This window comes from Rhinoraja longicauda, chromosome 4, assembly GCF_053455715.1.
Source record: "Rhinoraja longicauda isolate Sanriku21f chromosome 4, sRhiLon1.1, whole genome shotgun sequence".
Taxonomy (NCBI): domain Eukaryota; kingdom Metazoa; phylum Chordata; class Chondrichthyes; order Rajiformes; family Arhynchobatidae; genus Rhinoraja; species Rhinoraja longicauda.
Genome location: NC_135956.1, coordinates 68,273,329 through 68,721,058, shown reverse-complemented (window position 1 = coordinate 68,721,058; position 447,730 = coordinate 68,273,329). Strand labels below are relative to the sequence as shown.

At 45.9% G+C, this 447,730-nt stretch overlaps 6 protein-coding genes and 1 long non-coding RNA gene across 18 annotated transcripts; 3 read left to right on the top strand and 4 right to left on the bottom strand.

The window, feature by feature from the left end:
• Positions 1-11,575: 11,575 nt before the first annotated feature.
• LOC144592843 (uncharacterized) lies at positions 11,576-29,599 on the bottom strand. Its single transcript, XR_013547182.1, has 5 exons — positions 29,462-29,599; positions 25,915-25,993; positions 19,555-19,730; positions 16,383-16,436; positions 11,576-13,091 (listed from the first exon to the last, which is right to left on the bottom strand). It is a non-coding gene; the product is annotated as an uncharacterized LOC144592843 (long non-coding RNA).
• A 4,440-nt stretch (positions 29,600-34,039) lies between these two features.
• On the bottom strand, positions 34,040-94,470 carry ttc39c (tetratricopeptide repeat domain 39C). 3 transcript variants are annotated; one of them, XM_078397983.1, is made up of 14 exons: positions 94,102-94,470; positions 72,574-72,622; positions 67,818-67,946; positions 64,538-64,652; positions 63,672-64,023; positions 60,538-60,706; positions 50,327-50,420; positions 48,518-48,625; positions 45,840-45,949; positions 44,136-44,259; positions 40,987-41,084; positions 39,039-39,143; positions 37,463-37,504; positions 34,040-36,119 (listed from the first exon to the last, which is right to left on the bottom strand). In XM_078397983.1, the coding sequence occupies exons 1-14, from the start codon at positions 94,278-94,280 to the stop codon at positions 36,033-36,035; spliced, it is 1,761 nt and encodes a 586-aa protein (XP_078254109.1). In that variant the 5' UTR covers positions 94,281-94,470; the 3' UTR covers positions 34,040-36,032. The 3 variants fall into 3 exon arrangements, with proteins under 3 accessions (XP_078254109.1, XP_078254110.1, XP_078254111.1); XM_078397984.1 differs by having other exon boundaries at positions 37,463-37,501; XM_078397985.1 differs by lacking the exon at positions 94,102-94,470 and adding an exon at positions 72,716-72,813.
• LOC144592841 (uncharacterized) lies at positions 93,943-99,634 on the top strand. Its single transcript, XM_078397986.1, has 2 exons — positions 93,943-94,103; positions 97,478-99,634. The coding sequence occupies exon 2, from the start codon at positions 97,503-97,505 to the stop codon at positions 97,929-97,931; it is 429 nt and encodes a 142-aa protein (XP_078254112.1). The 5' UTR covers positions 93,943-94,103; positions 97,478-97,502; the 3' UTR covers positions 97,932-99,634.
• Positions 99,635-99,765: 131 nt separating this feature from the next.
• lama3 (laminin, alpha 3) lies at positions 99,766-294,890 on the bottom strand. Its single transcript, XM_078397982.1, is given in 79 exon segments — positions 99,766-100,260; positions 103,336-103,455; positions 104,379-104,469; positions 106,749-106,879; positions 107,778-107,937; positions 109,682-109,834; positions 111,022-111,211; positions 112,873-113,048; positions 113,435-113,588; positions 114,564-114,707; positions 115,626-115,753; positions 116,491-116,628; positions 118,255-118,381; positions 119,258-119,409; positions 121,687-121,806; positions 124,075-124,231; positions 124,812-124,945; positions 125,939-126,104; positions 127,444-127,580; positions 128,604-128,795; positions 129,883-130,022; positions 131,384-131,566; positions 133,431-133,547; positions 135,794-135,896; positions 136,776-136,917; positions 138,384-138,538; positions 140,210-140,326; positions 141,579-141,772; positions 143,729-143,875; positions 144,596-144,707; positions 145,969-146,079; positions 147,676-147,827; positions 148,863-148,913; positions 150,409-150,530; positions 151,401-151,481; positions 151,636-151,754; positions 155,018-155,131; positions 171,299-171,529; positions 172,366-172,449; positions 173,188-173,289; positions 173,454-173,615; positions 175,981-176,121; positions 178,565-178,709; positions 180,851-181,055; positions 182,749-182,960; positions 183,981-184,096; positions 185,895-186,034; positions 187,366-187,492; positions 190,161-190,335; positions 200,281-200,378; positions 201,969-202,077; positions 204,081-204,244; positions 210,314-210,461; positions 211,977-212,083; positions 213,158-213,300; positions 214,920-215,052; positions 218,140-218,232; positions 218,234-218,297; positions 222,876-222,975; positions 223,402-223,507; positions 223,600-223,652; positions 224,504-224,603; positions 226,087-226,130; positions 228,660-228,797; positions 231,635-231,769; positions 232,627-232,761; positions 235,752-235,889; positions 237,709-237,849; positions 239,865-239,927; positions 241,074-241,205; positions 243,959-244,049; positions 244,863-244,981; positions 252,933-253,048; positions 254,764-254,861; positions 255,454-255,624; positions 258,741-258,859; positions 260,824-260,941; positions 284,739-284,891; positions 294,645-294,890. Coding segments are annotated over 79 exon segments (10,491 nt in total). The 3' UTR covers positions 99,766-100,114.
• Positions 294,891-323,213: 28,323 nt separating this feature from the next.
• Positions 323,214-346,968, top strand: ankrd29 (ankyrin repeat domain 29). Of its 7 annotated transcripts, none has more exons than XR_013547181.1 (10): positions 323,214-323,411; positions 327,525-327,635; positions 328,503-328,601; positions 331,129-331,227; positions 333,523-333,621; positions 337,976-338,074; positions 339,462-339,560; positions 340,860-340,955; positions 342,119-343,224; positions 343,521-343,802. XR_013547181.1 is itself a non-coding variant. In XM_078397975.1 (10 exons), exons 1-10 carry the CDS (start codon positions 323,400-323,402, stop codon positions 344,526-344,528), a joined length of 897 nt encoding a protein of 298 aa, XP_078254101.1. In that variant the 5' UTR covers positions 323,214-323,399; the 3' UTR covers positions 344,529-346,965. The 7 variants fall into 7 exon arrangements, 6 of the variants coding, with proteins under 6 accessions (XP_078254101.1, XP_078254102.1, XP_078254105.1 ...); XM_078397975.1 differs by lacking the exons at positions 342,119-343,224; positions 343,521-343,802 and adding exons at positions 343,838-343,939; positions 344,448-346,965; XM_078397976.1 differs by lacking the exons at positions 342,119-343,224; positions 343,521-343,802 and adding exons at positions 343,841-343,939; positions 344,448-346,963.
• A 12,214-nt stretch (positions 346,969-359,182) lies between these two features.
• Positions 359,183-402,024, top strand: npc1 (Niemann-Pick disease, type C1). Its single transcript, XM_078397969.1, has 25 exons — positions 359,183-359,329; positions 364,887-365,018; positions 366,073-366,179; positions 367,695-367,855; positions 368,810-368,977; positions 372,818-373,067; positions 374,050-374,129; positions 375,530-375,900; positions 376,684-376,910; positions 378,537-378,637; positions 381,199-381,301; positions 381,423-381,612; positions 383,204-383,386; positions 384,498-384,612; positions 385,949-386,076; positions 386,615-386,749; positions 387,828-387,917; positions 388,004-388,194; positions 390,934-391,049; positions 392,553-392,682; positions 394,066-394,266; positions 397,584-397,815; positions 398,281-398,394; positions 399,115-399,277; positions 401,600-402,024. Exons 1-25 carry the CDS (start codon positions 359,255-359,257, stop codon positions 401,677-401,679), a joined length of 3,843 nt encoding a protein of 1,280 aa, XP_078254095.1. The 5' UTR covers positions 359,183-359,254; the 3' UTR covers positions 401,680-402,024.
• On the bottom strand, positions 401,960-445,565 carry rmc1 (regulator of MON1-CCZ1). 4 transcript variants are annotated; one of them, XM_078397974.1, is made up of 21 exons: positions 445,428-445,565; positions 439,648-439,760; positions 438,387-438,463; positions 430,854-430,938; positions 430,704-430,760; positions 429,514-429,600; positions 427,611-427,751; positions 426,770-426,873; positions 425,088-425,177; positions 424,624-424,729; positions 422,706-422,817; positions 421,342-421,386; positions 419,635-419,688; positions 414,557-414,685; positions 413,282-413,388; positions 412,114-412,233; positions 410,564-410,644; positions 410,375-410,479; positions 408,074-408,142; positions 404,340-404,565; positions 401,961-402,122 (listed from the first exon to the last, which is right to left on the bottom strand). In XM_078397974.1, the coding sequence occupies exons 4-21, from the start codon at positions 430,935-430,937 to the stop codon at positions 402,043-402,045; spliced, it is 1,797 nt and encodes a 598-aa protein (XP_078254100.1). In that variant the 5' UTR covers position 430,938; positions 438,387-438,463; positions 439,648-439,760; positions 445,428-445,565; the 3' UTR covers positions 401,961-402,042. The 4 variants fall into 4 exon arrangements, with proteins under 4 accessions (XP_078254096.1, XP_078254100.1, XP_078254099.1 ...); XM_078397973.1 differs by lacking the exon at positions 439,648-439,760 and adding an exon at positions 443,407-443,679 and having other exon boundaries at positions 445,428-445,550; XM_078397970.1 differs by lacking the exon at positions 439,648-439,760 and having other exon boundaries at positions 401,960-402,122; positions 445,428-445,554.
• Positions 445,566-447,730: the final 2,165 nt, after the last annotated feature.

Here is a 447,730-nt window from a genome sequence, read left to right as displayed (position 1 = left end):
TCTGAACGAAGTGCTGGAGCTATAATCATTGGCTCAAATGGAGTAGGAATAGGTTCTTGAGCAAAATATGGGGCCCTAATATAAGGATCATATGGAGCAGGTATGATTTCTTGATAATATGGAGCCCTAATCAAAGGCTCACACGGAATAGGTACAGGTTCATGACGAATGTATGGTGACCTCATCAAAGCTTCGTAGGGGAGAGTTGGGATATCTTGACGTACATATGGTCCCCGAACCATATTGTCCTGCGGAGCTGGTACATTTTCTTGCTGAGGCACAGTTTCGGGTGGAAGAGGTGTTGGAGCTTGCTGCTGTGCAGAAGCATTCCTTATCAAAGACATGGATGTTGAGGCTTCATGTCGAGAAGGGGCCTTGTCACCAAGGATTTTTGACATAATTTCCTGATTAATAAGTGAAGAATCCTTAGACACTGACTTAACAGGTTGATCATCGCAGACAATTCGATGTGCCTTTCCATCAATATTTCCAGCTATTGTGGTTTGTAAAGAAAGAAGTAAAATTATTTAGTTACAGCAAACTAAACACCCAAAGGTAATAATATCTATCATTACAATGCACCTTTATTCACATTCTTCTAAACTTATATATTATAAACAGATTTGGATTCACAGAATTACAAATAAGTTACAGCAGAAACAGGCCAATTGATCTTTGCTGGTGTTTATGCTTCATTTATGCCTTCTCCCTACCTGTCATATATCCTCTATTCCTTTCTCCTTCATGTGCTTGCCTAAGTTGCCTGTAAGTTCACACACTTTATTTATTTGAGCCATTCCATATGAGTTGTAAGTTCCTCATTCTAATTACTTTCTTTGCAAAGACTTTTTCTTGATGATTCCTTCGCTTCAGCATTATTTTTCAGTGAGAAAGGTTGTGGATACTAGTAGAAATGCTTCTACTTGTTTAATAGGACTTCTGTTGAGTCTTGTAATTCTGGAGAAGTCCAGTGAGCATCTTGCTGGTCGCCAATGATATTGTGTGCACAAACCCAGCTGAGAGTGGAGTGTCTCAGTGCATTCAGAACAGTCACACCCATTTCAAGGAGGCAAGGTACCAGCATCGAATGTTAACGACGATTGATGTTCTGTAAATTAGATGAAGCTGAAAATCTCTGATTGAAGATACTTGAAAGTAGGAATAGATTTTTTGAAATACTTTTTTCATTTGTAATTCTAATTATAAGATGCCTGTACTTGTTTTTGGCTGTTTCAGGATTGTCAGGGCATCTGCAGGCATTCAGACGCCTATTCCTTTAGCCAGAGGGTGGTGAATATGTGGGATTTATTGCCGCAGACAGCAGTGGAAGCCAAGTCAATGGGTATTTTTGAAGTGGAAGTTGATAGGCTCTTGATTAGTAAGGGTGGCAAAGGTTATGGGGAGAAGGCAGCAGAATAGGGTTGAGAGAGAAAGATAGATCAGCCATGAATGAATGGCAGAATAGACTTGGTGGCCTAATTCTGATCCTATAACATATGAACATGAGATTGGTAATGGTTTGAGAGATGAGGACTACTTCATTGGGGACCCTCAGTCTATCTTTTATCAGACTTTACTGACTTTATCTTGCACTAAACGTTATTTCTTTTATCATGTATCTGTACACTGGATGGCTTGATTGTAATTAAGTATAGTCTTTTCGCTGACTGGATAGCATGCAACAAAAAAGCTTTTCACTGTACTTCAATACACGTGACATTTATCGTGCCTCTAAGGTCTCTGTCCAGAGACAGCTAACCGTTGACTCGGAGCCACTGTTGACTACGCTAATGGAGGGACGGCAACTTGATCCAGAGGCCCACCTCTGGGACAATCCGATCACCTCTCACTGTTTCTACTGCCCGCATACAAACCCCTCATCCGCAAGACCAAACCTACAATTAAGAGAGTCAAAATATGGCCCGAGGATGCCACCCTACAACTCCAGGACTGCTTTGATCGCACCAACTGGGACCTGTTTGCACAACAGGCGTCCTGCGGTTCAGAGGTAGACTTGGAGGAGTACATATCCACTGTGCTCTCCTATATCAACTGATGTGTGGAGAATGTCACAGTGGACAAGGAAACAAAGATGTTCCCAAACCGGAAACCATGGATGAATAAGGAGGTACAGAATCTGTTGAGGGCACGCAACAATGCCTTTAAATCTGGTGACACTTCAGCATACAGTGTTGCCAGGTCAAACCAGAATAAAGGTATAAAAAGGGCCAAAGACACCCACAATACCACGGACACCAGAACCATGTGGCAGGGTGTCAGGGACATCACTGACTACAAGAGCAGCCCTGCCTGCCCCCACAGCGATATCACACTAACCAACGAGCTAAACATCTTCTTTGCCTGCTTTGAAACTGGCAACACCACCTTGAGTGGAAGAACCCCAGCCAAGGCGGAGGGACAGGTCTTGCAATTGAGCACACAGGAAATACAACGCTCTCTGCGAAGGGTCAACCCACGCAAGGCAGCAGGCCCGGATGGAGTTCAAGGAAGGGTACTTAGGGACTGTGCTGAACAGTTGGCTGAGGTATTCACCAGGATCTTTAACCTGTCGTTATCTCTGGCTATGGTCCCCAAGTGCCTGAAGTCAGTTACCATAGTGCCAGTGCCGAAAAAAAGCAAAAATCACCAACTTGAACGACTACCGTCCGGTTGCCCTAACTCCTATAGTCATGAAGTGCTTTGAAAGGCTGGTCCTCTCACACATCAAATCCAGCGTCCCTGCCTCACTGGACCCACATCAATTTGCATTCAGGGCAAACAGATCCACAGCTCTCTGGCTCTTCACACTGTCCTGGAGAGACAGGGCACGTACGTGAGGATGCTATTCATTGACTATAGCTCTGCCTTCAACACGGTCATCCCCACCAAGCTCAACACCAAACTCCACCAGCTAGGCCTCAGCTCATCGTTATGCGACTGGATCCTGGACTTCCTGCTGGAGCGACCGCAGGCAGTGAGAATGGGCCCGCACCTGTCCTCCACTATCACCCTGAGTACTGGCACACCACAGGGCTGTATTCTGAGCCCCATGCTGTACTCCCTATTCACACACGACTGTGTTCCTGCATTCGACACCAACACCATTGTCAAGTTTGCAGACAACACAACGGTGATCGGGCTGATCACCAACGGTGATGAAACAAACTACAGAGCGGAGGTGCAGAACCTGGCGGACTGGTGCTCTGATAACAACCTGTCCCTAAATACCTCCAAGACCAAGGAGCTGATCATCAACTTCCGTAGGTCACACAACAGGGAATACGCCCTGATCCTGATCAATGGGGTCAGTGTGGAGAGAGTGTCCAGCTTCAAGTTTCCGGGCACTCACATTTCGGAGGACCTAACATGGTCCACTAACACTGCTGCGCTGGTCAAGAAGGCACAGCAACGATTGTTCTACCTAAGAACACTGAAAAAGTCTGGTCTACCCCAACAGCTGCTGACGACCTTCTACTGCTGCACCATAGGGAGCATCCTAACACATGGCATCCCTGTGTGGTATCTCAGCTGCACCGAGGCAGAGAGGAAAGCTCTTCAGCGGGTAGTCCATAGAGCTCAGAAGACTACCAGCCTTGGAGGGCATCTACAACACACGATGCTTCAGAAAAGCCACCAGCATTCACAAAGACTCCTCACATCCCTGCAATAGTCTGTTCGAACGTCTACCATCGGGCAGAAGGTACAAGGCCTTCTACGCCCGCACCTCCAGACTCAGGAACAGCTTAATTCCCAGGGCCATAGCTGGCATGAACTGGTCCTGCTGAGCCGGATGGTTACATCACACGGTGAACAGGCACAGATCTACTTGCACATTATTCTGTTTTAAAACTGTTTCTAATTTGTTTCATTGGGTTGTTTAAATTAATACTGATTAGCTAATTCATTTATTGCATCGTATGGGAGGCGCATTCCCAATCTCGTTGTACCCCTGTACAATGACAATAAAGATATATTGTATTGTATTGTATTGTATTAATTCAACAAAAAAAAACAAGGTAGCAGTTAAAGGCATAATTTTGAGAAAGATCAATACAAAGATGATTTACAATGAATAAATGATCTTCAGATTGAAAAGCTAATTTTAATGAGATAGACACAAAGTGCTGGAGTAACTCAGCGGGACAGGCAGCATCTCTGGAGAGAAGGAATGGGTGACGTTTCGGGTTGAGACCCTTAATGAAGTCTTTGGGAAACATTTGGGGACAACAACTTGCTCTTTTCATACTATCAGTCTGGGTATCTGAGAAAGTTGAGAGAAAATGACTAATAATCTTGATTTTTCACAAGAATGGCATAAGAACTGTCGTTCCAACGTGAAAAAAAACTGCAGTGATATCAAGGAGAAGAGCACTATCCATGAAGGTGAAGGAGTATTAATCTCACGGCATCCTGAAGAATTGGCCATTTATAGTTTAATGTTACTGCGCGAATTAAGATTGCATGTTAATTTCTGTCTCGAAGATGTTTAAACAAAGTATACAATTAGAAAAATTTTAAGATTTAAATTATCTTGGTATGCTAATACTAGAGTGCAAAACGCTGAACAAAAATCCTACAGTTTAACAGAGGAATTGCTCTAACTGACATGCCTTTGTGGAGACTGGATCATCGATGACCTTCATCACCCCCTCTAAAAACGCAATCAAGTTAGTAAGACTTGATCAGCTGCAGAAAAAGCTAAGTTGACTGTCCCTAATTATCCCATTCTCTTTCAAATGGGAGTAATTCCTAGCCCAGAGAAACCTTTCCAATAGTTTCCTTACCTTTGACAAGAGGCTCATCAATTTATAATTCCATAGATTATCCCTACTTCCCTTCTTAAACAAAGGAACATTGCTAATCTCCAGACCTCTGGGACCTTGCCTGTGACTAAAGAATGTAGAAAGATCATCAAAAAGGCTCTTTGCCAAGATTTTCAACAACCACCTCCTGCTTCCGTTTTAGGTGTCACTATCTCACTGAAACTCCTATCTGTGTTGCTCTCAGCATCAAGGATACTTCTGAGTGAACCTAACAGCTTGATTCAGTCGAAGGTATTTATTCACAAAATGCTGGAGTACCTCAGCAGGTCAGGCAGCATCTCGGGAGAGAAGGAATGGGTGACGTTTCGGGTCGAGACCCTTCTTCAGACTGATGTCAGGGGACGGGACAAAGGAAGGATATAGGTGGAGACAGGAAGATAGAGGGAGATCTGGGAAGGGGAGGGGAAGAGAGGGACAGAGGAACTATCTAAAGTTGGAAAAGTCAATGTTCATACCACTGGGCTGCAAGCTGCCCAAGCGAAATATGAGGTGCTGTTCCTCTAATTTCCGGTGGGCCTCACTATGGCACTGGAGGAGGCCCATGACAGAAAGGTCAGACTGGGAGTGGGAGGGGGAGTTGAAGTGCTCAGCCACCGGGAGATCAGGTTGGTTAAGGCAGACTGAGCGAAGGTGTTGAGCGAAACGATCGCCGAGCCTGCGTTTGGTTTCGCCGATGTAAAGAAGTTGACATCTAGAGCAGCGGATGCAATAGATGAGGTTGGAGGAGGTTCAGGTGAACCTCTGTCTCACCTGGAAAGACTGTTTGGGTCCTTGGATGGAGTTGAGGGGGGAGGTAAAGGGACAGGTGTTGCATCTCCTGCGGTTGCAGGGGAAAGTGCCCGGGGATGGGGTGGTTTGGGTAGAAAGGGACAAGTGGACCAGGGAATTACGGAGGAACAGTCTCTGCGGAACGCAGAAAGGGGAGGGGATGGGAAGATGTGGCCCGTTGTAGGTGACGGAAATGTTGGCGGGTGATTTGTTGGATACACTGGCTGGTGGGGTGGAAGGTGAGAACGAGGGGGATTCTGTCCTTGTTACGAATGGGGGGAGGGGGAGCCAGAGCGGAGCTGCGGGATGTAGAAGAGACCCTAGTGAGAGCCTCATCTATAATGGAAGAGGGGAAGCCTCGTTTCCTGAAGAATGAGGACATCTCTGATGCCCTAGTGTGAAACACCTCATCCCGGGCGCAGATGCGGCGTAGACGGAGGAATTGGGAGTAGGGGATAGACTTTTTGCAGGAGACAGGATGGGAAGAAGTGTAGTCCAGATAGCTGTGCGAATCAGTGGGTTTATAGTAGATGTCAGTCACTAGTCTGTCTCCTGTGATGGAGATGGTGAGTTCCAGAAACGGGGGGGAGATGTCGGAGATAGTCCAAGTGTATTTAAGGGCAGGATGGAAATTGGAAGTGAAGTTTATGAAGTCAGTGAGTTCTGCATGGGTACAAGAGGTAGCACCAATGCAGTCGTCGATGTAGCGGAGGTAGAGTTCGGGGATGGGGCCAGTGTACGTCCGGAACAGGGATTGTTCGACTTACCCGACAAAGAGGCAGGCATAGCTAGGGCACATGCGAGTGCCCATAGCTACGCCTCTGGTTTGGAGGAAGTGGGAGGAGTCAAAGGAGAAGTTGTTAAGGGTAAGAACCAGCTCTGCTAGGCGGAGGAGAGTGTTGGAAGATGGTGATTGGCTGGTTCTACGGTCGAGGAAGAAACGGAGGGCTTCGAGACCATCCTTGTGGGGGATGGAAGTGTAGAGTGACTGGACATCCATGGTAAAGATGAGGGAGTGGGGGCCTGGAAACCGAAAGTTATCGAGGAGACGGAGAGCATGTGAGGTGTCTTGGACGTAGGTGGGGAGGGATTTGACCAGGGGGGATAGGATGGAGTCGAGGTAGGTGGAAATAAGTTTGGTGGGACATGGGCAGGCAGAGACAATGGGTCTGCCGGGACAGTTCTGTTTATGAATTTTAGGTAGGAGGTAAATTCAGGCCGTGCGGGGCTGGGGAACTATAAGTTTGGAGGCATTAGAGGGTAGATCGCCGGAAATGGTGAGGTCCGTGATGGTGCTGATGATAAAGGTCTGGTGTTTGTCGGTGGGGTCATGGTCCAGGGATAAGTAGGAAGAGGTGTCTGAGAGTTGTCGTCTGGCCTCGGTCCGGTAGAGTCTGAGAGTTGTCTGAGAGCTTGATTCAGTCAGTCAGGAGACGTAGCTGGATGCCAAAGGCATAGTCACTACATACGCTGAAAGCTTCCCTGATCTCTCACATCCTGTAAAACGAACATACCACTTCCCTTACTGCCATTCTGACTATAATGTCTAAAGACTAAAGTGGACTACTTGTCAAAGGCCTATCTGAAAAGCACCTCTCCATGTGCCTGTCCACTTCTCATTCAGTTTATTCATTCCTTTATCTTCCCTCGTCATTCTCTATCGTTTTATACAATTGGCAGCACAACTGTATGCATTACATCTGGAGTAATGGAGTAAGACCACATCTGGAGTATTGTGTACAGTTTTCGTCTCTTAATTTGAGGAAGGACATCCTTGTAATTGAGGCTGTGCAGCGTAGGTTCACGAGATTGATCTCTGGGATGGCGGGACTGTCATATGAGGAAAGATTGAACAGACTAGGCTTGTATTCACTGGAGTTTAGAAGGATGAGAGGGCATCTTATAGACATATAAAATTATAAAAGGACTGGACATGCTAGATGCAGGAAAAATGTCCCCAATGTTGGGGGAGTCCAGAACCAGGGACCACAGTCATAGAATAAAGGGGAGGCCATTTAAAACTGAGGTGAGAAGGAACTTTTTCACCCAGAGAGTTGTGAATTTGTGGAATTCTCTTCCACAGAGGGCAGTGGAGGCCAAATCACTGGATGAATTTAAGAGAATTAGATAGAGCTCTGGGGGCTAGAGGAATCAAGGGATATGGGGAGAAGGCAGGCACGGGTTACTGATTGTGGATGATCAACCATGATCACAATGAATGGCGGTGCTGGCTCGAAGGGCCAAAAGGCCTCCTCCTGCACCTATATTCTATGTTTCTATGTTACTAAGCATGGTGTAAACGAGCTATGATTTTAACATATCCCCTACTTTTCGACTCTTTCCCACTGGAAAAAAATCTTAGTATTTGATTTTTTTTAAGGCGCTATTCACCTTTGCTGCAACTTCAAATAATAACAAAATCTGCTAGAAAATCTCAACAGGTCATGCAATTTTGGGAGAGAGATGTAGTGTGACCTGCTGATTTTTTCCTGCATTTTCTATTTTCACTCTAGATTTTCAGTATTTACATTTTTTTTTTAAATTTCTGCAACTTTTAATTATTGGGGTTTTTGTACTCCAAGATCCTTTCGTTCTTCTATCCTGTTACTCAATGTTGACGACTGTCCTTAATATAGTGTCTCCCACAAATTTAGAAATATCAGATTCAAGAGACTAAATTGTTCATGTAAATTGTGATTAACTGTGGTCCCAGTGCTGATCTGTGATATCTTCGCCACTGCAAATAACCAACCTTTCTCCTACTCTGCTCTCTCTCCTGAAGCCAACCAGCATTCTATTCTGCTACTTGTCTCTTATCTAAATGTTTTCTAACCATTTGTACAAGTCTATTTTGGGGTATCTTACTTCAGGCCTTTTGTTAATTTAAATAAATTACATGAACAATATTACCATAGTCTATTCTCAACACTATCTCCTCCAAAAAGTCAATAAGGATGGTCAAACAAGATTTTTCTCCTTTGAAATCCATGCTGCCTATTCCTGCTATAAACCATAGAAAGTATAGCACAGGAACAGACCTTTTGTCCCACATTGTGCTGTATCTATCTAAAAGCCACTATCATATCTGCCTCCATTACCAGCCCCGACAGCTCATTCTGGGCATCCAGCACTGTCTGTGTAAAAACCCTTGCCCTGCATATCTCTTTTAAATGTTGCTACTTTCATCTTAAAGCTATAATAATAATAATAATAATAATAATGCATTTTATTTATATAGCGCTTTTCATATACTCAAAGACGCTTTACAGAGATTTTGAGAACATAGGGAAATGAATAAATAGATAAATAAGTAAATAAATAAATGAACAGAGAAAGGAGACAGAAGGTGAGGTGACCTTCAGTGGTTGAAGGCAGTATTGAACAGGTGAGACTTCAGCGATGTTTTGAATGTGGTGAGTGTGGAGGAGTCTCTAACGGTTTGGGGTAGTGAGTTCCATAGGGTGGGAGCAGCGATGGAGAAAGCCCTGTCCCCCCAGGATCTGAGTTTGGTCCGGATGTGGGGGGATAGGAGATTGGCAGCGGCAGAGCGGAGGGTGCAGGTGGGAGTGTGCCTGTGGAGGAGGTCGGTCAGGTAGGATGGGGCCAGGTTATGGAGGGTTTTGTAGGTTATGAGGAGGATTTTGTACTGGATTCTCTGGGGGATGGGGAGCCAGTGGAGTTTATAAAGGACGGGTGTGATATGGTCACGGATCGAGGTGTGTGTGAGTAGACGGGCAGCGGAGTTTTGAATGTATTGAAGTTTATTGATGATTTTTGAGGGTGCGCCATAGAGGAGGCTGTTGCAGTAGTCCAGACGGGAGGTGATGAAGGCGTGGATGAGGGTTTCTGCAGCTGTAGAGGAGAGGGATGGACGGAGACGGGCAATGTTTTTGAGGTGGAAGAAGGCTGTCTTTGTGATGTGTTTGATGTGTTTGTCGAAGGAGAGGGTTCGATCAAGGATGATTCCAAGATTCCGGATGTGAGGTGAGGTGGATACTGGGAGACCATCAATGTTGAGGATGAAGTTTTGGGTGGATTTGGTGAGCGTTTTTGGACCAATGATGATGATTTCAGATTTGTTGCAATTGAGTTTGAGGAAGTTTGATTGAAGCCAAGATTTTACCCTCTAGTATTTGACTGCTAGACCTGGGAAAACAATTCTGACTGCCTACCCCCTATCTATGCCTCTCTTGTATATACTTTTATCAGGTCTAAATTATATTTTCCATCTCTAGGCATTCTAATATGCTTTTCCTTAGCAGCATTTCCATTACTTTTGGTCTATATGTATTACTCGATAATTCCCAGATTGTATTCCAACCCTCTTCTTTAAATGTGTATTGCATTACCTATCCACTATTCCTCTGGCACTACACCTTTGTATATTATTTTAAAATGCATAGATGTACCCTGTCTGGTTCAGGGATTTTAAACTCTGCATTTCTACAGCAAGTACAGTGCGGCGCAGTGGTGCAGCGGTAGACTTGCTACCTTACAGTGCCGGGGTCCTGGGTTTGATCCTGACAACGGATGCTGTCTGTGTGGAGTTTGTACTGATGACCACATGGGATTTCTCCAGATGCTCCGGTTTCCTCCCACATTCCAAAGATGTAAAGGTTTGTATGTTAATTGGCTTCAGTAAAAAAAAAAAAATTGTCCCTAGTGCATAGGATGGTGCTAGTGTGCGGGGATCGTTGGTCAGCGTTGATCAAGCAACTTTTGTGATGCGCGGGTCCAAAGAATAGAAACGTGGGTGGAAACAGGCAGAAAAAAATATTTGTCGCCAAAGGGCCTGTTTCTGTACTGTATCTCTAAACTAAACTTGAAACTAAACAAGTATAATATAGAAACCAGGAACTATTGGTTTACCAAGGAAAGACACAAAATGCTGGAATAACTCAGCGGGTCAAGCAGCACATTGATCGGTGAAGTTTTGGGTCGGAACCCTTCAATCTGATTACAGAGATGAGGGGAGAGAAAGTTAGAAGAGTGGAGGGGCAGGACAAAGCCCGGCAAGTCCAGGGTATCTCCTTTTTCCTGCTATTTTATTATTTATTTCATTGTGCCTTGCTGGTAAATTCTAAAGAAATGCCAGAAATATGTCATCGTTAGGTTCAGGTTTATTTTTGTTACATGTACATGTACAGTGAAAAGCTTTGTTTTACATGCTTTTCAAACAGATTAGATATAGCATATACCACACGTAATTACAATCATGTATGGTATATCTGATCTATTTGGATAATAAACTAATGATTGCATATTTCTGACATTTCCCGATCATTGTCAATGGCATTTTCCAGTCTATCCTTAATTACCCTATTCCCATTTCAACCTTTTTGTACTGATGTATCTGTACAATATTTTCATAATTTGCTTTATGTCCCTTGATAATTTCATTTCAGGATTCCATTACTATCATTATAATATTTAAATCTAATCCCTACATATTCTCTTATTATGCACATGTCAGCTGACTGTCTCTTAAATATAGGTGTCTTTCCATTCTGTCAATTGTTCACTTATGTCTTTATTAATTCATGAAATCCCAAGAGGATTTAGTGTATTCTTTCCTTTGAACAGAATATAGTTTTCCTGCACAGTGCCTCGTAATCGTTTGGAGCCCCAGTATTCTGAGTGGGGCCAAGCAGTCTAGTTAGTGGGCTGAGGAGAAGTTTTCTCTTTCAAATATTCTTCACTAACACTTATATCAGTGGATACACAAACAAACATATATAGGAATCAGGAATTCTCTGTATAAACCCTTCAAGTGGCAAGTGAGAAATATAAAACTCTTTCCTGTTTTAGAGACAGCAGTGAGGGAATTGTGTGCTAATGTACTTCAGAGAGTATAAAAGTATGTATACAGAATTATCTGTGAGATAAAATACAAATTCCTCATCACTAGAAAGGATAATGCTATACAGGAAAAAAATATGGTGCATTATGCAAACAATTTCCATCTTGTTTTCATACGGTGTAAATACAAAAGAACTATTGTGGTATAACTCAATCAATTCAATTACTGGAAATGTATATGCTGAAGCATATTCCTTCCCTCTTCTGTTATTTTATTAAGTAGAAGTTACAATACAGTAACAGGCCATTTGGCCAAATGTGAGTTCCTGCAATAAGCTTCATAAGCTCCTCATTTCACCTTATTCTACTTGGTCAAATCTAATTTTTGAACAGTCATGCATAGTGAATCCTCAATATCTCTTCATCCATAATATCCCTATGTTGCTGATCTTAACTACCTATAGTAGCTATTTCCATATTCATGCCGTGCATCATGGAAACAGGCCCTTTTGCCCAACTCATCCATGCCAACCGAGTTACTCTATCCATCTAAGCCTTTCTTATTCATGTACCTGTCCAAATGTTGTTATTGTACCCGCCTACATCTTCTGGTGGCTTGTTCCATACACTCACCAACCGCTGTGTGAAAAAAGTTGCCTCTCAGGTTCCTATTAAATCTTTTCCCCTCTCACCTTAAACCTATCCTGGGAAAAACTACTTTCTGCAGGAAAAATACCTTATCTGTACCACTCATGATTTTACACACCTCTCCAGGATTATCCCTCAGTCTCCTTCAATCAAAGGTATACACTTCCAGCATGTCTAACCTCTCCCTATAACCACTCTCGGTTAAAGTTGATCTGAGGCTTGACGAGCAATTGTAACATTTATGATTTAATTTGTAGTCTTTCTCACACAGAAACCTTCTCTACTCATACTGTCAAAAGTCAATAGTTTAATAGTTATATGTCTTGATAATGGAACAATGAAATTCTCACTAACAGCAGAATAACAGGCCTGCAAAAATAATACCCATATATAATAATCAAAAATTCAATAAATTAATAACCCAATACAAGTGCAAAAAAAGGCAAATCCTTATTGCAACCAAAGACAGTCCATAGTTCATAGTTGAGATTAATGTTGTGTAGTGTTCAAGAGCCTGATGATTGTTGTTCAAAGCTATTCTTTGAAACTGGTGGTCATGATTTTCAGACTCCAATACCTTCTTCCCGATGGCATGAATGAAATGAGAGAACAGCCAGGGTGGTGTGGGTCTTTGATGCTGCTAGCTGCATTGTTGAGGCTGCGCGTTCTATAGATCTATTCGATGGTGGGGAGGTCAGTATTCTTGATGGACCGGGGAGTGTCTACCATTTTTTATAATCATCTTCATTCCTGAATGATCGTGTTGCCAAGCCAGGCCATAATGCAACCAGTCATGAGATTCCTTACCATATCCCTGAGAAGTTCAAGAGAGTATTCGTCGACATACTGAGTCTCCTCAATCTTCGAAGGAAGTGGAGGGTTGATAGGCTTTCTATATGATTGCACCAATATGCTAGGTCCAGAACAGATCCTCAGAGATAGTCACACCCTGGAACTTCCCTCCCACTGTGGCTCTCCCTTCCACAGACCCATCGATGTTCATGGATCCTCAGCATCCTGCTTCGAAAGTCAACAATCAGCTGGTTGGTCTTCCTGATGTTGAGAGCAAGTTAGTTGAGGAAGTGTAGGTGGAAAAAAAACAGCAGATGCTAGTTAAAATCAACGGTAGACAAAATGCTGGAGTAACTCAGCGGGTCAGGCAGCATCTCTGGAGAGAAGGAATGGGTGACGTTTCGGGTCGAGACCCTTCTTCAGACAGATGTTAGGGTAGAGGGCGGGACAAAGATAGAATGTAGTTGGAGATGTCAGGGGAGGGGGCGGGCCAATTTGTCAGGGGAGAGGGTGGGTTTTTGATTTGGCACCATTCAATCGGATGATCAATCTCTCCCTCCTACATTCTGACATCATGACCCGTAATTCATCCAACAACTTGGTGTTGTTGCCGAATTTGGAGATGATGTTGGAACTTTCTGCTATACAGTCATGGGCATATAGGGACTAGGGCACACAGCCCTGAGCTGCTTCTGTGTTGACAGCTATCGAGGAGCAAACGTGCCTATTTGCATTGATCTGTCTGCCGATGAGAAAGTCACTGTTTTGAACTCCTTCACTATTTCACAGATATTTATCAGGTCATGTTCCTCACGCTCCCCCTCAACCTCTTCAAACTTTTCTGATATTGTAACTGTTCAATATTGTGATCATCCTTGTAGATTATGTTCAGCGGAACTCTATATCCTTTTTTTGTCTGTAAATTTGGCACAACTTCCAGTGGTGGATTGGACTTATGAAAAGCTACACCGAATTAGCCCAAAAATTCAAATTTTAAGGCAAAAAGCATGTTTTCTGCAGTTTCAGGTAAGTATCACCATGGGTAAAGGCAGGGTTTAGTTCGAGGGAAAGGGATTAGATTTCTGTCTGTGCCCTGAGAGATGAAGGGAATCAAGGAATGTGCAATGAGCGCAGGAAGGTGGTGCTGAAGTAAAGGATCTGCCATGACCTGAGCGAGTAGAAACTAATGTTCTACACCATCTTCTACTTCATACATTGTTATGACCACTCTGTTACCTTTTAATGTGTACCTGTTGACAGGTACCCTCAACTCCTTTCAATTTATCTTAATACAATGAGAGCATAGCAATTTATATGTGGATTTTTAAATCAATGTTACTTGATCCAAAGTGAAAAACGCACACCTGCAAGCCTTCTTTCTCTGATATAATGTGAGAAATTACACTAATTAACATCTTTCATTCATTTTACTTTAAGAATGTAACCCTGGCTTTCAAGGTGCTCATATTGACTAATGCCATGCCAGTACCTTTTGGGATGCGTGGGTCCAAAGAATAGAAACGTGGGTGGAAACAGGCAGAAAAAAAATATTTGTTAAAACTTAAAAGAAAATGAAGGTACTGTTAAAGAAATAATTAAGACAACCCCCTGAACTGGGCTGTAATTGTTATTATTACCTGGTTTCACTTTATGGAGGGAGCAAAACGTTTTGTTTAATGAACACATATTCCCAATTTTGCCAAAAACTTGAACCAAAAATAAAGGCTGAAAATTTGATCCTTGTGACAGGTAGGACAATGTGGCTTAGGTTCCCCTGTAATATTCCAGAGTGAGGCCAAATTACCCAGAAATTGTTCTTATTCCTCTCCAGAAAGAAAGGACACTAACTGCATAATTCTCCAATAAAATTGCAGTCTGAAAGTGAATTCTAGGCATGTCAATAATATGAAAATACTACTAAATGGAAAATATATATCAAAAGAGGAACTTAATATTGTAGACACAATGAATCGCAAATGCTGGTTGACAAAAAAAGGCACATAGTGCTGGAGTAATCCTGTAGGTCAGGCAGCATCCCTGGATAGGTGATATTTTGGATCAGGACCCTTCTTCAGTCTGAAGAAGGGCCCCGATATGAAATGTCATTATCTCAATACTGTAAATTTCTTCATCCCTACAATTTGTCTGAAAATGCCAAAGTAACTTGAAAAATTATGTTTGCCAGATACCTAGTTTGTATGAGACCAAACTCATTGGAGTTTAAACGAGATTTGTACGGCAGTTTTTTTTACCGAGAGTGATGCGTGCCTAGAACACGCTGCCATGGGTGGTGGAGGGAGATAAACGCGCTGCCATGGGTGGTGGAGGGTGGTGGATGGAGCAGGGAGATAAAACTGTGGTGTTTAAGAGGCTTTCAGATAGGCACATGTAAGTACAGGGAATGGAGGGATTTGGATAATTTGCAGACAAAGATGTTTATCTTGGTTTCATTGTAGGCTTGCAGGTGTGCGTTTTTCACTTTTGATCAAGTAACATTGATTTTAAAATCCACATATAAATTGCTATGCTCTCAGTGTATTAAGATAAATTGAAAGGAGTTGAGGGTACCTGTCAACAGGTACACATTAAAAGGTAACAGAGTGGTCATAACAATGTATGAAGGCATCAAAAAAAACTGATGACAATTTTCAAAATCTGATTTTCCATCTCTCATCTTTTCCTATTCATAGGAATAGAAAAATATTCCTTGAAAGCAGATATGTTCTACTGTTGGACATTTTACAGATTAGACTATAGCAAAGAGGATTGAGGAGAAGAGGAATGGTAAACGAATACAAGATCATATCTTTAAATAAGAAAAGTGTAGAAAACCTGTTCCCACGTGTAGAGGTTCAATGCTCAGACAAAAATAATCAAGTAACATGGCAAATGTCACAGGAGTAATGTGAGAAGCAACTCTGGAACTCACTCCTTATTGAAAATAATATATAAGAGCTTTCAAAACAAGGTAAGGGGTAGGTGATTGAGGGAAATAATTTGCAAATCCTCATAGAAAGACCAAAGAAATGGGACTGAATAGATCATTCTAAAAATTTGCTTTGAACCATGATAATCTTTTGATGCTTTTTTTTTTGATTTAGAGATACAGCACAGAAACAGGCCCTTTTACGGCCCACCGGGTCCGCGCCGCCCAGCGATCCCCGCACACTAACACTATCCTACACCCACTAGGACCAATTTTTACATTTGCCCAGCCAATTAACCTACAAACCTGTACGTCTTTGGAGTGTGGGAGGAAACCGAAGATCTCGGAGAAAACCCACGTAGGTCACAGGGAGAACGTACAAACTCCGTACAGACGGCGCCCGTAGTCAGGATCGAACCTGAGACTACGGCGCTGCATTTGCTGCAAGGCAGCAACTCTACCGCTGCGCCACCGTGCCGCCGATTCATTAAATTGTAAGTGCAGTTTTAATAATTATAAATTTATACTGTTTAATTGAGTGAAACACACCCACAGTACAATTATTCAGCAGTGTCACTAGAGGAACTGATTACTCTCCATTCAATGAATTAGTCAGTTGTTCTTACCTCTGCTCATATGAAACATTTTAACCAGGTCACATATATCAAGTGATGGGTTCCCTAATGAAAATAGAAACAATAAACAATAAATCCAATTGTACTTTACTCACCATTAAAAATATATGTTACATAGAAACATAGAAAACAGGTGCAGGAGGGGGCCATTCGGCCCTTCGAGCCAGCACCGCCATTCATTGTGGTCATGGCTGATCGTCCCCAATCAATAACCCGTGCCTACCTTCTCCCCATATCCCTTGATTCCACTAGCCCCTAGAGCTCTATCTAACTCTCTCTTAAATCCATCCAGTGATTTGACCTCCACTGACCTCTGTGGCAGAGAATTCCACAAATTCACAACTCTGGGTGAAAAAGTTTTTCCTCACCTCAGTTTTAAATGGCCTCCCCTTTATTCTAAGACTGTGGCCCCTGGTTCTGGACTCGCCCAACATTGGGGACATTTTTTCTGCATCTGGCTTTTCCAGTCCTTTTATATTTTTATACGTTTCTATAAGATCCCCTCTCATCCTTCTAAACTCCAGTGAATACAAACCTAGTCTTTTCAATCTTTCCTCAAAAGTCAGTCCTGCCATCCCAGGGATCAATCTCGTGAACCTACGCTGCACTGCCTCAATTACAAGGATGTCCTTCCTCAAATTAGGAGATCAAAACTGTACACAATACTCCAGATGTGGTCTTACCAGGGCCCTATACATCTGCAGAAGAACCTCTTTACTCCTATACTGAAATCCTATTGTTAAGAAGGCCAACATTCCATTAGCTTTCTTCACTGCCTGCTGTACCTGCACGCCAACTTTCAGTGACTGGTGTACAAGGACACCCAGGTCTCGCTGCACCTCCCACTTACCTAACCTAACTCCATTGAGATAATAATCTGCCTCCTTGTTTCTGCCGCCAAAGTGGATAACCTCACATTTATCTATATTATACTGCATCTGCCACTCATCTGCCCACTCACTCAACCTGTCCAAGTCACCCTGCAACCTCCTAACATCCTCTTCACAGTTTACACTGCCACCCAGCTTTGTGTCATCCGCAAACTTGCTGGTGTTGCTTCTAATTCCCTTTTCCAAATCATTAATATATATGGTAAACAGTTGCGGCCCCAACACCGAGCCTTGCGGCACTCCACTCGCCGCTGCCTGCCATTCTGAAAAGGACCCGTTTACTCCCACTCTGCTTCCTGTCTGCCAACCAATTCTCTATCCATGTCAACACCCTATCCCCAATACCATGTGCTCTAATTTTAGTCACCAATCTCCCGTGCGGGACCTTATCAAAGGCTTTCTGAAAGTCTAGATACACTACATCCACTGGCTCCCCTTCATCCATTTTACTTGTCATGTCCTCAAAAAATTCCAGAAGATTAGTCAAGCATGATTTCCCTCTTTCATAAAACCCAGGGATGACTTGGACTTATCCTTTTACTGCTATCCAAATGCACCGTTATTACCTCTTTAATAATTGACTCCAGCATCTTTCCCACCACCGGTCAGGCTAACTGGTCTGTAATTCCCCTTTTTCTCTCTTGCTCCTTTCTTGAAAAGTGGGATAACATTAGCTATCCTCCAATCCACAGGAACTGTTCCTGAATCTATTGAACATTGGAAAATAATCACCAATACGTCCACTATTTCTAGAGCCACCTCTCTGATGACCCTGGGATGCAGACCATCAGGCCCAAGGCATTTATCATCCTTCAGTCCCATTAGTCTACCCAATACTATTTCTCGCCTAATGAAAATTTATTTCAGTTCCTCTACCCCCCGAGATCCTCTGTCCTCTAGTACATCTGGGAGATTGTTTGTGTCTTCCTTAGTGAAGACAGATCCAAAGTACCTGTTCAACTCTTCTGCTTTTACTGTCCTTCTTTATATTCTTGGCCAGCTTCCCCTCGTACTTCATCTTTTCAGCCCGTATTGCCCGTTTTGTTACCTTCTGTTGTCCTATGAAAGTTTCCCAATCCTCTGGCTTCCGGCTACTCTTTGCTGTGTTATACATCTTTTCTTTTCATTTTATTCCATCCCTAACTTCCCTTGTCAGCCAGGGTTGCCTCCTACTCCCCTTAGAATCTTTCTTCCTTTTTGGAATGAAATGATCCTGCGTCTTCCGGATTATGCCCAAAAATTCCTGCCATAGCTGTTCCACCGTCAATCCTGCTAGGATCCCTTTCCAGTCTACCTTGGCCAGCTCCTCTCATGCCTTCATAGTCCCCTTTGTTCAACTGCAACACTGACACTTCCGATTTAACCTTCTCCTTCTCAAATTGCAGATTAAAACTAATCATATTCTGATCACTACCTCTTATCAAATCTGGTTCATTGGACAACACTAAATCCAGAATTGCCTTTTCTCTGGTAGGCTCCATTACAAGCTGCTCTAAGAATCCATCTCGGAGGCACTCCATAAACTCTCTTTCTTGGGATCCAGAACCAACCTGATTTTCCCAGTCTACCTGCATATTGAAATCGCCCATCACCACAGTGGCATTACCTTTCTTACATGTCAGTTTTAACTCCTGCTGCATATCTTACACCCTACATCCAGGCTACTATTTGGAGGTCTGTAGATAACACCAATTAGTGTCTTCTTGGCTTTACAATTCCTCAACTCAATCCACAGTGACTCTACCTCGTCAGTCCCTATGTCTTCCCTCGCAAGGGACTGAATTTCATCCCTCACCAGCAGAGCTACCCCACCGCCTCTGCCCACCTGCCTGTCCTTTCTATCGGATCTATAACCCTGTATATTAAGTTCCCAGGCCCAATCCTCCTGCAGCCACGTCTTTGTAATCCCCACAATGTCATATCTACCGATCTCTAACTGAGCCTCAAGCTCATCTACTTTACTTCTTATACATCGCGCATTCATATACAGTACTTTTAATTCCTTACTCATCTCACCCTTCACATCGATCCCTATTACACTTGGCCATTCTCTCCTATCCCTTTGTGTGCTTTCTTTCCCGTTAATTCTGGGGTCATTAACTATCCCTTTACTCTCTTTCCCTTTAACTCCATCCTTGACTATCCCATTTGACACCCCCCCCCCCCCCCTTATTTAGTTTAAAACCACCCTTGTAGCAGTGGTTGTAATTTCAACTACAATTGACGTTATTACATTTACTCAACAACAAAGTAAATGAAGGCAAGATACAAACCTTCTCGAAATTGTAACAACTCGATGAAATACGAAGAGGCAAACATTTGGATGTTGTCAGGCTGGTCTTGCACCACAGCCCTGCCTAATGCCTCCAGCAGAGTTTTCAAGCCATCAGGCACTACAAGTTTACCGTGAGACGGCATCTTGATAAATTAATCTGAAATTAATCTTGATCTGAAATCAGAATGAAAACAATATATATGAACACAATGAAAGTGAAAATGGCTTGAATTCTAGTCTAACTATTAAATCTATTGAATGTAATATTTGAGTAAAACATTTCCCCGACTATAGGGTAGCACAGTGGTGCAGCTGGTGAAGCTGCCGCCTCACAGCACCACAGACCCGGGTTGGATTTCTGTTCATGGAAGAGCCTTGAGACTTTCCTTGTGGGCGATGGAGGTGTATTTGTTGATTTCATAAGTTCTAGGATCAGAATGAAGCTATTCGGCATATCAAGTCTACTCTGCCATTTAATCATGGCAGATCTATCTTTCCCTCTCAACCTCATTTTCCTGCTTTCTCCCCGTAACCCCTGACACCCGTACTAATCAAGGTGCTAATCATTAAGTTGACTGATATCTACTGCTAACCCAGCGACTGCTGTGGTTATCTACACTACACTGGGCGGCACATTGACACAGCTGTCTGTGTGTGGTATGAACTTTCTCCCTGTGATCGCGTGGGTTTCCTCCGGGTGCTCCAGTTTCCTCCCACATCCCAAAGAAGTATAGATTTGAGGTTTATTTGACCCTCTAAATCAGACATGTCCAAAGTCCGGCCCGGGGGCCGATCGCGGCCCGAGGTCAGATTTTATATGGCCCGCAGCTTCCGTCTTAAAATGCATTATTTATGGCCCGCCAGCACTGTCTAACAGAATGAAGGTAGGGGGAGAGGGGAGAGGAGAGGGCGACTACACCTCCCGGCGGTCGGCGCTGCCCGACCTACCCCCCCGCCCCGAGCAGGAGAGGTGACGGCGACTACACTTCCCGGCGGCAGGGTTGAGGGCGTGCGGGGGGGAACGGGAGAGCAGCAGCTGAGCTCTCCTCACCCCGCACGCTCATTGGCAGGCGCTCCTGTCAGTCGGGTGGGTGCCGCATCCCCCCCCCAGCAGGAGAGGCGACAGTGACTACATTACCCGATGGTCAGCGCTGCCCGATCTGCGGATTGTCAGACGCGAGGTCCGGGGGGGGGAGCGCATTAGTTAGTTAAAGGTCCGGGGGGAAGGGGGGGCGCATTAGTTAAAGGTCCGGGGGGAGCGCATTAGTTAAAGAAAGGTCGGCGGGGGGGGAGCGCATTAGTTAAACAAAGGTCCGAGGAGGGGGAGGGGGGAACGCATTAGTTAAACAAAGGTCCGGGGAGGGGGGGGAGCGCATTAGTTAAAGAAAGGTCCGGGGGGGGGGGGGGGAGCGCATTAGTTAAACAAAGGTTCGGGGAGGGGGGGGGAGCGCATTAGTTAAAGGTTCGGGGGCGGGGGGCCATCGGCCCTTGGGTATTTTCACATTATCAAATCTGGCCCTCTTTGAAAAATGTTTGGACACCACTGCTCTAAATTGTCCGTACTGTGTAGGGAGTGAATAAGAAAGTGGGATAACATAGAACTAGAGTGAAAGAGTGCTCGATGGTAGGTGTGGACTTGGTGGGCCGAAGGGCCTGTTTCCATGCTGGCTTTAAACTAAACTCAGTAAACACAATTAAAACAGATATAATGTAACAAAAAGGAACTGCAGATGCTGCTTTATTTCAAGGATGGATGCAAGATACCGGAGTAACTCAGCAGGTCAGGCAGTGTTTCTGGAGAAAATGGATAGGTGACATTTCGGAAAGGATGTCCTGATCCAAAACGTCACCTATCCATTTTCTTCAGAGGTGCTGCCTAACCCGCTGAGTTACTCCAGCATTTTGTGTCCGTCACAAGTAAAACAGATTCAAGAGGTATTAAAGAAGTAAAATATAATGGTTAGATCTAATTTTTTAAATGAGAATATTTATACAACGTATGCTACAATTGTAAATAGGATGATGTTTTGCTTTTGTACAGGACATTTTACAAGAACCTGCATTAAATAACAAGGTGCTTCACATATTGTCATCAAAGAATATTGAAGGGGTCCAGCGATCTCAAAGGATTGTGGTGCTGGAATTCCACTACATGCAGATGGTTGGTCTCGAGGGGAGGAAGGAACAGTAAGACTGATGTGAAGATCAGATCAGCCTTCAGCTTACTGAATAGTGGTATGGGCTGGAGAAATCATATGTTAGGTCATCCCCCATCTTCTTGCACGGCTTCTATTTCTTACGTTCTTTAACATCGTTACAAAATTCAAAGAAAGGTGTTGAAGGAATCCTATTTCTCTTTAGTGGCTGCTTCAGGATTTGGGAATAAAAGGACAGTGAAACAGTTCCAGGTCTTGACAGTGAGTGACTTAGAGAAAAACTGAGGAGACTGTGGTGTTCTTATGCATCTGATTCATTTTACGCTGCCTTGGGAAAACAGCTGAAATAATCAAAGATATTCCACTCTGGTCATTCCTCTTCTCCCTGCTCCCATGGGGCAGAAGATACAGAGCTTGTATGCGCACCACCAGATTCATGAACAGCTTCTTCCCCCGTTATCAGGCTTATGAATGGTCCTACAGGCTAGGGTACTGTCCGATTCACCTCTACTTCATTGTGGAAGTTGGACTTTGTCTATGGAACTGATGTGCTACAAAATATATTCTGCACTCTGCATTCTCTACCAATTGTACAAGTTGCAACTGATTATATCTATGAATGGTATATTTCATCTGTTTGGATAGCATGCAAAACAAAGCTACCGAGGTACAGTGACAATAATAAACCTAAACCTTAAGCCTTTGTCTATTTGGCTATCAAGGGCCTCCGAGAATTGCTACAATTTATCATGCAGATGGTAGATGCTGTAGGCATGTTTAGGTGACGTTTCTGGTCAAGACCCTTCTTCAGACTCCAGCGTATTCTCCAGAGATGCTTCCTGACCTGCTGTTACTCCAGCATTATGTCCTTTTCTGTATTAACCAGCATCTGCAGTTCTTTGTTTCTACTATTGTTGGAGTTTGATGGGAAGGGGAACATAGAGTGTGAGAGTAAACTTGCAGTGAACATGAAAATCAGAAAAACCTTTGTAGATATGTGGTGACTAAAAGATTGGTTGAGACAAACGTAGATTACTATAGTATATGTCCTTTACCTGGAAACGGGAGGAAAAAAATCCTAAGGATGATACTGGAACTGGAGCCCTTAAGTTATAAGGAAAGGCCTGACAGTCTGGACTTTTCCCCCCTGGCACATAGGAGGCTAAGGGGTGACTTTATAGAGCTATATAAAATCACAAAGGTGATTGGTGAACAGTCACATACTTTTTCCCAGGATGGAGAAGTTGTCAAGCTGGAAAGGGCGTAGAGTGCAAGGATGTTGCTCGGATCCGAGGGCCTGAGTTATAGGGAGAGGTTGAGCAGGCTAGGACTCTATTCCTCGGAGCGCAGGAGGATGTGGGGTGATCTTATAGAGAGAGGTGTACAAAATCATAAGAGGAATAGATCGGGTAGATGTAAAGAGTCTTGCCCAGAGTAAGGAAATCAAGAACCATAGGTTTAAGGTGAGGGGGCAAAGATTTAATAGAACCTGAGGGGCAAATTTTTCACACAAAGGGTGGTGGGTGTATGGAACAAGCTGCCAGAGGAGATAGTTGAGGCAGGTAATATTGCAACGTTTAAGAAATGTTTAGGTAGGTACATGGATAGGACAGGTTTAGAGGGATTTGGACCAATCGCAGGAAGGTGGGACTAGTGTGGATGGGACATATTGTCACATGGACAAGTTTGCCCGAAGGGCCTATTTCCACACTCTATGACTCTCTAAACCTGTAGGGAATATATGGGGACAATGTGTGGAGGACCCTACTAGAGAGGGCAAAGCTTGACCTACTCTTGGAACACAGGACAGGGCAAATGTTTGAGATGTCACGGAGGGGAACTTTGGGGAGCAGTAACCATAGTTCTAACACTTTAAAAAAAACTTGTTAAAGTTTTAAATCTGTGAATTATGACAGTATTAGATAGAATTGTGCAAAAGATGATTGAAGTAGTTCGATTGCAGGTAATTTGTCCAGAAAATAAAGTTATATCTTGACATTATGTTCGAGCCATGATTGAATGGCGGAGTAGACTTGATGGGCCAAATGGCCTAATTCTGCTCCCATGACTTATGTACATTAAATCATTTCACTGGGCAGGAAGAAATGCACGTAACCTGCACTCCTCCAGAAAGACTGCTCGTGTTTCTGGATGGTGGGGTGACAGAAGGAGATGCTGAATATCCTCAGCAGGCCCTCTTTTTACAGGCATAGTGCATTACAATGTCACAGCTGGTAGAGCCACTGCCACACAAAGCTGGAGACCTGGGTTCGATCCTGATTTCCGATGCTGTCTGTGTGGAGTTTGCATGTTCTCCCAGTGACCCACATGGATTTCCTTTGGATGCTATGGTTTCCCTTAGTGTGCAGGGAGAGGATGAGAACATGGGATAACACAGAACTAGTGTGAGCAGGTGTTAGATGGTCAGCGTTGTCTTGGTGGGCCGAAAGGCTTGTTTCCATGCTGTATCTTCTATCAAAATCGCAAATTTACAGCTGCTGCTGCATTTTTTTTTTCTTTTTTCATTTTCCCATTTTCGACAGCTTGTCTTAAATTATTTTTAATAAATGAGATGAATTAATTGGTTTCTAAAGTGTAAGAGACAGGGCAGTGTGGGTTTTTATTTTTATTTTTTTAATTTAGTGCAAAGATAATATGAGGTCTGATGAAAATCATGCTATTGGAAAATCATTTTATAAAAACAAATGTGTCAATGGGGAAAAGAGGATTATCGGCATAAAGTATTGGTCTCATGGTAACAATTTTATTTTTTCCGCATGATTTTCAAAAAATAAAAGTCTTTTGGAAAGCAGTAAGTTTATTTTTGTTACTGCAAGCTAAAAATCCGAATGTTTGTATGTTACATTGTTTAATAAGAGTATCATCATGTCAATAAAATTGAGTGCTTATCAATTTCAACAGCTTCTCGCTGTGAAATGGGCAGACTGTGTTCTCAAGAAACAATGGGGTCTGTTTACTGCAAGGAGGTTACATGGAAACTGTTTTTCCCCTGTACTGTTTTCATTCGATTGTCAATTTCCAAAGTAACTTAAGAAGTTCTCTAATTCCCAATCAAAATCGCATTATAACCAATTTCACCCATGTAATATAAATAGTGCTCCCTAGTTCATTAATTGCGTTATATCTAATTAGTTTTATGGAAACACACACTATAGCAAACCTATGTATAGGAAAGAACTGCAGATGCAGGTTTAAATCAAAGGTAGACACAAAATGCTGGAGTAACTCAGCTGAACAGACAGCATCTCTGGAGAAAAGGAATGGGTGACGTTTCTGGTCAAGACCCTTCTTCAGATTCTAGCAGAACCACCTGCACTTATGATAGAGGGAAGGAATTGATTCCTGAGATGGATTTATCTCTATCTCTCATTATATTACTGTACCTTGGTACACGTGACAACGATAAACCTAAAAAGATGGTGGTGAGGAACATTGCTGATCCATTAGTCCTTTTGGTGAAGGTGCTCCCACTGTATCATTGAGGAGGGAGTACCAGGATTTAAACCCAGCACCAATGAAAGAACAGAGATGGTTTCTATGCACAAGAAACAATTGTGTATCATGACAGTGAAGGTTGCCGGGTTGGGAGTAGTCTGGGCAAGAAACCCATCTGTCGTTTTGCAGATGATCAGAGTGCAGTGGAGGACCAGTGAAGGGAATGGACATTGAATGGACAGATTGCTTCATCCTGAACGGTGCCAAGCTACTTGATTGTTGTTGGTGCTATATTCATTCGGGATCATCACACTCTAGATCGGTGCCACTATGAGTGATGGAAAAGCTGAGTTACTCCCTCTGCAGCATGCCCGGCCTGTGATCCTGCGTTGCAGCCACCGTATCCAGCTGGGTGTTTTTCCATGGTAAACTCAGGATATTGATGGGAGGCAACGTGGAGATGGCAATGCCATTGACAGTTACGGTTACTCCAGAACTCTGTGTTCTGTGTGCACAAGGAATTGCCAGAAAAACACCCTTGACAATGTTGGCTGCCAGCTGCTTGAAGGGGAGTTTTTGATACACATTGACTAAAGAAACTGCTTTTCTGGATTCTTCAGCAAAACACAGTGCTGGATACTCTATTTTGCAACTCACACACCTTTCGTTCCACCCAGATATGCTATTTGGCATTTAAGAAACCACACTGAATAGTTCACATGCTATCTAAGTAACTATTAGATTACCTTGTCAACAACTGAAAAATATTCTTTTTAGTTCTCTTCAGAATGAATCATATCACTGTGTTTCACACTTTCAAGAACTCTGAAAAATTGAGTACAGGGTTAGTTCTTGTCAGAGTTCACATGTCGCAATTTCTAGCTTATCTCTGTCTAAATTTTTCCATTATACCTCTGCATTAAAATCTTAATTTTACTCAAAGAAAAATGGAGCGATGTGGAGCAGGTGCAACAGACAATAGGTGGAGGAGTAGGCCATTCAATGTGATCATGGCTGATCATTCACAATCAGTACCCCGTTCCTGCCCTCTCCCCATACCCCATGACTCCACTAGCATTAAGAGGTCTATCTAACTCTCTTGAAAGCATCCAGAGAATTGGTCTCCACTGCCTTCTGAGGCAGAGAATTCCACAGATTTACAACTCTGTGTGAAAAAGTTTTTCCGCATCTCCGTTCTAATTGGCCTACCCCTTATTCTTAAACTGTGGCCCTGGTTCTGGACTCCCCAACATTGGGAATAAGAGTGGGTGTTGGCATCATGTTTGGCACAGATATCATATCATATCATATCATATATATACAGCCGGAAACAGGCCTTTTCGGCCCACCAAGTCCGTGCCGCCCAGCGATCCCCGTACATTAACACTATCCTACACCCACTAGGGACAATTTTTACATTTACCCAGCCAATTAACCTACATACCTGTACGTCTTTGGTATTGTGGGCCGAAGGCTATATTGTTCTATGTTCTAAAAATAGTCCAGGATGTCCCAAAGTGAAATTACACAGCTAAATTTATAATCATTTTTATTATGACATCAACTTTCCACAAAAACTGTTTGACCCATTATTCATGTCACAGAAACCTTATTGGATTGTGTAATGGTTTTATGCACCACCACTGACTTTCAGTAAAGGCTGCTAAACATTTTACGTAGGGGTAGAGCACTCCTGGACACTCTCTATGGTTTCTGCTGGAGTGGCACATGGCACACAGTGGGCATCGGTTGACAGGTGATGCTTAAACCACTTGGTGGAGTTACCACCGGTCCTACACGTCTCACAGATGAACACATGGGCAAGCCATGCTCCAGTGTGAACGAACAAAAACAAAGTGTTGGAGTAACTCAGCCAGTTGGGCAGCATCTGTGGAGGGAAAATGGACAAGCGACATTTCGGGTCGGGACCCTTCCTCTGGACTAAAAGAGTGGAGGGGACAGGCAATATGAAGAGGTGAGTGGGCTGGGGCAAAAGCTGGCACACGACTGATGGATCCACGTGAGGAGGGGTAGATTGCTGGGTGGAGTCCTAGATAGAGTGGATGCGGAGGATGTTTCCACGTGGGAGAGTCTAAGACCAGAGGCCATAGTCTCAAAATAAAAGGACGTACCTTTAGAAAGATGAGGAGGAATTTCTTTAGTCAGAGGGTGGTGAATCTGGAATTATTTGCCACAGAAGGCTGGAGGCCAGCAATGGATATTTTTAAGGAGGAGATTGACAAATTATTGATTAGTAAGGGTGTCAGGGGTTATGGGGAGAAGGCAGGAAATTGGAGTTGTGAAAGATAGATCAGCCATGATTGAATGGTATAGTAGACTTGATGGGCCGAATGGTCTAATTCGAATCCTGTAACCTATGAGTCAGGTGGGAGAGGGATGGAGATAACAGCAGATGATGGAACATGAATGGTGGAGGCAACGATGGCTTGCAGACTTTGGAATTTGATGGGAAAAGGTGGACAATGAGACTTATATAAGTGAGGTGGGGTGGCCAGATGGGTACCGAGGGGAGAGGAGATGGAGTGGGTGGGGACAAAGCTAGAAGAGGTGTGATGCTGGTGGAAAGAGTATGTGTGGAAGGATCTGTTGCTTAGATGGACCAAACTTCCTGAAATTGTAGAATTTAATGTTCATGCCATTGGTTTGCTGAGGAATATGAGATGCTCTTCCTGAGGAATATGAGATGCTCTTCCTCTAGCTTGCATTTGACCTCACCCCCCTTGCAGTGGAGGCGAGGACAAACAGGTGATGTGGGAATGGGGTGGGGAATTGAAATGGCTATCAACCAGGTGCTCCAGTGACTATGGCAGACGGGCTTGACAAAGCAGTAGCTTCATCTGCCATGGTCTCACCGATCCAGAGCACCGAATGCAATGGTCAAAGAGAAGCACCCAGCTTCATTCACCACACTCCCCCGTCACCTTTAGTTTGGTTTATTGTCAACTAACTAGTTAGCAGAGAGATGATATATGATTACAATAGAGCCGTCCACAGTGGATGGATATAGAATAAAAGGAATAATATTTAGTGCAAGATAAAGTCCAGTTAATGATAATCCGAGGGTCTCCAGTGAGGGAGATAGGAGGTGAGGACCGCTCTCCTAGTTGTTGACAGGGCGGGTCAGTTGCCTCATAGCAGCTGGGAAGAAACTTCCTGAATCTGGAGGTGACAACTCACACACCTTTCGTTCCACCCAGCAGAGATACTGGCTGACCCGCCTAGTCAGTGTGTGAGCACACTGGGCGGCTGGCACGGCACGGCACTGCACTACACGGCACTGCACGGCACTACACGGCACTGCACTACACGGCACTGCACTGCACTACACGACACGGCACTGCACTGTACTACACGACACGGCACTGCACTGCACTACACGACACGGCACTGCACTGCACTACACGGCACTGCACTGCACTGCACTACACGACACGACACGGCACTACACGGCACGGCACTACACGGCACTACACGACACTCACTGCTGGCGAGTCACAGTCTCGCTTGGGAAGCTGAACACTGACTGAGCTTATGGACACGGGAGCGCGCACCGCGGGCTGTTCATACTGGCGCGTGCACACACGGGGAGGGGTCCCACTGCACGCCGGGGGCGCGCACAGCGTATGATGCGTGTGCACACACGGGGAGGGGTCCCACTGCACGCAGGGGGCGTGCACAGCGTATAATGCGCGTGCACACACGGGGAGGGGGGGGTCCCACTGCACGCAGGGGGCGTGCACAGCGTATAATGCGCGTGCACACACGGGGAGGGGCGGTCCCACTGCACGCAGGGGGCGCACAGCGTATGATGCGCGTGCACACACGGGGAGGGGGGGCCCACTGTACGCCGGGGGCGCGCACAGCGTATGATACGCGTGCCCACACGGGGGGGGGGCACTGCACGACGGGGGCGCACACGGGGGGGTCCCACTGCACGCAGGGGGCGCGCACAGCGCAATATGCGCGTGCACACGGGGAGGGGTCCCACTGCAAACCGGGGGCGCGCAAAGCGTATGATGCGCGTGCACACACGGGGGGGTCCCACTGCAAGCCGGGGGCGCGCACAGCGTATGATGCGCGTGCAAATACGGAAAGCCGGGGGCGCGCACAGCCTTTGATGCGCGTGCACACACGAGGGAATTCCCACTTGTGCGCGTCCACGCGCATAAACCTTGTCGCGGGCGCGCGCTTTGGAGTTTCAGACCAGGTCGCGTGCGCGCGCATACGTGATGTCGCCCTCGGGAGCGCGCGCAGGCGGGGGGAGGTTCTCACCGGGACCTGGCGCGGGTGAGTGTCCTCGCCGCCGCACCGCACTTGAGTCGCCGCCGCTTGCCGTAGCCCGGGGCCAACGCGTTTTGAGGCCTAGCGGGGCGGCGGCGGCGCGCGGACACAGGTCCCATTGTCACGTGGGGCCCGGTCAGCGCTCACGTGGGGATGTCTGTCCGTCAGCGGCAGGGCACGCCCCCTACCCACCCTGTGATTGGGTGCGTGAGCTGTCCGTCAGCGTCAAAGCCCGCCCCCTTTGTGAGTGAGGGTGCTGGTCATGTGGGCGGGATAGCTCCACCCCCTCCCCAAGTACCTTCCCCTGCAACCGCAGAGATGCAACATCTGTCCCTGTACCTCCCCCTTCGTCTCCATCCAAGGACAGGTGAGGCCAAAGGTACTAGAGGAACAAGATAGACCACTAGACCCTAAAAACCGTAGTACGTCATGGCGCCATTTTAGTAGGCAGAAACTTGCAGAAACATTTAAAAATAAAAATCTGTGAATTGATAGATGATATATATTCTGCATTTTAATGGTGTCATTATACATACTGTTCCCCAAAACACTGATTGCACTGCGAGAGGCATAGCGAACGGTGGGGTTCGCCTACTAAAATGGCTCCTTTGCGTACTATACTTCAGTATAGGCGATTTGAACGGTGGTCCACCGTGTTCCTCTAGCATCTTTGGGTGAGGCAGAGGTTCATTTGCACCTCCTCCAACCTCATCTACTGTATCCGCTGTTCCAGGTGTGGACTCCTGTATATCGACGAGACCAAGTGCAGGCTCAGCGATCGTTTCGCTGCACACCTCCGCTCAGTCGCCTTAACCTACCTGATCTCCTGGTTGCTCAGCACATTAACTCCCTCCCATTTTCACACACACCTTGAGGCCCAGCACAAATTGGAGAAACAGCCCCTCATATTTCACTTGGGCAGCTTACACCCCAGCAGTGTGAATCTGGATTTCTCTAACTTCAAGTAACCGTTGCATTCCCTATCTCTCTGTCACTCCCCATTCTCCAACTAGTTTCACTGTCCCCCTGATTAAATTTTACCGATTGTATGCTTTGTCATCTTCCCCTCAGTTAACAGTGAACCATTCTGCATTTTTCCAAAATCATCATCCCCTTTGATCTGTGTTTTTACACCTTATCCATCCATATCTCTATATCTCCCTCTCCCCTGACTCAGTCTGAAGAAGGGATCCAACCTGAAACATCACCCATTCCTTCTTTCCAGAGATGCTGCCTGACCTGCTGAGTTACTCCAGCATTTTGTGTCTATCTTCGGTGTAAACCAGCATCTGCAGTTCCTTCCTACACACGTTAAAAAAAATCTAATCATGTATTGTCTTTCTGCTGACTGGTTATAATGCAACAATATTTTCCACTGTACCTCGGTACACATGACAATAAACTAATCTAAACTAAACTCACTAACAAAAGTGCGGTCCTGACCTACCATCTTCCTCATTGAAGACCTTCGAACTATCTTTAATTGGACTCTACGTTGCACTAAACATTATGCCCTTTATCCTGTATCTGTAGACGGCTCGATTGTAATCATGTAGTCTTCCCACTGATTGGTTAACACGCAACAAAAGCTTTTCACTGTAACTCAATACAGGTGACAATAAACTAAACTAAACTAGCATCGGCGAAGAGAGGGACAGAGAGAAATAGAGCTGAAAGAGCACAAACCTGAAAATCAACTGAAAACACACGGCAAAGCAGATGCTGATTCCCCATAAAGATTTGAAGTAACTCTCAAAGTCAGGTAGCACCTCTGGAAAAAATGAACAGGTAATGTTTCGGATTGAAGCGCTGTGAATCCTCCAATCCATTTCTCCGCGACATTCATTCCTCTAGCTTCACAACCTGCAACTCTTACATCCATTTGTCTCACACCTTGTCTTTTCATGTCTGGTCTATATCCAACCATCTGCCTATCAAAGTCCTCCCTCACCTGTAGCAACCTACCAGGCTTTGTTCTTCCCCATCTTTTTTCCAGCATTCTCACCCCCACCTCCACAATCAGTGGGAAGGGTTCCAACTCAAAATATCACTTGTCCACGTTCTCCAGAGATCCTGCCTGAGTTACTCCAGCATGTTGTCTCCTGTTTTGCCAAAAAACAGCTGCAGTTTCTTATTTCAGCACCTCTGGAGAACATGGGTATGCAACATTTTGGGTCAGGATCCTTCTTCAGACTTACTTTAGTAAGGGGGGGGGGAGGAAGAGAGCTGGAAGAGGGGTGGAGTGGGGGCAGGGCAGTCAATAAATAGACTGATGTTTCAGGTTAATGACACGAAGTAGCATTGGAGGCAGGTATATCTGGAGACTTCAAAAACCGAGATTTCCAAACTTGGACCTGGTCTGGTGAACTTCAGTACTGCCCCCATATCAATAATACAAACAAGCAACTAAGTCACATGCACAAGTCCACTTCATGCTTCAAGCCACTCTACCTTGATCCCTTCATCCCTGCCACATATTGTTATTTTGACCTTACATATCCAATACAAGGAATGCAGTCATTCACACATATAACCACCACCTTCATAGGCCAAAACCTCAGATGGCAGTATTGCCAGCACCCTTGAGAAATGAACACAAAAAAAATACAATTTCTGTAAGGTGTTAGTCTAGAAACTAGCTTTTATCAAACATTTTTCTTAAAGTCTAGCCTAGGTAATAAACATTGTGTGTGCATTTGTTTACTTTTTTCCAAAATATATGATCCTGCCTTAAAGCAGTTATACTAACAAGAGTTTTAGATGTTTATATGTATGCTCCCCATAACATTTCAGTCAAATATATTGAAACTATTTTCAGGCAACCACAAAACTGCTATAACTGACGTCCAATTCTTCAGAAATACAGATAGTTTGCCATCTGTCTTTGCTGTTTCCTGCAACTCAGGGAAATATTATTTCTTGTATCATTTAAAAAAATTAATTCAAAGTGTTTCAGATTGAAGAAAGATCCAATGCAGACACCGTACATTTTGACCCGCTTTTAAAATAACACGCTTGTCCAATTACTTTGTTAAATTCAACTTTGATAAAGTTTCATTTACGCACTCTTATTTTCTGAATAATGCCCCGGCAGCATAGTCACGTGTTGTGCCTGGCATGTTTGTTTTACTCTGTTTTATTTACACGCTGCTTTTCAAGCACGTAATCAATGTATTGAAATCAAACAATGAAATTCTTACTTGCAGCAGCATAACAGGTCAGTACTCAATAGATAACATAATATTCGGCAAGATATGCACAACGTGGAGCCAGCGCTGCCCTTGCAGCTGCGGCTTGCCTACGTCCGTTTGTCTTTTGTGTTTTTTGTTGTTTTTGTCTTAATTGTAGTTTAAATATGATGTAGTGTTTGTGGTTGTGTGTTATGGGGGGGGGGGGGGGGGAACTGTAAAAGTGTCTCTCCCGACCCTTGTTTCTGTGTCGTGTCCCCGTTCCCGCTGCGGCCTACCATCGGCCATGCACCTGGAGCTGGCGGCCTCCACCTGGGACCACCTGGGACCACCTGGGCTCTGGTTCGCAGAGCCCGCGGCCCGGACTCACCACCTGCGGCGCTGGCTGCCTTCGGATGCTGCGGGAGCGGCTGCGACTCGTCTCCGGAGGCTCCGGCGCGGGCCGCGTGGACGTCGGAAGCCCGCAGGCCCCTGGATGGGGGCCGACATCGGGAGCTCCGGCAGCGGCAGCGTCTTCGCCCGCCCCGAATCGCGGGGCTTGGGTCGGCCCGCCGCGGACCTTTCACCGTCCAGCGCGGCGCTTCAATGTCGGGAGCTCCGACGTGGCAACTCCAACAGCCTGACCGCGGGAGAAGACGGCAGGGGAAGAGAAAAAGACATTCTGGCCTTCCATCACAGTGAGGAGGTGACTGGAGGTGACTGTGATGGATGTTTCTTTTGTTTAGTTTATGATTGTATGTGCATTGCATATTTGTATTGCTTATTTTTATTGGTCTTATTGTTGAACTGCGGGTAATTTTTCATTTCACTGCACATTTATGTGTATGTGACAAATAAATTGACTTAATAAACAAAGACCGTTCAACAAATAAAAATAACCAATAACTATAGATATTAACATGTCTGGTCACATTGTTTAATGTAGGTGAGTAACAGCAGTCGACATACAGTCAAAACTCTTGGGACAGATTTTGTCATCCACATTTCCACTCATGTACACAATGAACAGATCCAATTCTCAGTGCTCAGCCTCAAAGAACATCACAGTAACGGTGAGATCAGCAGGCACAAACCTCTTTGTTTTATGTCCCCTGACAAGCTCATTTACGAATGAAGTCCTAGTTCATTCTGTAATGAAGTCAATTCTCAATGCAAGGTGAACATATTTTCCTCCATTTACGCAAAGGTTAGCACAATCATTAATTATTGGGTTATTTACAAGACTAGGTTCATTAATATGTTAGAAGGAACTGCAGATGCTGGTTTAAACTGAAGATAGGCACAAAACGCTGGAGTAACTCAGCGGGGCAGGCAGCATCTCTGGAGAGAAGGAATGGGTGACGTTTCGGGTCGAGACCCTAAAAGGGTCTCGACCTGAAACGTCACCCATTCCTTCTCTCCAGAGATGCTGACTGTCCCGCTGAGTTACTCCAGTTTTTTGTGTCTATCTTAGGTTCATTAATAATTGGTTTCCCTTCCCCTGAGCAGTATGTGTGCAGCAGCCAAATGTTGGTAACACTCCAGTGTATGAACTTGCAAAGATTCATATTACATTACTTTACCCAAGTCAACGATTTAAAAACGTCAGTTATGTCATTCCCATCCTTATAAACAAAACAAATCCAGCCACAATGTAGAATTACACAACATTGTGTACATAAGGGGACTGAACTTCTCGGATCATCAGCTTCGTAAAACAGTACAACGGATTTGAAGTTACAAGAAAGACATGTTTCTGAGCAACAGGCAAAAAATTCGGAAAGAAAATTAATCAATGCAACCAGCAACAATTGGAGAGACACAAGGAACTGCAGATTCTAGAATCTTGAGCTAAACACAAAGTGCATGGAGGAACTCAGTGGGTCAGGCATCATCTGTGGAGGGAACGGACAGGCGACAATTCAGGTCGGGAACAATCTTCAATCTGAAGCAACACCGCCTGTTCATTTTCCTCCACAAATGCTGCCTGACCCGCTGAGTTCCTCTAGTACTTGGATTTGGCTCAGCAACAATTAGTTCTGTTTGTCCTTGGAGTTTTGGTTTGACAGAAATATTCCAGGGTCTGCACCAGGCCAATTGGCAATGTGGGCAAGGTACCAGTGCCTGTAGAATGATGCTGCCATGAGGAATTATGAGAGGAGCTTGGCGCTCGAAACAGGCATGGCAGCTGGACAATCTAAACTCTACACATGTTGCAATATATACAGAAATGCAAATGTGCACCTTTGAAGGACGGAGTATGCAGGTCTCACTGCCAGTAAACCGTGCCTCTTATATCAATAATTTATAAAAAAATATATTTGAAAGCAATCATGGTGGTGTTTCGAAGTGGTGTCTACATCCAAGTGATATGTTACATGTTCCTATCCAATGGTTCACATCTTGCAGATAATGGACTTTAAATAACTTGGCAATAGCATTAGCTAACACAGAATAAAATTGTGTTTATCCCTGCAAGATGTTTGTAACAATAGATACAAACCCAACATCATAATATGACAAAACTAATGAAAATTAGGTAATTTGACACTGAGATGCTACAAGGCAGTTTCATTTGTTCAGTACCCTGTTTTCCAGAGTTACACTTTTAAAAATGTATGAATTTCACAATTTGCATCCGATCCTCAACTGAGGTATCTGGATACTTTTAAAAGAATGCCAACACAGAAAGATCAAATAATATCTTGGTGTAGTTATTTCTGAGGTTCAGAGACATTTCAAAAAAGACTGCTTCCTACACTCATAATTAACAAATGACCCTGAGCAGAAATGAACTCGAGTCCCTTGCTGCTGGTGTTCTCTGGGTCTGATACAAAAGGGATTTAAAAAGTGCTACCAATATTTTACACATTTTAAAATAATGATGGCATAAAATCTCGGCAAAATATAAATAAATTAGAGCAACAAAAAGTATGGCTATTATTCTATTTTAACTATATGGCTGTTTATTCTGCCTGAAATAGGCAAAAGCCATGAATCCTCCTTCAGTCCTGACCTACTAACATTAACCAAGCCCATTAGAATCAGTGCCAATGACAGGAATGGGCTCTGTGCATCGTTCAACTATACAGCTAAGATCTAAACTGGGCTACAGAGTTTATCAAAGTGGGGTTAAAATGAGCAAGGCCACTTGATACTCCTTGGAACCGTCTAAGCCGCCTCCTGTTTAACTATCGATAGTAAAGCATCAGATCTCCTGCATCTCACACTCGCCGGCGAAACCATCCTTGCACATTCAAAAATATTCTACATGCTTAGGTCTAATGGAGCCTTTCTTGAGTTCAGGCTGACCATTTTGCTGTGCATTTACAGCGTAAAGTGCAGAAATTGATTCAACCGTATGTGCACTGAAGAGGACTCCGGTTTGGCAAACGTCACTGTGGAACTTCTTTCAGAGACGCTAAAGCGGTATGGATACGCACGTGAAGCCGGTTTTCAAAGTCATACCCAGCAAACTCCTCCTGCGAGAGAGAATAGGCATTAAGTGCAAGATGACAAAATTGTGTACAAAATCATGAGAGGATTAGATCGCATTGGCTCACAGAGTCTCTTGCCCAAGTAGGGAAATTGAGAACCAGAGGACATAGGTTTAAGGTGACGGGGGAAATATTTAACAGGAACCTGAGGGGTAGATTTTTCGGAAAAGGTGGTGCGTGTATTGAACGAGCTGCCAGAGGAGGTAGTTGAGGGAGGTACTATCGCAACATTTAAGAAAGGTTTAGACAGGTGCATGTATAGGTCAGAAGGATATGACCAAATGCAGGTAGGTGGGACTAGTGTAGACGGACCATGACTAACGTGGGCGGTTGGACCGAAGGGCATGTTCCACGCTATAAGACTCCATATCATTTTTCTACATGAAATGGAAACGTTCAATTAGAGTAGATACCAAAATGTCGACATTACGTACAATATTCTGCATACCACCAAACCTGAAGCCATAGCCTCAGAATAAAAGGACGTACCTTTAGAAAGGAGATGAGAAGGAATTTCTTTTATCAGAGGGTGGTGAATCTGGAATTTATTGCCACAGACGGTTGTGGAGACTAAGTCAATGGATATTTTTAAGGCAGGGATTGACAGATTTTTGAATAGTATGGATGCCAGGGGTTATGGGGAGAAGGCAGGAGAATGGAGTTGAGAAGGGAAGATAGATCAGCCATGATTGAATGTCGCAGTAGACTTGATGGGCCGAATGACATTATTCTGTCCTATAACATGATCGTGTTCAGTGTTGGTAGCTGTACTGCAGGTAAGATGCCATTTGGCTGGAAACGGTGCAGAGAAGATTTACGAGGATGTTACCAGTTTTGGGAGAGGTTGTGCAGGCTAGGACTTTATTCCTTGAAGCACAGGAGGCTGAGTGACCTGATCTTACAAAGGTATATAAAATCATGAGGGGAATAGTTAAGAGTGAATGCACAGAACATTTTACCCAGTCTTTTTTGCAGGGATGGGGAAATCAAGAACCAATGTACATAGGTTTAAGGTGAGAGGAGAAAGATTTAATAGGAACCCGAAGGACAACATTTTCACACAGAGCGTGGTGGGTATATGGAACGAGCTGCCAGAGGAAGTAGTTGAGGCAAGTACTATAACAACATTTAAAAGACACTTGGACACGTTCATGGATAGGAAAGGTTTAGAGGGATATGGGCCAAATGGACGAATGGGACTAGCTTAGACGGGGAATCTTGGTTGGCATGGACGAGTTGGGCTGAAGGGACACTTTTCATGCTATGACTCTAACACATCCATGAAAAGAAAAAATCCAGTAACGTTGTGTATCCATCTTCTAACCTACCTTGGCTTGGTAGAGCAAAGCTTTGCCTTTATCCAGCATCTGCTATTGAAGAAAACATACATTAACAATATTCTTCACCCCAATAAGCTCAGTACTGTTGGGATGCACCCAAATTCCAATTACAAAACACAAGACATATATGAACAATACAAATCCTATTAAAAAATTGATTGTTTCGATGAACACTTCTGCTTACGTAATCTTCTGGCGGCCAAACACTTTTAACTCCCCTTCCCATACTGACCTTTCTGTCCTGGGCCTCCTCCACTGTCAGAGTGAGGACCAACTCAAATTGGAGCAACAGCACCTGATATTTCACTTGGGCAGCTTGCAACCCACGTTATGAATATTGATTTCTCAAATTTCAAATAACCGTTACATTCCCTCTCTCTCCATCCTTCCCTACCCTAGTCACCCCGCTCGTTTCACTGTTGCCCTGCTTAGTTCCACTGTTCCCCCTCGTTATCACCTTTTCCACAGTACACAATGGACAATTGTGGGCCCCACCTTTCCTTGATCATCCTTGCTGGCCTTGATTTATTTTCATACCTTTCATTCATTTGTTCTTTGTACCTTTTCATATCTCTCCCTCTCCCCTGATTCTCAGTCTGAAGAAGGGTCTCGACCCAAACTTTCACCTATTCCTTTTCTCCAGATATGCTGCCTGGCCTGCTGAGTTATTCCAGCATTTCATGCCAACTTCAGTGTAAATTAGTATCTGCACTTCCTTCCAACATATGGATAGATGACGTTTTGGGTTGAGAACCTTCTTGACTTGCAAAATCTAACTTTTGTAGAAAGAACCGAGGGGGACATAGGAACAGAGTTAAACCAGTCCGCAAATTCAAAACTGAGCGGCTCCACCTCCCCATTCAAACTTTAAAAATGCTGTTCTTTTAGTTCAGAAAATTTGTTTTTTGGAAATGTTGAGATGAAATGGGTGGGATAACTGAAAGAAAATACATAGGAATGATCAAATAATGTACATAAAAAACAAAAACTCTCCCAGAGAAGCCCAGAAAATAATGTGGTTCTGAAAATGTGCAGGAAGGAACTGCAAATGCTGGCTCTGAAAATCTTGTGTGAACAGGATGAGTTCACGAGTCAACGGTGTTTAATTGTCATAAGCACCAACAATGGAAAACACAGTACTCATAGATGACATAAATGATAAAACCGACAAATAATGCCAGAAAAAGACACAAAGCGCTGGAATAACTCAACGAGTCTAGCAACATCTCCGCAAGACATGGATAGGTGATGGTTTGGGTCAGGACCCATCTTCAGGACCTGTCCGTGTTCTCCAGCGAAGCTGCTTGACCCGCTGAGTTACTCCAGCATTTGTGTTTTTTTTTAATCCAACATCTGCACTTCCTTGTGTCAACACATAATGCCAACCTGGTCAGAATGGACAAGGTGGGCCGAAGGGCCAGCTTACGAGCTCTATGAGTATAACCAAACGTTGAGCTCCAATTCTTTAAAGCGAAAAATCAGAAAAAATAAGATGCAGTTACATTGAGCTGGAGTAGTTTGCCATTCTGACCCTGGGATCAGACATACAGAAACCCCTCCTTACCTCTGGATTCTCCAATAATAAGCATCCCAGTTCATAACAGGCATAGGGCTGTATGTAAGAATTGGCGTGACGACTCAGCTCGTCCTTTACAGCTAACTGGAAGAACTGAAGGTAGAAAAGATAACACAGAACGTGTTACAGTACATTCATAACAGCACGATGCCTGTAAGGAGAGGGAACGGCAGCATCTTTAAACGCCGGACACCCAGTACTTCCATAAGGTATTCATTAACCCAGGATTGTAAAATGCGCCTGGTTTGCATCACAGTTTGGTTTGGCAACACCTCTGCCCAAGACTGCAAGAAATTGCAGAGAACTGTGGATGTAGCCCAGTTCATCTCACATACCAGATTCCCCACCGTCGACTCCATCTACACCACGCTCCTCAGAAAAGCAGCCAACATAATCAAAGACTTATCCCACCCCGCTCATTTCTTCTTCTCTCCGCTCCCTTCCGGTAGAATATACAGAAACTTGAATGCGAGCATCACCAGACTCAGGAACAGCTTCTTCCCCTGTTATCACGCTTCTGAATTTTCCTTCCATGAGCTAGGGTACTGCCCAATTCACCTCTACCCAACAGCAGACATTGGACTTTGTCTATGGAAATGTTGCGCTAAAATGTTGGAGAACTATATTACTACATAGTATACTGAGTGGAATTCTCTGCCTCAGTGGAATTCTCTGCCTCAGAAGGCCGTGGAGGCCAATTCTCTGAATGCATTCAAGGGAGAGCTAGATAGAGCTTTTAAGGATAGCGGAGTCAGGGGTATGGGGAGAAGGCAGGAACGGGGTACGGATTGAGAATGAACAGCCATGATCACATTGAATGGCGGTGCTGGCTCGAAGGGCCAAATGGCCTCCTCCTGCACCTATTGTCTATTGTCTATATATAGTCTTATCTTCCCCTGTGCTCTACTTATTATACTTGAGTTTGTCCTGATTGTACTTATGTAGAGTATTGCTGGATCTGTATGGATAGCATGCAAAACAAAGCATCTCACTGTAACTTGATGGATGTGACAATAATAAACCTAAACCTAAAGCGCTTTAATGTCAACATATTTTCCCCATAGCAAAACAACAGTGGAAGAATGCACACAAACATGCATTAATTCAAACTCTATAGCAGCAATTGAGCTAATTGTTATATCCATTGCATAATTGACTAAAATACTTCTGCATTGAATTGAAATATAATTGAAATACTTCTGCATTGAATTGAAATATATAAATACTTCTGCATTGAATTGAAATATAACATGGAAACAGGCCCTTTGGCCCACCAAGTCTACATCGACCATCGATCTCCTGTTCACACTAATTCTATGTTATCCCACTTTCTCATCTATTCCCAACATACATGGGGCAATTCAATGAAGACAATTAACCTACAAACCCACACATCTTTGGGATGTGGGAGGAAACTGGAATACCTGGAGAAAACCCATCCCAAGCAATCACCCGGAGAATGTGCAAACTCCACACAGACAGCACCAGAGGTCAGGATCGAACACCCGGGTCTCTGGTGCTGTGAGGCAGCATCTCTACCAGCTTTAGCTTAGTTTACTGTCACATGTACTGATGCACAGTGAAAAGCTTTTTGTTGCTTGCTACTAGTCAGTGAAAAGCTATGCATGATTACAATCAAGCCGTCCACAGTGTACAGACACAGGATAAAGGGAATAATGTTTAGTGCAAGATAAAGCCAGTAAAGTCCGATTAAAGAGAGTCTCCAATGAGGTAGATGAGAGGTCAGGATAATCTGCAATAATCACAGACTGGGCCTTTGTGCTGCCATTTTAGTTATATTTTAGCACAAAGTAATACAGAATTGTTGTATAGCCCCCGCCCCCGCCCCCGCCCCCCCCAACCCCTCCCCCGCATTTCATATTGTACTTTTAAAACACAAAGGTGGAGTTGTTCAGGGAAATCAGACAATACACACCTCAACAGCACCGTCGGTGTTTCCGAGACACTTGTGTATTGCACCAAGGAGGAGGTGTTTTAACCCAATAGTTGATGGCTCATACATTTCCTGGCAGGCTAAATAAATTTAAAAAAGGACATGTTAGATGTTGCACTGCACAACCAGTCTCACTGTCAACATCAGATTAAAACTGCCGATCTTTACAGGCCAAATAAATAGGAGGGTGTAAGAAAGAACTACAGACACTGGTTTAAACTGAAGGTAGACACAAAAAGCTGGAGTGGGACAGGCAGCATCCCTGGAGAGAAGGAATGGGTGACGTTTCGGGTCGAGACCCTTCTTCCTAATTGGAAATAGGAGGGTGTAGTTGGTGAAAGAATACACAAAAATCAAAGTGCTTCAGACAATGAACTACATAATAAGAACAGAAAATGCTGGAAACACTCATCAGGTCAGGTGGCACCTACAGAGAGAGAACCAGAGTTAATGTCTCAGGTTTGAGAGCTGGCAGTGGATCTAATGAAGCGCCTCAAACCTGAAATATTACCGTTTTTCTTTCTACACATGCTGCCGAAAGTTTCAGATTCATAGCGATGCCACACGGAAACAGCTCTTCGGCCCAACTCGTCTATGCTGACCAAGATACCTGCCTGAGCTTGTCCCGTCTGCCTGTGTTTAGCCCATATGCCTTAGTTGGCCAAGGAAGGCAACGGCTAGACAATAGACAATAGGTGCAGGAGTAGGCCATTCAGCCCTTCGAGCCAGCACCGCCATTCAATGCGATCATGGCTGATCACTCTCAATCAGTACCCCGTTCCTGCCTTCTCCCCATACCCCCTCACTCCGCTATCCTTAAGAGCTCTATCCAGCTCTCTCTTGAAAGCATCCAACGAACTGGCCTCCACTGCCTTCTGAGGCAGAGAATTCCACACCTTCACCACTCTCTGACTGAAAAAGTTCTTCCTCATCTCCGTTCTAAATGGCCTACCCCTTATTCTTAAACTGTGGCCCCTTGTTCTGGACTCCCCCATCATTGGGAACATGTTTCCTGCCTCTAATGTGTCCAATCCCCTAATTATCTTATATGTTTCAATAAGATCCCCCCTCATCCTTCTAAATTCCAGTGTATACAGTGTAGAGGCCTGCAGCAACCTGGGACTAGCCTAGATCGGGCACCGCTCATAACAACTGGAGCAGAGACAGGACTTGGAAAATTGAGCCAAAACAATGGCACCTCTTGCATGTGGGCTCAGTGGACTATTTTGGTACAATTGCTAATTGGGGATGGTATGTCAATACTCTACTGGACTGCTTGTAAGAAAATAATTTCACTGCGTTTGCACTTTGCACACGTGACACTAAAGCACCATTGAACTCTAAAACTTTTATATCTAAATATTTTTTAAACATTGTTATTATACCTGACTACTAACGCTTTTGGTAGCTTGCTTCATATACCCTCTATGTGTAAAGTAGCCTCTCAGGTCCCCTTTTCCCTCTTACCCAGGAGCAGCATGTGTGGAAAGAATAAGTTACATTTCAGGTCTGAGGCGCGTCATTAGAACCACTGCCGGCTCTCAAACCCGATACATTAACTCTGGTTCTCTCTCTGTAGATGCCACCTAACCTGCTGAGTGTTTCCAGCATTTTATGTTCTTAAGAACAGAAAAGTTGCTGCCTTACAGCGATTCCAGTGCCGGAGACCCGGGTTCAATCCTGACTACGGGTGCTGGCTGTACGGAATTTGCACATTCTCCCCGTGACCACGTGGGTTTTCTCCAAGATCTTCGGTTTCCTCCCACACTCCAAAGACTTGCAGGTTTTCAGGTTAATTGGCTTGGTGTACGTGAAAACTGTCCCTCGTGTGTGTAGGATAGTGTTAATGTGCAGAGATCACTGGTCGGTGCGGACTCGGTGGGCCAAAGGGCCTGTTTCCGTGCTGTATCTCCAAACTAAGGTAAACTATGGCCTCTGGTTTTAGACTTTTCTAGCCTGGGAAAAAGACTGTGGCCATCCTCCTTATCCATGTACCTCATCATTTTAAGGCCACGTCTTGGCCTCTTGTGCTCCAGGAGAAAGAGGCCAAGCCTATCCTCTCTCTTCCTATAACTCAATTCTTCAGGTCCGGTAATATCTTGGTGAATCTTTTCTGTACCTATCCCAGCTTAATGACATAATTCCTGTAGCTGGGCAACTAGAAGTGCACACAGTACTCTAAGCATGGTCCCACCAACGTTTTGCACAGGTCTTGCAAGATGACCTAACCAACCCATTAGTCTCAGTCATGAGCTAGTAGTCTCCCTCCACCAACCCTGCCAGACACTGGCATTTGTGCTCCGTTTGGCTGAGGAGGGGGGAAGTGATAGTAAGTGAGAGATATGTTCATCAAGGACTAGAATCCTGGCGAGGAAGCCACTATCTCCTCAGTGTACTAATTACAAGTCACAACACTTAATTACATTTGTGACTGCAGAGGATGCAAACATTTGGGTCTTTATTTGAGAAATTGAACAGGGAAGAGGACCAGATGGATCACAGTACCAGTGTCATACCACATCCATGCCCACACTTTTGCCCATCTACACTAATCTCATTTGCCCGCATTGAGACAGTATCCACCTACGCCTTTGCCTATTTAAGTGTGTGCCTAAATGTGACAATTGTATCCAATTTTACCATCTCCTCTGGCAGCACGCCCCAGGTATTAACTATTCTATGTAAAGAACATACGAGTAGAGACATAGTAGGAATGTAGAATTGAGGATTTTTACAGAAAGCGAGGCAAGAACGGGCAAGGTAAAGATGGGGCACAGCCAAGCCATTTGTAGATCTGAGGGACGGTGTGGTCTATTTCCGAGGGTATGTTTAGTTTAGTTTAGAGAAACATTGCGGAAACAGGCCTTTCAGCCCACTGAGTCGACACTGACCAGCGATTAACACTATGCTACACACACTAGAGACAATTTACACTTATACCCAGCCAATTAATCCACTAACCTTTGGAGTGTGGGAGGAAACCGAAGACCTCGGAGGTCATGGGGAGAACTCTCTACAGACAGCACCCGTAGTCGGGATCGAACCCCGTAAGGGAACAACTCTACCGCTGCGTCACCATGCCTTATGTTTTATTCAAATCCCGATAAAGCTATGCTGTTGTAGTGGACTACCTTGATTCATTCGCTGAAGGTTTGAAGGGGAACAGTTGGCGAGAGCTTTCCACAAATACAGCACCTCGATGACAGCAAGCACACACAAATCTTTTGTGGGCTTCTCCTTCTGAAATCTTTCAGCCTGTACAAATAGAAGTAAACATATTCAGAGAAATAAACAATTTACTATGTTTACAAAGATAACAGTTTATAACAGTAAAAACAAAATAATACATTCAAAGTGCTGAGCAGGTCGGGTAATATCTAATGTGGTCAAGGTGAAGATGAAAACTGAATCTCGCTCCATGGATGCTGCCTGACCTGATGTTTATTTACAAATCACCAATATTAATTCTATGAAGTATCATTTTTATAAGCACAAAATATTTTCAAAGTATGTAAAATTATGAGAGCCATAGATACAGTAAACCCATCAGAAAGTCAGAACCTTATTCTCAGGATGGAAAAATCAAATACTAGAGAATGGAGGAATACGGTTTATGTGCAGGGATAATAAGAGTTGGTACAACATTGGCATGATGGCACAGCGATAGAGTTGCTGCCTCAGACCCAGGTTCGATCCTGATATGGGTGCTTGTCTGTACCGAGTTTGATTGTTCTCCCCGTGACCTGCGTGGGTTTTCTCCTGGATATCCGGTTTTCTCCCACACTCCAAAATGTTCAGTTTTGTAGGTTAGTTGGCCTAGGTATAATTGTAAATTATCCCTAGTGTGTGTAGGATAGTGTTATTGTGTGAGGATCGCTGGTCGGCGTGCACTCCGTGGGCCAAAGGGCCTGTTTCCGCTCTGTATCTCTAAACTAAACTTCATTATCATTGTGGGTCGAATGTAAAGGTCACTTGGATTTGTTTGGGCATGTTAATGACCATTTATTCAGCTTTGTCATTGTTAAAATTAGTGGCTACAATAATCTGATAGTTAACTTACTGTACTAATGATTGAGAGAGTTGAGCTCCATCGCATTTATATTCAGTTGATTAAACAAATCTTCTGTTGAAAAGCTAAGATTAATAATGGTGATCCTAAACTGTCATATAAACTCAAGATAGATACAAAAAGCTGGAGTAACTCAGTGGGACAGGCAACATCTCTGGAGAGAAGGAATGGGTGACGTTTCGGGTCGAGACCCTTCCTCAGAAACCCATCTGTTTCACCAGCCTATCTGGACTTGATGTGGTGTTAAACTCACCATACACTGATTATTGATTGCCCCATGAAGTTACTTAACAAACCAATCCACAGCAAATGATCTGAGTTGGTTTTCTGTATATCCATGACTGTTGGGACACATCCCCTGCAACATGCAACGTTGGGCGGCACAGCGGTAGAGTTGATGCTTCACAGCTCCAGAGACCCGGGTTCGATCCTGACTGCAGGTGCTGTCTGTACGGTGTTTGCACATTATCCCTGTGACTGCGTGAATTTTCTCTGGTTGCCTCCCACATTCCAAAGAAGTAACAGGTTTGTGGGTTAATTGGCTTCTGTAAATTGCCCCTGGAGTGTAGGATCGGACTAGTGTGTGAATGGGTTGTCACTGGTTGGCGTGGACTTGGGCCGAAGGGCCTGTTTCTACACTGTATCTCTAAAACAATCACTGACATCGCACTGCAGAGTGGTGAGCATTTGCACAACATTCACTATTAGTTTCTAATACCCAGTATATTGTTCTATTAAAACTAAAAGTTGCTCCTCAGTTACTCACCCTTCGGAAGGAAAACTGTTCTATTTGATTATTCTTCCTCTTGAAAAGCTGCTGGACTTCTATAAACGCTTCTTGTGACTTGTCAATCTCACCTGTTGCTCCCTGGCAGACTGCAAAAATAGTGTTTAGGTTTTTAAAAAACATTTGTATTAAACTTTTGTATACAGAACAAAGGGTGCAGTGGAAGTGTAAAAACAATCAAATGTTATAAAATTATTCTTTACAATAATAGATTTAGACCAAAGATATACTCAAAATGCTGGAGTAACTCAGGGGATCAAGCAGCATCTCTGGAGAAAATGGATAGATGATGTTTCGGGTCAGGACTCTTTTTCATAGAAACATAGAAAATAGGTGCCATTCGGCCCTTCGAGACAGCACCGCCATTCATTGTGATGGGTGAAAAAGTTCCCTCTCACCTCAGTTTTAAATGACCTCCCCTTTATTTTAAGACTGTGGCCCCTGGTTCTGGACTCCTCCAACATTGGGAACATTTTTCCTGTATCTAGCTTGTCCAGTCCTTTTATAATTTTATATGTCTCTATAAGATATTTCATATCCGAATGAATTCAAATAATTTATTACTTTATTACTAACAATAGATTTATGTTTATTATTGACAAGTGTACTGAGGTACAGTGAAAAGTTTTGTTTTGCACCAGATTAGATAATACGATACATAAAAACAATCAAGTCAAACTCAAGTACAATAGGTAAAGCAAATGGGAAGATACAGAGTGCAGAATACAGTTCTCAGCATTGTAGCGCATCAGTTCCAGAGACAAAGTCCAATGTCCGCAATGGGGTAGATATGAATCGGACAGTACCCTAGCTTGTGGAAGGACCATTCAGAAGTCTAAATATTAATGTTCCCTGCACCATAAACCAAGATTTATGAAGCTGACAATGCTTCTTCCCACTCAGTGATTAAATACACCATCAGATCAAGTGAGATGACTTGGAGTGATTCTATCATAGACTATCTTTCAATTGAAAATGTCTTGAGTTGGATGTTATACTGTTCTTGTGCCCTGGTTCCAGAGTTCAGATTCAGGTTAACCAGTTTGGTATATATAAAAAAGAAATGCTAAAGGGGCAGCACAGTGGTAGTTACTGACTCACAGTGCCAGATACTGACTCACAGTGCCAGAGACCCAGGGACGATCCTGACTATAGGTGCTGTCTGTACGGAGTTTGTACGTTCTTCCTGTGACCGTGTGTCAGGCAATCTGGTTTCCTAATTGCCAGCATGGCAACTTTCAGTGGCATGTATACAAGGATATCCAGGGCCCTTTGAATATACACACTTCTCCATCTATTACTTTAGAGTTTAGAGTTACAGTGTGGAAACAGGCCCTTCGGCCCACTGAGTCCGCGCTGACCAATGTTGACCCCAGACACTGGCACTATCCTACACATTCGGGACAATTTTCAATTTACCTACAAATCAGTTAACCTACAAACCATGTAGTATGCCTTTGGAGTGTGGAAAAAACCGGAGCACCCAGAAGAAACCCACATGGTCACGGGGAGAACATACAAACTCCGTACAGACAGCACCAATAGTCAGAATTGAACCCGGGTCTCTGGCGCTGTGAGTCAGGAACTCTACCCACTGCGCCACCATGCTGCCCTATCAGCATCTCTTTTTTATATGTATCAAACTGGTTAACCTCACCTTTGTCCACATTGTGCTCCATCTGCTAAGTTATTGTGCACTCTTTTTGCTTATCCACATTCCCCTGAAACCCCTCTGCATTCTCATCACTCCTCGTCATTTCCCCAGACGTGTCATTAGCAAACTTGACACACAATGTTTGATCCACTCGGCTAAACCATTGACAGTTTGTGAAAAGATGGGGGCCCAAGCATCAATCCCTGGGACACACCATGAAACACAGCCTGGTGACCTGAAATCATGGAACAGTATACTAAACAGTGCAGCACAGGAACAGGCCCTTTGGCCCACTGTGTCCGTGCCGAACATGATACCCAATTAAACTAATCTCCTGTGCCTGCACATGAACCATATCCCTTCATATCCATGTGGTTCAATAGTACTTTAATGTCACATGTACCCAGGTACAGTCAAATTCTTTTTTTACATACAATTCAGTAAAAATCTTACCATACATGAGCACAATCATACCCAAGTGCAAGAATGGTAGATTGCACTGAGGCAGTACATAAGAGTTACCGTGTTTCCAGCCCCAGCTTGTAATTTCTTGTGCTCTTACCTTTCTCAGTACAGATTAATTAGTAACCAAGCTCTTAGTCATCTAATACTTAACCAACGTGTCTTTCTAAAAGCCTCAAATGCCACTATCGTATCTGCCTCCACCTCCACCCCAGGCAGGCCTCCATCAGCCTATGGAGAAAAAAGCTTGCCCCACGCATCTCCTTTAAACTTTGCCGCTCTCACTTAAAGCCATGATCTCTAGTCTTTGACATTCCACCCTGAGAAAAAGGGTCTGACCATCTACCTTGGCATCATGTGTAGCACAGACATTGTGGGCCAAATGGCCTGTCCCTGTGCTGTATGGTTCTATGAATATTCTGGATAACTTGACCTGAATTATGCAGGAAACTGATGTCTGTATTAATCAGCACACATCATAAGTTACAACTGCAGCATGCATTAGTTTTTTTTAAAAACAAATATGCAAAATTGCACAAACCTGCAGTCAAATAAGCGTAATAGCACTGGGACCACCTGGACTCATTCTTAAGTCGTGCAAAAGACTTGTAGGCATCCTTGAAATTCATTTCAATCATGGTACACCAACCTGAAAATAGGCGAGTAATATCAATAGTTGAATCAGTTGATCCAACACAGGTACAATCTGACACTTCACTCGAACAAATTATTAAATAAATGGCAAAGGACAGCTGCTCCATCTACTTTTATGCCACACTGTTCATGTTATGAACCACATCCCAAATTAAAATCCCCTTCCTCATTAACGATGTTGATTTAATTTCAAATCTAGTCATAGATCTAGTCCATTCTGGTTCACCCTGTACACTGCGGACTTCAGGCACAGCTCTGCAAACTCCTATCTACAGAAGTTCTCTGACGACTCTGCCATCGTCGGCCTCATCACAGGCGACGATGACAGGGCGCACAGAGAACTGATCAAGGAGTTTGTGGACTGGTGCCAGCAGAACAGCCTCCGGATCAACGCTGGGAAAACCAGGGAGATGGTGGTAGATTTCCGCAGGTGCAGCCAGGTCCCCCCAACACCGGTGAACATCCAGGGAATGGACATCAAGAGGGTGGATTCTCATAAGTACCCGGGTGTCTACCTCAATAATAAATTGGACCGGACCGAAAACTATACAGAATGCACTACCAATGCACTATACAGAAAGGGCCAGAGCAGACTTTACCTGCTAAGGAGACTCAGGTACTTTGGAGTGCAGGCAACACTCCTAAGGACCTTCTACAACACGGTGGTTGCATCAGCCATTTTCTATGGAGTGGTCTGCTGGAGCAGCAGCATCTCAGCGGCGGAAGGGAAGAGACTCGACAAGCAGGTCAGGAAGGCCAGCTCTGTCCTGGGTTGCCCCCTCGACTCAGTGCAGATGGTGGGAGAGAGGAGGATGATGGCAAAGTTAACATCGCTGCTGGACAACGACTCCCACCCCATGCAGGACACTGTCACTGCACTGAGTAGCTCCTTCAGTGACAGACTCCTTCACCCCAAGTGCGTGAAGGAGAGATATCGGAGGTCCTTCCTTCCCGCTGCTGTGAGACTGCACAACCAGCACTGCTCCCAGCAGACGAGTCAACAATAACAGCTAAGAACACACAGAAAACTGATGACAATTTATATATCTTTTATTTATAATTAATGATCTCTTGCTCTCTTGCTATCCACTTTGCTGCTCTAATACTGTAAATTTCCCCGGTGTGGGACGAATAAAGGAATATATTATTATTAGAGTTGCATAGCATGGAACCTGGCCCTTCAGGCCCTTCGGCCCACCTGGTCCATGCTGGCATATTGGGCTACTCCCATTTGCCTGCATTTAGCCAATCCAAACCCTTCCTACGCATATATCTGGCCAAATGTCTCTTTTAAGTTGTAATTGCGTCCACTTCTATAGCTTCCTCTGGCTGCTCATTCCTGAAATGGACTACCCTCCAAGTGAAAAAGTTGTCCCTAAGGTCCCTCTTCAATCTCTCTAGTTTTAGAATCCTCTACTCTGGGTCACCGACATGCCACCTCAAATCCTCTCCTTGTATTATTCCCTTCCCTCCTTCTCTCCCACAGCTACCCGCGAGGAGTTAGTCTAGGATCTCAAAATGCAAGTTCTACAAACGTACAAGCCGCTTCCAAGAACTTACACTATATAAATGTTAGAGACGACATAGCCTCAGCTCACCACAGAGGTACAGCATGGAGCAGGTCATAAATCACGCAGAGTAAATGGCTCCTGTCAGACTTGCAAAACAAACCCGAATCCTGAGAACAAACACTTACCTATCTCATACAGACACACGTGCTGGATCTCCCGTTGATCCACAGCAAGCTCTAATGCAGTTTGAAATGACGTCAAGGCACTGTTAATTTTACACTGAGGAAGAAAACAAAAAAATGCCATCAACTGTCTGCTAAAAAAAACTAAAAAAAACAATATACAAGGACTTTACTTTTCTTCCGTTGTTAGTCTTTTGTTGTTAAGACTGTTCTTTGGCCACTTACATCTCAAACATATCCTCATACAACCAGTGGCATCATGAGCATTGCATTGACAATGTGGTAAAAGATCTGTCTGAAGCATTAGCAAACAAATTTTGGCACCTAGCCACATAATGAGACTATAGATGGTCAAGAGATTTCATCACAGGTAGATGTTAAAGGCTTTAGAGATTGCTAGCAACTTCTTGGAGTCTGTGAACACACAGTTGCAAGTTAAGACAAAGTCATAGAATCAGAGCCATGTAACAGAGAAACAGGGCCTTCGGCCTAACGTGCCATGCTGACCAATATGCCACATCCAAGCCAGTCCCACCTGCCCACGTTTGGACTACATATCTTTAAACCTTTCCAAGTGTTTTTTAAATGTTGTTATTGTACCCACCTCAACGACCTCTTCTGGCAGCTCGTTCCATATACCCACCACTGTATGAAAAAAGTTGCCGCTAAGGTTCATTTCCTCCCACCTAAATCCATGTCCTCTGGTCCTTAATTCCCCTACCCTATCTATTTCCCTCGTGAGTTTATACTTAAGACTCTGCTTCTCAATTCCCTACCCTATCTATTCCCCTCATGATTTTATACACCTCTCTAAGATCACCCCTGAGCCTCTGGCACTCCAAGGAATGAAGTCCTAGCCTACCTAACTCTCCCTATAGCTCAGGCCTTTGAGCCCTGACAACATCCTTGTAAATCTCCTCTGCACTCTTTCCAACATCTTTCCTGTAACAGGGTGATCAAAACTGAACACAATACTCCAGATGTGGCCTCACTGACTTCTGGTTAAGAGACTAACCACACCATTGACTGATAAATACGCTAGGACAATTTGTCCAAAGAGCTCTGCTGCTGCACTGGTCAAAGAACACGGAAAATATGGAAAATGAACAAAAGACACAAATTGCTTGAGTAACTCAGACGGTCTGGCAGCATCTCTGGGAAATATGGATAGATAACGTTTCAGGTCAGGCCCTTCTTCAGAACAGGCCGATTGGTTAATATGACAGGCTGCACTTGATCAAACAGCCCATTTCTTTTCTTTAATTTTGCCCCTTTTCCACTATCACAGAGCTTGCCATTTTGTTCTTTTTATCCCAACACCTCTTCTCAATTACTGTGCTTATGTAATAGCTGTTACAGGCAACCCCTCTACTTTACAGCTGTTCGTGTTTTTAAATTGTGCTTATAGAATATACAAATCACTACCCAGATTTGATGCATAATTGTGTGAGAGCACATTTTATGTGAAAAAAGTAAATTAATAAATAGAAAACATATTGTTATGAACTAGCATGTCTTGACCATGCCTGTTATTCAAGATGCACTGTTTTCTAGGAACATAATCCCACTGTAACATGAGGAACTTTCCCAGTTCTTTAGACATATCAACCTAAAATGGTTGGGAAGGAACCGCAGCTGCTTGATTATACCGAAGACACAAAATGCTGGAATAACTCAGCAGGTCAATCAGCATCTCTGGAGAAAAGGAATAGGTGACGCTTCGAGTCAGATCCCTTCTTCAGACTGAAAAATAAGAGTTGGGCTGGGGTGGGGGGCATGAAACTGGAGGCGAGAAAAGGCCAGAACAAATCAGGGCCGGCAACAGATGACCTCAGGAAGGGTGGCCCATTGTTGGCAGGGGAAGGTGTGCTAACGAGAGGGATACAATGATGAGAACAGTGGTACTAGTAGGATGACCAGGGTGGGGGAGGGGGGAGGAATGCAGGAGTTATTTGAAATTAAAGGTCAACATTCATACCGCTGGGTTGTAAGCTGCCCAAGCGAAATATGTGGAGCTGTTCCTGCCATTTCCATGTGGCCTCACAAGGAGGTGGCCCAGGAAAGAAAGGTTGATCAACGTAAAACGCTATTTCTTTCTCCACACACACGCCCAGTCTGCTGAGCATTTCCAGCACATCCTGTTCTTACACTAGATATAGAAGCAAAATGTTCTAATACTACAGATGTAATTAACTTTCACACAACAAAGAACAGTACAGCACAAGAATCGGCCCATCGGCCCACAACATCTGTGTCGAACATGATGTCAAGTTAAACTAATCCCATCTGCCTGCAAATGATCTGTATCCCTCCATTCCCTGCGTATCAATGTATCTATCTAAAAGTCTTTTAAATGCCACTATCATATCTGCCTCCCCCACCATTCTCAGCAGTGTGTTCCTGGTGCTCACCACCCTCTGCGTAAAACAATTGCCCTGCACATTTACTTTAACTTTCTCCCTCTCACCTAAAGCTATGTCCTTTAGTCCCTGACATTTCCATCCTGGGAAAATGCTCCTTATATCAATCAGTCTGACCAACTACTTAAGTTGCACATTTCACATATTTCTACAAGAAGTAATAACAAACAACCAGTGTGATCAATATTCGGTGTGGTCTCAGTCAGCCAAAGGGCCTGGTCTGTGATGAATCTCTAAAACAGAAATTAAAGCCAAATGCCCTGAATGTGAAAATAAGCAGTTTATTGATAGTTGATCAGAATTAAATTCTTACAAGGGGTTAGTATTCTATTTTAAATTGAGATGATTTCTATGCACAATAACCAAACCACAAAGCCTTTTAGATTAGTTTAAGGGTGGCACCCATGGGCAGCGGTAGAGTTGCTGCCTTACAGCGCCAGAGACCCTGATTCAATCCTGACTACGGGTGCTGTCTGTACATAGTTTGTATGTTCTCCCTGTGATCATGTGGCTTTGTTCCGGGTCCTCCCCATTTCCATAGACGTACAGGTTTGTAGGTTGATTGGCTTCGGTAAGTTGTAAAATTGGCCCTGATATGTAGGATAGTGTTAGTGCGTGAGCCGATCGGTGTTCGGCGTGAACTTGGTGGGCCGAAGGGCCAGTTTCCGCAACATATCTCTGAAGTCTAAATAAAGTAGCTAAAAAAAAAAGAAAATGATTACTAAAGGGACAAAGAGCACAGTGACGCGGGTTTAATTTTGACCTCTGGTACAGCGTTTGCACGTTCTCCCAGTGTCCCCGAAGATTTCCTCTGGGGGCTCCGGTTTCCTACCACATACAAGGACACGAGAGTCTGTAGATTAACTGGGCGCAGTAAATTGTTCCTACTATATTGCTGGGTGGTAGAATCTAATGGGGTAGGGGAGTTGATGGGAATATGGGAAGCATTAAACTGGGATTAAGGTAAATAGGTGCTCGATGGCCAGGATAACCTCAGAAGGTTGAAGAATCTGTTTCCATGATTCCATTATTGGTGATCGTTTTCTAATGTTGAATAGATTCAGGATCAGTTCCTGTGGATTGGAGGGTTGCTAATGTTATCCCACTTTTCAAGAAAGGAGCGAGAGAGAAAACGGGGAATTATAGACCAGTTAGCCTGACATCGGTGGTGGGGAAGATGCTGGAGTCAATTATTAAAGAGGTAATAACTGCGCATTTGGATAGCAGTGAAAGGTTGGTCCAAGTCAGCATGGATTTAAGAACGGGAAATCCGCTTCTCACCACTTCTCTGTTTGTATTAATTTTGCCGTTTTTGGAAAGATTTTCTCTGTTTGCAAAAATCCCTCTGCTTGAACTAATCCTTCTGCTTGACCCTGGTATCATCTGCCCAGCTCTTCCACCGCTGCCTCCGCACCCTTGGACTTCGCACCCTTGGACCTCTCACTCCTGTCTGTGCTCCTGTCTCTGCTGGCTTGGACTGCTCCCCTGTGGGTTACCTGACAGCTAGCGCTGCAGTCATCGACTCGCTAGTTGCTAACGCTAACGCTAACAGCTGCCCGGCTACCTCCTCTGCCTGCACGTCCTCAGCTCCCTATTAACCCTCAGGCTGCTCAGCTTCCTCGGTCCTCATAGGCCTTGCTCTGGATCAGCCTGTTGTGCCTGCTGTGACGTTTTGATCTCTCCGGGCTCTATGCTCCTTCGCTCCTGCCTGGCATGGCACTGAAGTACTTCGCTGCGAGGCTGCTCCAGCTCAACAACCACTCCACTCCGTCATGCATCTCTGCCATCATCAACCACGGACTTCTACGACGACCCAGATACATCCACAGAGGCTCCGGTCACAAGTTTGTCTACTCCCAGACCGGTCACTCCATCCCTGCACTCTGGTCAGCTGATCGGACTTCCACTCGTCCATTACGTCATCACAACAACGCACACGAGCGTGCCCCCTGTCTACAAGCCCTGGCTAAATCACCCGTGTCCATCCACACCACACAAAGCAACATGAAGCTCACTCTGCTCAATATCCGGTCCCTCAACAATAAAAGCCACATTCTGAATGACTTCATTCTGGAAAATAAACTGGACTTCCTCTGTCTGACAGAAACCTGGCAACAACCTCTGGATTACCTCCCACTCAACCTCACTACACCTAACGGATACTCCTACATCAATAAACCACGCTCGGAAGGCCGAGGTGGTGGGATTGCCGTAATTCACCGACAGGACTTCAAGATCAACCTCATCTCCATCTCATATCATATCATATCATATCATATATATACAGCCAGAAACAGGCCTTTTCGGCCCACCAAGTCCGTGCCGCCCAGCGATCCCCGTACATTAACACTATCCTACACCCACTAGGGACAATTTTTACATTTACCCAGCCAATTAACCTACATACCTGTACGTCTTTGGAGTGTGGGAGGAAACCGAAGATCTCGGAGAAAACCCACGCGGGTCACGGGGAGAACGTACAAACTCCTTACAGTGCAGCGCCCGTAGTCAGGATCGAACCTGAGTCTCCGGCGCTTCATTCGCTGTAAAGCAGCAACTCTACCGCTGCGCTACCGTGCCGCCCTTCATTTGAACACCTGGCTTTCAAACTCTCTGGCCACACACAATTAGTCATGGCAGTTGTCTACCGCCCTCCCAAACCACACCCATCAATCCTTTCTGACTTCTCTGACTTTCTGACCCAGTTCTGTTCTCTCTCCCCCTCAATCCTCCTCCTTGGTGATTTCAACATCCATATGGACTCCACTGACTCCACAATAACCGCTGACTTCACTGAAATACTCAACTGCTTTAACCTCACTCAACACGTCAATTTTCCCACCCATAACCGTGGGCACATTCTGGACCTTGTCTGCTCCACTGGACTAAATCTACATCACCTCTCTGGCTCCGACCCCACCCTCTCTGATCACTTAGCCATCACCATGTCTGTCAACATTCCCACCCCAGCTCCAAGGCAAAAACGCAAAATCAACTTCCCTAAGCTGAACTCTGTTTCATCTACCTCGCTCTCATCCTCCCTCTCTGAAATAATGTCTGCCTCCCCCTTCGTTGACCTCCACAGCCCCTCTGACCTCACTGACTACTACAACCGCACTCTCTCCTCCTGCCTCGACCAGCTTGCACCTATAAAAACCAAAACAGTTTCCTTCACCCACTCTGCTCCCTGGTTTACCCCTGAACTCCGCATGATGAAAACTCATGCCCGCCAACTTGAAAGATTCCGCAACAAAACAGGTCTCACAATTCACTCCCAAACCTACAAAGACCACATGCAGCACTACAAAGATGCCCTCTCCCGCGCCCACTCCACCTACTACTCTCAAATAATTCACTCTGGCTCCGGAAACGCAAAAACACTCTTCTCTACAATAAACAAACTCCTCAGCCCCCTGGACACCATCTCCCAATCATTCACAGTTGACAAATGCACCACATTCCTTTCATTCTTCCAAAGCAAAATAGACAACATCTACAGCACCTTAACCACCAACGCACCTGCTCCCCCTCAAACCACCTGCCCCCCCTTATCCTGTCAACCCCTGCCTCAGTTCTCCCCAATCTCCACCACCGACCTCTCTGACCTCTTCACAGGAATAAAAACTGCCACCTGCTCTCTGGAACCCATCCCCTCCAGCTTTGTCAAGGCCTGCCTTCCTGCTCTATCTCCACTTATCACTGCAACAATAAACTCCTCCCTGTCCACTGGCATTGTCCCGCCATCCCTCAAAATCGCTGCTGTCACCCCCATTCTGAAAAAACCTGGTCTAAACCCTGACACCCCAAACAACTTCAGACCAATCTCCAACCTACCCTTTCTGTCCAAAGTTTTGGAATGTGCTGTAGCTTCCCAACTCAAATACCACCTCTCTACCAATAACCTGTATGAAACTTTCCAATCCGGATTCCGCTCAAACCACTGTACTGAAACTGCGCTCCTCAAAATCACAAACGACATTCTCCTCTTCCCCGACGCTGGCAACCTCAACATCCTCATCCTACTTGACCTCAGCGCCGCCTTTGACACCATAAATCACTCCATTCTCCTCACCCGACTTGAAACCTCCCTTAACATCACCGGCACAGCCCTATCCTGGTTCAAATCTTACCTCTCTGACAGACACCAGTTCATCTCCATTAACAACTGTAAATCCCCCACCGCTCCCCTCCCCCAAGGTGTCCCCCAAGGTTCAGTCCTTGGCCCCCTCCTCTTCATCCTCTACCTGTTCCCCCTTGGTCAATTAATCCGCCGTCATGGTCTCAACTTCCACTGCTTCGCCGATGATATCCAGCTCCTCATCTCCACCAAGTCAATCTCCCCCACCACACACTCTACACTGACAAACTGCATCACTGAAATAAAATCTTGGCTTCAATCAAATTTCCTCAAACTCAATTGCAACAAATCTGAAATCATCATCATTGGTCCAAAAACGCTCACCAAATCCACCCAAAACTTCATCCTCAACATTGATGGTCTCCCAGTATCCACCTCCTCTAACATCCGGAATCTTGGAATCATCTTTGATCAAACCCTCTCCTTCGACAAACACATCAAACACATCACAAAGACAGCCTTCTTCCACCTCAAAAACATTGCCCGTCTCCGTCCATCCCTCTCCTCCACAGCTGCAGAAACCCTCATCCACGCCTTCATCACCTCCCGTCTGGACTACTGCAACAGCCTCCTCTACGGCGCACCCTCAAAAATCATCAGTAAACTTCAATACATTCAAAACTCCGCTGCCCGTCTACTCACCCACACCCCGATCCGTGACCATATCACCCCCGTCCTTTACAAACTCCACTGGCTCCCCATCCCCCAGAGAATCCAGTACAAAATCCTCCTCATAACCTACAAAGCCCTCCATAACCTGGCCCCATCCTACCTGACCGACCTCCTCCACAGGCACACTCCCACCTGCACCCTCCGCTCTGCTGCTGCCAATCTCCTATCCCCCCACATCCGGACCAAACTCAGATCCTGGGGGGACAGGGCTTTCTCCATCGCTGCTCCCACCCTATGGAACTCACTACCCTAAACTGTTAGAGACTCCTCCACACTCACCACATTCAAAACATCGCTGAAGTCCCACCTGTTCAGTACTGCCTTCAACCACTGAAGGTCACCTCACCTTCTGTCTCCTTTCTCTGTTCGTTTCCTTATTTACTTATTTATCTATTTATTCATTTCCCTATGTTCTCTAAATCTCTGTAAAGTGTCTTTGAGTATATGAAAAGCGCTATATAAATAAAATGCATTATTATTATTATTTTCTGAGGATGTGATAATTAAATGGATGAAGGAGAGCCAGTGGGTGTAGTGTATCTAGGCTTCAGAAAGCCTTTGATAAGGTCCCACACGGGAGGTTGGTGAGCAAAATTAGAGCAAATGGTATGGGGGGTAGGGTATTAGACAATAGACAATAGACGCAGGAGTAGGCCATTCAGCCCTTCGAGCCAGTACCACCATTCAATGTGATCATGGCTGATCATTCTCAATCAGTACCCCATTCATGCCTTCTCCCCGTACCCCCTGACTCCGCTATCATTAAGAGCTCTATCTAGCTCTCTCTTGAAAGCATCCAGAGAATTTTCCTCCACTGCCTTCTGAGGCAGAAAATTCCACAGATTTATAAGTCTCTGACCGAAAAAGTTTTTCCTCATCTCCGTTCTAAATGGCCTACCCCTTATTCTTAAACTGTGGCCCCTGGTTCTGGACTCCCCCAACATTGGGAACATGTTTCCTGCCTCTAATGTGTCCAATCCCTTAATAATCTTATATGTTTCAATAAGATCTCCTCTCATCCTTCTAAATTCCAGTGTATACAAGCCTAGTCGCTCCAGTCTTTCAACATACGACAGTCCCGCCATTCCAGGAATTAACTTAGTGAACCTACGCTGCACACCCTCAATAGCTAGAATATCCTTCCTCAAATTTGGAGACCAAAACTGCACACAGTACTCCAGGTGCGGTCTCACTAGGGCCCTGTACAACTGCAGAACTTGACATGGATAAAGAATTGGTTGGCAGACAGGAAGCAAAGAGTAGGAATAAATGGGTCCTTTTCTGAATGGCAGGCAGTGGAGAGTGGAGTGCCGCAAGGCTCGATGGTGGGGCCGCAACTATTTACAATATATATTAATGATTTGGATGATGGAATTAGAAGTAACACTAGCAATTTGCAGATGACACAAAGCTGGGTAGCAGTGTGAACTGCAAAGAGGATGTTTGCAGGGTGACTTGGACAGGTTGAGTGAGTGGGCCAATGCATGTCATATGCAATATAATGTAGATAAATGTGAGGTTATCCACTTTGGCGGCAAAAATAAGGGGGCAGATTATTATCTCAATGGTGTCAGATTAGGTAATGGGGAAGTGTAAAGAGACCTTGTTGTCCTTGTACACCAGTCACTGAAAGTAAGCGTGTAGGTACAGCGGACAGCGAAGAAAGCTAATGGCATGTTGGCCTTCATAACGAGAGGATTTGAGTACAGGAGCAAATAAGTCCTTCTGCAGTTGTATAGGGCCCTGGTGAGACCGCATCTGGAGTATTGTGTGCAGTTTTGGTCTCCTAATTTGAGGAAGGACGTCCTTGCTATTGAGGGAGTGCAGCTTAGGTTCATGAGGTTAATCCCTGGGATGGAGGGACCGTCATATGAGGAAAGATTGGAAACACTGGGCTTGTATTCACTGGAGTTTAGAAGGATGCGAGGGGATCTTATAGAGACATATAAAATTATAAAAGGACTAGACAAGCTAGATGCAGGAAAAATGTTCCCAATGTTGGGGACTTTTACACCCAGAGAGTTGTGAATTTGTTGAATTCTCTGTCACAGAAGGCATTGGGGGGCAATTCACTGGATGAATTTAAAAGAGAGTTAGATAGAGCACTAGGGGCTAGAGGAATCAAGGGATATGGGGAGAAGGCAAGCACAGGTTATTGATTGTAGATGACTAGCCGTGATCACAATGAATGGCGGTGCTGGGTCGAAGGGTCAAATGGCCTCCTCCTGCACATATTTTCTATGTTTCTATGTCCAACTCTAGGTTCTAAAATATCCGTCAAGAGAAGTCAACCCACCAAAAACAGGCAGGCTTAGGAATCTTCCTCTTCCTAAACAGCGTTTTATGACAAAGAGAGATGCAGCATGGAAACATGCTCTTCAGCCCACTCCAATCATCGACTACCCGTTCACATTGGTTCTGTTATCTCACTTTCTCATCCACTCCTTGCATATTAGTGAAAATTTACAGAGGCCAATTAACGTACAAACCCACATATCTTTGGAATGTGGTAGGAAACCGGAGGATCTGGAGGAAACCCACATGGTCAGAGGGAGAACGTACAAACTCCACACACAGACAGCACACAAGGTCAGGGACAGATGGGCGGCACTGTGCTGGAGTTGCTGCCTTACAGCACCAGAGACCCAGGTTTGTTCCTGACTATGGGTGATTGTACAATTTCCCTGTGACCATGCGGGTTTTTTCCGGGTGCTCTGGTTTCCTCCCACACTCCAAAGACATACAGGTTTGTAGGTTAATTGGCTTTTGTAAATTGTAAATTGTACCTAGAGCGCAGAATAGTGCCAGTGCATGGATTGATTGTTGGTCTTTGGTCTGCGGAGACTCTGGGCCAAAGAGCCTGTTTCTGCGCTGTATCTATAAAGTCTAAAGTTCTATCATCTGCACCACTGTTCTGCCCGTTCAATGTTATTTAGGATTCTTTTCCAGCATTACATTTTAAGCACGTAATATAAAATAAATACCTCTAATCGTTGAATTCGTCCCTTGAAAAACAGAAACAATGAAGAGTCTGGATAAATAGCTTCCTTTGTCCGCAGGATTTCCTTTGCTTCTCTCAAACCAGCTTGGGCATCCATGCCGTCCAAAGCGAAGAAAGGACGCACTACTGTATGGTACCACAGCAAGGCTAACCTAGTGGGGAAAGGAGCAGAACAGGAACAAAGCTTTAGGATGTATACCTTAAATACTCTGCAGTCCCAGACAGCGATCCCAACCTGAAATGCCACCCATCCATGTTCTCTCGAGTTGCTGTCTAACCTGTTGAGCCGAGCCAGCGGTTTGTGTCCTTTTTAATGAACCAGATCCGCAATTTCTTGTTTCTACTTTTATACTTTCTGCAGGATACCTTGTATTCATCGCGTGGTTTTTCACAATTATTAATGATAAAAAATGGGAGATGGCATAATGAAAACTGAAAATACTCAACGGGTCTGCGGGCAAATCGCAACCAGCGATTCTTGCATCGACGGTAGGAAAACTCCAAGAAAACAGTCAAAGGTACTTGACTTACCTACACTTGGAAAGGCAGGTTCTGATTAGAGAACAACCTGGCTCTGTTCTTCAGAAAACCTCTAAACCTCTCAATAACTTGACTGAAATTCTTTGAAGTATGGGGTGCAGTAGATGTGGTCCGCACGGACTTCAGTCAGGCCTTTTGACAAGGTCCTGCCTGTACAGTTGACTGGTCCAAAAGAAATTAGCTGGTAAGGTACATGGTTCCCTGAAAGGGGCAACACAGATGGACAGGGCGGCAATGAAAGCATTGGGAAATGTGCCTTTATCAGTCGGGACATTGGGTAGAAGAGTTTGGATTTGATGTTGGAGCTGTACAAATTGTAGGCGAGTTCACTGTTGGAGGATTGTGTGCAGTTCCGGTCGTCCAGCTATAGCAAAAATGTCATGCAGCTGGAAAGCGTGAAGAAAACATTCACTAGGATATTACTGGGACTGAAGGGTCTAATATCCTTACGCCGGAAAGGCCACCAACTTAAAGCTAAGGTCTGCGGAAATAATGCAGAATTGAAGATAGACACAAAATGGTGGAGTAACTCAGCGGGTCAGGCAGCATCCCTGGAGGAAAAGATTAGGTGACTTTTCGGGTCGGAACCCCTCTGAGAGAGGAAAGAAACTGGGCATTACCCAGCTGTGGGAGAGGGAGGTGGGGAGTAGGGAAGAAGCAGGTGTGAGGGAGGACCAGGGTGGATCAGAAGGGAAGGAAAGGGGACAAAGGGGGTGGGTTCCCTGATAATGGAGATGTCAATGTTCATGCCATGGGGTTGCAGACTACCCAGTGATGTGGATTAGCCTCCAACAGCCACAATACGTTTCCTCTATGCCATCTAAAATATCACATGATCAACTAAGTTGCAATGATAAAGTTGCCCAGGTAACTATTCTCCTTCATAACACCCGCTCTTTGACAAAATATCGAACAAAGCCAGTGGTTTTCCGAGTCTTAAGATAGAAAAACTGGATTGCACTAAATTATTTCTTGAAACATTCCTTCTATGTAGGGCAATTGACTTATCATCAGTGGCAGGAAGAATACTGAAACCTGTTAGTGATACAGTAACTTGGGATTTATGTCTTCACCCATATAACACGGTAAAGTTGAAATAGATTTATAAAAACCAAAATGCAAAGTGTTGGAGGAACACAGCGGCATTTGACATTTACAGCCGGGGGTAAAAGCTTGAGACAAACCTGCTGGATTTTTGAGGGGAGGAAAAAGAAGCCAATTGGTGTACACTGCATGTAGACATCCAACAAAAATATTGCTAACATGTTATTCAAGAGGCTTGACACAAAAAAAACCAATATGAGTTTGGGTGATATGCATTAGAGTGGAAAAGGACTGATTAATAATCAGAAAACCAACAGGATAAAATGGTGATTTTCAGTGTGATCAGCTATAACACAGAAAACCCAAAGATCACCATTTGTACACCAAGCATTTAATATTTGGATCAATGATTTAGATGAGGTAACTAGGTGCAATGTATCAAAGCTTGCTCACAATACAAAACCAACTGGCAAAGCAAGCAGGGAGGAGTAGTTAAAGAGACTGTAAAGGAATACGATCAGACTAAGTAAATGGGGAAGTAGCAACAGACAGTAATTTTTTACCATGGTGAAATACTAGGAAATGGAACTCGAACACGTGAGTGCACTTGTGTGGAGATTTTGAAGCGAACATGCAGATAGTCAACAATTAGGAAAGCAAATAAGTTGATTGTTTTAATAGTAGAAGGATAGGAATGCAAGAGTCCTGCTTCAATTATATGGAGCATTTCAATATTACCGATTGTTGTTTACATATTTGGTGTCCTTCACCAAGGTAGGATGTTTTGACATTATGATTTGAACATGTATCGTTTCATTATTGTTTTGGAGAGAGTGCAGAGGAGGTTCACCACATTACTGTCTAGATTAGAGGGTAAGTGGGGATATACTGAAGATGTGGCAGACTGCGAGAGCGGACGGGGCCTCCAGACTATGGAACATCTCCAGAGCTGTGACATGTGCATGACACATGCACTGTAATGGATCTTGCAGGACAACGACGTGGCACTAAAATTTGCTCGCTCTTGACAAACAGTTGTGTGATGACACGAATAAATAAAAAAGAAAGTATTAACGATGAGGAAGGTTGGGTTGTTTTCTCTGGAGTGTCAGAGGTTAAGGGAAGACCTGATAGAAGTTTGTAAATTATGAGCCATGGATTGGGTAGTCAGCACCTATCTCACAGGCTGGAAATGTCAAAGACTAGAGGGGTATAGCTTAAGGTCAGAGATGCAAATTTTACAGGAAACATGTACAAGTATTTTTTTGTTTTGCATAGAATGGTGGGTGCCAGGAACACACTGCCAGAGGGTGGTGGTGGAGCCAGGTACAATAATGATGTTTACGAGGTTTTTAGAAAGGGATATGGATGTGCAGAGAGTGAAGGGATATAAATCACTTGCAGGCAGCGGTGATCAGTTCAGAGAGCACTGATATTGTGGGCCAAAGGGCCTGTTCCTCTGTATGTTCTAAATGCAAAGTATCACTTTCTATTGTGAAGCTCAAAAGTAAAAATAGTTATACACCTACTCACGTAGCTAAAGGGGCCTTCATGTCCTTACTTTCACTGGCATACATTAGCGAAGACAATCCCTGTAGACGGTCTCCAGGAAACCCCAGCAAGTTGATGATTTTCAGCAGGTTAGGAGGCACCATTGAAATGCAGAGATGAAAGAGCCCATAGCCAAAGCTGACAGCACCTTTCAGTCTGCCCAGGGACTCTTGGTGCAAAGACAGAGCAGGAATATGATTATCATTTGCCCGATCTGATGTCAGCGATTCTTGAGACCTTTTCTTATGCATTAGCTGTAGAGCATCAATTTCACTGTAACATTTATTATAAATTTTCCATGCTTTTCGGAGGATCCATCCACCTTTAATATATGCTATGATTTGAAAGAGAAAGAATATGTCAAGTGCAATGCTTAATTTTAAATGGCAGCATTTATTATCCAGTTCAACAGCTGACAGTGAGCTGACCTTTTCAACCAATTTAGTGCTTCATCCACTGCCTGTTATGCTGATTCAAATGCTCAATTTGATGCTGAGCGTCACAGAGCATAGGAACAGGCCCTTCGGCCTACCTTATTCATGCCGACCAAGTTGTCAAACCGAGCCCATGTCCCATCTGCCTACATTTGGCCCATATCCCTCTAAACCTTTCCTATCCATGTACCTGTCTTTATGTCTTTTAAATGTTGTTGTACCTGCCTCAACTCCCCATCACCCTCTGAGTGAAAAACTTTCGCCTCTGTTTCCTACTAAATCTTTCCCGTCTCACCTTAAACCTGTGTCCACTAGTTCTTGATTCCCCTAGTCTGGTTAAAAGACTGTGCATTCACCTTATCCATTCCCCTCTTTGTTTTGTAAACCTGCATCAGCAGTTGCTTGTGTCTCTACCTGAGAGTTCCTGCTTCACAAAAGACAATACCGCAAGGTAGACCTGGCAGTCAGCAATAATGATTTGTCTTTGGAGTCTATCAACGTCTAAAGCTGTTGGCCTCTGCATATCAACCTAATGAAGAGAAGGAAAACAAAGGTTAATCAGGTAATTCTAATCAGACGCAAACTTCAACAAAGCCCGAGAAATTAAGGAACACACACGTTAAATGCCACCCCCACTGGGGCTAAAGGCTGACAACAATATATATCTTTTGTTCTTGTGTACCTTGGAAATTACACTGGCTCAGTTTTCTAATCCAAAATGGCTCTAAAGAAAAGATTAATCAGGGGAATATAAAATAAATCTATCCTACAATTGATTCACACGAAAGATTCAGTTGTGAACGAGCAATTTAAATTGATGGTTTAAATAACAATCTTCGGTATATAGGATATTTGGCAAATTCAAAACATAATAGAAAACAATTCATCTTGCTCACTTATGCATTGCAAGGCTTCTTCCACTAATTAAACATTACAGGTAATCAATTATTCAACACTACGTGGGATTTGGAAACATTGATCAGGTTTTTGTTCCAAGTATAAGGTGCTTGAATTTCTCAGCGCTGATAAGAACTGGACACATCAGTGAAGGCCCAGTATGGGTGGGGTGGGGGGAGGGTAGGGGACATTTTTTTTAAAATCCATTAATATTACCGGTGATATTGTCAACCATGTAAAATTGACATTTCTATTTTCATTTCTGGAAAGTAGCATGTCATTATCAAACTCCACATATAGGATACTAACCAAACCCACATGCAGTGGCATAATGGTAACTAGTAGCAAGCTATAATAATATGCAGACATCCTAAATAATGCTCTAGTCTTTACTTTAGAGATACAGTGCGGAAACAGGCTATTTGGCCTACAAGTCCGCGCCAACCAGCAATCACCCCGTACACTAGCACTAATCTACACACAAGGGACAATTTACAATTTTTCCAAAGCCAATTAACCTGCAAACCTGCATATCTTTGAAGTGTGGGAGGAAACCGGAACACCCGGAGAAAACCCATGTGGTCGCAGGGAGAATGTATAAACTCCGTACAAACATCACATGTAGTCAGGATTGAACCTGGGTCTCTGGTGCTATAAGGCAGCAACTCTACCGCTGTGCCACCCTATTCTGACATTACTATTTTTGGAGTTCATTGTAACATTAGAGCCTTACAGCACAGAAACAGACCTGTCAACCCACCATGTCTGTGCCGAGCAAGTTGGCATACTGGGCTAGTCTCAATTGCCTGTATTTGGCCCATCTATATATTACTAAACCTCTTGGTCTGTTTGTGTGTATATGTTTATATGTTTATGTGTTTATGTGTGTACCATGTCCTCTACACAGCCAAAACAGTACATGACAGCGCGACAAATTTAGGCCCACCCTAATCATCCCCCCATGGTCTGAATAAACCCACTTTTATTACTTTTTATAAACAATTTACCCAATAAACTTTAATAAATGTGCTCCCCCTCCCCCCCCCAGGAGGACCAGCGCCCGTCCCGGCATGACCCCCGCCTGACCTTCCTCCCATGGTGCAGCGTACGGCAGAGGCTGTGGGAGAGGATTCACAAGATGGCCGTCCCCGCCGATCGCAGCTGAGCAGCAGGAGAGGCTTCGGCTCCACGCCCGGCCCGCAGGAGAAATCGGGCTCAGGTCAGTGCATTCTTCCTGTCCATTCTCGCCCACCCAAGGCACCAGGAAACACTCCCCATCCAGAAACGAGTCCATGCCGTAACTGCCACACGCCGCAGATTGCAGCAGAGCTGCAGGAGACGCTTCGGCTCCACGCCCGGCCCGCAGGAGAAATGGGGCCCAGGTCAGTGCCTTTTCCCTGTCCCCCCTTGCCCGCCTATGGCCACGGGAGCATTCCCCACCCAGCAACGGGTCCACAGTTAGGCCGAGAGGGGAGGGTTGGAGGGGAGGGAGGGGGGTGAGGGCTGAAGGGGATGAGGAGGGGGTCGGGGGAGAGGGGGTCGGGGAGGGGAGGGAGGGGTAGGGGTAAAGGGGAGGGGGTGCTGCACCAATGTAGAAGAGGTTTGGACCCAACGGATCCACTTGATCTAGTAGTCCTCTAAAACCTTCCTTCCCCAAGCAAACACGTGGACAGATGTCCCACAGCTCAACAAGTAACAGCCTGGCTATATTACTCACAGAATCATACCTTCTCACCTTTAAACTCACAGTAGGTGCAGTGTGTAACATCTACACAGGCAGTGCAGTTACTCACCCAAGGTATTCCAGCAGCAACCCTCACTATAAAGAAGGACAAGAGCAGGGGGTGCACCGTCACCTGCAGGTTGCCCTCCAAGCTAAACATCGTTCTGACTTGAAAATATATCGTTGACCCTTCATCGAGCATGCATCACACAGACCAGACTCCCCACTATCGACTCCATGTACACTTCACGCTGCCTTGGGAAAGCAGCCAACATAATCAAAAGACTTGTCCCACCCTGCTCATTGCTTCGTCTCCTCGCTTTCGTCCGGCAGAAGGTACAGAAGCTTGAAAGTGCGTGCCTCTAGACTCAGGAACAGCTTCTTCCCATCTGTTATCAGGTTTCTGAATGGTCCTTCGATAAGCTCGGGTAGTGTTCGATTCATCTTCAACTGATTACCAGGAAGCCCATTCAAATTAGTCAGGACACGTCTTTACGAAGCACCGTTAACTGCACGTGCGTATCTCAGAAGCACTTGTAACAGAAGCCATTAATCATAGAGCTTAAGGGAACCGGACCCTTCGGCTTACCTTGTCTATACCGAACAAGTTGGCATTCTGTGCTTTTTCCAGTTGCCTGCTTTGGACCCATATCCCTCTAAACGCTTCCTGTCCATAATCCTATCCAAATGTCTTTCAAAAGTCATGATTGTATCTGCTTCTATCGTTACCTCTGGCAGTTCTTTCCAAATACGGGCTAACTTCCGAGTGAAAAAAGTTGCCCCGCCAGGGTTCCTCTTAAATCTCTCCCCTGTCACCTTACGCATGTGGCCTCTCGATTTAGAATCCTTTACCCTGGAAAAAAGACTGTGAGCATTCACTTTATCTTCATGATCTTGTACACCTCAATAAGGTCACCATTCAGCCTCCATGTTCCAAAGATAAAAGTCCCGGCCTATCCAACCTCTCCCTATAACTCAAGCCTAAAAACCCAGGGAACATTCTGGTGAATCTCCTCTGTATCCTTTCAATATTCTCCCTACTATTTGGTTTAAGCTGCAATACAATGTACTCACATTTTTTTTAATTTTATTCCTGATTGTTTCAATGACGCCTGCTTCATTACTTTCACACAGTTTTTCTGTGCTTTTTAAATCATCACAAGCCAGCTGCATTTTTTCATCTTCAAAGGTCATCATGGCGTTCTGAAATATAAAGTCTACATTACTCTTTCCTCTTCTGACATGATTAGCGACAAGCTTAGCTTCAATCACAATAAGCACAAGCCCAAAAGGTCAGTCTTGTTAACAGTCATTTCAAAAGTGCACCCTAATCAACATTAGTATACTCAGTGATTTGATATTGTACAATTGCTCTATAATTGCTCTATAATTCTACATTAATACGGCACGGTGGCGCAGAGGTAGAGTTGCTGCCTTACAGCGAATGCAGCGCCGGAAACTCAGGTTCAATCCTGACTATGGGCGCCGTCTGTACGGAGTTTGTACGTTCTCCCCGTGACCTGCATGGGTTTTCTCCGAGATCTTCGGTTTCCTCCCACACTCCAAAGACATACAGGTATGTAGGTTAATTGGCTGGGCAAATGTAAAAATTGTCCCTAGTGGGTGTAGGATAGTGTTAGTGTGCGGGGATCGCTGGGCGGTGTGGACCCGGTGGGCCGAAGGGCCTGTTTCTGCGCTGTATCTCTAAATTAAAAAAAAAAAAAAAAAAATCCTTAGTAAAACACAAGGAATAAAACTACCTTCAGAAAATGTATCTTCCTCATTTATTTCTGCGAGACAAATTTGTTTGCAAAATTTAAATCTCTTGAAGCAATAGTTATGGAAAAGGACGGCACAGGGAGACCAACTGCAAACTGAAAGCAAAAATAAAAAACGCAGAGACTAGAAATACTTGGGTCAGACATCTATAGAGAGAGAAAAACTGTTAATGATACAGATCGATGACCTTTTAAAGATGGTGAAAATAGAAGCAGGTTTTAAGACCAGAGGGGGGAGGATGGAGAGAACAATGGAAATGTCCGTGGGAGATGAAGTAGTACTATTTGAAAGAAAGTGGTGAAGGCTTGTTTGTCATAACAGATTGATCTTGCGGTGCAGACAGATAAATGAGAATAGAGGAGAGGGAGAATGTACAAAGGTAGAGCAGGAGAAAAAGGTAGTGCTAACTTCATATTTCAGAACACCGTACCTTTCTCTGGGACTCATCCCCACACTGAACATCAGGCCAATGTCCCAGCATCTGACCTCACCTTCTCAAGAGATCTTCCCTCCCCACAATTCCTAGTTCAGCTCTCTACTTCTATCTTACCACTGCTGCAAACTTATCCATCTTTAAACCCACAAGTGCTAAGTGCTGGAGAAAACTCAGCAGGTCAGGCAACATGCCTAGAGAAGCAAGGTCTAAAAAAGGTCCCGACACAAAACGTCATCTATCCTTGTTCTCCAGAGATGCTGTCTGACCTGCTGAGTTACTGCAGCATTTTGTGCCTGTCTTCAGTACAAAGCAGCAAACTGATTGAATCAGTCTGAAGAAGGGTCCCGACCCTAAACATCATCTATCCATGTTCTCCAGAGATGCTGCCTGACATGCTGAGTTAATACAGCACTTTATATCCTTTTGTGTATTAACCAACATCTACAGTCCTTGTTTATCGTTAAGTTCACTCCCTTTAATTTTCAACATCTCCACAAATCCTCCAGCTACAATGAAATTTTATTTATAACCTCACCTGTGCCTACTGGTTTGATACACAGATTGCTTCTTTGATCCCCAAAGGGTCCAACTCTTTCCCTGGGGACTCTGTTGTCCCTAACATGCTGACAAAACCTTCATCCTTTTGCCTTCCCACATATTTTTAAATACCTCACTATAACCTTTACACTCCTGTCAGGCTCCTAGGTTAGTTTAGTTTAGTTTATTGTCACGTGTACCGAGGTACAGTGAAAAGCTTTTGTTGCGTGCTAAGACTATTCATGATTGCAATCAAGCCATTCACAGCGTACAGATACATGATAAAGGGAATAATGTGAATAATGTTTAGTGCAAGATAAAGTCCAGTAAAATCCAATCAAAGATAGTTCAAGGGTCTCGAAAGAGGTAGATAGAGCTCAGGACCGCTCTCTGGTTGTTGGTAAGATGGTTCAGTTGCCTGATAACAGCTGGGGAAAAACTGGCCCGTCTCATTTCACCGGTTCCTTTTTTCCTGTCTCAATATCCCCTGACATCCCAGGATTCGTGGTCATATTGTCCTTACCCTTCACAGGAACACGCTGGTCTAAAATCTCACCATTTCACTTTTGAAAGATTGCCACTTGTCTGATTATAAACTTGCATATGGGTAGCAACTCATGTCTGTCTTATCATCTTAAAATCCAACTTCCCCCCAATCCAGGACAAACATTTAAACCACAGCTTATCCAGGGGTTAAGGGAAGAGCCCAGAAAACTGGCATTGAAGCCAAGACTGCATCAGTCACAATCTTATTCAATGACTAAGCAGGTTCTCGGGACTAATGGCCTGATCCTGCTTCTCATGAGACAAATGACCCTCTACTGCGATTCCATGAAGATTCAACAAGCCAAGTACACAACACAAAACAAAACACTGCAGATCCTGGAAAACTAAAATATATCTGCATGATTATCGACCTGAACCTTTTTTCTGATCCTCTTTCCAGAGATGCTGCCTAACCTGCTGAGTGTTTCCAACATTTTCTACTGTTCTTTTGCCTAAATGCATAGCAGTATCAGAAACACAGGACCTCAGTCCTTATCAATACCAAATCTGAAATCATGTCACTCTAAATGGTCCCATCTAGCATTTGCTGAAAATCTTCACCCAAGCAGTCAGCCATTTGAGCGCAGTTCTCCTTGTGTAACCCAAGGACAAATTTTGTTTGACAACCCTTCTGTGTCATATTTTTGGACATTACAGGCACTGTATAATGCAGGGTGCTTTCATTAATTTAGCATGCTGGTAACATGAAATTTGAAGTTAAACTAATAACTGTGGATGGCTCATTTGTAACCATGTATTGTCCTTCCGCTGACCGGTAAGCATGCAACAAAAGCTTTTCACTGTACCTCAGTACGGACGACAATAAACTAAACTCAACTAATTATTGAGCCTTGCAAAACATTTTAAGATAAACAACAATACCACACTGTTCTTCCAATTCTGTTTTTTAAATTTTAACCAAATGTCAGGAATTCAAATATGGATCCCTTTAATAAATTCTCGTCAATGCAGCTCAACAGTATGTTTGAAATCAACGTGGGCACATGTAATATTTTCATTAAGGAACCCTGTGAGCGAAGTACGACATGTTGAGGTTGCATTGCCATCAATTTCCATTACTGCAAAAGCATGCCCTTTGGCCAAACAATGAGCTACAATATTAAAATATAACCATGTTAGGAAAAGACAAGTTGAGACAAATGTAATAAAGTAAAGATGGGAGATAATATTTAATCGTCAGGAGGGAATATATTGTCAATCTTTTCAAACGGACTATCTTTAATCGGACCTTATCTTGCACTAAACGTTATTCCCTTTATCATGTATCCCTACTCTGTGGAGGATTTGATTGTAATCAGGTATAGTCTTTCCGCTGACTGGATAGCATGCCACAAAAAAGCTTTTCACCATATCTCGGTACACACGACAATAAACAAAATCTAACCTATAACTAAACTAAAACTAAACTGGGATGGCAAAGCATGGTGTACAAAAATGGCCACCAGTTTCTCAAAGTCTAAAGAATGGAGGAATAAATTAAAATAACTCAAGCCATTGCCCATTTCAGGGAGTTTACTCTGGTACAAAGCTGAGGGACCAGATGTGAGAGACAACCAGCCCCACACTTTAACACATCACACCTCTGCCACGGAGCTCAATGGCAAGTCCAATGGCAAAGCAGATGACTTGATGCGCTGGCATCTGAACTACATTGTGTCTTCCACGTCTGCCTTTCAATGGACATGCACAGAAATTCAAAACACTTAAGATGCAGTGATTCTCTGTGTAACCGACAGCTTTCTGTCAGCTCCATATACTGTATATGCTTGTATATTTAAGAGTAAACCTTAATTGGCACAACAGATCAAAATAGGGCATTTAATCAAATTTGGGCATTTAAACATGCAATATCAAAACATCTCCAAGTCAATTTTAAATGACTAAAAATGAAATATAGAGATTGACTTAGACAGTGCCCAATAAACACACAGATTAAAATGCAGTATTCAGATCGAAATACACAGTCCAAAGAAGGATCTCGACCCAAAATGTCACCTATCTATGTTCTCCAGAGATGCTGCCTGACCTGCTGAGTTACTCCAGCACTTTGTCATTTTTTTCTAAACCAGCATCTGCAGTTCCTTGTGTCTACATAGATTGATTATCTAGTTAGACTGAAGTACTATACAGTTACCGGTGGTAAATGTAAAACAAAACAAAGAAACTTTCAAACTTATTTTCCCAAACTCCCAAAAATGAAGAATTCGCCAAGGGGTAAGGGTGACAACGCTGGCCCACTCAAGCTGTGTTGAGTGAAGTTTAGCCAAATGGTACAATCTTGCACCAGATGCATCAACAGGGAACCAGCAGCAAGGAAACAGCCCCATTAAACTGAAACATGATGCCCTGGTGTGGTTAGGACATATCAAAATATCCAATTTTTATTAACAGCGACACTTGCCACAATATAACGAATCAAGGCCAGTACTGCAGCAGAATGCCATTTCTCTTTCCTTGAGCGGAGGGGGCGGGGGGTGATTAAACAAACACTACTTTTGTATGATTACTCACCAAAAAACTGACAAAACTCGCTCCAAAGCTCATTAGAGGGCTGTTGTTCCTGGAAAATATAAACATGAAAGTTGCTTAGAATTAGGAACAATACTGCTCATTGTAACATCAACTCATATTTGTAACAAACAAATTATCTTACATATAATTTTTTTTTTAAAAAGGATCATATCGGAACAAGGTTAAATCTCCAAAGAAAATACACAGGAGGCAGTCATACAGCCCCCTCAAGCAAACAAATAAACTGCTGGAAGAAGTTGGACACCAAGCCAATTGGACACTGTCTTTAGAATGAGGGAGGAAACAGAAGATCTCGCGTAAAGGAGAATGAGAGTCAACTTCATCTTTGAAGTCCACTTTAAACCCCACATCACGACAACAGAACATGTAGCAGCATTCCTCTGTTTATTAGCGTAATGTCGTTGTCATCTCCATTTTGGGAGTGCCAAAAAGACAGCTGTTCAAGGCTCAGCACAAACAATGGACAATAAACACAGCCTATTTAGTGCTGGCGCAAGCCCAGAATATTACAGAAATCCAGTCACCAAAGGTTTTTGGTGAGATTCAGGTACAGTAACAACTGTAACACATCAAAAACTAAATCCTGGCATGGGAGACAACAGGATTATTTCAATGATCCTGTTGAATCATGACAGGCCTCCCTTTTCTGCTGATGTTAGCCATAGGAACATTAGCAAGCAGTTGCATAGATGTCACTGCCAGTTGGCACAATTCAGCAAAATTATGCTTGGTTTAATAGCACAGTCAATATTGAATTTTTGACCATTTCAGAGCTTAACCATTGAAATGCCAAAGTGCATCACATTAGATACAGGCATTTTAATCCAACAGCTTTCACCAGGATGTTACCAGAGTTCGAGGGCTTGACTTATAAGGAGTGGCTGGATGGATTGGGGCATTTTTTCCCTGGAGCATAGGAAGTTGAAGGTTTAGGTTTATTGTTGTCATGCGTACCGAGGTACAGTGAAAGGTTTTGTCTTGCATGATATCCAATTAGATAATACTGAACATAAATACAATCAAACTCAAGTACGATAGACACAGCAAAGGGGCAGATGCAGAGTGTGGAATATAGTTCTCAGCATTGAAGCGCATCAGTTCAAATTCCAATGTCCGCATTGGGGTAGAGGTGAATTGAAAAGTACCCTATCTTATGGAAGAACCATTCAGAAGTCTGATACCTTAGAGGTATACAAAAACCATAGGAGGCATAGATTAGGTGAATGGTAACATATGCCCTGAGGGCAAACTTCCTAATGAAACAGTGATGCATTTGTACTTCTTCCAAGTCAATATCTGGCTCACATGGAATCTATATATTAAAACTCTTGTTTGTTTGTTCCTGAACTACAGCCAAAACTGTACCCGATAGCGCAACAATTTTAGGCCCACCTTACTCACCATCGTCCCTTTTGTGCTAATGGAAGAGGGTTAATTGAAATCGGTGATATATTTTTAAAGTTATTCACATTTTTAAGTTTAAATCTATCTCATAGGGAGGGAGAGAGGAGGGAAGGAGGATAAGGGGGATTGAGGAGGATGGAGTAGGGGGGAGTGGAAGGAGGGGAGGGGAAGTGGAGGGGGTGGACTGGGGAGGGGGAGGGAGGGGAGAAGGGAGGGAGGGGGAGGAAGGGGGGTGGGGGGCAGAGGGGAGGGGGAGGGGGCAGAGGGGAGGGGGGAGGAGAGGGTGCTGCACCAATGCAGGAGAGGTTTGGGCCCAACGGGTCCACTTGGTCTAGTTCTAAATTAACAAAATTCTGGAGGTACTCAGAGGATCAGGCAGTATCTCTGGAGGAAAGGAATGGGTCAGAATTCTTCTCGACCCAAAACGTCACTTATCCATGTCTTCCAGATATGCTGCCTGACCTGTTGATTTACTCCAGTTCTTTGTGTTCTATGCCAGATGCCAGAATTCCTACAGTTCCTTGTGTCTTCTCTAAATTAAGGAGACTAAGTACTGACTGACACTTTGCAGAACACTTCCATTTAGTCCAATGCGTTTCATTTTAATTCTGAGTTCGAAGTCCACTCTGAAATCGGCCACCAACACTGCCCTGATTTCATGCAAGTGTCTTGTAACCTCACCTTTATTATCCTATTACCAATTAGAAATAAATCTGTTTCCAAAGGTAAACCTCAACAAACATCAGAGAACATGGACAAACCTAAATATTGTTTTGGCCAATATTGGCCAAGTACACCAACATACATAGAAATTACAACAGGACAATAGCACAATTCTCATTCTTGAGCAATCACACCACAAATATAAGGCACAGAATTCTGGAGAGACTTAGGTCAGGCAGCATCCCCGGAGAACATGGGCAGGTGAGATTTTGGGTTGCAACCCTTCTTGGATCACCTATCCATGTTCACAAGTCCATAAATTCTAGGAGCATAATTAGGCCATTCAGCCTATCAAGTCCATTCCCACCATTCAATCACAGCTGATCTATCTTTCCCTCTCAATGCTATTCTCCTCATAGCCAGTGACACCCGTACTAATCGAAAAATCTATCAATCTCCACATTATAAATATCCATTGGCTTGGTCTCCAGAACCATCTGTGGCAATGAATTCCACTGATTTGCCACCTTCTGGCTGAAGAAATTCCTCCTCATCCTGGAAGGCAGATAGTCGTGTTTAAGAGGTTTTTAGATAGGCAGATGGACATGCAGGGTATGTGCAGGTAGGTGTGGTTAGTTTATCTTGGCATTTAAGTTTGGCATAGAGATGGTGAGCCGAAGGGACTGTTCCTGTTCTGTGTGTTTCTATGTTCTTTTAACTTTCTCAATTTAACTTTGGAATTATTTTTAATACAACTTGGGAAAATACCAGTCTTTGCTATATGTTATTTGGAAGATAGACAATAAGTGCAGGAGGAGGCCATTCGGCCCTTCGAGTCAGCACCGCCATTCAATGTGATTGTGGCTGATCATTCACAATCAGTGAAGCAAAGTGTAGCAAATAGTTTTGAGCACTTTTACTAATTGTTCCTTTCCAACATTTCCAAAAAGAATAGGCACAGGGTGACTTTAACTAAAACTAACATGGTGAGATCTGATTGAAGTAAAAGTTATGAAAGAACTAGATTGTGTAGCTGTGGAAAGATCATTTAAATTAAATACATGTCAGGAGGTTTACATTTTCATAGATCTTTGAAGTAAATTGCCCACATGTGCTACCAATTGAAATGAAATGCAAACGCCAAAAACAAATGAGTTTGGAGAGGCTGGGAAGCATTTCAGGAAAATAAAACAGGACTGGGAGGCACATCACGGCTTTCATCATGGAGAATGCTTCCAGAATCTCAGGGTAGCAAATACAAATACTGTTGCAGCAAAATCATACGTAGAGATATCTGACCAAATATATGGATATTTACAGCACCCCACAGCCTTGTGGTGAGTTCTACTTTCCACACACCACTGCAGCTACAAAATTGAGGGTAGTTTGCATTTTGCCCAGAACAGCCCATATATTCTTCAGAGGTAATATACACTTCATAGTGATGTCTATGTCACATTTCCATTGGGTCATCAAGTCACACAGCATGGCACAGACCATTCGGCTCAACTAGCCCATTCTGACCAACATGCCCCATCTATACTAGTAGATGGGATAGTGTCTGCCTCAACTACCTGTTCTGGCTGCTTGTTCCATACACCTACCAACCTTCATGTAAAAAATGTTACCCCTCAGGTTCCTCAAGTTAAATCTTTTCCACCTCACCAAAAACCTATGCCCTCTGGTTTTTAATTCCCCTACTCCGGGCAAAAGACTGCATTTACCCGGTCTATTCCTCTCATGATTTTGTACACCTCGAAAAGATCACTCATCCTGCGCACCAAGGAATAAAGTCCTAGCCCGTTCAACCTCTCCCTGTAGGTCAGGCCCCCGAGTCCTGGCAACATCCTCAAACAACATAGAACCCCTTTCAGCTTGACAACAAACTTATATATTTTATAGAATTAAATATATTTCTCTCCTGCTCTTTTCTGCTTGATACATACTGTTTCTCCCGAAGGCTCAGTGGGTTAAACTATTACTGACAAGGCAGATGACTGTTGGTTCAGTTCCATCCTTGAGGTTTGTACACATTTTTAAAATGTCACAGCCATGCCAAGAAGGGACTGCAGTGATCATATCTATTTAACATGTAAATGTTAAATCAAGGCCCTATTACATTCTTAAATCATGTTAAAGGCCTCTATTTTTAAGAACAGAAACGTGCCAAACGTTTATTCTAAATCAATAGGTTATCTGGTCATTATCAGCTCAGAATGTGAGAGATCATGTTTTGCACGCATTTATTGCTGCATTTGCTGGATTACAGAAATTACTGCATTTCAAAAGTACTTCACTGCTGCAAATATTCTGTGGCATTGTCAGTACGTAAAAGACTCTCTTTCTAACCATTCTCGCTGTAATGAAATTGCTGGATATCCACTGATGATTTGGCCATTCATATTGTAAGGTTTGAAGGTCATCAGATGCGAGAATATTTTTTGCTTCAAGCAGTCCTTCGGCATGGGCTCCAAATACATCAGACTGCCTGTCTCCAGATGGAAGCATTCCTTTCAAATCCCCTCCAATTCCTCCACCTCACTGCCCCCTACTTATTTATCACTCCAGCAAGGGAAATAGATCCCTGCTTTTCACCATGAATAAGCACAATATTTTATATACAGACATCAAATTAAATCTTCCAGCATATTCTGTTTTAAAACAGTCTCAACCCAACCAGTTATTCCTGAAGAAGGGTCTCGACCCAAAACGTCACTCATTCCTTCTCTCCAGAGATGCTGCCTGACCCACTGAGTTACTCCAGCTTTTTGTGTCCATCTTCAGTTATTCCTCATAATTAACTGCATGGACATTTCGATTTTTAACAACCACAAAACTGAAAACTGCCTGTATGACTGAGCACGAGGCAGAAGTGGCGTACTGGAACGTTTCACAGGCGACATTTCATCATTTTTTTAAAGATCAGCCTTTTGCACTGCATGTTTGCACTTGTACCACAAAATTCTGACCTAAAATGTTTTAAATAGCACGACGTCACCATATCGATAACCCACAAAATAAACTGCAACACCGAGTAATTCACTTCAGTAGTTTCTGCTCAACCAATGAATGTACGTTACTTGTACAGAGCCACTCAGTCAAATAATTAATCTGCAATCAGGTAGCAAATGAGAATCAGAAACCTTGCAAATATATTGGAATTCATTATATCACCTCCAAAGCCATACGATTATAAGAGAATAAGATTATAAGAGAACTCGCAGTGCATCAAACTAAACAATTGCAAGTGGGCACTTTACACAATTAGTCACCAAATTAAAAACATTCAACAAGAACCAGTGTTTAATTACCTCTTAACCCACACATCGAACATCAATTTGATATAAACTCTAAATCCTCCCTAAACCCCTTCAATAGACAATAGGTGCAGGAGTAGGCCATTCGGCCCTTCGAGCCAGCACCGCCATTCAATGTGATCATGGCTAATCATTCTCAATCAGTACCCCGTTCCTTCTTTCTCCCCATACCCCCTGACTCCGCTATCCTTAAGAGCTCTATCTAGCTCTCTCTTGAATGTATTCAGAGAATTGGCCCCAACTGCCCTCTGAGGCAGAGAATTCCACAGATTCACAACTCTCTGACTAAAAAAGTTTTTCCTCATCTCTGTTCTAAATGGCCTACCCCTTATTCTTAAACTGTGGCCCCTGGTTCTGGACACCCCCAACATTGGGAACATGTTTCCTGCCTCTAACATGTCCAACCCCTTAATGATCTTATATGTTTCGATAAGATCCCCTCTCATCCTTCTAAATTCCAGTGTATACAAACCTAGTCGCTCTAGTCTTTCAACATATGACAGTCCCGCCATTCCGGGAATTAACCTAGTAAACCTACGCTGCACGCCCTCAATAGCAAGAATATCCTTCCTCAAATTTGGAGATCAAAACTGCACACAGTACTCCAGGTGCGGTCTCACTAGGGCCCTGTACAACTGCAGAAGGACCTCTTTGCTCCTATACTCAACTCCTCTTGTTATGAATGCCAACATTCCATTGGCTTTCTTCACTGCCTGCTGTACCTGCATGCTTCCTTTCAGTGACTGATGCACTAAGACACCCAGATCACGTTGTACGTCCCCTTTTCCTAACTTGACACCATTCAAATAATAATCTGCCATCCTATTCTTACCACCAAAGTGGATAACCTCACACTTATCCACATTAAACTGCATCTGCCATGCATCCGCCCACTCACACAACCTGTCCAAGTCACCCTGCAACCTCATAGCATCTTCCTCACAGTTCACACTGCCACCTAGCTTTGTATCATCGGCAAATTTGCTAATGGTACTTTTAATCAACCCTCTGATAATATGCCTTTTAAAAAAAAAAAGATAATTGTGTATTCAATCCTTGCAACTTAAAGCTAACTTGTGTTCTTTTCCAGTTCTGATAAAAAATCTTCAACCTGAAACATTAACTGTTTCTCTTTTCACAGATGCTGCCTGACTTACGAGTGTCCAGAGTTTGTTTCCATTTCAAACCTTCAGTTATTCTGATTTTTCAACTCTTCCTTCATTATGTAGACAGTCTGTAAATTTTCATCTGTTTGTAAGTGATATTTTGAACCGCCACTCAGAGAAGGACGCGCCATGCTAGAATGGTTTGAATTTGACTCAGTCAATGAAAGACTCCATAATTATGGGCAGGACCAACTGAAAGGCATTGCTGTCATCTGAATATTACAGAAAATTCTTATACTAGCTTCATCTTAAACCTTTGATCCAACTGTTTAAAATAATTCACGCACACACAAAGTTCTGTGCATAATACCAGCAAAGATACTATTTTTATTGGACAAATAAACGGTAATGACTGTACAAGCGGGAGATTGAAAATTTGATTTGACGATGCTCGAAGAACAATCTTGCTCTCAATGTCAGCAAGACAAAGGAGCTAATTGTTGACTTTAACGGAGGATTCACAAAACAGTCTATATCGAGGGGTTGGCGGTGGAGAGAGTCAACGGCGTCAAGCTCCTAAGCGCGCATATCTCTGACCTGGACCCAGCACATTGGTGTGATCATAAAGGAAGCTCATCAATGCCTCTATTTCCTCAGAAATTTGAGGAGATTTGGCATGTCGACGAATACTCTCTTGAATGTCCACAGGTACGGTAGAGAAGGGGGTAGGATATTGACATGGATAGAAAACTGGTTGGCAGACAAGAAGCAAAGAGTATGAATTAATGGGTCCTTTTCAGAATGGCAGGCAGTGACTAGAGGGGGACCCCAGTTTTTTACAATATATATTAACAATTTAGACAAAGGAATTAAATGTAACATCTCCAAGTTTGCACATGACACAAAGCTGGGTGGCAGTGTGAGCTGCGAGGAGGATGCTATGAGGCTGCAGGTTGATTTGGATAGGTTGGGTGAGTGGGCAGATGCAGTATAATGTGGATAAATGTGAGGTTATCCACTTTGGTGGCAAGAAAAAGGCAGATTATTATCTGAATGGTGCCAGATTGCGAAAAGGAGAAGTACAACAAGATCTGGGTGTCCTTGTACATCAGTCACTGAAAGTAAGCAAGCAGGCACAGCAGGCAGTGAAGAAAGTAAATGGCATGTTGGCCTTCATAGCAAGAGGATTTGAGTATAGGAGCAAGGAGGTCCTCCTGCAGTTGTACAGGGCCCTGGTGAGACCGCACCTGGAGAATTGTTTGCAGTTTTGGTCTTTTAATTTGAGGAAGGGCATTCTTGTTATTGAGGGAGTGCAGTGTACGTTCACCAGGTTAATTCCCGGGATAACGGGACTGACATATGATGAAAGAATGGATCGATTGGGCTTATATTCGCTGGAATTTAGAAGGATGAGAGGGGATCTTATAGAAACATGTAAAATTCTTAAGGGATCGGACAGGCTAGATGCAAGAAAAATGTTTCCGATGTTGGGGGAGTCCAGAATCAGGGGTCACAGTTTAAGAATAAGGTGTGAGGCCAGTTAGGACTGAGATGAGGAAAACCTTTTTCACCCAGTGAGTTGTGAATCTGTGGAATTCTCTGCCACAGAAGACAGTGGAAGCCAATTCACTGGATGTATTCAAGAGAGAGTTAAGGGCCTGTCCCACTTAGGCGACTGTCAAAGTCGTAGCAGATCGCCAACATTTTCTTTTACCCTACGACAATGACCACGACAATGCCAAGTCAGGTCGATACAAGTTACTTTTTTTGTGAAACTAGCACCTAGCTAAGAGATTACAGCGTCTTCGGAAACATCATGAAATTCCCACGCTTATCAATGCTTCTCCGGCGTCCTAATTTTCGCTGAAATCACTGACAAGTCTGTAATTACTTGAGAGTTTTGAAATATGACATCTTGCCTGGGTTACTTGAAAACCAAGCTTCACGGTAACAAGGCATAAACTGGATTGACTTTCATTTACCAATAGCAGTATTAAGAAATTTAATTTTAAACGTGGTTAAATGGATTTTTGTGCGGAGTGTGGGCATTCTTTGAAAATATACGGGAGTTGAATATCTGGTTTCTGGGTTGCCTACCTGGGTTGGGAGCCTACTTTAAAAGTAATTGCTGATGGCTATAAACATCGCAAAATTCCCACTCTTACCTGACCGTCAAACTGTCGCCTCCAATCTACCTGTCAAATGTCCTGACGGTAATTAAATTGGTTAAACACAAGTATTTTAAGGTATCTTCAAATGACTTTACTTAATTTAATATTACGTGCTTCTAAATGCATCTGCGACAACATAGCAAACCTGGGGACAGCATGTGACAGCGCCCACAATAAGCAACGATACCTGGCGACATGCCAGCTGTCGCCGAGAAATTTCTATTCGGAATTTTTTTCAGCGACGCGCCGAGATCCACTACGATTCTTTGAAGACTCCTCACGATCATGCCCGCGACACCCCGGTGAATTGTCGGCGACAGCCTAGTTGCCAGCAGTCGCCTTAAAATCACCTAAGTGGGACAGGCCCTTTAGATATAGCTCTTATGAACGGAATCAAGGGATATGGGGAAAAAGCAGGAATATCGTACTGATTCTGGATGATCAGCCATGATCATATTGAATGGCAGTGCTGGCTCAAAGGGCCGAATGGCCTACTCCTGCACCTACTTTCTATGTTACTATACTTGCTGACTGCACCATGGCCTGTTTCGGCAACTTAGATACCCAGGAAAGGTGATTACAGAGAGTGGTGAACACTGCATAGTCCATCACAGGTACTGACCTCCTCACTCACCATCAAAGAGATCTATAGGAAATGTTGCCTCATAAAGCAGCCAATAGCAAAGAACCATCAACCTAGTCACGCTCTCATTTCACTCCTACCATCAGGAAAAAGGTAGGATACTGTCTGGTCCACTTGAATCCCATTGTGGACATTGGACTTTGTCGATGGAACTGGTGCACTACAATGCTGAGAACTATATTCTGCTCTCTGTACCTTTCCCTTTGCACTACCCATTGTACTACTACCTATAAAGTCTACCTTATTGGCTACAACAACATTAAAAATACATTTGGACAGATACATGGATAGGAAAGCTTGAGAGGGATGTGGACCAAATGTGGGCAGGTGGGACTAGTGCAGATAGGGTATCTTGGTCGGCATGGGCACGTTAGGCCGAAGAGCTGGTCCAATTTTATATGACTCAATTGTATTGTACAGAGGCCCAGGAGCGGTTGGAGCGGCTGATGCAGCGTTGGTTTAAAAACGTTCCATCACACTTCAAAAGAAGTGGTCTGGAGGAAGCCGCTGATTGGTGGCAGCGGACTAGAGGAAGCAGACTAGAGGAAGCAGCTGATTGGGCGTCACCCCAGGTTTGTATTTCTGCTTTCTGTTCGTACTTTGTAGTAAAGGGTTCAGTGAGTTAAGGGTTCAGTGAGTTAAGGGTACAGTGCTTTTTAATAAAGGTACAGTTTAAAGGATTAAGAGGGAGTTGATTTAATTTGGGGGTAAGACATGTCAGTTGAGATCGGCCCCGTGGAGTGCTCATCCTGCAACATGTGGGAGATCAGGGATATTGTCGGTGTCCTTGATGACTACGTGTGCAGGAAGTGTGTCCAGTTGCAGCTCCTGGCAGACCGCATTGAACGGTTGGAGCTGCGGTTGGATTCATACTGGAGCATCCACGATGCTGAGAAGGTTGTGAATAGCACGTACAGTGAGTTGGCCAAACCGCAGGTAAAGGGAACGGGTGGCCACTAGCCAGCGTAGCAGTAGGCAGGTAGTGCAGGAGTCCCCTGCGGTCATCTCCCTCCTAAACAGATATGCCATTTTGGATACTGTTGGGGGAGATGGCTCATCAGGGGAAGGCAGCAGCAGCCAAGTTCATGGCACCATGGGTGGCTCTGCGGCAAAGGAGGGGAGGAAAAAGAGTGGAAGGGCTATAGTAATAGGGGATTCAATTGTAAGGGGAATAGATAGGTGTTTCTGCGGCCGCAAACGAGACTCCAGGATGGTTTGTTGCCTCCCTGATGCAGGGGTCATGGATGTCTCTGAGCCAGTGCAGAACATTCTGGAGGGGGAGGGTGAACAGCCAGTTGTCGTGGTGCACATTGGCACCAACGATATAGGTAAAAAACTGGATGAGGTCCTACAAGGTGAATTTAGGGAGCTAGGAGATAAACTTAAAAGTAGGACCTCAAAGGTAATAATCTCTGGATTACTACCAGTGCCACGTGCTAGTCAGAGTAGAAATAGGAGGATATTTCAGATGAATACGTGGCTTGCAAAATGGTGCAAGGGGGAGGGATTCAAATTTCTAGGACATTGGAACCAGTTCTGGGAGAGGTGGGACCAGTACAAACAGGACGGTCTGCACCTGAGCTGGAATGGAACCAATGTCCTTGGGGGAGTGTTTGCTAGTGGATTTCTTGGAATGAATACGGGATAGTTTTCTAAACCAACATGTAGAGGAACCAACGAGAGAGCAGGCTATTCTCGACTGGGTATTGAGTAATGAGGAAGGGTTAGTTAGCAGTCTTGATGTGCGTGGCCCCTTGGGCAAGAGTGACCATAATACGGTTGAGTTCTTCATTAGGATGGAGAGTGACTTAGTTCATTCAGAAACAACGGTTCTGAACTTAAAGTAAGGTAACTTTGAGGGCATGAGACGCGAATTGGCCAAGATAGACTGGCAATTGATTCTTAAAGGGTTGACGGTGGATATGCAATGGAAGGCATTTAAAGACCGCATGAATGAACTACAACAATTGTTCATCCCAGTTTGGCAAAAGAATAAATCAGGGAAGGTAGTGCATCCGTGGCTAAAAAAGGGAGATTAGGGATAGTATCAAAACAAAAAATGAAGTATACAAATTAGCAAGAAAAAGCAGCCTACCAGAGGACTGGGAGAAATTCAGAGTCCAGCAGAGGAGGGCAAAGGGCTTAATTAGGAAAGGGAAAATAGATTATGAAAGAAAACTGGCAGGGAACATAAAAACTGACTGCAAAAGCTTTTATAGATATGTGAAGAGAAAAAGATTAGTTAAAACAAATGTAGGTCCCTTGCAGTCAGAAACAGGTGAATTGATCATGGGTAACAAGGACATGGCAGATCAATTGAATAACTACTTTGGTTCTGTCTTCACTAAGGAAGACATAAATAATCTGCCGGAAATAGCAGGAGACCGGGGGTCAAATGAGATGGAGGAACTGAGTGAAATCCAGGTTAGTCGGGAAGTGGTGTTAGGTAAATTGAATGGATTAAAGGCCGATAAATCTCCAGGGCCAGATAGGCTGCATCCCAGAGTGCTTAAGGAGGTAGCCCCAGAAATAGTGGATGCATTAGTGATAATTTTTCAAAACTCTTTGGATTCTGGAGTAGTTCCTGAGGATTGGAGGGTAGCTAATGTAACCCCACTTTTCAAAAAGGGAGGGAGAGAGAAAACGGGGAATTACAGACCAGTTAGTCTAACATCGGTAGTGGGGAAAATGCTAGAGTCAGTTATTAAAGATGGGATAGCAGCACATTTGGAAAGTGGTGAAATCATTGGACAAAGTCAGCATGGATTTATGAAAGGTAAATCATGTCTGACGAATCTTATAGAATTTTTCGAGGATGTAACTAGTAGAGTGGATAAGGGGGAACCAGTGGATGTGTTATATCTGGACTTCCAGAAGGCTTTCGACAAGGTCCCACGTAAGAGATTAGTATGCAAACTTAAAGCACACGGTATTGTGGGTTCAGTATTGATGTGGATAGAGAACTGGCTGGCAGACAGGAAGCAAAGAGTAGGAATAAACGGGTCCTTTTCAGAATGGCAGGCAGTGACTAGTGGGGTACCGCAAGGCTGAGTGCTGGGACCCCAGCTATTTACAATATATATTAATGATTTGGACGAGGGTATTGAATGCAACATCTCCAAGTTTGCGGATGACACGAAGCTGGGGGGCAGTGTTATCTGTATCGAGGATGCTGGGAGGCTGCAAGGTGACTTGGATAAGTTAGGTGAGTGGGCAAAGGCATGGCAGATGCAGTATAATGTGGATAAATGTGAGGTTTTCCACTTTGGTGGTAAGAACAGGAAAGCAGACTATTATCTGAATGGTGGCCAATTAGGAGAAGGGGAGATGCAACGAGACCTGGGTGTCGTGGTACACCAGTCATTGAAAGTAGGCATGCAGGTGCAGCAGGCAGCGAAGAAAGCGAATGGTATGTTGGCATTCATAGCGAGGGGATTTGAGTATAGGAGCAGGGAGGTTCTGCTGCAGTTGTACAGGTCATTGGTGAGAACACACCAGGAGTATTGCGTACAGTTTTGGTCTCCTAATCTGAGGAAAGACATTCTTGCTATAGAGGGAGTACAGAGAAGGTTCACCAGATTGATTCTTGGGATGGCAGGACTTTCATATGAAGAAATACTGGATAGACTCGGCTTGTACTCGCTGGAATTTAGAAGATTGAGGGGGGATGTTATAGAAACTTACAAAATTCTTAAGGGGTTGGACAGGCTAGATGCAGGAAGATTGTTCCCGATGTTGGGGATGTCCAGAACAAGGGGGTCACAGTTTAAGGATAAGGTGGAAGTCTTTTAGGACCGAGATGAGAACGGTTTTTTTCACACAGAGAGTGGTGAATCTGTGGAATTCTCCGCCACAGAAGGTAGTTGAGGCCAGTTCATTGGCTATATTTAAGAGGGAGTCAGATGTGGCCCTTGTGGCTAAAGGGATCAGGGGGTATGGAGAGAAGGCAGGTACGGGATACTGAGTTGAATGATCAGCCATGATCATATTGAATGGCGGTGTAGGCTCAAAGGGCCGAATGGCCTACTCCTGCACCTATTTTCTATGTTTCTATGTATTGATGTATAGTATTACCTGATCTGATTGGATTGAATAGCATGCAAAACAAAGTTTTTCACTGCACCTTGGTACATGTGACAATAATAAACCTAAACCTAAAGTGATGGAGTCCAAAAACCCTAACTAGGTTCAAGAACAGCTTCTTCCCAACAACCGTCAGGCTTTGAACACTGCACAATCAACCTCAAGTATGAACTTTTATTGATGTTCTTTAGTTGTATTGTGGTTATTAATTCATTAAATTTAAAATTAAATATAATCTATGTGTATTGTGTTTGCAGGCAAGTAAGAATCTCATTGTTCCGTTGTTGGTCCAATTAAACATAGACATAGAAACATAGAAAATAGGTGCAGGATTAGGCCATTCGGCCCTTCGAGCATGCACCGCCATTCAATATGATCATGGCTGATCATCCAACTCAGTATCCTGTACCTGCCTTCTCTCCATACCCCCTGATCCATTTAGCCACAAGGGCCACATCTAACTCCCTCTTAAATATAGCCAATGAACTGGTCTCAACTACCCTCTGTGGCAGAGAATTCCACAGATTGTCATGAAATGCTTTGAGAGGCTAGTCAAGAAGCACATCTGCGCCCTCCTTCCTCGCAACATGGACCCGCTACAGTTCGCATACTGTCCGAACAGGTCCACGGATGATGCGGTCTCCCAGGTTCTACACACCGCTCTCTCTCATCTGGACAGCCAGGGGGGCTATGTGAGGATGCTGTTCATTGACTTTAGTTCAGCATTCAACACAATAGTCCCCAGCAGACTGGTTGAGAAGCTGCTGGAACTGGGGCTTAGCACCCCTCTGTGTGCCTGGGTCCTGGACTTTCTCACCGCCAGGCCCCAAGTGGTCAGGATGCGGGAACACACATCTAGCTCCCTCACCCTGAACATAGGATCCCCCCAGGGTTGCGTCCTTAGCCCCCTACTGTACTCCCTGTACACACATGACTGTGGGGCCAGGTTCAGCTCAAACTCCATCATCAAGTTTGCTGATGACACTGTGGTGGTGGGCCGGATCTCCAACAACGATGAGAAGGCCTACCGGGAGGAGGTGGCTGATCTGGCACTCTGGTGTCAGGACAATAGCCTCCTCTTGAATGTCACTAAAACGAAGGAGCTGATTGTGGACTTCAGAAGGGCTAAACATCCAAGGACGTACACGCCACTGGAGATAAATGGGTCTACAGTGGATAGGGTGAGCAGTTTTAAATACTTGGGAGTCCGCATCACAGAGGGTCTGACGTGGGCAACGCACATTGCCGCACTGGTGGGTAAGGCAAAGCAGCGCCTTTACCACCTCAGACAACTGAGGAAATTCAGAGTGTCTCTGAGGATCCTTCATTGCTTCTACTCTGGGGCTGTAGAGAGCATCCTGTCCGGCAACATTACAGTCTGGTTTGGGAACAGCACTGCCCAGGACAGGATGGCCCTGCAGAGAGTAGTGCGTTCGGCAGAACGCACCATGGGAACTACACTCGTCCCCCTGCAGGACCTATACATCAGGAGGTGCAGATCCAGAGCAAGCAAGATCATGAGGGACCCCTGCCACCCCAGTAACGGACTGTTCCAGATGCTACGATCAGGCAAACGCTTCCGCTGTCACGCTGTGAAAACGGAGAGGATGAGACGGAGTTTCTTCCCACAGGCCATCAGGACTGTCAACTTGTATAACTCCAGAGACTAAATTTTTGTCTACACTATTTATTTTTAGTAACTTATTAACTTATTATATGCTGTAATTGTAATTCTTTTGTGCACAATCCGCAGGCATTGCCACTTTCATTTCACTGCACATCGTGTATGTGTATGTGACAAATAAATTTGACTTGACTTGACTTGAGATTCACCATTGTCTGTGTGAAAAAAAACGTTCTCATCTCGGTCCTAAAAGACTTCCCCCTTATCCTTAAACTGTGACCCTTTGTTCTGGACTTCCCCCAACATCGGGAACAATCTTCCTGCATCTCGCCTGTCCAACCCCTTAAGAATTTTGGAGTGAAGGAGAAAGAAGATGGCCGCTGGAAGGATGGTGTCAGTGGCTCCCTCTCCCCGTTCCCCACCCCATTCCCCCCTCCTCACCGACAAAACCCCTCTCCACCCCACCCACCCCCACATCCTCTCCACTACCACCCCCTCCTCTCCGCCCCCCCCTCCTCCTCTCCCCCTCCCCACTGAGATTGATTTTTTTATTTTTTTTTAACAGACAATTTATTTTAAAGAAAAAACGCGATTTCCCCAGGTTACAATGGAAACCTTAAACACTCTTGACTCTTGCATGGAAAGGGGAACTAAAATAAGTTGTGCCATCCGTAACTTGCAAATAACACATCACTCCCGCAGTTATAAGATTGCTCAACACTCAGCTGCAAACATTTCATAATAATACTTTTCAACTACTTTTGGTGAAACCTTTAACCCATTTCTAACTTCAAGTTCCTTTGTGGAAATATTATGAACGATCTATCATGGACTAACCACGTTGAAGCGACAGCCAAGAAGACACACCAACACCCAATATCCTCAAGAGACTGAGAAAATTTGGCATGTCTCCAATGAGTCTTACAAACTTCTGCAGATGCACCATAGAATGTAGACTGTAGGGTTGCATCACGCCTTAGTTTGGAAACGCCGAAGACCGCAAGACACTGCAGAGTTGCGGAAGTAGCCCAGTCACACATATCAGACTTCCCACCATTAATTCCATGGTGCCTCGGAAAAACAGCTATGAGGTTCTTGAGGAATATAAAGAATGTAAAAGGAATCTTAAGAAGGAAATTAGAAAAGCGAAAAAAAGATATGAGGCTGCTTTGGCAAGTAATGTAAAAGTAAACCCCAAGGGGTTCTACAGATATGTCAATAGCAAAAGGATAGTGAGGGATAAAATTGGTCCATTAGAGAGTCAGAGTGGACAGCTATGTGCTGAGCCGGAAGAAATGGGGGAGATATTAAACAATTTCTTTTCTTCGGTATTTACCGAGGAGAAGGATATTGAATTATGTGAGGTAAGCGAAACAAGTAGAGTAGTGATGGAAATTAGGAGGATTAAAGAAGAGGAGGTACGGACACTTTTGAAGAATATAAAAGTGGATAAGTCTCCAGGTCCTGATAGGATATTCCCTAGGACATTGAGGGAAGTTAGTGCAGAAATAGCAGGGGCTATGACGGAAATATTTCAAACGTCATTAGAAACAGGGATGGTGCCGGAAGATTGGCGCATTGCGCATGTTGTGCCGTTGTTTAAAAAAGGTTCTAAAAGTAAACCTAGCAATTATAGACCTATTAGTTTGACGTCTGTGGTGGGAAAATTAATGGAAAAGATACTTAGGGACAATATATATAATTATTTGGATAATCAAGGCCTGATTAGAAACAGTCAACATGGATTTGTGCCTGGAAGGTCATGTTTGACTAATCTTCTTGAATTTTTTGAAGAGGTTACCAGGGAAATTGATAAGGGCAAGGCTGTGGATGTTGTCTATATGGACTTCAGTAAGGCATTTGACAAGGTTCCACATGGAAGGTTGATTAAGAAGGTTAAATCGTTGGGTATTAATAGTGAGGTTGCAAGATGGATTCAACAATGGCTGAATGGGAGATACCAGAGTGTAACGGTTGACAATTGTATGTCAGGTTGGAGGCCAGTGTCTAGTGGAGTGCCCCAAGGATCTGTGTTGGGTCCACTGTTGTTTGTCATTTACATTAATGATCTGGATGATGGTGTGGCAAATTGGATTAGTAAATATGCAGATGATACTAAGATAGGTGGAGTAGTTGATAGTGAGGTAGATTTTCAAAGTCTACAGAGAGACTTGGGCCTTTTGGAAGGGTGGGCTGAAAGATGGCAGATGGAGTTTAATGCTGATAAGTGTGAGGTGCTGCATTTTGGTAGGACAAATCAAAATAGGACGTACAGGGTAAATGGTAGGGAATTGAGGAATGCAGTGGAACAGAGGGATCTGGGAATAACTGTGCATTGTTCCCTGAAGGTGGAATCTCATGTGGATAGGGTGGTGAAGAAGGCGTTTGGTATGCTTGCCTTTATAAATCAGAGCATCGAGTATAGAAGTTGGGATGTAATGTTGAAATTGTACAGGGCATTGGTGAGGCCGAATCTGGAGTATGGTGTGCAGTTCTGGTCGCCAAATTATAGGAAGGATGTCGACAAAATGGAGAGGGTACAGAGGAGATTTACTAGAATGTTGCCTGGGTTTCAGCACTTAGGCTACAGAGAGAGGTTGAACAGGTTGGGTCTTTATTCTTTGGAGCGTAGAAGGTTGAGGGGGGACTTGATAGAGGTTTTTAAAATTTTGAGAGGGACGGACAGAGTTGACGTGGGTAGGCTTTTCCCTTTGAGAGTGGGGAAGATTCCAACAAGGGGACATAGCTTCAGAATTGAGGGACAAAGGTTTAGGGGTAACATGAGGGGGAATTTCTTTACTCAGAGGGTTGTGGCTGTATGGAATGGACTTCCGGTGGAAGTGGTGGAGGCTGGCTCGATTTTATTATTTAAGAGTAAATTGGATAGGTATATGGATAGGAGGGGATTGGAGGGTTATGGTCTGAGTGCAGGTAGATGAGACTAGGTCAGGGAGAATGGTCGGCGTGAACTGGTAGGGCCGGACAGGCCTGTTTCCATGCTGTAGTTGTTATATGTTATATATGTTATAACCAAAGACTCGTCCAATCACAGTTGTTCCTTCACCCTGCACTCGTTGGGCGGAAGGTGCTGAAGCTTGGAAGTGTGCTGAGTCTCTAACAGCTTCTTCCAGTTATCAGGCTTCTGAATACTCCATCCATTAGCCAGGGTACTATCGGATTCAACTCTACCCCATTGCAGACATCGGACTTTGTCTATGCAACAGTTACATTACAATGTTGAGAATTATACTGTGCATTCTTTCTCTTTCCCTTTGCTCTTTCTATTGGATTTGAGTTTGACTTGATTGTATTTACATAGAGTATCCATGTTGCTTAGATAGCATGCAAAAACAAAGGTTTTCACTGTACCTCCATCACATGACAATAATAAACAAACTTAAAATTCTCAAAACAAATAAAGACACAAGAAATTGCAGCTGCTGGGATCTTGAATAAAAAACAAACTGCCGGAGGACCTTGGTGGGTCAGACAGCATCCATAGAGCATCAAAACCAACAATAATGTACATCTACCAGCACTCTAATAAATTAGAACGTTCTGCATTTAATTAACTGCCTTGATTTTTTTTTAAATTGCAGATAAATTAAAATATAATCGGAAGATGTTGGAAGCATCAGCTCAGGCAGTGGCCTGATTAACATTCCAAATGAGGGAGCCTTCATCGCAATTGTCATGTGAAAGAGAGAAAACAAGTTAGCTTGCAGTTGCAGAGAAGGCAGGGAATGATGGATAAGAGAAAGGGTCAGACCAACTGGTTAATAGGCTGGTAACTCATAGAACTGCAAATGCTGGAATCCTGAGCTAAGGACAAAATGCTGGAGGAACTCAGCAGCTCAGACAGCATCTGTGAAAGGAAATAACATTTAATGTTTTGGGTCGGGATGTATGGAGAATGGTCCCACCTTGAAACAATATTTGTGCTGTCTCGTATTCTCCCTTTCCTAGTTCCAGGTCTTAGACTTGAAGTTGCAAGTACAGCCTTGAACCTGAAAGGTTAGCAATTTCTCCTTCCATGGATGCCGTCTGACCCGATGAGTGTTTCCAGTATTTTAGAATAATGATAGGTCCTTTAACCCATTGATACTTATTTACACATACAAAGGAATTGCAGATACTGGTTTACACTGAGGACAGACACAAAATGCTGGAGTAACTCAGGCAGCATCTCCGGAGAGAAGAAATGGGTGATGTTTCGGGTTGAGAAAGAAGTGAGAAGAAATGGGTGGTGTTTCAGGTCGATAAAGAACGGTCTCAACCCGAAACATTACCCATTTCTTCACTCCAGAGATAGTTCAATAAAAAAGTGTAAAGCTACAACAGAAAGATCAGGAATATCTCTTGACCAAATAGGAGAGCCATTCAAGAGTCTGATGACAGCAGGAAAGAAGCTATGACACACAGATAGGTGATGTTTCACGTCAGGACCCTTCTACAGACTGACCCTGCTAAATGGATGCTGCCAAACCCGCTGAGGTACTCCAGAACGTTGTGTTTTCTTTTATAAACCAGTGTCTGCAGTTCCTTGTTTCTAGCCAAGAAGCTATTCTTCACTCTGCTGGTATGTGCTTTCAAACATTTGTATTTTCTGCCTGACAGGAGAGGGTAGAAGAATGAATGACCAGGGTGTGACATGATGAACTTCCTTAGTCTTCTGAGGAAGTAGGTGTTGATCTCTGGGTCCCATTTTTGATGTGGTTGCACAAATTGTTGGCAATACTTGCACCAAAATAGCCATAGTTTCCATCAAATGCCACCCCCCCCTCCCCGCCCCGCCCCAACCTCAGACAACACCATTCTCCTACACACTAAAAGCAAGTTTTAATGGACCATTAACCCAAAAACCTACACATCCTTGGGATGATGTGGGGCCCCAATCACAGGGAATATGTGCAAACAACCACACAGTGTTCGAGGTCAACTTCGAACCCGCGCCTCTGGTGCTCGAAAGGAGGCACCTGGACAACCTGTCTTGTTTCCTCACCATATGGATAAGTGTGAGGTTATCCACTTTGGTGGTAAGAATAAGAAGGCAGATTATTATCTGAATGGTGTCAAGTTAGGAAAAGGGGACGTACATCAAGATCTTGGTGTCCTAGTGCATCAGTCACTGAAAGGAAGCATGCAGGTACAGCAGGCAGTGAAGAATGTCAATGGAATGTTGGCCTTCATAACAAGAGGAGTTGAGTATAGGGGCAAAGAGGTCCTTCTGCAGTTGTACAGGACCCTAGTGAGACCGCACCTGGAGTACTGTGTGCAGTTTTGGTCTCCAAATTTGAGGAAGGATATTCTTGCTATTGAGGGCATGCAGCGTAGGTTTACTAGGTTAATTCCCGGAATGGCGGGACTGTCATATGTTGAAAGACTGGAGCAGCTAGGCTTATATACACTGGAATTTAGAAGGATGAGAGGGGATCTTATCGAAACATATAAGATTATTAAAGGGTTGGACACGTTAGAGGCAGGGAACATGTTCCCAATGTTGGGGGAGTCCAGAACCAGGGGTCACAGTTTAAGAATAAGGGGTAGGCCATTTACAACGGAGATGAGGAAAACCCTTTTCAGTCAGAGAGTTGTGAATCTGTGGAATTCTCTGCCTCGAAAGGCAGTGGAGGTCAAGTCTCAGAATGCATTCAAGAGAGAGCTAGATAGAGCTCTTAAGGATAGCGGAGTCAGGGGGTATGGGGAGAAGGCAGGAACGGGGTGCTGATTGAGAATGATCAGCCATGATCGCATTGAATGGCGGTGCTCGCTCGAAGGGCCGAATGGCCTCTTCCTGCACCTATTGTCTATTGTCTATTTCCTCTTATTTCAGGCTTCTCCCATCCGCAACATCGAGTCCGGCCCGAGGGCGGCCGAGAGGACCCGAGCCGAGCGCGGCTGAAGGGATCCGAACCTGACCCGAGTGTGGCCGAACCCGACCCGAGTCCGAGCGCAGCTGAGGAGGGGCCGAACCCGACTAGAGTCCGATCGCAGCTGAGGAGGGGCGCCGAACCTGACCCGAGCGCAGCTGAGGGGAGCCGAACCCGACCCGGGTCCGAGGACAGCTGAGGGGAGCCGAACCCCGAGTCCGAGTGCAGCTGAGGAGAGCCGAACCCGACCCGAGTCCGAGCGCAGCTGAGGAGAGCCGAACCCGACCCGAGTCCGAGCGCAGCTGAGGAGGGGCCGAACCCGACCCGAGTCCGAGCGCAGCTGAGGAGGGGCCGAACCCGACCCGAGTCCGAGCGCAGCTGAGGAGGGGCCGAACCCGACCCGAGTCCGAGCGCAGCTGAGGAGGGGCCGAACCCGACCCGAGTCCGAGCGCAGCTGAGGAGGGGCCGAACCCGACCGAGTCCGAGCGCAGCTGAGGAGGGGCCGAACCCGACCCGAGTCAGAGCCGAGCCTGAACCAAGGAAACCCGAACCCGAACAGCGCGCGATCCGCGTGGACCCGAGCCCGACCCGAAGGCGCTCGGAGCGCTGTCAATGTGCTGACTGACCGGTATTTTTTGAAGAGCTGGTCCGACTCCCTGAAGCCGTTGTTGAGCAGCATGTTGATGCCGGCCAGCGCCATCTCGGAGTCTTCCCGCGGAGGGAGGCCCGCGACCGCCGAACCCGACACCGAACTGGAGCTGGAGCCTGAGCTCGAACCCGCCGTCTCCAGCCGCCTGCGCTCCATCGCTCCTCAGCCGGCGGGGAGGCGGCGTCGGCCGGGCTCTGGGCCCCTCACTCGATCCCCGGCCTCGCCTGTCCGGGCTCCTCACTCGATCCCCGGCCTCGCGTACCCGGGCCGCGCCGCTAGCCCGCTAGCCCGCTCCCCCTTGCCCCTTCCGCGTCCGCGCCGCCCGGCCGGCCTCTGACACGCACCTCGCAACGCGCAGCTGGTGACCTGGCAACGGCGCTCCCCCGGGCTGCGCCAATCAGACCAGGCCCAGACCTCGCCCCTCGCTGTGATTGGGAGGTGCGCTGTCAGTCAACGACAGAACCAGCCCCTCCCCTGTTATCGGCACAAGCTGTCATTCAATGTCAGGTGGGCGGGACCTGTGGAAGAGGACACACCATCTCCCTCCACAGATGTCCCCTGATCTCCTGGGTCTCCAGTTTAACATTCTTCTTGCGTATGGCGTGCACAGCCTAAAGTTGTAGGTCAAGGGTAGACATCCAGGCCCGGGCAGCAGCAGTTGCTGGGTGGATGGCCTTAATGCCACCAGGGAAAAGCCTCAGTGAGCAGTCATTCACGATGTGTGGGATGGTCTGGTCTGGATATCTGCAGTCGCAAGCAGGGCTGTCTGTCATCCCTCACGTGCAGGTGATGGGCTGTTCTTGCTTGGAGGGTGCGGATCCTGTTCAGGGTTAGCCATTGCTTGCGATGGAGGTCAAATCCCGGTGGTTTCACTGGGTTCTGTGATGACATCTCCATTATTGGTGTTGACATCTTTCCAGGCTCTGCGCCACTCGGTCTTGGGGTCAAAGTCTTCCAGGGATTTGGCTGAAGACCAGAAGTGTTTGGAGGACTTCAGGCACATGTTGGGCAGATTGTTCAAGTCAGCATGGATGGGAAGGTCAGGGTTAGCCCCAATGGTGCACCAATCTTTCAACATCCTCTCCCTTCGGCGTATGCTGGGAGGGGCGATGTGAGAGAGGACAGGGAGCCACTGCAAAGATGTTAACTTAAGCGTCCCTGTGATGACCCGCATTGCAGAATTAAGGACAGTGTCAACTCATTTGGTGTGGCAGCTATTAGCCCAAGCTGTTGAGCAAAACTCGGCTGTTGAGTAGACGAGGGCTAAGCTTGCGGCACGGAGGTGTGTGCATTGGATCCCCAACTGTTGCCTGCAAGTTTCCTGATGATGTTGACCCTTGCATTCTGTTTATCAGCAACCCTCCAGTTTAACATAGACAGATATAAAAAAGATTTAAAAAAGCTGGAGTAACTTAGTGGATCAGGCAGCATCTCAGCAGAAAATGAATGTGACGTTTCGGTTCGAGACCCTACTTCAGACTGAGAGTTAGGGGAAAGGGAAATGAGAGATACAGTAATAAAGACAGATAGAGAACAAATGAATGAAAGCAATAAGTAATGATAATAAAGGAAACGGTCTATTGTTGGCTGTGGGTTAGGTGAAAACGAGTTATACCGACAATAAAACTCAGCAAGGTCTGAAGAAGGGCTCGACCTGAAATGTCACCTTTTCTCCGGAGATGCTGCCTGACCCGCTGAGTTACTCCAGCACTTTGGGTCATTCCAGCACTTTGTTTTAGTTATAAAGTCATAAAGCCCGGTGGGGGCTTCAAAAAGTTGGGAGCCTCGATCACCTCGTGGCACCACGGGAGAAGAATGAGGAGGAGATAAGACTTTGCCTTCCATCACAGTGAGGGTGTGCCTAGAGCAATCACTGTGATGGCTGTTTTGTGTAAAAAATTATATCTGTGTGTCTTGTGCTTTTTAATGTCTACTGCCGGACCCTGACGTGAGAGGACGCTGGCGTTGTGTATTCGCCGCTTTTCCGTCAGGATAGTTTGTCTGTTTGTTTCTATGTTAATTGTTTTTGTAAAGCGCTTTGAGCATGCGATAAGGCGCTATATAAAATAAATGGATTATTATTATTATTATTATATAGTGCACAAACAGGTACCTCAGCCCAAATCGTCCATGCCGACCAATATGCTCCTTCTACTTGCCTGTGTTTGGCCCACATCTCTTTAAACATTTCCTATCTATGTTCAAATATCTTTTAAATGTTCAAGTATCTGCCACAACTACCTCCTGAAGACGGGTCGTGACCCGAAACATCACCCATCCTTTTTCTCCAAGGATGCCTGCCCTGCAGAGTTACTCTACCACGTTGTGTCTACCTCATCTGGCAGCTTGTTCCATATACCCACACCCTCTTTGTGAAAAAGTTGCCCCTCAGATTCCTATTAAATATTTTCCCTCAACTAAAACCTATGCCCAGTCTGAAGAAGAGTCCGGACCCAAAATGTTGCCTATACATGTTCTGCAGAGATATTGTCTGGCCTGCTGAGCTACTCCAGCACTGTCTTTTTTCCCCTCTAGTTCTTGATTCCATTATCCTGGAAAAAGACTATCTATTCCCCTCATGATATTTTATACACCCTTCAGCATCCTACATTGCAAGGAATAAAGTTCTAGCCTGCCCAACCTCCACCTGGCAACATCCTTGTAAATCTCTTTGGCTCCTTTTACAGCTTAATGGCATCTTTCCTGCAGCAGTGACCTAAACTGAAGGTAGACTCAAAATGCTGAAGTAACTCAGCGGGACAGGCCGCGTCTCTGGAGAGAAGGAATGGATGACCCTTCAGACTGAACACGATTGTCACCAAACATGTATGATATTTCTTTCAATTGATGAGATGTTTGATCTCCGGCCTTGAGTTTGTACAATTTGCCATATTGTTTTGTCTTTGCCTCATGCGAGCACTTACGGAGACTATATTTCAAAACCAAGAACAGCCAAAGCAAGGGAGACCATTTCTGAGACATAACAAAGGCAAACTGTAAACCCACAATGGAGTCCCTTTGGACCACAATAAATATAAAGTCATTAAATATGCATGTCATGATTTTCAGATTGCAAGTTTTTTCTCCTTTTCCATAGCTTAATGAACTGTGATGATGACTACATTTGACATAAGCTAGTTATGCAAAAAGGAGGAGGAGCCAGCGCTGCCCTCGCAGCTGCGGCTTGCCTGCAGTCCGTTGTCTTTTGTGTTTTTTGTTGTTTTTGTCTTAATTGTAGTTTAAATATGATGTAGTGTCTGCGGTTGTGTGTTATGTGGGGGGGGGGGGGGGGGAACTGTACATTGTCTCTCCCGAACGGAGACCCGACCTTTGTTTTCTGTGTCGTGTCTCAGTTCCCGCTGTGGCCTACCACCGGCCATGCACCTGGAGCTGGCGGGCTCCGGCTGGGACCACCTGGGCTCTGGTTCGCAGAGCCCGCGGCCCGGACTCACCACCTGCGGCGCTGGCTGCCTTCGGAGGCTGCGGGAGCGGCTGCGACTCGTCTCCGGAGGCTTCGGCGCGGGCCGCCTGGACGTCCGAAGCCCGCAGGCCCCTGGGTGGGGGCCGACATCGGGAGCTCCGGCAGCGTCTTCGCCCACCCCGAATCGCGGGGCTTGGGTCGGCCCGCCGTGGACCTTTCACTGTCCGGCGCAGCCTGAAATAAGCCGCGGGATTTTCTCCGCCCGGCGGGGGCTTCAATGTCGGGAGCCCCGACTGCCCCGACGGGGCAACTCCAACAGCCTGACCGCGGGAGAAGACGGCAGGGAAGAGAAAAAGACATTCTGGCCTTCCATCACAGTGAGGTGACTGGAGGAGACTCACTGTGATGGATGTTTCTTTTGTTTGGTGTTGGTTATGATTGTATGTGTTATTGCATTTTTATTGATTATTCTTATTGGTCTTATTGTTGAACTGCGGGTAATTTTTCATTTCACTGCACATTTATGTGTATGTGACAAATAAATTGACTATTGATTACCTATGCTGCCATCACTAAGAGCATGGCGATGGACTGAAAAATCATGAGAGTTTACTTCAGAGTTTACCATGAGAATGGACAGGTACATGAATAGGAAAGATTTAGGATAAAGGGAAAATGCAAACAAGTGGGACTAGTGTAAATGGGACATCTTAGTCAGCATGGACAAGTTGAGCCAAAGGGCCTGTTTCCATGCCGTAAGAATCTATGAATCTATCTCTCATTTCAATACATTGACACCCTTTCACATTGAGGTCGTACTCTGAAAGACACAACTTAGATTCTTTTTACACTCTTTACCTGTGAGTTATTCTCACTGCACATGGCTGTTGGGTAATGTCAGACGCATCCTTGTCATACAGCTTGAAATATGCCCTTTGCCCAACTTGCCCATGGCGATCCATTTCCGTCACCCACCACTGGCCATATCTTCCCATCCCCTCCCCTCTCTGCGTTCCGCAGAGACCGTTCCCTCCGTAACTCCCTGGTCCACTCGTCCCTTCCTACCCAAACCACCCCAACCCCGGGCACTTTCCCTTGCAACCGCACGAGATGTAACACCTGTCCCTTTACCTCCCCCCTCAACTCCATCAAAGGACCCAAACAGTCTTTCCAGGTGAGACAGAGGTTCACCTGCACCTCCTCCAACCTCATCTATTGCATCCGCTGCTCTAGATGTCAACTTATGCATATCGGCGAAACCAAGCGCAGGCTCGGCGATCGCTTCGCTGAACACCTGCGCTCGGTCCGCATTAACGCAACTGATCTCCCGGTGGCCCAGCACTTTAACTCCCCCTCCCATTCCCATTCTGACCTCTCTGTCATGGGCCTCCTCCAGTGCCATAGTGAGGCCCGCCGGAAATTGGAGGAGCAGCACCTCATATCTCGCCTGGGCAGTTTGCAGCCCGGTGGTATGAACGTCGACTTCTCCAACTTCAGATAGCTCCTCTGTCCCTCCCTTCCCCTCCTCCTTCCCAGATCTCCCTCTATCTTTCTGTCTCCTCCTATATCCTTCCTTTGTCCCACCCCCGACATCAGTCTGAAGGGTCTCGACCCGAAACGTCACCCATTCCTTCTCTCCCGAGATGCTGCCTGACCTGCTGAGTTACTCCAGCATTTTGTGAATAAATAAATGTGTTTGACCCATATTCCTCTAAATCTTTCCTATCCATGTACCTGTCCAAATGCCTATTAAATGTTGTATATAGTACCTGCTTCAATTACCTTTTTCGTATCTCGTTCCATATACCCACCACCCTTTGAGTTATAAGGTTGCCCCTCAAGATCTTTCCAGGATGGAAAAATCAAATATAGAGGGCAAAATTTTAAGATGAGACGGGAGCAGTTTAAAGTAGATGTTCTGGGCAAGTGTTTTGCTCAGAGGGTGGTGAGTGCCTGGAACGCCCTGCCAACAGTGGTGGTTGAAGCAGAAACGTAATGGAATTTAAAAGACTTTTAGATATGCACTTGGACCTGGAGAGATATGGGTTATGTGCAAGTGGATAAGTGGTGGTCATGCTATCACGTTCAGCAGAGATGTTTTGGGCTGAAGGGCCTGTTCTTGTGCTGTATTGTTCCATGTCCCTGAATCAAGGACTGATTCAAGTTTAATGACTGAATAAGTACAATAAATGAGCAGCTTAATGTTTGAATCAAGTTTATTTTAGAAATATCTTTTTGCATATTAATCATTCAAGTATAAAAATATAAAATTAGCAGCAAATTTTAATAATATATTTGGCCCCCAGAGAACAGCACCAGTTAGAATGTAAAATACGTGAATCGCCTTTCACAACGTTAGTACGTCATTTCTCGTTTAATAGTTAAGGACTGCAGATACTTTAAGCCAAACATAAATGCATCAAATTCACTGGACTACAACTAGGGAAAAAATGCAAACCTGTAGTTACAATAAATTAATAGTTCTGCGTGGTGGCAGAGGTCAGTCATCTATTGGGCACCAAGTGCAAGAAGGCAGAGTTATCTTTGGAGATGCGTGGGTGGTGGTGCTTCACACAGCGGGGCACTGTCTCACGCTGACCGCACCATGGACCTCCGTGGCTTTCCTGAGGGGCATTGGCTTCACGTTGACCATTACGTTCACCATGCAGCCGACAAAAGACGCGCGGGTCGGGAAGTGAGATACCTGCACGCCCCCTGTGAGGTGAGAAAGAGAAAAAGGTTTTAGAACACAAGAGCATGGAACATACTCGAGTCTGACGAAGGAACTCGACTTGAAACGTCACCCATTCCTTCTCTCCAGAGATGTTGCCTGCCCCACGGAGTTACTCCAGCATTTTGTGTATCTTCAGAGTGTGGAACGTGGCAGGCAACTCTGACGATCCCCATGCCAAAGGCGTAGTTTAGTTTGTTATTGTCACGTGTACCGAGGTACAGTGAAAAGCTTTTATTTGTGTGATAACCAGTCATGATTGTAATCAATGGTTTCTTTATCGCGTGCACCCAGGTACAGTGAAGGACATTTTTTACTGCACCGGGGTACACGTGATAATAAAGGAATAAAGTAATCAATGGTTCCTTTATTATCACGTGTACCCAGGTGCAGTAAAAAATGTCCTTCACTGTACCTGGGTGCACGCGATAAAGAAACCATTGATTACAATCAAGTCATCCACAGTGTACAGATTAAGGATAAAGGGTATAACATTCAGTGCAAGATAAACTATTGTGCCTGGCTGGGTTACTTGTGAATATATCACAGAACATTGAACAATACAGCACAGGAACAGGCCCTTCAGCCCACAATGACTGTGACGAACATGGTACCAAGTTAAACAAATCACCTTTGCTTGCATGTGATCCATATACCTCCATATCCATGTGCATATGTAAAAGCCTATTACACGTCACTATCATATCTGCTTCCACCACCAGCCCTGGTAGCGTGTTCCAGGCACCCATCATTCTCCGTGTAACAAACTTGCCTCGCACATCTCCTTTAAATGTCACCCTCTCACCTAAAAGCTATGCCCTCTTGTGTTCCATTCTGGGAAAAGGTTCTGACCTATCTAAGGTTCTGACTGTCTACCCTATCTATGCCTCATAATTTTATGTACATCAATCAGATCTCTCCTAGGCCTCCAATGTTTCAGAGAGAATATTCCAAATTCGTCCAACCTCTCCTTGTAGCTAAGACCCTTTAAATTTCAGGCCCTTAATATGAGGATTATTGTCAGACTATACCGAGAACAGTACAGGCACTTCAGCCCACAGTGTTGGTGCTGAACGATGCCAAGCTAAACTAATCTCCTCTGCCTACACATGATCCATTTCCCTTCATTCCCTGCATATCAATGTGTCTATCTAAAAGCCTCTTAAATGCCATTTTCGTATCTGCCTGGCACCTGGCTCCCCGTCTGACCTTTGATATTTCCACCCTGGGGAAAAAGTTCTGACTCAACCTTATCTATGCTTATCATAATTTTATGAACTCCTTCAGGTCTCCCCCCAACCTCCGGCATTTCAGAGAAAATAATCCAAGTTTGTCTGAAGAAGAGACTCGGCCAGAAACATTTTCTTTTTCAATTTTCTCTAGAGGCGTTGCCTGACCTGGTCAGTTACTCCAGCATTTTGTGTCTAATCAAATTTGTACAACCTCTCCTTAGACCTAATACCTTCTAATCCAGGCAGCAGTCTGGTAAACCACTTCTGCACTCTCTCCAACCCCCTGCAAATGAGGTGACCAGAACTGCACACAATAAATCTGAAGCGCATGCAATATCTTGTCGAGAATTATACCTTGGAATGTGTTTGGCATTGGAATGTCTGCAAGTGCTAACGAGTAATAAGGGAAATTTTCAACATTTTTAAAATTTAGAGAGACGAAGGAGTGAGTTAGTGACCAGTAAGCAGGATGGTGTACACACCCCTGTCAACTTCACTAGCGCCAAAGTGGAAATGGTCGAGAGCTTCAAGTTTCTCAGAGTATCACCAACAATGTGTCCTGAACTAATCCCATTGATGCTACAACCAAGATAGCACACCAACGCCTCGAAGACCAAGGAAGTTTGGCATGTCTCCTATGAGTCTTACAAACTCCTACAGATTCACCAGAAAAGGCATTCTATCGGGATGCAACACAGCTTGGATTGGCAACAACTCTGCCCAAGACCATAAGAAATTGCAGAACATTGTGGATATAGCCCTGTCCACCACACAGACCAGACTCCGTACCATCGACTCTATCTACACTTCACGCTGCCTCGGGAAAGCAGTTAACATAATCAAGGACCACTCACACCCCATTCTTTCTTCACCCCTCTTTCGTCGGGCAGATTCAGGAACAGTTTCTTCCCCACTGTTATCAGACCAATGAACGGCTATAAGCCCATAAGCTAGTGTATGGTTCTGATATTTCAAACAATCTCATCGCTGATCTTGGTTCTTTTCTGTGTTGAAAAAGACATAAAGTGCTTGAGTAACTCAGTGAGTCAGTCAACACCAACAGATGCTGTCTGATCCACTGAGTTATTCCAGCATTTTATGTCTATTTTTGTAAACGAGCATCTGCAGCTCCTTATATCTACATATTTTCCCTGTAGCTGTAATACTATAACAATATATTCTGCACTCTGGTATTTTTCTCTATGTACATTTGTGTGGCCTGATGGTGCTCATAAGTCAATGTCACAGGAGCAGAATTGGGCCATTCGGCCCATCGAGTCTACTTCACCATTCAGTCATGGCAGACCTTTCCCTCTCAACCCTTCTCCGGTCTTCTCTCCATTACCTTTGAACGGTACGGTACAATTTGATTGGATAGCACACATTCATGTCATAGAGTCACACAGCATGGAAACAAGCCCTTCAGCCCAACCTGCCATGCCAACCAACTTACCCCATCTACACTAGTCCCATCTGCCTGCATTTGGCTCATATCCCTCTAAACCTATCCTATCCATGTGCCTGTCTAAATGTTTCTTAAATGTTGTGATAGTACTTGCCTCAACTACCTCTGGCAGCTCGTTCCATACACCCACCACCTTCTGTGTAAAAAAGTTACCCTTCAGGTTCCTACTAAATTTTCCCCCTACCCCCCCTCACTTTAAACCTATGTCCTCTTGATTCCCCTACTCTAGGCAAGAGACTGTGCATCTACCAGATCAATTCTTCTCATGACAGAGGAGGTTTTTCACTGTATACATGACAATAATACGCCAATACTGATACACCTCCAAGCATTGGTTCTGATGTTGGTAATGTTGGTCGTACCTGGCAAGCCTCCGACGTAGAGAGGGTCTGACGTGTCGGTGGAGAATGAAGCCAAGGGGCCAACAACGTGGTCACGTTCAGCATCCACGTCCAGCTGCACCACGTTGTTTCTCTTAATCACTGTGGAGAATAAAATAACACTGAGTGACGACAGCTGTCAAATTCGTTACCTTCACGCATCCGGCAGGCAGATGTATCTTTCCTCTCCTCGTGGGTTTCCGCCAAGCGCTCATTGTTTCCTCCCACATCCCAGAGTTGTACAGGCTGGATTAATGCCTAACCTTTCCACATTTCATGCTTTAAACTTAGACTTAGCGATGCAGCACGAAATCAGGCTCTTCAGCCCACTGAGTCCACGTCGACCACGATCACCCTGTACACTAGCGCTGTCCTGCACACGAGAGACTACAACCCTGTAAGTCTTTGGCGTGTAGGAGGAAACTGGAGCACCCAGAGACAACCCATGTGGTCACAGGAAAAACGAACAAACTCGGTACAGCACCCGTAGTCAGGATCCAACCTGGTCTCTGGCTCTGTAAGGCAGCAACTCTCCTGCTACGCCACTATACAGCCGAAGGAAGATACATTCCTTGACCGCTGTCATCTGAAGTTTAACAGCTTGAGAAGGATTCTCATTGACACACGAAACTACAGATGCTGGTTTACATAAAAGACACAAAGTCCTGTGGGAATCTCCCCAAAATGATTACGTTTGTAGATTAATTGGCCTCCGTAAATTGCCACTAGTGTGTAGGGAGTGGATGGGAAAGTGGGATAACATAGAACTAATGTGAATGGGTGGTCGTGGTTGGCATGGACTCAGTGGGCCAAAGGGCCTGTTTCCATGCTGTATCTTTCAATTCAATTCAAAAGCTCAGCAGGTCAGGCAGCATCTCTGGAGGACATGAAGAGGGTCAAGAATCACTCAGACTGAAGAAGGGTCCCGGCCTGAAATGTCGCCTACCCGTGTACGCTAGAGATGCTGCCTGACCTGCTGAGTTACTCCAGCACTTTGTGTCTTTTTTTTAAAGAAGGATTCTCACCTGCGATTCTGTGCCATTGTCCATCGCACAATGAGGGAGGTGTGACGGACGTGTTGAAGTCCCCAGCCCCGTTGTTTACATGGACTGTAACCTGTGGACAACAATTAGGACGTGTTTTATATTTAAAAAAATTAAAAATAATAAACACCTTTAAATCAGAACAATGCAACGATAAATGAACTGTTCAGGTCCATTGTGTTAGTGTTGTTCCTAAGCAGAAAATACTGCTGTGGTTTCCATAATATTAATATTATCACAGTGAGAGATTTGATTCACATATTTCATGAATTGTTAGTCATAGAGCTAAAACTGCATGGAAATAGGCCCTTTGGCCCACCTTGTTCATGCTAACCAAGTTGGCATATTGTGCTAGTCCCACCTGTCTGCGTTTGGCACATATCACTCTCAACCTATCCAATCCACGTACGTCTAAATATCTTTTAAATGGTTATAGTACCTGCCACAACTACTTCCTATGGCAGCTCGTTCCACATACCCACCACCCTCTGTGTGAAAGCATTGCCCCTCAGGTTCCTATTAAATCTTTCCCCTCTCACCTTAAACCTAGGTCCTCTAAATATTGAGTTCCCTAACCCATATATTTGTAAATATTGTAATTGTTACAATTGTAATTGTATCCGGTTCTATAGATTCCTCTGGCAACTCATTCCAGACTATCCTCTGAGTAATAATGATCCCCCTGAGGTCCCTTTTAAATCTCTCCCCTTTCACCTTCAGCCTGTGCCTACTTTTAGAATCCTCTATCTATCCTCTATCTATCTCAATAAGGTCACCCCTTAGCCTCCTATGTTCCATGGGCTTGTGGGTTTGAGATGTAGGGAGAGGTTGAATAGGCTGCGACCTTTTCCTTTGGAGTGTGAGGCTGAGCGGTGACCTTATTGAGGTGCATAAGATCATATACCTGTACACGTATCTGTACACTGTGGATGGCTCGATTGTAATCATGTATTGTCTTTCTACTAACTGGTCAGCACGCAACAAAAGCTTTTCACTGTACCTCGGTACACGTGACAATAAACTAAACTCATAACTCATAAGCTCATGAGGGGCATGGATATAGTGAACGCACACAATCGTTTTCCCAGGGTACAGGGCACAGGCTTAAGGTGAGAGGGGAGAGATTTAAGAGGGACCTCAGGGTTTTTCAACTTTTTCACTTAGGGTAGTCCGTATCTGGAATGAGCTGCCCGAGGAAGTTATGGAAGCAAGTACAAATAGGACTTTTAAAAGACATTTGGACAGATATATGGATAGGACAGTTTAGAGGGATATGGGGCAAATGCAGGCAAATGAGACTAGCCCAGGATGCCAACTTGTTTGACATGGACAAAGTGGGCCAAAGGGCCTGTTTCCGTGCTCTGTGACACCATGGCCAAACTTTCGGAGTCGACCACGCTTTTAACATGTTGCTGGGGAAATCATTTATCAGCTCAACTGAGTAGGTGACAAGGCGGAGGTGTTTCAGCAATAAATCAATCAGTTGCTAGGTTACCAAGGACTTGGGAGCATAGTAATCTTTCACCTTAAAGTGATGATGGCATAATACCCGGGGAACTTCGTGAAATTGCTGATGGGCATTGATTTTACGGGGGGGGGGGGGGGGGGGGGGGAGGGGTGGTGATGGTGGATGGGTACGGTAGGATAATTAACTTCTGGTAGCATGTATTGACACCGATAATTCTGTCTGGACTGCAGTTAATTGAGTCAGTCCCCTCAAAGCCACATGCTCAAAAACTGCTCATCTCTCACATCTGGAATTGATTTTACTTGATCTGAAAAGAAGTTGCATTCTGCAGCACACTTTGTTTAGTTTGGTTTAGAGATACAGCATGTCAACATGCCCATCGGCCCATCGGCCCACCGACCAGTGATCAATGTTCAACATTATCCCATTTTCTCATCCACAATTTACCAGAGGGCCAATTAACCTACAAACCCGCACGTCTTTGGGATGTGGGAGGAAACCGCAGCACTTAGAGTCTGAAAAATAACCTTCCACTATCACCTGTTGCTTCCTTCCATGAAGGCAATTCTCTAACCTGTCAGATAGCTCTCCCTGGATCCCATGCAATCTAACCTTCCAGAGCAGCCTACCATGTGGAAGCTTATCAAATGCCTTGGTAAAGTCCAGATTGACAATGTCTACAGCCTTGCCCTTGTCAACCATTCTGGTAAACGTCCTCTGCACGCTCTCCAATGCCTCCACATCCTTCCTGTAATGGGGCGACCAGAACTACGGCCTAACTTATGGTGTCCTAAATCTAATGTTGCAGCAGATACTTAAGATAGAATAAGGAAGCGATTACATTTCCATAATATGCAGCCGATAGTATCACAGGTCAGACCTACCTTTCCTTTGTACATGTATAGACTGAGGTAGTTTCCTTCAGGGCTGTTTACATGGAAGAGGACACCAGTGTGGGTTCGAGGCCGCACCTCAAACAGGAGTTCAAAGTCCTTGCCCACCACGAATGAGTCTTCTGCAAACAAAGATAGAGGTGTCAGACATATACCGTGCAAGAGACTATTCATGCTGCCTCGGCAGGGCCACCAGCATGAACAAGGACCAGTCTCACCCCGGGCACCCTCTTCTCCCCTCTCCCATCAGGCAAAAGGTACAGAAGTGTGAAAACATACACCTCTAGATTCAGGGACAGTTTTATCCCAGCTGTTAATCAGGCAACTAAACCATCCTATCACCAACTAGAGAGCGGTCCTGATCAACAATCCACCTCATTGAAAACCTTGGGACTATCTTTAATTGGACTTTAAATTGCACTAAACATTATTCCCTTTATCCTGCACCTGTACACTGTGGACGGCTTGATTATAATCACGTATAGTCTTTTTGCTGACTGAATAGCATGTAACAGTGTATGGATACAGGGTAAAGCGGATAATGTTTAGTGCAAGATAAAGTCCATTAAAGATAGTCCGAGGGTCTCCAATGAGGTAGATTGCAGGTCAGGACTGCTCTCTCGTTTGCAATAGGATTGTTCTGTTGCCTGAGATCAAACCGTTTGTATTGCTTCATCATCACCTCGTCCCCAGCCAACAATGGACCGTTGTGGGCTCCACCTTTCCTGAGTCATCGATGCAGGCTCTGCCTTGTTCTGTACCTTCCCATACCTCTAGTGTCTCTCTCCCTGACTCAGTCCGGTGAAGGGTATTGACGTGAAACGTCACCCATTCCTTTTCTCCAGTGATGCTACCTGACCCGCTGAGTTACTCCAGCATTTTGTGTCTGATAGCTGATAAGACCAAATATATCACAAGACACGAAGGTAAATTTAATTATCTTGATTACTTTGGAGCAAAATACACATTAAAAAAATTCAAAGGTGATTTTCCAGTTGGACTGATAAAGATCTAACAAACCTAAAACGAGATAAGCTCCTTCTGCTGCAAAGTATGCTCCTTGTTCAGCGTCACCGACGAAGCATGGCGTGACTCCAAATGTTCGCGAGGGAGAAGGCAACACATTACCGTCCAGTTTGAAGTTCCTTACGCACCCGTGGAAGCTCTCTCTTGGTAAACGCTGGACACAGAAAGATTATTGTCAAAATTTAAACAAGCCACGACCAAGGAAGCACACCCTCTCCTCTGCTTCTTCAGAAGACCAAGGAAGTTAGGCATGTCGCCAACAACTCCCACCAACTTCTATTGATGCATCGTAGAAAGCATCTTATTGGCTATGGGAACAGCCAGACCACAAAAATTGCCAGGAGTTGTGGATGTAGCCCTGTAGATAACACAGACTAGACTCCCCACCATTGACTCCATCTACACTTCACGCTGCCAACACATTTCTCCTTCTCCCCATCCATTCCCTTTTCTCCCCTATCTGGTCAGGTAACAATGCAAACGCTTGAAAGCACGTAACACCAGTTTCTTCCCCACTGTTGTCACTACTGAATGGTCCTCCCATAAGCCAGGGTGGAGTCCCAATCTTCCAACCTACCTCAAAGCAGACACTGTAACGCTGTTATACTATATTCTGCACTGGTATTTTTCTCTTTATACTACCTGTTGTACCTGTGTATGGCTTGATTGTACTCATCTATCTATCTACCTATTACTAAAAGTCTCATCTTGTATATAGGTACCTATGTATGTTCCTGAAATACAGCTAATAAGATAACGCAACAATTTAGGGGCACCTTACTCACCATTCACCAGCGGTGTGCAGTATCAAGTTTTGTTCAAATTATTGCGCTCTCGTGTACCATTTTGACTGTATTTCAGACACATCCCCCATAAAATAAACATCGCCATTTTCATCTAATACTTCCGTGTTCATCTTGCGTCACAACGGGAACCCCAATGGGTATCCGCCCGTGCGCAGTTGGGGGAGGGTTGCTGGGCTCGGCGGCGGCGGACCTGCGCACCAGCGCCGGGAGGACTGGCGTCCGTCCCAGCGTGCCCCGCGCCTGACCTTCCTCCCATGGTGCAGCGCGGCGGCAGGGAGAAGGTCAAAGAAGATGGCCGCAGGCAGGATAAACATGGGTTGGGACAAATATCAACGTGACAGTCGTGCCTGCGCAGTGCGCTCCCACTTGCCGGGCCCAGCAGCCACGCCTGCGCATTTGGGGGAGGGTTGCCGGGCCCAATATCCGCGTGTGCGCAGTTGGGGGAGGGTTGCCGGGCCCGGCTGCGGCGCGCCCAGAAAGAATGAAGAGAGGGAATTTGAAATAACTGAACGTCTCTTGAATCACAACGGGAACCCAACGGGTCCACGGGTCGTCTAGTATATACTATGAAGATCAGAGGAGGCATGGTGTCAGTCATAGTTATAGGCATACAGTCATACACAGCACAGAAACAGGTCCTTCGGCTCAACTATTGCATGCTGACCAAGGTGCCCCCTCTAAACTGGTCCAATCAGGCCTTTTTGGATGGTGCTGAGGCCAGGCAACTCTCTGCATGTTGGGCCCACAAGTGGATCTGCTATCATTACAATCGCTCCACTCTTTTAAACTTCAACAGCGGCCCTTTATCCAGCATCTGTACACTGTACAACATGTACAGCTTAATTGTGATCATGTATGTAAAGTATTTTCACTGAATGGATAGCACGAAACAAAAAAGCTTTTCACTGTACTTTGGTACACGTGACAATAACAAACTAACCTAAAATGTACCTGTCCACATATCCTTGAAATGTTGTTCCTGTACCTGCCTCGACTACCTCCCCATTCCATATTCCCTTCACTTTCTGTGTGAAATAGTTGTCTCTCACTAAGTTCGGGGAACGAGGATGAAGGTTGCAAAGTTTACGCTACCTTGTGACTGCGTTGTCCATTACCAGACGGTAATCCGCCCAGATAGAACGGTGATTCCACTTTCAACAGAGGACTGCTGCTCACACTGCCCTGTCGTGTCCGAAGTCCATCAATAACCAGCTTTCCTTGGCTTCTCTCTCTGCTGAACACCACCTATGAAATGAGAAAGGGCAGGTTATGCACGAATCAATATAGGCAATCCACAGGAAATAAAATTAACACCAAGTTATTGTGTTGATATGGTGTTCCCACATCTCCAAATATAGGAGGTCAATTAGAAGATTTTGTTATTAGACTTTTAGACTTTAGAGATCCCGTGCAGACCAGCGATCACCCTGTACACTAGCACTATCTTACATACTACACCATTTTTACCAAAGCCAATTAATCTGTACATCTTTGGAGTGTGGGAGGAAACCGGAGCACCCGGAGAAAACACACACGGTCACAGGGAGAATGGACGAAATCCGTACAGACAGCATCCATTGTCAGGATCGAACCTGGGTCTCTGGCGCTGTATGGCAGCAACTCTACTGCTACGCCACTGTGCCATATTCAAAGCATAAACACATAGCTTTGTTTGGCAACTGCTCTCTCTAAGATTGTTCTACTATGCCAACCAAGATGCCCCATCTAAGTTAGTCCCATTTGCTCACAATAACCCATTTTGCTCTATTTCTTTCTTGCCCATGAACCTAAGTGTGTTCGAGTCAATACAAGTTTATGGTCTTATGGACAACTATCGTGAACAAAGAAATAGAAGAATGTGGCATGTTGTTCGGCCCTGTCACATGCCAGACTTTGACCCACCCCAACATCTCTTTGCCAGCATTCTCCCCCCTGAAGAAAGGACGCGACCCAAAACATCTTCCATCCTTTTCCTTCCACAGATGCTGCCTGACCTGCTGAGTTGCACATTTTGTTAAAATGTGCATAGAACACAAAATATGGAGGAACCCAGTGGGTCAGTCAGCATCTGTGGAGGAAATGGACAGAAGACCCTGCTTCAGGCAAATGTGGAATCAAGGAACTGCAGATGCAGGTTTACAAAAAAAGACAAACTACAGGTTAGGGAGCGTTTCTGGAGTGATCAGTGTGAAGAAAGATCCCGACCAGAAATGTTGCCTATCCATGTTCACTGGAGGTTCTGCCTGACCCGCTGAGTTACGTCAATGCTTTGTGTCTCTTCTTCAAAGGTCCGTGAGGAACAGATACAGTGATGATCCTGCTGTCGTGGATTTTTACGGAGCCAGAGGTTGGGGAGGGTGGAGGTTCTTCTGCACCCTTGCTCGCCCGTCCTCCCCCCCCCTTCTCTCCATCCCACCCCACCCCCCACTCACCGTGTGCCAATGACCGTCGTTGTGTCTCGCTCTGCTCCTGATCTTCAGTCGTTTCCCGTTGACAGCGAAAACGAAGAAGAAACGTCCCTTGGAAACATAGAGGGTCATGAAGGACCTCTGAGACTTGTCCGCCACATAGAAGATGATTCCTTCCGCTGAGTCCGTACGCACATCAATGGAGAATTTTGATCTGGAATTCAAAACATATCGTAGAATCATACAGCACAGAAACAGCACAGAAACAGGTCCTTTGGACCAACTCGTCCACGCCAACCAAGGTGGGTGGCAGGTAGCGCAGCCGTAGAGTTGCTACCTTACAGCGCCAGAGTCGATCCTGACTATGGGTGCTGTCTGTGTGGAATTTGCACGTTCTCTTTGTGACTGTGTGCGTTTCCTCTGGGTTCTCCGGTTTATTCCCACACTCCAAAGTCGTACAGGTTTGTAGGTTGTGTGGGAAGAAACTGCAGATGTTGGCTTAATTCAAAGATGGACACAAAATGCTGGAGTAACTCAGCAGGACAGGCAACATTTTTGGAGAGAAGGAATGGGTGACGTTTCGGGTCGAGACCCTTCTTCAGACTGGTCAGGGGAGTGGGAGGTACATAGATAAGGAAGTGTATATATAAAGAAGTGTAAGGTGTGAAAATAGGACAAAGGGAATGGAGATCAAGGAAAATGTAGAATAGATCATTGTTAGTTGGGAGAAGGTAACAACAAAGCAAACAGAAATTAAATGTAGTCGGAGACAGTAAGACTGGTCGGAGAACTGGGAAGAGGCAGGGAATGGAGAGATAAAGAAAGCAAGGGTTACTTGAAGTTAGAGATGTCAATGTTCATACCGCTGGGGTGTAAGCTGCCCAAGCGATATACGTGATGTTCCTGCAATTTGCGCTGAGCCTCACTCTGACAATGGAGGAGGCCCAGGATAGAAAGGTCAGTGTGGGAATGGGAGAGGGAGTTAAAGTGTTTAGCAACCGGGAGATCGGGTACGTTTAGTCGGACTGAGGAGAGGTGTTCAGCAAAACGATCGCCGAGCCTGCGCTTGGTCTCGCCAATATACAGGAGTCCACACCTGGAACAGCGGATGCAGTAGATGAGGTTGGAGGAGGTGCAAGTGAACCTCCGTCCAAGTACCCTGACAGTCTTTTCCAGTGAGACAAAGTCAAGGGGGGGAGGTATAGGGACAGGTGTTGCATCTCCTGCGGTTGCAGGGGAAAGTACCTGGGGAGGGGGTGGTTTGGGTAGGAAGGGACGAGTTGACCAGGGAGTTGCGGAGGGAATGGTCTCTGTGGAAAACGGAAAGGGGTGGCAATGGGAAGATATGGCTAGTGGTGGGATCCCATTGGAGGTGGTGAAAATGTCGAAGGATTATGTGCTGTACGCGACAGTTGATGGGGTGGAAGATGAGAACAATGAGGACTCTGACCCTGTTATGTATGGGGGGAGGGGGAGCAAGAGCAGAGCTGTAGGATATCAAGGAGACCCTAGTGAGCACCTCATCTAGAACTGAAGAGGGGAACCGTGGTTCCCTAAAGAAAGAGGACATTTCCGATGACCTGGTATGGAACACCTCATCTTGACTGCAGATGCAGCATAGACAGAGTAATTGGGAATAGGGGATAATAGAGTCTTTACAGGAAGCAGAGTGGGAAGAAGTGTAGGCTAGATAGCTATGGGAGTCAGTGGGTTTATAAGTTTGTAGGTTAATTGGCTTCTTTAAATTGCCCCTCGTGCGTAGAGTGGATGGAAAAGTGGGATAACATTGAACGATTGTGAACTGTTCGGTATGGATTCAGTGGGCAGAAGGGCCTGTTTCCATGTTACATCTCTGAACCAAACTACATACTTTACCTTTCTTTAAACGATTTGGGAAGGTAATCATACTCCAAACGACTGTCTGGTGAGTTTCCAAATTGGTAGGCCCCGCTGACTGCCTTCGGTTGCCATGACATCTGACATCGATTGAGTTCCTGGCCTGTATTTTCTTTCATTGAATGATCAGGAGGAACTTTCTGATTCTTTCCATTCTGTTTTGAAGAACACATCACATTAAATGTGCCCACTGTCAATAAAGGATGCTCATTACTTTAGAAGTATATAAAATCATGAGAGGCACGAAACATGGAACAATACAGCACAGGAACAGGCCCTTCGGCCAAGTCTTTTTTTTTAAAAGAGTGTGATGGGGGCCTGGGGTGGTGGTGGAGGCAGACACAAGAGTGGTGTGGAACACACTTTTGGATAGGCATATGGGTCTGCAGGGAATGGAGGGATATGGATGATGTGCAAGCAGGCGAGAGGTGGTCTTGGTATCATGTTCGGTACGAACATTGTGGGCCGAAGGGCCTGTTCCTGTGCTGTACTGTTCTGTGTTCCATGTTACGTTGGGTGTAGTGCTGACAGGTACACGCACCTTGTTGGCCTTCATAGTCCCCTGGCTGTTTGTTTTCCTGACTTCCTTCAACATGAGCATTTCTGGAGCTCTCGGCTGGCGACAGGTGTCCAGGTTTACGTTCGACTGCTCATTTGAAAATACAAAATTTTCCACTTTGGGAGCTTGATTTTCCCTAGATAAGTGAGAGAGAGAGAGATGATTAGCCAAGCCTTTCTTGGGTCAGGACTCTTAAGATTTAAGCTGGAAAAAGAGTAGACAAATGGAGGCACGAGGAACCTCAGAGGGCATTGGAAGATTTACAAGGATGTTGCCAGGACTTGAGGACCTGAGCTACAGGGAGAGGTTGGGCAGGCTAGGATTTTATTCCTTGGAGTGCAGGAGAATGAGGGGTGATCAAAGAGGTGTACAAAATCATGAGGGGAATAGATAGGGTGAATGCACAGAGTCTTTTACCCCCAGGGTAGAGGATCAAGACCTAGAGGGTTTAATGTCTTTTTCCTAAGGTAGGGGGATCTAGAACTGGAGGGCAAAGTTTTAAGATGAGAGGGGTAAGATTTATTAAGAACTTGATGGACAGCGTTGTCACACAGACGTAGTGGGTATATGGAATCAGCTGCCAAGGAGAAGTAGTTGAGGCAAGTACTAAAACAGCATTTAAATGACATTTGGACAGGTATGGGGATAGGAAAGGAATGGAGGGACAAATGGCAAATGGAAACAAATGTAGGTGGTCGTCGTGGACAAGTTGGGTTGAAGGGGCTCTTTCCCTGCTGTATGAGCTATATCGGCTGATATTTAATGTGGGTTTATGGAACGAGCTGCCCGAGGAAGTAGTTGAGGCAGGTACACAACAATACTTAAAAGACATTCGAACAAGTACACGGATGGAAAGGTTTAGAAGGATGAGGGCAAAGCACAGGAAAATGGACTCTGGAAGTGGAAAACTATGGAAATGCTCAGAAGGTCAGTCAGCGCCTGTGGAGGAAGGAACGTTTAATGCTTCTGGCGACAGTGTGGTGAAGAGACAAAAGTAATAATGATGAGAAAAAGAGTGAGATATATTCAGAGAGAGGGATGGAATGTGCTGGAGAAACATGAAAGGGAAAGGGATGTTAGAGACAGAGAGATGAAGGTCAACTTAATTTACCTCTTCAGGAAAGCATTGTTGATGCAGCCGTCAAAGTTCTGGATGGTTTTGTCGCCACCCAAGTATACAGTGTCTTTCGAGGAAGGCTGAGATAATCCCACCGATGTTTCACTCCGGTCTAGATCGTCCACGTTCAAATAGACCCTGGAAATGTAAATAAAAAGAAAATGGTGACTGACATGTATTACGTTGTTGTGGGACAGACACAACTATACTGACAGAGAACAAAAGTTGTGGAAAAACTTTATGAGACTCTGCACTTTGGGAGGATTGTGTGCCGTTTACGGTCGCCCCCATTACAGGAACGACGTGGAGGCTTTGGAGAGGGTGCAGAGGAGTTTTACCAGAACGCGGCCTGCATTAGAGGGTATTAACGACAAGGAGAGGTTGGACAGACTCGGATTGTTTTCTCTGGAACGTTGGAGGTTGAGGGGCGACATGACAGAAGTATATCAAATTGTGAGAAACATAGATAGGGTAAATAGTGAGAACCTTTGTCCCCAGGGTAAAAATGTCAAAGACTAGAGAACATAGCTTTAAGGTGAGAGGGGCAAATTTTAAAGGAGATGTGCAGGGTAGTGAGTGGCTGGAACGCGCTGCCAGGGGTGGTGGTGGAGGCAGATACGATAGTGGCGTTTAAGTGGCTTTTAGACAGGCACATGGATATTCAGGGAATGGAGGGGTATGGATCATGTGCAGGCAGATGAAATTGGTTGGTCTGGGCATCATGTTAGCTACAGACATTGTGGGCCAAAGGGCCTGTTCCCGTGCTGTACTTTTTGTAGGTTCTATGAAAACAATGTCAGGTAGAATTGGCAGGTTCCAGTGCAGGGAGGAATTGAGGCATGTACAATAACAATATTTTTAAAATATTTGGACAGGTACATGGATAGGAAAGGTTTAGAGGGATATGGGCCAAATTGCAGACAAAGGGGGCTTGTGTAAATGTGGCATCATGGATGAGTTGGGCTGAAGAGTCTGTTTTCTTACTGTAAGGCTATTGCAACCAGAAGAGGCAATTCAACAAACAAAAGATCCAGGAAAAAACATCAGGAAACACACCTGTCTTTCGTCCTCTGAACAGAGACATAGTGACCAGCTCCATCATTGAAAGAGCTTCTAGATGTGAGGGTCTTGCCCAGAATGTCGACTTTCACCTTGCCATTTTCCAGAGAGATTTCAAAGTTACCCTACAAAAGTACATAAAAAATATTTTCAGCATTTGACAATGGCAGTTTTTGTTGAGTGACCCCACATATCACAACCTTTGACATTAAATGGAAAGTAAAATGTTTTATTTAGAAACCAAGCTCTTGATAGGAGACTCACAAGTCTGCAGATGCTAGAATCCTGAGTTTAAAACAAAGTGCTGGAGGAACTCAGAGGGCCAGACTGATCCCCCAGCAGTGAAGTGCTTTGGAGATGTGAAAGGCGCTAGAGAAATGTAGCGGTGGTGGAAATGTGAGTACATTTAACGTCAGCCTTTGTGTTCTGAGATCTAGCTTTCGTTGAGTTTAATTTAGTTTAGTTTAGAAATACAGCATGGAAATAGGCCTTTTGGCTCTATGATCCACCAAGTCCGCGCCGACCAGCGATCCCCATACATTAACATTATCCTGCACACTAGGGACAATTTCCAGTTTTAACTAAGCCAATTAACCCGCAAACCTGTACGTCTTTGGAGTGTGGGAGAAAACTGGAGCACCCGGAGAAAACCCACACAGGCACCAGGAGAACGTACAAACTCCGATCAGACGGCACCCGTAGTCAGGATCGAATCCAAATCTCTGGCGCTGTGAGGCAACAATTCTACTCGCCATCACCCAGGACGAATGTATGTTCTTCGGGAAGTTCGGGGGGTGTTTGATTGCAGGACTGGGATTGCCGGCATTGTTAATGGCTCCTGGAGGAAGGAAGAAGCATTCACCTTTTCGTAGGAGAAGAGAAGGGCATCGAGCTGGCTTGTGGAGAAACCGAAGCCAACGTGGAAGTTATCTGGGAATGTGAAGTTGGTGGCGTTCAGGCCCAGAAGCCCCTTGCCGGCGAAGTGAGCAGTTCGGACCATCTGATGGGAAGAAACAAAAGGTCATCAGTGATAGGAGCAAAATTAGGCCATTTGGCCCATCGGGTTTACTGGCTAGCATTCAATCATGGCTGATCTATCTTTCCCTCTCAACCCCATTCTCCTGCCTTCTCCCCATAACCCTTGACACCCGTACTAATCAAGAATCTATCAATCTTCACCTTCAAAATATCCATTGACAAGGCCTCCACAGCCATCTGTGACAATGAATTCCACAGATTCACCACCCTCTGACTAAAGAAATTCCTCCTCATCTTCCTACAGGAACGTCCTTTTATTCTGAGGCTATGACCTCTGGTTCTAGACTCTCCCACTCGTGAAAACATCCTTTCCACATCCACTCTAGCCAGGCCTTTCATTATTCGGTTAGTTTCAATGAGGCTCCCCCCTCATCCTTCTAAACTCCAAAGAGTAGAGGCCCAGTGCTGTCAAACTCTCATCATAGTGAGACCGCACCTGGAGTACTGTGTGCAGTTTTGGTCTCCAAATTTGAGGAAGGATATTCTTGCTATTGAGGGCGTGCAGCGTAGGTTTACTAGGTTAATTCCCGGAATGGCGGGACTGTCATATGTTGAAAGACTGGAGCGACTAGGTTTGTTTCCATGGAATTTAGAAGGATGAGAGGGGATCTTATCGAAACATATAAAATTATTAAGGGTTTGGACACGTTAGAGGCAGGAAACATGTTCCCAATGTTGGGGGAGTCCAGAACCAGGGGCCACAGTTTAAGAATAAGGGGTAGGCCATTTAGAACAGAGATGAGGAAAAACTTTTTTAGTCAGAGAGTTGTGAATCTGTGGAATTCTCTGCCTCAGAAGGCAGTGGAGGCCAATTCTCTGAATACATTCAAGAGAGATCTAGATAGAGCTCTTAAGGATAGCGGAGTCAGGGGGTATGGGGAGAAGGCAGGAACGGGGTACTGATTGAGAATGATCAGCCATGATAACATTGAATGGCGGTGCTGGGTCGAAGGGCCGAATGGCCTTCTCCTGCACCTATTTTCTATTGTCTATTGTCTATTGTGAACCCACTCATTCCTGAGAATGAGAACGGGAGAAATGCTGATATTGGCAAGGAGCAGAGGCAAGGCACAACACCACCATTCATGGCCCAGGACACCTCGAACAACATCAACGTAATGTTTATCTGTGAGTGATTGCGTTTACAGGCCTGCAGAGCTGTAGTAACTAAGAATTTCATTATTCCGTTGCCAGTACCTGTCCAAATTTTCATTTAGTTTAGAGATACAAAGCGAAAACAGGCCCTTCAGCACGCTAAGCACACCCCGACCACCAATCACCCGTTCACACTAATTCTATGTTATCCTGCTTTCGCATCCTCTCTCTACACACTGCTGTAGTGTGTAGAGAGGGCCGAGGGCCATTTAATCTACAAACCCGCAAGTCTACGGGATATGGAAGGAAACCCACGTGGTCACAGAGGGAACGTGCAAACTACACACAGCCAGCACCCGTAGCCGGGAATGGACCCAGATCTCTGGCACGGTAAGGCAGCAGCTCTACTGCTGCGCCACCGTGCCGCCCTTTAAATTAAATGAGAAACTTATAATATGATTGAGAATGAACGCCAATGCGGTTGGAAACTTACCAAGAGATCCTGTGAGCACCCCTTACTGACGCCGACTGTGAACTCCCTGGATAGATCCTTGTTGTTGGAGTTTGCCTTCGGGTTTTTCACACAGGCGCGCAGTGATGATTTCACCGGCATGTTTAAGCTGCATTAAAAGATGTCAGGAGGAATTACAGGCCAACTCATTCCATCCATACCTAGACTTCAGCTGAACACTCTTCGAGCCAACCAGTCCTTCACACACTCCTATTTTAGTTGCAGTCATGGAGTCATACTGCAAGGAAACAGGCCCTTCGGCCCACACCAACCAACATGTCCCATCTATACTAATCCCACTTGCCCATGTTTGACCAATATCCCTCTAAACCTTTCCCATCTATCAATCTGTCCAAATGTCATTTAAATGTTGTATAAAGTATCTGCCTCAACTACCTCCTCCGGCAGCTTATTCCATATACCCACCACTCTCTGAATGAAAAGGTTGCTCCACTTAAATCTTTCCCCTCTCACCTACAGTAAGACTTACCTGTTAGTGTGATTGTACTCATGTACAGTGTGATTTGTCTGGGTAGCACACAGTTTCTTACTGTAGCTCAGTACATGTGACAATAATAAACCAGTACAATAAAGCTTCAGTGTCTGTACCTTTAGTTGTCAGGTCTCTGACCATTCGAAACCCTTCCCACTTCCTGCCTCTGTGAACTCCAGTCTACCTGATCTTATGGAGCCTTCTCTCCTGCTTCAGTGTGAGCAGGCATTCTTACGGAAGGCATGGTCTATTTTACTAATCTCTAAATGAGAGCCCAGGGACACAGCCACCAACTGAACCTCAGTGTCCATGCAGTGGTTAAACCAGTCTCTGAAGGTCCCAGCAATCTGTTGCAGGCGCCCAGGCCAAACGCAGCAGAAATTGAGGGGCCATTTTCTTTACTGCAATACAACTGCTGTAAGAAAAATTTGTTGGGAAGGATTCTTTTTTGTCTTGCATCCAACTTTCAAAGCAAAAAAAATCATGACGTACCTTTCTTTAATGTGTAACGGGAATCCTCCCAGGTAATAATTGGAGAAATTGATTTCTTTCAAACTGATTTGGCTGTCGATTAAAGTTTCACTCCCGACTCTCACAACAATCCTCTTTTGGTGGTCTTTCAATTTCACCATCTGCAGCTTGATCTGACGTTAAACGGGATTGAAAAATAATCGTCAGGTTCAATTGTTTTAAAGATTTAATGAATGTACTTCACTTTCTGGAAATCCATAAGCTAAAAATATTAAATACATATTACATGTTTTTGTACTTCCAACGAGCAAATATTCATGTTTATTTATTCTATCTTTAATAACATTGTTGCTGCTAATTTAAGATAAATAATATAATTTAATTGCATATTTTTATTTGGAAGAAAATCAACAAAATATAAGTACTTCTATTTGATGGCATCTAATTTTTTGACACAATGTGTTATAAACTATGTATATAAAATATTATATGTAGTACTATATTTAGTACTGTATACAATGTTATATGCAATATACAAAACTATATTCACTACATGTAGTTCTGGTATAATGAATATTCCCATAATGTGAATTGGATATAATGCAATTTATTAATTAAGGAACATTATTTGTATTATGCAGGCCGAATCGGTGAAAACACGATTTTGATGGAAATTAGAGAATTGCTGAATTAGTGCAGAATTCTTGATTAGTACAGGTGTCAGAGGTTATTGGAAGAAGGCAAGAGAATGGGGTTACGAGGGATAGATCAGCCATGATTGAATGGCGGAGTAGACTTGATGGGCCAAATGGCATAATTCTACGCCTATTCCTTTTACCTTATGACTGAAGAGTTGGAAATTGACAAGCAGGGAAAAAGCTGTCATGTTAAAAAATATAGTCTTGGGAATAAACTGTTTCCATGTAACCCTGCAGTAATAAGACACCATCTTATCTTAAAAACTGGCGGCACGGTAGCGCAGCGGTAGAGTTGCTGCTTTACAGCGAATGCAGCGCCGGAGACACAGGTTCGATCCTGACTACGGGTGCTGCACTGTAAGGAGTTTGTACGTTCTCCCCGTGACCTGCGTGGGTTTTCTCCGAGATCTTCGGTTTCCTCCCACACTCCAAAGACGTACAGGTATGTAGGTTAATTGGCTGGGTAAATGTAAAAATTGTCCCTAGTGGGTGTAGGATAGTGTTAATGTACGGGGATCACTGGGCGGCACGGACTTGGAGGGCCGAAAAGGCCTGTTTCCGGCTGTAGATATATGATATGATATGATGATATGATGATAGTCTGCCAGTTTCACCATGGGAGACCTTTGAAATTGACAAACGATCGCTTCGATTAACACTTGTGCAAATGATACTCTGTTAAACAATGTACCATGCAGCCTTGGGTATTTTTAGCTTGCAGTAACAAAGGTAAACCTATAGTTACTAAAAAATCTGTATTTTTGAAAATCATACGGGAAAAATAACTTTGATATTGCAAGGTTGAAACTCTAACTCCTAACCCCCTTTTTCCCCATTGACACCAATTATTTTTTGAACAGGATTTTCTATAACTCAAGATTTCTTAATGCAACTATTGTGTTACAGAACTACATGTACATATATTATATTTGCTATTAAATATACTATATATTGTATACAATAGTGAATACGCTACTACACTATATATAGTATTCCATACTATAAACAATGCCATGTTCCTTGGGACAGTACATGCTATAATATACAGTCCAGTAGTTAAATGTGTATGTACAGTGCATGTACAGAAGAGTATATGTACAGTATGCGTAGGAAAATAACTGCAGATGCTGGTATAAATCGACAAAATGCTGGAGTAACTCAGCAGGTCAGACAGCATCTCAGTTGAGAAGGAATGGGTGACGTTTTGGGTCGAGACCCTTCTTCAGACTGATGTCAGGGGGGCGAGTCAAAGGAAGGATATAGGTGGAGACAGGAAGACAGTGGGAGAACTGGGAAGGGGAGGGGGAGAGAGGGACAGAGGAACTATCTAAAGTTGGAGAAGTCAATGTTCATACCTGATATTTCGCTTGGGCAGCTTGCAGCCCAGCGGTATGAACATTGACTTCTCCAACTTTAGATAGTTCCTCTGTCCCTCTCTTCCCCTCCCCCTTCCCGGTTCTCCGTCTATCTTCCTGTCTCCACCTATATCCTTCCTTTGTCCCGCCCCCCTGACATCAGTCTGAGGAAGGGTCTCGACCCGAAACGTTACCCATTCCTTCTCTCCTGAGATGCTGCCTGACCTGCTGAGTTACACCAGCATTTTGTGAATAAATATGTACAGTATGCACTAGGTATACCATATTTTTGGTACATTGGTATGGAAATAAGATAACAAGTATAAAGTAAACTACTGTAGTGTTTACATCTTTTCCACATACAGTATTCAGAAGAAAAACAATGAAATGTAATTACAATTTTCTCTTCGATGATGTCCAGTTCTTTGTCCGAGATGATGGGCTGGTTTACATTTGACTTGATGTTGTACCTGAACACCAACCTCCCCCCCTCGAGGGTCAGAGCACAGGTTGAATCCTGCAATCAATGGAAGAGCGGGTTATAAACCACATCCTTAAACAATAAGACGGATTCATGCGGGAGGGCAGGCAGCATCTATGTCAGGATCCGGCCACCTAGTTTAGTTTACTTTAGTTTAGAGATGCAGCGTGGACACAGGCCCTTCAGCCCACCAAAGATAGATACAAAGTGCTGGAGTAACTCAGCGGGTCAGGCAACATCTATGGACAAAAAGGATGGGTGACGCTTCAGGTCGGGACCCTCCTTCAGGCTCAATTACTCCAGCACTTTGTGGTTGACATTCCAACGACTCCAACTCCAACAAGTTACTTCAGCACTTTGTATATATCTTTGGTATAAACCAGAATCTGCAGTTCCTTGTCTCTATGTTCAGCCCACGCCGACCAATGATCACACGTTCACACTACTTCTATTCTACACACTAGGGACAATTTACAGAAGCCAATTAACCTACAAACCTGCACATCTTTGGAATGTGGGAGGAACCTGGAACTCCCGGAGGAAACCCACGCAGTCACAGGGAGAACGTGCAAACTCTGTACAGATAGCACCTGTAGTTAGGATCGAACCCGGGTCTCTGGTGATGTAAGGCACCAACTCTACTGCTGAGCTACTGTACTGCCCTGTCCAACATGCTGGTGGGACCACCCGGGGAACTCATTGAACAATAACTTGCTATAAACCAAGGGAACAAGGAATCTGAGGGGAAACCTGAACAAAACACAAAGTGCCTGAGGAACTCAGTGGGTCAGGCAGCATCTAGGGAGGGAAATGGACAGGCAATGTTTCGGGTCGGGACCCTTCAGACTCCATAGGTGGAAATGATATTAAGGAAGATAAGCAGTACATGAAAACACAACGTTTTCAAACTTAGGCAAGTCAGGAAAGAAGTCTTGTTTGAGAAGAATAACTCTGAAGTTATTTGATCTTCCTCAAATTTTAGGAACTAATAGTATCTGACATCTTATCTTTAATGTGCAGCTTTGATACAGAAACTACGCTGTATGTTCTTCAGTCCTGATTTGAAACATCATCTATCCATGTCCTCCAGAGATGCCGAAGGGAATGTGGGGAGTATAAAAGTGGATCAATGTAGGATTACCTACACAGTGTGACATTACAACAGGCAGGAGGCACAGAAACCTTGGGTTGGTTTCTCTAGAATGTCAGAGGCTGAGGGGAGATCTGATAGAAGTAAATGAAATTATGAGAGGCATAGATAGGGTAGACAGTCAGAACCCTTTTCCCAGCCTGGAAACATCAAAGGCTGGAGGGCATCGCTTCAAGCTGAATTTAAAGGAAATGTGTGGGGCAAGTTTTTTTTCAACAGGGAGTGGTGGGGGCCTGGAACATGTTGCCAGGGGTAGTGGTGGAGTCAGATATGATAGTAGCATTTACAAGGTGTTTAGACAGTCACGTGGATTCGCAGCGAATGGAGGAATATGGATTACGTGCAGGAAGAGGAGATTAATTTAATTTGGCATCATGTTTGACGGGAAGATTGTGGGCCAAAGGGCCTGCTCCTTCAGTGTTCCGTGATCTATATTCATAGAAACATAGAAACATAGAAAATAGGTGCAGGAGTAGGCCATTCGGCCCTTCGAGCCTGAAGTCCCACACCATCAGTTCAGGAACAGCTACTTTCCTTCAACCATCAGCTTCTTAAACTGACCAGCACAAGCCGAATCCTAACTTGGCAACAGAACACTACGGGCCACCTTTTGAACTACCATGCGCTTGTTTTCCAATTGTGGTTTACATAATATCTTATTTTTGCAAAGTCATGTGCAGAGTCTTGCAGAATTTCTGTGTAATTTATGTATGATTTATTTCTGTCGGTGTGGCCTGAGTCTATGTGCCTGTGATGCTACTGCAAGCAAGATTGTCATTGTACCTGCACCTCACCGTAGCTGTGCATCTGATAATACATTCAAAGTGACTCAGTGTAAACGGTTAGCTACAGCTCAGAGCCTTAACAAACTGCAGAGGCTGGGATCTGGAGGAAATAACAAAGTGCTGGAGGAACTCAGCGGGTCAGGCAGCATCTCTGGAGAAAAGGAATAGGTGACCTTTTGAGTTGGAACCCTCCTGCAGAACTCTGGGGGGTCAGGCAGCATCTGCATGTCTTGCTGAGTTCCTCCGGCACTTTGCTTTCTGGTTAAAGGGCAGCACGGACTTGATGGGTCGAAGGGCCTGTTTCGGCACTGTGTGAATCTATCATGTTAACCCTCTGAAGCAAGAGAAAGATAAACCAAATTATTTTACCGATTTCTCAAAGTATAGCAGCACCGCATCTTTATTGGAGGTTTGAATGGTTTGTTCGATTATTAATCTTTGCCCAACAATGGTCAGATTTATTAAGGCATATCCAGTGCCATCAAAATAGAAAGCGTCACTTCCTGGTTCCTTGTTTGGCTTATACCTGTAAAGGAAACAAACTGTTAGTTAACAGATTAAACTCTGATTATAACAGAACATGGATAACAGCGAATGTAGTCAACTAACAACGGCCCAATTTTAATTCTCACTCTGAAGGACTTAAGACCTTTTCCACACCGGTCACTTCCTCTTTCCCCACTCCCTCCGGCAGAAGGTACAGAAGCTTGAAAGCGCGCACCACCAGACTCAGGAACAGCTTCTTCCCCTCTGTTATCAGGCTTGTGAACGGTCCTTCCATAAGGTAGGGTACTGTCCGATTCACCTCCACCCCATTGCGGACATTGGACTTTGTCTGGAACTGATGCACTACAATGCTGAGAACCATATTCTGCACTCTGTATCTTCCCCTTTGCTCTATCTATTGGAATTGACTTTTGACGATTGTATTTATGTATAATATTATCTGCTCTGATGGGATGACATGAAAAACAAGACTTTTCACGGTATCTCGATAATAATTGGGATACTGCAATAATAAACCTAAATCTAAACCTAGAACATCTCTCCTGAAATAATGCTATTTACTTTAAGCCTGTTCCAAGCAGCGTTAACAAAGAACATACCTTTCACAGGGTCTGTCATTTGAAGTGTTGATGTTGAAGGCTTCCTCAAAGTTGTACAGGCTGATTAGTTTCTCATTCAGAATGCCAAGTTCAATACAACCTTCATATTTGGAATGATCTAATTCTGCAGGAGGCTAGACGACAAGAAAAGATGTTTACAATTAAAACAAACGTTTAAGCTGGAAAGGTGCAGAGAAGATTTACGGGGATGTTGGCGGGACAAGAGGCACAGGGAGAGGTTTGATAGGGTGAGATAGAGGTGCATAAAATCATGAACCTTTTTGCCAGGATGGATATGTCCAACACCAGAGGGCATAGCTACAAGGTGAGATGGGGAATATTTAAAGGAGATGTGCGTGCCAAGTTTTTTTACGCAGAAAGTGGTGGGGGCCAGGAGTGATGATGGAGGCAGATGCGATAGACACATGGAAGTGCAGGGAATGGAGGGATGTGGATCATGTACAGGCTGAGGAGGTCAGTTTAACGTGGCATCGTGTTTGGCACCAACATTGTGGGCCAAAGGGCCCGTTCCTGTGCTGTACTGTTCCATGTTCTATGATCTATGAAGCAGGAGGGGCTGAGAAAGCTGCAGAAAGAAGGTCTATCACATGATTTAATCTTCAGGTAAAAGGAAATGAGACACATGGACACAAAGTGTTGGAGTAACTCAGGCAGCATCCCTGGAGGACATGGATTCGGCCCCACAATATCTATTCCGTAGTTATGGCACAAATCTCTGCCCGTAGCTGATCCATATCCCTCCATCCCTGCATATCAATGTACATATCTAAAAGACTCGTAATTGCCACTCTTATATCTGCTTCGACCACCCAAATGACAAGACGCAAAGAGCTGGAGTATCTCTGGAGAACATGGATAAATGATGTTCCGGTCAGGACCTTTTCTTGAGTGTGAAAAAGGATTGCAACTCAAAAGATTCAGTCTGAAGAAGGGACCCGACCGAAAACGTCAACTATCCACACTCTCCGGTGACGCTGCCTGACCCGCTGAGTTACTCCAACACTTTGGGTCTTCTTTTGTAAGTCTGCACCTGCAGTTCCTTGTGACTACACAAATGATAAGGGCAGAATCCTTAGTTAAGAGGCCATGACGAGTAAAGGTTTTACCGTAAAGGATTGGGGGAATCCTCCCACGTAGAAGACAGCATCTTTTGGGTCCAGGTTGAGCAGCAGGTCGTTTCCGCCCGTGTTGGCGACGTAGGTACGGCTATCTTCGAGCTTGCCGCGGGCGAGGCTGACCAGACTGTAGTTCAACGCACCGTACTGCATGATCCTGCAAGAGAAGAGGTCAGTGTGAATTGCAAAGCCCGCGTGTGTGAATCAGCCACCCTCCTGCGGAGTTCACTGCTTGGTCTTTCTGCTGGGAAAAAGCAGGAATGGGGGGCTGATTTTGGATGATCAGCCATGATCATATTGAATGGTGGTGCTGGCTCGAATGGCCTATTCCTGCACCTATTTTCTATGTTTCTCTGGAACCTGCCTCTCCAGCACCAGTCTTCGCGGAAGTTTGATCGAGCTTACGTGAGCCCCCAAGGATAGAGAGAATCACGGTGGCTTTACAGCACACGTTTGGCCCACTGTGTTTGGCAGAGCCACTGTCCCAGCATCAGGGCTCAATCCTGACCTCGGGTGCTGGAGTTTGTACGTTCTCCCTGTGACCACGTGGCTTTCCTCCGGGTGACTTTAAAATCTGGAGATACAGCGTGGAAACTGGCTGTTCAACCTACCGATTCTGCACCGACCAGTGATCATTCGGTTCACTAGCACTATCCTACACACACTAGGGACAATGAACAATTTATAGAAGCCAATTAATTGACAAATAAGCACGTCTTTGGAACATAGGAAGAAACCGGAGCACCCGGAGGAAACCCACACGGTGTTGTGTCCGATAAAGGGAAAACATGAAAACTCCGCACAGACAGCAGCCGTAGTCAGGATTGAACTGCTGCCGCTGTGCCACTGTGCTGCCCTGTGCCATGGTGCTCTGGTTTCCTCCTGCACCCCAAAGAAGTTTACGTTTGTAGCTAAATTGCCCCTCATGTGTTGGGAGTGGATGGGAAAGTGGGGATGGCAGACCACCCACCAAGATGGATCCCACCCTCCTGCACTGTGGTAGCCCTGCATGGTCATGGCCCTTCTGGCACGGTGTAAATGTGGGCTGGATGTCTGTCTCCCTCTCTCTCAAGCAGCGAGTAGACCGCTGAGAAAGGAGGGGGGAGCTGGTGGGGGCTGTCTGTGGACCAGCGGCCACCCGACAGACTCTGGTCACCGCTGCAAGATAAAACCGTGCAGTGAACTTTTGTAACTTTGTTGGCGCCAGAATCGTGGTGAGGTCTGCTGTGTGATTTTACAGGGTTGCATGCAAAACAAAGCATTCACTGTTCCTCGGTACATGTGACAATAAGGTAGCATTGAACCATTGACAGTGTGTGAAAAATAAAGAGTTCATAAGATCAGGATTAGGCCATTCTGTCCATCAAATTTACTCCGCCATTCAGTCATGGTTGTTCTATCTCTCCCTCAACCCCTTTCTCCGGCCTTCTCCCCATAACGAATACAACAAATAGCAACTGCACAAAGATTTCGAAGTAGTCAAGAGCATGTGTTACCTCTCGAACTTGATGTGGTCGAAGCTTTTGATGCTGACCACTCTGTCTGAGAGGATCCGTTCAACCTTGGCCCCCAGTTTGTAGATGGTCACCAACTTCTCATTCACCAGCAACATCCCCAGGTAATCCTTGGAGGTCTGGGGTTTAAAGGGAAATTATTTATCAGATGTTAAAAACCTAAACCTTTACCAGATCTACTCAGCCAACGTAAGGTAGACACAGAACCTTTGTCTCGGAGTGGAAATATCAAAAACTAGAGGGCATAGCTTTAAGGTGAGGGGGCAAAGTTTAAAGGAGATGTGTGGGGCAAGAATTTTTTACACAGAGGGTGGTGAGTGTATGGAACGCACTGCCACGGGTGATGGTGAAGGCAGATACAATAGTGATATTTAGATAGAACAGAACAATACAGCACAGGAGTAGGTCCTTTGGCGCACAATGTCTGTGCCGATCATGATGCCAAGAACAATCCTCACCTGTATGTATACACTATATACACACACACACACGTAGGGGTCAGTGCAGGGAATGGAGGGGTATAGCTCATGTTCAGGCAGAAGAGATCAGATTAACTTGGCATTATGTTCAGCATGAACAGTGTGGGCCGAAGGGCCTGTTCCTGTTTATCTTCATGTCATAGGAGCAGAATTAGGCCATTTGGCCCATTGAGTCTACTCTGCCATTCAATCATGGCTGATCTATCTTTTTCTCTCAAACCCATTCTCTTGCCCTCTCCCCATAACCTTTGACATTCTCACTAATCAAGTACCTGTCAATTTCCGCTTTAAAAATACCCGATGACTTGGCCTCCTCAGCTGTCTGTGGCAACGAATTCCACAGATTCACCACCCTCTGGCTCAAGAAATTCCGCCTCATCTCCATTCTAAAGGTACGTCCTTTAATTCTGCGGCTGTGCCCTATGGTCCTAGACTCTCCCACTATTGGAAGCATCATCTCCACATCCACTCTATCCAGGCCTTTCACCTCTTTGAAACTTCCAAGTTTCAATGAGGTTCCCCCTCATCCTTCTAAACTCCAGTGAGTACAGGCCCAGATCCGTCAAACGCTCATCATACGTTAACCCAATCATCCCCGGGGATCATTCTCGTAAACCTCCTCTGGACACTCTCCTGTGTTGAGAGTGTTCTGAGATTACTTACATTCCTGTGCCCCAGGTACAAGACGAACATGTCTTTGGATTGCTGTCGTTTCCGTCTCCTGTTGTCCCCTCGTGAAACATCTGGCCGTTTCAGGTACAGGAGGAGGGAATTATAAGCCTTCATGGAGTCCAGGTTATCGGGGAGTCGTACCTCTACCCCAGAGTCACCATTGAATTTCATCGCCACGTTTATCTACAACATAAGAGAGAGAAAATATTTCAGCAATAGGCTCGGTTACGGAAAGACCATTGTGTTTCCACAGCGACCTCTTGGCCCAGGACACCCAAAGCATAGGCCACTTCTCTTTGATCATCGTTACCTTTTGCATAACTTTCATTCATTTGTTCTATATCTCTCTTAATCACCGTCTATACCTCCCGTTTCCCTTTCCCTTACTCTCAGTCTGAAGAAGGGTCTCAACCCGAAACATCACCCATTCCTTCTATCCAGAGACGCTGCCTGCCCCGCTGAGTTACTCCGGCATTTTGTGTCTATCTTTTGTCGAAGTTGGGATGTTATCTTACAGTTGTGCAAGATGTTGATGGGGACACATTTAGTGTATTGTGTTCGGTTTTGGTCACCCTATTACAGAAAGGATGTTGTTAGGCTAGGGGCGATGGGACTGCATGAAGGTGATAGGCCCAAAGGCCTATTTCTGTGCTGTACACGTATCTGACTAGTTGTACAAGGCATTAGTGAGTCTGCACATGGAGTATTGTGTTCAGGTTTGGTCACCTAATTATACCTGGCACAGAACAGATGCTATTAAACTGTGTGCAGGAAGATTCACGAGTATGTTGCCAGGCCCTGAGGGCCTGAGCTATAGAGAGAGGTTGAGCTAACTAAGACTTTAATACTTGGAGTCAGGGGGTTGAGGGGTGAACTTAAAGAAGTGCATAAAATCATGAGGGGGATAGGGTGAATGCATGTCTTTTATCCAGAGAAGGAGAATCAGGAACCAGAGGCCATATGTTTAATGATAGAGGGGAAAGATTTAATAGGAACCCGAGGGGTAAGATTTTCACACAGAGGGTGGTGGGTGCATGGAACGGGCTGACAGAGTAAGTAGTTAAGGGAGGTACAATAACAATTAAAAGACATGGACAGGTACATGGAAAGGACAGGTTTAGAGTTTGAGTCTATCTTCTATGTTACCAGAGATTTATTAAACATACAATTGTATTTATCAGTAATTAGAGAGATATTTCCAATAGATGTCTGAGTCCAGGTATAGACAGAAGTGTCTTTGACGTTACTGAGTTAGTCTTCTAATGCTCACTTTGTTTGCAGCTTCTCGAGCCTGGTCAATAAGTTCCCGGATACGGTCGATATTTTTGGAGATATTGTTGACAGGTTGTATAAGGCTCAAATCCTTTAGTTTCTGGACCAACCCCGGCAGACTGTCGGTCAAATTTTTCACTGCAAAGGAGAAAAGATATTTAACGGTCAATATGTATCTAGGGAGGCCATTCTGCCCATTGAACCCAGGTCGGCTCACGGAGCAACCCCATGGCCCCACACATTGATAACGTGGATGGAACAGTACAGCACAGGAACAGGCTCTTCTGCCCACAATACTGTATTGACCATGACGCCCAGCTAGACTAATCTCATCTGCCTGCACGTGATTCATGCACTATCCCATGCACTTTCATGCGGCTATCTAAAAGACTCCTAAAAGCCACCATCACATCTGCTTCCACTACCACTTCCAGCAGTGCGTTCCATGCCCCCACCACTCTCTGTGTAAAAAAACTTGCCACATGCATCTCCTTTAAAGTTTGTCCCTCTCACTTTATAGCTATGTCCTCTAGATATGGACATTTCCACGCTGGGAAAAAGGTTATGGCTGTCTACCCCAGCTATGCCTCTCATAGTTTTATATATGAGGGCAACATTCTCTGCAAATTTCCATCAACTCTTCCGGGAACTCCTCCAACTAAGGGATTAGTACTGGAAAGCCTTAGTTCAAGAAAACTATGCATCAGTGTCCAAAACCGGAAGCTGGAAAGGGTGCAGAGAAGATTTTCAAGAATGTTGCCAGGACTCGAAGGCCTCCTATAGGGAGAGGTTGTGCAGGCTAGGACTGCATTATCATAACGTTTAAGAAATATTTAGACAGGTGTACAGGGATAGGACCAGTTTAGAGGGAAATGGGCCAACGCCATGTGACTAGTGGGAAATGGGACTAGTGAAGATGGGGCGTATTGGTCGGCATGGGGAAGTTGGGCCGAAAAGCCTCTTTCCACACTGTATGACTCTCTGTCTCTCAACAAGGATGCAATACAAGGCCATTCAGTCCATTATGTCTGGGCTGGTTCTTTCAGAAAGGTCTACTCCCCCTTTCTTTCACACAGTCATGCACGTCTTTCATCTTCAACATATTGTCATATCACACGGGAGAATAGGAGGCTATTTGGCCCATCAAGTCCATGCTGGGTCGCAGTGTCATTTCATTAGCAATGAATAGAGTGGTCCTGACCTCCCATCTACCACATTGGAGATCTATGAACTATCTTTAATCAGACTTTACTGGACTTTTCCTTGCAATAAACGTTATTTCCTTTATCCTGTATCTACACACTGTGGATGGCTCGATTGTAATCATGTGTAGTCTTTCCAGTGACTTGATAGCACGCCACAAAAAGCTTTTCACTGTACCTCGGTACACGTGACAGTAACAAACGAAACTAAACAAAATACTTCTTTACCATCCTCTCTTTTCCTTCCCCGTCAGATAGAGACTAACATTGGCCTCCAAAAGGAACCGTTCGACTTACCTGACTCTTCCGCTTTGTTTAGCACGGTGTTAAACTCAGAGATGTTTGGGAAATTTTGCGTGGTTCTGTTCATGTTTCCGACATCATCGATTATGGGCTGCAACTTGTCCATCACGCGAGTGGCAACGTCATTTGCCCCACTGGCCGTGGCCTTCGCTTGGTCTAAAGTCTGGCCCACGCCATCTGTTCAAAGAAGCACGTTGGAAATATATAGCTGAATAATGTCAGGCTGGAATAAATAGTGGGCAACCCGCACCCCATGTGTACATGGAAGGATCTACGCAAAATGCATGAAGGATTAGAGGGTACTAGACAAAGTGGACCCGTTGGGCCCAAACCTCTCCTGTCCTCCCCCCTCTCCCCTCAACCCCCCCCTCCCCTCTCCCTTCTCCCCCACTCCCCCCTCCCTCCTCCCCTCCCCTCCTTTTAAACTTTAAAATGTGAATAGCTTTAAAAATATAACACCGATTTCAATAAAACTACTTGCATTATCACTAAAGTGACAATGGTGAGTAAGGTGGGCCTAAAATTGTCGTGCTATCGTGCACCGTTTTGGCTGAAGTTCAGTCACAAACAAGATAACAAACGAGAGTTTTAGTATATAGATTAGACTTTAGACTTTAGAGATACAATGGGGAAAAAGTCCCTTCGTCCCATCGAGTCAGCGCTGACCAGCGACATGAGCACCATCCTACACACGAGGGACAATTTACAATTTATTACCAAAACCAATTAACCTACAAACCTGCACGTCTTTGGAATGTAGGAGGAAACCAGAGCCCCCATAGAAAACCCACATGGTCACAGGGAGAACGTACAAACGCTGTACAGGCAGCACATAGAGTCAGGATCACACACTGGTCTCTGGCACTGGGGCAGCAACTCTACCGCTGTGTGACTGGGCCACCCTGCACTAGTATTAGCTAGAAGTTGAGGTTTAACTTGGCACCCACCACTCTCTGTGTCAAAAAACTTGCCCCACGCAATTCCTTATCCCTCTCAGCTCAAATCTATGACTTCTATTCTTTGACATTTCCATCCTGCGGAAAAAGGTTCTGTCTACCTTATCGACATGACTCATTATGTTGTAAACTTCTATCTGGTCTCCCGTCAACCTCCGACACTCCAGACAACACAATCTACGATTGTCCAACCTCTCCTTAAAGCTAATGCTCTCTAAACCCAACAGCATTCTGGAAAAAAGGAATATGTGGCATTTCAGGTTGAGACCCATCTGAAGAAGGATATCGTCACGAAACATCACCAGTTCACTTTCTCCAGGGATGCTGCCTGACCTGCTGTGCTGCTCCAGCACTTTGTGTTTATCTTCAGTGTAAGTCCCAGCATCTGCAGTTCCTTCTTAAGCATTCTGGAAAATCTTTTCTGCACCCTCTCCAAAGCCTCCCTTTAATTGTGAAGACCAGAACTGCACACAATATTCCAAACACAGCCTCACTGGAGTCTTACAAAGGTGCAACATGGCTCTCTTTGAAGTAGCCAGAGGAGATAACCTGTGGGTGGCACAGTGACGCAGCGGTAGAGTGGCTGCCTTACAGCGCCAAAGACAAGCGTTCCTTCCTGACTACAGGTGCTGTCTGTGCGGAGTTTGCACCTTCTCCCCGTGACCGCATGGGTTTTCTCACGGTCACACTCCAAAGACGTGCAGGTTTGTAGGTTAATTGGCTTCTGTAAATAGTCCCAAGTGTGCAAGATGGTACAAGTGTATGGGGTAGTCACGGACCTGGTGGGCTGAAGGGCCTATTTCTGCACTGTATCTCTAAAGTTAAAAAAAAGTTTTAAAAAAGAAGGGTCCCGACCCGAAACTTGGTCTGTCCATTTTTTCCAGACTCTGAGTTTATCCAACACTTTGTGTTTTGTTCAAGTTTACAACATTTGCAGTTCCTTGTATCACCATTTCCTGACTCTTATACTCAATGCTCTGACTGATGAAGGCAAGCATACCACGCCCCTCCTTTATCACTCCATCTACAATGTGTTGCCAGCATCAGGCAGGGGTTTTCCATGGTCCCAGTGCTGAGTGCCTTACCTCTGTTTATTTGGTTCAGCTTTTGCCTGAGACTGATAAGATTTTTCAACATTTGATCTTTCTTCGCAGTCCCATCCAGGAGTCGTTTTTTCGCCTCTTCGAGTGTCGGGATGACATCTGAAAAAAGGCAAAAGAGGCATTCTCGTTACTGCGTGCAAGTATTTGGAATTTACAAAAATAAGTTTACAATGCAAAGAAAGACACAAAATGCTTTGAAGGCAGCATCTCGGGAGGTTATGGTTAGGCAACGTTTCAGGTGGGTGGGGGGAGAGCTGGACGAGGGGCGGGAATGGGACAAGATGACAGAAGCAGTGCACAAACTTCATGCACTGGCTGGACCCCAGCTGGGTCATGGGCTCCAGGTCTGGTCACCACTCTGTAGGGAGTGATGGTACACCGTGGGGACAGCAGTAGAGTTGCTACCACACAGCTCCAGACAACCAGGTTCGATCCTGATTACGGATGTGTGTGTGTCGCGGAGTTTGCAGGTTTGCGTGGGTTTTCTTCGGGTGTTCCGGTTTCCTCCCACACTCCAAAGACGTGCCGGGTTCGTAGGTTAATCGGCTTCTGTAAATTATCTTACAGTGTAAGATAGAATGAGTGTAAGCGGGTGATTGCTGGTCGGCACAGACTCAGTGGGCTGAAGGGCCTGTTTCCATGTTGTGTCTCTAAATTAAGCTAGACAAGAAGGTCCCAGAGAGGGCGTGGTGAGGACTTACTGAAAGGGTACCAGACATGAGGGATTCAAAGTCCAAGGTCAGAGTGGAGAAGATCATATGGCCATAAGGAGTACGATCACAATCATACTTTATTAGCCTAGTATGTTTTGCAACATATGAGGAATGTCATTTGCCATACAGTCATAACAATGAAAAGCAACAGGACACACAAAATACATTTTAACATGAACATCCACCACATTGACTCCTCCACATTCCTCACTGTGATGGAAGGCGAAAAAAGTTCAATCTCTCCCTTCTTTGGCCTCCAGCGGTCGGGGGCCTCTTCTAACCTTCCGTTGACGGGACGTTCTCGACTCCCTTAGCCGGCAGCGGGTCTTCAGCCATTCAGCCCATTAAATCTACCCCGCCATTCAATCATGGCTGATCTAGCTCTCCCTCCCAACCCCATTGTCCTGCCTTCTCCCCATAACCTCTGACACCTGAAATAATCAAAAATCTATCTATCTCTGCCTTAAAAATAACGGCCTCTACAGCCTTCTGTGGCAAATAATTCAGTTGAAGATGGCGGAGAAGAGAATTGAAGATGGTGGAGAAGATAGTTGGAAATAAAGGAATAAAGGCCAATGGAATGTTGGCCTTCATAACAAGAGGAGTTGAGTATAGGAGCAAAGAGGTCCTTCTGCAGTTGTACAGGGCCCTAGTGAGACCGCACCTGGAGTACTGGGTGCATTTTTGGTCTCCAAATTTGAGGAAGGATATTCTTGCTATTGAGGGCGTGCAGCGTAGGTTTACTAGGTTAATTCCCGGAATGGCGGGACTATCATATGTTGAAAGACTGGAGCGACTAGGCTTGTATACACTGGAATTTAGGATGAGAGGAGATCTTATCGAAACGTATAAGATTATTAAGGGGTTGGACATGTTAGAGGCAGGAAACATGTTCCCAATGTTGGGGGAGTCCAGAACAAGGGGCCACAGTTTAAGAATAAGGGGTAGGCCATTTAGAACTGAGATGAGGAAAATATTTTTCAGTCAGAGAGTTGTGAATCTGTGGAATTCTCTGCCTCAGAAGGCAGTGGAGGCCAATTCTCTAAATGCATTCAAGAGAGAGCTGGATAGAGCTCTTAAGGATAGCGGAGTCAGGGGGTATGGGGAGAAGGCAGGAACGGGGTACTGATTGAGAATGATCAGCCATGATCACATTGAATGGCGGTGCTGGCTCGAAGGGCCGAATGGCCTCCTCCTGCACCTATTGTCTATTGTAAAGGAGGGGGTGAGGAAGATAGTAGACGGGGGGAAATGTTTTTCATCGGTAGAGATCTCAAGGATCGGGGGCTATGGATTATGATTTTAGGCAAAGGGAAAGTGAGGATAAACCTTTTTGTCAGGTGAGTCAGTCATGGAATTAGTACTGGAGAAGGAATTATTTGCAAAGGGCACAAAGGAATGGGACTGGTTTACTGGTGATCTACTGGGATCTCAATGGACCGAATGGCATCTTTCAGTTCCTGCACTATACGGTTCTTTGTTCTGGTTCCATTTGCCTGCAATTGGCCCATATCCCACGAAACCCTTCCAGCTATTTATGTCAGATCTTCTTTTAGTTCCAGGATTGAAATATTTCCCTGTAATGTCATCATTGTGAACTCCATAAACCTCTATGTTTGCTAAATATCCTACCTGTGTTCAATGTCCTCTCAGCGTCTCTTGTCAAGGAAAGGACACTGTCACTGTCACTGTTCACAACAGCTGCTTGTCCAGGCAAATCCTGCTTCACCACCGTCTGGAAATACAATGGGAAAGGTCAGTAATAAAGTCATACTGCACAAAAACAGGCCCTTCAGGCTAACCCGTTCATGCCCCATCTACACTGCTCTCATTTGCCAGCATTTGACCCATATCCCTCTATACCTTTCCTGTCCATGTATTTGTCTGTGTCTTTTAAATGCTGTTATAGTATCTGCCTAAACTACTTCCCTGGCAGCTCGATTCACCACTCCCTGCTTCTCCACTCTATATACTAATTTTATCTGCACTTTCTCTGAAACTATACCACTACCACGCTGTAACACTATATTCTGCACTCTGGTATTCTTCTCTTTGAACTACCTGTTGTACATATGTGTGGTTTGATGTAACCATCCTATCGCCAACTCGAGAGCAGTCCTGACCTACCCTCTACCTCATTGGAGACCCTCAGACTATCTTTAATCGGACTTTACTGGACTTTGTCTTGCACCAAACATTATTCCCTTTGAAGATCTGAAGAAAGGTTCCGACCTGAAACGTCACCCATCCTTTTTCTCCAGAGATGCTGCCTGACCTGCTGAGTTACTCCAGCACTTTGTGTCTATCTCCAGTGTAAACCAGCATCTGCAGTTCCTTTCTACACATTATTCTCTTTATCCTGTATCTACATCATGGGCTTGACTGTAATCATGCGCAGTCTGTCGCTGACTGGATGGCATGCAATAAAAAAGATTTTCACTGTATTTTGGTACACGTAACAATAATAAACTAAACTACTCATGTGTGGAATGAGTTGATTTGATAGCACACAAACAAAGTTTTTCACTGTATCTTGTGACAATAATAGACCTATACCAAAACCAAACCATCTATCAGGGCCCCAGCTGATCTTGCGCTATAGTTCGATGGTTACCTGCAAAGCATCATCTGCTGCTTCCTCTGCTCTCTTTGCTGCTGCTTCTGCAGCATTGACTGCGTTGATTATGTTCTCATAGGCATCGGAGGCATTGATGACGCGCTGGAGGAGGGAGTCCTGGTTCACTTCTTCTATGGCTCTGTGACAATGCAAACAATCAATAACCAAACTTCAAACATCTACGATCTTCACCACACCTTTCCCCTCAGTGTAACCCAATCAACCCTATCTCAATGATTCAACAATTCAATGATATTTTATTGTCACATGTACCTAGCTAGGTACAGTGAAATGCTTTTATGCATACAACCTTGCACACGATACTTGTTTTGCATTAACGGACAGCATGGTGGCGCAGCAGTAGAGCTACTGCCTAACAGAGCCAGAGACCAGGGTTCGATCCTGACTAGTCTGTATGGAGTTTGTATGTTCTCCCTGTGAACCTTCGTGGGTTTTCTCCATGAGCCCACGAGGTTTCCTCCCACACTCCAAAGATGTACAGGTTAGTAGGTCAATTGACTAAAGTTGTAAATTGTCCCTAGTGTGTGCGGGATAGTGTTGGTGCGCAGGGATCGCTGGTGGGTGCGAATTCAGTGGGCTGAAGGGCCTGTTTCCGCGCTGTATCTCTAAACTAAACTAAACTAAACCCGATAAAATCATACAGCAGACCCCACCTAGGCAGTACACAAGAGTTACCATGTGTCTGGCACTGGTAACGTTACAAAAGTTCACCAATCCAAATTTAAAATCCAGTGCACAGTGAATGGCACAGGTAAGTCCTGGGGAGTGTTGTAGAACAGATGGATCTAGGAGTACAGGTACATAGGTCCCTGAAAGTGGCGTCAGAGGTAGATGAGGTGTTGAAGAAGGCTTTTGGTACATTGGCCTTCATCAGTCAGGGAACTGAGTATAGAAGTTGGGACATAGTGTTACAGTTGTGCAAGATGTTTGTGAGGCCGCACTTTGAGTACTTTGTTTGGTTTTGCTCACCGTGTTATAGGAAAAATGCCATTAAACTGGAAAGAGCACAGAGAAGATTTATGAGCATGTTGCCAGGACTTGATGGCCTGATCTAAAGGGAGAGGTTGGGCAGGCTGGGACTTTATTCCTTGGAGTGCAGGAGGCTGAGGGGTGATCATACAGAGGTGTATAATAATCACGAGGGGGTTTACAAAGTGAATGCACCGTCCTTTTTACGGGAGAGGGGATTCAAGAACCAGAGGATATAGGTTTAGGGTGAGAAGGGAAAGATTTAAGCGGAACCCGAGGGGCAACTTTTTCATACAGAAAGTGTTGCATATATGGAATGAGCTGAACAGAGGAAGTAGTTGAGGCAGATAATTTAACAACATATGGGCAACTACATGGATAGGAAAGATTTAGAATAATATGGGCCAAATGTGGGCAGATGGGACAAGATTTACATTGTACCTGCCATCACCGTATTTGTACATAGGACTACTAAACTCAACCTTAAGCCGTAACCCCTCTCTACTGCCCTGTTCCCACAGTCAGGAGGGGTTAGCATTGACAGGCATGATGGCCAGCATCGATGGGGTGGGCCGAAGGGCCGAAGGGCCTCTGTTTGCCTTTGATCACTCTCACCTCTGGAGCTGCTTGGAGAGCTGATGCAGACTGTCGGCGTGGTCCTCTGCACGCAATACAATAGACTCCTTGCTGGCCGCCTCTGCCAGATGCCTCATCTTCTCATTGAGCAAAGTCAAGGCTCCGTCCAACTCCGCACCCTGCTTCTCGTAATCCTGGGTAAGGGAAACACGGTAAGAGGCAGAAACTCCTGACGGTAACAACGACTCAGACAAAAGAGATCGACTGTCTAATTGTATCACCCACAGCGTCAATGGTGTGGAAGCAGAAATGGTTGAGAGCTTCAATGGTTCAATGGTTCTTTATTTGTCACACATGCAACTGCACAGAGAAATTCTTTTTGCATATTTACACATGCAGGCGCTGCCTTAGGTACAGAAGTGTGAAAAAGCACACCTCCAGATTCAGGGACAGTTTCTTCCCAGCTGTTATCAGGCAACTGAGCCATCCTACCCACTTCTAAAGAGCAGTCCTGAACTACTATCTATGCCATTGGAGACCCTCGGACTATCTTTGATCAGACTTTACTGGCTTTATTTTGCACTAAACATTATTCACGTTATTCCCTTTATCGTGTATCTGTACACTGTGAATGGCTCGACTGTAATCATGTATTGTCTTTCTGCTGGCTGGTTAGCACGCAACAAAAGCTTTTCACTGTACCTCGGTACCCGTGACAATAAACTAAACGGAACCATTTTTTAACTCCATTTCCACGTCCAAAGTCAGTCCGGTCAGCCCGCACGTTCAGTCCGGTCAGCCCAGTCAGTCCAGTCAGTCCGCACGTTCAGTCCGGTCAGTCCAGTCAGTCCGCACGTTCAGTCCGGTCAGCCCGCACGTTCAGTCCGGTCAGTCCGGTCAGCCCGCACGTTCAGTCCGGTCAGTCCGGTCAGCCCGCACGTTCAGTCCGGTCAGTCCGGTCAGCCCGCACGTTCAGTCCAGTCAGCCCGCACGTTCAGTCCGGTCAGTCCGGTCAGCCCGCACGTTCAGTCCGGTCAGTCCGGTCAGCTCGCACGTTCAGTCCATTGGAGCAGTTCACCAAGTTATTTGGCGTCAATATTACCAATGATCTGTCATTGACCAACCAGACCGAATTGACAGCTGAGAAGGCACACCAACACCTCTACCTCTTTGGGAAATTTGACATGTCTCCAATGACTCTACAGGTGCACCATAGAAAGCACACAGTTGCATCACAGCTTGGTTTGGGAACAGCTCTGCCCACGACAAGAAATTGCAGAGTTGTGGATGAAGCCCATTCCATCCCACAGACCAGACTCCCCACCATCAACTCCATCTATGCTACCTCGAGAAAGCAGCCAACATAATAAAAAAATGCAGCTAATGTCATCAAAGAGCCACACCACCCTGGCCACGCTCTCATCTCGTTGTTACCATTAGGAAGGTACAGGAGCCTGAAAACCATGGCTTCCAGGTTCAAGAATAGCTTCTTCCTTGCAACCATCATGTACACTGCACAACTCTAACTTCAGCCCTATCTCAGCAATGATCTGCTGCCGACTTCGTTTTGGTTGCACTATGTACTACGGTTTTGCTCTATGATGCTCTGGTTAACATAGAGAAACATAGCAAATAGGTGCAGGAGGAGGCCATTCTGCCCCTCGAGCCAGCACCGTGTTACTGATTATTAATTTATAACTATTGTTTATTGTACATTTATCTGTGTATTATTGTGCTAATGGGCCTGTAAAGCTGCAGCAAGTGAGAATTTCATTGTTCTGTTGCCAGTAATATGACAATTAAACATTCTTGACTCTGGGAGCTCTGTTCGTTGGTCACAAGGTTACGTGCTGATGCCGACTCACCTGCTGGCTGTCATCCAGCATATGGAGCATGTCTCTGAGCTTGCCGAGAGTGTCATTCGCCATTTCAATCAAGTTTGAGGTTTCCAGTTTTTTATCTTCCAATTCATTGTGTTTTTCCTGTGGAGAAACATGATGTTTGACTTGCAGTATCGCGCTAGAGATACAGAAGAGAAATTGGCCCTTCCGCCCACCGAGTCCGCGCCAACCTGCGATCCCTGTTCACTAGCACTATCCTACACACACTAGGACCAATTTACAATTATACCAATTGTGTACCAATTGGCCTAGAAACCTGTACATGAAACTGGAGATCCCGGAGAAAACCCATGAAGGTCACGGGGAAAAAGTACAAACTTTGTACAAACAGCACTCGTGGTCAGGATCGAACCCGGGTCTCTGGTGCTGTAAGGCAGCAACTCTACCGCTGCACCACCATGCCGCCCATGCGTCTCAAAAATCCAGTTACAATGGTCCATGGAGCGGGAAGGTTTAGAGAGGTACACAAGAAACTGCAGATGCTGGAACCTTGAGCAAAACAAAGAGTGCTGGAGGAACTCAGCGGATCAGGTAGCATCTGTGACAGGTGACGTTTCAGGTCGGGACCCTTCTTCAGACTGATTTCATTCTTCATCAGTCTGAAGGTCCCAACCCGAAATGTGATCTGCCCATTTCCCTCCACAGATGCCGCATGACCCGCTGAGTTCCCTTTATCCTGTATCTGCACACTGTGGACAGCTCGATTGTAATCATGTATAGTCTTTCCAGTCACTTGATAGCACGCAACAAAAAGCTTTTCACTGTTCAGTACTAAAATAAACCATCCATAGATGCTGCCTGACCCGCTGAGTTCCTCCAGAACTTTGAAAATTCCAAACATAACACAAACTAAAGGCTGATAGTACCAGTTCTCTGCCAACAGATGTCGCTGGTGTGTGTTAAATAGATTAGCTTCACCTTGGCTGAAACCAGATCTCTTCACAAAGTGCAGATGTTCCATGGAATGCCAATCAGACATCGATAGGGTAGACGGCCAGAATCCTTATTCACAGGCAGGAAATGTCAAAGACTAGAGGGCATAGCCTTAAGATGAGAGTGGGAATGTTTAAAGGAGATGTGCGGGACATGTTATTTACACAGAGGGTGGTGAGTGACTGGAACGTGCTGGAACGTTCAGCACGGACATTGTGGGCTGAAGGGCCTGTTCTTGTGCTGTACTGTTGTATGTTCAAAGTGGGTTGGTGTTACAAGGCAGACAGACTGAAGCAGTCCCTGAGGGCTACCACATGGCCTGACCTTCGTGTAAAACTGATCAGAATACAATCTTACAGAAAAGAAACAGATAATATAATTTTCATACAAAATTAGTCACCTTAATGGCTTCCAGTGCGATGGAGTTAATTTTGTTGATGTCTTCAGCCTTCTTGGTTAAGTTTGCTGCCTCAGTCATTGCTTCTTGAAGATCCATCAGTTTCAACAGATATGAGCTTAATGCATCCTTTATATCTGTGGCAAGCATCTTGTTCTCATTGATATTTTTTAGAATATTCTTAATCCGATCAAGCACTGTAAGATTATAAACATAGAGTCATAGAGTGAAACTGTGTAGAAACAGGCCCTTCGGCTCAACTTGCCCACACCGACCAAAATGTCCCATCTACACTAGTCTGTGTTTGGTCTATATCCCTCTAAACCTGTCCTGCCCATATCTAAATGTTTCTTAAACATTGTGCCTCAATGTGCCTAAACCTGTCTCAACTACCTCCTCCAGCAGCTCGGTCCATACACCCACCACCCTTTGTGTAAATAGGTTATGTCTCAGGTTCCTATTAAATCTATCTTCCCCCCTCACCTTAAACCTATGTCCTCTGGTTCTCGATTCCCCTACTCTGGGTAAAAAAGCCTGCGTGTTTACCTGATAAATAACAACGATCAAGTTTGCTTCAAATAAAAATTATTCACAATGATTTAAATAATCATATTCAAACGCCAGTAAAATAACATGTTAAATTCAAATCAAGTCAAATCTCTCACCAACCTCTCAGAGATCTCCATCTCAAATGTTCATAACCCAATTAATTTTCTGTTCAATTTCCCTTTAGGTTCATCTTCTCTTTAACAAATCGCCATTGTTGTGTCTAATCAAATGTCTATTTAAAGTTTTGTCCTCTGTTTCTCAATTTCCCTATTCTGTGCATTTACTCTATTTATTCCTCTCATGATCTTGCACACAAGGAACTTAGGTTATAAGGTGGCAGATAATATGTTGGTAAAACAAGCCTGCAGAATAGATGGAATCCAGCTTGTCTAGTAGCGGGTATTATACACAATGCTCAAAATCCAGGAAGAAACTGCAGGAAGGATTTTATTGGGATGCATCAGAGCTTGGTTTGGGAACAGCTCTGTCCAAAACCACAAGGCATTGTAGAGATGTGTAGGAAAAAAAAACTGCAGATGCTGGTTTAAATCAAAGGTAGACACAAAATGCTGGAGTAACTCAGCGGGTCAGGCAGCATCTCAGGAGAGAAGGAATGGGTGACGTTTCGGGTCGAGACCCTTCTCCAGCAGCAGAGAGTTGTGGATGTAACCTAGTCCATCACACAGACCAGACTCCCCACCATCGGCTCCATCTGTACTTCACTCTGCCTCGGGAAAGCTGCCAACATAATCAAGGATCAACCACTCACGCCCCAGTCATTCCTTCTTCTCGCCACTCCCGTTGCTAAACACTTAAATTCTCCTTCCCATTCCCACAGACCTTTCTGGCCGAGGTCCCCTCCATTGTCAGAGTGATGCTAAATGCAATTTGTAGGAACGACATCTCATATTTTGCTTGGGCGGTTTACAACCCAGTGGTATGAATATTGATTTCTCTAATTTCAGGTAGCCTCGGCATTCCCTCTCTCTCTATCTCTCCCCCATCCAAGTCGCACTAGCTTCTCGTTTTCACCTAACAAACAGTTAACAATGGCCTGTTTCCTTTATCATCGTTATTTTGCATATCTTTCACTCATTGTTCCATAATCTCTCGCATCCCTTATCCCTACCCAGTCTGAAGAAGGGTCTCGACCTGAAATGTCACCCATTCCTTCTCTCCAGAGATGCTGCCTGTCTCACTGAGTTACTCCAGCTTTTTGTGTCTATCTCCATCCATTTCAACCTATCCTACAACTCGAGCCCACAAGCCCAGTTAACATTCTGGTGAATCTCTCCTGCACCCTTTCCATCTTTGTCTCACATCACTTTGAATCATCCTAACAACAACTTGAGAGTGATCATGAGCTGTCATCAACCTCATTGGAGACCATCGGACTATCTTTAATCAGACATTACTGGACTTTAAGTTGCACTAAACGTTATTCCCTTTATGATTTATCTGTTCACTGTGGACTTGATTGTAATCGTGTATAATTTTTCTGTTGACTGCTAGCATGCAGCAAAATGCTTTTTATTGCACATGACAATAAACTAAACTAAACCACTTCCATTCTTTTGCGGGAAAGCAGACGTTACAGGGCTTACATAGCTCAGATTCTGTCTTTTCCCGATCAGCCACCTTCCTCTCTTCGTCGAAGTTGAGGCCCCTCATCTCGTTGAGCATTCGTTCTACCTCGGTCATGTTCTGTACAGTGCCTCCGGACCCAATGGCCTTCAGCTTCTTGATGAGATCTGAAAGGAGAAACAAAACCACACTGTAGGAGCAAAGCCTTTCCATTCTGCCTTTGCAACGAAATTTGCTTACAACACTTAGAAGGGTTATGGCCAAGCGCAGGCAGGTGGGACTAGTGTAGATGGGGCTCGGCGTGGTCAAGCTGGGCCGAAGGGTCTTTTCTATTCTCCATGACTATGATTTGGTGAAACTATATTTGGTTGGGGTGGTGAAGAAGGCAAATACTGCTTGACTTCATAGGTCAGGGCATAGAAGATAAAAGTTTAGTTTAGAAATAAAGATTGGAAACAGGCCCTTTGGCCCACCGAGTCCACGCTGACTAATGATCATCCCTACACGAGCTCCGGGGCAATTTACAGAAGCCAATTAGCCTACAAACCTACACGTCGTTCGTGTTGTAATGTAGCAGTTCTACCGCTGTGCCACGGTGCTGCTCTTTAGATGGGATGTTATGTCGCAACTTCACAAAGCACTGGTTTGTATGTGGAGTATATTATAAATGAAGTGTTTGTGCGTATATATATATATATACATTATATGTATACATACATATACACACACACACTTCATATATATGTACACATGTACACTGAACTTAGTTTGTTGGTTATTATGGTGTTCACAGAGTACTATGCTTACATATCTGTTGTGCTGCTGCAAGTAAGAATTTCACTGTTCCGTTTCAGAACATACGACAGTAAAACATTCTTGACCCTTACCTGAGATGTTCGATGCCACATTTTCTACGTTTGTCAGCAGGTCACGTGCCCGTAGCGTGGTTACGTCCACCGACGTCAGCAGCTGCTGCGTGCTCCGCGAATTCTTTTCCGCCTTAACATGAAACATTATCTGGAGTTAGAACAAGGCCTGCAATAAAATTCCGGTCTGCAGAGACCAGTCCCACATCCATGCACAGCCCCTAACATCCAAGCACTGCGGCGCAGCGGTAGAGTTGCTGCCTTACGGCGCCAGAGACCTGGGTTCAAACCGTACTACGAGTGTTGTCTGAACGAAGTTTATATATTCCTCAGGATCTCCGGTTTCCTCCCACACTCCAAAGACGTACAGATTTGTAGGTTAATTGGCTTGGTAAAATTGTAAATTGTCCGTAGTGTGTGTAGAGTAGTCTTCATGTGCGGGGATCACTGGTCAGTGCGGACTCGGTGGGGCGAAGAGCCTGCTTCCATGTTGTTTGTCTAAACTCTTTAAACTAAACTAAACTAAACATTGGATTCCCAGCTTATTTATTCACAAAATGCTGGAGTAACTCAGCAGGTCAGGCAGCATCTCGCGGGAAAGGGTGCAGAAGAGATTCACCAGGATGTTACCTGGGCTTGCAGGTTCGAGTTATAGGGAGAAGTTGGATAGGCTGGGACTTCTTTGAGCATAGGAGGCCGAGGGGTGACCTTGTTGAGGGGAACAAGATCGTGAGGGGCATGGATAACGTGAACGCTCACAGTCTTTTTCCGAGAGGTCAGGGGTTATGGGGAGAAGGCAGGAGAATGGGGTTTAGAAGGAAAGATAGATCAACTATGATTGAATGGCGGAGTAAACCTGAGTCGAATGGCCTAATTCTGCTCCTAGAACTTATGAACTTGTGAGAGGATATTAAAACTAGAGGGCAGAGATTTAAGGTGAGAGGGGAAGGATTTAAGAGGTACCTCAGGGACACCGTTTTCACTCAGACAGTAAGTAGTCCGTATCTGGAACAGGCTGCCAGAGGAAGCTGTAAAAGTGATTGGCATGATGTTTGGTATGGACATTGTGGGCCGAAGGGACTGTTCCTGTGCTGTATTGTGCTGTGTCCCAATACAATTTCTCTCAGGTGGGACAATGTTTTTCCAAATGTTTCCCCCAGTGTTGCAGTGTTAATTTTTCAGGTGCCGGAGCTGTCACTTGTGCCGAAGCGGCCGCTGTTAAAATTCCCCGCTGTTTATTTTGGCTTTTATTTTTACAGCGGTGCTGGAGCTGCGTTCCGGTGAGTTCCGGCAGCACTGCACCCCTGGTTTCCCCACCTTACCCTTATCTCCATCACCATCTTACACCCTGGTAAAGACACGTTGTACATTTCAAAATGGGAGAGGGTGCTTGCCTTTTCTTCGAGTGCGTTGATATCTTGAATGAGATTCAGGTTGTCATTTTCCAAATTGTCAGTCTGTTTCACCTGAGTGTTGACGATGGATCGGTACACGACCAGCTCCGACTGAAACACACAAACAACTCACTTCAGCCACACGGAGACAACTCCAATTGTTACTTAAGGTACATTTTTGTTAAACTTTATATGCTGAAAAAGTATAAATCATTTTCAGTCCACTAGAAAATATCTTCTAAAATTATAAATTTTAGCTGGATGACTTTCAAATTTGCTCTCATTCTCACACACATTCTCTCTCACACACACTCTCACACACTCTCTCATTCACACACACACTTTCTCTCTCACACATACATTCACACACATACTCACAGACACATTCACATACACTCTCACACACATTCACACATACACTCTCACAAACTCTCTCAAATACTCTCACACGCTTTCATATAAATACACTCACACACAAACACACTCACATATACTCTCCCATATACACTGTTTCTCACATTCTCACATACACACTCTCTCTCACACACATTCTCACACTCTCTCACACACTTACACACACACACATACATTATCTCACAAATGCACCTCTCTCACAGAGACACACACACACACACTATCACATACTTTTTCTTCACCCACATACACACCACATCAACCTGACTAAGAAATCACAATTTGTTTTGTTATTAATTGGGTATTTTTGAGCACTAAACTAACATTTTTGTAAAAACGAAAAATACACAAGGTTTTACATTAACGGCAAAGTTGGAACTCTGAGGGAGGTTGCTGCGTGAAGTTCTGAGGCAGAGCGTACCCACGGTTTCAAAAGGCAAGCTGTGGGACGATCCAGATTTAGGCGGTGGGTGAAGACCCTACAGCAGCCTGGGGCATGCCTGGAGTGAGCGCGCAGACCGGACGAGACTTTGGAAATGTGGACTACTACTGTGCACCTGTTACAGGGATGTAATGCTGAGGCTTTATAAAGTACTGTTCAGACTGCATTTGGAATATTGTGAACAGTTTTGGGCCTCATATCTGAGGAAGGAAGTGCTGGAATTGGAGAGGGTCCAGAGGAGGTTTACGAGAATGATCCCAGGAATGACTGGGCTAACATATTTTGAGCATTTGACAGCATTGGTGCTGTATTCGCTGGAGTTTAGAAGGACTAGGGGGGGATTTCATTAAAACTTACCAAATAGTGAAAAGCCTGGATAGAGTGGATGTGGAGAGCATGTTTCCACTAGTGGGAGCGTCTAGGACCAGAGGCCATAGCCTCAAAATAAAAGGACATCCCCTTTAGAAAGGAGATGAGCAGGAATTTCTTGTCAGGGGGTAGTAAATCTGTGGAATTCATTGCCACAGGAGGCTGTAGAGGCCAAGTCAATGAATATGTTTACGGCAGAGATAGATAGATTCTTGATTAGTACGGGTGTCAGGGGTTATGGGGAGAAAGCACGAGAATGGGGTTGAGAGGGAAAGATCGATCAGCCATGAATGAATGGCGGAGTCGACGATGGGCTGAATCGCTTAAATCTGCTCCTATAACTCATGAACTTATGAACATTCCTGATCAGGGATTGTGCTTGGGTATGGCAATACTTTACTGATCTGTATGCAAGAAAAGGGGTTTCACTCTGCATTTGCATGAGCAATAAAGCGCTGTTGACCATTGACCATCATGTCTACCTCGGTCCGTTTGATGGCCTTGTCCAAGTTGTCCATTCGGAGCCGTGCACCAGCACTGATGTTTGCATTCTGAAGTTGCAGTTTGATTTTCTGGATGTCAGAATCCATCTTGCTCAGGTCAAGCAGCAATGTATCCACACAGCTGTCGCACGCTGGGGACGCAAGAGCAGATTAGCACGGCACCGCTCCACTGGCACATAATCCACAGGCACAGCAATACATCTCTCACGTGATCAGACTTGCCCCACCTCGGGCATCCCTCTTGTAACATCCAGGTTCAGAAGCAGCTTCTTCCCAATACCCATCAGCCTAGTGAACACCACAAACTCCAACTAAACTACGAACTACGCTTCAGACTTTAGAGATACAGCGTGGAAGTAGGCCCTTCAGCCCACCGAGTCCGCGCCGACCAGCGATCACCCTGTACACTAGCACTATCCTACACACGAGGGACAATTTACAATTTTACCAAAGACAATTAACCTACATATCTGTACATCTTTGGAGTGTGGGAGGAAACCGGAGCACCCAGGGAAATCCCATGCGGCCACAGGGATAACATACAGACCGTTCAGACGCCTTATAACAGAGGTGAAGAAGCTATTCCTGAGTCTGGTGGTGCGCGCTTTCAAGCTTGAAGATTGAGAGCAATTCACGGTTTGGACAAACCCGTGGCCAACATTGACAACTCCACACAGACAGGACCTGAGGTCAGGATCGAACCCGGGTCTAGACAATAGACAATAGGTGCAGGGGGAGGCCATTCGGCCCTTCGAGCCAGCACCGCCATTCAATGTGATCATGGCTGATTATTCCCAACCAGTACCCCGCTCCTGCCCTCTCCCCATATCCCCCTGACTCTGCTATCCTCAAGAGCTCCATCTAGCTCTCTCTTGAATGCATTCAGAGAATTGGCCTCCACTGCCTTCTGAGGCAGAGAATTCCACTCTAATGCAAGAAAATGTGCATGTGAGAGGCAGGCCATGAACTGCATTCTAAGCAACATTCATATTTTTGCTTGGATACAAAAGTATTTCAAACTCATGAATCCTTTCATACAGAACCTCAATACGAGGGTCTCTGGCGGTGTGAGGCAGTGGCTACTGTGCACGAACCCCAGGGACTCAACCTTCCCTCCACAACCCTCCCGGAGCCAGGGCAGAGGCGAGGGGCGCTGTTTTACTCACTGTCGCACTTTCCATCAGAGCTGGTGTCTTTGTGTTCCTCATTATCACAGTCTGTGAAGGAACAAAGCACATTAATGAGGGGTCATGTCGAGGACCTCAGGATAAATGCAATGAATGTGGGGATTCTAAAGAGAAAGACCTGAAATATGAATTTTAAATAATTACAGCGTTAACTTGTTCCAGTTTAAAACATTCTATAGAATCACAGAGAGAGAGATACAGTGCAGAAAGAGGTCCTTCAGCCCATTGAGTCCCTGCTAACCATCAACTCAGGAAAGCAGCCAACATAACAAGGACCATGCACAGCCTCTTCTCCCCTCTCAAACATTTCCTCTTCACCCCTCTCAAACAAAATCATTTTCAAAAAGAGCATCTACCCGGGGTAGAGAAGTCAAGAACCTGAGGGGCAGCTTTTTCACACAGAGGGTGGTGGGTGTATGGAACGAGCTGCCGGAGGAGGTACTTGAGGCAGGTACTATAACAACATTTAAAATACATTTGGACAGACACATGGGTAAGAAAGGTTTCGCGTGATAGAGACCAATCACAGGCAGGTGAGACTGTGGTATATGGGGCATGTTGGGCGGTGTGGGTAAGTTGGGCCGAATGACCTGTTTCCATGCTGTATTACTTTATGACTCTAATAGTCTCCCATTGGGCAGAAGATTCAAAAGCTTGAAAGTGTGTACGACTTGATTCAGGAACAGCTGTTACCAGAATACTGAATGGTCCTCTCATAAGCAAAGAATAAATTCCCAATCTTCCAACCAACCTTGTTGTGGCCCTTGCACTTTTCCCCAGCACTTTCTCTATAACTGCAACACTATAATTCTGTGTTGTGTTTATTTTCCCTTTTGCACTACCTGATGTTTCATGTGCAGCATGATCTCACTGGATAGCACGTAAAATAAAGTTTATCACTGTATCTCGGTAAACATGACCAATATCAATACCACGGATGCAATGCTGAGGCTTTATAAGGCACTGGTCAGACTGCATTTGGCGTATTGTGAGCAGTTTTAGACTGAAAAAGGATGTGCTGGTAGTGGAGAGTATCCAGAGGAGGTTTACAAGAATGGCCCCGTTAACATATGATGAGCATTTGATGGCACTGGACTTGTACTCGTTAGCAAAACCTACCGAATAGTGGATGGTCTCTGGATAGAGTGGATGTGGAGAGGATGTTTCCACTCGTGGGAGAGCCTAGGACAAGAGGGCACAGCCTCAGAATAAAAGGGCTTACCTTTAGAAAGGAGATGAGGAGGAATTTCTTTAGTCAGAGGGTGGTGAATCTGTGGAATTCATTGTCACAGACGGCTGTGGAGGATGTCAATGCTTATTTTAAGGTGGAGATTGACAGGTTTCTTGATTGGGAAAGGTGTCAGAGGTTATGGGGGAAGGCAGGAGAATGGGGTTGGGAGGGAAAGGTAGTTCAGCCATGATGGAATGGCGGAGTGGACCTGATGGGCCGAATAGCCAAATTCTGCACCTATAACTTATGAATACTAGCTCCTGCCCCAATTCTTTTTGTTCCGCGAGGTGATACCTGGGCAGCTGTTACATTGTCCTGTCAAGGGGTCACAGCTGGTCGTCTCAGAATTGCCGCACTGACATCGCTGGCATTGACTCCCGATCTCCATCGGGTTCCCAAAATATCCTGGAGCACACCTGTGGATTTCAATCAGAGTAACGTCAATGCAACTCTACTTTAATTTGAGAGACAGACACAAAGGGCTGGACAACGCAGCGGGTCAGGCAGCATCTCTGGGGAGTAAGGATAGGTGGCGTTTCAGGTCGGGTCCCCTCTCTAGAGATGCTGCCTGACCGGCTGAGTTACTCCAGCATTTTGTGTCTATCTTCGGTATAAACCAACATCTGCAATTCTTTGTTTTGACTTTAGTTTATTTTAAAGATACAGTGCGGAAACAGGCCCTTCGGCCCTACGAGTCCGTGCCGACCAGCGATCTGATACACTAAAACTATCCTACGCAACACCAGGGACAATTTACAATTTTTACCAAAGCCATTTCACCTACAAACCAGTACATCTTTGGAATGTGGAAGGAAACCGGTGCATGTACAAACTCCATACAGACAGCACCCGTAGTCAGGATCGAACCCGGGTCCCTGGTGCTGTGCGGCAGCAAGTTAGTTCACTGCTGCACCACTGTGTCGTCTGTGTGCAACACCCTCCTCTATCCCATAATATATAAAGATAGAGAACTTAGTGACATAGTTAACTTGACTTCATGTTCGGCATGGACATTGTGGGTCGAAGGGCCTGTTCCTGTGCAGTACTGTCCTATGGTCTATGTTCTATGATCCTGTGCCTGTTCTATTTTCTCACCCGATTCCAGGGAACTGGTACAGAAGAGGAGTTGTGTACGGTTTAATTGTGCTCATGAATCACATGATGTGACGGGATAGCACGCAAGCCAAGCTTTTCACTGTATCTCGGTCGGTACACACGACAGTAATTAACCAATAATACCATTGCTTTACAAAGCTTGGAATTGTGATTAATGATGAAAGACTAACCTCTGGCATCTTGTCCCGGTATAGCCTGGTTTACACGAACACGTCATGGCACCATTAACCTCACCACACTGCGTGGCAAAGCTGTGGAGGGAAGCAAGTTACAGATAATCAATGAATCAGGATGATATAGGGGAACAGCACCTCTCTGCAACCCAACAGTATGAAGACTGGATTCTCCAATTTTAAGTAATGGCCCGCCCCCCTCATGCCTTCTCTCTTTCCCTGCCCCGCTTACTTGTTGCTGAGCTGTTTGAGCGGACAAGCACAGGGTTTGCAGACATTCTGGGTGGCATTGCCAAAGAAACCGGGCTGACACCGTTCACAGCGATCCCCCTCTGTGTTATGTTGACAGCTCTGTTAAAGAAGACAACAACAGTTAAGATTCACAGAGTCATACAGCAGGCCCTTTGCCCCAACTTGCCCACGTCGACCAGGATGCCCCATCTACACTAGTCCCACCTGGCTGCATTTGGTCCATATCCCTCTAAACTATTCCTATCATGTACTTGTTCGTGTCTTTTAAATGTTGCTATTGTACCGCCTCAACTGCCTCCTCTGCCAGCTTGTTTCACTCTCTGCATGAAAAAATACCCCCTCAAGTTCCTATTAAATCATTCCCTTCTTTCTATAATAAACGTTTGATGCACTTAAAATAAATAAAAACTGAGAATAACGCAAGTGCTGGAGGAACTCATCGGGTCAGTTTGAAGAAGGGTCCATTCCATCCACAGATGCTCGCTGGCCCACTGAGTTACCCAGCATTTTGTGTCCTGCTTAGGTTTCATCAATGGGCAGAGAAGTGGTAGATGGAGGACTGACCATTCAGTAGTGCGACAACAGTGGGGAAGAAACTGTTCCTGAATCTGGTGCCACGTGTTTTGAAGCCTTTGTATCTCCTGCCTGACGGGAGAGGGGAGAAGAGGGGAGTGAGTGGTCCTTGATTATGTTGACTGCTTTCCTGAGGCAGAATGAAGTGTAGCGTGGTTTGTCAGGATCTGATATCGTGGGCAAGACTCACCCCATGTCCCTGAGTGGTAAAAGGATACAAAGTGCTGGAATAACTCAGAGGGTCGGGCAGCATCCTTGGAGAATATGGATTGATGACGTTTGGTGTCAGGACCCTTCTTCAGACTACTGAGAGGGTACGTGTCCCAGTCAGAGGACAGGTGGGAACATGGCAGATGTTCATGGTAATCTTAACAGTGAGACTCACACTGGGAAGAATAATAATGTGTCCTTTATCAATCTTTATTTTCTCTTATAACTTACTTTCTGTTAAGTAGTAACAAGGAACTGCGGTTTATACCAAAGATAGGCACAAAGTGCTGGAGTAACTCAGTGGGCACCTCTGGTGAAAGGGGGCACCTTTTTCCTTTTTCTCCAGAGATATTGCCTGACCCGCTGATTTACTCCAGCACTTTGTGTCTTTATTTCTGTTAATAACTTTCCTCTTAGATTCGACCTCCCAGAGATTGTGTTCACAAATTGTATCTTGGTAATAAATGGACACCGCAGGAGGTTCTTTGGCCCATTGTACCTGATTCTATTATTCAATGATCCAAGTTCACGCTGCCTCAGCAAGGCCAACAGCATAATCAAGAACCGGTCTCACCCCAGTCAATCTCTCTTCTCTCTTCTTCCCTCTCCCATCAGGCAAGATGTATAGAAGTTTGAAAATGCATATCCAGATTCAGTGAGAGTTTCTTCGCAGCTGTTATCAGGCAACTGAACCATCCTTTCTCCAACTGCCTCATTGGAGACCTTCGAACTATCTTTATCTTACTCTAATCGTTATTCCCTTTATCCTGTATCTATACACAGTGATGGCACAATTGTAATCATGTATAGTTTTGTGTGACAACAAATAACTTTTTACTGCACCTTGGTGCATGTGACAATAATAAACTAAATGACCCAAAAAAGTTTCCTTCTTACTCAACTCTCTTATCTTTTCAAATGGTACAGCAGAATCGAGGGGCCCAGTGGCCATATCTCACTTCTATCAGTCGTGATCTCTGGCTCCTACTCTACAACCTTCCACTCCGAGTCTCTTTCCCTGTGCTCAGCCGCACTTTACTTTAGAGATACAGTGCAGAAACAGGCCTTTCGGCCCACTGAGTCCGTGTCGACCAGTGATCACCACGTACTCTAGCATTATCCTATATACTGGGGACAATTTTTTCACCAAAGCCAATTAATCTACAAACCTGCACGTCCTGGGAGTGTGGGAGGAAACCGGAGAACCCGGATAAAACCCATGCGGTCACAGGGAGAATGTATAAACTCTGTATAGAAGCACCTGTAGTCAGGATCGGACCCAAGTCTTTGGCGCTGTATGGCAGCAACTCTACCGCTGTGCCACTGTGCCGCCTAGATCCACACGTGCCTGACCATGGATCACTTTGGGTGGCGCAGTGGGTAGAGTTGCTGCCTTACAGCGCTATAGACCCGTATTCGATCATGACCACGGATGCTGTCTGTATGTAGTTTGTACGTTCTTCCCGTGATCTGCGTCGGTTTCCTCCCACACTCCCAGAACGTACAGGTTTGTGGGTTCAATTGACTTGGTGCAATTGTAAATTGTCCCTAGAGTGTGGGATAATGTAGGGATGATTGCTGGTCGGCATGGGCTCGGTGTGCTGAAGGGCCTGTTTCCACGCTGTATCTCTAAAATAAACTAAACTAAACACTTACCAAGCTGTTGCCAACCTTATCTTCCCCCTTGCTCCACACACTGTTCTTGGGATTGATGTGATTGTATTTATGTACAGTATTCTCTGATTTGATTAGCTCATGTGCAAAACATAGCTTTTCACTCCACATTTCAATAAAAACATAAACCGAAACACCACTCAGGCAGCAGCCAAGGTCAGAATCAAACCCAGATCTCCAGTGTTGGCTCTACCAGCTGGCTCTACCAGCTGCACCACTGTGGTGTGAGAGGGGTTTCTGAGTAAGATGGTTATATAGATGGATTGAGGGAAGGTGAGAAACAGGGACAGGGAGATGGAGAGGGAGGAGACAAGGTGAGATGCAGCGGTGATCGAACCTGCTGTACACAAACAGTAACACTTTAAACAATGAAATCCAAATTACTCCGACACAGTGGCACAACTGGTAAAGCCACTGCCTCACAGCGCCAGAGACCTGGGTTCGATCCCCACCTCGCCTGCTGATGTGTCTGGGTGGAGTTTGCACGCTCTTCTTGTGATTGCTTGGGTTTCCTCCGGGTGCTCCAGTTTTCTCCCAAATCCCAAAGACGTGTAGGTTCGTAGGTTAATTGGCCCTCTGTAAATTGCCTCTGATGTGTAGGGAGTGGATGGGGAAAGTAGGATAACATAGAACCAGTGTGAACAGGGGGTCTGTGGTTAGCATGGACCCAATGGGCCGATGGGCCTCTTTCCACGCTCTATCTCTAAATTTAAAAGTAAAAGAACTTAAAACTATCTCCTGTCAGGACATCGGTTTGTGGGAACTGCTCCAGTACATCGAGCGCTTGGGTTTTGAATAATGGCACCGAAAATGGTGGCGTCTGCACGTGTAATATATGCAAAACGAATTTCACTGTGCAGTTGCACACATGACAAATAAAGCATTACTGAACTATTGTTACTTACGATGCATTTTCCGGTTCGTTCTTCACACTGGTTCGAATGCCCGTGACAGCGACAAGGAACACATCGCCCCAAGAAAAATCCCTGGTGTTCTTTGTAGTATCCAATGCCGCATTTCTGTCAACAGTGGAGAAGATGTGAGTTAACACTGGGAGCCAGGGGAGGAGAGAGGGAGACACACACACCACCAACAGCGGTGACATACATGAAGAAAGTCGCTCACAAAGAGCCAAGCAAAGCAACAGAGATTACTTCCAGCAATAGGCACAAAGTGCTGGAGTAACTCAGCGAGTCAGGTAGTATCTCTGGAGAAAAGGAATAGGTTACGTTTCGGCTCGGAACCCTTCTTCATGCCAATCCTTTTTCTCCAGAGATGCCAACTGACCCGCTGAGTTACTCCAGCATTTTGTGTCTATCTTTGGTAAAAAAAACAGCATCTACAGATCCTTCCTACACATTATATCCAGAAAGATAGAATTACAAAGTAGTTCAAGTTATGGAAATGTTTCAGGCAACGACATTTTTGCAGGTCTCTGCCCTGAAATGTTAACTCAGTTTCTCCCTTCATGGATGCAGCCTGACGTGCTGAGTGTTCCCAGCATCATTTTGTTTTTATTTCAGATTGTTGGCATCTGCAGGAGTTTACTTTGGCGTACGAGTTGCGTAAACATGCGGTGACTTGCTCGCACCTCTGTGCACAGTCTGGCTTCTGCTTCGCAACAGAGGACCAAGAAGCATGGAGCATAGCCGTAAGAGGATGATGCAGAACATAGAACAGTACAGCACAGGAACAGGCCCTTCAGCCCACAATGTCTGTGCTGAACATAGTGCCTGTTTAAACTAACCTCCTCCGCCTGTTCATGATCCATAGAAACATAGAAAATAGGTGCAGGAGTAGGCCATTCGGCCCTACGAGCCTGCACCGCCATTCAATATGATCATGGCTGATCATCCAACTCAGTATCCCGTACCTGCCGTCTCTCCATACCCCCTGATCCCTTAAGCCACAAGGGCCACATCTAACTCCCTCTTAAATATAGCCAATGAACTGGCCTCAACTACCTTCTGTGGCAGAGAATTCCACAGATTCACCACTCTCTGTGTGAAAAAAACTTTCTCATCTCGGTCCTAAAAGACTTCCCCCTTATCCTTAAACTGTGACCCCTTGTTCTGGACTTCCCCAACATCGGGAACAATCTTCCTGCATCTAGCCTGTCCAACCCCTTAAGAATTTTGTAAGCTTCTATAAGATCCCCCCTCAATCTTCTAAATTCCAGCGAGTACAAGCCGAGTCTATCCAGTCTTTCTTCATATGAAAGTCCTGCCATCCCAGGATACAGTTTAATGTGGATAAATGTGATGTTATCTACTTTGGTGGTAAGAACAGAAAGGCAGATTATTATCTGAATGGTGTCAAGTTAGGAAAAGGGGAAGTACAACGAGATCTGGGTGTCCTTGTACATCAGTCACTGAAAGTAAGCACACAGATACAGCAGGCAGTGAAGAAAGCTAATGGCATGTTGGCCTTCATAACAAGAGGAGTTGAGTACAGGAGCAAAGAGGTCCTTCTGCAGTTGTACAAGACCACGGTGAGACCGCACCTGGAGTATTGTGCGCAGTTTTGGACTCCAAATTTGAGAAAGAACACTCTTGCTATTGAAGGAGTGCAGCGTAGGTTCATGAGGTTAATTCCTGTGGTGGATGGACTGTCATATGTGGAAAGAATGGAGCTACTGGGCTTGTATACTCTGGAATTTAGAAGGATGAGAGGGGATCTAATTGAAACATATAAGATTATTAAGGGATTGGACACGCTTGAGGCAGGAAACATGTACCCGATGTTGGGGGAGTGCAGAACCAGGAGCCACAGTTTAAGAATAAGGGGGATCACAAAATGCTGGAGTAACTCAGCTGGTCAGGCAGCATCTAGGAGAGAAGGAATGGGCGACGTTTCGGGTCGAGACCCTTCTTCAGACTGATGACGTTTTGGGTCGAGACCCTTCTTCAGACTGATACCTTCGATTTGTACCAGCGTCTGCTGTTATTTGCCTACACAAGAATAAGGGGGAGGTCAATTGGAACGGAAATGAGGGAAAACATTTTTACCCAGAGAGTTGTGAATTTGTGGAATTCTCTGCCTCAGAAGGCAATGGAGGCCGAGTCTCTGGATGCTTTCAAGAGAGAGTTAGATAGAGCTCTTAAAGATAGCGGAGTCAAGGGATATGGGGAGAAAGCAGGAACAGGGTGCTGATTGTGGATGATCAGCCATGATCACAGTGAATGGCGGTGCTGGCTCGAAGGGCCAAATGGCCTGCTCCTGCACCTATTGTCCATTGCCTATTGTCTAACCAAAGTCCGATAAAGCTGCATCGTGACCTCCTGACTTGCGCTCAATAGCCCAAGCGATGAAGACAAACATACCATGTGCATTCTTTAACAATCTTGCCATATGATTGAGAGGTTACAACCAGTGGGATAGGCTGACTACCTGGGACTAATTTAACAGAGGAGCGAAGACTGAGGAGGAACATAATCAGCTAAGTGGAAAGTATTCACAACAAAACATTGGCCATGATCTCCAATTAATAATGAATCTAACCTGGATTCAGGGCAAACCTACTAGCCAACCCCATTGCAATCCTTGCACACTTTCTCTGTAACTAACGCTATAACACTATATTCTACACTCTGGTATTTTTCTATGCACTACCTATTGTACTTGTGTATGGTTTGATTGTACACATGTACAGTATGATTTGACTGCGTCTCAGTACATGTGACAATAATAAACCAACACCAATATTGAATTTTGGGAATAGCTCTGCCTGAGACCACAAGAAATAGCAGAGAGTTGTGGGTTTAGCCCAGTCTATCACACAGACCAGACTCCCCACCATCGATTCCAACTACACTTCACGTTGCCTTAGGAAAGCTGCCAACATAATCAAAGTCTTGTTCCTCCCATTTTTTCTTCTCCCCATTTCCACCGGCAGGAGGTACTGAAGCTGGAAAACGTGCACCACCCGAATCGGGAATGGCCTCGTCCCCTTCAGAACTGCTGAACGGTCCTCCCGTAAGCTAGGGTCCCATCGCATCCCATCGCCATTATTGCATCAAAGACACAGAGAACCCCTTCCAAACTTCATCAGGTCTGAAGAAGGGTCCCGACCTGAAACACCACCTATCCATGTTCTCCAGAGATGCTGCCTGACCCACAGAGTTACTCCAGCACTTTGTGTCTTTTTCTGTAAACCAGCATTTGCAGTGTCTTCATCAGCACAATTGTCCAATCATCTACCTCATGGCTGTTCGTGTCAGACCAGCGGCCAGGGTTTCCCGCGTGACATCACGCAGAGGACCTTGGCTGGCTGTGAATTGCTATTAGATGTCCCAACTTTGATGACACCTTCCCTTTCAGTGGCTCCAGGCTCAAACACAAGAGGTTCAGAGCAGAGAGATGGTGATATCTCCCTGCAAGAAATTAAGAAGCTGAGGAATTAATTCAGCGACTGAGACGGAAACAAGATCAGAATGGGGAGAGCAGAAGAAATAAATGGATGCAGCCTCAGGGCAAGCCAGTCCGATTGTAAGAAGGGAGGTTAAAAGATGTATGGTAGAGAGCACACAGACTGGTTGCCTCACAGCCTGCTTTGGTAACTCAAAAGCCCAAGAACATGGGAGGCTGCAGAGAGTGGTGGACATGGCAGGGTCCTTCACAGGTACTGACCTCCCCACCATCGGAGGGATCTACAGGAGGCGCTGCTTCCAAATGGCAGCCATCATCATCAGAAACCCACACCACCCTGGCCATGCTCTCATCTCGCTGCTACCATTGGAAAGAAGGTACTGGAGTCTGAACCATGACCTCCAGGTTCAAAAACAGCTGCTTCCCAACAAACATTAGACTCTTGAACACTGCACAACACTAACCACTACCTCAGATACCACGATCTTCTGTAGAGTTTGATTTGGTTGCACTACAAGAGTAGAAAACAAAATGCTAGAGGAACTTAGCAGGTCAGATAACATTAGTGAAGGGACTGGACAACTGGACAGCCAACATTTTGGGTCGGGACCCTCTTCAGTCTGACCCGAGACGTTGTCTGTCCATCGCACCCCCCCCGCACCCACAAATGCTGCCTGACCCGCTGAGTTCCTCGATCAATGTGTGTTTTGCTCGAGATTTCAACATCTGTAGTCTTTCGATTACCCAGAGAGCTGGAGTGTTTGTTTGTCATCTACACCAGACATGGAACTGGAACACACGCTCTAGCTGTACAGGCATATTAGACACCACAACAACAATCAGAAGGCAGTGGAGGCCAATTCTCGGAATGCATTCAAGAGAGAGCTAGATAGAGCTGTTAAGGATAGCGGAGTCAGGGGGTATGGGGAGAAGGCAGGAACGGGGTACTGATTGAGAATGATCAGCCATGATCACATTGAATGGCGGTGCTGGCTCGAAGGGCCGAATGGCCTACTCCTGCACCTATTGTCTAATGTCTAAAATAAATGTATGCAATAAGTTACTATAATGTAGCCCACAGTCGTGCAAGAACCAACAGTCTGATCAGCCTCAGTACAGCCAGCATGCCCTCTCCCCCAGTGCCCAACCCCTCAAACATGTCCATTGCCATTTCAGCACAGCGCTTCACATCACTGCAACTCCCCAGAGTCATGCAGCACGGAAACAGGCCCTTCGGCCCAACTTGCCCATGCACTCCAAGATGTCTGTAGATATATTCTGCACCGAGCACTATATTCTCCACTCTATATCTTCCCCTTTTGCTCAATCTATTGCACTTGAGTTTTTCTTGATTACATTTGATTCCTTGACCCATTCTGATAAAAGACCCAAAGTATCGTGTATTCTCTTTCTCCTGAGATGCTGCCTGACCCGCCGAGTTACTCCAGCACTTAGTGTCTATCTTCGGTATAAACCAGCATCTGCATTTCCACTCTTTACATTTAACTGAACTGACTTGATTGAATAGCACGCAAAACAAAGCTATCCATTGGACACCTGACAATAATAAACCTAATAACGTAGATCTACCTCAGTTGACAACAAACTGTTAACTTTCCTCACATTTTCCCCTCCCATTTTGTATGCCCTCCATTGTTCCTCTGAGCTCACAAAGCCGCAATACTTGAGAAAACACACCACGAGTTTTCAAGATCACAGTATTTAAAAATAAAACAGACAGCAATTAAATGATTTAAACCCTAGATCTGATGGTACTGAACAACTGTGGGGCATATTTCCCCTTGATCTCTTGAAGGAAAGTTTCTTTGAACTATAAAACCACTGGCCCTTCTCAATCAATGTAAAAGAAGGGTCTCGACCTGAAACGTCGCTTGTCAATCCACAGATGTTGCCTGACTTGCTGAGTTACTACAGCACTTTGTGCCCTGCTCACTTAATGTTTAACAATGTCAGATTAGAAGGTTACCGTTCTGCAGTTGATTCTGTTCCGGAGAATATGTTCCGTTGCCCGTGATAATTTCTTTGGCTTTTCGAATGGCCTCATTCCTCCGAAACATGGCCCAAGGATTGACAGGAGTACCGCCAGCACCTTCAGTCGCCTCGTCCACAGATTACACACAGGCATCCTACAGCCTCCTTGAGTCTCAGCGGTCGGTGCACACCTTAAAATGGGGAGTTCACTGCCAAAGGCTTCTTTTATAGCTGGTGTGTCAAATGGAGGCTGATTCAGTCTCCGGTGTCCTCCTCCCCACCTTTAAACACAGCCTCGCTGACTCAGGTTTATAAGTCAGCCCGAGCCGGCACTGACAAATAATCCGACGCATTCGCAGGTCTAGTTGCTACTGGTTCGAAGGTGTGGCAACCGCACACCTATCCTGCGTCTGGACTCAGACATGTCTAGACAATTGCTCACTCACTTCCCTTTATTTTGGAGTACATTCACTTTGCCCTTGGAACATGTACACTTCCCAGCATGGTTATCATCTTAGCAACACAAATAAAGGAGGAATGAAAAAACAGTGGCCAGCGTACACTTGCAAACTTCAGCAAGGTGGGGGAAAGGATTTAGAAAACTAACCACAGTAGTTTTGCTTATTGTCACATGTACCGAGCGAGGTACAGTGAAAAGATTTTTTTGTTGGAGTTTGAGTTCAGTTTATTATCATGTGTACTGGGGTTCAGTGAAAAGCTTTTTGTTGCGTGCTAACAGTCAGCAGAAAGACTATACATGATTACAATCGAGCCGTCCATAGTGTACAGATACAGGGTAAAGGGAATAACCTATATTGCAAGAAAAAAGTCCAGTAAAGTCCAAATAAAGATAGTCCAAGGGTCTCCAATGGGGTAGATGGTAGGTCAAGACCACTCTCTAGTTGTTGGTAGGCCGGTTCAGTTGCTCGATGACAGCTGGGAAGAAACTATCCCTGAATCTGAACAATCTGGAGTCAACCCAGACACAAGGAACTGTAAAGTTGGTTTACAAAAAAAGACATAAAGTGCTGGAGTACTTCAGCGGATCAGGCAGCATCTCTGGAGAACATGCATAGGTGATGTTTCAGGTCTGAAGAAGAGTCCCGACCCAAAACGTCACCTATCCAGGTTCTCCAGAGATGCTGCCTGACCTGCTGAGTTCCTCCAACACATTGTGGCTTTATTATAAAGTAAGCTCATGCTTGTTCATGCTATGCTTTTAGTTTTGTCTTTAGCACTGATTCACCTTGCATTTCATTTTCCAGGCTTTGCTTTCCTTTAATAGAACAGTACAACACAAGAACAGGCCCTTCAATGTCTGTGCCAAACACGATGGTGTTAAACTATTCTACTCTGCCTGCACGTGATTCCCATCCCTCTTTTCCCTGCCTATCCACGTGGCTATCCAAAATCCTCTTAAAAGCCACTGGCCTTATCTGCATCTACCACCACCCCTGGCAGTGTGTTCCAGGCACCCACCACCCTCTGTATAAGAAACATTTGCCCCGCACATCTCCTTTAAACGTTCCCCCACTCACCTTTAAGCGATGGCCTCTAGTCTTTGGCATTTCCACCCTAGGAAAAGGTACTGACTGTCTACCCTATCTATGCCTCTATGCGGTCACGGTGGCACAGCGGAAGAGCTACTGCCATACAGCGAATGCAGCGCCGGAGACCCGGATTCGATCCCGACTACGGGTGCTGTCTGTGCAGAGTTTGTACGTTCTCCCCATGACCCGCGTGTGTTTTCTCCAAGATCTTCGGTTTCCTCCCACACTCCAAAGACGTACAGGCTTGTAGGTTAATTGGTTTGGTAAATGTTAAAAAGAAATTGTCCCTAGTCATAGAAACATAGAAAATAGGTGCAGGAGTAGGCCATTCGGCCCTTCGAGCCTGCACCGCCATTCAATATGATCATGGCTGATATATTCGGCTACACAGTCGGTGTAGGATAGTGTTAATATGCAGGGATCGCTGGTCGGTGCGGCCTGTTTCCACGCTGTATCTCTAAACTAAACTAAAATTATTTTATATACTTCTATCAGGTCTCCCCTCAACCTCCAATGCTCCACAGAAAACAAACCTATTTTGTCCAAATGGAGAACGAAGGAACTGCAGATGCTGGAATCTTGAGATAAACACAAAGTGCTGGAGTAACTCAGCAGGTCAGGCAGCATCTCTGGAGAACATGGTCAGATGCTGGATGACCCAATGAGTTACTCCAGCACTAATACCCCCTAAAAGAGGCACCATTCTGGTAAAACATAGAAACAAGAACTGAAGATGCTGGTTTATACCAATGATAGATACAAAGTGCTGGAGTAACTCAGCGGGTCAGGCAATATCTCTGGAGAAAAAGGACGAGTGATGTTTCTGGTCAGGATCCTTCTTCAGATCATCTGAAGAAGTCTCCTGACCCGAAACACAACCAATCTATTTTCTCCATAGATGTAGCCTGGCCCGCTGAGTTACTCCAGCACTTTGTGTCTACCATTCTGGTAAACCTCTTCTTCACGCTCTCCAAAGCCTACATTCTTTCTCGGTCCTTCATAAGTTGCTATTGGATACAAATCTGTTAAAAGAGCATGTTACAAAATTGGTGTTTGGGATTAGATCTAACAAGAGTGTGGACTAAACAAGGGGTAATGTCACCTGTGCTAATACATCATGACATGTTCTTACAACTTCGCCAATTATACGCAAAAGCCCCAGGGTGGAGATAACGCACATCGTTCCCCACCCTGCCGACTAATACTTTTCCGCGAACAAACCTCTACCTGTAGACGCACACGTAAAAAACACACAGACCCCTCCCAAGTGTCACATGCAATGATACATACTTACATCACCACATCTACATGCTTTCGCCATGAAAGAACGATATTTCTACAGCACAACAAGTCGGGATGGGATTATTATGAGTTGAACTGCCTGCGAGATACAGTCAGGTGGAGTAATAGCAGTCAGACCAAATACATTCACTCTGTTTCTCTCTCCACAAATGCTGCCTGACCTGATGAATAATGGCAACATTTTCATTTTTTATTTCAGATGTCTGATCTATTCCTATTTTCAATTACTGGAGGAGCATTTAGTCAGGGGCTTAAGATGTCTTAAGGGCAGCACCGTGAGTGAATTCCTGCCTTACAGCGCCAGAGACCCTGGTTCAATATGTTAATATCTGGTATGTAGGTTAATTGGCTGGGTAAATGTAAAAATTGTCCCTAGTGGGTGTAGGATAGTGTTAATGTACGGGGATCGCTGGGCGGCACGGATTTGGTGGACCGAAAAGGCCTGTTTCCGGCTGTATATATATATGATATGATATGATATGATATGATATGATACAGACTACGGGTGCTATCTGTACAGAGTTTGTACTTTCTCCCTGTCTTAAGGGCGGTACAACACCTTACAAACAGCAACCCATTACAAAGACCAATGAGATAACATAGAACTAGTGTGAACGGATGATCAATGGTCGGCATGGACTCGGTGGGCCGAATGGCCTGTTTCCATGCCGTATCTTTCAATCAATTCAAGTTCGGAGAGAAAAATAGATACAACATGCTGGAGTAACTCAATGGGTCAGGCAGCATCTCTGAAGAGCATGGATAGTGACGTTTTGGGTCAGGACCCTTCTTCAGACCGGATGTACTTCATCTTGCACTAAGCATCATCCAAGTTATTCCCTTTATTATATATCTGTACACTGTGGATGTCTCGATTGTAATCATGTATTGACTGGTTAGCACGCAGTTAAAAGCTTTTAATTGTACCTCGGTACATGTGACAATAAACTAAACTCAAACTGTAGTAATGGGGAGAAAGCTGGAAGAGAGAGGTGGAGTCGGGACAAAGCCTGGTGGGTAGATACAAAGTGCTGGAGTAACTCAGCGGGTCAGGCAACATCTCTGGATAAAAACAAGGGGTGACGTTTCAGATCGGGACCCTTCTTCGGACTGAAAGTAGGCGGTGGTGCAGGGGTGAAGAGCTGGACTAATCAAGGTCAGCCACAAATGACCTGGTGGGCCCATTGTTGGCTCGGGAAAGGGTGATCTCAAGAGAAACTAGGTGGAGAACTGTGGAACTGGTAAAATGACTAAGGAGGAGGAAGACGGCAAGGGAGGAGGGGGGAGGAGGGGGGAGGGGAGGGGAGTGCAAGTAGGTTACTTAAACTTAGAGAGAATCAATGTTCATACTGTTGGGTTGTAAGCTACCCCAGCAAAATATGAGGTGCTGTTCCTCCAGTTTGCATGTGGACTCCCTCTGGCAATGGAGGAAACCCAGGACAGAAAGGTCAATGTGGAAATGGGAAGGGAAGTAAAAATGGTTAGCAGTCGGGAGATCCAGTAGTCCTCAGCGGACTGAGGTAGATACAGGTGAGGGGGGGAGGGTTAACTGGCAGACGGGTGAACAAAGGTCGCTAGGCTTGGCACAAAGGCATCTCTTGCAGGCTTCTAGTCTCAGGCAAGTTGGCAACGTGACCAACCCAGCGTAGCTAGTCCTGTGGATAATCAGCGCCTCGGTGCCTATTAATTGACTCGGCATAGGTGTGGTGCTACTACACTACAAACATGGGGATTGCAACGGTGCCAAGGAATGTTGGCACATGTAGCAGCAGTGATTAGGAGATTGTTGGCTCTCATCTGTAATAAACCCCAGTGGAAACATTTAAACATAACCATTATAAAATAAACTGCATCTATTATAACATTTAACAATGATTGGAAGACAATCAGAATTTATTTAAATTACACACTCTTCAGTTTTATTACTGTTGTTAATCATCTTCAGTCAAATTAGCGGAATTTCGAAGTTGTAGAAATAGTTGGCATTCAGTCCTGTTTAAAATTATGAGGCATAGATGGAGTAGACAGAACCTGTTTCTCATAGTGAAAATGTCAAAGGCAAGAGGGCATGGCTTTAAGGTGAGAGGGCCAATGTTGAAAGGATGTGCAGGGCAAATATTTTTTTGCACAGAGAGTGATGGGTACACGGGTCGTGGTGGTGGAGGCCTCCAAACAAGGGATACTGGGTAAATCTATGTAAATGTAAGTAAATGTCTAAGTAAATGCCTGTATTGAATGTGTAATCTCCGGAAGTGTCGGCTGGGTTTGTTTAAAAAAGATGCTTTGTAAATGTTATTTATTACTTGAATAAAGTATTTTTTGATTAAAAAAAAATTAATTTTTTTTTTAAAAAGGCAGATACGATAGTGGAGTTTCAGAGGCCTTTAAACAGCCTCATGGATGTGCAGGGAATGGAGAGATATAGACCATGTGCAGGCAGAGGAGATTAGTTTATAGTCATATAGACATAGTACTGTACAGCACAGAAACAGGCCCTCCGGCCCACCTTGTCCATGGTGACCAAGTTGCTGTAACAGTTTAACAGTATGTTTTCTAGCTCTGTACGAGGGGCAAAGTTTAATGCAGATGTGCAGGGCAGGTACTTTTACACAGAGGGTGATGGGTGCCTGGAGTGGGCTGTTGGGAGGCTGATGGGTGCAGGCGGTGGTGGTGGCAGCAGATACAATAGGGGCACTGTAGAGGCTTTCAGATAGGCACATTCTTGCTGGGTGGAAATATCAGAATCAGAATCAGAATAGCCTTTATTGTCATCCAAAAAAAACAAGTCTTTTGGACGAAATTCCATTACCCACAGTCCAACAATAAGAGCAATAAAAAATAAGCAATAACACACACAATCACAAACCAACACAAAACAAAAAAAAGACTAGAGGGCATAGATTTAAGGTGAGAAGGGCAAAGTTTAAAGGAGATGTGTGGGGCAATTTTGTTTTTAGACAGAGGGTGTTGGGTGCCTGTTCCTGTGCTCTACCCTTCTATGATCTAAGTTTGGCAAAAGAACAGCTCAGCAATTTTCCCTGATGATTTGCCTGTTATTTATTCCTTAGATGTTGGGCCATATTCGCCTTTACTGTTTGTGTGATCCACTTCCAACATCACAGCAATGAGCAATACAGAACCCTGAGCAAAAATCAAAGTGCTGGAGGAACTGAGCAGGTCAGGCAGCATCTGTGAAGGGAATGGACAGGCGATGTTTCATGCCAGGAGCCTTCTTCAGACTGATCCGACCCGCTGTTTCTCTAGCACTTTGTTTTATGATTACAGCATTTTATAAGGGTGCAAAAAGGATTGGCAGGAAGCAGTTTAGTTTTAGTGCAGTTTTAGTTTAGAAATACAGCACGGAAACAGGCCCTTCGGTCCACTGAGTCCGCGCCGACCAGCCAACCCTGTACACTCACGCTATCCTACACACTAGGGACAATTTACAATTCTTACCCAAATCAATTAACTGACAAACCTGTACATCTTTGGAGTATTGGAAGAAATTGGAGCTCCCAGAAAAAACCCATGTGGTCACGGGAGAATGTACAATCTCCGTACAGACAGCACCCGTAGTCAGGATCAAACCTGAGTCTCTGGCACTGTAAAGCAGCAATTCCACCACTGCATCACAGTGTCGCCCAAATGTAACATGAGTACAATCGAACCGTACAGAAGTACAACAGGTAGAAGGGCGGAGAAAAGCACCAGACTGCAGAATATAATGTTATGGCATTACAGTTACAGAAAAAGTGTAACGGCCACAATGAGGTAGGTATGAAGATCGGGACTACACCCGAGCTTATGGAAGGACGGTTCAGTAGTGTGATAACTGCAGGGAAGAAGCTGTTCCTGGATCTGGTGGTACGTGCTTTCAAGCTTTTGTATCTTCAGTCCGAAGGGGGGAGAGGAGAAGAGGGAATGACCGGGGTGTGAATGGTCCTTGATTATATTGGCTGCTTTCCTGAGGCAGCGTGAAGTGTAGATAGAGTCGATGGTGGTGGGGAAGTTGGTCTGTGTGATGGACTGAGCAATGTTCTATGTTCCAGAAGGACATGCTCCCAATGCTGGCAAAGGGGATTCGCGCGGATGGGCGAAACAAGGTCAGTGTGAACGTTATTGTGTTGTATGACGCTATGAGTATGACTTGAACAGACAACATTATGAACCGGGGCAGGACAGCATGACTCCACAACATCCCGTTGGGAATGCTGCCGTCAGGCCGAGCAACAGCATCTGATCCCAGATTCCATCCATTCCCATCTCATAGTTTCCACCAGTTTTTAAATCGGCAGTTGTCCAAGAAAAGCTGGAATACTAAAACTATCTGGAAACAAAAGTACTTAAAAAAAAATACAGTGGCTCCAAGCCAGGGAGTGCATTAATACCGACCGATTACTGTTTGTTTAATGGTTGTGTAATGGCGCAGATAGGGTGGACAGTCAGAACCTTCTTCCCATGGTGGCAATATCAAATACTTGAAGGCATAGCTTTAAGGTGAGAGGGACAACATTTAAAGATAAGGGCGGCACGGTAGCGCAGCGGTAGAGTTGCTGCTTTACAGCGAATGCAGCGCCGGAGACTCAGGTTCGATCCTGACTACGGGTGCTGCACTGTAAGGAGTTTGTACGTTCTCCCCGTGACCTGCGTGGGTTTTCTCCGAGATCTTCGGTTTCCTCCCACACTCCAAAGACGTACAGGTATGTAGGTTAATTGGCTGGGTAAATGTAAAAATTGTCCCTAGTGGGTGTAGGATAGTGTTAATGTGCGGGGATCACTGGGCGGCACGGACTTGGTGGGCCGAAAAGGCCTGTTTCCGGCTGTATATATATGATATGATATGAAGATGTGGGGGCATATCTTTTTATACAGAGGGTGGTAGGTATCTGGAATACACTGCTGGGGATGGTGGTGGAGGCTGATACAATAAAGGTGTTTAGGAGGCTTTTAGATAAGCACATGGACATGCAGGGAATGGAGGGATATAGATCACATGCAGACAGAGAAGATTAGTTTAACTTGGCATTGTTCGGCATGGACATCGTGGGCTGAAGGACCTGTTCCTGTGCCGTACTGTTCTATGTTCTGTGCTGAATGCAGATATTCCCCCAATGAGTAATTCTAGATTTAAAAACCTCTCCACACAGCCCACAGCGAAGAGTTTAGGGAGAGTCACTGAAACTTTCTGTTTGCACTTCCAGGTCAAAATTCCAACAGAAGAATTTGTAAAAGTATTTGTTATTGTAGGTTTTGGAACAGCCTCAAACCGATGAGTAAATGATTCTACTCCAAAGGTACTGGCCTATCGCACATTAATCAGTAAAGCCAGCAGTAAGGGAGTGTGCATTGAGCCCAAAGGTGGCAGAGTACAACATTCTTCCGTAAAGCACGCCTTCCGTAACACTCTTACACTCTTGGAACTAGCTGACAGTTTAGTTTATTTTCGAGATACAGTGCAGAAACAGGCCCTCAGGCCCACCGAGTCCGCACCTACCAGCAATCACCTGTACACTAGCACTATCCTACACACTAGGGACAATTTACAATTTTGAACAAAGCAAATTAACCTACAATCCTATACGTCTTTGGAGTGTGGGAGGAAACTGGAGCACCCGGAGAAAACCCACACAGTCACAGGGAAAAGGTACAAACTCCGTACAGACAGCATCCGTGGTCAGGATTGAACCCGGGTCTCTGGCGCTGTGAGGCAGCGGCTCTACTGCTTTGAGAAGAGCACTGGGAAGGACACATTGGGAAGGACACTGCTCCATAAGGTTACGTGTCAATTTATGGCATAGATGATAATGGTAAAGCACTCGATTAGCAAAGCTACTTGAAAATAAAAACAAGTTCAAAAGAACAAAACACAGAGAGCGCTGAAGGAACTCAGTGGGACAGGCAGTATTTCGAGAGGGAAATGGGCAGATAATGTTTTGGGTCAGGACCCTTCTTCAGCCTGATTGCTGTAGAGGGTTGAAAGTTGAAAATGGGAGGCGGGGCAAAGCCTGGCAAGCGATAGGTGGATTCTGCTGGGGTGAGGGGGGGGGGGAGTTAATGGGTAGATGGGAAGACAAAGCTGGAGATGAAAAGGAGATAAAAGGGTGTCAGATGAGAAGAGAGGAGTGAAGGAGGAGGGAAATGTACAGCTGGAGTGAGGGATGTCAGTGGAAGGGTACTGACACACTGGGTAGGGAATGACAGTGGGAGAAATGGGTGCGCACGGGTTGGAAAGGATGGGGAACAGGAAAGGGAGAGGTGGAAGGGAGTGTGTTACCTAGATTTGGAGAATTCAATGTCCATACCGTTGGGTTGTAATCTACCCAAAAGGAATATGAGGTGCTGTTCATCCACTTTGCATGTGGCCTCACTCTGACAATGGAGGAGGCCAAGCACAGAATGGTTGGTATGGGAATGGGAAGGTGAAATAAAATGGTTAGCAACCAGAAAATCCAGTAGGCCTTGGCGGACCGAGCACAATTGTTTGGCAACACAGTCGCCACGGGCGGCACGGTGGCGCAGCGGTAGAGTTGCTGTTTTACAGCGAATGCAGCGCCGGAGACTCAGGTTCGATCCTGACTACGGGTGCTGCACTGTAAGGAGTTTGTACGCTCTCCCCGTGACCTGCGTGGGTTTTCTCCGAGATCTTCGGTTTCCTCCCACACTCCAAAGACGTACAGGTATGTAGGTTAATTGGCTGGGTAAATGTAAAAATTGTCCCTAGTGGGTGTAGGATAGTGTTAATGTGCGGGGATCGCTGGGCGGCACGGACTTGGAGGGCCGAAAAGGCCTGTTTCCGGCTGTATATATATGATATGATATGATATGAAGTCTACGCTTGGTCTCGCCGATGAACAGGAGGCCACATCGTGTACACCGTTACAGTTTCTTCCCAGCTGCAATCAAGCCACTGAACCATCCTATCACCAACTAGAAAGCAGTCCTGAGCTACCATCTACCTTATTGGAGCCCCTCGGACTCACTTTAATCAGACGTTACTGAACTATCTTACACAAAAAAATATTTCCTTTATCCTGTATCTGTAAACTGTGGCCTGCTTGATTGCAATCATGTATAGTCTTTCTGCTAGCTGGTTAGCACGCAACAAAAGTTTTCCATTGTACCTCAGAACGGAGATGAGGAAGAACTTTTTCAGTCAGAGAGTGGTGAAGGTGTGGAATTCTCTGCCTCAGAAGGCAGTGGAGGCCAGTTCGTTGGATGCTTTCAAGAGAGAGCTGGATAGAGCTCTTAAGGATAGCGGAGTGAGGGGGTATGGGGAGAAGGCAGGAACGGGGTACTGATTGAGAGTGATCAGCCATGATCGCATTGAATGGTTTCGAAGGGCTAAATGGCCTACTCCTGCACCTATTGTCTATTGTCTATTGTCTATTGTCTATTAAACTAAACTAAACTATATCAGGTGCACGTGAACTTAGAAGGACTGCTGGAGTCCATGGATGGAATCAAGGGCAAAGGTGTAGAGTTGTAGGGTCATAGAGCATGGAAACAGGCTCTTCGGCCCAACTTATCCGCATTGACCAACATGTCTCATCTACACTAGTCCCACCTGCCTGCGTTTGGCCCATATCCCTCCAAACCTGTCCTATCCATGTACTTGTCCAATTATTTCTCAAACGTTGCGATAGCATCTGCCTCAACTACCTCCTCCAGCAGCTGATTCCATACACCCACCACCCATTGTGTTAAAAAGTTACCCCTCAGGTCCCTATTAAATCTTTCCCCCTCACCTTAAACCTGTGATCTCTGGTTGTTGATTACACTACTCTGGGCGAAAGACTCTGTCCGTCTACCCGATCTGTTCCTACGGTCAGGTGCTACGTCTCCTGTGCCTCCACTGTAAACTGACAACATTGCCCGTCACAGAACATGTACTTGAGTGCAGATGGACACAAAGTGCTGGAGTAACTCAGTGGGTCAGGCAGCGTCTCTGGAGAAAACGTGAATGCTGGGACCTACCTGGCAAGAGTCTCCCAGGTAGTTTGGGGGACAGGAGCACACTTCGACGCTGGTGGCAGGGGTTGCAGATCCGGGACCAGTGGCCTTGTCCAGCTGAACGGAGCCCAGTGATAGGCGCTGGGTCTGGGAGAAGTACAACGCTCTGATCTGCAGATCTTCCACGTTGCTCAACAACAGCATGAAATTCTCCCTGGACACCAGAGTATTGATGATCGCATGCCTGAAGTTATCCTGTTGGTACAGAAGACAATGCTAAATTCACTCACACTTCAACAGCAAGGACATGGAGTATTATGTTCAGTTTTGGTCAGCCTGCAGTCATTCAATTGGAAACAGTGCAGAGAAGATTTAGATTCATAGAGAAATAGAGTGTGGAAACAGGCCCTTCTGTCTAACTTGCCCACGTCAACCAATATGCCCCCATCTACACTAGTCCCATCTGCCCGTCCTTGGCCTATATCCCTCTAAACCTATCCAAATGGCTCTTAAACATTGTTATTATACCTGCCTCAACTACCCCCTCTGACATTTTGTTCCATATACCCACCACCTTTTGTAAGAAAACGTTACCCCTCAAGTTCCTATTCAATCTTTTCCCCTTCACAAACTTCCTCTTGTTCTCAATTCCCCTACTCTGGGCAAAAGACAGTGCATTTACGAGGATGTTAAGGGGCTGAGAGACTTGAGGGGCTGAGTAATATGGAGATTTGGGCAGGCTAGAGTGATCTTATAGAGTTAATAGGAACCTGAGGGTCAACGTTTTTACACAGAGGGTGGTGGGTGTGTGGAATGAGCTGCCAGAGGAGGTAGTTTAGAGGGATATGGGCCAAATGCGGGGAGGGGGGAACTTGCATAGATGGGGCACCTTAGTCGGAAAGGCCCTTTCTCCACGATGTATGGATCTATGACTCTATGACTCCAACTCCTTTGCAATAAACACAAACACGCTGTTGGCCTTCTTACTAATTACTGGAGATGCCTGCTATCTTTTGGTGGTTTGTGCACCAGAACACCTAGATCTCCACCAACTCATCTGCGTAAAGAGTAAACGATTTGTCCACACTTACCTCCAACAGTTGGACCTTTCCATGATAAACTCGATCGGGGGCAGGGCTCCTCGGATCAAAGTACACGATCGTCATTTGTTCTCCCTTGAAAAAAATATCTCCAGTTAGGGGTGTAGGGGTGTAGGGAGATAGAACAGTACAGCACCAGAACAGGCCCTTTGGCCCACTATGTCTGTGCCAAACATGATGCCAAGATTATCACTTAACAGCCTCGCATAATCTATATCCCTCCATTCCCTGCACATCCATGTACCTATCCAAAAGTATTTTAAAAGGCCACTAACATCTGCCTCCACCACCGCCTCTGCCAGCACATTCCAGGTGCTCACCACCCTCTGTTTATAAATTTTGCCCCACGCATATCCTTTAAACTTTGCCCGTCTCACCTTAAAGCTATGCCCTCCAGTATTTATATTTCCATTCTGGGAAAAGTGTTCTGACTGTCTACCGCATCTATGCCTCTCATAATTTTACGTACTTCTATCAGGTCTTCCTGCAACCTCTGGCATTGCAGAGAAAACAATTCAAGTCTGTTAAATCTCTCCCTGTAGTTATTAGTCCCCTAATCCGGACATCATTCTGGTAAACCTCCTCTGCACCCACTGCAAAGCCTCCACATCTTTCCTGTAATTGGGCCGACCAGAACAGGTTTTCCTCAAAATTCCAGCATCTGCAGTTTCTTGTGTCTCTGTAATGTGTTAAACCCAGAGCTAAACATTGCGGCAAGATACTTTGATATTCCTACTATGCATGGTTCAATGATCAGTGCTTTTTATTAATTCCGTCACCAACATTCTTTTTCATTTAAAGAGCGGCTCTTACCCTCAATTGAACATCTGATCCCTTTTCAAGCAAAGTCATCCCTTCACTTGGCAAGCCAAAGGATTTTATTTGGTAGGAGAGAAAGCCACCATATGATGAGAGCTGGAACGCAAAAGTCATAGAGCCTTTTTAGTTTAGCTGAGTTTAGAGATAAACAAGTGCAGGCCCTTTGGCCCACGATGTCATCCCAAATGGTGCCTGACCCGCCGAGTTACTCCAGCACTTTGAGACTTCTCTGTGGTTCCTTGCATCTAGACATTCCTCACCTTGTCTCCCAGGTAGGATTCCGGAGCAGCCCAGTGCAGGTCATGGATAATGTCAGGCAGCTCCTGGACATCAGCCACCACGGTGTCACTACGTCGGTTGAACACAACTGGAATCTTTTGTTTATTCGCCGTGTGTAAAACCCACTTCCTCATTTGCATGTGCTGCATGAAAGTATAAAAGTGAAATCATAACATTGTCTAACTGGTGAGAGAGTCGACAGCGGGCAGGCATAGTTAAGGCCAAACACTTGGTCCGCCAAGGCCTGCTCGATCTCCGGGATGCTAACCACTTCCACTCTACTTCCCATTCCAATATTGACCTTCCCTCCACCCCAACCCTCCGTGACCCCCCTCGCTCCACTAAAGGTCCATCAACCAGTTCCACAGTTCGCAACGATGTATCCCTCTTGGGCTCACCTGTCTCTAGTCAAGTCAAGTCAAGTCAATTTTATTTTTATAGCACATTTAAAAACAACCCACGTTGACCAAAGTGCTGTACATCAGTTCAGGTACTAAGAACGAACATACAATAGTCATACAACATACAATGGAACATACAACAGTCAGCCTATAAGGGAATCTCCTTGCCTGAAGTTATTTGTTTCCTGTCCCGATTTGTCCTGTTTTTCTTCCCCCATTCTCCCCTCTACAATCAGTCCGAAGAAGGGTCCCGACCCAAATCGTCACATATCTGTGTTCTCTAGAGGTACTGCCTGAGTTACTCCAGCACTTTGTCTCCATCCAAGATTGATCTTTCTGTTGTTGGCCTCCACTATAGCCAGAGTGAGGCCACACATATACTGGAGGAACTGCACCTTTATTCCTTCTTGGGTAGCTTACAACCCAATGGTATAAACATTGAAGAGAGAATTCTCCAATTTTACATTGAATTAACAGTGAATTCTCTAATTTTAGGTAAACCCCCGCTTCCTTATCATCAACTCAGCTTTCTCTCCACCGCCACACACATACCATTTGTTCCAATCCCCCTCCCCCTGTCACAACGTTTGGCTTGGCCCATCATGTTCGGTAAAGACATGGTGGACTGAGGGGCCTATTTCTGTACTATACTGTTCTACATTTAGTTTAGAGATACAACATGGAAACAAGCCCCTGGGCCCACCGAGTCCCGGTACAGCAGGCAGTGAAGAAAGCCAATGGAATGTTGGCCTTCATAACAAGAGGAGTTGAGTATAGGAGCAAAGAGGTCCTTCTGCAGTTGTACAGGGCCCTAGTGAGACCGCACCTGGAGTACTGTGTGCAGTTTTGGTTTCCAAATTTGAGGAAGGATATTCTTGCTATTGAGGGGGTGCAGCGTAGGTTTACTAGGTTAATTCCCGGAATGGCGGGACTGTCATATGTTGAAAGACTGGAGCGACTAGGCTTATATACACTGGAATTTAGAAAGATGAGAGGGGATCTTATTGAAACATATAAGATTATTAAGGGGTTGGACACGTTAGAGGCAGGAAACATGTTCCCAATGTTGGGGGAGTCCAGAACCAGGGGCCACAGTTTAAGAATAAGGGGTAGGCCATTTAGAACTGAGATGAGGAAAAACTTTTTCAGTCAGAGAGTTGTAAATCTATGGAATTCACTGGCTCAGAAGGCAGTGGGGGCCAATTCTCTGAATGCATTCAAGAGAGCGCTAGATAGAGCTCTTAAGGATAGCGGAGTCAGGGGGTATGGGGAGAAGGCAGGAATGGGGTACTGATTGAGTATGATCAGCCATGATCACATTGAATGGTGGTGCTGGCTCGAAGGGCTGAATGGCCTACTCCTGCACCTATTGTCTATTGAGTCTACGACGACCATCAATCATCCATTCACACATTCGCATCCACTCCTTACACTCGAGGAATAATTTCAGAGACCAATTAACCTACAAACCCGTACAACTTTGGGGTGTGGGGGAGGAAACCGGGGCACCCGGAGGAAACCCATGCAGTCACAGGGAAAATGTGCAAACTCCACAAACATAGCACTGAATGTCAGGCAGCAGCTCTACCTCCTGCGATGATGTGTGGTCCTGTTTTAGGTTACGTGAACACACCTCCAGGAATAGGTACAACTAAAGTTGGAAATCTATTGCACCTTCAGCCTCACCAGTGACAACCTTTAAATGGATAAATGTTGGCTGTTTACAGTGTTGCTTTCAGACCTACACTATGGTACCTGCAGGAAAGTACCTTCGAGAACCAGAGGACATAGGTTTACGGTGAAGGGAAAAAGATTTAGTAGGAATCAGAGGGGTAACCTTTTCACACAAAGTGTGGTAAGTGTATGGAACGAACTGCTGGAGGAGGTAGTTGGGGCAGGTACCATTGCAATGTTTAAGAAACAATTAGAGAGGTACATGGATAGGGCAGGTGTAGAGGGATATGGGCCAAACGCAGGTAGGTGGGATTAGTGTAGATGGGACATGTTGGTCAGTGTGGGCAAGTTGGGTTGAAGGGTCTGTTGCCACATTGTATGACTCTATGACTCTATAATGGTGACAAACCAAGGCTCGGGTCACGTCACTTACCTTGGTCCTGGATTTATGTGAGCTTCGACACTGACTGGTCACTCCAAAGCAGAAACAACTGGTGCAGCCCTTGGCGTTGGCTGGCTCCAGGTGAAATGAACCGGGTCGACAGGTATCGCACCGGGCACCCGCCACGTTCTCCTACAACGGTTAAAGACAACGACTCAAGTTGGTAACCCGCCTCCTCCCCTTTTCCATCCGGCAGAAGGTACAGAAGCTCCAAAGCGCACACATCAAATAATGACGGGGCGGAGTACAGCAAGGAGATTGAGAACCCCGTAACCTGGTGCCAAGGCAATAACCTCTTCTTTCCTTCTCTCCAGAGATGCTGCCTGACCCGCTGAGTTACTCCGGCATTTTGTGTCTACCTCTTCCTCAAAGTCAGCTAGACAAAGGAGATTGTGATCGACTTCGGAAGCGAAGCGGAACACATACCCCGACATGCATTGACGGCGCCAAAGTAGAGATGATGGAAATCTTCAAGTTCCTAGGAATAAATATCACCATCAACTTGTCCTAGACTAGCCAATGGAAGCAAAAGCCAAGAAAGCACACCAACGCCTCTACCTCCTTTGAAAGTGTATGAAGCTCGGCATTTTATCAGGATGCATCAAGGCGTGGTTTGGGAACAGCTCCATCCAAGACGGCAAGAAATTGCAGAGAATTGTGGACACAGCCCAGATCATCATGCAAACTGACGTCCCTTCCATTGAGTGTAGGAAAATAACTGCAGATGCTGGTACAAATCGAAGGTATCACAAAATGCTGGTCTAACTCAGCAGGTCAGGCAGCATCTAGGCGAGAGGGAATGGGTGACGTTTCGGGTCGAGACCCTTCTTCAGACCCTTCTGAAGAAGGGTCTCGACCCGAAACGTTACCCATTCCCTCTCTCCTGGATGCTGCCTGACCTGCTGAGTTACTCCAGCATTTTGTGATCCCTTCCATTGACTCCATCTACACTTCACACGGCCTCGGCAAGGCCACCAGCATAATCAAGGACGAGTCTCATCCCGGACACTCTTTCCTCTCCCTTCTCCCATCAGGTAAGAGGTAAAGAAATGCAAAAATATACACCTCCAGATTCAGGGACTGTTTCTTCCCAGCTATTATCACGTAATTGAACCATCCTCTCACCAGCTAGATAATGATCCTGACCTCCTCTCAACCCCATAGGAGACCCTCGGACTATCTTTAATTGGACTTCACTGGACTTTATCTTGCACTAAACGTTATTCCCTTTATCCTGTGTCTGTACACTGTGGCCTGATTGTAATCATGTATCGTCTTTCCACTTAGTGGATGGCATGCAACAAAAAAGCTTTGACATGTGACAATAATAATAAACTAAACTAAACAAAAGAGCACACCGTCACACTCAGGCATTGCTTCTTCCCCTCTGTTATTAGGTGAATAGAAACATAGAAACATAGGTGCAGGAGGAGGCCATTCGGCCCTTCGAGCCTGCACTGCCATTCAATATGATCATGGCTGATCATCCAACTCAGTATCCCATACCTGCCTTCCCTCCATACCCCCTGATCCCTTTAGCCTCAAGGGCCACATCTAACTCCCTCTTAAATATAGCCAATGAACTGGCCTCAACTACCTTCTGTGGCAGAGAATTCCACAGATTCACCACTCTGTGTGAAAAAAAACTTTCTCATCTCAGTCCTAAACTGTGACCCCTTGTTCTGGACTTCCCCAACATCGGGAACAATCTTCCCGCATCTAGCCTGTCCAACCCCTTAAGAATTTTGTAAGTTTCTATAAGATCCCCCCCTCAATCTTCTAACCTCCTATGCATTGTCTCCGGTCCAATCACATCCATCCTGCAGTATGGTGACCGGAACAGCAGACTTCTCAACGGTCCTTCCATCAGCTAGGGTACTGTCCGATTCACCTCTACCCTATCGCGGACAATGAACTTTGTCTAAGGAACTGGTGCGCTACAAGGCTGAGAACTATATTCTTCACTCGGTGGCTGCCCCTTTGCTCTATCTATTGTACTTTAGTCACTATCCAAACAGATCAGGTAGTACTATACATAAATATAATCAAGTCAAACTCAAATAAAAATAGGTAGGGCATCACTTCAAACACTTTGTGTTCTGCATTGAAACTGTAAAAGCAAGGTGATTCCTCGTACATAGAGAGGGTTTAACAGGAGGCTTTACAGAGGGTTGAAGGTCGTGAGGGTGTTGGAAGGACAAGGTTTAGTTTAGTTTAGTGATAAAGCGCGGAAACAGGTCCTTCAGCCCACCGAATCCGTGCCGACCAGAGATCCCAGTACACTAGGGACAACTTACAACTTTTACAGATGCCAATTAACCTACAAACCTACACATCTTTGGAGTATGGGAGGAAACTGGAGCACCCGAAGAAAACCATTGCGGTTGCAGGGAGAACGTACAAATTCCATACAGACAGCACCCGTGGTCAGGATCAAACCCGGGTCTCTGTCGTTGTGAGGCAGCAACTCTACCGCTGCGCCACCATGCCGTACTAAGGGCTAAGGATAGTTTGAATAACTTCCCTCCCCGTTTCAGTGTGACATCCCCAGCCGCACGGACATCCAACGACTGACCTTGCAGAGACAGCGCCCGGTCACGGGGTCACACACGCTGAGCTGTGTCGCACCGCGGTTACAATCGCATGGAATGCAGTCTGGGAAGCGGAAGAATCCCATCAAACATCTATCGCACTGCCGGCCGGTCACTTCAGGCTTGCATCTAAATTGGAAAATAATCCATGAAATTCAACAGGATTCACAGCACCATCAGAGTCATACAGCACGGAAACATACCCTTTGGCCTAACTCGTCCACACCGACCAAGATGCTCCATCTATACGCCAAAGATGTGCAGGTTTATAGGTTAACTGGCTTCTGTAAATTGTCCCTAGTGTGTAGGATAGAACCAGTGATCATTGGTCAACATGCAGTCTGTGGGCCAAAGTGCCCTTTTCCACGCTGTATCTCTTACACTAAAACTGAAAAACTAGTCCCACTTGCCTGTGTTTAGCCCATATATCTCTAATCTATATTAGATTTTCCTATCCATGTACCTGTCCAAATGACTTTTAAATGTTGTTATAGCACCTGCCTCAACTACCACCTCTGGCAGCTCGTTCCACATACCCACCTCTGTAAACGTTGCCCCTTGGATTCCTATTAAATGTTTCCCCTCTTACCTTAAACCTATGACCTCTGATTCTTGATTCTCCTACTCTGGGTAAGAGACTCACCCTGTCTATTCCCCTCATGACTTTATACACCTCTATAAGATCACTCCTCAGCCTCCTGTTCTTAGAATACCTGCCTCAACTACCTCCTCTGGCAGCTCGTTCCATACACCCACCACCCTCTGTGTGAGTCTCCAGTTGATGAAGGGGGAAATATGGGGCATTTAAAGGGGAGATAGAAATATTTCTGAAGGATAGGGACATTGAGGGGTGTGGGGAACTGGTACAGAGGAGACGAGAGATGGGGTAGATGGGCCAGAATCATATCGAAGGGCAGGGAGGGCTTGATGGGCCGAGTGGCCTAACCCTGCTCTTAGTTTCTTGTGTTCTTATCTTTTGTTGAATATCGTGGAAAAATTGCGCTCAGTAAAAGCTGAAGTTCAAGTTGCGAAATTTAACATCCGCTGGCCTTTGCCTCTGCATGAGTGAATAATTAAAGTGATTCCAATGTGCAAGGGCCTTCAACAGAGAATACTTTGTTTCAGTTGTAGAAGGAGCTCTGATAACCTGCCAGATTGTTGAAGTACTCTTGACGTGTTAAAACAAGAGATGTGGGACCTATTAATACAGAACATAATACTGCATAGGAACAGGCCATTCGGTCCACAAGGCATTAATAAACCGAACCAAATATAGAACATGGAGCAGTACAACAGAGGAACAGGCCCTTCAGCCCACAATGTCCGTGCCAAACATAATGCCAAGACCAACTCTTATCTGCCTGCACATTACCCGTATGCCCCCATAGATAGCGTAGACAGTCAGAACCTATCCCCAGGGTAAAAAATGTAAAATATGAGCATAGCTTTACGGTCAAAGGGGAAAAGTTTAAAGGAGATGTCACCCCCATTCCCTGCATATCCATGTGCCCTTGCACTTTTTTTAATTTCTGCACTTTCTCTGTAATTGTATCTCTATATTCTACATTGTGTTTCATTTCCCTTTTGTGTAACCTAATGTAAATGTGTATGGCATAATTTGATTGGTTTAGTTTAGTTTCGTGAGTTTAATTTAATCTCACATGTACTGAGGTACAGTGAAAAGCTTTTTGTTGCGTGCTGTCCAGTCAGTGGGAAAAGACTATACATGATTTCAATCAAGCTGCCCACAGTGTACAGATAGAGGATAAAGGAAATTGAATTAGAGGTTGACAAGATTGGAGCAATAGTAATGAATGATTTGAGATCTACTTCCAGGCCCAGCACACAGAGAATTGCCTGGCTTGGACATCATCACAAAACAATGCTTTTTCACTGTATCTCAGCACACGTGACAATAATAAACCTAAACTTAAACACGTGACCAAATGAGGTATGGAACAGCAACGGTAGAGTTGCTGCCTCACAGCGCCAGAGACCCAGGTTCGGTCGTGACTATGGGTGCTGTCTGTACAGAGTTTGTATGTTCTCCCCGTGACTGCGTGGATTTTCTCCGGGTGCTCCGGTTTCCTTTCACACTCCAAACACGTACAGGTTTGTAGGTTAATTGGCTTTGGTAAAAATTGTAAATTGTCCCTAGTACCTGTGTAGGACAGTGCTAGTGTACGGGGTGATCGCTGGTCGGTGCGGACTCGGTGGGCCCGAAGGGGCGGTTTCCACAATGTATCTCTAAACTAAACTAAAGTGCTTACCGGCACTGCCCAGTCTTCCGGTGGCAGTCAGGGTTGATGGGTTTGATGATGCCCTCTCGCACGCAGTTGCACTGCTCACAGCCGGCCAGAGGGTGATATCCGAAGGTCCGCTTCTCGCAAGCCTCGCACTTGGGCTTCGCCGTCTGTGGTGGGCAGATGCAGCGGCCCGTCCCCTCATCGCACAGCCGCTGGCCGCAGTTACAACCTGAGGAGGAGATACAAATGCAAGGCACTTGACCGTAAAACCATGTGAAGACCAGATCGGACTTTGCTGATCTTCACCTTGTGGAGGCTTGATTAGCTGAGCCAAAATGTCCACGGAGGTGATTGGTTGGCTCACCGCGAGCACACTGGGATTACCTTCCAAGAGTCTCTTGCCCAGAGTAGGGGAATCGAAAACCAGAGGACATAGGTTTAAGGTGCGGGGGGAAAGATTTAATAGGGACCTGAAGGGAAACTTTTTCATACAAAGGGTGGTGGGTATATGGAATGAGCTGCCAGAGGAGGTAGTTGAGACAGGGACTTTTGCAACGTTTAAGAAACAATTAGGTAGGCAGATAGATACAAAATACAGGAGCAACTCAGCGGGTCATGTGTTATCGCTGGAGAAAAGGAATAGGTGATGTTTTGGGTTGAAACCCGTAAACCTGCACCTGTAGTTCCTTTTTACAAAATTAGACAGGTACATGGAGAGGACAGGTTTAGAGGGATATGGGCCAAACACAGGCAGGTGGGACTATTGTAGATGGAACATGTTGGTCGGTGTGGGCAAGTTGAGCCTGTTTCAGCTGTATGACTCTGGGACTCTTTCTTCCCCTGAAGAATACCATGCACCCGTGCACATGGGAGACTCTGAAGAGGTCAGGAATGTGGATGACAGGCACGACCAGAAGACAGGAGCAGAGGGCTGCAACCGGAAGGAAAGGCCAGCGGGCCGGGGCCTGTTAAGAGAAGCTGCCAAGCCCAACCCTGCTTGTCATCTGAGGACCGAAGAACAGGAGAGGAGGACGGAGCGAGATGGCAACGCCAGAAGCGAGAATAAGGGCGGGTAAGAGAGTGAACCGGAGTCTAGCCTTCCACGACCCCTAGGCCGGATGCGAGAGATGCATCTGGGGCACGAAGGCCAAAGGTGGCCCGGCTACGATGATTCGCTGGAGCATCTGGACGAAGACGACGTTTGGAGGCCCTGCAGCAGCCTGAGGCTCGACTGGATCGAGCACCGCTCCAGGAGACCGAGCGAAGAACCAGCGGTAGAGTTGCTGCCTTATAGCGCCAGAGACCTGGGTTCAATGCTGACTACAGGTGCTGTCTGTACGGTGTTTGTATGTTCTCCCCGTGGGTTTTCTCCGGGTGCTCCGGTTTCCTCCCACACTTCAAAGACGTACAGGTTTGTAGGTTAATTGACTTTGTTAAAAAATTGTAAATTGTCCGCAATGTGCAGGAAAGTGTTAGTGTACGGGGTGATCGCTGGTCAGCGTGGACTTGGTGGCCAAAGGGCCTGTTTCTGCGCTGTATCTCTAAAGTCTAAATATGTAAAGGTAGATGGTAGTTCAGGATCGCTCGCAAGTTGTTGCTTGGACAGTTCAGCTGCCTGATAAGAAACTGTCCCCGAATCCGGAGGTGTGCATTTTCACACTTCTGATAATTGAATGTATTATTGGTTACTGTACGTTTATTTGTTGCTATTGCGTTAATGGCGTTAATATCCCTGAATCTTTTCCGTGCCTGTTTCCGAGCTGTGTGAGTCTGTGACCTGCCCACCATCTTCCATCCCTCCGTCCCCAGCGTCAGCGGGTTTGTTTGGCACTTTTACTCTGAATTTAACTGGTCACTTTACTGTGCCCGAGCGCGTCACGCAGTCTCCGCGGCCGGCGACACTGAAACACAGGAAGACTCACGGCGGCAGCTGGGGAACAGGTAGTGTCCAGTCGCACATCGATCGCACTGACGTCCGATGACATTGGGCCGGCAGGGACACTGCCCTCCGATCGGGCGGCAGTCAGGGCTGGTGGCACCGTCGCTGTTGCACCTGCAGGGCAGCGCGCCCTCGTTGTAGAAGGCCACCAGCGACTTGGCAGAGTCCAGGCAGAACTTGGGCGAGGTAGCAGGACTAAAGGGGCACAGTTCCATGGAGTCAACAGCACTTAGTCCCTCCATGACATCCCACCCCTCTGTGAGTGACCTTCACATTCCCACCCTCCCTGTGCAAGTTTAATTTAGTTTAGTTTAGAGACACAGCATGGAAACAGGCCCTTCGGCCCAACGAGTCACACCCGTTCTCCCGTTATCCCACTTTCTCATCCACTCCCTGCACACTGGGAGCAATTTACAGAAGCCAATTAAGCGACAAATCCTCACGTCTTTGGGATGTTGGAGGAAACCGGAGCACCCGGAGGAAACTCATGCGGTCACAGGGAGAACGTGCGATCGCTATACACGTACAGCAGCCAAGCAGTCAGGATCAAAGCTGGGGTCTCTGGCAATGTGAGGCAGCAGTTCTACCCAATGCGCCACTGTGCTGCCTTTCCCACCACTCTCATCTGTACAGATATCGAGTGTACGGAAATATCTGGACGTTGTCTGTACGGAGTTTGCAGGTTCTCCCTGTGACCATGTGGGTTTCCTCCGGGGGGTTCCGGTTTCCTCCCACATCCCAAAGACGTGTAGGTTTGTAGGTTAATTGGCTTCTGTAAATTGCCCCAGTGTGTAGGATAGAACTAGTGTACAGATGATCGTTGGTCGGCTTGGACTCAGTGGACCGAAGGGCCTGTTTCCACGCTGTATCTCTAAACTAAACTTTTTTTTTTTCACTTTACATGGACTACTGTTATCCCACATTCCCCTCCCTCCCCAAGAATGGCAAAAATCCTAGCTATAAATACTATGAATGCATCAGAGTTTTATATTGTACGTAGAACAGTACAGCACAGGAACAGGCCCCCCGGCCCACAATATTCCTGCTATGATAGTAGTGTCTAAGAATCTTTCAGATAGATACATGGACGTGCAGGGAATGGAGGGATATGGATCACATGCAAGCAGAGATTAGTTTAACACTGTGGGCAGCAGGGCCTGTTCCTCTGCTGTACAGTTCTGTGTTCTATGATCTAGGCATGTCAGTTATACTCACTCAATGTGAAAGCTGTTCCCTCCACAGGCAGTAATGAAGTCAAATGATTTATCCAGAGGTTTCTCATGTTGTAAGTCAGGACTGTAACTGTCTGAAGGAACAATTAAGATGTATTCCTATAAAAGCAAAGCAAGTTGAAACAGTTACTGCTTTGTATTTGAGTCAGTACCAGCCAGGGTAACAGCAGACAATTCAGCCTCTCACACAGCTGGAGCTTCACAGACAGACTACCCGTTCTTCCCTGATACCCTTTTGTTCTTGTTCTTCTTGTCTAAAGAAGGGTCTCGACCCGAAAAGTCACCCATTCCTTCTCTCCCGAGATGCTGCCTGACCCGCTGAGTTACTCCAGCATTTTGAGTCTACCTTCGATTTAACCCAGCATCTGCAGTTGTTTTTCCTACCCTCTTGATCTTTGGCTTGTAGAGTCATAGCGTCATACAGCGTGGAAGCAGACCCATCGGCCCAACTTGCCCACACCGACCAACATGCCCCATCTACACTAGTCCCACCTACCTCTAAACCTATCCTATCCATGAACCTGTCTAAATCTGCAAGAAGGAACTACTGATGCTGGTTTACGGGTCTCGACCCGAAACGTCACCTATTCTTAAACATTGCGATAGTACCTGCCTCAACTAACTCTTCCAGCAGCTCGTTCCATACATCCACCACCATTTGTGCAAAAAAGTTACCCCTCAGGTTCCTATTAAATCATCTCCCCCCCCTCGCCCCTCAGCTTAAACCCAAGTCCTCAAGTTCTTGATTCCCTACTCTGAGCAAGAGACTGCGTGTATACCCGATCTATTCCTCTCATGATTTTGTACATTTCGTTAAGCTTATCCCTTATCCCTTATCTTCCTGCGCTCCAAGGAATAGAATACTAGCCTGCTCAACTGCTCCCTATAGTTCAGGCCCTCGCGTCCTGGCAACATCCTCGTAAGTCTTCTCTGCACCTTTCCAGCTTGACAACATCTTTCCTTTCACATGGTGCCCAAAACTGAACACAATACTGCAAATGTGGCCTCACCCATGTCTTATACAACTGCAACATGAATCCCCAACTTCTGTACTCAGTGCTCTGACTGATAAAGGTCAATGTGCCGAAAGTCTTTTTGACCACCCTATCTACTAGTGACGTCACTTTCAAGGAACTATGTACCTGCATTCCTAGATCCCTCTGTTCTACAACACTCCCCAGAGCCCTACCATTCACTGTGTAGGTCCTGCCTATGTTGGATTTCCCAAAATGCCTTATATTTCTCTGTCTTAAATTCTATCAAAGTTTCTTTAAACTTATTGCCAATGTTTTTTTCCACACCCTCTCTTCATTTCCCTATTCTCCCAATACAGGCAAAGAGCTCACGTTAGGAGTTACGTGGATATAGGCTTTATATTTATCTTCTCTCTTTATCTGACACCTTTTTGTCTTCCTTTCACCTCTAGCCTTTGTCACATACTCCACCCAATAATCCCCACCCTGTCACCTGTATCCGCCTATCACTTGTGTAGATAGGAACCGCAGATGCTGATTTATACCGAAAATATACACAAATTGCTGGAGTAACTCAGAGGGTCAGGCAGCATCTCTGCAGAAAAAGGAGAGGTGACGTTTTGGGTCGGGACCCTTTTTCAAATATGAAGGGTCTGAAGAAGGGTCCTGACCTGAAAAGTCACCCTTCCTTTTCCTCCAGAGATGCTGCCTGACCTGCTGAGTTATTCCAGCACTTCATGTCTATCCACCTTTCACTTGCAAGGCTTTGTCCTGACCCCACTTCTCTTTTCCATCTTCCTCACTCCCCCCCCCCCCTCCGACTCATCAGTCTGAAGAAGGGTCCCAACCCGCAACGTCCATTCTCTCCACAGATGCTACCTGACCCGCCGAGTTCCTCCAGCACTGATTTCTGTTGAACTTACCACCCAAAGTACTTTGTCTTTTGGAACAGTGAGGGTCAGAGACACTTCCTGTCTCTTTAAGTCCAACTCTGTTCTCTGTCCTGAAGTAATCTGACTGCGGCATCCGAACCCGTGAGGGCAGAAGGCAGCGTTGAAGGATCCTAGGAGCCAAATAAACACGGTGTTAACACTGAATTCACCATCAATCCGAAGAAGGATCCCGACCCAAAATGTTGGCTGACCATATCCCTTCATAGATGCTGACTGACCCGCTGAGTTCCCCCAGCACTTTGTGTTTTGTTCCAGATTCCAGCATCTGCAGTTCCTTGTGCTACATAATACTTATCCAGCAATTTGTTGTTAACCAAAACTAAATCCAGACTTGGAGTCATTGTCATTTTGCATGGAAACGGGCCCATCAGCCCATCTACTCCATGCTGACCATGACACGCAATCTACGCTGTCTTTGACACTCAGAGACTACAATCATTGTCTCTGATGACACTTATTAACTACTACAGATGCACCCCAGAAAGCATCCTATTGGGTTGCATCACAGCTTTGTTTGGTAACAGCTCTGCCCAAGAAAGACCACAAGAAATTGCAGAGAGCATTCAATGAAAAAGACTATACATAAATGCAATCAAGCCGTCCACTGTACCCTCACCAGCAGATTTAGAGTCTTTTAGGGGTACAGCATGGAAACAGGTCCTTCGGCCCACCGAGTTCACGCCGATCAGCCATCACCCCGTACAATAGCACTATCCTGCACACTAGGGACAATTTACAATTTTACAGAAGCCAATTAACCTACAAAACCTGCACATTTTTGGAGTGTAAGATTGTACCCAACCCCGGCGGCTCTTTATGCTCACCACAGAAGTAGATCTGCAACCACGCATTACAATTGTTCCACTCTTTTAAATCTCTACTCTGACAGCAACATTTCTTACATTAACTGTGCTATTCACGTTATTCCCTTCATCCTGTACCTGTACACTGTTGATGGCTCGATTGTAATCCTGCATTGCTGACTGGTTGGCACGCAACAAAAGCTTTTCACGGTACCTCAGTACACGTGACAATCGGTGTTTCAGTGCTAATTCTTTAGGTGCCGGAGCGGCCGCTGTTAAATTTCCCCCGCTGGTTAAAATTCCCCGCTGTTTATTTTGGCCTTTTTTTACAGAGGTGCTGGAGCGGTGCTCCGGTGAACTCCGGCAGCACTGCACCCCTGGTGACAATAAACTAAACTCAAACTCTGAGCTCGAGCTCCGTGGGAGGGAACTGGAGCAGCCAGACAAAACCCACGCGATCACGGAATGTTCAAACTCCGCACAGACAGCACCCGTAGTCAGGATCGAACCCGGGTCTCTGGCGCTGTAAGGCAGCAACTGTACCGCTGCATCACCATGTCATCCTGGCTGATCTCTCCTTCCTGAGAAACACTGCCAAGAGGTTTGCACAGCAGCATAGCTGTGGGTGGCTAACTCACCTTTGTAGGAGCCAGCTCCATCCACCATCACCTCCACTGTGAATGTCGGGGTCAAAGGCTGGTAGAAATGCACAAGCACCACATATCTGCCTGTATCTGGCACACTGGTGTTAAAGGTGATCTGATTCTGCGAGAAAAAGAAAAAGTTTTATAAAATAATCTTTTGTGTTTTATTTCCCACATATATGAAAATCAAAAACGTTGGTGAGGCCGCAGTTGGAGTAGTCTGATGAAGGGTTTTGACCCAAAACGTCACTTATTCCTTTTCTCTAGAGATGCTGCCTGACCCGCTGAGATAGCATTTTGTGTCTATCTTGGAGTACTGCATTCAGTTTTGGTCACCCTGCTATAGGAAAACATACCATGGAGCTGGAGAAAGTGCAGAGATTTACGAAGATGTTGACAGGACTTGAGGACTTGAGCTATAGGGAGAGATTGAGCAGGGCTAGGACTTTATTCCTTGGAGCACAGGAGGCTGAGAGGTGAGCTTATAGAGGTGTATAAAATCATGAGAGGGATAGATTAGGTAAATGCACAGAGTCTTTTATCCAGAGTAGGGGAATCGAGAACCTGAGGGAATAGATTTAAGGTGAAGGGGGAAAGATTTTACAGGAATCTGAGGGGTAACTTTTTCATGCAAAGGGTGGTGGGTGTAGTGAATGAGCTGCAGAAGGAGGTCGTTGAGGCAGGGACTATCGGAACGTTTAAGAAGCAATTAGACAGGTACATGCGTAGGACAGGTTTAGAGCGTTATGGGGCAAGCGCAGGCAGGTGAGACAAGTGTAGATGGAACATGTTGGTCGATGTGGGCAAGTTGGGCCGAAGGGCCAGTTTCCACACAGGATGACCTTGAAAATTAAGAGGCTCGTGAGGCCGCACTTAGTATATTGTGTTCACCCTGCTGTAGGAAAACATGCCATTCATTAAGCTGGAAAGGATGCAGAGAAGATTTACGAGGATCTTGCCAGGACTAGAGGGCCTGAGCTATAAGGAGTGGTTAAGCAGGCTAGGACTTTATTCCTTGGAGTGCAGGAGGCTGAGGGGTGATCTTATGGAGGTGTACAAAATCATGAGCTAAGGTGAATGCACCCTAGTCTTTAACCCAGAGTAGGGGAATCGAGAACCAGAGATTGAAAGTCAGAGGGGAAAGATTTAATGGAAACCTGAGGGTAAAAAAGATCGATAGATTATTAAAGATTAAATATGTCAAGAGATATAATGTTCATGCAGGGAAATAGTGCTGAGGTAAAGGATTAACCATGATTTAATGAGATACAAGGAACTGCAGATTCCGATTACAAAAATGATTGAATGTTAAGGTAGAGCAGGCACGATGGGCTGAATGGCCTAGTCCCTGCTACAACATCTTATGTTCTTGTATTAAGTAATGGATTGTTTCCTCTGGAACGTTGGAGGTTGAGGAAAGACCTGCCAGAAATATCTACCATTGTGAGAGACATAGATGGGGTAGACAGTCAGAACCTTTTTCCCAGGGTGGAAATGTTAAAGACTAGAGGGCACAACTTTAAGGTGAAAGGAACAAAGTTTAAAAGAGATGTGCAGGGCAAGTTCTTTTACACAGAGGGTGGTGGGTGCCTGGAACATGCTGCCAGTGGTGGTGGTGGTGGCAGATGTGCCAGTGACGTTTAAGAGATTTTTGGATAGGTTGGGGAAGGTTGGGATATGGATTATGTGCAGGCAGATGAGAATTGGTCTTGGCATTATGTTCAGCACAGAAATTGTGGGCTGAAGGCCCAGTTCTTGTGCTGTACTATAGACAATGGACAATAGACAATAGGTGCAGGAGTAGGCCATTCAGCCCTTCGAGCCAGCACCGCCATTCAATGCGATCATGGCTGATCACTCTCAATCAGTACCCCGTTCCTGCCTTCTCCCCATACCCCCTCACTCCGCTATCCTTAAGAGCTCTATCCAGCTCTCTCTTGAAAGCATCCAACGAACTGGCCTCCACTGCCTTCTGAGGCAGAGAATTCCACACCTTCACCACTCTCTGACTGAAAAAGTTCTTCCTCATCTCCGTTCTAAATGCTGTTCTACGTTCTATGTTTTAATAAGCTCACCCCTGAGCCTCCTATGACCCAAGTCCCAGCCTATCCAACCTCTCCCAATAACTCAAGCCCGCAAGCCCAAGTAACTTCCTAGTGAGTCTCTTCCGAAACAATGACATCCTTCCTACAGCTGGGCGACCAGAACTGCACATAGTCCTGGTCCTACCAACCTTGGGTTGGAAGACAAAGGGCAGACACACCGTGTGAATACATAAAACATCCAGGAAATTGAAGAGAATTGTGGACGCAGCCCAGACCATCACTCAAATCAACCACCCTTCCATTGACTCCATCTACACCTCACGCTGCCACGACAGGACCACAGGCATAATCAAGGGCCAGTTTCATCCTGGTCACTCCCTCTTCTCCCCTCTCCCTGCAGGCAAGAGGAGCAGAAATGTGGAAAAGCACACCTCCAGATCCAGGGACAGTTTCTTCCCAGCTTTTATCAGACAATTGAACCATCTATCACCAACTAGAGAGCGGTCCCGAGCTACCATCTACCTCATTGGAGACCCTCAGACTATCTTTAATCAGACTTTACCTTTGCACTGAAGGTTATACCCTTCATCCTGTATCTGTGCACTGTGGACGGCTTGATTGTAATCATGTATAGTCTTTCCATTGACTGGTTAGCACGCAACAAAAAAGGATTTTATTCTCTGCACCTCGGTACACATGACAATATAATAAACGAAACTGCAAACAAGATCAAGAGTTGATTACCTGTGGCGCTTTCAGTAAAATGATGTCTCCAGGCTCCACCTTGGTTGGAGGGTGCTGGGAGATGTGCAGGTCAGCATCAGGGTTGTGGTGGAGGGGTTCGCTGGCTGTTGAAAGGACTCCTTCCTCCACCCTCACTGTGGAGATGGGCGTTTCATACTTGGATGCAACACATGAGCTGTGGAAAATTGCAAAAATAAAGACGGTGCATTTTATGAAAATAACATTTTCCAGTCGGGATTGCATTTAGATTAGTTTAGTTTAGTTTAGAGATACAGCACGGAAACAGGCCCCTCGGCCACCTAGTCTCTGCCGATTAGCGATCACCTGTTCACACTAGCTCTATCCTACACACTAGGGACAATTTTCAGATAGGCCAATTAACCTGCAAACCATTACGTTTTTGGAGTGTGGGAAGAAAACGGAGCACGCAGAGAAAACCCATGCAGGTCACGGGAAGAACGTGCAAACTCCATTCAGACAACACATGTAGTCAGGATTGAACTCGGGTCTCTGGCGCTGTGAGACAGCAACTCTACCGTTGTGCCACCGTGGTGCCCTAACTAACTTGGAAAGCTCACAGTCTCATTTCACTTGGACCGAGTGGTGAAGAAGGCATTGGCACACTTGGACATTGAACATAGAATGTTACAGAACATGTACTGAATATGCTGCCAACTTAAACTAATCTTAAAGTTAAAATAAGGGGTGGCACAGACAATCAAAGGGATGGCACAGTGGCGCAGTGGTAGAGTTGCTGCCTTACAAGTTAGTTAGGCGGCACGGTGGCGCAGCGGTGGAGTTGCTGCCTTACAACGAATGCAGCGCCGGAGACTCAGGTTCGATCCTGACTACGGGCGCCGTCTGTACGGAGTTTGTACGTTCTCCCCGTGACCTGCGTGGGTTTTCTCCGAGATCTTCCTCCCACACTCCAAAGACGTACAGGTATGTCGGTTAATTGGCTGGGCAAATGTAAAAATTGTCCCTAGTGGGTGTAGGATAGTGTTAGTGTGCGGGGATCGCTGGGCGGCGCGGACCCGGTGGGCCGAAGGGCCTGTTTCTGCGCTGTATCTCTAAATCTAAATCTAAACACCGGAGAGCTGGATTCAACCCTGACTACAAGTGCTGTCCGTACAGAGATAGTTTGTTTTTCCTGTGACCATGTGGGTTTTCTCCGGGTGTTCCTGTTTCCTCCCATATCCCAGAGACACGAGAGTAGGTTAATTGGCTTCATAAGTTGTAAAATTGCCCCGTGTGTGCGATAGTGCTAGCATACGGGGTGATCACTGTTCGGCACGGACTCAGTAGGCCGAAGGACCATGCTGTATCTCTAAAGCTAAGGTCTAAGATCTAAAGGGTCTCAACCCGAAACGTCACCCATTCCTTCTCTCCAGAGACGCTGCCTGTCCTGCTGAGTTACTCCAGCATTTTGTGCCTATCTAAGATCTAAATCTCTTCCTCCTGGATGTGACCCATATCCCTCTATTCCCTGCATAGCCATGTGCCAATCTGAAAGCCTCTTTAACACCTATTTGCCCACCACCACCCCTGGCAGCATGTGCCAGGCACACGCCATCTTTAGTTTAGTTTAGTTTACAGCGTGAAAACAGGCCCTTCAGCCCACCGAGTCCGTGCCAACCAGCGATCCCCGCACATTAACACTATCTTATGTACACCAGGGACAATTATACCAAGCCAATTAACCTACAAACCTGTACGTCTTTGGAGTGTGGGGGGAGAACAGAAGATCTCTGAGAAAACCCACATGGTCATGGGGAGAATGTATAAACTCCGTACAGACAGCACCCGTAGTCGGGATCGAACCCAGATCTCTAGTGCTGCAAGCGCTGTAAGGCAGCAACTCTTGCGCTGCGCCACCGTGCCGCCCATATTTTAAAAATCTTTCAAGCATGTAAATAAGCCCTTCAGCCCAATTCATCCAGGGCTTCTACTTGAATTACTCCTATTTGCCTATTTGGCCCATCTAAGGTCATAAGCTCATCATGAATAGCAGTAGAATTAGGCCATTCGGCCCATCAAGTCTACTCCGCCATTCAATCACGGCTGATCTATCTCTCCCTCCTAACCCCATTCTCCAGCCTTCTCCCCATGACCTCTGACACCTGTACTAATCAAGAATCTATCCCTGCCTTAAAAATATTCACTGACTTGGCCTCCACAGCCTTCTGTGGCAAAGAATTCCACAGATTCACTACCCTCCGACCAAATAAATTTCTCCTCATCTTCCTAAAAGAACGTCCTTTAATATCTCCCGAACATTTTCCGTCCTTGAATCTGTCCAAATGATTTTTAAACATTTATTTGAGTTTAGCGATATAGCACGGAAACAGGCCCTTCAGCCCATCAAGTCCACGCTGACCATCAATCACCCGATCACGGGTTATTCAACTTTCTGATCCTCTCCCTACGCAGGGAGATCGCACTTGGGGCATTGTGTTCAGTTGTGGTCACTTTGCTGCAGGAAAGATGCCATTAAGTTGGAAAGAGTACAAAGAAGAAGTAAGTGGATATTTGCAGAACTCGAGTCTTGAGCTATGGGAAAAGGTTGGGCAGGTGAGGAGTCTATTCCCGGGAGCACACAAGGCTGAGGGGTGATCATATAGAGGTGTAGGAAATCATGAGGGGAAATGTCAAGGTGAATGAATGCACAGTCTTTTCCCCAGCGTAGGGGAATCAAAAAATCGAGGACATAGGATTAAGTTGAGAAAAATATGATATAATAGGAACCCGAAGGGCAATCGTTTGCACCCAGAGGGTGGTGCGTACATGGAATGAGTGGCCAGAGGAAGTAGGTACAATAAGAACATTTAAAAGTCTTTCGGCCAGGTACTTGGATAGGAAAGGTTTAGAGGGCTATGGGTCAAATGCAGGAAGATAGATGGGTCTAGCTTAGATGGGGGGTTTTGCTCAGCAGAGATGGGTTGGGCCAAAGGGCCTGTTTCTATGCTGTATGACTCTGTGACAATTGAAAATGCAATGCCAGAGGGCTGTGCATTGAGCAATAGGTCTACAGGGAGTGTTCTCAAAGACTGGAGGTCTGCCAAGCTCCTGCGGCCTCGTAGTTCCTGATTTAATCAATCTTGCTGCCTTTATGACTTTTATTCACCCGCTGTACAATAGAAGCCGTTTATGACAGAGTGACTTGAATAAATAATGCTATTCACTCAACACTCTCTGGAGTCAAAGCACAAATGCTATTTACAATCACACTTCTGTGTCCATATCGCAGAAACGCAATCTCGGCATGAAGGGAAAAACATTTCAACCGCCGTTTACTCAAAGGATATTTTCAAACCGATGCCAAAAGCAAACTTGTATATTTTGTACATTAATTGAGAGGCTTTTGTGTAGTTAGCTGTTGGATCACAATAACCCATGTCCCACTGGAAATAGATTATCCTGATTAATTCCATGAAAACCCTTTCAGATTTATTTGTTCACAGGAAGCGGACATTCCTGGCAATTACAGCTCAAATCCAATGGCCCCATGAGCTGAGGAGCTAATTAAGAGTCCACTGCACAATGGCACGGCAGTACAGAGGGTAGAGTTGCTGCCTCTTAGCACCAGAGACCCAGGTTCAATCCTGATCTCCGGTGCTGCCTGCATTGAGTCCACACGTTCCAAAATTCTTTTGAGTTTATAGTTTGGAGATACAGCATGAAAACAGGCCTTTCGGCCCCCCCCCCCCCCCCGAGTCCCCCCCCCCCCCCCCCGAGTCCATGCCAACCATCAATCACCAGGACACTAGTTCTATGTTTTCTCACTTTTGCAAAATTTGGTAAGAAACCGGAGTACCCAGAGAAAACCCTTGTGGTCACAGGGAGACATACAAGCTCTGTACAGACAGCACCTGTAGTCAGGAGTGAACCCGGGTCTCTGGCAAAGAGGCAGCAACTTTACCACTGCGTCACTGTGCCACTCCAGAATTCTCTTGAACTTCCACAGGTGCTCGTTCCAAAGATATGCAGGTTTTGAGGTTAATTTTCATCAGTAAAATTGTGAATTGTCCGTAGTGTATAGGATAGTGCTAGTGTAGGGGGTGATCGCTGGTCAGCTTGGACTCACTGGGCCAAAGGGCCCTGTTTTCGCACTGTATCTTTAAACTAAACTAAACTAAGGAGGTAGTTGAGGCAGATGCTACAATGGCATGTAAAAGATTCAGATAGGTACGTGGATTGGAAAGGTTTAGAGGGATATGGGTCATAGGCAGGAAATTGGGACTAGGATAGATGAGGCATCTTGGTCAGAATGGATGAGTTGGGCTGAAGGGCCTGTTTCCATGCTGCACGACTCTATGTAAGACTTTACATCACTCTGCTCGTCCGTCCGGGAGACTTTATAACTCTCTAACGAGCAGAAGAAAGATCTGCGGCTCTGCTGGTTTAAATTACAATTTAAACACAAAGTACTTGTGTTATAACTCCAGGATAAGCACTCAACTAAGAAAACCAAGCCCAAAACCAAAGTATTATCTAACTAAATACACCAACTTACAATAAATTGCTCCATATGCAAAAAAAACCCCAGCTACCTACTTATTAATTCTCTTTAAAAAAAAAATCTAATCCTGTAGATGCAAGTATATCATTGGGGTTATCAAGTGGGCACCTCCCTTCATTGGTGTTTCATTGAGTTAGGCCCACGACACCTCAGGTGAGGAAGGCTCAACAGAATGAACCACCCACCATCTGCACAGAATCTGTTCTCTGCTATCTTTCCTCTTGCCAAAGAAATACTCCGTGAAGTACTAGGCTTAATCTTCAATATAGTCCATGTAAGATTATTATTTAACTTCTCTAACAACCTTGTACAAGCTGCTGTAGTGGTCACCAAAGTCATATCATCCATGTAGGCCCTGATTGGAGGGAGGCGCAGCGGGACTGTTGTATGTTGAAAGACTGGAGTGACTAGGCTTACTGGAGTGACTAGGTATACACTGGAATTTAGAAGGATGAGAGGGGATCTTATCGAAACATATAAGATTATTAAGGGGTTGGACACGTTAGAGGCAGGAAACATGTTCCCAATGTTGGGGGAGTCCAGAACCAGAGGCCACGGTTTAAGAATAAGGGGTAGGCCATTTAGAACAGAGATGAGGAAAAACTTTTTCACTCAGAGAGTTGTAAACCTGTGGAATTCTCTGCCTCCGAAGGCAGTGGAGGCCAATTCTCTGAATGCATTCAAGAGAGAGCTAGAAAGCTCTTAAGGATAGAGGAGTCAGGGGGTATGGGGAGAAGGCAGGAACGGGGTACTGATTGAGAATGATCAGCCATGATCACATTGAATGGTGGTGCTGGCTCAAAGGGCCGAATGGCCTACTCCTGCACCTATTGTCTATTGTCTATCTCTCCCTGCCGACGACCCACCGTGATGCTCTAATCACTAGCTCCATCACCATTGTAAACACTAACGGGGAAATAGTACACCCTGCCACAATGCCCATCTCTAGGCTCTGCCATGCTGTCATAAAGTCTGCTGTACTAAAACACATTCGGACATCATGGAAATATGCTTTTACTAAATTTACTATTGATCCTGGAACTCTAAAGAAATGAAAAGCATTCCAAATAAGACTATGCGGCACAGATCCAAACGCATTTGCCAGGTCCAAAAACACTACATGCAAATCCCTTCTGTCGAGCTTGGCTGTCTGAATCTGGTGCCATGTTACACTCATGTGTTCAAAGCAACCTGCGAAACCTAGGATTCCTGCTTTCTGCACGGTGCTATCTATTAACCTGTTCCTTCCTAAATAACTTGCCAGCCACTGTGCCACTATGCGAAAGAAAATCTTGCCTTCGACATTTAGGAGACATATAGGCATAAACTGACTAAACTCTGAAGACTCTTTCTCCTTGGGAATGAAAACTCCCCCTGCTCTACGTCAAACCCTCGGTATAACCTGCTTCTCCCAAACTATACACAAGAGCCTCCACAAGAATCTAAGCACATCAGGTGCACCTGCATAGACCCGGTAAGGAACTCCATTCGGCTCTGGGGCAGAAGAAGCCTTATTACGGCTTCCACTTCCTTCCACTTTGGTGGCAAAACATCTAACTTATTATTTCTCCTAAGGGTGGTGAATTTGAAGGGAAACCCATTCCCCTTTTCTTTTCTGGATCCGAATATGTCCTTTTTAAATATTCCTCTAACTCTTCCTTTGAAGCATTGAGCTTTCCACTTTTTGCCTGAATAAACATTCTTTTAACAAATTTAAATAGATCCTTATAAAATGCTGTCCTGACTCGCTCCTTCTTTTTTCTCTTCCTCCTAAGGTGTTCTGCCCTCCTTAATATTGCTAACCGATTTCTTAACTCTTCTTGCAAAGACATTAATTCCCTCTCTCTCGTCAACTGTGGACTTTCTCCACTGCTTTCTCAACTGTCTCCTCTCCTTCGCTAATCTCTTGATTTCTCTCTCTCTCGTCTAGATCTAACCACCTGTAGAGCCCGCACCTTTTTCTTAATAACACCAAACCGGTCCGCACCATATTGATAAACTCTCCCATCGTATCTAACTTGTTTCCCACTGTCCCGTTCAGACTCTATAGCACCTTCACCAAATCTATACTAACAGTTTCCCATTCCGTCCTTTCACTTGCCCTGGGCCATTAAACTCTAGGATTCAGCCCACCATTCTCCCCCCTGACTGGCAGATTACCCTCACCACCACCTACGTCCCCCTCTACAGCACTTGTTCCCTCCTCATCATAAGCAGGGGTAATGATATCCTGCGGTCTGCGGTTCTCCACCCGTCGCTGGGCTTCACTCGACTGACTTGCCTGACTTCTCAAGAAGTACTGTAAGAAAATAACTGCAGATGCTGGTACAAATCAACGGTATTTATTCACAAAGTGCTGGAGTAACTCAACAGGTCAGGCAGCATCTCAGGAGAGAAGGAATGGGTGACGTTTCGGGTCGATACCCTTCTTCAGACTGTTCTTCATCTCAAGAAGTACTGCTCAATGCGATTTTCCCTGCACTCCCTCTAACAAGCACTTCTTCTTTCCCTGATGTATTCTGTTGTTACTTTTTGCCAACCACAAGAATAGACCTGGAGCTTCTTTCACCTCTACCACTGAGCCGCTGTCCTTCATTGATGCGCTAATCCTACTCATACTCCATCCGTGAGTCATCTTCTGCCCCACCCTCGCAGACTCTAGGGGTATCTTTCTTTTATTTGTCATAGCTCGTTAGGGGTGCAGCAAGGCTGGTTACAATCTATGTCACTGCTGCAATGAGGTGCTAACCCATAACAGCTCCAGTGAGGTCTATTTCCTCCTGTCAGCTGTCCTTCCAAGCTGTCGCATGGACTTTCCCTAGTTGTCAGCTGCTCTGTTCACAGCAGTCACTAGCTGGGCTGGATGTTAAATTACAATTAAAACACAAAGTACTTGTGATATAACTCCAGAATAAGCGCTCAACTAAGAAAACCAAGCTTTTCCCTTGCTGCACCCTGCCGACAATGTCTCAGAGCTTCTGTGCGTAGCTGGAAGGAAAGGATATTTGACTTGAATTACAAATCAGCCGATCATCAAACTGAAATGTTGCCAAGTCTGCCTCAGGTCTAAGCCGCACCCACGCTAGGAATTTGCTGCAAGTCCTGTGGAACTTACCAAGTTTGGGCAAGACTACGGATTGCTTTGGGGACTAGATTGATGGAGATAATGCACATTTACATCGGTGCAATAACAAACTAAAATCACAAATTTACGGCTAAACAGCGGATGGCTTATACTCTGACAGGAGCTGAGAGACGTGGAGGAGCAGCCCTGACACCCACTGACCAATGGAAGTAAAAAGGAGGACCAGACATGAGGGAGCCGCCATGAAGGGGGGGAGGACAAAGGAGGACCCGGCATGGGTGTGGGGGTGGGGACGGATTGGGGGTGGGGGGGGCAGGGGGAAGGGAAGAGTGCGGGGAAGTGGGAGGGGGAGGGTGGGAGGGAGTACAAAGGAGGACCCGGCATGGGTGTGGGGGTGGGGACGGATTGGGGGGAGTGCGGGGGGAAGCGGGGGAGGGCGGGGGAGTGGGAGGGGGGGGAGTACAAAGGAGGACCCGGCATGGGTGTGGGGGTGGAGACGGATGGGGGGGGGTGGGGGGGGGGCAGGGGCAAGGCAGGGGGGAGGGAAGAGGGCGGGGGAATGGGAGGGGGAGGGGGGGGGAGTACAAAGGAGGACCCGGCATGGGGGTGGGGGTGAGGGTGGGTTGGGGGGGCGGCAGGGGGAGGGGGAGTGTGGAGGGGGAGGGGGAAGCGGGCGGAACAAAGGAGGACTTGGCGTGGGATACTTTGTAACTTTGTCGGCGCCATTTATGTGGCGACTCGTTGCCTACCTTGTGTACGCAAAACAAAGAATTTTACTGTGACTCATCACATGTGACAATAAAGTATTCATTCGTGGTCACTTTGGCCAAAAGTAACAGTGGATGGCAGGGCCCTGGACAGATATAGGTTTATGTTTATTAATGTCACGTGCACCCGGGTACAGGAAAAGCTTTGTTTTGCACACCAGCCAAACTGTACATAAATACAACAATCTTATTCCCTGAATGTGGTGACGCAGGTAGACAGGGCAGTGAAGAAGCTATTTAGCACACCTAACTTAATCCGATAGGGCATTGAATACAGAATGTAGAAACTGCCGATGCTGGTTTACACAAAAGGGCACAAAATGCTGGAGTAACTCAACTCACCTGTTGGTCGGTGCTTCCTTGGTGGACCGAAGGGCCTGTTTTCATGCTTTATGACTCTCTGCAGATGCTGGTTTACACCAAAGATAGTCACAAAGTGCTGGAATAAGGATAGGTGACATTTTGGGTCAGGTCCCTTCTTCAGACCCATCCTTTTTCTCCTGAGATGCTGCCTTACCCACTGAGGTACCCTAGCACTTTGTGTCTATCTTTAGTATAAAGCAACATCTACAGTTCTTTGTTTCTACGTAGTTTTTAATTGTCATATGTACCGGCAAAAGACAATGAAATTCCTACTTGCTGCAGCTTCAAAGGCACAATAAACCAATAACACAGAGAATATAATCATTTTAAAAATCACTAAATTCATATGCAAAGTACTATAGGATCCATCGTGAGTAGAAGGAACAAGCTGCCAGAGGATGTAGTTGAGGCAGGTACCATAACAACATTTACGAGATATTTGTACAGGTACATGGGTGGGACAGATTTAGAGTGATATGGGACAAACTCAGGCAGGTGGGACCAGTGTAGATGGGACTTCTGGGTTGGCATGGGCAAGTTGAGCTGAAGGGCCTGTTTCCATGCTGTATGACTCAATAGCTCTACGAGTGTAAAAACGGAAGTCTGCAATGCATCCAAACTCACAGTCCACAGAGGATGATAATTGCGGAGGTTAGTGTTGTGCAATGTTCAAGAGTCTGATGATTTCTGGGAAGAAGCTGTTCTTGAACCTGTACCTGGGGAGGTCGGTACCTGTGATGGGCCCAGCAGCGTCTACAGTCCCTGTCAATTCTGGGTGTTCGAGGTGCCGAATCAGACCATTCTGAGCCTGATGATAGGGTCAGGGAAAGGTCACTAATCCTTAATCATTAAAGAGTGAGTCCAGGTTACGGGGCTGCACGATGGGTTACTCGACAGGTTGAGGCATGGAGAGTGGGCGATGCAATATCACCTTGTGCTCATTAATCAGATGTTTTTCTACCTTTATCATCTGGTGTTGATCTTTTTGACCAAGGAGTGAACACAAATTTAATCATAGATAGGCACTCTTGATTCCTGATGAAAGTGCAGCAGTGGGCAGCACGGTGGCGCAGCAGTAGAGTTACTGCCTTACAGCGCCAGAGACCTGGGTTCGATCCTGACTACAGGTGCTGTCTGTATGGCGCTTGTACGTTCTCCCTGCGATCGCCTGGGTTTTCCCAGGGTGCCCCGGTTTCCTTCCACACTCTAAAAACTTACAAGTTTGTAGGTTAACTGGCTTTGGTAAAAATTGTAAATTGTTCCCAGTATGTAGGACGGTGCTAGTGTACGGGGTGATTGCTGATCGGCATGGACAAGGTGGGCCGAAGAGCCTGTTTCTGCGTTGTATCACTAATGTCATTAGGTAGGCCATTGTACAGCATTTACCTCCGGTTGGTGATGGGTCCATGAACAGCCACACAATGCACCTTTGGTTCCACGTGCTCGTTGCAGTATTCATTGGCAGGTATTAAATAAACTCGGTGCTGTCCGTGAAAAGGAATAAAGGAAAACAAGTATCAGTATCCTGCTGGTTTTTAAAAAAAAGCCGCCCAGTGCATCACCGCACTCAGCGAGAAATCTTGACCCACCTCAGTTTTAGATAAATGGTCCCATAACTCACAGCCATGTCCCCAAGTTCGTGACTCTCCCACAAGTGGAAACATCTCCATATCTACCCAGTCACTGCTGAGTTTAAAGATACAGCGTGGAAACAGGCACTTCAGCCCACTGAGTCCATACCGACCAACAATTATCCATACACTAGATCTATCCTGCCCACTAGGGACAATTTACAGAAGAGAAAATTAACCTACAAACCCACAGATCTTTGTGATGTGGGAGGAAACCGACACAGTTACAGGGAGAATATACAAACTCCGTACAGACAATGTACAGATATTTCCGTACACTGGACATCTGTACAGATGTTTCCAAACACTGTTTCTGATACGCTTCTATATATATATATGATGGGGCGTTGTTCTTTCACACTTCTAAGCTCCAAACAGTAGATCCAAACTATCTAGCCTTTCTCGAAAGAACAACGCCCCATCATTTATTTTCCCTGTTCAAATGAGCAATCCTCAAGGAATTTAATCAGAACCACTTCCTGAGTGGATAGCCATCAACTCAAAATATTAACTCTACACAGAAGCTGCCTGACCTGCTGAGTGTTTCCAGCTTTCTCTATTTTTAATTCAGATTTCCAGCATCTAAAAGGTTTTGCTGTTGATTTTCAACATCAGGGACACAGGCGCGGACACACAAACAGACGCACAGAAACAGAGACATAAACACAGACATTGACACACACACACACTCACCTACCGAATAGTGAAAGGCTTGGATAGAGTGGATGTGCAGAGGATGTTTCCACGAGTGGGGGAGTTTAGGACCAGAGGGCACAGGTTCAGAATTAAAGGACATTCCTTTAGGAAGATGAGGAGGAATTTCTTTGGTCAGAGGGTGGGTGAATCTGTGGAATTCATTGTCACAGTAGGCTGTGGAGGCCGTCAACGGATATTTTTAAGGCAGAAATAGATAAGATTCTTGATGAAACGGGTGTCAGGGTTTATGGGGAGAAGGCAGGAGAATGGGGTTCAGAGCGAAAGATAGATCAGCCATGAGTGAATGGCAGAGTAGACTTGATGGGCTAATTCTGCTCCTATCACATATGAACTTAAGAATTTATACACAGACGTACACATACAGACACAGCCACACACACACAAACAGATACACACACACACACACACACACACACACACACACACACACAGGCACACATGCACAAATACACACAGGCAAATGCACAGACACATAGACATAAACATAGACACAGACACACAGATACACACACACACATACACAGCCAAACATACACACAAAAAGACCCCCACACACACACACACAGACATAAGTACATAATCAGAACTGCAAACACACGCATATACACACATACACAAACACACACACAAACACGCGCACAAACATGCACACAGGCCGCACGCACACACACGCACACACGCACGCACACACACACACACACACACACACACACAGGATGGCCGTACCAATGAGAAGCTGACTGACGTTCCCTGCAGATGGAGTTCCACGTCCGAGGACAGATCAAAGGTTGCGATGCGGCCGTGCTGATCAATCGCCACGCTCCGACACGGGAAACTGTGGGAACACAAAGGCCAATGATACCTCACACACGCACAGGGGGCACGGGCACCTCTCACATGTACAGTCGGCCAGCGTACCGGCATCACCAGCAGACTGGTGGCTCCCACTGACAGCGCTGGTACAGTGCACTGTGGCATGGCCATCAGTGATGGGATCAGGCCAGCTGGGCTGAATGGAACAACGGTGCCCCCTCAGCAGATGATTCAAGGTGCCGGAGAATCGATCGGATATGGAGAGGGGGACAGAGGGAGACCTGTCACACAGAGGATCAACAGAAACTCCCTGCTTGTGGGGGGTAGGGGAGAGGTGCGGGAGTGTCTTTTCAAGGTTGTTATAGTACCTGCCTCAATTACCTGTGTGAAAAGGTTCAATGGTTCAGTGGCACTTTATTGTCACGTGCACCTGGAACAGTGAAATTCCTTTTTTTTGCAAACGGTTCAGTAACAATACTATACGTAGGCACAATCTATATATCTATATACTAAAACTCTCATTGGTTTGTTCCTGAACTACAGCCAAAACGGTACACAATAGCAAGACAATTTTAGGCCCACCTTACTCACCGTCGTCCCTTTGATGCTAATCGAAGACGTTTCACTGAAATCGGTTTTTAAAAAAAAGTTATTCATATTTTAAAGTTTAAATCTATCTCCTAGGGAGGGAGGGGGGAGGGAGGGGTGGAGGGAATGGGAGGAGGGAGGGAGGGGTGGGACGATAAGGGGGTTGAGGGGGATGGAGTGGGGGGAGGGGAATGGGGGAGGGGAAGGGGAGGTGGAGGAAGGATGAGGGGGGAGGGGAAGTGAGGAGGAGGAGGGGAGGGGTGGGGGAAGGGGTAGAGGGAGGGGATGGGGGGTGGAGGGAGGGGGAGGGGAAGGGGAGAGGAGGAGGGAGAGAGGGGGAGGGGGAGAGGGGGAGGGGGAAGGAGGGTGGAGGAGGGGTAGGAGGGGGAGGGAGGGTGCTGCACCAATGCAGGAGAGGTTTGGGCCCAACAGGTCCACTTGGTCCAGTATATTACTAAACCTCTCATCTTGTATGTATGTTCCCGAAATACAGCTAAAATGGTACATGATAGCGCAACAATTTTAGGGGCACCTTACTCACGATTCTCCTGCGGTGTGCAGTATCAAATTTCATTATATTTTTAAAGTAATTCACTTTATAAACTTTAATAAACTTTATACTGCGAATGGGACAAGTCATTTTGATCTAATACTTCCTTGTTGTTCGCCGTCACAATGGGAACCCAACGGGTCATATATGAGATCGCTCTATTAAGATCGCCATTTTGATCTAATGCGGCGTCGCAACGGGGGAGGGTTGCTGGGTCCGGTGGCCTGCACGACTGCGCAGCAGCGCCAGGAGGACCGGCGTTCCCCGCGCCTGACCTTCCTCCTGTGGTGCAGCGTGGCGGCAGAGGGAAGGTCAAAGAAGATGGCCGCCGGCAGGACGAACATGGGGCAGTGCTTTGCGGCCGCTCTCCTGCTGCTGGCCGCCGTGATGGCCACCCGGGGTCGGGGTGAGTGGCTCCCTCTCCCCTTTCCTCTCCCCTCTCGCCCGCCCCCGGCCCCAGGGGAGACTCCCCGGCCGCCACAGCCTCGGATATACCGTGGGATCTTGCTGTGCGCTTTTAGAGTGGGGGAGGGGAGGGTGATAGACCAATGCAGGAGAGGTTTGGACCCAACCTTTAAGTTATACTTAAAAGTAGATTAGACAAGACAAGTGTCGCCAAGTTTCTGCCACCATTTTATACCCTTCAAGTTCGGCATTGTTAAAAATGTCCGTCTCAACTTGGCCATAAAGGCCCGTTGTCTTTGCGACGGCACTGGGTCAGAGTTGCAGGGGTCGGCCTGGCCAAGGAATGTTGTCGATGGCCTCCAACGCTGCTCCATCGTTCTGTGCCGCTGCAAGTCGCATCCTGGGTTCAGCCACAGGAGCTAGGGAAGGTTTTGCACATTTGTTAAACCAGTGGATGTGTGAATCATTGTGCTATGCCGTACCTGTATTTGCAGCTGTACAGATTAAACTTCCCACGATCGGCTGTTCCCTGTGCACTCTGCAAAACCATCTCGAGGGAGTGCACCTGCTCACCCTCGTTGGCGTACTCGATGACAGGAACATACTGGTCCAGCTGGGGGAGGCGGATGGCAAAACGCACGTGAACCTGGGGACACGAGAAGCGGCGTGAAAATCAGAGCACCGCAGAGATAAAAGGAACTGCAGGCGCTGGAATCATGAGCAAAACACAAAGTGCCCGAGTAACCCAAGCGGGTCAGGCAGCATCAGCGGAGGACAGAGACAGATGATCTTTCAGGGTAGGACCCTTCTTCAGAGTGATTATAGAGGGTGGAGAAATCAGGAAAAGAGAGGTGGGAGAGGGACAAGGACTGGAAAGTGATAGGTGGATACTGCCCTGACCCGCTGAGGTGCTCCAGCACTTTGTGTCTATCTTCAGTATAAACCAGCATCTGCAGTTCCTTTCTACACAAGTGATAGGTGGATACAGGTGAGGGGGTTGATTGGCAGATGGGTGATAAAGGCTGGAGGTGAACAGGAGATAATAAGGTGTCAAATAAGGAGCGAAGGGAGGAGTGAAATGTAAAGCCAAAGGGGAGGATATGGGTGAAAGGGGACAGAGAAGAAGGGGGAATAAAAGGGAAATGGGAGACTTGAGGATGGAGGGAGTGCAAAAAGAACAAAACCAGAGTGCAGAATATGGTGTTGCTGCATTATAGCATTACAGTTACAGAGGAAAAACTCCAAGAGCTGCAAAGAGGTAGGTTGGAAGATCAGGACTACACCCTAGCTTACGGGAGTAACATTCAAGAGTCTGATAACAGCAGGGAAGAAACTTTTCCAGAATCTGGTGGTACGCACTTTCAAGCCTTTGTGTCTGCTGCCCGACAGAAGACCATAAGATATTTTTTTAGTTTAGTTCAATGATACAGCGCGGAAACAGTCCCTTCGGCCCACCGGGTCCGCGCTGACCAGCGATCCCCGCACATTAACACTATTGTGGCGGTGCCCGGGGGCTAGGCCACTCCCTTGGTCATTCCCCTCGGCACTGAGTGGACAGGGGGGATTAGGTCACTCCCTGGGTCATTCCCCTGGGGACAGAGTGGTCTGGTGCTACGGGGTTTGCTGGAAGGGGTTATTGTTTTTGACTCGTGCGGGTGACTGAGTGAGTGTATGTTCAGTTACTGCATTAAAGTTATTGTTACTTCTTACCTGGCGTCTGGCCTGATTCCTGTCGCGTCCAGACCCACTACACTATCCTACACACACTAGGGTCAATTATTACATTTACCAAGCCAATTAACCTATAAACCTGTTCGTCTTTGGAGTGTGGGAGGAAACCGAAGATCTCGGAGAAAACCCACGCAGATCACGGGGAGCACATACAAACTCCATACAGACAGCACCCGTAGACAGCATCGAACCCGGGTCTCCAGCGCTGCATTCGCTGTAAGGCAGCAACTCTACTGCTGCGCCACAGTGACATAGGAGCATAATTAGGCCATTCAGCCCATCGAGTCTGCTCCACCATTCAATCGTGGCTGATCTATTTTTCCCTCTCAACCCATTCTTCTGCTTTCTTCTCACAAGCTTTGATGCCCTTACTAATCAAGAACCTGTCAATCTCCACTTTAAAAATACCAAATGACGACCTCCATAGCCTTCTGTGACAATGAATTCAACGGATTCACCATCCTCTGGCTAAAGAAATTCCTCAACTCCTTTCCAAAGGTACGTCCTTTTATTCTGACACTGTGCCCTTTTGTTCCAGACTCCCCCATTAGTGGAAATATCCTTTCCACATCCACACTTTGATGGCCTTTCATTATCTGGGAGTTTTCTATGAGATCCTCCCTCATCCTTCCAAACTCCAGCGTGTACAGGCCCAGAGCCATCAAATGCTCCTCATAAACGCAATTATCCCCAGGGTCATTCTCGTAAACCTCCTCTGGACCCTCTCCAAAACCAGCACAGCCTTCCTCAGATATGAGGCCCAAAACTGCTTACAATATTACAAATATTACCATATTCCTTCTCTCCCGAGATGCTGCCTGACCCGCTGAGTTACTGCAGTATTTTGTGTGTACCTTCGATTTAAAGTAGAGTTGCTGCTTTACAGCGAATGCAGCGCCGGAGACTCAGGTTCGATCCTGACTACGGGTGCTGCACTGTAAGGAGTTTGTACGTTCTCCCCGTGACCTGCGTGGGTTTTCTCCGAGATCTTCGGTTTCCTCCCACACTCCAAAGACGTGCAGGTATGTAGGTTAATTGGCTGGGTAAATGTAAAAATTGTCCCTAGTGGGTGTAGGATAGTGTTAATGTACGGGGATCGCTGGGCGGCACGGACTTGGAGGGCCGAAAAGGCCTGTTTCCGGCTGTATATATATGATATGATATGATATGATAAACCAGCATCTGCAGTATTTTTTCCATTACAAATATGGCCTCACCAACACCTTATAAAGCCACAGCATTACATCCTTGCTTTTATATTCTAGTCCCCTCAAAATGAATGCTAACAATGTATTTGCGTTCATAACCACTGACTCAATCTGCAAATGAACTGTTTGAGAATGTTGAATCGGCACTCCCCAAGTCCCTTTTGCATTTCCGATTTCTGAATCCACTCATCCATCCAGTGAGTCGGCCTCCACTGCCTTCTGAGGCAGAGAATTCCACAAATACACAACTATCTTTTTCCGCACCCAAGTTCTAAATGGCCTACCCCTTATTCTTAAACTGTGCCCCTTCCACCAATGGAGAGGGGGAAGAAGAAGGAATGCTGGGGTGTGAGTGGTCCTTGATTATGTTGGTTGCCCTCCCGAGGCAGCGTGAAGCGTAGATGGTGTCGACGGTGGGGAATCTGGTCTGTGTGATGAACTGGGCTACATCTACAACTCTGTAATTTCTTACACACACTCTTCCCACGCTTGTATGGATGGGTTGCGCAGAAGGGACTGTGCCTGTGCTCTTTGGGCCAGCTCTACGAGGTAGCCATTATGTGCCTGGTCCTAATTTGAGGAAGGATATTCTTGCTATTGGGGGAGTGCAGTGTAGGTTCACCAAGTTAATTCCCGGAATGGCGGGACTGTCATATGATGAAAGAATGGAGTGACTGGGCTTGTATTCACTGGAATTTTGAAGGATGAGAGGGGATCTTATAGAAACATATAAAATTATTAAGGGATTGGCTATGCTAGATGCAGGAAACATGTTCCCAATGTTGGGAGAGTCCAGACCAGGGGGCAAAGTTGAAGAATAAGGGGTAGGCCATTTAGAACTTAGGTAGGGAAAAAGATAGTTGTGTATTTGTGGAATTCTCTGCCTCAGAAGGCAGTGGAGGCCGATTCACTGGATGGATTCAAAAGAGAGTTAAATAAAGCACTTAGGCCTAGTGAAATCAAGGGATATGGGGAGAAGGCAGAAACGGGGTACTGATTGTGGATGATCAGCCATGATCACATCGAATGGCGGTGCCGGCTCAAAGGGCTGAATGGCCTACTGCACCTATTGTCTATGTATCCATATATCTACCATTTAATAAGATCAATGTGGAACAGACACAATTTTAGACTTTAGTCTGATGAAAGGTCTTGACCCGAAACATCATTCGTCCATTCCCTCCAGAGACATTGCCTGTCCTACTGAGTTCCTCCAGCACTTTGTGTTTTGATCAAGATTCCAGCATCTGCAGTTCCTTGTGTCTAACCAGAGTGCAGAATATAGCGTTACAGTGGTCTTTGATTATGTTGGCTGCTTTCCCAAGGCAGCGTGAAGTATAGTGGAGTCGACTGTGGGGAGTCTGGTCTGTGCCTAATATTTCAGGGCTATTTTCCTGCACTAACCACATATCGCTTGATTCCCTTAATATCTCAAAATCTATTGATCTTAGTCTTTAATATCCACCATGACGGAGCCACAAATTCCATCTTGGCCGTAGAAAGAATCCTATAAGTTTGTATCACAGCTTGGTTTGGCAACAGCTCTGCCCAAGACAGCAATAAATTGCATAGTTGTGGATGTAGCCCAGTCCATCACACAGACCAGATTTCCCACCATCGACTCCATCTACACTTCGTGCTGCCTCAGGAAAGCAGCCAACATAATCAAGGACCACTCACACCCCGGTCATTCCCTCTTTTCTCCTCTCCCGTTGAGCAGAAAAAAAAAAAAAACTTGAAAGCATGCACCATTTGATTCAGGAACAGTTTCTTCCCCGCTGTTCTTAGCTAACTGAACGGTCCTCCCATAAGCTAGGTTGTAGTTCTGATCTTCCAACCTACCTCACTGTGAACCTTGCACTTTTTTTATTGCACTTTCTCTGGAACTGTAATATCATAACAGTGAAATGTTATATTCTGCACTCTAGCATTTTAGATTTAGGTTTATTATTGTCACTGTTGTCAATAGACTTCCCAGTCAACCAGGACTGAATGCTACTACCGTATTTGTGTCCACCACCACCCCTGGCAGCACATTCCAAGCACCAACCATCCTCTGTGTACAAAAACCTGCCTTTAAACACAGAGAGTGGTGGACTCAGCCCGGTCCATCACAGGCACTTCCCTCCCCACCATCAAAAGCACCTACATCAGGCACTATCTCAAGAAGGTGGCATCAGGGATCGCCACCATCCGGGCCGCGCCCTCTTCTCACTGCTACCAACGGCCAGGATGTACATCAGGCTGAAGTCCCACACCACCAGGTTCAGGAACAGCTACTTTCCTACTATCATCAGGTTCTTAAACTGACCCGCACATCTCTAATCCTACCTCAACAATGGAACACCATGAACCACCTCTTGCACTACCCTGGACTTGTTTCTTTTTCTATTCCAATTATGATTTTGCGCTTATGCTTTGATTTCTTTTGGATTAATTGAAAGATAAAGCATGGAAACAAGTCCTTCGGCCCACCAAGTTTACACCAACCATTAATCACCTCTGCACACTAGTTCTATGTTATCCCATTTTCTCATCCACACCCTACATGCTAGGGGCCATTTACAGAGGCCAATTAACCTACAAACCCATCCATCATTGGGATGTGGGAGGAACCTGGAGCACCTGGAGGAAACCCACGAGGTCACAGGGAGAACATGCAAACTCCACACAGACAGTGACCGAGGTCAGAATTGAACCCAGATTTCTAGCGCTGTGAGATAGCAAGTCTACCAGCAACGCCTTCTTTCATTTCGAATTTTATATGTAATTTATGTATCTTTAGTTTCGTTTATTGTCACGTCTGATTTGTTGCGTGTTAACCAGTCAGCGGAAAGACAATACATGATTACAATCGAGACGTTCAGAGTTTTTGTGTGTTGTCTGGATCTATGTACCTATGATGTTGCTGCAAGCAAGATTTTTCGTTGTACCTGTTCCTCACGGTAATTGTATGTACGTCAACAAACTTGAACTAGAAGTTCATAAGTCATAGGAACAGAATTAGCCATTCGACCCATTAAGTCTACTCCGCATGGCAGATCAACCTTTTCCTCTCAACAACATTCTCCAGCCTTTTCCCCATAACCTTTGACACCCTTTCTAATCACAATTCTGTAAATTTCCGCTTTAAAAATACCCAATGACTTGGCCTCCACTGCCGTTTGTGGCAATTAATTACACAAATTCACCAACCTCTGGCTAAAGAATTTCCATTCTAAAGCTCGGTCTAGAGGGCAATCACAGACCAGTCTCACCCCAGTCACTCCCTCTTCACCCCTCTCCCATCAGACAAGAGGTACAGAAGGGTGAAACGCATACCTGCAGGTTCAGGGACAGTTTCTTCCAAGCTGTTATCAAGCAACTGAACCATTCTATCACCATCTAGAGAGCGGTCCTGACCTCCCAATTATCTCATTGGAAAACCTCAGACTATCTTTAATTGGACTTTATTGGACATTTCTATAGCACCTTACATTATTCCCTTTATCCTGTATACTGTATACTGTGTAATCATGCATTGTCTTTTCGCTGACTGGATAGCATGCAACAAAAAAGCTTTTCAATGTACATATGACAATTAGCTAAATTCACTAAACTAAACTAGCTGTCTGAAGAAGGGTTCCGACCCGAAACGTCACCTATTCCTTTTCTCAAGAGATGCTGCCTGACCCGCTGAGTTAATCCAGCATTTTGTGCCTATGTTCAAAACTGAACTAAATGTCCTTTTATTCTGAGTTGACAGATAGGGAAGTTTGATCGGTATTCTTTCGCACCTGTCTGACTATGAGGACGGCCATGTTTGCCTGGGCAGATGTCAGCAGCTGGTCTACAGGCTGGAGTTTGCCGTCCACGGTGTAGTGACCATCGCTGGCTCCAGCACTCGGGAAGTTGCCCAGGGGCAGGTACTTGTACAACAAGCAGCTGCGGAACAGAAATGAGTCAAGAATTACAAGTAAGACAAGCGGCCTTAAGTCGGCTGCAAACTCTCATGACCCCCTTCTTAGCACACTCCTGCCCTTTAATTTACAAGACTAAACTATTTTTTTATAGGGTGCGGAATATGGTTTTGCAGCAACACTTGCAGGTACTATCGCAAATATCGTTTGAGAAACATTTGGACAGGTGCATGGATGGGGTAGGTTTGGAAGGATATGGGTCAAAGATTTTAAAAAGTGCAAGCATTGTGTGCAGTTGTGGCCACCCCATTAAAGGACGGATGTGGAGGATTCCACATCTGGTTTGGGAACAGCTCTGCCCAGGACAGGAAGGCTCTGCGGAGAGTAGTGCGTTCGGCTGAACGCACTATGGGAACTACACTCGCCCCCCTGCAGGATCTATACATCAGGAGGTGCTGATCCAGAGCCAGCAACATTATGGGGGACCCCTACCACCCCAGCAACGGACTGTTCCAGCTGCTAAGGTCAGGCAAACGCCTCCGCTGTCACGCTGTGAAAACAGAGAGGATGAGACGGAGTTTCTTCCCACAGGCCATCAGGACTGTTAACTCTCATATCACCAGGGACTAATTTAATTTACTGTATTGATTTATTTTTTTTGTTAAAATTTTTCTTTTTTTTCTATTCTGTTTTGTAGTTTAGCACAATCCGCCACTTTCATTTCACTGTACATCTTGTATATTGTATGCGACAAATAAACTTGACTTGACTTGACTTGATTTGGAGAGGGTGCAGAGGAGGTTTACCAGAATGCTGCCTGGAGCAGAGGGTTTCAGCTGCAGGGAGTGGTTGGACAGACTTAGATTGTTTTCTCTGAAAAGTCAGAGGTTGAGTGAGGCAAGAACTGTAGAAGTACTTAAGATTATGAGAGGCATAAATAAGGTAGACGGTCAGAATCTTTTCCCCAGGGTGGAAATGTCCAACATTAGAGGACATGGATTTAAGGTGAGGGGGTCAAAATTTAAAGGAGGTGTGCGGGGCAAGTTTATTTTACACAGAGTGTACTGGGTGCCTAGAACGTGGTGCCAGGGGTGGTGGTGGAGACAGACACGATCGTGGCATTTAAGAGGCTTTTAGATAGACACATGGTTTTGCAGGGAATGGAGGAATATGGATCATGTGCAAGGCAATGGGCGGCACATTGATGCAGCAGTAGAGTTGCTGCCTCACCAGCGCCAGAGACCCAGGTTCGATCCTGACTATGGGTGCTATCTGTGCGCAGTTTGTCTGCTCTACCTGTGACCACGTGGGTTTTCTCCGGGTGCCCCAGTTTCCTCCCACACTTCAAAGTCATGCAAGTTTGTAGGTTAATTGGCTCCGATAAATTTGCAAATTGTTCCTAGAGTGTAGGATGATGCTAGTGTATTGGGTGATCGCTGGTCAGTGTGCTGAAGGGCCTGATTTTGCACTGTTCTCTAAAGTCTAAAGTAAAGTATAAACAAGTAAACGCCCCTGACCCTTCTCTGTGCGGTTTGCTTACTTTTGGCCCTGTTGCTGTGGGTCAGCGTTGTACATGCAGGGCTCAGTGACTCGAAACTGAAGGATCGGAGCCTCGTAATATTCACTGGGCAGCAGCACCAGGTAATCCTGGAGGGTAGAATTAAAGAGACATTGATGGGTTAGGCAATGCGCTGGAAAACAGAGCAAAACACAAAAACTCCAATGAGTATTTCATTGTTCCATTTCGGGACAAATAACACAAACGCTCGTGACTCTTGTAATCTCAGACAGCATCTGTGACAGGATTGGACAGGCGATGTTTCGGGCCGGGACCCTTCTTCAGACTGATGGAGGAGAGTCAGAAAGATGGAAGATAGTGGGGGCTGGGAAAAAGCCTTGTAAATGAGAGGTGGCTACAGTGAGGGGGGGGGGGGGTGGGAAAAAGTGACACAGGATAGTGGTGAAAAGGACTCAAAAGGGTACTGAGCGAAGAGGAATGACATGTGAAGCCAGGGGGAGGGATATGGGTGGAAGGGGCAGGGCAGGGTGTGGGGAAGAGGGGTGAGATTGTGGGAGAAATGGGTGTGACCAGGCAAAAAGAGAGAGGGAGCAGTATTTGAATTGGAGAATTCACTGTTCATATTGTTGGGTTGTAAGCTAGCCAAGCGAAATATGAGGTGCTGTTCCTCCAGTTTGCGTATGGCCTTATTCTGACAATGAAGGAGGACCAGGACTGAAAGGCCAGTATGAGAATGGGAAGGGGAGTTAAAATGGTTAGCAACCGGGGAAATCCAATAGGCCTTGACCAAACGCGAGTATTTGACGGAGCGGCCATAGGGAGAACTTGCAAACTCCACATTGCCAGCACCCATAGTCAGGATTGAACCCGAGTCTCTGGCGCTGTAAGGCAGCAACTCTACTGCTGTGCCACCTTGCCGCCTTATATGAACAGCTGACAGAAACTGGACCCTTTCATGACCTGAGAACTATATTCTGCACCCTGTATCATCCCCTTTTCTCTATCTACTGATTATATTTACGTATCAATCAGTAAATACATACTATTATTTGACCTATTTGCGTAGCATGCAAAACATAGCTTTTCACTGCACCTCAGTACACGTGACAACAATAAACCTAAACCTAACCCAAGAACTGCCTGAATTATAATATCAGTGGAATGTAATAACGTAATGCATCGTTCCCAAGGCTGATCCTCACCAAGAGCACACCCTCCGCCTCAATGCTGACCGTCCAGGTTCCGGGAGAGAGCACAAAGGGGTCACCATAGTTGTTCCTTGAGACAGTAACGAAGGATGGTTCCCTACTGCGAGCAAAGGTGATCTCCTTCGTCTGTGGAAATACTGCGAAGGAAGAGACCAAAGCACGAGTAAACACTGCAGCATGTGAAAGGCTGAGATTTAATTTGATTGATTGAAAGCTGCCATCTACTTCATTGGAGGTCATAAGGTCAAAAGGAATAGGAGTAGAATTAGGCCATTCGGCCCATCAAGTCTACTCTGCCATTCAATCATGGCTGATCTATCTCTCCTAACCCCATTCTCCTGCCTTCTCCCAACACATCTAAAACCTGTACTAATCAAGAATCTATCTATCTATCTGCCTTAAAAATATCTACTGACTTGGCCTCCGGAGAAAACCCATGCGGTCACAGGAAGAACGTTCTAACTCCACACAGACAGTACCCATTGTCAGATTTAAACCCAGGTCTCTGACGCTGTAAGGCGGCAGCTCTATCAGCTCTACCAGCTGTGCCGCCCTAAGAGGGAAATGGGCCAAACGTGGGCAAATGGGATTAGCTTAGATGGGGCATCTTGGTTGGCATGGACGGGCTGGTCCAATGGGCCTGTTTCTGTGCTGAATTCTTTGTTAGCTCTGTTTTTCTTCCCACAGGTGCTGCCTCTGCCACTGAGTTCTTCCAGCACTTTATTTTTTTGCTCAAGATTCCAGCATTTGCCTCCTCTTGTGTTTGGAAGCACTTAACTAGCACATCTAACCCTGTTGAATGGGTGAAGTTAAGATCAGGAACTGAAAAGAAATCTCACAAATATCTCCAAAAATAAAAACAAATTCCTATTATTTTGAAATACTTACCCAAGAGGATTACATTCCATAAGTAAATTAGTTTTTTAGGATTACGGGGAAGTTTGGCACATCATTAAAAAACCCACACAAACCTCATGCAAAGAAGCGTTACATTTCCAGAGCCATAAACGGTAAGAATGACTTGTAAATAAGGCCGAGTAATATCATGGACTTGTATTCAGAAGCTCAGACCATTGATGTGGAATGGCTCCTTGACTCTATGCACCGTAGAAAAATATAGTCTCGGGATGCATCACAGCTTGGGTTGGGATCAGCTCTGCCCAAGATGACAATAAATTGCAGAGAGTTATGGATGTAGCCCAGTCCATCACACAGACCAGAATCCCCACCATTGACTCTTATCTAAACTTCATGCTGCCTCGGGAAAGCAGCCAACATACTCAAGGACCCCTCACACCCTGGTCATTCCCTCTCCTCCCCTTTCCCGTCAGGCAGAAGAAACTAAAAACTTGAAAGCATGTACCATCAGATCAGGAACAGCTTCTTCCCCGCTGTTATCAGTTCACTGAATGGTCCTCCCATAAACTAGGTTGTAACTGTAGCACTACGTTGCTATAAACTGTATATTTCACTCTGGTATTTTTCTCTTTGAACTACCTGTTGTACTTGTGTACAGCTTGATTGGTCAGATCTTATTTAATTGGATAGCCAATAAAGCTTTATCACTGCTTCTGAATACACATGGCAACAGTAAACCTGTGCCAATATCTACGCTCTGCCAGTTGCCCATGCACACACAGCACTCAGAGTTTTGGATGAAACTCAGGAGATGCAAGAAAAAAAATGTTCCTCGATTACTTACCGTGAGTGGCAATGGGACCAGGAGCAAGTGAGATTTGAACCCTCTGTGGCTTACCTGCACCTTGCTGGACTCGGTAAACTGTCAGCCGACCATAGACGGTGGTGAACCCGGGGTTAATATATCGCAGGGTGAGGTGGAACGCGTTGAGGTTTCGGCTCGGCACATGCACCATCACCCTCACGTTACTCTGCAAAAGTGAAGTTAATGGACACGTGACTGGTGGGAGAGGGGGACAGAGTTGGCGGCAGTGCCTGGGAGCTCATGCACCACACACAGTGTCCCCCTGTGGGGGGGGGGGGGGAGGGGGAGTGACCTTGTGTGGGTATGTCAGGGAAAGGGTCAGTGCATTAGGTGCAAAGTGTGAGTGGGGAAGTCATACGCAGAAGAGTAACCACTTACAGTTACAGCAAGACCCAACAGTTACTTCCTCAGTGACTGAGATCCTTCCTCTAATAGGCTTTGGGGCGCGGTGCTTGTAACGGAAGACTATGCGGAACAGATTGGGTGAGGTCACAGAGATAGACATGACCACCTCTGGCTGGGGAAAGAAAAGTAGTCAAAGCAGCATAAGGGAAAATCCTGACATCAGCCTCAGAGGCAGCACTCACCCCACAGCGCAAACAATGCTCCCCGCCCTGGCCCACAGTAGTAGCAGAGAGAGGTGGAAAATACTAAATACACATAAATGCACTTCAGACCCAAAGATGTAAATTTGCATGTACACGTGCTTCTACTTGTGTACGGTAGAGCACACACTGATTGGTTGCATCACAGCCTGGTTTGGCAGCTCGAACGTCCAGGATTAAAGGAGGCTGCAGAGAGTGGTGGACACTGCCCAGTCCATCGCGGGTACTGACCTCCCCACCATCGAAGGGATCTACAGAAGCTGCCTCAAAAAGACAGCCAGCATCATCAAAGGGGAGGCACACCAACCTGGCCATGCTCTCATCTCACTTCTACCATCACGAGGAAGGTACAGGAGCCTGAGAACCATGACCTCCAGGTTCAAGAACAGCTGCAAGACCATCGATCACCCGTTCACACTAGTTCTGTGTTATCCCACTTTCTCATCCACTCCCTAAACACGAGGGGCAATTTACAGAGGGTCAATTAACCTAGAAAACCCACACGTCTTTGGGACATGGGAGGAAACCGGAGGAGACCCATACCGTCACAGGGAGAACGTGCAAAACTCCACACAGACAGCACCAGAGATCAAGATCAAAACCGGTTCTCTGGCGCTGTGAGGCCGTGGTTCCACCAGCTGTGGCTTCTTTCATTTGGAATTTTACATGCAATTTCTGTATAAAATCAGATTTCCAGGTTTGGCAATGATACAAAGACCTTCTCGGCCTTTATAGCTGGAAACGATGGGCTACAGAGAAATATGACAAGATTAACAGAATGAACAACTGTGGCAGAAGGGCTTTCATGGGGAAGCAAATGTGAGATCATTAATTGCGATCATAAGAAATGGATCAAACAGGGCGCTTTCCAAATGGCGGAGCTCGAAGCACGGGAGGTGCAGAGATCAAGGGGGCTGTGGGAATAGCTAGAGAGGCCGGTGCAGTGCTGTGTTTAGAGGGGAGGAGGTGCTCCTGGTTTGTCCACGGCCAGTGAACACCTCTGGGCCTCATCCTGAGGGAGCACATGTTGTCCTAGAGCAGGTGCTCTGTTAATACAGTGAATTAATAACAGGATTCCAAGGGTAATGCCATGTGGGAAGATCACCTGAACCAGGAATTTACCAACTAGGCCCAATATTCCCTGGAATTTGAAAATTTACCAATGGGATCTGCTAAGGGAGGGAGAGAGGGAGAGGGAGAGGGAGAGAGGGAGAGAGAGGGAGAGGGGGAGAGAGAAAGGGGGGATGGAGAGGGGGAGAGTGGGTGAGGGGACGAGGGAGAGGAGGAGAGAGAGGGGGGAGAGTGAGAGGGAGAGGGAAAGGGAGGGGGAGAGGGGGAGAGGGAGAGGGAGGGGAGAGGGAGAGGAGAGGAGAGGGAGAGGGAGAGGGGGAGAGGGAGAGGGAGAGGGAGAGGGAGAGGGAGAGGGAGAGGGAGAGGAGAGGAGAGGGAGAGGGAGAGGGAGAGGGAGAGGGAGAGGGAGAGGAGAGGGAGAGGGAGAGGGAGAGGGAGAGGGAGAGGGAGAGGAGAGGGAGAGGGAGAGGGAGAGGAGAGGGAGAGGGAGAGGGAGAGGGAGAGGGAGAGGGAGAGGGAGAGGGAGAGGGAGAGGGGAGAGGGAGAGGGAGAGGGAGAGGGAGAGGGAGAGGGAGAGGGAATGAAACAAAGAACTGCAGATGATGGTGAATACACAAAAGGACAGTCTCGACCCGAAACGTCACCTATCCATGATCTCCAGAGATGCTTTCTAACCGGCTGAGTTACTCCAGTACTTTGTGTCCTTTTGAGAGAGACTAAGATACAAAGAGAGATGGACAGACGTGCAGAGATCAATCACATAGGTGGAGGATGGATTGGGTCTGGGACAGTCCACAGATGAAAACCCGAGTCCTGGGGTGAAGCCCAGAAGCACATTTACGAAGAAAGAGGGTAGAAATGTGCAGCTTTCATTCGTAAACAACCGTCGAATCTAGGGCAGATGGTCATAGAGCCATACAGCACTAAAACAGTCTCGTTGGCCCATGAGGACCAAGGTAGCCCATCTAAGCTAGTCCATCTCCCCATGCTTCCCTGTAATCCTCGAAACCTTTGGAGTGTCTGAGGTGAGGGGAGACCTGATAGAATTAAATAATATTAGAAGAGGCATAGAGAGGGTAAAAAGACAGAACTTATTCTCAGGGTGAAAATGTCAAAAACTAGTTTTAAAGTGAGAGGGGTAAAGTTTAAAGGACATATGCAGGGCAAGTTTTTTTAACACAGAGGGTGGTGGGTGCCTGGAACGTGCTGCCAGTGGTGGTGGAGGAGGCGGGATACGAGAGTGGGGTTTCAGAGGCATTTAAATAAACACGTGGATATGCAGGGAATGGAGGGATATGAACCACGTGCAGGCAGAAGCAAATAGTTTACCTTGGCAGACATGGCACAGACATAGTGGGCCGAATGGCCTGTTCCTGTGTTTAGTTTAATTTAGTTTGATACACAGCATGAAAACATGCCCTTCAGCCCACATTAACATTATCCTACACACTAGGGACAATTTACAATGTTTACCAAAGCCAATTAACCTACAAACCTGCACGTCTTTGGGAGTGTGGGAGGGAACCAGAGCACCCGGAGAAAACCCACGCAGCTCACGGGGTCCGCCGAGGACCTACCTGCACGGCCGATAATTGGGCGTAGCCTCGCCAGCTGAAGTTAACAAACTCCTGTGGGTCAAAGCCAAAGCGGATGGGTCTCCCGTTGGGCATGGGAGCCATCTTCCACCTCATACTTCAGATGGTGAAGGTCTGGAAAATAGTGCTGGCTCCGCGGCCTTCAAACATAAGTTTAGTTTTAGTTTGGTTTAGTCAGTGTTGGTGTTGGATCAAACACAGAATCTCCTTCAGACAGTGCGGCTGTCTGCTGACCCATTACCTATCCAGTGTTTCCACCATCCCCTTGCTTTTGCTCCAAGTTCCGTAAAGTCTAATGTACTTAGAATGACCGAATCAATGTCACACAGAGACCAAACTGCAGAGAGTCATGGACGTAGCCCAGACACAGCTCCCCACCATCGACTCTGTCTATTTCAGTTTAGTTTCGTTTATTATGGTCACTTGTGCAGTGAAAGGCTGTTTGTTGCGTGCCTTGCCTTCCAGTCAGCGGAAAAGCCATACATGTTTAGAATCAAGCCGTCCACAGTGTACAGGTAAAGGATAACTGGAATAACGTTCAGGGCAAAATAATGTCCAGCAAAGCCTGATTAAAGATAGTTGGGTTTCCAATTAGGTCTATGGTAGGTCTGGACCGCTCTCTAGTTATTGATAGGATGGTTCCGTTGCCTGATAACAGCTGGGAAGAAACTGGCCCTGAATCTAGAGGTATGCGTTTACACACTTCTGTACCTCTCGTCTGATGGGAGAGGCGAGAAAAGGGAGTCTGGGTGTGTGTGTGTGATTATCGGCTGATTCTACCATCACCCCTGGCAGAGCGTTCCTGGCACTCATCACACTGTAAGTAAATAACAAGTCTCACACATCTCCTTCAAAATTTCCCCCACTCACATCAAAGTGATTCCCTCTAGTCTTTCACATTTCCACCCTGGGATACGGTTCTGACTGTCTCCCCTATGCTAGGCCTTTCATAATTTTAAAAATCTTCTATCAGAGGTACTTCTATCTCAACCTCCGACACACCAGGGAAAACAATCCAAGTTTGTTCAACCTCTCCTTATAGTTTATACCCTCTAATCCAGGCAGCATTCTGTTAGACCTTTTTTGCACCCTCTCCAAAGCCTCCACATCCTCCAGTAATGGGGCGGCCAGACCCGTACAGAATACGACAAATGTGGTCCAAAATCTTATAAAGCTGCAAAATGACTTCCCGACTCCTATATGCAATCCCCCTACCGTACGCCTTCTTTACCATTCTACCTATTTATGTTGCACTTTCAGGAAGTTGTGGATGTGGACTCCATATCAATGGTTTCTTTATTATCGCGTATACCAAGGTACGGCGAAATACTTTTTTTTGTATACAGTTCAGTCAGACTATCACCAGACATAAGCACGATCCACTGGTTAGTACAGAATATACAGAACAGCCCACTGAGTCTATACTCAAGAAGAGCCATTTTGATGCCCTTTTAGTCTCATCTGCAGCTGGCCACAAAGGCCTTCGCCTCCATTACGGTCACCTGCGAACCGTCGTCCCTCTTTGCACAGCCCTCTTCGGCCTTTATTCCTGGTGGGGCGCCTCACGCATCTGACCATGAGGGCACAGAAGATAAGACCCCCTGGTTCTTCTTTGCCCTGCGTCCGCCGCCGCCTCCTCTCCGGGCGTGTTCCCGGTTCCACGGCGGGCGAGCCAGGCCTGCCATTGGGATGGGCCACGGCTCACCAGGATTCCTATCCATGCTCCAAAGGGTCCTGCCACTTACAATGTACTTTTCTCTGGTAAACGTCTTCTACACCCCCAACAAAGCAACCACATCCTTATTACTTGTGCTCTTTCGTTTTCTTGATACTTTATTCCTGGGTTTCAAGCCCCATCCACAGGCCTCTCGTGAATTAGGAAGGAGAGTGGGGTATTTTTTTAGAGATAAGAGTCAATTTGAATTGGAGTCGATTTAAATTAGAATCAATGGAGTCAATACATTGGCCAAGTCAATGGACATTTTTAAGGCGGAGATTGATAGATTCTTGATTTGTAAGGGTGTCGGGGGTTATGGGGAGAAGGCGGGAGAATGGGGTTGAAAGGGAATGATAGATCAGCCATGATTGAATTGCAAAGCAGACTTTATGGGCCTAATGGCCTAATATTAGAGATATAAACAGGCCCATCGGCCCATCAAGTCCGCACCAACCGGCGATCCAAATTACTCCGGCACATAGTACATACTAGGAGCAATTTACAATTTTTACCGAAGCCAATTAACCTACAAACCTGTGCGTCTTTGGAATGTGGGAGGAAACCGGAGCACTCGGGGAAAACCCATGCAGTCACAGGGAGAACATGCAAACTCCGGAAAGACAGCACCTGTACTCAGGTTCCAACCTGAGTCTCTGGCACTGTAAGGCAGCAGCTCTACCGCTGCGCCACTGTGCCGCCCATAGCATGAACGCAGTCCCCACTACCACAAATTTTGCAGTTGAGTAGATGTAGAGTCATTGTGGATAGAACTGAGAACTTGTGAGGGTAAAATAACCCTAATGGGAGTTACCTACAGGCTCCCAAACAGTAGCCTGGATTTAGGGTACAAGTTGCATCAGGAGTTAAAATTGGCATGTAAAAAAGGTAATGCTACGGTGGTTATGGGAGATTTCAACATGCAGGTAGACTGGGAAAATCAGGTTGGTGCTGGACCCCAAGAAAGGGAGTTTGTAGAGTGCCTCTGAGTTGGATTCTTCGAACAGCTTATACTGGAACCTTTCAGGGGGAAGGCAATTCTGGATTTAGTGTTGTGTAATGAACTGGATTTGATAAGGGAACTCAAGGTAAAGGAACCATTAGGAGGTAGTGACCACAATATGATAAGTTTTAATCTGCAATTTGAGAGGGAGAAGGTAAAATCAGAAGTGCCAGTATTGCAGTTGAGCAAAGGGGACTATGGAGGCATGAGGGAGGAGCTGGCCAAAGTTGACTGGAAAGGGACCCTTGAAGGGATGACGATAGAACAGCAATGGCAGGAATTTCTGGGAATAATCCAGGAGATGAAGGGTCATTTCATTCCAAAGAGGAAGAAAGATTCTAAGGGGAGTAAGAGGCGACCGTGGCTGACAAGGGAGGTCAAAGACAATAACTAAAAAGGCAATACGGGGAGAAAATATGAAGTACGAAGGATAGCGAGCCAAGAATAAAAAGGATAGTAAAAGCTTCTTTAGGTTTGTGAAGAGGAAAAGGTTAGTTTAGAAAAATGTGGGTCCCTTGAAGACGGAAACAGGTGAATTTATTATGGGGAACAAAGAAATGGCAGACGAGTTGAACAGGTGCTTTGGTTCTGTCTTCACTAAGGAAGACACAAACAATCTTCCAGAAGAACTTGGGGACAGAGCACCAGGGTGTTGGAGGAACTGAAGGAAATTCACATTAGTCAGGAAATGGTGTTGGGTAGACTGGTGGGATTGAAGGCTGATAAATCCCCAGGGCCTGATAGTCTGCATCCCAGGGTACTCAAGGAGGTGGCTCTAGAAATTGTGGCTCATTGGTGATCATTTTCCAATGTTCTATAGATTCAGGATCAGTTCCTGTGGATTGGAGGATAGCTAATGTTATCCCACTTTTTAAAAAAGGAGAGAGAGAGAAAACAGGGAATTATAGACCAGTTAGTCTGACATCCAAGGTGGGAAAGATGCTGGAGTCAATTATTAAAGATGTAATAGCGGCGCATTTGGATAGCAGTAACGGGATCGGTTATCTTGCCGGAATTTATTGAGGATGTAACAAGTAAAATGGATAAGGGAGAGCCAGTGGATGTAGTGTATCTGGACTTTCAGAAAGCCTTTGATAAGGTCCCACACAGAAGTTATCTATCCACTTTGGTGGCAAGAACAAGAAGGCTGATTATTATCTGAATGGTGTCAAATTAGGAAAAGGGAATGTACAACGAGACCTGGGTGTCCTTGTACATCAGTCAATGAAAGTAAGCAGGCAATGAAGAAAGCTAATGGCATGTTGGCCTTCATAACGGGAGGATTTGAATATAAGAGCAAAGAGGTCCTTCTGCAGTTGTACAGGGCCCTGGTGAGACCACACCTGGAGTATTGTGTGCAGTTTTTGTCTTCTAATTTGAGGATGAATATTTGTGCTATTGAGGGAGTGCAGTGTAGGTTCATCATGTTAATTCCCAGGATGGCGGGACTGTCATATGATGAAAGAATGGAACAACTGAGCTTGTATTCACTGGAATTTAGAAGGATGAAAGGGGATCTTATAGAAACATATAAAATTATTAAGGGATTGGACACGCTAGATGCAGGAAACATGGTCCCGATGTTGGGGGAGTGCAGGAAGCCCCAGTTTAAGAATAAGGTGTAGGCCATTTAGAACTGAGATAAGTAAAAACTTTTCACCCAGAGAATTGTGAATCTGTGTAATTCTCTGCCTCAGAAGGCAGTGGAGGCCGATTCACTGGATGCATTCAAAAGAGAGTTAGATAGAGCTCTTAGGGCTAGAGAAATCAAGGGATGTGGGGAGAAGGCAGGAACGGGGTACTGATTGTGGATGATCAGCCATGATCACATTGAATGGCGGTGCTGACTCGAAGGACTGAATGGCCTACTCCTGCACCTGTTTTCTATGTTTCTATGAGTATCCCGCATTGGGGACATTGTCAGCATATCTGAAGTGCAATGTGATAGCCTCTTCTCAGGAGATCGGACCCCTGCCAGGTAAGTTCGTTTTGGTCACTTACTTGCTGCAGGTACGTCCCTCGATATTCTCGCGACACTGGCAATCCCCTGTCATCGTGCTGCATGTTAGGTTAGCGGACCCTCCAACGTCGCAGCTGCAGCCTATCGGGAGATCGAGCAGAACGGCAGAGTCATATCGTAGAACAGACACACAAGGAACAGACCTTCGGGCTAGGACTCTATTCCGTGGAATGCAAGAGGATGAAGGGTGATCTTATAGATTGTACAAATCACGAGAGGAATAGATCGGGTAAACATACAGTCTCTTGCCCAGGGTAAGGGAAACAATGAAGCAGAGGGCACAGGTTTAAAGTGAGGAGGGAAAGATTTAATAGGACCCTGAGGGGCAACATTTTTACACAAAGAGTGGTGGGTGTATGGAACGAGCTGCTGGAGGAGGTAGTTGAGGCAAGTACAGCATTGCAGCTCCCCCCCCCCCCCCCTCCCCCTCCATTACACGAGGGCCAGCTGTACCATCGCAATGCTCATGAGAAGTAATTCCCACCCTAGCTTCACCCTTTCACTCACCTTGGCAACCAAAGTAGTTGCTCTCCCGGAGGTTGTAGTGCCCTTCCACGCACCGCCCACAGTCCTGCCCACACACGTTGGCTTTGCAGTAACACCTGCCCCGGGTCTGAAACAGGAAGGTGGCAGCTTCAGTGTGGAACACGGGCTCCAGTGCACCTGCCGTGGCCGATACCTCTTTACCCTCCCCTGGACACTCACCTGGTCGCACAGTCCGATCCCACTGACCGTACCTCTCACAACACAGCCGCACTCTGCAATGTGGAGACAAAAGGACAACTGGATCAGGCTTAATGTAGACCTGGACGGAAACATGGATGATGGTTTGTACGTTTGCAGATGACACGGGAATTTGATAAAGTCCCCCGTGGTGGGCTGATCCAGAAGATTAAGCATAGGATTAACAGTGACTTGGTCATATGGATTCAGAACTGGTTTCCCGTTGGAGACAGAGGGTTGTGGTGGAAGGACAATATTTAGGCTGCAGGTCTGTGACCAGCGGAGTTTCATATGGAAGATGGACACAAGATGCTGGAGTAACTCAGCGGGTCAGGTAGCATCTCTGGAAAAAAGGAATAGGTGACATTTGGTGTCGAGAACCTTCTTCAGACCCCAAAACGACCAGCATTTTGGGTCTATCTTCGATGTAAACCAGCATCTGCAGTTCCTTCCGACACGGGTTTCACCAGGATCTGTGCTGGGACCTCTGCGGTTTATGACATACATAAATGACTTGGGTGTAAACATAGATGGGTTGGTTAGTAGGTTTACAGATGACACCAAGATTGCTGGGGTGGCAGACTGTAAGGAAAGCTGTCAAAGTACACCGCAGGGTATAGGTCAGCTACAGAAATAGGCAGAGAAATGGAAGATGGTGTTTAATCGCAGCAAATGTGAGGTATAGCACTTTGGGAGGTCGAATGTAAGGGGAAAATATACAATGAATGGCATGACACATAAGAAAATTAAGGTAACATAGATTAGTAGAGCCATTGCCCAAAAACCGATCACTGCGCCTGACCCACAGAGTCCAGCACTCAGTGTTCAGTGTTTTAGTCTACAACACCATCCGGCCACCCAAGAAGGAAGGGCTGAGATAACTCACCAATACACCCATCGAGTCCCCCTTCAGTTGGCCTCCAGTAGAGGGGTCTACACTTCTCACATCCAGGGCCCCTGGAGTTTGCAAGGCAGCGGCAAGAAGCCTGTCCAAAAGCAAATCTGAGTATCACACGGAATGGATTTTGTCCTTTAAAAGCCAAGTTTTCCTTGGCTTAGTTTTAAATAACCTCTTTTATACTCAACGTCATTTTCTGTACTTTACATTTGGGTAAGTTGGCTCCTTGCCCACGTTGGCCTTTACTTTAACAAAATACACTATTCACTTTTCTTCTAACTTGAATTCACCAGATTGGAACATCAGTGGGAGCAATTAGGAGATTGTTTGGGGACAGTCCATACTACAATGGAGGAAATGTTGGATGTCTTAAAACATATGAAGATAGATAAATCTCCCGAGCCTGATCAGATATATCCGAGGAAGCACAAGATGAAATTGCAGCCTCCTTGGCTGAGATATATGAATCATCATTAGACATGGGTCAGATGCCGGAAGACTGGAGGGAGGCTAAAGTTGTGCCTCTATTTAAGAGGGGTTCCAAGGAAAAGCCTGGGAACTGTGGACCAGTGAGCCTAACATCAGTGGTGGGAAAGTTAACGGAGAGGGTTCTGAGGGATAAGATATATATGCATTTGGATAGACAGGGGCTGATTAGGTATAGTCAGCATGGTTTTGTATGTGGGATATCAAGTCTCACAAACTTGCTTGTGTTTTTTGAAGAAGTAACCAAGAAGGCAGATGAGGGCAGGGTAATAGATGTAGTCTATATGGACTTCACAAAGGTCTTTTGATAAGGTTTCGCATGGTGGGCTTCTCTGGAAGGTTAGATCGCATGGGATGCAGAGAGAGAGCTAGCCGACTGGATAGAGAATTGGCTTCATGGAAGGAAGCAGAGGGTGATGGTGGAAGATTATATTTGAAATGGTCAAAAGACCAAGAGGTCTGTGACTAGTGGTGTGCTTCAGGTGCTGGGCCTATTGTTGTTTGTGGTTTATATCACCAATTTGGATGAGAACGTACTAGGCATGATTAATAAGTTTGCAGATGACTCTAAAGTAGGTGGTATTGTATACAGCGAAGATGGTTATTAAGAATTAAAGCAGATCTTGATTAACTGAGCAAATGGGTTAAGGAGTGGCTAATGGAGTTTAATTCAGTGTGGGGTATTAGATGGGAAGTCAAACCAGGGCAGGGTCTGCACAGCGTATGGTATGGTTTTGTGAGTGTTGTAGAGCAGATGGATCTAGGAGTGCAGGTACATAAGTTCCCTGATAGTGGCATCACAGGTAGATAGGGAGTGTTGTAGAGTGATAAACTTCAGGCAAGTACACATTTAACATTCATGAACACCCTGGCCCTGAACCCTGACGTGTTTGTCCCGTCCAACTGGATCGGGGCCACGCCATAACTCAACGAGCTGAAAGACTCTCCAGAGAGCCGTAACCACTGGCAACAAGCCATCAGCTCCAAGGGCTTGGAAGATTTTCCTGAAGTAAAGCAGTTGACATGGTGCCAAGGGACAGTCCCAGATGCACGGACGTTAAATTAAAACCTCGAGGTCTACTTACAGAGTGAGCAAGACCCGCTGTCCCGGGGGAGTGGCAGTCGGTCACTGGAAGAAACATCCAATATTAGGAAAAGAAAGATTTAATAAACTATCTCAGACTTCTAGCCAACTGGATAATGACGCAACACTATAACCTCAGACCCCAAAGAACGTCATTACGTTGGACAGGCTGCAGAAGAGATTCACCAGGATGTTACCTGGGCTTGAGTTATATGGAAAGGTTGGATAGGCTGGGACTTTTTTCTTTGGAGCGTAGGAGGTTGAGGGGTGACCTTCGAGTCATAGAGTCACACAGCATCGACACAGGCCCATCAGTCTAACTTGCCCACGTCGACCAACAGGTCCTATCTACACTAGCCCCACTTGCCTGCATTTGCCCCTTGGCCCTCTAAACCTGTTCTATCCATGTACCCGGCTGAGCGTTTGTTAAACCTTATTGAGGTGTACAAGATCACGAGGAGCATGGATACTGTAAATGTTCAGTCTAAAACTAGATTGCACAGGCTTATGGTAAGGGGGAGAAATTCAAGAGGGAACGCAGGGGCAATTTTTTCACTTGGAGGGTCGACCGTATCGGGATTGAGCTGTCAGAGGAAACCATAGATACATTTATGACTTTCAAAAGATATCTGAGCAGATATATGGATAGGGTGGGTTTAAAAGGACATGAGCCAAATTCAGGCTAATGCGACTAGCCCAGTGTGCCAACGGTCAGTGTGGACAAGATGGGCTAAAGGGCCTGTTTCCGTGCTGTACAGGTCTTTGACTCTATGACTTTGGAGGAGGCCATTCAGCCTTTGATGCTGTTCTAAGATTAGTCTCCATGAAGACTGCATTTCCACCCATGTACCCACCCCATGAGTACATGAGTAGGGAGGCAACTTGGCCCCTCAGTCCCATCATATCATATCATATATATACAGCCGGAAACAGACCTTTTCGGCCCACCAAGTCCGTGACGCCCAGTGATCCCCGTACACTAACACTATCCTACACCCACTAGGGACAATTTTTTTTACATTTACCCAGCCAATTAACCTACATGGCTGATCTGCCCCAGGCCTCCTCTCCACCTCTGTCCCAGCTCTCCTTAGTTCTCATTGCCCTCAGCGTCAGATGCTCTCCGCCGATCCCCAAGCCCAACACACAACATCCACCTATCACCCACCCACCCATTTCCAAGCCAACACCAACCCACCCATGTCCAGCCCCACGCCGCCACCCACCCATGTCCAGCCCCACGCCGCCAACCACCCATCACCAGCCTGACCCTGAACCCCACCCACTTCTGCCCCCACCTCAGCACCAGTCACCCATCCCCCTGCCCCACCCTGTCTCCAGCCCCACACTGATAACCCACAGCCAGCCCCACGATACCCAACGAGCTGGCGCCGCGGGAGCTTCATGTTGCGGGAGCAGGGAAAGCGAGCAGCATGAAGGCGGTGTGAGTACTGGGCCTGTCGCTCACTTCCCCGGCTACCCGGCTCCCCAGCTCCCCGGCCTGGGAATTCCCAGTGGTGTAACCCACTCATCCCGACGCCCGGCATCTTCCCTCCCGGTCTTGAGTTGAACTTTACCCCCCTCACTTGGTTATAGCAGACAATCGGCAATAACAGACACCCCCCACACCCCCCCCCCCCCCCCCCATGGTCAAAGGGGGGACCCGGCGAGAGGTCACCAAGCATGAAAGGGGAGCCGGTGGGGAGGCGGCAGGCGGAGGAGGATAGGACTGCTCGGTGAACTTTTGTAACTTTATCGTCGCCAGAGACGTGGTGACACTTGTGTACTGCCTACCCAAGGTCTGCTATATGAATCTGTGATTCTGTGGTGGTAATCTGTAGAATTTATTGCCACAGACATCTGTGGAGGCCGTCAATAGATATTTTTAAGGCAGCGATTGATACATTTTTGATTTGTCAGGATGTCAGGAGTTATGGAGAGAAGGCAGGGGAATGGGGTTGAGACAGAAAGATAGATCAGCCATGATGAGATGGCGGAGTAGACTTGATGGGCTGAATGGCCGAATTCTTCTCCGGGAACTATTGCTGCATGATTATACCGGGTTGTGTGCAAAAACAAAGCATTGCACTGTACCTAGGCATATGTGACAATAAAGTGGCATCATTGGTCCACTGTCAAGACAGTTTAGATTTAGATTTAGATTTTTAGATTTAGAGATACAGCGCGGAAACAGGCCCTTCGGACCACCGAGTCCGCGCCGCCCAGCAATCCCCGCACATTAACACTATCCTACACACACTAGGGACAATTTTTACCCAGTCAATTAACCTATATACCTGTACTTCTTTGGAGTGTGGGAGGAAACCGAAGATCTCGGAGAAAACCCACGCAGGTCACGGGGAGAACGTACAAACTCCGTACAGACGGCGCCCGTAGTCAGGATCGAACCTGAGTCTCTGGCGCTGCATTCGCTGTAAGGCAGCAACTCTACCGCTGCGCCACCGTGCCGCCCTGTATATCCAACTAGCGTTGTGCAAACCCACGTTACAGCAGAACTACCTGCTGGTCAGAGATCTCCCCCTTGGGCAACAGCAACAAGAGGTCCATTGTTACCTTGACAGCGAGGGAAGATGTTCCCTCTGGAGACGCAAGAATCACAGCGTTGCCCGGCAAAGAGTGGTCGGCATTTACACTGGCCCGTGGCCCGGTCACACACAGAATCTTCGGAACCTTCCGTGGAACACCTGCAGGCTTTAATCAACAATAGAGAGATTGCCACGTCAGCTGAAAGAGACACCAATCGCTCCGACCAACAATTTCACAGCAAGCCGTGGCCTCTGATCCCATGAGGAAGTACAGGCCTCGCAAGCAAATAGCCTCATTGAGGGAGACAAAATGCAGGAGTAACTCAGTTTTAATTTTGTTTAGTTTATTATTGTCACGTGTACAGTGAAAAGCTTTTTGTGCGTGACATCTAGTCAGCGAAAGCTCTATACATGATTACAATCAAGCAGTCCACTGTGTACAGCATCTCTGGCGAACATGGATAGGTGACGTTTCGGGTCGGGATCCTTCTTCTGATAGCCCACACCTAGCCCCAAACTGATTGTAGAGGGGGAGGGGATCTTGAAGCAAGAGAAGGCGAGGACGAATCAGGGCCGGCAACAGATAGGCCGATTGTTCACTTTAATTTAGTTTATTGTCACGTGTGCTGATTTACAGTTGGCTAGGGTTTGTGTGATCCCAAGAGGGATATATCGTTGTGAATTATGGAACTGGTTAACCGACTTAGTGGAGGAAGGGAGGGGGGGGAGGGGATGTTTGTAGAAGTTACCTAAAATTATAGAATTCAATGTTCATACCACTGAGTTGTAAGTTACCCGAGCGGAAAATGTGGTGCTGTTTCTCCAGTTTGCGTGTGGCCGCACTCTGGCAATGGAGGAGGCCGGCCCAGTACAGAAGGTCAGTGTGTGAATGGGAAGGTGATTGAGGACGGAGGGGGGGGGGGGATCCCACTACATGGGTTTGCCTGTGAGGGACCGCAATCAATCAGGGGCCGAGAAATGGGAATCTTGCGGACTACAACAATGCCGTGTTTTACGGGGCTGCAAAACAAGAACTCCTAGTACATTGGTCATCAAAAGGACACCAAGTACTGGAGTATATCGTTTAGTTTTGGTTTATTTCGTTTATTAATGTTCCGATGTACAGTGAAAAGCTTTTTTGTTGCGTGCTATCCAGTCAGCGGAAAGACTGCACATGATTACAATCAAGCCATCCACAGTGTACAGATACATGACAAAGAGAATAATGTTTAGTGCAGGATAAAGTGCGATTGATGATGGTTCAAATGTCTCCATTGTGGTAGATGGGAGGTTTTAGTTTGGTCTAGGAAGAGCGGAGAAGAAACTGTTCCTGAATCTGATGGTAAGTGCTTTCAAACTTTTGTATCTTCTGCCCGACGGGAGAGGGGAGAACAGGGAATGACCGGGGGTGTGAGTGGTCCTTGATTATGTTGGCTGCTTTCCCGAGGCAGTGTAAAAGTGTACATGGTAGATGGTGGGGAGTCTGGCCTGTGTGACGGACTGGGCTTCATCTACAACCCTCTGCAATTTCATATGGTCTTGGGCAGAACTGTTGCCATACCAAGGTGTGCTGCATCCCAATAAGATGCTTTCTACGGTGCGCCTGTAGAAGTTGGTAAGTTGGTAAGTGGATGGGGGAGCTTCCTTGTAGAAACGAAGAACTGCAGATGCTGGTTCACATCCACCAGGACACAAAGTGCTGGTGTATCTCAGTGGGTCAAGCAGCATCTCTGGCGAACATGGATAGGTGACATTTCAGCTTGAAACCCATCTTCAGCCCTCCTTCTGGTGTAACCCGCCTAAAGGCCGGGCGGACCACGTGTGTCAGGAGGGAGCAGCTGGAAATGTCAGAGGCGAGGAGCAAAGGCCGGTTGGAGGGTGAACCGGGGTAATGCCTCCTGAGCCTTCAAGGTTGGCTGCAGGAGGTGCTCCCGAGACACAAAGATGGCCGGGCGAGGAGAGGGACGTCCATTCGCGGGCCATTCTGGTTGAAGGGGACAGAGGAAGCCCCTGCAGGAGCCCGGGGCTTACCTGGATCGGGAGCCACTCCAGTAGCATGCGGGTGCACCAGACTTTGGAAATGGAGCCAAAACATAGTGGCTCCCGCGTGTGTAAACATGCAAAAAGAATCTCACTGTGCAGTTGACCGTTCCCTCTGTAACTCCCTGGTCCACTCGTCCCTTCCTACCCAAACCACCCCATCCCCGGCAACTGCAGGAGATGCAACACCTGTCCCTTTACCTCTGCCCTCAACTCCATCCAAGGACCCAAACAGTCTTTCCAGGTGAGACAGAGGTTCACCTGCACCTCCTCCAACCTCATCTATTGTATCCGCTGCTCTAGATGTCAACTTCTTTACATCGGCGAAACCAAGCGCAGGCTTGGCGATCGTTTCGCTCAACACGTTTGCTCAGTCTGCCTTAACCAACCTGATCTCCCGGTGGCTGAGCACTTCAACTCCCATTCCCACTCCCAGTCTGACCTTTCTGTCATGGGCCTCCTCCAGTCCCATAATGAGGCCCACCGGAAATTGGAGGAACAGCACCTCATATTTCGTTTAGGCAGCCTGCAGCCCAGCGGTATGAACATTGACTTCTCCAACTTTAGACAGTTCCTCTGTCCTTCTCTTCCCCTCCCCCTTCGCAGTTCTCCCTCTATCTTCCTGTCTCCACCTATATCCTTCCTTTGTCCCGCTCCCCTGACATCAGTCTGAAGAAGGGTCTGGACTCGAAACGTCACCCATTCCTTCTCTCCTGAGATTCTGCCTGACCTGCTGAGTTACTCCAGCATTTTGTGAAATAAATACCTTCGATTTGTACCAGCATCTGCAGTTATTTTCTTACACTCACTGTGCAGTTGCATAAGTGACAAATAAAGCACCATTGAACCATGTTCTGCAGAGATGCTGCCTGACCTGCTGAACTTTCTTCGCCTTCTGAGGAAGTAGAGCATAGTGCCGCTCACTAGCCGCTCTGCCGAGTGGGATAAGTGCTGCGGACTTACGTGAACAGTTGGGATGATGGTGATACCCCTGCGCACACTGGCTGCAAGAATGTCCCATGAAGTTCAGCCGACACTGGCACCGCCCCGAGGCATCGCAATTGTTGTTCACTGATCCCACATTGTCACAGGAGCAGGCTGCAAATAAACAGTAATCATCATCCTCAGCAACAACCCCGACTCTGTGTTGGAGAAACACAGCCCCAACAGTTCTCTCAAAGCTCAACATTACTCAGGAGCTGGGACTTTTTCCTTTGGAAATACTCCAAATGCGGCCTAACCAGAGTCCCACAGAGTGGCATCATAACTTCCTGACTCTTATATTCAATGCCTTTTGCAATAAAGGCAAGCATACCATAGGCCTTCTTTACCACCCTCTCTACTTGTGCTGCCATCTTCAGTGAGCTGTGCACTTGGGCTCCAAGATCCCTCAGCACATCAATGCTGTTAAGGGTCTTGCCATGAATTGTATGCTCTCTCCTTCAACCTCCCAAAGTGCCACACCTCGCACTTGCTCGAATTATACTCCATCTGGCTTCTTCTCCACCCATTTCTGCAGCTGATCTATATCCCACTGTATCTGACAGCCTTCCTCACCGGCTGCAACTCCGATTTTGGTGTCGTCAGCAAACTTACTCATCAACCCATCCATTTATATACATTTATGTATATATAAATATATACAAATATGCGTGTGTGTATGTATGTGTGTATGTATATGAATACATATCTCCTATCTATGTCCTTCATCATTTTATATACATCTGTCAGGTCTGCCCTCAACCTCCAACGCTGGCCGCATGTTCCAGGCATCCACCGCTCTCTGTGTAAAACAACTTGCCCCATACATCTCCTTTACACCTTGCCCCTCTCACATTAAAGCCATGCCCTCTAGTCCTTGACATTTTTGCTTCCATTGACAAGACCTGGGTGTATCAGGATAGGATGATGTTAGGGGACAGAGCATGTTTTGGTTGCTGGGGGCTGGGTCCTACCTCGGCAGTGCGGGAACGAGTGATATCCCGCTCGACAGCGATCGCACCGGCTGCCTCCAACCTCCGGCCGACACAGGCACCTCCCGGCATTGTCACACCGCTCCAGCAGGGTCCCCGCGCTGCTACAGGGACAGGCTGCAGCACAACAGGTACATCACAGGCTGGACAGTGCCACGGGCACACACAGTAGGATGGTATAGTACACAGCACGGTGGAATAATACGGTACCGTTACAGTAGTACAGCACACTGGGGTGGTACAGGACATTACAGTACAGTAGTACAGCACACTGGGATGGTACAGGACATTACAGTACAGTAGTACAGCACAGTGGGATCGGTATCTACTGTGGAAGTCATAGGGTCATACAGCACCAAAACAGGCAACTCAACAATGCTGATCAAGATGGGTAGAAAAGTTCAGGAGAGACGTGCCTTCCTTACTTCCGATTCGACTAGCAACTTAACTTTTTGGGAATCCTGCACCAGCGCCCCCAAGTCCCTTTGCACCTCTGATTTATGAATCCTCTCAGTTGGAAAATAATCAATGCTTTTATTCCTACTACCAAAATGTATGACTCCACACTTTGCTATGCTGTATTCCACCTGCCACTCCTCTGCCCACACGTCCAACCTGTCCAAGTCCTTCCGCAGAGTCCCTCCTTTCTCTACTCTACCTGCTGCACCTACCACCTGTGTAAAAAAAAAACTTGCCCGTACATCTCCTTTAAACTTTGCCCTTCTCACCTTAAAACTATGCCCACTAATCCTTGACATTTCCACCCTGGGAAAAAGGTTCTGGATGTCCACATATGACAATTAAACACCCTTGACTCTTGTCCCTTGATTATATTTGTCATTCTATATGGATACATACCCTATCATACTTCTATCAAAAACTTTGCTGCAACTATGAGAGTCATAGAGTTATACAGCATGGAAACTGGCCCTTCAACCCAAATCGTCCATACTGACCAAGATGCCAAGTTTAAACTAATCCAATTTGCCCATGTCTGGCTCATCATCTATATACTAAAACTCTCGTTTGTTTGTTTTTTCCTGAACTACAGCCAAAACAGTACATAATAGCGTGACAATTTTAGGTCCACCATACTCCTTTGGTGCTAATGGAAGACGTTTCATTGAAATCGGTGTTATATTTTTTAAGTTATTCACATTTTAAAGTTTAAATCTATCTCCAAGGGAAGGAGGGAAGGTGGAGGGAAGGGGAGGAGGGGGGGACAAGGGGGGTTGAGGGGGATGGAGCGGGGGGGAGGGGAATGAGGGAGGGGAAGGGGTGAGGGGAAGGGGGGAGGCGAAGTGGGGAGGGGAGGGGGTGGAGGGAGAGGGTGGAGGGAGAGGGTGGAGGGAGAGGGTGGAGGGAGAGGGTGGAGGGAGAGGGTGGAGGGAGAGGGGGAGGGAGAGGGGGGATGGTGGGGGAGGGGAGGAGGGAGGGGGGGAGGAAGAAGGGCGGGAGGGGGTGGGGGGGGAGAGGGTGCTGCACCAATGCAGGAGAGGTTTGGGCCCAACGGGTCCACTTGGTCTAGTATCCCTCTAAACCTTTCCAATCCTTCTACCTATGCAAATATCTTTCAAATATTGTAATAGTACCTGCCTCAACTACTTCCTCTGGCAGCTTGTTCCATATACCTACAACCCTGTGTCAGACAAAGTGTCCCTTAAGTATCTATTTAAATCTTTCCCCTATCACCTTAGACCTATGTCCCCTGGTTCTTGATTCCCCTACTCTGGGTAAAAAACTGTGCATTTACCCTATCAATTTCTCTCATGATCCTATACACCTCTATAAAATCACCCCTCTGACACCTCTGCTCCAAGGAATCAATTCCTAGCCTGTTCAACCTTTCCCTGTAACTCCAGCCCTCGAGTCCTGGTAACATCTTCGTAAATCTTCTCTGAACTTTTTCCAGCTTAATGACATCCTTCCTGTAGAGGGTGACCAAAATTGAACACAGCACTCCAAATGTGAAGACACGGAAGTGCTGGAGTAACTCAGCAGGTTAAGCAGCATCCCTCTAGAACATGGATAAGTGACGTTTCAGATTGGGAACCTTCTTCAGACTGTTCTGTTCTTCAAACCCGAAACATCACCTCCACGTTCTCCAAAGATGCTGCCTGACCCGCTGAGTTACCTCAGCATTTTGTGTCTGTTCATTGTATTTGCAGTACTTTGTTTCTGCTCAAAGTGCAGTTTACCCAGAGCAGGGGAATCAAGAACCAGAGGATATAGGTTTAAGGTGAGGGGGGAAAGATTTAATAGGAACCTGAGGGGCAACTTTTTTACAAAGGGTGGTACATGTATGGAACAGGCTGCCGGAGGAGGTAGTTGAGGCAAGTACTATCGCAACATTTAAGAAACACTAGACCAGGTGGACCCGTTGGGCCCAAACCTCTCCTGAATTGGTGCAGCAACCTCTCCTCCCCCTCCCCCTCCCCTCTCCCCCTCCCCTCTCCCCCTCCCCTCTCCCCCTCCCCTCCCTCACCCCTCCCGTCCACCCCCCTTCCCCCCTCCCCCCTCCCTCCCTAAGAGAAAGATTTAAACTTTAAAATGTGAACAACTTAAAAATATATACCACCAATTTCAATAAAACTACCATTTTTACCATTAAAGTGACGACGCAGAGTAAAGTGGGCCTAAAATTGTCGCGCTATCGTGTACCGTTTTGGCTGAAGTTCAGTCACAAACAAGATAACAAATGAGAGTTTTAGTATATAGATTTAGGCAAATACATGGATAGGATAGGTTTGGAGGGATATGGGCTAAATGGGCCTAATGTAGATGGGACATGTTGGTCGGCATGGTAAGTTGGGCCAAAGGGCCTGTTTCCACATCGTATGACTCTATGATTCATCAACATCTTGTGCAACTACAACATGGCTGGCCAACCTCTCTGTAATCCTGTATCTGAACACTGTGGATGGCTCGATTGTAATCATGTACAGTCTTTACGCTGACTGGTTAGCACGCAACAAAAGCTTTTCACTGTACCTCGGTACATGCGACAATGAACTAATCTGAACTAATCCTGGCAACATCACTCCATCCTCCCTGTCAATGAAGACACGCGGCCCCGTTTTCTCCGCGGGCCAGCGGAGGTTACTTACACACACAGGCGGGGAAGCGAGAGAATCCCGGCGAGCACCTTTCACAGAAGTGGCCTTCCACCCCTCGTCGACACAAGCACCGGCCGCTGTCTGGGTCACACACTGGCGGGGACACTCCTGCGCTGTAACACTGGCACTCTGCCCAATAATAGAGAGGGTTAAAGTTCTGTGTAAGATGAAAGAACTAGCTCACTGCATCACTGCAAAACACAAAGTGCTGGAGAGACTCAGCAGGTCAGGATCGAAGAACCCGTTTCCACGCTGCTGTATCTTTCAAATCAATTCAATAGCTGCCTATGTGGGAACCATTTCCTTGACCTGCTCAAATGTCTCTTAAATCTAGCGCCTTATTCCACCACCTCCTCTGGCTGTAAGGTTTAGATATCAACCACTCTCTGTGCAATCATTTTGCTCTGTTTCGTATCAAGCAAAACAGCTACCAGACTAAAGTAGACACAAAATGCTGGAGTAACTCAGCGGGTCAGGCAGCATCTCAGGAGAGAAGGAAAGGGTGACATTTCAATAGACAATAGGTGTAGGCCATTCGGCCCTTCGAGCCAGCACCACCATTCAATGTGATCGTGGCTGATCATTCTCAATCAGTACCCTGTTCCTGCCTTCTCCCCATACCCCCTGACTCCGCTATCCTTAAGAGCTCTATCTAGCTCTCTCTTTAATGCATTTAGAGAATTGGCCTCCACTGCCTTCTGAGGCAGAGAATTCGACTTCTGAGGCAGGGAATTCCACGTCGGGGCGGGTCGGGTCAGAAACGTCACCCATTCCTTCTCTCCTGCACGAGATAACCACTTATGTGGTGTTTGCGCAGTGATCAACCAGAGCCAGAACCAGATGCTGCCTGACCCGCTGAGTTACTCCAGCATTTTGTGTCTACCTTCGATTTGAACCAGCATCTGCAGTTATTTTCCTACACAGCTACCAGACTAACTTCCTTATCAGATATATGTCACATATCATTTGCCAGGCTTTGCCCCATCCATAGAAAGTAAGAACTTAAGACATAGGAGCAGAATTAGGCCATTCGACTCTCTCATTCAATCACAGCTGATCTATTTTTCCCTCTGAACCCATTATCGTGCTTTCTCCCCGTAACCTTTGATGCCCTTAACTAATCAAGAACCTGTCAATCTCCACTTTTAAAAATAATACACTGAGGACAGCTTAATTGTAATCATTTACAGTCTTCCCGCTGACAGGATGGTACGCAACAAAAAGCCTTTTACTGTGCCTCAGTACACGTGACAATAAAACTAAACTAAACTAAACAACGATATAGACACAAAGTGCTGGAGTAACTCAGCGGGTCGGGCAGCATCTCTGGAGAAAAAGGATAGGTGACATTTCAGGTCGGAACTCTTCTTCAAACTCCTGAAGAAGGTTTCATTCATCTGAAGAACGGTTCCGACCCGAAACGTCACCCATCCTTTTTTCTCCAGAGACACTGCCTAACCCGCTGAGTTGCTCTGGCACTTTCTGCCTATTTTCGTTATATACCAGCATTTGCAGTTGCTTTCTAAACTAAACAATAACTTGGCCTCCACAGCCATCTGTGGCAATGAATTCCACAGATTCACCACCATCTGACTAAAGAAATTCCTCCTCATCTCCTTTCTCCCTTTATTCTGAGACTATGCCCTCTGGTTCTAGACTCTCCCATTACTGGAAACATCCATTCCACACCCACTCTAGCTAACAGTACAGCACAGTAACAGGCCCTTCGGTCCATGCTGTCATTGCCAGGATAAACTACTCTCCTCTGCCTGCACCCCATCCTCTGTCTCCCAGCTTGCTTCCCCCCCTAATCCATCAGCCTGGTCCCGACCAGAATGTCGTCTGTCCATCTCCCTCCACGTATGTTGCCTGACCTGTTAAGTTCCTCCAGCACTTTGTACATTGCCACACGAACGTGCGATCTATTCCCCACTGCGCATTTGCTTACTTTGGCAGTGTTTTCCGAAGTATCCAGTGGTGCAACGGAAGCAGTAGTGTCCGGTGTAGTGAGGCTTGCAGTCACAGCGTTGTGAGTAAGGATTCAGCAGGCAGGTGTTCCCAACCGTGCCCTGCACGTTGCATTTACAATCTGCAAAAGCCAACGATTTGGAAATGAATGCCTCAGGAACAATGCAAAGCTGCCTGTGAGTCTACTCTGCATGCTTCCACTTCAAAACGGCCTAGAATACAGCACAGTGGCACAGCGGGTAGAGCTGCTGCCTCACACCACCAGAGACCCAGGTCTGATCATGACCTCTGGTGCTATGAGGCAGCAGCTCTACCCGCTGTGCCACTGTGCAGACTCAAGAGTCTTTTATTGTCATATGTCCTGAAATGGAACAATGAAATTCTTACTTGCAGCAGCGTAACAGATATGTAAACATATTACCCTGTAAAACCCGTAATAAACATTTTTTTAAAGTTCAGTTGATATATATATATATATATATATATATATTTATATATGTATTTATACATATTTATATATGAGTGTGTGTGTGTGTGTGTGTGTGTGTGTGTGTGTGTGTGTGTGTGTGTGTGTGTGTGTGTGTGTGTGTGTGTGTGTGTGTGTGTGTGTGTGTGTGTGTGTGTGTGTGTGTGTGTGTGTGTGTGTGTGTGTGTGTGTGTGTGTGTGTGTGTGTGTGTGTGTGTGTGTGTGTGTGTGTGTGTGTGTGTAACGTCAAAAATAATGTCCCCAAGTCTAAATAGTTCAGAGCCTATTTGGAGCTATTGGACAAGAGGGCATAGGTTCAAGGTGTGAGGGGCAAAGTTTAAAGGAGATCTACAGGACCAGGTTTTATTACACAGAGGAGTGAGTGCCTGGTGTTTAAAGGGTTTTTAGATAGGCACTTGGATATGCAGAAAATGGAGGGATTTGGATCACGTGCAGGCAGAGGAGATTAGTTTAGCTTGGCATCATGTGCAGACTGAACATTGTGTGCAGTTCTTGAAATGACCCAAGAGCAAGAAATATTGTATTGGGCAGAATTAGTCATAATTTTTTTAACATTTAGTTAAGCTCAGCGGGATGTATTCATTTAAATCCCCAACCAAGTAAAATAATAACGGTTTGTGCTGTGGCAGAAATGTTCAAAATCTGTTTTGCAGCATATGGCATTATATAATCTTCTTTAGTTAATGAATGAAATCATCTGACCCACGCAATGGAAAGCTGCTCCCTGGATGAACTAGGTAGTGAGGAACCACACACTGGTGCTCACAGACCCCAAATTCTTCACCACAAGTTGGAAGATGTCAACAGAAATTAGCACAACATGTAGATTGTGGAACACAAAACAGTACAGCATGGGAACAGGCCCTTCAGCCCACTATGTCTGTGCCAGATTTTATGCCAAATTAAACTAAGCTCCTCTTCCTAATCATGATCCACATCCCTCCACATCCATGTGCCTATCTAAAACCCTCTTAAACACCACTATCATATCCGGCTCCATCACCAGCCCTGGCAGTGTGTTCCAGGCACCCACCACTCTCTGTGTAAATAAACCTCCTTTAAACATTGCCCTTCTCACCTTAAAGCAATGCCCTCTAGCCTTCGACATTTCCACCCTGGGAAAAAGGTTCTGACTCTGTACGTTATTCATGCCTCTCATAATTTCACACACTTCTATCAGCCTCTGACGCTTCAGAGAAAACAATCCAAGTTTGTCCAACTTCTCCTGATAACTAATACACTCAAATCCAGGAAGTATTATGGTAAACCTCTTGTACTCTCTCTCCAAAGCCTCCACATCCTTCCTGTGATGGGGGGGGGGGGGGGGGGGGGGACACCATAATTGCACATTATATTCCAAATGGGACCTAACCAAAGATTTATAAAGCTGCAACTTGACATCCTGACTCTTATGCTCAATGCTCCGACCAATAAAGGCATGCATACCGTACACCTTCTTTGCTATTCTATCGACTTGTGCTGCCACTGTTTTGTTCATATCCTGCCCATATCTTGTTCAACTCTTTCTCTGCCATGGGTGTCAAGATTGTCCATACAGCAGCCTCAAAGCACATGGAAAGATTCAACAGTAAGAACCTGCCCCGACACAATGCTTATGGGAACATTGGCCTCTCATCGTAACTACTCACTCTGGTAATGTCCATGCGATGGGACAACAGTCACTGGGTGGGGTGTGGTGTAAACTGGACCACCTGGAAGAACAAAGGTTAATTGTTGGTTAGGTCAACATTAATAACACCGGAAGCCTCTACAATTGTGTACAGTAAATCCTCATTATAACGAACCCTAGGAGGGGGGGGGGGGGGGGGGGCGGGAGGGGGGTAATGGTGTCCATTATTACAGATTGTCCGCCATAACCAAGTAGTTTGATTTAGTTTAGTTTATTGTCACGTGCAGTGAGGTACAGTTAAAAGCTTTTGCCAACCAGTCAGCAGAAAGACTAAACATGATTATAATCTAGCCTTTAACAGAACTGGATACTGATCGGTAGAGTATCATTGTACAAGTCGTAGGAAGCAAGAACTGCAGATGCTGGTTAAATTACAAAAGGACACAAAGTGCTGGGGTAACTCAATGGGTTAGGAAGAATCTCTGGAGAACATGGATAGGTGACATTTCGAGTCAGGACCCTTCATCAAACTCATGGTCCGGACCAGCATGGAAATATGACTCTAAGTGTTGGTAGATGAGGGTGGTGTAGATGGGTATTCAATGGTCGGCATGGACATGATGGGCTGAAGGGTCTGTTTCTGCGTTCTTTGACTCTAACTGCTGGTAGATGGGGTTGGTGTAGATGGGTACTCGATGGTTGGTATGGACATGATGGGCCAAAGGGCCTGTTTCCATGCCAGAGAGTCATAGAGCATGGAAGCAGACCCCCGGGCCATGTTGCCCACACCAATTAACATGTCCCTTTGGCCCACATCCCTCTAAACCTATCCTATCCATGTAACTGTCTAAATGTTTCTTAAAAGTTATGACAGTGCCTGCCTCAACTGCCTCCTCTGGCAGGTCGTCCCATACACCCACCACCCTTTGTATGAAAAAGTCACCCCTCAGATTCCTATTAAATCTTTTCCTATACACCTTAAAACCTACGTCCTCTGGTTCTCTGTTCCCCTACTCTGGGCACGAAACTCCGTGCTTCTACCCGATCTATTCCTCCCATGATTTTATACGCCTCTCTAAGATCACCCCTCATCCCAGTCTGCCCAACCTCTCCCTAGAGCTCAGATCCTCGAATCCTGGCAACACCCTCGTAAATCCTCTCTGTACACTTTCCATCTTGACTCAAAGATGAATCTGTAGCCCAGGAGGGAGGAAGCGGTTGTACATACGGGTGCACCGGGGGAAGTTGTAGTATCCCGGCGTGCATCGGGCACAGTCTGCCCCGCTGAAGCCGGGTCGGCATCGGCAAACTCCCGTCGCCTCCTCGCAGCCCTCGGAAAACTCCGGAGGGCACCTGCAGGCTGAACAGAGGATGACACCACGGTCAGGAGATCATCGAAGGCACCTACAATAGGTGCCGCTTTAGAAAGGCAGCCAGCATCATCAAAGACCCACACCACCCTGGCCACACTCTCATCTGGCTGCTACCATCGGGACAAGGTACAAGGTGTTAGTGAGACCACATTACAGTTCTGTATACAGTTCTGGTCACATTGTCGAAGGAAGGATGACATTAAATTGGAAAGGGTGCTAAAACATATTTAACGAGGATGTTACCGGGTCTGAAGATTTTTCACACACAGAGGGTGGTTGGTGTACGGAACGAGCTGCCAGAGGAAGTGGCAGATGCAGGTACAATTAAAGGACAGCCATAGACACAAGGACCAGCAGGTGCCCGTTTACAAAGACACTCAGTGCTGGAGTAACTCACTGAGTCAGGCAGCATCTACGGAGAACATGGATAGGTCATTTTGGTTGGGACCCTACTTCAGACTGACTGTAGTAGGGAGCAGAAAGCTGGAAGATAGGTGGGAGCGTGTCAAAGTCTAGTGAGCGATAGGTGGATACAGGTGAGGGGAGTTACAGTTAAAAGACACTTGGATTGGAAAAGTATGGAGAGATATCAAGAACCAGAGGACACAGGTTTAAGGTGAAGGGGGGACAATTTAACACGGACCTGAGTGGAAACATTTTTACACAAAGGTTGGTAGGTATATGGAATGAGCTTCCAGAGGAGGTTGTTGCGACAGGTACTGTCACAATGCTTAACAATGTTTGGACAGGTACATGGATAGGACAGGTTTAGAGGGACTAGCTTGGTTAAGCAACTTGGTTGGCATTGATGAGATCATAAGTTCCAGGAGCTGAATTAGGCCATTTGTCCTATCATGTCTACTCTGCCATTCAATCATGGCTTATCTATCTTTCCCTCTCAACTCCATTCTCCTGCCATCTCTCCATAACCCTGACACCCTTACTAATCAAGAATCTGTCAATCTCTGCCTTAAAAATATTAATTGACGGCCTCCACAGCCGTCTGTGGCAATATATACCACAGATTCACCATCCTCTGATGAAAGAAATTCCTCCTCATCTTTCTAAAGGAACGTCCTTACATTCTGAGTCTGGTCCTCGACACTCCCATTGGTGGAAACATCCTCTCAACCTCCACTCTTTCCAGGCCTTACACTATTCAGTAAGTTTCAATGAGGTCCCCCCTCATCCTTCTAAACTCCAGTGAGTACAGGCCTAGCGCCGTCACAGGCTCATCATATGTTAATCCAACCATTCCCGGGATCATTTTTGTAAACCTCTGGACCCTCTCCAACGCCAGCACATCCTTCCTCAGATATGGGGCCCAAAACTGCTCCCAATTGATCACAATGAGTTGATAATAGACAATAGGTGCAGGAGGAGGCCATTCGGCCCTTCGAGCCAGCACCGCCATTCAATGTGATCATGGCTGATCATTCTCAATCAGTACCCCGTTCCTGCCTTCTCCCCATACCCCCTGACTCCGCTATCCTTAAGAGCTCTATCCAGCTCTCTCTTGAATGCATTCAGAGAATTGGCCTCCACTGCCTTCTGAGGCAGAGAATTCCACAGATTCACAACTCTCTGACTGAAAAAGTATTTCCTCATCTCAGTTCTAAATGGCCTACCCCTTATTCTTAAACTGTGGCCCCTAGTTCTGGACTCCGCCAACATTGGGAACATGTTTCCTGCCTCTAACGTGTCCAACCCCTTAATAATCTTATACGTTTCAATAAGATCTCCTCTCATCCTTCTAAATTCCAGTGTATACAAGTCTAGTCGCTCCAGTCTTTCAACATATGACAGTCCCGCCAGTCCCGCCATTGAGTCGAAGGGCCTGTTTCTGTGCTGTATAATTCTATGTCTAAAGTATGTCTAACCAGACTTCCAGACGCAGCCCTTCGCACCACTGACTCTCCCGTTTCTCCTGAGTTTAACTGATAAGTGCTGCCTGTTTTTCACAACAGTGGCTGGAAGCAGTGGATGTTTGTAATTAAACTGAGCAGTTGTACTGACTGTAAATCACAAAAAGTGGAACTCATTCAACTAACGATCGGGAGCTGAAACCTCAAGACTGAGATTCATTGCCTCCAGCATGGTAGGGAGTGAGCTTGTTCTGATATTCAGCTGCAATGCATGGTGTCTTCTCCCCAGGGGAGAGGAGTCAAGAACCAGACGGCATAGGTTTAAGATGAGAGGGGAAAGATTTAATAGGAACCTGAGGAGCAACTTTTTCTCACACAGGGTGGTGTGTATGGAAAGAGATGCCGGAGGAGGTAGTTGAGGCAGGGATTATAACAACATTTAATAGACATTTGGACAGGTACATGTATAGGAAAGGTTTTAATGAATATGGGCCAGATGCAGGCAAATGGGACTAGCTTAGATGGGGGCATCTTGGTCAGCAATGACGAATTGGGCCAAAGTCATGCAATAAAATAACAGGCCCTTCAGCCCAACGAATCCATGCTGACCAAAATGTCCCATCCTTTGACCCAACTCAGCCAGGCCAACCAAAATAGAACAGCACAGTACAGGAACAGGCCCTTCGGCCCACATGCAATATAGAACAGTACAGAGCAGGAACAGGTCCTGAGCTCAGGAAGATGTCCCATCCTTTGGCCCGAGACGCCCACGCCGACCGGGATGCCCCACTGGAACAGCCTTTGACTGTGCCTGTGCCAAGGCTGCTGCAGTGATCCTGGGCAGCAGGGCGGTGAGACGGTGAGAAGCTGCTCACCTACACAGCCATCAGGTGCGTTCTTGGGAACCCCAGGTCGTCGGTGGTGGAACGGAGCGCACCGCTCACAGTTGGTGCCCGCCGTGTTGTGCTGCACAGAAAGTTGGAAACAAGACAAATAAACAGCTTAGTTTAGTTTAGGTACAGTACAGACACAGGCCCTTCGGCCCACCGAGTCCATGCGAACCATCAGTCACCAGCATCTGCAGTTATTTTCTTATACTACCCGTTCACACTAGTTCTATGTTATCCCACTTTCTCATCCATTCTCTACACACTAGGGGCAATTTGCAGATGCAAATTAACCTCATATTTTGTGTGTGTGTGTGTGTGTGTGTGTGTGTGTGTGTGTGTCTCTGTGTGTGTGTGTGTGTGTGTGTGTGTGTGTGTGTGTGTGTGTGTGTGTGTGTGTGTGTGTGTGTGTGTGTGACTTTGTGCATGTGTATCTGCGTGTACGTCTTTGTGTCTGAGTGTGTGTCGCTTTGTGTGTGTGTGTATGTGTTTGTATATGTGTGTGTGTCTGCATCTGTGTGTGTGTGTCTGAGTGTGTGTATCTGTGTGCGTGCGTGTGTGCGTGCATATGCATGTTTTACCTATTTTACCTCTATCCACTGTTGTCCTCCCCTTACCTCGTTATACTGCCTGACTAGATGAGTTCCTTCAGCAGACAAAAATAACTGCAGATGCTAGAACCCAAAGCTAAAATCAAACTGCTGGAGGACCTCAGCAGGACAGGCGGAGGGAGTGGACTGATGACATTTGGGGTCGGTACCCTTCTTCAGCCTGACAGGCAATATTACAGGTCGGGACCCTTCTTCATACTCTTTATGTATCTTCTACAGTCACAGTTCCCCCAGCAGTCTGTCTTCGGCTAATGGAGGCGTAAGTTCTGAGGTGAACGTACCTGGCAGTTCAGGCAAACACCACCTCCTTTATACTGCCCATGGATGTTCATACTCCCTCTCCTCTGGCTGATTGCAGCATCGTAGTAACAATCCATGGTGTGTCCGTGGCAGTTGCAAGCTGTGGAAGGATACACCACATTATTTCAGCAATGTACACTACGGACCACATCTTACACTACCAGTTGTGTTTTTGCACTAATATCTTGTTCCCGTCTTTTTCTTTTCATTGTCCTATACAATTTATGTTCAATGTGTGTCGGAGACCACGTGCCTTTGATTTTCATGTTGCGCTTTTTGATATCTACATTATCTCTAGAACTGTAACGTTATATTCTGCAGAAAAAGACACAGTTCTGGAGCATTTCCAGTGAACATGGATAGCTAGCTTAGTTTACAGCGTGGAAACAGGCCCTTCGGCCCACCGACCAGCGATCACCCCGTACACTCGCACTATCCTAGGGACAATATACAATTTTACCGAAGCCAATTAACCTGCAAACCTGCACGTCTTTGGAGTGTGGGAGGAAACCGGAGCTCCCAGAGAAAACCCACGTGGTCACAGGGAGAACGTACAAACTCCGTACACACAGCACCCGTGGTCAGGATCAAACTCGCTGTAAACCAGCAATTTTACTGCTGCACCACTGTGCCGCCCAGAACGTTTTGGGTCAGGTCTGACGAAAGGTCCCAACCGGAAATATCACCTATGCATGTTTTCGAGAGTTGTTGCCTGGGTTACTCCAGCACAGTGTCTTTTTTTGTAAACCAGCATCTGCAGTTCCATGTGTCCACACTATATGCAGCACTCTGGTATTTTCCATATTCTCTTTGCACTACTTATTGTACTTGTGCATGGCTCGATTGTACTCATGTATGGCATGATTTTTAGTTCAGTTTCGTTTATTATTGTCACGTGTACCGAGGTCCATTGAAAAGCCTTTTTGTTGCGTGCTATCCAGTCAATGAAAAGACTACATGATTACAAATCAAGCCGTCCACAGTGTACAGATACAGGATAAAGGGCATATCATTTTGTGCAAGATAAAGTCAGATTAAAGATAGTTCAAAGGTCTCTAAGATGGAGAAGTCAGAACCACTCTTGAGTTGTTGGTAAGATATTTCAGTTGCTTGATAAGAAACCGTCCCTGAATCTGGGGGTGTGCGTTTTCACACTTCTGTACCTCTTGGTTGATGGGAGAGGGGAGAGGAGGGAGTGACCGAAGTGAGACTGGATAGCATGCAAACTATAAACTCAACTTGACTTGGCTTGATTTCAACATCCACTTCTCCAATAATGTGGTAACAGAAAAATAAATTGGAGCTTAGCATGTCCGCAATTGGCAGGCTGATGTTTGTTTTCTTTCATCCCTGGACCTGCCCCTAAGTGCTGTTAATTCTTTTTAAATTTCCAGGTTTATTTAATTAACCCAGATGTCACTGTCATAGAGTCATAGTCTTACAGCGTGGAAACAGGCCACTCGGCCCAACTTTCCCACATCTGCCAACATGTCTCATCTACACTCGACCCACCTGCCTGAATTTGACTCGTAGCCCTCCAAACCTGTCCACCACACTGAGGACAATTTACAATTTTTACCAAAGCCAATCAACCTACAAACCTGTACGTCTTTGGTGTGTGGGAGGAAACCGGAGCACCCGGAGAAAACACATGCGATCACGGGGGGAGCATATTGAAACTCCATTCAGACCACACCCGTAGTCAGAATCGAACCCGGGTCTCTGGCATTGTGAGGCAGCAACTCTACTCAGGGTTACATTGCGCAACGTGCCCTTGCCGGATTATGTGGTGATCAGTTCAAAACTCAGCACAAACCAGACTTGAAGGTATCACAAAATGCTGGAGTAACTCAGCAGGTCAGGCAGCATCTAGGAGAGAGGGAATGGGTGACGTTTCGGGTCGAGACCCTTCTTCAGACTGAATTACTTTTTAGTTTAATTAAGTTTAGTTTAATTTAGTTTAGAGATACAGCATAGAAACAGGCCCTTCGGTCCACCAAGTCCGTGCCGACCAGCGATCATACCGTACATTAGCACAATCCTACACAATAGGAACAATTTACAATTTTCACCAAAGCCAATTAATCTACAAACCTGTACCTCTTTGGAGCGTGGAAGGAAACCGGAGCACCCAGAGAAAACCCATGGCCTCACAGGGAGAATGTATAAACCCCGAACAGACAGCTCCCGTAGTCAGGATAAACCAGGGACTTTGGCGCTATTAGACAGCAACTCTACCACTGCTCAACCGTGCCGCCCCTAATCATACATGGTTTTAATATGTGAGGGCCATTCAGAAGTTTGTTAACACAGGGGAAGAAGCTGTTCCTGAGTTTTGTGGTCTATACATTCAAGTTGTTGTATCTTTTGCCCGATAGGAGAGGGGAGAAGAGGGAACGACCTGAGTGGTTCTCGAGTTTGTTGGCTGATTTCCCAAGGCAGCTGGAAGAGTAATTGGAATCGGTGGGGAGGGAGAGTCTGGGATGTGGAATGGGCGATATCCATATATCTGCAACTACGTGGTCCTGAGCAGAGCCGTTGCCAAACCAAGCTGTGATGCAACTTGATTGGATGCTTTCTACGGTATATCTGTAGAAGTTGGTAAGGATCATTGGAGACAGGCCAAACTTCCTTAGTCTTCTAAGCAAGTAGAAGCGTTGGTGAGCTTTCTTGGTCACTAGCATCTTTGTGCTTGCACAAAGACCAAGTCGTTTACTAAAGTTGCCCCTACACACTTCCACCTTCTCCTCGGATCCTGTCAGACCACATGGCTCGGGATCAATTCATAGGTTCATAAGTCATAAGAGCAAAAGTAGGCCATTCGGCCCATCGAGTCTACTCTGCCATTGGATCATGGCTTATCTAGCTTTCCCTCTCAACCCCATTCTCCTGCCTTCTTCCCGTAAACTTTGACACCCTTCTCAATCATGTATCTTCCAATCTCTGCTTTAAAAATACCCAATGACTTGGCCTCAACAGCTGTTTGTGGCAATGAATTCCACAGATTCACCATCCTCCAACTAAAGAAAATTCACCTCATCTCCTTTTAAAAAGTACATCCTTTTATTCCAGAGGCTGGAAACATCTTCTCCGCATCCATCTTATCCAGGCCTTTCACTATTCGGTAAGTTTCAATGAGGTCCCCCCTCATCCTTCTAAATAATGTCATTAGGATTCTCAGGGAAAGCTGCGATTAATTCCAGCAAGATTCCCAAACACAGCCAAGGTTATTCCCAGCAGAAAGTTTCACTATTGACATTGCCAGATTGCAAGGGAAAAATAATTTGCATTTGTAGAAATCCTTTACAGATGTTTCAATGGAGACACAAGCAAATGCAGATGCTGGAATCTTGAGTAAAACACAAAGTGCTGGAGGAATTCAGTGGGTCAGGCAGCATCTGTGGAGGGATTGGTCAGGGGACATATTGGGTTGTATCCCTTCTTCAGACTGATGGATTAGGGAGGAGAAAGCTGAAAAAGAGCAGTGGGGGAGGGACGAAGCCTGGCGAGTGATTGGTGGATACAAATGAGATTGGATGGGTGGAATAAGTGACAAATGTTGGAAGTGAAAAGGACATCAGGAACATCAGGAGATAAAGTATAAGGAGAGGAGTGAAACAGAGATTTGGAGGTAGGGATATGGGTTGAAGGGGACTGGAGGGGGTGGAAAGAGAGAGAATGAAAGGGAAATGGGGGTTTGGGGATAGGCATTTGATTAGTACCGGTGTCAAAGATTATGGGGAAAAAGACAAGAGTATGGGGTTGAGAGAGAAAAATAGATCAGCCATGTCTGAAGGGCAGAGCAGATGCGATGGGCCAAATGGCCTAATTCTGATCCTATGACTTATGGTGGGGAAATGGAGCAGGGCGACTGGGCTTTGTAGGGGGGAACTGCAATTGCTGGTTTAAACTGAAGACAGACTCAAAATGCTGAAGTAACTCAGGGGGTCGGGCAGCATCTCTGGAAAAAAGGAATATGTGACGTTTTGGGTCGAGACCCTTCCTCAGACCTGGGCGAGCATTATGCTCCTAATATTAGTGCATTACCACAGTGACACAGCAGAAGGGGCCCCACACAGAGAGCACAACACTAAAAGCACAGCGTCTGTCTCTGTCGATTTAATGATTAATTGTGGCCAGGACGCAAACAGGATTGAGCTGCCGAGCTGCCAGATGTGACCTGCTCCCTGTTACAGCTGCAGGGGAGAACCCAGCTGTGTAACTGCAGTCAGAAACAAAGTGCTGGAGTAACTCAATGGGCCAGGCAGCATCTCTGGAGAAAATGTGTAGGTGGCGTTTCGGGTCGAGATCCTTCTTCAGACTGGGAGTCAGGGGAAAGGGAAATGGGAGATATAGAAGATAGACTCAAAAGGCTGGAGTAATTCAGCGGGACAGGCAGCATCTCCGGAGAGAAGGATTGGGTGACGTTTCGGGTCGAGACACTTCTTAAGACTGGTTAGGGATATAGATGGTGATATGGAGAGATATAGAACTAATGAATAAAAGATATGCAAAAAAAATATGATGATCAAGGAAAAGGTGCATTGTGGGATGTTGTCTCGGAGTTAACGTGTTATACAGACAATAAAACTCACCAGGACGACACTGAAACTAGTACAACAACTAGGGTGGGGGAGGGACAGAGAGAGAGAGAGGTGAATGCAAGAGTTACTTGAAGTCAGAGAAATCAAGATTCATACCGCTGGGATGTGATTGCAGGCCATGTATGTCCCATGTCTCACTACTAACCCTCTCCTCTCTGACCCAGTGCACCCCCTCCCTTCCAAATGTCACTGATGCCAATACCTTGGGGTGTTGGTCCCCAGTCACGGAGTCATAGAGCTCATGGGAGGGGAGATTTAATAGGGACTTTTTTTCCTTTTAAACTTTTAGAGATACAGCACAGAAAAAGGCCCTTTGGCCCATCTGACCCTGTACACTAGCACTATCCTCCAACCAAGGGAACATTTACAATTCACAATTTTTTTTACTGAAGCCAATCAACCGACAAACCTAATAACAGCGGGGAAGAAGCTGTTTCTGAATCTGGTGGTACGCGCTTTTGTATCTTCTGCATGATAGGAGAGAGGATAAGAAGGAAAGACCAGGAGTGTGAGTGGTCCTTGATTACGTTGGCTGCTTTCCAGAGGCAGCGTGAAGTGTAGATGGAGTCGATGGTGGGGAGTCAGGTCTGTGTGATGGACTGGGCTACATCCACGACTCTGCAATTTCTTGTGGTCTTGGGCAGAGCGATTCCCAAACCTGTGACACATCTTGAAAGGATGTTTTCTATAGTACATTTATAGATGGCCCTTCGGCCCACATTCTCCATGCCAACCAAGATGGCACATTAGGCTGGTAGAGCCACTGCCTCACAGCACCGGAGACCTGGATTCGATCCTGACTAATGGGACTGAGTGAGGTGACGGGACAGAGTGAGGTGGTTTAGTTTAGTTTAGAGATACAGCGTGGAAACAGGCCCTTCGGCCCACTGAGTCCACGCCGACTGGCGATCCCCGTTACACAAGCACACACTACACACTAGGGACAATTTACAATTTTTACCGAAGCCGATGCTTTTGTTGTTGGACTGTGGGTGACTGAATTTCGTCCAATTTGGATGACAATAAAGCTATCTTGAATCTTGAATCTTGAATCTTGAATCTTGAAATCTGTATGTCTTTGGAGCATGTGAGGAAACCGAAGCACCCAGAGAAAACCATGCGGCCATGGAGAGAAACTGCATGCACAAACTGGAGCAGAGTGAGGTGACGGGACAGAGGAATGGGCTGGTGTGTTGGGGCAAGGTGCATGATGGGGGTTTGTGCATGGATTCTGGAGAAGCCATGGACACAAGAATGCACTTTGCAACTCAACCTGATTGGCATTCAGTTCATTAAGACCTTAACCAGAATGCTCCCTGGATACCCTGGATTACAGGGTATTAGCTGCAGAGAGAGGTTGGACAGACTTGGATTGTTTTCTCTGGAATGCCGGAGGTTGAGGGGAGGCCTGATAGAAGTATATAAAATTATGAGGGCCATAGATATCGTAGACAATCAGAACCTTTTTTTCCCTAGGGTGGAAATGTTAAAGACTAGGGGGCATAGCTTTAAGGTGAGAGGGGCAAAGTATAAGGGAGAAGTGCGAGGCAAGTATTTTATACAGAGGCTAGTGGAGGCAGATACAATAATGGTGTTTAAAAGGCTTTTAGATAGGCGCATGGGTATGCAGGGAGTGGAGGGATATAGATCATGTGCAGGCAGAGGAGATTAATGGCATCATTTTCAACACAGACATTGTGGGCTGACGGTCAGTTCCTGTGCTGTACTGTTCCATGATTGAAGATAAAATATTTTCTCATTGATCAAAATCAGTTGCTAACTTTCAACGAATGCCTAGATTATATCAATGGCTGTCTTCCCCCCCACAAGGTATTCAATGACACCTTTCGATCGTGCAACCTGTCCTAGAAGCCAAGTGTGCCTCTCAGTGGCCTGTCTATAAAATGCACTGCCGTTAAGCATCAGTTTAGAATATTGCGTTTAGTTCTGGGCACCATGTTATGGGAAAGATGGTGTCAAGCTGGAAAGGGTGCAGAGAAACCTTGCGAGCATGTTGCCAGGACTCGAGGGTTGAGCTATAGGGAGAGTTTGAACAGGCTAGGATGTTATTCATTGGAGCGCAGGAGAATGATGGGTGATGTTATGGATGTGTATTAAATCATGAGTGAAATAGATCGAATAAACACACAGTCTTTTGCCCAGAGTAGGGGAACTGAGAACCAGAGGACATAGTTTTAAGATGAAGGGAAAATTAAAAAGGAACCTGAGGTGTAACTTATTTATACAAAGGGTGGGGGGTTGATGAGAAAAACATCCATATCCCAAATCTCTGCCATGTAGAAGGACATTAGATAATTGGGATACACCCTTTACATAGATACATAGGAAATAGGTGCAGGAGAAGGCCATTCGGCCCTTTGAGTCAGCACCCGCCATTCAATGTGATCATGGCTGATCATCCACATTCAGTACCCCGTTCCTGCCTTCTCCCCATACCCCTTGATTCCGCCAGCCCAAAGAATTCTATCTAACTCTCTCTTGAAAGCATCCAGTGAATCGACCTCAACTGCCTCTGAGGTACAGAATTCCACAAATTCACAACTCTCTGGGCGAAAAAGTTTTTCCTCATCTCAGTTCTAAATGGCCTACACCTTATTCTTAAACTGTGGCCCCTGGTTCTGGACCCCCCAACATCACATTTCCTGCATCTGCATAATTTTATATGTTTCTATAACATTCCCTCTCATCCTTTTAAATTCCAGTGGTGTTATCTACAGACCACCAAATAGTAGCCCGGATGTAGGGTGTAAGTTGCAGCAGGAGTTAAAACTGGCTTGTAACAAAGGTAATGCCACTGTGGTGATGGGGGATTTCAATATGCAGGTAGACTGGGAAAATCAGGTTGGTTCTGGACCCCAAGAAAGAGAGTTTGTACAGTGCTTCCGGGGGGAGGCAAATGGTTGGACAAAGGTCAGAGTTGAAAAGATGAAAAGTGCGCGATTGAGATAGGAGATGTGTGAATTGTGAAGTCAGAGGTAGGAATGTAGGTGGAAGGGGAGGAGGACGGGCGAAATGGGTGCACGCCTAGGTGAAGCAGAGGGGGAAGGAAAAAAGGAATAAATAACAAAGTTTGGTTGTTTATAAGTTAGTTACCTAAAATTGGAGAATTGCTCATACCATTAGGTTGTAAGTTACCCAAGAGGAAAAAGAGCTGATGTTCCTCCAGTTTACATATGGCTACATGGCAATGGAGAAGGCCCAGGACAGAGAGGTTGATATAGGGATGGGAAGAGGAGTTAAAATGTTTAGTAACCGGGAGATCCAGCAGGCCTTGGCGGACTGAGCGCAAGCTCAGTTGAAAAAGGCGCGGCGTTCCTCCAGCTGGATTCCTTTAGTTGCTACAAATTCCAAAGTCTGCGGTCTATGGTGCCTCCTCACTAACAGTGATGTGTCCCACTCAGATTAAAGGAGCATTGATCGACTCACGTTCACATCGATTTACCAACGAGGTCGTCGCTGGTTGCCATGGTTCCTGGTTGAATCCGGGACAGCAGCGGCTGCAGGATATCCCGCACGTGTTGTGCTGACACGCACACTGCAACCTGGACATTACACACACCACACATCAGTAACACGCCACTAGCCTCAACTGCACCGAGTTTCAACACATGAACATCCGCACAAAAATCCAGAATGTACCTCAAAAAGAGACACTAAGTGCTGGAACAACTCAGCATCTTCAGATGGAAGAAAGGTCACCTATCCCTGTTGTCCAGAGATGCTGCCTATCCTGCTGATTTACTCCAACGCTTTGTGTCTTTTTTTGTAAACCAGCATCTGCAGTTCCTTATAGAATCATAGAATCATACAGCGTGAAAACAGGCTCTTCGGCCCAAGTTGCCCACACCGACCAACATGTCCCACTCACACTAGTCCCACTTGCCTGTGCTTTGGCTCATATTCCTCTAAATTCATTCTATCCATGTACCTGTCCAATTGCTTCTTAAACATCGTGATAGGACCTGCCTCAACTACCTTCTCTGGCAACTTGTTCCATACACCCACCACCCTTTGCGTGAAAGAGTTACCCCTCAGATTCCTATAAAATCTTTCCCCCTTCATCTTAAACCTATGCCTTCTGGTTATCAAATCCCCTACTCTGGGTAAGAGACTCTATGCGTTCCTTGTTACTCCATTCTCCAGAAGCTACCTCACTCGTTTTTTATAATTGTTAGGTTTTAGCGTTTAGATTTAGGTTTATTATTGTCACATGTACTGAGAAATAGTGTGACGGTATGAGTCTATGTAATTCTTTATTAACCTCATGTTTAGTGTGTGATCGCCAGTCCATCTGACCATTCTGTTCACTTGGTTAGTTCAGCGCTGATCACTGTTGGTATTTTGAAGTTAGCACGCAGGTCCAACAAGTCATTCAAAAAGCCAACAACATCTAGTTTAGGTTTAGGTTCGTTATTGTCACATGTTCCGAGGTAAGCTGAAAAGCTTTGTTTTGCATGCAAGGATGCGAACAGTGGATCTAGTAGGTCTGTTTAGGAGCAGACCCTCAAATTTTCCTTGGGCAGCTTACAACCAGCAGTATGAACGTTGATTTTTCTTGGTCGTCCCACTAGCTCCACTGTTCACCTCCTTGTATCCCTCCATTATCATCTCTTCCCCAGCCAACAATGGGCCATTATGGACTCCACCTTTCCTTGGTCATCTGTTGCCAGCCCTGCTTTGTTCTGGCCTTTGTTCTGGCCTTCTCCTACCTCCAGTTCCCTCCCCTCTCTCAGTCCGAAGAAGTGTCCCAACCCGAAAAGTCACCCATCCTTTCTCTCCAGCGATGCTGCCTGACCCGCTAAGTTACTTCTGCACTTTGTGTCTATCTTCGGTATAAACGAACATCTGCAGTTCCTTCCAACACATGGATATACCTATGCATGTTCTCCAGAGCTGCTGTTGACCTGCTGCATTACTCCAGCACTTTATGGGTTTTTTTTGTAAACCAGCATTTGCTGTTCATTGTTCCTTGTGCCAAGATCAGACTTGGAAATTGCAAAATTGTACCAGAACATGGTGAAGAAGATGTATTGTACTCATGATTGGACAGGGTAGCGTGTAGAACAAGCTTTTCACCATATCACTGTACACTTGACAATAAATAAAGTAAAGTAAGCCAAATTAATCTAAGTCACTTTAAGTTTTAATCCATGCGGGATGTATGTTGTTCCTGTTATTCAGGTACATTGATCATAGAACCACAGTGATGCCCACTCATTTTTTGACTGTGTTCACACTGAACACGATAAATACTTACAGGAAGGGGCTTGCTGGATCCTGGGCAGTGCAGATGTCCGAGTGTCCGTTACAAACGCACCGACCTCCGACACTGATGTCCTTGATGCTGTAGTAGTACTGAGAGAATGGAGAGAATTGATGGCCGACTGACACAACTGGAGTCATAGAGAATTCTTCACCATCCTATCTACCTGTGATGCCAATTTCAGAGAACTGTGTACCTACACTCCTAGATTCCTCTGCCCTACAACACTCCCTATCTATCTGTGACGCCACTTTCAGCGAACTATGTACATGTACTCCTAGATCCCTCTGCTCAACAACATCTGCTTAACAAAGTTTAGAAGGATATGGCCTGGATGGAGATCTTGATCAGCATGGAACAGTAGAGCTGAAGGGCCTGTTATCCGACACAAAGGACAACCTTATCTTGCTTTGAAGAAGTTCTCATCCTCTATCCCCTCAAGTTATGCCTACTTTGAAGAAGTTCTCATCCTCTATCCCCTCAAGGTATGCCTACTCTGAAGAAGTTCTCATCATCTCCAACGGGCCTCCCCCACAACCCCCTACTTTCAGTCTGAAGAAGGGTCCCGACCCGAAACGTCACCTATCCATGTTCTCCAGAAGAGCCACCTGACCCGCTGAGTTACTCCAGCATTTTATGTCTACTTTATCTTATGCATTTGCATCGAGTCAGCTCGGCACCTACCCTTCGAGTGACGGTAGGATCCCTCTGAGTCTTGGAGATGAGATGACCCAGCAAGGTGTTTGTCCGTAGGAATCGCAGCCTGATGTTCGTGGCCTTTGTGAAATCTCTTAAAACGGGAGAGTCGTTGAAGATGGTGGACCCTGGCCGACCATTAACTAAGGACACGACAATCTGTAGAAAACATCATCACACGTGTTGAGGCGTTCACGGTAGATTGAGTACAAGGCAATTTTAATGTTTTTTTTTAATATCCCACAGCAGAATCAGAGAGCTCTGTGATCTCGCAATTAGTTCTAGGAAACAAAGAGCTGCAGACGCGCTATCGCGTACTGTTTTGGCTGAAGTTCAGTCACAAACAAGATAACAAACGAGAGTTTTAGTACATAGATTTGGACAGATATCTGGATAGGAAGGGTTTAGAGGGCTATGGGCCAATGAAGGCAAATGGGACTAGCCCAGTATGCCAACTTGGTCGGCATGGACAAGATGGGCCAAAGGGAGGTAGCATGTGTGGATGGAATGGACAGGCACCGTTTCGGATTGAAGGATCCTGACCCAAAACATTGTCTGTCCATTCCCCACCACAGGTCCCCACTGAGATCCTCCAGGGCTTTGTTTTATTTTAGTTCTGCTTCCTCACTGCTCCAGCAACCAGGGTTCGATCCTGACCTCAGGTGCTGTCTGTGTGGAGTTTGCAGATTCTCCCTGTGACCGCATGGGTTTCCTCCGGGTGATCGGGTTTCCTCCCACATCCCAAAGGCAAGCGATTGGCGGATTAATTGGCTGCCGCGACTGCGCAGATTAATAGCATAAAGAATCAAAGAGGTAATGATGGGCAGAGAGAGAGCAAGTGGAAGGTGTACAGGGAAAACAGGAGAGTGAAGAGAAGTGATGGGGATGCTCTGACCGAGGTGCCAATGACCCAATGTATAAGATAAAATGAAGGCCATTTGGCCCGTTGTGCCTCTGCCAGCCGTTTGACAGACCTCTCCAATCAATCCCATAATCATGACCTTTCCCGACAGATCTCTCTTTTTCATGGGCAACTTTGAATTGTTGTTGAATTGTACACCACAAAAATGGGCCCTTTTGGCCCACCTTGTCCATGCTGTCCAAGTTGGCTTACCGGGCAAGTCCCATCTGCCTGAATTTGGCCCATATCACTCTAAACCCTTCCTATCCATATATCTGTCCAAATGTCTTTTAAAAGGCAAAGTTGTATCTGATTCTATAGCTCCTTCTGGCAGCTCATTCCAGATACGGACAGGGGGTATGGGGAGAAGGCAGGAACGGGGTACTGATTGAGAATGATCAGCCATGATCACATTGAATGGCGGTGCTGGCTCGAAGGGCCGAATGGCCTCCTCCTGCTCCTATTGTCTATTGTCTATTGTCTACCCTCAGAGTGAAAAGGTTTACCCTGAGGTCCCTCTTAAATCTCTCCCCCCTCTCCCCTTACGCCTATGCCCTCGAGTTTTATAATCCACTCTTTGGGAAAAAGACTGTGCGTGTTCGCTTTATCCATGCCCCTCATGATCCTGTACACCTCAATAAGGTCACCACTCAGACTCCTAGCCTCCAAAGAAAAAAGTTCCAGTGTCTCCAACCTCCCCCTGTAACTTAAGCCCACACAAGTCCAAGGAACAAAAGTCTGCGAATGACTTGGCCCTTCCACACATCCATCATCTCCCCCTTCAGGAATCCTGGTGAATCTCTTCTGCACCCCTTCTGACAGTTTGTTATGGCCCCCTTCCAATCAGGTTTCTCTGAAGAGCAATCCTCCATCTCTGGAAACAATTTCCTGCACTTACTCTTTCTAACCCTCTCTGCCAACAGCCTGAACCATGTGGTGCAAGGTTCCACACGCTCTCACTATGTACTTCTTAAAGGACCCAGTTGCAGATCTCCACAGCTGGAACTGTCCTCTCAATGCCAACCCTTGTAATTCCCCCCGAGTATTTTTACAATCAGATCTCCCTTCGGCCCTCTGTTTTGTAGAGAAAAGCCCCTGATTGATGTGGCTACTCCACATTGTAAATTTCCCCGGTGTGGGACGAATAAAGGAATATATTATCCATCACCTCCTTGTCCAGGAATCCAGATCACCTCCCCGTCTTTTTTAGAATGGTCGGACCACAGTTTAAGAATAAGGGGTAGGCCATTTAGAACAGAGATGAGGAAAAACATTTTCAGTCAGAGTTGTGAATCTGTGGAATTCTCTGCCTCAGAAGGCAGTGCAGGCCAATTCTCTGAATGCATTCAAGAGAGAGCTAGATAGAGCTCTTAAGGATAGCGGAGTCAGGGGGTGTGGGGAGAAGGCAGGAACAGGGTACTGATTGAGAATGATCAGCCATGATCACATTGAATGGCTGTGCTGGCTCGAAGGGCCGAATGGCCTACTCCTGCACCTATTGTCTATTGCCTATTGACTTCATCTTCCTATCCCCTTCCACCCTCTCTCCCTCCGCCTTTACATTTCACTCTTGTGTACAAAATCATGGGAAGAATTCTTCGGTTTGATGCACAATCTCTTGGCCAGAATAGGGAAACAAGAGCCAGAGGAGATAGGTTTATGGTGAGGGGGGGAAAGATTTAATAGGAACCTGAGGGAAGACTTTTCACACAAAGAATGGTGGCGTATGGAACAAGCTGCCGCAGGAGGTAGTTGAGGTGTTGACTATTGCAACGTTTAAGAAATATTTTAACAGGTATATGGATGGGACAGGTTGAGAGAGATACTAGACCAAATGGACCGGTGGGGCCCAAACCTCCCCTGCATTGGTGCAGCATCCTCCCCTCCCCTCTTCCCCCCTCCCCATTCCCCACTCCCCCTCCCCCCCTCCCCTCCCCCCCAGAATCCACAGGTTCTTCCTGACCTGCTGAGTTCCTCCAGTACTTTGAGTTCTAAGTTCTGATGATAGGACTAGTGAACGGGTGCTCATTGGTTGGTGTCCTGACTACGGGTGCTGTCTGTATGGAGTTTGTACATTCTCCCTGTGACCTAGTGGTTTTTCTCCGGGCGCTTCGGTTTCCTCCCATTGCTCCAAAGACGTACAGGTTTGTAGGTTACTTAGCTTCGGTAAAATTGTAAATTGCCGCAAGTGTGTAGGGTAGTGTTAGTGAATGGGGATTGCTGGTCGGCACGGACTCTGTGGGCTGGATCTTTAAAATCTAAAAGTCTAAAGTCTGGGTGCAGCTCCTGTCCACGGACAGCCTGCGAGACAGAAGTTGAACTTCACTCTGCCTCGCTTCCACGTGTGGCCCTCGACATCGGGCATGATCCTCACCTCCCCATTCTCCAGAGGCAGAACCCGCGAATAATCCGTAGAACAGATAACATCGTCATCCCTCGTAATCCGTTCATGTGCTCTCGTCCCAAACAGCTCTTCGCAGTCACGTTTGGAATCTGGGGAGAACAGAGGCCAAGGACATCTTTTAAAACCTGAGACTTGTTACCAATACCTTAGCACAGAGTCACAGAGCTATACAGCACAGAAACGGCCCCATCGGCCCACCTGCTCCATGCCCACCAAGTTGGCGCACTGAGCTAGTCCAATTTGCCTGCATTTGGTCATCTACCTCTAAACCCATTCCTATCCTTTCAGCTTAGTTTAGTTTAGTTTAGTGTCACGTGTACTGAGATATAGTGAAAAACTCTATTGATGCATGCTATCCAGTCAGCGAAAAGACTTTACTTGATTACAATCAAGCCATCCACAGTGTACAAATGGAGTCATGTTTTTTGCAAGATAAAGTCCAGGAAAGTCCAGTAAATATCCTGCTCCTATATTTTATGGTCTTTTCGATTGAGGCATTTAAGAGGCATTTAGATAGGCACATGGACATACAGGTAATGGACTGACATGGATCACGTGCAGACAGAGGAGAGTAGTTTATCTTGGTATCAGTTCAGCACAGACACTGTGGGCTGAAGGGCCTGTTCCTGCACCGTACTGTTCTATGTTATATAAATCATCAGGAAATTGATGAAAGATCATCGGCCTGAATTATAATGGGATGGGAAAATACTGCACTTGTCAGAAATCTGAGGTAAATGCAAAGGATACTGGATATACTCAGCAGGTTGGGCAGCATTGTTTTCTCGGAGGAACCGCACCTCATATTTCGTTTGGGCAGCTTACAACCCAGTGGTATGAGCATTGACTTCTCTAACTTCAAATAGCCCTTGCTTTTCCTCTCTCTCCATCCCCTCCCCTTCCCAGTCTTACTGTCTCCGACTACATTCTATCTCTGTCCCACCCACTTCCCTGACATCAGTCTGAAGAAGGGTCTCGACCCGAAATGTCACCCATTCCTTCTCTCCAGAGATGCTGCCTGTCCCGCTGAGTTACTCCAGCATTTTGTGTCTATTTTCGATTTAAACCAGCACCTGCAGTTGTTTCCTACACCAGTGGTATGAATATTGATTTCTCGACTTTCAAGTAACCCTTGCATTTCCCCTCTCTCTGCACCCCTCCGCCACCCTGGCCCTCCTGCTAGCTTCACTGTTCGTATCCCTTTGTTATCACCTCTTCCACAGCCAACAATGGAACATTAGGGGCTCTGCCTTTCCTGAGTCATTGATCCTGGCTCTGATTTGCTCTGTACCTTTTCATATCTCTAGTTTCCCTGCCTCCCGACTCTCGGTCTGAAACATAGAAACATAGAAAATAGGTGCAGGAGTAGGCCATTCGGCCCTTCGAGCCTGCACCGCCATTCAATATGATCATGGCTGATCATCCAGCTCAGTAACCTGTACCTGCCTTCTCTCCATACCCCCTGATCCCTTTAGCCACAAGGGCCACATCTAACTCCCTCTTAAATATAGCCAATGAACTGGCCTCAACTACCTTCTGTGGCAGAGAATTCCACAGACTCACCACTCTCTGTGTGAAGAAATGTTTTCTCATCTCGGTCATAAAAGACTTCCCCCTTATCCTTAAGCTGTGACCCCTGGTTCTGGACTTCCCCATCATCGGGAACAATCTTCCCGCATCTAGCCTCTCCAACCCCTTAAGAATTTTATATGTTTCAATAAGATCCCCCCTCAGTCTTCTAAATTCCAGCGAGTATAAGCCTAGTCTATCCAGTCTTTCTTCATATGAAAGTCCTGCCATCCCAGGGATCAATCTGGTGAAGATGGGTGTTGACCTGAAACATCACATATTCCTTTTCTCCAGAGATGCTGTCTGACCCGCTGAGTTACTCCAGCACTTTGTGTCCATCTTCAGCAGTATTTTCTCCACAGTCGTTTCTTTTTACACTGTCTTGTACAATTGATGTATAATTTATGTTTCTGCGTGTGTCTATATACTAGTTTAACTTGGCATCATGTAGAAAACAAAGGAAAATAAAAGCTACGAGACTCACGAGCAAAGTACTGCCAAGGCTTGTAAGATCTTCCAAAGTCAACTGAGCGCTCAAGGACCCAAAGGTCTGGCCGAGGAGAGTTAGCAAACTTGATAAGTAAATAAGCCACATGGAAGAGCTGTTAAAAAGACACAGGCGTTCATTAATAATACAACGGAACTTACAACCGGGAAGATGTAAACCATTAAATAGATTATATTTAATTCATTTTCAGGATGCAAGTATCAAGGCCAGTGTTTATTGCTCTTCCATAGTTGAGAAGGAAGAGGGCTGCCTTCATGAACCGCCACAGTCTAGTGTGGCGCAGCGGTAGAGTTGCTGCCTTACAGCGAATGCAGCGCCGGAGCCTCAGGTTCGATCCTGACTACGGGCGCCGTCTGTACGGAGTTTGTACGTTCTCCCCGTGACCTGCGTGGGTTTTCTCCGAGATCTTCGGTTTCCTCCCACACTCCAAAGACGTAGGTTAATTGACCGGGTAAATGTAAAAATTGTCCCTAGTGTGTGTAGGATAGTGTTAATGTGCGGGGATTGCGCTGGGCGGCGCGGACTCGGTGGGCTGAAGGGCCTGTTTCCGCGCTGTATCTCTAAATCTAAAATCTAAAAGTTCAAGTTCAAGTTCATTGTCATTTGCACAAGTATAATGGACTACAAATACAATGATTTTAAAAAACGACACAGAGTGCTGGAGTAACTCAGCGAATAAGTTAGCATCTCTGGAGAGCATAGATTGTCCATGCTCTCCAGAGATATTGCCAGACCTGCTGCGTTACTCCAGCACTTTGTGTCCTTTTTGGTACAGGGAATGGAGGGATATGGATCACGTGCAGGCAGAGGAGATTCGTTTTAGGCATAATACTCTGCATGGATATTTTGGGCTGAAGGGCCTGTTCCTGTGCTGTACTGTTCTATGTTAGTGAGCTCTTTACACTCTTTACAACCTTTTATTCCGGTTGAGAGTCATTCCCCCACTTTCTCCAGGCACTAGATGAAGTTTGTTTAACATTTTCACTTTGATTTAACTGCAGTTTAAGTAGACATAATACCCGGGACGAACATTGTGGGCCGTGGGGTCAGTTCCTGTGCTGTACTGCTCTGTGTTAACTCACTGGATACTGACTGTAAGTATTTGGTGCTGACAAAGCCACTGGATGCCAAGGGGGATGATTAGACTTTCTCATTCTGGAGACTATAGTTGCCTGGCCTAGAGGAATCAGAACAATGGTACTCTCATCAGGCTGATGAACAAGAAATTAATATATTGAGCACAAAGTGATAACAGTGTTTTTAGCCTAATGGACTGCCTCCAATAAATTGATGGCGTGTTTATTTGAAGGGGAAATTAATAATAAATTAGCCAAATAAAGAAAATGACAGGACTCCACAAGAGAAATTGCAGTCTAAATTACTCTTTAATTAGTGACTGTAGATACAGAAATATTGCAGAAGAAAATATTCATAGACCTGTTCAGACATCAGCATTTAATGATGTTAATCAGCGGATCCATAGCTCAAGGCTGTTATTAAGGTTCACAGTTATGGATAGAGTCTAATGAGATAAATACTAGGTAATCAGCCCAAGGGAACACAGGTCTACAAATTATTGCACTGGGAGATAAAAGGCTGTTCGTAGAGGTGAGGTGGTGTACAGACTTTGCAACACCAGAGAACGTGATTGTTTACTTGGATTGTTTTCTCTGGAATGTCAGAGGCTGAGGGGCGACCTGACAGAAATCGGAGAGGCACGGTTGCGCGGCGGTAGAGTTGCTGCCTTATGGTGAGATCCTGAGATCCGGGTTCAATCCTGACCACGGGTGATGTCTATACGGAGTTTGTACGTTCTCCCCGTGACAGCGTGGGTTTTCTCTGGGTGTTCAGGTTTTCTCCCACATTCCAAAGATGTACAGGTTTGTGGGTTGATTGACTTCGGTAAGAATTGTAAATTGTCCCTAGTGTGTAGGATAGTGCTAGTGTACGTGGATGGCTAGTTGGTGCGGACTTGGTGGGCCGAAGGGCCTGCTTCCGCGCTGTATCTCTAAACAATAGACAATAGACAATAGGTGCAGGAGGAGGCCATTCGGCCCTTCGTGCCAGCACCGCCATTCAATGTGATCATGGCTGATCATTCTCAATCAGTACCCCGTTCTTGCCTTCTCCCCATATCCCCTGACTCCGCTATCCTTAAGAGCTCTATCCAGCTCTCTCTTGAATGCATTCAGAGAATTGGCCTCCACTAAACCAAAGTAAAATATATAAAATTATGAGAGGCATAGCTAGGATAGACAATTAGAACCTTTTTCCCCATAGTGGAAACGTCAAATACTAGATGGCATAGCTTTAAGTTGTGAGCGGGAAAATTTAAGGAGATGTTGTGTAGGGCAAGTTTTTTTTTTAAAACAGAGAGTGGTGGGGGCCTGAAACGCACTGCTGGGGGTGGTGGTGAAGATGCTGAGGTTCTTCTCCTTGGGTTAGTGGAGGTTGGGAGGAGGTTTATTGAGTGGTGGACATAGAGTCATACAGTATGGATGGCCTAACTAGCCCACGCCGACCAACATGCCCCATCTACACTAGTCCCATCTGCCTGTACTTATCCCATATCCCTCTAAACCTATCCTATCCATGTACCTGTCCAAATGTTTCTTACATGTTATCATAATACCTGCCTCAACTAGCTCCTATGACAGCTCGTTCCATACATCCACCATCCTTTGTGTAAAGAAGTTTCTCCTCAGGTCACTAATTCAACAGTCACTAATTAAATCTTTCCCCCCTCAACTTAAATCTACGTCCTCTGACTCTCAATTCCTTTACACTGGGCAAAGGACTCTGTGCATTTACCCGATCTATTCCTTTGGCTTTGTAAATCTCTAGCCGATCACCCTAGCAGGGTTTAGAGAGGGTTGAGAGAGGAAGCTGTTCCTATTGAAGGATGATTCAAAGGCCGAGAGACACAGATTTAACATTTTGGATAAATGATATGGTGGAATCTGTTCCCTCAAGGTCCTCCTTGACCTATGGACCAAAGTAGATGGATAAAATTTGTAGGAAGAAACTGTAGAACCAAAGATAGACACAAATTGCTAGAGTAACTCAATGGGTCAGGCAGCATCTCTGGATGAAAGGAATAGGTGATGTTTCAGGTCGAGACCCTTCTTCTGACTGAGAGTCAGGGGAGAGGGAAAACAGGTATGAAAAGGTACAAAGAACAAATAAATGAAAGATATAAAAAGAACAAATCAAAGCCAGCACCAATGATCAAGGAAAGTTGGAGCCCACAATGGTCCATTGTTGGCTGTGGAAAAGGTGATTAAGATGGGTACCAACAGGGAAAGTAAGCAGGATAACAGTGACAGTAGTACGATGACTAGGGTGGGGGAGGGACGGAGAGAGAGGGGATGCAAGGGTTACTTGAAGTTGGGGAAATCATTATCATAAAACTGGGTTGTAAGCTGCCCAAGCTAAATATGAGGTTCTGTTCCTCCATTTTGCGTGTGGCCTCACTTTGACAGTGGAGGAGGCCCAGGCAGAAAGGTCAGTGTGGGAATGGGAATTAACGTGTTTGGCAAAAGATCGCATAGGCCTAGTCGGACGGAGCGGAGGTGTTCAGCACATCACGTAGGCCTACGCTCAGTCCGACTTTTGTCCAGAGATGCTGCCTGACCCCTTGAGTTACTCCAGCAATGTCTATGTTTACATATCTGCTGGGCTGCTGTAAGTAAGAATTTCATTGTTCTGTTTTGGGATATGAGCATAAACCACTCGACTTTGTATTCAAAGAATCTCAGAGCAGAAGGTCAGTTTACTTTATCTTTCAAAAAAAATCATCATGATCTCGACTAAAATGTTGGACAGACATTATATTGGTGCCTATTTTGTTAATGTTTGAATATAACAGTCTTGTTCAAGTCTGAACTGTTTGGAATTACTCAAAAGGAGTGTCAAACGTTTAAGGGATTAAGTCTACAGTTACTTTGAAAATCACAACTGTTGCTACGCAAATTTAACAAAACTTTTGCAGAGGTAGATTTATGGGAAGTGAGATAGGCTAGGATGATATCTGTAGTTATTGTGGTTTAAACAACTCTACTTTGGCAGTGATGTCACTCCATGTATGATCTCATCCCTATTTGCAAGGAGATATCTCTCAACACTGGACAGGTTGAGTCAAAGCAACTGGAATCTGGGTTGATCTACGTGCCAAAAACAAACTGCTGGAGGAACTCAATGGATCACATTGAGTTTCAAATAGTGAACAAATACAGAATGGACACAGGCCCTTCAGTCCAACTGGTCCATGCCGACCAACATGCCCCATCTAAGCTGAAGAATCCGATCCGAAATGTCGCATGTCCATTTCCCGCCACAGATGCTGCCTAACCCGCTGAGTTCCTCCAGTACTTTGCTTTTTTTTCTCAAGGTTCCATCATCCGCAGTCTCTTGTGTCGCCAAATAGACAGTTGTTTTAAATTTTGGAGAGATTTAGATTTAGAGAGATACATCATGGAAACAGACCCTTCGGCCCACTGGGTCCCCGCTGATCACCGACCACCGATTCACACTAGTTCTATGTTATTCCACTTTCCCAATCGCTCCCTACACACGACGGACAATTTACAGAGGGTCAATTAACCTACAAACCTGCCGACTTTGGTATGTGGGGGGAAATTGGAGCACCTGGAGGAAACCCATGCAGTCGCAGGGAGAACGTACAAACTCCACACAGACAGCTCCCAAGGTCAGGATCAAACCCAGGTCTCCAGCGCTGTGAGGCAGCAGTAATATGGACCCCCTCTTGGATTTGTTTTCTAAAAACTAATATGACAATCATCTCAAAAGTACACAAAGAGCGGAAGTAACTCAGTACATCAGGCAGCATCTCTGGAGGACATGGATAGGTGACGTTTTGGGTCGAGACCCTTCATCATCTTGTAGAAACAAAGAACTGCAGGCACTGGTTTATACCGAAGATAGACACAAAGTGCTGGAGTATCTCAACGGGTCAGGCAGCATCTCTGGAGGAAAGGACAGGCGATGTTTCGCGTCGGGGCCCTTCATAAGACTGAACGTAGAGGGTGAGGTGGGGGGGAAGAGCTGAAGGCGAGGAAAGACTTGGCCATAGTCAAGCAATTGAAGCTTGCTTGCAAACAATATGTCTGACCTTTCTAATGTGCTGATCCACTTGTTCCATAACAGTAAGATATTTTGTTTAAGACAAGTTGCTGGATTTATTGTGTCTGCAGTCTATTCATTCAAAGGCTGGACATTTATCTCTTCCTGAAGTTAAATGTCAGTAGATACAGATGATTAAGCACCGTGTTGCGACTTTGTTCTGCGGGTCTTGGCTCTGAAGCTACAACACCACAATGCCCCAGTGGTAACACCTGAATTAAACATCCACTTGCGATCTGTCACAAATAAGCTCAGAGACACCGAGGGCTCAACATTATATTGTTTGTTCGTCCCACAGAACCTGTATAGCTGTCAGCATAAACTCTGGGAGATCTCATTCAAGAGTCAAGAGTCTTTTGGTTGTCATATGTCCCAAACAGAACAATGATTTTTTTTTCAGCAGCACAACAGAATAGACTGAAGATAGGCACAAAATGCTGGAGTAACTCAGCGGGACAGGCAGCATCTCTGGAGGGAGGAAATGGGTGACGTTTCTGATATACTGATACATGGGTTTTTTTTCCATTTATTATATTGTTTACAGAATACAATTTTTACATGTTCTATTGTGCTGCTACAAGTAAGAATTTATATAAACATACATATCCACGCACACAAATACATATATATATATATATATGAATAAGAATTTATATATATACACATACACAAATACATATATATATATATATATGTATAAATATATATGCACACATAAAAACAAACAATAGCAGTGCAAAAAGTCAAAAGCAATGCCCACAAGTCTGTATAGTTCAGAACCTATTTGGAGGTTATGATGTTTAATAGCCTGATGGTTGTAGGGAAGAAGCTGCCCCTGAACCTGGACGTCACAGTTTACAGACTCCTGTACCTTCTTCTTCCCGATGGCATTATTGAACTCTGTGTAAAAATAAATTCCCCTGCATATCTTCATTAAATTTTACCCCTCTCACTTTAAAGCTAAGCCCTCTAGTCTTTGACACTTCCACCCTGAGGAAAATAGGTTCTGACTGCCTAACCTGCCTATGTCTCTCATAATTTTGTGGCACTAAATACCACTATTTATAATACATAGTGCTGTGTAAGACACTTTTGGATAGACACATGAATATGCAGGGAATGGAGGGATATGGATTCTGTACTGGCAGATAAGAGTTGGAGTTGGCATTATGTTCAGCATGGACATTGTGGGCCGAAGGGCCTGTTCTAGTACTGTACTGTTCTATTTAGAAACAAAGAACTGCAGATGCTGGTTTACGCAAAAAACACAAAGTGCTGGAGTAATTCAGCAGGTCAGGCAACATCCTGAACTGAAACGTCACCTATCCATGCTCCCCAGAGGTGCTGCCTGACACAGAGTTACTTCAGCAGTTTGTGTTCTACGCAAGATTCTGCAGTTCCTTATGTCGACAATGTCCTTCCTTGACCCTAACTTGCCTGATTCACTGGGTGTGACCTGCAGCAGTCTAGGCACAAAAGGACTTCTCTCAGTACACAGAACTCCAGGTGTGATCTCACCAATACCATGTACATTTGCAAAGCACAAATTGCTGGAGGAACGTGCGGCACGGTGACGCAGCGGTAGAGTTGCTGCCTTACAGCGAATGCAGCGCCGGAGACTCAGGTTCGATCCTGACTACGGGCGTCGTCTGTACGGAGTTTGTGCGTTCTCCCCGTGACCTGCGTGGGTTTTCTCCGAGATCTTCGGTTTCCTCCCACACTCCAAAGACGTACAGGTATGTAGGTTAATTGACTGGGTAAATGTAAAAATTGTCCCTAGTGTGTGTAGGATAGTGTTGATGTGCGGGGATCGCTGGGCGGCGCGGACTTTGTGGGCCGAAGGGCCTGTTTCCGCGCTGTATCTCTAAAAAAACAACTCAGCGGGTCAGACAGCATCTGTGGAGGGAATAGACAGGTGATGTTTCAGGTGATGATCCTTCTTCAGATTCAAAACGCCTAAAGGGTCCCGACCCGAAACATCACCGGCCCATTTTCTCCAGAGATGCTGTCTGTACTGTTCCATATGATTTTCATTTTGATATTTAAGTTTTGATGGCAAAACGGCAGATGGAGCAATGTTGAGTGTGTGGAATATCTTTCTTCTGTCATGTGAGTCCTGGGCTTCAAGTGTATCTTGGCATGGGAACACATCAGGTTGGGTTTAGTTTCAAGCTGGAAGGCTGCCCGGCCAGCACACGTCAGCGCTGCAGTCTCCCCTGGAATGACTCCCCCTGCAGCTGCCGCAACCTGCCGTGAAGATGTGCATGCCCTCAACTCCCCGATGCGCGCAATTCAAGCAAAGTGGGAAAAGGTCCGTTTTCCTTTCAGTACCTTGCCACCTTTCCATCTTCTCCCCCTGCTGGGAACGCAGAGGGGGAAAGAGCACAAGAACAGGCTCTTCGGCCCACAATGTCCGTGCTGAACATGATATCAAGTTAAACTAATCTTCTCTGCCTGCACATGATCCATATCCCTCCATTCATATTCTTAAGTGTCAGTGCGGAAGTTGGCCCTTCAGCCCAACCTGCCCACACGAACCAACAAGCCCCAACTACACTAGTCCGATCTGCCTGTGTTTGGCCCACATACCTCTAAAGCTATCCTATCCATGTACCCGTCCAAATGACTCTTAAATGTTGTGATGGTACCTGCCTCAACAACCTCCTCCGGCAACTCATTCCATTCACCCACCACCCTTTGTGTAAAAAACTTACTCCTCACGGTCACATTGAGAACGTACTAACTTCGTACAGACAGCACCCGTAGTCGTGATCAAACCTGGTCCCTGGCGCTGTAAGGCAGCAGCTCTACCGCTGCGCCACTGTGCCGCCCTGATGGCCTCCTCTGGCAGCTTATTCCATACACCCACTATGCGAAAAGATTGCCCCTTAGTTTCCTATTAAATCTTTCCCTTCCTGCCTTAAACCAACCAGTGTGCGGTTCCTGATGCCCTACCCTGGGGAAAAGACTCGACATTCACCCCGTCTGTTCGTGGGTAGGTGCTCTGGAGAGGCTCAGCTTGGGTACGTGGCTGCCGGTCTCGGAATGAACCTCGTGCCTCATGGATGAGTGCCAGAGTGACTGCCTTGCATGGAATCAACTGCCACAGCCCTGGCCAGCTGCTCCCACATCTGCTTCCAATCGGCTCCCCAACAGTAGTTGGAACGCTCACGCTCAAACACCAAGCACGTGGGAGGACTGAGGGAAAATCAGTAACGAGAGGGGGACCGAGAGGAAACATGGTAAGCAGGCATGGCAGAAGGCCACTTGGCCCTTCGGGTTTGTTCCATCAGCAAGTAGAACCATAGAGTCATGCAGCAGGGAAGCAGGCCCTTCGGCCCAACTCATCCAAGATGCCCCATCTACACTAGTCCCACCTGCTTGCATTGGGCCCTTAGCCCTCTAAACCTTTCCTATCTATGTACCAGTCCGATTTTCTTTAAAATGTTATTATACATGCCTCGACTACCTCCTCAGGCAACTCGTTCCAGATACCCACCACCCTCTGAGTGAAAAAGTTGCCCCGCAGGTTCCTATTAAATTTTTCTCCTCTCACCTTAAACCTGTGCCCTCGTTCTTGATTCCTCCATCCCAGTGAGTGGGCCGAAGGGCCTATTTCCACGCTGTAAGCCAAAACTAAACTAAATTACAAGTTTCTCAAGGTCTTCCAACCTCATCTATTGCATCTGCTGCTCCAGATGTCAACTTATTTACATCGGCTAAACCAAACGCAGGCTCGGCGATCGCTTCGCTCAACACCTGCGCTCAGTCCGCATTAACAAATCTGATCTCCCGGCGGCTGAGCACCAACTCCCCCTCCCATTCCCAGTCTGACCTTACTGTCATGGGCCTCCTCCAGTGCCATAGTGAGGCCCACCGGAAATTGGAGGAACAGCACCTCATATTTCGCCTGGGCAGCTTGCAGCCCAGCGGTATGAACATTGACTTCTCCAACTTTAGATAGTTCCTCTGTCCCTCTCTTCCCCTCCCCCTTCCCAGATCTCCCTCTATCTTCCTGTCTCCACCTATATCCTTCCTTTGTCCCGCCCCCCCTGACATCAGTCTGAAGAAGGGTCTCGACCCGAAACGTCGCCCATTCCTTCTCTCCTGAGATGCTGCCTGACCTGCTGAGTTACTCCAGCATTTTGTGAATAAGTTTCTCAAGGTTACAGAGTTTAAACCAAATGCAAATCACGAGACGTTTTGTAACCGCGTGCTTTTAGGATCATCGGTAATACCATCAGCAGCGGTCTACCGTGATAACTGCTAGGAGGGGGATTTGGCTGGATTACATTTGTGCATCAGACAGAAGTCAGTGAGGTTTGATCATTTCCAGTTGAGAAATAATACGTTGGGCAAAGACTCATGTGGCAGTGGGTCCCTCACCCCACGGGTTTCACAGACAGACTGCCCTGTCCTCAGTCCACATTTCCTCATGTTTGTTGCAATTACTGTTTGTCTTCAAAATAATGCAAGGGCCGACGTGTTTAAACTTTCTGCTGATTTGTTGATGGTGTTAGGATGAGTTGTCTGTGCGTGGGGTTAAATCTCATGCACTCTGGGTGTTGTTCCAAACATAACAGCGTACTGCTCCACTTCTCACACTGTCCGACACTAATCCCCCAAACTAATCCCTCCATCGATATTTCTACACAGTTTTAACCCAATTCCTAAACTAATCCTACTGCCCCACTCTCTATGCTGTCCTGAAACAATCCCCAAACTTATCCCACGAGCCCATTCTCTGCACAACCCTGCCCCAATCCCGAAACTATTCTCACAGCTCCACTTTCCAGTCCTGCATCAACCCCCAAACTAATCCCACTTCCCAACTTTCTACCCCAACTTGCATTAAACTCAAAACTAATCCCATTGTCCTGCAACACTCTCAACACTGTCCTGCACCAATCCCCAAACTATTCCTACTGCCCCTCTTTCTACTCAACCTTGCCTCAATCTCAAAACTAATCCCACTGCACCACTGATCTGCAATATGCATGCTATTTCAAACTGATATTCACAAATGTCCAATTTACTACAATTCAATGAATTCCCCACACCAATGAACTTTAAATCAAGGCAAGTCAAGTCAAGTTGAATTTATTGTCAATAAAATCCATCAAATGCTGGTGTTTACCAAAGTGCTGGAGTAACTCAGCAGGTCAGGCAGCATCTCTGGAGAAAAAGGATGGGTGATGTTTCGGATCGGGACACTTCTTCAGAACCTGAACAAAAGAGTCCCGACACAAAACGTCACCCATCCTTTTTTCTCCAGAGATGCTGCCTGACCCTCTGAGTTACTCCAGCACTTTGTGTCCATCCTTGGTATAAACCAGCATCTGCAATTATTTGTTTCTGAACGTTAACGTAAGCTTGTTGGTGCAAAGGGAATTAAAACAAGACTGGGCAGTGAATGAATGTGTATGCAGTCGGAAAGATTGGCAGCGTAACACAGTAATTTTCCCCAGTTACTCAAGTTCATACAGGTGGGCGCAGATGCCTGAGTCTCAGTCATGTAGCTCAGTTCCATATCTGATAATGTCCGGGCCATCTGCCAGGGCTCAGTGTGGATTTAACTGTGTGTTATCACCAGGACAGTAGGAAGGAGCAGCAAGTTATCAGACGCACAGCTTAGAGTCCTGCCCAGGAGAGGGTAAAGTAAGTGTTGTATCTGTGTTCTGCCCAGGGATGTCTCAAACACTAATGTACACGATATACGGTTGAAGTAACGATGAGAAACGAATTAAGCTCAGCACAATTCTACATATGGCTCACTGTGGGGGGGGGAGGTACTGAGGGGAGCTCCCTCCCACATCCTGATCCTCATCCAAACCCTTCCTATCTGTTTATCTGTTCAAATGTCTGATTAAAAACCATTATTGTATCCTCATCTACAGCTTTCTCTGGCAGCTTATTGTAGATATGGACTACCCTCTGAGTGACAAAGTTGTGATTCAGGACTTGATCAGCTTGAGAGGGCGGCGCAGATGCACAGCTGGTAGATTTGCTGTCTCACAGCGCCAATGACCCGGGTTCGATCCTGTCTGTGCGGAGTTTGCACATTCTCCCCGTGACCGCGTGGGTTTCCTCCAGGTGCTCTGGTTTCCTCCCACATCCTAAAGATGTGCAGGTTTGTAGATTAATTGGCCCTCTATAAATTGCTCTATACCACGCTAAAAGACTCTCTTAAATCTCTTGCCTTAAGCCTATGCCCTCTAGTTTTGGAATCCTCCACCCTGGGGAAAAGTATTCCCTTTAACCATGCCCCTCATGATCTTGATCACCACAATAAGGTCACCCCACAGCCTCCTACAGGCCAAAGAAAAAAGTCCCAACCTCTCTCTACAAGTCCACAAGCCTTAAACTCCTTGGTAACATCGTTGTCGAAGTTTTCGAATGAATCCTTCCCTTCTCCATATTTCAGATACCAAAGGCCATATTCCTATTGCCCCCTTCTCTCCCCCCTTCCCTACCCTACTCGCCTTACTAATTCCACTGTTCGCATCCTTGCATCCCTGTCATTAGCGCATATAACGATGGGCCATTATGGACTCCACCCTTTCCGAGGTCATCTGTTGTCAGCCCTGTTTTGTTCTGGCCTTCTCTATCTTTCAGTCTAAAGAAGGGTTCCGACCCAAAACATCACCTAATGCTTTTCGCCAGAGACACTGCCTGACCCACTGAGTTACTCCAGCATTCTCAACTCCAACAAGGGGCTGTACGGTGGCACAGCAGTAGAGATGCTGCCCTACAGTGCCAGAGACCTGGGTTCAATCCTGACTAGGGGTGCTGTCTGTACAGAGTTTATACTTTCTGGAGTTTGCATATTCTCCCCGTGACCACCTGGGTTTTCTCCGGGTGCTCCGGTTTCCTCCCAAATTCCACAGACGTAGAGGTTTATAGGTTAATTGGCTTTGGTAAAAATTGTAAATTGTTCCTAGTGTGTAGGATAATGGTAGTGTACGAGGTATTCACTGGTCTGTGCAGACTCGATGGGACAAAGGGCTTGTTTCTGCGCTGTATCTCTAAACTAAACTAAGCATTTTGCGTCTATCTTCAGTATACTTCCAGCACTTCCTGGTTTAGTACCTCATTCCCAGAGGTTAAAAGAACTAAACTTCATTCCAGACTGAGCTGTTTTCCAATGGGCCAGATGGCTGTCAGTGTAATCATCCAACGTCATTGGAAAGGGCTCAACAACCGTTGCAAATCCTACTTCACCCAGAGCATGTGTCTGAACCTCTGGCCAAAGGTTCTGCTCACAGGTACTGTCATGCATCTCCGCATTACTTGCCTGAAAAAGCAATCAATGGCATGTGTATCTTTGATGGATGCCGGATGAAGCTTCCAGCTGCTGAACTGACCGACCAGGGATAAATTGTTCCCTCACTGTCTCACGCACATTCGGCCAAACACGAAATATGCACGCTATGAATTCTGCCAGAAAAGTTACAAGAATCATTTTCTCTTCATCCAAAGAACTGTTCTGTGACTGTATTTTTAAAATCCAGGCAAATTTCATGAAGATTATTTAAATCATGCACTCTTGCCTAGTTATTGGATTGTGCTCTACCAGTTTTCACTCCATCCATTCAACTTTGACCAAAATCATCCACAGAAGTTTTTCCACAGTCAGGGAATGTCGTTCCTTGAAATAAAGCACACAAAGTGCTGGAGTAACTCAGCAAATGTATCAGGCAAGTTAGGGTCAAGGAAGGACATTGTGTTCTACACAAGATTCTGCAGTTCCTTGTGTCTACAAAGTGCTGGGATAACTCAGCCGGTCAAGCAATATCCCTGGAGAACATTGATAGGTGACGTTTCTTCAGTCTGAAGAAAGGTCCCGACCTGAAACATCAATTATCCATGTTCTCCAGAAATGCTGCCTGACTCACCGAGTTGCGCCAGCACTTTGCGTTCTACGCAAGATTCTGCAGTTCCTCGAGTCTACAATGTTCCTTCCTTGACTCTAACTTGCCTGATTCACTTTGTGTGAACTGCAGCAGTCTAGAGACAAAAGGTACATAGCACTCCAGGTGTGGCCTCCCCAACACCCTGTACATTTGCAAAACACAAAGTGCTGGAGGAACTCAAAGAGTCAGGCAGCATCTGTGGAGAGAATGAACAAGTGGCATTTCAGGTTATGATCCTTCTTCAGACTCAAAACGACCGTAAATGTTGTCTGTCCATTTCCCATCACAGAAGCAGCCTGACCCGCTGAGTTTCTCCAGCAATTTCTTTTTTTTTGGTAGACACAAGGAACTGCAGATCTTGGTTTACCAAAAAAGAAACAAAATTCTGGGGTAACTCTTGCAACATCTTTGGAGATCGTGGATAGGTGACAGCACGGTGGCGCAGCGGTAGAGTTGCTGCCTTACAGCTCTTGCACCGCCGGAGACCCGGGTTCAATCCCGACTACGGGTGCTGTCTGTACGGAGTTTGTATGTTCTCCCCGTGACCGCATGGGTTTTCTCCAAGATCTTCGGTTTCCTCCCACATTCCAAAGACGTTCAGGTACGTAGGTAAATTGGCTTGGTGAATGCAAAACTCGACCTTAGTGTGTGTAGGGTGGTGTTAATATGCGGGGATCGCTGGTCGGCGCGGACCCAGTGGGCCATCGGGCCTGTATCTCAAAACCAAACTAATCCAAAGACATTTTGTCCCGACCCTCCTGCAGGCTGATTCTCCCCCCAGACATGGGAGAAAGCTGGAAAAGAGAGGTGGGGCATGAAAAACCTGGCCAGTGTTAGGTAGATAAAGATGAAGAGGGTTTTTATAGGCAGATAGAGGGGCAAAGGCCAGAGATGAAAAGATAAAAAGTATTAGATAAGGATAGAAGAGGCATGAAATGTGAAGCCAGAGGAGAGAATGTCGATGGAAGTGGAAGGGATGAAGGGGAAAAGAAGAAATGGGCTTCACATCCAGGTGGGGCACAGAGATGAGAGGGGGGGGGGGGAAACCCGGGATAGGGAGAAAGGGACAGATGTTTACCTTTAATGTTTTATATTTAATTTGCTTTCAATACACAATTTCATTGAGACTTGTCCCTATTCTTGTTGAAAGATAATGGCATGTGAACTCTTTGTTTGAAAAGATTATTTTGCAAAGAAAAGCCTATGAAGAGCTGTAATCCAATCACTATATTTTCAGGTCTCTTTAGAGGAAGTAATAAGGAACACTTTTTTCAGTTGGCATAGATTACATATTTGTACGTATTGGTGTCCCAAGAGTAACTGCATTCGTTAAATGTGGCTATTGCTGCATGTCTTTTAATTACAAAAAGCAAAAAAAAATTCAAACGTTTTCGTAAGGTTTCTGAAAATGGCCATCGTTGGAAAAAAAACTTTATATAATTTAGGATTGAAAAAAAAAGATTATCAACCAGACACAGACTGAGAGAATGCAAATGAAATCAATACTCTGGCTTCATCTAAATGTTCAGTTATAACTGATTTAGATTTAGAGGAATGTGGACCCAATGCGGGCAAATGGGACTAGCTTAGACGGGGCTTCTTGATCGGCATGGACGGGTTGGGGAGAAGGGCCAATTTCCCAGCTGTATGACTCCGTGACTCTATGACTGAAATTGGAGAATTCAATGTTTAGCTGAGTTTAGTTTAGAGATGCAGCCTGGAAACAGGCTCTTCGGCCCACCAGGTCCGCACCGATCAGCGATCCCCGTACACTAGCACTATCTTACACACTAGAGACAATTTACAATTTTTACAATTTTTACCACAAAGCCAATTAACCTACACACCTGTACGTCTTTGGAGTGTGGGAGGACACTGGAGCACCTGTGGAAGCCCATGGGGGTTACAGGGAGAACGTACAAACTCTGCACACTCAGTCCCGCAGTCAGAATCGAACCCGGGTCTCTGGTGCTGTGAGGCAGCAGCTCTACCTGCTGTGCCACTGTGCCGCCTTTAGTCTTTGACATATCCACCCCAGGAAAATGTTTCTAGTCCAGCCTTTCTATGCCTACCACAATTGTATATTTCAGGTCTCCCCTCAGCCTCCGACGTTGCAGAGAAAATGTGCATTCCACTGCCCCTATCAGGGTCCAGTAAACACGAGCCGGGAATGTTGGCTCCTTTATTAACCAGCTGGGTGATTGAGGGTTTCAGATCTCTTTGTTACCAGGACTTGAAGAAAGTGCGGCTGAATTTTGGTTAAGTGCTTGTATTGCCTGGAATGCCTGCTTATCTGTGACATCGAATCAATCTCCCCCGTGGTTTGCATCCCCCTCCAGGGGGTGATAAGAACATCTATTGTACTGCCTTCTGATATCTGTTACCTGGGCTGCGCGCTTGAGTTACAGGGAGAGGTTGGAAAGGCTGAGACTTTTGCCATTGAAACATAGGAGGCTGAGGTGTACAGAATCATGAGGGGCAAGGATAAAGTGGATGCTCACAGTGTGTGATATATGTGTGTGTGTGTGTGTGTGTGTGCACGAGTAGGAAGGAACTGCAGGTGTTGGTTTACAACGAAGACAGACACAAAATGCTGGAGCAATGAAGTGCGACAGGTAGCATCTCTGGAGAGAAGGAATGGGTGACGTTTCGGGTCGAGACCTTTCTTCAGACTGTCAGGGGAGAGGGAGACTAGAGATATGGACGGGTAAGGTGTGAAAACGACAGTTCAAAGCAGACAATGTTCAAGGAAATGTAGAATGGTTCACTGTTAGCTGAGGGGAAGGTAACAATGAGGCACACAGTCAGCAAAACCAATCAGGAGCACAGTGAAACTAGTTGGAGAACTAAGGTGGGGGAGGGAAGGAGAGAGAAGGAAAGCAAGGGTTACTTGATGTTAGAAAAATCAATATTCATACCGCTGGGTTGTAAATTGCCCAAGTGAAATATGAGGCGCGGTTCCTCCAGTTTACATGTGACCTCATTCTGACAGTGGAGGAGGCCCCGGGCAGAAAGGTCAGTATGGGAATGGGAGGGGGAGTCAAAGTGTTTGGTAACCAGGAGATCACGGAGGCCTAGGCAGACTGAGCGGAGGCGTCCAATCTCTGTCTGGTCATTGTGGATTGAGATACCCTTGCATCACTTTGGGTGAGGGAGTTCCAGACAGCTCTTGTTCATTGTGTGAAGATCCGTCCTGGGCCCAGCACATTGATGCAATCATAAAAAAAGCCCAGCACATCTCTACTTTCTTCAAACATTGAGGAGATTCGGTATGTTGACAAATACTCTTGAACAAGTGTACGGTAGAGAGCACACTGGCCGGTTACATCACGGCCTGGTTCAGCAACTCGAAAGCCCAGGAAAGAAGGAGACGACAGAGATTGGTGGACACTGCCCGGTCCATCATGGGTACTGAACTCCCCACCATCTAAGGGATCTACAAGAGGTGCTGCCTCAAAAAAGCAGCCAACTCATCAAAGACCCACACCACCCTGGCCACACTCTTATCTCGCTGCAACCATCAGGAAGAAGGTACAGAAGCCTGAGAACCGTGACCTCCAGATTTAAGAACAGCTTCTACCCAGCCACCATCAGGCTCTTGAACACTGCACAACACTAACGTCAGCAACTGTGATCTTCTATGGACTGTCTCTTTGGGTGAACCAATATGGTTACAACTATAATTGATATTTTATTGCATTTTTTATGATTATATTTATCTGTGTGTGTTATCGTGTTAGTGTGCCTGTAAAGCTGCATTAGGTAATAATTTAGTTGCTTTGTTGCCAGTACATGAAATAATTATGTGTGTAGAGTGGCGCAGCGGTAGTGTTGCTGCCTTACAACATCAGAGCCCCAGGTTCGATCCTGATTACGGATGCTGTGGGTACAGAATTTGTACATTCTCCACGTGACCGTGTGGGTTTTCTCTGGGTGCTCCGGTTTCCTCCCACACTCGAAAGACGAACCAGTTTGTAGGTTAATTGGCTTTGGTAAAGATAGTAAATTGTTCTTAGTGTGTGGAATAGTGCTAGTGTGCGGGGGATCGCTGGTCAGTGTGGACCCGGAGGTCCGAAGGGCCGGTTTCTCTAAACTCTCTTGACTACTGACTGGACCAGTATAACGGAAAGACAGACATGGTTTGGGAAGTGATATACTGTACGCTCCGGGATCTACATTCGGAGATGAAGATAGGGGAAGCATGATGGTTTTAAGAAGGTTATTGAGACTGGGAGAAATATTATAACCAGGAGCATCTTCAAATCATGGCACCAACCAAATTGTAGTTACCTGGCTCTGCAGTGCGAAAACACACCCATATCCTTGTGGAGGATGTTTCCACTAGTGGGAGAGTCTAGGACCATAGGGCTCAGCCTCACAATAAAAGGACATACCTTTAGAAAGGAGATGAGGAGGAATTTCTTTACAGAGGGTGGCGAATTTGTGGAATTCATTGCCATAGACGGCTGTGGAGCCCAAGTCAATGGATATTTTTAATGCGGAGATTGACAGATTCTTGATTAATAAGGGTGTCAGGGGTAAGGGGGAGAAGTCAGGATGGGGTTGAGAGGGAAAGAATGATCAGCCATGGCTGAGTAGACTTGATGGGCCGAATGGCCTAATTCTACACCAATGACTTATAAATGGCTCATACAAGTTATGTTCCCAGTGTAGCCAGTTCTCAACTTAAAGATAAACTGCTGAAGGAACTCAGCGGGGCATTTAGCGTCTGTGGAGGGAATGGGCAGACTATGTTTCAGATTGAGACCCTTCTTCAGACCGACCATATTCTTCATCAGTCTGAAGAAGGATCCTGTCCATTCACTCCACATAAACTGGCTGACCTGCTGAATTTGTCCAACACTTTATTTTTTGCTCAAATCTAGCATCTGCAATTCTTGTGTCTCAACTTAAAGATACCTCGTTACATTCAACATCAAAACATGGTCATTATGTACAAAATCATGAGGGTAAATGCACAGTAAGGCAATCAAGAATAAGAGGGCATAAGATTAGGATGAGAGGGAAAAGATTTAATAGGAACCAGAGTTTAGTTTAGAGATATGCCGTGGAAACAGGCCCTTTGGCCCACTAAGTCTGTGATCACCCGTACTAGTTCCATCCTACACACTAGTGAAAATCTGCAGATGCCAATTAACCTACAAATCCACACGTCTTTGGAATGTGGTAGGAGCAAGGACCAAACTCTATACAGACAGCACCCATAGTCAGGATTGAACTGGGTGTCTAGCACTGTGAGGTAATGGCTCTATCACTGTGCCACCATGCCACCCAAAGGGTTAACTATTTCCAACAAAGGGTGGCGGGTGGCTGTCAGAGGAAGTGATTGAACAAGGTATAATAACAACATTTAAAAGACATTTGGACGGGTACATGGATAAGAAAGGTTTAGAGAGATTTGGGGCACTCGGTTTTTATTAGTTTGGTGACACCACACCAAGCTGAGATGATAAAACGGAGGATGCAGACAAACCTGAACAGAGAGAATAGTGAGGCGTTTAATCTTAATTGTTAAGTTTCATGCAATATTTATGAACAAAGGGTTCATCAATAAGATATGAATTGCTATCATGTTCTAATAAATGTACAATTTTTTTACAATAACAGTCTAGGAAACGAGACAAAAGCAAACAATAAGTTGCTGGAGGAACATAGCAGGTCAGGCAAACCTGACCTCACTTTCTTGATTCCCCTATTCTAGTAAAAAAAGACTCTGCATTCACCCTGTCTATTCCCCTTGTGATTTTATACACCTCTATTTGAACACCCCTCATCTCCCGGGCTCTGAGAAATCAAGTCCTAGTCTTCCCTGTTTAAGAATAAGGGGTAGGCCATTTAGGACTGAGATGAGGAAAAGCTTTTTCACACGGAGAGTTGTGAATCTGTGGAATTCTCTGCCACAGAAGGCAGTGGAGGCCGATTCACTGGATGTTTTCAAGAGAGAGTTAGATATAGCTCTTAGGGCTAACGGAATCAAAGGATATGGGGAGAAAGCAGGAACGGGGTACTGATTTAGGATGATCAGCCATGATCATATTTAAAGGCAGTGCCGGCTCAAAGGGCCCAATGGCCTACTCCTGCACCTATTTTCTATGTTTCTCAACCACTCCCTGGACTTCCGCCAGCTATTAGTTTCTTGCACAAGATTCCAGCACCATCAGTCTCTGGTGTCTCCAAAAGAGACAAAACGTTGTTTTGTTTAGTGGGATGGAATTTGAGAAACTAAACCAACAGTTCTAATAATGTATAAACAATGCAGAAAAATTCTAAATTCTCCGGAGGTTAGATGCATGAGAGATATCGCACTGAAGCAGACAAAATCTTTCACAATGGTTAACAGGGTGGATGTGGAGATGGTGTTTCCCTTAGCTGGGTATCTGGAAAATCCCTACGCATTCTGCACGAATAGGAATAAAGTCCTAGTCTGTCCAACCTCTCCCCTTAGCATGCGCTCAAGTCCTGGCAATATCCTCGTAAATCTTCTCTGCACCCTTTCTTGCTTAACGACATCCTTCAAGGTGCCTAAAACTGAACACAGTACTCCGTGCAGCCTCGCCAATATTTAGTTTAGAGACACAACGCGGAAACAGGCCCTTCGGCCCACCGAGTCCGCGCCGACCAGCGATCACCCCGTACACTAATACTATCCTATACACTAGGGATAATATACTATTTTTACCGAAGCCAAATTAACCTACAAACCTGTATGTCTTTGGAGTGTACGAGGAAACCGGAGCACCTAGAGAAAACCCACCCAGTCACGGGGAAAACATACAAACTCCATACAGACAGCACCCGTAAACAGGATCTAACCCGGGTCTCTGACGTTGTAAGGCAGCAACTCTACTGCTGCATCACCGTGCCACCCTCATACAATGTCTTCTACAAATGTATCACTATGTCCCAACTTGTATATCCAACTCTCTGACTGGTGAAGGCCGGCGTACCAAAAGCCTTCTTCCTGGGACACCACTTGCTCTTTCTCCCAAGTTTCTGTTTTACAAATATTTAGTCAATCCCCAGTATTACTGCATCTGCTCCCTCCAGCCTTTCCTTCCACTGAGGCTCGCTGAGTGGAGATATCTCTCATCCTCCCCTCCTGGTGTGGGTGAGCATTTCCTTCAATCCATTCCAGTGCAGCAGCTGGTCGAGTCGCTGTCTCACAATGCCAGAGACACTGGGTGCTGTCTGTGTGGAGTTTTCACAATCTCACTGTGACCGCGTGGGTTTCCTCTGGGTGCTCCGGTTTTCTCTAACATCCTAAAGACGTGCGGGTTTGCAGGTTAATTGACCCTCTGTAACCGTCCCTAGTGAGCAGGGAGCGGATGCGAAATTAGGATACGTAGGACTAGTGTGAATGGGTGATAGATGGACAGCATAGATTTAGAGCTGAAAGGCCTGTTTCCATGCTGTATCTTTCAATCAATGCAATCAGTCAGCTGCCGCTGGAATCAAATTCTTGTTATTCCTTCTATGAAAACTCCTTCTTACTTTGAACACTGCGCCTTCCAAATCTGCCCCTTAAGCCTTCCCTGGAAAGCATCCACATCGTCTCCAGTCTCCAGACTCTAGGATGGTGAACCATCCTTCCAACAACTAGAGTGGTCCTCACCTACCACCTACCATCTAACGCATTGGAGACCCTCGGACTATCATTAATCAGCCTTAACTGAACTTTATCTTGCACCAAACATTATTATTTTTATCCTGTATCTGTACACTGTGAACAGCTTGATTGTAATCATGTAGTCTTTCCGCTGACTGGCTAGCACACAACAAAAAGCTTTTCACTGTACCTTGGTACACGTAATAATAATAAACTAAACCAAACAGGTGACAATAACTAAACTAAACTAAGAACCGAAGGTCTTCGTCCCTGGGGCCATTCTGTAAGTGTTGCATGGTCATCCTGTCGCAGAGTCCTACAGCACCAAAACAGGCCCTTTGGGCCACCGCGTTGATGCCAGCCATCAAGCACTCAACACTCAACCCATTTATCAGTGGCTCCCTATGCCTTGGAGATTCAACTTCCTTGTCCTAGATGCTTCTTAAATATAATGAGAGTCTCTGCCTCCACCACCCACTCAGTGGGTTCCAACAGCCCACTTCTCTATAAAAAAATAATTCTCTAATTCCGCCATCCATCATAAACCCAAGCTCTCTCATTTTAGACTCCACTCACTTTAGTTTAGCTCTCACACTTTAGTTTCCACTATCTACCCTGTCTATCCTCCATCAGGATTCTCTTAGTCTACTTGTGAGTCCGCACCTGGAGTACTGTGTGCAGTTTTGGTCTCCAAATTTGAGGAAGGATATTCTTGCTATTGAGGGCGTGCAGCGTAGGTTTACTAGGTTAATTCCCGGAATGGCGGGACTGTCATATGTTGAAAGACTGGATCGACTAGGCTTGTATACACTGGAATTTAGAAGGATAAGAGGGGATCTTATCGAAATGTATAAGATTATTAAGGGGTTGGACACGTTAGAGGCAGGAAACATGTTCCCAATGTTGGGGGAGTCCAGAACAAGGGGCCACAGTTTAAGAATAAGGGGTAGGCCATTTAGAACTGAGATGAGGAAAAACTTTTTCAGTCAGAGAGTTGTGAATCTGTGGAATTCTCTGCCTCAGAAGGCAGTGGAGGCCAATTCTCTGAATGCATTCAAGAGAGAGCTGGATAGAGCTCTTAAGGATAGCAGAGTCAGGGGGTATGGGGAGAAGGCAGGAACGGGGTACTGATTGAGATTGATCAACCATGATCACATTGAATGGCGGTGCTGGCTCGAAGGGCCGAATGGCCTCCTCCTGCACCTATTGTCTATTGTCTATTGTCTCGAAGGAAAGCTGATCCAGCCTCCCCAGTTTCTCCTCATTGTAATGGGCATGGCCAAATGGCGCAATGGGTAGAGCTGCTGCCTCGCAGTGCTAGAGACCCAAATTCAATCCGGATCTCGGGTGCTGTCCGTGTGTGGAGTTTGCATGTTCTCACTGTGACAGTGTGAGTTTCCTCCGGGTGCTCTGGTTTCCTCCCACATCCCAAAGACGTGCGGATTTTAAAGTTAATTGGCCTCTGTTAATTGCCCCTTGTGTGTTTAATGAGTGGATGAGAAAGTGGGATAGGGTGAACTTTAGACTTTAGAGATACAGCGCGGAAACAGACCCTTCAGCCCACGCCAACCAGCGATAACCCTACAGCGGCAGCGGCAGCGGCAGCGGCGTCTTCGCCCGCTCCAGATCGTGGGGCTTGGGTCGGCCCGCTGCGGACCTTTCACCATCCGGCGCGGCCTGGAACGTGGCAACTTCAACAGCCTGACCGCGAGAGAAGACGGCAGGGAAGACAAAAGACATTCTGGCCTTCCATCACAGTGAGGAGGTGACTGGAGGAGACTCACTGTGATGGATGTTTCTTTTTGTTTGATTGTGTGTGTGTTATTGCTTATTTTTATTGCTCTTATTGTTGGACTGTAGGTGACCTTTCTTTTCACTGCACATTTATGTGTATGTGACAAATAAACTTGACTTGACTTGACGTACACTAACACTGTCCGACACAGTAGGGACAATTTACAATTTTACCAAAGCCAATTAACCAACAAACCTGTACATCTTTCGAGTGTGGAAGGAAACCGGAGCACCCATAGAAAACCCACAAGCTCACAGGATGAATGAGCAAACTCCACACACAGACAGCACACGACATCAGGATCGAACCCTGCTGCTTGTGGCTGTGAGACAGCAGCTCTACCATCTGTGCCACTGCAAAGCTATTGAATCAGATACAATTATGAGTTTTAGACAGATTTATGAATAGAAAGTGCTTAGAGGAATACGGGTCAAATGCAGGCAAGCAGGCCAGTATAACAACTTGGTCAGCATGGACACGGTGGGCCGAACTTCCTATTTCCGTGCTACAGAGGTCAAGGACCACTCAACTCACACCTCGGCCATCCCCTCTTCTCCCCTCTCTTATCGAGCAGAGACCAGGTCTGCAAATTCTATACCTCCTTCAGCTCACACTCAAAGTCTTTCATGGAACATAGAACAGTAGAGCACATGAATAGGCCCTTTGGCCCACAATATCTGGGCTGAACATGATGCCAAGGCCATCACTTATCCACCTGCACGTGAGCCATATCCTTCCATTCTATGCATATCCATGCGCCTATCTAAAAATCTCTTAAATGCCACTACCTTATTTACCTTATCTTATTTGTCCTATCCCATCCCACTTATCTACCAGCAACACATTACAGGCACCCACCACTCCCTGTGTAAAAAACGTGCCCCCCACATCTCCTTTCAACTGTGCCCCTCTCATCTTAAAGCTATGTTTAGTTTAGTTTAGTTTAGTTTAGAGATACATCGCGGAAACAGGCCCTTCAGCCCACCGAGTCCGCGTCGATGAGTGATCCCCGCACACTAACATTATCCTATACACACACACACACACACACACACACACACTCGGGATCTTTTAAACCAAGCCAATTAATTTACTAACCTGTACATCTTTGGAGTGTGGGAGGAAACCCGAGCACCCGGGATAAACCCACGCAGGTCACTGGGAGAACGTACAAACTCCATACAGACAGCACCCGAAGCAAGATCGAACCTGGATCGCTGGCGCTGTGAGGCAGAGACCATGCCTTCTAGTATTTGACATTTCCACCATGGCAAAAAGTATCTGACTGATGCCTATCTATGCCTCTCATCATTTTATATATGGTATATATGAAGTGACGAGTCTGAGTGTTACTGAGAAAACAACAAATGCCTCCACCAGTGATGAATGGATACCTCCAGAAGTCGGTACTGACCTGTCCGAAGTTCAGGGTGATGTTAACCTTGTTGTAGTGGAGTCCGAGGGACAGGGGTGGACTCTGCCACCACCGCTCCGTCCCGTCAATGGCGTTGGCGATCCCGTGGGCTTTGTACGCATCTTCAGACAAGCAATGATCGCAGAACTGCCCCTGAAAGGGAGAGAATTCAGGGGTACATATAAAATGTTAATGTCCATCACACAGACCACACCCCCCACCATTGTCTCCATCTGCATTGGGATAGTAGCCATAATCAAAGATTTGTCCCATCCCACCCCGCTCATTCCTTTGTCCTGCTCCTGGCCAACAGAAGGTACAGAAACCTGAAAGTGTGCACCGCCAGATTCAGAAACAACTTGGTCCCCACAGTTACCAGGCATCTGAACAGTCCTTCCATAAGCCAAGGCACCGTCCGATACACCTCTACTCTATTGCGGACATTGGACTGTCTATGGAACTGATGCACCACAGTGCTGAGAACTATATTCCGCACTCTGTATCTTCCCCTTTGCTCTGCCGATTGTACTTGAGTTTGGCTTGATTATATTTATGTATTGCATTTTCAGATCTGTTTGGATACCATGCAAAGCAAAGCTTTTCACTGTACCTTGGTACACGTGACAATAATAATATACCTGAACAAATGAGAGGACCGCATTCATCCAGAAACGGGCCGTATTGTTTCAAGGATTAACTGCGTATCCCTCAACAAACAAATCACAGCAAAACCTACCTGATTAAAAATTAATAAAGGTCCAGTAAAAGGTTGGAACATTAACCGTTTCTCTCTCCATAGATGCTGCCTGACCTGCTGAGTGTTTCCAACAATTTCAGTTTTTGTTTCCGATTCAAGGCATCTCTCCTTCTCCATCTTTACTTGGACCATCTCCGACATCTCCCTACCATTTCTGGATCTCACCATCTCCATCACAGGAGACAGACTAGTGACCAACATCTACTACAAACCTACTGACTCCCATAGCTATCTTGACTACACTTCTTCCCACCCATTTTCCTGTAAAAACTCTATCCCCTACTCCCAATTCCTCCATCTGCGCCTTATCTGCGCCCAGGATGAGGTGTTCCATACAAGGGCATCGGAGAAGTCCTCATTCTTTAGGAATCTATAATTCTTCCATTATAGATGAGGCTCTCACTAGAGTCTCTTCAATATCCCGCAGCTCTGCTCTTCCTCCACCTCACCCTATTCGTAACAAGGATATGGTTCCCCTTATCCTCACCTTCCACCCCATCAGCCGTCCCATACAACATATTACCCTCCAACATTTCCACCACCTCCAACGGGATCCCACTACTGGCCACATCTTCCCATGTCCACCCCTTTCTGCTTTCCGCAGAGACCGTTCCCTCCGAAACTCCCTGGTCCACTCGTTCCTTCCCACCCAAACCACCCCCTCCCCAGGTACTTTCCCCTGCAACTGCACGAGATGCAACACCTGTCCCTTTACCTCCCCCCTCTACTCCATCCAAGGACCCAAACAGTCTTTCCAGGTGAGGCAGAGGTTCACCTGCACCTCCTCCAACCTCATCTACTGCATCCGCTGTTCTAGGTGTCAACGTCTCTACATCGGCGAGACCAAGCGCAGGCTCGGCGATCGTTTCACTGAACACCTCCGCTCAGTCCGTCTTAACCAGCCTGATCTCCCGATGGCTCAGCACTTTAACTCCCCCTCCCATTCCCAATCTGACCTTTCTGTCCTGGGCCTCTTCCATTGTCAGAGTGAGGCCCAGCGCAAATTGGAGGAACAGCACCTCATATTTCGCTTGGGCAGTTTACACCCCAGCGGTATAAACATTGACTTCTCTAACTTCAGATAGTCCCTGCTTTCCCTCTCTATCCCCTCCCCCTTCCTAGTTCTCCCACTAGTCTTCCTGTCTCCAACTACATCCTATCTTTGTCCCGCCCCCTCTCCCCTGTCATCAATCTGAAGAAGGTTCATGATCTGAAACGTCATCCATTCCTTCTCTCCAGAGATGCTGCCTGACCCACTGAGTTTTCCAGCATTTTGTGTCTATCTCCTTCTCCATCGCTCTGCATTCGTTTTTTTGGAGATACTCGTCTTTCTTTCCCCACTGTTACTTTCACGAACGAAGGAGGCTGAAGAAAGTGGTGGTCTCTGCCCGGTCCATCATGGGTACTGAACCCCCACCATCAAAGGGATCTACAGGAGGCGCTGTCTTAAAAAGGTAGCCATCGTCATTACAGACCCACACCACCCTGGCCACCCTCTCATCTCCCTGCTACCATCGGGAAGAAGGTACAGGAAGGAGCCTGAGAATCGTGACCTCCAGGTTCAAGAACAGCTTCTTACCAACAACCATCAGAGGTTATGGAGGAAGGCAGGAGAGTGGGGTTAGGAGGAAGAGATAGATCACCCATAATTGAAAGGCGGAGTAGACTTGAGAGGCCGAATGGCCTAATTCTGCCCCTATCACTTATCATCCGGCTCCTAAACACTGCACAAACACTAACCTCAGCAACTATAATCTTCAACGAACTATCCCTTTGGTTGCACTGCCAAGATTCTGGGAGGAAAACCAGAGCACCCAGAGAAAACACATGTGGGCACGGGGAGTACTCCAACGACACACAGGTTACACCCAAGCTTAGGATCGAACCTGGGTCTGGCATTGTGAGATAGCAGCACTACCAGCTGTGCCACTTGTTGCTAGAGGCAGTGGTGGGTGCAGATACACTTGTGACATTTACCAGGCAGTTGGACAGACTCATGAACAGGGAGGGAATGGAGGGATATGGATCATGTGCTAAAATAGCAATGTCAGGGACACAAGGAACTGTAGATGCTGGAATATTGAGTAAAACACAAAGTGCTGGAATAACTCAGGTCAGGCAGCATCTCCAGCTGACATGAATAGGCAAAGCTTCCTATCTATGGTATTCTATTTATTCTATTCCTATCTATTTCCTCCAGAAATGATGCAGCGGTAGAGTTGCTGCCTCACGGCGCCAGGGACCTGCATTCGATCCTGACTACAGGTGCTGTCTGTACGGAGTTTTGGCATTCTTCCTGTCACCGTGTGGGTTTTCTCCGGGTACTCTGATTTTCTCCAACATTCCAAAGACATGCGGGTTGTAGGTTGATTGGCTTTGGCAAAATTATAAACTGTCCCTAGCGTGTAGAATAGTGCTAGTGTTAGATTGCTTGGTCGGCGAGGACTCAGTGGGCAGAAGCACCTGTTTCTGTGCTGTATCTCTAAAGGTTTATGTCTAAAGATGTCATGTATTGCAGGTTTGCTTTTTTAAAAACAATCTGTACTTTATCTCTAACTGTAATACTCTAACAGTAACACTGTATAATACGACTCTGATATTTTTCTCTTTGCTTTATCTGTTGTACTTGTGTATGGCTTGATTGTACTCACGTATCATATGGTTTGAGTGGATAGCAAAGTTTTTCACTCTATTTTGATACATGTGACAAGAATGAACCAATACCAAAGGGACTGAACAGTGAATATTCCTCTCAATATGCATCTAGCATAGGAAGGTGGGAATTAAATAAAAGTTCACCCACAATCTCAGTGAATTATGTGCAATTTTAGTCATCCTGCTATAGGAAACATGCCATTAAGCTGGAAAGAGCACAGAGAGGATTTACGAGGATGTTGCCTGGACGAGGGCCTGAGCTACAGGGAGAGGTTGGGTAGGTTGGCTCTTTATTCCTTGGAGTGCAGGAGGTTGAAGGGTTATCTTATTGAGATGTACAAAATCATCAGGGGAGTAGATAGAGTGAATGTAGAGTATTGTTTTCTAGGGGTAGGGGAATCAATAACTAGAAGGCATAGGTCTCAGATGAGAGGGGACAGAATTAATAGGAATCTGAGGGGCATTTTTGTCACGGAGGATGGTGGATGGTAGGCTGAGCTGCCACAGGAGGTAGTTGAAGCAGGTACTATAACAACATTTAAAAGACATTTGGATGGAGAGTAAAGATTTAGAAGGATGAGAGGAGATCTTATCGAAACGTATAAGATTATTAAGGGGTTGGACACGTTAGAGGCAGGAAACATGTTCCCAATGTTGGGGGAGTCCAGAACAAGGGGCCACAGTTTAAGAATAAGGGGTAGGCCATTTAGAACGGAGATGCGGAAAAACTTTTTCAGTCAGAGAGTTGTGAATCTGTGGAATTCTCTGCCTCAGAAGGCAGTGGAGGCCAATTCTCTGAATGCATTCAAGAGAGAGCTGGATAGAGCTCTTAAGGATAGCGGAGTAAGGGGGTATGGGGAGAAGGCAGAAACGGGGTACTGATTGAGAATGATCAGCCATGATCACATTGAATGGCAGTGCTGGCTCGAAGGGCCGAATGGCCTCCTCCTGCCTATTGTCTATTTAGAAGGAAAAGGGCCAAACGAAGGCAAATGGGACTAGTTTAGATGGGGCATCATGGTCACCGTGGATGCAGGGCCGTGCTGTCTGACCATATGACTAATGGACAGCAGGAACGGCAGGGGCCGAGTGGCCTTTTCCTCCTCCTTTCCCCACGTTCTTATGTTACGAGCATTTGCACTTGGATCGTTGCCCACTGTAATAGATTGCCAGAAGCTAAAACATAAGCAGTAAACACTTCTAAAGCACATTAACATATTTCCAAGGCCTCTCTGGGCCTGTTTCAAATTGCAAACGACACTGCTGAGTAGATCAGCAGTTCCGAAGGTAATGAAGAAAAATGAGTTAACTTATTGGTTGTAATTTTGACCGCTTGTGCTGAAAACAACTAACTATGTGGCAAAAATGTAGACACAAGGAACTGCAGATGCTGGAATTTTGATCAAACCACAATGTGCTGGAGTGACTCAGCGGGTCAGGAAACGAGTATACACATATCTGCCATTTAATTTTCTTTTGGCACAGAGTGCAGCTATAGAGTTGCATCCTTACAGCGCCAGAGACCTGGGTTTGATCGTGACTATGAATGCTGTCTGCACAGAGTTTGTACTTTCTCCCTGTGACCTGTGTGGATTTTGTCCGGGTGCTCCGGGTCTCCTCCCACATTCCAAAGACATGCGGGTTTGTAGGTTAATTGGCTTGGGTAAAGATTGCGACATTGCCCCTAGTGTGTAGGATAATGCTAGTGTACAGGGATGGCTGGTCGGCATGGACTCGGTGGGCCGAATGTGCTGTTTCTACATTGTATCTCTAACCTAAACTAAACACACTTCAGTCTATTGAAAGGTGCTGACCTGAAACGTAGTCTGTCCCTTCTCCCCACAGGTACTGGCTGACCTGCTGGGTTCCTTGTGCACCTGATGTTTACCTATATGGTAAAGCCACTGAGGTGGCCCAATGAGCAAAATAATGCATGAGAATCTTACTGGGGGTTTCACTCCCTGGTTGAAAACGTCAAAGATTGAGGAGATTCAATTTGTCGCTGAATCGCTATTGTGTTCAGTCGAGAGCATATTGACTGGTTGCATCACGTCCTGGTTCAGTAATTTGAATCTCGATCTGAAAAATCACCCATTCCTTCTCCCCAGAGATGCTGCCTGTCCCGCTGAGTTACTCCAGCTTTTTGTGTCTATCTTCAATAATTTGGATGCCCACGAACGGGGGCTTCAGAAAGTGGATACAAGGAACTGTGAGGATGCTGGTTTTACAACAAAAAAAACACAAGATGCTGGAGCAACTCAGCGGGTCAGGCAACATCTCTGGAGAACACGGATAGGTGACGTTTCGTGTCGGGACTCTTCTTCAAACTGGCCCAACCCAAAAGGTCACCCTTCCATAATGCTGCCTGAGCCATTGAGTTACTCCAGTACTTTGTGTCTATCTTTGGTATAAACCAGCATCAGTAGTTATTTGTTTCTACAAGGAGATGATAGATGTTTGGGAGTTACGAAAATTGACTCTTGCTGCAAAGGCCCGGATATAGAAACATAGAAACATAGAAAATAGGTGCAGGAGGAGGCCATTTGGCCCTTCGTGCCAGCACCGCTATTCATTGTGATCATGGCTGATCATCTACAATCAGTAACCTGTGCCTGCCTTCTCCCCTTTATCCCTTGATTCCACTAGCCCCTAGAGCTCTATCATCCAGTGAATTGGTCTCCACTGCCTTCTGCGGCAGAGAATTCCACAAATTCACAACTCTCCGGGTGAATTTAGTCTGAAATCCTGCAGAAAGTGGTAGACACTGCCTAATCCATCACAGGAACTGACCTCCCCACCACTGAAGGGATCTACAGGAGGCGCTTCCTCAAAAAGGCAAGCAGTATCAAAGAGCCACACCCCACCCTGGCCTCGCTCTCATCCCACTGCTCGAACCATCCTGCCAGCATCTAGAAGCAGTCCTGAACTACTACCTATCTTATTGGAGAACCTTGGACTCTCTCTGATCAGACTTTATTGTCTTTATCTTGCACTAAATGCTATTCACTTTATTCCTTTTATCGTGTATCTGTACACTGTAGGCGGCTCGATTGTAATCGTGCATTGTCTTTCCACTGACTGGATAGTACGCAACAAAAGCTTTTCACTGTACCTCGGTTTGTGTGACAATAAACTGAACTCAAACTCATGAGCCTGTTCGCAGCAGCCATCGGGCTCTGGAATGCTGCACAACTCTAACCTCTCCCTCACCCTTTGGACAGCTCATTTAACTCAGGAAATGACTCAAGGTGCATTGTAGAAGCATTAAAGGCTAGGTAGCTTGTTGGATGGATGACTAAAGGATTAGTCATAGAGATTGATTATTTCAGAGAAGTCAAGTCAAGTCAAGTCAATTTTACTTGTGTAGCACATTTAAAAACAACCCGCGTTGACCAAAGTGCTGTACATCAGTTCAGGTACTAAGAACGAACATACAATGGCACACAAACATAACAGCACATGCATAAACAGTTCACAGAGAAAGAACAGTACAGCATAGGAACTGGCCCTTTGGCCCACAATGTTGGTGCCAGACACGATGTCGAGTTAAACTAATCTTCTCTGCCTGCACACGATCCCTCTGTTCCCTGTATATCCATCTGCCTTTCTAAAAGCCTCTGAAATACCACTTTTGTATCTGCCTCCACCAACTGGCAGCATGTTCGACACCCACCACCGCCTGTGTAAATATAAAGGAGTGACCACAGGTAACCAAAACTGCACACAATTCTCCACCTGCAACCGCACCAATGTCTTGTAACAACTGCAACATAATGTCCCAACTTCTAAACTGTGTAGGGAGGAGCTGCAAATGCGGGTTTAAATCAAAGATACGCACAAAAGGCTGGAGTAACTCAGCGAGGCAGGTAGCATCTCTGGAGAAAAGGAACAGGTGATGTTTCGGGTCGGTACCCCTCTTCAGACTGAAGACTGTCTGTCTGTTTTAAACTCAATACCCAGACTGATGAAGCCTTCTTCATCATCATATTTCGTAGCAATGCTACTTTCAGGGAACTATGTACTTGTACAAAACACAGAGTGCTGAAGGAACACAGTGATTCAGGCAGCATGTGTGGAGGGAACGGACAGGAGACGTTTTGGGTCCAGAACCTTCCTACTCCTAGACCCCTCCTTGAGTCCAATCCTCAACACCAACCTCAATCCTCGCTGTGCTAACGGACTCCAGGTATTGAGTCCCACCGTAATACTCATCAGAGAGCAAGCTGAGCAACGGGTGAAGACAAAGTCGCTGCCTGAGCCCCTTCCCCTCCGCTCAAGCCTATTCACTCGTTCACTCGTGCGCTGAATCTCAAAACTCCCACTAATACAGTGGGGTTAAGTTTAGAACAGAAAGACTCAAAGTGCTGGAGTAACTCAGCAGGTCAGGGAGCATCTCTGGAGAACGTGGATAGGTGACGTTTTGGGCTGGGACCCTTCTTCATGCTCCTTCCTCTACCACTTCCCCACTCACCCACCTCCCTCCCTCTCACTCACACCTCCCTCCCTCTCACCCACACCTCCCTCCCTCTCACCCACATCTCTCTCACCCACATCTCTCTCTCTCTCTCTCTCTCTCTCTCTCTCTCTCTCTCTCCCACTCCCTCCCTCACACACTCCCCCCTCACACTCCTCCCTCTCACCCACACACTCCTCCCTCTCACCCACACACTCCTCCCTCTCACCCACCCACTCCCTCTCATTCACACACTCCCTCCCTCTCACTCACACCCTCCCTCCCTCTCACCCACCCCCTCCCTCTCACTCACACCCTCCCTCTCACTCACACTCCTCCCTCCCTCTCACACACTCCCTCCCTCTCACCCACACACTCCCCCCTCTCACACTCCCTCTCTCACTCACACACTCCTCCCTCTCATTCACACTCCCTCTTACTCACACACCCCCACACACACACCCACACACACACCCACACACACTCTCACACACACCTTCTCTCTCACACAGACCCCCTCTCACACATACCCTCTCGCTCACACACACACTCCCTGTCACACTCCATGTCACACACACACACACTTCCTGTCACACACACTCCCTGTCACACACACACTCCTTGTCACACACACTCCCTGTCACACACACACTCCCTGTCACACACACACACACACACACTCCTTGTCACACACACACACACACACTCGTCACACACACTCCCTGTCACACACACACTCCCTGTCACACACACACACACTCCTTGTCACACACACTCCGTCACACACACACACTCACCACACACTCCCTATCACACACACACACTTCCTGTCACACACACACACTCCCTGTCACACACACACACTCCTTGTCACACACACTCCCTGTCACACACACACTCCGTCACACACACACACACACACTCCTTGTCACACACACACACACACACTCCTTGTCACACACACTCCCTGTCACACACACACTCCCTGTCACACACACACTCCCTGTCACACACACACACACTCCTTGTCACACACACTCCGTCACACACACACTCACCACACACTCCCTATCACACACACACACTTCCTGTCACACACACACACTCCCTGTCACACACACACACTCCTTGTCACACACACTCCCTGTCACACACACACTCCCTGTCACACACACACACACACTCCTTGTCACACACACACACACACACACTCCTTGTCACACACACTCCCTGTCACACACACACTCCCTGTCACACACACTCCCTGTCACACACACACTCCCTGTCACACACACACTCCCTGTCACACACACACTCCCTGTCACACACACACACACTCCTTGTCACACACACTCCCTGTCACACACACACTCACCACACTCCCTGTCACACACACACACTTCCTGTCACACACACACACACACCCTGTCACACACACACGGTCCTGTCACACACAAACTCCCTCTTACTAACACACATTCTCTCCCTCTCACTCACTCCCTCCCCCTCTCTTATACTCCCTCCCTCTCACTCACTCGCACACACCTTCCTCCCACTCACTTACACTCCCACACACACTCACTCTCACCTCCCTCTCACTGACACACACCTCTCCCTCCCTCCCACACACACTCCCACTCACATTCCCTCCCACTCACTCACACGCATTCATGAACACACACCCTCTTACTCACTCCCCGTCCTTCTTCACACACGCAACTCGCTCCCTCCCTCAGTCTCTCATGCACTCTCCCTCCCTCACACACTTTCCCCCTCCCTCCCTCCCTCCCTCCCTCCCTCCCCCACACAACCGCTTCTCCCCACATCTCCGTCCTCACCAAAGTCCCCTCCACCTTACGACCCCCACCACCCCCACACGGGCTGAAGTGCAGCCCGGGCTCCCTCCTCCCACACACACACACACACACACACACACAGTCACAGACCCGGAGCGCGGGTGCCGGCCACTCGGCCCCTCTGCCCGCCTGCTACGCTACGCTGCGCTGCGCTGCGCTGCGACCCCCTGCCTGGGCCGGGGTACCTGGATGGTGTGGCCGGACTGCCCAGCGGCCGGTCCTCCCACCAACTTGCAGTAGAGGTCGGGCCGGGGCCGGCGCGATGCATCCAGCCCGCAAGTAGCCGTGGCTCTGATCTCCGCCGCCTGAGCAATGTTCATGTAGGGTGGGTGCAGGCTCAGGCCATTCACACGGTCCGCCGTCCCCTGGCTCCTAGCCCACTGCAGGAGCGCAGCCCAGAGCAGCAAACCTGCCCTCGACCCTCTCGCCATCTTCCCAGTCACCGAACTCCCTCCCTCCTCCCCTCCCTCTCTCTCTCTCTCTCTCTCTCTCTCCCTCTCTCTCTCTCCCTCCCTCCCTCTCTCTCTCTCCCCCTCCCTCTCTCCCTCTCTCCCTCTCTCCCTCTCTCCCTCTCTCCCTCTCTCTCCCTCCCTCCCTCTCTCTCTCTCTCTCCCCCTCCCTCTCTCCCTCTCTCTCTCTCCCTCCCTCCCTCTCTCTCTCTCCCCCTCCCTCTCTCCCTCTCTCTCCCTCCCTCCCTCTCTCTCTCTCTCTCTCTCTCTCTCCCCCTCCCTCTCTCCCTCTCTCTCTCTCTCTCTCCCCCTCCCTCTCTCCCTCCCTCTCTCCCACACCCCTCCTCTGCCCAGGAACCGGGACCGCGAGGAAATCCTGGCTCAATCATTGTTCCAGACTTCTAAATATAGAAAACCTGCTTTCAAAAAGAAATACCCTCCTTGAAACTTACACTTTAAGTTAAATTAAAGTTTGCCAGACGTGTGGCAAAGTCATTTGTTATTCTGACTAATTACAGTGCAATACTATACGCAAACATGCCGAATTAAATGCAGACGTGTTGAATTAAATGCAAAACTTGCTGAATGAGGTTTGATGTTAAATTATTAGCAGAGCGAGTTGGGCTTGGGCACAGATTCACACGCAGAGAATGCGTGAGAGAAGTGGGTGAAAGCCGAGGGTTGCTCTTTCTGTGAAGTGGGTTTTTTTTGTTTTAAGAGCAGATTCCTTCTGGCTGGTGAACCTCGCCGTGACAACAGCAGCTCTCTCCCTCGTAAAAAATATATCAAAAGTTGGCGTTGCGAGAAACCTCGGTGGGTGCACGCCTTGGCGGTGGGTGCACACCTTGGCGGTGGACCTTGGCGGTGGGTGCACGCCTTGGCGGTGGGTGCACGCCTTGGCGGTGGATGCACCCCTTGGCGGTGGGTGCACCCCTTGGCGGTGGGTGCACCCCTTGACGGTGGGTGCACTCCTTGGCGGCGGGTGCACCCCTTGGCGGCGGGTGCACCCCTTGGCGGCGGGTGCACCCCTTGGCGGCGGGTGCACTCCTTGGCGGCGGATGCACTCCTTGGCGGCGGGTGCACTCCTTGGCGGCGGGTGCACACCTTGGCGGCGGGTGCACACCTTGGCGGCGGGTGCACACCTTGGCGGTGGGTGCACACCTTGGCGGTGGGTGCACACCTTGGCGGTGGATGCAACCTTGGCGGTGGATGCACCCCTTGGCGGTGGATGCACACCTTGGCGGTGGACCATGGCGGTGGATGCACACCTTGGCGGTGGGTGCATGCCTTGGCGGTGGGTGCACACCTTGGCGGTGGGTGCACCCCTTGGCGGTGGGTGCACACCTTGGCGGTGGACCTTGGCGGTGGGTGCTGACCTTGGCTGTGGGTGCACCCCTTGGTGGTCGGTGGACATTGGCGGTGGGTGCACACCTTGGCGGTGGACCTTGGCGGTGGGTGCTGACCTTGGCTGTGGGTGCACACCTTGGCGGTCGGTGGACCTTGGCGGTGGGTGCACACCTTGGCGGTGGACCTTGGCGGTGGGTGCACAACTTGGCGGTGGGTGCACACCTTGGCGGTGGGTGCTCGCCTTGGCAGTGGGTGCTCGCCTTGGCGGTGGGTGCACCCCTTGGCGGTGGGTGCACCACTTGGCGGTGGGTGCACCCCTTGGCGGTGGGTGCACCCCTTGGCGGTGGGTGCACCCCTTGGCGGTGGGTGCACCCCTTGGCGGTGGGTGCACCCCTTGGCGGTGGGTGCACCCCTTGGCGGTGTGTGCACCCCTTGGCGGTGGACCTTGGCAGTGGGTGCACCCCTTGGCGGTGGGTGCACCCCTTGGCGGTGGGTGCACCCCTTGGCGGTGGGTGCACCCCTTGGCGGTGGGTGCACCCCTTGGCGGTGGGTGCACCCCATGGCGGTGGGTGCACCCCTTGGCGGTGGACCTTGGCGGTGGGTGCTCGCCTTGGCGGTGGGTGTAATCCAGGAATACAAGTCAATGTTCACGCGCGAACATCGCAGTCACACATACTTCGGTTACAAACTCCCTCTCTCCAGTAAACACACTTTTGCACATTCACTGGGCGCACAGACCACAGAACAGTACAGCACAGGATCAGGCCCTTCGGCCCACAAGAGAGTCAGAAGAATGGTCTCGACCCGAAACGACACCCATCCCTTCTCTCCAGAGATCCTGCCTGTCCCGCTGAGTTACTCCAACATTCGGTGTCTCTACCTTCGGCCCACAGTGTCTCTACCTTCGGCCCAACATGATGCCAAGTTAAACGAATCTCTTCTGCCTGTACATGATCCATATCCCCCCATATCCATTTATCTTTATTGTTACATGTGCAAACGCAGAGTAAAATTATTTTCTTACCGACAGTTCATTAAGTGTTGCCATACCTAAGCATAATCCCCAATTTACAAAGTCCAAAGTGAGTTAGATTGAGCTCTGGGGGCTAGTGGAATCAAAGGATATGGGGAGAAGTTGGGCACAGGTTACTGATTGTGGATGATCAGCCATGATCACAATGAATGGCGGTGCTGGCTCGAAGAGCCGAAAGGCCTCCTCCTGCGCCTATTTTCTATGTTTCTATGCAGAAATAGTCCACTGATCCCGCATGCAAGAGGTACCAGGCTTTAGCGCCATTTTCAGCACCATTGCACCACCCTAAAGGCTTCTTAAATACCACTATAGTTTCTGCCTCCACCACCATCCCTGGCAGCGAGTTCCAGGCTCCCATCATTCTGTGTAAAAAAACTTGTCCCACACATCTCCTTTAAATTTTCCCCCTCTGAACTTAAAGCTGTGCACTCTAGTCTTTGACATTTTCACCCTGGGAAAAAGTTCTGACTGTCTATCCTAATTTTAGACTGCCCCTCATAATTTTAGTTTCAGATTTAGTTTTAGCTTATTGTCACCTGTACAGAGGTAGAGTGAAAAGCTTTTGTTGCATGCTAACCAGTCAATGGAAATACAACCCCATGGAGTTTGTACGTTCTCCCCGTGACCTGCGTGGGTTTTCTCCGAGATCTTCGGTTTCCTCCCACACTCCAAAGACGTACAGGTATGTAGGTTAATTGACTGGGTAAAATGTAAAAAATTGTCCCTCGTGTGTGTAGGATAGTGTTAATGTGCGGGGATCGCTGGGCGGCGCGGACTCGGTGGGCCAAAGGGCCTGTTTCTGCGTTGTATCTCTAAAATCTAAAAATCTAAAATCTAAAAAATCTATAAAAACAATCGAGCCTTCCACAGTGTACAGATACATGATATGGGAATAACGTTCAGTGCAAAATAAAGCCAGTAAAGTCCAATCAATGATAGTCTGAGGGTCACCAATAAGATAGGTAGTAGTTCTCATAAAGCTTCTCTGAATTTCCAACTTCGAACTGAAGATAGACATAAAATGCTGAAGTAACTCAGCAGAACAGGCAGCATCTCTGGACAGAAGGGATGGTGACATTTCGGATCGAGACCCTTCTTCAGGACTTCTCTCTAATTGCGGTAGGCTGGTTCAGCTGCCCGATAACAGCCTCTCTGAATCTGGATGTGTGTCTTTTCACACTTCTATCCCTTTTACATACTTCTATCAGGTTTCCCCTCAACCTCCGGCATTCTAGAGAAAACAATCCGAGGATGGGTGATTGTCAATCTAAGTTTAAGAGGAATTAATCTCTGAATTGTGGGTGGCTGTGCTTGCGAACTCTAAAGATTTCCCTGGGATTAAATGTGTAAAGGGGAATTTAGCAGAAGACCACTTTCACAGGGGGCTAGTACAGGCGTGATGGGCCAAATGTCAGATTTGGCAAATGTGCCCCAATTTTTAACTGCCTCTTGATATCCTTAAAACAAGATTGCATCTTGTCACGTGAAACTAAAAAAGTAGAGCTGCCAAGTGCACAGTGTCAATGGACCTTTTGTTTATCAAATGTTGGGTTTAGTTTAAATGTTCTTAATTCATAAAAAGTTCTAGACTATATAATAACAGAGAATTCAAGACAACATTTTCGTAACAAGTTGTTATTCCATTACTTAACATTACCATGTCTTTAGGTATCATAAGTTTGCAAACTTAGAATTAAATAGTTCATGGGGTTTTAGGATAATTTTATTTTGTGTGAGCTGGCAGAAGCCTTTGGCTTTGGTCACCCTAGTTTAGGAATGATGCCACGAACTTGGAAATTCAGAGAAGATTTATGAGAAGATTGCCAAGACTCAAGGGCTGAGCTATAGGGAGAGGTCGGGCAGGCTAGGACTTTCTTCCTTAGAGCGCAGGAGGCTGAGGGGTTAGTTATCTTTTTGAGGGGAACAGATAGGGTGAATGCACAGGGTCTTTTTCCTAAGGTTTAAAAAATGGTGGAAAACTTTCCCTAGCTTCCGTGGTGAAAGCCAGACTGTAAAATCATGAGGGGAAACAGATAGGGTGAATGCACAGAGTCATTTTCCCAGGGTAGGGGAATCAAGAACCAGAGGTCATAGGTTTAAGGTGAGAGGAGAAAGATTTAAATAGGAACCTGAGGGGCAACTTTTTCATACAGAGTGTGGTGGGTATATGGAAGGAGCTGCCAGAGGAAGCAGTTGAGGCATGTACAATAACAACATTTAAAAGATATTACGACAGAGGGATATGGGCCAGATGCAAACAAATGGGACTAGCTTGGATGGGGCATGTTGGTTGGCATGGATTGACATAACATTAACATAAAGCGCAAGAACAGGTCCTTCAGCCCATAATATCTGTGCCAAATATGATATCAAGACCAACTCTTATCTGCCTGTACATAATCCATATCCCTCCATTCCCTGCCTGTCTAAAAGCCTCTTAAATGCCCCTGTGGTATCTGCCTCCACCACCATCCCAGGCAATATGTTCCAGGCCCCCACAACCCTCTGTGTAAAAAGCTTGCCCTACACATCTCCTTTAAATTTTCACCCTCTGATCTTAAAGCTATGCTCTCTAGCATTAGACATACCTCCCCACCCCCCCCACCCCCCTTCTCTAAAAAAGGTTCTGACTGTCTACCTATGCCTCTTATAATTGTATTTGTAGCTAATACTCTCCAATCCAGGCATCATTCTGGGTAAACCTCCTCTGCACCCTTTCAAAATCTTCCACATCCTTCCTGTAATGTGTACCACCAGAACTACACACAATACTCCAAATGCGGTCTAACCAAAGTACTATAAAGCTGCTTCATGACTTCTGGACTCTTACACACAATGCCTCGCCTAATGAAGAACTTCTTTACCACTTTATCTACTTGTGTTCCCACTTTCAGGGAGCTGCTGCCTTACAGTGCCCGAGACCTGGCTTTGATCCTGTCGACCCGAAACATCATCTATTCCATTTCTCCAGAGATTCTGCCTGACCCGCTGAGTTACTCCAGCATTTTGTGTATATCTTTGGTGAACATGTTATCGATGGTCGGTACGGACTCGTTGGGCTGATGAGTCTGTTTCCATGCTCTGTTTTTCCATCAATCAAAACTTCAATCAACTCCCCTTTGACACATTTTCTCTCACCTACAGTATATTCAAACCTTGCTTTCTCTCAGTACGTAGCAGGATCACAAGCTACTGGTACGCCCAGCCCTGTAACTCTACGCAGCCACATTCTGCTGGTCATATTGTTTCTTTAATAAACCTCTCCTCAACATTCCCAACAGGTGCCAGCCAAGAATGGACACGGTCTGCAGGGACAGGGCAGTGGGGTTTCCAAACGGCTGGGGGATGGGCAGGGGGGAGGGGCCGGGGACCTGGAGATTCCTGAAATATCGCAACGCAGTCCGAGATCAAATCTCAGCCTTGCACCCCGACTGTTCAGCAATTTCGAGGCATCTGTGCTGGCGAATCATCCTGTCTACAGTGTCAACATCGGCAGCTTATAGAGCATAGAACTGCGCAGTGGCACAGTGGTCGAGTTGCTGCCTTACAGTGCCAGAGACCCGGGTTGGATCCTGACTGTGGGTGCTGGCTGCACAGAGTTTGTACGTTCTCCCCGTGACTGCATGGGGTTTCTCCGGGTGCTCCGGTTTCCTCCCACACTCCAAAGACGTACAGGTTTGTAGGTTAATTGGCTTCTGTAAAATTGTAAATAGTCCCAAGTGTGTAGGGTACTGCTATTGCACAGGGTGATTGCTGGTCGGCGCGAATTTGGTGAGCCAAAGGGTGTGTTTCCGTGCTGTATCTCTAAAGTCTGAAGTGTAGGAACAGGCCCTTCAGCCCATATGTCTGTGCTGACCTTGATACTAGGTTAAACTAATCCTCTCTCCCTCCATTCCCTGCATCTCCTCATGTGCCTATCTAAAAGTCTCTCAAATGCCACTATCATATCAGCCTCCACCCCTGGCAGCGCGTTCCAGGCACCCACCACCCTCTGGGTAAAAACCTCATTATACCATACATGAGAGTACACCAGATAGTGCAAAAGAGAAAATAAATAAAGGGCAAAATATAGTGTTACAGCTAAAGAGAAAGTACAGGTGAAAGAAACAAAATGCAATGGCCACAACGAGGTAGGTTGGAAGATTAGGCTTTCATCCATACAGTGTGAGAGTGTGTTAACAGAAGCTGTTCCTGAATATAGTAGCATATACTTTCAAGTTTTGTAACTTCTGGCCAACAAGAGAGGGCTGAAGGATTGACCGGGGCTTGGAGGATCCTTCATTATGTTGCCTGCTTTCCTGAATACTTTCAGTTGTGTTGAAGTGAAAATTGAACATGCATTGGTCATAGAGACATATAGCGTGAAGCTTCAGTTCAACTGGCCCATGCCAAGCAACATCCCATCTACACTAGTCCCACCTGCCTGCATTTGGCCCATATCCCTCTAAATCCATCCTATCCATGGACATTTCCTCCCGCCTAGACTACTGCAACTCCCTATACACTGGGATCAGCCAATCATTCCTGTCCCACCTGCAAATGGTCCAAAACGCTGCAGCGAGACTCCTGACGGGTACCCGTAAAAGGGACCACATCACCCCGATTCAGGCCTCTTTTCACTGGCTCCCAGTACAGTACAGAATCAACTTCAAGCTCCTCCTATTCACATACAAAGCCCTAAACGGGCTTGCCCCCCCCCCCATATCAAAAATCTTCTAACCCACCACTCTATCTCCAGGTCCCTCAGGTCGGCCGATTTGGGGCTACTCACTATCCCGCGGTCTAGGCTTAAGCTCAGGGATGACCGCGCTGTTGATGTTGCAGCTCCTAGACTGTGGAACAGCATCCCGCTCCCCATCAGAACTGCCCCCTCCATCGACTCCTTTAAGTCCAGGCTCAAAACCTATTTCTACTCCCTAGCGTTTGAGGCCTTCTGAGGGGGCGCCGTGAACTGTTTATGTATGTGCTGTTATGTTTGTGTGCCATTGTATGTTCGTTTCTTAGTACCTGAACTGATGTACAGCACTTTGGTCAACGTGGGTTGTTTTTAAATGTGCTACACAAATAAATTTGACTTGACTTGACTTGACATGAACCTGTCTAAATGTTTCTTAAAACATTTAGTATTTGCCTTGACTACGTCCCCCCAGCTGCTCATTCCATACCCACCACCCTTTGTGTAAAATAGTTACCCCTCAGGTTCCTATTAAATATTTCCTCCCTCACCTTAAACCTCTGTCCTCTGCTTCTTGAACTCGGCCTTTGATGGATTAATTAGCTAGCTCTCAACTCTGGCTTTTATGTTTTGTTTTTGATTCGCTCACTGTTTTGGGAATGATTACAACCGTGACACACTTGTCTGCTTCCCCTTCGTAGACAGGCTTCACCGTAAAGCCCAACAATCAGCAGAGAAGGGATGGCAAGACCTGCCCTGTTTGTCTTTGGGTACCGTTAATTATCGAGCAGAGTTCGGTCTGGTTGTTGGTGGGTGGCCCTTCCGGTGCAGCTGAAGCAGAAATGGTCACTTCCTTATTTGTTTGTGGATTTGGGAAGGAATCAAGCAGCTTGGCATAGCCTGGGATGAGAAAGACTCGAGTCTTTTAGACTTTAGACTTTAAAGATAGAGCGTGTAAACAGGCCCTAGGGCTCACCAAGTCCACGCTGACCATCGATCACCCGTTCACACTTGCGGTATCCTACACACTTCAATCAAACTTCCTCAAACTCAATTGCAACAAATCTGAAATCATCATCATTGGTCCAAAAACGCTCACCAAATCCACCCAAAACTTCATCCTCAACATTGATGGTCTCCCAGTATCCACCTCACCTCACATCCGGAATCTTGGAATCATCCTTGATCAAACCCTCTCCTTCGACAAACACATCAAACACATCACAAAGACAGCCTTCTTCCACCTCAAAAACATTGCCCGTCTCCGTCCATCCCTCTCCTCCACAGCTGCAGAAACCCTCATCCACGCCTTCACCACCTCCCGTCTGGACTACTGCAACAGCCTCCTCTATGGCGCACCCTCAAAAATCATCAATAAACTTCAATACATTCAAAACTCCGCTGCCCGTCTACTCACACACACCTCGATCCGTGACCATATCACCCCCGTCCTTTATAAACTCCACTGGCTCCCCATCCCCCAGAGAATCCAGTACAAAATCCTCCTCATAACCTACAAAGCCCTCCATAACCTGGCCCCATCCTACCTGACTGACCTCCTCCACAGGCACACTCCCACCTGCACCCTCCGCTCTGCCGCTGCCAATCTCCTATCCCCCCACATCCGGACCAAACTCAGATCCTGGGGGGACAGGGCTTTCTCCATCGCTGCTCCCACCCTATGGAACTCACTACCCCAAACCGTTAGAGACTCCTCCACACTCACCACATTCAAAACATCGCTGAAGTCTCACCTGTTCAGTACTGCCTTCAACCACTGAAGGTCACCTCACCTTCCGTCTCCTTTCTCTGTTCATTTATTTATTTACTTATTTATCTATTTATTCATTTCCCTATGTTCTCAAAATCTTTGAGTATATGAAAAGCGCTATATAAATAAAATGCATTATTATTATTATTATTAGGGACAATTTACAATTTTACCAAAGCCAATTCATCTAAAAACCTGCACATCCTTGGAATGTGGGAGGAAACTGGAGTACCCGGAGAAATCCCACGCGGTCATAGGGAGAACATACAAACTCCATACAGACAACACCCATGGTCAGGTTCAAACCCGGGTTTCTGGCACTGTAAGGCAGCAACTCCTCCGCTGCGCCACTGCCACGCCCATAATCAGTGGCCAGTGAGATAATGAGGGATGTTTCTCAATGTCCAGTGCATCAACAGCTCCAACACAATTTCTTTAAACTCTTCCCGTTTCTTAAAGCGCACAACATAGAACAGTACGGCACTGGAATCCATGTATATTTACGTTAAAAGAAACACAAGGTACTGGAGTAACTCAGCTGGTCTGGCAGCATATGTGGAGAACATGGATAGGGCGGCACAGTGGCACAGTGTTAAAGTTGTTACCTTACAGCGCTGGAGACCTGACTAACCACGAGTTCTGTTTGTAGGGAGTCTGCAGTCTTCCTGTGACCCTGTGGGTTTTCTCCGTGGACTCAGTAGGCCGAAGGGCCCCTTTCCACGCTGCATCTCTAAACTAAACAAGACATTTTGGGTCGGAATCCTTCTTCATTTTGAGTTACGCCAGTACTTGTGTCTTATTTTGTAAACCAGTATCGGAAGTGCCCTGTGTCTACATATATATCCAAGTCCTTTATATACATCATAAACAACAGAGGCCCCAGCACAGATTCCTGTGGAACTCTGCTGGTCACAGACCTCCAGCCTGAATGACACCCTTCCACCACAACTCTCTGTCTTCTATCAATGAACCAGTTATGAATCCAAATGACCAAGTCACCGTGAATCCCACACATCTTAATCTTCTGGATCAGCCTGCTATGAGGTACTTTAATAAATACCTTTCTAAAATCCATGTCGACAACATGTAGACAATGTCCTGCCTCCATCGATCACCTTTGTCGCCTCCATGAAATACTCAATCAAGTAAGGCATGGAAAAAAATGAGTGCAAAAAAAATTGGATTTTCTTCCAGAGCCCCACCAAGGGCTTGGAAGGGAGGTTTAGATTCTGGAAAATTGTTTGCCCTATTTAATAATATTTTGTAGAAATATATAAATGTGTAACTAGAGTTTTAAAGCGAATCCCCAAAACAGAAATAGATGCATTGGTCAAGCCATGCTAGTTCACAGGTGAGAGGGGAGAGATTTCAGAGGGACCTTCGGGGCAACTTTTTCACTCAAGAGGGTTGTCTGTATTTTAGTTTAATTTAGAGATACAGCTTGGAAACAGGCCCTGCGAGTCCACGCTGACCTTTGATAACCTGTTCACTGTACCTGGACATGAAACTTTGTCGGATTTTTGGTGGCAACTCTTTGGGTACTGCCTAGGTGAAGTCTGCTGTATGATTTTACCGGATTGTATGCAAAAAGAAAGAATTTCACTGTACCTCGGTACATTTGACAATAAAGAATCATTGAATCATCAGAATGAACTGCCAGACGTTATAGAAACGGATAGAATCGCAACTATCAAAAGATATTTGGACAGATACATGGATGGAGAGGGTTTAGAGGGATATGGGTCAAATGCAGGTTAATAGGACTAGCACAGTACAGTGTGCCAACTGGGTGGGCACGGACAAGGTGGGCTGAAGGGTCTGTCTCCGTGCTCTATAGCTCTATGGCGTTATTACTAATTCCTCCTACATTTTCTCTGCAGCACTGTCTGCTTTAGTATCCACTTTCCTTTTGAATCTGCGTCTATCACAACCCACCATTACTCATTACATAAAAATAAAACAACATGCTGACCATGAACTTTGAGCAGTCTGCTCCCTGCGTCGTGTTTTCAGATCCCCAACACTCAACAACACACTACTGACCACACACAAAGAGTCAGATGAAGGTTATCAGTTGATAACCAGGGACGGGGTACAGAATAGGTTTTGAAGCCATAGTTTATGATCCCCATGGGGTCTGTAGACAGATTTAGGGTGGGCGGGGGGTTGAATGGTACTTTATTGTCGCATGCGCCAAGGTTTTTTTTTGTATGCAGTTCAGTACAACAAGTATTACTATAGTTTAGTTTAGTTTCGAGATACATGGCAGGAAAAGGCCCTTTTCACCCCCCAAGTCCGCGCCGACCAGCGATCCCCGCACATTAATGGCATCCTACATACACCAGGGACAATTAACAATTTTACCAAGCCAATTTTACCAAGCCAATACCTGTTGGTATCCTCCACCGCTGCTCCACCACTCCGTGCAGCTGCAAGTCCTGTCCGTTGGAGGGAGGGGGGGGGGGGGGGGGGGTGGGGAGGGGGGAGGTGTGATGTGATTGTAGGGATCAGTGCAGGATTAGTGTGAATAGCTTTATTTGCACTAAATGTAAAACTTTAAGGTGAGAAGGGCAAAGTTTAAAGGTGATATGCAGGGCACAGTTCTTTCTCCTTCCGTCAGGAAGAAGACAGGGGATCCTGAAGGCCATCACCACCAAGTTCAAGAACAGATTAGGCACAATAATCACTGAAGAAGGGTCCCAACCCGAAATGTCACCTATCCATGTTCTCCAGAGTTGTTGCCTGACCTACTGCATTACTCCAACACTGCGTATGTGATTTTTTTCTATGTTCAAGAACAACCATTAGGCTATTGAACACTGCACAAAAAGTGATGAGTGCCTGGAACATACTGCCAGGGATAGTGGTGGAGGAAATTATGATAGTGGCATTTAAGAGACTTTTAGATAGGCCAATGGATATGCAGGGAATGGAGGGATATGGATCACGTGTAGATTAGTTTAACGGCATCAGGTTCCGCACGGACTCTGTGGGCCAAAGGGTCTGTTTCCATGCTGTGTGATTCCCTGATTCTACTCCGGAGTTACAGCAGGTAATCAGATTTCTTCACCCTGCATCCAAGGTGTTCAGATTAGAACACACAGAACATGGAGCAGCCCAATCTAAACCAAAGACCACTTGAAAGAGTCAAGAGTCAAAAGTGTTTCAATTTCATAAATAACGTAAAATTGTGTTTAGTTTATTGAATTTAGTTTATTGTCACATGTACTGAGGTACAGTGGAAAGCTTTTGTTGCATCCTATCCAGTCAGCGGAGAGCAATAGCTGATTACAATCGAGCCATCCACATTGTACAGATACATGATAAAAAGAATCTACGACCACATTTTGACACAACTTTAGATAGTTCCTCTGTCCCTCTCTTCCCCTCCCCCTTCCCAGTTCTCCCTCTATCTTCCTGTCTCCACTTATATCCTTCCTTTGTCCCGTCCCCCTGACATCGGTCTGAAGAAGGGTCTCGACCCAAAACGTCATCCATTCCTTCTCTTCTGAGATGCTGCCTGACCTGCTGAGTTACTCCAGCATTTTGTGAATAAATACCATGATAAAAGGAATGTCATGAATAAAGTTTGGTGCAAGACAAAGCCAGTAAAGTCCGATCACAGACCTCTGATGAGGTAGATAGTGGTCCAGGACTGCTCTGTAGTTATTGGTAGGATGGTTCAGTTGCCTGATAACAGCTGGGAAGAATCTGTCCCTGAATCAGGAGGTGTGCGTTTTACACAGTTCTATACCTTTTGCCCAATAGGAGAGGGGAGAAGAGCAGCTATACAGGCCCATAAACCCCCAAAACATTCAGGTAAATATGATCATCAAACAAATTATAATCATATTACTGGTGTAAAATAAACCGGTCCATAGTGCAACTAAAGACTCAGCCCATAGTAGCTTATAGCTGAGTAGTGGTTAGTGTTATGCAGTGTTCAAGAGCCTGATGGTTGTTGGGAAGAAGCCGTTTTTGAACATGGAGGTCATGGTTTTCAGGCTCCTTTACCTTTCTCTCGATGGTAGCAGCGAGATGAGAGCGAGGCCAGGGTGGTGTGGGTCTCTGATGATGCTGGCTTCCTTTTGGAAGCAGCACTTCCTGTAGATCCCTTCAATGGCGGGGAGGTCAGTAGCCTTGATGGACCGGGCAGTGTCCACTGATCTGATCTGCCCTACCTATTGCAGCCTCTCGACCTATCCCCGGCATATTAACCTTTGTCTAATTGGAATCACATTGTCCACGGACGTTAGCTCCCTTTGTACTAGTTAATATTGGGCTAGTTAACATTGCCCTCTGGAATATTAGAATGATAGCCACCGGGGGAAAAGAAACATTTGCAGGTGGATCATCTGACCAAGCCAAAGAATAGTCCAGACAGAAAAAGTTTGAAACGTATGGCGTTGCGGTCGCCTCTGTCTCTGCCCTAATCCTCAAAGCTAACCTCTGAAAACTTTATTTTTAAAACAAAATAATTCGGTAACATGATCTCCTAGTCCCCTCTCATGCAATGAATTCTAATTTTTACACTTACACCTGTTCTGGTCTGTCCTTGTCTCTATCTCTAATTGCCCAACTATTCCTAACTTTCTCTCCTTACAAATGTTTCACAAATTACCAATGAATGTAAATCACTTTTATATTCAAACCAGCGTGTAATGGTCTCTCGATATTTTTAATCCTCACAGATAAAACAACAGCAATTTGACGTCTGCGATCTGCACGATGACAGGATAATCGAGTCCAGCGTCTTTGAACCAAGTCAGAGTCTTGACCAATGACCTCGAACAAAATTGGCCAACAGCTGAAGCTAATTGAGGCAGAATGCAAACCCAGATCTTGTCACAGATGTTATTTGGTCAGAAGCTGACAGACGTTGTACTGTGCAGCAACTTAGCTTAAAAATAACATTTTCAGAGGTTAGCAGGAAAGAGTGCAGATAAGATTTACGAGGATGTTGCCAGGACTTGAGGGCCTGAGCTTTTGGAAGAGGTTGAGCAGGCTAGGACTTTATTCCTTGGAGTGTAGGAGGCTGAGGGTTGATCGTAGAGGTGTACAAAATCATGAGGGGGATAGGGTGAATGCACATTAATGAGCCTTTTTCCCTGAGAAGGGGAATCAATAACTAGAGGGCATGTTTAAAGTGAGAGGGGAATAATTTAACAGGAACCTGAGGAGCAGCTTTTTCCCTCACAGGGTGATGGGTATATGGTATGAGCTGCCAGAGGGCAGTAGTTGAGGCAGGTTCAATAACAACATTTATAAGGTATTTGGACAGGTAAGATAGGATAGGAAAGATTTAGGAAAGATAGGAAAGATTTTGAGTGTTATGCACCAAATGTGGGTAGATGGGACGAGCTTCGATAGGGCATCTTGGTCGGCATGGACGAGTTGGGGTGAAAGGCCTGTTTCCATACTGTATGACTCTATGACTCTATGATTTGTTTAGGAAGGAACTGCAGATGGTGATTTATACCAAAGATAGACACAAAGTGCTGGAGTAACTTAGAGGGTCAGGCAGCATCTCTGGAGAAAAAGGATAGATGATGTTTCAGGTTGGAAGAAGGGTTCCGACCCGAAACATCACCCATCCTTTTTCTCGAGTTACTGCCTGTCCTGCTGAGTTACTCCAGAACTATGACTGTATGACCTCTTTCTGAGACACAGGAAGCAAGCAGCCTTCATGGCCCTTGGGACTGGTGGTAGCTCCCTGATAAAGTGCAAGGAAAGGCCTTATGGTTCTGTTTAAATCGCACTGCAGTTATCAGAGATAGTGACGAGGCATGCTGTTTAAATGAGAGTCTGTGAATGTCTTTTAAGCAGACAAAGCATAAAGGATCAATTGTGCAAGTGACTGTGGTCTTCCCTTCTGCTTGCTCTGATCAGGTCATTGAGTTTCATTCGTCTCCGGTCTGTGGTTCTGAGGGGAATGGCTAGCCAGGCTGGGCTGTCCAGTTAGTGGATAACTTCTTGCACATTCTTGCTTTGTCTCTGAAAATTCTGCACCTTAACTGCACAAGTATGGGCTTTCTATTCTCCTTGTTGGGTGGATCTGGGGAAGGTGTATGGTAAGTATGGCAATGTCTTTAGACTTTAGAGATACAGCACGGAAACATGCCCTTCTGCTCACCGAGTCCGCTTCGACCAGCAATTCCCGTACACTAGCACTATCCTACACACTCGGGGCAATTTACAATTTTTAACCTATAAACCTGTGCGTCTTTGGAGAGTGGGAGGAAACCATAGCTCCCGGAGAAACACCACGCAGTCACAGAGAGAACGTACAAACTCCATACAAACAGCACACGTCACAAACTCCATACAAAAACCACGCGGTCACAGAGACAACGTACAAACTCCATGCAAACAGCACCCATAGTTAGGATCGAACCCGGGTCTCTGGAGCTGTGAGACACCGCTGCACCTAGTGTGCCATCTTATAACACTAGGTCTAACAGGGAGAAGGAAACGCACGAGTCGAACCCAGAATAACAATGTTTGAAAGACATTCGGACAAGTTGATGGATAGGAAAGGATTAGAGCGATATGGGTCAAATGTGGGCAGGTGGGACTAGCTTAGATGGGACATCTTGGTCTGCATGGACGAGTTGGGCTGAGGGCCTGGTTTTGAGGTGTACGACTCTGTGACCAACCCTACTCCTGATTCCCAGCCACCATCCTCCATTAGCTGATGAATAAGAGCATTGCTTCCTGCGGGTTCCCCTCCACGTCAGGCACCATCCTGACCTGGAGCAGATATCACTACCCCTTCATTGAGGAGCATTTGACAGCTCTGGGTCTGTAGTCACTAGAGTTTAGAAGGACGAGGGGGGAAATCGCACTGAAACTTACCGAATAGTGAAAGGTCTGGATAGAGTGAATGTGGAGAGGATGGTTCAACTAGTGGGAGAGTCGAGGACCGGAGGGCACAGCCTCAGAATAAAACAATGTACCTTTAGAAAAGAGATGAGGAGGAATTTCTTTAGTCAGAGGGTGGTGAATCTATGGAATTCATTGCCACACACAGCTGTGGAGGCTAAATCATTAGGTATTTGTAAGGCGGACTTTGACAGATGATTAGTAAGAGTGTCAGGGGTTACAGGGAGGAGACAGGACAATGGGGTTGAGAGGGAAAGATAGATCAGCCATGATTGAATGGTGGAGGAGACCAAATGGCCTAATGGATGAGCCAAATGGCCTAATGGATGAGCCAAATGGCCTAATTCTGCTCCTATGACTTATGAACTTCGATCCAGTAACTCCTTCCCCAGCAGAGCTGAGGGAGAATATTGGCCAGAATATTGATAGTGCTGCAAGAAAGTAGTACACCCCACATACCCAAGTGTGGTTAGAGATGGGCAATAAAAGCCAAGCCCTGATCTGGTTGAATGATCGACAGATACAGCATGGGAACAGACCATTCAACCTACTGAGTCCATTGATCGCCTGTTCACAATAGTTCTATGCTATCCCACTTTCTCATTGACTCCCTTTTCACTAGAGGCAATTTTACAGAGGCTAATTAACCATCAAACCCACACGTCCCTTAAATGTTGTGATAGTACCTGCCTCAACTACCTCCTCTGGCAGCTCATTCCATATAGTCTCCCTATCTATTCCCCTCATGATTTTATACATAGAGTCATAGTCACAGTCATGCAGCACAGAAAGAGGACCTTTGGTCCAACTCATCCATGCCAACCAAGATGCCCCATCTAAGCTAATCCCATTTGCCTGCGTTTGACCAATATCCCTCAAAACCTGATCGACATAAAGTGCTTGAGTAACTCAGCAGGTCAGGCAGCATCTCTGGAGAAAGGAATAGGTGACATTTTGGGTCGAGACCCTTCTTCAGACTGAGAGCCAGAGGAGAGAGAAACTAGCCTCTCGAGTTTCCCCCTCCCCTGGCTAGTTTCCCTCTCCCCAGACTCACAATCTGAAGAAGGGTCTTGACCCGAAGCATCACCTATTCCTTTTCTCCAGAGATGTTGCCTGACCCACTGAGTTACTCCAGCATTTTGTGTCTATCTTCGGTGTAAACCAGCATCTGCAGTTCCTTCCTACACATTCCCTCTCAACCTTTCCTATCCATTTGACTCTGTCCTTTCACCCTATCTATTCCCCTCGTAATTTTCTACACTTCTATAAGACCACTCCTCAGCCTCCTGCTCTCTCTGCCCTCGGGTTACCCTTGTGCTTTTTTGGATCGTATGTCAGATGACCCAGTGAGAGCCATTCTTTGAGAGTCGAACAATGTTACACACAGACTGCTCAGTCTGCATACCAAGCAGTGAGACAAACTGTTGCTCGCCTGCGCCCCCTCCTGGCCACTACAATCTGCAGCCACCTTTATGTATTTAGAATGCCCCTCTCTAATCTCCAGTTCATCCCTGCCCTTAGCTCTATGCTGGACATGTAAACATTCAGATTCACATAATCCCAGCAGCTTTCAATTTGAGTAGCTTTAACCCTACTGACATAGATGTGAATCTTACCGAGGAAGGCATCGTTGTTGTTGTTCGTCCTTCGGGTTCGAAGATGACCATGACTTCACTTTCAGTTGGAGGATTGGTGACTGAGGGTCCGGAAGTGACTGGTGAGGCCAATCCGAGCCCGGAAGGCACGCCCACACGTAGGACACAAGTGGATGGGTGCTGCAGCGGAAGTGGAGGTAGCCCGGGCCTTGCACGCGGTGCGTTTCCTCTGGGTCTCTGCAGTGCGTCTGTTCTCTGCTGCAATTAAAGCAGCTTTCAATTTGAGTAGCTTTGACCCAACTGATATAGATGTGAATCTTACCGAGGAGGGCATCGTACATTATAAAACATGGACTACAGGTTAGTTTAGTTTAGTTTATTGTCACGTGTACCGAGGTATAGTGACAAGCTTTTGTTGCCTATTAACCAATCAGTGGAAAGACTATACATGATTACAATTGAGACATTCACAGGATACAGATACATGATAAAGGAAATAACGTCCAGTAGAGTCCAATTAAATATCGTCCGAGGATTGGTAGATGGTGAATCGGGACTGCTCTCTGTAGGCAAGATGGTTCAGCTGGAAAGAAACTGTCCCTGAATCTAGACGTATGCGTTTTCACACTTCTGTACCTCTTACCCGATGGGAGAGGGGAGAAGAGGGACAATACAGCATAGGAACAGGCCCTTCGGCCCACAATGTCTGTGCCGAACATGGCCCCAATCTAACTAATCCCATCTCTATGGTCTATATCCCTTCAATTCTTATGAAGAATTGTACTGCTTTAAATTCTTCATAAATGTTACTATCGTATTGTCTTGGCAACAGAACATTAAGAACCACCTTTTGGACTACCCATGGACTTGTTTCTTTTCTAATTATGTTTTGCACAAATGTCTTTATTTTGCACATTCTTCGTTTAGAAGTGTTATGTGTAATTTATTTTCTATTTAGGTATAATCTGTTTCTGTGTGCGTTGTCCGGGCTCATGCGCCTGTGAAGCTGTTGCAAGCAAGACTTTCATTGTACACAGACTGTACCTCACTGTACTTGTAAACTCAACTTGACTTGTAGTTTGGTGAAGTCATTATGTTTAATAGTCATAATAACCCAGGAAAGACCGGAATTTTCCAAGGCCAGTTGTGTAACAGTGCTCATGCGAACTGTGGTCTCAATCAGAGCTTTTTGTGACGGTATGCACCATACAGCAAACAGCCACGCCTGGAAAGTTAAAAACTAGATAGCAAATTTTCAACATATGTTGATTTTACATTTTGATTTCATGCTTTTAATTTTATTAAATAAGAATGTTATCCCACTTGCTCATCCACTCTCTGCACACTAGGGGCAATTTACAGAGGCCAATTAACCTACAAACCCACAAGTCTTTGGGTTGTGGGAGGAAACCGGAGCACAAGGAGGAAACCCACACGGTCGCAGGGAGAACGTGTAAACTACACACACAGAGCACCCATTTCAGGATCGAACTCGGGTCTTTGGCGCTGTGAGGCAGCAAGTCTACCGCTGCACCACAGTGCTGCCTTACAGTGGGTTCCTTGCTGCAGGGGATTCACATCCGACAGGGGACCGCAATTCATCCAACCCCACACTAAGCCACCGGTAAATGGGAGCAAGCTGTGGGGAATGATGTCAACCCACCATTAAATCCTTATAAATCTCTTCCAGGCCGCAATTAGATTCACGGAAATTTTACTGACAATCTATAATTAAGTAATTATGGAGATATGAAACAAGGATTTGTCCAGACCACCATGAAGCCTGTGGGAAACCCATCTTGTAATGCAGTGCCATGACCTGCCATTGTGGCATCTGTCATGGTTACCAATTGTACAAATACAGAATAAGGGGAATAATGTTTAGTGCAAGATAAAGTCCAGTAAATTCCAATTAAAGATAGTCTGGGGGTCTCCAATGAGGTAGATGAGTGGTCAGGACCTCTCTCTCGCTGGTGATAGAATGGTTCAGTTGCCTGATAACAGCTGGGAAGTAACTGCCCCTGAATCTGGAGGAATGCATTTTCACATTTCTGTAACTCTTGCCTAATAGGAGAGGCGAGAAGAGAGAGTGACTGGACCTTGATTATGCTGGGGGCCTTGCCAAGGCAGCATGGTGTAGATAGAATTGATGGAAGGGAGGTTGGTTTGTGTGATGGTCTGGGCTGTGTCCACAATTCTCTGCAATTTCTTGCAGTCTAGGATGGAGCTGTTCCCAAACCATGTGGTGATGCACCCCCATACAGTGATTTCTATGGCGCTTCTGTAGCAGTTGGTGAGAGTTGTTGGGGACATGCTGAACTTCCTTAGCCTTCTAAGGAGGTAGAGGTGTTAGTGTGCTAGTCCAGGACAAGTTGCTGGTGATATTTAGTCCTGGGAACTTGAAGCTTTCAACCCTCTCTACTTTGGCGCCATCAATGTACACGAAGGTACATGTACCACTTCACTTCCTGAAGTTGATCACAATCTCCTCTGCCTGGCTGGCATTGAGGGAAAGATTGTTGTCTTGCACCAGGTTACAAGGTTCTTAATTTCCTTCATGTTCTCCGTCTCATCATTATTTGAAATCTGGTCCACTATGGTGGTGTTGTCTGCAAATTTGTAAATTGAGTTGGATTTGTGCTTGGCTGCACACTTGTGGGTGTGTAGGGAGTAAATAAAGGGACTGAAAATGCATCCTTGTGGAGCACCTTTGTTGAGGATTATCGTAGATGATGATTTGTCCCCTATCCTCATTGATTGTGATCTGTTGGTCAAGGCAGAGGTGAGTGCTGACTCCAAGTCCCATGAATTTGGAGATATGTTTGGATGGGATAATAGTATTGAAAGCAGAGCTGTGGTCTAAGAATAGGAGATTGAGAAGATTTGGTACATTGACAAATGCTCCATCGAACTTCTACAGGTGTACGGTAGAGAACATATTGACTAGTTGCATCGCTGCCTGGTTCGGTAACTCGAACGCCCAGGAATGAGGGAGACTACAGAGAGTGGTGGACACTAACCGGTCCTTCACAGGTACTGACCTCCCCACATCGAAGGGATCTACGGGAGGCGCTGCATCAAAAAGGCAACCAATGTCATCAAAGACCCACACCACTCAGGCCATGCTCTCATCTCGCTGCTACCATCTGGAAGAAGGTGCAAGAACCTGAAAACCATGACCTCCAGCTTCAAGAACAGCTTCTTCCCAGCAACTATCAGGGTCTTGAACACTGCACAATACTAACCTCAGCAACTGTGATCATCTCTGGACTGTGTCTTCAGTTGCACTACAGATTTCAGGTTTGCACTATGTATGGTGACCTAGTGTTAAAGTTATTAATTGGTTGTATTATTGGTTATTACATATTTATCTGTGTGTTATTATGTTTACAGGCCTGTTGGGCTGCAACAAATAGGAATTTTATTGAAGATAGACACAAAATGCTGGAGTAACTCAGTGGAACAGGCAGCATCTCTAGAGAGACATTTCTTCAGACATTCTTTAGAAGAAGATTTTCTACTTCAGAAGAATAATTTTATTGTTCCATTGCCGGATTATTAACCACTCTCTTTACGTTACAAAATTATGCACACAAATCCATCACATAAACCCACTATGACAACATTGTTTACTTTAGTTTAGAGATACATCCTGGAAACAGGTCCTTCGGCCCACTGACTCTGTGCTGACCGACAATCACCCCTTACACTAGCACTATCCTACACACTAGGGACAATTTACAATTTTACCGAAGCCAATTAACCTACAAACCTGTACATCTTTGGAGTGTGGGAGAAAACGGGAGCATCCAGATAAAACCCACGCAGTCACGGAGAAAACATACAAACTTCGTACAGCCAGCACCTGCTGCCAGGATCAAACCCGGGTCTCTGGCGCTGTAAGGCAACAACTCTACCGCTGCGCCACTGTGCCGCCCCATTGGTGGCATGGAGGTAGGATCACAAAACACTTCCCCCATCCAGATCATCAACCACTCATCACCTCCAAAACCAACTTCACATCTGCACAGCCACAATCCTTCTAATTGCGTGGGCTTATATTTCCTCACAGTTCCATTGTGTGAACGTTATCAAACCATCCACACAGAAAGCAATCACAATGGATATTGTTTATCTTCCAATGCCGTTTCTGTGGTTGGCTGATATTTTTAACAAACTTTAAACAAGTTTTTTATGATTGAAAAGACTATTTTGGTAATCATGACATCTTATCCTGTTTAATGTCAATTGTTTCATAAACATCATTGCACAGTAGTTTGATCTATAACTGCACTCTCAATTTGCAGCTGAATCACAGTCATACAGCACGGAAACAGGCCCTTCGGACCAACCTACCCACATTCGGCCCACACCACTCTAAACCTTTCCTATCCAAGTACCTGTCCAAAGCTTTTGAATAAAATGTATCAAGGATTCAAAGTATAGTTGATATTTCACTTTATGGAAGCGTTTTGCTTGAAAGAGAAGCTTTCCGTAGATGGGGAGACATAAAGGACTACAAATGTTCGAATCTCAAACAAACCCTGTTTAAAACCTAAATTATACCTCTTCCAACATCCCTCTCCACAATTCTCATGTTCATAACTTCGTGTGATAGGAGCAGAATTAGACCATTCAGCCCATCAAGTCTATTCTGCCATTCAATCATGGTTAATTTATCTTTTTCTCTCAACCCTATTCCCCTGCCTTCTCCCCATAACCCTGGACACCCTTACTAATCAAGAACCTGTCCATCTCTTTAAAATACCCAATGATTTGGCCTCCACAGCCTCTCATTTACCTTGTTTTAAACCTTGCTTTAAACCTTCAAGAAATTGTGGCTCTCTTTTACTTACGAGGGCCACAATTTGATTTTGATCTAGATTTCCTGCAGGTTCCCTTCCCTGAACTTAGACTGTCTGGGATGTGGTTAATAGGATTACCAGACGATTGGAAGATTGTGGTCTATACTTCTGGACTGAAGCACTTCCTACCCACTGCAACATGTGTTGCAATTATTTGCTCCCATACATCTCCCGGCTACTAACCATTTTAACTTCCCTTCCCATTCCCACATTGACCTTTCTGTCCTGAGCCTCCTCCATTGCCAGAGTGAGGCCACAGGCAAACTGGAGGAACAGTACAGATAACCCTCGTTATAATGGACCATAAAGGGGTGAATGATGTCTGTTATTGTTGATTGTCTGCTACAACAAGTAAATATGTACAGCATTGGAAAAACACCCAATAAACATACACTAAACAAGACGCACAATAAACAGGAAAGGACACAAAATTCATAATACTTTAAATATTGCACATAAATAAAATAAAACTAGCATACTGTAATTTCAGTTACCTTTTGTAGATGATAGATGAGCTTGTTGTTTGATACAAACTGACGTCTCGGCTACAACAGATTTTGTCTGCGATAACCGAAATCCATTATACAGGGATCTGTAATAATGAGGGTAGATTGTGCTTCATATTCCACTTGGGTAGCTTACAACCCAACTATGAACATTGAATTCTCCAATTTTAAGTAATAGCTCCCCATCTCCCCTGCCACCCCATCCTGGTGCGCACACATTTCTTCCACCAGCTCCCACCAGTCACCCTGCTCCATACAGTCCCCTCCCATTCCTCAGTCCTCCATTTCCTTTGCAGGCTTCAGGATTTAGAGAGACAGCGTGGAAACAGGCCCTTAGTCTCACCGAGTCTGTGCCGACCAGCGATCACTCTGTACACTAGCACTATCCTACACACTAGGGACAATTCACAATTTACAGAAGCCAATTAACCTACAAACCCGTACATCCGGGAGGAAACCGGAGCACCCTGAGAAAACCCACGCGGTCACAGGGAGAACATGCAAACACCGTACAGACAGCACCCATAGTCAGGAATGAACCCGGGTCTCTGGTGCTGTAAGGCAGCAACTCTACTGCTGCGCCACCATGCTGCCCTTTTATCCCCCCTCTTTCCCTTTCCCCCGTCTCCTTCCACCCATATTCCTTCCTCCGGCTTTACATTTCATTCCGCCTCTTCTCTCCTTATCTGACACCCTTTTGTCTCTTTTTCAACTCCAGACTTTGTCACTTACTTCACCCATTTGTCAATCAACCCCACCCCCTCATCTGTATCCACTAATCACTCGCCAGGGTTTGTCCCGCATACACCTCTCCTTTCCACCTTTTATCCCCCCTACTCCTGACCCAAAACATCATCTGTCCATTTCCACCATGGACGCTGCCTGACCCACTGAGTCCCTCCAGCACTTTGTGTTTAGCTCCAGATTCCAGCATCTGTATTTTTTTTGTTTCTCATTTCTAAGGCAAGCTTCCATTTGAAGCAAAAAGCAGATTACAATGCCCTTGAAGCAAAAAAATATCCTGCTGGAGGAACTCAGTAGGTTGAGCACTATCTGTAGGGGGAAAGGAATTGGTGATGATTTGGGTCATGAGTAAGGGGTGAAAGGTCAGGAGTGATTGCTGAGTGCGAGCTGTGGAATTCTCTGCCTCAGAAGGCAGTGGAAGCCAATTCTCTGGATGCTTTCAAGAGAGAGTTAGATAGAGCTCTTAATGATTGCGGAGGCAAGGGATAAGGGGAGAAGGCAGGAACGGGGTACTGATTGTGCATGATCAGCCATGATCTCGGTGAATGGTGGTGCTGGCTCGAAGGGCCGAATGGCCTACTCCTGCACCTATTGTCTATTGTCTATTGAGGGTGGAGAGGGGACATAGCCACTATAAAGTGGAGAAGGGGAGGGCTGAGACAGTGTTAGAAGATGTATGCTCTGACCATTTATAAGGATGTTGCCAGGACTCGAGTGCCTGAGCTATAGGGATAGGTCGTATAGACTAGTACTTTATTCGTTGGAGCAGGAAGCTGAGAGGTGATCTCATGGAGGTGTATAAAATCACGAGGGGAAGAGATAGGGTAAATGCACAGGGAATTTTATCCAGCGTAGGGGTCAGTGAGAGAGGAAAAGCTTAATATGAATCTGAGGGCAACTTTCTCTCCCACTACAGAGTGTGTATGTAGAATGAGTTGCCAGAAGTAGTTGAAGCAGGTACAATAATAACATTTAAAAGGCACTTGGACAGGTACATAGATAGGAAAGGTTTAGAGAGATATGGGCCTAACTCAGGACTAGCTAAGATGGGGCATATTGGTCAGCATGGACAAGTTGGGCCGAAATGTCCAGTTTCGGGACTGTGTGTGACTCCATGAGTTTATGTTCACAATCATATTCTGATCTCTGTGATTCCTGGTTCTCTCTTGCTGTCTGATCATGTTTTGACCTAGGTTTGTTACCAGTCTGAAGAAGGATTCCGACCCGAAGCGTCATCAGTCCATTCTCTCACAAATGCTGCCTGACCTGCTGAGCTCCTCCATTACTTTGTGTTTAGGAAGAGGTCTAACTTAGATGATGCTTGACACAAGTGTGCCGTAATTTGAGCCCTTGATATATCATGCTCAGAAGCTTTTTTTAAAAGAAACAGCATGGAAGCAGACCCTTTAGCCCACCAAGCCCGTGCCAACCATCGATCACCTGTTCACATTAGTTCTATGTTATCCCACTTTCTCGTCCACTCCCTGTACACTGGGGGCAATTTACCGAAGTCAATTAACCTGCAAACCTGCGCGTCTTTGAGATGTGGGAGGAAACCGGAGCACCCGGATAAAGCCTATGTGTTCATACAGAAAACGTGCAAACTCCACACAAACAGGATCAAATCTGGGTCACTGGTGCTGTGAGGCAGCAGCTCTATCAGCTGCAGCACTGTGCTGCCCCTAAATTAGCAAATATAAAGTGCAGTCACAAATTAAAATATGCTGCAAAGCAGATAACCAAACAATTGAAATTAGACAGGAAAATTTCTCGTTTTTACCTCAGCAGTCTTTTCAATTAAAAATAACCTGGCTAGATCTTTGTTAAAAATATCAGTCAACCACAGAGACTGTGAACTGCGGATAAACAATATTCATTGTAGATGCTGCCACTTTTGATATTTATCGCAGGATTTACAGGATGCACAAAGGACAAAATATTTCCAGCTAATTAGCGCAGAGACAACATCAGGGGAAAGGCAACAGGGCAAATGTAGACAACTTTGTCCAAACACTTCCGCTGGCTTTCTCCCATTGCAAGCAACCTGCATGCACTGTGCAGGAATTCCTTTTATTTACATAAAACACAGTCCGTCAGCAGCAGTAATACACACCCATACCAAAAACCTTTCCCGACCGTATCCCCCTCTCTCTTTCCCCTGACCTACGCACCTCAGTGTGCACTCATCTCCCCACCACCCCAGTCACCCAGCTCATATCCCCTCCCCTGTTCACTCTTCTCCCATCCCTGTCCCATATTTCCCTTTTATCCCCCTCTGTCCCTTTCCACCCAAAAACACACAGCTTTATATTTCTCTTCTTCACTTAACTGATACCCTAACGTCTCCTTTTCACCTCTCGGCTTTGCCACTTATTCCACCATCGGCAAATCACCTCTGTCAACCACATCCACCTATCACTTAAGATAGACACAAAATGCTGGAGTAACTCAGCGGGTCAGGCAACATCTCTGGAAAAAAGGAATAGGTGACATTTCTGAAATAATCCAAAAGGAATAGGTGACCTTTTCTCCAGAAATGCTGCCTGACCCGCTGAGTTACTCCAGCATTTTGTGTCTTTCTTTGGTGTAAACCAGCACCTGCAGTAACTTCCTCCACCTGCCACTGTATGTTTCTTTTTTTTTTTTTTCCTAATCAGATGTGCAGCACTTTGGTCAACGTGGGTTGTTTTTAAATGTGCTATACAAATAAAATTGACTTGACTTGACTTGACCTCTCACTTGTCAAGCATTGCCCAACACCTAGAAAAGACACAAAATGCTGGAGGACCTCAGCGGGTCAGGCAACATCCCTGGAGAACATGAATAGGCGATGTTGCAGGTCGGGACCCTTCTTTGCCCCACCCGTATCTCACTTTTCCAGCTTTCTCCTCGCTACTACAATCAGTCTGAAGAAGGGCCCCAACCTGAAATATCACCTGTACATTTGCTCCCACAGATGCTGAGTTCCTCCAGCACTTTATTTCAAGGAAATAATTGGTTGGGTCTGTGAGATGGTGTACGTTGGTGGGGTAGGGGGTCATTATTGACCTTTCTGCAGAGGGAGTGAGGCAAAGATTGTATCTGGCTGAGACGGGGCTGTGGACAGCAGTTAAGCAGTATCTAGACGAGCACTTGAATTGCTTAGGGATGGAGGGCGATGGGACCAAGTGCTGGAGATGGCATTATGTAGAAGGGTGCTCTTTGGTTGGCATGGATGAGTTGGGCTGAATGTGCGATTCTTTGATCCACCGGACTGATTTCTGACTGGTTGCATCGCAGCCTGGTTCAGCAACTCAAATCCCCACAATTGAAGGAAGCTGGAGAGAGTGGTGCCTCAAAAAGGTAGCCAGTATCATCACACCACCCTGGCCACGCTCTCATCTCGCTGCTTACACCGGAAGAAGATACAGGAGCCTGAGAACCAGGTTCAAGAACAGCTTCTTCCCGGCAAACCACCATGCTCTTGAACTACATTAAACTCAGCAAAAGAGACACAAAGTGCTGGAGTAACTTAGCGAGTCAGGCAGCATCTCGGGAGAACATGAATAGGTGACGTTTTGGGTCAGGACCCATCTTCTACTAGCCTCAGCAGCTATGATCTTCTCTGGACTTTGTATAGGTTGCACTACTGACTTCAATTTGCACTATTATGATCTGGTTATCTGCTATAACATAATCAAGGATGAGTCTCATGCTGGATACCACCTCTTCTCTCTCCCATCAGACGAGAGGTACAGAAGTGTGAAAACGCACACCTCCAGATTCAGAGGCAGCTTATTCCCAGCTGTTATTAGGCAACTGAACCATCCTATCAACAACTAGTGAGCTGTCCTGAGCTACCATCTACCTCATTGGAGACCCTCGCACTATCTGCAATAGGACTTTACTGGGGTTTATCTTGTAATAAATGTTATTCTCGATACATCTGTACACGTGTGGACGGCTCGATTGTAATCATGCATAGAGGACCACAGTCCAGGGTTACTTCCGCTGCTGGACATGGGGGGCAGGGTGTGGTGGAGACGCCCCTCCAAATAAGGGAAGGGATTCTGTATAATTTTGTATAAATTTGGCAATGAATATCTGTATTGAATGAATGTATAACCTCCGGGAATGTCGGGTGGAGTTTTGAAAGGAAAATGTTTTGTAAATATTTATTTCTGGAATAAAGTATTTTTTGATATATATATTTTTTTAAATGCATAGTCTTTCAGCGGACTGGATAGCACGCAACAAAATAGCTTTTCACTGTACCTCAGTACACGTTACAATAAACTAAATTAAACGCAAGGGCCACAAAATGCTAGAGTAATTCCGTGAGTCAGGCGGCATCTCTGGAGAATGTAGAAAGGAACTACAGATGCAAAGATAGACACAAACTGCTGAAGTAACTCAGCGGGTCAGGCAGGGTCAAAGGATGGGTGACATTTTGGGTTGTGACCCTTCTTTAGACTCTTCAGACTGGGGTTCAAGAGTCTGAAGAAGGGTGTGGGAGAAACATCACCCATCCTTTTTCTCCAGAGATGTTGCCTGACCCGTTAAGTTACTCCAGCATTTTGTATCTATCTTCAGCATCTCTCGAGAACATGTATAGGAAACATTTCAGGTCAAGACCCTTCTACTAACTTCAGTAAAAATGATCTTCTCTGGACTTTGTATAGTGCACAATTTGCACAATTGTGATCTTGTGAAACTGATCATTTATTGTGTAATTATACATTTACTTGTGTCATTGCGTTAATGGGCTTGTCGGGTAGGCCGAGGCAAGTAAGAATTTCATATGACAATTAGACACACCCTGACTAACTTAATCCCGACGGGTACGAGCCCAGTCAGTCCAAAGCGAGTGATAGTTGCGCGTAATCTGGTCCTGGGTGGGCGTCGTGCACGCGCGGCTCCGTCCAGGACGCGCCCGCGAGCCGGAGCAATTGTCGGGGACGCGCCCCGGGCACGCTCACTGCTGATGTCCAGTGGGTGCCGGGGTGGTCCAGGGGTGCGCACCGGGCGAGGCAGAGTCAGAGGGAGCCTCTCCCGTGTCCCCGGCTCCTCCCGCCGAACTGCGTCTGCAGCACCATGTCCTTCAAGGTAAGGCTGCGCCGGACCGACCGACCGCAGTCTGCGAAGAGTCTCCGCAGTCTGCGAAGAGTCTCCGCAGTCAGGCTCATCATCACCAGCAGCGTTATTCCCGGCTGCGGGTCTTGGATTATCGGGTGTCAGACTATGTATGGGAACTCCGGGTCCCTGTCTGATATCTACTGCGGGTCCCCGGTATGACGGTGGGTGATGCAGAACTGCAGAAGGCGCGTCGCTGCCTTGGGCGTGCACGGTGCAGGCTAGGAGGGACGGAGCAGCGGTGTGGGCAGAATGGCCGTGCTCGGCTGTAGCTCCGGGACGGGATGGTGTCCCATGGATAGGAAAGGGCCAAACACGGGGCAGGTGGGACTAGTGTACATGGGGTATCTTGGTCGGCATGGGCAAATTGGGCCTGTTTCCCAGCTGTATGACTTGCAACGGTCAGCATCAATCAGTTGGGCTAAAGGGCCTGTTTCCATACCATATAACTCTGACTCTATGGTCATAGTTTGGAAACAGGCCCATCGGCTCAACTGTAGGATACTGACCAAGTTGCCTGCATGTGCAAGTCAAATTTGGGGGGTGGGGGGATTTAGTTTAAATTGAATGATGTTATTGTCAAGCAGGGTAGAAACAGGACCTTTGGCCCCACTTGCTGTGTTTGGCACAGACGTTTAAGGGCGGCACTGTGGCACAGCGGTAGAGTTACTGCCTTACTGTGCCAGAGACCCGGGTTTGATCCTGACTATGGCTGCTGGCTGTACGGAGTTCGTACATTCTCCCTGTGACCACGTGAGTTTTCTCCGAGTGCTCCGGTTTCCACCCACACTCCAAAGGTCAATTGGATTTGGTAAAAATTGTAAATTGTCCCTAGTGTGTAGGATAGTGTTAATTTACAGGGTGGTCGCTGGTCGGCGCGGAATTAGTGAGCCGAAGTGCCTGTATCCGCGCTGTATCTCTAATCTAAACTAAACTTGGTGAGTTGAAGGACTTTATCTTTGTGACTCAGGCAAGTTTCCACATATAACCTCCCCTGCGGGGAAGCTGATGAAATTGACGAGCGATTGCTTCCATTGACCAAACACAGTGCTGGAGTAACTCAGCGGGTCGGGCAATATCTCTGGAGGGGATGGATCGAGACTCTTCATCAGACGGATTGTAATGGACAGGTGACATTTACATCCACAGATGCTGCTTGACTCCCTGAGTTCTTCCAGCAATTTGTGTTTTGCACAAGATTCCAGCATTTGCAGTTCCTTATCTCTGGCTTCTATTGACATTTGTACATTCATATTCTATCAAAGAATGTAACATACAGCCTTTCGTTTGCAGTCGCAAACTAAACTTACAGCTATTAAAAAAGACCTTTATTTTTGAAATTCCTCTAATGCTCTCCAGCTCCTAACCCCCTTTTCCCCCTTGTACATTCTCATCCAAATTGTGTCAAGGCAAATTGGGTCAAGTTTGCAGATGACACTAAGTAGGTGGTATCATAGACAGTGAAGATGGTTATCAAAATCTTGATCAGTGGACTGAAGAATGGCAAGTGTAGTGCTGACAAATGCGAGATGTTGCATTTTGGGAAGTTGAACCAAGGCAGGCCATTCACTATGAATGGTGAGGCCCTGGGGAATGGTGTAGACCAGGAGAACAAGTACATATTCCATGAAAGTGGCATCACAGGTAGATAGAGTGGTGAAGAAGGCTTTGGGCATGCTAGCCTTCATCAGTCAGGGTGCCTAACCAAAGTCCTATAAAGCTTCATCCCGACTGATGAAGGCAAGCATACCTCCCCCTCCCTTTCTAACTTGGGCTTCACAATTCACACTTCTATTGTTATCTCACACCTTTTGTCTTTTCACATCTGGCTTTTGTCCAACCATCTGCCTATCAGATACCCCCCTCGTCTGCATCCAGCTATCACTCACACGGCTTTGACTTGCCGCTCCTCATTTCATCCCCTCCTCACCGCAATCAGTCTGAAGAAGGGTACCAACTCGAATGTCACCGATTCATGTTCTCCAGAGATGCTGCCTGGCCTGTTGAGTTACTCCAGCACTTTGTGTCTTTCTTTGCAAACCAATATCTGCAGTTACTTGTCTGTGGTGTTTGTTCTGATGGGACCAATGTAAATTGAGGGTTGGTTATTGCTACATTTGCATCCAAGTCATTTATATATATCTCTAACAACAGAGGTCCCGGCACAGAACACCTGCGGAACTCCACTTGTCACAAACCTCCAGCTAAAATAAACTCCACCGGGTGTTGCCACGATGGCAGCCTGTTTTTTCGTCCTTTTTGTTATTTTTAGTGTGTTTTAAAAGTTTGTGTTAATGTTCTCTGGTTTGGTTTATGTGGGGGGTGGGCGGGGGTTGAGGGGAAACTGTTTTTCAATCTCTTACCTTGCTGGAGATGCGATTGTTTTCCGGATCGTATCTCCGGTTGATGTCGGGAAGCTCCAGCTGCAGAAGGTTTCGACCAGCCCCGACTCGGGGTCAGGTTGCTTGGCGCGGGGGAGCTAGATTACCCCCCCGGGCGAAGCTTGATCGCCCGATGCGGTGGGCCTAAACGCTGCCGGCTACGGGAGTCAAGATCGTCCCGTCAACGGAAGGCTTGAGGCCCCCGGCCCCCGACCCCCTCCCCAAAGAAGAGAAGAGATTGAACTTTTTTTTGCCGTCCATCACAGTGAGGAATGGGGAGGAGTCACTGTGGTGGATGTTTATGTTTAAATATATTGTTGTTATGTTGCTTTTAATTGGTAAGACCAAGTGGACCCGTTGGGCCCAAACCACTCCTGGAGGAGAGCAGTACCCTCTTTCCCCCCCCCCCCCCTCTCCCTCCCTCCCTCCCCCTCCCCCCCTTCCCTCCCCCCTGCTGACTGTCCCTAATTAGCCTTTTCTCCTCCAAATCCTATCCTGAATAATCCTCTCCAACAGCTTCCCAACCCCTGACATGAAACTCATTGGGAATTACTGAGTCTATAATTTCCTGGATAATCTTTACTTCCATTCTCAAACAAAGTAACATTATCTACTCTCCAGTCCTCCAGGACCTTACCTGTGGCTAGAGAAGAAACAAAGATCTTTGTCATGGCCCCTGCAATCTCCTCCTTTGCCTCCCCCAATAAAACCTGGGTTAAATCCCATTGGGCCCTGGGGATTTATCCACCTTAATGATTTTCAAGATTCCCCAACGTCTCCTCCTTCTCAATCTCAAACTATCCTTGCATATTAATGTTCCCCACACTGATCTCGCTGTTCTCCATGTCTTTCTCCTGGGTGAATTCGGATGCAAAGTACTCATTTAGTACCTCGTCTACATCCCCATTAATTAATTAATGTACTTAAAATACTGACTAAAATCAATGTAGACAACATCCACTGCCCTACCTTCATCAATCACCTTTGTCACCTCCTCCAAAAAACTCAATCAAGTTCGTAAGACATGATCTGCCATTGGACACTGACCTCAGCAACTATGGACTGTATCTTTGATTGCACCACAGACTTCAGTTTCAAACAAAGTAACAACAATGGCTACTATGCAGTCCTCCAGGATCTCACCTGTGGCTACAGAAGATGCAAAGACCTTCGTCAACCCCCCTCATCAACGCCCCCTGTAATCTCCTATTCCTCTCTCAATAACCTAGGATAGATCCCATCAGGCGCTGGGAATTTATCCACCTCAATGCTCGTCCTCCTCAATCCCAATCTATCCTTGCATAGTAATATTCCCCACACTGATGACACTGTCCTCCATGTCCTTCTCCTTAGTGAATAGATACAAAGTACTAATTTAGTACCTCACCTACATCTTTATCCTCGAGCAGTCCCACCTTCAAATTCCCCAGATGTTCTGCCATCTACAACTAACCTCAACAACTATGAACCATGTCTTTGATTGCACAACATACTTCAGTTTTGCACTACAATGGTCTGGTTACCTTGTGTTACTGATTACTTAGAATATTCTGCATTGTAAATCAGCTGATGGTAGATCAGACAGCTGGAAATTTGAATTGCAGTAGCCTTGGTTCCAAGGTAATTCAAACCATTTTAATTCACCGTTAAATTTTGATGATGATGTACTTTGGTGTTGACACAAACCTTGTGTTTATTCTGACAGAGGGAGATGCCACTTGCAAATGCCGTGTTCTGGACTGCACGCAGAGGAAACGCCACCCTCTTGAGGATGCTTCTAAACAGTGGTCGGATGGATGTAGACTGCAGAGACAGTGTATGGGTCAATTAATGCATGCAAGGGCAAAGTATATCCCTGAAACCATCGTGGTGGGGTAACAACAGAGCCCTAGAGTCATACAGCATGGGATCGGGCCCAACTCATCCTTGCCGACCAAGATGCCCGTTCTAAGCAACTCCCATCTGCCTGCGCCTGGCCCATATTCCTCTGAGCCTTTCCTATCCATGTATCTGTCAAAATGTCTTTTAAAGGTTGTTATGGTACCTGCCTCAACTATTTTCTCTGGAATCACCATCCTTTGAGTGAAAAGATTGCCCCTCAGGTTTGGTTTCCTCTCTCACCTTAAACCTATGTCCTCTGTTTCTTGATTCCCCTACACTGAGTAAAAGATTATAACCCTATTTATTCTCATGATTTTATACACCTCTATAAGATCACCCCTCAGCCTCCTGCGCTCCAAGGAATAAAGTCCTAGCCTGCCAAACACTGCCTATAGCTCGGTCCCTCAAGTCCTAGCAACATCCTTATAAATCTTTTCTGCACTCTTTCCAGCTCAATGACGTCCTTCCTATAGCAGGGTGACTAACACTGAACACAGTACTCCAGGTGCGGTCTCACCAATGCCTTATACAACAGTAACATAACGTCCCAACATTTATACTCAATTCCCTAACTGATGAAGGCCAGGGTGGCCAAAAGCATTCTACACCCCCCTAACCACCAGTGACGCTGCTCTCAGGGAACTATATACATGTAGCTCTGTTCTACAATACAAGCCAAACTAGCCCTTCAAACTAAAGACACCTTAATTGCCTGTGCTTTGTGTTGGCCCCATGGGTGGTTGTAGTCAGTATCTGGATTTGTTAGTGATCGTAATCATTGGAGTTATTTCCCTATTGACAGGTTGGGACAACTGCTCTGATGGTGGCTTCACACTGCAATCATATGGATTGTGTTCGGGAACTGATCTTACAAGGAGCGGGCATTAACATCCAGAGAGAGGTAATGTGCGGTATGGGGTGTACGTATCTCATCTGGGGAACATGATGGGTAAAATGGAGAGCAAGGGCTGTGGTTCCATGTTTCCACAGCAACGGCCCTTTTACATTATAGCATTGAAAGTTAGAACAATCGAGGTCTTCCAAATTTTTCAGGAGTTGTTTATTGGGTGCAGATAGAGAATATGTTTCCACATGTGGAAGTCGTAGATATCAAAATAGTTACAGATACATTCAGTGGGAGACTTAAGAGAAAGCTTTACTCAAGAATTATTGAGATGAAAATTGATGTAAGTGGTGGTGGTATGTTTAGGAGAAAGTTGGAAAAAAACAGGAAGGAATAAAGAAATAAAGAAAGAAAGAGACACAAGGAACCACAGATACTGGAGTCTTGAGCAAAAAAAACAAAGTGCTGGAGGAACTCAGTGGGTCAAGCAGCATCAGTGGAGGGAATGAACAGATGATATTTTCTATCGGGACTGTTCTTCAGATTTTTCTTCAGAATAAACAAACCCAGAAACAGCTCTTTTACCAGCTCTGGTCTGGCCACAGCATATGGGACAGGCCCTTCAGTGCACAATGTGAACAAGATGACTAGTTAAATAAATCTGCTTTGCCTGCACGTGATCCATATCCCTCCATTCCCTGTATATCCAAGTGCCTGTCTAAAAGCCACTTAAGCACCATTATCATATCTGTTTCTACCACTCTCTCTGTAAAGAAACTTGCTCTGCACATCTCCTTTAAATTTTTCCCTTTCACCTTAAAGCTATGCCCTCTGGTCATGAACATTTCCATCCTGGGAAAAAAACGTTTCTTACTGTCTGCCCTATCTATGCCTCTCATAATGTTATATATATTTATCAGGTCTCCCCTCAGCCTCTCTCGTTCCAGAGAAAACAATACAAGTCTGTCCAACCTCTCCTTGTAGCTAATTGCCTCTAATCCAGGTAGCATTCTGGTAAACCTCTTCTGCATCCCCACCAAAGCCTCAACATCCTTCCATTAATGGGCTGATCAGAACTGTACACAATACTCAAAATATGGCCTAACTAAAATCATAGAGATGTATCATGACTTTCTGGCACGTATACTCAATGCCTCAACTGATGAAGGCAAGCATACCATACACCTTGTTCACCACTCTATCTGCGTGTCTATTACAGATGCTTGAGGCTGAACATCACGTTGGAGACATATTATGGGGTTTTTAGTCGATATAATTTGTGGAAACTTTACTACAGAAAACAGTTTATTGTGCCTGCATATATTTTGGGAACAATCAAGAGATGAATTTCCCAGGCATGCCGAGGCATGAGTGATGGTCCACACCAGAGAAGTCAGGATAATGTAGGTCGTATTAAAATGTAGGAAGCTCGGGAAAGTTGATCTGGAACTCTGATGTAATCCTCGCTGAAGAGCTGAAACCTGATCTTCCTCCAAAGCTCCTCTGATTGGCCTCCGGCAGAATACGGACATATTGTCCATGTTGAGCAAGATGCACATCTAAGCTGGTTCCATTTGTCTGCATTTGGCTCATATCCCATAGGCTGAAGGCCCTGTTTCCGCACTGTATCTCTAAAGTATAAAGTCACTACCCTCTGAGTGAAAATGTTGTCCCTTAGGTTCCTGTTAAATCTTTCTCCTCTCACTTTAAACCTAAGCCTCTAGTACACAAAGGTCTGAAGAAAGGTCCCGACACAAACATCGTCTGTCCACTCCATCCACAGATGCTGCCTGATCTGCTGAGTTCCTCCACCACTTTGTGTTTTGCTCAAGATTCCAGCATCTGACGTTCCTTAGTTCTAATTCCCATTCCAGGGGAGAAAAGGGACACTGCATTCACCCTATCTATTTCCCCCATGATTTTATGCACCTTTGTAAGATCAGCCTTCAGATTCCTGCGCTCTCAGGAGTAAAGCCCTAGCCTGCCCAATCTCCCAATAGCTCAGACCCTTGAGTCCTGGCAACATCCTCATAAATCTTCCCTGCTTTGTTTCCAGTACAATGGCATCCTTCCTCCAGCAGGGTGATATGATCTTTTGATAGAGTTATGGCAACTGATGAACCTCAGGAAATTCCCAGGACATGACTGGATGCGAGGAAATGATCTGTCAGCAGAGGAGTGAGTTAACGTTTGCAGCAGGAAGAGTGGTGATCCACCCAGTACTAATTGACAATGACAGTGGAGAGCTTGCTGTTGAGCTTTAGGGGTGGCACAGCGGTAGAGCTGCTGCCTTACAATGCCAGAGACCCGGGTTCAATCCTGACTATGGGTGCTACCTGTACAGTGTATGTACATTCGCCCTGTGACAGTGTAGGTTTTCTCCAGGTGCTCCAGCTTCCTCCCACACTCCAAAGGCGTACAGGTTTATAGGTTAATTGCTTCGGTCAAATTGTCCCTAGTGTGTAGGATAGTGTTAGTGTACAGTGTGATTGATGATTGGTGCAGACTTGGTGGGCCGAAGGGCCTGCTTCCTTGCTGTATCTCTAAAGTCTAAAGAGTTAATTAATTACCTTTATCTTCCCAGTCAGGTTCTACTGCTCTTTACTTTGCTGCTCAACAAGGGAACGATGAGATTGTGAAATTCCTGTTGGAGTATGGGGCCTCGACAGAGCTATCAACCAAAGTAAGAGCGCCAACGTCCGTCACCACTGATATATACCCCGAGCCCCAAAATTGGCAATGATATTATTGTGGTTAAACCTGTGGTGCTGCTCACTTTACAACTTATCCAGGGGAAACATTCTGAAATACATTCTGTACGTTATTGAGTAGCTCACTCAATAGAAATGTTGTCTCAAAGCTCCAGTGACCCAGGTTCAATCCTGACCCCAGGCATTGTCCATATGGAGTTTACATGTTTTACCTGTGACCATGTGGGTTTACCAAAGTTTTATAAAGCTGCAATGTGACTTCCTGATTCTTATACTAAATAATAATAATAATAATGCATTACATTTATATAGCGCTTTTCAAACACTCAAAGACGCTTTACAGGGATTACTAGAACATAGAGAAGAAAATATATAGATAAATAAGTAAACGAACAGAAAAAGGAGACAGAAGGTGAGGTGACGGTCAGTGGTTGAAGGCAGTGCTGAACAGGTGAGACTTCAGTGATGTTTTGAATGTGGTGAGTGAGGAGGAGTCTCTGACGGTTTGGGGTAGTGAGTTCCATAGGGTGGGAGCAGCGATGGAGAAAGCCCTGTCCCCCCAGGATCTGAGTTTGGTCCGGATGGGGGGGGACAGGAGATTGGCAGCAGCAGAGCGGAGGGTGCAGGTGGGAGTGTGCCTGTGGAGGAGGTCAGTCAGGTAGGATGGGGCCAGGTTATGGAGGGCTTTGTAGGTCATGAGGAGGATTTTGTACTGGATTCTCTGGGGGATGGGGAACCAGTGGAGCTTGTAAAGGACGGGGGTGATATGGTCACGGATCGGGGAGTGGGTGAGTAGACGGGCAGCGGAGTTTTGAATGTATTGAAGTTTACTGATGATTTTTGAGGGTGAGCCATAGAGGAGGCTGTTGCAGTAGTCCAGACGGGAGGTGATGAAGGCGTGGATGAGGGTTTCTGCAGCTGTGGAGGAGAGGGATGGACGGAGACGGGCAATGTTTTTGAGGTGGAAGAAGGCTGTCTTTGTGATGTGTTTGATGTGTTTGTCGAAGGAGAGGGTTTGATCAAAGATGATTCCAAGATTCCGGATGTGAGGGGAGGTGGATACTGGGAGACCATCAATATTGAGGATGAAGTTTTGCCCTTTCTGATGAAGGCAAGAGTCAAGAGTGTTTTATTGTCATATGTCCCTAACAGAACAATTAAATTCTCACTTGCAGCAGCACAACAGAATATGTAAATGCAAGCACACCATACACCTTCTTTACCACTTTCAAGGAGTTATGGACTTGGACCCCGAGATCCCTCTGCACATCAATGTTGTTCAGGGTTAGGATTATACATTAATTTTGTGATTAACTGCATACTTTCCCGTTCCATTCGATGTCCCAAAATGCAACACCTCATTCTCACTCGGATTAAATTCCATCCATCATATATATCCCAAACAACAGTGGTCCCAGCACAGATATCCACAGAACCCGGTTGAACCCTCTCTAGTTTAATCATGTCCTACCTACAGTAGGGTGACCAGAACTGCACTCAATACTCCAGGTGTTGTCTCACCAACATCTTGGACGACTGGTAACATGATTTTCTTATGATTGTAAGTTGTCAATTTTTTTTGTCATCTGCAAAAGTAGGCGAGGGACAGGTACAATGAAAATCTTGCTTGCAGCAGCATCATACGCACATAGACTCAGACAACAGGAAATGCATAAATAATAATAAAGTATTCATAAATGATATGTAAGTTACACATCAATTCAACACAAGATAGTGGAAAGAAAAAGACTGCAAACAAAAATTCATCAATGCAAATATATACGATTAGAAAAACAGTCCATGGAAGCACAAGCGGTGGTCTATAGTATTCCGTTGCCGAGGTAGGTTTAGGGTTGTGCGGGTCAGTTCAAGAACCTGATAGTTATAGAAAAGTAGCTGTTCCTCAACCTAGTGGTGTGGGACTTCAGGCTTCTGTACCTCCTGCCAGATGGTGGCAGTGAGAAGAGGGCATGGCCTGGATAGTGATAGATGACGCCTTCTTGAGGCAGTGCCTGGTGTAGATTATTTTGATGGAGGGGAGGGCTGTGCCTGTGATGGACCGGGCTGAGTCCACCACTCTCTGCAGCCTCTTGCATTCCTGTGTGTTGGAATTGACATACCAGGCCACGATGCAACCAAACAGGATAATTTCTACGGTGCACCTGCAGAGGTTTGTAAGAGTATTCAGAGACATGGTGAATCTCTTCAGGAGTTGAAGAAAATTAGTGAAAAAAGTGAAATAAATCCTTTGCCTATTTCCTGTACAGAATAGAGCCACTCCACTGTCGATCGCCAGTCAGTGCGGACACCTCAACGTGGTGGAGACTTTGCTAAACAGGAGATGCAACGTTAACGTCCAGCTGCAGGTAAGATCATCAGGGTAACAGGGGTGATCTTGTTTGTTGCTTGAAGTCGGCACCTGAATCCTCAGCACATATAAACCTAAGTAGAACTTTGTTCAGTGTAGACTCTGATCTCCATATGGGCCATAGAATTATAGAATTATTATAGCACAGAAAGATGGCACTCGGCCCATTGAGTCTGCAATCCCATCAGTCCCATTCCCTGAAACCATATGTTATTCTCTTTCCAGTGCCTCTGACTTCCCCTTTGATATCCCTTTGTCAAGAGTATTAAATTACCACATGTACCGGCAACAGACAACAAAATACTTGCTTGCTGCACCTAAACAGGCCTCGCGGTGGCACGGTGGCGCAGCGGTAGAGTTGCTGCCTTACAGCGAGTGCACTGACTACGGGCGCTGTCTGTACGAAGTTTGTACGTGCTCCCCGTGATCTGCGTGGGTTGTCCCCGAGATCTTCGGTTTCCTCCCACACTCCAAAGACGTTCAGGTATGTAGGTTAATTGGCTGGGCAAATGTAAAAATTGTCCCTAGTGGGTGTAGGATAGTGTTGGTGTGTGGGGATCGCTGGGCGGTGTGGACCCAGTGAGGCGAAGGGCCTGTTTCTGCGCTGTATCTCTAAATCTAAAATTAGCACAATAACACAATAAATAATTATATAATAATCAATCATACAATAAATTCATAACTAGGTAACCATAATAGTTCAAAATCAAAGTCTGCCGTGAATCCAAAGACAGTCCATAATAGGACATAGTTGCTGAGGTCGTGGTTTGTGTTGTGCAGTGTTCAAGAAGCTGATGGTGGTTGGGAAGAAGCTGATCTTGAACCTGGAGGTCATGGTTCTCAGGCAGTGAGTTCTAGAGCTCTGGGTGAGCAAGCTTTACCCTGCATTCAGGAGCCCCAAACAGTAACAGAAAATGCTGGACAAACTCAGCTGTTCAAGTAGCATTGGGGAGAGATAAACAGATTCAGCATTTCAACTCGGATCCTTCATAGGGATCCTTATGTCTTCGGCCTGAAACTCTCACCACAGGTGCTGTTTGGCCTGCTGAATATTTCCAGCAGGTTTTGTTTCTTTTTAATCACAGCACTATTCTATATCTCTTTACTCCCTTACTGAAATATTCTGCTCCACATGGGTCAACATCAGCAGGGGGTTTTCCTGCCGGTCTCCTGAGAATTCACCTGGAAAAGCGTCAAAAGCCCAGAGAAGCAAGTGTGAAGGATGTTTAAAAGGTCATTCTGCAGACTCTGTGCCACATTCACCAAACCTACACAGGAGGTGTAGAATTTTCCCACTTCATGCTTGATCTTGGAAGCCCTTCTGAGTTTGCAGCAACCCTGAAAACTAACTGACCAGAAAATTGGACACCAGCAAATTCTCAGGACTAACAAAACTTGCATTTAAATAGCACCTGTCATAACTCTAAAGTGCCTCATGCCTGGGAGATCTTTAGAAGTACAATCAGAGTTATAGTGCAGGAAATGTTACAGCCACCTACCCTCATCAGCTGAGAATCTATTTTAGTTCGACCAGTATTTATCAGGATGCCATGGAGAACTGTTCTGGGCTTCCTTGGCTCACTAAAGGAGGTTGGTTCTGCCTTCCAGATCTGGTAACTCCAAGCCCTCACTGTACCATCAGCCTGGATTACAGGAGTCAAGAATGTTTGTTTGTTATATGCACCGGATATGAATGCGAACAGTGACATTTTTATTCAGGCAGATTAGACACAACAACAGTAATACTTGTAAAATATAGTATTAGTGGATGAAAGTAAACCAGTCCATGATAGTCCAAACATAATAGTAGATCCAAAAACAAACATAATAGTGCAAAGTTCGGTAGGGCTGAGGTGGTTAAGGCTGGGTTGTTGTCAGTGTTGTGCAAGGTGGTTCAAGAGCCTGGTGGTTGCTAGGAAGAAGCTGTTCATGAATCTGGTGGTCACAGTTCTTAGGCTCCTATACTTTCTTCCCGATGGTAGCGGCGGCATGAGAGCTTGCCCAAGTTGGTGTGGGCCATTTGATGATATTGGTTGCCTTTTTGAGTAAGCAGCACTTCCTGTAGATCTCAGATAGTGAGGTCAGTACCTGTGATGGACTGGGCAGTGTTCATCACTTTGTGCAGTCTCCTTCCAGTGAAGGATAAAGAAAGAGCTGGAGTTCAGAGTGGTGCTGCTGGTAGAGCTGCTGCCTCACAGCTCAAGACTTGGCTTCAATCCTGACCTTGGGTGCTGTCTGTTTGGAGTTTGCACATTCTCCTTGCGAACGCATGGGTTTCTCCTGGGTGCTCCGGTTTCCTCCCACATCCCAAAGACGTGTGAGTTGGAAGGTTAAATTGCCTGCTGTAAATTGCCTCTCGCGTCTAGGTGAGTGGTATAATCTGGGGAGTTGACAGGAAAGTTGGGAGAATCAGCTGTGTGCATTTCTGGTCACCTTACTGTAGGAAAGACATGATTAAGCTAGAGAGGGTGCAGAAAAGATTGACAAGGATGTTGACAGGAATGGCTGGCTTGAGGCTGGACAGGCTGGGACTGTTTTCCCTGGAACAAAGGAGGCTGCGGGGTGACTTTATTAGAGATTTACAAAATCACGAGGGGCAGAGATAAGATGAATGGACACAGTCTTTTCCCCAGGGTAGAGTGAGTTTAAAACTAGAGAGCATAGGTTTATAGTAGAGGGGAAAGATTAAAGAGGATATATGGCAACATCTTAACCCAGGAATTGGTGGGTATTTGAACGAGCTGCCAAAAGAAGTGGGAGAGGCATGTGCAATTACAACTTGTAAAATACGTTTGGACAGGTACACGGCTAGGAAAGATTTGGAGGGATATGGGCGAAACGCAAGCAAATAGGACTAGCTTAGGTAGACAACTTGGTTGGCATGGACACATTGGGCCAGAGGGCCTGGTTCCAAGTTGTATAAGTCTTTGACTCGATCTACCAAAGACTAAATTGCCACTTAACTCCTTGGGCCTGCCCTCCCATCCAGTGTAATGGTGGTGCTATTCAAAGCCACAACGTTTGGAGAATGCACACGCACTGGCTAATAAGGAGTCTGTCCCACATCCCAAAGACAATTGCAAGTACAGTTGACTCCGCTGCTCTCTCGGTAATCAATAGCAGGATTCTGCATTAGCCTCATTATGGCCATGAGGAAACCAAACATTGCTAAGTACATGAAAATATTTAATGATGCATATAAATAAGAGGTTAGATCTATATTATTGATTGGTTAAAATGGGCAGAGAAACAATAGTCATTATCTGAATGAAAAATGTTTTATATTACAGATTATTAACCTCCCAAAGTTTACAGAACTATTTTATAGACAATAGACAATAGGTGCAGGAGGAGGCTATTCGGCCTTTCGAGCCAGCACCACCATTCAATGTGTTCATGGCTGATCATTCTCAATCAGTACCCCGTTCCTGCCTTCTCCCCATACCCCCTGACTCCGCTATCCTTAAGAGCTCTATCTAGCTCTCTCTTGAATGCATTCAGAGACTTGGCCTCCACTGCCTTCTGAGGCAGCGAATTCCACATATTTACAACTCCTTGACTGAATCTGAATCTAATCTGATATTCAAGATTAAAAACAGTAAAATGATTTTACAAGAGTCAAGAGTGTGTAATTGTCATATGCACCAGAAATGGAACAATGAAAATAGTGGAATAATGAAAATGGTGGGATCTTGGGGAAAAAAGAGCGGGAGGCTCGACACTGCGTAGTGCAGGCCAGGTCATTAGATAGATTTAAGGGGGAGATTGAAAGATCGACGAATTGCAGGCAATGGGGAACTGGCACAAACCAGGAGTTGAAGCCAACCATGATCATATTGAACAGTGGGACATGCTTGAGTGGCCGAGTGGCCTACTCCTGCTATTTGGGTAATCAGAAATTTAATTTAACGGGTGAGATTCTACTTTTACTTAACACTGGTATATTTTGTTAAGGAATGGGGAGTCATGTTGCATATTTTCTCTTGACACCAGCTAATGGATCAGCTAACTTGTTTACGCCAGTTTTCGTTTGGTGGCACAGTGGAGCAGCGGTATTTGCTGCCTTACAGCGCCAGAGACCCGGGTTCGATCCTGACTACGGGTGCTGACTGTATGGAGTTTGTACATTCTTCCTGTGACCGCGAAAGGTTTTCTCCAGGTGCTCCGGTTTCCTCCCACAATCCAAAGATGTAAAGGTTTGTAGGTTAATTGGTTTCAGTAAAAATTGTAAATTGACCCTAGTGTGTAGTGTATGGGTGGTGGTTGTTGGTCGGCGTGCACCTGGTAACACGAAGGGCCTGTTTCGTGCTGTATCTCTAAAGTCTAAAGTCTGACAGTGTTCTTTGTTTCAGGATGGAGCAACATCGCTCTTTCTGGCCACACAAGGCGGGCACCTTAAAGTGGTTCAACAGCTCCTGTCAGCGGAAGCAAAGATTGACCAACCAAGACAGGTATGGGTTTTGTGGGTCTCTCTGAGAAAGGTGCCCATTAAGTCATTCCGTCAGCAGGCGACCTGGTCTTCTGTTGTATTGTTACTCTGTGAAAGGCAAAGAGATTGACCGGAGCTCCACATGTCCAGAGGGTCCTTCGCTCTTCTTACCCATGTATTCCCCAGGGTCCACATGCAAGCACAGTTGAGCAGCTTCCACAGGACATTCCAAGGTTTGGACGATGGCAGGAAATCATTCACGGCTGCAAGGAGCGTAGGGGCTGAGGGGTGACCTTACTGAGGTGCACATGACCATGAGGGACATGGATAAAGTGAACGCTCAGTCTTTTTGCCAGGATAGAGGATTCTACAACTGGAGGGCATGGGTTTACAATTAAATATTTAAGAGAATTAATTATTTCACTCACTCTTTTTCTGGAATGAGCAATTAGAGAGGAAGCCAAAGAAACAGACACAGTTACGACTTTTAAAAGACATTTGGACAGATTTATCGATAAGAAGGTTGTAGGGGGCTTTAGGCCGAATGCTGGCAAATCTAACTAGTCCAGCGTGCCATCTCAGAATGATAGCTCAGGACTGCTCTTTAGTTGTTGATAGGATAGTTCAGTTGCCTGATAACATCTGGGAAAGAACTGTCCCTGAATCTGGAGGTGTGCGCTTTCACACTTCTGTACCTTTTGCCTGGTGGGAGAAAGAAAGAGTGACTGGGTGAGACTGGTCGTTGATTATGCCGGTATCCTACCCCTCCTCTCTGCCAGCTTTCAATCCCCGCACCCTCCCACAATCAGTCTGAAAAGGGTCCCAACCTTAAACGTCATTTATCCATGTTCTCTGGAGATGTTGCCTCTCCCACTCCATCAATTTGTCTTTTTTTTGGTAAACTAGCATCTGCAGTTCCTTGTTTCAACTCTCCCTTGTACCCTCTCACTTTCCTTTCCCGTTCCATTAGTGTCAAGTCAATGATTAATTTAGCCCCACGATCTGGCCCTCCTCCTTAGAGCACTCCAGGCATCTACTGCTTGCTTGGAAACCTCCTTCAATACCTCCTTTTGATTGCCTTTACTTCAGTTCATTTGTATTGCATAGCTTTGGGCAGGAGAAGGTGGTGGTGAGCTGCCTTCTTGAACCACTGCAGTCTTTCTGGTGAAGGTGCTCCTACTGTTAGAAGGGAGTTCTAGGGTTTAGACCTGGCGATGGTGAAAGCCTGGTGATTTATTTCCATGTTGGCATGGTGTGTGACTGAGAGGGGTAGGTGATGGTGCTCCCTTTTCCTCCTTGGTGGGAGAGGTCACGTTAGGCTGGTGCTGTCAGAGTAACCTGGGCGAAAGTAATGGCCTAGGTCCATCTTGAGGTTTGCTGTTCTAATACTTCCTTTTTGTTTTGCTCAGGATCAAACCACACCACTGTGGATAGCGGCACAAATGGGATACATCGATATTGTTAAGCTGCTGCTCCAACATGGAGCGAGTTCAGATACTTCTCGCAAGGTCAGACCTCACTTTGTAAAAGGAAATACTATCAACACTTAGTAAAGACACAATGATCCGGGTAGTGCTGGCAAACACGTACTTGCGGCGTGGTGTCACACTCAGTGCAATGCGAACGCCACATTACACCATGATTAATCAGAATAATTGCACTCATTTTGAAGACAGAAGACCTGCAGATGGTGGAATCTTGAGGAATACACAAAGTGCTAGAGAAACTCAGCGGGTCAGGCAGCATCTGTGAAGGGAATGGACAGATGAGGTTTCAGGTCAGGACCCTTCTTCAGACTTTCCACCACAGGCAGTCTGAAGAAGGGTCCCAACCCAAAACGTCGCCTGTCTATTACCTCCACAGATGCTGCCTGACCTACTGAGTTCCTCCAGCACTTTGTTTATTTTGCACTTGCTTTTGCTTTTGTATGCAGTAGCGTGGATTTCGCTCGGGAGTCTTTAAGCCATCTGCCTTGGCTATCAGTTGTGTTGGGACCATTAACAGATAAGGCGACATTTTAACAAAAATATCACAAGCTTAATAATAAAGAAGAATATTTTAAAAATAAAAGAGAATATGGTAGAAACACTTAGGAGGCCAGACAGCATGTGTGGAGAGACAAAGAGTGTAAATGTTTCAGATTGAAGATCCTTCTTCAGAAATCAAAGTCCTTCTGATGAAGGCTGATCCCCAGTGTTATGGGGGGGGGGGGGAGATTTGGTTGTCACAGGGTCTTACAGTGTAGAAACAGGCCCTTCAGCCCAACTTGTCCATACCGACCACATGTTCCATCTACACTAATCCTGCCTGCCTGCCCGTTTATGGCTCATATCCCTCTATTCCTGTCCTGGGAATTTTGGGATTTAAACCCAGGTGGCATTTTGTGTCTTTTAAACCCAGGATAGAGATTATATATACAAGCCCGATGGTGTGTGGTACTTGCAGGAGATCCTGCAAGTGGAAATGTCTTCGCTAATTTTGGACGGTGCTGTTAGAGTAACTAGGCCAACTAACTGTAGTGCTTTTGCAGTGCTGTGCCGCCACTGGAAGCTGGCAACCTCACAGTTAACATGTTGCAGGCCAGCAGAGCCCAGATTCTTCAAATCAATCCTCAACAATCCAGCAAAAACAGAACCAGAGATCAACAGCGCCTGGAACCCCAGAGGCTTAGTCTCAGGATATTTATTTTGTAAAGAAATGTAGCAACTTGGTGCAAGCTCAATTACAGTGCATGGAAGTTTCTGATAGAAAAGATACTTGTGTGAACAAATTTAAATTCTTTGCTAATAATTATTATTTTCCCCAAGGACGGCTCTACACCTTTATTCAAAGCTGCATACAAAGGGTTTACAGAAGTTGTCCGGGAGTTACTGACGTTTTCTCCCTCACTGGGAATTCTAAAGGTAAAACTCAATTGCTTTTACATCATTGTTGATTTAAGAAACAATCTGGTACATGAAAAGATACGCCTTTAGTTTATCACTATCATTTAGCTTTTGTTAATCCAAATGTTCTTTCATTCCAACTCTTTTCCAAGTCCAAGTGTGAAAAACTAGAAAGAGTGCAGAAAAGATTTCCAAGGATGTTGCTAGAACTCGAGGGCTTGAGTTATAGGGAGAGGTTGGGCAGGCTAGGACTTTATTCCTTGGAGCATAGGAGGCTGAAGGGTGATATTATAGACGTGTATAAAAAAATCATGAGGGGAATCGAAATGGTGGAAATCCAGAGTCTTTTACCCAGGGTAGGATAATCAAGAACCAGAAGGCATAGGTTTCAGGTGAGAGGAGAAATATTTAGTAGGAACCTGAGGGACAAGTTTTTAACACAAAGGGTGGTGGGTGTGTGGAACAAGCAGCCAGAGGAGGTGGTTGAGGCAGATTCTACAACAAACATTTAAAAAACACTTGGACAGGTACATGGACAGGAAAGGTTTAGAGAGATATATGGGCCAAACGGGTCTAGCTTGGATAGGGCATCTTGGTTGCCATGGACGATTTGGGCCAAATGGCCTCTTTCCATGCTGTATGATTCTATTCCCTGTTCCAAATGGTGAACTGAACAGTTCTCTCTGGAGTACTTTACCAGAGCAACTGTCCAAGCATTGCATTGATATCTCTGTACAGAGTAAATTCACTTTTATTTTGGCTTCCTTTCTTACAATGTGGATGTTGTTGCTAGCCCATCATTTATTAGAACCCAAGACTGAGGAGCAGGAAGGGGCCAATGGAGGCAGCTCTGAAATTCAGTATAATTGTTTTTGATCTGATCCTGGCTTTCAACTGCCTGCTATTTTCCATAATCCTCCACTCCCTTGCACACAGACCAGCCTCCCCTCCCAGCAACACCATTAACACCTCACGCTGCCAGGGGAAAGCAGCCTACATAATCAAGGACCACTCACACCCATTTCCAATGAAGGGTTCCCAAATTTACATTAGCTCTTGTTTCTTCCCCCACAGATGCTACCTGACCTGCTGAGTGTTTCTAACATTTTCTGTTTTTATTTCAGAGTTGCAGCATTTGTAGGTTTTTTTAATGCTCCTTATATTCTCTTCTGTTTGAATAGGATTGCCAAGACTTCAATGAGCACAACTTGACCTATTGAATCATTCTCCGTAAGACAATCCCTTCACCCTAGGAACCAATGTTGAACTTTCTCTGAGCTTCCTCCAATGCAAGTGTATTAGGAGATGTTCTCATAACGTGTGAACATGCCGAGGGCCTCCACAGTTATAATTAGCCTAAAAAAAAAATCAAAGATAGTTGATGGTGGAAATCACAGATAAAAACAGGGAATGCTGGAAAATCTCACCAGGTCAGGTAGCATGTATGGCAGCACCTCCTGAAGCGGATGTGACAAAGGCGATTGGTTAAGGAGTCTGATGGCAGTGGGGAAGAAGCTTTTCTTAAGTCTGGATGTCTGGGCTTTCATGCTCCTATAACTTCTCCCAGAAGGTAGAAGGGAATGGCCACAGTGGGCTTCCTGATGCTACGCAGTGTGAAGGTGGACCAGATGGAAGGGAGTGATGAGTCGGTGATGGACTGAGCTGTGTTCACCACTCTTTGTGGGTTTGGACAGTTAAGAGCAGTGCAGTTGCCATACCAGGCTGAGACGCATCCTGTCAGAATATTCTCCTTAGCGTTTCTGCAGAGGTTTGAGAGAATCCTCGTGGACATGGCAAATCTTCTCAGACTCCTACGCAAGTAAATACACTGATGTGCTGGTTGTTGGTGATATAGATGCCTAGGAACCTGGAGCCGTCAACCATCTCTACAGCAGCTCCATTGATGAGGAATGACGGTTGTGTTCACCCCCTCGCTTCCTTAGGTCATACTTTGGTCTTACTGACTTTAAGGGCTAGCGTATTGACCATGATACATGGTGATAATCTCTTTCCTGTACGTCATCTCATCATTGTCGTAGATCCATCTGACAGTGGCATCATTAGCAAATTTCAAGAGTCAAAAGTGTTTCATTGTGTTTTGAAAGTTGAGTTGGTTTTGTACTTTGGCGATACTGTCATTGGGTATAAAGGAAGTAGAGCAGGAGACTGAGCACACAACCCTGAGGGGCATCAATAATCAAGGTGGAGGAATTATTATGAACAATTCTAGCTGGCTGAGGTCTGCTGGTCAGGAAGTCCAGAAGCAAGTTGCAATGAAAGCCCCAAGGTAAAAATCCAGAGATTTGTGGAATGGCTGATTTAATATTATGGTAATGACATCCCTCCTAGACCTATTTTTCTTATTGCCTAAAGGATTAATTATAAAATAATTGGTTTCAGATAGAGTGGCTGTAAAAGTGCTGAAATTCACCTTAAAAAACACCTTCCCATTATTTCATCTCTTCCTTGTTGTTTTGATTATTTGGTCACTGAACTTTTAAATTTTTTAAAATTTCATTTAATTCATTTTTCAAAGTAATTTTCTCCAAATTTTTTTAATTTGCTTCCCGTGTGCCTCCACAGATTGGAAACTTTTTGGTTGACCATCTTCGCTTTGAACCAATGGAAATGAATTTAACCCTGTCTTCAAAGGGTGGACTAAGAGAATGCACACAGAGAGGGTCTCTGAGATTGTGGAGGTTTGACTGGTGCCCTGGGGATTTCCGTGGAGATTTCCTTTTACATGGATAGGAAAGGTTTAGAGGGATATGGCCCAAACATGGGCAAATGGGACTGGCTCAAATGGAACATCTTGGTCGGCATGGACGAGTTGGGCTGAAGGGTCAGTTTTTATACCGTATGGCTCTGAGAAACAATGAATCGTTTCTTGTTTGCACTAGCAGAATGGAATGACGGCTCTCCACGCTGCGGTGTTAGGAGGGAGTGCAAGAACAGTGACTCTTCTCATTGAATCTGGAGCAGATCCAAGTCTAAGGAACACGGTGAGAGACTCTGCCCCTTGCCCTCTTTCTCGGCAGTTGCAAAGACTAGGAATGAGATAGACACAGTGCTGGAGTAACTCAGTGGGTCAGGCAGCATGTCTGGAGAAAATGGATAGGTGATGTTTCAGTCTGAAGAAGGATCCTGACCCAAAACATCACCTATCCTTTCTCTTCAGAGATGCTGCCTGACCCCTGAGTTACTCCAGCACTTTTTGTCTATCTCTGGAGGACATGGATAGGTGACGTTTCAGGTTGGGAAGAAGTTCTCAACCCAAAACACCACCCATCCATGCCCTCTGATGCCTGACCCGACAAGTTACTCCAACATTTTTTTATTTTTTTCTAAATCTGTCTATCTATGGTATAAACCAGCATCTCCACTTTTTTATTTCTCTATCTATTAGTGTTGCCACTTTAAGGGAACTATGGACGGATCTCAAGATCCCTCTGCCCATCAGTGCTGTTAAGAGCCTTGCCATTAACTGTATGCTTTTCCCTTATAATTCAGGAAAAAGAGTTACCATCAGACCTCACGAGGGATGACCGGTTGGTCAGGTGTCTTCTGTCAAGACAATATGCAGAAAGTTGATGATGTGAAAAAGATGTCTGACAAACCCTTCAGAGTACAGTGAGAACTGCATCTTTGCTTTTGGCCGGGGAGAAATGTGATGAGTGATTATAAACATTTATAAAAAAATTATCAAGCCATATTTGGTGTTATTGTGCATCTGTTGTTTGTATTAATTTTAATTTAAAATAATTTTGTGTAATTTTAATATCACTGGAGCATTTTGATTCATTAAAAGATGAAGGCAAAGATATCCCATTTACGGGTGATGACAGAATCACGAGAACAGAGAATGTATTTGTGCTTTTGGTATTAATAGCAAACAATGGAAATAGTTCTGCCGTAAAGTTAATGAATAATTACAGTGCTAAAGAATAATTTTGGCACTGGCTGGTTTAACGTTTTGGATAAAAGATGTGAAGAAAATTGTTTTGAGCTGGTAGTCTGTAATTCACTACCTGTAGGGGAGTGAAGGCAGTCAGTCAAGTCGTCAGCAGGGAATTGGACAGCACTATACACAGAATGACTGCAGGTCAATAGTCAATAGTCATTTATTTGTCACATACACATAAATGTGTAGTGAAATGAAACATTACCCGCAGTTGAACAATAAGACCAATAAGAATAATCAATAGAAATGCAATAACACATACAATCACAACTAACACCAAACAAAAAGAAACATCCATCACAGTGAGTCTCCTCCAGCCCTCTCCTCACTGTGATGGAAGGCCAGAATGTCTTTTTCTCTTCCCTGCCGTCTTCTCCCGCGGTCAGGCTGTTGGAGTTGCCACGTCGGGGCGGTCGGGGCTCCTGATATTGAAGCCCCCGCTGGACGGTGAAAGGTCCACGGCCTATTTCAGGCTGCGCCGGACGGTGAAAGGTCCGCGGCGGGCCGACCCAAGCCCCGCGATTCGGGGCGGGCGAACACGCTGCCTCTGCCGCTGCCGGAGCTCCCGATGTCGGCCCCCATCCACGCGGCCCGCGCCGGAGCCTCCGGAGACGAATCGCAGCCGCTCCCGCAGCATCCGCAGGCAGCCAGCGCCGCAGGTGGTGAGTCCGGGCCGCGGGCTCTGTGAACCAGAGCCCCAGGTGGTCCCAGGTGCATGGCCGGTGGTAGGCCGCAACGGGAACGGAGACACGACACAGAAACAAAGGTCGCGTCTCCGTTCGGGAGAGAGAATTTTACAGTTCCCGTTCCCTCCCACCCCCCCCCCCCCCCCCCCCAAACATAACATACAAACCCTACACCATATTACAACTACAATTCAGACAAAAACAACAAAAAACACAAAAGACAGACGGACTGCAGGCAAGCCGCAGCTGCGACGGCAGCGCTGGCTCCTCCCACGACAGGGAACGAGCAGGGCAATGGGATTGACGGGATTGCTGTACAGTGGGGTGGCATGTACTCAACAGACCTCGCCTGTGCAGTTACAAATCTAAGATCTATTTGTTGATCTAAGATATTCTCAGCACAATTTGTAAAAATTATGTTGAGGTGGGAACAATGTACTGCGCAAACAATTATTATGTTGCACTGTTGTTTAATTAAACTTCAAATGAAATGTTACTGGTATTTGTGATATTGATGGAAAATCCTTCAGTGTTGTAGAAATTTTTCATTTCTTGGCACAAGAAAGACCATAATTAAATTACCATTCTCAGTATGGGGCAGAGTACAGTCTGTGGAAACCACCACAATATCAGAGTTCATAACTTAATAAGACAAAGGAGCAGAATTAGGGCATTCAGCACATCAGGCTGCTCTGCCATTTGATCATGGCTGATCTATTGTTCCCTCTCAACCCCATTCTTCTGCCTTCTCCCTGTAACATCTGACCCGCTGAGTTACTCCAGCATTTTGTGTCTACCTTAAGAATCTATCAATCTCTGCTTCAAAAATACCCAATGACTTGGCCTCCATGGCCGCCTGAGGCAATGAATTCCACAGATTCACCACCCTCTGGCTGAAGAAATTCATCCTCATCTCCATTCTAAAGGTGTCCTTTCATCGTGAGGCTGTGCCCTCTGGTCCTAGACTCTCCCACTACTGGAAACATTCTCCACATCCACCCTTTTATTATTCAGTTCCTTCTAAACCCCAACAGTTGCAGGCCCAGAGCTTTCAAACGCTCCTCATATGTTAAGCAAATCATCGCTGAGCTTAGTTTAACACTAATGCATGGTTTCTGAGCAGGCCCTATTCTCTTTCTAATTCCCCCTTTCCCTTAATGTACATAAAATCTCAGGATTCTTCTTAATATTATCTGCCAGAGCTATCTTCTGCCTGATTTTTGCCCTTCCGATTTCCTTCTTAAGAATGCTCCTCAGATCCCAACACTTCTCCATAGCTACAGTTGATCCCAGCTGTCTTACTTGTCCCATGCCTCCTTTTTCACTCTCACCTGCCTTGCCCTTCACTCTAACAGCAACATGCAAGTCTTGAACTCTTCTCATCACACTTTTAAAGGCATCCCACTTTCTGGGTGTCCTTTTGTCTGCAAACAACCTCCTTCAATCAACTTGAGGGAGTTCCTGTCTAATACTATCAATGTTGGCTTTGCCCAATCCATAATTTTAACTTGTGGGCCTGCCCTGTCTTTATAACTAAGATAGGCACAAAATGCTGGAGTAACAGCAGGACAGGCAGCATCTCTGAAGAGAAGGAATGGGTGACCCTACTTCAGACCGAAACGTCACCCATTCCTTCTCTACAGAGATGCTGCCTGTCCTGCTAAGTTACTCTAGCATTGTGTCTACCTTTGGTGTAAACAAGCATCTGCAGTTGCTTCCTACACATTTTATCTATAACTAGTTGGTTGAAAAGTCCTTCCCAGCCAATGGAATCACTGTTTGCTCACCTCCAGCTCTGGTAAAAGATAAAAAGATAGTTTTCAGTTGCAGTGAAGGAAGAGGGAGAGATGAATAGGACAAAGGGAATATGTGATGTGACATAAAGTGTATTGGTCCATCAATTCTCAGCGCAGCAGGTTGTTTTATGGTGCTATACAATGGTCCTTAATGAAGTTTGATTCCATGTATTGTGCCCAGTGGCATCCTTTCTGCAATTAGGAACAGGTCCTCGGTTAAACAAGGAAACTCCTGGGCACACACCATAGGTTACATAATACAGTTGAGGTTCATGAATGCTACAGACCTTACTCCTTAGCCAGGTCAATCATGTATTGTCTTCCCGCTGACTTGATAACACGCAACAATAGCTCTCTGCTGTGCCTCGTGTCAATAAACTAAACTCAAACTCAACTCAACTCCTTGATACAAATATCACGAATAGTTTTTCCTGGTGCAACCCCTTCGATGCTGTGGCCAAGGAAGCACACCAACGTATCTACTTTATCAGAAGACTAAGGATGTTCGGCATGTCTCCAACGACTCCTACTAATTTCTATAGATGCACCATAGAATGCATCCTATCAAGATGCATCACAGCTTGGTTTGGCAACTTTCTGTCCAGGACTGAAAGAAAATGCAGAGAGCAGTGAACAGTCCATCACACTGACTAGCCTTCACCCCAGCACCCCGCCATTCCCGCTTCTGCCCTCTCCCATCAGGTAGACGATACAAAGCTTGAAAACACCCACTGCCCTATTCAGGGACAGCTTTCCCACAGTTACCAAACTACTGAACAATTATCTCATATGATAAGAATGTATTCCCAATCGCCCTCATTGCAGTCCTTACATTTGTTTCATATACACTTACTTTGTGGCTGTAATATAATATTTTGCACTCAGTCTTCTGTCTGTTTTTGCACTTCCTGTTGTACTTGTGTATGGTTTGATTTGATGTATAATTTGTCTGGACAACAGACACAACAAAGTTTTTCTTTTTTTTGGAGTGCTGGAGTCAGTGGGTCAGGCAGCATCTTTGAAAAACATGGATAGGTGACATTTCAAGTTGGGACCCTTCTTCAGACAGATTGTGAGGGGGAGAAAGCTGGAAGAGAGGTGGGGCAGGACCAAGTCTGGTGAGTGATAGGTGGATATAGGTGGGGGGTTGGATAGATGGGCAGATGGGTGGACAAAGGTCAGAGATGTAAAGACAGTGTGAGACTAAAGGATTGGAGAGATGCAAAATTATGAAGCTATGGAAAGGCATGTAGGTGGAAGGGGAGAAATAGATGCGAGTCCATGTGGGGCATGGACCTGAGAGGGGGAAGAAGTAACAGGGATGTGGGATAAGGGGCAGGGAGGGGAGGGGGATGTTATTACCTAAAATTGTCAAATTCAGTATTCATGCCTATGGGTTGTATGCTACCCAAGCAGAATAAGTAGTGCTCTTTCGCCAGTTTGCGTGTGGCCTCACTATGACAATAGAGGAGGCCCAGGACAGAAAGATCAGAATGGGAAGGGCAATTAATATGGTGAGCAACCGGGAAATTCAGTAGGCCTTGGCGGACAGATGCAAGTGTTTGGCAAAATGGTCGTGAGTCTAACTTGGTCTCGCTGATGTACAGGAGGCCACATCAGGAACACCGGATTAAATAGTTGGGGTTAGAGGAGGTGCACATGAACTTCTGTTTCACCTGGAATGATGCTAGGATTTTTCCTGCCCCTCCTCTCAGATTTCTTCCACAACACAATCAGTCCGAAGAAAGCTCGCAACCAGAAACATCACCTATCCGCGTTCTCCAGGGGTGCTGCCTAACCTGCCGAGTTACTCCACACGTTGTGTCTTTATCTGCAGATCCTTGTTAAGTTTTTCATTGTATCTCGACACAGATGACAATACTACTACCGACAGGGTCAGCTGGAGTTGGCTGACAAGACCAGCAGATGGTGCTGTAAGCCAACAAGTCTGAACGGCACAGAGCCGGAAATGCATTAGCACATGATTCTGAGTAGAATAATTGCCTAGATTAACAGAACCTTTGGACTTTTATTCCCGCATCTGATTCATGCACCATTCCTCTGGCCCAGGATGTCAATTTGCTACAGTATTAACATTTCTTATGACATCATCTAAAAGTGGTTTCCTTTGCCTTATATCTACATCCACTATGTACAGGAACTCAAAAGGAGCTCAACATGAATATAAATTCCAGAGCAAGAATTCTGTGATTGTCATTGACATGGTGGGCTGCAGGTGGCCTGTTTCTGCGCAGTACGACGCTATGACTCAGATCACATGACAAACTGGCTGTCGGGTGTCTGAAAAAAACCCTAAAAAACTACACCTCAGTGTCTACGTGCCACCACACTTCCTTCCTCCTGCCTGAATCCATACCCTGGTCAGGACAATCTGCAAGTTATCCTATTCCTGCCAGAGAAAGTTATAGAAACACATACAATTATGACTTTTAAAGGATATTATGTCAGATATATGGATAGGAAGTGTTTATAAGATATAGGAGCAGAATTAGACCATTCGACCCACCGAGTCTGCTCCACCATTTCTCCCTGTAATCTTTGATGCTTTTACTAATCAAGAACCTATAAATCAATGTTTTAAAAATACCCAATGACTTGGACTCCACAGCTGTCTGTGCCAATGAATTCCATAGATTCACCACCCTCTGGCTAAAGAGGTTTAGAGGGTTATGGGCTAAATGCAGGCAAAAGAGTAGTCCAGTATGCCAATTCGGGCAGCATGGACAAGATGGACAAAAAGGCCAGTTTCCTCTGTGATTCTTTCTCCTTCAAAAACACAATGGGGGGGGGGGGGGGGGGTCAGACAGCATCTGTGAAGGGAATGAACAGATAACAATTTGGTTCGGGACCCTTCAGGCTGATCAAGACTCAGTTTGTTTCCCGATTCCCTGCTATGTTCATCAGTCATGGCATGGCCATCCTTAGGACAAATGGTTTTTTTTCAATATCTAGCCCATCTGATGTTCATCAATCCTCTTATAGGTTGCTGTTCATATTAGACACATGGAGACATGCAGTAGGAGGTAGAAAGAGTAGGGCTTTTTAGAAGAGCTAAGGTTTCTTTAGTCTTCTCTGATAATCATAAACTCATTCTCATAAATTTCATTGGAGATGTTGCATTCAGAAGAGACAGGGTTGATGCATGGGAAAAGTAGTGGACATTCTCCATATGGACCTTATCAAGTCCTTTGACAGGGTCCCACATGGAAGGCTAGTCTGGAAGGTTAGATTGTAAGGGATCCAGGGAGAGCCAGCTAACTGGACATATAATGGGTGATGGTGGACGGTTGCTTTTTGGACTACTCGTTTGAGTTAGTTACAAAGATTGTGGGCTTTGACTTTTGACCCAAATTCTGTAATTCTGAGTATAAAACAAGCTGCAAACATTATTATGTGTGGGAAGAAACAATGAGCCTGAGCTACAGAGAGACGTTGGCAAGCTAAAACTTTATTCATTGGAATATAGGAAACTGTGAAGTGATCTTCTAGAGGTGTATAAAATCATTAGGACCATAAAGTCTTTTTTCCCAGAGAAGGGGAAAAAAATCTAGAGGCATAGATTTTAAAAAGATGTCAAGGGGACCTGAGGAGCATATATGAAACCAGCTGCCAGAGGAAGTAGAACAACTTCTTGTCATTAGATTTGACTCATATAGTAGCACTTTGAACCACAAGTCAGAAGATAGTGGCCAAACTTTTTTTTAAGTCTCGTTCTCACTTTACTTAACTAACTGCTCCACCTGTTCCATAACTTCTGAAGATGTCCCAAAGAATTCCTAATTGGGTATTTTAAAGGCAGAGATTGACAGATACTTGATCGGTAAGGGTGTCAAGGGTTATGCGAAGTAGGCAGGAGAATGGGGTAGAAAGGAAAAGATAGATCAGCCACGATTCTCTGGCAGAGTAGATTCGATGGGCCGAATGGCCTAATTTTGCTCCTGATTTAAAAACATAAACTAACACCTTCAAAATATGCCAGTTAATTGTGACGTTAACTGAACATTCCCAGGCAACCTGATGTTGCCACACATCAATGCTGTTATCTGCAAATCCACTTTCAAGGCTGCAATAAAAAGCAAACACTGTTTCAAATGTCATTGCTCTGATAACAAGCGCGTGATGAATCAACTGGTTTCCTCAATTTTAACATTAGGCAGCACAAAAGTTTCAACACCAAAAAAGGTCAAGAAACAATCAATGCAGAAAATTCAGACCAAGATCAGTATAAGCCATTCTAACTCCCCACACCTGTCAAAAACTTGGCATGGTGGAATTTAAACTCCACCAGGATTGCTCCAGGCTTTCCAATGCATGACCCGCGCATCCGCCTTAAATAATGAAGGGCGGTTTGTTTACAATTTGTGCAACTCCTGACCTCAACTTGCAGTTCACTGCCGCAGACTTTAATTTTACTAACGGATCAACCATAGGTGTAGGCTGCTCACTCAGTAAGACACATGACAAAAAGTGAAGTGGGTCCTTGCCGTTTGTTCTAAACATGGACTGTTTGCATGCAGATATTCCATGAGTTAGTTAGCAGGTGACACTTATATTTTGGCCATGTTTGTGATAATGAGGCAAGTAGTCTGAGGCTACCAAATGATACTGATCAATTGGTAAGCTGGACAGAGAAAATTAACACTGGTAACTGTGAGATTTTACACTTTAGGAAGACTAATAAAGATAAGCCATACACACAGGAGGAAATATCAAAGACTGGAGGGCACAGATTTAATGTGAGCGGAGCAATGTTTAAAGGATTTTAAAAGGACTCCACTGTCAGACTGAGGCCCAACGCAAATTGGAGGAACACCACCTCATATTTTGCTTGGGAAGCTTACAACCCAGCAGATAAATATTGATTTCTCTAACTTCATGTAATGCTTGCTTTCCCTCTCTCTCCTTCCCACCCCTACCCTAGTTCTCCGACAAGTTTCACTATCCTGATTCATTTTACTGATTGTATGCCTCGTCACCTTTCCCTCAGCTAACAATGCACCTTCTACATTTCCTTATCATCGTCTGCTTTGATCTGTTGTTTTCACATCTTACTCTACCATATCTAGACTCCCTCTCCCCTGATTCTCAGCCTGAAGAAGGGTCTCCACTCGATACGTCTTCCATTCCTTCTCTCCAGAGATAACCCGCTGAGTTATTCCAACATTTTGTGTCCATCTAAAGTTTAAAGATATGTGAGGTAGGTTTTTTACTCTTCCTTTTTTACCATTCCTTACATATCCAGGTTGCTGTCCAAAAGCCGCTTAAACACCTCTATCAAATTTGTTTCCAAAACCGCCCCAGGCAACTCGTTCCAGTCACCCTCCGCTCTGTATAAAAATACTTGCCCGTAGATTGCCTTTAAACTTTCCCCCTCTGTCCTTAAAGCTATAACATCTGATATTCCCATCCTGTGAAAAAGGATGTCTAGCCTATCAATGCCTCTCATAATTTCATCTACTTCTACCAGGTTTCCTCTCAACATCTGACACTCAAGAGAAAACAAACCAAGTTTGTATAACTCTTTATAGCTAATACCCTCTAATCCAGGTACCAATGCAGTGGTCAAGTGGATATTGGATAACCTCTTTACTATATCGTCAAGCTTGATTAAAAACTAGATCAAATCAGGCGCAGCTTATGTCCGACCACCATCAGGCTACTGAACACTACGAACACCAACTAAACTACAAACTACCTTGATTGCATGAGGTACCTGTTAGGACATTGTTTTTGTCTTTGCTCTATCTTGTTTGTTTTTATATATTGAACTTCTTTATATTGTTTATTGTGGTGTTAACTGTGTACCGCGTTTACATGTCTGTTGTGCTGCTGCGTATGACTGACAATAAAACAATAAAACATTCTTGACTCTTGATGCTCAGATCCTGAAATGGATTTAAACTTACAACTTTGTGACTTTTGGTCAAGAGATTTTCGGACCACCTTGAAATCAAGGGATATGGGGATCAAACAGGAAAGTGAAGTTGACAAAAATGAGTTTGAGTTTGAGTTCAGTTTATTGTCACGTGTACCAACGTACAGTGAAAAGCTTTTGTTGCATGCTAACCAGTCAGTGGAAAGACAATACATGATTACAATCAAGCCATTCACAGTGTACAGATACATGATAAAGGGAATTACGTGAATAATGTTTAGTGCAAGATAAAGCCAGTAAAGTCTGATCAAAGATAGTCCCAGGGTCTCCAATGAGGTGGACAATGGTTCAGGACTGCTCTCTAGTTGTGACAGGATGGTTCAGTTGCCTGATAACAGCTGGGAAGAAACTGTCCCTGAATCTGGAAGTGTGCGTTTTCACACTTCTATACATTTTGGCTGATGGGAGCGGGGAGAAGAGGGAGCGGCCAGGGTGTGACTCATCCTTGATTATGCTGGAGGCCTTGCCGAGGCAGCATGAGGTATAAATGGAGTCAATGCAAAAGAGGTTGGTTTGTGCAATGGTCTGGGCTGCGTCCACAGTTCTCCGCAATTTCTTGCAGTCTTGGATGGAGCTGTTCCCAAACCATGCTGTGATGAATCCCGATAAACTGCTTTCTATGGCGCATCTGTAGAAGTTGATGAGAGTTGCTGGGGACATGCCGAACTTCCTAAGCCTTCTAAGGAAGTAGAGTCATTGGTATGCTAATAGCTATAATCTTATTAATTAGGCATGATTATTAAATGGTGGTTTGTGGCTGAGTTTGTGGCTGAGTGGCCAAATGTTCTGTTTCTGCTGACATTTTGTATGACTCAAGTAAAAGTGGTAGAAACAGAGCAGCAATTCTCTGTTTCTCAATTCTGTTCATAGAACTTCAACAGGAAGACCACTCTGTTCAAAAGAAACTTGTTGCCACTTCTAATAACTGACTAATTATTACCAATTATTTCTTTAGCATTACTAATAATTTGTTTTTTTCCTTGGTTGACATGGAATAAGCGTGTTCAGATCTATCCACAACCCCAAACCCAGATTGAAATCACAAATAACAACAGAAAAATGCTGGAAATAGTCAGCAGGTCAGGCGTCAATTTATGGCGAGAGAAATAGTTAACACTTTGAGGCAAAAACTCTTACCGGAAATACAAATGTTGCCTTGCCATCTGAGCATTTACACTATTTCCTGGTTATATTTTTAGATTTTTAAATCTTTACCACTCAGATTAAGATGATGGGATGACTAAAGGACAGTAAAAGTGGAAAATTGTATTCAGGAAAGGCAGCACGGTTAAAACAAATAATTCTAGCACCGTGTGTCTGGTGTCATTGAAAGGAATTATTAGCAGGACATTGGTGAACAAAATGTTAGAGCCCATAGGATCCAGGGCACTTAAGCAAATTAATCCAACGCTGGCTTAGTATTCAAAGCAGAGAGCAATGGTTGAGGGTTGGTTTTGTGATCCTCAGGAAGCCTGTAAGCAATGGTGTCTCGCAGGGATCAGTGTTAGGACACTTGCTAGTTGTAACAAATTGGACATGAATGTAGGAGTTATTATTAGTGTGTTTTGCAGATTGCATAAAAAGGAGTGATTTTGTTGACACTGAGGATAGTTAGGATACAGAATAATATAGATTAGTTGCTAAAATGGGCAGAACAAATCATTTCGGCACAGTGGTACAGCTGGTAGAGCTGCTGGCTCACAGCCCCAAAGACCCGGGTTCAATTCTGACCTCAGATGCTGTCTTTGTGAAGTCTGCACGTTCTCCCTGTGAACGCATGGGTTTCGTCCAGGTGCTCTGGTTTCGCCTCACATCCCAAAGATGTGCAGGTTTGTTGGTTAATTGGCCTCTGTAAATTGTCCCGAGGGTGTAGGGAGCGGATGAGAAAGTGGGATAACATAGAACTAGTGTGAACGGGTGATTGATGGTCAGTGTGGATTTGGTGGGCTAATGGGCCTGTTTTCATGCTGTATATTTCAAAAATCAATCAATGGCAGGTGGATCGTAATCCTGGTAAATACAAGATGATCCATTTGACATGCGTCAATAAAATACTGACTCTTAATGGACACAAAATGCAGGAGTAAATCAGCGGGTCAGGCAGCATCTCAGGAGAAAAGGAGTAGGTGACGTTTTGGGTCAAGACCCTTTGTCACACTGAATGAATGAATTGAATAATGAATGATACTTTGTTATTACATGTGACATGTCAGTGAGATTCTTTGCTTTGCATCCACAAGGTATGCAAAGAGTTGCCACACATGTGGCTGTGTTGCTGAGGGGCTGGTGCAGGGAGCAGGGATTTAGATTTCTAGACCACTGGGATCTCTTCTGGGGTAGGGGTGACCTGTACAAGAGGGACGGGTTGCACCTTAACAGCAGGGGGACCAACATTCTGGCAGGCAGGTTTGCTGGTGCTACACGTGTGGCTTTAAACTAAGTAGTGAGAAATTGGGAATATGAAGATGGAGTTAAAGGGGAAACGAATACAGGAGAAATTGCAAAGGACTCTCGAATAAATGGGAAGAGAGGTTCTGGATGGGATAAGAGAGTAAGGTCAGGGCCAATTGTGACCGGTGGGAGAGGGGAGGTGAATAACGAAGTTAAAGTGTTGTATTTAAATGCGCGAAGTATGAAAAATAAAGTGGATGAGCTTGAGGCTCAGTTAGACATTGGCAAGTATGATGTTGTGGGAATCACAGAGACAGGGCTACAAGAGGACCAGGGCTGGGAACTGAATATTCAGGGATACACAACGTATAGAAACGACAGACAGGTGGGCAGAGGGGGTGGGGTCGCTCTGTTGGTAAGGAATGATATTCACTCCCTTGCAAGGGGGGACACAGAATCAGATGTAGAATCAGTATGGATAGAAATGAGAAATTGTAAGGGTAAAAAGACCCTAATGGGAGTTATCTACATGCCCCCAAACAGTAGCCTCGACATAGGGTGCAAGTTGAATCAAGAGCTAAAATTGGCATGTCGCAAATGTAATGCAAATGGTGGTTATGGGAGATTTCAACATGCAGGTAGACTGGGAAAATCAGATTGGTAATGGACCCCAGGAAAGAGAGTTTGTGGAGTGCCTCCGAGATGGATTCTGAGAACAGCTTGTACGGGAGCCTACCAGGGAGAAGGCAATTCTGGATTTAATGTTGTGCAATGAACCTGATCTGATAAGGAGACTCAAGGTAAAAGAGCCATTAGGATGCAGTGATCACAATATGATAAGTTTTACTCTACAAATTGAGAGGGAGAAGGGAAAATCGGAAGTGTTGGTATTACAGTATAACAAAGGGGATTACAGAGGCATAAGGCAGGAGCTGGCCATATTTGACTGGAAGGAGGCCCTAGCAGGGAAGACAGTGGAACAGCAATGGCAGGTATTCCTGGGAACAATGCAGAAGTTGCAGGATCAATTTATCCCAAAGAGGAGGAAAGATTCTAAGGGGAGTAAGAGGTAACCGTGGCTGACAAGGGCAGTCAAGGACAGCATAAAAATAAAAGAGAAGAAGTATATCATAGCAAAGAAGAGTGGGAAGCCAGAGGATTGGGAATCTTTTAAAGAGCAACAGAAGATAACTAAAAAGGCAATAAGGGGAGAAAAGATGAGGTATTAGGGTAAGCTAGCCAATAATATAAAGGAGGATAGTAAAAGCTTTTTTAGATATGTGAAGAGAAAGAAAATAGTCAAGGCAAATGTGGGTCCCTTGAAGTCAGAAGCAGGGGAATTTATTATGGGGAACAAGGAAATGGCAGACGAGTTGAACCGGTACTTTGGATCTGTCTTCACTAAGGAAGATACAAACAATCTCCCATATGTTCTAGTGGCCAGAGATCCTAGGGTGACAGAGGAACTGAAGGAGATTCACATTAGGCAGGAAATGGTGTTGGGTGGACTGATGGGACTGAAGGCTGATAAATCCCCAGGGCCTGATGGTCTGCATCCCAGAGTACTTAAGGAGGTGGCGCTAGAAATTGTGGACGCATTGGTGATCATTTTCCAATATTCTGTAGATTCAGTGGGTTGGAGGGTAGCTAATGTTATCCCACTTTTTAAGAAAGGAGGGAGAGAGAAAACAGGAAATTATAGACCAGTTGGTCTGACATCAGTGGTGGGGAAGATGCTGGAGTCAATTATAAAAGACGAAATTGCGGAGCATTTGGATAGCAATAACAGGATTGTTCCGAGCCAGCATGGATTTACGAAGGGGAAATCTTGCTTGACTAATCTACTGGAATTTTTTGAGGATGTAACTAGGAAAATTGACAGGGGAGAGCCGGTGGATGTGGTGTACCTCGACTTTCAGAAAGCCTTCGACAAGGTCCCACATAGGAGATTAGTGGGCAAAATTAGTGCACATGGTATTGGGGGTAGGGTATTCTCATGGATAGAAAATTGGTTGACAGACAGAAAGCAAAGAGTGGGGATAAATAGGTCCCTTTCAGAATGGCAGGCAGTGACTAGTGGGGTACCGCAAGGCTCGGTGGTGGGACCGCAGCTATTTACAATATACATTAATGACTTGGATGAAGGGATTAAAAGTACCATTAGCAAATTTTCAGATGATACAAAGCTGGGTGGTAGTGTGAGCTGTGAGGAAGATGCTATGAGGTTGCAGGGTGACTTGAACAGGTTGTGTGAGTGGGCGGATGCATGGCAGATGCAGTTTAATGTGGATAAGTGTGAGGTTATCCACTTTGGTGGTAAGAATAAGAAGGCAGATTATTATCTGAATGGTGTCAAGTTAGGAAAAGGGGACGTACAACGAGATCTTGGTGTCCTAGTGCATCAGTCACTGAAAGGTACATGCAGGTACAGCAGGCAGTGAAGAAAGCCAATGGAATGTTGGCCTTCATAACAAGAGGAGTTGAGTATAGGAGCAAAGAGGTCCTTCTGCAGTAGTATAGGGCCCTAGTGAGACCGTACCTGGAGTACCGTGGGCAGTTTTGGTCTCCAAATTTGAGGAAGGATATTCTTGATATTGAGGGCGTGTAGTGTAGGCTAATTCCAGGATTGGGGGGACTGTCGTATGTTGAAGGACTGGAACGGCTAGGCTTGTATACACTGGAATTTAGAAGGATAAGAGGGGATCTTATCGAAACATATAAGATTATTAAGGGGTTGGACACGTTGGAGGCAGGAAACATGTTCCCAATATTGGGGGAGTCCAGAACCAGGGGCCACAGTTTAAGAATAAGGGGTAGGCCATTTAGAACAGAGATGAGTAAAAAACTTTTTCAGTCAGAGTTGTAAATCTGTGGAATTCACTGCCTCAGAAGGCAGTGGAGGCCAAGACTCTGAATGCATTCAAGAGAGAACTAGATAGAGCACTTAAGGATAGCGGAGTCAGGGGTTATGGGGAGAAGGCAGGAACGGGGTACTGATTGAGAATGATCAGCCATGATCACATTGAATGGTGGTGCTGGCTCGAAGGGCCGAATGGCCTACTCCTGCACCTATTTATTGTCTATAGTCTATATAGCGCGCTGACAAAGTTACAAAGTATTCCGTTTCGTCCCCAATCGTCCTCCTTTTTTAATGTTTTTTGATTACCATGTAGTAAGTTTATTGTTAAAAAGTGGAGGAAACAAGCCAAAGCATCTCAGCAAAAGTGGCTTGGGTTGCTATTTTCAAATGAATTGCAAACATTCAACGCCCTGTCATCAGGGAGGGCGCTGGGCCTGATTGACAAGGGAATGCTTCAATGATACCGTGTCTCACTGGTGGTGTCACATGGCTCAGCCAATCGCAGAGCACATTGGGCTATCGGCACCGCCCCCAACATGACGTAGGGAAGAGCCGCCGTCGCCCCGCCCGCTGGGCCGGAGTGGTTATAAAAGCCGGCGTGAGGCCATACAAACCGGGTCGGCCATACAAACCGGGTCAGTCATACATACCGGGTTCGGCGGCGATAATGGGGGCCATGAGTGTGATCGGGGCGCCGTTCTTTCTACTGCTGACGACGACGCTGAATTTTCCCGAGCGCTTGGTGAGTGTTTTGAATCCGCAAGGCAAGGGCTCTGCTCTGAAGCGTCGAGCTGGGTAAAATGTTGGACTTCATGGCCGGGGATGGGAGTGTTCCCCCTTCACTGACCGGACGTCTTGTGGCGTCGGCGGGCGCCCTGCAGCGGGCGAGAGACCGTTGGGACACTCCATGTACATGGATGGGGAGGGAGGGAGGATTTCGGGGACCCCTGCCCTGCTTCAGGTGCGTGGGGTCTTTAGGCAACGTGACGTCAGCCGCCGCACCTCCCACCGTCGGCGAATTGGTCGGTGCCCCTCTCGTTACCCGTTCATCTGTCATCGCGCCCGAGCAACTTTGCGTACTGCGCCTGCGCGGCCCCGGCCCCAACCTCGTGATCATCTTGTCCCAAGTAGGAACAACTAATGGAGGGAATGGGAGGGTTGCCCTCTTCATAACACCACTTTACAATATCATTTGACTTTGTCTCTGCAGTTGTTGTACAAAATGTCACTACATTGCAAAACAAAGCAAAGATAGACACAAAAAACTGGAGAACTCTGGGTCAGGCAGCATTTCTGGAGAAAAGGAATAGGGTACAATTCAACCTGGAGGTTCTTAACATCAAATGTCACTATTCTTTTTCTCCAATTATGCCGCCTGACCCACTGAGTTACTCCAGTTTTTTCGTGCCTTTGGTGCAAACCAGCATCTGCAGTCCCTTCCTACACAAACTATTTCACTACCTTGTCACATGTGCTGAATAATAAACCTAAACCTAATGCAATTTATTGTGTACCCAGCTGTCTGCACTTTTATTATTTTTGTTTTTTACATACTGAACTCTGACTATGGTGCACTACAACTTGGTACATGTGACAATGAACTACCACTGCTTACATATCTGCTGTGCTGCTGCAAGAATTTCATTGTTCTGTTTTGGGACATAACAATAAAACACTCTTGATTAATTTCTGCATTCTTTCCCTTTGTTCCATCTACTAATTGAATTTGGCTTTGAGTATTCATGTATAACATTATCTGATTTGATTGGATAGCAAAATGGCTTGTGCATTTGGCCTGAAATGCTGTGGTGTGCTGTAGAACCTTTTTATGTTCTACATGGGTCACACGATTTTGTAAAACAGTTCTCATTAAGAACATTATCATGTTGCTATTAAGAGTCATCCAATTAGTCGGTCACCACCCTTCTGAGACATGGTTTAAATGAATAGTGTTATTAATAATTTATTGCATTATTTATAATTGTATATTAATTTATGTTAATGTACCTGTAACACTGTAGCAAGTAAGGAATTAATTATTCTGTTTCTGATGCATACCACAATTAAGCACTCGTGCTTTGATTCTCTTGAATGGTGCCCTTTGTTGTGGATTTTCAAAGATTCTGAAAATGGAATCTAGTCCTGCTGTGTTGCCAATTTATTAAGAAAATTGGCTCTTGCCTTGTGGACTTGAATGTGATTGTGGCCTAGACTCGTACCGCACAGAAACTGACCCCACATCTCGAATTGCCCATGCTGACCAACATGCCCCATTAATGCTTGCCCCATATCCCTCTAAATCTTTCCTATCAATGTATCTGTCCAAGTATCTTTTAATTGTTATTGTAGTACCTGCTTCAACCACCTCCTCTGGCAGCTCAAGTCAAGTTTATTTGTCACGTACACATAAATGGGCAGTGAAATGAAAGATTATCCACAGTCCAACAATAAGAACAATAAAAATAAGTAATAACACACACAATCAAACAAAAAGAAACATCCATCACAGTGAGTCTCCTCCAGTCACCTCCTCACTGTGATGGAAGGCCAGAATGTCTTTTCTCTTCCCCTTCCGTCCTCTCCCGCGGTCAGGCTGTTGAAGTTGCCACGTTCCAGCGCAGCGGACCGACCCAAGCCCCGCGATCCGGGGCGGGCGAAGACGCTGCCGCTGCACGTCGGGGCGGTCGTGTCTCCCGACATTGAAGCCCCCGCCGGGCAGAGAAAATCCCACGGCCTATTTCAGGCCGTGCCGGACGGTGAAAGATCCGCAGCGGGACGACCCAAGCCCCCAGATTCGGGGCGGGCGAAGAGGCTGTCGCGGCTGGAGCTCCCGATGTCGGCCCCCATCAGGGGCTGCGAGCTTCCGACGTCCAAGCGGCAGGAGCCTCCACAGGCGAGTCCTAGGTGTTTGGCCGGTGGTAGGCCGCAGCGATAACGGAGACACGACCCAGAAACAAAAGGTTGCGTCTCTGTTCGGAAGAGACAATTTTACATTTACAGTTCCCGTCCCCCCCCCCCCCCCCCCCATAGTACACAACCCCAAAAAACTACATCACATTTACACTACGATCAAGACAAAAAAACAACATAAAAACACAAAGACAGACGGACTGCAGGTAAGCCGCAGCTGCTAGGGCAGCGCAGTGTGAAAAAGTTGCCCCTCGGGTTCTAGTGAATTTTTAAGATCTGTTTTTCAGCTTTCTGATGCATTTTTTTTAACAATGAAAATATCTCATTCTAAAAATTGGTGTTTGATTTGCTTCTGTTAGGTATTTGATAGGCAGCAGCTGTATGATGTTTATCTACTGTGGTCCATTTCTTGAGTAAAAGATAAAAGGTTGGAGGAACTTGGTGGGTCAGGCAGCATCTGAGGAGGCAATGACACCTGACATTTTGGGTCAGGATCTTCAGATTGATAAGCCTGGACTTGAAGCATCTGTCCATTCCATCAGATGCTGCCTGACCTGCTGAGTTCCTCCAGGACTTGTTTTGTAGCTCCAGATTCCACTATTTGCATCTTTTTGCATGGTCCATTACTTGCCTGTCTGCCTTGCTAATTCTGTTCTTGGCCAAGCAACAATAGGGCTCCTTTGTTGCATTTCTTACTACATTTATGCCTTTTCCTTGGATTACAGCATACATTAAAGGCTATGGTTGGATCATGTTGACCTAGGGCAAGGGTTCCCAACCTGGGGTAAATTTACTTCCGGGGGTAAATTTTGCCTACCATTATTGATATTTGTACTTAAAATAATATTGTTTAAAAACAGTATTTTAAAATGTCCCCTTTATTATGGTAGAAGTGTAAACTCAAATTACTGAACAAAACAGGGTGGGGGTAAATTTACTTTCGAAAAGTTGCCAGGGTTAAACGAGATGAAAAAGGTTGGTACCCCTGGCCTAGGGCCTAAAAGGATGTATTACAAACTGTTTCTTCAATTGCTTGCTGTTGCCTGTCCACTGCCATACGTGTCCTGGATTTCAAATCTACCTTGTCCTGCAGTTTAAGGTGAGAGGGAGGAAGACTTGAAATAGAACAGAGGGACCACAATTTCAAGGGTGATGGGTAAATGGAATGAGCTGCCAGTGGAAGCTGTAGAGGAGGATACAAAGGTTTTGGAAGTCATTTGGACAGGTATACAATGTTTGGAGGGATCTGGGCCAGGTATACAATGATTGGAGGGATCTGGGCCAAACACAAGCATTGGGTCTAGTTGGTTAGACATCTTGCTTGGCATAGACACGATGGGCTGAAGGTCTTGTGCTTTATTCAGACTCCTTGGTTTAGATTAAATGGCAAGATTGCAGACACTGGAAATAAATTCACGTGATTTGTCGATTTGTGGAGATGAGTTCTGAAGGATCTTGAACTTGAAACACGAATAGTTCCTCTTCCCATGGATGTTGCTTGGCCTGAATATTTTTCAGCATTTACTATTTATTTTAAATGTAATGGCCTGTTTGCTGATTTGAAATTTACATCAAGTTTAGTACCTATACATCTAGCATATGCAAAATGACACAAAGTGCTAGAGCCGGTACAGTCATGTCCTTTTGTGCATTAACAAAGTATCTGCAGTTCTTTGTTTCTATAACTTGTACATCTTGCTGCTCGTACTAATAGGATTTGTCCCAGTCTGTGGATTGAAGTTGCCACTGATTTTTATTATAACATAAAATAGCACAGGAACGCTGATTGTGCCTAGCATGATGCCAAATTAGACTGATCTCGTCTGCCTGAATCTGATCCAAATCCCTCAGGGGGGTCCCTCGCCTTCAGATGCCTATAAAAAGCTTCTTAAACGCCACTATCTTATCAGCTGCCACCACTAAAAATGGGTTGCAGGACACCAGTTTAAAAAAAAAAAAATTGGCATGCACATCTCTAAGATGCTAACTTGTCCTTTTTGCCTTTGACTTGGCCAATTTCTACTGCAGTAAACTGGCTATTTGAGTTTGCTTGTCCACCCTGTTTCTCTGTGATTTATACAATTAGTCAAATGATTTGCCATTTACAAAATGGTGCCTTTGGTAAATAAAGGGGAGAGAACACTTGGTGAAGAATCTAGATTTATTTTAGTTGATCAGTAATCAGCACATCCTTGCCTTCTGCCCACCAATCACAAGATAAGATTTGTATTCCTGTTACACTTATGGCTGATGATTCCTCCCAGTCCAGTTTTGATTTGCTTGCTGCTGTTCATAAAATGTACAGAAAGAGGACAAGGACCTTTTAACAATTAACTAGATATTGCTTGTTATCATTTGAAAAATGGGTGATGAATTTGTAGGAAGATGCTTATTAGCTCAAAATTGTGACTGTAAAAGTTTCAATTATTGCAGACTTGAAAGAGTTGATTGTATTTTGGAGTGCTGAAGTAATTCAGCAGGTCAGGCAGCATCTCTGAAGGACATGGATAGGTGATGTTTCGGATTGCAAGGGCTCGATCCATAATGTCACCCATCATCCACACTTTCCAGAAATGCTGCCTGACCTGCTGAGTTACTCCAGCACTTTGTCGTCATTCCTCCAGGTGTTTTGTTTTGCTCAAGATGCCAGCATCTGCAGTTTATTTTGCTGTCGTCTCCATGCTTTCTCCTGCTCTTGACTTGTCAAGCACTGGATCCCACCTATCACTTGCTGGCTCTCCCCTCTCCACCAGTCTTGGAACAAGGGTCCACACCTAAAATGTCATTTGTTGTTTTTCCTGCACAGATGCTGAGTTCTTCCATCAGTTAATTTTCATTCTAGCTTCAATACATACTATAATTGCACTCTACGTTAGATTGGTTGATGTTTCAATTTCCTCCCTGGCCTGGTACCTTTTCGGAGAACGGCGGGCTCATTCACCAAAGGCAGTTGTAGGTTCCAGCTGTATGTTAGCTGCCCTCTTTGCAGTGTCCATTCCTCTTGCCACCACTTCTTGGGTCCCCCCCTGCCTGCATCTGTTCACCTGAAACCCTCTGTGGTGACAAGTTCCACGTTAACACATCTTCCCCATGAGAAGTGAATGCTTGTGGCCTGACCTCATGAAGGAAGTGGACTGTGGAAAGTTAAGATTTGCCATTGTCCTCGAGGGCTGTTGTTTAATGTGTAAAAGCCGAGAAAACCACTTCAGCTGGATTTTAAAATCACCAAGCTCAGTTATGATTGTTATCTGTAGTTGCAAACATGCATGCCTTGTATGTTGCACTCTTGCTCAGCTAGTATAACTGTTATTAATTTATTGTACCATTGCATATTTGTTGTGAGCTTCAGCCAGCAAGAACATGACAATTCAACACTCTTGACTCTCCAGGTATTTGCAGAAAATGCATCATGCGCGTGGTATGGAGAATGTGGGACAGATAAAGCTACACAGAAGAGATACAACTGCAAATATGATGGCCCGCCCAAACCATTGCCCAAAGAAGGATATGAACTAATTCAAGTAAGTGGTTGAACCCCTGATATTAGCATCGAATCTGCCCTGAAGATATTTCCAGCCCAAACACTGTAGGGCTCTGCAATACCTCGGCTAAAAGAACCATCCATTAATATCTAATTTATTGAAATATACTTTAGAGGTTGGTGTGATTGGCAGCTCAGTTTAATTTAGATGAAGCATGAAAAAAGGGCCCTTCATCCCACTAAAACCATCCTGACCATCAATCAACATTTCAAAAAGCTGGTATCCCACTTTAGCATCCACTTCCTACAAACTAGGGGTTTAGTTTAGAGATACTATGGTGATTGACAGTGGCCAGTTAAACTACAAACCCGCATGTCTTTGGGATGTAGAAGGAAACTGGGGCCTCCGGGGGTAACCCACAGGGTCTCGGAGAAGGTGCAAACTCCACCCAGACAGCACCCAAGGTCAGGATCGAACCCAGACCTCTCGTGCTGTGAGTCAGCAACTCTATCGCTGTGCCACTGTGCGTTGTCTCTACCCTGTCGATGCCTGTTTACACTATCCTGTTTCCCCTATAATTCTCTCCACCCCTGGATTCTGACTCTCTTAAATACTATGGGGAACTTGCAATGCCCAATGCACCTACCAACCCACATCTATGGGGGGTGGAATGAAACAAAGGGGTCACGGGGAGAACTTGTAAACTGCACACGGGCAACACTGGAGATCTGGACTGAGCCCAGGTCACTAGCATTCTCACAGTAGCCCTGTCTCTGCTGCCAAAGATGCTTTTTCGAAATAAAGTCCCTGTATATGACCCTCCTGCATTTCATTTGTAATCCTATTTTGAAAGGTGACCAGGCTTTTCACTGATCCCCATACATGTGACAATAATAAACCAATAGCAGCATAAATTCTAATTCAAGTAATTTTTATCTTAAAATTTGAATGTTTTTTTTCTGAATCTTGAAAATATTTCATATGCAACTTCCTGGTACGTCAAAGCTAAAACCTGAAGTTTGATTAGCCCTGCCTGTTGCCAGAATCTGGATATTTGTGTATATATTCATTTGGATGCTTTTGTGCCTTACAGGAATTGTGCCCAAATTTTCTCTATGGGGATGTAGATCTCTGCTGTGATGTTCAACAGCTACAAACACTTAAAGACAATATACAGCTGCCACTTCAGTTCCTGTCCAGGTACCCATGTTATGTTCTTTAAAGCTATAAACCAGCCTAAATTCTATATTCTCTGGAGACCTTTCCTCCCTCTGGTGCACCAAACGCTTGTAGTATCTCCAGTAGCTTTGGTAATTCCAAAATGTATTTTAACCACACAATGGGCACAGTGGCGCAGCGGTAGAGTTGCTGTCTTACAGAACTTGCAGCGCCAGAGACCCGGGTTCGATCCTGACTATGGGTTCTGTCTGTACGGAGTTTGTACGTTCTCCCCGTGACAGTGTGTGTTTTCTCAGGGTTCTTCAGTTTCCTCCCACACTCAAGGACTTGCAGGTTTGTGGGTTAATTGACTTGGTATAATCAAATTGTCCCTAATGTGTGTAGGATAGTGTTAATGTGTGGGTATCGCTGGTCGGTGCGGACTCGGTGGGCCGAAGGCCTGCTTCTGTGCTGTATCTCTAAACTAAACTTATTTGTCTTTGCCGTGTGATAAGAGCAGTGGTAAATGTTGCACCCCCTGTCATTGCACATCCTACTAGACAGATGGTGAGGATCTGTCTTGCCCAGATCCATCCTTGTACCTGCCACTGACCACCTTGGATGCTGGTCTGCTTTATAAATAATAATGTGTACTGTAGATGCTGTAGAAGATAGACACAAAGCTGGAATAACAGCGGGTTAGACAGCATCTCTGGAGAAAAGGAATAGGTAACATTTTGGGTCGAGACCCTTCTTCACACCACTTGTCAGCGTAGTAATTTTTCAGTGCAGCAGTGTACCTGCTAGATGAACGGAAATTACACAACCTACTGTGCAATTGAATAGTTACCCATTGGATTTGATGGACATGTGTAGTCTGTATCCAGATCTCCACCCTTCTGCCCTTGAGAAGGTTGTACAGCCATGGTAATATTCCTGCTTGGTCAAAGGATTGAAGAGCACAGGTTGCATTGAATAATCCTTTGTTCCTCAAATTTGAAACATTGAGATGCTTTTAAAGTTTCTTTGGTATCCATGAGATAAGTAATTCTTGATTAGTATGGGTGTCAGGAGTTATGGGGAGAAGGAAGCAGAATGGGGTTGAGAAGGAAAGATAGATCAGCCATGATTGAATGGTGTAGACTTGATGGGCCGAATGGTCTAATTCTGCTCCCCATGCTTAGGAGTATAGTTCTTTTTGAGCTAGCTTTTTTTTAAAAAAGATGTCAAAATGCTTTATGCACATGCTCAAAGTCCAAAACAAATCGCCTTAAAGATAAAAATCTGAGGAGGGAGTCGGGCAGAAGTAAAAAATAACAAGTTTTGTTAGGAGGGGTATGGAGGCTATAAACTAAGGAACGTGAATGGGGTTTAAGATGCTTTGGTTCATACAACTGCATACCAGAACAGATTGGAAGGTAATAGCTTTTGTATTGTCTGACAAAATTGCTCGACAAATTGCTGTGCTGAATGTTTTGAGAAAAGAACTCTGGTATTCCGAGCACTTGTTTTCTTTAAAGCCTGACGCTCAACCTGTCCTTGACGCTTATCTTGCAGGTGCCCATCTTGTTTTCACAACTTCATGACCTTTTACTGTGAACTGACTTGCAGTCCCGGTCAGAGCTTGTTTGTCAATGCCACCAAGTTTGAACCATACATTCAGAATCAAACCAGCATCACAGAAGTGAAATACTACATTGGATCAAGCTTTGCAAATGGTGAGACCTCTCTTAATGCAACATTTGTCATTTGCTGGGGAAGAAACAGCACCAGGGTGGTCAGGAAGATAAGTGTTATCTTCAGTAATCGTCTTTGTCAGTAACTAGTTCCACATAGCACAAGAACAGGCCCTTCAACCCACAATATTGTGCCAAACATGATGCCAAGTTAAATAAACTCTTCTGCCTGCACGTGATCTGTTCCCTGCTTATCTATATGCCTCGTCTAAAACCCTCTTAAACACTGTCACCACCACCATCCCTGGCTGTACATTACAGGCATCCAACACTGTTTTAAAACTTGTCATTCACATCTCCTTTAAACTTTGCTCCTTTCTTCTTAAAGCTATGCCCTTGAGTCTTGGACATTTCCACCCTGTGGAAATTTGTTCTGACTACCCTATCTATGCCTCTCATAATTTTATACTTCTTTGCTATTCTTTCTCAGTTCATGCCCTTCCCCAGAGGATTCTTCCATTACACTCGTACCACATCGCCAAGGCAGAATGGCACCGGGTATTAATTAAACCATGTCTGCAATCTGTACTGATGTGTTTAAACACATTCCTAAATTAAATACTCTTACTAGCATTGCAGTTGCAGCAATAGTGGGTCTGTGGCATCTTTGTCATGTCAGATCATTGTCAGTTTGGGGATTTTGCATTTTGGAGTTCAAGGCTGTGAAATCTATTGCCCAACACATATCCATCCCACTTCAAGACAATAATTGTCATATGCCCCAAACAGAACAATGAAATTCTTACTTGCAGCAGCACAACAGGATATATAAACGTAGTGCTGTGTAAACCACACCCTGTGGGTGTAAAGCCAACAACCCAAATCCACTTGTCAAAGAACCTAGTTGCTTTATAGATGATGAATAACTTGTCAATTCCATATTTTATCTTGAGAGCAGCCAGTACTGATGATGCTGATGGTTATTTCTTCATTCAGCCATGTACAATGCCTGCAAAGATGTTCAGTCTCCTTCAAGTAATGAAAAAGCTCTGGGGCTACTTTGTGGAAAAGATGCAAAGGACTGCAATGCTACCAACTGGATTCAGTACATGAGTACTACACAGAATGCCCAGACTCCCTTCAACATTATTCCCATTTTTGGTGGTAAGCTTAATTTATTTCCACTATTTTGTCTTTGTAGGAAGATGTTATTTGAACACTGACTTCATCCTAGCTTGTCAGTGTAGTATTTCTTCAGTGCAACAGACTTCCTGGATGAAAAATTACAGAAACCACTCTGCAATTGAATAGTTAACCATTGGCTTTGATGTTCAAGAATAAGGGGTAGGCCATTTCGGACTGAGATAGGGAAAAACTTTTTCACCCAGAGAGTTGTGAATCTGGGGAATTCTCTGCCACAGAAAGTAGTTGAGGCCAATTCACTGGATGTTTTCAAAAGAGAGTTTGATTTAGCTCTTGGGGCTAACGGAATCATGGGATATGGGGAGAAAGCAGGAACCGGGTACTGATTTTGGATGATCAGCCATGATCATATTGAATGGCGGTGGCTCGAAGGGCCTAATGGCCTACTCCTACACCTATTTTCTATGTTTCTCTGTTAAATTATAATGAGCAGGAGTAAATGTCAAGTATTGATTGCTCTGAATATCCCATTGAGACTTTGAGTTTGAATTAGCATCGGGTGTGATGTATCTCTAAACTAATAAAATGATTTTAATTTAAACTTGTGATCAAATTGAGTATCTTGATTGGTCATCTTTTGGTGCAACAAAAGAATATTAAGTTGTTAAATGATGTGGTGCTTGAGTATTGACTTAGTTAATGTATTATACCTTTCACAAAACTAACTGCACTTTGCTGCTTGAGACCAACATCTAAATTGAGAGTTATTCCAGTAGTTGGAAAGCTACCATGAGGGAAAATAACATATTTCAGCAGACTCCCATGTGAGGAGGAGAAAAGTTTCAAGAACAAATCTTGAATAGATAAGATAGTGAAATGTATTGTCTAAGCAGAGACCCAAGATTATATTGATTGAGTGTCTGTTCTGTTTGAGGCTAGAGCATAAGACTGATCTTTTCTCAATTGTGTGGTAATTTAATAAGCTTTGCAGCAATTCATCAAGCCTACCCTGATCTTTCAACCTCTTTTATTGCAGATGTTAGACTTTTTTCTCTAACTGTAATGCTTCAATGCCACATTCTGCACTCTAGTATTTTTTTCTCCTTACACGACCTTTTGTTCTTTTGTATGGCTTAATTGTACTTGTGTACAATACAATTTGACTGGATTGCACACAAAGCTTTTCACTGTACACATGACAATAATATGCCAATACGTTGAGAGCATCTCCTTGATTGAAGGTCAGGGTTGGAGCACATTCACCTGAAGTTTCCCTTGGGAACACCATCCTGACTTGGCAGTACAGCTGTACCTTCATTTTGTCTAGTTCCTAAAATTCCTCCTCCAACAGCATTGGGAACAACTTCACTAAATGGACAGCACTGGTTCATCATGAAGACAAATAAGATGAACAATAAAACAGCTGCCTTGTGTGCCATATCTGCATTCTGGCACTCGAAAGAGAAATTGCAGCTTCAAATGTTCAGCTGGTTGGGTAGGATCTGTGGGTAGCTGTACTTTGGGTCTGAGTTTCAATTAGATCTATTAAAGATTTATTAAGCTGAAACTGTATGGCACAGCGGTAGAGTTACTACTGTACAGTGCCAGGAACCCGCGTTTGATCCTGACTACGAGTGCCGACCGTATGGAGTTTGTTTTCTCTGTGACCTTATGCATTTTCACCGGGTGCTCGGGTTTGCAGCCACACTCCAAAGACACGCAGGTTTGTAGGTTGATTGCCTTTGATAAAATTGTAAATTGTCCCTAGTATGTAGGATGGTGCTACCATACGGGGTGATCGCTGGTCAGCGTGGACTCGGAGGACTGAAGGGCCGACTTCCGCACTAGAACTCTAAGCTAATTACAGGTTGTTTCCAGGTTACAAATACCCAACTTGTGTACAACCGGTATATACAAACAAGCTTTTTGCAGACCTGAGGGATAGGTTTGCTGCCTGCTGCAGGCATCTTCTGCTGGGTGGAAACTGTTCGCAACCCTGTTTCCTACGAGAATATGTTCACAGAAGTGGAATCCTGCCATAATCAGGAGATCGAAAAAATAGAAAATAGGTGCAGGAGGAGGCCATTTGGTCCTTCGAGCCAGCACCGCCATTCATTGTGATCATGGCTGATCATCCACAATCAGTAACCTGTGCCCCGCCTTCTCCCCATGTCCCTTGATTCCACTAGCCCCTCGAGCTCTATCTAACTCTCTTTTAAATTCAACCAGTAAATTGGCCTCCACTGGCTTCTGTGGCAGAGAATTCCACAAATTCATAACTCTCTGGGTAAAAAAGTTTTTTTCTCGCTTCAGTATTAAATGGCCTCCCCTTTATTCTTAAACTCTGGCCCCTGGTTCTGGACTCCCCTAACAATGGGAACATTTTTCCTACATCTAGCTTGTCCAGTCCTTTCATAATTTTATACGTCTCTATAAGATCCCCTCTCATCCTAAACTCCAGTGAATACAAGCCCAATCTTTCCTCGTGTGACAGTCCTGCCATCCTGGGGATTAACCTCTTGAAAATACGCTGCACTTCCTCAATAGCAAGGATGTCCTTCCTCAAATTAGAGACCAAAACTGCATATAAAACCCCAGATGTGGTCTCACCAGGGGCATATACAACTGCACAATGACCTCTTTACTCCTGTACTCAAATCCTCTCGTTATGAAGGCCAACATGCCATTAGCTTTCTTCACTGCCTGTTGCACCTGCATGCTTACTTTCAGTGACTGGTGTGCAAGTCTCGTTGCACTTCCCCTTTCCCTAATCTGACACCATTGCGATAATAATCTGCCTCCTTGTTTTTGCCGCCAAAGTGGATAACTCGCATTTCTCTACATAACTTATAAATAAAAGATGAAGTGTAACTTTTTCCAAAGATGCGGCCCTGACCTGAGCACTTTCTGCACTATTATCTGCTAAACCACTGAAACATTTAAATCCACCAAGCTTGAGGATTTGATACAATGTCTTGATTAAAATTCAACGTAAGAAAAATCTGTTCTCCCAGAAAATTAAATCAATTAATAAAAAATCTATCCCAATGGTATTGGTTTATTGTCTTGGGTAGAGATGCAATGAAAAAACCTTTGTGCTCCCATTACCTTGACCTTCAATCAAGGAGCTGCTCTAAATGTTATTATCACATGCACTGAGATATAATGGAAAGCTTTACTATCTGGTCAAATTACATTATACATGGGATATACCAGGTGCAGTCCCTTAAGGTGCAGAAGGGGTGAAACGGTGCAAGAGATGCAAGTATTTGAGAGCAGCGTCAATGGGAAGGGCCTCCGCATGTTAGAAGTAATGTGGCTGTGGGAGAAGGTAGAATGAGTTTATGATCATGGTCACCCTGCAACAGGAAGGTTGCTGGCAAGGGTGCAGAGAAAATTTGAGTATGTCGACAGGACTCGAGAGCCTGAGGTAGATGGAGAGGTTGAGCCATCTAAGACTTTATTCCTTGGAGAACAGAAGGATGAGGGGTGATCTTAGTAGTGTACAAATCATGAGAGGAATAGTTGGGGTAAATGCAGAGATACGTTTGTCCAGAGTAGGGGTAATCCGAACCAGAGGATGTGGGTTTAAGGTGAGGGGGGGAGATTTAATGGGAACCTGAGGGGTAACTTTTTCTACACTAAGGGTGGTGGGTGTATGGAGCGAGCTGCCAGAGGAGGTAATTGAGGCAGGTAATGTTGCGACGATTAAGAATCATTTGGACAGGTACATGGATAGGACCATGTTTGGAGGGATATGAGCCAAATGCAGGCAAGTGTAGATGAGACATGTTGGCCAACATGGGCAAGTTGGGCAGAAGGGCCTGTTTCCACGCTGAATGACTCTGACTCTTTTCCTAGATCTTCCTGTTGGTGCAATGATCCCCATGAACAACGAAACCAAAGGCTGCAATGAGTCGTTAGACGATGGCTCACCACCGTGCAGCTGTCAGGATTGCACCCTTGTTTGTGGCCCGAAGCCAGCGCTGCCACCACCACCTGTACCATGGACCATCTTTGGTTTGGACGCTATGGCAGTGATAATGTGGATTTTCTATCTGTTCTTCCTGTTTTCCTTTGGGGGAGCAGTCATTGGTGTGTGGTTTTGCAGGTAATGATCTTCAAGCTGGAAAATGTATGTCTATTTTGCATCTGAGCTAAACATGACACCTCTTTATAGAAAAAAAAGGTGCTTCCATTGTGGAAGCCATTAGAGGAAAACATGCAAAATGTTTCAAACAGCTACATTCCTGAGATCTGCATTCGACTCTGAGCTTGGGAGCTGCGTGATGTTCTCGCTGACTATGGGTTTCCTCCTATATAATTAAACCCTGCTGGTTGGTTAACTGAGCACTATAAATCTTTCTTTGTGTAGGTGGGTGGGAGGTTGTGTGAAAGTGGGGAATGTTGCAGGGAAATGTGGGGAAATGGGAATGATTGAAGCCAGCATTGACACGATGTGTTGAATGGCAACTTAAGAAATATAGAAGCGAATCTTGGGATCGATGACCAATGTCAAGTGTTTGTCTTTACTGCCATCAGTGGTACCAATTACCCAGTTACTAACTGTATTTTTAAAAAAAACTAAGTACTGGAGTAATTGGGTGCGTCAGGCAGCATCTCTGGAGAACTTTAAGTGAAGTTTTGGGTCAGGACCTTTCAGACTTGTGTCTGAAATGCTGCCTAGTAACTGTATCTCTAGCACTTTGGCTCTTTTATAAACCAGCATCTTCAGTTCCTTTAGTCTACTACCGTGTTACAAACTGATCCCACCCTCGCCCCTCTTCCTGACCTCCACTGTCTTCTGTCTGCATGGAAATTGAGGAAGGGCCTATTCTATTGGCCTGCAATGGATGTTTGTGGGCACCTGCCTAATAGAGCACACAGCCATGGTAATCTATGTGTTGCTAATATAGGCATCCTTGTTCTAACTGTTTGAATCAATGTGCATCTCTGGAGAACTTGAATAAATGAAGTTTTGGGTCAGGACCTTTCAGACTTGAGTCAAGCTGCAGACCTGAGAGCTGGTTGCAAAGCACATAAAGTATCTCTTTCTGTGTCTGCTTCTTCTGAATCTCTTCATTCTGCTTCAGGAAGCAGCACGTTGTTTCTGAATATGCACCGATTGTGGATACCAGCGCAAGCCATCCCGTCAACGTTGATCATGATCTCGGTAGGTTGTTCATGATTTTTTTTTCTTGGCAATCTGAACTGTGAAATAAAATCTGTGGCTAAAGTAACTTGAAGTAATCATTTTGATTATATTAATTGCTTTTTAATGAGGTGTTTAATGAGGGCGTGCAGTGTAGGTTTACTAGGTTAATTCCCGGAATGGCTGGACTGTCATATGTTGAAAGACTGGAGCGGCGAGGCTTGTATACACTGGAATTTAGAAGGATGATAGGGGATCTTATCGAAACATATAAGATTATTAAGGGGTTGGACACGTTAAAGACTGGAAACATGTTCCCAATGTTGGGGGAGTCCAGAACCAGGGGCCACAGTTTAAGAATAAGGGGTAGGCCATTTAGAACGGAGATGAGGAAAGACTTTTTCAGTCAGAGTTGTAAATCTGTGGAATTCTCTGCCTCAGAAGGCAGTGGAGGCCAATTCTCTGAATGCATTCAAGAGAGAGCTAGAGAGAGCTCTTAAGGATAGCGGAGTAAGGGGGTATGGGGAGAAGGCAGGAACGGGGTACTGATTGAGAATGATCAGCCATGATCACATTGATTGGTGGTGCTGGCTCGAAGGGCCGAATGGCCTACTCCTGCACCTATTGTCTATTGTGTTTCAGTTTGGGAGGGCAAATGTAAAGGTGATGGCTTTAACAACATAGGTTTTCAGAGGGATCTTGGGCTCCAAATCCATAGCTCCCTGCCAGTGGCAATGTCAGTAGATAAGGTGATGGATGGCATTTAGTGTGCTTGCCTTCATGGATCAGGGCTTGAGTTAAGAGTCAAGAAGTCCTATTGCAGCTCTATATGACTTTGGTTGGGCAGCATTTGGAATATTGTGCAGTTCTGGTCACCCATTACAGGAAGAATGAGGAAGCTTTGAGGGTGCTAGAAGTCACTGGAATGCTGCCTGATCATAAGAGGATGTTGGACAACTTGGATGCCTGGAACATCAAAGGTTGAGGGAGACTTGAAGTGTATAAAATTGAGGCATAGATAGGGTAGACAGTCAGAACCTCTTTCCCAGGATGGAAATGTCAATTACTAGAGGACGTGGCTTTAAGTTATAAGGTGTGAGGAGAGGTTTAAAGGAGTTGTGGAGGGAAAGGTTTTTTATCCATAGGGTAGTCGGTTCCTGGAATATGCTGCCAGGGGTTGTGGTGGAAGCAGACATCAGAGAGGCCCTTAGAGTTTTAGGTAGGCACATGGATATGGAGGGACGCAGATTACATGCAGGCAGAGAAGATTAGTTTTTTATCCTTTTCGTACAGACATTGTGGCCAAAAGGCCTGTTCTAGCAGGGTATATGTCCACCACATTGTGGAGTGAGGTCAGGGATGTAATGCTGATTACATTGATCATTTCCCAGTCCGTTCACCTCTCCTGTCCTGCCCTACAGGTAAGATGTCCTGTTGTGAACAGCTTGGTGCAAAATCTGAAGAGCTCTTGCGCGACATATTCTCAAAGTGGGGGTCCTTCTGCGTGAGAAACCCTGCTTCTGTTATCGTCTTCACCATCATTGCCATCGCAATCTGCTCTTCGGGCTTGGTGTTCATGAGGATAACCACTGATCCCGTGGAAATCTGGTCTGCCCCTTCCAGTCAAGCCCGCAAGGAAAAATATTATTTTGACACTCACTTTGGGCCTTTCTTTCGCACCGAGCAGCTGATTATTACAGCCCCACACTCCAACTGGTCGACGTTCTCTCCTTATCCGTCAGGGTCGAATGTGCCTTTTGGCCCACCGTTGAGCAAGGATATATTACACCAGGTACGTCTGGTTTCTAAATTGCTTTGCTTTGGATGAACCTGGCATGGTGGCAAGAGTTGCAGGGACTAAACCAATTGGGGGTTGGGGTTTTGGTGGAGCTAAGGATTGGCAAAGGGAATCTGCAGTGAGCTTCCTCTAAGTGGCTGACAAAGCTACAAAGTTGGGTCGCAAGATTTAGCAAGCAGGTTCAACAGCTAGAGGTGACCCAGTGTCAAGTGGGGCTTGACAAAGGATGAGGACTTTAACTTGGTGATTATGGGCATCCATCTCCTGGGAATATTTTGAGCATTTTATCTTTCCCGTTGCTCTGTCTATTCACCTCAATCCTATTGAAGAGATTGTCCTGATGCACTACAATGCTGAGAACTGTATTCTGCACTCTGTATCTTCCCCTTTGTTCTACCTATTGTACTTGATTAATATTTTTGTTATTGTAGAAATATTGTCTAATTTCGAAAGCTTTTCACTGTGGCTCAGTACACATGACAATAATAAATTCGATTAGGTGTCAGGGGTTATGAGGAGAATGGGGTTGAGAGGGAAGGATAGATCAGCCATGATTGAATGGTAAAGTAGACTTGATTGGCTAAATGCCCTAATTCTGCTCCTAGAATTTATGAACTTCTGAACTAAACCTAGCAGGCAGTGTAACAAATGGTATTTTCTCTACCGACTATTGTAGAAATGTCCCACTGAGTATTGTCCCTGGTTGCTGCTCCTCCAGTTGACAGTCTGCTGGAGGCAAGATTCCATTTGCTGACGTGTTTAAACTTTCGACTTTAGGTGCTAGACCTGCAGGATGCAATCCAGGATTTAGAAGCTTTTTACAAGAATGAAAGTGTGCAGCTACAGGACATTTGCCTGACACCTCTGTCTCCATATAACAATAACTGCACCATCCTCAGTGTCCTCAACTACTTCCAGAACAGTCACACCGTACTTGATCATTCTGTAGGTGACGACTGGTTTGTGTATGCTGACTACCACAGCCACTTCCTCTATTGCTCCAGGTATGTGACCATTGAGATAGAAGCTAATTCCCAAGGTGAGTTTGGAGTTTATTTTCCTACTGTCGCTGGGTGCCGCAATGGAAACTCAAGGCATTAAACAGAGTGCCATTTGTTAATTGTTCCCTGGATCTGCTTTGATACCTTACAGTTTGTTTTGGTTAATTGCAAGCTGTCAGTATTTATCATACAGCACAGAAACAGCACAGCACAGTCAGTCATACAGCACAGAAACAGATCATTCATCTTAAGTTGTCCATGCCGACCAAATGTCTCATCTAAGCTAGTCTCATTTGCCCACACTTGGTCCATACCCCTCTAAACCGTTCCTATCTATGTACAAAAGGACACAAAATGCTGGAGTAACTCACCAGGTCAGGCAGCATCTCTGAAGAACATGGATAGGTGACATTTTGTGTTGAGACCCTTCTATTCATGTACCTGTCCAAGTGCCTTGAATATTGTTGTACCTGCCTCAACTATCTCTTCTGGCATCTCGTTCTATATACCCACCACCATCTGTGGTGAAAGTTGCCCCTTGGTTCCTATTAAAACTTCTCCCTCTCCTCTCCTCCCCCCCTCACTTTAAACCAATGTCCTCTGGTTTCCCTATCCCTGGGTACATTTCTCCTCTTGAGATCCAAGTGGAGAAGAAGCTTTGTAGAATTGATAACCTATACAACATAAAATGGGTCTTTGGCAACTTGTCCATGCCTACAAAGTTGCTTAACTAAACTAGTCCCGTCAAAAAAGTTGCTTAAGTAAACTAGTCTCAATTCCCGCCAAACCTTTGCTATCCATGTACTTGTCGAAGTGACTTGCAAACGTTGTAATTGTACCTGTCTCCACCACTTTCTTTGACTACTGATTCATACCCACCACCATCACCATCCTATTTCCTACCCACTAATCCCATTTCCATTTGCGCATTTGACAATTAATTTGCACTTTCAGGCAGCGAGTTCCAGGACATTCCTTCTGAGTGGTGGTGGGAGGGGGAGGAATGATCTCAATCCTTTTATTAATGACTTTACATTTTCCTTTTGTTCAGAAACCCTAGACAGTGATTGGGGGGGGGGGGGGGGGAGAGGCTGCAGTGAATCAGTGGGTCAGGTTGCATCTCTGGAGGACATGGATGGGTGACATTTGGGTCGGGATCTTTTTGGTCAAGAATTCAGCATCAGCAGTTAGTTCCTTGTACATGTAATAGGTCCTTCTACTTTTTGTTTTGTTTGCATCTGTGCTTAACCCTTAAACAATATTTTTTCCCACCTAGTTAAATGCTTTTTATAGATGAGAGCATGTGCAACAAAGCTCCCGTGGAAGGAGATGGTGGTGTGAAGCACTGGCTGAGGCCAAGCGGAACTATTACTTAAAACATTGAGTGCTGGAGGAACTCAGCGGGTCAGGCAACATCTGTGGAGGAATGTGTGTCTTGGAAGGAAAGTTCCTTGTATCGTGCTCAAGATTCCAACATCTGCAGTCTCTTGTCTCCGCAACTCTTGCTAATCCAGTTAGCAAAAGTTGCTTTTGTGCTTTGGTGCACTGTAATGTCAAAGTTTAGCTATTTTACTTGATAGTATTAGAATCGATATATTGCATCTGAAACTATCATAATTGGCTTTACAGGGCTCCCGCTTCACTTAATGACACAACAATGCTTCACGACCCATGTTTGGGGACATTTGGTGGACCTGTTTTCCCGTGGTTGGTTTTAGGGGGGTACAACGGTAAGTAATTTAAAAGCATATTTAAGTTTGCAAGTAAAGGGTCTCATTGGATGAGTTAGAACACAGAACAGTACAGACTGAGAGCATGCCCTTCAATGTCTGTGTCTAACATGGTGCTAAGACCATCACTTATCCACCTGCACATAACTGGTATCCCTCCATTTAAAAAAAAAAAAACATGCCCCACACATCTCCTTTTAAAATTTGCCCCTCTCACCTTAAAGCAATGCCCTCTAGTATTCACTTATTTTTCCATCCTGAGGAAAAAGATTCTGATCGTCTAACCTCTTGATGCCTCAGCTCCACTGTATTTCACACTTTGCTCTGCTGGTTTAGAGTTCACATAGCCAAATGAAATTAACAATGTTTCTATTTTTGGTGTTAACTGCATTTAAAGTAGTAATCCACTTCCAATCTAAAATTTAAAAAACTAGGCTAGGGTAAATGGTCAACAACAGTGCTGGAGTAACTCTGCAGGTCAGGCAGCATCTGCGGGAATGGATAGGTGATGTTTCGGGTCGGGACCCTTCAGACCCAATGGATAAATGGTCAGTAAGTTGAGTGGTGTCTATGGAGAGCAATGTTTTGGGATAAAATCCTTTCTCCACTGCTTTCTTCCCTTTCACAAATTCAGATCCACTTCTGTGACAAAGGCTAGTGGTGGAGTATTTAAATGTCTAATTGAACCAGTAACTTAAGAAATGTCACTGAGGATAAAGCATTCCTCAAATTTAACCAGAAAAAGGGACTCTGTCTGATTTCTGCCCATTAGTCAATTCATTCTTTTCTCCTAATCCACTTAAATGTCAAAATTTGAACTTTGTATATTAAAAATTTGCTACAATTGTATTGTACCAGACAGCTACCAATTTTTTTGTTTAATGACACAGCATGGAAATGGGCCCTTCGGCCCACCGAGTCTGCCCCATACAAGAGCACTATCCTACACACACTAGGGCTATCCTACAAAACTGTACATCTTGGAAGTGTGAGGAAACCGGAGCACCTGGAGAAACCCCTCGCAGGTCACGGGGAGAACTTACAAACTCCTTACAGACAGCACCCGTAGTTGGGATTGATCCTGGGTCTGTGGTGTTATAAGACAGCGATTCTTCACTGTTTCCACAAATGCCATGAGTTTAATTCTGCTGAGCCTGTGCTGTATTGAATTGTGGATTGTCTATCTCGCCTGCATTGTGAATGCTGTAACACTAGCTATATTTTGTTTAAAGCAGTCTAAGTAGGTGTGGGAAACTTGAGCTGATCTCCGCTGGCAGTAACTTGAATGGAGTGCCACGTTGAGTTGTCTCCATGTGCTTGGATTTCCCCCTCTGGCTGTTAATGTTCATTTAATGTGAGCTAGGTCAGATTAAATGGTGAGATGGTGGTGGCACAACACATCCCCAACTGGACCACAACCCATCCAGAAAGACAATGCTGGAGTAACTCAGTGGCTCAAGCACTATCTCTGCAGGACATTGTGACATTTTGGGTCCAACTTTGATGAGCAGCTTTTTGGGACCTATCCATGTTGGACTTTAATCCAGGACTAGGGATTGCAAGCTGGAGATGGCTGTGGAACTTGGATCCAGTTGATAACCAAGATTGCTGGGGTCCCAGACTGTGAGGGAGGCTGTCAAGGTAAACAGTGGGATAGAGATCAGCTATAGGAATGGCAGATGGATTTTAATCCAAGCAAGTGTGAAGTAAGGGGAGGGGAAAAATACAATTTATGGTGTGACCTTTAATAGTAATGATGTACCTTGGGATCCAAGTCCATAACTCTGTTAGTGGCAACATCAGTAGATGGTGGTAATGAATGCACATGGTATGCATGCTTTCCCAGGTCAGGGCATTGAGTATAAGAGTCAGGAAGTTATGATACAGTTTTATCGGACTTTGGTTACTCCACATTTGAAGTATTACCTGCATTTCTGTTCACCTCATGACAGAAGAAGGGTTAAGGGTGGAGGGTTGGGAAAGGTTGCAGAGGTAGTTTACCAGAATGATGCCTGGATAAGAGGGTATTAACTGCAGGAGAGTTGGACAGAGCTGGATTGTTTTCTCTGGAATACCAGAGGTTGGGGAGAGACCTTTAGAAGTATATATAAAATTGAAAGGCATAGACAGGGTAGATGGTGAGAACATTTTTTTTTCCAGGGTAGAAAAATCAAGCACTAAAGTACATAACTTTAATGTGAAAGGGGCAAAGTTTAAAGGGATGTATGTGCTGGGAAAGCTTTTTACACAGGACGGTGAGTCCTGAAATGCTACTGGTGGTTGAGACAAATACAAATGGTGACATTTAAGAGACCTTTGGATAGACACATGGGTATGGAGAGATATGGATAAGAAGTTGGTATTGGCATCATGTTTGGCACAGACATTGTGGGCCGAGGAGCCTGTGCTTGTGCTGTAAGCAGATTTGTATGCAGATATGTGGGAGGGAGAGAAGGCATGTCAAAAGATAAACAATTGTTTCAGTGAATCCCAGACTGCAGTCTCCAATCTAGTACTCTGTCCTGTTCCTTGTATAATGCTGACATCTTTAAATCCCACAGATGAAGATTATAACAATGCAACAGCACTGGTGATCATATTCCCTGTAAATAATTATCACAATGACACTGAGAAACTAAACAAAGTCTTGGCGTGGGAGAAAGTGTAAGTAATGCCTAATGGAACCCGTTCACTAGTTTAATTCTAAGCATGTTAAACTTGTATTGTTTTCTGTCGTGCAGATTCATTGGAACAACTAAACACTGTTTGCTTCTTCCTCCTGCAGATTTGTTGATTTTCTGAAAAGTTGTAACAATTCCAACTTGAGCATTTCATTCTCGTCTGAACGGAGTATTGAAGATGAAATAAATCGTGAAAGTAACAGTGACATCAAAACAATTCTTATCAGCTACATTATCATGTTCTTGTACATCTCCATTGCTCTAGGGCACATAAGGAGCTGTGTGAACATCCTGGTAGGTGAAGCAGTTATACCCACCACTTTAACAAGAGGAAGGAAGAAAATAATGCAATGTCTCTGACAGTAGTGTCACGTGTAGATGGTGTGAAGAAAGTATTTGGCATGTTGGCCTATAATCCAGGAACTAAATGTAGAAGTTGGGACATTATTTTTACGGTTGCACAAGGTGTTGGTGATGATACACTTAGAACATTGTATTCAGTTTTGGCCAGGGTATGGGGAGAGGGCAGGAACGGGGTACTGATTGTGAATGATCAGCCATGATCGCACTGAATGGCCTACTCCTGCACCTATTGTCTATTGTCTAAAGGAAAGATGCCATTAAGCTGGAAAGAGTGCAGAGAAGATCTACAAGGGCCAAACATCACCCGTTCCTTCTCTTCAGAGATGCTGCCTGTCCCGCTGAGTTACTCGGGTTTTTGTCGTCAATAGTCAATCAATAGTCAATAGTCGTTTATTTGTTACATACACATAAATGTGTAGTAAAATGAAACATTACCCGCAGTTGAACAATAAGACCAATAAGATTAATCAATAAAAATGCAATAACACAAACAATCACAACTAACACCAAACAAAAAGAAACATCCATCACAGTGAGTCTCCTCCAGTCCCTCCTCACTGTGATGGAAGGCCAGAATGTCTTTTTCTCTTCCCTGCCGTCTTGTCCCGCGGTCAGGCTGTTAGAGTTGCCACGTCGGGGCGGTCGGGGCTCCCGATATTGAAGCCCCCGCTGGGCGGTGAAGGGTCAACGGCCTATTTCAGGCCGCGCCGGACGGTGAAAGGTCCGCGACGGGCCGACCCAAGCCCCGCGATTCGGGGCGGGCGAACACGCTGCCTCTGCCGCTGCCGGAGCTCCCGATGTCGGCCCCCACCCAGGGGTCTGCGGGCTTCCGACGTCCACGCGGCCTGCGCCGGAGCCTCCGGAGACGAGTCGCAGCCGCGCCCGCAGCATCCGCAGGCAGCCAGCGCCGCAGGTGGTGAGTCCGCGCCGCGGGCTCTGCGAACCAGAGCCCCAGGTGGTCCCAGGTGAATGGCCGGTGGTAGGCCGCAACGGGAACGGAGACACGACACAGAACAAAGGTCACGTCTCCGTTCTGGAGAGAGAATGTTACAGTTCCCGTTCCCTCCCACCACCCACACCCCCCCCCCCCCCCCCCAAACATAACATACAACACTACATCATATTAAACTACAATTCAGACAAAAACAACAAAAAACACAAAAGACAGACGGACTGCAGGCAAGCCGCAGCTGCGACGTAAACCAGCATCTGCAGTTACTTCCTACAGGGAGAGGTTGTTCCGGCTAGGATGTTATTCCTTGGAGCGTAGGAGCCCAAGGGGTGATCTGAGAGACGCGTATAAAATCAGGAGAGAAAGAGGTGGGGTGCAACTAGAGAACATGAGTTATGGTGCGAGGGAAAAGATTTAATGGGTTACCTGAGGAATAATCTTTTCCGCACAGGGTGTAGGGTATGAGAGGAATCTTGTTCACATTTTCTAGATGATATAACATTGATAAATGAGCCACCTTGATAAAATTTTCGCATTTTGCCCTGTGCTAACTTTTTGTGTCTTTTGCAGGTGGACTCCAAGATCTCTCTGGGCATAGCTGGCATTGTGATAGTCCTGAGCTCAGTGACCTGTTCCCTCGGTATCTTCAGTTTTGCTGGAATCCCCATCACTCTGATCGTGATTGAAGTCATTCCCTTCCTGGTGCTGGCAGTCGGTGTGGACAATATCTTCATCATTGTGCAGACCTTCAGGGTATGCACGTTATCACTCTGCTTATCATGCTGTTAACTTGATTGTTCCTTATGACACTCATTCCCTTCCCATTTGGTTCCATCCGCCCAGTACTGACACACTTCACCCACCAGATCCCCTCTCCATCTTGCTCCATCTGCCATTATCCTCTCCAATAATTGCTCCTGATATCACCTTCCATAATTGTAGCCTTGGTTCCTTGATGTCATACTCCAGCCTGTGTCTCCACCTTTACCTCTCTCCTCCCACCTTGCTCCACCTGAGTCTCGCCTTGCCTGCTTCCACCCAACACCCACTTCCCAGCTCCATCTGCCCATCATTCTTCACCCCTCCTTGGTCCATCACTTATCTACTGGCCCCTGATTCTCCCCTCTCCTTTGCACCACTTTCCTCTCTCATTCAGTCCTGATGCAGGGTCTTGATCTGAAATGTCAACAATCTCTGTCCCCAATGCTGCTCAACTTGCTGAGCTCCACTGCAAATTCCCAAATTCTGCCTACTTTGTATGGCGACACAAGGAACTGTGGATAGAAAATAGACAGATAGATGCTGGAGTAGCTCAGCAGGTCGAGCAACATGAGAGCTGACATTTTGGGTTGGGACCCTTCTCCAGAGATGCTGCCTAACCTGCTGACTTACTAGCACTTTGTACCCTACTTTGAATTTCTCCTACTCTGCTTCATACTCAATCATATGCAGGTAGAGGAGGATAATTTGACATGTTCAGCATTGACATTGTGGGCCAAAGGGCCTGTCCCTGCTCTCTCCAACAGTTCTAACACACTCTCACTGTTCCCCCTCTGATTCGTGCTGCTCGACCATGTTCTGACCCAAACTCTCTATCTCCACCCATCCTGCCAATCACCCCCCTCACCTGTATCCACCTATCACTTGCCAGGTTTTATCCCACCCCAACAGTTTCCAGTTCCAGTGGAACTTCCAGTTTTCTCACCACTACTCCAATCGGTCTGTAGAAGGGTCCTTGAAACAGGACTTGAAACATGGTCTGCCCATTCCCTCCAGAGATGCTGGCTGACCCGCTGAGTTCCTCCAACAATGTTTTGCTATAGTCACTCTCCAGTTTATTTTTACACTTCTCTCCTCCCTGCAGAGAGACAAACGGCTGCTCAACGAGTCGGTTGACCAACAGATTGGCAGGGTTCTGGGCGAGGTGGCACCAAGTATCTTCCTGTCCTCCTTCTCTGAGACCGTGGCGTTCTTTCTGGGTATGTGCCGCGCTTTTGCATTTAACCTGGGCTGCCTGAGGGGGAGAATTGCATGAGGTTTTGTTCTTTTGCATACTTTATACAAACTAATCTAGTGTGGAAACCCGGCAACCAGAAACTAAATTTGCTTCGCCCCCCCCCCCCCCCCCCTCGCCTTATAGCTAAACATTTTAGGGCGCACAGTAGTGCAGTGGTAGAGTTGCTACCTTAGTGCCAGAGACTCTGGTCCGATCCTGACCTCGGGTGCTGTCTGTATAGAGTTTGTACGCTCTCCCCGTGACCGCTTGGGTTTTCTTTGGGTGCTCCAGTTTCCTCCCACACTCCAAAGACTTCAAGAAAGCATTAGATTTAGCTCTTGGAGCTAAAGGAGTCGAGGGATATGGGGTAAAAAGCAGGAATGGGGTACTGATTTTAGATGATCAGCCATGATCATATTGAATGGCGGTGCTGCCTCGAAGGGCTGAATGGCCTACTCCTGCACCTATTTTTCTATGTTCTATGTTTCTACGTACATGCTTGTAGATTAATTAGCTTTGGCTAAATTGTCCCTAGTGTGTAGGATTGTGCTAGTGTTTATGGGGTGATCTCTGTTGGGCGCAGACTTGGTGGGTTTCCGTGCTGTCTCAAGTCTAAATCTGGACTCCACAGCAGCAACAATCATCAAGGCACATGTCTTGTTACATGGATAGGACAGGTTTATAGTGATGTGGGGCAAATGGAGCTGGTGTAAGTGGGATATGTTGGTCGGTGGGGGTAAGTTGGGCCAATGGGCCTACTTCCACACTCTGACTAGGAGCACAAAAATCACAAGAGGTTTGCAAAAAACTCTACAAATGCTTTTATGCAGTGAGTCGTTGGAATACACTCGAGGGTGGAGGCAGATATTACAACGTACATTAGACTGGCATGATTGCTGTAAAATGGAGATACAAGGAAGTGAAGATGCTGGTTTACAAAAGTACTGGAGTAATTCAGCAGGTCAGGCAGCATTCTGTCATCTATTCCTTTTCTCCAGTGATGCTGCCTGACCTGCTGAGTTACTCCAGCATTTTTTTTGTCTATCACTTGAGGACATGGATAGGTGATGTTTCAGATTGAGAAGAAGGTCCTAACCTAAAACACCACCTATCCATGTCCTCTGATGCCTGACCCGCCAAGTAAGGACACCCTCCAGTGCTTTTTATGATTTTCTAAACCTTGTTACAGCCGACGCTGTTCCCCTGCGTTGTAACCTCCCTGTATGCAGGATTTAATCTGGTTCTGGGATGGGACGTAAACATCAGAATAAATGAGCCAAATCTTACAGTTTTCAAATATTTTGACGTTCCCTTTCCAGGTTCCATGTCCACAATGCCGGCAGTCCGAACCTTCTCCCTCTTTGCCGGAATGGCTGTGTTCATAGACTTCCTGCTCCAGATATCCTGCTTTGTAAGTCTCTTTGGGCTGGATATCAAGCGACAAGAGGTGAGCAGATCCCTGGAACCTGGCAATGGAGCAGTAACTCCAAGCTGTCCTAACTGGTCTATGATCAGCTATTGATCTCTATCTTTGAATCTATTGATCTATCTCTTCTCAAAAACACCTCTGGCTGAGGGGAAACGGATAGAAGTTTATAAAATTATGAGAGGCACTAATAGGGCAGATGGTCAGAACTATTTTCCAAGGTGGAAATGTCAGAGACTAGAGGGCATAGCTTTCGGGTGAGAGGGGCAAAGTTTAAAAGATATGATGTGTATGATTTTTATAGGGCGGTGGGTGCCTGGAAAGCACTGCCAGGTAGATACAATAGTAGTGGTTGAGGCTGTCTAATTGGCATATGGATATGCGGAGAATGGAGAGATGGATCTTGGGCACACGGATGAGATTAGTTTACCTTGGCACGTTCGGCACACACATTGTGGGCCGCAGGGCATATCCCTGTACTGTACCATTTTATTTTAACTACCTGAGCATCACTTGGTTTGCAATTTGCTGAGGCACTGAACTTGTTTATCATTTGCAGAGTAATCGTATGGATATAGTGTGCTGTGTGAAACAACAGAAGGTTGATACAGATCATTCCGAAGAACTGCTGTTTAGATGCTTCAAATATATCTATGCTCCATTTTTATTAAATAACTGGATGCGACCTATTGTGGTAAGTACGGAGTTCTGAGCTTTGACTGAATGCCGCTGAGCCAAAGGGGAGATTATCATTGTAGAGACATGAGATGCTGCAAATCCTGGAGTAAAACAAAGTGCTGGGGGAACTCTGTGGGTCAGGCATGATCTGTGGAGGGAATAGACAAAGTTTCTGGTCAAAACCAAGGGTACCACAGCAGTTGCTGCCTTGCAGCACCAGCGACCGGGGTTCGATCCTGACTATGGGTGCTGTCTGTACATAATTTGTACGTTCTCTCTGTGACCACATGGGTTTTCTCCGGGTGCTCCAATTTCTTTCAACACACCAAAGAGTAGAGGTTTGTAGGTAAAATTGTAAATTGTTCCTAGTATGTAGGATAGTGATGGTGTGCTGGTTGATCATTGGTCAACACGGACTCGGTGGGCTGATGGGCTTATTTCTGCGCTGTATCTCTAAAGTCTAAACCCTTCAGACTGAATTGAGTGTCTATTCTATTTTTTCCATTGCTGCCTGACTTGCTGAGTTCCTCGAGCATTTTACTTTTGATCAAGATATTGATTGTGTATAATGTAGTAAATATCAATTCTGGATGCTCATGACCTTCTAACGATGGAAATCTTAAACATTTGCTAATTGTCAGAACACTTTGACAATGAGCTGTTCAGTTGAGATTAAATCCCTCTGCCTCCAATTCCTTCCAGAATCATCTGTCAATTAAAGATGAGGTGTTTTCATGTTTCAATGAGCAAGTTGAGGGGAAGTTAATCTACCTTGGTGCAACCCTTGCACCTTATCTGCACTCTCGCTGTAGCTGTAACACTATTCAGCACCTTTTTGCACTACCTGTTGTATTTGTACATGGCTTGATTGCACTTGCATGATTTGCCTGGAAAGGGTGGAAAGTTTTTCCATTATCTCAGTATGCATAAGAATTGGTTTATATCGTCATTGCATATTCCAGAGTGAAAATCACGGGCTCAGCTTGATCATGTGGCTTCTGTTGTAACTGTTTACAAGTTGCTGTTTGTTCAGTTTCTAGTTTAAGATGGTCATCGTTCTTGCCTGACACCACGTGTAAACTTTTTGCTCCTAGATATCTGTATTTGTTGCAGTCTTGTCATTCAGCATCGCAGTGGTAAACAAAGTTGAGATTGGGTTGGACCAGAGCTATTCGATGCCTGATGTAAGTACCAAGTGACTGAGCAACACATGATAGCCTTTCATTACATCGGTTCACACATCTAATCGAGTGAAATTTCCCCTCCCCAGGACTCTTACCTCCTGGATTACTTTGCATCATTGAACAAGTACTTTCATGCCGGCCCTCCCGTTTACTTTGTGATAGAGGAAGGACATAATTACACCTCTCCTGAAGGGCAAAACACAGTGTGTGGTGGTGTTGGCTGCAACAATGATTCTCTCGTCCAAGAAGTTTACAATGCAGCTCTCCTTAGCAACTAGTGAGTCTAAACAACTACCGTATATACATCCATGCATGTGTGTGTGTGTATATATATATATATATATATATTTCTTGCAGCAGCACAACAGAATATGCAAATATTGTACTCTAAACAATATAATAAATGAGATTTTTTTGTATATATAAATAATGTACAGACAAGCACCAGTAGTCAGGATTGAACCCGGGTCTCTGGCACTAAGACAGCAACTCTACTGCTACACCACCATGCCGTGGTTGCTGTCGTACAGTGTCGGAGACCTAGGTTTGATCCTGACTATGGGTGCTTGTCTATATGATGTTCCCACTGAGACCTGTGTGGGTTTTCTCCGGGATCTCTGGTTTCCTTCCACACTTCAAAGACGTACAGGTTTGTAGGTTAATTGGCTTAGTATTATTGTAAATTGTACCTAGTATGTGAGGTTAGTGTGTAAGATTCACTGGTTGGCATGGACTCGGTGGGCTGAAGTGCCTGTTTCCATGCTGTATCGCTAAACTAAATACAACTTTTTTCATTTATTATATTGTTACAGAGTACTATGTTTACGTTCTGTTGTGCTGCTGCAAGAATTTCATTGTTCTCTTTTGGGACATTGGACAATAAAACACTCTGGACTCTTGGTGACAAAATGGTTTATCTTGTGTTCTGTAAACTACAGAAAATAAATTCCAAATATTGGAATTGGAGCAGAAAAGCTGAATGAACAGGGTCTGGCAGCTTTTGTGGATAGGGAAACCATTTCATAATTGGCCAAGGCATTGAGTGCAAGAGTTCTACAGTTGTAGAAAACTATGGTTAGACCAGTTTTAAAGTATTGTGTGCAGATCTGGTTCACTGCCACAGGAAGGATGTGATTAAGCTAGAGAAGGTGCAGAAAAGATTTGCGGGAATGTTTCCAGGACCAAAGGCAGGGGAATTGAGAACTAAAGGGCATGTGTTTAAAATGAAAGGAAAAGTTTAAAGGGCATCTGAAAGACAACTTTTTTCCAGAGGGCGGTGGGTATTTAGAACAAGCTGCCAGAGGTAGTTGAGGTATAACAGTTAAAAGACACTTGGACAGTACATGGATTGTAACGGTTTAGGGGGAAATAGGCCAAACACAGACAAATGGCACTAGCTTCAGTAGGCATCTTGGTCAGCATAGGTGAGTTGGGCCACGAGACCAGTTTCTGCTGTGATTCCATTCTTAAATTGGAAGGCTTGAAATGCAAGGATACATGGGACTGCTTCCCCTAAAGCAAAGGAGGCTGAGGGGTGGCTTTGAAGGTTTATAACATTTAGGATCACTGGGTGGAAATGTGATCTTTCCCAGGATAAGAAGTCTAGAACTGGAGAGCATGGTTTAGGGAGTGGGGGGGGGAGGGGCAAATTTCCAAGGGGTGGTGGGCAGGTGGAACAAACTACCAGAAGTGGGTCAATTACATGCTTTAAAGGCCTTTGGACAGATACATGGGTGGGATGGAAGTCAAACCTACCTTGGTTCAAGGTTCCATGTGAAGGGGAAGAAAAAGCGTGGATAGAGTGAATTTGGAGAGGGTGTTTCCACTAGTGGGAAAATCTAGAACCAGAGGTCATAGCCTCAGAATAAAAGGACATGCCTTTAAAATGGAGGTGAGGAGAAGTTTCGTTAGCCAGAAGGAGGTGAATCTGTGAAATTCATTGCCACAGATGGCTGTAGTGGCCAAGTCATTAGATATTTTTAAAGCTGAGATAGGTTCTTGATGAGTAAGGCTGTCGAAGGTTACAGGAAAAAGGCAAGAGAATGGGGTTGAGAGGGATAGATAGATCAGCCATAATCGATTAGTGGCTTGGAGCCAAATGACCTAATTCTGCTCCTATGCCACGGTCTTGAAGACCTCTTCAACATAAATATGGAAATAAGGAGGTCATGTTGCAGTGAAATAAGACATTGGTGTGGCTGCGTTTTGAGTATTGTGTTCATTTCTGAGCGCCATGTTACAAGAAAGATGTTGTCACGTTGGAAAGGACAGAAGATTTATAAGGATGTTGCCAGGATTCAAGGGTCTGTGACATGGGGGAGGTTGAACAGGCTGGGACTCTATTCCTTGCAGTGCAGGAGGATGAGGAGTTATCTTATAGAAACGTATAAAATCATGAGAGGAATAGATCGGGTAGGCATAAAGTTTCTTGCCTCATGTAGGGAAATTGAGAACCAGGGCACATAGCTTTAAAGCGAAGGGGGAAAGATTTAATAGGAATCTGAGGGGTAACTTTTTCTCTCAAAGGATGGTGGGTGTATGGAACGAGCTGCCAGAGGAGGTAGTTAAGGCAGGGACTTTCCCAATGTTTAAGAAACTGTTAGACAGGTACATGGATAGGACAGGTTGAGAGGGATATGGGCTGAATGCAGGCAGGTGGGACTAGTGTAGGTGGAACATGTTGGTTGGTGTGGGCAAGTTAGGCCACATGGCCTGTTTCCACGATGTATGACGATGGCTCTATAACTAATTTGTGGTGTTTGAGTTTGTAGTGTAGAAGTCACCTTTGTGCAGACTGCTTTGACATGCACCCTGTCCTTGGTCTGTTCTGCAGGTTAACTGCTTTTTATTTACTTGAACAATTTCTCAATGTAAAGTTTTCCATCTTTTTTTCAACTGATGTTCCTCTAACCCCTCCCGTCTACTTGCCTAGATTTCTGCCCCCTTGGTTTTGTAAACATTGGTTTTGCCAGTGGTTTAACTGGTTCTGAAACCTTTCCCTTTGCATCTCCCTCAGCACAAGAGTGGGTTTCCCGCCATCCTCCTGGATTGACGATTACTTTGACTGGGTGAAGCCCCAGTCAACCTGCTGCAGAGTCTACAACAACACGGAGACCTTCTGCAACGCAACAGGTAAAGCAGTGTGGGGATCCAGCTCTCCACCCGGGTTAAGGTAAACTAGTGACCCCACTCTCACCCTGTGAAGTGGGGTCATTCAGAAAGTTGGTCTTGCACTGACCGCAGCCAGAAAATGTCCAGATGATTGTGACTTCCTAACATTGGAGGGGAAAACTTTTGTCCCGTAATTTCAAGTGACATTCCCACCTTCTAAACAGTAGTGACTTGTCAAACCTTGGCCATGCAGTATGAATTGGGTGGTGGGAGGAGAACGCAAAGGGAGAATGATAGGATTGGCGCGTAGGTAGAGTTGCTGCCTTATAGCGCCATAGACCCAGGGGTTTAATCCTGACGACAGTTGCTGCCTGTACGGAGTTTGCACGTCCTCCCTGTGTGGGTTTCCTCCGGGTGCTCCGGTTTACTCCCACACAAAAGACATGCAGGTTTGTAGGTTAAATGGCTTCTGTAAATTGTCCCTTGTGTGGAGGCAGATATATGCAGGGATTGGAGGGACATGGATCATGTGCAGGCAGAGGAGATTAGTTTAATTGTGGGCCGAAGGGTCTGTTCATGTGATATAGTGTTCAATGTTAAGAAATTAAATTGGAGAGCCACGTGCCTGTAGCTGCAAATGCAACCCTGCCAGCGTTTGGTTTGTGCCAGTTCCTGGCAGTCCTGCCCTCCATGTAACATTTCCTGCCCTTGTGTGCCTTGCACACCAGCAGAATCCAGCCAGAAAGTTCCAGGATGGCAGCAGAGTAGCTGGTGGATCTGCTGCCCCTGTTTGGAGGGATATGGGGCATCTTGGTCAACATCGGTTGACACGGTGGCAGCACGGTAGAGTTGCTGCCTTACAGCGAACGCAGCGCTGGAGACTCGGGTTCGATCCTGACTACGGGCGCCGTCTGTACGGAGTTTGTACGTTCTCCCCGTGACCTGCGTGGGTCTTCTCCGAGATCTTCGGTTTCCTCCCACACTCCAAAGACGTACAGGTATGTAGGTTAATTGGCTGGGCATATGTTAAAAAAAAATTGTCCCCAGTGTGTGTGTAGGATAGTGTTAATGTGCGGGGATCGCTGGGCGACGCGAACCCAGTGGGCCAAAGGGCCTGTTTCCGCTCTGTATCTCTAAATCTAAAAATAAATCAGCAAATTGGGCCGACGGCTGTTTTTCTGTGCTGTATAACTCAGGCTCTATGACTGTGTCCCAGTACTTCCCTGTGCTGGGACAAAAATATAGCAGAAAAGATGTGTGAGAAGGAACTGCAGATGCTGGTTTCCACTGAAGATAGACACACAATGCTGGAGTAACTCAGCGGGCCAAGCAATATCTCTGGAGAAAAGAATAGATGACTTTTTGGGTCGAGACTACATCAGCAAGTACAGCAGTTTGGATAAAATCCAGTGCTCTAAGGTTGTCTGTGGACTATGTCCTTCCTGTGGGTGTTTGACTGATACTGCGTGAGTTATGCTACCTGGCACTTGTTGAAGGATTGACTACAGCTCTATTCCCTTCTAGTTCGCAATCCAGCGTGTGTCCGCTGCCGCCCGCTGACTCAAGAGGGGAAGCAGAGGCCCTATGGTGAAGACTTCATGTTCTTCCTTCCCATGTTCCTGTCTGACAATCCCAACCCTAAGTGTGGCAAAGGGTAAGGAATAACCTTCAGAAGAAAAGCATCTTTTGTCCCAAGTCACTACCTAACATCCTTTAGACTTGAATTTCACGACTTGTTCCCTTACCAGTGCCTGTGCCCCAGGTTAATGTTGAGTGAGTTTGTAAATATGCATAGAACAAAATGCTAGAGTAATGCAGCAAATCAGGTAGCACCTCTAGAGAACACGAATAGGCAACGTTTTGGGTCGGGACCCTTCAGACAGGGAGTTGGTAAACATCCTGGGGTTGCCTGTGTGGTGTCATCTTAAACTGACCTTGAGGTGCCTGTTGTAAGTGCTTCTACACTGACGCTGATTCCAAATTTCTGCCCAACCAGTGGAAAAAAGGTTGGCACAACGGGTCGTACTGCTGACTAACAGTGCCAGAGACTTGGGTCTGATCCATTCCTCTAATTTCCTCCCACATCCCAGAGATGTAGGTTTGGTTCATTGGCCCTTAGTGTGTAGGGAGTAGATGAGAAAGTGGGATAACATAGAACTGGAGTGAAGGGATGGGAGGAACAGATTGATAGTCAGCGTGGACTTGGTGGGCCAAAGAGCTTGTTTCAATTTTGTATCATGTAAAGTGTTGCTACATTGATCACATTGCTTTATTCCACATAACAGAATGGGGCAGAATGGCCTGTTTGAGTTTGTCTGAGCTTGATTAAAGTAATTCCAGGAACACTAGGAGGAAAAGGCCCCTCATCTGCTTCCACATTTGAGATTATCATACTCGTAATCATATTGGCCTGATCTTATTCCTGTCTCCTTAACCATCTGCACACACTGCCCATCTCTGCCCAGAAATACTTCCTGGCAAACCACCCAATTGTCTCAGGGTTGACCAGACCTGTGCTGGTGTTGATTCAACATGGGTAACACCAGAGTGGTAGAGTTGCTGCCTTTACATCGCCAGGTAGCTGGGTTCGATCCTGACTATGGGTGCTCTCTGTACAGAGTTTGGACGTTCTCCCTGTGACCCCTTGGGGTTTTCCCGGGTGCTCCACTTTCCTCCCACACTCCAAAGACGTAGAGGTTTGTAGGTAAGTTGTCCCTTGTGTGTAGGATAGTGTTAAGTGTACAGGGCGATAGTTGGTCGGCACCTATTCGACTTTCGTTTCCGCACTATCTCTAAACTTGCTGACCCCCTCCATCTCTACCCTGTGTCGGGGGTAGTAGGCCTAAACTGTCTAGCCCTAAACACCTCGCACGCTGAGCTTTCCTCCTGATCTGTTCATCCCGGGAAACATTACCAATGTCCAGGGAAGATTCCCCCCCCCCCCCCCAGGAGTTGCAACAGAGTAGAATGTGCAGGGACTGGGAAGGGAAACCTGATGTTTCTGACCATTAACCACCCTCTCTCTCCCTCTCTGCAGTGGCCATGCAGCGTACGGCTCTGCCGTGAACCTGATCGACAATAACACCGCTGTGGGGGCCACTTATTTCATGACTTACCACACGGTGCTGAAGACATCTGCGGACTTCATTGCTGCTGCAGAAGAGGCACGAATCATTGGCCAAAACATAACCCAGGCAATGGGGATCTCGGGGAAAGGCTATCGCGTCTTTCCGTACAGGTAACAGCACCCTCCCTTCCACACATCAGCCTGCCGTCCTGGGACTGAACCTGATCTGTTAATTTAGTATGTGTGGAAGGAACTGCAGATGCTGGTTTACACCAAAGATAGACACAAAATGCTGGGGTAACTCAGCAGGACAAGCAGCATCTCTGGAGAAAAGGAATAGGTGTCGTTTCTGGTCAAGACCCTTCTGCCAGAGATGCTCCCTGTCCAGCTGAATTACTCCAGCATTTTGTGACTTTTAATTTAGTTCCAATGAGCAGATCAATAATTTGGGTCACTTCAAGTCAAGTTTATTGTCACGAGAGTATCATGAGGTACAGGGATCAATGAAAATCTTGCAACAGCATCACAGACACAAACTTGGGGCACTAATATTATTTAAAAATTGATGCATTCTACAAGACACTGGGGGAAAGGCTGCAAAAGGGAACAAGACATTAGGACAAAACACAATTGGTCCATGGTAGCATAAGAGGTGGTCCGTAGTGCTCCGTTGCCAAGGTAGGATTAGGCTTGTGCGGGTCGGTTCAAGAACCTGATGGTTGTCGGAGAGTAACTGTTCCTGAACCTGGTGGTGTGGGACTTCAGGCTGCTGCACCTCCTGCCAGACGGAAGCAGTGAGAAGATGGTGGGGATTCTTGATGATAAATGCCACCTCCTTGAGGCAACGCCTGGTTTGGATGCTTTTGACGGTGGGGACGGCTGTGCCCGCGATGGCTGAGGTCCATCACTCTGTGGCCTCTTGCATTCATTTGTTGGAATAACTGTATCAGGCCGTGATGCTTTCTACAGTACATCTCTGGAATTTGATGTTTGTACACTATGGTTATTGTGTATATTCATGCCAGGATCAAACTCTTGCAGCCCGTTGGTAAGTAACAAGTGTTCACCCTTTGTAGCATTAACGTAGCAGAGCCAGGTGGTGGGTGTACAGTAGAGCATTGACTAGTGTCATCACGGCCTGGTTTGGCAACACTAACGCCCAGGAGCAAACAAGATTGCAAGAGTTGGGGGGGAAGAGTCCACACTGGAGTTCTCTGCAATCTGCACATTCTTCCATGGCCAAGGTCAGGCTTGGGTGTGGTGTATGAAATCCTGGCGTTTGTTTCACTATTTGCTGCTATTTAAAGCTGCAGGTCGGTGTGAAGTTTGAATTAAACGTGCAGCAAATCCAAACAATATGAAATGATCATTCTATTACAATAAATGCTGGAAATACTCTGGTCGGGCAGCAGCTGTGGGAAGATACAGTTGTGTTTCAGGTCTATCTTTTGTCAGATCTGGGAAGCAGTCAAAAGCTGCAGGGAGAATGGGGACAATAGACAATAGGTTCAGGAGGAGGCCATTCAATGTGATCATGGCTGATCATTTTCAATCAGTACCCCGTTCCTGCCTTCTCCCCATACCCCATGACTCCGCTATCCTTGAGCTCTATCTAGCTCTCTCTTGAATGCATTCAGAGAATTGGCCTCCACTGCCTTCTGAGGCAGAGAATTCCACAGATTCACAACTCTCTGACTGAAAAAGTTTTTCCTCATCTCAGTTCTAAATGGCCTACCCCTTATTCTTAAACTGTGGCCCCTGGTTATAGACTCCTCCAACATTGGGAACATGTTTCCTGCCTCTAACGTGTCCAACCCCTTAATCTTATACGTTTCGATAACAGGGGATCCGGAGCCCTTGGGTAAAACCTGGTTACTGTGGGGGTAAGCTGTAAACAAGGTTATGGCCCAATGAGTAGGGGAGCATGAAGAGGGACTAAAGAAAGAATGGTGTTCCCAGCTGTTATCAGGCCACTGAACTGTCCTGTCACCTGCGAGAGCAGTCCTGACCTCTCACCTACCTCATTGGAGACCTTCGAATTATCTTTAATCATACTTCAATGTTATATCTTGCACTAAATATTTTGTCCTTTATCTCCATCTGTACATTGTTGACAGCTTGATTGTAATGGAATGGCAGGCAGTGACTAGTGGGGTACCGCAAGGCTCAGTGCTGGGACCCCAGTTATTTACAGTGTATATTAATGATTTGGACGAGGGAATTGAATGCAACATCTCTAAGTTTGCGGATGACACGAAGCTGGGTGGCAGTGTTAGCTGCAAGGAGGATGCTAGGAGGCTGCAGAGTGACTTGGATAGATTAGGCGAGTGGGCAAATGCATGGCAGATGCAATATAATGTGGATAAATGTGAGGTTATCCACTTTGGCGGCAAGAACAGGAAAGCAGAGTATTACCTGAATGGTGAACGATTAGGAGAAGGGGAGATGCAACGTGACCTGGGTGTCATGGTGCACCAGTCATTGAAAGCAAGCGTGCAGGTGCAGCAGGCAGTGAAGAAAGCGAATGGTATGTTGGCATTCATAGCAAGAGGATTTGAGTTTAGGAGCAGGGAGGTTCTGCTGCAGTTGTACAGGGCCTTGGTGAGACCGCACCTGGAGTATTGTGTGCAGTTTTGGGTTCCTAATCTGAGGAAAGACGTTCTTGCCTTAAAGGGAGTACAGAGAAGGTTCACTAGATTGATCCCTGGGATGGCGGGACTTTCATATGAAGAAAGACTGGATAGACTAGGCTTGTACTCGCTGGAATTTAGAAGACTGAGGGGGGATCTTATAGAAACATATAAAATTCTTAAGGGGTTGGAGAGGCTAGATGCGGGAAGATTGTTCCCGATGTTGGGGGAGTCCAGAACCAGGGGTCACAGCTTAAGGATAAGGGGGAAGTCTTTTAGGACCGAGATGAGAAAACATTTCTTCACACAGAGAGTGGTGAGTCTGTGGAATTCTCTGCCACAGAAGGTAGTTGAGGCCAGTTCATTGGCTATATTTAAGAGGGAGTTAGATTAGGCCCTTTTTGCTAAAGGGATCAGGGGGTATGGAGAGAAGGCAGGTACAGGTTACTGAGCTGGATGATCAGCCATGATCATATTGAATGGCGGTGCAGGCTCAAAGGGCCGAATGGCCTACTCCTGCACCTATTTTCTATGTTTCTATAAAATGCAGGAGTAACTCAGTGGGTCAGGCAGCATCTCTGGAGAAAATAAATAGGTGACATTTTAAGTAGACCCTTTTTCAGACCCAAAATGTCACCTATTCCTTTTCTCTTGAGATGCTGCCTGTCCCGCTGAGTTACTCTTGCATTTAGTGTCTATCTTTGGTGTAAACCAGCATCTGTAGATCCTTCCTACACTGATTGTAATCATGTATAGTCTTTTTGCTGACTGGATAGCATGCTACAAAGCTTTTCACTGTACTTCAATACATGTGACAATAATAAACTAAACTGAAATGCCAACGTTTTTGTTCTGCAGTGTGTTCTACGTATTTTATGAGCAGTATTTCACAATTGTGAACGACACTATTTTCAACCTGTGCACGTCACTGGGAGCGGTGTTTATTGTGACGACGGTTCTGCTGGGCTACGAGGTCTGGTCTGCGGTGATGGTGTGCATCACCATAGCCATGATCATCACCAACATGTTTGGAGTAATGTGGCTCTGGGACATCAGCCTGAATGCCATCTCGCTCGTCAACCTCGTCATGGTGAGTTGTCTGCCTCCTTCACGACAGTTGTCCTCCAATGACAGAATGCTGGAGTACTTAGCGGGTCAGGCAGCCTCTCCGGAGAACAATGATAGGTGATGATGGTGGGAGAGAAATAGGAGAAAGCTGGAAGAGTGGTGCAGGACTAAGTCTGGCAAGTGATAGGTGGATAGTGGTGAGGGGGGTGTTTGGATGGGTGAATGGTTCAACTAAAGCCAGAGGTGAAGACAAATTATGAGAAGGATAGAGTGGATTGTGAAGCTAGAGGAAGGAATGTAGGTGGAAGTATTATCTGAAAGGGATACCTGAAATTAGAAAATTCTGTTGTATCCAGCCTGCTGCTCGTAAGTCTCCCCTTTGATTTGGTCTGTGGTGTGACTGAAGATCGGAGTGTACAGTTGGAGGTTATGGGTGGGGAGAATGTTCCTAGAAGAACAAGCCATAATTCATTTGATTCTCTTCCAGTGTTGTGGTATTTCGGTGGAGTTCTGTAGCCACATAGTGCGGGCATTCTCTATCAGTACGAAGAAAACCAGAGTGGGCCGTGCAGAGGAAGCGCTGGCAAATATGGGCAGCTCGGTAAGTAACGGTAGCTTCAGGCAACTCGCCTGGACCCATGGCTTACTGACTACATCAGCTAAGTGTTCAGAGGTGTACGCCACAGAAACTGGCCCTTTGGCATACCTTGTCCATGGCATATTGGGCTAGTTTCATTTGGTCCATAACCCTCAACCCTTCCTATTTTTATTTGTCCAAAAATGTTTTAATCTTAATTGTATCTGCTTCTATAGCTTCCCCTGGCAGCTCATTCCAGACCAAGGTTAACGAGAGTGGAAAGAGTTGCTCCTTGGGTCCCTCTTAAACCTTTCTCCTCTCACCTTAAGCCTATGCCCTCTAGTTTTAGAATCCTCTACTTTATGAATCACAAAGTGTGAGCATTCATCTTTATCTATATTTCTTATGACTTTGTACACCTCTAAGATTGCCCCTCTGCCTCTTGCGCTCCAACGGGAAAATATCCCAGCCTCTCCCATAACTTAAGCCCAGGTAACATTCTGGTGAATCTCTTCTGCACCCTTTCCAACTTAATAACATCCTTCCTGTATCTGCGCACAATACTCAATATGGTTTTGCCAACGACTTGTACAGCTGCATCATGTCCCAACTTTTTGCTCCATCTTTTGGACTAATTAGAACTTGTACTGACGTTAGTCTGGAAATAAACTGCCTTGTTGGTAGCTGCTTGTAGTGAGACCTGTGGTTGTTACTGGTGTTCATTTATCTCTCCTCTACATCCAGGTATTCAGCGGCATCACGCTGACCAAGTTTGGTGGGATTGTGGTCCTGGCATTTGCCAAGTCTCAGATTTTCCAGATCTTCTACTTCAGGATGTATGTGGCAATTGTCCTCTTGGGTGCAACTCACGGCCTAGTCTTCCTTCCAGTTATGCTGAGTTATATTGGTAAGGTCTGATGCTGAGTTATATTGGTAATTGGTAAGATCTGCTCGCCAGGAAACTGGAGACTTGTTTACCAGGACTGGGGCATTAAATGCATATCTGCTGAGTGACATTTCACCAGCACTGGCCTGGCACTGCTTGGTGATGCACCTTGTGAATGAGACTACACTTCACACGAGTAAACTGACCACCATTTGAAGCACAACACAAAATGCAGTATCTTCCATTCATTTGTCCTACACCTCTCGTTTCCCTTTCCCAACTCTCCATCTGAAAAAAAGTCTCTACCCAAAACATCACCTATTCCTTTTCTCTAGAGATGCTGCCTGCCCTGCTTAGTTACTCCAGCTTTTTGTGTCTGCCTTTGGTTTCAACCAGCATCTGTAGTTCCTCCCTAGCCTTTTTTTATCACAATGTGTTGCAGCAGCTGGATAATATTTGTCCATTGAATCGTACAGCAGGGACACGGGTTCTTTAGCCTATCTTGTCTATGCTGACCAAGATGCCCCACAGAACATGTTCCCATTTGGCCCATATCCCTCTAAACCTTCTATCCATGTACCTGTCCAACTCTTTAAAATGCTGACACAAGGAACTGCAGATGCTAGTGTATAAAAAGATAATGCTGGAGGAACTCGGCTAATCGGGTAGCATCTCTGGAGAACATGGATAGGTTAAATGCTGCTGAAACATTAACTAGTTCTACAGAGATGCTGCCTGACACTTACTCCAGCACATTGTGTCATTTAAACATTGTTATACCTGCCTCAACTATCTTCTGCAATTTGTTCCATATACCCATTACCCCTGTCACCCACCACATTATTTAATGTCACTAAATCAGAACTGTTGGATGTGCCACACCTGGCAGAGCTGTCACAATTCGATGAGGTCAGGACCAAACCTGGATCAGTTGTGTGGAGTCTGCACGTTCTCCATGCGAGTTTCTGCCAAGTCATCTGGTTATGTCTCGCATCCCAAGACTTGCCGCTGGGCAGATTCATTGCATTGTAAATTTGCCCCTAGTGCAGGTGAGGGGTGAATGGTAGAAGCTGTAGGGAATGGGGGAGGGGGTAAATGCATAGGGTGCAGATTCGTAGGCAGTTCCACGTTCTGACACTCCAGTCTGAAGAAGAGTCGTGATCAGAAACGTCAGCTGTTGATGTCCTCTAGAGATGCTGCCTGAGCCACTGAGTTACTCCAGCATTTTGTGCTTTTTGGTTAAACCATCTGCAGTTCCTTGTCATGGTCTCGAACAAGAAGGCAGATTATTATCTGAATGGTGTGGGATTAGGAAAAGGGGAGGTACAACGTGACCTGGGTATTGTACATCAGTCACAAAGTAAGCATGCAGGTATAGCAGGCAGCGAAGAAAACAAATGGCATGTTGGCCTTCATAGCGAGAGGATTTGAGTATAAGAGCAAGGAGGTCCTACTGCAGTTGTACAGGGCCCTGATGAGACCACACCTGGAGTATTGTGTGCAGTTTTGCGTCTCCTAATTGGAGGAAGGACATTCTTGCTTTTGAGGGAGTAACAGCGTAGGTTCACCAGGTTAGTTCCCGGAATGGTGGGACTGACATGATGAAGGAATGGGTCAACTGGGCTTGTATTCACTGGAATTTAGAAGGATGAGAGGGGATCTTATAGAAACATATAAAATTCTTGGGATTGGACAGGCTAGATACAGGAAAAACGGTTCCCATGTTGGAGTCCAGAAAGGGGGTCAAAGTTTAAGTATAACGGGTAGGCCATTTAGGACTGAGATGAGGAAAGAAAATTTCACCCAGAGTTGTAAATCTGTGGAAATATATGCCACAGAAGGCAATGGAGGCCAATTCACTGGATGTTTTCAAGAGTTAGAATTGGCTTTGGGAGCTAAAGGAATCAAGCAATATGGGGAAAAAGCAGGAACGGGGTACTGATTTTGGATAATCAGCCGTGATCATGTTGAATGGCCTTCTCGTGCACCTATTTTCTATGTAATTTTAGTTTAGAGATACAGCATAGAATCGGTCCACTGAGTCTGTGCTGATCAGGATCACCCATTCACACTAGCACTATCTTACACATTAGGGACAATTTGCAGAAAGCCAATTAACCTACAAACCTGCATGTCTTTGGGATGTGGGCGGAAACCAGAGCACCCGGAGAAATCCAAGTGATCGCAAGGAGAACGTACAAATTCCGTGTATTCAGCACCCGTAATAAGCTGCTCTACCGCTGTGCCACCATGCCACCATGTCTTGTACAAGTGTTGATGCAATTGAATGTATAATTGGGAGAATTTGCCCAGCAACTGACTTTAATTTATTTTGTCGTTTAGGTCCGTCTGTAAACAAAGGAAAGCTTTCTGTTCTGCACAATCACTACAAGGGTACAGAGCGGGAGAGATTATTGAAATAAGGTCCAAGCGGCTGCTATGTAACCAGGACTGCTATTGATAACTTACGGATCCCCTTGGAATCTGAGCTCTTTGCAGTTTAATGCAGAATGTCTTCCAAACTCAGGAAATTGGTCTGTTTGCTACTTCACAGATGACTATTTATTAATTCAAGTTAACTGTTCTACTGGTTAGTAATCTGACAGTTTAGCTGAAATGGATCTGGTAATTGCAGTGCAAGTATTTCCAGTTGACAAGTTGTGCAAGGAATGATGCTGGAAAGTGGCACTAATGAATTTTAATACATGCCAATTGAATAGCTAATTTTTATGGTCTTTTTATTTAATAAAGTCAAACATTCACAAGTTTACTGCCTGGTCCCAAGTTCACACAGCCAGTGCTGTCAAAAGTGCTTCTTCTCCAAAAAGACTTTTAAAGTGGATGACGTGTTCTTCGCAGTGCTCTCCTGCAAAGTAGAGAAAAATCAGTGTCACGACATTGTTTATGCATTTGTTACAGGTTTAGATTTCTGTAGAACAGTTTAGCTGCAGCCCACAATGTCTGTGGCAAATAAGATATCAAGACACACTAATCTCCTTTGCCTGCAATGTGCTCCATATTCCTCCATTCCCTGCATATCCACATGCCTGTCTAAAAGCCTTTCAAATGCCCACTATTGTCTTGACCTTAGACTTTACAGATACAGCACAGAAACAGGCCCTTTGGCCCACCGAGTCTTGGCTAACCAGCAATCACCCTATACACTAGCACTATCCTAACATATTAGGGACAATTTTTTTACCAAAGCCAATTAACATACCAAGCTGTACATCTTGAGTGTGGGAGGAAACCTGGAGAAAAGCCATATGGTCATGGAAAGAATGTACAAACTCCTGTACAGACAGCACCCGTAGTCAGAATCGAAACTGGGACTCTGGTGCTGTACGGCAGCAACTCTACAACTGTACCAATGTGCTACCCTAAATTGTGTTTAAAAAAAAATACTTGCCCTGCACTAAAGAGACAAAAAATGCTGGAGTAACTAGTGGGTCAGGCAGCATCTCTGGAGAAAATGGACGGGTGATGTTTCGGGGCGGGACACCATACTTGCACTGCACATCATTAAACTTTGCTCTGCTGACTTTAAAGTTATATCTTCTAGTCCTTGACATTTCCACCCTGGGAAGATTCAGTCTACCCTATCCATCATGCCTCTCAGTTTATATACTTCTATCAGGTCTACTTTCAACTTTCCAAAGAACAATTTTAAGGATTAAGAGTTACAATAGTGCCTGTTAAGCTCAGGAGAACTTTGTTTGCAACCACTTTCATGTTCTGTTAGCGGCTTGCTTTTTTAAAAAGAAATGTCACCAAGGATAGAGGGGGAAATGCCACCAATGCTGTCTTTGCAAAATCCTCCACTTTACTAGGAGGATGAGCAAAACCTCCCCACTCAGGCCAACATCCCATGGTCAGGCCCCTGACAACCCCGGGCTTCCACTTGCTGCCTCTTTCTCCATCCAACCCCTGGCCCCCCAAGAACCTTGTACACCACTTATCCCTGTGGTCATCCCAGTTTTGCCATCAAATGTTCCCTCTGTCTTTTTCCCTTCAGATAACAAACTTGTCTCTCCCTTCAGTCTTCAACCAAAACATTTTGTTTCTCTTCCCACATCATGACCTGCAAGCACTTCCAGTATTTGTGAGTTGTAGATTTCAAGCAGCTGATGTTTTTATTCTCGCACTCCTGAGATGAATGTTGTTTAGTAGATGTGCTTAGTTGCCTTGAAATATAACGGCCCCATTCTCTTCTGGAGCTGCTGCCCGACAGCCACACAGTAGAGAAAATTTGGATGGTATTTAACATCAAATCGTGCAGCACAGGAACAGGCTCTTTGGGCCACAATGTGCCGGATATGATGCCATGAACTCTACCATTAGATCTGTTCTGGGGCAGAGATGACCTATATCAGGGGCGGGTTGCACCTAAACTAGAGGGGAACCAATATCCTAGGGGCAGAACTCCCTAGTGTTACACAGGCGGGTTTAAACAAGGTTGGCAGGGGGACAGAATCCAAAGCATTAGTGAGAATTAGTCATTGTTAAGAGGTGCAGCCTAACATCTATGGCAGATGGTGTAGATTGAAGAGTTTGTTTCATTAGACTAGATACAGCTTGGAAACGGGCTCTTCGGCCCACCGAGTACACAACGACTAACGATCACCCTGTACACAAGCACTATCCTACACACTAGGGACAATTTACAATTTTTTTTACCGATCAATTAACTTACAAACCTGCACTTCTTTGGAACGTGGGAGGAAACCGGAGCATCTGGAGAAAACTCGCGTGGTTATGGAGAACGTACAACCTCCATACAGACAGCACCTGCGGTCAGGATCAAACCTGGGTCTCTGGTACTAAGGCAGCAGCTCCACCACTGTAGGAACTGCAGATGCTGGTTTACACTGAACTAAACACAATGTTGGAGTAACTCAGCAAGTCAGGTAGCATCTTGAGAAAAGGAATAGGTGAAGTTTCCAGTTGAGACCCTTCTTCAGACTCAGACACTTAATCGGACTGCTCAACCACTGTGCTGCCCACTGTTCTGTTTTTGTATTAATCCACTGATACTCTGTAATGAGTTGCTGCACTGGTCAGGCCACACATGGTCAATGCTCACCTGGGGTGAAGTGTGAGCTTCCTCGTAGCCTTTGATTCCTCTGCTCAAAGAAGCGGAAGGTAGTGTAGAAGAGCAGTGTGTCTCCCTTCTGCTTCGCTGCATCCAGGAACTTGCGGGCGGAGATGTTGTCCTGGCCACCGACGCTGCGGATGAAGCGGAGAGCCCCCAGGACCTGGTGCTTGGACAGCAACACTTCCACGATCTCGTCATTGGCTGTAGACAGCCGCTACAAACACCAACAGAGCTTGTCAATGACCAGCGAGGTAGACAGGGCTGGGGTGTTCCCTCTGCTCTGCTTAATTCGACAGGAAAGTATCCTGACTGGTTCCATCAGCCTGGTACGGCAATTCGAACTACTGTAACGCAATAGGCTGCAAAGAGTGGTGGACTCAGCCCGGCCCCACGGGCAAAGCCCTCCCCACCATTGGAAAGCATCAACAAGAATGCGGCATCTATCAAGGATCCCCACCATCTGGGCCGTGCCTTCTTCTCACTGCTACCATCGGGCAGAGGGCTGAAGTCCCACACCATTAAGTTCAGGAACAGCCACTTGCCTACAACCATCAGGTTCTTCAAGCTTGACAATATCTTTCCTACAACATGGTGCCCAGAACTGAACACAATACTCTAAATGCAGTCTCACCAATGTCTTGTACAACTGCAAATTACCTCTCAACTATATTCAATGCTCTGACTGATGAAGGCCAATGTACCAAAAGCCTTTTTGACCACCTTATCTACCTGTGACTCGACCTTCAAGGAACCATGCACCCGCACTCCTTGATCCCACTGCTCTACAACGCTCCCCAGAGGCCTACCATTCACTGTGTAGGTCCTGCCCTTGTTAGACATCCCAAAATACAACACCTCACACTTCTCTGTATTAAATTCCATCAACCATTCCTCAGCCCACCTGGCCAATCGATCCAGATCCTGCTGCAATCTTTCACCACCATCTTCACTATCTGCAAAACCACCCACTTTTGTACCGTCGGCAAACTTACATCTTGCCCTGTATGTTCTCATCCAAATCATTGATGTAGATGACAAACAGTAACGGGCCCAGCGGAACCTTGTCGAATGCCTTACTAAAATTCATGTATACAACATCTGCAGCTCTGCCCTCATCGACCTTTTCGGTCACGTCTTCAAAACAATTAATCAGATTTGTGAGACACAAACTCCCATGGACAAAACTATGCTGACTATTTCTAATCAGCCCTTGCCCGTCCAAATGCCAGTATAACCTATCCCTCAGAATATTCTCTAGTAACTTTCCAACTACACATGTTAAGCTCACCAGCCTATAATTCCCAGCATTCTCCCTGCAGCCCTTGAAAAGAAGTACAACATTTGCCACCTTCCAGCACCTCTCCTGTATTTAAGGATGACTCGTAAATTTCTACCAGAGCTCCCACAATTTCCTCTCTGGTTTCCCAATGTCCTTGGATATATCTGATCAGGCCCTGGAGATTTGTCGTACGCGATAGTGTCTTCAGTACTTCGACGGTAACACTGACAGCTCTCAAGACGCTTCCATTGACTGCCCCAAGTTCCACCGTCCTACTGTCTTTCGCCTCGGTAAATACAGAGGAGAAATACTCATTGACGACCTTGCCCATCTCTTGTGGCTCCACACAGAGGTGACAGCTTTGATTCCTGAGAGGTCCCACGCTCTCTCTAGTTACCCTTTTCCCCCTTCTAAAATCTTTTGGGATTATCCTTAATACTACCCTCCAGTGCTACCTCCTTGCCCCTTTTTGCCTTTATCTCCTTTTTCAGTTTACTTCTTAGTTTCCGAAACTCCTCCAGGGATGCACTCGATCCTAGCTGCCTATACCTGTCCCATGCATCCTTGTTTTTGACCAGTGCCTCAATTTCCCTCATCAGCCAAGTTTCCTTACTTTCCAAGTTGCCTGCTTTGCCATTCACTCCAATGGGGATGTACAATGCCCTCCATAATGTTTGGGATAAAGACCCATCATTTATTTATTTGCCTCTGTACTCCACAATTTGAGATTTGTAATTGAAAAAAATCACATGTGTTTAAGGTACACATTGTCAGATATTAATAAAAGCCATTTTATACATTTTGGTTTCACCATGTAGAAATTATAGCAGTGTTTATACATAGTCCACCCATTTCAGGGCACCATAATGTTTGGGACACATAGCTTTGCAGGTGTTTATAATTGCTTAGGTGTGTTTAATTGCCTCCTTAAGGCTGGTAGAATAGAGCTCTCAGTACCTAGTCTTTCCATCAGGTTTGGAAACCTTTATAGCTGTTTATCAACATGAGGACCAAAGTTGCGCCAATGAAAGTCAAAGTCATTATGAGACTGAGAAACAAGAATAAAACTGTTAGAGACATCAGCCAAACCTTAGGCTTACCAATATCAACTGTTTTGAACATCATTAAGAAGAAAGCGAGCACTGGTGAGCTTACTAATTGCAAAGGGACTGGCAGGCAAGCCAAGGAAGACCTCCACAGCTGATGACAGAAGAATTCTCTCTAAAATAAAGAAAAATCCCCAAACACCTGTCTGACAGATCAGAAACACTCTTCAGGTGTTGATTTGTCAATGACCACTGTGCGCAGAAGATTTCATAAACAGAAATACAGAGGCTACACTGCAAGATGCAAACCACTGGTTAGCTGCAAAAACAGTTTGCCAAGAAGTACTTAAAAGAGCAACCATAGTTCTGAAAAAAGGTCTTGTGGACCGAGTGATGGCAAGAGCAAAGTATGGAGGAGAGAAGGAACTGCCCATGATCCAAAGCATACCACCTCATCTGTGAAACACGGTGGTGGGGGTGTTATGGCCTGGGCATCCATGGCTGCTTAAGGTACAGGCTCACTTATCTTCATTGATGATACAACTGCTGATGGTAGTGGCATAATGAATTCTGAAGTGTATAGACACATCCTATCTGCTCAAGTTCAAACAAATGCCTCAAAACTCATTGGCCAGCGGTTCATTCTATAGCATGACAATGATCCCAAACATACTGCTAAAGCAACAAAGGAGTTTTTCAAAGTTAAAATATGGTAAATTCTTGAGTGGCCAAGTCAATCACCTGATCTGAACCCAATTGAGCCTTTTATATGCTGAAGAGAAAACTGAAGGGACTAGCCCCCAAAACAAGCATAAGCTAAAGATGGCTGCAATACAGGCCTGGCAGAGCATCTCCAGAGAAGACACCCAGCAACTGGTGATGTCCATGATTCACAGACTTCAAGCAGTCATTGCATGCAAAGAATATGCAACAAAATACTAAACATGACTACTTTCATTTACACGACATTGCTGTGTCCCAAATATGTGCCCTGAAATGGGGGGACTATGTACAAACACTGCTGTAATTTCTACATGGTGAAAGCACAATGTATAAAAATGGCCTTTATTAAAATCTGACAATGTGTACTTTAACCAGATGTGATTTTTCTATTACAAATCTCAAATTGTGGAGTACAGAGGCAAATAAATAAATGATGGATCTTTGTCCCAAACATTATGGAGGGCACTGTACATACCTTGAGCTTCCATTGACTTCCATTGTACCTGTACCTCACTGCACAGTACTTGTGCAGATGATAATGTACTTAATAATAATGCCTGGAAAAGAGATCCCTCCTCAGCAATCCAAACGACGCTTCACTTGGAGGTAGAGGTTAACGTCTGAGTTTTTGGTAAGTAAGGCTTGAGGAGAATCCTGTCGAACAATGGACTTACCTTCAGCATGTCCAGGGACAACTGATGAGCGGGTGGGTAGGTACTCTCCAGTGACAGCAGCAGGCAGGCCTGAAAGATAGGGCATGGATGAGGTGCAGAGAGAGTCACGCAACATGGAAACAGGATGTGTTAAGGATAGTCAGCATAGCTACAGAATGTAGAACATTACAGTAGAATTACAGGTCCAATGTCTGAGGCCAACCTGATACCAAGACCAATTATTACCTGCCTGCACATAATCCATATCCTTCCGTTCCCTGCCTATCCAAGTCCATAGCACAAAGTCTCTTAAATATCACTATCGTATCTGCTTCAACCACCAACCCTGGTGGGGTGTATTCCAGTCACCCTCTGTTTCAAGACAACTGGCCCCATACCTCTCCTTTAAACTTGCTCCACACATTTCCTTTAAACACTACCCCTCTCACATTAAAGCTATGCCTTCTCGTACTTGATTTTTTTTCATCCTGGGGAAAATAATTCTGACTGCTCACGCTATCTATGCCATAATTGTATACATTTCTATCAGGTCTCTCCACAACCTCTGGGATTCCAGCGAAAATAATCCAAGTCTGTCCAACCCTGGAGCTAACACTCCATAATCCAGACATCATCCTGGTAAACCTCAGCACCCTTTCCAAAGCCTCCACATCCTTCCTGTAGTGAGGCTACCAGAACTGCACGCAGTACTCCAAATACGGACTGACCAAAGTCCTATAAAGCTGCAACATGACTTCTAGACTGTTATAATCAATGCCCCGACCTATGAAAGCAAGCGTACCATGTCTTTGCCACTATTTCTATTTGGAGTTGCCACTTTAAGGGAGTTATGGATTATGTGTTTGTGCGTGGGAAATCTTGTCTCACAAATCTGCTGATGATTTGAAGAGGTCACCAAGATTTGAGGAGGTCAGGGCAGTGGACATTATCTACATGGACGTTTAGCAAGGCTGTTGACAAGGTATCGCATGGTACGCTAGTCCTGAAGGTTAGATCACATGGGATCGAGGATGAGCTTGCCAAGTGGATTTAAAATTAGCTTGGAGGAAGGTGGGAGTGAAGGATTGTTTAGTTTAGGGATGCAGTGTGGAAACGGGCCCTTTGGCCCACTGAGTCTGCACTGACCATTGATCACCTGTTCACACCCTAATTCCATGTTATTCCAGTTTTGCATCCTACACACTAGGAGCAATTTACAGAGGCCAACAAATCTACAAACCTGCACATCTTTGGGATATGGGAGGAAACCGGAGCACCCGGAGAAAACCCACATGGTCACAGGGAGAATGTGCCAACTCCACGCAGATAGCACCTGAGGTTAGGATCGAACCCAGATCGCTGGCGCTGTGAAGCAGCAATTCTACCAACTACGCCATTGTGTCTACTCTGTTTAGAGCCCTGTGAACGGTAGTGTGCCTTCGTGCTGGGCCCACTGTTTCTCATCAATATTTATAATTTTCGATGACAGTAGTTAGTGCTGTGTGACTCTGAGTCAGGGCCTGGGTCAGGAGTTAAGGGACACCTTGAAGAGGCAGAGATTTGGGGATTTGTTGGGCAAAGGATATGGGAAATGGATTTGGCTGGACTGCTCTTAAACTGAGCTAGTATTGGGACATGGAAGCTGAAGTTATTGCAGGGCACAAACAACTTGGAGATACACAAGAACAGGGACATGGTGATCTGACTGTTGGAGAGGAAAGAGGCACGGAGGATTTACACAGTTCCTCATCTGTCATTCAGGTGCGGTCCCACACATTGCTACTTGTTTCTTTCAATTCTTTTACTTTCATGATATTCTCAGTAAATATGGATGAGCATTTAAAAATACTTCAGAATCAACGCACACATGCTTATATATTTTTTTGTATGAAATTATTTTAAAGAATTCTCATGCCTTCCTATGAAAATCTTGCAAGCAAACAGCTGATAGTGAATTTAGTTTAGTTTAGAGATACAGCACAGAAACAGACCCTTCGGCCCACTGAGTCCATGCCGACTAACAATCCCCATACAACTAGCACTACCCAACGTACACTCGGGACAAATTACAACATTTACCAAAGCCAATTAACCTACAAACCCGCACGTCTTTGGAGTGTGGGAGGAAACCGGAGCACCTGGAGAAAACCCATGCGGTCACAGGGAGAATGTGCAAACTCCGTATAGACGGTACCTGTAGTCAGGATTGAATCTGGGTCTCTGGCGCTGTGAGGCAGCAACTTTACCGCTGTGCCACCATGCCACCCCACCAGCAAATAATAATAATAAACCAACAATGAATTCTGCCGAGGAATAACTCACCAGTGGTTTGGAGTCACTGAGTACGTGATACTGGAGGAACTGGTGCAGCATGTAGAACATGCTGTGCTGGACAAGGGTTTTGATGACCAACTCATACAGGTAATGCTGCAATGAAAATAAAGTTTTTAAAGCAAAACCACAGCATCGAACACATCTCCAGATTTGCATTGAAGAGAAGGGAGTGGTTACCTGGACTGTGATCTGGAACTGATTGAGAGAGCGGATGTATTCCATCAGAACGGCACTGATAAACTTGTGTGGGAGATCCGGCTGCAATTCACAAGGTTAAACAGTGTCAGAACACAAGTAACTGTGCACACCATGGGAGGTACGGTGGTGCAGCGGGTAGAGCTGCTGCCTCACAGTGCCGGAGGCCTGGGTTCAATCTGACAACGGGTGCTATCTGTACGGAGTTTGAACGTTCTCTGCATGTGACCATGTGGGTTTTCTCCGGGTGCTCCGGTTTCTTTCCACATTCCAAAGACTTGTAAGTTAATTGGCTTCAGTAAAAACTAAATAGGAGGATGTGGTCTCACCATCGATCATCCGTTCATACGAGTTAAGTCTAGGCCTGTGTCGTACTGGCTGTCATTTACCCCCCCCCCCCCCCCCACCGCTCCCCTGTGCCAGCACCATACCTGATATACTCTCACCCTCCTGCACATCCTCTCTTTCTATACCTGCCTTAAAATAGTCGGTCCCAACATGGTGCTTAATGGTGAGACCGCACCTGGAGTATTGTGTGCAGTTTTGGTCTCCTAACCTGAGGAAAGACGTTCTTGCCTTAGAGGGAGTACAGAGAAGGTTCACCAGATTGATCCCTGGGATGGCGGGACTTTCATATGAGGAAAGACTGGATAGACTGGGCTTGTACTCGCTGGAATTTAGAAGACTGAGGGGGGATCTTATAGAAACATATAAAATTCTTAAGGGGTTGGAGAGGCTAGATGCGGGAAGATTGTTCCCAATATTGGGGGAGTCCAGAACCAGGGGTCACAGCTTAAGGATAAGGGGGAAGTCTTTTAGGACCGAGATGAGAGCACATTTCTTCACACAGAGAGTGGTGAGTCTGGAATTCTCTGCCACAGAAGGTAGTTGAGGCCAGTTAATTGGCTATATTTAAGAGGGAGTTAGATGTGGCCCTTTTTGCTAAAGGGATTAGGGGGTATGGAGAGAAGGCAGGTACAGGCTACTGAGCTGGATGATCAGCCATGATCATATTGAATGGCGGTGCAGGCTCGAAGGGCCGAATGGCCTACTCCGGCACCTATTTTCTATGTTAAAGAAATCTGTCATCACACAAGTCACCAAGTGCTGGAATAAATCAGCGGCTCAGGCACCATCTCTGGAAAACATGTATTGGCGACCATTAGGTTGGGACCATTCTTCAGACCTGAAGACCAGTATGCCGAAAGCCTTCTTCACCAGCCCATCTAGCCATGACCCCACTTTGTCAACTTGGTCAGCATGAACAAGGTTGGCCGAAGGGCCTGTTTTTCCGTGCTGTACGGCTCTCTGAGTCTCAACCTGCTTTTCCATTTGCGTTACACACGCTTGCTTCCTTGGATTTTACCTGCTATTCCATTTTCCATAACCAAGCCACTTTCATTAAGGGAGGGACAAGGAACTGCAGATGCTTGAATCTTGAGCATAACACAGTGCTAGAGGAGCTCAGTGGGTCAGGCAGCATCTGTGGAGTGAATGGACAGACGACGTCTCGGGCCAGGACTGCTGCTTACCTTTTTCTCAGTGAACACAGACAGGACATGCGTGTACATGTCTGACTGGTCTATGACAGCCTGTGTACGCACCGGCCTCTTCTGTGTTGAACTGCCGCGGCTTGCTCCCGACTCCATGGCCTACACGTGGAGACATACCCCAATTACTGCAGAGCATGTTAACATTCAACTCATCAGCACGTTAACATTCAACTCATCAGCACGTTAACATTCAACTCAAGTACACAGTTCCCTGAACGTGGCGTCGCAGTTGACAGGGTGGTGACAAAGGTTTTTGGCATACTGGCCTTCAGCAGTCAGGGTCTTGGGTATAGAAGTTGGAACGTTATGTTACAGTTTTTCCAAGTTGTTTAGGAAGGAACTGCAGATGCTGGTTTACACAAAGTGCTGGATTAATTCAGCGGGTCAGGCAGCATATCTGGAGAAAAGGAATAGGTGACCTTTCGCGTCGGAACCCTTCTTCAGAGTGAAAAGACTATACAAGTCGTTGGTGAGGCTGCACCTCGGCAGGACCCTCACAGTGAATGGCAGGGTCCTGGGGAATGTTGTCGAGCAGAAATATCTAGGAGTACAAGTACACAGTTCCTTGAGAGTGGTGTCACAGGTAGACAGTGTGGTCAAGAGGCTTTTGGTACTTTGGTCTTCATCAGAGTATTGAGTGGGGAGATCAGGTTACGGTTGTACAAGGCATTGGTGAGGTTCCTTTGGAGTATTGTTTGGTCACCCTTAGTTTAGTTTCGTTTAGAGATACAGCATAGAAACAGGCCTTTCGGCCCACCAAGTCCGCACCGCCCAACAATCTCCATACACTAGCACTATCCTACACACTAGGTACAATTTACAATTTTTACCTAAGCCAAATTAACCTGCACGTCTTTGGAGTGTGGGAAGAAATGTGGGACAAGCTAGAGAAGCAGATAGTTCCAACTTTCAAAAGCATTAGGACACATAAATGGATAGGAAGGGTTTATAGGGATATGGGCCTAGTGCTCACAAATGGGACTAGCCAACCTTGTTGGCATTGACAAGGTGGGCTGAAAGGCCTGTTTCCATGCTGTACAGCTCAATGAATCTACGTGACAAATGGCAAGATATTTTTTCGTAAGAAAAGTCCCAAAACACTAAGTTCCTCAAACCCTGTCACAAATGTTCTGGCAACATCACTCACCAAGATATAGTTCTGGTCAGCTTCCAGGTATTCCTTGTAGACTTGATTAAGTTTATCAAACACGGTGGCAATGACGGGCAGACTCGCACGTTCGGCTGCACCCAGCACTGCAATAAAAGATGTGGTCGCATTAGTGAGAGTGGATGTAGGTCTACACAGAGTGGATGTAAAGAGGTTTCCAACAGTGGGAGAGTCTAGGACCAGCTCATTCAAAATCATGAGAGGAATACATCTGGTAAATGCACAGTGTTTTGCCCTGAGTAGGAGAATCAAGAGCTGGAGGACATAGGTTTAAGGTGAGGGGGAAAGATTGAATAGGAAACTGAGCAGTAACTTTTTCACGCAAAGGGTGGTGGGTGTATGTAACAGGGGAGGAAGTTGAGGCAGCTACTATCACAACGTTTATGAAACATTTAGATAGGTACATGGATAGCACGGGTTTAGAGGAAGATGGGCCAAACGCAGGCAGGTGGGAATAGTGTTGATGGGGCATGTTGGGCTGTGTGGGCAAGTTGGGCTATTTCCACGCTATAAGACTCAATGACCAGGACCAGGCCCTTCGTCCCACAATGTATGTGCTGAGCATGGAACAGTACAGCACAGGAACCGGCCATTCGGCACACAATGCCTGCACTGAATATGGAACAGTAGAGCACAGGAATAGGCCGTTCGGCCCACAGTGTCTGTGCGGAACATAGAGCAGTACGCTGCAGGAAGAGGCCCTTTGGCCCACAGTGTCGGTGCTGAAAATACGGAGCGTTAGCGGTTCAGGCACAAGCAGCTCACCACTACAGGGCGGCACAGTAGTGCAGCGGTAGAGTTGCTGTCATATAGCACTAGAGACCCGGTATGATTCCGATTACAGGTGCTTGTCTGTACGTTTGCCCCTTGACTTGCATGGGTTTTCTCCAGGTGCTCCGGTTTCCTCCCACACTACAAAGATGTACGAGTTTGTAGTTAATTGGCTTGGTATTATCGTAAATTGTCCCTAGTGTGTGTAGGATAGTGTTAATAATAATAATAATAATAATAATATGCCTTTATAGTCATTGTACGCAAGGTACAACGAAATTAGAAGTGCTACAGCTGATAACAGTGCGACAGTGCATATCCTTCAAAGACAATTGCACAGACATACGAACCAACATAACAAATGCCAGTATCAATAAAAAACCAATTTAAAAACGGAGATCACTGCGGAGATCACTGGTCAGCGCGGACTCGGTGGGCCGAAGAATCTGTTTCCTTGCTTTATCTCGAAACTAAACAACTCACTGTCGGAGCACACAGACAAGATGACCATTTTGCAGTCCTTCCTCTGCAGTAGGAAGTCCATCAGCCGTCCCCGGTCATGAAGCATGTGGACTATCGGCTGCAGCTTTATCTGGAGGCACCACAAGTAACCTGTCAGAGAGCACAAAACCAATTAATCAAAACCCTCCAGTGAGGGATAGGAAGGATTTGATGCAAACACAACCTCCCTGAATCTATATTCACTCCTCCCTCCAGCTTCACAATTCGCACCTTTACTTATTCAGAGTAATATTCGATTGATCTTTGGGAGAGGGTAAGAGTTTCCTGGTTCCAACTTCATACTTCCCACATTCACACAGATGGTGGAGGTGGGTATGTGAAACTAGCTGCCAGAGGGGGTAGCTGAGGTAAGTATTATGACAACATTTAAAAGATATTTGGACAGGTACATGGATAAGAATGGTTTAGAGGGATATGGGCCAAACATGGGCAGGTGGGACTAGTGTAGATGGGGCATCTTGGTTGGCAAGGGCATTGTGGCAAAGGGAAAAGGTCTTGTTTCCATGCTGTATGACTCTATGACTTTAGACATACGCCATGGAAACGGGCCCGTTGGCCCACCAAGTCCACGCTGATGAGCGACCACCCCCACACACTAGCACTATCCTACACACTATGGACAATTAACAATTTTTACCGAAGCCAATTAACCTACAAATGTGTACATCTTTGGAGTGTGGGAGGAAAGCAGATCTCCCGGAGAAAACCCATGTGGTCACAAGGAGAACTTACAAAGTCCGTACAGACAACACCCATAGTCAGGATCGAGCCCGGGTCTCTGGAGTTGTAAGGCAACAACTCTACCGCTGCACCAAGGTGCCGCTATCTCTATCTCACACCTTTTGTCTTTTCATCTCTAGCCTTTGTCCAACAAACTACCTATCAAAAACTGTCCTCACCAGTATCCACCTATCACTCACCAAGCTTTGTCCGGCGCCCCCATCTCTTCTAGCTTTCTTTCCCCCCCCCCACCTATAATCAGTCTGAACCAACTGATCAGTCTGAATTGGTCCCGACATGAAATGCCACCTGTCCATGTTCTCTAGAGATGCTGCCTGACCCGTTGAGTTACCTCAGTACTTTGTGTCTTTTTTTGTAAACAAGCATCTACAGTTCCTTGTTTATCTAACACTGGAGGAACTCAGCAGGTCAAGCAGCATATGTGGAGTGAATGGACAGACAATGTTTTGGGAGAGGGGAATTCTTCAGATATTCAGATGGATTTAAATCTGAGCTTTTGTCTCTGGTTGGAGGCAGATGGAGCTTTTGACGGCTCTGAGCCTGTACCCGCTGGAGTTTAGAAGGATGAGGGGTGACCACTTTGAAACTTACCGACTAGTGAAAGGCCTGGATAGAATGGATGTAGTAGAGAGGTTGTTTCCAGTAGTGGGAGAATCTAGGATCAGAGCATAGCCACAAACTAAAAGGATGTTGCTTTAGAAAAGGGATGAAGAGGAATTTCTTTAGCCAGAGGGTGGTGAATCTGTGGAATTCATTGCCACAGACAGCTGTGTCACGCCACGCCATTGGTTATATTTAAAGTGGATATTGACAGATTCTTGATTAGCATGGGTGTCAGGGGTTGTGGGGAGAAGGCAATATGGGGTTGAGAGGGAAGGATCCAATGCCCTCCATAATGTTTGGAACAAAGACCCACCATTTATTTATTTGCCTCTGTACTCCACAATTTGAGATCTGTAATAGAAAAAATCACTGTGGTTAAAGTGCACATTGTCAGATTTTAATAAAGGCCATTTTTATACATTTTGGTTTTACCATGTAGAAATTACAGCAGTGTTTATACATAGTTCCTCTATTTCAGGGCACTGAAATGTTTGGGACACAGCAATGTCATGTAAATGAAAGTGGTCATGTTTAGTATTTTGTTGCATATCCTTTGCATGCAATGACTGGTTGAAGTCTGCGATTCATGGACATGACCATTTGCTGGGTGTCTTCTCTGGTGATGCTCTGCCAAGCCTGCATTGCAGCCATCTTTAGCTTATGCTTATTTTGGGGGCTAGTCCCCTTCAGTTTTCTCTTCAACATGTAAAAGGCATGCTCAATTGGGTTCAGATCGGGTGATTGACTTGGCCACTCAAGGATTGACCATTTCTTAGCTTTGAAAAACTCCTTTGTTGCTTTAGCAGTATATTTGGGATCATTGTCTTGCTGTAGAATGAACCGCTGGCCAATGAGTTTTGAGGCATTTGTTTGAACTTGAGCAGATAGGATGTGTCTATACACTTCAGAATTTATTATGCTACTACAGGGGTGTCAAACTCATTTTAAGTCACAGGCGGAATGGGCAAAATGCGACTTCATGCGGGCAGGATCAGTTGTGCACGCGCAAATGCAAGCGTGCGTGCTCCCACGGCTGTCGTTGCCTTCGTTTTTTCAACCAGCTCTCATGTGTCTCAGTCTCTGCTATAACTACAAAGTGTTTCACTTTACAAATTTTGTTTCTTATGAAGAAGATTGCCCGGCAAACATTACTTTTATGATTGGTATCTAGGCCGTAGAGTGGATGTGGAAATAATGTTTCCAGTAATAGAAGAGTCTAGGACCAGGGATCACAGCATCAGAATAAAAGGTCATACATTCAAAATGGAGATGAGGAGAAATGGGTGGTGAATCTGAGGAATCTATTGCTACGGACAGCGGTGGAGGCCAAGATATTGGGTATTTTTGAGGCAGAGATTGATAGGTCTTGATTAGGTTACAGGGAGAAAGAAGACAATAGAATGTGGTTGAGAGAGAAAATAGATCAGCCATGGTTGAATGGCAAAGTAGACCTGATGGGCTAAATGGCCTAATTCTGTTCACCTGTCTTATAGTCTTCCTACAGTTTTGTTTTGCCCACAATGGGCTGGCTGGGTGGTGAACAGCCAACAGCAGGTACCTAGCATGGTGAAAGATGGTCTGTCCATTATCTCACCTGAAGGCCCCGCTCCCATCCTTCTCCTGATGTCTTTCTTCATTCCCTTCACATCCTCTTCCCTCACCTCTCATGTCCTTCTCTACCCTCACCTTCTCCCTCACCTGTCCTCTCCCTTTCCTCAGCCTATCCCTTCTCTCATCCCCACTTCCTTCCTTCCAACTACTCCCCACTCCCCGCCCTTACTTCATCCTTTCCTTACCTCGTCCCTAAATCCCCTCCCTTCCCTCATCTCAGAACACCATTCCTTTTCTCATCTGCTCCCTTCCTCACCCCCTCCCTCCCTACATCCTTTCTTTACCACCAACTCCCCCACTCCCCTCCTTCGACACCCTCTCTTCCCTTCCTCATCCCTAAAAACCCTCCCTTCCCTCATCTGCTCCCCCTCCCCTTCCGTTACCACCACCTTCTCCCTTCTCTTCCCTATTCCCGCATAACTACCAGCACGTCTTCACATCCCACCTTAACCCAAACCCAGAGTCCCCACCCTAGATTTTGGATCGCTGGCTGCGGTCCCATTCACAATGCGGCGACTTCCCACCAGCCTCTATCCACGCACTCACTTGGGTCTCAGGTACATGGCGGTCTCTGTGGCGGCAGCCCAGGCACTTCCCGGTGTCCACAACAACACTGAGACTCCCCACCTTCCCCAGCGCCGGCCCCTTCCCGCCTGCGTCACCGCATGGCCGGATATGGGTGTAGCTTCCACTCACCCCCGGGAGCTGGGGAGTGGGGAGGGTTTTTTCCCCAAATCATCCCGCAGGCCGGATTGGACCTCTTCACGGCCGGATGCGGCTCGCGGGCCGGTAGTTTGACACCCTTGTGCTACTACCATCAGCAGTTGTATCATCAATGAAGATAAGTGAGCCAGTGCCTTCAGCAGCCATACATGCCCAGGCCTTCACTCTGATATAAGTTAATCTTCGTCTCATCTGTCCACAAGACCTTTTTCCAGAACTGTGGTTGCTCCTTTAAGTACATCTTGGCAAACTGTAACCAGGCCATCCTATTTTTGTGGCTAACCAGTAGCCTCTGTATTTCTGTTCATGAGGTCTTCTGCGGACAGTGGTCACTGACAAATCCACACCTAACTCCTGAAGAGTGTTTCTGATCTGTCGGACAGGTGTTGGGGGATTTTCTTTATTATAGAGAGAATTCTTCTGTCATCAGATGTGGAGGTCTTCCTTGGCCTGCCAGTCCCTTTGCAATATGCTCACCAGTGCTCTCTTTCTTCTTAATGATGTTCCAAACAGTTGATTTTGATAAGCCTAAGGTTTGGCTGATGTCTCTAATAGTTTATTCTTGTTTCTCAGACTCATGATGGCTTCTTTGACTTTCATTGGCACAACTTTGGTCCTCATGTTGATAAACAGCAATAAAAGTTTCCAAAGGTGATGGAAAGGCTGGAGGAAAGACGAGGTGCTAAGAGCTCTCTAAAACCTGCATGAAGGAGGCAATTAAACACACCTGAGCAATTACAAATGCATGTGAAGTCATGTGTCCCAAACATTATGGTGCCCTGTTAACTATTAAACTATGTTTAAACACAGCTGTAATTTCTACATGGTGAAATCAAAATGCATAAGAATGGCCTTTAATAAAATCTGATAATGTGCACTTTAACCACATGTGATCTTTCCATTACAAATCTCAAATTGTGGCGTATAGAGGCAAATAAATAAATGATGGGGCTTTGTCCCAAACATTATAGAGGGCACTGTAGATCAGCCATGAATGAATGGCGGAATAGACCCAATAAGCCAAATGGCCTAATTCTGCTCCAATGACATGAACTTATGACTTGTGTAAGGAGACAATGGTATGTGATTACTGCAGGAAGGTTATATGGACACAATTTTTTTTCACCTAGATTGTTTTTTCCCCCAAGACCTTTTTTTCTATTTGTCAATATGCAAACTAACTTTTAAGTGGTTCTCTAGTTCCCAATCAAAATTGTATTATAACCAATTCGACCTGTATAATGTACTCCCTAATTCACCAAACGCATTATATGTAATTCACGTTATGAAAACACACAATGTAGCAAAACTGCCTGCAGTGATAATTTAAACCAATAAATGTCACCACAAGATGCACTCACCTTCGCTGGCATTAATTATAATATCAGGCTGAAACACGCTCCAGGATGAAGAATCTCCAAATTAAGGAAAGCATGGAAGCCATCAAAATGATAAAGTCAGAGAAGCATGGAAACAGGCCCTTCGAACCACCAAGTTCGGGTTTACCACCAAGCATTAATGCTGCCCTAACTATTTTACTTTTCCACATATACCTTGTGCATCTGACACTCACTTTCACACCCCCTCCAGTCCTCACTTTCCCAGCAGGAGCGTCAATCCCCCCATACGGATACACCCACATCCCACCATGGCGCCCATGTCTGGTAGACCCACACTCGCTGAGAAACGGCATCGTTTAGTCTTCCTCGACACACCCACCGCTGGCAGCACATTCACTCGCTTCCCCCTTCCCTCAGCCGAAGGTTGAGGGCAAGGAAGGGGCCAGCAGTGAAGGAGGATGGGTCGGTGGAGGGTGCTGGAGGTCGGACGGGTGCATGGAGGGTGCAGGACACATCGCCGAGAACAAAACGGGACCCAGCATGAGGGCGCCACCGAGAACAAAGGGGGACCATCGCTGACTAAATGAAATACTTGTGTTACTTAGTCGGTGCCCTATATGGAGCGACTCTGTGCATATCTTGGGTATGCAAAACAAAGAATTTACATTGTGACATGTCACATGTGACAATAAAGTATCATTCATTCATCATTCATTCCCTGCACCCTCAGAGCCCCCCCCCCCCCCCCCCCCGGTGTAAAAACTTGCCCCGCACATCTACTTTAAACTTTGTCCCTTTCACCTTAAATCTATATTCTCTAGTCTTTGATATTTCTACCCTGGGTAAAAGGTTCTGACTGTCCACCCTATCTGTGCCTCTATTAGGTCTCCCCTCAACCTAAGACATTCCAGGGAAAATAATCCAAGAACTTTCTCCCATTGCCCTGAAGGTCTGTGACCCTGAGCCGAGTCAGTAACTGTTTCCCTCACCATCACCGCTGACTGACTTGCGAGTATTTCCACCAGTTTAATTTTCCATAGATTACAACACTCGAAATACTGTGGAGACACAAGGAACTGCAGTTGCTGGTTTACAAAAAAAGCGTTTACAGACAAGGTGCTAGAGTAACTCGGCGCATCTGGCTGCGTCCCTGGAGAACGTGTATAGGTGACGTTTCAGGTTAGGATTAGGTTAGTTTATTGTCACGTGTACGGAGGTGCAGTGAAAAGCTTTTTATTGTGTGCTAACCAGTCATCGGAAAGACTAAACATGATTACAATCAAGTAATTCAGTGCACAGAATCAGGGAATAATGTTTAGTGCAAGATAAAGACCAGTAAAGTCCAATTGAAGTTAGTCCGAAGGACTTGAATAAGGTAGATGGGAGCTCAGGACTGCTCTCTAGTTGTTGGTAGGATAGTTCAGTTGCCTGTTAACAGCTGGGAAGAAACTGTCCCTGAATCTGGAGTTATACATTTTCACATTTCTGTACCTCTTGCCCGATGGGAGAGGGGAGAAGAGGGAATGACTGGGATGAGACTGGTCCTTGATTATGCTGGTGGCCTTGGGTTAGGGTTAGCAAGGGTTCTGACCCAAAATGTCACAAAATATGTTCTCCAGAGATGCCGCCTGACCCAATGAGTTACCAATAATACTAAGCTTGTCTTTTAATCATGAAATTTTCAAAAAATAGATTTTAATTGCTGAAGACTGTTGGTGCGAAGGATACAAAGTTCACACGGGACGGGGCTTTGAGTTGTCACAGCTGCCGGACCTGGGGAAACAATTTCAAGACAACAGCACATTAGACGTTTTTAAAACTGGCTGAGACAGTTTGCACTGCAGGACTAAACAGAGGAAAAAATATATTCAAAGCTATTGAAAAAAAAACAAAGATAAAATGACGACAGTAAACGTACATTCTGAGAGGTTTAGATCTTGCACAAAGTGTTGGTGAGGCTGCACTCGGAGCATTGCATTCCATTTTGATCACCCTGCCATGGGAAGGATGTCATTAAGCTGGAAAGCATGCAGAGAAGATTTATAGAACTTGAGGACCTGTACTATGGGGAGAGGTTGGAAAGACTAGAGGGCATAGTTTTAAGGTCATAGCAGAAAAGCTTAAAGGAGATGTGTGAAGCAAGTATAACATAGAGGCTGGCGAGTGCCTAGAATGCACTGCCAGGGGTGGTGGTGGAGGGAGATAGGATTGTGGTGTTTAATATGCTTTTAGATAGATATATGAATATGCAGGAAATGGAGGGATATGGATTAGGTCCCGGCAGAGGAGATTAGCTTAATTTAGCATCATGGTGGGCACGGACATTGTGGGCCGAAGGGCCTGTTCCTGAGCTATACTGAATTTATTGTCACAGATGGCTGTGGAAGCCGTCAATTATATTTTTAAAGCAGAGATTAACGGGTTCTTGATTAGTAAGGGTGTAAAACGTTAAGAGGAGAAGGCAGGAAAATGGGGTTGAGAGGCATAGATCAGCCATGATTGAATGATGGAGTCGGGTCGATGGGCTGAATGGCCTAATTCTGCTCCTCCTCCGTCTTATGGACAAAACTTATGTACAGTGGGCATGAGAGCAAATGCCAACCATGCACTCAATCACCTCCAGCCTGAGCATGGGGAGCTTACTCCGTCTCCCACACCTGCTCTCATCCCCCTCCCAGACACAACTCTCATGGACTATCCTACATCTGCTCGTTGTTCAAGTCCGTTTTAGCTCAGTGGTGGGGATGGGTGAGAGTGGGGAACAGTCTAAAGAAGAATCAATATTATAAAAACTGGATGGGGTTTCATAAGCTCAGTAGTTCTAGGAGCAGAATTAGACCCGTACTAATCAAAAATCGGTCAATCTCCGTTTAATAAATACCCATTGACAGCCTTCACTGCCGTCTTTGGCAATGAATTCCACAGATTCACCACCCTCTGGCTATAGAAATTCCTTCTCATCTCCTTTTATTCTGAGGCTGTGGCCTCTGGTTCTAGTCTCTCCCACTGGTGGAAACAACCTCTCCACAATGACAGACATTGAGCTCGGAGTCAGCGGGTTGACTGCAAATGACGGCTCTGAAATCACCCACCTGCTCGGGGGATCTTACAGGGTTCAATGGACAGAGGTAACAGGACTTGCTGATGAATCGTGACCGCACCATCAAATTCTGCTCGCAGTTTGATATCGAATATCATCGAGGTCTGTAAACACAGGATAACACGTGGGGACCTATCAACCACCTGCACATCCACATGCCCTAACACACGTCCAGACAAGGCACAAGACAGGATCACGCGTGGGCACTGAGGAACCTCCTTTACATCTACCTAGAGAACACCTGAAGGAGAACATGCAGAAGGTAGCCAGCATCATCAAAGACCCACACCACCCTGGCCACAATCTCATCTCGCTGCTATCATTGGCAACAAGGTACAGGAGCTTGCAAACTGTGACCTCCAGGTTCAAGAACATCTTCCCAGGAAACATCAGGCTCTTGAACACTGCACAACACTGTCCTCAGCAACTGCGATCTTCTATGGATTGAATGTGGTTACAGGTGTACATAGGAACAGCTCTGCCCAGGACAGAAAGGCTCCGCGGAGAGTAGGCTTGTATACACTGGAAGGATGAGAGGAGATCTTATCGAAACGTATAAGATTATTAAGGGGTTGGACACGTTAGAGGCAGGAAACATGTTCCCAATGTTGGGGGAGTCCAGAACAAGGGGCCACAGTTTATGAATAAGGGTAGGCCATTTAGAACTGAGATGAGGAAAAACATTTTCAGTCAGAGAGTTGTGAATCTGTGGAATTCCCTACCACAGAAGGCAGTGGAGGCCAATTCTCTGAATGCATTCAAGAGAGAGCTAGATAGACTCTTAAGATATAGCGGAGTCAGGGGATATGGGGAGAAGGCAGGAACGGGGTACTGATTGAGAATGATCAGCCATGATCACATTGAATGACGGTGCTGGCTCGAAGGGCCGAATGGCCTCCTCCTGCACCTATTGTCTATTGTTCGGCTGAATGCACTATGGGAACTACACACGTGCCCCCCTGCAGGACCTATACATCAGGAGGTGCAGATCCAGAGCCAGCAACATTATGGGGGACCCCTACCACCCCAGCAACGGACTATTCCAGCTGCTACAGTCAGGCAAACGCCTCCGCTGTCACGCTGTGAAAACAGAGAGGATGAGACGGAGTTTATTCCCACAGGCCATTAGGACTGTTAACTCATATCACCAGGGACTAATTTAATTTACTGTATTGATTATTTTTTTTGTGTTAATTTTTTTTCTTTTTTTTTTCTGTTCTGTTTTGTAGTTTAGCACAATCCGCAAGCGTTGCCACTTTCATTTCTCTGCACATCTTGTATATGTATGTGACAAATAAACTTGACTTGACTCGAGAGCACACTGACTGGTTGCATGTCGGCCTAGTTCTGTAACTCAGACGCCCAGAAAAAAAGGAGACGACAGAGAGTGGTGAACATCGCCCGGTCCACCACAGGTACTGAACTCCCACCCCGCGAAGGGATCCACAGGAGGTGCAGCCCCAAAAAGGCAGCCAGCATTATCAGGGACCCACACCACCCTGGCCACACTCTCATCTCACTGCTACCATCGGGAAGAAGGTACATGAGCCTGAGAACCGTGACTTCCAGATTCAAGAACAGCTTCTTCCCAGCAACCATCAGGTTCTTGAACACTGCACAACGCTAACAGCTTTACCTCAGCAACAATCTACTATTTGCTGTTTTTAGTTGCACTGAGGTCCTCTAATTCTTGATCTCTCTGCACTGTGACTTTGTATATTCACCACTTGTGATTTTATACATCTCTATAAGATCACCCTTCAGTCTCCTGCTCCAAGGATTCCACTACTCTGGGCAAATTCACCCTTTCTATTCCGACTATTGCTCCTGATTCTTGATCCTTTACCAATGCTAGGTAAATTCTGGAACTATACCATGTGAGGTTAGTAATTGGGAAATACAAATCTTACCTGAGAACTCTGATGATGCACCACCACTAAGTTATCAACCACATTCAAAGCAAATTTTCCGACGGTGTTTAGTTTCAATATATGCATTTTCTTACACTGTCCTTCCCTGTAAATAAAATATGACACATTCAGGGACCAGGGCGGCACAGTCGCACAGCGGTGAAGTTGTGACCATGTGGGTTTTCCCTCTGATGAGTGAGTTCTCCCTCTGACCATGTGGGTTTTCTGCAGGTGCTCCAGTTTCCTCCCACACTCCAAAGACATGCAAGTTTGCAGGATAATTGGCTGCTGTAAATTGTCCCCTATGTGTAGGATAGTGTTAGTGCACTTGGTGATCGTTGGTCGGCGCGAACTCGGTGGACTGAAGAGCCTGATTCCACACTGTTTTCCAAAGTCTGAAGTAAAGTTTAAATCTCCCCAAGGTACAGTGCTAACTGATTATGATTCCAACAACCATGTCTTACCTGGGTAAATAATACATGATGACTTCTGCACCAGGGTTGTTGGGAGCCCTTGGCTGATGCTTCAAGTAGAGGACGAACAGTTGGCCATACCTTGTGAGAAAAAGCAATGGTTAAAGGTTATTGACTTCTTAATTAATTAATGCCTTACGAAACATTGCAAAAAAAGGGTGAGCTTACAGAACAAGGGGCTGAGTATTACTATTTTATCAATAATTGCAGCAGGATCTTAATCGGTTGGGCAGGTGGGCTGAGAAATGGTTGATGGAATACAGTGAAATGTGAGGTGTTGCATTTTGGGATGTCAAATAAGGGCAGGATCTACACAGTAGGCTCTAGGGGGTGTTGTAGAGTAGAGGAGTGCAGGTACATAATTCAGACCTCCCAACATTTGATTTTACAAATTCAGAATTTTGATGTCCAAAATTCAGAAATTTACATCAAGATTCATAATATGGCGCGTAATGCAACTTTTCAGCAAAAAAAAGTATGCACGCCAAATGCGTGTACACATTGCATTGCGTACACGTACACGTTCATGTGTAAAAAAAGACTATTATTTCCAACAGTCTGTAGTTCTTGGACTGCATGTACAATGTCAGGCCTATCATGAGTATATTCTGCTATTTATAGAAAGGTTATTAAACAGAAATACTTTTTACAACACAAAGAAAACATTGTTTTGTTTTGTTTTCTCTATTTTGCTTTTTCCTTACACAAAATGTATGACTAAGTTATGAAGAAAGAGTTTCATTTAAAACTGCACATACCTAATTTCATTGAAGACATACTTGCTCCAGTGGTCTTCAACAGCAAATCACAACGAGTAAACGCACAGAGTCTTTTGCCCAGAGTAGGGGAATAGAGAACCAGAGGACATAGGTTTAAAGCGAAGGGGGATAAATTTACTAGGAACTCGAGGGATAACCTTTTTTGTTACACAAAGGGTTATGGGTGTAAGGAACGGGCTACCGGAGGAATTAGTTGAGACAGGTACTATGGCAACATGTTAGGAAACATTTAGACAGGTACGTCGATAGGATGGGGCTCATGTTGCCGACCTCCCCGTGGTGAGCCCTGTCAACTGACCTCAGTCAGGCGAACGACAACGGAGACAGCAGAAGCAGAAGCAGCTTCATAACTTCTGCTGCCTCAAACGCTAGAAGAAGAGAAGTAGATCGACAAGATAGGGTTGGAAGGATATGGGCCAATGCAGGCAGGTGGGACTAGTGTAGATGGGGCATGTTGGTTGGTGTGGACAAGTTGGGCCAAAGGGGCTGTTTCCATACTGTATGACTATAATAAAGTTAGCAGTAACTAAGTAACCAGGCTCCCTCGCAGCCGAGGGTGTTGTATATACCATCAGTGTGTTACTTAGACTATGTGTACTACACATGACACACTGGTCAACATGAGGACTACCTTCAGCAAGACTGGTTCCACCAAGATGCAGTACAGAATGCCACAGGCGATCCTTCTTCCCTGTGGCTATCAAACTGCACAACTCCTCACTCTTCTGTCGTAGTGTAGACTGACTCCCCCCACCCCCAAATCTTTGCACATCCCCAATCCTTTCCATTCATCACTTTAATTTCATGTTTCATGTATCTTGTGTTTTATGACTGTTGACAGATCAATTTCCTTCATAGGATAAATAAAGTTCTATTGTATCATATCGTACTTACACGCTGGCCATAATTATATCTCTATCGGAGAGAATGGGGTTTCCAGACTTGGGAGAGGTAGGCAATTCGATTTCGAACTTTGGCATTTTTGTCATTGTTCCGCTCTGGTAAGTAAAATTAAAGTCACTGGATCATGCTACACAACTAAACATATACAATTTCTCACAACACAAGGGGAGCTTGTCTGTCTGAACAGAAGATCAATCTGTCGGAATCAATCTCTCTTACAGTTGCACATGACACTGGTATGGCTGCACTTGGGAGCATTGCATTCAGTTTTGATCTCCCTGCCATAGGAAGGATGCCATTATGTTCTCCAAAGATACACAAATAGCTGGAGTAGCTCGGCAAGTCAGGCAGCATCTAACCTGCCGAGTTACTCCAGCTTTTTGTGTCTATCTTCGGTTTAAACCAGCATCTGCAGTTCCTTCCTATACATGTTCTCCAGAGATGCTGCCTGACCTGCTGAGTTACTCCAGCACTTATGTTTTTCTACGACTCTGTAGTATGTGTAGGAACTGCTTATGCTGGTGTACACCAACATAGACACAAAATGCTGGAGTAACTCAGCGGGTCAGGCAGCATCTCTGGAGAACATGGATAGGTGACGTTTCGGGTCAAGACTTTTCTTCAGCCTGAGAGACAGGGGATAGGAAAACTAGAGACATAAAAAGATTCAGAACAAGTATGATTTAACTGAACATAACACAAAGATTTTCAATGCATCTCAGTGCATGTGACAATAAAAACCAATACCAGTGGATGTGCATCCTTTTTTTAGCAGTGAGCAGAGGTGTGGAAAGATGATGGGGGCTTGATTGGAGCACAGCACCCAACTTACCTTGAATGTAAATGGCTGTAGGACATTACCCTGCACGGTGGTGGACAGGAGGAGCACTGCCGTCTCGGGACAGTACATGTACCAGTTGACATTGATGCTGTGTGTCTTAAGTTGTTTTAAAGAACGTTTGTCAGGGAGTACCTGGGAACAACAAAAACAACAACCACTGAATTTACCAGAACATTGCCTGTATCAGGGGGTATTTGCTGCAGGGAGAGGTTGGACAAACTTAGATTATTTTCGCTGGAATACTGGAGGTTGCAGGGAGACAGGGTTAAGGCGGAACAGCTGGTACAGCCACTGCCTCACAGCTTTAGAGACCTGGGTTCGATCCTGACCTCGGGTGCTGACTGTGGAGTTTACACATTATCTTTGGGACCAAATGGGTTTTCTCAAGGTGCTCCACTTCCCAAAGACATGTGGGTTTGTAGGTTAATTGGCTTCTGTGAATTGGCCATAGTGTGCAGCATGCAAAAGTGGGATAATATAGAACTAGCGTATGGGTGATCAATGGAATCTGTGGGACGAAGGGCCTGTTTCCATGCTGTATCTCTAAACTGATAGAAGTGGATAAAATTATGAGAGGCCTAGATAGAGTAGACAGTCATAACATTTTTCCCCAGGATGGAAATATCAAAGACAATGAGGGGGTAAAGTTTAAGGGAGATATGCAGGGCACTTTTCTTTTACACATCGTGTGGTGGGTGCCCGGACATGTTGCCGGGAGTGGTGATGGAGGCAGAAACGATAGTGGCATGGAAGAGACCTTTGTATAGGAACATGGATATGCGTGGAACGGCGGGATATGGATTATGTGCAGACAGATAAGAATTAGTCTTGGCATCATGTTCAACATAGACATTGCGTGCCGAAGGGTCTGTTCTTGAACTATGTTCTGAGAAGGCACATCCGAACAGGTGTAACCAAGGCATGCAATGTTAGGACACTTACTAATATGGTGTCAGGACAACCTCTCCCTCAATGTCAGCAAGATGAAGGAGATAGTTAGCGAAGTCAGGAAGCTTGTTGTACATGCTCCAATCAGCATCAATGGTGCCAAAGCAGAAATAGTTGAGAGCTTCAAGTGCCTATTAATTTTACCAATGACATGTCGTGGACCTACCACATTGATACAACAGCCAAGAAGGCACACCTTAGGAGACTGAGGAAATTTGGCATGTCTCCAATGACTTTTGCAAACTTCTACAGATGCAAAGTAAAAAGTATACTGTCGAGTTGCATCACAGTTTGGTTTGGGGACAGCTCTGCTCAAGAAATTGCAGAGTTGTGGATGTAGCTCAGTCCATCATACAGACCAGACTCGGGGGCTCACGTTGTCAACCTCACTGTGGTGAGCCCTGTCAACTGACCTCAGTCAGGCGAACGACAACAAACAGAGACAGCAGAAGCAGAAGCAACTTCATAACCTGCTGCCTCAAACGCAAGAACAAGAAGACCAGACTCTCCATCATTCTCCTCATCTACACTTCAAGCTGCCTCGGAAGAGCAGACAACACCACGGGTGACACAGTGGCGCTGCGTTACAGCGCCAGAGACCCGGGTTCAATCTTGACTAAGGGTGCTATTTGTACAGAATTTGTACGTTCTCTCCATATCTGTGTGGGTTTCCCTTGGGTGCTCCGATTTCCTCCCACACTCCAAAGATGTACAGGTTTGTAGGTTAATTGGCTTCAGTAAAAATTGTCCCTGGTGTGTAGGATAGTGCTAGTGTACAGGGATCGTTGGTCAGCGCAGATTCGGAGGGGAGAAGGGCCTATTTATGCGCTGTATCTCCAAACTATACTAACATAATCAAAGACTTGCCTAGTGGAGAGGCGAGAGACAGTGGGGAAAGGATGAAATAGTATTTGGAAAACTGGTAGCTTGCTCAGATCTTACTTGCCTGGTAAAATTCAATTCCCTGGTCAGTGATAAATACTATTTCACTCGTACTAGTCCAACAGAAGCCCAGGATGTTGGCATTTTTGGTCTAAAGAAGGAATAGAATGAAAAGATGTATTTTAATCTGGGAACAGAAAAAGTCACATTTTAGACTGAAGAAGAAAACAATAATTAAGCCACTGAGTTACTCCAGTTTTTTGTAACTATCTTTGGTATAAACCAGCCTCTGCTGTTCATTCCTACGCGAGGTATTAATTAAAACCGTTAATTGCCAGCACTTGGGATTACATCATTATTAGAATCACAGTGCATGACTGTGGGAGTCCAGGGTACAGAGGTTCCAGGGACAGGGAGAATGCAGGCCAGGAGAACGGCGGGCAAGGGCTTATACAGGCATTATATAGGCTCTATTAAGCATTCTAATTATAATTAGGCATTATAGTATACTGACTATAAAGGTATGCTTGTCTTCACAGGTCAGGACACAGCATACAAGGGTTCGGACAACATGTTGCAACTTTACCAAACTCTGGTTGGTCCGCACTTGGAGTAGTGTGCGCAGTTCTGGTCGTTACGCTATAGGAAGGATATGATTGTGCTGGAGAGAGTGCTGGGGAGATTCACCAGGATGTTGCCTGAATTGGAGGAGAGATTGGATAAGCTAGGCTTGTTTTTCCTGGAGTGAAATAGGCTGAGGATGACTTGATGGAGGTATATACAATGAAAGTATAAAGGGTAGAAAGAATATATTTCCCATGACGGAGGTATCAAAAACAAGGAATTGTGGGAGGAGTTTGCAACGGGATCGGGGGGGGGGGGAGGTTTTCCACAGAGTGTTTGATATCTGAAACTCACAGCCAGAGGAGATGGTGGAATCAGATACAATCACCATGTTTAACAGACATTTAGGCAGGCACGTCAATGGGCAAAGAGTGGAAGGATACAGATCTGATAATGGGCTATGTATAGATGGGCAAAAAGGTCAGTATGGACATGATGGGCCGAAGGGCTTATTTCTATGTTGTACAATTCCAACGATGGTAACTAAACACATCACATCCAAAAAAAAGGACCAACACCTTTAAATGGGGCCAATTCTTGGATTATTGTAAATGGGTTGTTTGTGGTCAGCATGGCCTTGATGGCCCAAAGGGCCTGATTCTGTTCTGTATCTCTCTATAACTTCATTACCTTGCATTCTTGTGAGTATTCTGTTTGAGGCAGATCAGGAATGAAGTTGATAAAATCCTACAAAAAGATGAGAGATGTTAGTTCACACCACGACAGGTCCACTCGTTCAAAACAGACCTTTAAAGAAACAGGTTGTGCATCCTTCCTTACCACGGCCTTTGGTGTTCGCTGCACGGCTAAAATCTTGTTCCCAAATGAAAATTTGATGCACTTCACTTCTCCTTTGTCTTCCATTCTTTGAAAAGAACAACAAAAAAAGATTTTTGCTGCTATGAGTTTATTATCGGCGTGTGTACCATTCTGTGGTGAAGCCTGGAATTCCCATTAGAATTAGTGTACCCAAATTAGGGATTGTTTGTTGTGACCAACTTGGCAGAGCAGACGCGAAAGCCGAGTTGCCTCATTCTGTTCCGATGTCTTATGGATTCTAAGGCTGCATTATGACTTCCTGACTCATAACTTAATGCCCCGACATATAAAAGCAAGCATGCCATACGCCTTCTTTATCACTCTACAAGTTGAACACCAATTTTCTGGCACCGGCGGTTCGAGCCTTTCTGGATTATCCGTTTTTCTGGACTAACAGAGGTCACGTGATAATAAAATGACAATATACCCCTGACACACTAATGACTCCCCTCTATGGCTCTAAAGCACCATGGAGTGCCAGAAACTTAAATTTAAAATATATAAAATGTAAAGTGAATGTGACAAGAATGGTCTGCCGACCCATCCCGACTTCCACCGTCTCCACGGCCTTTTAGAGCTCCTGCTTCCGACCCCACTCCTGATTTGCAAGATGCAACAGCGAGCCCTTTTTCACCCACTTAAAGATCACAAAGTGCTGCAATAATTCAGCTGATCAGGATCTCTGGAGAACACGGATAGGTGACATTCGGACTCTTCTTCAGACTGATTCAGTCGGCTGAGTTACTCCAGCATTGTTTGTTTCAGTGTTCCCCCTCAGTCACCATCGGGCTCCCTCCCTCTCACCTGTTGTCGTTTCCAAGGTGTCGACGACTCAGAGGGAGAAGGAGGTGGCAGCGGTGGTTGGGAGAGCAGGGGGCGGTGGTGGGGAGAGGAAGGGGCGGTGGTTGGGAGAGGAGGGGGCGGTGGTGGGGAGAGGAGGGGGCGGTGATGGGGAGAGGAGGGGGCGGTGGGTGGAGGCTGAACCCCGGCTTCCTAAGAGTACAATCAAGTCAAACGCAAGTATAAGATATTTCTCCGTTAAATTTCAAATGATCCATGTCCTGCTATATCCTTTAACAACTTTCCCCACTATCTGTTCCACTAAATATTTTGTCATCTACAATCTTACTTTTCAGACCAGCTACATTTTTATCCAGCGCTGAAACATGGCCTACAGCCCACCAAGTCTTTGCTGACCAGCGATCACCCTGTACACAAACACTATCCTACACACTAGGAACAACTTTACCAACGTCAATTAACCTACAAACTGTGGAGTGTGGGAGGAAACCGGAGCACCCGGAGAAAACCGTGCGGTCACAGGGAGAACGTACAAACTCCGAACAGACAGGACCCCTGGTCAGGATTGAACCCGGTTCTCTGGCGCAACTATACCACGACGCCACTGTGCCACCCAACTTCCACACTAGCTGTTTTCGAATTCCCTGTACACTCAAGATCATTCAAATCTCCACCATTCCTGTCCTCTGTAATAACATAGCAATGAAGGCCATTCAGCCCAAGGAGTCCATGCCAGCTCACTTTAGAGTAATCTCTCTGCTCCGTTCCCCACCAGCCTCGCCGCACAGCCCTGAAAACTATTGGTCCTCAGATGGCTGAGAGTCAAAACCCAGCAAGCTTCTGAACATTTTCCCTCACTGGCTTGTTGTCAAACCCTAAGCACCGATCGCTCCATGAATCCAGTACAATGAAGGTGATATAAATACATGTATTTATAGCAAGAGCAACGTTCCAAGACAAACCAGATTGTCACAGATTAGTTAAGGGACTTTTTAAGAAGGTTAGAACAAGACCACTTCTCCATTTTATTCATAGCTTAAAGCAAAAAGTGAAATGAAGGTTCCAGAGAATGAAGCGGAACTATTTCTATCATTTATGTCACCAGCGGGGAGTCCAGCTGTAACACTCCACCACAACCAGGAACCGCTTGGTTTCTATCCTCCGCTGCTAGGTATCTCTCTGCGGAGGTTAAACTGCTGCCTCCAACAACACACTCACAGCTGCATCACCTGTCCGTCAGCTCACTTTGCAACAGGGTAATCAAAGACCAGTCCCACCCCTGTGAGTTGAGTTTAGTTTATTGTCATGTGTACCGGGCGAGGTACAATGAAAAGCCCTTGCTGCGTGCTGACCAGGATGATACAAAAGCTTGAAAGCATGTATCACCAGATTCAGGAACAGCTTCTTCCCCATTGCTTTAAACGTTCCATACATTTATTCACTTCTACCCTCTGACCCATCACTAGCTTCCCTCGTGTACTCTACCAAACTATTACAGGTATACAGTAGAGTGTACACTGACTGGTTACATCACACCTGGATCGGCAACTCAAATGCCCAGGAACCAAGGAGATCACAGATAGTTATAGGCACTGCCCAGTCCATCACAGGTACTGACTTCCCCACTACGGAGGGAACCTAAAGGTGGCACTGCCTCAAAAAGGCAGCCAGCATCATCAAAGACCCACACCAACCTCTCCTGTCAGGCAGAAGATACAAAAGTTCAAAGCACGCTCTCATCTCACTGCTACCATCGGGAAGAAGGTAAAGGAGCCTGAGAACCGTGACCTTCAGGTTCATAAACAGCTTTTTCCTAGCGACCATCAGGCTCTTGAACACTGCACAACACTAACCTCTGCAGCTGTGACCTTCTATGGACTGTGTCTTTGGTTGCACTATGGGCTTCCGTTTTTGCACTATTATGGTTACCTGCACAGTCATTATTTGTTGTATTTATTCATTATTGAATACTTATCTTTTAGTTATTGCATTAATGGGTCTGTGACTCTGAATGGCCCTTCCATAAGCTAGGATACTGTCCGATTCACCTTAGCAGGGTAGCGCAGCGGTAGAATTGCTGCCTTACTGCGCCAGAGACCCAGGTTCGAACCTGACTAAGGGGGCTGTCTGTATGGAGTTTGTACGTTCTCCCCGTGATCGCATGGGTTTTCTCTGAGTGCTCTAGTTTCCTCCCGTATTCCAAAGACGTACAGGTTTGTAGGTTAATTTGGCTTCAGTAAAAATTGTAAATTGTCCCTAATGTGTAGGATAGCGATAGTGTATGTAGTGATCATTGGTTGGTGCGGACTCAGTGCGCCGAAGGACCTATTTCCATGCTGTATCCCTAAACTAAACTAAACTAAACCTCTACCCCATTGCGGACATTACACTGATGTGCTACAATGCTGAGAACTATATTCTGCACTCTGTATCTTCCCCTTTGCTCTATCTATTGAGTTTGATTTGATTGTATCTATGTAATGTATTATCTGATCTATATATTTATTCACAAAATGCTGGAGTAACTCAGCAGGTCAGGCAGCATCTCGGGAGAGAAGGAATGGGTGACGTTTCGGGTCGAGACCCTTCTTCAGACTGATGTCAGGGGGGCGGGACAAAGGAAGCTTCACAAAATGTTGGATTATCTGATCTGTTTGGATAACATGCAAAACAAAGCTTTTCACTGTACCTCAGTATACGTGACAATAATAAATCTAAACCTAAAAGCTGCTGCCAGTAATAATTTACTTGTTGTATGGTCGGTAAATATGACAATTAAACACTCATGACTTGGCCTTGACCCTTTGTTCTTCCACCACCAGCTTTCCAAATTCTCTGGAAAATTATTCTAAAGTTTCCCTCCCTCTCCACAAATGTGGCCAACTGCTCGCGTGGGAAAAAATGTTATTTTAATATCAGTTTTATGTGTCTGAGAACCATTATGGAGGATTTCGGTCCTGCACTTTTACCCCAAATACAATTTAAAGTGAATCTATGCAGTAATTCCTCAATTTACAGAAGAGTTCTGTTCTGAAAAACTTTGATAAAAGCAACATTTCTCAAATCCACAACGCTGATTGAAATGCATCATAGATACTTTGGTAGCCAGTAAATCCTATGGTAAAGAGTGGCATGTGTCACAGAGTGTCAGCATAGGCTCACAGTATTATACAGCACAAAATAGGCCATTCGGTCCAACCAACCAAAATGCCCCATTTTCTGAACCTGGCTCCCTCTAAAACGTCTGAAGAAGGATCTCGACCTGAAATGTCACGCATTCCTTCTCTCCAGAGGTGCTGCCTGTCTCGCTGAGTTACTCCAGCATTTTGTGTCTATCCACATCCCTCTAAACTTTCCTATCCATGTAACTGTCCAAATGTCTTTTAAATGTTGTAATTTTACTTGCCTCAACTATCTTGTTCCATATACCCACCACCCTGTGTGAGAAAGTTGGACTTCAAGTTCCTATTAAATCTTTCCCCTCTCACCTTAAATCTATGCCCTGTTTCTTGATTCCCCTACCAGAGAAACATAGAAAATAGGTGCAAGAGTAGGCTATTCGGCCCTTCGAGCCAGCACCGCCATTCAATATGATCATGGCTGATCATCCAAAATCAGTACCCCGTTCCTGCTTTTTCCCCATATCCCTTGATTCCTTTAGCCCTGAGAGCTAAATCTAGGGTCTCGACCTGAAACTTCACCCATTCCTTCTCTCCAGAGATGCTGTCCCGCTGAGTCACTCCAGCTTTTTGGGTCTATCTTCGGTTTAAACCAGCATCTGCAATTCCTTCTTACACAGCTAAATCTAACTCTCTCTTGAAAACATCCAGTGAATTGGCCTCCATTGCCTTCTGTAGCAGAGAATTCCACAGATTCACAACTCTCTGGGTAAAAAAGGTTTTCTTCATCTCAGTCCTAAATGACCCACCCCTTATTCTTATACTGTGACCCCGGTACTGGACTCCCCCAACATCGGGAACATTTTTCCTGCATCTTGCCTGTCCAATCCTTTAAGAATTTGATATGTTTCTGTAAGATCCCCTCTCATCTTTCTAAATTCCAGTGACTACAAGCCCAGCCAACCCATTCTTTCAGCATATGTCCGTTCTGCCATCCCGGGAATTAACTTGGTGAACCTGTGCTGCACTCCCTCGATAGCAATAATGTCCTTCCTCAAATTTGGAGCCCAAAACTGCACACAATACTGTACTCCAGGTGCAGTCTCACCACGGCCCTGTACAACTGCAGTAGGACCTCCTTGCTCCTAAACTCAAATCCTCTCGCAATGAAGGCCAACATGCCATTTGCTTTCTTTACTGCCTGCTGTACCTGCATGCTTACTTTCAATGACTGATGTACAAGGACACCCAAGTCTCGTTGCACCTCCCCTTTTCCTAATCTGACATCATTCAGATAATAATCTGCCTTCCAGTTCTTGCCACCAAAGTGGATAACCTCACATTTATCCACATTATACTGCATCTGCCATGCATCTGCCCACTCACCCAACCAATCCAAGTCATCCTGCAGCCTCATAGCATCGTCCTCGTAGCTCACACTGCCACCCAGCTTTGTGTCATCTGCAAACTTGGAGATGTCACATTTAATTCCTAAATCGTTAATATATATTGTAAATAACTGGGGTCCCAGCATTGAGCCTTGCGGCACCCCACTAGTCACTGCCTGCCATTCTGAAAAGGACACGTTAATTCCTACTCTTTGTTTCCTATCTGCCAACCAGTTCTCTATCCATGTCAATACCTTACCGCCAATACCATGTGCTCTAATTTTGCACACTAATCTCTTGTGTGGGACCTTGTCAAAGGCTTTTTGAAAGTCCAGATACACCACATCCACCAGCTCTCCCTTATCCATTCCACTTATAGACAATAGACAATAGGTGCAGTAGTAGGCCATTCGGCCCTTCGAGCCAGCACCGCCATTCAATGTGATCATGGCTGATCATTCTCAATCAGTACCCCGTTCCTGCTTTCTCCCCATACCCCCTGACTCCGCTATCCTTAAGAGCTCTATCTAGCTCTCTCTTGAATGTATTCAGAGAATTGGCCTCCACTGCCCTCTGAGGCAGAGAATTCCACAGATTCACAACTCTCTGACTGAATTTTTTTTTCCACATCTCTGTTCTAAATGGCCTACCCCTTATTCTTAAACTGTGGCCCCTGGTTCTGGACTCCCCCAACATTGGGAACATGTTTCCTGCCTCTAATGTGTCCAACCCCTTAATAATCTTATACGTTTCGATAAGAACCCCTCTCATCCTTCTAAATTCCAGTGTATACAAGCATAGTTGCTCCAGTCTTTCAACATATGACAGTCCCGCCATTCCGGGAATTAACCTAGTAAACCTACGCTGCACGCCCTCAATAGCAAGAATATCCTTCCTCAAATTTGGAGACCAAAACTGTTAACCACTTGTTACATTTTCAAAAAATTCCAGAAGATTAGTCAAGCATGATTTCCCCTACATTAATCCATGCTGACTTTGACCGATCCTGTCATTGCTTTCCAAATGCATTGCTATTGCATCTTTAATAATCGACAAGCATCATCTTCCCCACTACCGATGTAAGGCTAACTGGTCTATAATCCCCGTTTTCTCTCTCCCTCCTTTCTTAAACAGTGGAGTTACATTAGCTACCTTTCAGTCCACAGAATCCAGCTTATAGAACATTGGAAAGTAATCACCACGATCCACGATTTCTAGGGCCACCTCCTTAAGTACTCTGGGATGCAGACCATCAGGCTCTGGGGATTTTATCTACCTTCAGTTCCAACAGTTTACCCAACACCATTTCCTGACTAACGTGGATTGCCTTCAGTTTCTCCCTCCCACTAGACTCTCAGTCCCCTAGAATTTCTGGGAGATTGTTTGTCATCCTTAGTGAAGACAGAACCAAAGTACTTGTTTAACTGGTCTGCCATTTCCTTGTTTCCCATTATAAATTTACCTGTTCCCTGACTGTAAGGGACCTATATTTGTCTTCACTAATCATTTCCTCTTCACATATCTAAAGATCTACTGTGGGTTAATGACAATGTGCATTCACCCGATCTATTCCCCTCATGATTTGATACACCTCTATAAGGTCACCCCTCATCCTTCTGTGCTCAAGGAATAAAGCCTTAGCCTGCCCAACCTCTTGTTATAGCTCAGGCACTTCAGTTCTGGCAACATCCTCACAAATTTTCTCTGTACACTTGGTTGCAACAAACATCAGAAGCAACATCATGTTATAATGAACATTTGTAAAATCATAAATTGTGGGTGGCACAGTGGTGCAGCGGTAGAGTTGCTGCCTCACAGCGCCAGAGACCCAGGTTCGATCCTGACTACAGGTGCTGTCTATACGGAGTTTGAACATTCTTCCTGTGACCGCGTGGGTTTTCTCCAGGAGCTCCGGTTTCCTCACACACTCCAAAGGCGTACAGGTTTTTTACTTAATTAGGCTTCAGTAAAAAATTGTAAGTTGTGTCCAGTGTGTAGGATAGTGCTAGTGTACGGGGTGATCGCTGGTCAGCGTGGACTTGGTGGGCCTGTTTCCACTCTATCTCTAAAACTAAAACTAAACACTAAAAATGAGTAAAGTGGTTTCTGCCACATTGTTATAACCATTGTTGTTCTACAAAGTACAATCGTTTTTCCGTCATGGAAGAACACGCAGCACATATTACCTGAAAGAGATGGAGGCCTTATCATCCAGACCTTTAGCCACCACACCTGTTGCACCCCCTGAGCGAACAGCAAACACCTGTAAATGCAAAATGGAAGACCCTCTATTGTCCAACCAACTTAAGTGCGAGAGTCTAGGATGCAGCCTCAGAATACAGATCCACCACCGATTTTCCGGCAAAATGGATAATCTGGCAAGGCTCTAGAATCAAGGGTGATGGTAAATCGCTGGTTTGCCTGTAAGAGGACATACCTATAGAATGGGGATGAGGAGAAATTTATTTTGCCAGATGGTGGTGAATCTGTGCTTTTCAATGTCACAGACGGCTGTAGAGGCCAAATCATTGAGTATTTTTAAAGCGGGGATTGACAGGTTCTTGACAGGTTACGGGGAGAAGGCAGGAAAATGGGGTTGAGGGCGAAAAATAGATCAGCTGTGATCGAATGGCTGAACATACTTCAAGGGGCGAATGTCCTAATTCTGCACCTATGTCTCCTGATCTTATGAAGTGAATAATGGAGACACAAAGAACAATAGATGCTGGAATCTTGAGTGAAGCACAAAGAGCTGGAGTAACTCTGTGGAGGGAAAGGACAGATATAAATTGTAATGGGGGGAAAGCTACAAAAGAATGGGAGGGGGAGGAAGGAGATACAAAGCCTGGCATGTAATAGGTAGGGACAGACACAAAGTGCTGAACTCAGCGGCACAGGCAGCATCTCTGGAGAAAAAGGAGGATGGTGACGTTTCGGGTCAGGGCAGTTTTTCAGCAGTCTGAAGAAGAGTTTTGACCCAAAACATCACCATACCTTTTGCTCCAGATATGCTGCCTGACCTACTGAGTTACTCCAGCAGTTTGTGTCTATCTTCAGCATAAAACAGTATCTGCAGTTCCTTTCTACATGTAATAGATGGATATGGGTGAGTAGGGGGTGCGTTTTGATTGGCAGATGGGTGGACAAAGGTTAGCAGTGAAAAGGAGGCAAAAGCCGAGGTAGGCAAGATCCCAGGAGCGCTAGACAACAGATGTCATGTTTTGTCACATGTACTAGATACAGTGAAAAGCTTTGTTAACTTTGATGTCTCCAAAGTCTTTTACAACAGACCCTAGCATTTTCCCTTCACAGGTCTGAGTTCCCCCTTCCCTCTCCCCCTAGCTGTTCAATAGTGACAAAAGTCAGTCTCCAATCTGCTCGAACTAGTCAATAATCCACTGGGTTTTGGATGACAACAACGAATGTTTCCACTATTTTCATGATTACCTCAAAGTATTCAAGGGTGTATTTTCTTAAATGAATATCAATTTTCTTTAATTTCTCCTTTTCGTTAAACTCTTAGTTCCCTCTCAATTCTAGGAAGTTCCCCGTAGTCTTTTCTGTGAAGACAGACACCAGGTTTTTTTTATAACGTTCTGCCATTTCATTGTTCCCCTTTGTAAATTGCCACATTTCTGACTGGAATAAACCTACATTGTTTTTCAGTTTTATAAATACAGCATGGAAACAGGCCCTTCAGCCCATGCCGACCATCGATCACTAGTTCCATGTTATCCCACTTTCTCATCCACTTCCAACACACTGGGGCAAATTACAGTAGCCAATCAACCTACAAACCTGTTTATTCACAAAATGCTGGAGTAACTCAGCAGGTCAGGCAGCATCTCGGGAGAGAAGGAATGGGTGACGTTTCGGGTCGAGACCCTTCTTCAGACTGATGTCAGGGGGGCGGGACAAAGGAAAGATATAGGTGGAGACAGGAAGATAGAGGGAGATCTGAGAAGGAGGAGGGAAAGGGAGGGACAGAGGAACTATCTAAAGTTGGAGAAGTCGATGTTCATACCACTGGGCTGCAAACTGCCCAGGCAAAATATGAGGTGCTGTTCCTCCAATTTCCGGTGGGCCTCACTATGGCACTGGAGGAGGCCCATGACAGAAAGGTCAGACTGGGAATGGGAGGGGGAGTTGAAGTGCTCGGCCACCGGGAGATCAGTTTGGTACTACAAACCTGCACAATGATCCTTCTTCCCTGTGGTTATCAAACTACAACTCCTCCCCCTTCTGTCATGAGGGAGACTGAGACTGACTCCCCTCTGCAATCTTTGCACATCTCCAATCCTTTCCACTCGTCACTTTAATTTCACGTTTCATGTATTTTGTGTTTTTATGACTGTTGGCAGATCAATTTCCCTCCTGGGATAAATAAAGTTCTATCATATCGTGTCGGAGTTGGGATGTGGGAGGAAACCAGAGCTCCGGAGGAAACCCATGAGGTCACAGGGAGAACATGCAAACTCCATACACAGACAGCACCCAAAGTCAGGATCGAGCCCCTGTGAGGCTGCGGCTCTACCAGCTGCACCACTGTCCCGTCTGAATTGTCTTCACTATTTATTTTTTACACACACAGATGTCACTGTGCCTGCTGATCTCTCTGCTGATCAATGAGAGCGGAACAGACTGTGTTGGCTTTTGCTGAATTATATTTAAGTATTTTCAGCTCTGTGTCATTAACATCTGTGTCACTTATTGAGTTTAAATGCAGATGTTTGTCTCTGTCTTTGTTCAGTTTTGGATGTTCTCATGCTGTGTCCTACTCCTGTTTATCAGGTTTCTAGACAAAGCCTTTTTGAGTTTAACTTACTCCTGAATCTTGAAAATGGCGGCGCTGCCATAGCAGCTGCGGCTTACCTGCGGTCCATTTGCCTTTGTGTTTTTGTTGTTTTTTTGTCTTAATTGTAGTTGTGATGTCGTGTTTTTGTGTTTGTGTACTATGTGTGTATGTGGGGGGGGAAGGGGGGAACTGTAAAATTGTAAATAGGTGCCCCTTCCGAACGGAGACCCGACCTTTGTTTTCTGGGTGTTGTCTCCGTTCCTGCTGCGGCCTACCATCGGCCCAACTCCTGGAGTTGGCGGCCTCCTGGGCTCTGGTTCGCTGAGCCCGCGGACCGGACTTACCATCAGCGGAGCCGGCCGTCCTCGGAGGCTGCGGGAGCGGTTGCGACTCGCCTTAGGCTTGGGCCGCGTGGATGCCGACATCGGGAGCTCCGGCAGCGGCAGCGTGTTCGCCCGCTGGGGCTTGGGTCGCGGACATTTCACTGTCCGGCGCGGCCTAAAATATGCCGCGGGATTTTTCTCTGCTGGGCGGGGGCTTCAATGTTGGGAGCCACGACCGCCCCGACGTGCAGCAACAGCAGCAGCGTGTTCGCCCGCCCGGATCGGACTTATCATCAGTGGAGCCGGCCGTCTTCGGAGGCTGCGGGAGCGGCTGGGACTCGCCTTGGGCCGGCCCGCTGCGGACCGTCTGGCGCGGCCTGCAACCACAACAACCTGACCGCGGGAGAAGACGGCAGGAGGAGGGAAATACATTGTGGCCTTCCATCACAGTGAGGAGAGGACTGGAGGAGACTCACTGTGATGGATGTTTCTTTGATGGGTTTCTTTTTTTGTGTGTTTTTGGGGTTGTGTAATTTTAATGCCTATTTAATGCTTTTATTGTTGGACTGTGGGTGACTGAATTTCGTCCAATATTGGATGACAAATAAAGCTATCTTGAATCTTGAATCTTGTGTCTTCTCTGCGCTTGGGTCTACTCATCTCTTGATATTGTTACAACAGAGGGTTTATTATTGTCACATGTACTGAGGTGCAGTGAAAAGTTTTGTGTTGCATGTTCTGCAGACAGGTTTTGTTTTACATGCTCTGCACACAGATCAGATACAATCAGTTCAAACACAAGTACAATAGGCAGGTATATGGAGCAACCTTAAGCATAACCAGTCAAGACTAAACTGTGGACTGTGTTTTTGGTTGCACTAAGGACTTTGACACCCGCGTTCACAAGTTATAGGAGTAGAATTAGGCCCTTGACACCCGTTCTAATCAATAATTTGTCTATCTCTGCCTTAAAAATCTTCACAGCCCTCTGTGGCAATGAGATCCACAGCTTAACTACCTTCTGACTAAAGAAGTTCCTCCTCATTTCCTTTCTAAAAGAGCGCCCTTTAATTCTAAGGCTCTGACCTCTGGTCCTAAACTCTCCCACCAGTGGAAACATCCTTTCCACATCCACTCTATCTATGCTTTTCATTATTCTATAAGTTTCATTGAGGTCCCACCTCAACCTTCTAAACTCCAGTGAGTAGAGGCCCAGTGCTGTCAAGCGCTCATCATATGCTAACCCACTCAATCCTGGAATAATTTGTGTTGGGGCCATCAATTTTTTGAACTGTTGTTTATAATATGCAGGTACAGCAGGCAGTGAAGAAAGCTAATGGCATGTTGGCCTTCAGAACGAGAGGATTTGAATATAGGTGCAAAGAGGTCCTTCTGCAGTTGTATAGGGCCCTGGTGAGACCACATCTGGAGTATTGTGTGCAGTTTTGGTCTCCTAATTTGAGGAAGACCGTCCTTACTATTGAGGCAGTGCAGCATAGGTTCACGAGGTTAATCCCTGGGATGGAGGGACTGTCAATTGAGGAAAGATTGGAAAGACTGGGCTTGTATTTACTGGAGTTTAGAAGGATGAGAGGGGATCTTATGGAGACGTATAAAATTATAAAAGGACTGGACAGGCTAGATGCAGGAAAAATGTTTCCAATGTCTGGGGAACCCAGAACCAGGGACCACAGTCTAAGAATAATGGGGAGGCCATTTAAAACTGAGGTGACAAGAAACATTTTCACCCAGAGAGTTGTGAATTTGTGGAATTCTTTGCCACAGAAGGCAGTGGAGGCCAATTCACTGGATGAATTTAAAAGAGAGTTAGATAGAGCTCTCGGGGCTAGTGAAATCAAGGGATATGGAAAGAAGACAGGCACAGGTTACTGATTGTGGATGATCAGCCATGATCACAATGAATGGCAGTGTTGGCTTGAAGGGCCAAATGGCCTCCTCCTGCACCTATTTTCTATGTTTCTATGATATATTAATGGTGTGAAAGGCCTGTTAAGCTGCTGCAAGCAAGAATTTAAATGTTCTGTTGTCAGTACATATGACTACTAAACACTAGTTTAGATGGGGTACCTTGGTTGTTATGGACGAGTTGGGCCGAAGGGTCTTTTTCTGCACTGTATTCCAAGTGGTGACCGCTGGACACTGATGGTGTGAGATTCAGCCATGGTGAGGCCATTAAATTTCACGAGTCTGGGGCCGTTGTTCATCTCCAATGTCTGGTGTCACTGCTACACCAACGTTACAGACCACAGCAGGGGGAGGAAGTGGGCACAGGGAACTGCCAGAGCTGACATCTTGAGCAAAATAAAGTGCTGGAGTAATTCAGCGGGTCAGGCAGCATCTCTGGAGAACATGGATAAATAAAATTTTGGATCAGGACCCTTCTTCTGACTGATTATTGTGAACGGAGAAAGCTGGAAGAGTGATGGTGTGAGACAAGGTCTGGGAGTGATAGGTGGATACAGATGAGGGGATTGGCAAAATGTAGGTAGGTGAAAAGGATCAGGAGGGTGGGGGTGAGGATAGGGGGAAGGAGAAAAATGGGTGAAAACCCAGGTGGGGCACATACCCGAATCAACCCTCCCTCACCTGTATCCTCTTATCACTTACTAGGCCAACCACCTCTCTTACCAACCTTTTCCCCTCTACTATAATCAGTCTGACGAAGGGTCCCGGCCCAAGAACGGTATATATCAATGATTTGGGGTGTGGGAAGAGGGGTGTGGGGAGTGGGGAAGGGGTGTGGGGAGTGGGGAGGGGGGGTGAGGAGAGGGGTGTGAGGAGGGGGTGTGAGGAGGGGGGTGTGAGGAGAGGGATGTCGGGGGATGTGAGGAGGGGGGTGTGAGGAGGGGGGTTGTGAGGAGGGGCTGTGAGGAGGGGCTGTGAGGAGGGGGGTGTGAGGAGGGGTGTGTGAGGAGGGGTGTGTGGGGGGGTGTGAGGAGGGGCTGTGAGGAGGGGGGTGTGAGGAGAGGGATGTCGGGGGATGTGAGGAGGGGGGTGTGAGGAGGGGCTGTGAGGAGGGGGGTTGTGAGGAGGGGGGGTGTGAGGAGGGGGGTGTGAGGAGGGGCTGTGAGGAGGGGGGTGTGAGGAGGGGGGTGTGAGGAGGGGTGTGTGGGGGGGTGTGAGGAGGGGTGTGTGGAGGGGGTGAGGAGAGGCTGTGAGGAGGGGGGTGTGAGGAGGGGCTGTGAGGAGGGGTGTGTGGGGGGGTGTGAGGAGGGGCTGTGAGGAGGGGGGTGTGAGGAGGGGTGTGTGGGGGGGGTGTGAGGAGGGGGGTGTGGGGGGTGTGAGGAGGGGCTGTGTGAGGTGAGGGGTGTGAGGAGGGGTGTGGGGGGGGTGTGGGGGTGGGGGGGGTGTGGGGAGGGGGGGTGTGGGGGTGTGTGAGGAGGGGGGTGGGAGGGGCTGTGTGAGGTGAGGGGTGTGAGGGGTGTGAGGAGGGGGGTGTGAGGAGGGGTGTGTGGGGTGTGTGAGGAGGGGCTGTGTGAGGGGAGGGGTGTGAGGGGTGTGTGGGGGGTGTGAGGAGGGGTGTGTGGGGTGTGTGAGGAGGGGCTGTGTGAGGGGTGTGTGAGGAGGGGCTGTGTGAGGGGAGGGGTGTGAGGGGTGTGTGGGGGGTGTGAGGAGGGGGGTGTGAGGAGGGGTGTGTGGGGTGTGTGAGGAGGGGCTGTGTGAGGGGAGGGGTGTGAGGGGTGTGTGGGGGGTGTGAGGAGGGGGGTGTGAGGAGGGGTGTGTGGGGTGTGAGGAGGGGCTGTGTGAGGGGAGGGGTGTGAGGGGTGTGTGGGGGGTGTGAGGAGGGGCTGTGTGAGGGGAGGGGTGTGAGGGGTGTGTGGGGGGTGTGAGGAGGGGGGTGTGAGGAGGGGTGTGTGAGGAGGGGCTGTGTGAGGGGAGGGGTGTGTGGGGTGTGAGGAGGGGGGGTGAGGAGGGGGGGTGTGTGGGGGGGTGTGTGAGGGGAGGGGTGTGAGGAGGAGGGTGTGAGGAGAGGGTGTGGGGGGGGGGGTGTGAGGAGAGGGTGTGGGGGGGGGGGTGTGAGGAGAGGGTGTGGGGGGGGGGGTGTGAGGAGAGGGTGTGGGGGGGGTGTGTGAGGACGGGGCCCTCACCTGTTTGTTGGCCTCATCGAAGAAGACGCTGTTGAGGGCGGACACCTTCTCGAAGGTGACAGGGCTGCGGCACAGCGCGAGATGATGTCCCAGCGCCATCGCTGACGGCCGGCTCCCCACCCACCACGCAGGCGCCGAGGCCGGCACCGCGCAGGGGCATCCACACTGCCGGCTCTGCGCACTCGCTGCTACACCGGCCGGCATCGCGCAAGCGCACTCACTGCCGCACCTAAAAAAAACAACAGGCCCTTCGGCCCAGCTAGCCAATGCTGACCTAGATGCCCCATCTAAGGCATTACCAATGGCCCGGAGCATCTTGATAGGCATGGATGAGTTGGGCTGAGGGCATGTTTCTGTCGTGTATGGTTTTTACTGGGACACAATGTAAAATGTAAAAAACCTTTATTGCCACTACACAAAGTACAGCGAAATTAAAGCAGTCCAGATGATGCAATCACACACAGCAGACAGTACAAAGGATAAACCTTTGTCCAACTCCGCCCCCACAAACTGGGACCAAAGAGACAGCAGATTGACGATGGGCAGCGTGGCCTTCCTGTGTAGCGAGTCCAGAAGCGGGTGAGTGTTGAAGACGGAGTTTATTTGCATGGGCAAAAACCCCATAACAAACGCAATACTCACAACTGTAGACAACCAACGAATACGTCCTTACTGGACGGAGTTCAACACTAGACTAACTTGTCTCTCCCGCGCTGGCACACCTCGTGACATCGTTAGCCAATCCGAGGGTTCGAACACCCAGCCAATCCCTATGTCCCTACATGACCCCCCCCAGAACCCTCGGTAGGGTACCTAACGGGCAGCCGGACCGCCCGACCTGAACGGGTACGGGGAGGGGAGGCCGGTACCCCCGGCGACGAGGGAGGCGGGGAGGGCCCTGTAGGTGGAGGCGATGGGAGAGAAACAGGAGGGGGAGGTAGGGAGGGCCCTACAGGTGGAGGCGGCGTAGCTGGAGGGGGCAGAGGAAAGACGACCGGGGGGCAGCGGAGGCCCAAGCAGCAGGGGAGAAGACGCAGCTGGGAAACCAGGTGGGCCGGCCAGAGGAGGTTGACCCACCAGAACGGGATGGTCCTGGTCTAAGTGGGCCGGTTTAAGCCGGGAGACCGAGAAAAGCTCCTGTCGGGTGCAGAGTGAAGGTGACCGCCCCTCTTTTGAGCACCTGGAACGGGCCCTGGTAGACCGGCTGCAGAGGGGGCCGGTGGGAATCCCGCCGGAGGAAAATGAACTCGCAGTCGTGCAAGTCCGCGGGGACGTGCGCTGCGGTACACCCGTGACGGGAGGCCGGGACCGGGGCCAGGGAACCTACCCGAGCCCGGAGAGAAGCCAAAACTGACGGGACGGAAGACGTCAGGGCGGAGGATGGAGGAAAAATGTCGCCCGGCACCCGCAGGGGCGAGCCATAGACGAGTTCCGCCGAGGAAGTACCCAGATTGGACTTAGGGGCCGTGCAAATACCGAGGAGGACCCAAGGCAGCTGGTCAGCCCAGTCAGGGCCGGTCAGGCGGGCACAGAGGGACGCCTTCAGCTGTCGGTGGAAACGCTCTACCATCCCGTTAGCCTGGGGATGATAGGCGGTAGTCTGCTGCAAGCGGGACCCATACAGCTGCGCAAGCGCGACCCACAGGGATGAGGTGAACTGGGCGCCTCGGTCGGTAGTGATGATGGCCGGGACGCTGAAACGGGCAACCCAATGCAACGCCAGGGCTCGTGCGCAGGAGGCCGACGAGGTGTCCGACAACAGAAAAGCCTCTGGCCAACGAGTAAAACGGTCTACCACTGTCAGGAGAGTAAGGCAATGGACCAACCAAATGTACATGAATGTGGAAAAAACGGACGGGCGGAATCACGAAATTCTGGCACGGAGGCTGGACGTGGCGGTGGACCTTGGAGGTCTGGCACGGGACACAGGCGCGGGCCCAGGCGGCCACCTGCTTTCGCAGGCCGTGCCAGACAAATCGGGCGGACACCATAGCCGAGGTCGCCCGAATGGACGGGTGTGCCAGGCCATAAATGGCCTCAAAAACCTTACACCGTAGGGTGGTCGGCACAACCGGGCGGGGGCGGGGAAAGGAAACGTCACACCAAAGTGTGGTACCTGTGGGGCCGCATGCCACCTGGGCCAACCGCAACCCTGAGGCGGTGGAGGCGTACGCTGAGGCAATGTCTTCCAGGCGCTGAGCCTCCGCTAGCTCCCGAAAATCCACCTCAGCCCCCACTGCAGCAACAGAGGAAATGGCCGGGCGGGACAGGGCGTCAGCAACGGCGTTAAGCCTACCCGCGAT

Excerpts from the sequence above, each read along its gene's own strand:
- ttc39c (XM_078397983.1), bottom strand. The coding sequence starts at position 94,280 with ATGGAGCGCAGGCGGCTGGAGACGGCGGGTTCGAGCTCAGGCTCCAGC. Across the intron at positions 64,024-64,537 it reads TGTGAAGCAGGAACTCTCAG|CATATATTAAAGGTGGATGG; the intron begins GTAGAGACACAA and ends TTCAAATCATAG. Across the intron at positions 48,626-50,326 it reads CGTGTGTCTGTATGAGATAG|GTTGGTGTACCATGATTGAA; the intron begins GTAAGTGTTTGT and ends GCCTATTTTCAG.
- ankrd29 (XM_078397975.1), top strand. Across the intron at positions 331,228-333,522 it reads CGACAGAGCTATCAACCAAA|AATAGAGCCACTCCACTGTC; the intron begins GTAAGAGCGCCA and ends TTTCCTGTACAG. Across the intron at positions 338,075-339,461 it reads AGATTGACCAACCAAGACAG|GATCAAACCACACCACTGTG; the intron begins GTATGGGTTTTG and ends TGTTTTGCTCAG.
- rmc1 (XM_078397970.1), bottom strand. The coding sequence starts at position 445,526 with ATGGCGCTGGGACATCATCTCGCGCTGTGCCGCAGCCCTGTCACCTTC. Across the intron at positions 422,818-424,623 it reads TGCATCATCAGAGTTCTCAG|ACCTCGATGATATTCGATAT; the intron begins GTAAGATTTGTA and ends CTGTGTTTACAG. Across the intron at positions 404,566-408,073 it reads TGTCCCTGGACATGCTGAAG|CGGCTGTCTACAGCCAATGA; the intron begins GTAAGTCCATTG and ends TGGTGTTTGTAG.
- LOC144592841 (XM_078397986.1), top strand. The coding sequence starts at position 97,503 with ATGCACCTGGAGCTGGCGGGCTCCGGCTGGGACCACCTGGGCTCTGGT.
- npc1 (XM_078397969.1), top strand. The coding sequence starts at position 359,255 with ATGGGGGCCATGAGTGTGATCGGGGCGCCGTTCTTTCTACTGCTGACG. Across the intron at positions 365,019-366,072 it reads AAGGATATGAACTAATTCAA|GAATTGTGCCCAAATTTTCT; the intron begins GTAAGTGGTTGA and ends TGTGCCTTACAG. Across the intron at positions 397,816-398,280 it reads CGCTCGTCAACCTCGTCATG|TGTTGTGGTATTTCGGTGGA; the intron begins GTGAGTTGTCTG and ends ATTCTCTTCCAG.